The 570,780-nt window shown below is 41.1% G+C and overlaps 2 protein-coding genes across 4 annotated transcripts; one reads left to right on the forward strand and one right to left on the reverse strand.

Annotated features, from left to right (window-relative positions):
- Positions 1-164,221: 164,221 nt before the first annotated feature.
- On the reverse strand, positions 164,222-475,777 carry FRMD3 (FERM domain containing 3; the record flags this gene model as incomplete). Of its 2 annotated transcripts, XM_082843148.1 has the most annotated exons (14): positions 164,222-164,963; positions 218,235-218,359; positions 224,434-224,502; positions 224,825-224,899; positions 233,851-233,939; positions 234,750-234,813; positions 237,842-237,930; positions 239,472-239,559; positions 254,838-254,961; positions 267,027-267,124; positions 271,968-272,046; positions 293,193-293,235; positions 319,109-319,213; positions 475,548-475,777. In XM_082843148.1, 14 exons carry the CDS (start codon positions 475,692-475,694, stop codon positions 164,365-164,367), a joined length of 1,794 nt encoding a protein of 597 aa, XP_082699274.1. In that variant the 3' UTR covers positions 164,222-164,364. The 2 variants fall into 2 exon arrangements, with proteins under 2 accessions (XP_082699274.1, XP_082699275.1); XM_082843149.1 differs by lacking the exons at positions 218,235-218,359; positions 224,434-224,502; positions 224,825-224,899; ... (8 more) ...; positions 319,109-319,213; positions 475,548-475,777 and adding an exon at positions 194,790-194,916.
- A 64,161-nt stretch (positions 475,778-539,938) lies between these two features.
- IDNK (IDNK gluconokinase) lies at positions 539,939-561,549 on the forward strand. Of its 2 annotated transcripts, XM_082843158.1 has the most exons (5): positions 539,939-540,016; positions 544,706-544,736; positions 545,158-545,244; positions 557,476-557,519; positions 559,402-561,549. In XM_082843158.1, exons 1-5 carry the CDS (start codon positions 539,967-539,969, stop codon positions 559,745-559,747), a joined length of 558 nt encoding a protein of 185 aa, XP_082699284.1. In that variant the 5' UTR covers positions 539,939-539,966; the 3' UTR covers positions 559,748-561,549. The 2 variants fall into 2 exon arrangements, with proteins under 2 accessions (XP_082699284.1, XP_082699285.1); XM_082843159.1 differs by lacking the exon at positions 544,706-544,736 and having other exon boundaries at positions 539,954-540,016.
- The last annotated feature ends 9,231 nt before the right edge of the window (positions 561,550-570,780 follow it).

Here is a 570,780-nt window from a genome sequence, read left to right on the forward strand (position 1 = left end):
TTAACTTATTATTAGAATGAAACAAGTTATAAAACACTAAGAAATTGATATGCTATAAAGAATCAAAATGTACCAAACTGGAACCTAATAAATGTAGGAAAATCAAATCTAATCTATGGTTAACCCCAAGATTTTATATGAGTTTTCTGCATATTTTAACCACTGCTCATTTAGTTTTTATTTTTGACCAAGTTAATGACTATATAGTACTGTATTAACAGAAAGATTTTATTTATCTCCCTAATATCATCATTATATAAAGAAATCATTAATAAGCACCAAATTTTAATTAGGATGGTGCTAGGCATTGAACACAGACCCAATTATTTCCTCTCATCATTTATAATAGAGCAGGATCTTGGAAGCCCTATTTCTTTATATACATGTGCACGTACACACCCACAAAGAAGGGAAAATCGAGTCGTCTATAGCCTTCACCCATCCTTATATCTCTATCTCTGTCATTACATTTTCTGTATCTATGTTCCATCATCTATCCATCTATGTATATATTATAATTAGCTGTAATATTTATTCCCTTTACCCATTATAGTCTGATTTAAGTGCACATATATACTTATACTGTCTATATAAGGGAGCACAAAAGCCCATTTTTCAAACCTTGACTCCATCTAGACTACAAAGGCTACATTCTCAGGAGCAAAGAAAACATGCCCTTCTTCCACGGTGACTCTCTTAAGAACTTATCGCAAAGCTTCACATTCAGGGAATATCATAAAGGGTCTTTGACTTTCCAGGACATGAAAAGATGGAAAATCATAGGAGAGACCCTGTCCAGGATGCCATGTTATACTAAGTTATTTTTTCACTCAGGTGATCCACACTTTAAGGAAATTGCATGTGAAGAAAATGTCAAACTTTTTCAAAATCTGAATAGACACTTTTCCAAAGAAGATATACTGATGGCCAACTGACATATGAAAGATGCTCAGTACCATTAATCATCAAGGAAGTGCAAATCAAAACCACAAAGAGATATCACTTCATGTCTGTCAGAATCGCTAAATCAAAAAGACAACAAATAACAAGTACTGGTCAGAATGTAGAGAGAAGGGAACCCTCATGCACTGTTGGTGGGAATGTAAATTGGTGCAGCAACTATGGAAAACAGTATAGAGATTACTCAAAAAATTAAAAATAGAACTACCATATGATCCAGCAATCTCACTCCTGAATATTTATCCAAAGAAACTGAAACACTAATTAGAAAAGATATGCACCCTTACGTTCATTGCAGCATTATTTAAAGTAGTAAGATGTGGAACAACCTAAGTCCCACCAATAGATGGGATGGATATAAAAAAGATGTATATATATATATATATATGTATATATATATACACACAATAGAATATTATCCAGCTATAAAAAAGAATGAAATCTTGCCATTTGTGACAACATGGATGGACCTAGACAGTATTATGCTAAGTGAAATAAGTTAGAGAAAGAGAAATACTATAAGATTTCACTTATATGTGGAATCTAAAAAACAAAGCAAGTGAACAATATAACAAAACAGAAACAGAGTTATAGATACAGAGTACAAACAGGAGGTTGCCAGAGGGGAGAGAGTGGGAGGAGGAGAGAAACAGCTGAGGGAAATTAAGAGATACGAACTCCCAGTTGCAAAATAAATGAATCACAGGTATGAAATGCACGGTGTGTGGAATATAGTCAATAATTGTTTTTTAAAAAAGTAAAACTTACAGAGTAGGCAAACTGGGAAGTAGTTATTTATTTAACAGATAATTCCAGGCAAATTTCCTAAATCTAACAACCTCTTACTATGCATTCAAAATGAGAATTGATTCATACAATTTCAGTTGACACATAATTTACTGTGATATAGCCTTCACAGCCTGTTTTTAACCCAATCATTAAGTTAACAAAAATTTACAGAGCACTGGCCACATACCAGGAACTGTGCTTTGCTTCATGATCAACACTTAGAGCCCCAGAGACCTTTGGGGCTGGGCTCCAAATCTGTGCTCTTGCATGTCTGTTTTAGTGCCAGAATCTACAGAATCCCCATTTGAATATATAAATCAGAGACTGCTTATCCGGTATTGTGCTTGGATTAATAACTAAGGAAACTCAAATACGATAGTAATACAGCATTTATTAAATTAGACTCAAATAATTTAAGCAATAGGCTCTGCCCTTGTATGGCATCCATCATCTTATTTAGGATATCAAGTAATCCAACATGGTACATGTAATGCAAATTTCGGAGTTCTTCATGGATTAGAAGTGAATGCCTAGAAATTGAGTAAGATCAAGCTACTGCTGTTGTGTGAGTTTGCTGTTCTGAGTGAAAAGAGACTAAGAATGAAAGCTTATTTCTTCCCCAAATTTTGAGTTTGTGAAAGACTTCCCCAAACATACCTAAATACATCGTCAAGCAAGCTAAGAGCAGACTGTCAACTTCTAAAGAAGAATTCCTTTCAAAGACATGACATTTTGATTAAAAAGAAGAAGTGTAGTATTGTTCTTCTCATTAATTCATTCAGTTTAAGGCAAGAACACTTCAGAGCCCAAGATGAACCTAGTAAAAGAGAAAACGGAGAACATAAAAATTGTAATTCAACTGCTTATGTCAGAACATCTTTTCACTGGCTCCTAATCAACCAGTATCAAAAAGCATGATAACAATCTGTTCTCAGCAGAAGTACTATCCACTCCAAATTCACAGAATTGCAATCAACATTTAATTTGTGAAAATCAGCCTGTCCCATTGTCACATCACCTTCTGGCTAATCATATCTGAGGGAGAAGACAGACTCCCTTCTCCTTCCACATAGACAGAAGCCAAGTGAATAGAGTGGGGGGAACTCTAGACCCACTCTGTCTGGGTCCTGTACCATTCCTCTTTCAACTCCCAGAACCTCAATGACTCTACCTGTAAATTGGGGACAATGCTACTTCTCACACAGGGAAGATGGGAAGCTGATGAAATAATGTGTGTAATAAGTGCCTTATGTGGTTCCTGGAACATGGAAGGGGCTCAAGAAATAATAGCTGTTATCATTACATCTTATTTGTTTAATAGTTTTATTGAATTATTGTAAATATTAGTTCAGTTAGAAAAGTGGCAAAAGATCCAGTTAATAGGTCAACTTTTAGATCTATTGCCTACCTATTCCATAAGCAAATAGCAATGTTTCCTCAGGAAAACAGTTTCAAATATTTCTTCTCTTGAGTAGAAGAAATGGTGCAGTGTCCAAACCCTTTCTATCACACAGGTACTCTGGGAGTCTCTCCCCCCTAAAGTGCACATTTCAGAACACTACTTCATGATGAGGTGGGAAAGACATGGAAGCATTATTGGTTTTATGTTCTGAAAACTTAGGAACATGGAAACCAATGAAAAAGTCAGTCTGAGTCCAAGAAGTCTCACCATTTTGAGGCCAGAAACATTAAACGCAGTTAACTTCTCATAAGTTTTCTAGGCTCCTGACCAGGCAGGCCTCAGAAACCTTGGGGACTCTCCCAATATTCAGGGCCCGAAGGTGTGGACATTGCAGGGCCAGGGAGCCGATACTCCCGGCAGTAAGAGCAAGGCAGCCAAATACTTCTATTTTGTGGAGACTAAGGAAGGAAAAAAAATCAGTGAAGTGTCATACTGTGTTCCCTGATCCACGTACTTCAGCAGATCTCTGAAGTCACCTGAGTGACATTTAAAATTTTTTATGGTGGAAAGTCTGCATTTTAATACTATACTTGAGCAGTGAACAAATAGTGCTAATAACATGAAATGAAGTAGTAAATTTAATCAACGGATGAACAAAATTCACACAGCGTGGTACCCTCAGCAAATCCAAGCCATGTGGATTTTCCTTACTCATGGTAGTTATGTTCTGTGAAGCTGCTGCAAACACTGGATTAGCAAATACTCAGTCATGGCTCTTAAGGAAATACAGGGTTAGATTCCTGCGAGCATCTGGTCATAACATTTTTGTCAAGTGATTAATACATAACCTTGTTTTGTGTGTGTTTTTGTTTAAAGACACTTAATATATATTATTGATTCACGAACACTGAACCCATGGCCAACAGGACTATAACTCATGCCCAAACAAAGCTAATTTGACACATATTTTCTTATAAGGCACATCACAGCCCTCTTGCCCTCAGGAATACTAGACAGCACTTTAGTAGTATGTTTGGAGGCCATTTTAAATAGCAAGATCACTAATAAAGAGCACAAAAATGTGAAAAACACGGCACTAAATGGACCATGAAAAGGATACTTCCTTATAGTAGGAGAGCTGAAACAAGAGGGCAGAACCTCACCCTATTGGATCCCAGCTGAGAACATGCACCTTGGGCAACTCAAATTTGTCACCTCTCTGCAAATGTCCATAAATGACCAGGAAAGCACCACAGTATTGATTTTGGGGTTACAAATAAATTTTAGCAAGTTGGCATATTTTCAAATACGGAATCCATGAATAATGAGGATCTACAATATCAACACACTAAAATCAGCAATAGTATATATGGTCAAAGATAGATTACAATAGAAGCAGCACTACCTTAGATCATGCTAGTAACACCTAAATTACAGGATAGCCTATAGGTTTATCAAAAAGATTTTCACATTTCTTACAAATTGATAGTACAAAAAATATGGAACCACCTGTCACCCTCAAATTACAGAACATATAAAACCTGTCTGATTGTTTTAAAGCATGAAGGCTTGCAGGTATTTGTGTCTCTATTCTAGCAGCTGGTGCTATTGGTGTATTTTTCACATGTACTTGTCTGACTTGAGTTACTACTGTGACCTAGAAAATTTCAGGTCATAGTAAGGGCACAGGCAAGATAGTAAGTAATAACATTGTCTACTTGGTATAAGACTGCAAGCCCATGAGTTGCTTCTGAAGGAATCAGGAAACTCCCACCAGCCCCTCTTTTCGTATGCTTTTCAGTTGAATGATTACCTAAGGTAGCAGCTCTCCAAATGTGGTTCCTGAATCAGCAGTAACTTGTTAGAAATACAAATGCCTGGAGCCCACCCTAGCACTTCTGAAGGTAGGGCCCAGTGATCTGTGCTTTAACAGGCCCCCAGGTGACTCCCATGCCTCTTTAGTTTGAGAATCACTGACCTCAGGAATCTCCCTAATCATGCCCAGGTTGCTTTATTAGTTGACACAGGCACCTGGGTCCTGAGTCCATGATTACATCTTGGAAAACTGAATTCACTACTGAATAATGAAGCTTTAATCATATATTTCCCAGAACCAGTACAAAATAATAAAATACCTCTTTAAACTGACAGCATACTTTTAGGGCATTATTTCAAAATCAATTCATATTAAAATGAATGAGTTATTGCTAAGTATTTTAACACATGAACTATTAATTTATTAGGTTAAGTTAAGGAGGTTTTTTTTTTTTAGGCAATAGGAGAGTGAGTCTTCAGGTGTAGGGTGTGTGTATGTTGTGTGTTTGTGAGTGTTTGTGACTACATTTGTGTGTATGTAAGTAAAAATCATAAAGAAAAACCTAGCATATTATAGTTTAAGTATTATACTGAAATATGACATAAGAACATTTCTTCATAAGGAAGTAACTAACTTCTTGATTATTTAAATACATATTTGTTATATTGATTGTGCTATAGCCCAGTAACTGATAGTCCACCAGAACTTGTTATTGTGAAATAGGGTCTATATTGAATAGAAGTCAAATTTTACCAAAAGTTACCAACATGGTAAAAATGTGTACCTTAGTGTCAAAAGGCCTTTACCTTTTTGCAGCCCATGTCCTTAGGACCAGTCCTTTACCTCTCTGAAGCTCAGTTTCCTCATACTTAAAATGAGGATGTTGGATTTATAAGGATCTTTGGTGTCTGATCTAAAATTCTACTCAAGATGGAAACTGAGCTGGAAATGCCAGAGTTAGCTTGAGAACTAGAGTCTCATAGAAGAGGAAACACTTGAGGTAGAGTCAGGTACTGAAAACCTCAGATATAACCATTCACCGTTGACTATTGCAAGACTGGATAGGATATGCAGGAATGGTGGCCTAAGGGAAGAACTATTGGGGAGGTATCAACAACAGGGTGTGAGGGAACACTGCCTTCCTATAGTCCTAGGGGAATGTATTCATACCTGAGATGATATTCATACCTAAGAAAAAATATAATTCCCCCTGGAATTCAGCCCACCTTGGGAAGCCAGCAAGATAACTGCATAATTGCCTATTGCCATTCAATTATGATGCCTTTCACGTGCTGTTGACCTCACTGCCATCCCCTTCTGCTATTCTTTTAGAGTTTGATCTCCAACCCAATTACCCGACCTAGGACTGTCACCTGTTCCAACTAAGCTTGTCAGATCTTCCAGCAGTAAGCCTTGATATTAAGTCCCAGAGTGTTTACTCAGCCTTTACCATCTTGTTTTAAAATGTAGGTTTTATTATTATCCAGATATGGCAAGGCCAACAGATCAGGAGACGATTGCCACTGAAAACAGTTTGTTACATTCACAGCTCCCAAGAGGAGGGGTCATGCCACACCACACTGGCACCAGGGTCACGAAGGCAAAGGAGTGTGGGGAAAATGTGGGCAAGAGCATTTATTGTGGTTTCCACTGGAAGGAATGGGTGAGACAGAGTAAGCAGGTTTAGGATGGGCTGGATTGAATAATTTTGGTGGGCTCTAGGGCACAGGGGCTGTCCCTAGTTGGGTACCTGGTCCTGGGGTGGTTAGGATTTGCAGATAGTGGCCTGGAGTGTAAGAGCTAGGTAAAGGAGATGGTTGGGGAATATGGGCATTGGATTGGTTGGTTTGCATATGCAAGTCACACTTGCAAGTGAGTCCTTTACTGTCTCTAGGAATTGGAGCCCTCGGAAGGGCAGTCTCTCCAGGGTCAGCAAAGCCCCAGATGTCAAAACATCAGAAAAAAAAGACATGCTCGATACACATCTCTAATGGCCACTTCCCTCTGGCTATGCTCCCTCTTCAGCTGGTCCACAGGTATCATAAGACCAAAAGAAGGGAGCCTCTGCCCAGAGCAGTTGAAGTCAAATATCCAAGGAATAGACTTTTACTTGGTATGGTCATATCTGCTACAGAGTGTAAAACTGACTTATATATTTATGAGACCCAGGATTGAAACCTATTGTCACTATTTAGTAGCCCCTGATAATGTTATTTAACCATTCAAAACCTCTTTTTAAAAATCTTCTAAATAGTGGTGATAACACCTATCAAATTTTTGTGATAACCTAATGATATAAGGCAGTCTAGAAGTATAAAGCACTATGTAAGTTTTAGCATTTACAGTAATTCTAACAGCATAAAAATAGATTGACAGAGGTGAATACTAAAGTGTTTATGGGTGAAATGATATATGAGGGATTTGCTTTAAATTATTCCAGTAAACAAACAAAAAGGGGGAGAAGATTGATGACATAAGATTGAAAAAATATTGGTAATTATTGAAGCTGGGTGACATACATGGAAATTCATTATACAGTTCTTCTTTTGTGTATTCTTTTGTGCATAAATATTTTCATAATAAAAATATTTAAATGTAAGTTGGGAGACATAAAGAAAAGGAGTATTAGATATTAGTAATCATTGGAGGATTGCTATTATGTTAAAACCTAAAATCGACTGTACAACATTTATTTTTGCTATCATTAATCAAAAGCCCACCCTCTTTCCATAGACTCTTGGAATGCTAAGATTACTTGATCTTTTTTTAATGGTTCCAAATATCTCCAGGCTAAAATTGACTTAGGTCAATCTAATTCTTGTTATAAGCCATTTGTTTTAAGCAATGGAAGTCCTAATGGTAAAACTATAATCAATATGTTTTGACTGTTTTATGATGAGAGGTCCTATCCAATTAGAGAGTTTCCCTAATCAAAGGCCCTTTACTCTCAAGAGAGCTTCACTGAATAGTGATGGAGGGTGCTTAATTGTGAGGTTAAAACATCATTCAGAAACAAGGGCAAGATGACATTTCTCTACCGAATTGATGAAACAATCCTTCAAACACATCACTTAGAAATCTTGGTGTGAAAATTCCTATAAAACTTACCAACAGAAGGAAAAGGAAATATATTGATTTTAATGGTTATCAATGGATTTTTCTTTAGGAACATTCTAAGTATTAAATTTATGTAAGTATTTCCTTAAAGTTTCCATAAAGTGACCAACTTTTTGCTTGAGAAAACTCTTTCCCCAAATTCATCATTCCTGTTTAAAGAAATAAAAATCCTTTAAAAAACAAACTGTGAACTATAACTCCATAACTATAAAACAATCAACAGAGGAAATTTAAAAAGAAGCAATTCTGAGTCTTTTTTTCATACCGTCTGTAAAGCCTCTGAAAGAGACTGCAAGAAATATTGAGTTAGTCTGTGCGATAAAAGGAGATGAACAATATTAAAGATCCTTTAATCAAAATGCTGTTTAAAGACACTTAATATACAGCAACAGAGCACTTGATAATCAATGTGTCTGCTAAAGGAAAGGAGAGAGGATGCATCTACACAAATATACTTGGTGGTATCATTCCATTAAAACTACAAAGAATTATTTCCTTTTTCTTCCCATAAAAAGAACATCTCAATGACAAATTCTGAAAATTTTTTGCTTCATCTGACCAAAGAATTCTGCATTTCTCAAATGATTAATCTCTTGGTATATGGCATCAACTTTCAAACCCCTTATTTAATTTTGTGTACTTCAATATACTTACAATGATATTAAAACGTTATTAGTGTTCTAAAAACATTTATCTGCCCAAACTAGTATCAGGATATCCAGAAAGTGTTAAATAAAACACATCACATTCTTTAAGACTTGCCCACTACCAGGGTTAGTTTGCCTTGGACAAAAGACCTCTTTATATCCTTCCTATACTTTCAAACTTCACTTGAGGGCCAAGAGTAAACTATTGTTCAGCTAAGAGGAAGAAATGAAAGCCTCACACTTATTGAATGCCTATCTTGTTCCAAGTAAATGGATATTATAACTTTCATTGTTAACAGGGAGGAGAATGGGGTTCAGGAGCTGTTACGTAGCTCACTCAAGCTTGAGCATCTGCAAGACGCTAAGTTTCAACACTTCATGCTATTTCTACCTCCTTTGCTACTTCCAAGGCCAAACCAGCCAACTGTTCACAATATCTGCCACTTCCACCTAATCTCGAAAAGTCAACAAAGCTAAATGGGAGAATATAGACTCCTGCACTGAGGAACACTATGTTAAAAGTGGAAAAATAAAGAATGGAGGGAAGCCATCATCAAGTCTAGAGAATGAAGCATGAAAAATGAAGCATGAAGAACGACCTGCTAAAATTAGTTTCAACTTCACCCATTCAGGATCACTGAAAACTGACAAAGGGTATACCTTGCCTCTCACTCCCCAAGCGTATTTTTCACATCTTAAACCCCCTCAATGTGTTTTTTGTTTCCACTTGATAATCCAATTGATCTTACAAAAATTATTAACCCACAATAAAATTGTCTTAGAGTTGCCACAAGACTTCGCCTTCCAATGCAGCGGGTGCGGGTTTGATCCCTGGTCGGGGAGCTAAGATCCCACATGCCCCACGGCCAAAAAAACCAAAACATAAAACAGAAGGAATATTGTAACAAATTCAATAAAGACTTTAAAAATGGTCCACATCAAAAAAACTAAAAAAAAAAAATTCTCCTAGTTTTAATTGTGAAGAAACCATAAGAGAAAACTTTGTTTTTATAAAAGTAAAATGCATGGCATTATATAGGATTATGTGCTTGACTGAGAGTACCTTAAAATTGTTCTGAAGTCTGTAAACACTATGGAAGTGTATGGCTGCATTATTATATCAATAGATCCCAGCCAACTTATGACAAGTAAGTCAGATGTAGGATATAAAAGCTGCAACCAATCATAACCAGGAATTTTGATTATAAGGCTGAATAACAGTAAGGGTTTTACAGCATCCCATGCTGGCTGCAGGATTGCAGCCTAGAAGAACACCACTGAAGGCCAAGTGACTGCAGAAACTGCAGCTTCTTAGACCAACATCATCTAAGAGAAGTCATCTGGACATGACTTCTTTTAGAAGTCCATTGCCTATTGCCCCCTCTTTTCAAAGAGATTAACTGAAAACCCACCTTGCATTTTCACCAGGAATACCCAGAGAATGCATCTCTGGCCATCCATTCTCTCCTCCACCCTCATTCCTTCTGCTTGGTACTTCTGGGCCCTGGACTCAGCCCATCCCTGCCCTACCCCATATAAACCCTTGAGCTGAGCTCTATGGAAATACTGCTCCAAACACTAAATCCTCTATGAATGTATATGTTCTTTGCTTAATCCCTCTGCCTTGCCTTAAGGGAGATGCCCCGCTGCAAATATTTTCCCACACCCCTCATAAGTGAAGACTGTTCATTTTCTCACTGTCATGTAGCTCAAAATCAGGACAGAGATTTTTTTGTCCTCTGTGCTCCCCATCATCACTTGCCAACAATTATCACCTCCCCTCACATCATGCATGACAGCCTCTCCCCTTCCTCTTAGCTGTCATTTACCACCCTTGCTGTTACACATCAACTTCCCTTGTCCCTCATTCACCACCATTCATGAAAGAATTACTACACAATCACAGTCTTCTTCTTCACCCTAAGTCCTGCCAATATCCTGGGTGACTACAGTAGCCCAGTCAGTGACCCCTCTAACACCTTGACCTTGGGTTCTTGACCTTATAACAACTTATGATCTTCTCCTCTGCACCCCATTAGCCACCTACTCCAATAGGACGGCCTTGGACCCTGTCATACCCTGAAATTACTAACTGGGGCATCCCTCATTTAGACCCCAACTTCTTTTCCTCCTATCTTATAACTACTTTTCTAATTACTCCCACCATGACCATTCTTCCGTCTCATCAGGGCCTCCAAATATCTGTCTTGCTTTCACTCCTACCACCAGTCTTCTAATTTCTTCATCTTATTCATGTTTTTTACTCAAGGGCAAGATGTCCCTTATTTATTTACATATGAAATGTGTTTAGTACAGTTATGATGGATGTAGTGCATAACTCCTGACAACAGCAAGACCTTTTGGGGAATCAGTGTTGACTGCAGTATATCATGCAAGTATCTATATATACACAAAAGACTCACTTTATTCTCTTACTGCTTAAATCCCATGATCTACCATTTCATTGATAATCTAGCCAGTATCCCAAAATCCTATCTCACTTGTCTTTCATACTCAGAATCCACATAAATTGTTACCCACATTCTCTGGCCTTGCACTGGACCAAGGCACAAGATATACTGACACTTTAAACAAATGATCGGCAACCTGCTAACATTTGTCTGGCCAACACACTACACTCTCTGGAATGGCCTTCAAACCCATGTCATTCTTCTCTAGACATGTCCTTATAGCTCCAGCTTCCCTTTTCTTCATAGCCAGTGATCTTACCTCCTACCTCATGCTCAACACTCCACTACCACGTCCTTTCATGTATTTTTTCATCTTTCTCCACTCCTCCTTCATTGGTTTAGCATTTCTCTTCCTTTCAAAAGCCAGTTACACTTTGTCCCAGCTTATCCTTCCCTCCGCCATGTCCTCAAGTCCATTCTCTAGTAGGTCTGCGTCTTTATTCCCGTCCTGCCCCTAGGTTCTTCATGACCATTTTTTTTTTAAGATTCCATATATATGTGTTAGCATACGGTATTTGTTTTTCTTTTTCTGACTTACTTCACTCTGTATGACAGACTCTAGATCCATCCACCTCACTACAAATAACTCAATTTCGTTTCTTTTTATGGCTGAGTAAGAGTGGCGTGGACATATATACACTACCAAATGTAAAACCGATAGCTAGTGGGAAGCAGCCACATAGCACAGGGAGATCAACTAGGTGCTTTGTGACCACCTAGAGGGGTGGGATAGGGAGGGTGGGAGGGAGGGAGACGCAAGAGGGAAGAGGTATGGGGATATATGTATATGTATAGCTGATTCACTTTGTTATAATGCAGAAACTAACACACCACTCTAAAGCAATTATACTCCAATAAATATGTTAAAAAAAAGAGCCAATTATACATCTTTGGATCTCATCAACTCCAGCCTTTTCCAGAACCATATGCTGTCACCTATACATTTTCCATCTTATATATCCAATTATTCTGTCTTAACTGGATCCTTCTCACCAGAATTTGAACATGTTCAAGTCTCATCGATGTGGAACTTCCCTGGTGGTGCAATGGTTAAGAATCCGCCTGCCAATGCAGGGGACACGGGTTCAACCCCTGGTCTGGGAAGATCGCACATGCCGCGGAGCAACTAAGCCCGTGCGCCACAACTACTGAGCCTGCACTCTAGAGCCGTGAGCCACGACTACCAAGCCTGTGTGCCACAACTATTGAAGCCTGTGCGCCTAGAGCCCATGCTCTGCAACAAGAGAAGCCACTGCAATGAGAAGCCCATGCACTGCCATGAAGAGTAGCCCCCGCTCGCCGCAACTAGAGAAAGCTCGTGCGCAGCAACGAAGGCCCAACGCAGCCAAAAATAAATAAATAAATTTATATATAAAAAAAAGTCTCATTGATGAAAAAACCAAAAGCCTCCTTTGACCTATCCAGTGTTCACTTTATCTATGTTCCTATCCAGTGATCAATTTATCTTTCTTTCTTGCCCTTCTAGACAAAAATTTCTATTTTCTATCTCCATTTTCTTATTTTCCATTCATTTATCATTTTATGCCGATGTGGTTTTTTACTCTGTCACTCCCCCAAAACAATTCTCATGAAGGTCACTAATGATTGTTAGGAGCTAAATCCAACAAACATGCTAAAATCCCCATTTTATGTATACTTTAAGCAGCATTGGACACTGTTAACCACTGCCTGTTTCTTAAAAGTTTTTTTAAAATTTCTTAAAAAAACACATTCTTCTGGTTTTCCTCATATCACTTTGGCTATTCCTTCTCATTCTTTTTTGCAGACTCAGCTTCCTCTGTCTCATCATTGACTATTGGGACTTGTCAAGGTTAAAGGCAAGAGCCTCTTCTCCCCTCATATGATAATCTCTCTCTGGATGTCAACCATGGCCATAGCTTCTCCAGCTTCCATCTCCAGGCAGATCCTGCTCTGAGCTCCAGAGTCCTATATCCTTATACATACTCTACATCTCCACTTATATATCCCAAAGCACTTCAAACTCGGTATAGCCAAGAACACACTCAAATGTTTCCTCCCCGAATAACATTCACTTCCAAGTTTTCTCTATTTGTTCATAGAAGCATTATTTGCAATAAGCCAAAATTGGACAACCTAAATGTCCATCAATAATAGACCTGATAAATTCAAAAACTGTGATGTATTAATGCAATGGGATACTATATATTAATTAAAATGAATGCACCATAACCATATGCTTTAACATTAGTGCATCTCACAAACAATATTAAACAAAAGGATCAAATCACAAAATAATATGTACAGAATGATTCCAGTTACAAAAATTTTTAAAGAGGCAAAATGAAGCTGTTTTTAAGGCTGCATGCATATGTGGTAACACTATAAGTAAAAACAGGACAATCATTCTCATAAATGCCAGGCAATTGATGGTCTCTATTACCGAGGCAGGGTGATGTGCACAGAGGATTTACATGCAATGGATGATATTCTATTTCTTAAGATAGTTGGTAGATAGATGAGTGATTTCTGATTAGTCTTTTTACTTTACAATTATCTTTTAAATTGTCTGTATGTTACAAATATCATTCAATATGCAGGGAATTTTTCAAATACAATTTTTTAAAAGACAGAACTAAGAAGGACTTTATGCTGGATATATTATTTATGTAAACATCTGAAAACAGGGCTTTGGATTTATAAAGAGGGGGAGAAAGGCTATCATAGGCAAAAGTGCTGTACAACCTGCTACTACTAGCAGGGGCTTGTTATAAAATGTGGGATGAGTAATCATAATTATTGTGTAAATGAGGTTTCTAAATAAGTAATATGTGTGTGTGTTTGGGCTCAGTGAAGAGGTAACCCATGCATGAACATGAGCTGTTGTGAACAATAGCTCCTGGAGATGATTGTGGGCAACCTGAAGCAAGAGATGAAAATCAACAAAATCACATGTTTTTGTAAAAAGATCTGCCTATTGCAGGAGGGTCATGTTGCAATGAAGTAATATCTACTTAACAAAACAGTAGTGGAGGATGTGATGGATGTGGGTCCATTTGAAGATCATAAGCCCTAAGAATGTGTTAACAATCTAAAAGCAAATGTTGTGCCAATATTTACTACATAAAAGTAGAGGTGGTTACAATGGAATACTACTCAGCCATAAAAAAGAATGAGATAATGCCATTTGCAGCAACATGGATGGACCTAGAAATTATCATATTAACTGAAGTAAGTCAGAAAGAGAAAGACAAATACCATATGATATTACTTATATGTGGAATCTAAAATATGACACAAATGAACTGATTCATGAAACATAAACAGACTCACAGACGTAGAAAACAAACTTACGGTTACCAAAGGGAATAGGGGTTGGGGGAGGGATAAATTAGGAGTTTGGGATTAGCAGGTGCAAGCTACTATATACAAGATAGATAAACAACCTACTGTATAACACAGGGAACTATCTTTAATATCCTGTAATAAACCATAATGGAAAAGAATATGAAAAAGAATACGCATATATTTATATAACTGAATCACTTTGCTGTACAGTAGAAACTAACACAACACTGTAAAACAATTATACCCCAATTAAAAAAAAAAAGTAGAGGTGGTTAGGTAACATCATGAGAACTAACTAGTTAACTATTATGATACAGAGAGTGCAGGCCTTTCTTGAGAAAAAAATCTACAATAAACCCAAGAGAGGAAGACGAAGAGTGTTCAGACCTTGAAAGTTTAGACATAAGGATGGTGGAAAATATATGTTGCTCCAGCAGGAACCAAAGTTCTTAAGTTTCCATGGCTGCAAAAGACTCAGGCCCAGAAGCAATCCAGAGCTGGATACTAGTCTGGATAGATATCCAGAGCTACCATCATTTATCTAATTTGGTATCTTCTGTTCCTCATGTACTATTTCAGTTTCTCAGCAACTCCTATCCATTTTCATTCATAACTATCTCATTTCTCTCTGAGTTTGCACTGTCACCGCCCTTGAATACCATCGTCTCTGGTCTAAACCACGTCAGTAATGATTACTAGATGACAATCCTGCTACTCAAAGCATGTTTTACAAGCGAGCAACGTCAGGGCTCTGCAGGACGATTCTCAGGCCACATCCCAGACCAACTGGATCATAATCTGCATTTTAGCAAAACCCCCAGGGGATTTGTATGCACATAAAAGTCTGAGAAGCACTGGATTAAAGGACATTAGAAACTTCCTCATGATTCTATGGGCCAATGATAGTATAAAACCAATTGGTTTTAAATTTATACTACTGATCTGAGGGTAAAGAGAAACAAGAGCCCTCACTCATTAAACTCATCCAAGGTTTAGACCTTTACTTTCTCCAATGAGAAAGAGTACTCAGAGCTCATGCTTCAATGTGTTGATGTTATTTGGAAGTAGGAGTTCCTGAATTGCAATTTCTGTGTTTGTGGTTTCACTTCAAGTGGTGGGAAGGTGGAAACAGGAATTCTGCATCTTCTTGTGGCCACTAGTCCGGTACTACAAACACCAGAAGGACGAAGAAATTCTTGCTAGTTAATAAAGAAGGGTCTTTAGGAACAACAATATTATAAATCAACCAGGATATCTATATTAAAAGTCTGTGTGCTCAAAACCACAGATGAATCTCAAAACATTATATTGAGTGAAAGAAGCCAAGCACACACAAAAAACTGCACACTGCTCCACAGTCTCATTTAAATGAAGTTCAAGAAAAAGTAAAACTAAGCTATGATGATAGAAGAGTGGTTACTTCTGGGGGAGGGTGAAGATTATGACTAAAGAGGAACATGAGGGATCCTCTGAAGTGATGGAAATAGTCTATATCTTGATGTGGGTGGTGGTTACATGGGTGTAAACATATGCAAAAATTCATTGAGTTGGCTTAAGATTTGTTCATTTTACCCCATGTAAATTATACTTCGATAAGAAAGAAAAAACAAAATTAAATAAATAAAATTCACATGTTAAATATGATTTATATAAAAGGGAAAACTTGGATGTACTTCAGCACAGTAGTTTGAAAGTTCTGTCTTACCAAATCATAGCCTAAACCAGAGGTGGGAGAACTATGGCCCCTGGGCCATCTTGTTTTTGAAAATAAAGTTGCATTGGAATACAGCCACACTCACTTATTTATGGAGACTGTATGTTCTTCAAAGCCTAAAATATTTATTATCTCTTGCTTTTCAGAAAAAAATTCACCAACCCCTGAACTAGACTAATAGTTCATAACTATTTTAGGGATTCATGACTGTCTTGGAGAATCCAGTGAAAGCTATGGATTATCTCAACAAAACACACAGCTTCTTAAATATAAAATGTTATTTATAGTTTCAGGAAGTTCACAGATTCTCTGAAGCAGCCATGAACTCCAACTTGAGACTTCCTGTTTGAGGTTTTCATCACAAATTACTAAACCACTCTACTGAGAACAGTCCACAGGTTGGCTCTCTTTTCTTTGAATCACAAATGATTGAACTTCTATTTTACATTCTTGTTTGCTCCTTGGAACTACTCACGGTAATACCCAATAACAAAGTGGCCCAGGTCACAGTACTGGGTACTTATCAATCTATTTTGTTCTCCCTCTAGCTGACAGTCTATATATTACTTAGCCTTGAGAAGTCTTTCTGAAAATGTATATAGCTTGGTACCAAGGGAGACCGAGAACACCAGAAATGATGAACTGGCAGTCCCTAGCCTTAATTCTAGAAAAAAAGCACAAAGCAACATCTTACAGACAGAAGAGTAAGCAGTGTCACATTCACATCTGAAGAATATTGGCACGTTTACTCAATAGACCAAAAATATAGAGGAAGTATATAGACCAAAAATACAGAGGAAGTAAAACTTGTGGACCAAACAATGAAGTGTATGTGGATACTGTGAGCTCTTTCACAGCAGGGCCATTTTTATGCATCTATTTAGTCCCTGCAGCACCTTGCACACTGTAGGAACCTAATAAGCAATTAAAAATGGATAAATTAAACCAATTTATAAAATACAAAGTTGTTTTATAAATGGTTTAGGCTTCCTGGGAGCAACGTGATAGTTTGATTTATTTTGTGTTACAGAAAAAGACAATTATGAGTGCGGAACACTCCCTACGTTTCTCTAATTCTAATTTGTTATTAATGTGCTGATACAACATATATCAAAGGTCTAATTGGTGGGAGGCTGGCCAACTTATTAGCACCATTTATTGTTCTGAAAAAAAGCACTCACAGAAGTCATTTGATGAGGACATGGCATGTTTTGCCTAATTCCAGAATAATAAAAAAAGGTCTTCATATAAAATAAAGATTCTGCAGCCAGCATGATCTCTGATCTAATGCTAGTTTTTCAATTTTTCATTACTGCCTTCCTCGCTGCTGTACGAACAGTGGGTGGCATTTAACGAAAGCTGATTAATGCTGGGATTTCAAATTGCTGAAAATTGAAGGAATGTGCCCCATGCTGACAATTTGTTAATAAAAAATTATCATTTCCATCACCATACAAGCTTTAGTACATCTAATTTTCTTCCCAAATGCAATGTTATATATTCTCCTTTCAATGAGATTGAATGCTTTTTCTGTAACAATAAAAACGTTTTATGGGTTCACCAACAGGCTAAATTTCTCTAATTCCAATGAATCAGCTTCCAAAGTGGAGGGAACATGTTCTGTTTACATTTGCTACTTTTTGTATCAAGCTGATAAGAATCCACAGATCTGTAGGGACACTGAACTCATGTTTATCAAAAAATCATTTTATTAATGATATTTTTAAAGAAAATGAAATGTTTGTATTCCTTTCTAGTAGTTAGCATTCTTAAGGCCTCAGAGCAATTGGCACACATCAGCCTATGGAAAGTGGCCATCTCAGTGTGGACAGAGGACGGCTCTCAGAACAACCATATTTAGGAGCCAGAATGGACTCAAAGAACATAAAGCAGACACTAGGCCCCGTGGCTCCTAAACCAGAGGGGACATGGGTCAAACTCTCCTAGTGGTTCTCACCAACCCTCCCCTCTTGACTTGAGGTCAAGGGGCACTTCCCTCCCCCATAAGGATATAGCGATGACCCATTCCCTGCAAAATCCCTCCCCCAACTCTTCAACCTTCACTACTCACACAGTGAGGGTAGGTGTTTGCCATCCTGCAAAACTAATATTATACTCTCTTAGCATGTCCTATATGGGTGGCCTAGCATCTTGATTTGGAATGAAGATGGAGGTACTTGTCTCAAATCTTATATTTTAAGGGCACTGCAGAAGATGAGATCTAAAGCCTAGGGTGTGTACAAAGAGGGAAGTCAGAAGAGAAGTATGCCCACAGAGTCAGGATCTTAAATGTCTCCACTTTCAGTGAAAAAAATAAATTATGCTTGCCCCAAAAGGAGGCATCACAGAAACTGCCCAACTCCCCTGAGTATTTATGACAGTCGTAAGTTGGCTCTCACAGTGCTTTGTGGCCTAAATTTATACCTCATGTTTGGTCTGAAAAGCCCTAAGTCCAGAATTTCTTTTAAAGTGATTCTGGGTTAGTAGTATTCCAGGAACCAGGAAGAAGAAAAAGCAAATCCTTACTGGAGAAATGTATGTTCACCCAATCCTCTAGGGGTTCCAGGGGAATTTGAAACACGAGCTGACATTAAAAAAATCGTAAACCACATAAGAAAACAAGGCACCATGAGCAAGAATTACCAGAAACAAGTAGCAAAGTCAGACATGAAAATCCTGCAGATATTGGAGTTTTTGGGTGCAGAATATAAAATAAGAATGCATAATATCACTAAAGAAATACTAGTATTGAAAGTATGAGCAAATAACAAGAAACTATCAAAATTGTTTAGGCAGATTTGAAAAAAAAAAGAAAACTTCTAAGAATGAAAATGTAATAATTAAAATTTTAAAAAATTGATGGGTTAAATTGTAAACCTCATGCAATGGAAGAAATAATGAACCAGAAAAAGGTCTGAAGACAATACACAGAATGCACATGTTTATAAATGCTGACAGTGCTTCCAAAATAACTTAAAGTTTTATAAAAAGTTTAATAAAATAATTTCAAGAGAATTTTTGAAGGAAATTGAGAAAACAATTCTAAATATCGCCTAGAAAATCAAACAGGGATGAATGGAGAGTAAAATGTTTACAAATGAAGTTAGGAGCTTCTCCTTTTGTATTTCAGAATATTTAATAAAAATATAATAGAAAAATGGGATATTAGCACAAGAATTGACAGACAATGTAATAGAATTAAATATTTTCTGATGAGGAGGAAAATTTACCATAGGTTAAAGAAAGCATTTCAAACCAATAGGGTACTATTTAGAAACATTTCTAAAACTATTTAGCAGGTAGCAGTAGAAAATTGGCTCATCTCACAGAACTTATGCCAAATCCTCACCTTACCCTGGTGACAAAAAGAAGAGTGAGAAGAGACTTTCTGGGTTGTATCTATAACATTGAATCTCTTTTCCCCAATAGCCAATGAAATGAACAAGAAAAACATGAAAAAAGTGAAAACATCTAAAACTCTTCAAGAGCAACCAAAAAAGACAAGGGTCATTGAATGCAATAAATTTCAAAAACTTTTAAAGAAAAGAAACAGATTCTGGATCAGAGAAGGATTAGTATGACTTAGTTCCTATCCCACCCACTCACCCAGAATTTATGCTGTCAATAAAATGCTGAGAATTCTCAGCAATCCTCCAAATATGAAGAAAAATAAAATAATGAGCATATAAATCATAAGTAGATGACTTTTTCCTTGAAAAGATAAGGAAAAGGAAGACTGAAAAAAATTTAAATATTAATAGCAGATAATTTGGGGTGTTAAGAATACATATAGTTATATTGATGTACATTTTTAGTTTCCAAAGAATATCCAGAATAATATATTCCAAAATAATAAATATTTCAGTGTGAAAAGAATACAGACATATTCCACAGGAGAGCAGCGGCAAAGAAACAATAACTATGATAAACAACTGTTCTAATAAATGTTCAACTTGCTATCAAAGAGCAGCAAAGCAAAATGATAATTTATAACTCCAATCTATCAAAGAAGCAGATTTTTTAAATTTAAAATTATAATAGTGCTCAATGCTAGCAAAGTGAGGTTAGATTACATGTTCACATTCTGTTGGAATGCATATTGTCACCTCTTCCTAGAAAGCTATTTTGCAGTATTTGTATTCTTGCCCTTTGATCCAGTAATTCCACCTCTAAGATTCTATCCTAAAATTTTTATCATACTACACATAATAACAAACATTTAGTAATTATCCAAATATCTGTTAGTGAAGTTGTACATTTGTTTTATGCAACTATTAAAAACTATACTTTCAAAGGATATTTAATGAATTGAAAATACTCTCTTCATGTATTTAATGAAAATAAATACTACAAAACTATCCTTGGGATTATGTTTTTGTTTAAAAATTTTTTTCCATATATAGAACAAAGACTGAAAGCAAGTACAGAAGATATAAACAGTGCTCATCACTGAGTATTAAAATTAAGGACAATTTTTATTCCCTTTTTTTAAAAAAAGATTAATTTATTTTTGGCTGCATAGGGACTTAGTTGCGGCACGCGGGATCTTTCGTTGCGGCTTGCGGGCTCTTTTGTTGCGGTGTGCGGGCTTCTCTCTAGTTGTGGTGTACGGGTTTTTCTCTTCTCTAGCTGTGGCATGCAGGCTCCAGGGTGCGTGGGCTCTGCAGTTGTGGCACGTGAGTTCCAGAGCGCGTGGGCTCTGTAGTTTGAGGCCCGTGGGCTCTAGTTGAGGCGCGTGAGCTCAGTAGTTGTGGCATGCGGGCTTAGTTGCCCCGTGGCATGTGGGATCTTACTTCCCAGACCAGGGATCAAACCTGTGTCCCCTGCATTGTAAGGTGGATTCTTTACCACTGGACCACCAGGGAAGTCCCTATTTCCTTCTTTATCTAATTCTGTATGTTCTAAATTTTTAAAAACATTGTTTTTATGTTTTTAAAAATAAGCATTGTATGTAAAAATCCCTATGGATTTGAGTCAGTTTTCAACAATATATAAGAAGTAAAATAAAATATGGATATAATAATCCGATATCTAGATAGAAAAGAACCGTGCTTCTTAAAAGTAATGAATGAAATTTCTTTGTTACAAAAACCACTATGCCTTCAACAGGACTTGAATAGGAAATTTACAATTGAAGAAATGCCAATAGCAAACGTAAGTATAAAGATAAAACCAAGTAATCAAAGACAAGAGTAATAAAGCAATCTTGCAAGAGTGCAACTTCCTTTTTTCCCCTCTCAAATCAGTGAAGTTCCCTTTGTCCCTGCCCCTCAAGTCCCCATCCCCACCCCAAAGAACAGTGACTGGCAATGGTATGATGAAGGCATTCTCTTCCACTGTTGATGGAGTATAAGTTAGTTCAATCCTCGAGAACATTAAAATCAAGATTTTTAAGGTTTTTTTTCATGTGATTACACCCAGGAATCCAACTTTGGAGAATCTAGCCTAAATAGTCATTGAATGGGAGATGGGAATCTCCATGCAAAAAAAAATGTATCATTGGGGCAGCTTTTACTTTAAAATATTAGAAACATCCTAACCATTCAAAACTTAAGAGATGTCTAATACATATTTCAAATGTTCAAATAATGCTAATGGTAAGTTTTCAATAATGCAGGAAAATATTTGCTAAAATGCTAAAGACCAAAAAAAGGTACAACTATTAAAAACAAAAAAGCCTATGCATTAGAAACAATTGGAAGCAAATATATCCAAATGGTAATAGTTTTAACAAAGAAACAAGAAAAGTACACTGGAACTTTTCTGAAGCAAAGCATTGGTATTAATATTCCAAAGTGAGTGATGGTGAGATTTGAAACTGGCAACAGGGACCATTTTGGAATTCCCTGCCAAGACTTTATTTCTAGTTTTATCTTTCCATTTAATGTTGACTATGTCAAAATTGTTCAAGGACTAGGATTCAAAAGACTTGAGAGGGCTTCCCTGGTGGCACAGTGGTTGAGAGTCCGCCTGCCGATGCAGGGGACACGGGTTCGTGCCCTGGTCCGGGAGGATCCCATATGCCGCGGAGCGGCTGGGCCTGTGAGTCATGGCCACTGAGCCTGCGCGTCTGAAAAAAAAAGACTTGAGATAATTCAGAGAAACCACAAGCTGCTGCTGATTTATGTAAGCAATGTTGGCCTTCTTAATTTACTTGTATACTTTGCCAATCAGAATTCAATTTGATGAGGTTTTTATTGGCCAGCTCCAGCCTTTTTTTTTTAACCACAGGGCTCATGCTCCTTGGTGTGTTTTTCTATCAAATAAGCTATTACACAATTCACATGCTGTTGATGTTGGGAGGATTCCTGGTGTTTCCCCAAACTATTTCCTGCATTGTGCCAGATCCTGCAGGTGTAAAAGGTATTCGTGCTTTAAAAACTGGTTAAGGAGACAAGGTTATAATTATAGAAATAGTAGGGAACACCCAGTGTGTGCTATAGGCATTCAGAGAGGGGGATAATCAATGTAGGCTGGAATAAAATAATTAAAGTAACATTTATTGAGCACATACTAAGTACTAGTGACTAAGTACTAGTAACTAAGGGTTTTATGTATATTATTTCTTTTAATTTTCACAACAGCTCTCCCTGATGATTATTATGACCCACATTTTATAAAGACTAGTGACTACTAGTCTTTAGTCACTACTAGTGACTAAATAGTACTTTTATTTACTTTTAAATAAATAAATAATACTTTTATTTAGTCACTACTAGTGACTAAATAATTAAAGTAACATTTATTGAGCACATACTAAGTACTAGTGACTAAGTACTAGTGACTAAGGGTTTTATGTATATTATTTCTTTTAATTTTCACAAGAGCTCTCCCTGATGATTATTATGACCCACATTTTATAAAGAAGGTATCTAGGGCTCAGAAAGTATATAACTTTCCCAAATTCACAGAACTAACGAACAGGTCTATATGATTTCTACTTTTTTTCACTTACTACTCAAAGAAGGCTTCAAAGAGTAATAAGAATTTGAGAGGAAAAAATGAGGTACTATATCAATAGGTAGCAGGATAGGTAATCTGTAAACCAATTATAATGTGTCTAGTAGTTCCTCCTCATAAAAAGTTGGCCAATTACTTAGATCAGTTTAGTAAAATACTTGTTCTGCTTATAAAGTAGAAAGTCTAAGGCATCAAAATAACCACAGGCTTAAGCAAATATTGAGAGTCTCTCAGATACTCTTTCCAAAAATACAATATAAGCTGATTTTTATGCTTCATGATTTATAAAATAATAAGGAAGAGAACTGCTCAAAGTGAGGATGTTTCACAAAGAGTCTTGAGAATACTGTACATCAGACTCCCAATTTACCTTGGAGTCATCATGCGCCATGATTTTAACATATCATCACATCTAATGTACTATCCAGTTAGAGTTTCCCAGGTTGATGGCATTGGGAAATTTTATTTTTATTATTTTTAAAAATTTTATTTTATTTTTGGCTGTGTTGGGTCTTCGTTGCTGTGCGTGGTCTTTCTCTAATTGCGGCGAGCAAGGGCTACTCTTCATTGTGGTGCGCGGGCTTCTCATCGCAGTGGCTTCTCTTGTTGTGGAGCACGGGCTCTAGGCACGTGGGCTTCAGTAGTTGTGGCACACGGGCTCAGTAGTTGTGGCTCACGGGCTCTAGAGCACAGGCTCAGTAGTTGTGGCACATGGGATTAGTTACGCCACAGCATGTGGCATCTTCCTGGACCAGGGCTTGAACCCGTGTCCCCTGCATTGGCAGGAGGATTCTTAACCACTGCGCCACCAGGGAAGCCCCGAGATTCTGCAACAACTTTAATGTGAAATGAAAATAAGTATGATTTCTATTGGTGACCAAGTCACAGGTATTGCTAATACATAATCAGTTACCTAGAGTCATGGTAGAAGGAGATGCTAAATTACTGTAGGATAGAAATGAAAATAAACATGATTTTTTTTTCCCATCCAAGTTCAAAAACCCCTTCAATTCTATCCAGGGGCCCTAGGTTAAGAGCCCCCTAGTTGAGACTTTATCTATCCTTCTGTTAGAGCAAGCTGGGAAAGGAAAAGCAGGGGCAGGGGGAGAAAATGTCTCAGAGAGAGAATAATGAGATTGGGAGACTGAGTGCCAGAGTAGAACAATTCTAGCAATGTGAATAAAAGTTTAGTGAATGTGCTGGCAGTAAGAGTGGAGAAAGAAAAGGCAGGAACAAAAGTGAAATGAGAGATTGGAACACAAAAGAAAGCTTCATTTTCGAGGCACCACTGGTGAGGGTTAGTTACAGCGTGTCCTGATCCGGGGGTGTGACCACTTTTACAGGTGATCCTTTGTCTGCGAGCAGCCCTGAAACAGGATCCTAACAGCAAGGATGTGGGAAACCTGGCAAGTCTACCGAGATACATACCACAAAGCCTGAAGGAGCCACTGACTCAAAGAAACAAATTTAGGGATGATTTCCCTAATTTTTTGTACATTTCATCCAGAACCAAACCTGGTTGTGGTGGACAGTATTTCCCATATTTCTTAGATGAGTTGCTATTTGCTCCTATTCATTGATCCGAAACTGAAGGAACAGCGCCAAAAAATAGAGTGCCTACTACTACAAAGGGGATTTTTTTGCAAAAACGAATAGAATTATATCCAACGCTTCTACTTCTATGCTCTGTAATTTATATAAAGACAAAATATTTTCATTATGAAGCATCTTAGTAATCCTGAAACTCTTTAAAAATAATGATGACAGCTTCAATATAATAGTTTTTATTCCATATTATTTTATTCTTTTAAACCCATACCCTAGTAATTTGTTAATCACAATTTCAGCAAAATCAATGGGTTTTATCCCTACATAGGTCAGTTACCTTTAGATAAAAACAAAAAGAAAAACCGAGTTATCGTTTATGTCACAGACTACATACTCTTAACTCTTGTCAGATGACTTTCAAATAGTGCCTTTGGGGCCAAGATGTTTCTGGATAAAATCAATAAAAATTCATCACTAGTGTGGGAATGAATTTTAAGTACCTTGACTTAACAGCTATTGCTTTAAGTTCAAATATTGCTATCATTCTAGAGGATTTATTCTTAAAAGAGGTGCCCTTTTCTCATTTAAGCCTACAATTCACATGAGTGAGATATTAAATGGAAGCTTGTTCATTATTTTCAGAATGTGTGGCTCTTCCTTAGATCAGGCTTAGCCTGAAAGTAAGCATGTACGAAGAACATCCGGGATGGGAAAAAATATCTGTGAGGCAGGGTAGCCAAGTTTTGAAAGATACATCACCAAGCTCTCCATTTCTGAGGGGATGGTTTCAGTGTGATGAGCTAGTGTTCATCTAATCCCCCAGCTTTCAAATGTTGAAGATCTACTACACAGTGTTTTGGGAGTAACCTCCTGCTGGGTGACACTGCCCTCAAGCTAGCTCTTTTGGGTAAATTATTGCCTATCAATCCAACAAGGCCCTTCCTTTTCTCTAACAATGCATCTCATAATCTTTCTCCCCCATCTGTATGCAAAATTCAACTCATTTTCTCTGTGCTCTTGGCATTGATGCAATGCCATACACAGTATTTCAAATATTTAAGTACTTTTCCACTTCTAACAATGCATGTCTTAATTTGGGTTGCCCCAGAAATAGACCCTGGGACAAGAATTTGAGTGTTAGGAGGTTCAGGAAACACCAGTAGCTTATTGGTAATGTCTTTAGAAACTTGGCTATACTGCCAGGAAGCCATTCAGTTTGTTAACGACCCATCTTACTTGCAGAATATTTTCCAGGGCAATTATGAATTATAGTAGATCACTTCTGAACCTACTCCAGTCTAGATATATAAGTACCAAGAGATTCCACACAACCTGGTTCAGTCACTGGCCCTGATGAAGAAGGTTAGAGTATTAACTCTTTCTGAGTCATAAAATCTAAACACCTAAGTGGGTATACCCACTTAGGATTTTAAATAATGGTACCTTTTAATATAGTCATGCCAAATAATCTGTTTGTGAATTGCACATTTGGATATCTCCAGAATTTGTGAAGACAGATCTTTTTTGGCCAGTCTGCCTTTCTACTTAGAAGCAGCTCTGGTGTTATTTGCCTAAAGCAAAATTCACAAAGTATTTCATGGTGAATAGATACATAGAAAAAAAAGGTTCTATATTTTCCAAAGGGAGTAGCAATAGTATCTCCCATCTACAGGCTCTTATGGAATTTTGCCACTTTCTCAACAAGATGTGGAATTGAATTCCCCTGCTCTTGTGGTCTTGTGACTCACTTGTAGGTAACAGAATGCAGTGAAAGTAATGCTGCATAAATTCCAAGGTTATGTCATAGAAATCACGGTGGCTTTCACCTTGTGAGTTGAAATCCTTTCACTGGAACTCTGAGCGTCCATGGAACAGTCCTACTGCCCTGAGGCAACCATGCTGCGAGGAAGCCCAGTGTAGCCTACATGGAAAAACCACAGGAGAAGCCCTAATGTGACATGAAGAGAGATGCCCAGCCAGTCCCCAGCTGATCCTACCTGCTGTCCTAGCAACAACCATCACCTGACTGGACTACATGAAAGATTCCAAGCCACAACCACCCAGATGAGTCCTTCGAAAAATCCTGACCCATAGAAACTATGAAAAATAATGAAATGATTATTGTTTTAAGCCTCTAAGTTTGGGGGCAGTTTGTTTCACAGGTTTCCATAACAAAGATTGGTCAAAACTGGGTTAAACCAAACTCTATAGGTTTTTGTTTTCCCCTGCAGGATTTCTCAGAGCCTTCTTATGCTAATGAGCATGTACAACCTGCAAGACTGGTATTTGTATGCAGTATTTTCCAATTCATTTCTCCAGGAAACCATTTTTATAACTACCCTCAAGGGATAACTTTGGGAAATTCCGGGCTAAAATGACACTCTCGTCCCACTGGTCAGCTTCTCTCTTCCTCAGTGATCTGAACTATAGAAAATGAAGATTTTACCTCAGTGATAATAAACTGAAAAACAAATAGTAATTGGCCAGCCCAGAAAGAGTCACCACTTGGTAACTCCTGTGTGTGATGTCAACTCATTCCAGCAGTATCAGAGAGCAAACAGCATAAACTCTGAATGTCACTCATTATTTGCTGTGCCAATAATAGCTCCAGGATGTGCTATTCTTCCAATGGTTTTGACAAACATTTCGATGCACTAAATTTTCATAACCATCTGGCTCTTATATCTTACTTTCAAACTGAAAAGCTCTAAGAAGTTGGCTAAAAAGAGAAATACAGAGATTTTTTCCCCCTAATCTCTTTGGCAGGAATGAAGGATCTATGCAGAAAATTCCAAATTCCACTGCAAGGTCATACTAATTTCCTTCTTGGCTTTAAAATAGAGTACTTCTGTATAGAAAACTCTGAAAGTTCAGGAATGAGGATTAAATTGCTAGTGACTGGGAAAATTTTTACCTACTTTGTAAGTATTAAAAAATTAGAGAGACAATATTGAAAGAGTTAGAAATATTTCATTTTTTTAATCAAATATTTGAAATTGGAATTAAGGTGAAGGGATCAAACCTCAGTAAATATATAACAGGGACGTATCACCCATAGTTTGATATAAGAATAGGAGTGATGGGTTACTCTTCTGATTCCCCGTTAGTCACTATATGACTACATCATATGATCTAATCCATGTCTCGTTTCTCCATGAATAAGTTGCCACTCAGTTTTCTAGCTCCTTTACCTAAGGAACTCTAAATATAGTCAACGTCAGAGCTGGGACTAAGGTGAAGCCAATGAAGCACTCCCCTTGGGCACACAATTTAAGAGAGTACCAAAATCTCAGTTATCAAGATATATAATATTTAGTGCAATATTTTAAAAAAATCAAAATCAATGCACACAAAATCTATGATGAACAAAATGTCAAAACTTTCACCAAAATCAGGATCAGTATTACTTATTTTTCCTTTTGCCTCTGGTTCCAATATACCTCAGCATAGCACTGTTAATGAGCCTTAAAAGTCACATAAATTGAGTTCCACCAATTTGTCACACATAATTGTGACAGACAAGAAATAGACGCTTAAGTTGTTTTAGGTTCCCCCATGCTACTAAGAAACATTCTTTTACATATAGGTTATACTATTTATTTAAGCAAATCACTTCAGGACTCTGAATGAGTCAAAATTCTGATGGCCAACTTCAACAGATATAGTTATTGACATGGATATGGGTATAGAGATAGACATATATAGATAGATAGTTGTATAGTCATAGCAACATATCCCAAATGTTCTGAAATGGATTTTTTTCCACTCACAGGTTTTCCCATCCCTCTTCTCCCCTTCCCTATTCTCAGTCACCTGATCAGCAGAGGTGGTTTTACTGTACTTTCACAGGTACATGTAACAGAGAACACTCAGGATAGGAACTCAATAACTCACGTAGAGAAATCCTGTGAAGAACATTTAGTCCACAACTCTTTGCAACATGTCTGTCGTTTTGGACAAACTGACTAGGAGCAGATTCTTTCCTCCAACAAAGAATTTGTTCCCTTTTGATCACAATAGCTTTTATATATAGCATAAGGGGGTCTTTGCTCAGTTTAAAGACAAAACTTGTACCCAAACGGATTAAAAGCCCATCGCAACAGGCCTGTGGCCCACAGATTGGGGCTCACAGATTTTTAAAAAATCACTTTTCTCCTAATTATTAAAATAATATATGCCCATTATAGAAGAATAATTAAATGAAAGAAGAATGTAAAAGCCAACTGCAATGGGATTGTGAAATGATGTCGCTGCTTTGGAAAAGAGTCTAGCAGTTCCCCAGAAAGTCAAATATAGAGTTCTCATACGACTCAGCAATTAAACTCCCAGGTACATAGCCAAGAGAACTGAAAACAAACATACATCCACACAAAAACTTGTAAGTAAGTGCTCATAGCAACATTGTCCATAGTAGACAAAAAGTGGAAACAATCCAAATGGCCATCAATTAATTGATGAATGGATACACAAAATGTGGTATTATCAATTAACAAAGGAATTATTCATCCATAAAAAAAGAATGAAATCCTGATCCATGCTACAACATGGATGAACTTTAAAAACATTATGCTAAGTGAAAGAAGCCACTTTGCTGTACACCTGAAACTAACACAACATTGTAAATCAACTATACCGATTAAAATAAAAAAGAAAGAAGCCAGACACACATTTTAGGCACTTCCAGATAACTGCCTTGTAATTCTTAGCCACAACATAACCCATAAACTGAAACTATCAGTCATGAAGAAGATTCTCTAAAGAAAATATTAGAATAAGGAAGTAATTATGCTGGACAAGAGTTCTAGAAAATAGTGGATGACAAGCAGGCAGGGGGATCAAAGCAGTCTTACCCTGAAAATTAACTCTGACTTAAGTTTGACACCATGCAAATGCCCAAATTGCCAAACAAAAGACTACAGTGGAACCTATTTTGAGGGGACTTCTACAACATAGTATCCAAATCAATAGGGGCATTTATTTTATTGACTGTTAAATCTTCCAAATCAATAAGGGTATTTATTTGTATTGAGTGTTGAAACATCCACAACTCCGTTCTTCTAGAGCAGAGCCAGCCTGCTGCTTCTTTTCCCATAGCTCCAAACACACCCTTGGCTATTTTCCTAGGAAAATTGCATTCTTTTCAGAAATACTTTTGTGGAGATATGGAATCTCTCGCTCCTGTATCTATGGCCTCAGAGGGCTGTCTGAATTTTTACGTCACCTGCTATACAACAAACTCATATAAGCTTTTAATAAATAAATAAATACATGATTGGTATCATGAAAATGGTAACTCTTATCTGTGGCGGCCACCTCCTTCCTCTAACAATCTCCTCCCAGATAAAAAAAGGCCATGAGTCGTTGAATGTGAAATGGCACATGATTACTGACAGAGTAATCATTTGGTGACAGTCTCCGCTTTGGGGGCAGGGGTCACAGAACACTAGGCCCTCGGTGAGTCTGGAAATGGAGATGTTGCAGAATTTTCCCTGTTTGTATCTTCCTGAATGGTAATCCAAACCCGAGCTGGCTCCAAATCATGCTAGCTCTTCCAGCACCTTACTGGAAGCTCTTAACAGCAGTAGCCACGTAACCAGGGAGCTTGTGAGAATTGCAGAGTCTGCATTTTAACAGCATCCCCGGGGGATCTGTGCACACGTTAAAGTTTCAGAAGCACTGTGTATTAAAATTTCAGATTCGCTGCTCTAGTACACGCCCCTCCAAGGTATTTCTTTGTACTTAAAGTAGAGCAGAAATTGTATTTTTTAGGGACTTAAGCTAAAAATATTAAGGGTCATAGAAAAAAAATTCCCTCTGAACATGAAAACATTTCATTAGTTTAGCCAATATTTGGAAATTTTTAGTATATAGTATCAGGTTGCTAATTTCCCCCTTTGATCAATGTGGTAGGAAAATACAATAGCAGTAGAAACGAAATCAATGATATCAAGGATTTTTTTTAATCATTGGGAGGAATTAGTCCTAACTGTAACGTAGATGGGTCATACTGAGAAATGATGGCCAGTGAGGTCATATAAGGGTCTCTGAAAGACAGCAATACAAACATAAAAATTAACTATTACATTAGAGACCTAGTTCCTGAGGGGAATCTTCCTCCCTAAAGGAATTCTTCCCTGAGGATTTTTCAGTGCTTCGTTGCTAGATTCACTTTGGAGTCTTATAACACCCAGTAGTTGAACTTGGTCATGAGCTCAAGGGTCAATCAATATTGTACCCTGTGGTGTCAAGGCATGAGTAGGTGGGGGGCAGAAAGAGGAAGCAATCCACTTTGGAGACTGGATTACCCATGGTCCACTTCCAACAAAGCAAGAGCTACATGCTAATTCAAAGTTTCCAGTAATAAATACACTAGCTCAGAGTTAGAAAATCAGGTAATAGGAAGAAAAGTAGTCATGCCTCCCTCAATAAAGTAATGTTGAACAGGATAAATGTCTTCTAGACATTAAAAACTTAAATGCTAGGGATGTGTGCATCTGCTTGGCCTCTAGCATTTTTCCTGAAAAAGAATTCTGATGGTACGTTGGTAGATGGTAAGAGAATCCAAACAGAATATGGGTCCTATCAGGCAAATATTAGACCAGGATCTATCTTCTTTATTCAAATTGAATAATTAGGAAAATTATATAACATGCAGCATTTGAAAATCAAAGAAGAATATTCTTGCTCCAAAAATACAGAGAAAAATTATTAATACTATGAAGTCAGATAAAAATTTTAAAAGCACATCTAGTTTCAAAAACACAGAAGGAAAGTAATTTCATAAAATTAAGAAAAAGCCCCCAATAAAAACAGAACTGAGATACCAGGTTGATATAAAAAGGTAGATAGCAAGGAAACAATATAAATGTAAATAAATCTAATATTGCGATAGCTAATTAACGCCCATCTTGAAGGCAGTACAGAGCAAACAGTTGAAGATGGTAAGATAAAAAGAGATAGCGATAGATTACAAAGTTCCAATCAGCTGGCCGTTGATATCATTGAAGAAAAAAACATATAAAAGTGAACCTTCTGGCTAATGGCTGAATGAGGAGGTCAACGAATCCTTTTCCTCAAAACAACTGCGAACAACAATCTGTGAAACATTTGTGCTTAAAAAACAGCTGAACTTGAAGTAGGAACAGTGGGAGTCTAAAGCATTCTTGCCTGGAGCCCTTCCAGCTCAGTAGGCACAGGGATTCTGCCAGGGCAGGGGACAGGCTGAGCTTCGGTGGAAGGGAGTTCGCTCCACTTGGAGTGATCGCAACACCCATGTCCAGTGGCATTGTTGGTGGAAGTGATGACCTCAGTGATGAGTGAATAAGGAGGGCCAATACTTGCCCAAGGTTGAGGTCATGACTGGGGCAAGTATATTCCTGGCTCAGGCTTTGCTAGGACTGGGGGTTGTGGGGGAGCAGGGATTAACTGCAAATGAGGACAAAGGGACTTTTGGGGATGATGAAAATGTTCTGAAACCAAAAATCATTAAACCGTTTACCACTTAGCATGTGTAAATTTTATATGAAATTGATACATCAATAAAAGTTTTTGAAACTATAGGCAAAAAGGAAAACTTGATAGGGTAAAAAAAAAAAGCCTAAATTTACAACTCTTATGAGCTCACCATGCCCCTGGCAAAAGTTATTGCTGCTCAGTCTTCAACTTGTCTTGGCAACAGTTTTGTTTTCATGCCCCAAACTGTATAAGAACCCTGATCTTATCCATGCAGAAAAAGAAAGCCACACAAACAGATCGCCTGCAAAGGAAGAACGATCACGCGGAACCCAAGCTTCCCCTGTGGAAAAGTCAATGTCATAAAAATAAAAGGAAGAAATTTTCATAGAATTTTAATAGGACAAATTGAGCTCTCAGAATTATGTGCCAAACTAAGATGTAGATCTTGTCAAGGCAATAGAAATATAATCAAGTGTGCCCATTTGATGTACAAAAGAGTTAGTTTACAGTTACAGTTGAGTCCTCTGAATAGCATGCTGTATGCATTTCAGATGGAGTTTAATTTGTAAACAATATTTTCCCCCCAATACTTCATAGAAACACATCTATTGCAAATCTGAAGCCTCAAGTTCAATTGTCTTCAGTGATAGTCAGGTAACACAAGTGAAGGGAGAAGGCCAGGTGTATTTCCTCGCTACGCCAGAGTCATCATTTTGGGGGTTTAGTGCTGCTTTTGATAGCTTCTGCATCAGGGAGTGGTGAGGACTGTAGCAAACTGGAGAAGGTTCCAGAAGATTGACACTTTCCAACAATGAGAAACTGAAACCATGTTGCTCGGTCTTTTAATTTTTCAAAAGAAATCATACTATCTAGATTTTATATTAAAAAATCTTCAGTTTACTCATCGGAAAATAAAGAGTTCGTCCAGAATAAGTGGCTTTCACGCTGTTTTATGCCACAGAAGACTTCTTTCAAATTAAATTCTCCATAGAACACAAAATGTGAGCTATAACTAGATTATCTTTCAAATAACTCTGTTTCTATGAGATGCTAAATAAGAGATGGCTGAGTAATGAATGGTCTGTTATCTAGCTGGTCAGCATATTTAACTTATGCCAATCTAACTCATCAGGTTAGCTCAATTTAATATGTATTAAGTGAGTATTATGGACCGGACACTATGCCTTTATGCATGCATGATCACACCATAGACAGCCATACGTACCTATTTCAAGGCAGGGAAAGCAGAACACACAAAGCATGTAGAAAACCCTGCTTATAGAGGAGGAGGGGGAAGATGTCAGCCAAGGGGACTTTTCCACTGTGCCTTAAAGGATGGGTTAAGTTTTTCCAAGCAGAAATAGGACAATGGGTGTCTGGAACAGCCTGAAGAAACACACATAGGTGTGAAAGTACACAGTACCTTCAGAGAAAATGAGACAGCTGGTACACAAGAGGAGACAGCACCCAGAAATTAAGCATTAACCTGTTCACTGGTGAGTAACTGAGTTACACTAATCAATCATTTTCTTACAGTATTTGCATGGAAGAAGAGAAAAAACAGGCCTCAGAGCCATAAGGATGTAAATCCTATCTTATATGAATGAAACATGTGTTCAGTTATACACTTTAAGTTAGAATCATAAGCATCATGTTATTTTAATAAGCCAATTCCTCTTAAATGTTATAAATACTTATAGCACAAATATGTACAGATTTTTACACAAAATAACATGGGCTTGATTCTCATCAACATTTCCACTCTTAATTTCTACGATTAAAATCTATTAACTCATAAGGAAAACAATTTAAATCGTCCCAAACAATTTTGAGGCTACTCTTCCAAGCAATCTTTGGGGCTGCATCCTCAGTTTGCTAAAAATCCCTAACAACTGGAATGACCAGCTGAAATGCAGGCAGTTCAAAAATTCTTGTTCAAAAAGTAGGTGAGACAGAGCTCTATTTATATCTTTAACAAGGACTATAAAATTTATAGAAGGAGATAATCAAACATTACACATCTCTGGGGTTGGGTCATACCATAGTGTAATTTTCAAGTCGGATTTGAGCCTCTAACTGCCATCCGGGGTTACTATACCACTTGAGAGAATTCTGGGTTACTTTCACGCTTAACAGATTATAGTTGACCCTTGAACCACACAGGTTTGAACTGCATGGGTCCACTTACACGAGGATTTTTTTTCAATAAATATTGCACTTGTATTTTCATTTTACAGATTTTTAACTAAAAGGGGGAGAGTCTATGTTTGATTAGAAATCACAATATGTGGAATCAAAAGAACTAGGGTTTCAGTCCTGATTCTATCTGAACTGTTTCAGCTTCTTTTTTTTTCCCTTGAATCACTCGGTTTATTGCACACAATCAGCACACAACACAGCTTACTCAAAGTAGGGGGAAAATAGCAAAGGGGGTAATGAACCACTCCAGGGAGAGGTCCTGTGTTTCAGCTTCTTGCCTTACCAACCTGCACTGTTCCGTAGTCAACTGTATATTTTTAAGATATACTGTACTTTTAAATATGTGTTTAATACAATAATTTATTTTCCCATTTAGCTCCCCTTAGAACTTGAAAGAATCCTTTATTCTTTTCATATTCTTCCTACCTATTAGGGTCCCCAATTTTTTTCAATACTAAAAAGACAGCTTATTTGGATTCTCTATCTTTTAAGCCTGTCTCACCACAAATTCTAAAGTGAGTCTATTGACAATGCCTCACATACTTTGATGTGCAATAAATAATAGACGGAAGAAGCTTGTTAAGCATAATATTGACAAAGATCGCATATAACTTCAAACTACCCACAATTCAAGAAGATAAAAATAAGGAAGGGAGAAAATAAGAATAAACAGGAAAAAAAGGTCGAAAAAATAAAATAAGGACAAAGTTTTAGGTTAGTTTACAAAATATAAGTCATAACATGCTATGTCTTATTAAGATGTTTAATTTCATAAATCTGAGCCTGGATTTCCTAGCAGCAAAGTTGAAGAAGAAAGCATAATCATGCTTTATTCCATAAAGTAAACACAAACAAGTTACACAGAAGAATGACAAATATCCCTCAGTCTGAGTTTTTTGAGAAATTTATTTCATAGGTCCTCATAAAGAGGACAATTTATAACGTCGCTGTAAAGAATGTTTTGCCTTAAAGTTTAACAATCCATGAAATTTGAAGTGGACAAACAAAGTGCTAAAAAAGTGAAAAGCAAAGTATTCTTGAAGGTGACACTCCTTGGGGAGCCATACGATGGCTCACAAGTTGAGTCCTCAAAGACATCAGTATAAAAATGCAAGACAACTGTTTTTTGTTTTAATTTTTTTTTGCGGTACGCAGGCCTCTCACTGTTGTGGCCTCTCCCATCGCGGAGCACAGCCTCCAGACACACAGGCTCAGCAGCCATGGCTCATGGGCCCAGCTGCTCCGCGGCATGTGGGATCTTCCCGGACCGGGGCACGAACCTGTGTCCCCTGCATCGGCAGGCAGACTCTCAACCACTGCGCCACCAGGGAAGCCCAAGACAACTGTTTTTTATAAGATCCCGCAAAATAGACCAAGTATATGAACAATCACTGGCAACTCAGTTAATCTCTTTGGGCCTCAGGATCATCATTTTGAAAAGGTGGGGGATGACAGGCAGGTGGAATAACCTAGATAATCTCTAAAGGTCTTTCTAGCTCTGAAAAAATGTTTGTAATTCTTGATTAAATTCTTACTGAGCTCCTACTATGTGCTCTCTGTGCTGTTTCCTGGATAAAATTAATTCTAAACACACACACACACGAAGACACACATTCCCCTTTGAGTGAGTATTTCATAATTTTGCTATTCTGGAGAGTAGATTTGCTGTTGTTTGCCTGTTATTATAGCCAGAAAGAATCTAATATTTGCACACCCACTGATCCATGAATGTCAACAGAGAGTGGACACCCTCTGTCCTTCTAAATTTTTCATCTCTGAACTCAGATGAAGGTTGGAAACTCTCACTGAATATTCAAAACTCTCTGTTGACAGCTTCTGTCAGACAAATTTTCAAACTAATATGTGCACATGCTAATAAGCAAGGCACTTAAGACCCCACTGTTTTAAAGTGTCATCAGGTTCAAACTCCCAGGTATATTCTCCCTTAACTGAAGACACAACTAAAATGTGTTGGGCTTTGGAAAACTTGGGGACAAAATTGTGCAGAAAATACAGAGATCCCAGCAACTGGATGAAAATAAACGAAGGGAGACTAACAAAAATTTAATGATCTTAAGAGGAATTTTAAAAGGTAATAGTAGAATCTTCAAGGTATTTTACAATGTCATTATGCTCAGTACTTCCCAGATGACGCAAATACGTAACTTTATACATATATCTCATATGTACCATATATATGTATATGTATGTATGTATGGGTGTTTATACTGCAGGGAAGCAAAATTTACCACCCCAATACTTCTCTTTGGCTTGCGGATTATTTCAAGTTGAAAACAATCAAGGCCCAAAAAACTCAGGAAGAAACTTTGACCTTCCCCCCTAACTGCCTGAAGAATTTAGAAAGAGGGCCTGGTCTATGACAGGTTTAGAGCCATCACGAGAGATATCTGCAATGAATATGGACTAGGTGTGGTGGGAGAAGCCCTTGGAGATCAGAATTCACTCTGTGTCTCATTGTCTCTGCATGGCCCAGCAAACATTTGTTTATAAACATTTGCTTTCCATCTTCATGGAACTTGTCTTCCTCTCCTTTGAAGTCCCAAACCACTACCCGCAAAGGCCTATTTTATCTTTAGCTGAAGATGGTATTTAGGTTGAGGGTTTCAGTCATTTTGGTGAGTTACTCAGTTTTTCTGGGTCTCTCTCATGTATACATGTTATTATAATTTTGTGTGATTTTCTCCTGTCAATCTGCCTCATGTCAATTTAATTCTTAGAGCAGCCAGAAGAATCTAGAAAGGTAGAGGAAAATTTCTTCCTCCCCAACAATATACGTGTGTGTGTGTGTGTGTGTGTGTGTGTGTGTGTGTAGGCACACGTGTGTGTGTTTCCCATAATATTCTGGGAGGAAATATCTATAAATCTGGCTTAGAACATTTTGCAATCCATTCTTTCGACCTCAGAAAGAAGAAAAACTATGTAACAAAAAAGCACATTCCACATTGTTTTCACAGATGCAGGAGCCTGATATTTTTCTCTAAATGAAAAGTGCTTTAGGTGTGCTGTCTTGGTGACCCAAATACTATGCACAGTGTTGCTTTTAAGGACATGATTTTCTGAAGACATGAACAACTCTTGGTAAATTTCCAAATAAAACAAGCACACTCAATTCTTCAATAAATCTGTAGTTGCATTTCTGAGAAATTTAGTGCATATTAAAACTGCGCAAAAATTACTTTGAGTGTATACATAAAACAGTGTTACATTCTATGCTCAGAAAATTATAAAGTGTTTTTTCACCTGCACAGATGTCCAATCAGAAATTAAAATATCATGTAGAATATATGTTATGAGTTGAAGTATGATTCCTGGGATTTCATATTTTGAAGTGCTATCCCCAGTGCCTCAGAATGTGACCTTATTTGGGGATAGGTTCATTACAGATGTAATTAGTTAGGTTTAGATGAGGTCAGAATGGAGTAGGGTGGGCCTAATAGCCCACTAACCCAGTATCATTGATTTCCTTATAAAAAGGGGGAAATCTGGACATAGATATGCACACAGGGAGAATGCCATGTGAAGATGAAGCAAGAGATTGGGGTGATGCTTTACAAGACAAGGAACACCAAAGATGGTTAGCAAACGACCAGAACTTAGAATAGAGGCCTGGAACAGATTCTCCCTCACAGCCTCGTAAGGAACCAACCCGCTGACACCTCGATCTCAGACTTTTAGCCTCCAGAACTGTGAAACAATAAATTTCTGTGGATTAAGCCACTCGGATTACAGTCCTTTGTTAAGACAGCCCTAAGAAAACTAATACAACGTGGGTGAGAGTGAAACTTCTCAAAGGATATCTTTTTATACCATGTTCATTTTTTAAGGCAAGTGAATGTAGTGGCTCATTTACTATATTAAATTTTTTATATAACTCCATGCAAAAGAGGTACTGTTTTATGGGAAGTGAGGGGGGAAAGTGGATAGAAAGCCATTAGAATCCAATCCATACAATTCCCTGCAGTGCAAAAATGATTCTACAAGGGGGCCAGTGCTGATACCTGAAGAACAGCCCCGCAGTGCTGGAAAAATCGTTTCAGGCCCTGGTCCATCACAGCCCCGGCTGGCGTGAAGGCAGCTGTGCAGAGTGAGAGAGCGGGGCTGGCGGCAAGCCAGAGCCCCCAGCCAGTCATCCTCTAGGACACAGCAGTCTGTGATCTGGACCTGCTTCTCTGGGGGAGTTAAAAAAAAATAATAAATAAAACCGGGGAACTTAAAGCCTTCCTCTTCAACAACACCTTCAGGAAAGGGCTGTTCCCTCTCCTGGGCTGGTCCCGAGCACCAACATGTGCCAGGAACTCAGGCAACGGCGAAGGTGGAACCACACAGATATGGTGCCAGCCCTGGGGCCACTCAGAGGCTAGCTGGGGAGGCCGACCTCAACCAGGTAGTCACTTATGAAACTGAATTAGCAACCCTGATAAACGCTAAAGTACAAGACGCTGGGCCACTATATTAGGTGTCAGGGTTCTGTACCCAATTGCAATGTGTTTGGGAGGGGTTCCCAAACCACCAAGCAATTCTCCAACACAAGCTGGGTGTCCTACAATTCAACTCTGGAGACAGCGTCAGATCCCACAGGTTAAGGGCTCAGCCCCACAAGACTGCACCCCCCACTTCAAATGATAACTGCAAGCCCAGGGGGTTACCTGTGCCTCTGATGGGCTGGCTATAAATCAGAGGTTCCCATGACCCCTTCCTTGGGTTCAATTAATTTTCTAGAGTGGCTCACAAAACTCAGAAAACCAGTTTACTCACTAGATTACCAGTTTATTACAAAGAATATCAACGGATACGAATCAACAGCCAGATGAAGTGATACATAGGGTGAAGTCCTGAACAAAGGAGCTCTGTCCTCAGGCGGTTTGAGGCCCAGCAGGTGGCACTTGGGAGAATTCTGGTTCCCCAACCTGCAAGCTCTCTCAGAAAACCTTTTAGATTTTTATGAAGGCTTCATTACATGGGATGATTTTTTTTTTTTTTTTTAGTTTTATCGGAGTATAGTTGGTTTACAATGTTGTGTTAGTTTCAGGTGTACAGCAAAGTGTACATGGGCATGATTGACTTAATCATTGGCTATTGGTGATTGATTCAGACTCCAGCCCTTCTTTCCTTTCTGGAGGGCAGCTGGAAGTCCCAAGTTCCATGGTTGGTTCCCCTGGCAACCAGCCCCTATCCATAGATGCTCTCCACAAGTCACTCATTAACATAAACCAGTTGTGATGTAAAAGTTATGAATAACAAGACACCTGTTCCACCTTTATGGCTCTGAAGCATTTTCAGGAACTGAAGATAAGAGACCAAATATAACAGAAGATGCTCCCATTGCTCTTATCGCTAAGGAAATTCCAAGGGTTTTGCGAGCCAGGAACCATGGATGAAAACCAAAAATATATAAAAAATATATTTTTTCCATCTGAATGACCAAATATATATTTCTCATAAATCACAATATCACAGGGTGACACTGGAGAGTTAGAGAAGGGTTCCCCAGGAAGAGACATTTACACTCCGATGTGAAGGAGGGTGGGAATTCACATGGTAAAGGGAGAGGGTGGCAGGTGAGAGAGGCTCTGAGGCCAGAGGAGCTTGGCACAGAGGAAATGAATAAAGGCTGGTGTGACCAGCATTTAGATAGTGAGGAGGAGAGACCCAGATGAGGCAGCAAGACAGGCAGGGGTCACACTGTGTGTGGCCTTGCAGGGCACAATGAGGGTGGAACCCAGTGGTATTAAGCAAGGATCAGACTTGAATTTTAAAAAAAGATTGCTGCGGCTACGTCGTGGAGGTGAGGTAAATCATTTTTAACAACACCCCTCCTCTGTAGGGCAAAATTATTTTCTATAACAATTATTATTTTCTGGACTTGTTTAGCTTTAGGGCAATCGCTTTGAAAAAGTTCTTTCCATTTTAAAGACATTATTTAAATGTAGTAAATAACTTCATGTATGAACAAAAAAGTACATGTACCAAAGTTTTGCTGTTTTAAATGTTAAGCATATGAAGTCTCCATGAGGTCGCATAGAATAATAAAATTGAAGTAACTCAAGTTCTGTTTCCTTATCTTTATAATTGCTGTGCTATTGTTTACTTTAGATCTACTGGTTAAGTGCTTGAATGTGTAGTTACATAAGGATTGGAGACAAGAACTAGAACTAATCCACAACCTCTGATCCTGAACCATCATGAACTTAACTTTCAAACCAATGCAGATTGGTTTGAAGTACCTGCTATGTTGAGGAGCTCATTGTATAACTGGGAGCTCTCTGAGTTAATTTCCTTTTTTTTTTTTTTCCAGGTTTACACAGACAATATTAATTTTTGCATATATATAAGACTTCAAAATTTTGGGTTTTGAAGTTTTCATCTTTTAGAACCAATATATCTATATCTATCTCTCCCCACCCCCATCTATCTGCTCAAAATTGAAGTCTCTAGACCAACACACTATACTATATAATAAATTGCATATGATAAAATAGTTTAACACAAAAAAATAATAAAATAAGCATGTAGGGCTTCCCTGGTGGCGCAGTGGTTGAGAGTCCGCCTGCCGATGCAGGGGACACGGGTTCGTGCCCCGGTACGGGAAGATCCCACATGCCGCGGAGCGGCTGGGCCCGTGAGCCATGGCTGCTGAGCCTGCGCGTCCGGAGCCTGTGCTCCGCAACGGGAGAGGCCACAACAGTGAGAGGCCCATGTACCACAAAAAAATAAATAAATAAAATAAAATAAGCATGTAATATAAGCCACATTTGTAATTTAAAATTTTCTTTTTTTAAAAATATATTATAATTTTATTAGTCAATTATGCCTCAGTGAAGCTGAAAAAAAAAGAAGAAATATAACTTTATGGCTCTGCACTTCTTGGTATTTATGTGGTTTTGTTTTTATTGGGGTATAGTTGTTTTACAATGTTGTGTTAGTTTCTACTGTACAGTGAAATGAAGTAGAGTTCCCTGTGCTATACAGCAGGTCCTTATTAGTTACCTATTTTATACATATTAGTGTATATATGTCAATCCCAATCTCCCAATTCATCCCAACCCCCCCAATTTCCATTTTAATTTTAGTATTAAAATGACTAATTTAAAGCTTGTATATTCATTATTAAAATTCAGCAGCAGCTACAGCAATTGTATAGAATTAAAACCATCAAAAGATATTTTTCAAGGATTAGTACTTTATTGCCAAAATTATTTAGCATTTCCAGTGCATGGTGATGATAAAAAAACAGACTGATTCCTCACAGTCAGTGCATCCCCTTACTGACTGCACGTGGGCAGATCTTTCCTTCCACCCGGCCCTTGGGACACTGCTGGTGTGGAGAATGTGCTGAAGGAAAGCCAGGGATTTGGAGGAGGGTGCTGAGAGGGAAGCCCATGGAGAGAAAACAGAGGCGTAACTAGGGAAAATGGATTTGAGAGAAATGTAGGTGTTAGGTGTTAGGACTTGGTGACTAGGTGGATATGCAGGTGGGGGTAGGAAGAAGAGTGTGCTAGCTCCCAGTATTCCGGATGGGGCACCCAGTGGCATGGTGGACTCATTGCTATGTAGAGGGGGACTGATGCCACAAGAATGGATGTAATTGCCTGCGGAGAGGGCTTTGTATAATAGTTCTCAACCTTGATGAACTCTCACATTTAGAAGAAGATCCGTTGGCAAGTATTATTTCCAGTTTGCAACTGGAAAACCAAGGCACTGACTGGTTCCATCACTTTTCCAAAAGCAAGTTAGGAGAAGAGCCAGGGTTAATTTTTGGCTCATCATGTGCAGTAACTCAGCCAAACAGCATTTTAGGAACATCTTTTGGAGATGCTGAAAAGAAACACAGGGCTTGTCACTCTGCCATGCCACGGAAGAACTGCCTACAGATGTCGTCAGTCTCTGGGACAGCTGGAATTTAGACCTAAAGGGTAGGTGGTGTGAAGGGAGCAATGCAGACTTTCTTTTCTCTAGAAACAGATTTAAAAAATTTTTAAACATGGTTTCAGGAAGGCTGCCAGAGATGTAGAAGAAAGCCAGGAGAGTATCACTAAAATCAAGACAAGAGAGAGGCCACTGGTGCTGTGTTGACGGCTCCCTCCCCAGGCAGGTGTATTTTCTCCCCAGTTAGACCATGACCTCCTTAAGAACAGGACTGGATTTTCTAATATCCCCAGTGCCTAGACACAGGGTCTCACATGTGGCAGGTGCTCAATACTTGCAAAACGATGGGAAATCAGATGGACTAGAAGGTACACTAGGCTAGGAATCAATTTCCTGGCTCTAGACCCAGCACTAGGAAAAACTAAATGCACAGCCTCAATCGAATAATGTAACTCATCTGAGATTGGCCCAAAAGGTTTCTTTCAGCTCTAAAATTCTACAGGAAGGATGAACAGTTCCGGAATAATTAACATTTTGCTCTCCATTCATCAGAATGAATCACAGGTTCAAAAATCAGAGCTGGAAGGGGCCTTACACACCATCTCTCTTCTTTACACCTCTTGTTCTAAGGAAGTCCAGGTTGAAAACAAGCCTATACTTCAGTAAAGGTGAGTCAGGATTCGAACCCACATCTTCTCCCTCCCAGGCCACTGTTCATGCTATAGGTTCATTGTCTTTCTTCATGTGTAGAACTAAATTGAAAATGTTTTATAGGGGTTTTTCCCCCAAATATTCTCTCTTTAAAAGTGTCATTATGGTTCATTCCTGGGAATTCCACTTTCATGTTCTAGCAAACTAAAAATTATCAGTGAAGGCCACTTGATTCTCTGAATATGTATGTACACACACACAAAAGAAACTGTAACTAAAGCCTAACTCAGAAACCCTGCTTATTTATTTCCCATCAGTCTTTCCAATCCCTTGGGCAGTATTGATAGTGTTAGCTGTAACGAAGAGATGAATAAGAAAACTGCAGCACTGTCGACAAGACTAAACCTTGCTAGACACATGCACCCCTCCCATGGCAGTTAGTGATGCTGCATTCAGAACAAAGTACAACAGACCATTGGAGAACTGGACAGACCAATGTTTTCTCCTCTGGCCTAATAGAATACTCTGTGCTGCTTAACCTTCCCACAAAAAACATCTCCAGAAAACTTGTTTTGCAATATAAAATACAGTGGAAATGAAAAGCAAGTCTGATCAATTCTAACTCACCTGCTATGAATTCAATCAGTTCTCTCCCCTACAGTGAGATATTATCGATAACATCACCACTTCCCCTGACATACCCTAGACATTCCCTTACTATCCCCCACCGCTCTCTTTCGCTACGTCAGACCTACTGCTCTCCCCATGGCAAAGCATTTATTAAATGATCTCTACCTCATTAAAGACATTCCTTGTTTATTTGAATATGTTATTGTGTGTAAGAAATTTATTGTTCCCTGGTCATTCGAGGGAACCCACTAATTACTTTAAAATTTCCAAGGCACCACAAAATTGTCCCCATCTCTATGCTGTCAAAACCTCAGAGAGGGTCTATACCCATTGCAAGTTACCAGGGCCCCCTCTGCTTTGTTTCTCTGTCATGGGGACCCTGAGCTACCTTCTATAGTTCCCCTGGCGTGACAGAGGCCTTTCTCCTCCAACCTAGTAATTCAGCTGTTTGTCAAAAACTCTTGAATTCTACCCCATGCCACTGTGTTCTCATACCAGACCCACTGTATGAGACTGTTTGATTTTTCTTCTTTTGATATTCTCTTCGAGTCCTCAGTAGGAGGGTCCTTAAGAAGGGACATAAAAATATAAAACTTCAAAAGCAGCATCTAACCACGTAGTGAAGGCTGTGTGGCACGTTTCCAGGCAGGTGTGGTAGGCCCAGGTGTATCACCCAGTGCCGTTGAATGCCATCTCAGTGAGGCTGGGGTGTTGCCCTGGTACCTGCTGAGTTCCCAGCTGTTGTCAGATAACCTTTCTACTGCCCCTTAAGGAAGCTGAGTGGAATAGTGGAAAGTGCATGGGATACAGAGTCTGAATGCCTGGAATAAAGTCCTGGCTCTGCTATTTATTGCTGTGTGACCTTTCAGAAGTCACTTAACCTCTCTAGGCGTCAACAAATATGGACCCTGGATAGCTTGGTAGGTAAAGAGCAGAGTAAGACAGCAGACCCACATTCTTGTCCACATTCTGCCATTTACCAGCTCTCAGTCAATATGGCCTGAGCTGGCCTAGCTATAAAACAAGGACAATAATATCTGCCCTGTTTGCACAGTGGTGCTGTTATGAGGGAAGAAGAGATGGGATGTGGAAAGTCCCGTGAACGACAGTACTGTGCAAACTGATTTGAGTGACAGCCTCCTTGCCTTACCCATTTGCCTATAAGATTCTCTTATGTGGAACCTAAACTATGACACAAATGAACTTACCTACGAAACAGAAACAGACTCACAGACATAAAGAACAGACTTGTGGTTGCCAAGGGGGAGGGAGATGGGGGAGGGATGGACTGGGAGTTTGGGATTAGCAGATGCAAGCTATTATAACAATATATAGAATGGATAAACAACAAGGTCCTACTGTATAGCACGGAGAACTATATTCAATAACCTGTGATAAACCATAATGGAAAAGAATATATATATATATATATATATATATAACTGAATCAGTCTGCTGTATGGCAGAAATTAACATAACATTGTAAATCAACTACACTTCAATTTTAAAAAAGAGAAAAAATGATCTCATTTAAAAGTTCAAACCTATCTAGAACCCTTTTTCCCCAGCACTGAAAGTACCATCCGCAGTCATATTTTCAGTCATGTAATTTCAGAAGGACCAGGAACTCCAGAACACTGGATCTCCCTCTGCTTTAGAGTCACAGTGAGAAAACTCACAGCTGGACAGAAAGCTGATCTCCTCCCTTTCCCTGCCCTGACATTTTGTTCTCATTCCCTGGGTACACATGATTACCTTCGAAACACTAAAAAATTCATGAACTTTTAAAGCACAGAAAGTTTGGAGTTAACTCCCTATGGGTTTTTTAATATAAGTTGGCCATCTCTCTTTCTTCCCTTGCTTGCAAATCTCCTCTCTCCACACCAGCACACTTCTTTCACCCTACTTGCTTTTGAAATAAGAATCCTTAACACTCAGAGAGTTAATAACGTGTTCTCAAATAGACGAAATCACACACATTCTATTGTAGGTTCTCAACCACCTATGGAAATAATGGGGAAAGGTGCTTTTATCCCTATTTTAGAATTTAAAAAAGAAAGAAACAAGGCCCAGAAAGACTGGGTGACTTGCCCGAAGGCCACATTGCTGGTACGTGGCCAAGCCTGGCCCCATACACCAGCCTGCTGACTCAAAGTCAACGTGCTAACCACTACCCCTGTGGGTTCCACAGGAAAAACAAGAGGCACAGCCAAGAGGGAACACTTATGCCATCTATTATAAACAGACAGCCTGAATCCAGAGGTAAACCAGCAAGGAAATAAAGAAAAACGTCATTGGCTCCAAGAACAATGAGCAGCATTTTGGGGCCATTCAACCTTTCAGAGTCATGTTGAGAGCCATTAATACTGTGTAAGGCCCTTAAAATTCCTGGATGCTTCTGTGATCCTCTTCTTACATCTGTGGCCCTGGGTTCCATACCTTTCCTTCAGACTTCAAAGACATGGGACTTCTTCTAGTAAAAAATACAAAAAAGTGTCACCATTTTCTAGTACTTGGATGCAGTAGGAAGGGAAATATTTAAAACTACCAGTGAGAATATTCTGGAACAAATAAAATATAATTTTCTCCACTTTTTACCTTCACTTCAACAGACACACAGACATAGCCAGCTCGATGCTTAGATTTATCAGTCAATTTCCAGCGAGGTTGGTTTCCGAAATTCCAGGGTAGCAGTCTGGTGCGGTGAAAAGAACGCCAGCTTTGCAGTCCACTGACTTGTTTCCATCCCAGGATCTGCCGCTTAATATTTATGTGGCCCTGGGATGCACTGACCCTCCATGGAAACATGTGAATATCTTTTGAAAAGTTTTAACATGCAGCAGGTATAGCAAACTTAGGGTCCATGGGCCATATCTGGCCCACAGACATAATTTCTTTGGTTCACAGAATGGTGAAAAGTGCTTTATACATTCTTTTAGAAGAAGCCTGCCTTCTCCTGTCTGGCACACCCTTCATTCCTCCCTCTGCTTTTATACTGACCTGCATCAGGGGTTTGTGTTCTTTGCCCAGGCCTATAGGTATATTTGAGTTCAACTTCTTCTTCAGCAACCCTGCAAGGGTATGAAGCCTCCAAGCAGATAGCAAGCACTCAGGGAATATTCTGGCTCTCTGAAATTCAAGTACTCTTTGCAATCTGATCAGTGACATTCTGCAATTGTTTCAATTTTCAGTCTCTGTTGTTGGTTCCTCATCTTCGCCCCCTTCCCCATGATGGAGTGTGCCCAGCTCACAGTCCTTGGGCCTCTCCTCTTCCCTGATTACACTTATTCCCATAGGTGACCCCATCCGATATATCGCTCTAAATATGATGTACATATTGATGATTCCCAAACGCATAGACTCCCAAATGTGTTCCAGAAGAGTTGCCTCCCAGGAACTCCAGGCTCTTTTATCTAACTGCCTACATGCCTATCTCTGCTTGACTATCTAATACTGGGGTAATCATGCATCCGTTTCTCCAGAACCTTCTTGGTTTCCATAGGACAATCTTGGATTGTGGTTATGGTCCCAGCAGCATCACATCTGATCTAGCATGTGCCCTGGATTTTTCATTTTTAATGAAGTACTGTCAATATCATTTTAATTACAATAAGCCAGGACGGGTTTGCAAGATCTCCACTTTGTACTTCCAGCTCCTCCTGCCATGGCCTTGTCTAGTAATGTGGAAGATGCATAGGCAGTAAGCAGAGTTTTCACTTTAAAACGTGTAATTCATCTCTTTCTTCCAAACCCTTTCCAGATGAAATATAACTAGTGTTTCCCTTTCAACATGCAGGATACTTGCATGTTAAAAAAAAAATGTGTTGTATAGAGGAGATGGCTAACTCCTGGTATAGGGTAGTAGTAGGAAAAGTACTGGAAGCTATTGCTGCAACTGGCCACTTGGTGTACCAGCCAGTTTTGCCATGAACACCACCATGGCTTGCAAGATGCATGAAGATACAAGCAGCTAGTCAGTGAGTTAGGTCAGTAGGAAACACGGGAAACATAAGTCAGGTGAACATGAAAAATATGCATGAGCTCAGGTTTATGACTGAGCACAGGTTTATGAGTAAATTAGTCTTAGATTAGTAGATCTTGTTACAGAGGTCTTGTCATTTACTGCAGGGTATAAATCTACAACTACTTATTTATTTTGTTTGATAATATAGTTTTTATTTTTGCAATAAATCTTGTCAGCAGCAGTGAGCTAGAAAAGTAATAAAAGTGCATGTTTAATGAAAAATTAAGCACTGAATTTCCCTGCCTAAAAAAAATATAAAGTGTAACTTACACAAAATGTTGACACTTAGTATCCACCATGGGGCTGTAGCAATATCAGTGACCATATGAAAAACAGACACAAATATACTAAAGAAGCTTCAGCACTTAATTCAAAGTCGCCTTGATAGTGATTGCAAGAAAGTGATGCCCAGAGATGATTCAGCAAGTGCAACTACAACAGGTACACTTAAATGTAATTTCATATCGATTAAATAACTGCTCTTCAAAATTAATTTAGTTCATTTTTGATTCCAAGTTTTCTTATTCATGTAAGAAAACTGAAGTGGTAAGTTAATGATGCCAGTTTTATCTCAATATGATCATATACCAAAAGTAGACAATCATTTAAAGTAATTTCAATAAGGCTTAGATTTTTTAATCTAACTAATGGGATCAAAATAAAGCTTCTGGTTGCCAAAAAGCACATGAAAGAATGCTCAACATCATTAATCATTAGAGAAATGCAAATTAAAACTACAATGAGATATCATCTCACACCGGTCAGAATGGCCATCATCAAAAAATCTACAAACAATAAATGCTGGAGAGGGTGTGGAGAAAAGGGAACACTCTTGCACTGTTGGTGAGAATGTAAATTGATACAGCCACTATGGAGAACAGTATGGAGGTTCCTTAAAAAAACTAAAAATAGAACTACCATATGACCCAGCAATCCCACTACTGGGCATATACCCTGAGAAAACCATAATTCAAAAAGAGTCATGTACCAAAATGCTCATTGCAGCTCTATTTACAGTAGCCAAGACATGGAAACAACCTAAGTGCCCATCATCGGATGAATGGATAAAGAAGATGTGGCACATATATACAATGGAATATTACTCAGCCATAAAAAGAAATGAAATTGAGTTATTTGTAGTGAAGTGGACGGACCTAGAGTCTGTCATACACAGTGAAGTAAGTCAAAAAGAGAAAAACAAATACTGTATGCTAACACATATATATGGAATCTAAAAAAAAAAAATGTCATGAAGAACCTAGGGGCAAGATGGGAATAAAGACACAGACCTACTAGAGAACGGACTTGAGGATATGGGGAGGGGGAAGGGTAAGCTGGGACAAAGTGAGAGAGTGGCATGCACATATATACACTACCAAACATAAAATAGATAGCTAGTTGGAAGCAGCTGCATAGCACAGGGAGATCAGCTTGGTGCTTTGTGACCACCTAGAGGGGTGGGATAGGGAGGGTAGGGGGGAGGGAGACGCAAGTGGGAAGAGATATGGGGACATATGTATATGTATAACTGATTCACTTTGTTATAAAGCAGAAACTAACACACCATTGTATTATACTCCAATAAAGATGTTAAAATAAATAAATAAAGCTTCTGGGAGTATTCTGCCTAAAGTGAAACATTTGACATTTTGCAAATGTCACTGTGAATTAATTTAAAAAGTTAATATTGAAGATAAAATTATTTTTGCACCATCAATCAAATTTTAGGAAAGCTTGAGTCTTTAAAAGTACTTTGTAAATTAACCTAATGTTCTACATTGTATTGAACATTTTATAAATAAATTCTCTGGGACTTCCCTGGTGGCGCAGTGGTTAAGAATTTGCCTGCCAATGCAGGGTACACAGGTTTGAGCCCTGGTCCTGGAAGATCCTACATGCCATGCAGCAACTAAGCCAGTGAGTCACAACAACTGAAGGCCACGTGCCTAGAGCCTGTGCTCCGCAACAAGAGAAGCCACCACAATGAGAAGCCTGTGCACCATAACGAAGAGTAGACCCCGCTCGCCTAACTAGAGAAAGCCCATGTGCAGCAACGAAGACCCAACGCAGCCAAAAATAAATAAACTTAAAAAAGAATAAATAAAATAAATAAATAAAATTTCTAAATTTACCTTTTGTTCAGCATCATTTGGAAATTTTTAGTCAAATATTCAATGAATGGAATACCAAAAGTTTTAGCTTTTGTTATTTCCTTTAAAAAGTCCCAATTATAAAAACAAAGCTTAAAAGCAGAAATTTACTGAAATGTATTCCTATAAAAGCAAGAGAGGAACTGAAAAATTAATCTGAGTCACACAGGAAGCAGTATTTAGCTCTGAAGTTTTCTAATTGTGTTTTTAGATACCTTGATTTACAAAAATACTCTTTTGATGGAGCCCCTGTTTTTTTTAATTAACTAATTTATTTTTGGCTGTGTTGGGTCTTCGCTGCTGCCCATGGGCTTTCTTTTTTTCCTTTCTTTTTTTCTTTTTATAAATTTATTTATTTATTTTTGTCTGCGTTGTGTCTTCGTTGCTGTGCGCAGGCTTTCTCTAGTTGCGGTGAGCGGGGCTGCTACTCCTTGCGGTGCACAGGCTTCTCATTGCGGTGGCTTCTCTTGTTGTGGAGCACGGGCTCTAGGCGTTTGGGCTTCACCAGTCGTGGCTCGTGGGTTCTAGAGCACAGGCTCAGTAGTTGTGGTGCATGGGCTTAGTTGCTCCACAGCATGTGGGATCTTCCCAGACCAGGGCTCGAACACATGTCCCTTGCATCGGCAGGTGGATTCTTAACCACTGCGCCACCAGGGAAGTCCAGAGCTCCTATTTTTAATTGGATAATTATATGTTTTAAATTGAAATGGAATCAAATTGAGAAAACATACAAATTTATGTCATTTTTCTTTGGAAAAATGTTCACAATAGTCATAGACCACTTACTTAATGAGTTTCATCTTAAAAAAATATCTGTTAAAAGACACAAAATTCATGAAAACATTATGGCTGCTATATTTACAAATTTCAATACAGAAAAATTGGAAATGAGACTATCATTCACTTAGCAGGATTTACTGTGAGCTTACTCGGTACACAGGCACCTATAAAAAGCATAGTGTATCGATGAAAAATATGGTGGTCTACAGAGGAAAAATCATTTGAAAGTGTCAGTTTCAAATTTGTAACCATAAAATACAACCACTTTCTCAGACAAACAAAAACAGAAAATTTGTTGTCAACAGACTTAGACTTGCCTTGTAAGAAATGTTAAAAGAAGTTTTTTAGCCAGAAGAAAAATGATACAGGTCAGAAACTCAGATCTATATAAAGAAAGGAAGAGGATCAGAGGAAAAGTAAAATAAAAACTTTTGTTTTTCTTATTCTTAACTGACCTAATGCATTACAGTTTGTTCAAAATAAGAGCAACAATGTACTTGATTGTGTGTGTGTGTGTGTGTGTGTGTGTGTATGTGTGTGTGCCTCTAGCCAGGCTAACTAAGAAAAAAGAACAAGTACATGAATTACTAATATCAGAATAAGAAGAGAAGACATTATTACAGATACCATGGACATTAAAAGGATAATAAAGTAATACTATGAACAGCTCTATGCCCACACATTTTATAATTTAGATAAAATGGACCAATTTCTTTTTTTTAATTAACTAATTTATTTTTATTTTTTTTTTTTGGCTGTGTTGAGTCTTTCTTGCTGTGTGCTGGCTTTCTGTAGTTGCGGTGAGCAGGGGCTACTCTTCACTGCAGTGCATGAGCTTCTCATTGTGGTGGCTTCTCTTGTTGCGGAGCACGGGCTCTAGGCACACCGGCTTCAGTAGCTGTGGCACACAGGCTCGATAATTGTGACACACAGGCTCAGTAGTTGTGGCTCACAGGCTCTAGAGCACAGCCTCAGTAGTTGTGGCACATGGGCTTAGCTGCTCCACAGAATGTGAGATCTTCCTGGACCAGGCCTCAAACCCATGTCCCCTGCATTGGCAGGCAAATTCTTAACCACTGCACCACCAGGGAAGCCCAAAATGGACCAATTTCTTGAAAGACACAATCTGCTAAATCTCACAGAGGAGGAAATAAACCATATGAATGAATAGGCCTATATTTATTAAAGAAATTGAATCAATAATTAATCGCTTTTAACATACAGATGGTCAACAGGCATATGAAAATATGCTCAATGACGCTAACTGTTAGAGAAATGCAAATCAAAATTACAATGAGGTACTACCTCACATCAGTCAGTATGGCCATCATTAAAAAATCTACAAATAACAAATGCTGGAGAGGATGTGGAGAAAGGGAAACCTCTTACACTGTTGGTGGGACTGTAAGTTGGTGTAGCCACTATGGAAAACGGTATGGCGGTTCCTCAAAAAACTAAAAATAGAGCTACCATATGATCCAGCAATCCCACTCCTAGGCATATATCCAGACAAAACTATAATTCAAAAAGATACATGCACCCCAATGTTCATAGCAGCACTATTCACAATAGCCAAGACATGGAAACAACCTACATGTCCACCGACAGATGAATGGATAAAGAAGATGTGATACGTATATACAATGGAATACTATGCAATAAAAAAGAAAAAAATAATGCCATTTGCAGCAACATGGATGGGCTTAGAGATTATCAAGGTAAGTGAAGTAAGGCAGAAAGAGAAAGACAAATACCATATGACATCACTTATATGTGGGATCTAAAATATGACACAAATGAACCTATCTACAACAAAACAGATTCGCAGACACGGAGAACAGACTGTGGTTGCTGGGAGTTGGGGGTGGTGGTGGGGGACGAGTGGAGTGGGAGTCTGGGATTAGCAGATGCAAACTATTATGTATAGGATGGATAAACAGCAAGGTCCTACTGCACAGCACAGGGAAGTATATTCGATATCCTGTGATAAACCATAATGGAAAAGAATATAAAAAAAGATTGTATACATATGTATAACACTTTGCTGTACAGCAGAAACTAACATAACAGTGTAAATCAACTAAATGTCAATAAAAATATAATCAATTGCCCTCTAAAACAGAGAGCATGAGGCACAGATGGGTTCACTGGTGAATTCTTCCAAACACTTAAGAAAGAAATTATCGCATTCTTCTATAATCTCTTTCAGAAGAACAAAGCGGAGGGAATACTTATCTCATTCTATGAGGACAGCATTAGCTTAATACCAAAATCAAAGACATTACAAGACAAGAAAACCACACATCAATATCTCTCATAAACACAGATTTAAGAATCCTCAATGACATATTAATGAATTTAATCCAACAAAGTAAAAAAGAATTACAGTAAGTCCCCTACATACGAACCTTCAAGTTGCAAACTTTCAAAGATGCGAACGTGCATTTGCATGTCCAATTAGGTAAATCAGTTCACGTATCTGGTGTACATTGTCACGCACGTGCATCCTCTACAAGTGGTTGTGCTTTTGGGTACTTCGTTCTGTACAGTACTGTATAGAGTACAGTAGTACAGTATCTTTATTTCAAGCCCTTTATTTCAAGGATGTCTGGAAGCAAGCGTAAATCAGCGGTATATAGCCGCTTGTGTTAGTTGGGTACCCAGGCTAACTTTGCTGGACCTACAAACAAATTGGACTTACAAACGCGCTCTCGGAACAGAACTCATTCGTATGTAGGGGACTTACTGTACTTCTTGGTGGAAGAACACAACCATCTAAAAAGCTATCTGAAAAAAAAATCAAACCTGAATCTGATCCACCTCTAAGTCTAATTAACAATTGATAGAAATACAGGGGACAGAGAGACATGTTACAGTACACCAGAAGATACTATCACAAGTCCAGGATGTGGAATCTCTACTGCTTCAGCAACAGCAATCTGGGTTTTTTTTCCACAAATAAACTAAAACTAAAATAAGAGAGAGAGAGAGAGAGAGAGGGAACCCACAGATGAAAAAGGACTAACAGACACATTCACTAATTGCAATGTGTGTCCCTTATTTGGATACTGATTTTTAAAAACAACTCAAAGTATGACATTTACGGAATAATTAGAAGTATGAATATTGGTTGGATGCGTGATGATATTAATGGCTTACTATTAATTTTGTGGGGTATGATAATGGCATTGCAATTAGGTTTTTTAAAATGTCTGCTCAATAATCTCCAATGTCTTCTCATCTCCTTCCGAATTAAAAGCTACACCTCTCACAATGGCATCATAAAACCTTTACAAACTGGCTCTATTACCCGTCACTTTATCTCTTATTACTCTTCCTCTTAGCCAAGAGCTAAATGAAAGACAGAGAAAGGTTCAGGGGATGGTGGAAGCTGCAATCACTAAACAGCAGGAACCAAAATACACTAGAAGTAAAACAGAATCGTCCTTTTATCCTACCAACATTTCTAAGCTACTCTTCAACTTTCAGTACAGAAGCATATATAAAAGTTTTCTGCTAAAATAAAATCACAGTTCAGATTTAAGTTGTATTCAACATAAAGAGTAAACAGGACATCAAGGAGATGATACAATCAGGTATATTAAGGGGAAGATAAATTGCAGAAACTCCAGATTATAAACAAAGGCTTGTCTCTAAAAGGATACTCTTAAAGGCCCAGCCATTACTAATCCTCACTGAGGCTGCACACTGTTCCCTGAATAAAAAAGAGCACAGTCCTGGATTTAATCACCACCTGAGCAGCAAGTGTGACAGCTCCCAGGGCAGGTGAATGCAGCTCTGCTCTCCCAAGTCAGCGTCAGGAAACGGCACATTCCTCCACGCCAAGCCTGGATCTGCACATTTAACTGTTTGAGTGTCCCAACATGTTGTGAAAGAAACAAATTGGCCCTTGTCCGCAAAGCAAACACAAGCGTGGCTGGGCCTCTCCTGAGATAGCCGGGTGCAGCCTGTGTGACCTGGTAAGAATTCTTAATTACACTTGACACACAGAGTTGCTAATCGAGACTGAAGTTCAGAGGAAAAGTACTGTTATACCTGTAAGCCTTTTCTAAACAACCAACCAGAAAGCCAAGTCCAGGAACTAGCTGTGGGCTGCCCATTGACGCAGGATCCCAGGAGCCAGAGTGTAAAATAATATGCAAGCCTGTGGCTGCGTCAGCACTTAGACACTGTAAGGACTGTGTTATTGCCAGAAGTGTGTGTGTGAGCATGTGTGTGAGTGTGTGTGCGCAAGTACACACAGTGAGGGAGACTTCTTGAGTCTCATAGCTGTTGTCCAGGCTCCTTCTTCAGTGGTGGTGTGTTTCCAGGTGTGGTTTTCCTAAGACTGAGTACACACTTATAAACTCTGCAGGCTCCTCCTCTCCCCTGCCTACCTCACCCCTACCCCAGTGGGATCACCTGATAGATGAAGGATTTGCTTAGTTACTGCAAAGCAAACACTGCTCTGGGCTGAGCTCTGGGCCTGGAAGTCATTAATTCCGTGGTATCGCTCACCTTTGACTCTAGTATTGGGGAACCCAGTGCCACCCCGGCACACTCAGGTAGGGCTCCGGTGTCAGAGCTCAGTACAGCTGCACAGAGAGAGTGGCTCTCTTCACCTCTTTTTACAATTAAGGTTGAGATCCAAGATACAAGTAGTCAAGGAAGAGCAGGTATCTGCAGAGTATTGAGGTTTAAGAGCAATCCAGGCTGGAGCCAAACTCGACTCCTGTGTTCGAATCCTGACTTTGCCACTGACTAGCTGTGTGAGCTGGAAAAGTTCATCCCCATGCTTCCATTTCCTATCTGCAAATGGGGTCAAAGTAGCACCTTATTCAGAGGGTTGTTATAAGAATTTAATTACAATTGACTCTCTGTATCCACAGGTTTTGCATCCATGGATTCAACCAACCATGGACAAATAATATTCAGAAAAAGAATTCTAGAAATTTCCAAAAAGCAGAACTTGAATTTGCCATGCACTGCCAGCTATGTACATAGCATTTACATTGTATTTACAACTATTTACGTAGCATTTACATTGTATTAGGTATTATAAGTAATCTAGAGATACAGGAGGATGTGTGTAGTGCAAATATTACACCATTTTATACAAGGGACATGAACTTCCATGGATTTTGGTATACTCGGGGGTCCTGGAACGAATCCCCCATGGATACCTAGGGACAACTGTAGTTAATATACTTGAAGGACTTAGAAAGTACTTGGCACAAAGAAGACTTAATTATGATTCCCTAAATAAGTTAATTGAGGCAAAGTAAATGAGTGAGCAGATAATCCTGGGGTAAAAACAGCATAGTGAAATTTATACTGGACTTGGCCTTAGGAGTGAGGGCTGGCATCTCCTGGCGCCACCACAAACCAGCCAATATCTTAGGTAAATCACTGAAAGTCTTTATGCCTTATTTTTTGCAACTTAGTTTGGCAATAAGCGATCTCTTTCTAGGATGGCGATGAAAGCCCATGAGATGCTGGAGACAGCAACACTTTGTAAACAAGTGTTCTATTAATGTTGGGGATATACCACATATATTTCTTTCCTCTTTTAACAGCATTATTGCATATAATTCATTTACAACTCATCCATTTAATGTGTACAATTCAGAGGTTTTTATTAACTTTGCAGAGTTGGCACAGTCATCACCAAAGTCAATTTTAGAATGTTTTTAACATCCCCAAATAGAAAACCTATATTCTGTAGCAGTCACTCCCCATTCCTCACATTCCCCGCAGAGCTAGGCAGCCATTACTCTACTTTCTGTCTCTAAATTTACCTATTCTGGACATTTCATGCAAATGGAATCATACAGTGTATGGTCTTTGGTGATGGGGTTATTTTTTTTGGCCACACCACATGGCTTGTGGGATCTTAGTTCCCTGACCAGGGACTGAACCCACACCCTTGGCAGTGAAAGTGTGGAATCCTAACCACTGGGCTGCTAGAGAGTTCCCTGTGATGGGGTTCTTTGATGGAGGATAATGTTTGCAAGGTTCATCCATGTTGGATCAATACTTTATACTGGAGTCCTTTATATTACTGCATAATGTTTTGTTATATAGTTATACCACATTTTATTATCCACTCATCAGTTGATGAGCACTTGGGTTGTTTCTACTTTTAGCTATCATGAATAATGCCGCTATGAACATTCATGTACAAGTTTTTGTGTGGGCATGTGTTTTCAGTTCTCTTGGGCATATACGTAGAAGTGGACTTAATGGGTCATATGGTTAATTCTATGTTTAACTTTTTGAGGAACTGCCAAAATGTTTTCCAAAGAGCCTTGTACCAACTTTCCCACCAGCAGTGATTGAGGGTTTCAATTTCTCCACATCTCTGTCAACACTTATGTCTTTTTTATTATAGCCATTCTAGTGGGTGTGAAATGGTATTTCACTGTGGTTTTGATTTGTAGTACCCTGACGGCTAATGATGAGCATCTTTTCATGTGCTTATTGGTCATTTGCATATCCTCTTTGGAGATATCTCCATTCAGATCCCTTGCCCATTTTTAATTGGGTAATTTGTCTTTATATCTTTGAGTGATTGGAGTTCTTTAGATATTCTAGACACAAATCCTATATTAGATACATGACTTGAAAATATTTGATAGGTTGTCTTTGCACTTGCTTGATGGTATTCTTTGAAGCAAAATAATTTTTAATTTTTACGAAGTCAAATTAATCTATTTTTTCTTTGTTGTTTGTGTTTTTGGTGACATATCTAAGAAACCATTACCTAGTCCAAGGTCATGAAGATTTGCCCCTATATTTTCTTCTGAGTTATTGTTCTTACATTACATCTTTGATCCATTTTGAGTTAATTTTTGTATATGGTGTGAAGGAATCCAACTTCATTCTTTTGCAGATGGATATCCAGTTGTCACAGTACCATTTACTGAAAAGGCTATTCTTTCTCCATTGAATTGTTTTGACACTCTTGTCAAACATAAATTGATATAAATGTAACAGTTTATTTCTGGATTCTCAAATCTATTTCATTGATCTGTAAGTCTGCCTTCATGTCAGTATCACACCATCTTGGTTTTTAATCAGACACCTGCTTTTAAATCAGGAAGTGTGAGTCCTCCAACTTTGTTGATTTTCAAGAGTGTTTTGGCTATTCTGTATTCCTTGATTTTCCATGTGAATTTTAGGATCAGTTTCTTAATTTCTGCAAAGAAACTAGCCGGGATTTTGATAAGGATTACACTGAATCTGTAGATCAATTTGGAGAGTACTGCTATCTTAACAATGTTAAGTCTTCTGATACATGAACATGGGATGTCTTTCCACTGACTTAGATCTTCTTCGATTTCTTTCAACAATGTTATATAGTTGTAATATTCTAAGTTTTGCACTTTTTTGTTGAATTTATTCCTAAATGTTTTATTATTTTGATGCTTTTGTAAATAGAATTGTTTTCTTAATTTCATTTTCAGATTATTCAGTGCAGGTTTATAGAAATACAACAGGATTTTGCAGATTGATCTTGTATCCTATCACATTAGTAAACTCATTTATTAGTTCTACTAATAGAATTAGTTTTTACGTGAATTCCTTCGAAGTTCTACTAATAGAACTAATTAGTTTTTACGTGAATTCCTTAGGATTTTCTAAGTGCAAAAGCATGTCACCTGTGAATAAAGTTTTTGTTTTTCCCTTCCAATCTGGATGCCTCTTTTTTCTTTTTATTTCCTAATTGCTCTGGCTGTTAGAATAGAAGTGGTGAGAACAGACGCCCTTGGCTTGTTCCTTATCTTAGAGAAAACTATTCAGTTTTCCACCACTAAGTTTTATGTTAACTGTGGGTTTTTCATAGACACCTTTTTTTTTTTTTCAAATTGAGGATGTTCTCTTCTATTCCTAGTTTGTTTAGTGTTTTTATCATGAGGGGCGTTAGATTTTGTCAGTTGCTTTTCTGCATCTATTGTGATGATCGTGTGGCTATTGTCTTTATCCTATTGATATAGGATATAACTGATTTTTTTCTAATGTTAACCAACTTAGCATTCCTGGTAAATCCTACTTGGCCATGGTGTAAAATCCTTGTTATATGTTACTGGATTTGGTTTTCTAGTATTTTGTTGCAGGTTTTGTGTCTGTATTCATTTAATTTAATTGGGGTTAAAGAACATATTTTGTACCATCCGAATTCTGTTAAATGTACTCAGGCTTGGTTATTGGCCTAGTATCTGGTGTATCTTGGATAATTTTATACGTGCACTTGAGAAGAATGTGTATTCAGCCTTTGTTGAGTAGACTGCTTTATAGAAATCTAGTTTGTGTAAGTGTTGTTCAATTCTTCTATTCCCCTGTTGATATTCTTCCTAGTAATTCTACCTATTATTGAAAATGGAGTTTTTAAGTCTCCAACGCTTAGTGTTAAATTGTCTATTTCTCACTTTGATTCTTTCGGGTTTTGCTTTATGTATCTGGGGCTCTGTTGTGTGTATATGTTTATAATTGTCATATCTTCCTGATGGGTTGACACTTATCATTATAAAATATCCCTTTTCTTCTTTTTTGTCTGATATTAGTAAAGCCACTCCTGCTTTCTTCTGGCTGTGGTTTGTATATCTTTTTCATTCCTTTATGTCTTATCTTTGATGTATAGTGTGTCTTATAGTAACATAGAGTTGGATCTATTTTTTTTATCCAGCCTGACATATCTCTCTGCCTTTTTATTGGATTGTTTAATCCATTCACATTTTGTTTTCTATATATCTTGTGTCTATATCTCATATAAATATTTTGTTTTCTGTACATCCCATGCCTCAATTACTCCCATTGAACTCCAGCACCATGAATCCAACTGCCTACTGGACATTTTTGTTATGACTCGCAGACACCTCAAAGATAATAATAAACACATCTAAGATTGAACTTCCCTTTTTCTCCAAAGCTTGTTGGTCTTTCTTCTTATACTCCATATTCTGGTTAGTTATATCCAAGTATCTAGTCACCTAAGCCAGGAATCTGGGAGCTTTCCTCAGGTCCTCCTCCCTTCTCAATTCACATTAAATTGTCCTGAGAGCTGGCCTTTTTCCATAATGTCTTTGCCTTAATTCAATTCTTTACTGTTTGTTAATCTTCCATCTTTCCCCACTGCCAATCTATTCTCCACATGGCAACCAAAGTGATCTTTCTAAACCACAAATCTGATTATTTAATCCCTTACCAAAACCTTTTCATTAGCACCACTATCATCTACACCCATGTTCTCCAACTTCAGTCATTTGAGCACTACATTCATGACTTTGCCATAATAACCACCATCGTCATCATCAGTATCATTATTTGCCTACCTAGGTTTATTTCAAAAGGCAATGTGATAACTGGTGTTCTTTATCTTTAAATCTCTTAGCACCAAGCAATACTGTGCACATAGAGGCACTTATTAAATAACTGATTAACATATATGGGCTAGAGACAGTGTCTATGAAATTGACTGATGGATGTATTCATCACATATAAGATAAAATTTGTTTATAAAACACAAAACCTAAACAGCATCAAAAAAGGTAACATAGACAGTAATATCACTGCCCTAAAATCAATCAATCAAACAAACAAACAAAACACTGCAGAAGTGCCTCCCAAACAAAGAATATTCTCCTATGAAAAGCCATTTCTCTGAGTAACTGGCCTGTTTTTCTTTTCTGAACAATGAGAAGTTTGTGATACAGCATGTTTACCTCTTTCTCTAGGCCTGATAAAATTCAGTCCGTGGTGCAGTGACTTTACGATTATGAAAGGATAAAAAGAACATAAATGTCTATGTATTTATTCCCCTTTGCCTTTTTCTATCTGACCCATATTTTTCTTTTGCCCTGATATCATTATCTTACAAAATGAAACTTATATTTCTTACATTTTTATAAATATCTCAAATCATTTTAGGAAAAAAGTAGAGAATAAATAAATAATAACATAATAAAAATATTCTTAAGTATTTACAAAACTACCTTCTTACATAATTTAGTAATAACCAAAAATGAAGATTCATGGTAATATTGTACAAACTCCTTTCTGTATATTTATCCACTCCTGGAAACACGGAAACATAACCAGCTCAGATCATACCCCAAAGTGAGTATCTACTCTTATTCACATCAAGTTGAATTCCATTTCAGATGAAGGAGATTCTGGTGTGGCTCGAAGATGACCACACAGTCCCCTTGGGTGTCCTGAGCATGCAACTGCTCAAAGCATTTAGCCTCATTTTCAGGATGCTAGCCCGGGAGCTCAGCTCACTATAAACAACAATGTGCCTGATGTCTAAAACACTAATGCATTGTGTCTGAGATACAAGAATTTGCTGCTTCCAGCCATTCAGTCTTGTTAACACAGCCAGTTAATTATTAGCTTTGAATTTCACCGTGAGAATGTCACAGAAGCCAGAATCTTTGACTATTAGCAGGTGAAATTCAAACTAGTCACCGAACATTGGCACCACCTCAAACGTGTTCTGTTTACAGCCTTAAAACTTTCTTTGACTGGATCACGAAAACTAGCAGTTTCCTACACATATATCATCACTGACGGTCACTGGATGACCAAAAATATACTGTGAATCAAAAGAAATCTGTGATTTAATTTTTAAGTATAATTTCGTGGAAACATCTTCAATAAGGCTATTTAATTAAAAAGCAATTGTTTAACAAAGAATTACATCATTGGATTAGTGTAAACACTTAGACAAATGCATCCATATTTTGGTTTGAATTAATCAATTACATTATCATTAGCAGAATGGTCAGATAGACCAATGGAAAAAGAATATAAGAACTCAGAAAAAAATACATATAAGTATTTGGGTGACTTACCATTTGGGAAAAAAAGTTAGATTCCCTAACTTGCCAAATGCCAGGTGGATTAAATATGTAGAAAAGGAATTCATAAAAGTAGCAGAAGAAAATATAGGTAAATATTAAAAAAAAACCAAAATTATAAAATGTGTTTTTTTTTAAAAAAAAAAACAGAGTTAGAAACCATAAAAAGATTTCATTTCATTAAAATTTAACATTGCTACATCTAAACAACACCACAGAAAATCAAAAGGCACATAACAAACTGGGAAAACATTTGTGAAATACATAATAGCATGTTGAAATATTTCAACTTCAGCAACCAAGGCAACATGTGCCAATTACCCATGTTCTAAATGTTTTATTAAGGGAGTTTCTGAAAACCAGTTTTGTAACACTTAGCCACTCATTTACTTGGAGAGAATCAAAGGGTTGGAGTTGAAGAGGCTAGAAGTTGGAGTTGAAAGAATTTCTTTAGAAAGAGTTGTTGATGTACTGTGGGTAACAACCCTGTACTTAGTCCTCTCAAGCCTAGAGAGAGATACTTTAAGAAGACTTCTCAAGGAGCTTGGTATGTGCTTGGAGCTTGGTATGCACTTCCTGGAGTGTGTAGGACAGGATGGACTGGTATTGACTCAACTCAACCTTAAATAAAAGGAAGCCCAAAAGGGAGAGACAGGCTGAAGCAAATGTGCAAGCAAACCAGAGAAATATGGGAAATAACTCCTCTCTTCCAAAGAGCAGGTCGGGTTTTTCCATAACAAAAAGAGCAGGTTTGGGTTTTTCCATAACATCTTACGGGAAAACCCGAATTAACTTTTTGGCCAACACAATATATGATCTGGGGAACAGATACAGAATCCACAGTGTGATTATCATCTAGCGGTTATTTTTAAAGGGATCAAGGAGGCAACATCAGGACATCAGCTTTGGATAATTCAAACCAAATCTCCCACTGAAGACAACTGAAAAATCTAAGTAAAAAGCATTTTTTAAAAGTCACTGAAAGTGCTAAAAAGCTAAACAAATGGTGAGAAACTACCTGCTAAAATCCTGGAAAATCTATAACCCAGTGTGGTGAGACTAGCGTTTGAAACTCTGTCTTCCCTAAGGCATATGCCTAACCAGCAAAGGCAGCTGAGAGGCCAAGCAGTGATTTTCTCAGGCTCTTGGAGACAGAGGGAATTATAAGAAAGAACCCAGCCCTGCAAGGACCAGGACAGGACAAATTCCCAAGGCAACCACTCATGGGTTTAATCTGAATTCTAAGAGTAAGGGTGACAGTAACTAACCAGTCTTGGGACTTGGACTTTTCCAGGTGGCCAAGAAAATCTTAAGCACTAAAATTGGATAAAGTTCATACTGTGTTAGTAGTGAGCCCAGAGGCCAAGCAGAATCAAATAAAGTAACTGGCCTCAAATTTACCCACAGATAACTTTACAAAAACAATATTCCACATATACTCAAAGAAAACAAACCTTATAAGGAAATAAGATAACATGAACAAAACCCTGTACAAATAAGAGACAACAGAAAGAGACTCTAAGAGCTATATATTATCAGACACAGGCTATGAAAGAAGTACGGTCACTGTATTCTAGAAAATAAAATCTTGAAATGAATCCAGAAACTATAAAAGTGATATAGCAGATTTGATAAAGAAACAAATTCCAGAACTGAAAGATAAGAAGAAAAAATATTAAGAACTCAATGGACAGGGTGAGGGGGTGAGTGAAATGGAGGGGATTGAGAAGTATGAACCTCCAGTTATAAAATAAATAAGCCACAGGCTTATTTATAAAATAAATATACAGCACAAGGAATATGGTCAATAATATTGTAATAACTTTATATGGGGACAGATGGTTACTAGAGTTGTTGTGGGGATTGGTTCATAATCTATGCACATCACTATGTAGTACATCTGAAACTAACATAGTATTGTAGGTCAATTATATCTAAATTAAAAAAAAAGAACTCGATGAATCGGATCATGTACCATGATGTGCTTAAGTTTAATATTCAAATGAAGAATTGGTTTAATATTCTAAAATCAATGTAATTCATCATATCAACAAAATAAAGGGGAAAATTGTGTCATTTCACTAGAATCATAAAAAACATCTGATAAAATGCAATATCAATTTATGATAAAAACTCTCAATAAACTAGGAGCGGAAGACCTCCTCAATCTGATAAATGTCATTTATTAAAAACCAATAACCAACATCATACTTAATGGTAAAATATTAAGCTATTTCCCCCTAAGATTGGGAAAAAGGCAAGAATGAACACTCTCACCATTTCTATTCAATGCTGTCCTGAAGGTCCTACCCATTGCATCAAAGATAAAAGGCAAAAATATTGAAAAGGAAGATGTAAAACTGTCTCTACATTCAGGTAACATCATTATTTATAACCTCAGAAATCTACAAACAAATATTATATATATATAAAAGTGAACTTAGAAAGGTAGCAGGATACAATTATTTTTATGTCGCTATAAAAAAATTGTATATATTTTTTACTAACAGCAAATGTTAGAAAAATAAAATTTACAAAAACAATTTCATTTACGGTAGCATCGAAACTCATAAAATATTTAGGAATAAATTTAACAAAAGATATGCAAACCTCTACAATAAAATGTCTAAAACATAGCTGAGAATTATTATTTTAAAAAGTGAACTAAATGGAGAAATAGACCATGTTCATGAGTTGGAAGATAGTACAGTATTAGCATTAGGATAAACATACAGATTAATGAAACAGAATAGAGAGTACAGAAATAGATCCACACTTAACACGGTCAGTTGATTTTTGATAAAGATAATGAGGCTGTATACAGGGGAAAGGGCAGTCTTTTCTACAAATGGTGCTGGAAGAACTGGATATCATTATGGAAATAAAATGAACATCACTCAAAAATTAACTCAAAATGAATAAACAACCTAAATGTAAAAGCTAAACCGATAGGGACTCTCCTGGTGGCGCAGTGGTTAAGAATCCACCTGCCAATGCAGGGGACATGGGTTTGAGCCCTGGTCCGGGAAGATCCCACATGCCGCAGAGCAACTAAACCCATGCGCCACAACTACTGAGCCTGCACTCTAGAGCCTGCGAGCCACAACTACTGAAGCCCATGTGCGTAGAGCCCATGCTCCGCAACAAGAGAAGCCACCGCAATGGGAAGCCTGCGCACCACAACGAAGAGTAGCCCCCGCTCTCTGCAACTAGAGAAAGCCCATGTGCAGCAACGAAGACCCAAGGCAGCCAAAAATAAATAAATAAATAAATAAAATTTAAAAAAAAAGTTAAACCGATAAAAATTCTATAAAAAAACATAGGAGATAATTTTTGTGACCTAGTGGTAGGCCATGATTTTTTTTTAGATAGGAAATAAAAAGCACATGCTACAGAAAAAAAATTAAGATGGACTTTATCAACATGGAAAAAGCTTTGCTGCCTGAAAGACATGATTAAGAAAACAAAAAGACAAGCCACAAAGTGGGAGAAAGTACTTGTAATACATGTATCTGATAAAGGACTTATATCCAGAATATATAAAGAACTCTTACAGTTTAATAAGAAAAACAACTCAAAGAAAAAAATGGGGGTAAACTAATTGAACAATTTACAAAAGAAGATATACAAAAGGCCAATAAGCATGTAAAACGCTGCTCAATATCAGTAGTCATCAGGGAAATGCATATTAAATACACAATGAGATACCACTACACACACATCAGAATGATCAAAAATAAAAAGATTGATGACACCAAGTGTAGAACAACCAGAAGTCTTATACGTGATGGTGGAAATGTAAAATCATACAACTCTTTTGAAAACTGGCTGTTTTTTAAAAAAAGTTAACATTTTTATGTGTAGCATATGACCCAGCATTCGCTAGGCATTTACCCAAGATAAATGAAAACATGTCCACATAAAGGCTTGTGCATGAATGTTCACTGCAGCATTATTTGCCATTGCCAAAAATTCAAAATGTCCGTCAACAAGTGAATGGGTCAACAATCTGTGGTACCTCCATATCATGGAATATGACTCAGCAATGAAAAGGAATGATAACTACTATCTGCAACATGGATGAACTGCAAAATCATCATGCAGAGTTCAAGAAGCTGGACACAAAAGAGCACATACCGTATGGGTCTATTTTCATAGAATGTTAATTTATCCATAGTAACAAAATGTTGCCTGAGACCAGGGGTGCAGGGTTGGGTAGAATGCAAGGGTACACAAAGAAATTTTGGAAGGAAACAGAAGTGTTCTATATCTTGATTGTGATGGTGGTTTCATGAGTGTAACCATTAAAACTCATCAAATTATGTATATATACACAATTTTGTGTTTGTGTAGAAAAAGCGTTCTCACATACTCCGCCTACGTGGTCAAGCAGTTAACGGCTCCCTGGACAATAAGCAATACATTGCAAATCCTTGAATGCTGCAGTTTTGCACTGAATTTCTCATTATTTTTTCAATTCTTCCTATGAGAAAGCATACATATACTAGACAAAAATTAAGGCATTAGAAGATTTTCGATATGGAAATAGTTTACTTTAAATGGACATTTTTTTAAATGAATTTAATCAGCAGGGTTTTTCTTCCCACTGTTAGCTAGCTTGACTTTGATTAAATCATTGTTATTATCCAATTTGTTACAGCACTCCAAAGCATTCATTATCTGTGGTTGAATTATAATCATTTAAAAAAGCGGTCAGGGCATTTGTACCACATATGAAATGTTAAACTTACGGAAAACAGCCTCACTTTGTTTTTAAAGCAAACTGTTGAAGAAATTAAAACTGTTCATCTTCTAAGAAACGCAAACTCTCCACTCTTAAAATTGACTGTTAGGGACTTCCCTGGTGGTGCAGTGGTTAAGAATCCACCTGCCAATGCAGGGGACATGGGTTCGAGCCCTGGTTCGGGAAGATCTCACATGCCACAGAGCAACTAAGTCCATGTGCCGCAACTACTGAGCCTGCGCTCTAGAGCCTGCCAGCCACAGCTACTTAGCCCGTGAGCCACAACTACTGAGCTCATGTGCCACAACCACTGAAGCCTGCAAGCCTAGAGCCTGTGCTCTGCAACAAGAGAAGCCACAGCAATGAGAAGCCTGCGCACCACAAGAGTAGCCCCCACGCTCCACAACTACAGAAAGCCCGCGCGCAGCAACGAAGACCCAACGCAGCCTAAAATAAATAAATAAATAAATATTTTTTTAAAAAAGCACTGTTAGTAATTAGAGATCAGGGATTTCATCTTGGGGGAGGCGGCCCTCTGGGAGGAATTCAGGGGCCACTTGTCAATAATTAGCCTTCCTCCATTTTTCAGAATCACCTGGAGGGTTTGTGAAGCCTTATACTGCTGGGCCCCACCCCAGAGTTTCCCATGCAGTTCTGGGGTGCGGTCTGAGGAGTATTAGCATTTTCAGCAAGTCCCCAGGTAAGGCTGATTGATATTGCTGGTTTCTGCACCACACTTTGAGAACAGGGGTTGTCACAGAGGAAGAAGAGGGATTCTACAATTTATTGATGATGAGTACAACTTGGACACAAGTAAATGGGGAAGGAATGATATCCTCGTCAATGCAAGCTGCTCACTAATCACTCAAGGAGGTTTTAGGGAGGAACCAGAGTGTTTTCATGAAGCCCTTGGTAGCATTTGAGCTGCACCATGTATGGGACAGTAGAGAAAGGAGAAAAGTGCAGGTCAGGTGAAGGAGATATCAGGGGCAAAGGCTCAGAAAAGGCCTTGGAAAATAGAGAAAGTTGTCAGGCAACAATGAGGAATCTGATCAAATGGAAAGCAGAGGGGAGATGAGATTGGAGGGTGGTGCCAACTTAGGGGGACGCTCTCCTCCGTGGCCAAGGAGGGCACACTGTTCTCCAGAGTTAGAAGTTCTGTGTGCTGCGTGGTGCAGCAGGCCATGGCTTTAATGGGTTCTTTTTCCCCCCAGCGCTAGCCCTCTGCCCAGGCAAATCCTCTAACCACAAGTTCCCTCCTCACCATCCTTTATTCCACCATTCAAACCCCATTCTTATTTCAAAGACCAGCTCAAGCCCTACGTCATCCTGTGTTCCTTCTTAAAGACCCAAATTCACATTGAATCGCTGCAGCTCTGATCAACACTTGGCTAGACACTGTCCTTTTCCTTGATTTATATGTATTTCTCATCTGTTCAGCCAATCAGAAAATTTCCTCAAGGGACTTCCCTGGTGGTCCAGTGGTTAAGAATCTGGCTTCCAATGCAGGGGATGTGGGTTTGATCCCTGGTCAGGGAACTAAGATCCCACATGCCGCAGGACAACTAAGCCCGTGTGCCACAACTACTGAGCAACTACTGAGCCCGCACTCTAGACTCCGTGCGCCACAACTAGAGAGAAGCCTGCGCATCGTAATTAGAGAAGCCTGGGCACCACAACGAAAGATCCCACATCCCCCAACGAAGATTCCGCATGCCGCAACTAAGACCCAACGCAGCCAAATAAATAAATAAATATTTTTTAAAAAGATAAAAAGAAAATTTCCTCAAGACAAGAACCATCACCACACAACGCCCAGTTCAACACCAGATACATAATAAGATTTTTTTTTTTAAAAACCTCACTACTTGATTGGCAGATTGCTAATATAATTATCAAAAACAGTTGTTTTATTGTTTTCTTTATGACAGCGGTACTCAAAGTGTAGTTCCTGGAGCAGCAGCATGAACATCTCCTGGAAATGTTGCTAGAACAGCCCAGTCTCAGGCCCCACCCAGACCTAAACAAATCACAAACCGGGGGAGGGCAGTCATCTGTGTTTTGACAAGGCTTCCAGGTGAGGCGGACCCATGATCAAGTTTAAATACAACTGCTTTTTACAAGCCTGAAACCCCAAACAAATTCAGGCAGCTTATAAGGGCTTGTAGACAGTACAGTGTATAATTTTAAATTATAAAAATATTTTATATAGGAACAAAAACATGATGTAAAGAGAAGACAAGGATAGGAAAACTTACCAGAGCCAGGAATATGCTTGGTCAACAAAATAATGTGAAAAATTAACAGAAACCTCAATTAAATAGAGTCAAGAGACCAGAAGGGGGAGCTCTCACACCTTGCCGGAATAGCAGCGCCCAACAAAAAGAAGAACAACTCCTCTCCTTTCCTGGCAAGGACTCAGCCAATGAAAAGCCATGGACTCTTTGTTTACTACAGCCCTCCCAGCCTCCTTTTCCCTCTGTAATGCAGTCCCCTTCCCTTGCTGTGTATGGGATTGCTGACCGTGGATTGCCAGTCTCTGCTGATTCCAAATAAACTCATCTTTGCTGGAGAAATACCTGGCGGTCTGTTTGTTTTGGGTCAACAATAAATACTCCCAAAGTCCTTTATACATGTTAGAGAACTAAGGCAGCACAATTACACAATTCAGTGTCATGAGACGAAAGAAAAGAATCACATAGGAGAAGTACAACTATCTCGGGTAGTGAGATCTACCCACAGGTGCCACAGGGAGAGGCTGTGTAACGTAGAGTGTGATGTTCTCAACAAGCTTCCAGAAAGCACAATGAGTCTCCAAGGGCTGTTTCGCAATTGAAACTGAAAATGGCCACAGGCCAGATGAAATTCCACTGAGGGGACACCGCAAAGCAGGGAGACTAGCAGCTCCTGAAGGTCTAAACTTAAACCAGGGAGAGACTGCAGGGTGCCTAGAACATGAACTGGAGACCTCAGCCGCTTTCCCTCCACAGGACTCCTGACCTACGCACAGCCACGTGGCCCCAAAGCTCAGGGGCTGTCTTATTTATTCCTGACTTTTTCCCTTCTCAGTTTAGTGAATGTGAAGCTACGGTGTAGTGTAAATTAGAGGGGCTGCCTTAGCAACCGTTTGCAGAGTAAAGGTCTCCTGAAAGAATCCTTCTCTCACGCCACACAAGAGTTATTCTCTTTGTTTCCACTCTCCTCCAAACATTTGTCCCAGTGTTGAAACGCATGATGCCTAACATCTTAATCTTAAAATGACCTTTAATTAAGGTTAGCCACAAATAATTAAGAGGTTTGCTTTTCTTATTTGCTCCACTAGAGGAAAATTTAAAGTTGAGGACTCGGTATATACACTTGAGATGGCATTAACAAGTATGTATTAAATGTGAAACATAAAGAAAGCCCAGTCAGAGGCTGGTGGTTAATTTCTAATACGTTTCTATGGCCACATAATTTATACAAACACCCGGGAGAATAGGCAACTAGAACAAAATTTTATTTTTGTTTTATTTGATATTGTTTAGCTTTTAAATTTTGTTTTTCAAGAAAGCTTAAACATTATACAAAGTACTAATTAAGCCCCCAATCTCACAATTAGGAGCAGAAAGGATCCACAGAATTCTCCCTCCATAGAAATTACCCTGGAAAAAGAGGAATTGGGTAGTCTAATGTTTGAGGCAGAAGCCAGTAAACTTTTTTCTGTAAAAGTTTTAAAGAAACTTGAAATAGTAAATACAGTAGGCGTTGTAGGCCCTGTGGTCTTTGTCAAAGTACTCAACTCTGCCACTGTAACAAGAAAGCAGCCACGGGCGTGTCAACAAATGGGCATGGCTGCATTCCAAACATTTTTTTTTATTTATAAAAATAGGTGGCTTCCAAATTTGGTCCCTCTGGCCAAAGCTTACACCCTCTGGTTTTGGAATCCTTTGATCTTTCTGCTGCCTAGGGGAAAGGTTACCACAAACACCCAGGGGTAAGTTATCCAAAAAAGCCAAGTGACCCAAATTAGGAAACTCCTTCGCTAATCCCCCAGTGCCTTGTTAAAAACTCAGCCCCGCCTTTGAAATAACAGAGCTAGGCTGCTGGGATCTGTTCTCAATAGATTATTGGGCACTGTTTCTCTAATGATGGAATGAAGCCACGATAATACAGTTAGGGAAGCCACTGCATTTTCCCTGTCCATCAGGCCAGAAACCTCAGCTGCTGTGGATACCAATCCCCCACCAATCACCAGCTACCCCACCCCCTTGATTCTAGTGGCAGAGAATTTGGGCATGCATCCCCTCCTCTCTGTGCCCACTATTGGCATCCTGACACCTTCTTCTGCCTGAGATGCACTGCAGACTTCAATTTATTGGGTTTTCTTCCTATCTATAGAGTTTTTCTCTGTCTGATGCATGTTCCTCATTGCTTCCAGATTGATCTTCCTAAAACTGTCACTCCCTGCTCAAACCTTCAAATGTTCCCTGTTATCTAGAGGATAAAATATAAGCTTAGTATATAACATTTAAGGGACTCCCTCCACAGCTTGACCCCAGCCTCCTTCTCCACAATATTCTCGACTCCACTTTCCACAAGCCGTGCGCTCTCTCTTCTTGTCTACAGCAAGTACAGCTAATTACCTCTCCAATATCCATGTTCCTCTTCTTCCTAACACACAAGCCCTGTAACATTGGGTAAGACTATGTACCCACATAAAAAGACCTGAATTTCCTTCTCTATCTAATAAGAAGAGGTGACCAATGAGATGTAAAATGTCATTGAAGCAGTTTCAAGAAAAGAAATCTTTAAATGGGGTTTATGCAGATGATAGTTGCCTTTCTACCCTTCCCTACTTTTTTTTTCTTTCTAGAACTCTGATACAGTGGTTGGAGCTCCAGCAGCCATCTTGTGGCCATTAAGTAACCTTGAAGATAGAAGCCATGACCTAAGGATAGCAGGACAAAAATAGAGAAGGAAACTGGCTCAGTGATATCACTGAACTATTAAATCAGTCCTGGGCAACTTATCTATAGGTTACATGTTATGTGAGAAAAAAAAAAAACCCTTTCTAGTTTAAGCCACTGTTACTTCATGTCTCTGAGACCAGTAGCCAAAAGTAATTCCTGATGCAATGACTCTTTGCTTTAATCTTGCTATTCACCCTCTTCAGAATGACCTTCTTCGCTCTACCTTCCATTTCTCCACCTTTCAAAATACTACTCATTCTTCAATATTTGGAAAAAATGCTGACAAATGCTATCTCCTCCTGGATTACTCCTTTCTTCCACAGCTACCCAATACTTTGCTTTTCATCTGCGTAATAGCACTACTGGAGTTCAACAATAGGCCTTGCTATCTACTAGTCATGAGAATCAGGCACATTATTTAACCTCTCCAAGACTAACTTCCTTCATCTGCAAGATGGGGATGGAGAAAGTTCTGAGTCATATTATTGTTGGAAGAAATCAATGAGATAAAGTACATGAAACAACATAACGCCTGACACATAGAAAGTACTCAGTAAATGATTGTAATTATCATTATTATTGCCATTATTGTTGCGTCTCAGTTAACTGGCTATAGATCTGTCTCCCTAGCACAAAAGTACTTTTAGGGTGGAGCCAATGTCTCACTGTCCTCTTTAGCACCACAGCACCTATTTTATAGGTTGAATGAACAAATTAATAAATGACAGTATTGTACAGACCAGCCAATATGACAATGGCCAGGAAGGTGTAATGCACTTTCCAAAGGACTTCCCTTACACAACAGAAAAACTAGAAAGCAAACCTGATGAAGTCAAACAGACATTTTCTTCCCAATTATGGCCCATTCATTTGAAATATTGCTTTGTCTGCTTACCAAGGCTTTCGTCACTTGCAAGCTGGTGGAAGTGGCGACACACTGGTGCAACCCGAGCAAGCTCGTTGTGTGAGAGAAGGGAAAATATACAAATCCATATTTCCTCAGGCAGTAGTAGCCACTGTGAGAAATCAGTATCTCTTTTGTGCTCCTGGAATGGAACAGGAGACAATGGGTAACGAAAAGGTTAGCACAGAGAGGAAAGGTCATACATCTTCAAAACAAAAGAAATTAAATGCATGGCATTTGCACACAGCACATATACTGCACGGAGACTAAGTATCTCTTCTCTTTTCTTTCCTTCTACCTATCTCAGCCTAGCTCATCGATGCACAACACAGAGCCCAGATCCCAAAGTTTGGAAACCAAAATGGAAACCATCAATGGAGAAACCCAACAGAAGACTTATTTGTTTATTTGGCCTTGCCACATGCGGGATCTTAGTTCCCCAACCAGGAATCAAACCTGTGCCCCTTGCAGTGGAAGCGTGAAGTCTTAACCACTGGAGCGCCAGGGAAATCCCCAAACTTCTTAGGTTCACTGCCATGCAGGGTCTCATCTGCATTGGCTAACCACAGCGCAGGGTCTTCTATCTGGTCTCTGGCATGGAGCTGTCTACAAATATCACTGGTGGTTGGCAGGGAGGAGCCCTGGCCACGGTTCTGTGGTTCCCTGTTTGACTGCAACCCCACAGCTATAGCCCAGTCCACATCAGGGGGTGCATCCTCAGCTGCTGGTGCTGGAAAGGAGCCTTGAACTGATGAAAGGGTCTGTCACCAGCCTTCCATCCTCTTTCATGGATGACTCCAGTTTCTTGAGAAGTTGTGTTACTACTGAGGTTGGATAAAAATCTAACTCCCAGATGACATTTTTTTAGGAAGGTTTTAGACTTCCTCACCTTGGAGATCTCTCATAATATCCCACAAGACTGGGTCTCCATCTGGAACATCTATTCCCAAACTATGTATTCTCTGGAAAGTTGTAATCCAATTTCAACCCAGTACCCTGCTGGCTTTCAGCCTAACTCTAAGAATGATCATATTTCATGTCTTATGGTTGCTCCCTCTATAACCTAATATATTCCATGGATAAGGCAGACATGATAAGTTTGTACTCTTGTCTCAATTCTTGAATAAATCTGAGACACTCACCTCCAATCTAGAATCCTACATGTCAATGTAGCAAAAATGTAACACATCTCTCCTACAGCCTGTCCCTGTGTGTCTCATTCAAATAAACATCAATTTTACCATCAAAAATACTGCAAGCAGCAATTCAAATATTTACTGGAGTCTTTCTAAAAATATCAAAGGAGACCCAATTCCCATAAAATGTCTTCAACTCCTGCTTTCCTGTTTATTTCTCTTTCAAACTTCTCACACTCTGGATTGCCCCCGGGACTGTACTTCTTTCTCTAAGCTCCCCCAAAACTGTCCTCCCCATCCAGTTCACTCCAACCCCCCTGCCTTTATGAATTCATTATCTCCTCCTTTTATTAGTTTTATTCCTCCTGGTATAAAATCTTAGTGACCTATTTGGCTTCCTCCAATTCTGCAGCACTTTTCCCACAATATTCTAATCATCGACACAAATTTCTAGGATTCAAGAAGCCAGAGAGGCTGTAAATAGTCCTGTACTTACAGTTTGTTGTCCCTGCTACATGAAGTATTTGCATCTGAACAATATGAACAATATAAGCCCCATGGGAAACACGCTCTTTAAAACAGTGTGAAAAATACACTGTGTTATTACCCTCTCAGCCTTTCATCTAACTTAGGATTATGGATTTCACAACACTCAATATTTTTATTCTGTGAAGCTGCACTTTTTATCTTGGTGCTTAATGATAGCAACTTTGCATATTAGAGGAACAATGTGCCGAAATAAGAGAACAGACTGCCAGGGTCCCGGGATCCAGGGACAACTTCCCCGGGAGAACGCACAACGCGCCTCAGGCTGGTGCAACGTCCCGCCGGCCTCTGCCGCAGCAGGCTCACCCTGCATCCGCACCCCTCCCTCCCCCAAGCCTGAGTGAGCCAGAGTCCCTGAATCAGCTCCTCCTTTAACCCTGTCCTGTCTGAGCGGAGAACAGACGCCCTCGGGCAACCTACACGCAGAGGCGGGGCCAAATCCAAAGCTGAGCCCCTGGGAGCTGTGCGAACAAAGGGAAATCTCTCCCAGCAGCCTCAGTAGCAGCGGATTAAATCTCCACAATCAACTTGATGTACCCTGCATCTGTGGAATACCTGAATAGACAACGAATCATCCCAAACTGAGGAGGTGGACTCTGAGAGCAAGATTTATTATTTTCTCCCCTTTTCCTCTTTGTGAGTGTGTATGTGTATGCTTCTGTGTGAGATTTTGTCTGTATAGCTTTGCTTCCACCATTTGACCAAGGGTTCTATCCGTCCGTTGTTTTTTTTCAATTTTTTAAATTAATAATTACTTTTTTTAAAATAACTTTATTTTATTTTACTTTATCTTCATTCTTTCTTTCCTTCCTTCCCCACTTTAGACAACAAATCATCCCAAATTGAAGAGGTGGACTTTGAGAGCAGGATTTATGATTTTTTTCCCCTTTTCCTCTTTTAGTGAGCATGTATGTGTATGCTTCTGTGTGAGATTTTGTCTGTATAACTTTGCTTCCACCATATGTCCAAGGGTTCTATCCGTCCGTTTTTTTCTATTAATAATTATTTTTTTATTTTAATAACTTTATTATATTTTATCTTATTTAATTTTACTTTATCTTCTTTCTTTCTTGTCTTCCTTCCTTCCTTTCTTCCTCCCTCCCTCCCTCCTATCTTTCTTTCTTTCTTTCTTTCTACTTCTACTAATTCTTTCTTTCTACTTTTTCTCGCTTTCATTCTGAGCCATGTGGATGAAAGGCTCTTGGTGCTACATCCCAGAGACAGTGCTGTGCCTCTGAGGTGGGAGAGCCAACTTCAGGACACTGGTCCACAAGAGACCTCCCAGCTCCACATAATATCAAACAGTGAAAATCTCCCAGAGATCTCCATCTCAACACCAACACCCAGCTTCACTCAACGACCAGCAAGCTACCCTGCTGGACACCCTATGCCAAACGACTAGCAAGACAGGAACACAACCCCACGCATTAGCAGAGAGGCTGCCTAAAATCATAATAAGTCCACAGACATCCTAAAACACACCACCAGACGTGGACCTGCCCACCAGAAAGACAAGATCCAGCCTCATCTACCAGAACCCAAGCACTAGTCCCCTCCACCAGGAAGCCTACACAACCCACTGAACCAACTTTAGCCACTGGGGACAGACACCAAAAACAACGGGAACTACGAACCTGCAGCCTGCAAAAAGGTGACCCCAAACACAGTAAGATAAGCAAAATGAGAAGACAGAAAAACACACAGCAGATGAAGGAGCAAGATAAAAACCCACCAGACCTAACAAATGAAGAGGAAATAGGCAGTCTACCTGAAAAAGAATTCAGAATAATGATAGTAAAGATGATCCAAAATCTTGGATATAGAATAGAGAAAATGTAAGAAACAACAAGGACCTAGAAGAACTAAAAATGAAACAAGCAACGATGAATGACACAATAAATGAAATTAAAAATACTCTAGAAGGGTTCAATAGCAGAATAACTGAGGCAGAAGAACGGATAAGTGACCTGGAAGATAAAATAGTGGAAATAACTACTGCACAGCAGAATAAAGAAAAAAGAATGAAAAGAACTGAGGACAGTCTCAGAGACCTCTGGGACAACATTAAACGCATCAACATTCGAATTATAGGGGTTCCAGAAGAGGAAGAGAAAAAGAAAGGGACTGAGAAAACATTTGAAGAGATTATAGTTGAAAACTTCCCTAATATGGGAAAGGAAATAGTTAATCAAGTCCAGGAAGCACAGAAAGTCCCATACAGGATAAATCCAAGGAGACACATGCCAAGACATATATTAATCAAACTGTCAAAAATTAAATACAAAAAAAACATATTAAAAGCAGCAAGGGAAAAACAACAAATAACACACATTGGAATCCCCATAAGGTTAACAACTGATCTTTCAGCAGAAACTCTGCAAGCCAGAAGGGACTGGCAGGACATATTTAAAGTGATGAAGGAGAAAAACCTGCAACCAAGATTACTCTACCCAGCAAGGATCTCATTCAGATTTGACGGAGAAATTAAAACCTTTACAGACAAGCAAAAGCTGAGAGAGTTCAGCACCACCAAACCAGCTTTACAACAAATGCTAAAGGAACTTCTCTAGGCAAGAAACACAAGAGAAGGAAAAGACCTGCAATAAGAAACCCAAAACAATTAAGAAAATGGGAATAGGAACGTACATATCGATAACTACCTTAAATGTAAATGGATTAAATGCTCCAACCAAAAGACATAGACTGGCTGAATGGATCAAGACACATATATATGCTGTCTACAAGAGACCCACTTCAGACCTAGGGACACATACAGACTGAAAGTGAGGGGATGGAAACAGATATCCCATGCAAATGGAAAGCAAAAGAAAGCTGGAGTAGCAATTCTCATATCAGACAAAATAGACTTTAAAATAAAGACTATTAGAAGAGACAAAGAAGGACACTACATAATGATCAAGGGATCGATCCAAGAAGAAGATATAACAATTGTAAATATTTATGCACCCAACCTAGGAGCACCTCAATACATAAGGCAAATACTAACAGCCATAAAAGGGGAAATCGACAGTTACACATTCATAGTAGGGGACTTTAACACCCCACTTTCAGCAATGGACACATCATCCAAAATGAAAATAAATAAGGAAACACAAGCTTTAAATGAATCATTAAACAAGATGGACTTAATTGATATTTATAGGACATTCCACCCAAAAACAACAGAACACACATTTTTCTCAAGTGCTCATGGAACATTCTCCAGGATACATCATATCTTGGGTCACAAATCAAGCCTTGGTAAATTTAAGAAAATTGAAATTGTATCAAGTATCTTTTCCAACCACAACGCTATGAGACTAGATATCAATTACAGGAAAATATCTGTAAAAAATACGAACACATGGAGGCTAAACAATATGCTACTTAATAACGAAGTGATCACTGAAGAAATCAAAGAGGAAATCAAAAAATACCTAGAAATAAATGACAATGGAGACACGATGACCCAAAACCTATGGGATGCAGCAAAAGCAGTTCTAAGAGGGAAGTTTATAGCAATACAATCCTACCTTAAGAAACAGGAAACATCTCGAATAAACAACCTAAACTTGCACCTAAACCAATTAGAGAAAGAAGAACAAAAAACCCACAAAGTTAGCAGAAGGAAAGAAATAATAAAAATCAGATCTGAAATAAATGAAAAAGAAATGAAGGAAACGATAGCAAAGATCAATAAAACTAAAAGCTGATTCTTTGAGAACATAAACAAAATTGATAAACCATTAGCCAGACTCATCAAGAAAAAAAGGGAAAAGACTCAAATCAATCGAACTAGAAATGAAAAAGGAGAAGTAACAAGTGACACTGCAGAACTACAAATACGTAGAGATAACTACAAGCAACTCTATGCCAATAAAATGGACAACCTGGAAGAAATGGACAAATTCTTAGAAATGCACAACCTGCCAAGACTAAATCAGGAAGAAAGAGAATATATGAACAGACCAATCACAAGCACTGAAATTGAAACTGTGATTAAAAATCTTCCAACAAACAAAAGCCCAGGACCAGATGGCTTCACAGGCGAATTCTATCAAACATTTAGAGAAGAGCTAACACCTATCCTTCTCAAACTCTTCCAAAATATAGCAGAGAGAGGAACACTCCCAAACTCATTCTATGAGGCCACCATCACCTGATACCAAAACCAGAAAAGAAAGAAAACTACAGGCCAATATCACTGATGAACATAGATGCAAAAATCCTCAACAAAATACTAGCAAACAGAATCCAACAGCACATTAAAAGGATTATACACCATGATCAAGTGGACTTTATTCCAGGAATGCAAGGATTCTTCAATATATGCAAATCAATCAACGTGATACACCATAGTAACAAATTGAAGGGAAAAAACCATATGATCATCTCAATAGATGCAGAGAAAGCTTTCAACAAAATCCAACACCCATTTATGATAAAAACCCTGCAGAAAGTAGGCATAGAGGGAACTTTCCTCAACATAATAAAGGCTATATATGAGAAACCCACAGCCAACATCGTCCTCAATGGTGAAAAACTGAAAGCATTTCTACTAAGATCAGGAAGAAGACAAGGTTGCCCACTCTCACCACTCTTATTCAACATACCTTTGCAAGTTTTAGCCACAGCAATCAGAGAAGAAAAGGAAATAAAAGGAATCCAAATCGGAAAAGAAGAAGTAAAGCTGTCACTGTTTGCAGATGACATGATACTGTCCATAGAGAATCCTAAAGATGCTACCAGAAAACTACTAGAGCTAATCAATGAATTTGGTAAAGTAGCAGGATACCAAATTAATGCACAGAAATCTCTTGCATTCCTATACACTAAGGATGAAATATATGAAAGTGAAATAAAAAAAAAACACCCATTTACCACTGCAACAAAAAGAATAAAATATCTAGGAATAAACCTACCTAAGGAGACAAAAGACCTGTATGCAGAAAATTATAAGACACTGATGAAAGAAATTAAAGATGATCCAAATAGAGGAGAGATATACCATGTTCTTGGATTGGAAGAATCAACATTGTGAAAATGACTCTACTACCCAAAGCAATCTACAGATTCAATGCAATCCCTATCAAACTACCACTGGCATTTTTCACAGAACTAGAACAAAAAATTTCACAATTTGTATGGAAACACAAAAGACCCCAAATAGCCAAAGCAATCTTGAGAACGCAAAACGGAGCTGGAGGAATCAGGCTCCCTGACTTCAGACTATACTACAAAGCTACAGTAATCAAGACAGTATAGTACTGGCACAAGAACAGAAATATAGATCAATGGAACAGGATAGAAAGCCCAGAGATACACCCACGCACATATGTTCACCTTATCTTTGATAAAGGAGGCAGGAATGTACAGTGGAGAAAGGACAGCCTCTTCAATAAGTGGTGCTGGGAAAACTGGACAGGTACATGTAAAAGTATGAGATTAGAATACTCCCTAACACCATACACAAAAACAAGCTCAAAATGGACTAAAGACCTAAATGTAAGGCCAGAAACTATTAAACTCTTAGAGGAAAACATAGGCAGGACACTCTATGACATAAATCACAGCAAGATCCTTTTTGACCCCCCTCCTAGAGATATGGAAAGAAAAACAAAAATAAACGAATGGACCTAATGAAACTTCAAAGCTTTTGCACAGCAAAGGAAACCATAAACAAGATTAAAAGACAACCCTCAGAATTCGAGAAAGTATTTGCAAATGAAGCAACTGATAAAGGATTAATCTCCAAAATTTATAAGCAGCTCATGCAGCTCAATAACAAAAAAACAAACAACCCAATCCAAAAATGGGCAGAAGACCTAAATAGACATTTCTCCAAAGAAGATATACAGATTGCCAACAAACACATGAAAGAATGCTCAACATCATTAATCATTAGAGAAATGCAAATCAAAACTACAATGAGATATCATCTCACACCAGTCACAATGGCCATCATCAAAAAATCTAGAAAAAATAAATTCTGGAGAGGGTGTGGAGAAAAGGGAACACTCTTGTACTGCTCGTGGGAATGTGAATTGGTACAGCCACTATGGAGAACAGTATGGAGGTTCCTTAAAAAACTACAAGTAGAACTACCATATGACCCAGCAATCCCACTACTGGGCATATACCCTGAGAAAACCATAATTCAAAGAGTCATGTCAAAATGTTCATTGCAGCTCTATTTACAATAGCCCAGACATGGAGACAACCTAAGTGTCCATCATTGGATGAATGGATAAAGAAGATGTGGCACATATATACAATGGAATATTACTCAGCCATAAAAAGAAATGAAATTGAGTTATTTGTAATGAGGTGGATGGACCTAGAGTCTGTCATACAGAGTGAAGTAAGTCAGAAAGAGAAAGACAAATACCGTATGCTAACACATATATATGGAATCTAAGAAAAAAAAATTTCATTAAGAACCTAGGGATAAGATGGGAATAAAGACACAGACCTAGTAGAGAATGGACTTGGGGATATGGGGAGGGGGAGGGGTGAGCTGTGACGGGGTGAGAGAGTGGCATGGACATGTATTCACTACCAAACGTAAAATAGATAGCTAGTGGGAAGCAGCTGCATAGCACAGGGATATCAGCTCAGTGCTTTGTGACCACCTAGAGGGGTGGGATGGGGAGGGTGGGAGGGAGGGAGAGACAAGAGGGAAGAGATATGGGAACATATGTATATGTATAACTGATTCACTTTGTTATAAAGCAGAAACTAACACACCATTATAAAGCAATTATACTCCAATAAAGGTGTAAAAAAAAAAAGAGAGAACAGGAACACCTGGAGAAGGCATGGCTGTTTGCCAAGGTTCCCATCTGCATTAAATCATTTGTTAATACACATAATTACCCATGATCCACTTTAAAGGCATTTTCACTCCAAATGTCACAAGTCTGCTAAAGCAGTGATTGTTGGGAAAACCTCTGAAATCCTCACCTGGCTTTAGGAAAAACCATAATTCAGGGACTCATCAGCTTCTCCCATCCACCAAATTCCATGCCCATCTGATCACCAAATGACTTTCTTACTCAAGCAAGGTTTTTCCCACTTGGAAACACTGGGATTCTTCAAAATGAAAAAAACACTGAGACTAGCAGGTTGATTATTCACAGAGTACATGGCCTGGGTACTTCATTTTCTTTCTCCACATATTGAGGCACATTCTTGCCAAGGAATTTTTCAACAGACTGTAGAAGAAGAAAAGAAATATGGCTCATGAGACACATCAGAGGAAACCAAACAGCAACACATCCCTCTAGTGTAATGAACAAATACCCCCGCAGCCTCAAGGAGGCTGCAAGTAACCACACTTAATTCAGAGAAAGGAAAGCCTAGCCTGGAAGCTGTGACAAGTCTGTGGGTTTTGAACTTTCAATCACCAGGAAACCCAACTCACTAACAAAGGCTCCAGAAAAGATGATTGCCCTTCTGCACACAGAGGGCACCTTAGTTTTATTATATTGTTCTATTACAGAGTGAAGAACTGGCAGGCACCAATTATAATTCCCTGCAGAAATAGCACCTTCCACCTCACAGCTATCCCTTTATTACTTGACAGACTGAAAATGAAAGGATATCAGGTGATGCAAACAGGTAAGCCACCAGGTGGATTCACTCATTTCATCTGAACAATTTTAAGGCACAGCTTGGTCACGGTTTTTAGCCATCGTTCTTTAAACACTTGGAATCTATGGGGAAAAAAACCACATGTGGTCTGTGATTATATCAGGCCAGTACACACGGTCCCTTGGAGAAAACACAAGCCCATGATGCTTAAAAGCCTTAAGCTTGGGGACTTCCCTGGTGGTCCAGTGGCTAAGACTCCGTGCCCTCAATGCAGGGGGCCTGGGTTTGATCCCTGATTAGGGAACTAGATCCCACATGCCACAACTAAGGGTTTGCGTGTCGCAAACAAAGATCCCGCATACTGCAACTAAGAGCCGAGGCAGCCAAATAAATAAATAAATAAATTTTTAAAAAGCCCTAAGCTTGATCATTGTTTTCCTCTGACGATTTGCTGACTTCAAAGGATCAAACTCCTGCCCCCCTCCTCCCACCTCCCTCACCCTTACCCCTGACAAAAAATGTTTTGTTTTGCAATGACTTGGATTAAAACATTATTTAGAGATTTTAACATTCGGGAAAGTTAGATGACTGCTGTGTGAACTCTCTGTGCTATCTCCGCAACTTTTTGGTAAATCTAAAATTATTCCAAAATAAAAAGTTAAAAAAAATCGTTAGATAATGACAACAGGGATAAAGACTGCATCAGGAGCAAGTAAAACAAATAGCTCCAGGTTAACTGAAGGAATGAAGAGTGCAGTTTAATCACAAAGGGAAAATGGGAGCATCATGCTGAAATGCAAACTGTTTTATTCCTCTTTCTTATAAAGATGCCTGTACTGTGGAAAAAACCACAAGAAGGTGCACTGGACAATGTGCCTAGAATTCTAGTGAGGAACAGGTTATAAGCTCCAGAAATTAAATGAATACATCCACCCCTATGCTAGGTCTTTTTGAGGTTTCAGGTACAGAATAAGGAATGCGTTTGTTGTGCAGAGCTCCTGGTGTTCTCTGCTTCTGTGATCCAAGGGCAGCAGGAGTAATAGACAATGCCAGAAAGTGGGATAGAAAAGAACTACAAAAACCATGTGCTTGTCCATCACACTGTGCTCCCACACTCCTGGTGGACAGCTCTGGTCCCAGACACCTGCCCTGCCTGCCCCAATATACCTCAACCAGCATCACACTCAACAGACAGACCTGCAGGAGGGCAATACAGAAACCATCCCTGTTGTGAAAGATGAGAGAGAACAAAGAGGGGGTTTACTCTCCTGTCTAAGATATAACTACCTACAATTTATGCAAGATCAGAGAAAAGAAAATTTAAGAACTGAGGACACTCAACCTATAGAATATCTTTTCTCCACCCTCACTAGGATGAATGGAATTTTATACACAAGATTAGTATGCTGGTAATTCTAAGCATTTCAATGAGCTCTAGAGAGAGAATCCATTCCTGGGCTAGGCGAAATTCAAACCCTCCTGCATTATTTGGATTGAATGAAACCACACGGAACACAGAGCTTGCAATGTAGGAGGTACCCAATAAATGGTAGCTTCCTCCCTCCATATGGCCTCATACCTATGGAGTTATATATTAAAACTTTAAATAAATGTTTTTTTACGGTAGTGAATGTGACATCTGAGACAAGGAGAATCATATATGTCTAAAAAAAATAAAGATAGACAGTGTGAATTGGGCAGTAAATGGCTGAAGACCCACCAGCAGTGTTGAAGGGAGACAGCGTTTGCATAAACAGATGAAACAAGTATACTGAAGCCTGATGCCATAAAAGACATTTTATATTTAGGGCCTGTTGAGTCCACATCCAGCAAAGCTCCTCCAAGGATCATGGAGGGTCAGCCACTGAAGCTCCTGGCTGCATGGGCTCAGGTGGGCTCTAAGTGGAAGTACTTACTAATTCTGCATCACTTTTTAAAAAAAAAAAACTTTTATTTTAGAATAGTTTTAGACACACAGAAAAGCTGCAGAGGTAATACAGAGTTCCTGTATACCCTTCACTCCATTTTGCCTGTTAACATCTTACATTACCATGGTATATTTGTTACTACTAAGAAGCCAACATGGGCAAATTACTACTAAACAAACTCCACAGTTTATTCATATTTTAATAATAGTTTTTCCACTAACATCCTTCTTCTCTTCCAGGATCCCATCCGGGGTAACTCATTACATTTAGTCACCATGTCTCCTTAGGCTCTTCTTACCTGTGATAGTTTCTCAGACTTTCCTTCTTTCTTAAGACCTTGATGGTTTTGAGGAGTACTGGTCAGGTATTTTGTAGAATGTTCCGTGATTTGGGATCGTCTGACGTTTTTCTCCTGGTGAGACTAGGTTTATGGGTTTGGGGGAAGAAGACTACAGAGGCGTAGCGCTCTTCTTCTACATCATGGGCCACATTCTAGCAACATGACTTACCACTCATGATGTTGACCTTGACCACCTGGCCAAGGTAGTGCCGGCCAGGTTTCTCCACTGTAAGGTTACTTTTCTCCCCTGCTTCCATACTCTAGTAAGTCACTAAGTATAGCCCATGCTGTAATAGTCAGGGGAGGCTTAAGCTCCACCGCCTTATTACATAAATTAATAATAAATTAATTACTTGGAATCCTTGAGTAAGAAAGATTCATCTCTTCTCCCTCACTTACTTTCTTATTCATTCATTCAGTTATGTATCAGCATGGACTCATGGCTATTTTATACTTTCAGTTATAACCCAGTACCAGGTTATTTATTTTATTGCTTAAATTATTCCACCTTTGGTCAGCTCTCCCAGGATGGCTCCTGCATCCCTTTGACCTGCCCCATTCCTTGTGCTTTTCGAGCAATGCCTTCATTTCTGATACTACAAGGTAGTCTCGGTTCATCTTGTATACTCCCTGTGCCAGCCCTAGAATCAGCCATTTCTCCGAGGAGAACAGCTTCCTTTTATGAGCGAATGGTGCTAGAAAGCAAGATCTGTGCACTGGGGGTTTTGCCATAGGCTTTTGCACTTTGAGATCATGCTGCAACTGACAGGCTCGGCCCTCCTCTGGAGGTCTGCTCTAGGGCACATGTTCAGTCCACCAGCATCTTCTTCCTGAATTATGGTTGTTGTGTGTCAGGGGCTTCATGCTTTTCTGTGGTGGGGCTTCAGTTTGAGTAATTTTCCTGCCCTCTCTCTCACCCGTCACTCACCCCAGGGAAGGTACAGTGAATTGTCTGCTCAGCGGTTTTGAAAGAGAGAACTAAGTCAGCTTAACCCCCTCAGGGCTCTCTCTCTCCAATGTGACCGACAGAAGAGCAGGGGCAGCGGTCAGCCGTCTGACCCTGTCAGGAGGCCCTGGGGTTGTCTAGTAAGCTGACGACGGGGTGGAAAGTCGGACTCACTTAGGGGCACAGGATGAGGAGGCCCACTGCAGCCACACTGCTAAGCCATGTCAGTCAGTCAACCATTCATGCAGTTTTTGGTTCCTTAGTTAACAAACACTTATTTACCTCCTACACATGCCAGGCTCTGTTCTAGGCACTGGTGATACAGCAGTGGGAAAACAAAGCAAAAAACAGAATTCCTGGGCTTCCCTGGTGGCACAGTGGTTGAGAGTCTGCCTGCCAATGCAGGGGACATGGGTTCGTGCCCCGGAGCGGCTGGGCCCATGAGCCATGGCCGCTGAGCCTGCGCGTCCGGAGCCTGTGCTCCGCAGCGGGAGAGGCCACAACAGAGAGAGGCCCGCATACCGCAAAAAAACAAAACAAAACAGAATTCCTGCCTGCATGGAGCAAACATACTTGCAGGGGAATAAAGACAACAAGCAAAAATCAATGTGTAGGGCTTCCCTAGTGGCGCAGTGGTTGAGAATCTGCCTGCTAATGCAGGGGACCCGGGTTCGAGCCCTGGTCTGGGAAGATCCCACATGCCACGGAGCAACTAGGCCCGTGAGCCACAACTACTGAGCCTCCGCATCTGGAGCCTGTGCTCCCCAACAACACAGGCTGCGATAGTGAGAGGTCCACGCACTGCGATGAACAGTGGCCCCCGCTTGCCACAACTAGAGAAAGCCCTCGCACAGAAACGAAGACCCAACACAGCCAAGATAAATAAATGAATTAATAAACTCCTACCCCCAACATCTTAAAAAAAAAAAAATCAATGTGTAAAGGCCAGGGGGCTGTCAGTGCTCTAAAGAGGCAGGGCCGGCGGCTAGAGAGTTAGCGAAGAGGGAAGGGAATAAGTACAGGAGCGGAGGACAGAGACCGTGTGAGGGGGGAGGTCAGTGGATGGCTTTGAACAGAGGAAGAAAGTTTTTTCCTTTCTCGAGGGCTCACTCTGACTGCCCTGTTTAAAATCATCTGTTGATGGGAGTCAAGGGTGTGGGAAGGCAAAGGGCCAAAGCAGGAGGACCAGCCAGGCCGGGGATGACAACGGCCTGGGCCAGGTGGTGGCAGTAGGTGTGGCACAGGGAAGAGCAAAGGAGCCAGGGATTCCTCCAAGGTGCTCCGTCTGCACAACTGCCAGGTGGTGTCAGACTTGACTGAGATGGGAAGGCTGTAGGAGGGGCAGGTGGGGTGGAGAGGATTAGGTATTGACTGGAGACATGTTAAATTAGCGATGGTAAGCCCCCCTCAGAACTACCTTAGAAAGAGCAAAGATAAACGGGGAGTGTCTTTTCCACTCGACTGAGTGACTCTGCACCGGGGTTGGGGGAGTGGTGAGTTGGCATGTAGGCCTCGGGCCTGCACGTCCAGAATGATGTATGACATTAACAAGGAAGAAGAGTTATGGCTTCTGTGCGTCCACGTGAGCCCGCATGCCTCTGGATAGCATGAAGATACTGTGCCTACTGCACGTCATGCCTTGTATCTTTCTATAAAGCCCCCTAAATGTAATATGAGATTAAAACCTATCATGTCTTGTGCATCTGAGGCCAAGTTGAACCCATGACTACAGCCGTGCTGCAGCATAATAAAGCTGATATTTTAATCTCTCTGTCTGACTCCTGTCTCCCCATAACTGGGAAGGGAAGACGTGTTCATTATTGCCTCCCTGAATCTCTGACATCCTGGTAGGAGTTTCCTTCAGGTGGTGATATGTGCAAGTCAGTCTTTATAGTAATTCAGAGGGTGGGAAGCTGATGGTAGACATGAAAATCCAACCCTGTTTGATCACGTAAGTCTTTACATGGCTCGTGGATTGATGAAAATTCTCTAGTGCTGTTCCTTTAATGAAGAATGGACAGTTCCCTACACAGGAAGGGCAAGCTGGTCTTCTGTGATGTGTGGCACTGAAAACTCTCAACAAAATGGACCCACTCTATCTCTGAAGGGCGGTGCACTCCTGAGGGGCAGAGCCGTGACTGGTCACAGGAGTAGCTTTCCGTCTTCAAGAAGCATGTCCTACGTGACCACATAAATGCAGCCCACGGGAACCACAGAAAAACCAACGTGGAGAGTGGTCCTTGCTGAGGTTCTGATGGGCATATTGGTATTTTCACACAGAGCTGCTGGGATTGAGCCTGATACTTCCTCCCTGAGCAGTGTCAAGAGGAAGAGAAGTGAGAGCACAGTTAAGAAGTGATGCTGGGGACTTCCCTGGTGGCGCAGTGGTTAAGAATCCACCTGCCCCGCATAGCACAGGGAGATCAGCTCGGTGCTTTGTGTCCATCTAGAGGGGTGCGATACGTAGGGTGGGAGGGAGATGCAAGAGGGAAGAGATATGGGGATATATGTATACATATAGCTGATTCACTTCATTATACAGCAGAAACGAACACACCATTATAAAGCAATTATACTCCAATAAAGATGTTAAAGAAAAAAAAAAAAGAATCCTCCTGCCAATGCAGGGGACACTGGTTCAAGCCCTGGTCCAGAAAGATCCCACATGTCACAGAGCAACTAAGCCCTTGCAACACAACTACTGAGCCTGTGCTCTAGAGCCCACAGGCCACAACTACTGAGCTCACGCGCCTAGAGCCCGTGCTCCGCAACACGAGAAGCCACTGCAATGAGAAGCCCGTGCACTGCAACAAAGAGTAACCCCCACTCACCGCAACTAGGGAAAGCCTGCACGCAGCAACACAGACCCAACGCAGCCAAAAATAAATAAATAAATAAATAAATAAAAAAGAAGTGATGCTGGTGGCATTCAGTGATGATTCTCTAATAAGGAACTTTTGGAAGAAAGTTGTAAAAATTATTCTTGAGAACACAGATCTTATGAATGCTTCTCTGAAAGTGATGCCAACACTCTAGCAGTTTGAGAGGCGTGGCTCTAGGTTCCCTTCCTTCACCCCTGCTTATCAGTTCCTCCTGGCTTTCACATTTAATTGCGTCTGGCACATGTGAGTGTTCTCTCTTCACCTGCATCCATCTGACAGATCTGACCACTTTGCATATTAACGACTTGGCCACCTACCAACAGCATAAGCACCGGGATAAATCCTGGTGGAGCTTCTCTCCTCTGCTTCAGCGGAGGAAATGCTTGAAATGGTCTTGAAATGCTTTGAGATCTACAGCAATAAAAGCACAGGGAAACAATTTACTTGCTTGATGACAGGACCACTTGGTTCTTGCATAACAGAGAAGTCTTTTGGAAGTTCACGTGTACATCTCAACATCATCTCAATCACACCCAACTCATAAAATCTCTCTCTGGTCTAAGAGATGCCCCCAGAACAAAATGACTTCTTGGACCATTTTATTTATTAGAGTTAAGTGACTATAGTTCAGCATTCCTTTAATATGCAACTTAAGGACTCCCCAAGTTATGTGTTCTCTGCTAAATTACCCAGAGACACATAATTTGGAAATAAGAAGCCACCTGACATCTATGTTCGAAGGACACAGACAACCTAACACACAATTTAGGTAAAAACAACTCAACAGGCTTCACCTCTTCTATCATCTAAAAAATGCAACATCAACGGTTTTGCCCTTTTACTGTGTATAAGGAAACCTCTTTCCTTATGCATAATTCACTGCCTTTCACTTCCACTCTCTGCATGTTCTTACACGTGGATGGACCCCCAGGCCAGCTGCCCCAGTGGCAGACCCCAGAGAGCAGTCCCATTGTGTTAACCCACTGGGCTGACTAATGCGGCATCACACGGAGGTAAGGAAGCCAATGACTGGATCTCAGGTTCCTCCCTGCACTTACTGCCCACCATTCACCTCAGCCCAATGTCTCAGGCAGAATGAGCCCGTTAAATGGGCTTGGAAAATGAAGCAAGTTTCCCTCTCCACGTGCCACTCACAGAGCGTGTTTCAGTAACGAATGCACAGGGCACTGTAGGCTTTGGAGCCAGCAGGGATGGAGAAAGCAAAGAAAACAAAGCCCAAAAGGATGAGAAAAGGCAGAAGTAGTAGCTTTCTGTTCCCATACAACTTAAAAAGTTATAAATAGATGGGGAAATGGACAAACTAGAAAAAATATTTTACTACAAAGAGAAATGAAAACCTTCAGTATTTAGACAAAGAAAGAAGCAAAGAGGATTGCCACAAAAGCCACCACCTCTGCATACAAAGAACTATACCAAAGGTTACAAATGCTGTTCTAAGCACTAGAATGCTTTCATCTCAAATTACTTTGGTTATTAATTACCCAAATATTTCCAAGACCTCCCACAAGAGAAAAATGATACAATGCTCTTCTGAAGTCAGGCAGAATGTTAGGTCAGGAAACAAACTGGGTTACCCATCTGGAGTTTACAGGTTGAGAAGTTATCATTTTTCCCCAATAGATTTTGGAGTCACTTGGAGGGACCAAGAAAAAAAAAAAAAGTGCTTTTTTTTTTTTTTTCCTGGGTTGAAAATGAGAATTTTATTTTCTTCCACTTGCTTTTCACTATACAGGTAGAGTTTATGCCACGCTTGACTTCTGAAAAGATATTCAGACAAAGTCAGAAGTCAGTTTTACTTTCCTGCTAGGGATCTGCTGCGGGGAGTTACATATTTGTAACAAAAGGACATGTGCCTGCAGCTGTAGAGCTGCTCACACCGCCCGTCTGTGTGCAGCAGGGAATGCTAACTAATGGGGCCAGCCTGCGTGTTGAAATAGCATCATCCACTAGAGGCCAGAATGAAGCCGCCTGTTCAGTGCTGCTGAGGCCCATTCAGATTCCAGATGAACACAGACTTAAGAAGAAATGAAACACGATGACGTCAGGGAGTGACACCATGCCCGTCGGTGACATGCCAGCACAATGCATTTCTGAATCCTCTTACGCGGAGTTTCCTTCCACATCTGAATCAGTGACCAAAGGAGGCACTGACAGGACATCTGTCAGCAAGAGTGACACTTGTATTGAGGACTCTGGAACGAGTGTGGTCAGGTCTTTCCTGAACTGAGGATGAGAAGGACGGGAAAGAGCAAGGAAGGCACAGATGTTGGCACGAGAGGGGCCGAGATACACCTGTGTGGCTGATATGGGTGACAGCAAAGGAGAACACAGAAACGGGTGGGGAAAATGCCCTTCAGTTCTCAGACCTGGAGCTGGGCTGTGAACCCAGTGGAGCCCAGTCCGTTCATGGGGAGCTAGTTAACTACACACAGCACATACACGACATGGAATACGATGCAGCCACCGAAGAATGAAGTAGACCTGTTTGTCTGTTGTGGAAAGGTCTCTAAGACATGCTGATGTGAGAAACTAGCAGACGGTATGCTCTTGAGTGATGGCATTTGTGTGCATTTGTTAAGGACGTGCACCAGCAGAGACACATCCCCACACACGTATAAAATTCTTCCCAAAGGAACACACCAACAATAACGACAACAACAAGGCTTGCAATTAGGGCTCTTGCACTTGCTGCGGCCCCCAGTCAGGGTCAGATCCTTCTCTGAAGCCTCTCCTCAGTTTCTTACAGTTATCATCTCAGTAAGACACCCCTGGCCACCACATGTAAAATTGCAATCGCTCCAGCACTCTCTACCCCCATTTGCTGCTTTATTTTCCTCCAAAACACCTATTGCCATCTGCCCCATTTCATGGGTCAGTCTTTTTTTCTTATTTTTAGGCCATGCTGTGGGATCTTATTTCCCCGACCAGGGATTGAACCCATGCTCCCTGCATTGGGAGTGCAGGGCTCTTAACCACTGGACCACCAGGGAAGTCCCTGTGGGTTACTTATTTACGTGTGTGTTTTATCTTCTGTCTCACTCCACGGAACGTAAGTGCTAGGAAGGGAGGGACATTTTGTCTGTTTTGTTCCCTACTGTGTCCCCAGTGCCTAAGGCAGCATCTGTTCATAATAGGGTCTCCAAAAGTTTGTTACATAAATTAGTTAAGACAAGTCCTCTGTTGTTGTTCTGAAGGGTAAAAAGAGCTAGAAGTTACTTAAGGTTACCAAGGCAATGAGACTGAGATGAAGCCGCTGCTCTGCCCCCAGTTGACTTCCCTCCAGAAGTGCGTCCCAGGAATTCAGGGCATCTCCCTTCTGTTGGGACTTTATACTTAAAAGCTTTCGCTATCTGGAATGACTCTGCTGCAAAGTTCTAACAGGGGAATGCAGCTATTCATAGACTTTTGAAGGAAAGATAGCCCTCTTCTCCTAGAAAAGTCACTCACTTCAGCCAACAGCACAGGTTTGAGAGACTCTTGAAAAGCTGGGGAAGAAGGACACCTGCCCGGCAGGTCAAACCAGCAGACCAGACGGCTGCTGATGGGAGGACAACTGTGTCAGCCAGGCCGCCCTCATACCCCTGCCTGGAATGAAGTTCTCTACACAGCCCATTTCACTCAGCCCCAAACTCGGCACCCCCAAAGATGCAGCAGAATACAAGGAATGGCCCAGCCAGAATTCTTAGCAGGGAGGGGAGTGTCTTCCTATCATCATATTTTGCTGAAATAATTCTGAATTGTGCCTTTGAAGTAGAGAATGGCAGAGCCTGGAGAGTCTCTTTGCCGAAGTCTTGCTAATGGAGACATCACCAAATACTGATTGAATTCTTGGGGCAACTCCTTAAGCAATCTATCCCTATTTCACCACTTAAAAAAACAGAATTGTGAGAAACATTTTTGGAATAAAGTATTTGTTGTCATGTGGACAAATATACAGAAGTTGGGCTAACTGTAGATATTAATGGGACTTTTTTTCCTACTTCTCCATTCCTAACTACAAATTAGTTACCTCCTGAAGAGGTATCTACTTAGTATGTAGACAGGGGAAATCACGTGATGCAATTTCATGCTTGGTTTGTGTTCTCTACAGTTTTATTTATCAGGTGGTTTGCATTCTATTGTAAATGCGGTCATTCTTAAATGCATGAATATCTACAGCAATATTGCTCTTCCCAGATTATCAAATGTGTCACTACTTCAAGCATCTAGAAGCCGGTCCAAGACATAGGTGAAAAGAGCTAAAGTAACACTGTATCAAAGAAAAATGAATGCACTTTGCTTCTTATGTTTTCATTCAAAGCTTTATCAACTATTATTTAACAGACAAGCTTAACAAGTATGCTTAATTAATTTCTAAATCTAAAGCAGAGTGGAAGGAAAATAAGGCTAGGAAAAAGATGTCATAGTCAGGCAGCTGCAATGACTCAGAGATGAGATAGATGATAATAATAAAAGAATAAAATAAGAATACAGATAGTGAATATTCATAACAAACATCAATTGTCAAGACAATTGTCAAGACAATATTTAACTGAATACTGTATTTAACAGTATACTGAAATGGCAGAAAGATTTCTAATGTATTCTAGAAAAATTTAAACCAGAAATGGCTTTAAAAGAAAGGAGTGTTTAAAAAAGAAAGATGTTCTTATCTGAATTATTCCTTAAAAGGTCCCAACTCAACTCTTAAAGCTAACAAAATGGAAATTATTATATATGTGGAATATACAATATACAAACATATATTCCATATATATATAATAATACATAGATCAGAGCTGATTGATAGACACATGGCAATCCACAAAAAATGAGTGGCTTCCCACAAACGTTACAGTTATTTCTGCATTTATTCATTTATTTGATAAGTATTGAGCGCTTATTAAGATCTAAGCACTATGCTAGTTCCCAGTGAGCTGCACAGACTTGTTCTTGACCTTGAAGACCCTCCGTACATTCTACTTCATTACATTTTACATTTCATTTCCTTGAAAGAGGAAAACAGGGCACTCTGGGAGCAAGTAAACAAGTAGACCAGACCTAGTCTGAAGGTGGTGGGTGGGAAGCTCTCATGGGGCTTTGGGCTTGGATCTGAAGTGATTATCACTTAAGTAAGTAAGGGGCTGCTGGTGGGATAGAGAGCGTGCACCACCACAGGGGAACTGAAGAGGGCCCTGCGGTTGGTGTGAAGGGGGCAAGAGGCAGAGGTGGAAACAGCCTGAGCCCAGAGGGACATGTTAATGTGGTCCATCTTTATTCTAAGGGCCACAGCAATCCATTGCAGAGTGACCTTCTATGATGTTTGAAAAAATCCCTTTGATGGTGGTGTGGAGATCAGAGTGAGAGTCAGAGTGGTTAAGGGGGACAAGGTAGGAGGCTCTTGCAGTCATCCAGGGAGAGCGGATGGTAAGGGGGCGAGCATGAAGAGGAGGCGCTGGATTCAAAAAGATATTTAGGAGGTAAAAATTGACAGGATTTGGAAAGGACCAAATATGGAGGTGGGAAAAGGAGAGGCAGGGATGACCTCAGAGATCTAGCCTGGGCAGTTAGGTGCACAGTGGAGGACACTACAGAGGAACAGTGGTATTACAGGATGGAGAGCGGGGATCCATGAATATAGTTTTGGACCTGCCACGTGTGGAGCTCCAGTGAGACATTCAAATGGCCACATCAATCAAGAAGGTGTATGTATGCGTCTGGAGTCCAGAGGCCAGTTCTGGGTACAAGATATAAGCTTCAAGCCCTGCACGTCCACTGGGTATGGATCCTATGAACTTAGGGGGACAACAGATCTTAATGTTAAACTCATTACTGGGAACGAACCAAAAGTTCCCAAGGGAAAAGTGCTTTTGATAAGTTTGGTTCCAGAGAACTAAACCACTTACACTTTCCAAAGACATTGGCTGAAACAAGAAAAATGGATTCTACGTCATAAAGCTCAAAAAGGGCACATAAACATGTAATCTAACAGGGCACAGTGGCTATAATTCAATACAGGGACACATCAACAGCATACTACATACAGATGTCTTCACAGCGAAATCTACTCAACCAAAAGTTCACAGTCACATTCTAGGGATGGCATTCAGGATAACCAGAAATCTGAACAGATCTATGCAGTATCTAAAAGAGTTTAAAGCAGTGGTGGCCTGGGCATGACTTCGTTAAGAAATCTGGTGTTAATGGCCCACAGGACTGAAGACTAGGAGGCTGGAGAGGAAACGGACGGAGGGGTTCAAAGCAAGGGTTCTCACGTCAAATGGGTTTGGACACCGGCTCTGCCACTTACTAACTAGGTGACCTTGGACAAGATCCTCACCTAAGATCAGTGACCTCTTCTGTAAAATGGACTGCTGGGAGGAATATATGAGACCCTGAATGCAACATGTTTGACACATACAGAGTAGGTACTTAAAAAACATTCACTGTTTTGATGACGATGATAATGACAATGACATGGACTGTTTTCTGAAAGGGGTATAAACACCTACCGAAAAGGTAAGAGAGTTCTAGGATAAGTTTGGATGTACCAAATAGACATACTATTAATCTTACTTTGACTCATCAAATCCTACATGTATACAGCACTTAATAATTTTCAAAGTACTTCCATGGACTTTATTCATTTAATCTTCACAAAACTCCTTCAAAGTAGAAGAGTAAATACTGTGCCCATTTTGAAGATGATGAAACTGAATCTTGGAGAGTTTAAGTAACTCATTCAAAGCCCCTCAGTTAATAAGTGGCAGGGCCATGATTCATACCCAAGTCTTTTAATTTCAGCTTCTATATTCCGGCACTGGTTAAGGATCCCAGAACAAAGAGAAAACAAAGTTGAGGAACTCTTTGGAGAAGTCTGTTTTAGAAGACACCTCTATAGAAAGTTGCCAAATACAATATGAAAGCTGGATGAGAGTGCTTGCCATCTTGGAAGTGAAGCCAAGCGATGGAGAGAGACTGAAAGCTCATGTTATTGTGTTAAGTTGCTAGATGGAACCCCAAAACATTTTTAAATAATCAAACCAATTCATTTTTTTCTGATGCCCCACTAGTTTTAGTAGTGCTTCCATCACTTGAAACCAAACCAATCCTGACTAATAATCCGGACATTAGGCAACTCATTACTCCTTCAACAAAATCCAAGCGTCTTACCTCTATGACTGTACTCATGCTATTTCCACCAACTGGTATTCCTTTTTTTAATCTGTTCAACTACTATCTATCCTTCAAAGCCTCCTTTCTTACTATCTGACAAATAAGGCCTCTCCTGATTCCACCAGCACCATAACTTCTTTTGCTCCCCAAGCACTGTTGCGCTTCTCTTATGGAACTCCACACTCTGGAGTAACTGTCTCTTCTTCCTTTCTGTGTCTGTTATAGCATCCTGTACAGCATCTTGCACATGGTAGACCTTCAGTACATAATTGATTTTACCACAGTGTATAAACCAGAATGTTAATTAATTTTTCAGAAGATTGCCAATGCTCATACTTAGTTATTTAAAATGTTATTATGTGACAAAACAAAAGAGAAGTCAAACCTTGGCTTCGCATCTCTAAGTTTATGAGATGAACATGCAGTACTGGACATTTCCCAGTGTCCCCCACAGCTGGTCATTCTGGAGGTCATTTTGTGAGTAGCAGAACATAACCTCCCTAGAAGTATAAAATACAAAGTTATAAATCCTTCGTGCTTCATCTAGATTTTATAGATTTTATTTTCCAGATGTATTTTGTTATCTCTGTTGATGCAAGCCATGTTACTCAGCTTCCCAAATCTTATAAAAATATTATAAGCATACTTTAATAATATTCTACCATTTTATCTGTATCTCAAAATAGCTTTGGAATGTTATATTTTACTATTGTTTGTAACAAATCATGTAATTCACTTCCAAAAACAAGGAAAGAGAATGAATTCAAATAAGAAAATGTTTTGCATAAAGATCTAGCAAGGTATTTTAAATTCCTAATCTGAGCTTATTCTATGAAATAAAAATGCATTAATCATTTTCTACCTACATAGCACTTAAATTGGAGAGACAGATTTTATTTTCTAATGCTTGGTTGTTAAAATGTATTTTAGATGAAACACATATAATACTTATTCCCACACAAACTACTACACAGCAAAATGAATAGAATCATCACACTCATGAAAAATGCAGGCATCGGAGAGAGGTATCTATTCAACCAGAAGAATGCTATAGCATTTACCTTTCAAAATAACTATTTTCTAAGATTACTTTTAATTAGCTAATGGCTTTTGTTCTGCCACACACACACAATAAATGTATTTGCATAGTATCTCACAGTTTATACTTTACTCTGATAATTATCCCTCTTATGAATTGTTATGAATTGTTCCCCCCAACAGAATTCATATGTGGAAACTCTACCCCCTAATGAGATGGTATTAGGAGGTGGGGCCTTTGGGAGGGCATTAGAATTAGATGAGGTCATGAGGGTGGAGCCCTCATGAATGGGATTAGTACCCTCGAAAGAGTCACAGAAGAGCTTGCTTCCCCTCTCTGCTTCTGCCATGTGAGAACACAGCAAAAGACAGCCATCTATGAACCAGGGAGCAGGCCCTCACTAGACGCTGGGTCTGCTGGCACCTTGATCTTGGACTTTCCAGCCTCCAGAACTGTGAGAAATAAATATTTGTTCTTTAAGCCACCCAGTGTACGGTATTTTTCTTACAGCAGCCCAAAGAGACTAAGACAATGCCCATTTCATATTTATGGAAAATGAAACTAAGAGGTAATATATGAAGGAGCTTGTGTCTCAAACCCAGTGGCCACGTGGCATGTTATACAAGTGCCAATCATGAGACTGTCTTCCTCAGCTTTGGTTTCATACCATAGTTGCCTTGAGGTTTCCAAAAGCTAGTCTCTTCCAGAGCTGCCTCTGCTGCACAGCCTTGTCCTGGGGGATGGGTGCCCCCTTTGCCTTCCACAGCTGCATGGCTCTCACTCCCATCTCTCCACTCCCTGGCCTCCCTGTCCAGGCTGGCACCTTTAGACTTGCCTCTCCCTTCTGGAGATGTGATTACCAATTCTGATTCGGACAGTCTAGGCCCCCGGAAAGGCCAAGAGGAGTTGCTCTCTTCTGAAGAAAGACCCCTGATCTTATTCGGCATACGCAGAAAATTATTAGAAATATGTCTCCAGTACACTGGCCCCTTGCTCTGGTTTACATGGTGGCTCACCCCTCCAGGAGAGGCTGTCACCAACATCCTGGAGGGGGAAGGATCCCTTCAAATCGGCTTTGGAGATCTCTTTGGAAATGGGGTGACTTGAAGGTGGTATCTTTTCCTATTGCTCATGAGTTGTTTGCCTGGTGACCACTCGGGGTGTCTGTACTGATCTCCTGTCTACCCCAGGTGGTGACAATTGGTCAAACCAAGCCCTGCTGAGCACACCGTCTGCCTCTGCAGTGGGTCCATGGATGTACATGAAACTCACGGTTCTCCCAGGGGCCCTCTGACACATTCAGTGAGAGGCTGGCCATCTGAGGGGCCACTTAACTTTTGGGACGTGTTAGGTTAGCAGGACTCGGCACACTTCTGTTCAGACAGCCTCTTGGCATTCTCCCCGTAATAGTCTTCCCTGCGCTGTCCGTGATGGCATGTTTCCATCCATTTTTATGCTTAATGTCTGTTTGGGGGTACCCCAAACTGAACCCCACATTGTCTGATTCCTTTCTCCTTCCATTGGAGCTGCTAGACGGGAGCATACTTTGACTCCCAGGCAGTCTCTGGATGAGGTCTTCACCTCTGGAGCTGTCAGCTTTGAATTCTGCTCTGACATCCTTGGGGTGTGCTATGCGGCTGCTTCCCACTAGCTATCTATTTTACATTTGGTAGTGTATATCTGTCCATGCCACTCTCTCACTTCGTCCAGGCTTACCCTTCCTCCTTCCCGTGTCCTCAAGTCCATTCTCTACGCCTGCATCTTTTTTCCTGTCCTGCTCCTAGGTTTTTCAGAACAATTTTTTTTTTTAGATTCCATATATGTGTTAGCATACGGTATTCATTTTCCTCTTTCTGACTCACTTCAATCTGTTTGACAGTCTCTAGGTCCATCCACCTCACTACAAATAACTCAATTTCGTTTCTTTCAATGGCTGAGTAATATTCCATTGCATATATGTGCCACATCTTCTTTATCCATTCATCTGTCAATGGACACTTAGGTTGTTTCCATGTCCTGGCTACTGTAAACAGAGCTGCAATGAACATTGTAGTACATGACTCTTTTTGAATTACAGTTTTCTCAGGGTATATGCCCAGTAGTGGGATTGCTGGGTCGTATGGTACTTCTATTTTTAGTTTTTTAAGGAATCTCCATATTGTTCTCCACAGTGGCTGTATCAATTTACATTCCCACCAACACTGCAAGAGGGTTCCCTTTTCTCCACACCCTCTCCAGCATTTACTGTTTGTAGATTTTCTGATGATGGTCGCCCTGACTGGTGTGAGGTGATACCTCACTGTAGTTTTGATTTGCATTTCTCTAATGATTAGTGATGTTGAGCATCATTTCATTGTTTGTTGGCAATCTGTGTATCTTCTTTAGAGAAATGTCTATTTAGGTCTTCTGACCATTTCTGGATTGGGTTGTTTGTTTTTTTTTTTGATACTGAGCTGCATGAGCTGCTTGTAAATTTTGGAGGTTAATCCTTTGTCAGTTGCTTCATTTGCAAATATTTTCTCCCAATCTGAGGGTTGTCTTTTTGTCTTGTTTATGGTTTCCTTTGCTGTGCAAAAGCTTTGAAGTTTCATTAGGTCCCATTTGTTTACTTTTGTTTTTATTTCCATTTCTCTAGGAGGTGTGTCAAAAGGAATCTTGCTGTGATTTATGTCATAGAACGCTGGGCCTATGATTTCCTGTAAGAGTTTGCTAGTGTCTGGCCTTACATTTAGGTCTTTAATCCATTTTGAGTTTATTTTTGTGTGTGGTGTTAGGGAGTGTTCTAATTTCATTCTTTTACATGTAGCTGTGCAGTTTTCCCAGCACCACTTACTGAAGAAGCTGTCTTTTCTCCATTGTGTATTCTTGTCTCCTTTATCAAAGATAAGGTGACCATATAAGGTGGGTTTATCTCTGGGCTTTCTATCCTATTCCATTGATCTGTATTTCTGTTTTTGTGCCAGTACCATACTGTCTTGATTACTGTAGCTTTGTAGTATAGTCTGAAGTCAGGGAGCCTGATTCCTCCAGCTCCATTTTTCTTTCTCAAGATTGTTTTGGCTATTCAGGGTCTTTTGTGTTTTCATACAAATTGTGAAATTTTTTGTTCTAGTTGTGTGAAAAATGACATTGATAGTTTGATAGGGATTGCACTAGGGTAGTATAGTCATTTTCACTAGAATGTTGATCCTTCCAATCCAAAAACATGGTATATCTCTCCATCTGTTTGCATCATCTTTAATTTCTTTCATCAGTGTCTTCTAGTTTTCTGCATATAGGTCTTTTGTCTATTTAGGTAGGTTTATTCCTAGGTATTTTATTCTTTTTGTTGCAATGGTGAATGGGATTGTTTCCTTAATTCACTTTCAGATTTTTCATCATTAGTGTATAGGAAAGCCAGAGATTTCTGTGCATTAATTTGGTATCCTGCTACTTTACCAAATTCATTGATTAGCTCTAGTAGTTTTCTGGTAGGATCTTTAGGATTCTCTATGTATAGTATCATGTCATCTGCAAACAGTGACAGTTTTACTTCTTCTTTTCCAATATGAATTCCTTTTATTTCTTTTTCTCTCAATTGCTGTGGCTAAAACTTGCAAAACTATGTTGAATAATAGTGGTGAGAGTGGGCAACCTTGTCTTGTTCCTGATCTTAGTGGAAATGGTTTCAGTTTTTCACCATTGAGGATGATGTTGGCTGTGGGTTTGTCATATATGGCCTTTATTATGTTGAGATAAGTTACCTCTATGCCTATTTCTTGACAGTTTTTATCATAAATTGGTATTGAATTTTGTCAAAAGCTTTTTCTGCATCTATTGAGATGATCATATGGTTTTTCTCCTTCAGTTTGTTAATATGGTTTATCACATTGATTGATTTGCGTATATTGAAGAATCCTTGCATTCCTGGGATAAACTCCACTTGATCATGGTGTATGATCCTTTTAATGTGCTGTTGGATTCTGTTTGCAAGTATTTCATTGAGGATTTTTGCATCTATGTTCATCAGTGATATTAGCCTGTAGTTTTTTTCTGTGTGTGACATCTTTGTCTGGTTTTGGTATCATGGTGATGGTGGCCTTGTGGAATGGGTTTGGGAGTGTTCCTCCCTCTGCTATATTTTGGTAGAGTTTGAGAAGGATAGCTGTTAGCCCTTCTCTAAATGTTTGATAGAATTTGTCTGTGAAGCCATCTGGTCCTGGGCTTTTGTTTGCTGGAAAATTGTTTTTTTTTTTTTTTTTTGCGGTATGCGGGTCTCTCACTGTGGCCTCTCCCGTTGCAGAGCACAGGCTCCGGACGCGTAGGCTCAGCGGCCATGGCTCACGGGCCTAGCCGCTCCGTGGCATGTGGGATCTTCCCGGACCGGGGCACGAACCCGTGTCCCCTGCATCGGCAGGCGGACTCCCAACCACTGCGCCACCAGGGAAGCCCTGCTGGAAAAGTTTTAATCACATTTTCAATTTCAGTGCTTGTGATTGGTCTGTTTATATTTTCTATTTCTTCCTGGTCAGTCTCAGAAGGTTGTGCTTTTCTAAGAATTTGTCCATTTCTTGTCCATTTTATTGGCATATAGTTGCTTGTAGTAATCTCTCATGATCCTTTGTATTTCTGCAGTGTCACTTGTTACTTCTTTTCCATTTCTAATTCTATTGATTTGAGTCTTCTCCCTTTTTTCTTGATGAGTCTGGCTAATGGTTTATCGATTTTGTTTAACTTCTCAAATAACCAGCTTTTAGTTTTATTGATCTTTGCTATCATTTCCTTCCTTTCTTTTTCATTTATTTCTGATCTGATCTTTATAATCTCTTTCCTTCTACTAACTTTGCATTTTTTTAATTCTTCTTTCTCTAATTGCTTTAGGTGTAAGGTTAGTTGTTTATTTGAGATGTTTCTTGTTACTTCAGGTAGGATTGTATTGCTATAAACTTCCCCTTAGAACTGCTTTTGCTGTATCCCATAGGTTTTGGATCATCATGTTTTCACTGTAATTTGTTCCTAGATATTTTTTGATTTATGCAGTGATCTCTGGTTATTTAGTAGTGTATTGTTTAGCTTCCATGTGTTTGTATTTTTTACAGTTTTTTTTCCTAAAATGGATATCTAGTCTCATAGTGTTGTGGTCGGAAAAGATACTTGATAAGATTTCAATTTTCTTAAATTTACCAAGGCTTGATTTGTGATCCAAGATATGATCTATCCTGGAGAATGTTCCATGAGCACTTGAGAAGAAAGTGTATTCTGTTATTTTTGGATGGAACATCCTATAAATATCAATTAAGTCCATCTTGTTTAATGTATCATTTAAAGCTTGTGTTTCCTTATTTATTTTCACTTTGGATGATCTGTCCATTGGTGAAAGTGGGGTGTTAAAGTCCCCTACTATGATTGTGTTACTGTCGATTTCCCCTTTTATGGTTGTTAGCATCTGCCTTATGTATTGAGGTGCTCCTAGGTTGGGTGCATAAATATTTACATTTATTATATCTTCTTCTTTTTAATTTTATTTATTTATTTATTTATTTATTTGCGTTACGCAGGCCTCTCCCGTTGTGGAGCACAGGCTCCGGACGCGCAGGCTCAGCGGCCATGGCTCACGGGCCTAGCCGCTCTGCGGCATGTGGGACGTTCCCAGACCGTGGCATGAACCCGTGTCCCCTGCATTGGCAGGTGGACTCTCAACCACTGCACCACCAGGGAAGCCCAATTATTACTACTTTTATTTTTATTATTGTTATTTTTTAAAGTAATTAATTTATTTATTTTGGGCTGCGTTGGGTCTTCGTTGATGCATGTGGGCTTTCTCTAGTTGCAGCAAGCGGGGGCTACTCTTTGTTGCAGTGTGCCGGCTTCTCATTGCGGTGGCTTCTCTTCTAATTACTTTTGTTTTTAAATTACTACTTCTCTTTTAATTACTACTACTTTTAATTTATACTACTTTCAATTACTCAGTTGGCTCTGCATTGACATAACCGACACACAGTCAAGATGTGCTTTTAGATTCCAATGGACAGGTGATTAATTCAAACACAAACAGACTGGCCTGCCTGTGGAAAAGAAAACATCGGAAGCTAAATAAAAAAGAAAAAAGCTGTTTTAAAATTATGGTTTGCAATTACTTGAGAGCATAGTGGAGAACTGGTGGTGTCAGTATATGCAGATAAACAGATGTTTGCTTAATAAGTCTGTACCTCACTCCTTGTTGAATGCCAAGATGTTTTTAAGACCTCAGTACTTCATTGTTTCAATACTGTTTCTTGCAATCCCCTGAAATCTTCCAAGAAATTAAGCCTTGCCCCCCGACCCCCCACCCCAGACTGCAGTCTGCACATGCCACCTACAGGCATAACAAGACCCTGGTTTTCTCCAAGGTAGCCACCAGGATTGCTTAACTATCATCCATAAAACCCTGGCAGGCAGAGCAGAAGTCAAGGCAAAGGCAAGGGGCATGGTTAATACAAAGACTCGTGACACTGAGAGGGACAACAGGGGAGATGTAAAGGAAAATGGCAACCGAACGAGAGGAAAGAAAACGTAAGTGTTAACAAATTAAGGGCTTGGAAAACTAGGCGAGTGTATCAGTTACACGTTGGAAACAGAGGTTGACTTTTACCTAAAACCAAACCACATGCCCTCTGATAAACGATTAGAGCCCAGAAGAGACTCTTCTAGGAAGATAAACCAGGACACACACCACAGGCTTTAAGAAATACATATTCTACAGCAAACGTTCTCCCCCCCCAAATCCAACATTGTTCTGTTTCTGGTGCTTACACAACACCTTCTTAGTTATATATAAAAAAAAAAACACCCTGCAATTTCATCTCAGGCAAGCCTGTGATGGAAGGAGCTGGTAAGTAATCATCTAGTTTTACAGGCGGGAATGCCTGTGTTTTAATGTGGAGCCTTCAGGATTTCCTAAGCCAGGACCTAAGCCAAAGAACAGTCCTCTGGACATGGGGAACTTTCTCCCAGCCTCTGCACTTTGCTATTACTCACATACTTGCTCTCTCCTCTCGTGCATGCGCTTGTTGTCTGGCCAAAGAATAACACACCTACAATCAAACTTTCACTTGCCAGTTTGTCACTTAGAAAAAAAATTCTACCTTCCCCTTGATCCCTATGATGTCATGATCGACGCTCCAGCAGGCAGTGTGGTTATATGGGAAAAGTGTAGGGTTGGGATTCAGGCAAACAATGCTGAGTCTAAATCCCAGCTCCACCACAAGCGATCAGTGTGTCTTAACCTGTTTCCTCATCAAAAAAAAAAAGAGAGGAAACAAGTGAAACTTATACTCCATCCCTATCTCATGCTTCAGGAATAAATAGGGATAAAATATCTTAGGTGCCTGGCCCAGAAAAGGTAATTATAAATCTGTTATGTCTCCTTCTTTTAATTTATATGATAAACGCAAAAAAACTCTGAAGCACTTATTCTCTTTGCTCTTTATTCATTCATCAAACTTTCCTAAGAGCAAACATTCCTGAACACAATGAAATTGATGTGGTTGTCTCTGTCCCCATGGAACTACAGTTGGAGGGGTTCGGGAAAGGGGGAGATGAAACAGCTGCTAAATGAGTGAGTGAATTTGCTTGAATTAATGAGTTTTAAATCAACTATACTCCAATAAAAATTTTTAAAAAATTAATGAGGGGTGAGGCTTGAATAAAAGCTCCATTATGTCAAAAGAAAATGAAACTAAGTTCAGGTACTGAGCTTGGAAGCCAGACCCTGCGTGGTTTAATTCTGGACTCCACCACTGGGCAAGTTTCTGAAGTTTTCTGTTCTCCCCTTTCTTCTTCTGTGAAGTTGAAATAATAATAGTTCCCCACTTGGTTACTGAGAGAAGTAAAAGCAACACCCCTCCTTAGAGCTCCCCATTTCTCCCCAGCATTTACTCCACACATCAACAGGATTCCTGAGGTGCCTAGGTTTCCACTTAGCCTCTGGCCATCCTGAACAGCCAAACTGCCCCAAGGACGCACCCTAACTCATTGGTCCTCCTGGATGACAAAAAAGAAAAGCCGACTGGCCCCCTGGGGTAGGACCATGCTACTTATGGCACCTTTTGAGAGTATGCCCAGGCCCAAGGGTTGACAACCAGAAAACCCAGCCCTTCCAGAAGCTGTGGCCCTCTCCTATAGGAAGTTGATTAGAATGAGCTGGGGCTCCTTGATTAGAATAACAAGGACTCTAAGCGCCAAGCTCCGCCCAGACCTTCTGAGAGCACAGTCTTTGCGTTCCCACCTGGGCCCCCTGAGAAACTGACGTCCTCCATCTGGTTCGGCAGAGGCAGCAGCCCCTGGAAGGAAGGGCAGGACGGGATAGTAAAGTAAGGAACAGGAAGCCCACGGTCTGGGAATCACCTCGGTGTGGACGGTTACTACCTACATGCATAAGCCTTAAGACTTAAGTGTCCTCGTGCGTGCACCACGGAAGGACTCTGCAAAGAAAGGTAAACCGCTAAGGCAAGTAGAAATGATGAATTCTTTCAGCCAAATGCTATCCCAAGCATTGGACTACGCAGGTGAGATGTTACATAAAAGTACTAGAGGGCTTCCCTGGTGGCGCAGGGGTCCGCCTGCCGTTTGGTTGGGGGTCCGCCTGCCGATGCAAGAGGCGCGGATTCGTGCCCCGGTCCGGGGGGATCCCGCGTGCCGCGGAGCGGCTGGGCCCGTGGGCCGTGGCCGCTGGGCCTGCGCGTCTGGAGCCTGCGCTCCGCGGCGGGAGAGGCCACGGCGGTGAGAGGCCCGCGTACCGCAAAAAAAAAAAAAAAAACTACTAGAAAGACACGTCACACGAATTCCTCTCCCCCTACTCCCCCACCCCCCAGAAAAAACAAAACTCTTACATCTTATTTTAAATAAGAAATGGGCACAAGAAATACTCAAATCAATATTAATAATAAAAGTAACTTCTTAGCTTGACTGTCCTGGACTAGAAGCCCCTTCTCGGTCGGGCAGTGGACGCTAGGGCAGAGATGCAACCTTACACGGCGCTAGGGAAGCTGCACGCGGCGCAGCCCGGGTCGCCATGGAAACCACGGTGGTTGGGCGGACCCGGGGCCGACGCGGGGCTGGTGGGCGGGGTTCCGCAGTGGCTGCTGGGGAGACGCCAGAGTGCCGGCTGGGGGCTGCGAGAAAGCTCAGGAGAAGACAGCAACTTCTGGGTTCCCATGGCCCACAAGAGCTTGGCTCCTGCTCGAGACCCGGGAAGGAAAACAGAAAGTTGCTTCCCATCCAAGAATTTCCAAATCTGCCGGATGATCAGTAGCACTTGGTTAGAAACCTAGACCCCAGGTTCCCAGTGCTGCTGCCTTAGCAAATCAAAATCTCCGCGGCGAGGATCCGGAGTCTGCATTTAACCAGGTGCTTTATAGGGTCGGGAGGTTGGGAGACAACGGGTCCACCTCTTCTGTTTTCTCAGCCCCCCCCCCCGTAATAGTAAAAGAATATGCACCCTAATTTCCTCCCCAGCAGCTTTCTAAGAGGGGAATTCCTGCGAGCTGGAAATGCAGAGCCCGTTCAGTTTCTTGAACTGAACTGCAAGCTGATTGGAAGCGTCGCTGTTTTTTGCGGGTTTCCCACTTGGGGGCAGCCTCGTCCTTCGCTCCTGTTCATTTGGCAAAGCAGTGGCCCACGGTATATAGTCCAGTTAATTCCGGCTTCAGTCTCCTTAATATAAGCTCTTGTAGAAAGTGGGGCTTGGGTGCAGAGAGAGATATCTCCCTAGGAGGAATGGGACAGTAGCTGAGCCTAGGGCTCTAAATGTAAGATTCTCTTAGCTCCAATTCCTGGTTCACACTTAGGATTCAGAACAATGAATCTGTGTTTGTAAAGAAATAATGTTCTCATTGAGAATAATGCATGTGCACTAGGCAACAGATTTCTCAGCCCTCTGGGCCTTATCCTTTACTGGACAATGGGATGGGACCTCAGGATTGATTTAGACAGCCCCAGCCGGGCTTTAGAGTTAGGCCTGGACCCCTGGGAGCCATGGGCCTCATTTGCCCACTTTCAGGAGGCAGCATGGTGGTGAAACGGGAGAGGGACTCAGCTTCTGAGTAGTGGGGATTCCCATAGCATAGTCTTCCCTGAAAGTAAAAATGGAAGCTGCAAAATTTGCACAGCCTTCCTTAGAAATCTAGGGAGGCTCAGCCCAGTAGAATGGGATAACCTATGGATCTCTACAACCTTATGCATTTACCATGCTTTCTTACAATAACCTATGTTTATAGGTCTGATTTCTGTGTTATTGCATGCATGCATATAATATCACATCCAAGCTCACATAGGCTGGAAGTGATAGGGTTGAAACCTAGCAGGACCCTGTGGGGCCTTCCTGGGCACAGACGCCCTGTGTCCTGGCATCTTGTTTGTAGAAAAGCTTTAGCCTGTTAGGCCTTTCCTGAGTTCCAAGGGCAAATTTAATCAGAGAAATGAGATAATGCAAAAACAAAGGAAACAGTCCAGCAGGACAAAATAATAATAGTTTAGGCATAAAACAAAGTCAAGGACCTTTAGTTCCTCATCAAGGGCTATAGTTAAGTCCTGAGACCTATCCTTGAGTTGTTTTGCAGGTACTTAAAACCCCCACCAGGTGGAAGAAGTTAACTGCGTGCTGACCTCACAGGGCTTAGACCCCAGACTGATTGGAGCCAGAAGGTTGATGGTTGAGATTCCCGAAATAGCACCCTGTTACCTCGCCATCAACCAAACAGAACTGTGCAGGAGCTGATGATAGACACTGTGACCCTCTCCCTCATACAGTTTTAAAAAACCCTTCCTTGAAAGCCATCAGGGAGTTTGGGTCTTTTGAGCATGAGCTGCCTGTTCTCCTTGCTTGGCCGCATCTTGGGTCCCTTGCAGTAACCACTGTACTTTCCTTCACCACAGCCCAGTGTCGGTAGATTTGGGTGTAGTTGTGTGTTGGGCGAGTGGACCCAAGTTTGGTTCGGTAACAGAGCCAGATCTTCCTTAGCACAAGGCAGAACCCAGGCCCAGCACCAGGCCAGCCAGCAGGGGCTGGGGAGAACAACTGGTTAACTGGTTTCATTTTCTCGGTCACCCAAGTAATCAGTGTTGCAAGATGGGAGTAGAGGGCAGTCAGCTTTCAAGCAGTGAGCAGAAGAAAGCCTCCACTGTTGGCTTTTGAGTGTGAGCAGGAGGGTAATCCTTCTTCAAAAGATATCTGGTCAGGAAAATTTAGGAAGTTCATTAAAGTAAGGTCAAAGCAGTCATTTAGTGACTGACAGAATTTGCATGGAGACAGAGCAGAGAGCCAAGCTTGATTTTGAATTTCCTGGTTTCCTCGAGGGGGAGAAAGTAATGCTATTAGTCAGGCTTGACAACACAAGGAGAACCAGGGGTTCTTATTTCGTATTAATTTTATAAATTTTAATTTAATTAATAAATTTAATTTTAATTAAATTTTAAAAAAATTTGTTTTGGTGGAAAGATAACAAGTTGGTCTTGGATAGAAAGAAGCTGAAGGACTTGTGGGATATTTAGGCAGACCAAAAACAGGTGTGTTGGGGCTAGATTCTGGATTATACTAATTTGGATTACAGGTGCTACTTGAAATCATTAGCACAGGTAGGATCAGCTGCTGCAGAGAAAACTTTTTTTTTTTTTTTTTTTTTTGCGGTACGCGGGCCTCTCACTGTTGTGGCCTCTCCCGTTGAGGAGCACAGGCTCCGGACGCGCAGGGCCAGCGGCCATGGCTCACGGGCCCAGCCGCTCTGCGGCATGTGGGATCTTTCCGGACCGGGGCATGAACCCGTGTCCCCTGCATCGGCAGGCGGACTCTCAACCACTGCGCCACCAGGGAAGCCCGAGAAAACATTTTTGCGACTAAAGAGGACAGACATCTCAGGATACCAGAGGAGAAAGAGATTTTGAAGATGACAGAAATGGTCCTTTGACATTTTTTGAGTTTCCTATCTTTTTGCCACGCTCTACACACAGACACAAAGCAAGAGCTATTTTATCCGCAACATAGAAAGTGGAGATGGCAGCAGCAGATGGGATTTTTTCGTGCTAAGACTCATTCCTGAAAGCACTATGATTTTTTAGAAGCCCCAAAAACTTCTCTTTCTCATGTTTTAGGTCTCCATCAAGGAAAGGCTGAATCCCTAGAGTGAATGAATCAAAAGTTAAAAACAATAATACAAAAGTCTGTGCATTGAGCCTGCTGTTAAACGTTTGTACATTTAATCATGTGTGCTCCTGCAGGGCGCATGTGGAAGCACAACAAAGATGCTTTCTGGAGCTCAGGAGGCTGGAGCTCAGGAGGCTGCGAGGTCAGATGGCATGGAGTTCCTGCTGGAGGACTCCTTCTCCTATCAGTAGGCACATCCAGAGTGTCTTTAGTGTGCAGAGCTGTGCAGAGTTAGACAGACTCAAAGCACAAATGTCCTGAGACAGAGAGAGTTCCCCAGCAGTTCATGTCACTGTGTGAAATCGAGGAAGAAGTACAAGCAAAATGTGGGCATCAAAGATGAGAAGCTGAGCAAAGCTCACACGCTTGGCTGCTGAAAGAAAAGGGCCTGGGGCCTGCCACTTTCATGTGTGGTCACGATGATTAACTAGCAGGTGTCAGAAAACATCTGACAGCTCTTAGGCTTGGATAAGTGTTTGATAAAAGGCAGTATCCAACCTTCAAAAAAGTTTATCCCCAAAGTCGTGTGTATGTCTGTTGTTTGAACCTGGAAATGCTTTCATTCTCAGAACAGGTCCTCCAAGTCTGTTTATCCCTGTAGGCATACATTTATTCTGTAGTCACCAACAGATATTTACTAAGCACCTACTGTCTGCCCAGTAGAGTGTGAAGCATATAGTAGTGAACAAGCAGACAAAAATTCTGGCTGTCATGGACCTTAAATTCTAGTGGGAGGAAACAGACAATAAATACGAAGTAAGAAATAAATAAGAGAAGCGTGTTGTATTTTAGACGGGGATAAATGCAAAAGAGAAGAACCAGGTAGGGATGGGGAAAAGAAATACTGGGGCATGTAGTTAGGGTAGCCCTCACTGAAAGGGGGACATTCAAGCAAAGACCTCAGAGGTGCAGAAGTTAATTGTGCAGGTATGTGGAGGATTGAATCCAGGGCTGAGGGGAAAGCAAATGCAAAGGCCCTGAAGTGGGAGCATGATCACGTCTTTAAAAAACAGAAAGGAGGCAGTGTGAGTGGAGGGGACTGTCAGGTGGGAGAGTGTTGGGAGATGAGCTCAGAGAAGCGGTGGTCAGAGCAGTGGCTCTACAGAGTCTTGTATTCCTTTGACTTTTTCTCTGAGCTAGGAACTTGTTGAAGCATTTTGAGAAGAATGGTGTGATCTGACTTACTTTTTAAAATATTGAGATATAATTCATTGACCACTAAATTCACCCATTTACAATATAAAATTCAGTGGTTTTAATCTATTCAGAGTTGTGCAGCCATTAGCATTATATTATTCCCGAACATTCTCATTATCCCCAGTCAAGCTCTGTACCAATTAGGAGTCACTCTCTACCCATTCTCCCACCCCCCACGTCCCTGGAAATGACTAACCTACTTTCTGTCTCTGTGAATTTGCCAATTTGGGGCATTTCATAAAAATGGAGTCATACAACATTGTGGCCCTTTGTGTCTGGTTTTTCTTTCACCTGGCATAATGTTCTCAGGATTCATTCATGTTGTAGCATGCATCAGTGTTAACTGACCCGGGTTCTTGGCCTCTTTAAATTCAGGCAAGGCCTAACTGGGACTCCTGCTGCAGCAGAAGAGAACAAAAACAAGTAACAGGTTCCCTTGCTCACTCCCTGAGTGGAGGCGAGTTGGTCCCTTATATGGGGTGAGGGTAAGGGCGGGTCCAGGCGTCAGGCCAGAGGGGTGGTTTGCCCACCCCTTTGGTGGTGGTGTGTGCAGGGGGCATGCGCAGTACCCTGCTTCTGCTCCTGACACCTCAGAAGTGGCGGTTGGGTTTTTGGTCTTTTTGTATCTTGTTCATAATTCACCTCAACTGTGCGTGCCAGCATTTATTTTCAGTCTCTTATAGTTTCTTTGTATAGTTTCTGTTGCTCAAGGAGACATTTGTCCAGGTGCAAACGCTTGCAGCAAAGGGTCCCAGGTCCCAGCCTGTCTCATCAGTACCTCATTTTTCCATGGCTGAATGATATCACATTCTATGGCTATACCACATTTTATTTATCCATTCATTAGTTGATGAACATTTGGGTAGTTTCTACTCTTTGTGCTATTTTGGATAATGTCACAAACATTCAAGTTCAACTATTTTCATGTGAACATATGTTTTCAATTTTCTTGGGTATATACCTACGAGTGGAATTGCTGGGTTATATGGTAATTCTGTGTTTAACTTTTTAAGGAACTGCCAAACTATTTTTCAGAGCAGCTGTACTTCAGCAATGCATGAGAGTTTCAATTTCTCCATATCCTCACCATCTTTCTTTTTAAGCCATCCTAGCATGTATTTCATTGAGCTTTTGATTTGCATTTCCCTAAAGACTAATGATGTGAAACATCTTTTCATGTGCTTAGTGGACATTTGTATATCTTCTTTGGAGAAATATCTATTCATATCTGTTACTCACTTTAAAACTGGGTTATTTTTGTTTTTACTGAATTGTAACATTTATTTTAGATACTAGACTCTTAACAGATGTATGATTTAAAAATATTTTCTCCCATTCTCTCGGTTGTCTTTTTCACTTTCTTTATGGGGTCCTTTGAAGCACAAGTGTTTAATTTTGATGAACTCCATTTTTTATTTTGTTGATAGTGCTTTCATTGTCATATTTGAAAACCATTGCCTAATTTAAGATTACTGAATTTTATTCCTATGTTTTCTTTTAAGAGCTCTTATATTTAGACCTTTGATCCATTTTGAGTTAATTTTTAAATTTGGTGTGAGGAATAGGTACAACTTCATTACTTTCTGTGTGGCTATCCAGTTGTCCTTTTGGTGTAAAAGCTGTTCTTTCCCCTTTTAATTGTCTTGGTACCCTTGTCAGAAATCAATTGTCCATAAACGTATGGGTTTATCTCTGGAGTCTCAATTATATTTCACGAATCAACCTATCTATCCTTATGCCAGTTCCATACTGCCTTGAGTAGTGTAGCTATGTATTAATTTTTGAAATCCAGAAGTGTGAGTCCTCCAACTTTGTTCTTCTTTTTTGAGATTGTTTTGGCTATTCTGGGTGCCTTGCATTTTCGTATGAAATTTTAGGACCAACTTGCCAATTTCTGCAAAACAGACAGCTGGGATTTTGATAAGGATTGCCTCCAATCTGGAAATCAGTTGGGTGAGTATTGCCATCTTAATATTACTGAATCTTCTAATCCATGAATATGGGACGTATTTCCATATATTTAGGTCTTCTTTAATTTCTTTCAATGATATTTTGTTGTTACGGTGTACAAGTCTTGCACTTATTTTGTTAAATTAATCACTGAGTATTTTATTGTTTGTGATGCTATTGTAAATAGAATTGTTTTCTTAATTTCATTTTTTGATTGTTCATTGCTAGATTATAGAAATACAATTGATTTTTGTATATTGATTTTGTATCCTGCAACCTTGTTGAACTCATTTGTAAGCTCTAATCATTTGTGTAATCTGTAGATTTTACAAGATCATGTCATCTGAGAATAGAGATAGTTTTAATTCTTACTTTCCAATTTGTATGCTTATTATTTTATTTCCGTGTTTAATTGCCCAGGATAAAACCTCCAATGCAATATTGAAAAGGAATGGTTAGAGAAGACATTTTCCTGATCTTTGGGGGAAAGTTTTCAGTTTTTGCCCATTAAGCATGATGATAACCGTAGGTTTTTCTTGACAAGATGCTCTTGACAAAGCTGAAGAAGTTTCTATATTTTCCTAGTTTGTTGGGTGCTTCTATCATGAAAAGATGTTGGATTTTGTCAAATACAGGCATACCTCAGAGATATTGCAGGTTCAGTTCCAGACAACCACAATAAAGTGAATATTGCAATAAAGTGAGTCATGAATATTGGGGTTTCCCAGAGCATATAAAAGTTATGTTTACACTATAGTGTCGTCTATTAAATGTGATAGCATTATGTCTAAAAAATGTACCTACCTTAATTAAAAAATACTTTATTGCTAAAAATGCTAACCATCATCTGAACCTTCAGCTAGTTGGAATCTTTTTGCTGGTGGAGGGTCTTGCCCCGATGTTGATGGCTGCTGACTGATCAGGATGGTGGTTGCAGAAGGTTGGGGTGTCTGTGGCAATTTCTTAAAATAAGACAACAATGAAGTTTGCACATCAATTGACTCTTCACAAACAATCTCTCTGTAGCATGTAATGCTGTTTGATAGCATTTTACCCACTTCTTTCAAAACTGGAGTGAATCTTAAACTCTCGTGTTACTTTATCAACTAAGTTTATGTAATACTCTAACTACTTTGTTGTCATTTCAACAGTCCTCATAGCTTCTTCACCAGGAGTAAATTCCATCTCAAGAAACCACTTTCTTTGCTCGTTCATTAGAAGCACCTCCTCATCCATTAAAGTTTTATCATGAGATTGAAGCAATTCAGGCACATCTTCAGGATCCACTTCCAGTTCTCTTGCTATTTCCGCCACATCTGCAGTTACTTCCTTCACTTAAGTCTTGAACCCCTCAAAGTCATCCATGAGGGTTGGAATTAGCTTCTTCCAAACTCCTGTTAATGTTGATATTTTGACCTCTTTCTACAAATCATGAATGTTCCTGATGGCATCTATAATGGTGAATCTTTTTCAGGGGGTTTTCAATTTACTTTGCCCAGATCCATCAGAGGAATCACACTATGTATGGCAGGTATAGCCTTATGAAATGTATTTCTTAAATAAGACTTGAAAATCAAAATTACTTCTTGATCCACTGGCTGCAGAATGGTTGTTTTGTTAGCAGACATGAAAACAACATTGATCTCACTGTACATCTCCATCAGAATTCTTGGGTGACCAGGTGCATTGTCAATGAGCAGTAAAATTTTGAAAGGAGTCTTTTTTTTCTGAGCAATAGATCTCAACAGTGGGCTGAAGATATTCAGTAAACCATGTTGTAAGCAAGTGTGCTGTCATCCAGGCTTTGTTGTTTCATTGATAGAGCACAAGCAGAGTAGATTAAGCATAATTATTAAGGGCCCTAAGATTTTTGGAATGGTAAATGGGTACTGGCTTCAACTTAAAGTCACCAGCTGCATTAGCCCCTAACAGGAGAGTCCGCCTGTCCTTTGAAGGTTTAAAGTCAGACTGACTTCTTCTTTCTAGCTATGAATGTCTTAGATGGCATCTTCTTCTGTTTTGTCTACATTGGAACGCTATTATTTAAGCCACTTTCATATATTTTCTCAGCTAGGATCTTCTGGACAACTTACTGCAGCTTCTACATCAGCACTTTCTACTTCACCTTGCAGTATTCTGTTATGGAGACAGCTTTTTTCCTCAAACCTCATCAACCAACCTCTGTAGGTTCAAACTTTTCTTCTGCAGCTTCTTCACCTCTCTCAGCCTTCATAGAATTGAAGTGAGTTAGGGCCTTGCTCTGGATTAGGTTTTGGCTTAAGAGAATGTTGTGGCTGGTTAGATCTTCTATCCAGGCTGCCAAAACTTTCTCCACATCAGCAATAAGGCTGTTAAGCTTTCTTATCACTTGTGTGTTCACTGGAGTAGCCCTTTTAATTTTCTTCAAGAACTTTTCCTTTGTATTCACAACTTGGCCATTTGACGCACAGAGGCCTCGCTTGGGGCCTCTCTCAGCTCTAGACATGCCTTCCTCCTTAAGCTTAATCATTTCTAGCTTTTGATTTAAAGTGAGAGACATGTGACTCTTCCTTTCACTTGAATAATTAGAGGCCAATTATAGGGTTGTTAATTGGCCTAATTTCAATATTGTTGTGTCTCAAGAAATAGGGAGGCCCAAGGAGAGGGAGAGAGATGGGAAACAGCTGGTCAGTGGAGCAGTCAGAGTGCACACATTTATCTAAGTTCGCCGTCTTAAATGGTTGTGGTCTGTGACACCCCAAAGCAATTATTAATGTGATAGTAACATCAAAGATCACTGATCACAGATCACCATAACCAATATCATAATGATGAAAAAGTTTGAAATATTGTAAGAATTGCCAAAATGTGCCACAGAGACATGAAGTGAGCAAATGCTGTTGGAAAAGTGGTGCCGATAGACTTGCTCAACACAGGGTTGCCACAAACCCTAAGCTTGTAAAAAAAAAAAAAAAAAAAACCTCTCTCTGTAAAGTGTGATAAAGTGAAGCATAATAAAATGAAGCATGCCTGTACTTTCTCCATATCTATTGAAATGATTATAATTTTTTGTTCTTTATTTTATTAATATGGTATGTTACACTGATTGCTTTTCATATATTGAATCAACATTGCATTCCTGGAATAAATCCCACTCGGTCATAGTGTATTACCCTTTTTATATGTTGCTGGAGTCTGTTTGCTTACATTTATTGAGGATCTTTACATCTATATTCATAAGTGATATTGGTCTGTAGTTTTCTTGTGATTTCTTTATTTGTTTTGGTATCATGGTAATGATTTGCGAAGTGTCCCTTCCTTGTATATTTTTTACAGGAGTTCCTTAACTCTTCTTTAGATGTTTGGTAGAATGAACCAGTGAGGCCATTGGAGCCTGGGCTTTTCTTTGTGGGAAGTTTTTGATTACCAGTTCAATCTCTTTATTTGTTATAAGCCTATTCAGATATCCTATTTCTTCTTGATTCAGTTTTGGTAGTTTGTGTCTTTCTAGAAATTTATCCATTTCATCTACATTATCTAATCTGTTGGCATACAACAGTTAATATTATTCCCTTATAACCCTTTTTATGTTTGTAAGGTCAAAAATAGTATCTTTCATTTCTAATTTTAGTAATTTGAGTATCTTTTTTTTTTCTTGTCAGTCTAGCTAAAAAATTGTCAGTTTTGTTTATCTTTTCAAAGAACCAACTTTTGGTTTTATTTATTTTCTGTATCGATTATCTATTCTCTAATTTATTTCTGCTCTAATATTTATTCTCTCCTCAATTCTGCCTGCTTTGGGTTTAGTTTGCTCTATTTTTTCTAGTTATGAAGGTGGAAGGTTAGTTTATTTGAGACCTCTTCTTTTTTTTTTTTTTTTTTGTTTTTGTTTTTGTTTTTTGCGGTACGCGGGCCTCTCACTGTTGTGGCCTCTCCCGCTGCAGAGCACAGGCTCCGGACGCGCAGGCTCAGCGGCCATGGCTCACGGGCCCAGCCGCTCCGTGGCATGTGGGATCCTCCCGGACCGGGGCACGAACCTGTGTCGCCTGCATTGGCAGGCAGACTCTCAACCACTGTGCCACCAGGGAAACCCCCTCTTCTTTTTAACATAGGCATTTACAACTATTAATTTCTCTTTGATCACTGCTTTTATTGCATCCCATAAGTTTTGATATGTTGTGTTTTTGTTTTCATTCATCCCAATGTATTTTCTAATTTCCCTTGTGACTTCTTCTTTGATCCACTGTTTGTTTAAAAGTGTGTTTAATTTCCTTCAGTTATTGATCTCTAATTGTGGTATACTATAAACGGCATATAGTTGGGTGATTCTGTCAATATCTTATAACTGGAGTGTTTAGTCCACTAACACTTAATATAATTACTGATAATACTTGCATCTGCCATTTTTCTATTTGTATTCTATACGTCTTATGTCTTTCATTTCTCTCTTCTTCCGTTACTGCCATCTTTTGTACTAAATATTTATTTTCTAGTGTACCATTTTAATTTCCCTGTCATTTATTTTCCTATGTGACTTGAGTCATTTTCTTAGTGGTTGCCCAGGGGATTACAATTAACATGTTAGTTTATAGCAATCTGGTTCATATTAATACCAGCTGTATTTCAGTGATATACTTTGCTCCTATACAGCTTTGTGCCTCTGTGCCAACCTTCATGTTGTTATTGTGATACACATTACATCCTTGTACATTGTACGGCCATCAACATAGATTTATGATTATCACTTTATGCAGTTGCCTGTTTAAATAATAGAGGAGAAAAAGAGTTACAAAAACTATTCATATTTGTGTTTAATATTTACCTATTGATTTAGCTCTATCAGTTTCTTCATGTGCGTTGGAGTTACCATCTAGTGTTTTTTTCATTTCAGTTTGAAGGACTTTTTAATATTTCTTGTAGGGCAGGTTTCTTGGTGACAGATTTTCTGTTTATCTGGGAATATCTTAATCCCTTCTTAATTTTTGAAGGGTAGTTTTGCCGGGTATAGAATTCTTGGTTGATAGTCTTTTTCTTTTAGTACATGAAATATGTCATCCCAGTGCATTCTGGCCTCCACGTTTTCTAATGAGAAATCAAGTGTTAGCCTTTCTAAGGATCTCTTACTTGATGCTGCTTTCAAGATTGTCTCTTTGTGTTTGTCTTTTGGTGTTTGATTATATGTCTAATTGTGGATCTCTTTGAGTTTATCCTACTTGGAGTTGGTGGAGCTTTTTGGGTGTGTACTGTTTTTCATCAAATTTGCGATGTTTTCAGCCATTTCTTCAAATATTCTCTCTGCCTCTTTTTCTCTCTCCTTTCCTTCTGGGAATCCCATTATGATTATGTTAGTACACTTGATGGTGTCTTACAGACCTCTTAGGATTTGTTCAAATTTCTTTATTCTTTTCATTTCTCTTCCCCAGACTGGATAATCTCAATCAACCTATTTTCAAGTTTGCACATTCTTTCTGCTAGTTCAGATCTGCTGTTGAGCCTGTCTAGTGATTTTTTTCATTTCAGTTGTTGTATTTTTCAAATCCAAAATTTCTGTTTGGTTCATTTTATAATGTCTATCTCTATTGATGTTGGTTCATTTTATAATTTCTATCTCTATTGATGTTTATTTGGAAAGACATTAATCTCATACTTTTATTTAGTTCTTTAGACATTCAGACATATTTGAAATAGCTGATTTAAAGCCTTTGTCTATTAAGTCCCACATCTGTCCTCCCTCAGGGTTAGTTTTTATTTGTTCCTTTTATCCCCTTGTTTATGGGCCATATTTTCTTCTCTCTTTGTGTGTCTCATAATTTTTTGTTGAAAAATGTACATTTTCAATAATATATTGTAGAAGTTTTAGAGTTCAGAATTTCCCCCTCTTCACTGTCTGTTGTTATTGCTGTTTGTTGTTTATTTAGTGACTCTTCTGAACTAATTATGTCAAGTCTGTATTCTTTGTCAGCTACTGAAGTCTCTGCTTGCTCAGGTTAGTTCTCAGCTAATGATTGTACAGATATTTCTGTAAATGTTGGGAACCAATAAGTCTCCCAGTTTTTGCTAATGGGCAACGTGTGTGTGTGTGTGTGTGTGTGTGTGAGTGTGTGAATGTGTGTCTTTAACACAACTGCCAGGCAATTGACAACTCTGCCTTAAGTTTCACTTCTTGCTTGCCAAGAGCCTCAGGTGACAACTTAGAGCCTTCTCACATCTCTCTAGGACATGTTCACAGCTGTATGTATGCTGTATGCTCATGGCTTTCTAGATTCCTAGCAATATATCAGAGCTTTTCAAAGGCCCAATGGGCATCTCATTCCCCAGATTTTCTTTTTTTTTTTTCTTTTCAGATTTTTAATAAGCCTGTTGTTCGCCACAAGTGTTATTCACTGCTTCAGGCAGGCTTTGAACAGTTGACTCTAAATGTGTTGTACAAGTGTCCCTGGGGAAAAAGCTTTTCTCGGTCAGGGCAAGCCCTAAGTCAGGTCAAATCAAGACAGTACTGCAAGTAGAGTCTTCCAGGGAAGCACTAGGTGGGTCAAATAATGACAGTTCTCTGATAATGAGGCTTGGAAGGAGCTCCAACCCTGTTTTGCCCTCCTGTGGCTTCCAGGCTGCTGGTTTTCATCATAATTATTATGAAAAGAATCCAAACCCATGGAAGAAAGCTTAAAAAGAAAGTTACAAAGAGCAAAATAAAAATTACCCATAATCCTACTGCACAAGAATAACCAATGTTAACTTTGGTTTTTTTTTTTTTCAAAATTGGAATAATGCTAAATCCTTCACTGTGGGGCAAAGGGGGTTTCTCAGAGTGTTCTGCTTTATGGTTTCTCTCAATAAAAATATATCCATCAACCTTTATCCTAAGCTTTCTGCCTTCATCATCTGACCACACCCTAACTTCTTCCTGGCAGCACTGGAGTCTCATTTTGGGGACATCCTATGTTCCCTGGCTGCATGACTTCTCTGCCTTCTACTTTTTCATGCCTTTTGGTTGGCTCCAAGCATCCAATTATTCTGATATTCAGCCTTGCAATTCTGTCCCTGACCAGTTGTTGCCCATCCCAGAGGCCACTTGGCATGGTCCATTGCTCTGGCCTGACAACTTTAAAAGTCAGTCCTCTTTTCAACTGTGTTGGTTTTTGGCTTCTCTAACCAGCATGGCTATCAGATATCTGGCCTCCAGCCCACAGGTCCCGCCAGAGGATTAAGTTTCCAAAAGTTTGACGTGTAATATCTAGATCAAATTTAAATTGGGTGCAAACTGCCCCATTCACTGCAATCCTCATGGTCTGCCCCTGCTCCTCCCTGCAAAGTAAATCTCTAACGTTGGATAAATCCTTTTGCAAACATGCCAATTCTAGCTTGAAGGAAAGAGTCTGTGTTCTTCCAGGGGAGAATTCCATAAATAGTGCCATCATCTGCTCCAAGGACAAGAGGAAGGTACATCCTCTATTCTCTCAGACATTCCTTTCTACATAAGTGGCCTGAGCTTCCTTTGATCTCTGCCTCTTTGCTTGACTAAGGTTTTCCTTTATTTGCAGCTGAGCTTCTAGCAAAATGAATTTTCCAATTTTACCTGACCGTATATCTTTTGAAAAAGAATTACCTCCTGTCCACCATCAAAAGCCAACATTTGAGGCCTTCTTCTGCTCACTATTTGAGAGCTGACTGCCCTCTACTCTTGCTTCTCATTATCAGTTACTCAGGTGACCATGAAAATGAAACCAGTTATTCTCCCCAACCCCTGCTGCTAGGCCTGGGTTCTGCCATGTACTAAGGAAGATCTGACTCCAAATATTAGCCCTATCACTTCCTGACTTTGTGAGCTTGAGTGTGGTACTTGAGAAATTTGTGAGTGTCAGTTTCTTTGTTAATAACACAAACCAGAATAACAGAAAGGAGAGAGTGAGGACAAAGAGAGAAATCAGATCTGCAGCGTCTCCCTAAAGGATGCAGCAGAGTAATGATCAACACATGTGCATGAGGAAGTTACTTCATAACTGGGAAAGAACCACCAAAGAGATTAGAAGAAATAGTGTCTGGCACTCGCACAGGGCAGGGAATAGTGCCTGTTCCCATAAGCAAGACTGAAAAACTTGTAACTCGTGGGGCTTTCGGTAAAATACACAGAAGATTATTGCCTCAGAGGTGGGGAATTATTAGCCCTGTGACAAATTCTGCTCCACTCTCTCCTAACAAATCTTAAAAGCAAGACCCAAGGTTCAAACTATTTGTAAGAAACCTTGGCGCATCTCAGAAGAAAGCAAAAGAATATTTATAGTAGAAAAGTATCCAGCACCAAATAAAGTAAAATTCACAATGTTTAGCATTCAATTAAAAATTACCACTAAAAAATTACCATGTATACAAAGTAGCAGAAAAATATGACACATAACGAGAAGAATCAAAACAAACCCAGAACTGGCACAGATGTTATAAATAGCAGTTAAGGACATTAAAGGTATTCTATTTGCTCAAAGGATTAAGTAGAGACATGGAAGATAATTTTTTAAAAAAAAATCAAATTTCTAGAGATGAAAACTACATTGTATGAGATTATACACACACACACAAACACACACATGGTTGAATTAACTACATGTCCGACTTTGCAGAAGCAAAAATCAGTGAATTTAAAGACATAACAATACAAACTGTCCGAAATGAGACACAAAGAGAAAAAGTATTTAAATAAATGAAAAGAGCATCAGTGTCTACTATACTTGTAATTGGAGTCCCCACAAAAAAGGAAGGGAAAGACAGGAAAAATGGACCTTAGAGCTGAGTTTAAGTTAAACCTCAAAGTATAAAATATCTAGAAGAAAACATACAAGCAAATCTTTATGTCCTTGATTTAGACAAAGATCCCTTTGATACAATACTGCAGTACGATCCATAAAAGAAAAAAAATCAATAAAATGGGGCTTCCCTGGTGGCACAGTGGTTGAGAGTCCGCCTGCCGATGCAGGGGAAATGGGTTCGTGCCCTGGTCCGGGAAGATCACACATGCTGCGGAGCGACTAGGCCTGTGAGCCATGGCCGCTGAGCCTATGCATCCGGAGCCTGTGCTCTGCAATGGGAGAGGCCACAACAGTGAGAGGCCCGCGTACCAAAAAAAAAAAAAAAAAAAAATCAATAAAATGTGCTTCATCAAAATTTAAAATGTCTGCTCTTCAAAAGATACTGTTAAGAAAACAAAAAGAAAAACCACAGACTGGGATAAAATATTCCCAAAGTGTATATGTGATAAAGTAATACCCAGGATATATAAAGAACTCTCAAAACTCAATAATAAGGAAACAAGCAACCTAGTAAAAAAAAAAAAAATGGGTGAAAGATTTGAATGCATGCTAAACCAAAGAACATACATGAATGGCAGTATCCTCAACAAAATGAGTCATTAGGAAAGTGAAAAATGAAACCACAATGAGATACCACTATAAACTATTAGAATGACTAAAATTAAAAGGACTAACTTTGTGACCACATAGAGGGGTGGGATAGGGAGGGTGGGAGGGAGACGCAAGAGGGAGGAGATATGGGGATATATGTATATGTATAGCTGATTCACTTTGTTATAAAGCAGGAACTAACACACCATTGTAAAGCAATTATACTCCAATAAATATGTTAAAAAGAAAAAAGGACTAACTATATCAAGTGTTGTCAGGGATATGGAAGAATTGGAACTCTTATACACTGCTAATGGAAATATAAAATGACACAACCTCTTTGGAAAAAAATTCAACAGTTTCTTAAAAAGTTAAATGTATGTCCAACATGTGACCTAGACATAACATTCTGTTTTTTTAGAATAAAGTTTTCTTTCTTGTATCACGTTTATTTATTATTTTTTGTTTATTTTATATTGGAGTATAGTTGATTTACAATGTTGTGTTTCAGGTGTACAGCAAAGTTAATCAGTTATACATACACATATATCTGTTCTTTTTCAGATTCTTTCCCCATATAGGTTATTAGAGTACTGAGTAGAGTTCCCAGTGCTATACAGTAGGTCCTTGTTGATTATCTATTTTATATATAGTAGTGTGTATCTGTTAATCTCAAACTCCTAATTTATTGCCCCCTGCCCACCGTCTTTCCCCTTTGGTAACCATAAATTTGTTTTTGAAGTCTGTGAGTCTGTTTTTATTTTGTAAATTAGTTTATTTGTATCATTTTTAAAGATACCACATGTAAGTGATATGATATTTTTCTTTCTCTGTCTGACTTAGTACTTCACTTAGTATGATAATCTCTAAGTCCATCTGTCTTGCTGAAAATGGCATTATTTCATTATTTTTTTATGGCTGAGTAACATTGCATTGTATATATGTACCACATCTTCTTAATCCATTCATCTGTTGATAGACATTTAGGTTGCTTCCATGTCCTGGCTGTTATATATAGTGCTTCAGTAAACATTGGGCATGTAGCTTTTCAGATTATGGTTTTCTCTGGATATATGACCAGGAGTGGGATTGCTGGATCATATGGTAGTTCTGTTTTTAGTTTTGTAAGGAAACTCCATACTGTTCTCCATAGTGGTTGTACCCATTTACATTCCCACCAACAGTGTAGGAGGGTTCCCTTTTCTTCACGCCCTCTCCAGCATTTATTGTTTGTAGATTTTTTGTTGATGGCCAGTTATGACCAGTGTGAGGTGATACCTCATTGTATCAGTAGTTCTGATTTGCATTTCTTTAATAATTAGCAATGCTGAGCATCTTTTCACATGCCTCTTGGCCATCCATATGTTTTCTTTGGAGAAATGTCTATTTAGATCTTCCTCCCATTTTGATTGGGTTGTTTGTTTTTTTGATATTGAACTGCATGGACTGTTTGTATATTTTGGAGATTAATCCCTTGTTAGTCGCTTCGTTTGCAAATATTTTCTCCCATTCTGTGGGTTGGATTTTCATTTTGCTTATGGTTTCCTTTGCTGTGCAAAAGCTTTTAAGATTAATTAGGTCCCACTTTAAAAATTTTTGTTTTTATTTTCATTACTCTAGGAGGTGAATCCATAAAGATATTGTTGCGATTTATGTGAAAGAGTGTTTTGCCTCTGTTTTCCTCTAAGAGTTTTATAGAATCTGGCCTTACATTTAGGTCTTTAATACATTTTGAGTTTATTTTTGTATATGGTGTTAGAGAATGTTCTAATTTCATTCTTTTACATGTAGCTGTCCAGTTTTCCCAGAACCACTTATTGAGGAGCCTGTCTTTTCTCCATTGTATTTTCTTGCCTCCTTTTTTGTAGATTAATTGACCATATGTGCGTGGGTTTATCTCTGGGCTTTCTATCCTGTTCCATTGATCTATATTTCTATTTTTGTGCCAGTACCATACTGTCTTGATTACTGTAGCTTGGTAGTATAGTCTGAAGTCAGGGAGCCTGATTCCTCCAGCTCTGTTTCCTGTTCCCCCACCCCCACCCCAACTCAGGATTGCTTTGGCTATTTGGGGTCTTTTGTGTTGCCATACAAATTAAAAAATTTTTTTTCTACTTCTGTGAAAAATGTCATTGGTAATTTGATAGGGGTTGCATTGAATCTGTAGGTTGCCTTAGGTAGTATAGTCATTTTGACAATATTGACTAGGAACATGGTATATCTTTCAATCTGTTTGTGTCATCTTCGATTTCTTTCATCAGCATCTTATAGTTTTCAGAGTACAGGTCTTTTGCCTCTGTAGGTAGGTTTATCCCTAAGTATTTTATTCTTTTTGATGCAGTGGTAAATGGGATTGTTTCTTTAATTTCTCTTTCTGATTTTTCATTGTGTACAGAAATGCAATGGATTTCTGTGTATTAATTTTGTATCCTACAACTTTACCAGATTCATTGATGAGTTCTAGTAGTTTTCTGGTAGCATCTTTAGGATTTTCTATGTATAGTGTCATGTTATCTGCAAACAGTGACAGTTTTACTTCTTCTTTTCCAGTTTGGATTCCTTCTATTTCCTTTTTTTCTCTGATTGCCATGGCTGGGACTTCCAAAACTATGTTGAATGAAAGTGGTGAGAGTGGACAACCTTTTCTTGTTCCTGATCTTGGAGGAAAGGTTTCCAGCTTTTTACCATTGAGTATGATGTTAGCTGTAGGTTTGTCATATATGGTCTTTATTATGTCGAGGTATGTTACCTCTATGCCTACTTTCTGGAGACTTTGCATCATAAGTGGGTGTTGAATTTTGTCAAAAGCTTTTTCTGCATCTACTGAGGTGATGACATGGTTTTTATTCTTTAATTTGTTAATATGGTGTATCACACTGATTGATTTGTGGATATTGAAAAATCCTTGCATCATTGGGATAAATACCACTTGATAGTCATATGTGATCCTTTTAATGTATTGTTGGATTCGGTTTGCTAGTATTTGCTAGTTGAGGACTTTTGCATCTATGTTCATCAGTGATATTGGCCTGTAATTTTCTTTTTTTGTGATATCTTTGTCAGGTTTTGGTAACAGGGTGATGGTGGCCTCATAGAATGAGTTTGGGAGTATTCCTTCATCTGCAATTTTTTACAATAGTTTCAGAAGGATAGGTGTTAACTCTTCTCTAAATGTTTGATAGAATTCGCCTGTGAAGCCATCTGGTCCTGGACTTTTGTTTGTTGGGACTGTTTAAATCACAGTTTCAATTTCAGTACTTGTGACTGGTCTGTTCTTTTTCTCTATTTCATTTATTTCTGCTCTGACCTTTATGATTTTTTTCCTTCTACTAACTTTGTCTTTTGTTTGTTCTTCTTTGTCTAGTTGCTTTAGTTAGGTTAGGTTGTTTCTTTGAGATTTTTCCTGTTTCTTGAGGTAGAATTATATGCTATAAACTTCCCTCTTGGAACTGCATTTGCTGCATCCCACAGGGTTTGGATCATCATGTTTTCATTTTCATTTGTCTCTAGGTATTTTTAAATTTCCTCTTGGATATCTTCAGTGATTCCTTGGTTGTTAGGCGTCTGTTGTTTAGCCTCCACAAGTTTGTGTCTTTTACAGTTTTTTTTTTCTTGTGGTTGATTTGTAATCTCATAGTGTTGTCTGCAAAAGATGCTTGATATAATTTCAATTTTCTTCAGATTTACTGAGGCTTACTTTATGGCACCACATGTGATCTATCCTGGAGAATGTTCCATGTACACTTGAAAAGATGGTGTATTCTGCTTTAGGATGCAATGCTCTATAGAAATCAATGAAGTCCATCTGATCTAACGTGTTATTTAAGGCATACTGTTTTTATTGATTTTCATCCTGGATGATCTAACCATTGATAAAATTAGGGTTTTAAAGTTTCCCTTATTATTGTGTTACTCTCAGTTTCTCCTTTATGGCTGTTAACATTGGTCTTATATATTGAGGTGCTCCTATGTTGGGTGCATAAATATTTACAATTGTTATATTTTCTTCTTGGATTGATACCTTGATAATTATGTGGTGTCCTTCTTGTCTCTTGTAACAGTCTTTATTTTAAAGTCTATTTTGTCTGATATAAATATTACTACTACAGCTTTCTTTTGATTTCCATTTGCATGGAATACCCTTTTCCATCCCCTCACTGTCAGTCTGTATGTGTCCCTAGATCTGAAGTGGGTCTCTTATAGACAGCATATACATGTGTCTTGTGTTAGTATACATTCAGCCAGTATGTGTCATTTGCTTGGAGCATTTAATCCATTTACATTTAAGGTAATTACCTATATGTATGTCCTTATTGCCATTTATTTTTTATTTATTTTTTTAACATCTTTATTAGAGTATAATTGCTTTACAATGGTGTGTTAGTTTCTGCTCTACAACAAAGTGAATCACTTATACATATACATATGTTCCCATATCTCTTCCCTCTTGCATCTCCCTCCCACCCAGCCTCCCTATCCCACCCCTCCAGGTGGTCACAAAGCACCGAGCTGATACCGCTGTGGTATGCGGCTGCTTTCCACTAGGTATCTACCTTACGTTTGGTAGTGTATATATATTCATGCCTCTCTCTCGCTTTGTCACAGCTCACACTTCCCCCTCCCCATATCCTCAAGTCCATTTTCCAGTACGTTTGTGTCTTTATTCCTGTCTTACCCCTAGGTTCTTCATGACATATTTTTTTCTTCAATTCCATATTATGTGTTAGCATATGGTATTTGTCTTTCTCTTTGTGACTTACTTCACTCTGTATGACAGACTCTAGGTCTATCCACCTCATTACAAATAGCTCAATTTCATTTCTTTATATGGCTGAGTAATATTCCATTGTATATATGTGCCACATCTTCTTTATCCATTAATCCGATGATGGGCACTTAGGTTGTCTCCATCTCCGGGCTATCGTAAATAGAGCTGCAATGAACATTTTGGTACATGACTCTTTTTGAATTATGGTTTTCTCAGGGTATGTGCCCAGTAGTGGGATTGCTGGGTCATATGGTAGTTCTATTTGTAGTTTTTTAAGGAACCTCCATAATGTTCTCCATAGTGGCTGTACCAATTCACATTCCCACCAGCAGGGCAGGAGTGTTCCCTTTTCTCCACACCCTCTCCAGAATTTATTGTTTCTCGAATTTTTGTTGATGGCCATTGTGACTGGTGTGAGATGATATCTCATTGTAGTTTTGATTTGCATTTCCCTAATGATTAATGATGTTGAGCATTCTTTCACGTGTCTGTTGGCAGTCTGTATATCTTCTCTGGAGAAATGTCTATTTAGGTCTTCTGCCCATTTTTGGATTGGGTTGTTTGTTTTTTTGTTATTGAGCTGCATGAGCTGCTTGTAAATTTTGGAAATTAATCCTTTGTCAGTTGCTTCATTTGCAAATATCTTCTCCCATTCTGAGGGTTGTCTTTTGGTCTTGTTTATGGTTTCCTTTGCTGTGCAAAAGCTTTGAAGTTTCATTCGGTCCCATTTGTTTATTTTTGTTTTTATTTCCATTTCTCTGGGAGGTGGGTGAAAAAGGATCTTGCTGTGATTTATGTCATAGAGTGCCCTGCCTATGTTTTCCTCTAAGAGTTTGATAGTTTCTGGCCTTACATTTAGGTCTTTAGTCCATTTTGAGCTTATTTTTGTGTATGGTGTTAGGCAGTGATCTAATCTCATACTTTTACATGTACCTGTCCAGTTTTCCCAGCACCACTTATTGAAGAGGCTGTCCTTTCTCCACTGTACATTCCTGCCTCCTTTACCAAAGATAAGGTGAACCTATGTGCGTGGGTTTATCTCTGGGCTTTCTATCCTTTTCCATTGATCTATATTTCTGTTCTTGTGCCAGCACCATACTGTCTTGATTACTGTAGCTTTGTAGTATAGTCTGAAGTCAGGAAGCCTGATTCCTCCAGCTCCGTTTTTCGTTCTCAAGATTGCTTTGGCTATTCGGGGTCTTTTGTGTTTCCATACAAATTGTGAAATTTTTTGTTCTAGTTCTGTGAAAAATGCCAGTGGTAGTTTGATAGGGATTGCATTGAATCTGTAGATTGCTTTGGGTAGTAGAGTCATTTTCACAATGTTCATTCTTCCAATCCAAGAACATGCTATATCTGTCCTCTATTTGTATCATCTTTAATTTCTTTCATCAGTGTCTTATAATTTTCTGCATACAGGTCTTTTGTCTCCTTAGGTAGGTTTATTCCTAGATATTTTATTCTTTTTGTTGCAGTGGTAAATGGAAGTGTGTTTTTCAATTTTACTTTCATATTTTTCATCCTTAGTGTATAGGAATGCAAGAGATTTCTGTGCATTAATTTTGTATCCTGCTACTTTACCAAATTCATTGATTAGCTCTAGTAGTTTTCTGGTAGCATCTTTAGGATTCTCTATGGACAGTATCATGTCATCTGCAAACAGTGACAGCTTTACTTCTTCTTTTCCGATTTGGATTCCTTTTATTTCCTTTTCTTCTCTGATTGCTGTGGTTAAAACTTGCAAAAGTATGTTGAATAAGAGTGGTGAGAGTGGGCAACCTTGTTTTGTTCCTGATCTTAGTGGAAATGCTTTCAGTTTCTCACCATTGAGGACGATGTTGTCTGTGGGTTTGTCATATATGGCCTTTATTATGTTGAGGAAAGTTCCCTCTCTGCCTCCTTTGTGCAGGGTTTTAATCATAAATGGGTGTTGAATTTTGTCGAAAGCTTTCTCTGCATCTATTGAGATGATCATGTGGTTTTTCTGCTTCAATTTGTTACTATGGTGTATCACGTTGATTGCTTTGCGTATATTGAAGAATCCTTGCATTCCTGGAATAAGGCCCACTTGATCATGGTGTATGATCCGTTTAATGTGCTGTTGGATTCTGTTTGCTAGTATTTTGTTGAGGATCTTTGCATCTATGTTCATCAGTGATATTGGCCTGTAGTTTTCCTTCTTTGTGACATCCTTGTCTGGTTTTGGTATCAGGGTGATGGTGGCCTCGTAGAATGAGTTTGGGAGTGTTCCTCCCTCTGCTCTATTTTGGAAGAGTTTGAGAAGGATAGGTGTTAGTTCTTCTGTAAATGTTTGATTGAATTCGCCTGTGAAGCCATCTGGTCCTGGGCTTTTGTTTGTTTGAAGTTTTTTTTTTTTTTTAAATCTTTATTGGGGTATAATTACCTTACAGTGGTGTGTGTTAGTTTCTGCTTTATAACAAAGTGAATCAGTTGTACATATACATATGTTCGCATATCTCTTCCCTCTTGCGTCTCCCTCCCTCCCACCCTCCCTATCCCACCCCTCCAGGCAGTCACAAAGCACCGAGCTGATATCCCTGTGCTATGCGGCTGCTTCCCAGTAGCTATCTACCTTACGTTTTGTAGTGTATATATGTCCATGCCTCTCTCTCGCTTTGTCACAGCTCACAAACTTCCCTCTCCCCATATCCTCAAGTCCGTTCTCCAGTAGGTCTGTGTCTTTATTCCTGTCTTACCTCTAGGTTCTTCATGACATAATTTTTTCTTCAATTCCATATATATGTGTTAGCATATGGTATTTGTCTTTCTCTTTGTGACTGACTTCACTCTGTATGACAGACTCTAGGTCTATCCACCTCATTACACATAGCTCAATTTCGTTTCTTTTTATGGCTGAGTAATATTCCATTGTATATATGTGCCACATCTTCTTTATCCATTCATCCGATGATGGGCACTTAGGTTGTCTCCATCTCCGGGCTATCGTAAATAGAGCTGCAATAAACATGTTGGTACATGACTCTTTTTGAATTATTGTTTTTTCAGGGTATGTGCCCAGTAGTGGGATTGCTGGGTCATATGGTAGTTCTATTTGTAGTTTTTTAAGGAACCTCCATACTGTTCTCCATAGTGGCTGTACCAATTCACATTCCCACCAGCAGGGCAGGAGTGTTCCCTTTTCTCCACACCCTCTCCAGAATTTATTGTTTCTCGATTTTTTGTTGATGGCCATTGTGACTGGTGTGAGATGATATCTCATTGTAGTTTTGATTTGCATTTCCCTAATGATTAATGATGTTGAGCATTCTTTCATGTGTCTGTTGGCAGTCTGTATATCTTCTCTGGAGAAATGTCTATTTAGGTCTTCTGCCCATTTTTGGATTGGGTTGTTTGTTTTTTTGTTATTGAGCTGCATGAGCTGCTTGTAAATTTTGGAAATTAATCCTTTGTCAGTTGCTTCATTTGCAAATATCTTCTCCCATTCTGAGGGTTGTCTTTTGGTCTTGTTTATGGTTTCCTTTGCTGTGCAAAAGCTTTGAAGTTTCATTCGGTCCCATTTGTTTATTTTTGTTTTCATTTCCATTTCTCTAGCAGGTGGGTGAAAAAGGATCTTGCTGTGATTTATGTCATAGAGTGCCCTGCCTATGTTTTCCTCTAAGAGTTTGATAGTTTCTGGCCTTACATTTAGGTCTTTAGTCCATTTTGAGCTTATTTTTGTGTATGGTGTTAGGCAGTGATCTAATCTCATACTTTTACATGTACCTGTCCAGTTTTCCCAGCACCACTTATTGAAGAGGCTGTCCTTTCTCCACTGTACATTCCTGCCTCCTTTACCAAAGATAAGGTGAACCTATGTGCGTGGGTTTATCTCTGGGCTTTCTATCCTTTTCCATTGATCTATATTTCTGTTCTTGTGCCAGCACCATACTGTCTTGATTACTGTAGCTTTGTAGTATAGTCTGAAGTCAGGAAGCCTGATTCCTCCAGCTCCGTTTTTCGTTCTCAAGATTGCTTTGGCTATTCGGGGTCTTTTGTGTTTCCATACAAATTGTGAAATTTTTTGTTCTAGTTCTGTGAAAAATGCCAGTGGTAGTTTGATAGGGATTGCATTGAATCTGTAGATTGCTTTGGGTAGTAGAGTCATTTTCACAATGTTCATTCTTCCAATCCAAGAACATGCTATATCTGTCCTCTATTTGTATCATCTTTAATTTCTTTCATCAGTGTCTTATAATTTTCTGCATACAGGTCTTTTGTCTCCTTAGGTAGGTTTATTCCTAGATATTTTATTCTTTTTGTTGCAGTGGTAAATGGAAGTGTGTTTTTCAATTTTACTTTCATATTTTTCATCCTTAGTGTATAGGAATGCAAGAGATTTCTGTGCATTAATTTTGTATCCTGCTACTTTACCAAATTCATTGATTAGCTCTAGTAGTTTTCTGGTAGCATCTTTAGGATTCTCTATGGACAGTATCATGTCATCTGCAAACAGTGACAGCTTTACTTCTTCTTTTCCGATTTGGATTCCTTTTATTTCCTTTTCTTCTCTGATTGCTGTGGTTAAAACTTGCAAAAGTATGTTGAATAAGAGTGGTGAGAGTGGGCAACCTTGTTTTGTTCCTGATCTTAGTGGAAATGCTTTCAGTTTCTCACCATTGAGGACGATGTTGTCTGTGGGTTTGTCATATATGGCCTTTATTATGTTGAGGAAAGTTCCCTCTCTGCCTCCTTTGTGCAGGGTTTTAATCATAAATGGGTGTTGAATTTTGTCGAAAGCTTTCTCTGCATCTATTGAGATGATCATGTGGTTTTTCTGCTTCAATTTGTTACTATGGTGTATCACGTTGATTGCTTTGCGTATATTGAAGAATCCTTGCATTCCTGGAATAAGGCCCACTTGATCATGGTGTATGATCCGTTTAATGTGCTGTTGGATTCTGTTTGCTAGTATTTTGTTGAGGATCTTTGCATCTATGTTCATCAGTGATATTGGCCTGTAGTTTTCCTTCTTTGTGACATCCTTGTCTGGTTTTGGTATCAGGGTGATGGTGGCCTCGTAGAATGAGTTTGGGAGTGTTCCTCCCTCTGCTCTATTTTGGAAGAGTTTGAGAAGGATAGGTGTTAGTTCTTCTGTAAATGTTTGATTGAATTCGCCTGTGAAGCCATCTGGTCCTGGGCTTTTGTTTGTTTGAAGTTTTTTTTTTTTTTTAAATCTTTATTGGGGTATAATTACCTTACAGTGGTGTGTGTTAGTTTCTGCTTTATAACAAAGTGAATCAGTTGTACATATACATATGTTCGCATATCTCTTCCCTCTTGCGTCTCCCTCCCTCCCACCCTCCCTATCCCACCCCTCCAGGCAGTCACAAAGCACCGAGCTGATATCCCTGTGCTATGCGGCTGCTTCCCAGTAGCTATCTACCTTACGTTTTGTAGTGTATATATGTCCATGCCTCTCTCTCGCTTTGTCACAGCTCACAAACTTCCCTCTCCCCATATCCTCAAGTCCGTTCTCCAGTAGGTCTGTGTCTTTATTCCTGTCTTACCTCTAGGTTCTTCATGACATAATTTTTTCTTCAATTCCATATATATGTGTTAGCATATGGTATTTGTCTTTCTCTTTGTGACTGACTTCACTCTGTATGACAGACTCTAGGTCTATCCACCTCATTACACATAGCTCAATTTCGTTTCTTTTTATGGCTGAGTAATATTCCATTGTATATATGTGCCACATCTTCTTTATCCATTCATCCGATGATGGGCACTTAGGTTGTCTCCATCTCCGGGCTATCGTAAATAGAGCTGCAATAAACATGTTGGTACATGACTCTTTTTGAATTATGGTTTTTTCAGGGTATGTGCCCAGTAGTGGGATTGCTGGGTCATATGGTAGTTCTATTTGTAGTTTTTTAAGGAACCTCCATACTGTTCTCCATAGTGGCTGTACCAATTCACATTCCCACCAGCAGGGCAGGAGTGTTCCCTTTTCTCCACACCCTCTCCAGAATTTATTGTTTCTCGATTTTTTGTTGATGGCCATTGTGACTGGTGTGAGATGATATCTCATTGTAGTTTTGATTTGCATTTCCCTAATGATTAATGATGTTGAGCATTCTTTCATGTGTCTGTTGGCAGTCTGTATATCTTCTCTGGAGAAATGTCTATTTAGGTCTTCTGCCCATTTTTGGATTGGGTTGTTTGTTTTTTTGTTATTGAGCTGCATGAGCTGCTTGTAAATTTTGGAAATTAATCCTTTGTCAGTTGCTTCATTTGCAAATATCTTCTCCCATTCTGAGGGTTGTCTTTTGGTCTTGTTTATGGTTTCCTTTGCTGTGCAAAAGCTTTGAAGTTTCATTCGGTCCCATTTGTTTATTTTTGTTTTTATTTCCATTTCTCTAGGAGGTGGGTGAAAAAGGATCTTGCTGTGATTTATGTCATAGAGTGCCCTGCCTATGTTTTCCTCTAAGAGTTTGATAGTTTCTGGCCTTACATTTAGGTCTTTAGTCCATTTTGAGCTTATTTTTGTGTATGGTGTTAGGCAGTGATCTAATCTCATACTTTTACATGTACCTGTCCAGTTTTCCCAGCACCACTTATTGAAGAGGCTGTCCTTTCTCCACTGTACATTCCTGCCTCCTTTACCAAAGATAAGGTGAACCTATGTGCGTGGGTTTATCTCTGGGCTTTCTATCCTTTTCCATTGATCTATATTTCTGTTCTTGTGCCAGCACCATACTGTCTTGATTACTGTAGCTTTGTAGTATAGTCTGAAGTCAGGAAGCCTGATTCCTCCAGCTCCGTTTTTCGTTCTCAAGATTGCTTTGGCTATTCGGGGTCTTTTGTGTTTCCATACAAATTGTGAAATTTTTTGTTCTAGTTCTGTGAAAAATGCCAGTGGTAGTTTGATAGGGATTGCATTGAATCTGTAGATTGCTTTGGGTAGTAGAGTCATTTTCACAATGTTCATTCTTCCAATCCAAGAACATGCTATATCTGTCCTCTATTTGTATCATCTTTAATTTCTTTCATCAGTGTCTTATAATTTTCTGCATACAGGTCTTTTGTCTCCTTAGGTAGGTTTATTCCTAGATATTTTATTCTTTTTGTTGCAGTGGTAAATGGAAGTGTGTTTTTCAATTTTACTTTCATATTTTTCATCCTTAGTGTATAGGAATGCAAGAGATTTCTGTGCATTAATTTTGTATCCTGCTACTTTACCAAATTCATTGATTAGCTCTAGTAGTTTTCTGGTAGCATCTTTAGGATTCTCTATGGACAGTATCATGTCATCTGCAAACAGTGACAGCTTTACTTCTTCTTTTCCGATTTGGATTCCTTTTATTTCCTTTTCTTCTCTGATTGCTGTGGCTAAAACTTGCAAAAGTATGTTGAATAAGAGTGGTGAGAGTGGGCAACCTTGTCTTGTTCCTGATCTTAGTGGAAATGCTTTCAGTTTCTCACCATTGAGGACGATGTTGTCTGTGGGTTTGTCATATATGGCCTTTATTATGTTGAGGAAAGTTCCCTCTCTGCCTCCTTTGTGCAGGGTTTTAATCATAAATGGGTGTTGAATTTTGTCGAAAGCTTTCTCTGCATCTATTGAGATGATCATGTGGTTTTTCTGCTTCAATTTGTTACTATGGTGTATCACGTTGATTGCTTTGCGTATATTGAAGAATCCTTGCATTCCTGGAATAAGGCCCACTTGATCATGGTGTATGATCCGTTTAATGTGCTGTTGGATTCTGTTTGCTAGTATTTTGTTGAGGATCTTTGCATCTATGTTCATCAGTGATATTGGCCTGTAGTTTTCCTTCTTTGTGACATCCTTGTCTGGTTTTGGTATCAGGGTGATGGTGGCCTCGTAGAATGAGTTTGGGAGTGTTCCTCCCTCTGCTCTATTTTGGAAGAGTTTGAGAAGGATAGGTGTTAGTTCTTCTGTAAATGTTTGATTGAATTCGCCTGTGAAGCCATCTGGTCCTGGGCTTTTGTTTGTTTGAAGTTTTTTTTTTTTTTTAAATCTTTATTGGGGTATAATTACCTTACAGTGGTGTGTGTTAGTTTCTGCTTTATAACAAAGTGAATCAGTTGTACATATACATATGTTCGCATATCTCTTCCCTCTTGCGTCTCCCTCCCTCCCACCCTCCCTATCCCACCCCTCCAGGCAGTCACAAAGCACCGAGCTGATATCCCTGTGCTATGCGGCTGCTTCCCAGTAGCTATCTACCTTACGTTTTGTAGTGTATATATGTCCATGCCTCTCTCTCGCTTTGTCACAGCTCACAAACTTCCCTCTCCCCATATCCTCAAGTCCGTTCTCCAGTAGGTCTGTGTCTTTATTCCTGTCTTACCTCTAGGTTCTTCATGACATAATTTTTTCTTCAATTCCATATATATGTGTTAGCATATGGTATTTGTCTTTCTCTTTGTGACTGACTTCACTCTGTATGACAGACTCTAGGTCTATCCACCTCATTACACATAGCTCAATTTCGTTTCTTTTTATGGCTGAGTAATATTCCATTGTATATATGTGCCACATCTTCTTTATCCATTCATCCGATGATGGGCACTTAGGTTGTCTCCATCTCCGGGCTATCGTAAATAGAGCTGCAATAAACATGTTGGTACATGACTCTTTTTGAATTATGGTTTTTTCAGGGTATGTGCCCAGTAGTGGGATTGCTGGGTCATATGGTAGTTCTATTTGTAGTTTTTTAAGGAACCTCCATACTGTTCTCCATAGTGGCTGTACCAATTCACATTCCCACCAGCAGGGCAGGAGTGTTCCCTTTTCTCCACACCCTCTCCAGAATTTATTGTTTCTCGATTTTTTGTTGATGGCCATTGTGACTGGTGTGAGATGATATCTCATTGTAGTTTTGATTTGCATTTCCCTAATGATTAATGATGTTGAGCATTCTTTCATGTGTCTGTTGGCAGTCTGTATATCTTCTCTGGAGAAATGTCTATTTAGGTCTTCTGCCCATTTTTGGATTGGGTTGTTTGTTTTTTTGTTATTGAGCTGCATGAGCTGCTTGTAAATTTTGGAAATTAATCCTTTGTCAGTTGCTTCATTTGCAAATATCTTCTCCCATTCTGAGGGTTGTCTTTTGGTCTTGTTTATGGTTTCCTTTGCTGTGCAAAAGCTTTGAAGTTTCATTCGGTCCCATTTGTTTATTTTTGTTTTTATTTCCTTTTCTCTAGGAGGTGGGTGAAAAAGGATCTTGCTGTGATTTATGTCATAGAGTGCCCTGCCTATGTTTTCCTCTAAGAGTTTGATAGTTTCTGGCCTTACATTTAGGTCTTTAGTCCATTTTGAGCTTATTTTTGTGTATGGTGTTAGGCAGTGATCTAATCTCATACTTTTACATGTACCTGTCCAGTTTTCCCAGCACCACTTATTGAAGAGGCTGTCCTTTCTCCACTGTACATTCCTGCCTCCTTTACCAAAGATAAGGTGAACCTATGTGCGTGGGTTTATCTCTGGGCTTTCTATCCTTTTCCATTGATCTATATTTCTGTTCTTGTGCCAGCACCATACTGTCTTGATTACTGTAGCTTTGTAGTATAGTCTGAAGTCAGGAAGCCTGATTCCTCCAGCTCCGTTTTTCGTTCTCAAGATTGCTTTGGCTATTCGGGGTCTTTTGTGTTTCCATACAAATTGTGAAATTTTTTGTTCTAGTTCTGTGAAAAATGCCAGTGGTAGTTTGATAGGGATTGCATTGAATCTGTAGATTGCTTTGGGTAGTAGAGTCATTTTCACAATGTTCATTCTTCCAATCCAAGAACATGCTATATCTGTCCTCTATTTGTATCATCTTTAATTTCTTTCATCAGTGTCTTATAATTTTCTGCATACAGGTCTTTTGTCTCCTTAGGTAGGTTTATTCCTAGATATTTTATTCTTTTTGTTGCAGTGGTAAATGGAAGTGTGTTTTTCAATTTTACTTTCATATTTTTCATCCTTAGTGTATAGGAATGCAAGAGATTTCTGTGCATTAATTTTGTATCCTGCTACTTTACCAAATTCATTGATTAGCTCTAGTAGTTTTCTGGTAGCATCTTTAGGATTCTCTATGGACAGTATCATGTCATCTGCAAACAGTGACAGCTTTACTTCTTCTTTTCCGATTTGGATTCCTTTTATTTCCTTTTCTTCTCTGATTGCTGTGGCTAAAACTTGCAAAAGTATGTTGAATAAGAGTGGTGAGAGTGGGCAACCTTGTCTTGTTCCTGATCTTAGTGGAAATGCTTTCAGTTTCTCACCATTGAGGACGATGTTGTCTGTGGGTTTGTCATATATGGCCTTTATTATGTTGAGGAAAGTTCCCTCTCTGCCTCCTTTGTGCAGGATTTTAATCATAAATGGGTGTTGAATTTTGTCGAAAGCTTTCTCTGCATCTATTGAGATGATCATGTGGTTTTTCTGCTTCAATTTGTTACTATGGTGTATCACGTTGATTGCTTTGCGTATATTGAAGAATCCTTGCATTCCTGGAATAAGGCCCACTTGATCATGGTGTATGATCCGTTTAATGTGCTGTTGGATTCTGTTTGCTAGTATTTTGTTGAGGATCTTTGCATCTATGTTCATCAGTGATATTGGCCTGTAGTTTTCCTTCTTTGTGACATCCTTGTCTGGTTTTGGTATCAGGGTGATGGTGGCCTCGTAGAATGAGTTTGGGAGTGTTCCTCCCTCTGCTCTATTTTGGAAGAGTTTGAGAAGGATAGGTGTTAGTTCTTCTGTAAATGTTTGATTGAATTCGCCTGTGAAGCCATCTGGTCCTGGGCTTTTGTTTGTTTGAAGTTTTTTTTTTTTTTTAAATCTTTATTGGGGTATAATTACCTTACAGTGGTGTGTGTTAGTTTCTGCTTTATAACAAAGTGAATCAGTTGTACATATACATATGTTCGCATATCTCTTCCCTCTTGCGTCTCCCTCCCTCCCACCCTCCCTATCCCACCCCTCCAGGCGGTCACAAAGCACCGAGCTGATATCCCTGTGCTATGCGGCTGCTTCCCAGTAGCTATCTACCTTACGTTTTGTAGTGTATATATGTCCATGCCTCTCTCTCGCTTTGTCACAGCTCACAAACTTCCCTCTCCCCATATCCTCAAGTCCGTTCTCCAGTAGGTCTGTGTCTTTATTCCTGTCTTACCTCTAGGTTCTTCATGACATAATTTTTTCTTCAATTCCATATATATGTGTTAGCATATGGTATTTGTCTTTCTCTTTGTGACTGACTTCACTCTGTATGACAGACTCTAGGTCTATCCACCTCATTACACATAGCTCAATTTCGTTTCTTTTTATGGCTGAGTAATATTCCATTGTATATATGTGCCACATCTTCTTTATCCATTCATCCGATGATGGGCACTTAGGTTGTCTCCATCTCCGGGCTATCGTAAATAGAGCTGCAATAAACATGTTGGTACATGACTCTTTTTGAATTATGGTTTTTTCAGGGTATGTGCCCAGTAGTGGGATTGCTGGGTCATATGGTAGTTCTATTTGTAGTTTTTTAAGGAACCTCCATACTGTTCTCCATAGTGGCTGTACCAATTCACATTCCCACCAGCAGGGCAGGAGTGTTCCCTTTTCTCCACACCCTCTCCAGAATTTATTGTTTCTCGATTTTTTGTTGATGGCCATTGTGACTGGTGTGAGATGATATCTCATTGTAGTTTTGATTTGCATTTCCCTAATGATTAATGATGTTGAGCATTCTTTCATGTGTCTGTTGGCAGTCTGTATATCTTCTCTGGAGAAATGTCTATTTAGGTCTTCTGCCCATTTTTGGATTGGGTTGTTTGTTTTTTTGTTATTGAGCTGCATGAGCTGCTTGTAAATTTTGGAAATTAATCCTTTGTCAGTTGCTTCATTTGCAAATATCTTCTCCCATTCTGAGGGTTGTCTTTTGGTCTTGTTTATGGTTTCCTTTGCTGTGCAAAAGCTTTGAAGTTTCATTCGGTCCCATTTGTTTATTTTTGTTTTCATTTCCATTTCTCTAGCAGGTGGGTGAAAAAGGATCTTGCTGTGATTTATGTCATAGAGTGCCCTGCCTATGTTTTCCTCTAAGAGTTTGATAGTTTCTGGCCTTACATTTAGGTCTTTAGTCCATTTTGAGCTTATTTTTGTGTATGGTGTTAGGCAGTGATCTAATCTCATACTTTTACATGTACCTGTCCAGTTTTCCCAGCACCACTTATTGAAGAGGCTGTCCTTTCTCCACTGTACATTCCTGCCTCCTTTACCAAAGATAAGGTGAACCTATGTGCGTGGGTTTATCTCTGGGCTTTCTATCCTTTTCCATTGATCTATATTTCTGTTCTTGTGCCAGCACCATACTGTCTTGATTACTGTAGCTTTGTAGTATAGTCTGAAGTCAGGAAGCCTGATTCCTCCAGCTCCGTTTTTCGTTCTCAAGATTGCTTTGGCTATTCGGGGTCTTTTGTGTTTCCATACAAATTGTGAAATTTTTTGTTCTAGTTCTGTGAAAAATGCCAGTGGTAGTTTGATAGGGATTGCATTGAATCTGTAGATTGCTTTGGGTAGTAGAGTCATTTTCACAATGTTCATTCTTCCAATCCAAGAACATGCTATATCTGTCCTCTATTTGTATCATCTTTAATTTCTTTCATCAGTGTCTTATAATTTTCTGCATACAGGTCTTTTGTCTCCTTAGGTAGGTTTATTCCTAGATATTTTATTCTTTTTGTTGCAGTGGTAAATGGAAGTGTGTTTTTCAATTTTACTTTCATATTTTTCATCCTTAGTGTATAGGAATGCAAGAGATTTCTGTGCATTAATTTTGTATCCTGCTACTTTACCAAATTCATTGATTAGCTCTAGTAGTTTTCTGGTAGCATCTTTAGGATTCTCTATGGACAGTATCATGTCATCTGCAAACAGTGACAGCTTTACTTCTTCTTTTCCGATTTGGATTCCTTTTATTTCCTTTTCTTCTCTGATTGCTGTGGCTAAAACTTGCAAAAGTATGTTGAATAAGAGTGGTGAGAGTGGGCAACCTTGTCTTGTTCCTGATCTTAGTGGAAATGCTTTCAGTTTCTCACCATTGAGGACGATGTTGTCTGTGGGTTTGTCATATATGGCCTTTATTATGTTGAGGAAAGTTCCCTCTCTGCCTCCTTTGTGCAGGGTTTTAATCATAAATGGGTGTTGAATTTTGTCGAAAGCTTTCTCTGCATCTATTGAGATGATCATGTGGTTTTTCTGCTTCAATTTGTTACTATGGTGTATCACGTTGATTGCTTTGCGTATATTGAAGAATCCTTGCATTCCTGGAATAAGGCCCACTTGATCATGGTGTATGATCCGTTTAATGTGCTGTTGGATTCTGTTTGCTAGTATTTTGTTGAGGATCTTTGCATCTATGTTCATCAGTGATATTGGCCTGTAGTTTTCCTTCTTTGTGACATCCTTGTCTGGTTTTGGTATCAGGGTGATGGTGGCCTCGTAGAATGAGTTTGGGAGTGTTCCTCCCTCTGCTCTATTTTGGAAGAGTTTGAGAAGGATAGGTGTTAGTTCTTCTGTAAATGTTTGATTGAATTCGCCTGTGAAGCCATCTGGTCCTGGGCTTTTGTTTGTTTGAAGTTTTTTTTTTTTTTTAAATCTTTATTGGGGTATAATTACCTTACAGTGGTGTGTGTTAGTTTCTGCTTTATAACAAAGTGAATCAGTTGTACATATACATATGTTCGCATATCTCTTCCCTCTTGCGTCTCCCTCCCTCCCACCCTCCCTATCCCACCCCTCCAGGCAGTCACAAAGCACCGAGCTGATATCCCTGTGCTATGCGGCTGCTTCCCAGTAGCTATCTACCTTACGTTTTGTAGTGTATATATGTCCATGCCTCTCTCTCGCTTTGTCACAGCTCACAAACTTCCCTCTCCCCATATCCTCAAGTCCGTTCTCCAGTAGGTCTGTGTCTTTATTCCTGTCTTACCTCTAGGTTCTTCATGACATAATTTTTTCTTCAATTCCATATATATGTGTTAGCATATGGTATTTGTCTTTCTCTTTGTGACTGACTTCACTCTGTATGACAGACTCTAGGTCTATCCACCTCATTACACATAGCTCAATTTCGTTTCTTTTTATGGCTGAGTAATATTCCATTGTATATATGTGCCACATCTTCTTTATCCATTCATCCGATGATGGGCACTTAGGTTGTCTCCATCTCCGGGCTATCGTAAATAGAGCTGCAATAAACATGTTGGTACATGACTCTTTTTGAATTATGGTTTTTTCAGGGTATGTGCCCAGTAGTGGGATTGCTGGGTCATATGGTAGTTCTATTTGTAGTTTTTTAAGGAACCTCCATACTGTTCTCCATAGTGGCTGTACCAATTCACATTCCCACCAGCAGGGCAGGAGTGTTCCCTTTTCTCCACACCCTCTCCAGAATTTATTGTTTCTCGATTTTTTGTTGATGGCCATTGTGACTGGTGTGAGATGATATCTCATTGTAGTTTTGATTTGCATTTCCCTAATGATTAATGATGTTGAGCATTCTTTCATGTGTCTGTTGGCAGTCTGTATATCTTCTCTGGAGAAATGTCTATTTAGGTCTTCTGCCCATTTTTGGATTGGGTTGTTTGTTTTTTTGTTATTGAGCTGCATGAGCTGCTTGTAAATTTTGGAAATTAATCCTTTGTCAGTTGCTTCATTTGCAAATATCTTCTCCCATTCTGAGGGTTGTCTTTTGGTCTTGTTTATGGTTTCCTTTGCTGTGCAAAAGCTTTGAAGTTTCATTCGGTCCCATTTGTTTATTTTTGTTTTCATTTCCATTTCTCTAGCAGGTGGGTGAAAAAGGATCTTGCTGTGATTTATGTCATAGAGTGCCCTGCCTATGTTTTCCTCTAAGAGTTTGATAGTTTCTGGCCTTACATTTAGGTCTTTAGTCCATTTTGAGCTTATTTTTGTGTATGGTGTTAGGCAGTGATCTAATCTCATACTTTTACATGTACCTGTCCAGTTTTCCCAGCACCACTTATTGAAGAGGCTGTCCTTTCTCCACTGTACATTCCTGCCTCCTTTACCAAAGATAAGGTGAACCTATGTGCGTGGGTTTATCTCTGGGCTTTCTATCCTTTTCCATTGATCTATATTTCTGTTCTTGTGCCAGCACCATACTGTCTTGATTACTGTAGCTTTGTAGTATAGTCTGAAGTCAGGAAGCCTGATTCCTCCAGCTCCGTTTTTCGTTCTCAAGATTGCTTTGGCTATTCGGGGTCTTTTGTGTTTCCATACAAATTGTGAAATTTTTTGTTCTAGTTCTGTGAAAAATGCCAGTGGTAGTTTGATAGGGATTGCATTGAATCTGTAGATTGCTTTGGGTAGTAGAGTCATTTTCACAATGTTCATTCTTCCAATCCAAGAACATGCTATATCTGTCCTCTATTTGTATCATCTTTAATTTCTTTCATCAGTGTCTTATAATTTTCTGCATACAGGTCTTTTGTCTCCTTAGGTAGGTTTATTCCTAGATATTTTATTCTTTTTGTTGCAGTGGTAAATGGGAGTGTCTTTTTAATTTTACTTTCATATTTTTCATCCTTAGTGTATAGGAATGCAAGAGATTTCTGTGCATTAATTTTGTATCCTGCTGCTTTACCAAATTCATTGATTAGCTCTATAGTTTTCTGGTAGCATCTTTAGAGTTCTCTATGGACAGTATCATGTCATCTGCAAACAGTGACAGCTTTACTTCTTTTCCGATTTGGATTCCTTTTATTTCCTTTTCTTCTCTGATTGCTGTGGCTAAAACTTGCAAAAGTATGTTGAATAAGAGTGGTGAGAGTGGGCAACCTTGTTTTGTTCCTGATCTTAGTGGAAATGCTTTCAGTTTCTCACCATTGAGGACGATGTTGTCTGTGGATTTGTCATATATGCCCTTTATTATGTTGAGGAAAGTTCCCTCTCTGCCTCCTTTGTGCAGGGTTTTTATCATAAATGGGTTTTGAATTTTGTCGAAAGCTTTCTCTGCATCTATTGAGATGATCATATGGTTTTTCTGCTTCAATTTGTTAATGTGGTGTATCACGTTGATTGCTTTGCGTATATCGAAGAATCCTTGCATTCCTGGAATAAAGCCCACTTGATCATGGTGTATGATCCGGTTAATGTGCTATTGGATTCTGTTTGCTAGTATTCTGTTGAGAATCTTTGCATCTATGTTCATCAGTGATATTGGCCTGTAGTTTTCTTTCTTTGTGACATCCTTGTCTGGTTTTGGTATCAGGGTGATGGTGGCCTCGTAGAATGTGTTTGGGAGTGTTCCTCCCTCTGCTCTATTTTGGAAGAGTTTGAGAAGGATAGGTGTTAGTTCTTCTGTAAATGTTTGATTGAATTCGCCTGTGAAGCCATCTGGTCCTGGGCTTTTGTTTGTTTGAAGATTTTTTTTTTTTTTAAATCTTTATTGGGGTATAATTGCCTTACAGTGGTGTGTTAGTTTCTGCTTTATAACAAAGTGAAGCAGTTGTACATATACATATGTTCGCATATCTCTTCCCTCTTGCGTCTCCCTCCCTCCCACCCTCCCTATCCCACCCCTCCAGGCGGTCACAAAGCACCGAGCTGATATCCCTGTGCTATGCGGCTGCTTCCCAGTAGCTATCTACCTTACGTTTTATAGTGTATATATGTCCATGCCTCTCTCTCGCTTTGTCACAGCTCAGCCTTCCCCCTCCCCATATCCTCAAGTCCGTTCTCCAGTAGGTCTGTGTCTTTGTTCCTGCCTTACCCCTAGGTTCTTCATGACATAATTTTTTCTTCAATTCCATATATATGTGTTAGCATATGGTATTTGTCTTTCTCTTTGTGACTTACTTCACTCTGTATGACAGACTGTAGGTCTATCCACCTCATTACAAATAGCTCAATTTCGTTTCTTTTTATGGCTGAGTAATATTCCATTGTATATATGTGCCACATCTTCTTTATCCATTCATCCGATGATGGGCACTTAGGTTGTCTCCATCTCCGGGCTATCGTAAATAGAGCTGCAATAAACATGTTGGTACATGACTCTTTTTGAATTATGGTTTTTTCAGGGTATGTGCCCAGTAGTGGGATTGCTGGGTCATATGGTAGTTCTATTTGTAGTTTTTTAAGGAACCTCCATACTGTTCTCCATAGTGGCTGTACCAATTCACATTCCCACCAGCAGGGCAGGAGTGTTCCCTTTTCTCCACACCCTCTCCAGAATTTATTGTTTCTCGATTTTTTGTTGATGGCCATTGTGACTGGTGTGAGATGATATCTCATTGTAGTTTTGATTTGCATTTCCCTAATGATTAATGATGTTGAGCATTCTTTCATGTGTCTGTTGGCAGTCTGTATATCTTCTCTGGAGAAATGTCTATTTAGGTCTTCTGCCCATTTTTGGATTGGGTTGTTTGTTTTTTTGTTATTGAGCTGCATGAGCTGCTTGTAAATTTTGGAAATTAATCCTTTGTCAGTTGCTTCATTTGCAAATATCTTCTCCCATTCTGAGGGTTGTCTTTTGGTCTTGTTTATGGTTTCCTGTGCTGTGCAAAAGCTTTGAAGTTTCATTCAGTCCCATTTGTTTATTTTTGTTTTCATTTCCATTTCTCTAGCAGGTGGGTCAAAAAGGATCTTGCTGTGATTTATGTCATAGAGTGTCCTGCCTATGTTTTCCTCTAAGAGTTTGATAGTTTCTGGCCTTACATTTAGGTCTTTAGTCCATTTTGAGCTTATTTTTGTGTATGGTGTTAGGCAGTGATCTAATCTCATACTTTTACATGTACCTGTCCAGTTTTCCCAGCACCACTTATTGAAGAGGCTGTCCTTTCTCCACTGTACATTCCTGCCTCCTTTACCAAAGATAAAGTGACCATATGTGTGTGGGTGTATCTCTGGGCTTTCTATCCTGTTCCATTGATGTATATTTCTGTTTTTGTGCCAGTACCATACTGTCTTGATTACTGTAGCTTTGTAGTATAGTCTGAAGTCAGGGAGCCTGATTCCTCTAGCTCCGTTTTTCGTTCTCAAGATTGCTTTGGCTATTCGGGGTCTTTTGTGTTTCCATACAAATTGTGAAATTTTTTGTTCTAGTTCTGTGAAAAATGCCAGTGGTAGTTTGATAGGGATTGCATTGAATCTGTAGATTGCTTTGGGTATTAGAGTCATTTTCACAATGTTGATTCTTCCAGTCCAAGAACATGCTATACCTTTCCTCTATTTGTATCATCTTTAATTTCTTTCATCAGTGTCTTATAATTTTCTGCATACAGGTCTTTTGTCTCTTTAGGTAGGTTTATTCCTAGATAGTTTATTGTTTTTGTTGCAGTGGTAAATGGGAGTGTTTTATTAATTTCACTTTCATATTTTTCATCCTTAGTGTATAGGAATGCAAGAAATTTCTGTGCATTAATTTTGTATCCTGCTACTTTACCAAATTCATTGATTAGCTCTATAGTTTTTTGGTAGCATCTTTAGGATTCTCTATGGATAGTATCATGTCATCTGCAAACAGTGACAGCTTTAATTCTTCTTTTCCGATTTGGATTCCTTTTATTACCTTTTCTTCTCTGATTGCTGTGGCTAAAACTTGCAAAAGTATATTGAATAAGAGTGGTGAGAGTGGGCAACCTTGTCTTGTTCCTGATCTTAGTGGAAATGCTTTCAGTTTTTCACCATTGAGGACGATGTTGTCTGTGGGTTTGTCATATATGGCCTTTATTATGTTGAGGAAAGTTCCCTCTGTGCCTCCTTTGTGCAGGGTGTTTATCATAAATGGGTGTTGAATTTTGTCGAAAGCTTTCTCTGCATCTATTCAGATGATCATATGGTTTTTCTCCTTCAATTTGTTAATATGGTGTACATGTTGATTGCTTTGCGTATATTGAAGAATCCTTGCATTCCTGGAATAAAGCCCACTTGATCATGGTGTATGATCCGTTTAATGTGCTGTTGGATTCTGTTTGCTAGTATTCTGTTGAGGATTTTTGCATCTATGTTCATCAGTGATATTGGCCTGTAGTTTTCTTTCTTTGTGACATCCTTGTCTGGTTTTGGTATCAGGATGACGGTGGCCTCGTAGAATGAGTTTGGGAGTGTTCCTCCCTCTTTTCTATTTTGGAAGAGTTTGAGAAGGATAGGCGTTAGCTCTTCTGTAAATGTTTGATCGAATTCGCCTGTGAAGCCATCTCGTCCTGGGCTTTTGTTTGTTGGAAGATTTTTAATCACAGTTTCAATTTCAGTGCTTGTGATTGTTCTCTTCATATTTTCTATTTCTTCCTGATTCAGTCTTGGCAGGTTGTGCATTTGTATGAATTTGTCCATTTCTTACAGGTTGTCCATTTTATTGGGATAGAGTTGCTTGTAGTAGTCTCTCATGATCTTTTGTATTTCTGCAGTGTCAGTTGTTATTTCTCCTTTTTCATTTCTAATTCTATTCATTTGAGTATCTCCCTTTTTTTCTTGATGAATTTGGCTAATGGTTTATCCATTTTATTTTGTCATTGAACCAACTTTTAGTGTTATTGATCTTTGCTATTGTTTCCTTCATTTCTTTTTCATTTATTTCTGATCTGATTGTTATGATTTCTTCTGCTAACTTTGGGTTTTTTTGGTTCTTCTTTCTGTCATTGCGTAGTTGCAATGTTAGTTTGTGTATTTGAGATGTTTTCTGTTTCTTAAGGGTAGGATTGTATTGCTATAAACTTCCCTCTTAGAACTGCTTTTGCTGCATCCCATAGATTTTTGGGTCCTCGTGTCCCAGTTGTCTTTTGTTTTTTAGTTATTTTTTTATTTCCACTTTGATTTCTTCAGTGATCACTTCGTTATTATGTAGTGTATTGTTTAGCCTCCGTGTGTTTGTATTTTTTACAGATCTCTTCCTGTAATTTTTAACTAGTCTCATAGCATTGTGGTCGGAAAAAATACTTGATACAATTTCAGTTTTCTTAAATTTATCATGGCTTGATTTGTGACCCAATATATGATCTATCCTGGAGAATGTTCTATGAGTACTTGAGAAAAATGTGTATTCTGTTGTTTTTGGATGGAATGACCTATAGATATCAATTAAGTCCATCTTGTTTAATGTGTCATTTAAACCTTGTGTTTATTTATTTTCATTTTGGATGATCTGTCCATTGGTGAAAGTGGGGTGTTAAAGTCCCCTACTATGAATGTGTTACTGTCGATTTCCCCTTTTATGGCTGTTAGTATTTGCTTTATGTATTGAGGTACTCCTATGTTGGGTTCATAAATACTTACAATTGTTATATCTTCTTCTTGGATCAATCCCTTGATCATTATGTAGTGTCCTTTGTCTCTTCTAATAGTCTTTATTTTAAAGTCTATTTTGTCTGATATGAGAATTGCTACTCCAGCTTTCTTTTGGTTTCCATTTGCATGAAATATGTCTTTCCATCCCCTTACTTTCATTCTGTATGTGTCTCTAGGACTGAAGTGGGTCTCTTGTAGACAGCAAATATATAGGTGTTGTTTTTGTATCCATTCAGCCAGTCTGTGTCTTTTGGTGGGAGCATTTAGTCAATTTACATTTAAAGTAATTATCGATATGTATGTTCCTATTCCCATTTTCTTAATTGTTTTGTGTTCGTTAATGTACGTCTTTTCCTTCTTTTGTGTTTTTTGCCTAGAGCAATTCCTTTAGCAGTTGTTGTAGAGCCGGTTTGGTGGTGCTGAACTCTCTCAGCTTTTGCTTGTCTGTAAAGGTTTTAATTTCTCCATCAAATCTGAATGAGATCCTTGCTGGGTAGAGTAATCTTGGTTGCAGGTTTTTCTCCTTCATCACTTTAAATATGTCCTGTCAGTCCCTTCTGGCTTGCAGAGTTTCTGCTGAATGATCAGCTATTAACCTTATGGGGATTCCCTTGTGTGTTTTTGTTGTTTTTCCCTTGCTGCTTTTAATATGTTTTCTTTGTATTTAATGTTTGACAGTTTGATTAATATGTGTCTTGGCGTATTTCTCCTTGGATTTATCCTTTAGTGGACTCTCTGTTCTTCCTGGACTTGATTGCCTATTTCTTTTCCCATATAAGGGAAGTTTTCAACTATAATCTTTTCAAATATTTTCTCAGTCCCTTTCTTTTTCTCTTCTTCTTCTGGAACCCCTATAATTCGAATGTTGGTGCGTTTAATGTTGTCCCAGAGGTCTCTGAGATTGTCCTCAGTTCTTTTCATTCTTTTTCCTTTATTCTGCTTTGCACTAGTTATTTCCACTATTTTATCTTCCAGGTTACTTATCTGTTCTTCTGCCTCAGTTATTCTGCTATTGATCACATCTAGAGTATTTTTCATTTCATTTATTGTGTTGTTCATCATTGTGTGTTTCGTCTTTAATTCTTCTAGGTCCTTGTTAAATGTTTCTTGCATTTTCTCTATTCTATTTCCAAGATTTTGGATCATCTTTACTATCATTATTCTGAATTCTTTTTCAGGTAGACTGCCTATTTCCTCTTCCTTTGTTAGGTCTGGTGGGTTTTTATCTTGCTCCTTCATCTGCTGTGTGTTTTTCTGTCTTCTCATTTTGCTTATCTTTCCTGTGTTTGAGATCTCCTTTTTGCAGGCTGCAGGTTAGTAGTTCCTGTTGTTTTTGGTGTCCGTCCCCAGTGGCTAAGGTTCGTTCAGTGGGTTGTGTAGGCTTCCTGGTGGAGGGGACTAGTGCCTGTGTTCTGGTAGATGAGGCTGGATCTTGTGTTTTTGGTGGGCAGGTCCACGTCTGGTGGTGTGTTTTGGGGTGTCTGTGGACTTATGATTTTAGGCAGCCTCTCTGCTAATGGGTGGTGTTGTGTTCCTGTCTTGCTAGTTGTTTGGCATAGGATGTCCAGCACTGTAGCTTGCTTGTCGTTGAGTGGAGCTGGGTGCTGGTGTTGAGATGGAGATCTCTGGGAGATTTTCACTGTTTGATATTATGTGGAGCTGGGAGGTCTCTTGTGGACCAGTGTCCTGAAGTTGGCTCTCCCACCTCAGAGGCACAGCACTGTCTCTGGGATGTAGCACCAAGAGCCTTTCATCCACATGGCTCAGAATGAAAGCGAGAACAAGTAGAAAGAAAGAATTAGTAGAAGTAGAAAGAAAGAAAGAAAGAAAGAAAGATAGGAGGGAGGGAGGGAGGAAGAAAGGAAGGAAGGAAGACAAGAAAGAAAGAAGATAAAGTAAAATTAAATAAGATAAAATATAATAAAGTTATTAAAATAAAAAAATAATTATTAATAGAAAAAAACGGACGGATAGAACCCTTGGACATATGGTGGAAGCAAAGTTATACAGACAAAATCTCACACAGAAGCATACACATACATGCTCACTAAAAGAGGAAAAGGGGAAAAAATCATAAATCCTGCTCTCAAAGTCCACCTCTTCAATTTGGGATGATTTGTTGTCTAAAGTGGGGAAGGAAGGAAAGAAAGAATGAAGATAAAGTAAAATAAAATAAAGTTATTTTAAAAAAAGTAATTATTAATTTAAAAAATTGAAAAAAAACAACGGACGGATAGAACCCTTGGTCAAATGGTGGAAGCAAAGCTATACAGACAAAATCTCACACAGAAGCATACACATACACACTCACAAAGAGGAAAAGGGGAGAAAATAATAAATCTTGCTCTCAGAGTCCACCTCCTCAGTTTGGGGTGATTCGTTGTCTATTCAGGTATTCCACAGATGCAGGGTACATCAAGTTGATTGTGGAGATTTAATCCGCTGCTACTGAGGCTGCTGGGAGAGATTTCCCTTTGTTCGCACAGCTCCCAGGGGCTCAGCTTTGGATTTGGCCCCGCCTCTGCGTGTAGGTTGCCCGAGGGCGTCTGTTCTCCGCTCAGACAGGACAGGGTTAAAGGAGGAGCTGATTCAGGGACTCTGGCTCACTCAGGCTTGGGGGAGGGAGGGGTGCGGATGCAGGGTGAGCCTGCTGCGGCAGAGGCCGGCGGGACGTTGCACCAGCCTGAGGCGCGTTGTGCGTTCTCCCGGGGAAGTTGTCCCTGGATCCCGGGACCCTGGCAGTGGCGGGCTGCACAGGCTCCCCGGAAGGGGAGTGTGGATAGTGACCTCTTGGTGGCAGCAGCAGCAGCCTTAGCATGTCATGCCCGTCTCTGGGGTCCATGCTTTTAGGCGCCACTCGCACCCGTCTGTGGAGCTCCTTTAAGCAGCGCTCTTAATCCCCTCTCCTTGCGCCCCAGGAAATAAATAGGGAAGGAAAAGTCTCTTGCCTCTTCGGCAGGTCCAGACTTTTCCCCGGACTCCCTCCCGGTCAGCCGTGGCGCACTAATCCCCTGCAGGCTGTGTTCACGCCGCCAACCCCAGTCCTCTCCCTGCGCTCCGACCGAAGCTCAAGCCTCAGCTCCCAGCCCTGCCCACCCTGGCGGGGGAGCAGACAAGCCTCTCGGGCTGGTGAGTGCTGGTCGGCACCGATCCTCTGTGCGGGAATCTCTCTGCCTTGCTCCCTGCACCCCTGTTGCTGTGCTCTCCTCCGCGGCTCTGAAGCTTTTGCCCGCCGCCACCCGCAGTCTCCACCCGCGAAGGGGCTTCCTAGTGTGTGGAAAACTTTCCTCCTTCACAGCTCCCTCCCACTGGTGCAGGTCCCGTCCCTATCCTTTTGTCTCTGTTTATTCTTTTTTCTTTTGCCCTACCCAGATACGTGGGGGGGTTTCTTGCCTTTTGGGAGGTTTGAGGTTTTCTGCCAGTGTTCAGTAGGTGTTCTGTAGGAGTTGTTTCCTTATTGCCATTTAAAAAAATGTTTTGGATTTGTCTTGGTAGGTCTTTTTTCTTCCCTTTCTCTTTTGTTCTCTTTTGTGATTTGATGACTATCTTTAATGTTGTGTTTGGATTCCTTTTCCTTTGTGTGTGTGTATCTATTGTAGATATTTTGTTTGTGGTTACCATGAAGTTTTGATATAGCCGTCTATATACAAACAAGATTGTTTTAAGTTGCTGGTCTCTTAATTTCATATGCATTTCCAGTATCCTGCATTTGTACTGTCCTCAGGATTGCTGGTTTTGATATCATATTTGTGTGTAGATGATTTCCTACATTTCCTGTATGTTTGCCTTCGCTGGTGAGCTTTTACATTTGTAATTTTCTTGTTTCTTGTTGTGGCCCTTTCTTTTTCACCTAGAGAAGTTCATTTAGCATTTGTTGTAAAGCTGGTTTGGTGGTGCTAAATTCTTTTGCTTGTCTGTAAAGCTTTTGAATTCTCCATCAATTCTGAACAAGAGCCTTGCTGGGTAGAGTATTCTTGGTTGTAAGTTTTTCCCTTTCATCACTTTAAGTATATCCTGCCACTCCCTTCTGGCCTGTAGAGTTTCTGTTGAAAAATCAGCTGATAACTTTATGGGAATTTCCTTGTATGTTATTTTTGTTTGTCACTTGTTGCTTTTCATATTTTCTCTTTGTCTTTAATTTTTGCCAGTTTGATTACTGTGTTTCTTGGCATGTTCCTCCTTGGGTTCATGCTGTATGGAACTCTCTGTGCTTCCTGGACTTGGGTGACTGTTTCCTTTCTCATGTTAGGGAAATCTTCAGCTATTATCTCTTCGAATATTTTCTCAGGCCCTTTCTCTCTCTCTCCTCCTTCTGGGACCCCTATAATATGAGTGTTGGTGCATTTAATGTTGTCCCAGAGGTATCTTGGACTGTCTTCATTTCTTTTCATTCTTTTTTCTTTATTTTGTTCTGAGGCAGAGATTTTCACCATTCTGTCTTCCAGCTCACCTGTCTGTTCTTTTGCCTCATTTGTTCTGCTATTGATTCTTTCTAGTGTATTTTTCTTTTCAGTTATTGTATTGTTCATCTTTTGTTTTTGTTTTGTTTTGTTCTTTACATTTTCTAGGTCATTGTTAAACATTTCTTGTATCTTCTTGGTCTGTGTCTCCAGTCTTTTTCTGAGATCTTGGATCATCTTTAGTATCATTACTCTGAATTCTTTTTTGGGTAGATAGGCATTATCTCCACTTCACTCAGTTGTTGTTTTCGTGTTTTATGTTGTTCCTTTGTCTGGGGTATATTCTTCTGCCGTCTCATTTTGTCTACCTTTCTGTGATTGCGGTTTCCGTTCTGCAAGTTGCAGTTCTTCTTGCTTCTGCTATCTGCCCCCTGGTGGTTGAGGCTAGTCTAAGACACTTGTGTAGGCTTTCTGGTGGGAGGGACTGGTTCCTTCCCACTGTTGGGTGGCTCTGTGTCTTGTCCCTCTGGTGGGCAGGGCTATGTCAAGTGGTTTGTTTAGTGGGAAGCTGCGCAGGAAAACTTTAAGCAGGCTGTCTGCTGATGGGTGAGGCTGTGTTCCTGCCCTGTTGGTTGTTTGGCCTGAGGCACCCTAGCAGTCTACAGACTAGTCTAGACTGGAGCCTACAGTCTGTTGGGTGGGGCCAGGTCTTGGTGAGAAAATGGCAGCTTCTACTATGGCTCACACCACTGAGTACTCCCCAGAACTGCTGCTACCAGTGTCTTTGTCCCCACAATGAGCCACAGCTGCCCCCTGCCTCCACAGAGACCCTCCAATACCAGCAGATAGGTCATGCCCAGGCTCCTATGAGGTCACTGCTTTTTCTCCTGGGTCCTGGTGTGCACAAGAACCTGTGTGCAGTTTCCAAGAGTGCAGTTTCTGTTTCCCACTGTCCTGTGGAATTCCTGCAATCAGACCCTGTGTCCTTCTAAGCCAGATGCTCTGGGGGCTCCTTCTCCTGATGCCAGACTCCCAGGGGAGGCTGACCTGGGGCTCAGAACTTTCATTCCTGTGGGAGAATCTCTGCAATCTAATTATTTACCAATATTTGCATTGCCTACCCAATGGGTATGGGATTTGATTTTATTGTGATTGTGCCCCTCCTACCATCTTATTGTGGCTTCTTCTTTGCCTTTGGATATAGGATATCTTTCTGGTAGTTTCCAGTGATTTTGTCGATGGTTGTTCAGCAGTTAGTTGTGATTTTGGTGTTTAAGTGGGAGGTGGTGAGCTCAAGTCCTTCTACTTGTCCATCTTGTCTCTGCCCCTGGCATCACTTTCTGCTCTTTGTTTTCTGTATGTCTTTCATCTTTTGTGTTTCCCTTCTTAAGTTACTGCCTTCTGTTATTGTAATTAGATATTTTCTAGGGTACCAATTTTAACTTATTATTTTTATTATTATACTTTTGGATTTATTTTCTTAAAGTTGATTTGGGGATTAAAATTAACATATTATCCTTAAAAGTCTAGTTTCAGTTAATACTAACATAATATCAACAGCATACAAAAACTGCTCCAATGTACCTCTGCCTCCTTTATACATCTTTATATATGATAAGCCCCATAAAACCCCAGTTTCATAATTATTGGTTTATGCAGTAGTCTTTTTTTACATCCTCGTTTATTCCACAGCACTGTTTTAATTTTTTTAGAGTAGTTTAAGTTTCACGGCAAAATTAAGAAGGTACAGAGATTTCCCATATACTTTCTGCATAACCTCACCCATTATCAACAGTCTGCACTAGTGTAGTACTTTTTTTTACAATTGATGAGCCTACACTGACACATCATAATCACCCAAAGTCCATAGTTTATGTTATGGTTCACTCTTTGTGGTGCACATTCTATGGGTTTGGATAATAGTATAATGACATGTATCCATTATTGTGGTATCATACAGAGTATTTTCACTGCTCTAAAAATTTTTTCTACTCCACTTATTCATCACTCCCTCCTAAACCCTTGCAACCACTGATCTTTTTTACTGTCTCAATAGTTTGGCCTTTTTTAGAATATCATATAATAATCATACAGTACATAGCCTTTTTAGACTGACTCCTTTCACTTAGGAGTATGCATTTAAGTTTTATACATGTATTTTCATGGCTTGTTAGACCATTTTTTTTAGTGCTGAATAATAATATTCCATTGTCAGGATGTACCACAGTTATCCATTAACCTAAGGACATCATGGTTGCTACCAAGTTTTGGCAATTATGAATAAATCTGCTGTAAACATATATGTGCAGGGTTTTGTGTGGACATAAGTTTTTAACAACCTTGGGTGAATACCAAGGAATCAGATTGCTGAATTATATGGTAAGAGCATGTTTGGTTTTGTTAGACACTGAAAAACTGTCTTCCAAAGTGGCTGTACCATTTTGCATTCCCACCAGCAATGAATGAGAGTCCCTGTTGCTACAAATACTTGTCAGCAATTGGTTTTGTCAGTATTCTGGATTTTGGCCAAATAGGTGTGCATTGATATTTCATTGTTTTAATATGCATTTCACTTATGATTTATGATGTGAAGCATCTTTTTATGATTATTTGTAATCTGTGTATATTCTTTGGTTAGGTGTCTCTTAAGGTCTTTGACCCATTTTTTTAAACAGGTTGTTTATTTTCTTATTGCCGAGATTTAAGAGTTTTTTGTATATTTTGGATAATAGTTCCTTATCAGATGTGTCTTTTTCAAATATTTTCTCCCAGTTTGTGGCCTTTTATTCTCTTTACAATGTCTTTCTCAGCAGAAGTTCTTAACTTTAATGACATATAGCTTATCAATTATATTTTTTCCTGGATTGTGCCTTTGGTGTTGTATCTAAAAAGTCATCCCCATACCCAATTTCATTTAGGTTTTCTCCTATGTTATCTTCTAGGAGTCTTATAGTTTGGTGTTTTATATTTAGGTCTGTGGTCCATTTTGAGTTAATTAATTAATTAATTAATTTGGCTGCACTGTGCAGCTTGTGGGAGCTTAGTTCCTCGACCAGGGATTGAACCTTGGCCCTCAGCAGGGAAAGTGCGGAGTCCTAACACTTGGACCACCAGGGAATTCCCAATTTTTAAAAATGTATTTTATTGAAGTATAGTTGATTTATATTTTGAGTTAATTTTTGTAAAGAGTTTAAATTCTCTGCCTCAATTCTTTTTTTTGTTTACAAGTGGATGATGACCTGTTGTTTCAGCACTATTTGTTGAAAAGACTATCTTTGCTCTATTGTATTGTCTTAGGACCTTTGTCAAAGATAAGTTTGACTAAATTTATTTGGGTCTATTTTGGGGCTCTCTGTTCTGTTCCATTAATCTGTTTGTGTATTCTTTCACCAATACCACACAGTCTTGATTACCATAGCTTTATAGTAAGACTTGAACTCAGGTAGTATCAGTCAGCCAACTTTGTTCTTTTCCTTCAATATTATATTGCCTATTCTGGGTCTTTTTTCTCTCCATATAAACTTCAGAATCAGTTTGTCAATATCATAAAATAACTTGCTGGGATTTTCATTGCTCTTGCATTGAATCTGTAGATCAAGTTGGTAAGAATTGACACCTTGACAATATTGAGTGTTCCTATCCATAAACATGGAATATCTCTCCATTTATTTAAGTTGTTATTTGATTCCATTCATCAGAATTTGTAGTTTTCCTCATATAGATCTTGTACATATTTTGTTATATTTATACCTAAGTATTTTATTTGGGGGAGTGATAATGTAAATGGTATTGTATTTTTAGTTTCAAATTCCACGTGTCCATTGCTGGTATATAGGAAAGAAATCAACTTGTATATAAACCTTGTATCCTGTTTTCTTGCTCTATTTTCCTATTACTTCCAAAAGATGTTTTTGTCATTCTTTAGGATTTTTATGGAGACAGTCATGTCATCTGAGAACAAAGACAATTTTATGTCTTCCTTCCCAATCTCTATACATTTTTTTTCCTTTCCATGTCTTATAGCATTAGCTAGAACTGCCAGTTTGATGTTGAAAAGGAGTGCTGAGAGGGGATAATCTTGCCTAGTACCTGTTCTTAGTGGGAAAGCTTCAAATTTCTCACCATTACATATAATGTTAGTTATAGATTCTTTATAGATATTCTTTATCAAGTTGAGGAAGTTCCCCTCTATTTCTATCATTAATGAGTGTTGAATTTTGTCAAAATTTTTTCTCAATCTATTAATATGATTATGTAATTTTTCTTTTTTGGCCTATTGATGTGATAGATTACATTAACTGATTTTGGATGTTGAGCCAGCTTTGCATACTGGGGATAAACCCCCCTTAGTCATGGTATATAATTGTTTTTATCCATTGTTGCATTAAGTTTGCTAATATTTTGTTGATTTTTATATCTGTGCTCATGAGAGATATTGGTGCGTAGTTTTCTTACAATATCTTTGGTTTTAGTCTCAGGGTGTTGCTGACCTCATAAAATGATTTGGGAGGTATTCCCTTTGCTTCTAAACTCTGAGAGAGATTGTAGAGAATTGGTACAATTTCTTCATTACAGTTTTGGTAGAATTCACCAGTGAACCTATCTGGGCCAGGCGCTTTCTCTTTTGAAAGGTGATTTTACTTATTTGATTTCTTTAATAGACATAGGCCTACTCAGATTATCTATTATATTCTTTTGTGACTTTTAGCAGATTGTGTCTTTCAAGAAATTTGTCTGTTTCATCTACTTTAATTTGTGGGCACAGTGTTGTTCATAGTATTCCTTCATTATCTTTTTAATGTCCATGAGATCTGTGATGATGTCCCCTTTCCATTTCTGATATTGGTAATTTGTGTCTTCTCTCTTCCGCTCTTTTTTTTTTTTTTTTTGCAGTACGCGGGCCTCTCACTGTTGTGGCCTCTTCCATTGCGGAGCACAGGCTCCGGATGTGCATGCTCAGCGGCCATGGCTCACAGGCCCAGCCGCTCCGCGTCACGTGGGATCCTCCCGGACCGGGGCACGATCCCGCGTCCCCTGCATCAGCAGGCGGACTCTCAACCACTGCGCCACCAGGGAAGCCCTCTTCCTGCTCTTTTTTTTAGTTAGCCTGGCTAGAAGCTTACCAATTTTATTGATTCCTTTCAAAGAATCAGCTTTTGGTTTCATTGATTCAACTAGCTATTATTTCAATTTTATTTAAAGGAAATAATTGGTAATGATCTGACCTGCAGAAGGATTTGTCACACTGTCATTTGGATCATTTACTTTCTCACACAGAAATGTACAAGAAAAGGCTTTACCAAATCCTAGATGCTGAGTTTTAATTTTTACCCATTCTCTTTCAGTTAGAGCCACCTTATTTAACCCAGTCTAATCACCAAAGTTTGAGAAAATAAAAATATTAACAAAAAGATAGCTCCCCACTCCTTATCTTTATAAAGAAAGAAGAATTCTTTTCTGTAAGATAGAATCTTTATCAGTTAAATGGTTTTAAATTCTTCAAAGAAGGAAAGATTAGCCATATGCATTTGACTTTCACACTTAAATCTTCAGTTCTAGTCATTAAAGGATTCTCTTCCAGTGTTCCCTCCCTCCATTCTTTTAACACAGTCAAGGTCAGTGACATAATTTGCAGGGCCCAGTGTAAAAATTATAACGTGGAGCCCCTTTTTCAAAATACAGGGGGAAAGTGCAGTTAAAGGTACAAAATATAAAGGTTTTTCTTTTGAAAATATTTTATTATAAAACATGAAAGAGTAATAGTGATAGATGAGTAATAACATTTATGTTACAACAAGTAATGTCACAGATTGCAAAAAACAATAGTTTGGTGCCATGATTTTGTATAATACAATAGATAATGATACTCTATTATATCTATATATCAGTATAGATATCTCTTGATTGATCGTAACATAATTTTTTAGGTTTCACTTTTCTGCAAATTCATTTATTAGGCCATTAAAACTTCTTTTAGCAACTTCATTTTCAATTGGTATAATTGAAAGTAACATCAGTCACTCTAAACAAATAATTTTTGATAATTTTTAATTTTGAAAAGCATCTCTGTTGATGCAACTGTTATTGGTAATTTTAAGAGTATTTCATAGGCTGTAACATTAGAATAAAGTTATCAATTATTTTGAAATATAAATTCAAATATATCTTAGAACTGATGCTTCTTGTAGAAATTTTTTCTAAAATGTTTTAACTCTTCTTACAAATCAGTTTTCTGTAATTCTGAATTTAGGTTTAAATGTTAATAAATATAATAGCATTTTACTGTTTCCTCTGACATTTCCTGTAACTTCTGGAGGTTGTACAAGAAGCTGAAAGTGGTTTCATGATTTGTATGGAATTTTAAATGCCTGTTGATTTCTAACACTGTATCTTCAATCACAAGGAAAAATAATGTTACAGTCATCTATTTGTTGATAATTGGTCCATGCAAGTTTTTATATGAAAATAGTGCCTTTTTCTGTGAAATGTGAGGATCTTTAAATTTAATTTCTATTTTCAAGCCTTTGGATATTTATTGTGCAGTGTTGCAGTGGTTTTCAAAACCAGAGATTCTAAATTCTTTGAAGTATCCTAATTAGTCTCTGATATAGTTTATTGAAATATCCATGTGTCCACTTCATGTTGTAATTAGTTAATGACAAAGTGTACTGCCTAAGTGGTGGCAGATCTTGTCCCAGCGCTCAGACCACAGAGTTAATATCTGCACTGATGCAAGAAAAAAAATTATGTATGGTGACAGATGTTAACCAGAATTATTGTGATCATTTTGCAGTATGTACAAATATCAAATTATTATTTTGTACACCCGAAACAAACATAATGTTGTATGTCAATTATACCTCAGTTTAAAAACTTTAATTAAAAAAAGGAGATAATAATAATAGTTCCTGGGACTTCCCTGGTGGTCCAGTGGTTAAGACTTCGCCTTCTAATGCGGGGGGTGTGGGTTCGAGCCTTGGTCAGGGGCTAAGATCCCACATGCCCTGTGGCCAAAAAACCGAAACATAAAACAGAAGCAATATTGTAACAAATTCAACAGGACTTTAAAATTCTTCTTAAAAATCTTAAAAAAAAATAATAGTTCCTACCTCATAGGATTATTGTGAGGATTAAATAAGTAACTGTAAAGTTTTTAGAAAAAAAAAATCTGTGCAGATACTTCAGAGATGGGCTCCAGGGACTGATTGGCAAGCAGGCCCTCCACCACAGGTTACAGTGCTGTCCCTAGGGAACACCTCCTTTCTCCCAGGGCCAGCTTCCACTGGTGCACAGAGTCCCCTCAGGGACCCCTGGGGTCTCAGACTGCCCAGTGTATGTGTGTGTGTGTATGCCTCGTGCTCAGACTAAACGCTCAGCATGCGTGGTGCCCATTGTTGCCTGACTGATCTCCTGCACATTTTGTTGTCCCATTGGACTACAGTTACATAACACAGGTTCTAAGATATTATTATTAAGAATTTCAAGATGTGAGAGCAGAGCACTAAATAAAACCTTTGAGAGCAGGGCCTTGTCCAAGTTCACAGGTCACACATGTGTCCATGAAACCATTCCTGAATCCAGTAGTTCTCAATCAGGGGTCATTTTGCCTATGAGGCTGGGCTACTTAGGGCTCTAATTACGTGAGATTCCAGTTGAGCCCCTGAAAGCAAGAGTGACAAGATATATTAGCACCAAAAGTAGGCCCTAACCCTTCTTTTTGCACTCTCAAGCACAGGGATTGTCCAGTGGAACCTTCTGGGACACTCCAGTCCTGGGCAGTTCCTATAGCTGTTGTCAGCTGTACTTTCCTTCCCCAAGAGACCTGGACAACTTGAGTGATGGGAGACGGCGTGGTGACAACAACAGACATGGAAATTGCCAGGTAAGACTTTGTTGCTCAAGTAACAGTCTAAGGTGGGTCAGGTTTAGGGTGAGGTGTAGGGTGCTCTGCATCACCGTCATTCAGGGATCTAAGTTGCTGGCAGGTATCGACATCCAGTGGCACATAAAGGCTCACACATAGTCCAGGGCTTAGAAGTGCTACAGATCACTTCCCATTCAAATTCCAATGGCCAGAATTCAGGAATACGACCATACCTACGTACATGAGGGCTGGGAAACGTAGTCTAAGTCTGTGCACAGCATAAAGAAGAAATGGTTTTGGAGATCCCCTGCCAGCCTCTGCCACAAGAAATTTGCAACAATGGGAGATTTAGAGTGAAATGTATATAACGCATCCCTAGCCCTTCTGAGACAGGCATGGTCTTTTGGGGCAGACTTCCCTGAGAGGCAGCTTTCTAGCTATGATTCCTTGGACTTGTTAATAGTGTTTGGTTCACGTTACAGCTTATGTTCTAGCAAGATCATGCATGGAGTATCCAGCATCAAGTAAGTGCAAAGCTGACTGACACTTCTCATTATAAATTAGCAAGTTGGTTTGGGCATGAATCAGTCTTGAGTGTACTTAGTGTGACCCTGTTGCTCATAGTTAAGCTGATCATCATCGCTGAGTATGTGCTGATCAGAAATGTCAAACTCATGACTATGGAGGAAAAAGCAACCTTGAGATTATTCTAACTCTCTACCTGCTTCACATTAAACAAGAAATTCAACATTACAAATGGTAAACAAATTGAGTGTGTAGCATTAAATATTCAATGCCAGAAGGCTCATTTAAAATAATCTGTGTAATTTATAGTCTCACACCAAAACCCATGATACAATTACTTTTGGTGCCTTTTAATCTGATTCTTTATGGCAAGTAGTAGATCTATGACTATAGGGCAGTAATCCTTCCCTATTTCACCTTGTCAATATTTTAGAGGAAACGAGCTGGAAGAATTGTTGAAAGAGGGCACCTAGCGGATGAGGCAAAGCCCTACAGATAGAGTGTCTAGAAAAGTCCTAGTTAACACCCATTGCTGTGACATAGTCACTAAAAACACCCCCTTTCACTCTCAAAAAGAGTCCCGGTTTGGACAATAAATTATACATAAACCCTTAGAACCAGGGAGTAGTACCTCTCTGTGGCCACCACTGTTCAGGGTCTGGTTTGCAGCTTTACAGAACCAGCACAAGGGTTATCAGGACACTGAGGCTGATTGAGCATGGGAGCGAGCCGATTCACATCGAGGAAATGACAGGAGACTGAGCCCTAAACCAGGATGCTGTGTTTTTAACTTATTATGAAGAATATAACTGCCAGAGTGGAAACCAATGTTCGTTTGTCAGTACGTTCCCTCCCTTGAAGTGTAGTCTCCTTGGAAAGCTCAGAACCCTTGGAATTATCAAAATCATAATTCTTGTGGATGAGGAGATCAAGGTGAGCCATGTTAGCTGGAGGAACTACAGTAATTGGCAAGACAGGTTTCAATACTTGGTATCTACACAAAGCATATCCTGTGTCCTACTAAGGGTTTTGCTTTGCAACCAGGAAAGCGGCTTGGGTTCTCTTTCCAAAGAGATATTTGGGGTCAGCATCAGCTACAGGTAAAGAAGAAGGATGTGTGGTTCCAAGCAATCCTCTGTTCTTTTCTAATATTATGTCCCAAGTTCCCGCACCCATCTACAAGGGCTGTCAGGGCCGATGTCAGTGGCAGACATCCCCTGATGCCTGAGGTTCAGCCGGGAGCAGCCTCCCCGACTCCTTTCTCGCTTGCAACACTGGAAGTGACAGATCTAAACAGTCTTGCGTGTACTTAGTGTGAGTCCTGCACCACTCCCCATCTCACGCCCCACTTCCCCATAGACAACAGACACATGGCCAGAAGGGGATTAAAATCGGCTTTATTGATGAATTGAAGAGCACAGCTGGGATCTGAGGCCCAAGCGAGGCTTCTTTCATCCTCTCTGAAGTGGTGACAGCTGAGGGCAGTGGGTGGGGCTCACCAAACTTACCCACCCTGCCACAGACCGAGGCTGGAACGTGGAGAGCTGAGTCCTGGGTGGGCCCACCACGGGCAGGTCCTGCTGGGTCTGTTTACGGCATGGAGACTGGAAGCCCAAAAGCAGGTCCAAGAGAAAGAGAGAGAGAGAGAGAGAGAAGCAGGAGGACAAGTAAGCAGGGTCCTTTAGCACATTATCTCCACCCAGTAGAGAAAGGCGGCCCCAAGAGTCTCAAGTTCATCAACCACAACCATCCCAAGGTCACCCAGGTGGAAGCTTCTCCCCAGTCCTTTCCTTCCAAGCCGAAATGTAGTTAGGAGAGCTTTACCCTAATCGGCTGAGCAAGGAGTGTATGAGTAAGGAAAAGGGTTTCTCCCACGAGGTGAGGCTGGGTTAGGAGCCTGGGCTGCTCAGTGAACAAGTGGCCAAAGGCCATTTTGTGTGAGCCTCCCAGTGTGCAGCCACTAACACAAACAGATGCAGGCTCGGGACTGACTCCTGATACCTCACACCTGAACACTGACCACTGAATTCCTTTTCTTTCCTGTGCTCTGGAGCTCAGACCCCTGAGGACTGCTGAGGAAGAACTTGACAGACTTCGCCCACCCCCCAACCCCCGGATGGGTGAAATGGATGAAGGAGATCAAAAGGTACGAATTCCTAATTTTAAGATGCGTAAGTCCTGGGGATGTAATACACAGCTTGGTGACTCTGTTAACGATTCTGTATCATATGTCTGCAAGTTACTAAGAGTCAGCAATCTTAAAAGTACTCATCACAAGAAAAAAAAAATTTAACTATGTGAGGTGATGGACATTGACTAAACTTATTATGGTAATCATTTTGTAATATATACATATATCAAATCATTATGTTGTATATCTAAAAATAATATACTGGTATATGTCAATTATATCTCGATAAAACTGAAAAGAAAAAAAAAAACTTGACTAGGCCACCACAGCTAGGGTACAATTCAGCTGGACACCTGTGGTGTTCCTGTAGTAAAGAAAGTCCCTTTTATTCCATTCAGAGTAACTAACACCTTCTGATTTAACTGTTAGGTGTGGAGTTGTTAGCTATGGGCCAAAGCAAAGTGGAGGTCCTTTTAGGCCATGCATGGAGGGGATGACAGGAGTAGAATAGCAAGATTCTTCCAGGGCCCGTGAACAGATAGAAGTTGAATGGCAAAGTTGCAGAGCTGAGTCTGAGGTAGCTCTCTTTGGCACAGGAAGTGAGAACATACTAACTGCTGCACTCTGAAATCCTTCCTCTTGCCTGCCATACAGAACACCCCTTTTCTGGTTTTTTTTTCTGTGCTTTTCTATTTCTTTCTATCTTGATGCCCCTAATTAAACTACAGCTGTCTTTTATATTTGGGTGCATTTCTAGTGCACTCAATAGTTTTCCTTTGAGCCTGGGTGACTTCTGCAAAGGAAGGGTTAATCGCATCCATTACCTGTGATTTTTTTTTTTTTTCCCCTACTATCACCATTCAAGGGTGACCTTATTTCATGGTAGCAGATGGCACCTTTCTGTAGTTTCCAATGGACTATTTATACAACTTCACTTTGAATAAAACTAAATGATTGCAGAAACATTTTTCCCCAGAGTATTTTTTATTAGGGATTCCTGCCACCATATTAACATATAAAACAATCTGGATGTTGACACAGAAATGCAAATTTCACTATACAAAGGCTCCAATCACAGGTAACATGGCCCCCAACTCTCTAGTATTTCAATGAAATCAATTCATTTTGACTTCTTCAGAGTTGTCTTTATAAATAGTAGACAAACCACAAAATATATTCCAGATACATAACATTTTACAATATGTTCCAAGCACGGACAGAAATACACGATACTTCACCTACGTTTTTTTCATGATCCAACTTGCATTAGCACTAAAGACAAGATTGTGTGTGTATATGTATTTGCCATATGTGTGTGTGTATAAAACCACAAATGTACACAAATGGTAGTTTTCATGGAAAACTGAAACCTTTGAGACTGTGGGTTTTATCCACTGTGATGTCTGAGAGGGAAAAGGAATAACATGTCACAAATTCCTCAACTGGAGAAAAATAACTATGTATGAAGGGCATATCAGTTGTGTGTATACAAATACACACATATATACAGATTCATATATAAACACATATACCAATAATATGGAATATACATATACTCACACACTTGCTTTGAGTTCTGTATCTTACTGTATTATATATTCTCCATCTTTGGAAGCAGTCTCTTCCTCATTTGATTCAGGCAACTGGTGACTGTCTTCTAAGAAAACTTAAGCAGATATTTCAAAACACTCTGATTCTATCCCTACAAAATGGCATTTCGGGATCCAAGTTTTACTTTTGGTAGCTATTGTTTAAATTCTGCAGACCCTATCCTCTCAACTCTTTCACTTAAAAACATTTCTATTCAATACTGAAGTTTTTGCCTAAGAGAAAGAGATGTTAGCTAGAAACGTTAAAATTATATATTTAATATTCCTTACTATAAATCTGCTTGGCTGGACTATGTGATACTTATTGTGTCAGTATTTTGCAATGTTTTATGATGGCTAATATATTAATTCCCTAGTTTAAAAAATATTATTTAATATTAGTGTAAAATGGCAAGGGCTAGATGATTTGTTATGGTTAGAACTTCAAAGAAAATGATTTGAAGCATCATTAGAAGAGGGAACTAATTTTGTGCAGACTACACTGGAGTACCCTTATGTAAGAAAGTATGACTGTAAGTCATAAACAAGGGGGGAAAAAATCTTCAGCTTCAAAGGAGGCCATTTGCAAACTTTCCAAATAACCTATAGAAAATATACTTCTACCTTGGTATCGAATTTCAGGTATCAAATATTCTTTATTAAAAAGCAAAATCAATCACTCAATGCACGAGAAAGAACATGCTATAAACTTAATAGCAAATTATACTATAGTTTGCTCAACTGAAGGCTTCATGAGCTGACTTTTAAAACTTATTTACAAAATTAAATGTCTAATAAAGCACTTAGATCTCCATGAATGAGTACTGGAATGGCCAATTTGGAGATTATGTTAATGATAGACTTGGAGTTAGGGAGAGATTATAGGCAGCCCAATCCCTTTGAAAATATTCCATGCCTTCATTTACAATCTATGGAGAAATCCCTATGCTCTATGCCCTAAGCTCCATACTCTTTTCTTTCACGGTATTGGTAAGTACTGTGCATGGAAAGCCTCAGAACCTTTCTGTCATGGATTTAATGGTATGAAGGAAGGTACTAGAGCATTTGTCCCACCTACTGTCTAGTTAGGGAGTCATTTCACTACTTCACCCAAGCTGAAATGGTATATTATCTAATGAGTTGAGTCCCTTCCACTTTCTTAATGAGAGCCCCAATTATGAATGAGTTAAAATCTTAAGGAAACCAGGAAAGGAAAAGAGTATAATGACCGCCACAAAGAACGATCATAGGCATTTATCAAAAAGCCAAAATCCATTCTCTTCACACTCTTTCTCACTCTTTTTCTCTCTCTTTCTCACACACACACACACACACACACACACACACACACACACACACCTTTTAAAGTTTCTTCCACAGAATCTCAATGAATGGCGTGAGCGACCAAAAAACGTGCCTTCAAGTTTCTCCACTTTTATTTAGATCCACTTAAACATATTCATGTCAACTTGGACAGTGAGTATACTGTTCTTTACATCATCCAATACCTTGCATCACCATCACTTTCATAAAATAGGTCATTTGTCTACCATCACTTGCCTGCCAGCCTCACCAGAACTCTTGTTTTGCAACTTACCAGTTGTCCAATTCCCATCTGCTTCCACTCTTGGGTTAATGTACAATAATATGCAATTAACTAGCATCTCCTTTAAACTTTTTTCCTTTAAAGTTTCACTTTATTTTAAAAACATTCTATTTCCAGAGCCAAAATATATGGACAGGATGCAAATGAAAGTAACAAATCATCTTGTCCAAATACTTTGAAAAATGGACCCTGTGTCCACTTGATGCTCTCAATTTCTACTTCCTCCAGTTCCATCATCCATTTCAGAAGCTTACTTTCTACAGTGTTTTTCTACCTATTTTCTATCTCATATGCAGGTAACAACAAATTATGTTCAGCCAAAAAGTTTAAAAAACAAACCAGTGCCAAAACATTAAAAAATTCCTGACATACCCTTTGTGCATTAGCCTTACAATCTGTACACTTAAATAACTCCAGGAGGCTTCTTTTTTTTTTTTTTTTTTGCTAAAAATTTACCAAAATATTTTGAACACATAAAAATATTTTTAAAAAAACAAAAACAAAAGCCCAGCATAAATTTAGTTGTATAGGCATTGGTTAGAGAACATTGTTTTCGCTAAGGATTATATTCAAAAAAGTTTCTCTTGGGTTTTTACTAAAACTCGGATTCTGAACCTCATAGCTTATAGTGGTGTTAACTATTAAAAAAGGAGGAAATCTAATTCAGCTCAATTTATTATAATAGATAAAGAGTATGTCTGTACTATAATAAAAAATAAACATATTTTTGGTTATTTAGAGGCCATCTTCCTGACCTGTAACTAAAATAACTGTATTTCATTTAAACTTATTTACTTGCAGTGAATTATGGAAAGCTAACTTAAAGGTCTGAATAATCAGTTATGAGTAAAGAACACCTGTTGATGGTCCTGTGACCATTCAGAACAAGGCCTTTGCTGAAAAAAAAAGAAATCACTAGTATTGAATATAGCCCTTAGTCATATGAGATATGAGCTTTATGAGCAACCCAGCATGTAAAGAACGAGGTTGACTTTGCCAGCCACCCACTCCTTGAGAGGACAGTAGTATTCATAGTGAAACTGCTCAAACTCGGGCGTCTGGCGGATTTCACATAAGAAGGAGAGATCAATACCTGACTCCAAAAGGAGGAGGAGCAGGGGGAATACAAAGAGCAGCAGGCCCAGGCCCACCACAAGGAGCCGGGAAAAACTCTTGACCAGTGGGTTCACCCGAATATGGCCACTCAGAATGTCATAGCTCCATGACAAAGCTTGGTGAGCCTCCTTCAGCTCTTCTTCTTCGGCCATTAAAAAGGCGTTTTCATCTGCTTCTAGTTCCTCAAACGAATCTGTGTCTTCTTTTTCCAACTCCAGCCTAGATGGACAGTCAAAGAGCATGTCAATCTCATCATCATCAATGGGGGTAGGGAGCAGGCTGGCACTTGGGTTGTATGCCAGTTCAGAGATGGTCAAGGGCTCTTCTTTTATTTTATCTTCCTCTTCACTTGAGGGCTCTTCATACTCATGGGATTCCTTTACTGGTGAGCTGGAGGTCAAGGGGGCAGAAATGTCGTCTTCTTTGGGCAATGGAACACCTGTAAAGAGACATATTTTTCTTAATTTTAAATTTCAAGTTTTCTTCTTCCACAAAAATCTGTAAATGGAAACAAACCAAAACTAACTAATGAATGGAAATTAGGGAATCCATGAAATTGTTCTGTGGAATCCTGACTTTTAACAAAGTCATTTTTAGTATAGATCCTATACCATAAGTTCTAAGGTCAATGTGTTAAACCCAAGATAACCAAAATAGCTCAAATGGTTGGCAGTATTTACAATATTTACATGTGCAATTATGGTCTGAAAACCCCCAACTTTGGTCATGTTTACAAGAACAAAATGACAAGAAATCACTATTATAATTTTGAGTAGTGTCTTTTGGAAGTCAACACTGTCATCCAACAAAGTATTGTAGTAAAATTAGTCTACTATCTAATGGGATATTTTATTATGTTATGTATTTTTTCTAGTCTTCATTCTAGGCACAATTTTGTGGTTTCTCGTTTCATATAACTGCAATCATATCTGTATGAACAAATTTACATCTTGTTCCTTTAACATTTTAACTTAGACATTTTCTCTGTTGACATAAACTCCCACTGGCATTTATAATGGTTGCCAAATTTTCTACTTAGTTAATACAATAATAGTTGCCTATTGGCAAACATTTAGATTGCTTTACAGTTGTGAAAAAAGAATGCTATGAGACATCTTTACATATACAGCCTTTATCACCTCTCGTTTCAGCTCACTGGACAGATGTCTGAAAGAAAAATTGCTTGGTCAAAAGGTATGGACATTATTTCTTAACCTTTATTGGGGGAGAGGTATTTCTCAACCCTTCATTTTATAGATGGGAAACCCTTCGAATAGCAGGCCTAAGGCCAGTTCTCCTAATTTTGAGCCTTGGGTTCTCAGTGGGAAAGGGAGAATCAAAGAAATTTTCCCCGGGAGGGATGTACAGTATAATACCAAATTGGTAGCCAAGTACATCAGGTAACTGTAAGCCTGCTTTTAATGAATGCATTTCAGTATTTTCCTCTCTTCAAGATGTACAGGAAGTGATGTCACCAAGATGCCAACATCGGTTGTTCCTGACTTCTCTTCCCCTCACAGGAAGAACAACTAACAACCATTCACGGACAAGACATCACTGAGAAAATCCTAAAACATGGAAGTGAGGCTGAAGTACCCTCTTGTACCACAGAGACCAAGACAGACTGCATTGGGAGGGTAAGAGGAATGGCTATGCTGATCACACTGCTTCTCCCCTAGGCTGGCACACCATCACACTGAGAGATCTCTTCAGAGACTCCAGTTCCTTCAGTGGGAAAAGAGAGCCAGGGGTGACATCCAGCTCCCCGCCTAGCATTGTGGGTCACTTCATGGGAGCCCTTACTCTGTATTTCACCCCCCAGTATCACAGGGGAATCTGTGGGGCTCAACCACTGGGAATTCATGATGGAGAAGGCGGGGGGGCTTCCAACAGTCAGCACTCAGATCTTGGCAGACTGAGTTCCTACCTGCAGAGCCAAGTACTAGTCCCAACCAGTGGCTGTGCTCATATGCAGAATCTAGTTGGTGGTGCATCTAACCAGGGAAAGGACTGCCAGATTCAGATCCTCAGAGGAGGAGTTTTGACAGCCCTGGAGCCTGGTCTACTCACACCCAGGCAGAAGAACTGAGTCATAACCCCACCCACTGTGGATCCTAGATCCCTGTCCCTTCCAACCAGAAAGACTGTTTGGGAAAATTTGGGAGTTACCTGAAGTGGGCTCTCCCAGTCCTACCCAGGCAGGAGGGCTGAGTCATAGCTCCATCTGACAGGAAGGGCTGGTAAGAACACCTGGAAGCTGCATTATCCAGCCACACTGGAGCTGAGAGGTGGGCAGGCAGAGCTGATTGCTTTTAGAGCAAAGCAAGTGGTCCAGTTTGGCCATGGAACTTGGGGCCTGGATCAGATTGATTGAAGACCACAAACAGAGTGGCCTAGGAGCTGCTTCTCCCACTGTGCCTAAATTAGCTTACGTAGGGAAACTAAGTCATAGCCCGACTCATTGCTGAATACAGCCTTCAGCTTATCTGACCAGGGAACCTTACCAGAGAACACAGAAAGCTGTGTAGCCCATCCAACAGGCCTGCCTAACAGTGGCATTTGAACCAAAAGTATAGCCCATGGCTTCCCCTGTCTGCAGAGCAAAACTGGTAGTCTCACCTGACCAGGATATCCAGTAAACACTCTTGCCTGACTTGGGTCCCCAAACAATGAGCCATGCAGGCCCTGGGTCCCATCCTGTTGCCCTACCAGGGTAGGGAAGTTAATTTATAGCCCCATTTACTGCTGAGTATAGTTCCTAGTCCCGACCATCTAGTAAGCCTGACCAGAAAATCCAGACAAAAGAGCCTAAACTATAGCCTCAGTTGGGCATGGAATGAAGCCCTCAGTCCTATCCAGCTGTTCTCAGCCAGTGGCACACACCCCCATCCACAATCTCAGAGCTTAAACAGTTGCCTTGCCCCAAAATAGACTCTCATAGCAGGTCTCACCTGCCCAAGGATGCTAATAGCAGACACCAGAAACCCAAACTGAGCTGGCTGATGAAGCCAAAGCAAATCTGCAAAATCTGGAAGAGGAGACCATTTACTCAAATGCACAAATACCAGCGTAAGGAATCAAGGACCATGAAAAATCAGGTAAATATGACAACACTAAAGGAAACTAAAAGAGCACTAATAACCCTAAAGAAATGGAGATCTATGAACTGTCAAAGAATTCAGAAAAATCCTCTTAAAGAAGTTTAGTGAACTACAAGAACACTGACAACTAAACAAAATTAGGAAAGCAATGAATGAGCAAAATGAGAAGTTCAACAAAGAAACAGAAGCCATTTTTAAAAACCAAACAAATCCTAGAGCTGAAAAATATAATAACTGAAATGAAGAAATCAGTAGAGATCTTCAAAAGAAGACTCAACCAGGCAGAAGAAAGAATCAGTGACCTGGAAGATAGGATATTTGAAATTATCCAGTCAGAGAAGCAAAAAGAAAAAAGAATGAAAAAAAGTGAAGCCAGCCTCAGCCCATAGGACTTAACAGGACACAATGAAAAGAAACAATATTAGTATTAAAGGAATTCCAAAAAGAGAAGAGAAAAAGGACAGAAAATATATTAAAGAAAGACAGTAATGGCTGAAAACTTCCCAAACCTGGGAAGAGAAATAGACATCAAGAGGCCCAAAGGATCGCAGATAGGTTGAACTCAAAAAGGGCTCTACTGAGACATAAATACAAATTGTCAAGAGTCAAAGACAAAAGAATTTTAAAACCAGCAAGAGAAAAAAGTTAATGTAAGGGTGCACCCATAAGACTACTGGCAGATTTCTCAACAGAAACTTTTCAGGCCAGAAGCTAATAGCATGACATATTCAAAATTTTGAAAGAAAGAAACTGTCAACCAAGAATGCTATACCTGGCGAAGCTGTCCTTCAGACATGGAGGGATAAAGACTTTCCCAAACAAAAACTGAAGGAATTCATCACCATTAGACCCACCTTACAAGAAATGCTAAAGGGAGTCTGTTAAGTGGAAAGGACACTAATTAACATCATAAAAAGTAAGAAGGCAGTGTAAAACTCACTGGTATTATAGTCAGAGTTAGATTCTGTACGGTAATGCTGGTGCTCAATTCACTTACAAATCTAGTTTACAAGTTAAAAAACAAATGTAAAAATAACCATACCTACAATAATCTGTTATTAGTTATACAATAACAAAAGCAAGTTGTAATATCAATAACCTAAAATGTGAGGGGGAGGAGAAGTAAAAGTGTAAAGCTCAGGGATTGTATTGAAGTTAAGTTGTTATTAGCTTAAACTGGAGTGTTACAATTTTAAGATATTTTTATGTAAGCTTCACGGTAACCACAAGGGAAAAACCTGTAGTGATTACAAAAGGAACATGATAAGGAAGTCAAAGCATACTGATACCACAAAACATCAAAATAAGAAACAGCACGGTAAGAAACAAGGAACAATGGATCTACAAAACAGCCAGACAGTAAGTAAAAAAATGGCAATCGTAAGCTCTTTTTTTTAAATTAATAATTTAAACATAAATGGATTACATTTTCCAATCAAAAGACATAGAATGGCTGAATAAATTAAAAAACAACATCCAATGATATGCTGCCTACAAGAAACTCACTTTAGACATAAAGACACACATAGACTGAGAGTGAAGGGATGGAAAACTATATTTCAAGCAAATGGCAAAAAAAAAAGCAGAGGTAGCAATACTTACATCAGACAAAATAGAGAATGGACTTGATACAGGGAGGGGGAAGGGTAAGCTGGGACAAAGAGAGAGTGGCATGGACATATATACACTACCAAACGTAAAACAGATAGCTAGTGGGAAGCAGCCGCATAGCACAGGGAGATCAGCTCAGTGCTTTGTGACTGCCTAGAGGGGTGGGATAGAGAGGGTGGGAGGGAGGGAGGGAGATGAAAGAGGGAAGAGATATGGGGCCATATGTATATGTATAACTGATTGACTTTGTTATAAAGCAGAAACTAACACACGCCACTGTAAAGCAACTATACTCCACTAAAGATGTTAAAAAAAACAGACTGTAAACTAAAAATGGTAAAAATATACAAAGAAGGTAATGATAAAGGAGTCACTACATCAAAAAGATACAATTGTAAATATTTATGTGCCCAACATTGGTGCACCCAAATACATAAATCAAAATCTAACCCAGCTAAAAGGAGACATAAACAGCAATACAATAACAGTGGGGACTTGAATACTCCACTCACAACAATGAACAGATCATCCAGACAGAGAATCAATAAGGAAACAGCAGATTTGAGCAACACTGTGATCAAATGGACCTAACAGACATATAGAGAACATTCTATCTGACAACAGCAAAATACACATTCTTCTCAAGTGCACATGGAACATTTTCTAGGAAAGACCATATGTTAGGCCATAAAATAAATCTTAGCAAATTTAAGAAGATTGAAATAATACTGAGTACGTTCTCTGACCACAATGGTGTGAAACTAGAAATCAATAAGAGAAAAACTGGAAAGTTCATGCATAATGGAAATTAAACAATCTCCTGAACCAATGGATTCAAGAAGAAATTAACAAGGAAATAAAGTATCTTGAGAAACAAAAAGGGAGATACAACATACCAAAACTTATGGGATGCAGCAAAAGCAGTTCTAAGAGGGAACTTCATAGCAATAAATGCCTACGTTAAGAAGCAAGAAAGATAAAAAACCCTAACTCTATGCCTTAAGGAACTAGAAAATGGTGGTCAAACTGAGCCCAAAGTTAGCAGAAGAAAGGAAAAACTAAAGATTAGAGCAGAAATAAAATAGAGAACAGGAAAATAGGAAAGATTAACCAAACTAAGAGTTGGTTCTTTGAAAAGATAAACAGAATTGACAAAATTTTAGCTAGACTAACCAAGGAAAAAAGAGAGGACGCAAATTAACAAAATTATAAATGAAGAAACATTACAACTGATACCACAGAAATACAAAGGATCATAAAAGGCTACTATGAACAAATATACACCAACAAACTGGACAACCTAGAGAAAATGGAAAAATTCTCAGAAACATACAAACTACTAAGACTGAAACAAGAAGAAATAGAAAGTCTGAATCAACTAATTACTAGTAAGGAGACTGAATTGGTAATCAAAAATCTCCCAGTGAAGAAAAGCCAAGGACCAGATGGCTTCACTGGTGAATTTTAAAGAATTAACACCAATCCTTCTCAACTCTTCCAAAAATATCAAAGTGGAGGGAACACTCCCAGTCTTATTTTGTGAGGCCAGCATTACCCTGATACCAAAGCCAGAAAGGACACTATTAGAAAACTACAGACCAACATGCCTGATGAGTATAGATGCAGAAATTCTTAATACTAGAAAACTAAATCCAGCAGCACATTAAAAGAATCATTTACTAGACTTCCGGGAAGATGGCGGAAGAGTAAGATGCAGAGATCACCTTCCTCCCCACAGATACACCAGAAATACATCTACACGTGGAACAACTCCTACAGAACACCTACTGAACGCTGGCAGAAGACCTCAGACCTCCCAAAAGCCGTGTGGATGAAAGGCTCTTGGTGCTGCAGCCAGGAGTTAGTGCTGTGCCTCTGAGGTGGGAGAGCCAACTTCAGGACACTGGTCCACAAGAGACCTCCCAGCTCCACATAATATTAAATGGCAAAAATCTCCCAGAGATCTCCATCTCAACACCAGTACCCAGCTTCACTCAACGACCAGCAAGCTACAGTGCTGGACACCCTATGCCAAACAACTAGCAAGACAGGAACACAACACCACCCATTAGCAGAGAGGCTGCCCCAAATCATAGTAAGTCCACAGACACCCCAAACCACACCACCAGACGTGGACCTGCCCACCAGAAACACAAGATCCAGCCTCATCTACCAGAACACAGGCACTAGTCCCCTCCACCAGGAAGCCTACACAACCCACTGAACCAACCTTAGCCACTGGGGACAGACACTAAAAACAACAGGAACTGTGAACCTGCAGCCTGCAAAAAGAAGACCCCAAACACAGGAAAGATTAGCAAAATGAGAAGACAGAAAAACACACAGCAGATGAAGGAGCAAGATAAAAACCCACCAGACGTAACAAATGAAGAGGAAATAGGCAGTCTACCTGAAAAAGAATTCAGAATAATGATAGTAAAGATGATTCAAAATCTTGGAAATAGAATAGACAAAATGCAAGAAACATTTAACAAGGACCTAGAAGAACAAAAGATGAAACAAACGATGAACAACACAATAAATGAAATGAAAAATACTCTGGATGGGATCAATAGCAGAATAGCTGAGGCAGAAGAACGGATAAGTGACCTGGAAGATAAAATAGTGGAAATAACTACTGCACAGCAGAATAAAGAAAAAAGAATGAAAAGAACTGAGGACAGTCTCAGAGACCTCTGGGACAACATTAAATGCACCAACATTCGAATTATAGGGGTTCCAGAAGAAGAAGAGAAAAAGAAAGGGACTGAGAAAATATTTGAAGAGATTATAGTTGAAAACTTCCCTAATATGGGAAAGGAAATAGTTAATCAAGTCCAGGAAGCACAGAGAGTCCCATACAGGATAAATCCAAGGAGAAATACGCCAAGACACGTATTAATCAAACTGTCAAAAATTAAATACAAAGAAAGCATATTAAAATCAGCAAGGGAAAAACAACAAATAACACATAAGGGAATCCCCATAAGGGTAACAGCTGATCTTTAGGCAGAAACTCTGCAAGCCAGAAGGGACTGACAGGACATATTTAAAGTTATGAAGGAGAAAAACCTGCAACCACGATTACTCTACCCAGCAAGGATCTCATTCAGATTTGATGGAGAAATTAAAACCTTTACAGACAAGCAAAAGCTGAGAGTTCAGCACCACAAAACCATCTCTACAACAACTGCTAAAAGAACTTCTCTAGGCCAGAAACACAAGAGAAGGAAAAGAACTACAATAATGAACCCAAAACAATTAAGAAAATGGGAATGGGAACATACATATCAATAACTACCTTAAATGTAAATGGACTAAATGCTCCCACCAAAAGACACAGATTGGCTGATTGGATACAAAAACAAGACCCGTATATTTGCTGTCTACAAGAGATCCACTTCAGACCCAGAGACACATACAGACTGAAAGTAAGGGGATGGAAAAACATATTTCATGCAAATGGAAACCAAAAGAAAGCTGGAGTAGCAATTCTCATATCAGACAAAATAGACTTTAAAATAAAGACTATTAGAAGAGACAAAGAAGGACACTACATAATGATCAAGGGATTGATCCAAGAAGAAGATATAACAATTGTAAATATTTATGCACCCAACCTAGGAGCACCTCAATACATAAGGCAAATACTAACAGCCATAAAAGGGGAAATCGACAGTAACACATTCATAGTAGGGGACTTTAACACCCCACTTTTACCAATGGACAGATCATCCAAAATGAAAATAAATAAGGAAACACAAGCTTTAAATGAATCATTAAACAAGATGGACTTAATTGATATTTATAAGACATTCCATCCAAAAAAAAAAAATACACATTTTTCTCAAGTGCTCATGGAACATTCTCCAGGATACATCATATCTTGGGTCACAAATCAAGCCTTGGTAAATTTAAGAAAATTGAAATTGTATCAAGTATCTTTTCTGACCACAATGCTAGGAGACTAGGTATCAATTACAGGAAAAGATCTGTAAAAAATACAAACACATGGAGGCTAAACAATACATAATAACGAAGTGATCACTGAAGAAATCAAAGAGGAAATAAAAAAATACCTAGAAACAAATGACAAAGGAAAAACGATGACCCAAAATCTATGGCATGCAGCAAAAGCAGTTCTAAGAGGGAAGTTTATAGCAATACAGTCCTACCTTAAGAAACAGGAAACATCTCGAATAAACAACCTAGCCTTGCACCTAAAGCAATTAGAGAAAGAACAAAAAACCGCAAAGTTAGCAGAAGGAAAGAAATCGCAAACATCAGATCAGAATTAAATGAAAAAGAAAGGAAGGAAATGATAGCAAAGATCAATAAAACTAAAAGCTGGTTCTTTGAGAAGATAAACAAAATTGATAAACCATTAGCCAGACTCATCAAGAAAAAAAGGGAGAAGACTCAAATCAATAGAATTAGAAATGAAAAAGAAGTAACAACTGACACTGCAGAAATACAAAACATCATGAGAGATTACTACAAGCAACTCTATGCCAATGAAATGGATAACCTGGAAGAAATGGACAAATTCTTAGAAAGGCACAACCTGCCAAGACTGAATCAGGAAGAAAGAGAAAATATGAACAGACCAATCACAAGCACTGAAATTGAAACTGTGATTAAAAATCTTCCAACAAACAAAAGCCCAGGACCAGATGGCTTCACAGGCGAATTCTATCAAACATGTAGAGAAGAGCTAACACCTATCCTTCTCAAACTCTTCCAAAATAGAGCAGAGGGAGGAACAGGCCCAAACTCATTCTACGAGGCCACCGTCACCCTGATACCAAAACCAGACAAGGATGTCACAAAGAAAGAAAACTACAGACCAATATCACTGATGAACATAGATGCAAAAATCCTCAACACAATACTAGCAAAGAGAATCCAACAGCACATTAAACGGATCATACACCATGATCAAGTGGGGTTTATTCCAGGAATGCAAGGATTCTTCAATATACGCAAAGCAATCAACGTGATACACCATAGTAACAAATTGAAGGAGGAAAACCATATGATCATCTCAGTAGATGCAGAGAAAGCTTTTAACAAAATTCAACACCCATTTATGATAAAAACCCTGCAGAAAGTAGGCATAGAGGGAACTTTCCTCAACATAATAAATGCCATATATGACAAACCCACAGCCAACATCGTCCTCAGTGGTGAAAATCTGAAAGTATTTCCACTAAGATCAGGAGCAAGACAAGGTTGCCCACTCTCACCACTCTTATTCAACATACTTTTGCAAGTTTTAGCCACAGCAATCAGAGAAGAAAGGGAAATAAGAGGAATCCAAATCGGAAAAGAAGAAGTAAAGCTGTCACTATTTGCAGATGACATGATATTATACATAGAGAATCCTAAAGATGCTACCAGAAAACTACTAGAGCTAATCAATGAATTTGGTAAAGTAGCAGGATACCAAATTAATGCACAGAAATCTCTTGCATTCCTATACACTAATGATGAAAAATCTGAAAGTGAAATCAAGAAAACACTCCCATTTACCACTGCAACAAAAAGAATAAAATATCTAGGAATGAGCCTACCTAGGAGACAAAAGACCTGTATGCAGAAAATTATAAGACACTGATGAAAGAAATTAAAGATGATAAAAATAGATGGAGAGATATACCATGTTCTTGGATTGGAAGAATCAACATTGTGAAAATGACTCTACTACCCAAATAATCTACAGATTCAATGCAATCCCTATCAAACTACCACTGGCATTTTTCACAGAACTAGAACAAAAAATTTCACAATTTGTATGGAAACACAAAAGACCCCGAATAGCCAAAGCAATCTTGAGAACGAAAAAAGGAGCTGGGAAGCAGGCTCCCTGACTTCAGACTATACTACAAAGCTACTGTAATCCAGACAGTATGGTACTGGCACAGAAACAGAAAGATAGATCAATGGAACAGGATAGAAAGCCCAGAGATTAACCCACGCACATATGGCCACCTTTTCTTTGATAAAGGTGGCAGGAATGTACAGTGGAGAAAGGACAGCCTCTTCAATTAGTGGTGCTGGGAAAACTGGACAGGTACATGTAAAAGTATGAGATTAGATCACTTCCTCACACCGTACACAAAAATAAGCTCAAACTGGATTAAAGACCTAAATGTAAGGCCAGAAACTATCAAACTCTTAGAGGAAAACATAGGCAGAATACTCTATGACATAAATCACAGCAAGATCCTTTTTGACCCCCCTCCTAGAGATATGGAAAGAAAAATAAACAAATGGGACCTAATGAAACTTCAAAGCTTTTGCACAGCAAAGGAAACCATAAACAAGATGAAAAGACAGCCCTCAGAATGGGAGAAAATATTTGCAAATGAAGCAACTGGCAAAGTATTAATCTCCAAAATTTATAAGCAGCTCATGCAGCTTAATAACAAAAAAACAAACAACCCAATCCACAAATGGGCAGAAGACCTAAATAGACATTTCTCCAAAGAAGATATACAGACAGCCAACAAACACATGAAAGAATGCTCAACATCACTAATCATTAGAGAAATGCAAATCAAAACTACAATGAGATATCATCTCACACCAGTCAGAATGGCCATCATCAAAAAATCTATAAACAATAAATGCTGGAGAGGGTGTGAAGAAAAGGGAGCCCTCTTGCACTGTTGGTGCAGCCACTGTGGAGAACAGCCACTGTGGAGAACAGTATGGAAGTTCCTTAAAGAACTACAAATAGAACTACCATATGACCCAGCAATCCCACTACTGGGCATATACCCTGAGAAAACCATAATTCAAAAAGAGTCATGTACGAAAATGTTCATTGCAGCTCTATTTACAATAGCCCGGAGATGGAAACAACCTAAGTGTCCATCATGGGATGACTGGATAAAGAAGATGTGGCACATATATACAATGGAATATTACTCAGCCATAACAAGAAACGAAATTGAGCTATTTGTAATGAGGTGGATAGACCTAGAGTCTGTCATACAGAGTGAAGTAAGTCAGAAAGAGAGAGAGAAATACCATATGCTAACACATATATACGGAATTTAGGAAAAAATGTCATGAAGAACCTAGGGGTTAAACAGCAATAAAGACACAGACCCACTAGAGAATGGAGTAGAGGATATGGGGAGGGGGAAGAGTAAGCTGTGAGAAAGCGAGAGAGAGGCATGGACATATACACACTAACAAATGTAGTAAGGTAGATAGCTAGTGGGAAGCAGCCGCATAGCACAGGGAGATCAGCTCGTTGCTTTGTGACCACCTGGAGGGGTGGGATAGGGAGGGTGGGAGGGAGGGAGATGCAAGAGGGAAGAGATATGGGAACATATGTATATATACAGCTGATTCATTTTGTTGTAAAGCGGAAACTAACACACCATTGTAAAGCAATTACTCCAATAAAGATGTTAAAAGAAAAGAATCATTTACTGTGATCAAGTGGGATTTAGAGCTGGCATGCAAGGATGGTTCAACATACACAAATTAATGGGATATATCGAATTAACAGAATGAAAGAAACAAAATCATATGATCATCTTAATAGATGCAGAAAAAGCTTTTGACAAAATTCTACATCCATTTGATAAAAACTCAACACATTAGCTATAGAAGGAATGTACCTCAACACAATAAAGGCCATATATGATAAGCCCATGGCTCACATCATACTCAATGGTGAAAGATTGAAAGCTTTTCCTCTAAGATTAGGAACAAGACAAAGGTGCTCCCTCTCACCACTCCTATTCAACATAGTACTGGAAGTCCTGGCCAGAGCAGTCAGGCAAGAAAGATAAATAAAAGGCATCCTAACTGGAAAGGAAGAAGTAAAATTATCTCTGTTTGCAGGTGACATGTTTTTATACATGGAAAATCCAAAAGACTTCACCAAAAGACTATTGGAGCTAACTGCCAAATTCAGTGAAGTTGCAGGATACAAATTTAACATAGGAAAATCAGTAGTGTTTGTATACAGTAACAATAAATTATCTGAAAAAAAAAAGATCTCTTTTTACAACAGCATCAAAAACAATAAAATATTTAGGGATAAACTTAGCCAAGGAGGTGAAAGATCTCTACTCTGAAAATTATAAGACACTGGTGAAAGAAATTGAAGAACACACAAATGAATGGAAAGGTATCCCATGTTCATGATTAGAAGAATTAATATTGTTAAAATGTCAATACTACCAAAAGCCATTTATAGATTCAATGCAATCCCTATCAAGATTCCAATGAAATTTTTTACAGAAGTAGAAAAAAAAAATCCTGAAATTTATATGGAACCACAAAAGACCCTAAATAGCCAAAGCAATTCTGAGAAAGAAGAACAAAGCAGGAGGATATTCACATGTGAAAGAATGAAACTAGACCCCAAACCTCCACTACTCACAAAAATTAACTTGCAGTGGATTAAAGACTTAAATGTAGAACTTGAAACCATGAAACTCCTAGAAGAAAACATAGGAAAAAAAGCTCCTTGACATAGGTCTTGGCAATGATTTTCTGGATATGATCCCTAAAGCACAAGCAACCAAATCAAAAACAAGTGGGACTACATTAAACTAAAAAGCTCCTGCAAGCAAAAGAAGCAAACAATAAAGTGAAAACCTATGGAATGGGAAAAAAATTTCCAAGCCATATCTGAGTAGGGGTTAACATCCAAAATATATAAAGAACTCACACAACTCAATAACAAAAAAAAAAAACCTCCAAATAATTCAATTTTAAAATGGGGAAAAGGCCTGAATAGACATTTTTCTCAACAGGATAAATGAAAGGCCAACAGGTACACAAAACTAGGCTCAACATCACTAGTCATTAGAGAAATGCAAATGAAAACCACAATGACATATCATTTCATGCCTTTTAGAATAGTCATCATCAAAAAGACAAAACAGATAAATAAAAAGACAGCTACATGTAAAAGAATGAAATTAGAACACTCTCTAACACCATATACAAAAATAAACTCAATGGATTAAAGACCTAAATGTAAGCCCAGACACTATCAAACTCTTAGAGGAAAACATAGGCAGAACACTCTATGACATAAATCACAGCAAGATCCTTTTTGACCCACCTCCTAGAGAAATGGAAATAAAAACAAAAATAAACAAATGGGACCTAATGAAACTTCAGAGCTTTTGCACAGCAAAGGAAACCATAAACAAGATGAAAAGACAGCCCTCAGAATGGGAGAAAATATTTGCAAATGAAGCAACTGACAAATGATTAATCTCCAAAATTTACAAGCAGCTCATGCAGCTCAAAAACAAAAAAAACAACCCAATCCAAAAATGGGCAGAAGACCTAAATAGACATTTCTCCAAAGAAGGTATACAGATTGCCAATAAACACATGAAAGAATGCTCAACATCATTAATCATTAGAGAAATGCAAATCAACACTACAATGAGATATCATCTCACACCGGTCAGAATGGCCATCATCAAAAAATCTACAAACAATAAATGCTGGAGAGGGTGTGGAGAAAAGGGAGCCCTCTTGCACTGTTGGTGGGAATGTAAATTGATACAGCTACTGTGGAGAACAGTATGGAGGTTCCTTAAAACCTAAAAATAGAACTACCATACGACCCAGCAATCCCACTACTGGGCATATACCCTGAGAAAACCATAATTCAAAAAGAGTCATGTACCAACATGTTCATTGCAGCTCTATTTACGATAGCCCCGGAGATGGAGACAACCTAAGTGCCCATCATCGGATGAATGGATAAAGAAGATGTGGCACATATATACAATGGAATATTACTCAGCCATAAAAAGAAACAAAATTGAGTTATTTGTAGTGAGGTGGATGGACCTAGAGTCTGTCATATAGAGTGAAGCAAGTCAGAAAGAGAAAAACGAATACCATATGCTAACATATATATATGGAATCTAAAAAAAAAAGAAAATGGTCATGAAGAATCTAGGGGCAAGACGGGAATAAAGACACAGACCTACTAGAGAATGGACTTAAGGATATGGGGAGGGGGAAGGGTAAGCTGGGACGAAGTGAGAGAGTGGCATGGACATATATACACTACCAAACGTAAAATAGATAGCTAGTGGGAAGCAGCTGCATAGCACAGGGAGGTCATCTCGGTGCTTTGTGACCACCTAGAGGGGTGGGATAGGGAGGGAAGGAGACACAAGAGGGCAGAGATATGGTGACATATGTATATCTGATTCACTTTGTTATAAAGCAGAAACTAACATACCATTTTAAAGCAATTATACTCCAATAGAGATGTTAAAAAAAAAAAGATAACAAATGCTGGTAAGGATGTGGAGAAAAGGGTACCCTGGTGCACTGTTGGCAGGATTATAAACTGGTACAGGCACTATAGAAAACAGTATGGAGGTTCCTCAAAAAGTTACAAGTGTAAATGTTAAAAATTTTACACTAGCATATGAACCAGAAGTTCCACTTCTGAGAATATATTGAAAGGAAACAAAAACACTAACTAGAAAAGATATCTGCACCCCCATGTTCATAGCAGCATTATTTACAATAGTCAAGACATGGAAACAGCCTCAGCGTCCATTCATCTGTGAATATATATATATATATATATATATACACACACAAAGAACACACACACACCAGAATATTCTTCAGCCACCAAAAAATGAGAAAATCCCGCCATTTGCGACAACATGGATGGACGTGGAAAGCATTATGCTAAATGATATAAGTCAGGTAGAGAAAGACAAACACTGTATGATCTCACTTACATGTGGAATCTAATTCTTTTTTAAAACTCATAGAAAAAGGAATCAGTTTTGTGGTTACCAGAGACAGGGAGTGGCGAGAGGGAGAATTAGAGGAAGGGAGTTAAAAGGTACAAGCTTCCAGTTATAAATAGGTATAAGGAATATAATGTGCAACATGGTAACTATAGTTAATACTGCTATATGATATATATGAAAGTTAAGAGAGTAGATGCCAAGAGTCCATATCACAAGGAAAAGTTTTTTTCTTTTTGTTTCATTTATATGAGAGAATGGATGCTAACTAAAGGTAGTGCAGTAATCATTTCACAACATTTGTAAGTCAAGCCATTATGCTGTATACCTTAAACTTATACGGTGATGTATGTCTATTATATCTCAATAAAACTGGGGGAAAATGATGTGCAGGACTGAATGACTGGTTTTATCTTTTAAATATCAACAGATATTTCCTAATAGCTCTGGTATGACAGTCCTGAGCAGCCTAAATGAAAGATACCATAAAACATGCAAGCAAAATACAAAGGGCCAATAAGCACATGAAAAGAAGCTCCACATCGTTAGTTGTTACCACAATAAGATAGCACTTCACACCCACTAGAATGGCTGTATATTTTTAATAGATCTTTACTGGAGTATAATTGCTTCACAATACTGTGTGTGTTTCTGTTGCACAACAAAGCGAATCAGCCATATGCACACACATGTCCCCATATCCCTTCCCTCTTGAGCCTCCCTCCCATCTTCCCTATCCCACCCCTCTAGGTCATCGCAAAGCACCAAGCAGATCTCCCTGTGCTATGCTGCTGCTTCCCACCAGCCAACTATTTCACATTTGGTAGTGTATATATGTCCATGCCACTCTCACTTTGCCCCAGCTTCGCCCTCCCACCCCGTGTCCTCAAGTCCATTCTCTGTGTCTACCTCTTTATTCCTGCCCTGCAACTAGTACCATGGTTTTTTGTTTTTGTTTTTGTTTTTGCTTTTAAGATTCCATAAGGAGGCAAGAACGTACAATGGAGAAAAGACAGCCTCTTCAATAAGTGGTGCTGGGAAAACTGGACAGCTACATGTAAAAGAATGAAATTAGAACACTTCCTAACAACACCATACACAAAAAATAAACTCCAAATGTATTAAAGACCTAAGTGTAAGACCAGACACTATAAAACTCTTAGAGGAAAACACTTTTTGACATAAACCACAGCTATAATTTTTAAAACCTGAACATAACAAGTGTTGGTTAAGGGTGAGGAGAAACTGGAACCCTTGAACATGGCTGATAGGATTTTAAAATGGTTCAGCTGCTATAGAAAACAGTTTGGCAGTTCCTCAAGTCAAACAGAATTACCATATGATCCAGCACTTCTACTCCAAGGTATATACTCCAAAGAATTAAAAACAAGTACTCAGACAAATACTTGTACAAAAATGTTCAAAGCAGCAGCAATCCAATAGTAAAAAGTTGGAAACAACCCAAACGTCCATAAATGGATGACTAGATAAAATGTGGTTTATCCATATAATAATATTATTCAATCATTATAGACATGATACAACATGGATGAATGTCAAAAACATGCTGGGTGAAAGTAGACAGACACAGAAGCTTACATAACATATGATTCCATTTATCTCCATATGAAATATCCAGAACAGGTAAATTCATAGAGACAGGAAGCATACTGGTGGTTGCCAGGGGCTGAGGGAGGAAATGAATGGGGAGTGTCTGCTTAACGGGTACCAGGTTTCCTTTTAGGGTGATGAAAATGTTTTGGAACTAGAGAGAGGTGTTAGTTGCAAAGCCGTGAATGTACTAAATGGTACTATATTTTTCATGTTAAAATGGTTGATTTTATGTGATGAACTTCACTTCAATAAAAATTTTTAAAAAATAAATGCAAGCTGTAATTTTTCTACCACCATATAATACTCCATATAATACACCATATAATGAAACCTGAAGGGAGAAAATGTTCACAGTGTAAGGAAAGATGACAAGAGTTATGACTTTCTAGAATACTACATCTTTACATATCTCGTATTCCATATCCCCAAGAAGAAAGGTCATTTTACTCTCCTCTTTGGGAAAGCAGTGAAAGCAACATATTGTCTATGAGTGGCATAACTGCTCTAGAAAGACCACTCCCAGCCCCTTTGGCTATTTTCACCCTCCTGTGGTCACAAAGATCTTCCATGCTCTTTGTTCTTACCTAACAGCATTTTCTCATGTAAATGGCCTTTCCTCCTTAAGTCTCCTTTTCCTAATACGCAACCTGTTCTCCCTCTGCCTTCTGTTTTCCATATCCTTCTCCTATAATAAGAGGTAAAGGGAAACCTCAAGTTTACAGACTGCAGTATTTTGTTGACAGCAACTCCATTCTTCCAGTTGCTCAGACCAAAAACCTTGACTTTCCTCTGTTCACTCTCACTATGGACCCATCAGCAACTTCTATGTCTCTACCTTCAAAGCACACTCAGAATCGGACCACTTCCTACTACGTCCACCGCTACCAACCTGGTCTAAGCCTCCGTCTTTCTCACTTACATTACTGCAGCAGCATCTCATCTGGTCCCCCTGCTCTAGCCCTTGCCTATGTAAGGGTCATTGTCAACACGGCAGCTGGAGTCATCCTTTGAAAACATAACATGGATCATGCCACTCATCTGCTCAATGTCCTCTAGCGGTTTTTCATCTTCCTCAGAGTATAAACCAAGTCCTTGCAGGGATGTCTACTCTCCTAACCTCTCTGACCTTGTTCTGCTAGGACCCTCCCCCTTGTTCATGCCACTCCAGCCACAGAAGCCTGGCTGTCCCTCAAACATGCCAGTTAAGCTCTCTCTTGCTGTTCTCTCTGCTTGGAGCACTCTGCCTTCAGACAGGTTCACACTCTGTCCCTCTTTGCAGGTTGTTAAACAAATATCACCTTCTCAGTTACATTATGTAAAATTTCAGCCCATCTCCCCAGTACTCCCTATCCCCCTTCCCAAATTTATTTTTCTTCTGAGAATCCAGGATCTAAGAAGGAAAAATAGAGTGCTAGCAAGGTGAAATAGTGGCTTCTGGGAGAGACATAATCATGGTCATTAATTCAGGGTCACAAAAGCGAGTGCCTCTACAGGCCAGGCAGGTGCCTGATGTGAATGAGTGCAGGCCAGGTATGGGACAGTAGGGAGTGGTGGTGACCGGGGAAAACTGACCATATTGAGCTCCATCTGAAAGCTTTAAAATTCAAATTAAAAAAATAATCTGTGCAGTCCATACAAAAAGAGCCTGTGGGTATTTTTAGGCCTATAGGCTGCTAGTCTACAAATGCTACTAGATAAATGCTGTGATAAAATCAGCTAGATTACTGATGTTTCAAAGTCGCCCAAGTATTCCAGTACTTGGATCTCAACAACAGAAGTATTCTCTTATGTTTCTGGAAAGGAGGAGTTAGGCAGGGAAATAAATGCTTTCTTCCCTGTCATAGTTTTTCTAACCACTAGCATTAGATGTGCTGGAGTTTCATAATACTTTTCCCCTCATCTCTAGGCTCAAATTTTTAGTGGGATAGAGTGGAAAGTAGACCAGACAAAGGCTGGACAACCCAGTTCTGCCACTTATGAGACTTTAGTTCTTAATAACTTCCATCGACCAATTTATGAATAAAGAAGATGCGGTACATATATACAATGGAATATTACTCAGCCATATAAAAGAATATTACTCAGCCATAATGCCATTTGTAGCAACATGGATGGAACTAGAGATTATCTTACTAAGTGAGGTAAGGCAGACAGAGAAAGACAAATATCATATGATATGGCTTATATGCGGAATCTAAAAAAAAATGATACAGATGAACTTATTTACAAAACAGAAACAGACTCACAGACTTCAAAAATAAACTTATGGTTACCAGAGGGGGAAGGAGGGGGGGAGGGATAAATTAGGAGTTTGGGATTAGCAGATACAAACTACTATGCATAAAATAGATAAACAATAAGGGCCTACTGTACAGCAAGGAAACTCTGCTTAATATTCTATAATAACCTATAAGGGAAAAGAATCTGAAAAAGAATAGATATATGTATAACCAAATCACTTGGCTATACACCTGAAACTAACACAACATTGTAAATCAACTATACCCTGATATAAAATAAAAATTAAAAAAATATTCTTGGAGCTCAGCTTGCTTAACAACAACACAGGAGTAACACCTACCTCATAAGCCTGGGGTAAGGGTTAAACAAAATTATGGATGCATAAGTGCTGTCTGTATCAAAAAAAAGCTATAGGAATTATATGTTACGATCTTACCAAAGAAAATTAGGCTACATTGGCCTATTTCTAAGCAATATGTACATACAATCTATTGACAAGCAATATCATTTTATCAACACAGATTAGTTTTCTAACAAGTCCACTACTACAGAGTACAAGGGAAATTATAGTTGGTTATCCATATTAATTTTCTTTATATGATAGATGCTTAAAGTTTCCTACATGCCTTTTCTGATGAACTGGACAAGAATGTCCAAAGAGACCAGAAATGTTAAATTAGTGAGACAATCTACACTGTTTCATTAAATTTATTTTACTTCATCAGTACATGAGAAGCCTCCTAAATGTATTCACAAAGCTCAATGGCTAAAAACGTTTTTTAGAAGTGATATGACAATGCTTAAGGAAAAGGAAATAGCTTTCAAATTTCTATAATTTTGCAGCCCAATTAAAATTATATAATAGCTGAAAGTTTCTGACACATAGGAAATAATGTTAACTTATATTTTAGTAAATATAACTATTTTTATGCCATTATTATCATTATTCAACTTGAAGAAATACTTCATGAAGTGAAATAGCGAGAATCAAATGATGCTGAAGGAAAAGACTGGCCACTGGTGATGGACAGGCTGTGTGCCTGCTGTGTACAGTCAAGCAGGTTGTGCACTGCTCATTCCAGGCTTTGGCAAATGGCATCACTGGTCACCAGCATTCAGGTTCCCTCTGTGGCACCCCAAGTCTCACTCTGTGCTGGTACCCAACTATGGAATGCCCCCTAAACCTGTAGAGCAGGGACACAAAGAAAGCGGTACCACCACCTGGCAGGGAGGAGGGTATTTTAGAAAACTGTAGAGGCTTTTTTGGCGGTCACAATGATTCGCAGGGTCAGCATCATTTAGTGGGAGGGCGTCAAGGATGCCAGACATCAAAAAATGCATAGGATGGTCCCACAAAATAAAGAATTATTTTGCATCCTACATAACTTTTAGATGTCCTATTAAATATTATCCATGTTGGTGAGAAATCTATTTAGAATGATTTGAATCTAGAATCTACCTGTGTTTTACATTTAAACCTAAAGCATTTAGATGTGATTTTAACATATTTTGAATTTTTCAGGCATACGACCACTGGGTAAATTGAAGGTATCTTGCCAAGAGCTGTTTACATGTTGAGAACATCACATCACTGCTGTCCGAAATGGCTAAGGTGTCCAAGATGCCTACCTAGTAGCACACGTTCTTGCATCAGTTGAGTGGTGCCCATGTCCCCCCATTACATTCACAGAGGAGCCAGCACCCCATGCCTTCATTCTGCCTCCTGGTGAATCATGCTTAAGAAAAACCTTTGGAAAGACTTAACTATTTTATTATGAATTACTTCCAAGTTATCCTGTCATTACACTTAGAGCATTATTTTGACTTTTAAAGTTATGTGTAAGTAGACTGTGTTTTCTCTGAGTTTCATTTCAGGATGGTAGAGAGAACATTAAGATCTTTGTTACTGAATCTGAAGGGCACACTGAATCAAAGGATTGACAACCACTGCTCAAGAATACATGAAATTGTCACGTCTCTATGGAGTTCACATATTTGTTGCCTATTAACCAGAACCGTCCTTGCTGAGGTGGGCTAACTTCTGATTGATCTACTTATGTTGATCGGTGTAGCCATCCTGCCACTGGGAGGTGTGCTGTACTCTTGAATTGAGGATAGGGACAAGAAGAGTGAAGGAAAAATGGGAGAGAAGGAAGAGGTCATCACTCCACTTCTAGGAAATATGATGGAGTGGAAAGAACAGTGGCCTGGAATTCTGGGGACCTAGATTCAGTTCCACAGAACTCTGTGCCCTCCGACATGGCACTTCAGTTCTATGAGTCTTAGACTTTTTACCTGAAAAATGGACCACATCCCTTCCAGTCTAGGTCTCTCAAAAAAAGTCCCACTTGACACTATACATATACTTTCCCTGAAAGCACCAATCACCTGCATATAAGAAGCAGAGCTATTTCTCCTGTATCTGTTGAGAAACATTGTGGGAGAGGGGAAAAGACAAGAGCACTAAAATTTTTAATAAATTTTTACAGGGATAGATATTGTAAGCACATGATCATGTGATATTCATAAGAGGAGATGAGGAAACTGAGGCTCAGAGACGTTAAGTAACCTGCACAAGGTCATGACGCCAGGACACAACAGAGCAGGGGTTTGTACCCAAGCCTGCCTGACTCCAAAGCTTGTTCCAAACCACCATGTTTTCCTGAAGAGAAGGGGATCTGAGAGGCCCAGAAAGACCCTCACTTCTTAACTAAAGAGGAAGAGTCTTGTGTTATTGGCCAATTTCATTTGCTGAAACCACAGTATCATTATATGTAAGGTGATCACTTGTCCCTATTTGCCTGGTACAGTCCCATGGTATGCCTGTTTCCTAGCAGCATTATTAAAGTGCCCCTTTCACTCTCAAAAGGTTTGCCTAATAGATTTTATGGTCACCTAATTACGTGTTTATATGTCATACCTCCTGTGATTGTATCCTGGAAGCCAAAAAAAAAAAAAAAAAAATCACTTGCTGTTGTGGTATAACAAGTTCACTGTATTATGCATGTGCTATCAGTGCCCCAAATGTTTTCTATCCACGTTTAGCAGCATGCAGACTTCCAACTGTAGTAAGATGGTATGCCATTAAACTCCTGTGTGACTCCTTTATCTTCCCTTTGCTGGGGATAAAGTCTAATCCTTCAAGAGAAGTTCATGTCTCATGGGTTTAAAGAAAAGATCCTGAGAATGACATGTACTTTTTCAGATGAGGGTTTTCACTTTCAGGCATAGACACTGCAAAATATCTCACACTAGAAATGTTCCTGATGCCTCTGAATATCCTTGGGAAGCTGCCTGCTTGTTCTATTTAAAACCCATAAGAGTCATCCCAGTGACTCCGGAAAGTATAGACGAATGGAAACTTAGACACACACACACACACACACACACACACACACACACACACACACACACACACACACACACACACTTCACAGCAAATCCTAATGTTCTTCCTAGCCATGAACATCAATCTCACTTCTCCTTGTGGTCATCATCTACCAACCTCCTGGTCATGCCTCTAGAGTAGCTGAACATTTTGAAACCTTTGTCTTACCATTTTTTTGATTTCAATATCTAGAATTCAAGAGAATTCAGTCAATCCTTGTCCTCATATTGCAGAAGTCAACTGCCCCTTCCAGACCACTGAAATGGCTCTCACCAAGATATCCAATGATCACCATGTTGCTAAAGACAATGTGTGTTCTCTTCTGTCCTCCTACTGACCACTCTCCCTCTGTGACTTCACACTCTCTTGGTTTCCATCTCATGATTCTAAGCTACCTCTGTCTTTTCCACAGTCTTGTCACCTCTATTTGTGGTAGCTTCAGCTCTCTGCTCTTGTCACTCTGTACCCTCTCTCCCTTAGAGGAGTCTCAACCATATTCATGGCTCCACCATGCTACTGCAGCATTACTCAACACAGCTCTGCAGGTCACTTGTGTCCTTGCCCATTGTTCCTTGAAATTAGTTTGGGAAACTGTGCACACTATCACCTTTTGGACATTACTATTAAGGTTAAGAGTACAAGCTCTCATCAAAAATTATGGCTATCACTGTGGAAAACGATATGGAGATTCCTCAAAAAACTAAAAATAGAACTACCATATGACCCAGCAATTCCACTCCTGGGTATATATCAGAAAAAAACCAAAAACACTAATTCAAAAAGATATATGCACCCCAATGTTCACAACAACATTATTTACAATTGCCAAGATACGGAAGCAAACTAAGTGTCTACCAACAGATGAATGGATAAAGAAGATGTTGTGTATATATACAGTGGAATACTACTTAGCCATAAAGAAGGAAATTTTGCCATTGCAGCAACATGGATGGACTTGGAGGGCATTATGCTAAGTGAAATAAGTCAGACAGAGAAAGACAAATACTGTATAATATCACTTATATGTGGAATCTAAAAAACACAACAAACTAGCGAATATAACAAAAAAGAAGCAAACTCACAGAAAAAAACTATTGGTTACCAGTTGGGTGAGGGAAGAGGAAGGGGAAATACAGAAGTAGGGGATTGAAAGGTATAAACTATTAGGTATAAAATAAGCAACAAGGATATATTGTACAACACCAGGAATATAGCCAATATTGTACTTTTTCTTTTTAAAAAAAATTTATTGGAATATAGTTGATTTACAATGTTGTGTTAGTTTCAGATGTACAGCAAAGTGATTCACATATATATATATATATTTATATATACATATATATTCTTTTTAAAATTCTCTTCCATTACAGGTTATTATAAGGTATTGAGTATAGTTTCCTGTACTATACAGTACGTGTTTGTTGGTTATCTATTTTATATATAGTGGTGTGTATATTTTAATCCTAAACTCCTAATTTCTCACCCCCTTTCCCCTCTGGTAACCATAAATTCGATTTCTATATCTGAGTCTATTTCTGTTTTGTAAATAAGTTCATTAGTATCATTTTTTTAGATTCCACATACAAGCGATATCATATTTGTCTTTCTCTGTCTGGCTTACTTAGTATGATAATCTCTAGGTCCAGCCATGTTGCTGCAAATGGCATTATTTCATTCTTTTTTATAGCTGAGTAATGTTCCATTGTGTATATATACCACATCTTCTTTATCCATTCATCTGTCAATGGACACTTAGGTTGCTTCCATATCTTGGCTGCTGTAAATAGTGCTGCAATGAACACTGGGGTGCACATATCTTTTCAAAAAATGGTTTTCTTCAGATATATTTTATAATAACTATAAATGGAGTATAACCTTTAAAAATGGTGAATCACTATATTGTATACCCCTAACTTATATAATATTGTACAAAAACTATACTTCAAAAAGAGTCATGGCTATCATCAAAAAGACAAGTGATTACATGTGCTGGTGAGGATGTAGGGAAAAGGGAACTCCTGTGTACTGTTGGTGCAGCCACTATGGAAAACAGTATGGAGGGTCCCCCCCAAATTAAAAATAGAACTACCATATGATCTAACAATCCCCACTTCTGAGTATATATCCAAAGGAAATGAAAATAGGATCTTGAAGAGATACCTGCACTCCCATGTTCATTGCAGCATTATTCACAATAGCCAAGATATGGAAACAACCTAAATGGCCATCAATGGATGAATGGATAAAGAAGGCAGAAGATGTGGTACATGTACACAGTGGCATATTATTCAACCATAAGAAAGAAGAAAATCCTGCCATTTGTGACAACATGGATGGGCCTTGAGGGCATTATGTAGGTGAAATAAATCAGAGAAAGACAAATGCTCCACGGTACCACTTATATGTGGAATCTAAAATAAACAACAACAAAGAAAAGTCAAATTCATAGAAACAGAAAGTAGAAAAGTGGTCGCCATGGGCTAGGGGGTGGGAGAAACAGGGAAAGGGTGCAAACTTTCAGCTGTAAGATGAATAAGATTTGATGTTCTAATGTAAAACATGGTCATTATAGTTGATAACACTGTTTTATACAATTGAAATTTGCAAGAGAGTAGAACTCAAATGTTCTCACCAAAAAAAAAAAAAAAAAAAAAACCAACTGATAAATATGTGAGGTAATGAATGTGCTAATCAGTTAAGTAGGGGGAATCTTTTCACAATGTACATCAAATTGCCACAATATATACTTTAAATATCTTTCAATTTTATTTGTCCATTATACCTCAATAAAGCTGAAATTAAAAAGAATACAAGCTCTTAAATTATCTTTCTGTGTCTGAATCCTGGCCTTGTATTGTCATGTGACCTTGGACAAGTTACTTAATCGCTCTATTCAGTGAAATCTATAAAATGGAAAACTTCAGGCCATACCACATGTGGATACTGTGCACAGAGGAGACATGAACTAATGTGTGGGAAGTGGTTGGCTCACAGTAAACACTCAGTAACATTACTGTTTACCTATTAAAATGTCTGAGAGGTCCCAAAGAGAAGAAACCAGTTTTGCTTTATTTAACTCAATATTTCCCAAATTTATTTGACCAGAGAAGTTTGAACATGACTTAGTTTAGTTTGAGAGACACATGTTACTGAATCTCTGACCCATCTCACCTCAAAACCGTCCAATGAGCTGCAGACTCACCACACACCTGGATGTAGGCTCGTATCCTACATCCAGTCCGTATCTCCCACCCCAGACTTTCCCTCCTCTACCAGTTACTGTACAGTAAATGGCATCAACTTCTATCCACACCAGCAATCTAAGGGTTGGCCATGACTTCTCACTCACTGTTCACCCCATATCCGTCAGCAGCTGCTACAAACTCTGCCACCATGTTCACTTTCAAAGTGGTCCCTGCCTCTCCATCCCCCCCATGCTTACCACTTCTCAACTGCATGACAGCCACGGCCTCCTCACTGGTTTCCCTGACCTCAGTCTGGCTCCTTCTGAATTGTTGCCAGAACAATCGTTTTTAAATGCCTAATTGGTCAAATGAATCTGAGTCAGGCTGGGACCTGGGACCCTTTGCTGCAGTGCTTGCACCTGGACACACCTCTCCCCCAGCAACAAAATACAAAGAAGCTGTATGGGACTAAAATAACTGTGTGCATGTGCAGTTGGGGCAAATACTGGACCCAAAAGATACAGAGACCAAAAAACCCAACTGCCACTTTTGAAGAGCCTGGAGCAAAAACAGGGTGTCAGGAGCAAAAGCAAGGTACTGAGAATACCTCCTGCACACACCACCACCAGAGGGGTGGGCAAAACACCTAAGCCACCCCTCTGGCCTGACCCCTGCACACACCCCTACCCTCACCCCATATAAGGAGCAAGCTTGCCCCCCTCAGGGAGCCAGCAAGCAAGGGAACCTGTTGTTTGTTCTCGCTCCCCCCTGCCGCAGCAGGGGCCCCAATAAAGCCTTGCCTGAATTTCTTGTCTTGCCTCTAGTCAATTTCTATTGCTAGGGAAGGCCATGAACCCTGGTCGGTAACAAATCCTCTTCTTAAAAGGTTTTTCATGGCTTTCAGGATAAAACTTAAACTCCAGCTTAGTATAAAATGCACACCTCTACCCCACACATTTCCACCGTTCCTATCTATTTAGAGGTGCCCAAATGTGTTACGCTGTATCATGCCTCTGTGCCTTTGCACAGACTGTTGCCTCTCCCTGGAATGTCCTTCTGCACTCAGATGGCTCCTACTCGTTCTCTAAGACCTCATCTTTCACCTCCTCTCGGAAGGCTCTCCTACGTACATGCTTATCACACAGTTTCCATGGTTGACTCATTCATTTCTCTCCCAGATGATTCGTCTCAGCCAGTGATGGTAATTCCATTCTCTTGGCGGTCTCTGGTTTGGAAGTGGGTATGTGAGCCAACCCTGAGAATGAAAAACGAAGGGAAGAGTCGCCAGGGGGAGAGTGGTAGAGGGGGAAATTCTGACAAAGGTTTCTTGCTTCTAAGAAGAACATACTGGACAGATACAGACTTTCTCTTGACATTGTATGTGAAAGAGACACCAGGAATTCTGGCAGCCATCCTATGATGCTGACGGCAAATGGTCTGAGGGGGAGCTCTGGCCAACTGAGAAGAGCAGTGCAGAGAGAGAAAATGAACCTGGCTTCTCAATCCTGGAATCATCCCTGACTCTGGACTTGGTGTTGTCTTGGATAATAAATCACTTTATTATTTAAACCAGTGTTTGTTAGAGTTCCTTGCTGCTAATGTCATGCTAACTGATGCAGCTGTCACCATCTCATGGGTCTCTCTGTCATCACAATCAATCATCACACCAAAGTCAGGAACACGACACAAAACCCTCACTGAACTTCAGCGTCATCCTGGTGGACCTCAATAATGCAATATGATAAAGACAACAAAGAAGAAGTGTAAATACTAGAAAGGAAGGCACAAAACTGTCACTATTTCCAGGTGATAGTATCATCTACAAGAGAAGGCAAAGATTCGAATAAGCTAGGGGAATTAATCAGAAGTCAGTAAGGTGTTCAGATTCAAAACAGGTGATTTACTACACACAAGCAAAGACCATAAAAAATATGATAATGGAAAATCCCATTCAAAATAGCTAAACGCACAAATTAGAATAGCCACGTAATATCCAGGATATCCGTAAGAAATATGCCAAACTTGTGTGAGGACAACATTAAGACAGAGCTGAATAACCTAAAAGAAAATCTGAAAAAAATGAAGGAATATACCAGTGTTCCTGAATAGAAGTCAGTTATTTTGAAGATCTAGATCTCCTCTAATTAAACTAAAATTCACTACAATTTCAATATAAATCTCAACACATTTTCAGAAATGACAAATGGAGAAAGGGCACATGATTAATCAAGAAACTCTGGATAAAAAAAGATCCGTGAGGGGGAACTTGACCTGTCTGATGTCAAAACTATACTATAGTTAATAATGGAGCAGGAATACTAAAATATGCAATTCAGAAATATACCTTTGAAAATAATGAAAGGTTATGATAAATAACTTTGAGAAAAATCACTAACCAACTGGGAGAGGGAAAAAGTATATCCCTTCTTCATGTCAAACACACATAAAAATTCCAAAGAAGTTAACAGGTCAAATAAAAACAAATATTAGATCAAACCACATGAAATCACCATTTTTGTAGGTCAAAAGCAGTTGAGTATCAGCAATTTCACATAGTTCAAGCTAATGCATTAATTATGAGGATGAAAACACAGAAAACATGTTTATAATCTTGGAATGAGGGAAACTGACATAAAATAATAAAACTTAGAACATAGAAAAATTAAGTAATCTGCACATGCAGAAGCTGTCTGTGCATATGAAAAGTGCCTGTGCTACAAAGTTAACATTAAAATAAGTTAAAAGCCAAGAACAAATTATGAGGAAAGAAGTTAATACTTGTAAAAGGCATAAGATTAATATGCAGATTATAAAAGAATTCCCACAATCTATAAGGGAAGGACAAAAGAAAACAGAAATTCATAAAGTAAACAAATAATTCCCAGGAGAAATGCACGTGGACAATTATCCTTTGAAAAGATGCTCACCCTCACTAGGAAAAAGGAAAAGGCAAATTAAAACAATAAAATCTCTTTTTTTTTTTTCAGTCTTAGAAATTGGTCACATCAGGGTTAGTGCTTATGTGGGGAAGCAGCCATTTTCCTACTCACCTTGTTACTGAGTGTTAGTCTTTCAGAGGATAATTTATTTGCCCATTTCCATCAAAATTTAAAATGTGTATATCCTTCAACTTTTAAGAATCTGTCATAGAGAAATACTTGTATATGCACATTCATTGCAGCATGGTTACAGCTAATAAATAGGAAATATCAGTTTTCCAACAGTAATTTGGTGATTAAATAAATTATGGCATCTCCACACTACATGATATTATTCAGCCAATTTTTAAAAGGATACAGATTAGTATGTATCGATATGGAAAGTCCTTCAAGCCATATGATAAAGTGAAAAAAATGAATTGTAAAATAATACATATAGAACAATCCTATTTATGTAAAAAAATAATCCTATATCCATTCTACACATCAATGTGCATAGACTGGCTAATAATATGCATCTCCCTACCCCAGTCTGTCCCAGGGTCAAGGAAAACATTCTATAAAATTGTACTTTAAAAATCTTTTATAATAAGAACACATCATCTATTATCTATGTCATTATACAAATACAATTAATTTCATTTCAATTCACTTAGAAGTCAGTTCCACACATGTGCGTGTGGTATGGCCAATTCCAGACATTTCCCAGGATTTAAAAAATTTTAATCATTTGGTGAAAACCACATATACATATATAACAGCAGCTCCTTTCCTGCTGTAGGCTCTGATTTTTTAAAATTCCTATTTCAATTCCTATTTTCCCCCAAGGACCACAGAATCACACACAAAATACATTTTCAATGAAAAGGAAATTAGCAGAACATCAGTTTGATCCCAGTTCTTTAACTGCTACTGTATTTCAGGACGGCTCTACTTTGAAGATAAAGGGGAGTTTTGCCTCATCCAGGCAAGCACACTTGAAGATCTTAAACTTTGAACAAAAAAAGGAGGGAAGAGCATGTTTTGATCATCCAATCTGCCCTGTCTATGATCTTCAGTCATTCCTGGGCCATCTGGATTGAACACCCCACTGCTGCCTCCTTCCTAACGGGGCTACAACTGGCATGTAATTTATTAGCCTTTAGGATGACTTCATACCGTTTCACTTAATAGGAGGGCCAGGACCCCCACTTCAAGCCCTCCCATTTTCCCTCAGCGCTCGCTTGCTCACTCTCTCCTTCCTGCCTGCCTCTCTGCTTTTCTCCCTCCCTCTCTTTCTCATCCTTATCACAAACCTTTGACACTGGGGTCGCCTAGGCTTCTCTCCCAGCCACCGGCCCCCGCGGTGAGCCGGCAGCTGGAAAGCCCGCACTCTTCGCAGGCGCAGAGGAGAGCCCAGCGCCAGGGCACGTACCCGTGTTTCTGGCTGTGATCTTGGAACTGTGTCTCAGCAGACGGACAAACACGTTGCTGCTGCAGTGGTTCACCAACTGCAGGCGGAGACCCCTCCGAGTCTGGATCTTGACCAAGCATTTTGCCATTACTGGTTCTTCAATTCCCTCAGTCTCCTCCTCCTGTCATGGCCCAGGGCAGCTACCGCCAGCCATAGTGGCTTTGACCTTTCACTAACTGTCCATTCTGTTTTAAAGGACCGAGGCAGGGCGCACTGAATGAATCAAATGTCAGGCTCCTAATGCAGCCAACAGAAATAACTCAGGAGGGATCAGCATGGGGCCGGAGGAGGGAGGGGGCTGCTATTTTTAAACTCTCCACTCACTCCCCTAACAGACAATGAAATAATATGCATCTCCCTACCCCAGTCTGTCCTAAACCATCCAGGCCAGAGGACCCCAGCCAAATGCCCTACAGTGTCCTAACAATTGAATGTCCCCCCTAAAGATAAAAACGACAACTGGACAACTGGGCAATGGAGAACACCCCCTTGATTTCTTTTAAAGATAATTTGAATCTTTATTAAGTTCTAGAGCAGCGCTGTCCAGTAAAAATACAACGCAAGCCACATTAAAGAAGAAAGCATATGAAAAGTAAAAGAATAAATTAAAATTAATTTTAATAATGCTCTTTTAATTTTTTAAAATTTATTTATTTAATTTATTATTTTTGGCTGTATTGGGTCTTTGTTGCTGTGTGCAGGCTTTCTCTAGTTGCGGCGAGCGGGGGCTACTCTTCGTTGCGGTGCGCGGGCTTCTCATTGCAGTGGCTTCTCTTGTTGTGGAGCACGGGCTCTAGGCGCACGGGCTTCAGTAGTTGTGGCACGCAGGCTTCAGTATTTGTGGCTCACGGGCTCTAGAGCGCAGGCTCAGTAGTTGCGGCGCACGGGCTTAGCTGCTCGGCGGCATGTGGGATCTTCCCGGACCAGGGCTAGAACCCGTGTCCCCTGCATTGGCAGGCGGATTCTTAACCGCGGTGCTACCGGGGAAGCCCCAATAATGCTCTTTATTTGAAGCCAAGATATCCAAAATAGTATCATTCACTATATAACAATATCAAAATAATAAAAGTTTAGATACTTTTTTTCGTACTAAGTCTTTGAAGTTGGTGTACATTTGCACACTTACAGCATGTCTCCATTCAGACCAGCCACACTGCCAGTGCTCAGCAGCCACAGGGGCTGCCGTGTTAGACAGCACAGCTCTGGACAAATCGCTGAGCTCCTCACAGCATTATCTCTGTTCTCACAGGGATGCTAAAATTTTCTTCATTTTATAGAGAAGGAAACAACATCCTGGAAAAAGTAACTGCCCTGACCAAATTTATAGAGTTAGTAAGTGGCAAAGCCATGATTTGAACCTAAGCATCCAATTAACATCAGTTGATTAAGAAGACAGTCCCCCAGGAAGAGAGCTGTTACTGCCCCCACTTCTAACCACATGTGTTTTCAATGCAGGATCTAAATGTTACATTCTCTCTCTCAGGACTTTTGAAAGTCCTGCACTTGTACCTCTGAGGCATGAAATGTGCTTGCATCCCTTGAGAGTAAGTGCTCAGGGAGCAAAATGTTTTCAATGTTTTCAGAGTATTGAAAAATTCCTATATTTGAAAAAATTTCAACTGATTAACAACTGTGCCCCACATACTATCCTCCAGTTCTATTTCTTGGCTGGTATATTTTTCCCACTCTCATTTTTAGAAGAAAAAAAAAAAATCCTCCCATTATTTAATTATTCATGCATGCATTTTTCTACTTTAAATGGCTACTGAGGGCAAAAGATAATTTTCTAATAAAAATATTCTTTTCTTTCCCCTCTCCTGACAAAATAAACCATTATATGCAGGGCAGTCAGCTGAAATTCTGCATTGTTATACTTCACTGTGGGAATATAAATTGATTTAGCATTTCTGGAAAGAAGTTTAGAAAAATATATTGAGTTTTATAGGAGTGATATTCGTTGACTCAGAAATTCCACTTTTAGGAGTTTAGCCTGAGGAAATAATGAGGGACGTTGACAAAAATTTTTGGACGAAGGTTTTCATCAGAGTATCATTTATTGTAGCAAAAAGAAAAAAATAAATCTAAATTTCCAGTGGGAAAATGAGTAAATACATGTGATGGAATATTGTACATCCATTAAAATGTATGTTTAGGAGTTTAATGATGTGAGGGAGAGCTTGCAATGTATTGATAAGTGGAAAAAGCAGTTTATATAAGGAGTATGACCTCAACTATGTAAAAAATGTACATTACGGAACAGATTATAAATCTTGACAGGGGAGAAGGGTGGTAGCCAGTTGTGCACTGTGGGCTGAGGTCACCGCTAGAGACCTCCCAGGGGGCTCCCTCACCCTGCCCACTGGTTGTCAGTTCCAGGTATAGTAGGGCAGTTCCTACTCTCACGGCCATTAGTCAATTTCGAAACCCTACACTTGGAAGTTAAATACCCCTAAAAATTCACAAAATCTTCATGCCTTTGCAATTCCCCTTGTGATATAATTCTGAGCAGAATCCCCATATATAAAATAGACTGCACAGAGTGGGGCCCTGGGGTAGTGCTTGCTAGGTCTTGCCTCACTAGCCACCAACAGTGGTTCTTGAAGAACTACTGAAAATCTTTAGGATACTGGAAAACAAATCAGAAAATCCCCATCCCAGGTGAATCAATGCTGTGCAGTAACACAGATAAAAGATTTCAAAGATGAATGCGGGCTCATTTGCATAGCAGTAGACCAGGGCTCAGACATTGAGGAAACCTCCCTTTGCCTGTTTGGAGGGAATACAGATGAATCTGTGTGCTTATCATTATAAATTATAAAGACAACATGATGTGAACCTGAGGGCCCACTCTAAACAAACAGCCCTTCCAAAAAAACAAAACAAAACAAAAACAAACAACAACAAAAAAACCAAGAAAGCAAACTAAAAACCTGAAACAAAACCACCACCATACTTTATTTCTGTTCTTTTCCACCGGGAGAGTTATTCTCCGTTAATTCTCAAGCTTCAAATCTCACTATAGTTTTGAAGTGTCTCCTTCTTTCCTTTTATTAACTACTAGTCATAATATTTTGCATTTCGTGCATGTAAAATTGTTCCCTTTATTTTAGCTTGTTCCCACTCTTTGTGCTACTTTTCAGAGATCTTAAGTAGATTCTTTCACCCTCTTTCTTCTGGGGACCTTCAACTTTTATTCAGAGAGAGGGAACCTAGAAGGACCAGCATCCCATATTGTCCCATATTTCTCTCTACCTTGCCCTACTCTACCCAAAGGTGTGGCTACATTTCAAGAGGAAGAAGCAAAGGAAGGCAGAGATGCGGAGCCAACCCAAAGGATTCTGGGAGGAACTGCACAGGAGGCTTGTTTTCGTTTGAGGCACTGCGCTCACAGACTGATATCAACAGCACAACATTTGGGTGCCCTTGAATATCCTTCCTGTTTAGATTTGTCTGTTTGTTTGAAGAATCAGGAATGCATGTCTGGGCTTGACAAGAGGCTAAAGAAAACAGCGGATATGTGTGAAGAGGGGAATCGATTTTCCACAGTGAGATGTCAGAAACACTGATAAATCAGGCAGAAGGCACCGCCGAGGAAGAGAGTTCAATGGTAAGAGCAGTTCACGAGCCTGGATTTCATGTCTACTTTTGTGACAAACTTCCTGACACAGATTTGAGGCAAGCGAACAAGCTTGTCTCTGCTTTGTGGGTGACTGGGAGCTACTGGATGACTTGGAACCCTGGTGCATTTGAAAATGGAGACAATACTTCTCTCGTGGATGTTAGGACAAGGAAATGAGATCATGTATATCAACTGCCTTGCGTAGTGCTGGTTCCTGGTTGATGAACCAGAACTTACTAAGGAGTTACAGAAAGCAAGGTTTAAAGCACAAGCTCTGGGTTCTAATACCGGCTGTACCATTTATCTCTGACCTCAGTTTCCATGCCTGTAAAATGAGCATAGCAAAGGCAGGACCTACCTCCCAGGGCTGTTGTGAGGATTAATAGGTAATCCACGTGGCATGCTCAGATCAGTGCCCAGCACAGGTTACTCAAGAAAAATTAGTTGTTGTTTTTTTTTTTTTTTAACACATGCTCATTCTTTTCTCTCCTTTACTCAAGGGGAAGACAGTGAGGATTTTAAATCATCTGGATTTTCTTCCATCAACCATCTGTCTCTAACATTTCTAGTTACTTCTCCCCAAACAGTAGGGAAGCGGCATTGCAGGTTGTTAAGTTTACCTGACCAGCCCTGTAACCTTGGGAAAGCTACATAAGCTTGTTGAACTGTAGTTTTCTGCCTGTAGAATAGTACTTATGTTGGCACTTATGTAACTGAGTGCCTGATATGTAGCAGGCACAATAAATATCATGTACCTTAGTCGCTGTTTTGAAAACTCACAGATTTCACAGGTGTAGTGGATTTGGCCATTAGTTAAAAGAGTTATGGAGATTCACTGAAATTTTAGCTAACTACTAACTCCAATGAGAAAGATAATAAAAAGTTATTACATACGTTAAATGTTCTTCGTAATACACTTAGACATTAAGTACCAATTATTAAGAGTCCTGGGCACTATCACATATTATATTTATCATATGATAAAATATAATAATGATATAAAACATTTTAATACTATATTTGTGATACAATGGGTATATTCTTGGGTGTATAATAAGGAGGAATGGAAGCAGTTCCCAGCACCACTAAGTGACAGGGCTGTTCGGTCAGGTAGTCAATCATCTGCGTAATTCAATTTCCTCCTTCGTAAAGTGAGGCAACATTATCTGTTCTATCCATGTCAAGGAAGTGGTCATGAGGCTCAAATTATGATAACTCATGCGAAGAAAACTCTGAAAAGGTATAAGGTGCTTTGGCATATCAAATGCTCTTCCTTTTAGCGTCCCCCTTATTAGATGAAGCATTCACTGAGTGCTTCCTGCCTGTAAAATGAGAGCACTGCTCGGCGGGGCCAGGCATCACCATGCAGTGGTGGGAAAGAGGCCAAGAAACCCCTCTGGAGAATTACAGTTGCAGACAGAATAGAACAGAAATTAAACAGCACAGCTGGGCTCTCCTCGACATCATTGTGGGGAAGGAGAATGCTCTTCACAGGAACTTCATGGCTGTAGAGGATTCTAGCATAAGGGCTCATCCATCTGTTGCCCTGACCATCCCCTACACTGATAACTGTGGTATCTCTAGACAGGCAGCTTATGCGCGCCCAGACAGACAATGAGAGAGAGTCAGAGACAGAGAGAGAGACAGAGAGGTGGGAAGGCGGGCAGAATGTCACAGGGCCCTCTCTCCGTCCGCTCGGGCCACTGGTGATGATTTCTAGACGGGCAGAAAATACAGACAGAATGCTCCATCAGACACTGCCCTGTTCTCCCTTCCTGCCTCCCTGTGTCCTGTCCCTCACTTTTCGCCCCAACCTTTCAGTGTCAATATCTTTGAAATAAAACCTTAGGTGGTTGTCATTATTATTCTTATTATTTAAAAAAAGCACTATCTGCACAGTGTAGGAAAGTGGAGAACTACCAGAAGTTAGGAAATGGGTGGAGATCCCAACAGTCCCTCAAAAGCGACAGCCCAGAGAAAACTGCTGCTGAAATTTGCTCTATTTCCTACCAGACCTGCAGGAGCTTTAAGTTCAAAAGGGTTGCAAATATAGTTAAAATGTTTGCAAGCTGGTGAGGTCTAGAGAAGCCATAATTGAGTATGAAATGTTAACCTCAAAGCCTAAAATACCAATGTGTTGTGCTGTATGTCATTCTGTGTAATGTTTTTTTTTTGTTTTTTTTTTTTTTGCGATATGTGGGCCTCTCACTGTTGTGGCCTCTCCCGCCGCGGAGCACAGGCTCCGGACGCGCAGGCTCCGCGGCCATGGCTCACGGGCCCAGCCGCTCCGCGGCATGTGGGATCTTCCGGGACCGGGGCACGAACCCGTGTCCCCTGCATCGGCAGGCGGACTCTCAACCACTGCGCCACCAGGGAAGCCGTGTGTGATGTTTTGAGCTAAAAATTTTAAAACTGAATTTTTTCTTCAGGGTCTGACTTTCTGAGTGCTATTTACCAAGATCTGAGCAAGCCTCAGTGTGCCTGCTCTTCACCTCCTTCCTTCTCTGACAGAGTGTCCATGAAAGGCTGCTTTAGAAGATGCTCCATAAGGACAGACAAGCCTGCATCCAGGTGGGCCGGTTCACAGACTGGTTGGCTAGTCATTCATTCATCCAACAGATACTCCCTGAGCACCTTCAGTGTGCTAAGCACACTGAGTGCGAGCCTGATCACGGTCTCGGCCCCATCCTGGAGGGCGATAGAGTTGTGCAACAGGTAAACCAACCAATAGACAAGACAGCATGAGTGCTATGAAGGGAATAAAAGGACGTTATCGTCATCAATAACTTGGCAGGAGTGGTTTTGGGGGTGAAGCTTCAGATGGAGCCGTTGGGGAAAGACCATCTTAGGGTGACAGTTTACCCTACATCTTAAGAGGAGACAGAAGGATCCCAGTTATGCAAGGATACCTTATCATATACTGAATGCTTATCTGGCATATGGAAGTCTGTTTGGGGGCTTTCTTTCTGGCACCTGAATCAGCGTCTTCAGTACTTTTGCTCTAGAGTAATGATAGGTCACCCTTACTGAGGGCTTGATATGCACCAGGCTTTGCTCTAAGCCCTTCATATACATTCTCTCAGGAATGCTGATCTTATTTTTGAGAGTACCTTTGTCTTTTTCATAGTTAAAAAAGAAAAAAACATATATATCCTGTTGCTATAGGTCAACTAATACTTATGACTACCGTATTAACTAGGGTTATTATCTCTAAATTGTACAGATAAGGAAACAGAGGCTTAAAGATTAGGAGCCACGTCCTACAAAAATAAAGGAGTGCCTTCCAGGAACATCATACCTTCCCCCAAAGACACAGCATCACTGAACCTTCCTTCTCCCTCACCCTTTATCTAGACAAACACCCACCTGTCAACTCCACCTCCTAATTCTTCTTCCTCACCCACTTCCCAGTCTCAGCCGCCTCACTGGAGTCTGATGCATCTGCCCTCTCACCCTCGGACACATTCATCTCAGAGTATCTAGAGACAAAGCAAGTTTTAAAAAACACACATCTGTTCACCTCACTCACTTCAAACTGTCAGAGAGCTTCTTTCAAACATATCCAGTAGGGATTTTCTTGGAACTTTTAGCTCATAAATTTAGAACAAAAGCTTAGTGATAATTTCTCATGGCCACAGAATCTTAACAAATAGAGATAGATTCCATACACTTAACGGAAAATCTAAAGATGAAGAATGGCATTTGCTTAAATAACCTTCCCAATTAGGTCCCAGAGTATAATGCTGGAAACTTCTCTAGAGCTTTAGGAGAAAAGGTATTAAGTAACTTCTCAAGTGAATTTGCTTAATGCTTTGTCTTTTAGGATTTTTTTTTTTCTTTTCGTTTTCTGGTAATCCAGATTCTATCAAACAAATCAAAGAGAAAGGAAACCCACAGTGGGGTGAGGGGCAGGACAAGTCTAACTCTACGAAAGCCTTAGAAGTAGCATGAGATGCTCTAGCTGCAACGAAATGGGCATCTCAGTCTCTATTTCCAAATCTCTTCGCCAAGCAGAAAAAGCCATGAAAGGACCTGCCGGAGACTGAATATCAAGAGGCCTGCTGACAGCCTAAGAACCTCTCACACTTCCTCATATTTTCCTGACACTCCATCTTATTTCCAAACAAGAAAGAGCGTATCATTCCAAGCAGTCAGCTTTGGGTAAGAAACAAAAGTTAAAAAACATGTTTGTGACTTAAGATAAAAGTATTGCTGGGCCACTGCCTCTATCTTCCGAAGAATGAATTTAGCTCCTGCCCCCCAAAACTGACTACAAGATTTCTTCCTAAATGTTTAAAATGAGCATACTCTGTTCCAATAGGGAAATGTTTAAATCCTTAAAAAATAAAGTTAGAGCAAAGAATATAAAAAAAACCTCACTAGTTATTTTTAAATGACAGAAAAAGCCTAATGTATTACAAATACGCATTGTACTTACGAGTTCTCAGTGGAAGCAGGTGAGAACTCTGAATTTTTTTCTGTTTTATTCCATAGTATGGCTTATATTTAATCTTAGGGCTTAGGGTCAGGAACAGAAAAGTTGGCTAGAATGGCTCACCTTCCATTCAACCATCCACCCGTTAATGAACAGATACCAGGCACTGTGCAGGGAGGGGCACCCAGTTAGACCAGACATGTAAACTAATGGTTAGACAGAGGAGTTTCACGAACCAAATGTAAGTGGTGTCTCCAGGGAAACGGACAGCAGAGTGGAGGTTACCAGGGGCTGGCGGGGCGGGGTGGTGGTGGAGATATTTGTCAAAGGGTACAAACTTCCAGTTATTAGATTAACAACATCTGGGGGTCTCATGTACAGCATGGTGACTGTAGCTAATAACGCAGTATTATATACTTATATGTTGCTAAGAGAGTAGATCTTATGTTCTCACCATAAGAAAGAAATGATAATTATGTGATGGGATGGAAGTGTTAGCTAACTCTATGGTGGTAATCATTTTGCACCATATAACTGTATCAAATCAACACATTATACACCTTAAACTTACACAATGTTATATGTAATTATATCTCAATAAAGCTAAAAAGAAGAATCAATGCAAGAATGAAAGCAAAGAAAGCTATTAGTTCTGTCTTTAAGCCAGGGGCATTTCATAGAGGAGGAGCCACTTAACAGTATGGATCTAGCAGATGGAGCAGAGGGAAGTTGGAAGAGCAGCCCCAGTAAAGGAACCAGCAGAGAGGAGCCCACGTGGGCCTGTGGTACTGGGGCAGCGCGGGGGGAGCTGCATTCACAGAATGATGAGAGGGTTGAGCAGGACCAAAGGAGGGAAATAAGGCTGGAGAGGTGAGCGTGGACCAGATTGTGAGGAGCCATGAACACCTTTCGGGGCTGGACTCTGCTCCACAGTCAATGAGGAGGTTCTAGAAACTACTTCAAATAAGGGTGATTGCTCTAGCAGGAGTTTTCAGGATGGGTTATAGGGAGATCAATAAGGAAGATACTGCAGTGTCCCCAGAAAGAGAAGAGGGGACCTGAAATGAAGCTGTAGCGGCAGCCTGAAGAGCCCGGGCAGATGTCAGAGTTACTTCTGGGATGGACTTGACGGTGGTGGCCGAGTGGATGTGGAGCATGGGAGGGGTATCAAGGCAAGGATGGCCTCCAGGTCTCTCTGGTTGGGGTAACTTCATGGATGGTACTGTCATTAACCAAGTCAGAGCAGGAGCAGTTTGGAGACTGGGATTTGGGGAAGGATGAGAACATGAGTGTAGTTGTAAACCCATTAAGTTTGATGTGTGAGCTGTGAGCTGTGAGCTGTTGTGTGGCATCCAAGTGGAGGTGGCCAATAGCAGCTGAGAGTATAGGGTGGCAGTGTGAGGCTGAGCTCTAATACAAGGACGCTAATCCAAGAGAAACAGAGAGGAGGTCAAGGTCGCCCTCGTCAGTGAAAACACCACACCTAGAACCCTGTCTCCTTATTCCAAGTTCAGTGGTCTCTCCATTTCCAAACACCAATGAAGAGCAAGCTTTACTGTCTTCCAACCGTGGTAAGGCAATGTTTTAAAACGTTAATTGACTAATTCACCTATGCTCACAAAAGTCCTGGAAGCCTTTTCTTCATCCTCAGCCCAGAGAGCAAACCTAACCTACCCAACAATACAACAACGACCACAAATACTTAGCCATTAATCTCACAAACCATTCTCCAAGACAGAAAGACCTCCTCAACCTACAGACTGCACAACAGAATTCTGAGTAAAAGGAAAATTGAAGGGGTTACAAGTAGAGGAGAGTGTAAAATAAGAGACCCCAGTCTCCAAGGATCAGGTACCATCCGTTGACAGCACCAAGGAGCCTTATGGGAGTCACCACCCAACAAGCCACCCATCGACTGTGCAGATGCAGAACTGTCCATTCCCTCTCTGATTTATCTACTATAGGAGACACTCTTATTCACTGGCTCATGGTGCTCTTAAAACCCTGTGAATAAAGATAGGGCCTGAATACCTATAGATACCCCTCTATAGGGGTGATGGTAATATGAAGGGAAACCTTCCACAGCTGTCCATACATGAAACCGGGTGACAATCTCCCACAGATGTTGGACAGGGACCAGGAATTTCACAACTATCTTGCATTCTTCAAAAACATGCATGAGGAATTTCCTCGGAGAAGAATTTAAGCCATCTCTCTCTGACCAAGATGACCTATAATTCAGATTATTCCTTCCACATAAACAAAGAGTTTTTCCTCTATCCTGGTCAAACCTAGGACTTGAAATTTGCCTGATGTTCCATAACTTAGATATATCAAGGTAATCTATTCACAGTGCAGTGCTGTCAGATGTCAGTGCCCAGAGGTTTTCCTGTAAGAATAATGGGTGACAACGCTGTCCTTACTGGTTCCAGTTAGAACAGGCTCCTTTCGTCTGTTTAGAACTCTCAACCAAGAATCCACTTCCTTTGTCGCTGTACAGGATGAATTTGTTTTCTCATCACGTCTGCTGTATTATTTCACTCCCTCCAGGCACAAGTCGCCATTACAGATGAACCATTTTTCTCCGAGTAAAGGAAATTGAATTGGGCTGCATCAGTAAATGGAACTCCAATTGTTTCCATATTTCCCAACAGCTCTGCAGATGGTATTAAGAAACAGGCATCTGTGTCTCCCTGTTGAAAGAAACAGGCTCTTCTGGAACTATGGGCTCCTTGTGTTGCTGCTAGGGAACCAAGAAACTAGAGGCAGCAGGACCCAATCCTTCACCCAGCACACCAGCCAAGGGCCTCTCTCTCTCACACTCTAGTTGTATGCTCAAAAGAGAAACACAAATGGCAAGAAATGCAAGAAAAATGTCCAACCACTCTAAGTTGTGCCTTTCAAATTCTCAAAGATTTTAAAAAACGGTTATACTCAGTTGTGTAGCTACGTAAGACACATTCATATATATATAATTTAGGTAGGAGATGGCGGGGGTGAAAGATATTTTTGTCTATTTATGTGATCGAATAATGTATGTCCGTTAAAATTAAAATAGTGGAGGAATATTTAATGCATAGACAAATGTTCATGTTACATTAATAAGTGAAAAAGCAGATTACAAAATAGTATCTCTAGTGTAGTCCAATATTTGTTAAAAATATATAGAATGGATTATACACATTCATACCACAGTTTGAACACAGGGGATTGCAGGTGCTTTTAAAATTCTGGATTTGTGGTTTTTGTATTTTCCAAACTTTCTACAATGACTGTATATTATAGCTTTTGATTTCAGATTAAAAACAAAAACAAAATAAAACAGAACAAGTTTGGCTTCTGGCAAACCCTAATCCCAGGAGAATATTCTCCTTATATGCTTTCTTTTACATAAACAAAGGCTGTCCTGGCTGCATTTAGAACTCATTCATTCACTTGTTCACTAATTTGACAAGCATTAATTTAGCTCCTACTGTGTGTCAGAACATCTCTAAGTGGTAGGGACAATGTCGGGGTGGGGCAGGCAAAGTTTTTGCTGTCGTGGAGCTGACATTTTAGTCGAGGGAGACAGTCAACAAACAAGAGGACAACTAAGTAAATTAGAAAGTGCTGGATAGTGCTAAACACTCTGACAAAAGTCAAACAGGGTGGTGGCACAAGAGAGAACAAATGGCTAGGTTTGGAGAATTACTCAGAATTGGGTACCCAGGGTTTCCAGAGAGCTGAAATTTGAGCCAAGACTTAAAGAAACAGCCAAAAGCAATTATACTCCAATAAAGATGTTAAAAAAAAGAAAGAAAGAAAGAAAGAAAGAAACAGCCAGTCATGCACAGATCAGAGGAAAGGCACTTCTAGGTAGATAAATCAGCTGTGCAAAGGCCCTGTGGTGGCAACAAGGTCAGAAGACCAATGTGGTAGGAACACAGAGATTTAAGAGGAAAGCAGTAGGAAATGGTCTAAGGGTGGGTGGGGGAACATAAATAGATCCAAGTTCCACTTATAAAAGATCACCCTGGCTGCTGTGTGGAAAACAGGAGTCGGGGGAGGTGGGCAGTGTAGAAGCAGAGATACTGTTATCTCTTGAGGGAGACAAGAGTGGCTGCAGCTGGAGTGGTTGCAGTGGCAATGATTCTGGGGTATATTTGAAAGGTTAAAGTGAAAAGGATTTTGCTGATGGATTTGACAGTTTTGTATTTCATGACACCACTGGGCAGTGAGAGAAGTTTAACCGGAGACGATGGGCATTTAAGATCAGACCCCTCTACTCAAGATGGGGCCAGTGCTGGAAAAGAGTCTGCTCTGAGAAGGAACAGAACAGGGCCCTGAGAAACACAAGACAGGAAGGGAGCACCATGCAGGCTGTCCACCAGCAGAGTATGGCCTAGCCCCAGGGAGAGGGGCCTCCAAGGTCCTGGAGGAGTAGAGTACCAGGGGCACCACCAGGGCAGAGACTCAGGAAGGGAGCAAGGCTGGCATGCGGACCAGGAGAAGACAGGGCAGAGCAATAGAGAGAGCAGGACTCACAGCCTGAGCCAAGAGGCTGGGCTTCAGCCTATCCATTCCCTCCCAGAGCAAGGTAGGATTGGCCCTGGAGTCGGGGGTGGGGCTAAGCCTCTATTTAGGGGCCAAATGGTGCAGCTGCAGAGGGGCTCAGGCAGAGACTGACAAGCCATAGATCACAAGGGCTGCTCTCTTTTTTCTAGTATGGACACTCCTTCCTTTAATGGCAAAATCCAGTCTGTGTTCAGATTACCACGTGGGTCATCCTGAAAACCCTATTTATTTCTCTTTCAGCCAGACCATCTGCCCATTTTCACATTTTTTTTTATGCTGAAGTGGAGACTGGGGGGACTAAAAAGCTCCCAAATTGGACTTCTCTTCTAAGAGGAGACATTAAAGGAGGTGAGGGCTCTTTTAAGTGAGGAAGTGTTCATTTTATATTCCCTTTTAAGCTAGCTGCTATTAATTTTCAATTTTATGCTGGAAGTTTGCAACTTACAAAAAATAAAGGAAAAATGTAACCCGGCTTTTATAGATCATTGTGCCACATGCTTACTGTTTCATTAACCACATTTAAAAAGAAGACGTTTAGGGCTTCCCTGGTGGCGCAGTGGTTGGGAGTCTGCCTGCCGATGCAGGGGACACAGGTTCGTGCCCCGGTCCGGGAAGATCCCACATGCCGCGGAGCGGCTGGGCCCGTGAGCCATGGCCACTGAGCCTGCGCGTCCGGAGCCTGTGCTCCGCGACGGGAGAGGCCACAACAGTGAGAGGCCCGCGTACAGCAAAAAAAAAAAAAAAAAAAAAAAAAAGAAGATGTTTATACCTTTTGTTTTTGGAGGTAATGATGAGTGATCCAAAAGCACGTAATTAAGAACAGCAGGAATATGGGGAAGAATTACTAAAGGACAGTCAGAGTGTGGAGGAAACTTAGAAACCATCTCACCTTGTTTTATAAAAGAGGAAATAAGATCCAGGTACTGCCAGTGTCCAGCACATACCAGAGAAGAAGTAACTGTTTATCAAGTGAATGAATGAACCCCAGCCCTCTCAGTCTCTATCCAATGCTCTTCCCATCACCAGAGGATCCCCACTAAGGTTGTGTCCTGTGTATACTCAGAAAGTAGAGTCCATCTCACTCCTGGGCATATATATGGACAAAACTATAATTTGAAAAGATGCATGCACCCCTGTGTTCATAGCAGCACTATGCACAATTGCCGAGACATGGAAACAACCTAAATGTCCACCGACAGATGAATGGATAAAGAAGATGTGGCACATATATACAATGGAATACTACTCAGCCATAAAAATAGAATGAAATAAGGCCATTTGCAGCAACATGGATGGACCTAGAGATTAATATACTAAGTGAAGTAAGTCAGACAAAGAAAAACAAATACCATATGATATCACTTATATGTGGAATCTAAACTATGACACAGATGAACTTATCTACAAAACGGAAACAGACTCACAGACATAGAGAACAGACTTGTGGTTGCCAAGGGGGAGTGGGGTGGGGGAGAGATGGCCTGGGAGTTTGGGATTAGCAGGTGCAAACTATTATATATAGGATGGATAAACAACAAGGTCCTATTGTATAGCACTGGGAACTATACTCAATATCCTGTGATAAACCATAATGGAAAGGAATATGAAAAAGAATGTATGTATGTGTATAACTGAATCAACTTGCTGTACAGCAGAAATTAACAACATTGTAAATCAACTATACTTCAATAAAATAAATTTAAAAAAAGAATTTGAAGGATTTTTGAAACAGTAACAACAACAAAAAGAGTCCAGCGTTCATGTAAATCGGGGACTCAGGGCCACCGCAGAACACTTCAGTGAGAGTGACACAGCACCTACCAAAGAGCTTAGCAAAGGTCTAGACTGTGCTTGGATGACTCACCCTGGTTTACCAGCATGAAAGACCAAAAGCATGTAAAATGGCATGTCACCACCGTAACTAGAGCACATAGATCTCACATCTATTTTAGGAATCTGGAGTTTTGGCATGAACAGGGATTTGAGAGTTTCAAAAACACGCCCTGCCTCTTCTTCTTGGTGTACTCATCGGTAAGATCTAGAGCAGCTATATCCAAACCTTTTTTGGGGGGAAACATGTTTGTTCATACTTACGAAAAAATGAGCATTTATTTATAAATTGGATACATGTACAGTTCTCTTGACATATTATATCCATTATAAAACTTATGCAATAGAAATTTTTTGAGGACGTGATAAAAGAAAAATCCCAATAGAAATCTGGATCGTTATTTCCTCCACCCCAGCGGGCCACTGTATAAATGCAGGGTCTGGAAGCCATGGCTCTAGGGCCTCCAATTCTCCATCAACCAAACCAAGAGAAAAGCTGCACCGCTCTGCAGATGGCATTGGACATGCACCCCAGTGGACACACCCAACATCCAGCCTTGTGCCAACTGACCAGAGCCTCTTTTCTGAACCCTGCCCATACTGCCCGAGACACCTCCCTAAAAGAGTGGAACTAGCCTACACTGCCCAACACTTTCTTTCACATGATTGGCACAGGGTCTTAACAACAGAGGTGGGAGGAAGGGAGATTCTGTGAGCTCCTGCCTCAGTGTAAGCCTGGGTATCACAAAGAACATTTACTTAACACTCACTACCAACCCACTAACAGAAACAGTAGAAAATAGGACCCCACGCTGACTGTGGAATCCAGAAAATGATAGCCTCTGCTTTCTAATGACAATGGTTTAGCAATATCTTCACTTTTCCTCTCCTGCGGTTTCTTAGGGATGTGGTGGGAATGTTTTCTTGTCCGAGGGCCAAAGCAGAATGTCTTCCCTGTCACAGACCACACTCCGGCTGTCACAGCTGCTCATATGCTGACACTCTCGCCTGGCTCACATCCTAACCCTCAAGGACCGTGACCAGATTACTTCATGGGGCACTTGACTGACATATATTTTTTTTTATCCCAGCGGAATCCTTTAAAGCAATTGATTATTAATACTCAGGTGTGGCAGCCAAGTGCCAACCTGAGCCGGAGCAGTGATTCGGGAAGCTCAGAACTGAGTTGTTCTCACTAAGAAGACAAAGATTCTCAACACAGGCTATGAGTAATTAGAACTAGGCCCGGAGTGAGCCATTCCTTATTTAACAAATTCAGCTTTAAAATGAGAACGTGATTCCCAGAGGGGAGAGAGCCTTCCTGCATGAAGGCTGTTTGCCCTGCAACCCGGGTCTCCTAGGAATTCTGTCTGGTGTGGCACATGCGTCCACAGCCTCACCACCACTGGTGCCCAGGGAAGGTGATGCTCCTGGTGGGCTGGATGTCTCTGAGGAGTCACAGGGTCCTGGCAGGCTGTGACTGAAGGCCAAACGCTCAAACCCTGCCCCGAATATGCAGCAGCTCTTCTCACTGAATCACAGAGGTTCCCCATGTTTATATAGGATAAGATGTCTCTTTTGATAATTCATTTGTTGTCATTGAAAACTAAATGTAGTTCCACAGTTAATGGTTCTGATTTTGCAAGAAGAAGTTGAACTGTTTTAGATGAATTTGACAAACAGGACCAGATCCCAGCCCCAGTACTCACCCAGCTCCGTGACTTTGGGCAAACAGTCTCCTCTCTCTGAGCTTTTGTAGACTCCAGAGGGGGTGTGCTACATCCTGGCTCAGCAAACGTTCTCTCTAAAGGCCCAGCCAGTACATTTGAGGCTTTGTGGGCCAAGAGGTAAAATGAAGGCTACTATGTAGGTACTGATATAATCACGTAAAATGTAACCATTAGCTCTAGGGCCAGAAAAAGAAAGAGGCAGTGGGCCACCGGCCAGTTTGCCAACCCTTGTGCTAGAACATCCTTAACATTCCCTCTAACCCCCAAAAACTATGAAAAATATTCCTGTCCCCAGGTTTGCATACTTATTGTGAAAGACCTCAAACCATAGTCCTGGAATCTAACCTTGACATGAAGCAAAAGAACTGAAGAATTTAGAGCTAGAAAGCGTTTGAGTGGTGCTCAAGTCCTATCTTCTTGTCTCAGAGACGAGGAATATGATGCTCCCAAAGGTGGATGATCTGAGACCAGAGTTTGTGTTTTCCCATTGGTGCAAGGCATTAATGCAGAAACAGAGCAGCTACCCAAAGCACTGCTGTGTTTATGCTGAGGAATACGATATTTCTTAAAATGAACAATTTATCACATTTAGCCAACTACAGAACTGAAATGATGCACATGTTGGCAATCGTATGATGTAAAATACCAAATCCATGTGAGATAAAAACACTTAAACTGCATCAGGAACAAGGCATTTAGCTTCCTTCCAGCAGTGTAAATGCTTCAAATTACAAAGCTCTCTTTCAAGTACGTTAAGTCATCAGTAAATACCAGAAACCAAAGTTCCAAAGATGACACCAACTCCAAAGAAAAGCACCAAAGGGGAAGGTGAAAGCTTTGAGGAGCTTCCAAATACGAATTTGCAGAGCTCACTCAGGAGGCCTTTATCTCTTTCCCTAAGTTGCTCTTGGCATCTCCTACCCTAGAGGAGTTGCTGACCCAAACTTCCCGAATTCAATAAACGTGATAAAGAATTCTGAATTTTGGCTCTGCTAATCCGATACTGCAGTTATAAATAAAACCAGAAGCTGGCCTCTGCTCTGCGGAGGCTCCTAGCTCCTGTGGAAGCAGGTTCGGCTGCTGTATGCCTATCAGCAGTGGGAGACCGAGGGTGCCATTAACTGGAAGATTTGGGAGAGCCCAAACCTGAGCAATGCCAAAAAGATGCTTAAAACAGCCCTTTGTGTGAGTTCTTTCTAATTCAGGATATTAACCCATTTGTCCACATTCGCATTAAATATGCTCCCAATTCATGGTCTGACCTATAGTTCAATTTATCATATGTTTTCATGCACTCACGTTTTCAACATTAAGCAAACAAAGCAGGAATTAAAAAAATTTTACACTCAAGATGACGGAAATGGCCTTAAAGCACATAGGGACAAAAATGATTAACACATTAACATCGACTGGCTCCAGCAGGTAGGACAATCTGGAAGGTGGTCTTTTTCTCCTTGTTTATGCTTTTTTATTCTTTCTAGATTTTCTAGAAGATGATAAATTAGTTTTATAATGAGAAAATACAAACAAATAGCCACCCCAAACCCAATGGCAGGGACAAGAGTAATTAGAGCTGGTGCTAACGGTCTGCTGTCACCAGGTAGCAGTAACCACAGGGGAAAGGTGGCCCCACAGGATTTAGAAACAGATCCTACTGTTTGATGAAACATAACATAAAAGAAATTTCAAGAAGACCAGTGCGTCACTCCCAACGAATATCCTGACATACCCTAAGCCAAAAGGAAGAAATTACTTGGCACATGGGGGAAAATGGCGTGGAAGAGAGACTCTGACACCCTGAGAAGAGGGTAAATCTGTTTGAGCCCTGGCCATGGAACTCTACAAAGGAAGAAAAGAGGGAGAAAAATTTTCATATCAGATAACCAGGGAGGAGACCAGACTCACTGGAGTCAGTGTAACCATGGCAGCCTTGGGCTGTTAGAGATTCCAATAGTGATGGGATTGGAACAACTGTGTAGGGTATGAAAGGCTCTGCCTGCTATGGTACAGAAAAACCTGCACATGGAGACCACAGCTGGCCCTGCGGGTCACCTGTTAAGTGTCAGGGTGGAGCAGGGTGGGGTCACAAGTGTGGCATGCTTGACGGATGAGAACTATACACTTTTTCTATGCTCCAAATGCCTTCACAGGTTCACATACAGACTTTCTAGAATTTCAATGACACCAACTTAAGTCACCTATGGTTAGAGCCAGACACTGTAAATGACCCTTAAAACACCCCCACTGCCCCCTACCCACCCCACACAGAGCCACATCCATGACACACACATGCACTCGCATACACATGCACACACACACACATACACACACATACACACTTACAGGGACAGTGCGAAAGTGTGGCTTGGGAGAGTTAGTTTTACTGTCCTACGTAATTCCCATCTATTCATTGATATAGACATTTTCTCAATCGCATGCAAATGCAGCTTTAAGCCACCCTCAAACCAACCACACTGCCATCCCCAAGACATTCCTTTATGGAAATTTTGGTGTCTCCATTGTGCTCTTGTTTTGCCAGCAGGAGGGTGTCAAACGTTTTCAACTCTTATTTAGTTGTGTCTACCAAGGAGAAGAAAGCATGGTTTCCTGCCTGTTTAACCATGCCAGCTCGTACCATCACTCTGGTGGACAAGAGTGACCTTCACCGGGCGTTGGTAATTGCCAGCTACCAAGTCTCACGGGATACATTCCATTCCCCTTCTCTACCATAATCTTTCCTTAATGAAAAATACACTCTACTAATAAAACATGCAAGCATTTTGCTGTATACACTGTGGGAACCCTACTCCATTTTGCATGTGAATATATTCAGATTAATCACTCCTGAAAATGTCATTTTCACCCGGAATAATTTCCACTCTCAATATTTTCTTCTCCAGAAATTTTCATAAACTCTAAGTGGCACTTTTCAAATGGTTTGCTATTCACATCTAAAGCTTTCCACAGCACTAACCTACCGGATCCTGTAGCTGAGCAACTGTGGGGTAACGTTGAAAACTTTCTCACTGCTTAGTGGTGCCTAGGAACTGATTTTGTTTTTTCTCTACAGACACAGCCAACCTCAGAGATAATCCTCCAGCTGTCGTTTGGGTGAACGGGGTTACGCGTTCTCTCCCAGAACGCCCCTGAGCTCACCTGGGCAATCATGCTCTCTCCAGCTGTCTTTGAGAATCCTGAAGTTCCAGGAAGAATAGAAAGAGATTGTCAGGCAAACGGGTGGTCGGGACCACCGAGAGTCATGACGGCAGCAGAGATGTCACCAGCATGGCACCCACGCGAGACAAGGCACCAGGACCTTCCCATGACCTCCAGGAGATGGTGACTCCAAGGGTCAGGGTTAAGGTCCTTCTTTCTTCTCTTTTTTAATAATTCCTAATCAGACAACGCTTTTAACAGGGCTCAGACTGCCAACCTTCACCTGTTTATGGATCCAGTTTCAAAATGTGTGATGTGAATCCCCCAAACGAGAATCGGAGCCACTGTACAGAGACGAGGAATAACGACGTCAAAGGTAAGCAGAGATGTCTGAGTCTCCTCCACTCTGTGTCTGAAGCTCAGTGAAGTATCTAACTCTTCCAAAGCTTCCAATATCTAAATGAAATCATTTTTGCCATCGCCTCTCTGATGTTGACATGTCACTGGAACCTTCCTGTGTCTCAGAACAGTCTCATTTCCAAAGAGGTTAAGGTCTTTTCCCTCTCAAGTTCTTGGAGACAAGGGCAGCACCTGGACAGGAATCCACAGGCACCTTACATGTGTCAACAACTCTGCTGCTTACTAGCTAGAGCCCACTGCTTCCTCCCCATCCCACCTTCTGCCTCAGCTCAACCCTCGTTTAATCTAGTCTCTGGGCTATTGCAGTGGCTCTTGTGGGGTCTCTGTGCTTCCAACACAGTAATTCTCAGGCAGTTGTTTTGTTCCCAAGGGCATCTGGCAATACCTGGAGACATTTTCGGTTGTCCAGACTGGTTGGGTACTACTCGATAGAAGCCAGGGATGCTGCTAAACATACTACAAAGCACAAGCCAGCCCCTGACAAAGAATTATCCAGCTCAACGGTCAATAGTGCTGAGATTGAAAAACTGCTCTAGCCATACCCATCTCTAATCTGTCCTCTGCCCACACACAAGAGATACAAAACACAATTCCAATCAGGTCCATGCTTGAAATCCTCCAGTGCCTTCCAACTGCCCTTGGGTTAAAGTCTAAACTCTCCAGCAATTTGGGTGAGGCCCATCACAATCTGGTCCTTCCCTAACTTTCTGCCTCACCTTTCATTCTTCCCGACCCCTCTTCCCTGGAAGCCACACAAGCATCCAATGCAAGTTGACTAGACCACCCACAACTCCCTCTGCCTGTCAGTCTCATCCATTCATTCCTGTGCCCCCAACTTTATGCCATGTACTCTGATAAGACTGAAAGGGAACAAGAGGCTCTCCAGGCAGCCTGAGGCACTAGTATCTCGTGAGGCACACAGAAAAGTGAGCATGCAACCCAATCAGCAGAGGTAGAACCTACACTTCACCTCTGTGATCCCATTGCTGTCTCCCCAACAGGCTGCGAGTCTCCAGGGAAAAGAGAGTATCTTCATCTTCATAGGGCCACAGCAACTTTCACAGCTAAGTATGGTCTACTTAGCTGTACACCACATCTTTGCCAGAGCTGTTGTATTAAGGAAGGAGTGAAATTCTAATTTCAATTTGGCTCTTGATCAGACACAAAAAATTGCAATATCAAAATACAAGGGTGAAACTAAATTCATCACACTGCATCCGCCCATCCACAAAAGTTGAGACATCTTTGTTGAAAGCTGTATTCTCTACCTCTCTTCTCTTCATATATCAGAGACATATAGAGCTATTAAATAATCTATTTATCCCTATAGAATGTTTAAATCCCATTACCTGATACTCAAAGACAAGACACGTGAAGCAGAATTTGACTCTAAAATAGTAACTGAGATATAAGGGTATCAAGAACGTAGCTATGTTGACTGTGGGAATCACAACTTTGAATTTCACGGTACCTAAGAAGATTTTGCTCTCTTTTCTGGACTGGGAAGTTCTTTCTATATACTGGGCATTTAACAATACTGTCGTTTCTACTTCTCTTCCTTTTAAATTGATTCTATATCCTGCAAGTTGCTATGATTTGCCTGAGTTTCAAAACCCACAAAGATGTTCCATAAGGGGACAGTTTTCCTAGAAAAGAGGATTTTATTAGATAGTTACAGAGCTATTTTGGACATTTAAACAGAGAAACCTATCAGGTTGACTTTACAGCTGGTGAAAGAATTAAAGATTCATATTTTAAATAACTGGAAAAACTGAAAATGTAGCTCATGGATTCCTATCATATATTATGGAAATTTTAATTTTTATTGCAGTTAATTATAATGCATAAGTCTCTTGTCCACACAGTTGTCATGTTAATGACAAGGCTAGTATTTAGAAATGGAACCTCATTATAGAAAATGGAGCAAGACAGAAGTTTCTATTAATTGAATGGAATGAAGGGTCCGGGGAAAGCTTGCCCAGGCTCCCCTTCACATCTAAGGTGCTCACAAGGCATCAGTGGCCTGGCTTCCATATTCCCCATGGTAACGGGTCTTCCGAGCTTTATTCCCATCTAGGCTTCCATCTCTGCAGACAAGGCAAAGTCACAATCCTAAGCTTGGGTTATCTATTTTCCCCTCCTCTTCTCCATTAGCCATATCCTCCTTCATTCAAACTTGGGTTAATCCTGACCTCCAGAAAAAATGATTTCCACTCAAACCAACTTCCAGACATATGGGAGGAATCCCAGAAAATCACTAGTGATCAGAAACAAAAGCTGCTTTCATTGCACTTTGAGGAACATACAAAAACGGAGAAGGTGCTGAAACATGTAGACAAGCAACATGGACCCAGGGACCCCTGGGCTAAGAAATTTAATTTAGCATGGAGCTTACGGAGTTGGTTGTTGAGACAGAGCATAAAGGCGATTATCACAAGATCGTTCTGGTTATCATCATCCCGTGGCTGAGCTGGGGATAAAGGTGTCTCCTGAGACCCCATCCTTCGTATCTTGCACATTTTCCTTCCACCCATGAAATTTATGGCATCCCATTGCCCAGTCCTCCTTCCAACCATTCAAGTTTCCTTTCAGGAAACCCCTTATGCTTCGGTGTGAATCAGCTGCTGCGACCTCTCCCAAGGATATGTGCATCCTAAGCCATATCTTATTATGGGCTGAAGAGTCTTCCCCTATGGAAGGGATTCTTGACTTAAAGCTGCAGGTAAAGGTGATCTCTCGGGGACACAGTGACCTGCCTTTTTGAAACTGCCCAGTATCCAGATTTTAAATGATGAAATTAAAATCACATAAATTTAAGGAAAGCATGTTATGTTTGGGTTCAAGGTTCAATAATTGTATTTTATGTGGATTTTTAAAAATTTACTTTGAAATTAATGAGAGTGGTATTTGCCTCACCAGGTATATGCGGTAAGCAGTGTGGTAAGATTCTTCCCTGAAGGAAAGCCCTTAACAGCAAAAAAAGAAGCACACATATTATAGCCTTTACAAATATAACAACTTTGGGGCTGACATGGACCGTGTATATTTTAGCTTGTATCAAAACTGTCAGACAAGGCCCTGTGGAAAAGGGAATTCTTATTAAGGGACACAGAAATAGTGAGGCAGAAAGGGGATGACCAGTGTAGAGATATTTGTGGAGAATTCGTTACAACCACTAATTTAATTGTGATTATGGTCAAAAACATCACCATCTAATAGAATTTTCTGTAATGATGGGAATGTTCTTGGTCTGAGCTGTCCAAGATGGTAGCCATTAGCCACATGCGACTGTTGAGCATTGGAAATCTAGCTAATGTGGCTGAGGAGCTGAATTTTTAATTTTAATTAACTTAAAATTAATTTTAAATAGCTACACATGGCTAATGGCTACCATATTGGATAGTACGGGTCTAACACCACTACTGCTTTAACCTGTAATTTTTGGAACGCTTTGTACCAGTGAACTCTCTCCAGGCGAAACTGATAGAACTCTCAATATAGTGCAGTCTTCCAGCTCTGAAGAGTTTATTTACTAAAAACACAGTTTATGACTCACTCTGACCCCTACCCCAACCCATTACCCAAGGTACCCAGGGTTGGTGCCTCCCTCATTCCCCCAGGGTAAGCCTGCAATGCCAGGCTCTGGAAGGAAGTGTACTTACCCTCACCCAGTGGAAGTTCCTCTTCCTGCTCGCTGGGGGACGGCCGCAGGGGCTGCAGGGGCTCCATGTTAATGATGAGTTGTTTGTTCAAGGAGTGGGAACTGCGGCTCTGAGTAATGTTGGTTCTGAAAACAGACACAAGCCGGAGGGAACTGGTTTCAACTGGGAACACCGGCCCTTCCATCTCAGTTGGCTACCCGAGCTGGGAACTGCCCCTAGACTCACACAGTGCATTAGGCCAGTGGTAAAGATGACGTAGCACTTAAGACACACGGCCCTTGTTATCCTTAAGGTCTTGATACGTGGTATAATGCCCATGTGTTCTAACGCAACACAGTGAAAGAAAACGTATTTCTCCACATGTCGTCAGACTTGGACATGCTATGTGACAAGACAAGGCATTGAGAAAAGACATGGGCAACAAAGATACACAAGAGGCAGGTATCACTGAACTACATATGCAGAAAAGTGAATGAAGGGCATGGCTCAAGGTAATTTAACAACCACCAAACAAACACAAAAACAAAAAAACTCTGCCAGGCAGATGCCACAGGCTTTCCATAGCCATGAGTTGCATGTCCAACATTTAATATCGATGCTTAATATTCCCATTCAAATTCACACCCCACTCATGAACCAAACACAGAACCCAGCTCCACTTTCTCCTTCTGAAAGGAGCACACGTATGTCAGTAGCTCAATGGGCAGTAGATGGCAAGGAAAGGTGTCTCGTCAAGGCTACTGGCTGATAGCCAGGAAGCCCATTTACACTGTCTGCCCTGACAGACAGGGACGTGGGGTACCTCTGGTGGGTGTTTCAGCACCCTTCCCATCCCCATGTCTCCTGTCAAAATCCAAACCAACCCATCCTTCAAAGATGATGTCAAATGTCTCCTTCTTCTTGAAGCCCTCCTGGATTGCCTTCACAACGAACTCCCTCTCCCCCTTCCTTCTCACACTACTGTCTCTTCTTTCACAACCTGTCACATTTGTCACCTCTGTCGCCCTGTAATTATTGGGGTACTAATCAGCCCCACCTTGATAAAGCAACTTAAGGGCAGAGACTGACCTATCCATTCTCATGTGCCTTATAGCACCTCCCTTGGCATCTTGTTAAGGGGTGTTCAGTTTGAAACTGAAGTAAACTTGGCATTAAGTTGCCATTTCAGACTGTCACAGGTGTTCTCCAGGCCAGTTGATGGGACCGCCTTACAGCCCAGGCATTTCTGTTGGGCATAGGAGCTGGACAGGGAAGAAGCTGTTAGCATCTAGAGTTAAAAGTCGCCCCCCCCCCCCCACCAGCTGCCACTGACTGGAAAGGAAATTTATAAGGACTTGCTTAACATGGAGTTCTTTCCTTCATTATTTCATTCTACAACCATTTATTTTGCAGCTGGTATGTATGTATTGTTCTGGGAAATCATGGTCCTCACCTTAAATAACTTACTCTCTAGAACCATGACTTTCAAACTTTTTTGATCAAGACTCACATTAGAAACTACATTTGGTATCATATCTCTGTACACACACACACACACACACACACACACACACACACACACCGCAAGTGCACACACAGCTAAAGAGAATGTTTCATGCAACAATAGTAACTCTTGCTATGTGTGAGCCGCTATGTTTTACTTTCCATTCTACTTAATTTCATTTAAAGTGCTGGTCTTGACCACTATTTTCACTTCATGACTCATTAATGTGCTACAGCCACAGCTGGAAAAGCACACATCTCATGGAAGAGACTGACTGACGGCCGAGGTCCCAGGGGAGCACCAGAGAGGGGCATGTGATCTTGCTGTGAGTGAGGGGAGAGCCAGGAAAGACCTCCCAGGGAAGGTGATGTCAGCGGTAAGTCCTGGCAGGGGTGGTGGGTTTACAGGGAAAGAAGTGGAGGTGGGGATTCCTTGCAGGGGGAAGAAAGGAAGGAAGGAATAGCAAGGGGGGATTAAAGTTCACCATGAGCAATGACTTCTTTTATTGTGAAGGGTTCTCATTTGTCTGAGCTTTTCATGGGATTTCCATTAGCCCTGTGGCCTTCATGACTGTGATTCTAGTTCTGCAAAGCACATGTTGCCATGTCTGTGTGGACTATGTAGTTTTCTGACCTCTGAAAAGCTCATTTTCCATTGTTCCCCTCCCCCAGAAATTACTATGTATATCACAGCAGGGAGGGACCCTTAGCGAGCCTTTATGGAGGCTCTTTTGCTCCCTGTCAGGTGAGGGTCCGTGCTGTGTTCCCCCGCTCCCGGAGTCCAGGCACCGGCCGACTCGGCCAAAATGCCTGACCCGCTTTGCAGCCCACTCACGTGCACTCCTGGCATAGGACAGTTTCTGAGCGAAACTGCCGTTAAGGATTCTACTGAGTAGAAAGGTTTCCTTCGGCAACTGCAGGTATATTCTAAGACTGGCTTCAATTCTAAGACTGGCTTCAAGAAATGGTGGCATAAAATCGAGCAACAAATACGAGGCTAGTGGAGTTACTGCAACCACTCCTCGGAATGAAAGGAAGTGCTGCCGGCCTGTGAGTAAAAAACTCCATCTGAAGAGACTTCAATGTGAACGTGTCTGTCAGGTTCTATCTTCCCATTTTTGGATGAGAGGTAATAATAATAATATCACCACCTCACATTTTTATGGTACTTTATAATTTTAATACCCTTTATCTTAATGGCCATAACAAAACCTAGAAGTCGGGGAAAGATATAAGAATCTCCTTTTATAGATGAACAGACTGATGGTCCGAGAAGTTAAGTGACTTACGCAAGACATAGCAACACAGCCAAGATTAGACCCATTCATGACTCCTAGATGGGTGCTCATTTCAGGTACAAGTGCTGTTTCTGGGTATCCCTTGGTGGTGGCTCTATGCCCAGGAGGCTTAAAGAGCCGACCCTGAACTCTCAGAGCTACAGTCCTCCGCCTCACTGGGCCTTGGAATGGGCAGGTGATTCTCACCAAGTAGCCAGCCGATAGGGTTCCACTTGGGGATCCTGTCATCAGCAAAGTTCAATGAGCTAACACGAGAGTGAGCTTCTTCTCTTTTTGAAAAAAAAAGAAAAACCCCAAGACAGTGTTCTTAGTCTGTGTGTGTTTCTCTGTGTCACACACATCTCAGCAGGAGTAGGAGTCCATGAACTGGCTATCCTTTGACGAGGAGAATCTCAAGTGAGAGGAGAGATAACTGAAGTCTTACCATCACCATTCTAGACTAGCAGGCCTCTCTGAGCACTGCCAGATAAAGAGAGCTCATTACTATACTCTCACTTTTGACAGCCACAACAAAGAAGTCAAAACAATTCGAAAATACGATAATTGTGTAAGAGAAACATTTCCTACCATGCAACCAGCTACTGGGAAGGAACAAGAAGTTGCTACTGAAAGTGGCACACGTCACTGTGGCTCTGACCACAGTGCTGCCTCTTGGGAGGGCGAGGTCCCCAGGGCAGCACCACGGACAGATCTCAAGTCTCAGAAAATTACAGATGTGAAGCTGTCATCTCACACTCCTAGTGCATACATCCATTCAGCAAATATCTACTGACCTCCTACTATAGCCAAGCACTGTGTTAATTGATGGGTAAGATGGAGATAACCAAGATAGGCACAAGCTTCGTCCTCCCAGAGCTTACTCTGTATTATTACTTTAAACAAATTCTTCCTTGTAATGTCAGAGATTTGAGAGATACTGCCAAAGAACTGAGGACCAGAGAGGCATCCAGAGGATGTGAACTCAATAGGCTTTCACAAACAGGTAAAACCGGGTAGAGGAAGAGCAAGAAAGAACATGTGAACTGGTGTGGAATGGGCCTATAGAGCCTTGTTTGCAGTAATATCCTGGGAGATTTTAGAAAATTCCAGAAAAGAAAAACTATAAATTGATGGACGCTTCATTTCCCATCCACTCTGGTGGTTCAGTCCACTCCAGGAAAAAGCTTTTCACTAGGGCCAATCTGCTCCCTTCACCCCCTCCCCCAGCAGTTATCTAGAGCCTGGCTATTCAAGGTGCAAACCATGAACTAGCCACGTGGCCATCACCTGGGAGAGCATTAGAAATGCCAGATTCATGAATCAGAATCTGATTTTCACAGGATCCCCAGGTGATCCCTGTTCAAGCTACAGTTTGAGAAGCCTTGACCTAGGAAGCCTGAATTCCCATAAATTGTGCAAACATAAATTTGAAAGAGAAGTATTTTAAAAAATTCTTCTCTGGTCTCATTAACCATCATCCATCGATGGTGACTATGGGCTTTTGGAAAGCTCTGCATATTTGGAATATGTCTCTCTGAAAGTATATTGGGTTTTTTTGTTTTTTTGTTTTTTTTGCGGTACACGGGCCTCTCACTGTCATGGCCTCTCCCGTTGCGGAGCACAGGCTCCAGACACGCAGGCCCAGCGGCCATGGCTCATGGGCCCAGCCGCTCCGCAGCACGTGGGATCTTCCCGGACCGGGGCACGAACCCGTGTCCCCTGCATCGGCAGGCGGACTCTCAACTACTGCGCCACCAGGGAAGCCCCCTGAAAGTATATGGTTAAAAACATTTTCCTACTTTGTGTTTGTGCCATTAAGGGGACTCCCCAGAATCGAGTATTTCTTTTTATTTTAAGATCAAACACTCAAGCTTCAAGCAGGAAGAATAAAACCAAGCTGAGCCCCTGGGGTAGGTCTGCCCCCAGCTTCTAGGAGAATGCAGAGGCTTTCAGGGTGGCAGATGCAACACAGAAGAGAGGATATAGGACTCAGGAGCAGGACACTGCAGTTCTAGGCTTAGTTCTGCCACCAAAATATTTATGACCTCAGATAAATCATTTAACTTCTCTGAGACTCAAGTCCCCTTATCTGTAAAATAGAATCATTAAACTGAGTCATCCCTGAGGTCATTCTAGACCAAAGATTCCGGAAACATTTAAATGAGATGTTCAATTATTTCTTCTTCTTTTTTGTTTCTGCTGCACTGAGTAACCACAATTTGAGGCAGAGGAGGGGTTATAAAAAGACTATTAAAAAATGACTATTGTCATCAACAGGTAGTAAGCTCTAAGACTTCCACAGGTATTGCACCAAGGTGTCCCAGCCAAGGCGCTCCAAATTCCCTTGCCCACAGTTTTCTCCTGCTTCTCAAAGCAGGAGACACTGCTTTGCAGACTTGTATGTGACAGCTTTCCACTGGGTCACCCAAAGCCAGGGATGAATTATTCTCTGTACACATCTGCACAAGATTCCATGCTGACTGAAGTCCTGCTCCCCTGTGTGGGAGCCCACGCTGGCCTGCTCCACTGTCTGGATGCCCACACGGGCTGGCTTAGCTGCACTTCTGAGAGACCAAGGCCTCCTCCTGCCTGATAGCCCCAAGGACAAGGTGAGAGGTACCCTGTTCACTGGGTCACCTTGGAGATAGAGGAGACTGGGCATATCTGAGCATAGGAAGACTCCAAGTTCAAAGATGGGGAAGGAGGGACTGGTGCCCACCACTGTGTGGGAACTTCCTAAAGAATATATCTTATGATGATCTTGCCTTCAGAAGGGGGAACATCAGGATAAGAATGTTCTGCTTTAATATTTAGCATGTTTGAAGTTTAAGATGTACGATGATTTGTGTAAACTGTGGTGGTAAGAAGTACAACATGATCAAGAGAATATTTCATTCCTAAGAATTACATACATTGCCATGTTAATGTAGAAGCGTACCCTTGACCCACTAATGACTGAGTTCGTCATTCCTCTAAGTGGCTTTTGGGACTAAAGGGTCCAATGAGAGATGAGTACCCCACCCCCTCGTGTGACATAGCCTAGAAGGAGTTGGGCCAATGGGAACTGGCCACGTCTGATGAACAGAGGCCGGAAGAGAGAGCAGTTCTAAGAGGACATGACAATGGACTCAGCCAGGAGATAACCCAGCCACCCGTGCCTCACACACTTCCCGCTTGTTCACGTGACCCTCCAGGCTGAATCAGGGCAGTGACTCCACACAGAGCAAGTAACTCAGAATGGAGCCCAGCCAAATCTGTCTGAGTGAGATATGGGGGATGGGAGAGTGCCATGCCAGGAATCAGGGCCTGATAACGGCATAGGGCCAGGCAGCTGGTGTCCTTACTCTCCTTATCGTTAGAGTGGATTTGGCGAAGCCAGCCTTTACATCCTTCTGTCCACCCCAGAAATCTCCCGGCGCCCTGGGGACCACCCCACTCACCTGTGCACCTCTGGAGGCTCCCTCTGGATTTTGGAGCTTGCCTCCACCACCTCTTTGGCAACTTTGCCACTGCAAAAGACAGAAACACAGTGTCTGTGCACAGACACTCAGAGTGGAAGGGGAGGGGTGTGCACACTTTTTCTTTCTTTTTTTTTTTTTTTAACTTCACAGTGGTCTGACCCAGCTCTAGGAATCCGTGCCTTCTCCTCCTCCACGAGGGAACATTACTATAGAGTTTAAGGGGTTCTGTGGGCATAAGAAATGAGTGGAGTGGAAAGGGAGGACCCAAACGGGTACAGGCCAAAGTGCACTGGTTTATAAGTACCATATTTTAACGCAAATGGCTGCCCCAACCCAGCCCCATCACCGAAATGGAAGCATGGGTACCCACCTATATCGAAATCTGCTTCCTTTAAAAAATATCTTGCTGCTTGACACAGTCTTGATCTGACTGGATTTTGCATACCTGTAAGAGAAAGCAGAGGAGAGGTGGTAGTGACACTGGAAAGTCCAAGCAGAACATGCCATAGAGCGTGGTAATCGGATATTTTGACCACCAAGAAAGAAATACATTTTACTGTATGACTCAGCGCGCGTGCGTACACACACACACACACGCCTGAAAGAAAAGTTACTTTCACCATGTGTATTGCAATCTGATTTTTTCTATGCGATCTTTTCTCCTTCTTTTATATGCTGCTGATGACCCACACATTTGGTCTCATAATCTATTACTGGGTCACGACCTGCAAAAAGGACCAGGTAATATTGATGGTCAGAGGAATTCTTTGCCAGTTTCTGCTTGAGCGATACGGAGAGGGTGGGCTGGGTCACAGGGCACCATTAAATTCCTTGCTGCACGGACCTTCTTGCCTGTACCTGTACCAGCGCTGCAGCAGAAAACAGCTTCCTGGTGACGCAGGCCACTCACCGTGTCACACAGAACCCACCCACCTATTGTGTATTTTCTAGGAGATGGCACCAGGGGCCCATGTCACCATGGAAACGGTCACTGGCTTCTGAGTATTAAGAAGGGTTAAGGGCTTCCCTGGTGGCGCAGTGGTTGTGAGTCCACCTGCCAATGCAGGGGACGTGGTCCGTGCCCTGGTCCGGGAAGATCCCACATGCTGGGGAGCGGCTGGGCCCGTGAGCCATGGCCGCTGAGCCTGCGCGTCCGGAGCCTGTGCTCCGCAACGGGAGAGGCCACAACAGTGAGAGGCCCATGTACCACAAAAAAAAAAAAAAAAAAGAAGGGTTAAGTCACCACGACCTAGTGCCCTTTAAGAGAACCCTCGCTGGGACTTCCCTGGTGGTCCAGTGGTTAAGACTCCGCGCTTCCACTGCAGGGGGCGTGGGTTTGATCCCTGGTCAGGGAACTAGATCCCGTATGCTGTGCTGCGAGGCCAAAAAGAAAAAGAACCCGTGTTGGTCGATGACTAAGAAACACAAGGAACAGAGGCCCAGCCAAGCACTGATTCAGCACCTCTGAGCCCTTCCCGTAAATAAGAAGAAAACAAAAACACTCTGAAAAAAAATCTAGAACGTGGACTTCCCAGAAGCCGAGCACAGAGCACTTAATTCCTGTGCTAAGCTCAGGAAGACACAGACTCTGCATTTGTGGAATGTAAGGCCCAGAGGGCCTAGATATTCATCTAGAAACCCACATAAATTAGTGAACAGATGTAAATTACATGCTGTGGTGCACGTATGAAGGAAAAGATGCAACGAAAGTGTTGGGGTGAACGTGGTGCCGATCTGGTCTGGGGGCCACAGAAGGTGCCCTGAGGAAGGGACCTTTGAGCCGAGATCCAGGGAGGGAAGGTGTTAACAGGGCGGGTGGTGGCAGTGTTCTAGGCAGAAAGCCCAGCAGGCAAAAGCTCTGAGCCTGAGCACTGGAGAACTAAGAAGATGATCTGACATGCATTTCCCGGTATTGTTATTACGGTTGTTTCACACAGTGGCTCACACGTTTTCCCCCCTAATGTAGCAGGACTTGACCTTGTTTGTTAAAGATTTGGTCTTCGTCGTCAGAACAATGGAAAGCCACAGAAACACTCTTGCAAACTGCCTGAACCCACAGAGAAGGGCCCTGGCTACAAAGGATAAATCTAGAGCGCAAGATGGGCAGGGGAAGAAGGGCGCAAGCCCAGGGAAGGGGATTCCTGTCAAGGCAGGCCCCAGAGAAGACAATGTGGCAGCCCTAAGCACAAGCAGAGCACATGCGATCCACACCCCGGAGGGGGTCTGGACACCTAGGACAGGCTGCTGGCCAAAGCCAGGTTACAGACCATACCCAGTGAAGAGGAGAAAATGGCCCAGCAAGCCTGGCTAATGTGGGGCAGCGACCACTGTGCCTCGTCCTCTGAGGATGTGCCTGCTCTGGGCCTGTCTGCTCCCCGCACCTCCAACCTTAGCCCTAGAGAGCCATGGGCCTGACACATTTTCCGTCACCGGATGCCTCTCCCCATCTTCTCAGCAGGGTTGTTGCTCCCACGTACTCAGAGATGGAGGGTGGAAAAACATTCTAAAGCAGCTTCTGCTTTTCTTATTGTTTTGCTGTTATTGTTCTAGGTTCCAAAGGATCCTCGGGGCAAGGAAGTCTGCTAAAAAGATTACTAAGAGTCTTTCTGTTTGTTTTTGTCTTTCTTATTTTTTTTCTTATTAGTCATCCATTTTATACACATCAGTGTATACATGTCAATCCCAGTCTCCCAATTCATCACACCGGAAGAGTCTTAATTACAGTTTTTGAAATTCAGACTCAACTCTGTGCCCATTTTATGGAAGATGCCAGAAGCTCAAAGGGGTGTGGACAGCAAAGCAATTCCGGTGACAGGGGGGCTCTTCTGGGGAGCAGTGGGCGGCTCTATCTCTCACCCGTTCAGCCTCAGCTCCTGCCCTTCCAAGTCCCGTGTGGAGGCCACTGTCTTCTCCTTACACCCAGAACAGCCCCTTGGCGGGTGGCCTCAGTGCTCCACTACGTCCACACAAACCCAGAGTGGCTCAAGAAAAACACATTGTGCAGAGAAAGTGAATAGCTCTCTGCTCAGGACGAGAGGACTGATAAAAGCGTTGGCTTCTTCCTGGCAGCTGAGTGCCCTTGATGATTATTTGCATGATTTCATTTGCTCATAGACACTCTACCGAGAGCATTACCACCAAACCCACACCCTCCCAAATGTCCAGGGAGACGCCCGATAATGTTTGGGCTGAGATATTTAATGGAATTTTAACAGGGGAATTTATTCTGAGAGCTTGAACCCCACAAACCCCCTGGGAATTGAGAAACAGAGTAGGATGGAAGGAAATACACGGGGGCAAGAGGAAGGCGGCTGGGTCACAGGACATGCACCTAGCCGTCCTTCCAAACCTGGCTGTGCATTGGCTGCCCCTGGAGTAGGGGTTAAGAATACCGGCTCTCAGGTTGCATCACTACAGATTCTCATAAGGCAGGTCTGGAGAGGGGTCTGGGAGTTTGTATTTTTATCAAACACTCCAAGGTCATTCCAAGGCAGCCTACTTGCACTGGAGAAACTGAGTCCCCATATTCTCCTTGAATGACCCCCAGGTGGCATTTTACCTGAAGAAACAAGGGGCCAGGTTCTTTCCTGCTTTTGATCCTGTGACCTTGGTCAAGTCATGTTGCTTCTCTGAGCCTTAGTTTCTCTATAAATTTTTTAAAGGGTAAGGGTATTATAATACCCAATTCATAGTGTTCTGAGGAGGCTTAAATGAGATTAAATGATTTGAAAGCACCTAGAGTACTACCTGCTCATTATATAATACTTTCCCTCCCTCTCTCCCACCCCCATTATCACTCTCCAGACCTCTGTATTGCCTTCTCACTATTGAGCTACCAAAGCCAATCCTCTAAGCCACGACCAATCCCGGGAACCATGTCAAACGCTCTGAAGGCCAATAAAAGAGCCTTTAAACTCTAGCTCTAGCTGACCTGTTCCAGCTCTCTGTTCCCAGGCTCTCCCATCAACGAGCCCAGAGCAAAAGTCTTCCTCCCAACCAAGGCAATCAAGGCACAACCTAGTGAAAACAGCAATTCTCTCTCCTCCGACCTTCTTCCAGGCCTGCCCTCTCCCCGCTTCCACCTCCAACTCCCCATCAAACTTCCGGCACAGAAGCACTGACTATTCTCAAACATCTGACCTCACAGAGAAATCCAGTCCCCAGTTGACCAGCACATGACTTGGCAACACCTGTGTATTCACATGGTGGCTTCATCACTGCTTTCCTTTCTGCTGTCACAGCTCTCCACCACCCCCACCCCAGAACTGCCAGGGCAGAGCCACTGTACCCAGAGACCACTGTACCCTTCCATGGCACTAGGGAGTTGTGCCCCCTCCTGACGTTGAAGGTGTGTTTTAAATGGGGTAATATATGTGAGGTGTGCGCACATGCGGACAGTGCCTGGAACAGGCAAAGTGTTCTCTGAGTGTCAGTATCGTCCGATGCACACACAGCACAGCTCTGCAGGAACACGCCTCCACTCACCCCGGCCTCTAGCTTCTCTCCTCTGGTACCTGCTACGACAGGGGCTGGGGATGGAAGTCAGCACACTGGGTGGTGCTCTAAAGGCCGCCTCTAGAACTAACAATACAACTTCCCTTTTTCCCATGGTTTACAGCTTCTGGAGTAATCAGAGCAATAACAACATATGTTATTATTGAGCCCCTACTAGGGGCCATTCACCATCCAAAGCATCTTAAATACACTAATTCATTTCATCCTCACAGCTCTCTCCTAGGAGGAAGCAATCCACATTTTTACATGAGGAAATTGAGACAGAGAACGGTGAAGTCACTTAACAATGGTCACATCATAGAAGCTGGAGGAACCAGGCTGCAAACCCAGGCTTGTCTGTATTTTTAAAATAGTGCTTTAGCCATGCAGGTTCTTAGACTTCAGAAAGCATCAGGATCACCTGGCAGGCTTTTGAAAACACAAGGTTCTGATTCAGTAAGTCTGGGCTGGAGCCCAAGAATCTGCCTTTCTAACAAGTTCCCAGGGGATGCTGAAGCTGGTCCAGGGACCCTAACTTTGCGAATCACTGGATTAGAGCATTGAACCCTAGGCTGCAGGTTCACACGTCCTGGGAAAGGTGTATTACTACCAACATCTAGTCCCCTCATCCCAGATTCTGAATTTTTAAAATAACAGCTTTATTGAAATATAATTCACATAAAGTTCACCCTTTTAGATTTTATGTTTCAGTGGTTTTCAGTATAATGCACGAAGTTAAAAATTCATCAAAAAAACATTTTCGTCACCCCAAAAGGAAGCCCCCTGTACCCATTGGCAGTCCCTTCCTTCTTCCACTCCTTATCTCCTCTACTCCTTAGCATCATGTTTTCAAGTTTCATCCATGTTGTAGCAGGAATCAGTAGGTACTTCCTTCCTTTTATGGCTGAATAATATTCCATTGTATGGATAGACCACTTTCCTTTATCCTTTTATCAGTTGATGGGCATTTGGTTTAGCTATTATGAAGAATGCTGCTATGAACACTCGTGTACACAGTTTTGTGAGGACCCAGATTCCAATTTAATTGGATCAGGGGTAGGGTCCACGTTGGTATTGTTTAAAAGCTCCCCCAGCTGATTCTAACAGGCAGTCAGGCTGAGAACCTCAGGTTTAGAACCTTATTACTCAAGTGTGGTCCATGGGCCTGCAGCTCAGGATCACTGGGGAGCTTATTAGAAATATGGACTCTTGGGACCCACCCAGACCTACTGAACCAGAATCCACATTCTAACAGCATCTCCGGGTAATTCACGTGCTCACTAAAGTGTGAGAGGTGTCCGTTTAGGGAGATACTCTGGGTCCTTGACAACCAAGTATAATACTGTTCCTTTGACAAAATGTACACTAACTCCAGATAAGGAATTTATTAGGGACTGCCTTTATGTCCTGCACACAATTCCATACAAAGTTGGGAACAGAGAGTCTCATCTGAGGCTCCACTGTGTCCTCAGTGCCTAGCGCTGACATGGCATAAAGCTAGTGTGAGATAAAGATTCATCAAATGGAAGCACCAGGGAGCCACTGAACCCTTCAGGGAATCCAGTGTGCTTTCAGGGACTCAGCGCCCAGAAATGGCATGTTCCAGTGCTCATTGTAGGTGGTAGCACCTAAAAACACACGGCACAGAGGAAGCTCTGAGATGGTGACTATCTAAGTCTGTGTTGGGGATCCTCTGGGGGTTGGAGCAGGAGGGAGAATCAGAGTTTCTGCTTCTGGGCTCTGTTCCCAGGCAGCAAATCTCAGAGTCAGGGCTTTCAAACCTGATCAGTGGCCCCGGGCCAGCTGACAACTAGCACCATAGTCACATGTTAAAAGCACACTAGGGAATTCTTGGCCACTGGGCCTCCCTGTTGTCATGGCAGGTGAAGTGCAAAGGAGGGAGCAAACCACCCCCAACCCAGGAAACAAGATCAGGGCCCTTGCTCTGCCAGCCGAAACCATGAAGGCGCAGTGCCGGTCAGCTGGAAGCAGGGCCAAGACCACTGCCTGGGAAAGGGACGGAGCAGGAGAGGAAGCAGGAGCCCACTCCTGAGCTTCACAGGATCAGAGCCCTTCAGAAGTGACTGGGCTCAGCAACCAACTGGCACTCAGAAGACTTCCACCGTTAGTGGAGGGGGTAGTTGTCAGAGTCATAGCAGCGGCTACCGCTTATGGATGGTCCGTGTGCCTGGCAGAACTAAACACTGCAGGGCAGGGATTGCCAATCACATTTTACAGATGAAAAATAAATATGAGGCTCGAAGTGTTCAGTGTTTTGTTCCAGGCCACACGGCTAGTAAGCGACAGAGTCAAGATTCAAACCCAAGCCTCTTGGCTTCTAAAGCCCACGGTCCTTAACGCTAGGCCACAGTGATGCAAGCAAACCATGCCTGAGTCCCAGTTCCCTCCATTCTACATATGAGAAGGCTGAGGTCGGCCACTGGTCCAAGGTCACACAGCTGGGTCAGGACGAGCTATATCTCTCCTCTTTCCTAAGGAACAGGGAGGGTTATGGGACAGTGGAGGAACACAGGGTTTGGGCAAAACTCAGATCAGTACAAATATTAGTGATTAGAAGTCCTAATGGGAGAGATGGGGTAGCCTGTCCCAACCGAAGCAGAGGTGTTGATGCAAGGACTCGGCCAACTCTATAGGGTGCCACCAGTGCTCACAGCTACACTCCCTGGGTTCTGAAGCATCTACAGATGATTGGAAGTGGCTTCTTTGATATGCCTAGTTGGCCCATTCAATGACAGAATTACCAGACCACTTTGTTAGCTGCCAGATAATGAGTGTATCCCAAAATGTCCAAAACGGATTCCTTCGATTGTGGGTTTTTTCCCCTTCTTCCCCCTCTTTTCAATTCTGTTTTTACCTTTATTTGACTCCATATACCAACTGACTTGCTCACACGTGATAAAACAATATGTGTGCAAAAAAAAAAACTACTCAATGTCCTAAGTGATTAGATAGTGGCGATGGATGCATAACTTTGTGAATTATACTAAAAACCACTGAATGCATACTTTAAAGGGTTAATTTTATGGTATATGAGTATTATCTAAATTTTTTAATTTTTTATTTATTTTTATTTTGTGGCTGTACGCGGGCCTCTCACTGTCGCGGCCTCTCCCGTTGTGGAGCACAGGCTCCGGACGCGCAGGCTCAGCGGCCATGGCTCAAGGGCCCAGCCGCTCCGCGGCACGTGGGATCTTCCCGGACCGGGGCACGAACCCGTGTCCCCGGCATCGGCAGGCGGACTCTCAACCACTGCGCCACCAGGGAAGCCCTATCTAAATTTTTAAAATGATTAAAAACAAAAACAAAAAAAATGTGCAGGCTCCAAGTAAAGACTAAGAGCACCAGACTGCCTGCCTTTCCATTTCTCCACTCTCATGTGGATGGAGAGGTCTAGACATGCTGATTTTTCAGAGACCATCAGGTGTTCTTTGTGTACCAGTTCTCGAACACTGCAGGGGACTCACAGATGCCTTGAGGTCTCATTGACACGTATCATCCTTCCAAGAAGCACAGCATTTTGTGAATCATCTCATGCTCCTGACAGGATCTGCCCAGGATGTAGGGGTTTCCTGGGACACCAGACTCTCATTCTAAACCTGGGAAAGTCCCGGGCCAACTCACACAACTGGTCACCCAACCTCCTGGGGAGCACTGAGCAATGAGTGAAGGGTCTCCAGTCCCCAGTCCCGGCTCTGGTCCCCACCAACAACACAGCTTCTCTATTTTTGTCTTTTTTACATATTAGGCTTTGCCTACACTTTCTGTTTAAGGGCAAGAGTTCTGTGGCTGAAAAGGGGTTTGAAAAACACTGTTCCAGCCTTCATTCTCTTGATGGTCCTTGTCAGCCAAAGCCCAGGACGTTCAGAGATTCAGCATTTTCAGGTAAGTCTAATAAGAAAGACAGTATTTCAGTGGGGAGGGAGTCGGGAAATAGAGCAAAAGCCGCCTGGATGAGCTCCAGGGATGAGCGGTGCTGACACTCCAGGCGGGGCTGGCTAGGTTCCTGACTGCATCCATCACCACTGCTCTTCCAGTCAGCAAGTGCCTCAAAGAGGAGAAGCTAGAACTCACGGAAAAATCCTAAATTTTAACCTCTTTTGAAAGCTGAGAGCTTTATGGATGGTTTCTGAAGTCCTGTCCAGCACTGACTTTCTACAGTCCTAGACTCTGATGGCATTCCACCCACAAACCTTCGGCTCTCATCTCTATATACTGAGGCCTTCTTACTATGAACATGTGTGACTCCCTGCCCAAGGTTTCTTTTCTAGTGTTGAGAGCACATTCAACCCATGCTCAGAGAGTATTAACTCTGCCCTCGTAAGTGTCTCTAAGCCAAAATGAATGGGGAATTAGTAGATAAACAGCCCAACCTCCTTGCTGGTCAGTGGGAGAACTTTGAGGCCCGTTCTACAGTCTGACAAGAGTTCCCCAGCAGAGCTGAGCCCAGCTGCTCTCAGTAGTGACTGCTCAAGAACGTGTCCTAAATTGATTATTTCTCCCTCCTCCACTCCCCTATTGGTATGTTCAGTAACCACATCCCAAAGAAACTACTGGCACAAAACTCTTCTCAAGGTCTGCTTCTGAGGAGACACGAACCGAAAAAAGACCCCATGACAGGCTGGATGGAAATAGCAATGTCAAAAGAAAAAAAAAAAAAAAGCCCACAGCAACTCTATGGGAAACACCCAACGTAAAATAAAGTTCAGGACTTGATCAGGCCAACAGTGGCTGGGAGTCACCCTGAACAATGCACCACATTTATAATTCACTTAAATATTCTGAAAAGGACTATATTAAAAAAAATGAATAGCTGTTTGCAAAACATAAAGGGTTCCAGGGGTGCTTTTAAAACCTATGATTAAATGAATAAAAGCTACTTACTTATAAAAGGCCTGGTTCTCCACCCCACACTTCCAAAGATGTTTGCAGGCAGCTGGTGTTGAAGTATGGAACGCCAACATGGCTTTTTTCTAATAAAAAAATAACAAAACAAGAAAGGGCATGTTAAACACAGTGTATGTTTTTCATGTTTTTCCTTCAAGAAGTTACCTATTTGCATCCTGCCACTTACCAAACAGATCTGAAGTAACTGATGCATTACTGTGTTCTTAGAAGTGTTCCTGAAATGGTACTCCCCCCTCCCTCACCCTTTGCAGATATTACGAACCCATCCAGGCCCTGTTCCTGATAAAGAACAGCTTCACAATCCTTCTCAACACTCCAAGCATTGCCTAACTCTCAATCAGAGTTGGATGAGTTTAAAAACTTATTTGCCATTCTTGAATATCTAGTGCTTAAACCAAAAACTAGGATCAAGAAAATCCAGAAACTTCCAGACCTAGCTCCGAGGCTCAACGTTTCGGTAATGGCCTCCTCCCAAATGATGAAGCCAACTAACATTTTAAGAGCCCCTGGACTTACAGACTCTGTTTATAAAACTCTAACCAGCACTGGCTGATAGCTATCTTTAAGTATTATTCATTTGTTTTATCATTCTGGCAAATTACAGAGGTAGGAGGAAGTTCAATTTTCTATTTCTCAAGTTTATCACAGTCTAATTTTTACACAGGGGTATATGGACAGCATTGCTCACTGAATTTATTCTTAAATGTGCAAAGCCTGTGTTTCTTTAACTCCAAACTTCCAGTATCATCACAGACTTTAACATCGTGGTCTTCTGGGGGCTACATGACTAAAGGCACATTTTACACTTGACTCTTTCTCCTGCACATACACACCTGCACACACAACAACAGACAGCTAGAAAAACAGTTTCTGACCTCCTTCTGGGTGCCAATCACATAAAACGTCTTCCCTTCAAACTTCAATTTGCAGACATCCGACCTAAGAAAAGAAAATCTCTTTGGGTGAGAAGAAAAAAAGTAGCCGCTAACCAAGGTACCTGGCTATCCCAATGGAATCCGCCTGACTCACAAATGCCAAGCAGACTGCAGTGAAACGAGATGTTATCTTATCATGGCTGAAGGTCTAATGAGCGGCGAAGAGCCCCCAAGTGAATGATACAGCAATTTTCTTCCCAAGAGAGGCTCCGTGGGCAGCTCAGAATTATTTATTCCATTGTTATTACCGTGAAGCTGCACCTTTCCTCCAAGGAGCTCTAGGGGTTTCATGAACATTAATGACCAGAACAATGTTAATTGGTCAGCCCATTTTGCAAGATAGGAAGAATGTAGTTATTTCATATTCGGTTAATGAAACAATATGGATTCACAGTATCTGTAACCCTTCACATCCATCTCCAAGAAACACACACCACAATGCAAAATTTTCATTTCTGCTCTCCCTGTTGATAAATGAATAATTGTATTAGATATTGAGATGCTCAAAACTGTTAAGGACAACTCGATGAACTGTAGTCAAAAGACTTGAGGCTTCATCTCAAGGAGCTGCTCAATTAAAATCTGACTGAAATGTAGACCTAAGGTCAACTCCTTGGTGAGGAGACACGTGTAAAGAGAGGAGGGAATTCTATTTTTACTCCTTTGATCTAATTCCTAGCACAGTGAGGTGTGCCCCTGTGCTTTTCCTGGGGGAAAAGGAATTGTGAGGTCATATTAAGCTGTGGAGAGGATTTGCAAGAGTGACAAAGCTCAATGGATGTCAAAAACAAAACAGAACAAAACTAGGTTTAACGTGGGAAGAAAATTTATTTTAGTAACATGTACATGGCTGCTACAAATACGTGCCTAAGCCGTGGCTGGAAGGGATGAGGATGACATCAGCACCCCACCAGGAACACCAAGATGTAGAATCCAGAAACTAATGGTCTGGTGACTGTCCATCTCAACTCTTCAGGGTAGCCAAGAAGAAACTAAAGCCCCAAATGGGAGAGACTTGCAATTAATCTGCACGTGAGACATGTCAGGTTCTAACCCAGCTACTCCAAAGTTGACTAGTACCTGAGAATCAAACACCTTCAGCATCCTCAAGCCTTTTGTAGTCCTAGGAGAGGATGGGGAAGTCCCTGCCCGAATTGCCCATGCTCCCCAAAGTCAGCAGAAATCACTAGGGAACTTATTCTGGAATGGACTGAAGTGTGGTTAACACTGGAGCTTCTTTACAGGTACTGAAAATACGGGGAAGAAAACTGGTAACTCCACCATGTTATACATTCATAAAACATCCTTGTTCACAAATCAAATCACTCTCACACACACTATTCTACCTGCTTCTCCCCCATCTCCTTTCTTTCCTATGAAGCAGTCGGATATAACTGATGCCTATTTTATGGATGAGTATATTGAGACACAGAGAGTTAAGTGATTTATTAGAGGCACATGAGAGTTTGAGAATGATAATTGAGGGGGAAGAGAATAAGTGGGCACAGATGGGAACTGAAAGTATGACATGAATAAAGGCAGTGATAGAGCGGGAAGAGAAGATACTTAGATAAATTAGCGTTCTTAGAAAGAGAGGGCTGATCATGAAAAAGAGCAGAAGGTGTAGGGAGCAAAGTGGACATGAGCTGACTGATGCTAATCTAGTAGAGAAGGGTTGAAGGGAAGGCAGGTGCTAAGAGGAGAGTGCCAAGAAGCGGTGGTGGGGGGACTTGATAAAGAGTGCTGAGAGAAATCCTGAAGCTAACAGAACCATGAAACAGAGGTTCAGGTAAGTGCAAAAGAGCATTTCAAACCCAGGACTGAGGATGGATGCCCACTGGCCCATCAAGAACTGCAGACCCAAGGGCTCAGGCCAAAAGAGTGAGCCCACCACTCAGGGAGACACTGGGTGACAAATCTGTCAGGGACCATCAGGGAGGGAACCAAATCACGCTGAAGCTATGAACCAGACTAAGCCCTTACAATATTCCAATGCACATAAAATGTTCAGCCTTCTTCACTCTACTAAAGCTACTTTGTTCCTTGATCGGACATAGTGGGCACTGCCGGTCCATCCTCCCATGTCCTTCCAGACACAACCCAGACTTTATTCTTCCTCTAGATCAACTGTTCATGCAGATGATGCTCTTCCCAGCCCCAAAAGGATGGAGCTTGATTTGACCAACCTCATCATGGAATTCTTCTTCTTGGAAGGATTAGTTTAAGGGGGCGCATATGACCCTATCCTGCCCAATGAGATACACAGGAAGTCTCCTACAGAGCTTCTGAAAAAGTTACCCTTGTTTTAATAGGAGACACATGGAAGGGGCTGCTCTCCTTCGGGGAGTGTTGCTGTGTGAAGATGTAAGGGCCAGAGTTGCGCACATGGCCGTTTTACGATCACAAGCCTGGGGATAAAACCCACCACCCTGGGATGGCAGAGAAGAGAGCGGAGGGGTCCAGTCCTTCACGGTGTTGTCAGGCAGTTCAGTTAGAGGGCCATGGGGCTGCCCGAGCCCTGGAACTTTTGCTGTTTGAGATAATCAGTCCTCTCATTTGTAAGCCACTGTGAGCAGACATTCCTGTTCCTTTGAGCAAAAAGCATCGTCACTGATACACTGGATTACAAAGGGGGAGTCTAGAGCGAGGATTCAACAGAAGAGAATGGAAAGAAGTGAGTGGAAGAGAGGGGGTCCTGAGTTACTCAAGGGAACTTGCACATTTATCCTGCCCTGACCTAGCCCGTGGTCACCCCTCTGGCCAGTGTTTCCTCACCAGCAATCCTGGACACCTTTTCTTCAAAGGCAGAGCCCCCCCGAGCCCAGCACACCCAAGGTCTAAGACAACTGAGATTGGGTTCCATTTTTAGATGAATAATCTCTTTATAAGAAGTTCCAGGGCAGAGAATTGGATCCTAGGCATTCTACCTAGGACATTGCCAAGCAAAAAGTCAAAGGCTGCGAAAGAAAAACGAGATTAATAAAAAAAAACAAGATTAAACAATTTTTTCCGAAGAAGTAGTCACTACTCACCATTTTATCAAATGGATTCTCTTATTTCCCTGAAATACCACAAAGCCTGCAGCAGTGAATCCTAAAAACGTTGTTGTGCCTGTTGAATCCTGAAAAAAAAAAAAAAAAGACATAAAAACATATTTGGATTAAGGAATATAAAATAAAGGATAAATGATATGCTTATTCATCCTCACGCTGGGTTAATTTCAGGTTAATTACAATGACTGTAGAAATAAACTAAGCTTCTGAGATGGGACTTCCAACCGTAGAAGCCTAACATTTGGGCGAGGGCCAGGAATGTACAGCTTTCCCTTCTGAGGAATGGACCTTCTGCCTCACCAGGAACCTCCTGGGAAAATACAGATTAGTCCCAAACCACTCGTCTACTTCCAAGTGCGTTCGGGTGCTGCCTGAGTTCTCAGATCTGCCCTACAATGTGGGAAAACTGTTCTTGGTTTTCATTAGCCCTGAAACCAAATCCCTGAGCGTCTAATCTAACCTGACTCAATCCCACACAGGATTTCTGGCCATGTAAATATAAAGACATGTCTGGAAATGCCTACTTTGATTCCAGCCTCCACCAGGAAAACTAAGCATTGAGAAGGGAAGGCAAAGGAACAACAACAAAAACCAAGTCAGTCTCCAAGTAATAAATAAAACAGACAGAGGCTCAAATTTGTCGATAAAATCTAATTCACTAAATGGAATAATCTGATTTATACCATTAGCAGGAGGAGACATCTGGCAAATATTCTAAAATAACTGTGTGGGCAGAGCCAGCAGAGGCACATGCCACTGTAAATAGGCCCCACGGGTGCTCTGCCCGGGCTGCACCCTCACAGATCCTGACGGCACTGGGCAACAGGCGTTTATGAAGCTTCCCAGGTCCTTCTAATAAGCAGCCTGAGCTACATCTCTAGCACGAGGACTTCACCAAATACTATTAGCTGGTCCCATCTGGGTAAAAAAATGTTCTAGCATGACTCAAAAACATACCTTTAAGAGCCTGGCTGATATAAACGCTTAGTTTAGAATTCAGGTTAGAGTCTGACTGCTGCATAGTTTAGGATATGGAAAGAACACTGTTTTCATAAAACATTTCCGGAAAACATGCCCTTGAGCCTCACTTTGGGAGCTTGTTTCAAAGGCAGATTCCCCAGCTGCACCCCCAGTGATTCTGATTCAGTGGCCCTGGGGTGGGGCCCAGGTGATTCGGACACAGGTGGTCTGGGTTTCCCACTCGAGGAAAATGCTGTCAAGTATTAATTCGAGAAAAAGGAAAAAAGAAAAACAAATACGTACTCCTAATGTGAATTTTAAATCTTTTTTCCTTCCACTTACCCATTTTGAAAGACTGCATTCTTACTGGCAATGGCCTTTGAAAATAAACCTGTTAGGATCCTATAACTTCTCAGGAGGAAAACCATCCACTTGATGGATGAATGAATTAGCAAGCAATTAGAAGAGGCCAAGAGAGAAAATCTACTACCCAAACATGTGACTGCAGCCCACTGTTGTCCCTTATGATTAGGGACGATGGGTCAGGCTGTGGAAATATCCTAGAAGGGATCCTCCAGACCTGCACACCAATTAACTCTTTTCTGGGCAAAACAATCATTATATGTTGACCTGCAGTGAGGGGCATTACCTTGCATGGGTGGGGATCCACCCCATAGGTTTCCAAAGTGTGAGCTCTCAGGAGTAAGTTAAATTCAGCAACTGGTGGGCTCTGGCCTCTAAAATCACACAAGAGAAGTTTAGGGAGTTAATATGAAAAATAATAGAAACATGGAGTTCCTTCATTCAATAAAATGTGCTATTCTTAACTAAATAAAGAGAGAAATCCCATAAATAGTAAGACTGGTCATTATTCCTCTCCACGAGGAGCCCTTTGCTAAGAAATCTGAGCCCATGTTCCAGGGCTAACTGTTCCATTATAAACCCACACGTACTGTGAGGACTCCAGTGACCCGGACAGTTAATCAAGGTTATCAAGTTACCAATAAGCAGGGGCCCTCGCAAATTCAATCTTAATATGAACTAAAACTCAGCATCTGTTCTTTCCTACTTACTTTAAAAGATTATCCAGGATAAATGGCATTTCTTTTTGCTCAGGGTAGGAAGTGGGCAAGCCTGTTACCCCATCAACAGCCTAAACAGAGCCATCCGGGTAAGAAGAGCTGTCAACCATTCCATTGGAAAGCCCTGGATTTGGAAAGAAAACCTCAGCCACTTCTAGTCCTAGCTGTGTCCTCCGGGGTGGTAAACAAGGTCTTGGCCCCAGGCAGAAAAAGGGGGCTGCAAATACAGATGGCTATGAAGCCCTTTCAGGGCTAACTTCCAAACCAGGATTGTGCAGCATTTCAAAGACTCTGCTTTGACTAACAATATCTCACATGTATCTTAGAGAATCCGAACCATTCTCCAAGGATAATATGTAACCTGAACAACCAAGAAGAGTTTGCTAACAACAGGAATGCAGTCTTATGTTCACAATGTAAAACTATATTGCAATATTAACTCTATTTCTACCCAAGCCTCTCCTCAAAGATGGATTCCCTCCCCACCCCCTCAAGACAGCGAAGAGTCCTCATACCTCTAATGAAAACAGTATCCCATCTTCCTTCTCTGTAAAGCCTTTCAAGATCTTCTCTTTACCCTGAATGTTCACTCTAATATGTCTAAGGAGCATCTTCATTTATTCATCAAGATCAGCACTGTGGGGACCCTTGTAATCCAATAACTCATTTCTGACTATTTCTTTGATTCTTTTCTTCCCTTCCCGGCCTCTTCCTCACCTCAACCACTCTCTCTCTCTTCTCTCCTTTGAGAGACCCTAGCAAATGGATTTTGAAACTCCTAGGTCTATCCTCCATGTCTTTTTAACCTTTGTTTCATTCTCTTAAATCTAAGGCTTTTGGTATTACATTCTGAATTCTTTCTTTATTCAAACCTCCAGCTCATTAATTTCTTCTCCAGCTGTGTGCATCCTGCTTTCCATCCCACTGATGAGTTGTTTTAAAATATCAGCTAAATATTTCATTTCTAATGTAATGTCTATTTGGCTCTTGAAACAGATGCCTGTTCTTATTTTATGGAATAAACTCTTCTTACTCCTCTGAGGATATCCACTTTGTTTCTTTGAAAGTCCAATCCCTGTTACTCCATTAATGCCGTTTTCGTGGTGACAGCCCTTTGGTTTGCTGCATCAGTGTCTTATTCAATGAATTGATGTTTCCTAAAATGTTTGGTGATTCATGGTTGGATGCTCATCTTTGTATTTTATGTTATTTGTTTAATACAGTGGCCTCCAGAGGTTGTAGGGAAGGGCAAGACAGGCCACATGGGAAGAGTGCGAGTTAGTAACTTGATTTCAGGCTGAAGGTTGTAGTTCCTTCTGGACATTGTCCACGTAAGGTACCTCCAGCTCAAGCCTGCTGCTGCCCATGACTCAGCATAAGGGAACCAGAGGAAGAGGTCAAAGCTGCCCAACTGTTTCAGATGCAGTTGCCCAACCACCATGATGGCTGCCCTGTTATCTGTTGCCTGAAGCACCCAGAACCATTCCTATTCTATATGTCTTTGACCTGGATTCCTTCCATCTATTTCCTATCTTCCAGAGATACCGCAGGACTTCTGATCCAAAGATGGTGTTCTTTCTTGCATCTGCTTTCTAATACATTTTCTATTGTCCACAGGGACTTGGAGAGGGAAGGGAAGGGAGCCACACATGCTACCTTTTTCTTTTAATAGAAGAGGTAATTTTTAAATCCATCCTTTACACAATGTATTACCGAGGGATTAACTCACACACCTTCTTTAGGAAAGTAAGGTCTTTCTAAAGCTTTCCGAATTTCCTCTTTAGTTTTGATGTTCTGAAGTTTCACTGGGACATACATAAAGGGAGCCTCCTTATTTATTCACCCCGATCAGCACTTTACGACCCTTTCAATCTAACAAATCCTATCTTTCTTTGACCATTTCTTTGATTCTTTTTTTTTTTTTGAAGCCCTAGTCATTATAATTGTTTCTCTTTTTGATAAAGGAACAAGAGATTCAAGAAAATCACCAAGTATTTTGATGGGGAAGGGAAAGGGGACTTTCTGCAAGTTTTTGCAATACATACAGGTATTTCTCCCTTCATAGCTCTCTCATAAGTTCCTGAAGTAAAAGCTTACCTTTCACCAGCAAATAAAGATACTTATTGAATCTGAATATTGGGGGCTTCCTGCCCCCACATACACACTCTCTCTTTTCTCTCTCACTCACTCGTTCATACACTCCCTCACCCCCCTGGCTGGGGACAAAGCACAAAGCTGAGCTGTCCAGCATGTTGCTAAGCAGTACCCCACTCTGGTGGCCCTCAAGGCAAAACTTCAGCCTAATGACCCAGATTGAGGCCAAAGAGAAACAGGACTAGAGCTAAAGCAGCCCAGCACCTCCCACGCCACAGGCCACCAGCTCTGCTCCAGGATAATCCTGCCGCTTCACATGAAAGGCCCTCACTCTGCCTCTAGAGAGCTGGCCGTTCCCCTTTGTGGTAAACCGTCAACCTCTTTGTCGAAACAGCTACAGACTGTTTATTCTTGAAATTCGACTTTGGTTTTGCAGCACACCCTTCTTTGCCATTCAGTCTGGGAACAAGTTAATTTTGAAAGGCTATAGTTTGGAAGTTCCTATTGGAAAGTCAGGACTTTTTGCTTGCCTAGGTGGTCTCTTTCTGACCACTTCCCTGTCCTTTGTAAATGTGATGAGCAGCTAATTGCAAACACTCAACCCCAGATGGCAGCAGGGTGCCGTGCTACACAGCTCCAGAGGACACACCATTAAACTCAGAGACCTCTGCTCATCAGGAGCTATCATCCAGGCGTGAAAAGGTAAGTCCCCGTCTGGGAAAATATTTTGGCAACATGTACAACCAAAAAAGGACTCCTGGGCTTCCCTGGTGGCGCAGTGGTTGAGAGTCTGCCTGCCGATGCAGGGGACGCGGGTTCGTGCCCCGGTCCGGGAAGATCCCACGTGCCGCGGAGCGGCAGGGCCCATGAGCCATGGCCGCTGAGCCTGCGCGTCCGGAGCCTGTGCTCCACAGCGGGAGAGGCCACAGCAGTGAGAGGCCCGCGTACCGCAAAAAAAAAAAAAAAAAAAAAAAAAAAAAAAAAGAACTCCTATGTAGAATATTTTTTTAAAAACCTCCAATAAATCAATAAACAACAATAAAATAATTTTTAAAGATAACTCAGAAGGAAACATGGCAAAAGACTTGAATAGACACTTCACAAAATAAGATATCCAAATAGCCAACAACCACATGACAATGTGCTTAACCTCTCTAAAATCAGGAAAATGAAAAACTCTAAGAAGTCACTTACACCTCCATCTGACAGCCAAAATTTAAAAAAATACCAAGCATTCATGAGCACGTGCAGCAAAAGCAACTCTCATATACTGTTGGTAGAAGACTAATTTAGTAGAACTATCTGGAAAACTGACGTTATCTCCTGAAGTTAAACATGTTTACCCTATAGCACAGCAACTCCATTCATAGTTATACATGCAACGGGGATGAGTGCCTGCTGCATCAAGAAATACGCAGAATTTTCACAGTAGTGCCATTTGTAACAGCAAAAAAACAGGAAACAAATGTCTACTAACAGTAGAATGGATACACAACGGAACACTATACAGCTGTGAAAATAAATGAATTCAAGCCACACACAACAAGATGGGTGACTATTACAAAAATAAAACTGAACAAAACAGGCCAGATAGAAATGAATACACATTGAATGAATTCCATTTAGATGGCTTTTTTAAATGAGCAAAACAAAACTGAAGTATTTAAAGTCAGAGATGTGATTACCTTCGGTGGGGGGAAGGGAGCAGATAAATATCGGGAAGGGGCATAACAGGGGCTTCTGAGGTGTCACAGATTCTCACTTTGACCTGGGTGGTGGTTACATACGTACTCGCTTTGTAATAATTCATTGAGCTTGACATCTATGTTTTGTTGGCTTTTCTGAATTTGTGTTATGCTTCCATTTTTAAGGTTTAAGGAAAAGAAAGAAAAAAGGCCGTGAAGCACTGGGAACCCTCATAAATTATCGGTGTGACTGGAGCAACCCCTTCAGCAAACAAGCCACAATTTCCTAGAAAAGCTGAACTTGTGCAAACTCTATGGCACAAGCTTGTACCTGGTTTCTACACCTAGGTTTGTACCTACACTTAGGGACTCTTTTACATACACCCCTACGAGAAGTATTCAAGCAGCCATAGTAACTTTGTAATAGCAAAAACCTAGAAACAACCCCAGTGTCAACAGGAGAATGGATACCTAAAATGTGACATGTTCGTATGATAGAAAATTAATTACACAGAAGCAAAAATGAAGACCTATGGCTGTATGGATCAATGTGAAGAACCTCAAAAACATCATGTTGGTAGGGGGAAAGTGAGATACACAAATAGAGTGTGATTCCATTTGTACGAAAGTCAAAAGTAGGAAAAAACTAAGCATACATTACTTGTTGATGTATGGAGTACATTTATAAAAGCAAAATAAGAGAATGAATAACCTAAAATTCAGAATAGCATAGAGAAGGGAGGGAGGTAATCTGGAAGGGTCACGTTAGGAGACTTGAGATCATCTGGTGATGTTCTAATTCATAAGCAGAGTTAGGGGGTCATGGGTGGTTTTTCAACCAATCTTTAAATGATACATATATTGAATATACTCTTTTATATATCATACATTTTCAATGATCAAAAGAGAAACAATTCCTGCCTTTTTAGTAAAAGAATTATTGGGTGAAGTATTATGCAATCTAAAAGCACCATTAAACTCAACAGACTAGTCAGGAATATAAGAGATACCCACGCAGAGCAACCTTTTACCAAACTCTCCTGTTCTGAGCAATATATAACTGTTTATATTGTGAAGCAGTATATATATTTTTTTCACTTACTATTCGTCAAGGAGGAATTCTTATGCTCCTTTTATAGATGAGGATTTTGACACTCAAAGAGGAAAAGTAACTTGCTCAAGGTTACTTGGGTGGAGGAGTGAATGCAAACCCAAGGCAGCCTGATTCCAAAGGGCTTCTCGGGACCTGCGCTACCATCACGACCAACATGATATGGTCCAGGGCCATTTGCCTGTTCTCCTGGATGCCAGGCTGAGCATTTCCAAGTGACACGGTTTCTATTGGTTTTTCTAGAAAGCACTTTTCAAATTCTAAACATTTCATGTGATCGGTATTGAGGCACTCCATCCCAGACGACAGATATTTAGATCTGAATAGAGAGCAGTGATATCTTCTTTTAATCTAGGTCAGAGATCCCCAGACTAGAGTCTGCGGGCTAAATCCGGATCGCCGCCTGGTTTTGTACAGCCCTGGAACTAGAAATGTTTTTTCCATTTGTAAATGGCTTGAAACAATCAAAGAATAATATTTCATGCCCTGTGAAAATTACATGACATTCAAATATCAGTCTCCATAAATAAAGTTTTATTGGAACAAAGACACACCCATTTGTTTGGGTACCATCTGTGGACACTGTCATGCTACGATGGCAAAAATGAGAGGTTGTGACAGAGACCACATGTTGTGCAAAGCCTAAGGTATTTACTAAATGGCCTAGGATAGGAAAAGTTTGCTGAACCCTGATTTAGGAACTGAACACAGGACTAGAAAACAACTGAAGCTGTGTCTGTTTGATTCCATACAGTGGAGATTAAAAATAGTACCTACCTCCAAGATTTGGTGTAAAGAATAAGCAGTTAACAGATGTAAAGCCATTAGACTAGTGCCTGACACAGAGCATGCTCTCTCCTCGCCCTCAGAATAGCATTTGTTCCCTTCCTAGCCCTGCACGTGACTGAACTCAGAAATATGACTTCGATTGGAAGTGTCAGGAAGCATGCCAAGATATTTACGGTAGAGCGAAGTCCTCTCTTCAAAATAAAAGTCCTCGAATTGGTATCATTTGCGTTGGGTTTGACTCAGATCTCCAATGCCTAAGCATTTCAAAGACTTAATCTAAAAATTCACACACAGAGAGAAGCTACAAATGTTCAGAGAAGGAAAAGGGTTCAAAACCAATGGAGAAAAGGTAGAGACCCTGATAGCACTAAGATACTCCTGAGTCCCCCTGACTCACTGAGGAGGAAATCATTGAATAGTCAGGTTTTCAGGAAGACATTAAGACCAATTAAATAGAAATTTGTTTTCCTTTCATATCTCCCAATGGACATTTGTTTCTGGCCAAAACTCTGTTTGGTAATGGAAAATAATGATTTTCTATCCTTTAAATCTGGAACCAGGAATTGTTCTGCTAAGATTAATAGTGTCTCTAATGAGTCATTTAGAGATAAAGACCAGTGTTTAGTTGAATTCTTTTTCAAGAACTAACAATTCTCCAAAGATATACTTTTCTGATAAACTAGGTGAGGTCAAGTAATTATGTACTTAACTATGTATCTCCCTTCTGCCTGTCTTGAAAACTTTTTTTGCCAAGAGAAACACTCTCTCTCTTATTGATCCTCCTTTAGCATACCATTACATAGAGTACAAAATCGTACAGCATCCCAAGGATGAGTGCAAATTATTAGTGGACGTTAATTGTGGAGTGAGGTGTGGGTCTTGACGGCAATGACTTGGCCTGCTTGGAGCACAGGTGGACAGGGAAGGGGGTGGGTTTGGATCCACCTGAACCATTTGGGTCTGTGAGCTCCAGAATTAAACTCTTGGGTAAAAGACCAATAGAATGGTCTGCTACCGCAAAGTAGAAGTCTCAATCTGGGTTAGGTTAGATTTTGCTGCAACTTGGTTGCAACTTTAGAGTTTGTTTACCACTGGCTCCAAAGCTTGAAAGTGCGCTCAGAACTTGCCTTTCATCAGGGCTTGGGATCTTAGCATCCACGAGACTCTGGAGAGTTCTCCATGCTTTATGGCTTGGCTGCCAACTTTCTGAGCTGCAGGAAATCTCCTCTGCTCTCCAGTCCCACCCACGGCTCTCTGCACCTCAGATGACCATTTTCCTTCCTGTGGTCATGTCCCCCGCCCTTGGCAAGGGATGTCCTGCCCTGGCTGAAGGTCTGCAGTGCATCCGAGGGGTTTCACTCAGCTCTCCTGCCCTGTCTGACGTTGGCATACTGCCCCTCTTCACTCAGTGAAGGCCTGGGGTCCAATGGTGGTGGGAAAGTGCAACTCACTCTGTAGCTGGAGTCTTTGGGGTCCCAGTCAGTCAGGTCAGCCCACTCGTGGTCACTAAATGCTTGTTAAAGGTCTGGCTCGTTCCCCTTGCCCCCCACCTCTGGCATATTCCTCCTCCTCCCACCACCACCAGAGGTAAAAGCAACAGCAGGTCTCTGCCGTCCCAGGAAAGGCATTCTGGATTTTAGTACCTTTAGGTTTCTTTGCATCCTCAGCTCTCAGATGGGTTTAAAAAATATGACTTTGGGGCTTCCCTGGTGGCGCAGTGGTTGGGGGTCCGCCTGCCGATGCAGGGGACACGGGTTCGTGCCCCGGTCCGGGAGGGTCCCATGTGTCACGGAGCAGCTGGGCCCGTGAGCCGTGGCCGCTGGGCCTGCGCGTCCGGAGCCTGTGCTCCGCAACGGGAGAGGCCACAACAGTGAGAGGCCTGCGTACCGCAAAAAAAAAAAAAAAAAAAAAAAAAAAGACTTTGTAGTTTATCTAGCTTGCTGGTGGTGTCTTGGTGTTAGGGGGAGATCCCTCTCTCGTGCTTTCCACATCCTCACTGGAAGTGAGAGTCCCTAGTCTGTCACTTCTAATTCTTTACTTAGGGACATTATCTCTCCTAAGCTCCTTGGGGAACATTAGGGACTGCATCTGTGCAGAGCATTAGATAGAACACTACAAATTTGGGTGACTGCCATGATATGGGGGAGACATATGGTGATGCTCTGGGACAGGGGCAAGACACACAGAAGAACAGCCACTTAGAAAGACATCAGAGTGCTTTACAGGAACACTTAGGTTTCAGGTCAAGTTCTATTGCTTCCCAACTGTGTAGCCTTGAATAAGTTAATTTCTCAGGCCTCCGTTTCCTTATTGGTAAAAGAAGGTGGTTTCAAACAATCCAATGGAGGACTGAGGTGAATTGACTGAGCAGGGATGGTGGCGACTCAGAGAACAAATGATTCTTTTAAAGAGTGCTGCTGCTGTCATGTAGGTGACAGGCATGTTACCAAATCCCCCAGTTGCAAGTAAGCTAGAACTTTATGGGAGCTGATTCCATTTTCCAAAACTATTATTTGGCCAAAGAACCTACATCTGGGTGAGAGTGTAGTCCAAGCACTGTTATTTTTTTTGATTAATTAATTAATTTTTATTTATTTATTTTTGGCAGCGTTGGGTCTTCACTGCTGCACGCAGGCTTTCTCTAGTTGCGGTGAGCAGGGGCTACTGTTTGTTGCAGTGCGCGGGCCTCTCATTGCAGTGGCTTCTCTTGTTGTGGAGCACGGGCTCTAGGTGTGCAGGCTTAGTAATTGTGGCTCGCGGGCTCAGTAGTTGTGGCTCGCGGGCTCTAGAGTGCAGGCTCAGTAGTTGTGGTACACGGGCTCAGCTGCTCTGCGGCATGTGGGATCTTCCGGACCAGGGTCGAACCTGTGTCCCCTGCACTGGCAGGCGGATTCTTAACCTCTGCACCACCAGGGAAGTCCTAGAAAGCTAGACATTTTTGAAACTACAAATCCTTGCCCGGAAGCCATGGCACATGATTTACAGAGATTGTGAGCTTTGAGAAATAAAAAGAGATACTGACTCTTTAAAATACACTCAGTGTCATTATTACTTCCAGCACAAACCACACTGCATTAGATCATTATGGGGGTGGTTAATCCGATAATTTTTCTGCTCTTTAAGGGCAAGGAATATACTTCATCAAACTGCTTCACCGCCAATTGAGTTTTCTGAATATTTAAAAGCTGATGACCTGTTACTGAAGCTAATCCAAAGGTCTTTGCTTCTAATGAGAAACCTGATGAACTAGCTGAGTAGAAACTCCAGGAAAACCTCCAGAGAAACCTATCATGGTTCCTGATAGTGAAATCAATCTTATTCTTGATCTTCAACCCCCTCTGAGGACCCCCCAGGACTAATGGTATGGGTATTCCCTCTTAACCCAGATGGTCATGATTAAAGCTGTGGAAAACAGAAACCAAAAGAGTCAAAAATAACAACTGTCACGTCCCCTGGGGGTTGTTGCAATGGCTTCCTCCAGCCACCAGAGGGCTCTAGAAGGAGGAATAACCTATTTCTAAGCAGTCCCATTGCTAGGATCTCATCTCTGCATACCAAACTCAAATAAAATCTATAAATTATGAGATTATTTCTTATACATAGTTTTAAAAACAAATATGGATCTTTTGTCTTAAAATTATCTGTGGAGTCAGGATAGTGAAGCAGAAATTGATTCTAGACCTGCTCTACTAGATGTTTAAAACAAAGGTCAGCAAACTAGAACCCATGAATCAAATCCAGTCCACCATCTGTTTTGTCAATGAAGTTTTAGTGAATCACAGCCCACTCATTTATGTATTGTCTGTCACCCTACAAAAGCAGAGCCGAGTGGCTGCAATAGAGACCATACAGCCCAGAAAGCCAAACAAATTTATTAACTACACCTGATCTAGAAGAATTACTCAGCCTCAGTGAGTTTTAGCATAGACATGTATTCAAAACTGTGAATCATATAGATACATATCTACATTCTCCAGTTCACAGGTTGTTAAGAGGCCCAAAGATGCCTTTATAAAATCTTTCTAAATAAAATTCTATTAGCTATATACCTACTGGAATGGCTGGAATCCAGAACACTGAAAACACCACATGCTGGTAAAGATGTGGAGCAACAGGATCTCTCATCCATTGCTGGTGGGAATGCAAAATGGTACAGCCACTTTGGAAGACAGTTTGTCAGTTTCTTACACAATTGAATATACTCTTACCATACAATCCAGCAATGATGCTCCTTGATATTTACCCAAAGGAGATGAAAATTTATGTCCACACAAAAGCCTGTCCATGGTTGATTATACCAATTTTACTCATAACTGCCAAGACTTGAAAGCAACCATGTGTCCTTCGGTAGGTGAATGGATAAATAAACTGTGGTACATACAACGGAATATATTATTCAGCAATATGAAGAAATGAGCTATCAATAAAAGACGAGCAGGAATCTTAAATGCATATTGCTTAGTGAAAAAAGCTAATTTGAAAAGGCTACATACTGTATGGTCCCAACTGTATGACATTCTGGAAAAGGCAAAACTATGGAGACAGGTAACAGATCAGCAATTGCCAGAGGTTAGGGAGGAGGGAGGGATGAATAAGGCAGAGCACAGAAGGTGTTTAGGGCAGTGAAAGTATTCTGTATGATACTATAATGGTGGATATACATATCATTATACTATTGTCTAAACCCATAGAATATACAACATCAAGAGCGAACCCTAAGGTATCGATGTAGGTTCATCAATTATAATAAATGTTCCACTCTGGTGGGGGATGGATGATGATTTGGGGAAGGTTGTACATGTGTTGGGGCAGAGACTATAGGGGAAATCTGTATACCTTCCACTCGATTCTGGTGTGAACCTAAAACTCTTCTAAGAAATAAAGTCTATGAAAACAAAAACTCTATTAGTCAATGAGATTGTGAAGGCCATTAAGAGCTGTCTGCCAGCTGTTTCCAGTCTGCACCTTCCGGACACCTGATAGAACTGCACTTCCTTGCTGCTGGATGGGACCATGTGGCTAGTTCTGGCCACAGTGGTAAAGCAGAAGCGATATGTATCACTTCCAAGCTGAAGCAGGACCTTTCACAGCTCTCTTTTTCCTGGCAAACTCAAGTCTGTGACTGACTCAAGTGACAATGACTAGCACAGCCCCCAGCTGACCTCTGGTGAGTATACAGCAGAGCAAGAAGTAAATAAATAAGTGAACAAACAAACAAACCTTTCTTGTGAGCTTTTGGAGTTGTTTCCTCAGGAAAATCTAGTTACCTCGACTGGTACAGAGATGATCAATAACTATGATATTATATTTGCAAAACTATGTCTTCTCCCCCCACCCCCCCGTCAGTCAATGACGTGGCACATCTGAAGAAGCAAAGCTGCCCTAGCCACGAACTTCAATCTTCACTCACAAATCTCTTCAACATTTAAAGGAGTCTAAGCACTTAGTCCATGCAAACTCTTACTAAAACCTTGGCCTTATATTTTCAAGCACCTCCAAATTCCAGAGTCTCTCTCTCTCTCCTCCCCCCTAAAGAACTCCCTTATTAACGCCTGTCTATCAATCCATCTTGGGTCCACCTTCAAGCACTGTGTAGCCTCCTAAGGAGGAAAGTTCTTCCGCCCTGATTCATTTTCTCCCAAGAATCACAGCTTTAGTACCTTCCACAGAGAGCACAGGAGAAAAAGGATTCTAATCAAGTAAAAAGGCTGGAGAAGATTGTGAACCCACAGAGCTAATCCTGTTTATCAGGCACATCATGGTCATTTCTGCTAATGTCTGAGTGTCTCTATTGGCATCTCTTTTGTTTTCTTCCTTGACTGGGTCAGAAACCGGGTAGGGAGCAAGAGGTTATTTGGGCGGGGGAGGGGGGAGCAGGCTCATACCCCAACAAAGGCCAACTGGAAACCATTCAGAAAGTTTCCATAACAACAGATCATTGATCACGCATTGTCCCTTTGCTGTGTGGGAGGGTCATGAGTGCTGTGATAACCTTGGAGAGTAAGATGGTAACACCTTGGTGCAGCCTATATGGGTCTCTTCCACCTATGACTCCTTCCTGGAACTGTCAGGTTTGCAGAGTAATCCAACCAGAGGTCCAATTCCCACACAAGAAGATTGATACTTTCATGACCTGTGTGCAAAGGGCTCGCTGATCCCCCAGGGCAACCTCAGTCTCTGTAGCAGGTTTCCAACCGATTCTATTGATAGAAAGCCCCTTCTCTTCTGCATTGTCAGCTTGCCTGCTCTTCTTATCGTTCCATCCAAACCTGAACTCTCTCTCTGCTGCATTGATGCAGAAGGAAACACATGACTACTTAAGGAGAAAAAGGAGCAAAAACACATAGCAAAATACCCTCTGAATGTCTCTTTTCAATATCACAGGATATCTGGCTGTTTCATCCTCCAGACATACAACTTTGACTTCTTCACAAGGGCTTTCTGGGTGTTACAAATGTGTTGGGCAACAGGAAAGCAGCTTTGGCCAAGCCATGGAGTTTACTTCCAAGGTCTACAAACCATAGCTGACTGTTGACCCTGTCTGTTCTCTAGATGCATGAAGACTACTTTCAGGGTTGTCAACAGATTCAAATGCTGGCACAAGGTCCAATCTACAGCTTTCTTATTATAAAAAACAATCTGGAATCTTCTTGGCTCCACTCATTTGCTCATGAAATCCAGTGGGTCACCAAGTCTTCCTGCAACGTCTCTCAAAATCCTCTTCTTTCAGTTTTCTCTACTCCAATTCTTGTTCAGGTCCCCAGCATGTCTTGCCTGGATGACAGCTCTAACTGATCCTCCTGCCACAGTCTCCACCCTCTGGGCCATCGCCATCATGATCACTGTGGAACATCAATGTGACTACCAGGTTGCCTTATGGTTGCTCAGCACAGGGGATAAGAGCATGGGTATGAGTGTCAGGTAAGAGCAAGGTTCAAGTCCTGACTCTGCTACTAACAGTGCAAGTCCTTCAGCCACTCCAGGCTGTGCTTTCTTCGCCTCAGACAGGGAACAACAACAATAGCACAAACCTCGTAGAGTTTGGCAGGACTGAGTGGGGTGATGCATGTAAGGCTCTTAGCACAGTGCTTGGCATCCAGTAAGAGCTCAATAAACGTTTCTTATCAGGCTTCTCTGGTGGCGCAGTGGTTAAGAATCCACCTGCCAATGCAGGGGACACGGGTTCAAGCCCTGGTCCGGGAAGATCCCACATGCCGTGGAGCAACTAAGCCTGTGAGCCACAACTACTGAGCCTGTGCTCTAGAGCCCATGAGCTGCAACTACTGAAGCCCGTGTGCCACAACTACTGAAGCCTGCGCACCTAGAGCCTGTGCTCCGCAACAAGAGAAGTCACCGCAATGAGAAGCCCGTGCGCCGCAACAAAGAGTAGCCCCCGCTCGCCACAACTAGAGAAAGCCGGCGCACAGAAACAAAGACCCAATGCAGCCAAAAATTAAATAAATGAATAAATTTATATATATATATATATATATATATATATATATATATATATATATATAAAATGTTTATTGTCATATGTTCTGAGCATTTGAGACCCTGCAAATTCTGGTCACAGCAGACCGTTCAATCCCCTTTCCCTACCAATCTGCACAGTGGATGTCACGGCTTCATCCAGAGGGTCTCACCCTGTGCTGCTCAGACACTGCTGGTCCACAAGCCTTCAACTGAAGCACTGGACCTTTACTTTTACCTCTAGCATGTTTGTTCCCAAATTGTAAAAAAAGTAGGCAGACTGTCATATTTTCAACAAAGCTTTCATTGGGAGACAATACCCTAAAATTACCCATAGAGATGGTATGTTGCTTTCTGAAATCTGTACAATTTTTGATGTCTAATCATCTTTACCTCTTAAGGACAAGGGTCATCTTCTTTAATTTTTTGTGGTACGCAGGCCTCTCACTGTTGTGGCCTCTCCCGTTGCAGAGCACAGGCTCCGGACGTGCAGGCTCAGGGGCCATGGCTCACGGGCCTAGCCGCTCCGTGGCGTGTGGGATCTTCCCAGACCGGGGTACGAACCCGTGTCCCCTGCATCGGCAGGCGGACTCTCAGCCACTGCGCCACCAGGGAAGCCCCAAAGGCCATCTTTCTCAAGCTGAACTATGCTGCCACCTTTAATGCCCACATGTACACTCTTCTCAGAATTAACAGCAGGGGGAGTGCCTGCATAAAGCAGGGATCTCAGCACTCCCTCTCAAGGGGACAATCATTTGTTCCAGGATTCATAATCCAGTGACACTATGGGGGGTTTTTTGGTTTTTTTTTTATAATTACCAGAAGCGCAGAAGACGGAAGCATCTCAGCATGCACAGTTCTTCATCCATACTTGTCATAGCACAGCCCAGGCTTGCTATGATTATCAAAATGAATTTTCTGTGATTTGCAGGGATCTATATTCTAGTTACAGATTAGGATACCTGAGTTCCCTGGATTCCAAATTGGTGATGATTCCTATTCATGCTTCATTTCCTTCCTGGTAGCCTATGCAGAACAGAAGCATCACAATGCTCCAGGGCACAGACTCTAGAGCCAGGCTGCCTAGATTCAAATCCAGCCTCTGTCACTTGCTAGCTGTGTGACCCTGGGTAGAATGCTTAATCACTCTGTGCCTCAGTTCCCTCATCTGTAAAATGGGAACAACCATGGCACCTATCTCCTAAGTTGTTGCGAAGATTAAATGAGTCAATATGCACAAGTACTGAGAACAGTGTCTGGTCCACAGTGAATAAATACTGTATGTGATTTCGCTACTCGTACTCCTCTGTAGTTATCAATCGTCCTGGAGCAACACAGACAAGGAAAAGAGAAGCAGATGCTGAATCTGTCATCTTGAAAGCAGCTCAGCAAAGGAAACCTTGTCAATGGATTCTACTCTACTTGGAGTCAAAGCTTTCAACAATGGCCACAGGAAGGGAAGAGGCAATGCAAAATTCAAAATAGAAAGGATTACTTATTTATCCTAGATTTCATGTTCAGAAACCCAGGGTTGTTAAAACCCAGGAGAAAATATATGGCTCTAATAACTGCTGATGGTTCATAAACACCCACACAGGGGACCCCACATTATTGAGATTGTCACTGATGGAGGACCTTGCCAGTGCCCAGAAATACTGACCTGCCACCTGAAAGAGTCTACCCATACATTACAAATATTCTTCACAACACGATTTGCACATTCCCTGCAGTAAGAACACTGTCTCACCTCTATCATTTCTACAAATGTCTACCCCTATTACCTGAGTTCATTTTTATGAATTTCCACTATTTTTCTTTCCAGCTTCTGTGACTGCTTGGGGAAAATCTCGAACTCACTGATGTAATTCTCGGGATGCTCGTCAGGATCATAGTCACCGAGCTCAGCTGTAACCAGAAAAAATAAAGAGAAAAAGCAAGGTTAAAAACAACAAGAGCAGTGTCCTTGTCCCCGCACTGAACCACAGCCCACCCCTGCCTCTTCCGGAGACCTTCCAACACTAGAAGCAATATGGCAACTTCTGTCAAGCCAGAAAGATAAACGTTTGGGTTGCTTTGGCCGTGTGGCTAACAGGGTCTTCGTGCTGTGGCTGGGTGTCAGTCCTGAACCTCTGAGGTGGGAGAGCCGAGTTCAGGACATTGGTTCACCAGAGACCTCCCAGCCACACGTAACATCAATCGGCAAGAACTCTCCTAGAGACCTCCATCTCAACACTAAGTCCCAGCTCCACTCACGACCAGCAAGCTCCAGTGCTGGACATGCCAGACAACTAGCAAGACAGGAACACAACCCCACCCATTAGCAGAGAGGCTGCCTAAAATCATACTAAGTTCACAGACACCCCAAAACAAACACCGGAAATGGTCCTGCCCACCAGAAAGACAAGATCCAGCCTCACCCACCAGAACACAGGCACTAGTCCCCTCCACCAGGAAGCCTACACAACCCACTGAACCAACCTTACCCACTGGGGGCACACACCAAAAACAACGGGAACTACGAACCTGCAGCCTGTGAAAAGGAGACCCCAAGCACAGTAAGTTAAGCAAGAGAAGACAGAGAAATACACAGCAGATGAAGAAACAAAGTAAAAACCCACAAGACCAAACAAATGAAGAGGTAATAGGCAGTCTACCTGAAAAAGAATTCAGAGTAATGATAGTAAAGATGATCCAAAATCTTGGAAATAGAATAGAGAAAATACAAGAAATGTTTAACAAGGATCTAGAAGAACTAAAGAGCAAATAAACAATGACGAACAGCACAATAAATGAAATTAAAAATTGTCTAGAAGGAATCAATAGCAGAATAACTGAGGCAGAAGAATGGATAAGTGATCTGGAAAACAAAATAGTGGAAATAACTACCACAGAGCAGAATAAAGAGAAAAGAATGAAAAGAATTGAGGACAGTCTCAGAGACCCCTGGGACAACATTAAATGCACAAAAATTCGAATTATAGGTGTCCCAGAAGAAGAAGAGAAAAAGAAAGGGACTGAGAAAGTATTTGAAGAGATTATAGTTGAAAACTTCCCTAATATGGGAAAGGAAACAGTCAATCAAGTCCAGGAAACACAGAGAGCTCCATACAGGATAAATCTAAGGAGAAACATGCCAAGACACATATTAATCAAACTATCAAAAATTGAATACAAAGAAAAAATATTAAAACCAGCATTTATACTATTTATATTATAAAATTAAATATTATATAATTTATATAATATAAATTATATTATATTTTTAATATAAAAATATTAAAAGGGAAAAATAACATACAAGGGAATCCCCATAAGGTTAACAGCTGATCTTTCAGCAGAAACTCTGCAAGCCAGAAGGGACTGGCAGGACGTATTGAAAGTGATGAAAGGGAAAAACCTACAACCAAGATTACTCTACCCAGCAAGGATCTCATTCAGATTTGATAGAGAAATTAAAACCTTTAAAGACAAGAAAAAGCTAAGAGAATTCAGCACCACCAAACCAGCTTTACAACAAATGCTAAAGGAACTTCTCTAGAAGAAGAGAAGGAAAGACCTACAAGAGAACGAAAAGACCTACAATAACAAACCAAAAACAATTAAGAAAATGGTAATAGGAACATACATATTGATAATTACCTTAAATATAAATGGATTAAATGTTCCAACCAAAAGACCTATGTGTGTCTGAATGGATACAAAAACAAGACCCGTATATACGCTGTCTACAAGAGACCCACTTCAGACCTAGGGACACATAAAGACTGAAAGTGAGGGGATGGAAATAGATATTCAATGCAAACGGAAATCAAAAGAAAGCTGGAGTAGCAATTCTCATATTAGACAAAATAGACTTTAAGATAAAGACTATTACAAGAGACAAAGAAGGACACTACATAATGGTCAAGGGATCAATCCAAGAAGAAGATATAACAATTGTAAATATTTATGCACTCAACGTAGGAGCACATCAATACATAAGGCAAATGCTAACAGCCATAAAAGGGGAAATAGACAATAACACAATCATAGTAGGGGACTTTAACACCCCACTTTCACCAATGAACAGATCATCCAAAATGAAAATAAATAAGGAAACACAGGCTTTAAATGATACATTAAACAAGATGGACTTACTTGATATTTATAGGACATTCCATCCAAAAACAACAGAATACACTTTCTTCTCAAGTGTTCATGGCATATTCTCCAGGATAGATCATATCTTGGGTCACAAATCAAGCCTTGGTAAATTTAAGAAAATTGAAATCGTATCAAGTATCTTTTCCAACCACAACACTATGAGACTAGATATCAATTACAGGGAAAAAAACTGTAAAAAATACAAACACATGGAGGGTAAGCAATACACTACTAAATAACCAAGAAATCACTGAAGAAGTCAAAGAGGAAATGAAAAAATACCTAGAAACAAATGACAATGAAAACACGATGGCCCAAAACCTATGGGATGCAGCAAAAGCAGTTCTAAGAGGGAAGTTTATACCAATACAATCCTACCTCAAGAAACATCTCAAATAAACAACCTAGCCGTACACATAAAGCAATTACAGAAAGAAGAACAAAAAAAACCCCAAAGTGAGCAGAAGGAAAGAAATCATAAAGATCAGATCAGAAATAAATGAAAAAGAAATGAAGGAAACAATAGCAAAGATCAATAAAACTAAAAGCTGGTTCTTTGAGAAGATAAACAAAATTGATAAATCATCAGCCAGACTCACCAAGAAAAAAAGGGAGAAGACTCAAATCAACAGAATTAGAAATGAAAAAGGAGAAGTGACAACTGATACTGCAGAACTACAAAGGATCATGAGACATTACTACAAGCCAATAAAATGGACAACTTGTAAGAAATGGACAAATCCTTTGAAAGGCACAACCTTCTGAGACTGAACCAGGAAGAAATATAAAATATAAACAGACCAATCACAAGCACTGAAATTGAAACTGTGATTAAAAATCTTCCAACAGACAAAAGCCCAGGACCAGATATCTTCACAGGTGAATTCTATCAGATATTTAGAGAAGAGCTAACACCTATCCTTCTCTAACTCTTCCAAAATATAGCAGAGGGAGGAACACTCCCAAACTCATTCTATGAGGCCACCATCACCCTGATACCAAAACCAGACAAAGATGTCACAAAGAAAGAAAACTCCAGGCCAAAATCACTGAGGAACACAGATGCAAAAATCCTCAACAAAATACTAGCAAACAGAATCCAACAGCACATTAAAAGGATCATACACCATGATCAAGTGGGGTTTATCCCATGAATGCAAGGATTCTTCAATATACACAAATCAATCAATGTGATACACCATATTAAGAAGTTGAAGGATAAAAACCATATGATAATCTCAATACATGCAGGAAAAGCTATCGACAGAATTCAACACCTATTTATGATAAAAACTCTCCAGAGAGTAGGCACAGAGGGAACTTAACTCAACATAATAAAGGCCGTATGTGATAAACCCACAGCAAACATCATTCTCAATGGTGAAACTGAAACCATTTCCACTAAGATCAGGAACAAGACAAGGTTGCCCACTCTCACCACTATTATTCAACATTGTTTTGGAAGTTTTAGTCACAGCAGAGAAGAAAACAAATAAAAGGAATCCAAATCGGAAAAGAAGAAGTAAAGCTGTCACTGTTTGCAGATGACATGATACTATCCATAGAGAATCCTAAAGATGCTACCAGAAAACTACTAGAGCTAATCAATGAATTTGGTAAAGTAGCAGGATACAAAATTAATGCACAGAAATCTCTTGCATTCCTATACATTAATGATGAAAAATATGAAAGAGAAATTAAGGAAACACTCCCATTTACCACTGCAACAAAAAGAATAAAATATCTAGGAATAAACCTACCTAAGGAGACAAAAGAGCTGTATGCAGAAAACTATAAGACACTGAAGAAAGAAATTAAAGATGATACAAACAGATGGAGAGATAGACCATGTTCTTGGATTGGAAGAATCAACATTGTGAAAATGACTATACTACCCAAAGCAATCTGCAGATTCAGTGCAATCCCTATCAAACTACCAATGGCATTTTTCACAGAACTAGATAAAAATTTTTCACAATTTGTATGGAAACACAAAAGATCCCAAATAGCCAAAGCAATCTTGAGGGGAAAAATTGGAGCTGAGGAATCAGACTCCCTGAATACAGGCTATACTACAAAGTTACAGTAATCAAGAAAGTATGGTACTGGTACAAAAACAGAAATATAGATCAATGGAACAGGATAGAAAGTCCAGAGATAAACCTAAGCACATATGGTCACCTTATCTCTGACAAAGGAGACAAGAATATACAATGGAGAAAAAACAGCCTCTTCAATAAGTGGTGCTGGGAAAACTGGACAGCTTCGTGTAAAAGAATGAAATTAGAACACTTCCTAACAGCATACACAAAAATAAGCTCAAAATGGATTAAAGAGCTAAATGTAAGGCCAGACACTATAAAATCTTAGAGGTATACACTGATGTGTATAAAATTGATGACTAATAAGAACCTGCTGTATAAAAAAATAAATAAAATTAAATTAAAAAAAAAACTCTTAGAGGAAAACATAGGCAGAAGACTCTTTGACATAAATCACAGCAAGATCCTTCTTGACCCATCTCCTACAGAAATGGAAATAAAAACAAAAATAAACAAATGGGACCTAATGAAACTTAAAAGTTTTTGCACAGCAAAGGAAACCATAAACAAGACAAAAAGACAACCCTCAGAATGGGAGAAAATATTTGCAAACAAAGCAACTGACAAAGGATTAATCTCCTAATATACAGGCAGCTCATGAAACTCAATATCAAAAAAGCAAACAAACCAATCCAAAGATGGGCAAAAGACTTAATTAGACATTTCTCCAAAGAAGATATACAGATTGCCAACAAACACACGAAAGGATGCTCAATATCACTAATCATTAGTGAAATGTAAATCAAAACTACAACGAGGTGTCACCTCACACTGGTCAGAATGGCGATCATCAAAAAATCTACAAACAGTAAATGCTGGAGAGGGTGTGGAGAAAGGGAACCCTCTTGCACTGTTTTGGGAATGTAAATTGATACAGACACTATGGAGAACAGTATGGAGATTCCTTAAAAAACTAAAAATAGAACTACCGTACGACCCAGTAATCACACTACTGGGCATAAACCCTGAGAAAACCGTAATTCAAAAAGAGTCATGTACCAAAATGTTCATTGAAGCTCTATTTACAATAGCCAGGAGATGGAAGCAACCTAAGTGTCCATCGACAGATGAATGGATAAAGAAGATGTGGCACATATATACAACGGAATATTACTGAGCTATAAAAAGAAACAAAATTGAGTTATTTTTAGTGAGGTGGATGGACCTCGAGTCTGTCATACAGAATGTAAGTCAGAAGAAGAAAAACAAATACCGTATGCTAACACATATATATGGAAGTTAAAAAAAAAAGGGTTCTGAAGAGTCTAGAGGCAGGACAAGAATAAAGACGCAGATGTAGAGAATGGCCTTGAGGACACGGGGATGGGGAAGGGTAAGCTGGGACAAAGTGAGAGAGTATCACTGACATATATACACTACCAAATGTAAAATAGATAGCTAGTGGGAAGCAGCTGCATAGCACAGCTTGGTGCTTTGTGACCACCTAGAGGGGTGGGATAGGGAGGGTGGGAGGGAGACGCAAGAGGGAGGGGATATGGGGATATATGTATACGTATAGTTGATTCACTTTGTTATACAGCAGAAACTAACACAACATTGTAAAGCAATTATACTCCGATAAAGATGTTTTAAAAAACACAAAAAGCAAGAGCAGGGTGTACACGGAATGGCTCCCACCACCCAAAAGAAGATCATGGAACAAGCTCAGCCAACGAAATGTGTTTGTATCCATGGAAAGACCACAGCCTGAGTTGTCTAGAAGGTCATATTCTAGTTCAGATTTAGTTGTGTGCTTGGGCACTTGCCGAACTCTCTGGGTCTCATTTTCTTCATCTACACAATACAGGAGTTTAAATCACTGTTTCTCAAAGAGGCACTATTGGCATTTGGGCAAATAAACAATTCTTTATTGTTTCAGACCTTCCAAGGCATGGTAAGACATTTAGCACCCCTACCCTTCAGGTACTAAATGCTGGTGGCACATCCAGATATTATGACCACCAAAAATGCCTCCCAATGTTTCCAAATGCTCCCCACAATAGGAGGTGTTACCACCTCTAGCTGGAAACCACTGGGTGTTCCTCAAGTTTCCTTTCACAGTTAATTTTCTGAGTCGAGGAATTCCCTGGCTGGAGCTGCTAGCTCTGAGATTTGTGCAGGTGTGGCTCAATCAATGAAAGATCACAACATGAAGGTACCCAAGAGGATTGTACATTAAAATAAATGGATTGCTCTTCAAATTAAAGAGTGTGTATCAAAGTACGGTTGAGCATCCCAGATTAAAGTTGTTGCCAGATTCTAATATAGGGTACGTCCAGAGGGTCTTTAAGGGTAAAAAGAAATGCCTGCACATCTCTGAGCACCCAGAGGGTCTATGAGAAGATGGACCTAGGATATGCATCGAGCAGAGCCTGAGGCAGCAAAGGTGATGCTCTTGCAGTGGGAATACTTTGTCCTGATTCCACAAGCTTGCTAAGGAAAATGAGCCAGAAGGGGCAAGTATCTCAGGCAGAAATGGCCCAGGAAAGTAGATTAAAGATGGTGGGAAAATGGTACTGAGAAACTTGATCACCAACATGACTCTGAAGTAGATAGAAATCAATATGCCTTAAGCACATCTGCAAAATCACATCCAACTCAGTAATTTGTATCTACTGTCTCTTCATTGTTGAATCATGTAATGACTGTAAAAGGATAAAACTGGGAGGAAAGCAAAGCTCTTTAAAGCTTCCTAATAGAGCTCAAATTACAGAGTTCTGAAAACAACTTAAAATGTATACCACAGGAGGAAGACCCAAATAAGACCCAAAATGCCATCAGCCATAGAGGGGAAACTGATTAATTTGATCATATCAAAATAAAAATATTTCTGTTCATTAAAGGACATAGTCAAAATAATAGATAAGTTGAAATAACATATTTGCAAAATCTAAATCTGACAAAGGCTAATATCTAGAATAAAGAAAGAACCCCTACAAATCTATAAGTACATGGGCAGGAATTCCAATAGGAAAATGGTCAAGGAATATCAACAGCCAATTCATAGAAGGGGAAACGCAAAGGCCTCATGTATGGAGAGCTGCCCAAACTCATCAGTAATGAGAGCTGTGCAAACCCAAACTAGAAGATGTCACTTTACACCTATGAGATTAACAAAAAGTTTAGGAAGCCGGATGATTCTGTGTTGGCAGGGACATGAAGAAATAGAAGAACTTGTACACGTCCGAAGATTCTTGGTGCACGTAGCTCTTCTAGAGAGCAAGCTGGGAGTATTTAGCCTAATATTATTACCCAGCAATCCATTTCTGGGTGTATATTCTAAAAACTCTAGGTGTGAAAAAAGATATGGGGCAACTCGGGTGTTCATTATTGCTGGGAGCAGTAACTAGCACATGGGCAATGCACCCTACTGGATACTCTGTAGCAATTAAAAGCAACAAAATAGATGTATACCCAGAAATGTGAACAGATTCCTCAGTGTTCTGAGCATATAAAGGAAGGATTAAATGTGTTCTATAGCCCCATTTAATTTATGAAACTTAAGAGTATATACACACAAGACAATACTAATCATTTTATAAGGATGTATTCCAAGTCAAAGATATACATGAACCCAGTTGCTGCCTTTAGGAACAGAAATGGAGAATAATGAAAAAAGGGAAATCAATCAATCAATAGATGGGACCAGTGATGAAAAGTGAGCCACGAACTGATGATTAACTCAATCTAAGTTTCAAAAGAAACACACATAACACACCTACACATACACGCAAACACACACACATACACATGCCCCTGTGAGCTGGCTATGGACCCCAAAATTTAGGGGACAGTATAACCCAGTGCCTGCTTTTCTGCAGGGCACGGACCACTGATATTAAACTAGGCCATGTCCAATGCAATGTCACCTTGCACAGTTGATGGGTGGTGTTGTTTGTGCTTGTCTTGTTTTGGGTGGGCATTTCTCTTTCCAGGAAAACTTGTGAAGTACAATGGCCTTGGACTGCTAAACATAGCAAATAAGTAGCCTGGCAAATGCCAGTGAACTAGGGAAGAAATGCCATGGAAACTGCACAGGGTTGCTGACAAGGTAAATGTCGACGTTTCCCCCATCACACGCCCAGCTTTCTTGTTCCTTAAAGCTTGTCTTTAACTCTGACTTTACCTGAAGCAAAAGGCCGTTTATAAATGATTAAGGACTTCTAACTTCAAATTTTGTTTTCCATAGAGGAGTTGGGTAAGGAGCCTGTGGTTCTCTCTCCCACATGTGACGATGAGGGTAAAGTTACAACAAATAACATACAGTACATGGGATGGCTTGCGAGAATTTAAATTAAGATGACATTAAATTAAAATTAAAGAGAATTTAATTGTCAGCAAAATCCAAAGAGTTGAAGCAAAAGGATGAGTGTGATCAGGTGATGGTAAGTACAAAGGGCAAGCATGACAATGGCATTTCCCCTGGTTTGGAGAAGGACTCACTCCAAAAGAACTTGAGATACAGGACGTGACAGCCCCAGGGTCAACTCCTTTGGGAACATTCCCTGACTACCCTTGCTGAGTGGGGGGCCCTCCTGGGGTCAGAGCAGGGACCCTGTGTGTCCCTCTGTTTAGACATTAACACATCATCACAGCTTCTTGTTTCCTTGCCTGTCCCCTTCCCCCCACAGGGACTTCACATTGCAGTGGCCTGCCACCTAGGAGCTCTTCAGTAAATGTTGAGAGAACACATGACAAATACATGGATGAGGTAGTGTAACAACCACTCTTTCCCAAGTATAGAAATAAAGCATACATTGGTGCAATTTAGGCAAGTGCCCTAGTTCGCTTAACATATTTAGTGGAGAACTTACTGTGTGCCAGACATGGGGGTACTACAGCGAAAAAGGCCCCCAGAGTTCCACTTCCATGGAATTTAGATCCTACATAAGGGGCAATGCATAATAAGCCCCCAAACAACTCAACAAGATAATTTCAAATATGAGTGCTTAAAAGACAACAGAACAGGGCTTCCCTGGTGGCGCAGTGGTTGAGAGTCCGCCTGCCGATGCAGGGGACATGGGTTCGTGACCCGGTTCGGGAAGATCCCACATGCCGCGGAGCGGCTGGGCCCGTGAGCCATGGCCGCTGAGCCCGGGCGTCCGGAGCCTGTGCTCCGCAACGGGAGAGGCCACAACAGTGAGAGGCCCGCGTACCGCAAAAAAAAAAAAAAAAGACAACGGAACAGGGGCATGAGAAAGAATGATGTGCAGAGAGAGGCTACTTTAGTAGTCCAGGAAGACTTCTCAGAGGAAGTGACATCTGAACGGAGTTCTGAATATCAAGACAGAGCCACAGACCCACAGGGATTGGACACACCAGGCAGAGGAGATAAGAACAGTAATCCTGCCATATTGCTGTTTTGTAGAAGGAACAGGAAAGATATTTGTATCAAGAAAGAACATAAATAGATTCCTAGGCCTTCGTGTGTTTGTTTTGCAATTGGTATTATGAAGACAATGCAAAGCGTGTATTGAATATGCTCATTGTATTCAGTGTGTACGGTGGCAAAACTCTGGGTGGCTGCCTGTTTTATACACTCAGAATGTTCTGAAGCTTAAAACATGCTCCTTCAAAGAGTGTTAGCAAACAAGAGGCCAGTAAAAAGTCACATGTCCTCCGCTTTCTAATCATTTACTTCACATTCCCTATCGCTCTCTGTAAGCATAAGCAGTTCTGACAAAGCAGATGTTTATCTGCGTTTGTAATGATCTCTAGAGCTGCTGTAATACCACCCCGAGCATCAGAGAACTTGACGAATCCAGCTTTTACTGGATTTGCTACAAATGGTCCATGGACACTGCTGCGTTTTAGAGCTGAAAGGTTTTCTTGAGGTCTGTCAGTTCACTTCCAACTCTACTCTCTCGACAGCATCTGTGAGTATGGTCAGTGATAATAGCAACGAGGGATAAAATAGGGCCCTGATCATCTGGATGGAGGCTTTGTGGCTTTATTTCAAACATAAAACAGGATGGAGAGTTTTCCCATTACAGATCCATATTGAGCTTGTCCTTGGACAACTGACCACGATTCACTAATGCCTAAATGCGTCCTGAAATCCTCATATGCCAGTCTGTTGCTTGGATTAGTATCGATTTGCTTTTCCCACATGGAAGACAGTGCACCCTAACTAGGAACGTGCAGTCTTCACAGGGAAGAAGAACTTTGGGGTTTGAACATTCCTTAGCTCTATATAAGAGAGGCAGCTTTCAGAAGCACACACTCCACCTTGGGGCAGATGGAAGGACTATTTCCCATCAGGCTATCACTGTCATTCTAACTTTAAACTTGAGTATCTCCAAGGGTTTTTAACACGACTGCTAAAATCTGCTGAGTGGCACTAGGTCGCTCCCAGAGGATGGGGAAAAGCAACACAGATAGACTTCAGAATTCTCAGAGAGCACACACACCTGGAAACAGGGTCCTAGGAATGATTTCACAGCACAGAGCATCCCATGGGGACAGTGGTGAGTGACAGTGAAACCCCCAGGAGAATGATGGGTGTCTCTCTTAAGCTGTGAATGAAGGTTGGAATTGTGATCAGACAGACGATTGTCATGATCCGCTTATGACCCCATCATAAGCTCCTTCATTATTTCAGATCCTTTATGAGGGTGACATGCTCACTTGGTAACCTTTCTCTCTCTCTCCCGTTGTCCGCACCTGCTTCCTTCCTTCTCCCCTCCATCCCTCCTCTCTTCTCCTAGCTCCCCTCTCCACCCTCCCCTTCTCTCATAAACATGTCATCAGCATCCATGCTACAAATGGCTGGAACACCTGAGTCCCTCCAAGCAGGCCCTGCTGCCAGCTGCCTCCCAGCTGACCCAGGGGAACAGAACATCTGAGTCGTTCTTCACTTGGGTCCTGGGCCCGTCCCCATGACGATGCTCTGCCTTGGGCTCTGGAGACAGCCTTCTCTCAAACACTTTTTTCTTACAGGTCGAAACATCCAGAAGCTTACCCTGGGTCCTATATGCTTACTGCTTCCCAATGCCCCACCCTCTGGGGCTTGTTCAACCCTGAGAATAAGTCTCATGAAATTGTCACACAAGTATGACCACCTCATTCAATATATGAAGACACCGAAGCTTAAAGAGTTTAAGTCATTTATCTATGGTGAAACAACCAGGAAATGGGAATTCAGGTTCAAACTGTAGAATGACAGGCTGTGAGCCTGATGCTGTCCTCACCATACTGCGTGACGAGAAAAGCTGAAGCATTAGATACAGTGCACGTATATACACATACTACTCATGTGAATACATATGTATAAATGCTTTGATACTTCACTTCAAAGGTTTGAAAGGACACCCCTTTGACACCTACCTTCCTGGACATAGATTCCCCGCTCAATATACCCATCACGCACCACACCTGGTGGTTGGAGCGCAGAGCACAGAACACCCCATATCCCTTCAAAGCTTCTTATAAAGTCAAGCATTCCAGCCCCTTTGAAACAGTGAGTCTGAGCTCTACCTCGGGGCCTTGAGGACCTCCGTTCTTGCAGAGGCCCCTGTGACCACTGCAGCCCAGCCTTCCACCAGGACCCCAGAGGCTTGGGAGGGAAGGGGAGGCGGGGGTCCATTGCTAAGTACCCAGCCCTGCCTGGCCTCAAACCATGACACGGGCTGGATGGGCAGAGGCTGGGGAGGAGGGAGTCTCTGAACAGCCAAAGCTCTACTGTCCAGTACAATGGTGGGGATGGGCAGCCATGGCCACACTTACCTTGGACGATACAGGCACCCAGGTAGGCAGCATCTGAAAAGGAGCAGAGCAGTCGACCGTGGAAAATATCTCTTTTAATTTGCAGGTACAAAAGATACCTGCAATGCAAAAGGAGAGAGAGTCGCCCTAAGTTTTGGCTGAGGCCTGGAAGAAGTGGAAGGATTGCTCATGCATGCTTCATGCACCTGGGTCACCAGAGCCCTACCCAAGCCCCTCAGAGGGCAAGCAGAGGAAAACTGGGAGGAGCCCTCAGAGTTCAGAAAACATGAAGTGTCTGCGGCAGCTTCCAGAGCTGTGTGGCTGGCCCTTTCCAAAGAGATACAGGAAGGATGGAGGAGAGCCACAGGGCCCAGCAGCCACCGTCCCTGGCAGAAAGTCCCACACAAGGACAACCACAGCCACTGTTACCACCACCAGCACCTCAGCTACAGGCTGCCCGAGCTCTCTGTGGAATGAAGACTCAGGAATCGGACTCAGTCTACAGAGACTAGTCTGGGGCACAGACAGACTCATGTTAATCAATCTCAAAAAGACTTGGTTACGAGGCCAGAAAGCCAACGTATTCACAGCACAAACGGTCATCTGTTTAGTGTCCTCTCCGCTTCTCCAGGGATGGCAAACAGATGGCCTCAGGGCCAGACAAACCTGTTACTGAGTGAAACAGGCTGGGGTGAGGGGGTCGGGAAGCAGAACAGAGGGTGCTGGCTCCCGCGAAGGGGTCAGCCGCTGTGCAGCTCCAGCGTCACGGCGACGGGTTTAGAAGTGAAATCCTTTGAATTTTAAATGTTGCAGCAAACTCTGTTTTTGAAGACACTGGAGTGTCAAACGAAAAATACGCCTGGGCCTGATTCAGCTGGGGATGGTGGGGCGGGGGCGGGGGGGGGGGCGGTGTCAGTTTACCACCCCTGGCTCAGGCTCATCTTGTCAGCACAACCCCGCTCAGAGAGCGTAACTGAGGCACTCAGGTCACTCAGGTGCTGGCAGCGCCCGCCCGCCTCCCCGAGTGCTGGAGCTCGCCATCCCCGGGCACACAGATGCACTGAAGGGTTCAGTGGCTCCCTGGTGCTTCCACTTGATGAATCTTTATCTCACACCCGCTTTATGCTATGACAGTGCGAGGCACTGGACACACGATGGAGGTTCAAATGACACTCTCTGTCCCCAACTTTGTATGGAATTGTGTGCAGGACATAAAGGTAGTCCCTAATAAATTTCTTATCTGGAGTTAGTGTACGTTTTGTCAAGCGAACAGTATTACACTGGCCATCAAGGACCCAGAGTATCTCCCTAAACTGGTGTCTCTCACACTTTAGTGAGCTCGTGAATTACCCAGAGATGCTGTTAGAATACGGATTCTGGTTCAGTAGGTCTGGGTGGGTCCCAAGAGTCCATATTTCTAATAAGCGCCCCAGTAAAGCTGAGCTGCAGGCCCGTGGACCACACTTGAGTAATAAGGTTCTAAACCAGAGGTTCTCAGAGGGACTGCATGTTAGAATCACCTGGGGGAGCTTTTAAACAATACCAGCATGGACCCTACCCTAGACCCAATTAAATCAGAATCTACGTCCTCACAAAAATGTGTATATGAATGCTCATAGCAGCATTCTTCATAATAGCTAAAACAAATGCCCATCAACTGATGAAAGGATAAAAGAAAGTGGTCTATCCATACAATGGACTATTATTCAGCCATAAAAGGACTGAAGTACCTACTGATTCCTGCTACAACATAGAAGAACCTTGAAAAGATTAAGCTAAGGGAAAAGTCAGATATAAAAGGCCACATATTATATGATTCCATTTGTATACAATTTCAGAATAGACAAACCTACAGAGACAAAAACATAGCTTAGTAGCTGCCAGGGGCTGGGGGGAGTGGGGAATGGGGAGAGACTGCTTGCATACTAGGTTTCCTACTGCAGTGATGAAAATGTTCTGGAAGGAGAGATCACGGTGATGGTGGCACCACTTTAAGAACATACGGAACCCACTGAATTGTACACTCTAATATCTGCCTAAAGAAACTAATACTTTTGAAAATCCAATTGCCTTAGAGTAATACTTTGGAAAATCCAATTGCCTTAGAGTAATCATTCTTAAATTTGACATGCTTTAAAATTACCTGGAGGGCTTGTGAAAATACAGATTGCAGGGCCCCATCCCAGGTCTGGGGCAGGGGCCAAGTTCCCAAGTGATGCTGTTGCTGTTAATCCAGGGATGTGACTTTGAGGACCATGGCCCTAGATCATTCACAATACCAAGGTCACACAAATACTTGAGATGATGAAATCTTTCCTTTCTTGAAGAATGTAAACTACCTGGCTAAAGGCCATCAAGTTTCTTTTCTACGTGCTGCATGTATGCATTGAACAAAAAGCGCTCCTGTCCACGTTTTGGTGAGTTTAGTGGTGGAAAATCGTTTCAAATAAATATTTACTGACGAATGAGACGTTTGGGTTCTGATCCCATAACTCAGAAACTGAGTTTGACAAAAGCTTCCTGAGAAAAGAAAATCCGCTTTCACAACAGCTGAGTTTGGGTCCTTGCTCACATTAGTGAACTCTAGAGATAATCATGGATTCTTCCGGATTCCACATAATCCACTGAGCCTCGCAAATGGCTTCAGGTTCAGATACTCATGTTTTAATATAATAGCCACCAAAATAATAATAATAATAATGCATTTTCCTTCAGTCTCACCCCTCCCTGCATGAAAGAATTAAGCAACAAAAACACAGGAGGATCTGGGGCATACATTATTATGCCCCCATTAGTGATATGCTTCTCTATCTAACATGAATTTAAAGGCGGTTCTTACTAAAAAATTTAAAACCAACATGCTTTTATTACATTCAATTGTATATAGCATTTACAAATGCCTCAGAAATCTAAAGGATTGTAAGGTGACTGTGTAAATGGAGAGATAAAAGAAGGATTAAAAAAATATCCTTTTCGGTGAGTATTTTTGTTGTTTTGCTCTTTTAGAACCGCTTTTTACTCAATGTTTCTTTACCCCTTGGCCTGGTCATGAATGTGATCTTAGCTTCTCATTTATTAAATTCTTAAATTTTAGATTAATCGTATGATAAAATAACATCAAACAATAAAAACTAAATTCTTTCAAGATAGGGTTTAAATCATAAGTACCTGAGTCATTCCACAGTTTGTAGATCCCTTTTGAATTCTAAGGACTGTGTCGACTCAGAAAAACCCATTTCTACCTGTATTGTCTTAATTTCCTTTGGAGACATAAAAATGTTTGCAATGTCGCACGATTCATACCTTAGTTATTCAGACAAATGCAGGGAAGTGCTAGCTAATTTAATTGAGAGGGATTTAACTAAAACTTTGTACCCTTTTACTTTCAAATGGGACTTTTCTCAACATCACCCACAAAAGACCCATCCTTAATTTATATTGTGACACATATTCAATTTTTATCCTCTGGTCAAGGTCTTAAAGAAAACAAGTGACAAAAGTGAGCTATATTGGCCCCTGATGAAATAACGCCTGGCATTAGTATCTGATTTGATCTTCCTAATTACAGTGTTAGCACCCAGAGGGTAGGACAAATATCTTTATTTATTTATTTATTTGTTTAGGTGGCTCATACAGCCCTTGCAGACAGCAGGAACTGAGGAAGTACTTAACAAATAAACGAATAAATTTTTCAAGCCAAAAGCAGGCCGAAGCCACATACCATTTGATTCCATTTATATGAAATGTCCAAAACGGGTAAATCCATAGAGATAGAAAGTCGATGAGTGGTTTCCAGGGTCTGGGGGATGGGAGAGTGGGTAGTGACTGCTAACGGGTACAGGCTTTCTTTTTGGGGTGATAAGAAATGTTCTGGAACTAGATAATGGTGATGGTTGCCTTACATTGTGAATGTACTTAATGCTCCAGAATTGTACACTTTGAAACGGTGAAAAAAATTTATGTTACGTGAATTTTACCTTAATAAAAAACAAAAAAGCAGGCCAGATTGCAAAACACCAACCACTACTTACAATGTCCATCATCTCCTTTCCCACGCATACCCTGCCCCGCCCCCCAAGCACAAACCTCCGCCAACAGCTGTGCACAAATTACTAACAGGGAATGGCTCCCTTCCAACATCACCTTGTGTCACGATGGTGGAGCTTTACCAGACCCTCGTGGATAACGAGAGAGCACAGTACCCTAGAACCCAGAACGTGACTCTAAACATGATGATCAGAGTCAACTGCCTTGGCTTCTCTGCTGCCTTCGGACCCACGCAGGTTATTCTGAGAGATGACTAGATATAATGAGTTTTTTCGGTCACCAGATCAGAGGCTCATTAAGAGCTAAGCACACATGGGCTCTTCTCCATCCACCGAGTTGGCCCTCTCGGGACCCTGCTCAGTGGCATTGGCCAAGGCTGTTCACGGAAGCCAAACACCCAGAAGGTGGACCATTTGCACGTGGCCCTGGCCCGAGAACCAGAAAATGCAGAGAGTTAGGCTGAGAAGAGTCTACAAGGAGAGGGAAGCCGGCTCCGCAGTCGGTCATTTAGCAAGCGGAATGTGGGATGACAAAACAGTTCATCATTCTGTCAAGGGATCTTTTCCCTTCAGAAAAGCTTAGATCCAAAAGACAGGTCCCAGGGGCTGCACTAGCTATGAATTTGCCCATATCCTAAACGCAGTCATCTTCTATTTATTTTTAGCATCCCACTGTCAGGTGTTTTCAGAGAGCACCTCCTCCTTAAACCTGCTGCTTTTTTGTGCAGTTAATTACACTCCCAATGACAACGGTTTGAAAAGTCCCAAGACAATTAAATGTAAGAGAAACATTCCAAGCCAAATGCTGAGCGGAGCGCCTGCCTGGTGGAGACACTCCGCTCTAGACAAGAGTAAAACTCAAAGGCCCTGGCTGTTTCAAGGGGCACGTTAAACATACAAACAAACAAAAAAATACCTGGTAAGCTCTTCTTTAATCTTCAAGGGTTCGTGTGGGTAGAATTTCACTCTAAAGCACATGGTGTATGGTGGATGAGCTGAAACGTCATAAAGAAAAAGCATGAGAAAAGCAGCAAAAGACCATGGACTCAAACACACACAGGAGAGTCAGCCATGAAGCCTTCCAGCCTAGCCTGGGGGGAGGGGCAGGGGGATTTTCTGAAAGAACAGATATTATGCCCAAGAAAACGAAGCAACAGTGACAACAAAACTCAATGGAAATGCTTGACAAGACACCTAAAGCAAACTCAGGATACAGGCAATCTAGTCAGTCAGCACAGCTTCCCATGTCATGGCTCTTTCCTTCTCTCCAGGTCACAGATTCAAATAACATTTTCTCTTCCATTCTTCCCACTCTCTTCTGACAGATAAACTGTTCGTAAGTACCACTCAGGTTTTTGGCCTAGTGAAATATTTTTTTAGCCCGTGAGGTGGAAAAATGTCACTGCACTTGACTAGTTTCCCCAAAGTGATGGTGCCGTTGACCTAAAATCAGGATTTTAAAAATGGAGTCGCCATGCACCGATCCTACTTCGTATAATTTTAGGATCATTTTAGTGTTATCTATCAATGAGGCAGTTGCTTGCATGAAAAGAAACGCTTTTATAACTTCCTGCTTTGTCTAAATCAGGATAGCATTATGCAGGCTGAAATTCTGGTTGAGGTTCATTGATTCTGGAATGTTCTAATTGCATTAAAACTTCCAGAACTCAATAGCCAGCCAAGGGGATTCTACAGGATTTCTTTTAATTATAAGACCACTGTTGACTTGCAATATTAACCTAATAAATGCACACAAGTGCAGTAAGATGCATTCAGATTTCAGTTAGTATATAAAACGAGCATCTTAAAATCAAAGAAATACGAATGGTTAGTATTATTATTTCTATGGATCTGACACACCCACTCATTATTCGTCTCTGTATCAGTATGCTGCTTGGGATCAGCTCTGAGACTACATCCAAATGTGAATATGAAACAGCACCCTATTCTGTCTCAAATCTTCTTTCATAATCATTAGGGGTTAAATCACCAGCCAATTCTACAACATCTGGGGCTATTCTGGATGTAGACAAATCCTTTACGTAGAAAGAACTACTGGCATCAAAAATGAATGTATAATGAGGATAATTTAATATGGAAAACAATTATCTAAAATAGTTTGAAAGAAAGTATTCAAATCCCAGAAAAACATAGCAGCATCTTACTGGATATTTCAGCAGAGAAAAACTGATTAAAAATAGCCATACAGGGGCTTCTCTGGTGGCGCAGTGGTTGAGAGTCCGCCTGCCGATGCAGGGGACACGGGTTCGTGACCCGGTCTGGGAAGATCCCACATGCCGCGGAGCGGCTAGACCCGTGGGCCATGGCCGCTGAGCCTGCACGTCCGGAGCCTGTGCTCCGCAACAGGAGAGGCCACAGCAGTGGGAGGCCCGCGTACCGCAAAAAAAAAAAAAAAAATACACACACACACACACACACACACACACACACACACACACACACACGTCAGAACCCTCCACTCAGTGCTCCACTTCCCCACCAGAAACTAGCAAATTTCTTAACTGAGTTGGGTGCTCCTAACCTGACCCTGTGTTCCCTAGATTTAAGAAAGGGAACGTTTTTCTGGAGCACTAGGAGAAAATGGACACCTCTTATACAGTAAAGAAACAATGAAGAAAAATACAAATGATTCTTAAGTCATTCATCTTTCACGATATCTAGAAACTCAATTTTGATTCAAAATATTTTATCTTTATACATTCCCCAGATTTCTTTCAACTGTTTAAATCATCATCTCAAAAGAACGAAAACTAATAGTTTTTTTTATTATAAAACCTCTTGAGTGTCCTTAATAGAAACGTTGAGACAGTATTTATAAGAGCAACAGAGTAAAAAAAAAGAAAATAGCATAAAAGTGAAAGACATTTTCTTTCTTTCTTTCTTCCTTCCTTCCTTCCTTCCTTTCTTTTTCTTTCTTTCTTTCTTTCTTTCTTTCTCTTTCTTTCTTTCTTTCTTTCTTTCTTTCTTTCTCTTTCTTTCTTTCTTTCTTTCTCTTTCTTTCTTTCTTTCTTTCTTTCTTTCTTCTTTCTTCTTTCTTTTATTAAAGTCCTCAAAATTAAGACTTGTTTAAGCACAACCAATGAAGCTAGATACACAATAATAGATAGATGATAGGTAGACAGATGGATATTGATAGACAGACAGATGGATGAGCTGTCCCCTCTCACTTTCCTTCACTTTGTCTCTATTCCTGCCCCTTCTGTCCCTCAGGTCCCCACCCCACCCAAAACTCTCCAACTACTGTTAACAACCACTTCATCTCTATGCGTCCCCACTTTTGCCATCCTCACACAAACTATATGCCAACATGATTACATACGTAATATTTCAAATATAATTTATTCTCATAAAACAAGATCATACTACGTATGGAATATGTTTCTCTTGCTTTTCTCATTTAACTCTCTAGCCTGCCCATTCATCTAGGGCAGTAGATACAGGTCTAACTCATTGTCCATAATGACTGCATAATGGTTCATATAATACATTAGAATTTACTCAACTATTCTTTTTTAATCATCATTCAGGTTGTTCCCACATTACAATACAAGCAATTCTATCATGTATATAATATATATATTATATATAATAATAATGTATATTATATATATCATTAAATGCATGTATTTTTATTCCATGTATTGTTAACTATTTCATATATTATTAAATATATATATTTTAATAGAGACTCTGAATATTTGAATTTGGGGGAATAAAATCATCTGACCGAAGGCAAACAGAGGAAAGGAGGATCACAGAAGCAGACCCAAATGAGAGCTGTCATTTTCTCTTCTACCTGGTCAGCATATCTGCTTGCCATGCCCTAGGCTGGCTTCAGTAGGAATCTGGGCTCATTGGATAGGATACAAATTAGGACTTGCATTCCTCCTAAGGGATCAAGCAGTGAGGCTCAGAGGTGGCTCCCCAGGCGGCCACCTCTGAATACCCTGACTGTAGGAAGTCCTATCGCCCAGCCGTCCTTGTTCCAAGCCCTGAGGCTCCAGAATGATCTAATGCTTCTCCCACGTGGAGGGCCCTTCCACCATTTGAAGACAGAGCTTACGGTTTCTCTGAGTCTTCTCTAAAATAAACATCCCCAGTTCTTTTAACGGTTCCTCATCTGAAACAGTTTTGAGTGCCCTCACCCTGGGTGTATTCTTCCCTCCTCTGTGTTTCCTCAAGCACAGGGCTCCAGGGGCCGCCAGAGCTGCCCGGGTGAGGGGACCACCCCCGGCCTCGCTTTGGACACAACTGCTGCCCACCCTCAACAGCCTCATCTCAATGTTGACTCACTCTGAATCTACAAAAGACCAACAGCTAGAATTCTTTTCATATATGCTATTGCTAAGCCATACAGAAAAAAGTCACTAAGCATCTTGCCATTTGCTAGGATGTGATCATGGAAGAAACTAATACAAGGTACTAATGATATGCTCACCAACAGACTCCTTATCAGAGAAGGGATGCGAGCAGGTAGCAGAAAAATCAGGAGGCGGCACTTTTCAAGTCTGAAATTTTCTACCCATTTTCTCCCACCATCATATACACCCCTGCTGTCGTCTCATACTGATCCAGCATCACTGACGCTAAGGAATGCTTCTTCACAGGGTGGGAAGAGGCTGAAAAGATAAATAATTTCCCCCCAAAATGTTGATCTAGTCATAGATGACAAGATTTATGAGGGAATGAGCCTATGTATCTTGTTCAGCTTTCTATCCCCAGAGCTAATTATTGATAAAAGATCGACTCTCTGCCTGTCTGGCTGAATGAATGAATGATGATGTCCAACCTCTGAGGCAGATGTCAAGGCGAACAGCCAGGCGTTGCCATAACATTCATCCCATCAAAATACTAGTCTAGAAGGTCTACCATCTGAATCACTATAGCACTTTCTAGGATTTATATGTTGAAAATCTCAGGTCCTACAATTCAGCCTCTGCCCTTCAACATCTGGAACAAATTCAGGGACTCTGGAGTTGGTTCGAATAGCTACATCTAGTGGAAGGATTAATTAATTCAATCAACAAAAATTTTGAGTACCTACTAGGTATCAGGCCCAGGTTTAGATATAAATATAAGCAATTCTGTCTTCAGGGAGGACACATTCTAGTGGGGTAAACAGGTATAAAATCAAAATAAATAAGCAAAATATATAGGATGTTGAAGGTCATAAATGCTGTGGAGGAGAATAAAGGATTTAAGGGATGAGGGAAGACCACCCCCACCCATTCCCTTTTTCTCATCTCCACGCAACCAAAGCCACAAATGTAAGTGAAATTCTCTTTACTACCTTCTAGAAAAATAAACAAGGGGAGAAATACAACTATTTAAAAATTTTAATCATTAAACAACCCCCCCCCCCCATGTGTGTTGGCAGTGGTTTGGGGTCAAAACACCAGCTGTGTAAATTCTGGAAAAGGAGCTTTCCCAGGCTCCAGGTGATAGCCGGCATGTGCTCCCCGGTATGAGTCTAAGGTCGAAATCCTCTTTTGGAGATGAGCCTACCCCTCCTCCTAGCAGCTCAATGTCTCTACCATTCCAGCTTCCATGCTTTTTATTCTTAAGCTACAGGGAAAGAGGAAGGAAGCAAAGGATGCCTCTCACCTGTGCCAAATATTTGGCGCAGAATCAGAGTTGGAAATGTCTGATGAAGGACCTATCTGCAGAGCAGGAAACACCTGGCATGGAGGTAACACGCAGGCAATAAAGCCCACACTCTGCTCAGGGCCCTTCCCTGACAGTGTCATCATGAAGAGCCACTATGTGGCTTTACTAGATTGGGCAGCATGGTCACCCCACGGGGAGGCAACACCATAGTTCATTTCTCCTGTAGTACTAAGGCTTTGGCATCAGTGATAGAAGCACACGGGGAGGTGGGAACCCCAAATCCCCCAGGGTATGAGTGCCCAAACTTCAAAAGGGACTTCAGACAGTGACCTTGAGCAAGACACTTAACTTCTCTGTTTCCTGCTTTGGAAGAGGGTACAGCACCGGGGTTCTCGTCGACCTCCCCAGAGGTGTTCGGACAGATCCAGTGGGCTCTTGGTACATGCACACGGCACAATATCCCAACAAACAAAAGTTCACATTTAGGTAAACACTCCTACTAGAAGAAGAGAAGGAAACGGGAGGTTGGAAATGGGAGGGAAGAGATGGAGAAGACTGAATTGTACTTAAGTCAACAGCTAAAAAAGCATTACTCAGCCATGTAAGTGCTAACAATGAGAACATCGCTGAGGAGCAGAGAAGGGAAAAAATGCAAAACTCCACTTTAAAATGCCAGGAGCATGTTATTTGCACTGGAAACGGCAGGGCTCCTCTCCCACAGCCCTCTCTACCTGCCAGACGAGGGCTGGGGAGGCCAAGTGTCACCACTGGGCAGCTTAGGGGCCCCTTTTTGCATCAGCAGATCTCAGGGTATTATCATTTGGGTGGTTTGTTAACATTGAGAACACGGGGAGAGGAATAGCCGTTTATAAAGCAGAAACAGACTTCCTCATCTCCACTTTGAAACCTTGCCCAGAAATGGGGATGGGGATAAGAAACGATTAGGTGAGCAGGCTCCCTGGTGAAAATGAAAAAAAATGACTTTCTATTTTTAATCGACAACCATCCTCAAACGTTTGTAAAAACAAATCTCATTTTTTTGTGTGTTTGTTTTTGCTAGTGAAACATCCCTTAGCAGCTTTCCTTAAAATGCAGTGGTCTTTCTCCAATCACCGTAAAGAACAATAGAAAAACAAAACACGTAACTTTGGGAACATACCCATAAACTCATGATCTTTCTCATACACATTCTGGTTGACAGCTATGAAAAACCTTCACAAACTCCTTCAAACAGTAGTTAAGGCATAGAGCCCATGGCTCTGGCAGGCAGATGTTAGGGCAATACCCACACCTGGAATATGTCTCTCTTACGACTCCCTCCTCTGGGACTCTTTTGGGCAAAAAAAAAAAAAAAAAAAAAAAAAATGTGACCAATTGTCAGACTCTTTCAGACTCTGGAGAAATATTTCAAAGGGTTTGGTTGCAGAAAGGACCCCTAACACCCCACAAATAAAAGGCTTACATTCCAAAGGACTCCAAGTAGGCGTCAGGGGTTCCTGGCCCGTTCAGAACAACTGACACGTTTTTATTCCCAACCAAATGAACACTGTCCCTCCCAGCTCCTTCCAGGGCTTTTAGAGTGAGAGCTGAGGACCGCACCCCACCTCTCCGTTGGGCAGCAGCACTCACAGGGATGCTGATGAGCGGCGGTCCGCGATGAAACAGCCGAGGAGCACACACTCTTTCTGCGCATGTGCAACACGACAGCACCGAAAGGGCAAAGCATTACTCACTCACTCGTTTACCGAACTATAACTCTTGGGATATGATCAAATAAGCCAGCCACAGAGAACTGCTCTCTTAACGACTGCTCTCTTCTAGTTGGAAGTGATTATTATCATTCAGCAACAACTTTTACTATCATCATCAACAGCAGGGATAATCCCTCCATCCCTCTTTTACTGAAATGACAAGCAGCAGCCTCCTAGATGTTACTGGTACCGCATCTCCTCTACTTCTAAAGCAGGGATTTTTAAAAAAATTTATTTAATTCATCCTCCTCCTGTTATAGCTCTCTCTTATGCTTTAATCATACACACAGGCATGCCCACATACACACACACGTGCACAGAAGGAAGTCACACTCTAAGAACTCTGTTAGAGGATACTGGAGTGCTGAGAAGCTCCCTCACAAATACTTGTTCTTGGAATTCTCTGACTGCCTCTGCTGCTCCAGAGAAGCTCCAACAGGGACTTTGATATCCAACATGTTTAATCTCAAGTTCACCATGTGGACAAATGGCTACAGACAAACTTAAAACTCTCAGCTTACATTTCTTCATCTGTAAGATGGGGATAATAATGCAACCAGCCACCTAAAGTAGGGATCTGCAAAATTTCTCTATAAGGGGTAAGACAGTAAATATTTTTCACTTTGCAGGCCTCAAGGTCGCTATCTCAACTACTCCCCTCAGTTGTAGCGTGAAAGCAACCTCAGACAAGATGTAAACAAATGGCGTGATGTGTTCCAATAAAACACGGAAATCTGAATTTCATGTACTCCTCATATGGCACAAAATATCATCTTTTCTTTTTTTCTTCCAACCATTTAAAAATATGGAACCTATTCCCAGCCTGTGGCCATACAAAACCAGACAGCAGGTTGGGTTTGACCCAGGGGCCCTGTTACAGAGACCACTATGAGAATGGCACGAGTTAATAACGCTGAGCACTCAGCAGGCTGCCTGAGACCTTCACGCTAAACCCACAGGAGTTATTACTACTCTAGAGGTCGAAGAAGAAACCGACATGGATGAGGTAGAGCCCTTCAACTTGACCTAAGTCCTATATGTTGGTTCAAAGGGTGAGAGGGGGACTGTCATTCTTCAGGAAGGAGTGGAGATGGAATACACATGAAATAGGTGCACATATGAAGAGATATTTGGCAGTCCTGCTTCTAAAGAAGAGCTTTGCTGCCTGGGACTAGGGTGCAGCGACCTGAGAGTTTCAGCCAAAACAAAGTTAACAAAAGTACATGAAAAAACTTAAGGCAAGAGATCCAGGTGCCTGCTTGCTACAGATGTTGTGTAACTAACTGGTCCCTCAGGAGTTATGCTGGTTGGCATAAATCAACTCGTAATAATAATAATTATAATTATAACAGCCAAATGCAATTACTTATGTAACTTGGTACCAAGATTTTTTACTACAAAACTGCATCTAGCAATGAGGCATTATAAAGTATTTCCAAACAAAGGGAGACAGATATGAATAGAGCTTTCCTAACCTGGTTGACCCACATTTGAACCACCTCTAGTACTGACATACCAAGCATGGAATCTCTTGGCCCATCATGGTTATCATTCAGACTTTTATGCTGCCAACACACTTGTAGTTTTGAATCACGTGGTCCGTTATGAAACAACATGGGCACTCCTGAAGGAAGAAGGAAGCCCTGAAAGTATCTCCCCGGTGACATAAGGGCTTCTGCTTGCTGGAGGACGTTCCTTTTCCTCTGCTTTTTCCACCACTCCTGCCACATTCCCTCCTCCCCACAAGGAGTGCTGGGTCCTCCCCGAAGCCCACCACTGTACCCAATCAAAACGAAATCAATGTCACCACCAACCACATCATAAGGATAAGGTTAAAAATTAGAAATCTGTGGCTTATTAAATGTACACATCATTTAGAATTGCACATTATAAAATTAAGGGTTTTTGTCATTACTTTTGTTATCATTATTTCTATCCATGTTGGAAAATAAAGAGCACAATGTGGAAATTATTTATAGGCCCAAACTGCACAGACTTTTTTTTTTTTTTTTTTTTGCGGTACGCGGGCCTCTCACTGTTGTGGCCTCTCCCGTTGCGGAGCACAGGCTCCGGACGCGCAGGCTCAACGGCCATGGCTCACGGGCCCAGCCGCTCCACGGCATGTGGGATCTTCCCGGACCAGGACATGAACCCATGTCCCCTGCATCGGCAGGCGGACTCTCAACCACTGCGCCACCAGGGAAGCCCTGCACAGACTTTTTGAAAGAAGGATTAAAAACGGAAATTTTGTATGAAATAGTTGAACCTGGGAGAAAAAGAGAAAGTTGGCCAACCGTACTGAGCTGTGACTAGCATAAAAGAAACCTGCTCCCAAAGCTGGAAAGAAGAAAACTGGAAAGAGCAAAACCAGCCAAGACTATTCCACAGCGACTGGGAACTTAGTGTCACGTACTTGATTATGCAATGCGTTTTGTTCAGATGTGTGTGTTTTGCTTTGTTTTAAAGAACATAGCAGTTTAAATTCTTCTGCCTGCTCCCTTAAAGAAGTATTTTGCTTCTAGTCAACAAGCAATTATTATGAACTGATCACATGCCCAGCCTTGTAGTAAGCCATGGACCAAGTAAAGAAATCTTCCAAACTAAATACTGGGGAACTGATTAGATGAGCATGTATATACACATGAGGGCAATGGGACAGGCTGCCCCAATAGGTCTAGAGCTGGGGTTACTGAGACTGTGGGTGTTTGGAGAAGTAAAATGTATGAAGCTTTACTGTCAGAAGCATATGGTCAAGTTCAGCAAAGAAGAACACATACCCAGGGCTTCCCTGGTGGTGCAGTGGTTGAGAGTCCGCCTGCCGATGCAGGGGACGCGGGTTCGTGCCCCGGTCCGGGAAGATCCCACATGCCGCAGAGCAGCGGGGCCCGTGAGCCATGGCCGCTGAGCCTGCGCGTCCGGAGCCTGTGCTCCGCAACGGGAGAGGCCACAACAGTGAGAGGCCCGCGTACCGCAAAAAAAAAAAAAAGAAAAAAAGAACACATACACAAAGGAGGAAAAATGAGCCACAAAACAAAAGCATGAAGGTCACCCGAAGAGTAAATAAGAATGCTGAAAGGTGTGGGAAATCTAAATTGGGGTGCTCCGTGCAGTGAGCTGGGTAGTGTCCCCCCACATTTCACATCCACCTGAAATCTCCGAATGTGACACTGTTTGGAAACAAGGTCTTTGAAGATGTAATTAATTAAGATGAGGTCATACTGCATTAGGGTGAGCCCTAAATCCAATGACTGATACCTTTAGAAGAGAAAGGAGAGGGAAACTCGGACACAGACACAGAGAAACACAGGGAGAAGGCAATGTGAAAGTGGAGGCAGACACTGGGGTGATGCAGCTACAAGCTGAGGAAGGAAAGCCAAGACTGCCCAGCAACCAGCAGGAGCCAGAAGAGCCTTCAGAGGGAGCAGGGCCCTGTTGACATCTTGATTTCGACTTCTAGGCCTCCAGAACTGTGGGAGAATAAATTTCTATTGTTTTAAGCCAGCCAGTGTATGGTAGTTTGTTACGGCAGCCTTCGGAACTAATAATACCCAGCACAGGGAATAACTGGAAGGACAGAACTGGGAGTCAGGCATCAACTGTCCTCATGAATGGGTATGGACCTGTGGCTGTTCTCCTGCTCCTGACACCAGAGCAAAGTCTATGCTCCTGGTATTCTCTGCCTGTGCTACAGAGGAATATATGCTCCCTATTGACAAAATCATTCAGCAGCTAGGGACCTATTCATTAGGTTAGCCCCCAGGACTACGGAAAAGCTAAGGAATGCTACATAAACACGAATTTTCATAAATATTCCCAGAGACACAAATTACATGCGTCTCGGGCTTCCATGAAAGACCACTGTAACTTAGGGGAGGGAGCAACAGCCAGCAACTTGACTCAAGATTGCTCTTAGGGCTGAATCAAATCCATGTGTTACACAGAGGATGGGGGTCTTCCCCACCTTGATTTGCATGCAGAAGCCATTTCCAAGAACCCCTGTTCCTTCACAGAGCTTGGCAGCAGCATCGTACCTAATAAATAGAGCAAGAATAAGATCTTAACTACTCTGGCGGGCTAATCAGGCACCAGCCAGGATTAAGCAGAGAGCCTCTTCAGAAGACTAAATGGGCTTTCTTTCATCTAGGTCTCTATTTCTATTGTACATGCTTAATGCACTTTGATTCCTTTTCTTCCTCTCTACCTTTATTCCTTTCTTGACTTTTGCATAAAGCTTCCTCTTATTTTCTCTTTTTTATTACCAAGTGATACATGAATATATTCTCACTGTAAGAGATCTGAGTAAAATATAACTATATGTAAGAAAATATGAGGACCTCACTTCTCTCTACCTCATTCTCTTCCCCAGTGGTAACCACAGTCAGTATATATCTTTTTAGTCCTTCTTCCATGCACTTACATATTCATATAATATAATAACCTTTTTATTTTCATATAAATAGATCATTTTATATGTGGAATTTTACTTGCTTTTTAAACTCTACTATATATCTAAAAACTATTTTGATGTCAATAATATATGTCTGTTTCATTCCTTTAAATGACTACATGTACTCCACATAATTTATTTAGCCTTACCAAAGTTTCTAGGCTTTTTATTGCTCCAATTCTCAGTTTTACAAGCAATACTGCAGTGGACATCCTTGCACATATACCTATTACAGAATCAACTTTGCTTTCAATAGATTCACAGAAGTGACATTGGATCAAAAGAGATAGGCATTTTTAATCTTGAAAGGTACGGCCAAATTTCCCTCCCAAATGGCGTTACCAGTTTTATACATTCCCACCAGAAGTGTTACCCTCATCCACAGCAACTGGATATTATCAATATTTAGAATTTTCTCAGAATAATAAACAAAAATATCTTGTTTTAATTTGCATTTTACTTGTTAATAATGATGTTGAGCATCTGTTTATGAGTTTATTGGCCATTTATTTTTATTCCTTCTAAGTGTTTTTTTTACATTTTTCTATTGAGTTGTTTATCTTTGGTTTTGTAGCATCATACTTTATATATTTTGCATGTTACTATTTTTTATATATTTGACAAATGTTCTTCCCATTATTTTGCTTATATTTTAATTTGTTTATAATTCATTTTTATACTCATTCATCCAACAAATATTTACTGAGAATCTATTCTGCTCAGTGAACAAACCAGATATTCTAGTACAAACGTTTAAATTTTGTACAAATTTGTTAGCATTTTGCTTTGTTACTTCGGGGTTTGATGTTTTCCTTAGGAAACCGTGTTCGACTCCATAATTATAAAAAATACTTCTGATGTGACACACCACATTTACAAAATAAAAGATAAAAATAATATGATCATCTCAATAGTTGCACAAAAAGGATCTGACAAAATTCACCATCCATTTATAATAAAAACTCTCCACAAAGTGGGTATAGAGAGAACGTACTTCAACATAATAAAGGCCATTTATGACAAGCCACAGCTAACATACTCAACAGTGAAAAGCCGCTGTGTTTCTATACACTAATAACAAACTATCAGAAATAGATATTAAGGGCTTCCCTGGTGGCGCAGTGGTTGAGAATCTGCCTGCCAATGCAGGGGACACGGGTTCAAGCCCTGGTCTGGGAAGATCCCACAGGCCGCAGAGCAACTAGGCCCGTGAGCCACAACTACTGAGCCTGCACGTCTGGAGCTTGCACTCCGCAACAAGAGAGGCCGCGACAGTGAGAGGCCCACGCACTGCGATGAAGAGTGGCCCTCACTTGCCACAACTAGAGAAAGCTCTTGCACAGAAACGAAGACCCAACACAGCCAAAAAAATCAATCAATCAATCAATAAATAAGTAGCGTTCCCTTAAAAAAAAAAAGAAATAGATATTAAGAAAACAATCCCATTTACAATTGCATCAAAAAGAGTAAAATACCTAGGAATAAATTTAACCAAGGAGGTGGAAGACTTGTATGCTCTAAACTACATGACATTAAGGAAAGAAACTGAAGGTGATACAAATAAATGGAAAGATATTCCGTGCTCATGGATTGGAAAAAATAATATTATTAAAATATCCATATTACCCAAAGCAATCTACAGATTCAATAAAATCCCTATCAAAATTCCAATGGTGTTTTTCACAGAAAATGTTTAATCCTAAAATTTGTATCGCGCCACAACAGACCCCAAATAGCCAAAAAAATCTTGAGAAAGAAGAACAAAGCTGGAGGCATCATGCTCCCTGATTTAAAACTCTATTACAAAGCTATAATAATTAAAACAATATGGTATTGGCATAAACACAGACACTTAGATCAATGGAACAGAAGAGACAGCCCAGAATTAAATCCACCCATATATGGTCAATTAATTTACGACAAAGGACCCGAAAATATACAATGGGGAAAGGACAGTCTCTTCAATAAATGGTGTTAGTCTCTTCAACAAATGTTGTTGGGAATTCTCTTGCCACAGGCAAAACAATGAAACTGGACCACTATTTTACACCTCACACAAAAATCAACTCAAAATTGATTAAAGACTTGAATATAGAACCATAAAACTCCTAGACAAAAGCATAGGATGTAAGCTCTTTGATATAAGTCTTGGTAATAATTTTTGAAACTGACACCAAAAGTAAAAGCAACAAAAGCAAAAACAAACAAATGGGACTATATCAAACTAAAACGATTCTGCACAGCAAAGTAAACCATCAACAAAATAAAAGGCAACCTACTTAATGAGAGAAAATATTTGAAAATCATATATCTTTGGGGTTAATAACCAAAATATATAACGAATTCATACAACTCAATAGCACAAAACCAAACAATCCACTTAAATATGGGCAGAAGATCTGAACAGACATTTTTCCAGTGAAGACATATAGATGGTCAACAGGCACGTGAAAGGATGCTCAACATCACTAATCATCAGGGAAATGCAAATCAAAACCAAAATGAGATATCACCTCACACTTGTTAGAATGACTATTATCAAAAAGACAAGAAAGTGTTGCCAAGGATGGGGAGAAAAGGGAACCCTTATGCACTGCTGGTGAGAATGTTAACTGATGCAGCCACTATGGAAAACAGTATGGAGATTCCTCAAAAAATGAAAAATAGAACTACCATATGATCCAGCAATTCCACTTCTGGGTATATATCCAAAGAAAACAAAAACACTAACTCAAAAAGATATATGCACCCCCATGTTCACTGAAACACTATTCACAGTTGCCAAGATATGGAAACAACCTAAGTGTTCATCAATGGATGCATGGATAAAGAAAGTGTGGTGTATATATATACACAATGGAATATTATTTGGCCATTAAAAAAGAATGAAATCTTGTCACTTGTGACAACATGGAAGGACCTCAAGGTCCATTATGTTAAGTGAAAAAAATCAGAGAAAGACATACGATCTCTCTTAAATGTGGAATTAAAAAAAAAAACCAAAAACAAAAACATACAGAATAGATAGAGAACTGATTGGTGATTGCTAGAGATGGGGGATGGGAGAAATGGCTGAACAGATCAAAAGGTTATAAAAAATTTCTGTTGAATGAATGAATATGTTGGCTGAACTGCACTCTGAATCATCTCTTATAAGAAAAACAAGAATACAGAATTGACTACACTCATTCAATTTTCATTCTATAAGTATTACTTAGTATTTTTATCATAATGTATATAGCTCATTTTGAATAAACATAAAGTTAAGCATATTGAGACAAAATGATAACTTCCATTCTACACTTTTTCCATTGAGCACAAGATCAGCTTTTGAAATATCACAATTTAAAAAATTATCCTTCTCTATTTTAACAGATTAATCATGAGGGCTTTTGTAATTATTATAGCTCATAGGCCTTGATTTGCTAATAGAACAAAAACCCCATCATTGTTCATTGTTCCTTTTTGCATATTTATTGGCTACTTTTGAGCATTTTAGTTTGCAAATGAGCCTTAGAATTGGCTTGTTAAATGCCATAGAGAACCTCACTGAAATTGTGATTTGAAACATTATTGAATGTCTATATTAATTTGTGACAAATTGATTTCATTAATATTAACCAGAAACATGGGAAGTCTCCATTTATTGAGCTATCTACTCTACAGTAACTCCACTGTAAAATTTCACAGTTTTATTTATAGAGATCTTGCACATTTATTTATAAGAAATTTATGTTTTTACTTGTTAGTGCTATTGTAAATAATAGCACTTCTTTTTCATTACATTTGAGAGACAGCAGTAGCTTGTGTATAAAAAAGCTATTGCATTAGGACATTAATCTTATAACCAAGGGCAAAAGCCATATTAGTTGTGGGGAAGGGGTGGCAGGTGGAGAGCTTGGAGAGATCCAGAGAGGACGTAACGGAGGCTAAGATGCTTTCTGGAGCTATGAGAAGGAATTCAGCACCCCTCAGCACACTAGGCTTGGCCGAACAGAGTGAGGTGTGGAGGCAAGACAAGGAAACCCCAGAGTTTAGGGGATGTGTTCTGTTTGGAACTTCGGAGCACACTGAAGAAATGGCAGCACGGTGTGTTCAAGCAGAGGGTGAACCTCTAGATACCGTACCAAGTTTCCCTGAGGCTGAAGCATGGCACGGAAGAGGCTAAGCAGTTTCTACCTGTCCCAGTGGTGAATACAGAAGGGCTGAGATGCAACCAGTGAAAGAGACATGGATGGAGTGGGGACCACAAGAGGGCAGAGTTTATAGCCTTGAAGGTCAAGACCATGGCAGGAGCCACAGGTCTTAGCAGCACATGCCAATGCACAAAGGCCAAGTGGGACCAATTACCTCCAGAGAGGACACAGTAGGGAAAGATGCCAGCAACCAGAGGCCAAATCACATGAGACACATGAGTCCTTCAGGACTCAGGACTGTGCATGAGAGAGATGTCACCCTCGTGGCCATGGTGGATGGTAAGTAAGCTTCCCCTGCCTCATGATGCCATTTTGGGGAAGGAGGAAAAGAAATACTCCAACAGAGGGTATGCACTTTCAAGTGAGTATGTTTAAATTATGAATTCACTGAGTAATTTGCTGAAAGAGATCAAATACTAAACAGGCAGATGCTGAATTACCCTGAAGTGGCAAGATTAACTTTTCACCCCCAGAGGAGATAGGGGCTCACAGCAAGTGGAATTCAGTCATGGGGAAATAATGTTAGATTTCCATACCTCTGAATCATAGTGTATAACTTTTTAAAACCTTTACATGCTAGTATAATTTGTGTGGTTATATAGACCCTATAGGACATGTAATTTTTGTCCTCTTGATGTGTGTCTCTGCATGTATACACATTGGGCTACAGTCCATGTCATGGGGATAAGGCTAAAAAACCTATAGGTTTGGGGCTTCCCTGGTGGTGCAGTGGTTGAGAGTCTGCCTGCTGATGCGGGGGACACAGGTTCGTGCCCCGGTCCGGGAGGATCCCACATGCCGCGGAGCGGGTGGGCCCGTGAGCCATGGCCGCTGAGCCTGCGCGTCCAGAGCCTGTGCTCCGCAACGGGAGAGGCCACAACAGTGAGAGGCCCGCGTACCGCAAAAAAAAAAAAAAAGCTATAGGTTTGAAGTGAGAAGAGTCAGTATGTATTACATAGCAGCATTCCTGCACGGAAAGCTAGGACTCTGAAAACCAAACATTCAAAATATGCACTTCATCATTGCAGCTCTATTTACAATAGCCAGGACATGAATGCAACCTAAGTGCCCATCAACAGATGAACAGATAAAGAAGATGTGGCACATGTATACAAGGGAATATTACTCAGCCATAAAAAGAAACGAAATTGAGGTATTTGTAGTGAGGTGGATGGACCCAGAATCTGTCATACAGAGCGAAGTAAGTCAGAAAGAGAAAAACAAATACCATATGCTAACACATATATATGGAATCTTAAAAAAAAAAAAAAAAAGGTTCTGAAGAACCTAGGGGCAGGACAGGAATAAAGACACAGACATAGAGAATGGACTTGAGGACACAGGGACAGGGACGGGTAAGCTGGGACGAAGTGAGAGAGTGGCATGGACATATATACACTACCAAATGTAAAATAGATAGCTAGTGGGAAGCAGCAGCATAGCACAGGGAGATCAGCTCAGATCGGTGCTTCGTGACCACCTAGAGGGGTGGGGTAGGGAGGGTGGGAGGGAGATGAAAGAGGGAGGAGATATGGGGATATAAGCATATATATAGCTGATTCACCTTGTTATAAAGCAGAAACTAACACACCATTGTAAAGCAATTATACTCCAAAAAAGATGTTAAAAAAAATATATGCATTTCATCTGATACTTTGTTTGCAGGCAGTCTATTACCTGAGTACTTTTGAAAGAAAAACAAATCACCAGCTCAGTCCACATTTGTACTTAGGGATATACAGGGATGGAACACGGAAATGAGAAAGATATTCCCTCAATGTTTCCCAAGTAAATTATGTAGCCTATCTGCATTTTTACCCAGTAGACAAGGAATTATTAAAAGTTGACTTTAAAGTTTCAGTCCTGGGCAGGATGGACTACTTGCACCCCACCCTGTCTCTCGCCTTGAATGCGCCTATAAAACCTGGACAGGGCTTCCCTGGTGGCGCAGTGGTTGAGAGTCCGCCTGTCGACGCAGGGGACGCGGGTTCGTGCCCCGGTCCGGGAGGATCCCGCATGCCGTGGAGCGGCTGGGCCCGTGAGCCATGGCCGCTGAGCCTGCGCGTCCGGAGCCTGTGCTCCGCAACGGGAGGGGCCACAACGGTGAGAGGCCCGCGTACTGGGAAAAAAAAAAAAAAAAAAAACAAAAAACCTGGACAGAATATGTGCAGCAGCCATTTAAGGTCTCTGGAAAGTAAACAGTAGCAGGCAGACTGGAAACAAAGACAAGCATTCAAAGAATCAGTGAACCAGTGTTGAGTTCACCACACTTTCCCCTTTGTGTCCCCTGGACAGAACTCAGAGATACCTGGGCATCAGCACAGACTTAGAAGCTCCTAGCTAAGGCCTGAAGAGAAAGAATAGGGGTTCTGGCAGCAACAGCAATGGCACCAAGTAGGCGGAAGATTTCCTTTCTGGAAGATTTTAAACCTAGTATCTTAAATAATTGTAAAACTACTTATGTTATGTATTTCTTATTGGGTGAGTTTTGGTAATTTGTGGTTTTTTTGGAATTGGTCCATTTCATCTAAGCTGTCGAACTTCATACCTAGAGTTGTTCTTTGGGGTCTGTAGTGACAGATCCTCTTTTGATCCTGATATTGGTAGTTTGTGTCTTCTGTCTTTTTCTTCATCAGTCTTGCTAGAGGTTTATCAACTTTTCTTGGCCTTTTCAAAGACCAACTATTCTCATTAATTTTCTGCATCATGTATTGAAACGTAAGAACTTGGATGAATCTCAGAGTTATTAATGCTGAGTGAAAGAAACCAGTTTCAAAAGATTACAAGCTGTATGGCTCAATTTATATGACACTCTCAAAAGATACAAACTATATTGACAGAGAACAGATCAGTGGTTGTTAGTTGTTAGGGGAGGTGGGTGTGACGACACAGGGTCAGCACAAGACAGGTGTTTAGAGTGATGTGTTCTGTATCCTGACCGTGGAGGACACAAATCTATCCGTGCGCTAAAAATTCATAGCGCTGTAGAACAAAATAAAGGCAATTTTACCATATGTTCATTTAAAAAATAAAATTGAAAGTAACTCCTAAGGTCAGAGAAGAAATAAGACTGGTTTAAGAAGTTTCTCAGTTTTAAAACTGATAGTTAATAACTGCCCAGTTAATTAGTTTTTCAATTACATATTTCTCTTCCTTAATACACATGAGGTCATCATAAAAACAAGTTTGAAATACCTACCTTCAACAAGATTTGGGGGAAACAAGGTCTCTCGTGTAACATTAGTGGAGTAAATTACTGTAAGATCTTTGGATGGGTATTTATCTCCAAGGAAATATAAAATGTGTATACTTTTTGATCCAACAGCTCAACTTCTAGGAATTTCTAGGACAGGTGTACAAGATCAAGAATATACATATAAACATGTCTATGACAGCATAATTTGTAACAGGAAGAGACTATAAACAATGTGGATGGCCATTAATAAGTAAATTACATAGATGCATACAATTAACTACCAGAAAACCATTTTAAAAATGAGGCTAATCATCAATCACTGATTTCGGAAAAAAGTCTCCAAAATTATTAAGAAAAATAACAAGGTGAAGAATAATATATAGCGACTGATCTCATTTTTGTTTAGGAAAGGCCTTATATATGTTGGGGGAGCTTATACATACATAAAAATTCCCAGAAGGATCTATAAAATACTGTTAACAATAGTTATCTCTTTGGAGTAAGCATGGAGATATAAGCAGGAGGAGAAAGGAAAGAGTTTAAACTTTTCTGAACTGCTAGAGAAACCACAAACATGATACTATTAAAAAACTATTTTCAAAAATGTTAGTAAGACATAATAATGGCTTTGTACAAAGTTTATTAACCAGGATAGCTGGCCTGCCAACCCTGGGAACGTCCATAGTCAGAGGGATCTTAATGGGGTCAGGGCAAAGGACCTGAAAGTTGGTCATCGCTGGTGAGTGAGATGGGAATGGAGCAAACTCTTCCTCCAAGGAATTACGGTCTCACTGCCTACTCAAAGGTAGTCAGAATATAAACAGCATACCCACAACCAAAGAGGAAGCTGCCTGGGGTTCTGCAACCAGATCTTGTTGACAAACTCATGGATGAGTCCCAAGGGTTGGACCCAGTTTTTCTGCAACAGTCTATAAGCCCTAGCTTAAATTTTTTCTAATTTACATTATAGTGAATACTTCCAGGACATATGCACAAGAACACAAGAAATTCTTGATACTAAAAGACATCAAGAACAACAACAAAACGAGGTTTGCGATCTTGAGAAAAATTACATAATTGTTTGATCACTAATGTTCTTAACAATACAACAGAGGACTAGGTGACAGGTAGGACCCTTGCTGGTTCCTAGAATCAGTGAGTCACCGTGTCTGGTTTAGAAATTGAATTTTACACAATTCTTTTTTCCAGATTCAGATTCTATTTGTCATTAGATTGAAACTGGCCAATAGTCATACACCAATTTTGAAACCACATTTCCCCAAACATTATGTATCTAGAGTTGGTTGTTCAGATTTAGTATGTGTAGACACAAAGCTCTTAAGCAGAAACTTCTTCACAAATATAAAATTTTCTCTTCTATTAAGTGTTGAAATACATCCTACTTTAGAGACAAGTTATATTTCAAAAATGTGTGCCCTAAGGAAAATATTTCATGACATTTAAGAACAAAAGTCAAAGAACTATTTACTATAAATAAGTGTACTGGAAAATTATCTAAATATTTTAAAATATATTAACAAAAATATCAAAACTTTGTAGTTAAGGGATAAAAGCCAGGCATGAGCTATTTTTTTCCGCAGACAAGTTAGTTCATTCTCACTATCCTGCATATCATTCTATACAAAGCTTCCTGATAATTCTGTTCTGCTACTTCTTCTGGGATGTCTGTCTCAACTCTATTCCAGCTTCACCCCAAGAGCCTGACCTCTCTGAACTTTGCATGTGCACTGCGGCCCCTGTTTGCATCTCACACATCTTTCCTGCCCTCTCTCTGCAGCACCCATCGCCCACAGCAGCCCTGGGTGTTAGCCTGAACAACCTGGCTGGCTGTGTGTCCTGAACTGGCCAGTTTGCTCTTGAGAGATGGGAGAGAGACGGGTGAAGATGGGAAGGGACAGACAGCGAGAGAGGTATGAGGGAGGACAGAGAGAAAAAAAGGGAGAGGGAGGGAGGGAAAAAGAAGAGAGTTAAGGAATAGGTATGTTGGTTACTAGTTTGCCATCCATGTTCAGTTTCTTCCTTCTCCCACTTAAAAACCTTGCCCCGAATAATTTCTTCATATTTGAAAAAGAAAAGAATCCCTTGAATGATGACAAGTGACATAATATGCGCTAACCTGATCTCTGATGAGAAACTGATTTATCGCCTATATTTCAGAGCCCTGGGAACGGTGACATGAAGGGATAAATGGATTTCAGGGCAGGCAGTGAATTTCTGAGGTGCATTTCAGAAGTTCTCCTCTAAACCATAAATAAAAACAGGTTGACTATAGCCTGGCACGGGTGACTAGAACAAAACGTCATGCCACCCAGGACCATCAGTCAACACCCTCCTCACAATGCCCCAGGTGCATGACCAGATAGTCTATATTCTAGAGAGATGTTTCCCTAGCCGACTCTTCCAAGAGCTCATCAGGGGGGAAAAAGGCAGTTCAGAACACCAGAGCTTGAAAGCTACTACCCAGAAAAATATATTGGGGAGGTTGAGGGGTGGAAAAGAATACTACAATCTTCAGTAAAGTTAGCAGCAAGATAATAGTTTCAAAATACACCTGCCTCTCTCATTGCCCCCCCAAGACTGACCTCCCACCTTGAACCATTTACTAGCAACCCCAACAATCAAAGGGAACCAGGCACCAATACCCCTGTTCGAATACGAAATATGAGGGTAAGATGGTGGGGTGGGTGAGAGACACAGGCAGCTATAGGAATAGTGACTGCAGGGAGGACCGAGGCCAACGAATAAGAGAGAAGTTACACAGCTCTCCCTGGGAGGCAGAAGCCCCCAACCCCCAGATCTTCAACTCCATCCATTTCCTCCCTGGCAGGAGAAACTTTGTAAAGAAGTAGAGTCTATCTTTGGACATTTCATAGCAAAAGTGAACGCACAGATTGACACTTACATTTCATTTGCTTGGAGATGGACTTGTTAGGTTCGAGCCAGTGCTGGGGAGAAAAAAAGAGAGAGATTGTGGGTCAAACGGCTGGACCACGTGATGCATACTTAATAACTAAAACGAATTTAATAAAGATATTCTTTTTCCAAAGTACAGCCTCAGTTCCCCATAGATATTCCTCAGGGTTCCACCCTCTAAAGATCAACATGAACAATAGGCAATAGTAATACCACAGGCAAGGGTATAAATTACAGAGAATTAATACTTTCTAAGTAGTATTTGAGTCATACAGTTGCTAGGAGAGAAGGACAAGGGAGAAAACATGCACTTAAATTGGATGTTCCAGTGGCTCTAGTTGGCTCCTAGGTGATTCTTTGAGCTCCACTGCTCTGGGCAAACCACAGATGGCTAAAGACTTTGACATCCGTGACCTCTACGAGTCACAGTCCAGCAGCATCCTTTCAGGTTAACAGTGGGCCAAGCCAGCATTAGCTCTGTCACACACAGAGGCAATTCTTCCTTCACAGTAGGGAGGAACATATTATTTTAAATATCTTATTTCAGAGGCCTGAGGTCATCAAGAAGCAAAATCAGCTCCAACACAAAACAAAGAAGCCCAAAGTCCTGAATAGCTCAGAATCGTGTTACTGACAGGTATCTGAAGCAGACACAATGCTGGCCCCAGCGCCTAGCTCTCTCCACACCATGAGTAAAGGTCACTTTGACATGCCGAGATGAGGGCAGCCTCTGATATCACTAACCATGATGCCCCTGAAGCTGCTTAAGGAACGTCAGGAAGCATCACTTTATACACCAGAAGTTTATAAAGATGATAAGAGGGGTGCCAATGGGTATCCATCCAGATGTCAGGGACCCCTCACTTATGGGGCACCCACTCCCTGCTGATTACTGGAGACGAAAGAAGAGGAGGAAACTTACCATCAGTTGAGCACTTACACCTCACTCTATCTCATTTGTGGCATCCAGTAAGCCTCAAGGTTCTGTATTATCCCTATTGTTTGATGTAAATGTGTAGCCATAAAGTTTAACAGGAGCTAGCATTGAGCGCTCAGTAAGTGCCAGACTTTCCAAGAGTTTCCATGAGCTATCACTACCACCCTGTTTACAGATGAGAAATCTTGGGCTCAGGATGTTAAAGAACTTCCCAAGGAAATGGCAAAGGGAAGAAATGGTGAAGCTAGCGCTCAGTGGGATTCCAGAGCACAGGCCCTTAACCTCAGGCACGTGGCCTCCCAACAGATCGGTTCACTCTAAAATGTATTATTCTCCTTGCTGAACACTCCCTACCTCCCCAGGAGCTGGAGAATTGAGTGTTCCAATCAGTAGTCTCCAATCTTGGGTTTCAGATCTTTGCAAGTCTTTAAACAAGAATGGGGGTCTTTTAGCTATTTAAAATAAATCTAACTCTTCTAAATGAAGAATCTGCCAGAAAACCATGCATTTACCCTTGACATGTTGCGCAAGCAAACTAATATAGCAAATTTCTTTGCTTCTGGCCAAAATTATACCAACTCATGTTGGGAACCCTGATTATCTCCTTTTTCCCCTGATTCTTTTACTGTGGTAAAATATACATAAAATTCACCATTCTAACCATTTTTAAGTGTATAGTTCAGTGATATTAAATACATTCATAACGGTGTGCTACCATCACCACCATCCATCTCCAGAGCTCTTTTCATCTTGTAATATTGAAACTCTATACCTATTAAACAATAACTCCCATTCCCCCCATCCTCTTGGCCCTTGGTACCATTGTACTTTTGGTTATCTCCTTCTAATCAGAAATTATGCTTGGACTTTACACAGTTAAAATTGAACAGTGAGAAAGGCATATTGATTATACCACTTACTAGCTATATAACCTTGTGCAGAATGTTTAATTTCTGTCTCAATTTCACAACTATAAAGTGGGAATAGTAATAGTACCTACCTTGTAAGGTTGTTGTGACGATTTTAAAAGTTAATAAAAAGTTAATAAACGTGAGGTTGCTTAAACAGTGCCTGGCACGTGAAAAATACTCAACGAATGCTTGTTTGCTGTTGCTGTTGTTGTTACTTAATAAGTACAGTTTAATTGGTAGACCACGTCTTTCAATATGTGGGACACATGGAAGAGAATAATAAGACGGGCCTCTGGTGATTAAATTACTTTTCTAGAAATAAATAAATAGGATAATTTAGAACTAAGGCATGAAAACAAATAACAGCAGCCTGAGATCAATAACTATTGCTACTGTTTCACAAAGGAGGATCTCCAGTCATTTTGCTAATAAAGTCTGAAATATAAATAAGTTTTCCAAATTCTCCTTGTTTGGCATTCTTTAAATTCCTTAGCCCTTCTCTGCCTAACTTCAGCCTACCTCTCCACCTTCTCACTGCCTCCAGGAATGACAGGTAGGTTTCATTTTGTGTGCCCACAAACTAGATTACTAGTTAGTTGGTGGTAATCTCCCAGAGCTGTGAGGAAAACTCTAAGACTGTGTGAAGGCTTAGGGACAATGAGTGCGGTGATGGATTGGTTATGTCTGCTGTGCCATGATGGATTGAGTATGTCTCCCACCGAGGGGGAGGAAACATTTAAGACATGCCGCAAGGTATTTGCCATCTGTGCCCTACATAAATTATTTACTTTAAATGAACTGGTCTTCTCATTGTCCTACAAAATACGCCCTGCAGTTTCTGATCGGCTCCAACCTTCCTCTTCCTCTCAGCCTATTCATATTCTGCCCTTGCCTCTCAATTACCTTTGCCTACAATATAATCACTCACTATATACATTTCCAAGACAGCTATTCTTCCCCAATGGGACAGTCATAGGGTATAGAGTCCTAAGAAAAATAAGCCAGCAGTAATCATGTTTCAAGGGATTACAGAAAATCATTTCTTCAAAGAGCTCAATTTATTAGTATGTACTAAAATTTAAAAACCTGACTGGCCTATGGCCTAGCAATTCCTTTATTCTCTAATTTGGCCATGTGAACAAAGAGGAAAAAACCAGAATTTTCACTGCAGTATTATATAAAATTACAAAATATTAGAAATAACATTAATGGCCATAATCAGGAAGATGGGTAAATAAAATGGGTAAATAAATTCTGGGTAATTCTGCAGCAGTGTTTTATAGGAGGTAAATCTTTATATGTAACATGGTTGAATCCCTAAGGCACAGTTTGGGATGAAAAAAGTGAACGGCAAAATTAATAACTGTGGCCAGAGTTAGTTCCCAAATTGTGCACTGAAGCATCCCAGGGAAGTGCAGCCATACTAGACATCTGCTGGACACCGTGCAACCTATGAGCTCAAGGAGGTCCACAGTTCCAATATTAGAACATATTGTAATCCTTTTGATGTCATTCATTTTGCAAAGTTGGGTTTCCAGTGGTTGCTGTGATTGAAAACGAGTACCGTGCAAAAATAGGTGTGGAACAGGCAATGAGTGTGGTAGCATCTGATCTGATCCCAGGATTTGAGAGCCATGGAGTGTCCAATAAGCACATACTGCCTGTGAGTGAGTAATTATGGTTAAGAATAAACTGAAAATACTCTTTTCATGTGTGTAATGTTTTAAATGTCTACTAAGGCCATAATGGCTATGTTAGGACATAAATACTAAGTTGTTTGGATCTAACTCTTATTTAGATGGAACTGTTAAATATTCTTTTGACCTAGGGCACCATGAAATAATTACTAAGATACTGAGAGAGCCATAAACCAAGAAAGTTTGAGAACCTCTGAACTATGGTATCATACAATTAATGTGTCTTCTCTTTTTTTTAATAGCATCTTATTGTTTTATTTATTTTTTAAAAATTAATTAATTAATTAATTAATTTTGGCTGTGCCGGGTCTTAGTTGTGGCATGCGGGATCTTTAGTTGCAGCATGCGGACTTCATAGTTGTGGCATGTGGGCTTCTTAGTTGCGGCATGCAGACTCTGAGTTGCAGCATGCATGCGGCATCTAGTTCCCTGACCAGGGATCGAACCTGGGCCCTCTGCATTGGCAGCACAGTGACTTACCCACCGGACCACCAGGGAAGTCCCTTAATGTGTTTTCTTTTAAAAAGTAGAAAGTACAAAACACTACCATATATTTTCAAAGAATACATAACAAGCATCTAAATGTATTTTCAAACATCTAAAATGCTACTAAATTGATCCAGTGAGGTGGGTAACTGGGAGAGAACAGGAATTTAGTGGTGTTGGTCAAAGAAAACCATGACTTCCATTTTATCTGTGATATTTTAACTTAAATTTTCACATGTATTCATGCATTACATAAATATTTAAAAATCAATTGAAAAGAAAAACCTAAGCTCTATCCAGAGAATAAAAGCGGATTTCATGTAATTTAGACTCAAGAGGAAGAATTTCATATATAACAGGCAGATGCCAAAGGCAGCCACGCACCCAGGGTTGACAGTGCCATCTGACTCGGGAGCCAGCCAGCCCTGGACTCAGATGCCAGCTCTGCCACTTACTAGTGGGTGGTGTGACCTCCATCAAGTTCCTCTGTTTCCTCACAGCATCATCGTGAGGTTTAAATGGGTTAATTCATTTAGAAGCCCTTAGAACAGAGCTTGGATCGTAGTGAAGGCTCAATAAACACCAGCTGCTCCCATCTTCCTCCCGTTCACTGAGACTCCTAAGTTGGTGCCAGGGTGGTGAGCCCACATTTGTCACTCTCTTCCTCTCTCCCTCCCCACCCCACCTGCCTTCTGCTCTACATGAACATATAATTCTCCTTCCTTCTTTCATTCTTCCTTTTAGAGTTAAGAGCTGGGCAATGAAGTTGAGTCTGGACTACACCAACAACTCCTGCTGAGACTGTCTGTACAGATGGATTACACGCTCATGAGAAAATAACAACCATGGTGTGGTGTGCTTGGTAATTAGATATAAGGCTTCGAACATCTATCACATTGCTATTTTCCCCTTCAATTGCTACTTGGAATATATGATATCTTTTTAAGTCTGTTCCCTTGCTGAAAACTGATATTCCCAGAGAGAGGAAGAAAGGAAAACCTGCCAACCAAATATCTGAATTTGAGGCTGAAACTTTCCTTTCCTCAACTCTTATTTAGCACAAAAATTGCAAAGACTAAGGAAGCTAATACTCAATCATTGATTCTACTTACTGAGCTTCGGGAGAAAGATGAACCAGAGGACGCATCCTTAGCATGATCTGAAAGTATCAAGAAGGTGTCTGCAGGAGGGTGTGTGAAGGCTCAGCCCAGATCCCCTTTCCCTTTTGTCTGACTTTTTTTTTAGAAGGCTGCTCTCAGGTTACTGGAATCCATTTCGAGGTAGAGAATGAACCTTGCCACCTACCCCCACCCCAATTCCACAGGAAGTCAGCTCTTAACTAATAACTGACAGATGTGGGAGGATAAATACCTCTGCTCCCTTAGCTGGGACATCTCTAAGGCATGACCTACACGCTTCCTGAGCTCCTCTGTGGGACTGGGCCTAAGTTACTTTCTACTTGACTCTGCCCAGCTTCGCACACTTGCACACCCTCCTTCTCTTCCATGTCCAATCCCCCACTCTCCTAAAATCTTCTCTTGGGAGCATTTCCTAACAAAACTGGAATTTTTATCTCAGGTTCTGCTTTCTAGGAACTGAACCTAAGACAGCCTCCCTAACTCTCCACCAAAAACTGCCCTCCATGGTATTTAAAATTCTTCTATTCAACATTTATTCCTTTCACCTTAGGCTTGAGCCCTGGTAACTTGCACGTTCCCTGTAAGGGGCCCCAATTTAGTACTGTTTTCAGTATTGACCACCTAGCCTGACTACAATTCAAGTCATTTCTTAGAACAAATATATTTTGATTGACAGTAGCTTGAAGAAAAAGAGGAAGAGTAGAAGATAGCTACACAAAAGAGGTGAAAAGTTGACAGGTGCCTAAATCCTCCAGGCCCTGATTTCCTTCTCTGTGATCTTGTGGGTTGGGGTTAGCAGATTCCAAAGCCCCTAAGATTTCTTTAGCTCTCACATTCCACATACTATGAAGTGAAGGATGAGAACATTGCCGACAAATGTTTCTTTCTTTTTAATTTTGCTGCTGCATTTAGCCCTAAGAGATCATTTTTCTCTACCCCATCATAGAAATGATGCACTTCTTTCATACTTTCTAATTTTGGCTTGTCTGGGGAAAAAGAGTGTGGGTGTGAGTTAGTGATTTATGACTAAGTAGATCGATTTTCTATTTGGTAGCTGCTGAGATTAAAAAAAAAAAAAAAAGCTCCCCAAAGTAAACAATATAACAGTTATCCTCAATGCTGGGCTTCTGTTGAAATTGATCCAGCCTATGATTACAGAATAAATTACACACCCCTCTGTTATCTTTCTCAAAACCCTTGGTTCCCTACACCAAAGTAATCGGTAGACTAAAGAAATGTGTTAAATAGCCAATGGGGCTTTAAACAAGAATGAATGTGCCTTCCCGAACGGGAGATTGTTTTTCCCCTCAATAGTAACCAGATCCAAAATCTGACCAATTCCCATCATAGCCCTGAAAAGATGGCCTGATTCTCACATCTCACCTGGACAAAGCCCCAAAGTAACTCAGTCCCTGCATTAGCTAGCCAATTTATGCCATTTCTAGGCCCTTCAGCCTTTGCTGGGGAGAAAACAACGCCATCGAAATGAATGCAGCCTTAACAGCGTTCTGGATAATAAAGTTAGCCTAGACCCTAGTTATTTCACTCCCAGGAACAATGGTTTCCACTCCAGTTTCAATAAAATCTACGGCAACAAAAATATCTGCAGATCAGGTATACTCAAAGTTATTGTCCGTTCGTAAGTCAATCTACGTAAGAAAACCTCCATGGCTTTGTTACGGTGTTTTTTACTCCTTCAGCCGTAACTGCTTTTGCTTTCTAGGTTCTTAAGGATGAGCAAAATAGAAGTAACTGCGAGGAGAAGAAACACTGCAGGGAACAGGAAAGCATAAGCACCTTTTTTTTCCATAAAGGACCAGATTGTAATTATTTTAAGCTTTGTGATCCATATGGTCTCTGTCAGGACTACTCAGCTCTGCCATTGGAACATAAAAGCAGCCACAAACACAGAAATGAATAGAAGTAGCTGTGTTCCAAAAAAACTTTATTTAGAAAAACAGATGAGGGCCATCCTGACCCTTGTGTGCCAACCTTTGCTCTACATCCAAGAAATCCATAATGCACACTTAAAGAAAAAGCTAGTAGTGGTCTGAAATACAATAGAGTTTGTAAAAAGTATTTGTTGCTGTGCATCTTAAAGTACAGTAAAATACCAAATGCAATCATAAGGGAAATTACGGGATTCCTTCATGCTTGTTACAATGGGATTTACCACTGTGTAACATTTGCTGTCATGTCATATAAATTTAACAACACTACCAGCCAAATTTTTCTAAAGTTTAAGTTTTCCTACTCGCCAGGCCCATGGATCTTTTCAAACTGTTTAAAGCATGGCATAGTAAAAAGATAAGTTATATATGTTGATAATATGGAGTAATGCATTTAAACAACCACCTATGGCGTACTTTTAGTATCCCCATTTTACAGATAAAGAAATTGAGGCACAGGTTAAGGTCAAAGTCATACAAACAGCAAATGGCAGGGATAGGATTTGACCCCATCTTCCTGGTGTCAGTGCTCTTAGCACTTGAGCAGTAATGTCCTCTGATCTTCCCTCTTCTTGATATTTGAAACTGCAGCTCATTCCTTTTCATTAATTCTGTAACTACCCATATGCTTCCAGAATGTCTCTCTCTCCTCGTTCTGTTCTTTCTGCTCTGTATGTTCCTGGTCAGTCTCCACTGCAGGTTTCTCCTTCTGGACCATCCTTTAAAATATAGATGTTCTTCAGCTTTCAGATTCTCCTGTCCGTTTATACTCTCTCCCTCAGCACTGCAATCTATTTCTCAGGGCTTTAAAGTAGTAAGGACCCCATGGGCTCCAAAAATCTCCATCCGTGCCCTAAAACTTTTTCAGTAAGATTCAGATCAATACTTTCAACTATACCCTAAACCTCTCTACCTCAACATCTCACAGTCATCCCAACTCAACATGTCCAAAACTTATCAACCCACTCTCTTTGTACAGTTTATCTGGTAAATGGTTCTACTTGTGCTTGGAACCCATGTAAGAAGTCCAAACACTCTGCTGGAAAGGCCATGTGGAGAGGCCCCAAAAACACATGCAGAGGGAAGGGGCCCCCAAGCCCCACCTTCCAGTCATCCCCATAGAGGTACCAGGCATATGAATAAAGATGTCTTGGACAACCTCAGACCAGACCAGCCACCAGCTGAGTGAGCCCAGTCAATCAATCCCATGCCGAGCTGAAGAATCACGCAGCTGAGCCCTGCTCAAATTCCTGACCCACAAAATCCTGAAATATAATAAAATTGTGTTGTTTGAAGCCACTAAGGTTTGGGGAGACTTGTTACACAGCAATAGATAACTATAACTCTTCCTCCTTGTTACGGACTGAATGTGCCCCTGTACCACAAATCCACATGCTGAAGCCCTAACCCCAATGTGATAGTCCTGAAGGTAAGGCCTTTGGGAAGTAATAAGGTTTAAAAAGAAGTCACGAGAGTATGACCCACACGATGGGATTAGTGTCCTCGTAAGATGACAAAGAAAGACCAGAACTCTCTCTTGAGCTCCTCCCACCCACCACCCTGCCACGTGAGGACACAGGGAGGAGGCAGCCATCTGCAAGCCTAAAAGACAATTTTTGCCAGGAACCAAATCCATCAGCACCTTGCTCTTGGACTGTCCAGCCTCTAGAACTGTGAGAAATAAATGTCCTGTTTAAGCACCTAGTCTACGGTGTTTTCTTGTAGCAGCCCAAGCTGCCTAAGACACTCATCATCATTACCTCCATAACACACAATTACAAGTGAACTCTGAAAGATATCTGCTGGAGCATGAATGAAAAAGAAATAGGTCTGCTTCATACTGTCATTTCCTAATCTCTACTGTTTCCTCCAAGTGATACACTATACTCATACTTACATTCCAGCCTCTTCCCAGCTGGACTTAAAAACTGTCTTTAAAGTTATATTGAAACTTCCAAACCTGCTCGTCTCCATTCAGCTCTGATGTTCTTCCCTGCTGGAAGCCTCCAGTGAGTGCTTCTCTTTATAATGATGGCACTTAAACCTTACCTCTCTAATTAATTTCTACCTTCACCTGAACCAAACCCAGGAGGTTCCCACCACAAAGGAGAAAGATTGTCCTACATTGGATATCTTCCCATTTTTTCTAACTCAAACAGAGATAAAATGGCATTTCCCAGCCTTACTTATTCTTTTGTCTGCCTTTTTAAAAAAGTTTTGGGACTTCCCCAGAGGTCCAGTGGTTAAGACTCCGCCTTCCAATGCAGGGGGTGTGGGTTTGATCCCTGGTCAGGGAACTAAGGCCACACAGGGTGTGGCCAAAAATTAAAAAAAAAGTTTCAAGTGTACAACATAGTGGTTCAATAATTTTACACATTAAAAAAATATCACCATGATAAGTCTGGTTACCGTCACCATACAAACTTATGACAACATTATTGACTATATTCCCCATGATGTACATTATATCCCCATAATTTATTTATTTTATAATTAGAAGTTTGTACTTCTTAATCTCCCTCACTTATTTCACTCATTCCCCCACCCTTCTCCCCTCTGGTGACCACTAGTTTATTCTCTGTATCTGTGAGTCTGTTTTTGTTTTGTTTTGCTTTTTAGACTCTACAAATAAGTCAGATCAAGTACTATTTGTCTTCCTCTGACTAATTTCACTTAGCATAATACCTTCTAGACCCATCCATATTGTTGCAAATGGCAAGATTTCATTTTTTAATATTTTTTTATATTTATACATATAATCACATCTTCTTTATCCATTCATCTATCGATGGACACTTAGGTTGATTTCATATCTTGGCTATTGTAAACAGTGCTGAAATGAACAGTGGAATGTATATATCTTTTCAAATTAGTGTTTTTGTTTTCTCTGGGTAAATACCCACAAGTGAAATTGCTGAATCATATGGCAGTCTCACTTTTAACTTTTTGAGGAACCTCTATAGGGTTTTCCCTAGTGGCTGCACCAATATACATTCCCACAACAGTGCACAAGCGTTCCTTTTTCTCCATTTTCTCACCGACACTTCGTATTTGTTGTCTTTTTGGTTACTGTTACTTTGACAGATGTGAGGTGATGCTTCATTCTGGTTTCAATTTGCATTTCCCTGATGATTAATGATGTTGAGCAGCTTTTCATGTGTCTGTTGGCCATCTGTATGTCTCCCTTGGAAAAATGTCTATTCAGGTCCTCTGCCCATGTTTTAATCTGGTTTGTTTTTCTGATGTTGAGTTGTATGAGTTCTTTGTATATCTTGGATATTATCCCCTTATCTGATATATCTTTGCAAACTTCTCCAATTCAGTAGGCTGCCTTTTCATTTTGTTGAGAGTATACTTCACTGTGCAAAAGTTTTTCAGTTTAACAATCCCATTTGTTTATTTTTGTTTTTGTTTCCCTTGCCTGAGGAGACTTATCCAAAAGATATTACTAAGATTGATGCCAAATTGCATACTGCCTGTTTTTTCTTCTAGGAGTTTTATGGTTTCAGGTCTTACATTTAAGTCTTTAATCCATTTTGAGTTTATTTTTGTGTAAGGTGTGAGAAAGTAGGACAGTTTGATTCTTTTGTGTAGCTGTCCAATTTTCTCATCACCATTTATTGAAGAGGCTGTCTTTTCCCCATTGTGTATCCTTGCCTCCTTTGTTATAGATTAATTGACCATCTAAGTGTGGGTTTATTTCTGGGATCTCTATTCTGTTCCATTGAACTTTGTGTCTGTTTCCCTGCCAGTACCATACTGCTTTGATTATTATAGGTTTATAATATAGTTTGAAATCAGGAAGCATGATACCTCCAGCTTTGTTCTTTCTCAAGATTGTTTTGGCTATTCAGGGTCTTTTGATTCCATACAAATTTCAGAATTATTTGTTCTAGTTCTGTGTAAAATGTAATTGGTATTTTGATAGGGATTGCATTGAATCTGTAGATTGCCTTGGGCAGAATGATCATTTTAACCATGTTAATTCTCCCAATCCATGAGAACAGTATAACTTTCCATTTCTTTGTGTTGTCTTCAATTTCTTTTATCAATGTCTTATAGTTTTCTGAGTACAGGTTTTTTACCTCCTTAGTTAGATTTATTCCTGGGTATTTTATTCTTTTTGATGCAATTGTAAATGGGGTTGTTTTCTTAATTTCTCTTTCTGATAGTTTGTTGTTAGTATATAGTAACACAACAGATTTCTGTATGTTAATTTTGTATCCTTCAACTTTATGGAATTCATTTATTAGTTCTAATAGTTTTTTGGTGGTGAATTTGGGATTTTCTATGTACAGTAAGTCCCCTACATATGAACGAGTTCCACTCCAAGCATGTTCATAAGTCCAATTTGTTCATAAGTCCAACAAAGTTAGCCTAGGTTCCCAACCAGCACAATCGGCTATATAGTACTGTACTGCAATAGGTTTGTAATACTTTTCACACAAATAACACACAAAAAACAAACACAAAAAATTAATAAAATGTTTGTTTTGTTTGTCTGGGGTTTTTTTGCAGTACGCAGGCCTCTCTCTGTTGTGGCCTCTTCCGTTGCAGAGCACAGGCTCCAGCCGTGCAGGCTCAGTGGCCATGGCTCACGGGCCCAGCCGCTCCACGGCATGTGGGATCTTCCCGGACCAGGGCACTAACCCACATTCCCTGCATCGACAGGCAGACTCCCAACCACTGCACCACCAGGGAAGCCCTGCTTGTGTTTTTGATATTGAGGTACATGAGCTGCTTGTATATTTTGAAGATTATTCCTTTGTCAGTTGCTTCATTTGCAAATATTTTCTCCCATTCTGAGGGTTGTCTTTTTGTCTTGTTTATGGTTTCATTTGCTGTGCAAAAGCTTTTAAGTTTCATTAGCTCCCATTTGTTTATTTTTGTTTTTATTTTCATTTCTCTAGGAGATGGGTCAAAAAGGATCTTGCTGTGATTTATGTCAAAGAGTGTTCTGCCTATGTTTTCCTCTACGAGTTTTATAGTGTCTGGCCTTACATTTAGGTCTTTAATCCATTTTGAGCTTATTTTTGTGTATGGTGTTAGGAAGTGTTCTAATTTCATTCCTTTATATGTAGCTGTCCAGTTTTCCCAGAACCACTTATTGAAGAGGCTGCCTTTTCTCCATTGTAGAATCTTGTCTCCTTTATCAAAGATAAGGAGACCTTATGTGCGTGGGTTTATCTCTGGGCTTTCTATCCTGTTCCATTGATCTATATTTCTGTTTTTATGCCAGTACCATACTGTCTTGATTACTGTAGCTTTGTAGTATAGCCTGAAGTCAGGGATTCTGATTCCTCCAGCTCCATTTTTTCCCCTCAAGATTGCTTTGGCTATTCGGGGTCTTTTGTGTTTCCATACAAATTGTGAAAAAATTTTTTATAGTTCTGTGAAAAATGCCATTGGTAGTTTGTTGGGATTGCATTGAATCTGCAAATTGCTTTGGGTAGTATAGTCATTTTCACAAGGTCGATTCTTCCAATCCGAGAACATGATCTATTTCCATCTGTTTGTATCATCTTTAATTTCTGTCATCAATGTCTTATAGTTTTCTGCATACAGCTCTTTTGTCTCCTTAGGTAGGTTTATTCCTAGATATTTTATTCTTTTTGTTGCAGTGGTAAATGCGAGTGTTTCCTTAATTTCTCTTTCAGATTTTTCATCATTGGTGTATAGGAATGCAAGAGATTTCTGTGCATTAATTTTGTACTCTGCTACTCTACCAAATTCATTGATTAGCTCTATTAGTTTTCTGGTAGCATCTTTAGGATTCTCTATGTATAGTATCATGTCATCTGCACAGTATCATGTCATCTGCAAACAGTGACAGTTTTACTTCTTCTTTTCTGATTTGGATTCCTTTTATTTCTTTTTCTTCTCTCTTTGCTGTGGCTAAAACTTCCAAAACTATGTTGAATAATAGTGGTGAGAGTGGGCAACCTTGTCTTGTTCCTGATCTTGGAGAAAACTGTTTCAGTTTTTCACCATTGAGAATGATGTTGGCTCTGGATGCATCATATATAGCCTTTATTATGTGAGGTAGGTTCCCTCTATGCCTGTTTTCTGGAGAGTTTTTATCATAAATGGGTGTTGAATTTTGTCGAAAGCTTTTTGTGCATCTATTGAGATGATCATATGGTTTTTCTCCTTCAGTTTGTTACTATGGTGTATCACGTTGATTGCTTTGCGTATATTGAAGAATCCTTGCATTCCTGGAATAAAGCCCACTTGATCATGGTGTATGATCCGTTTAATGTGTTGTTGGATTTTGTTTGCTAGTATTTTGTTGAGGATTTTTGCATCTATGTTCATCAGTGATACTGGCCTGTAATTTTCTTTTTTTGTGGTGTCTTTGTCTGGTTTTGGTATCAGGGTGATGCTGGCCTCATAGAATAAGTTCAGAAGCATTCCTTCCTCCTCGATTTCTTGGAATAGTTTGAGACGGATCGATGTTAAATGTTTGGTAGGATTCACCTGTGAAGCCATCTGGTCCTGGACTTCTATTTGTTGGGAGGTTTTTTTTAAATTACCGATTCCATTTCATTACTGGTAATTGGTCTGTTCATATTTTCTATGTCTTCCTGATTCAGTCTTGGAAAATTGTACATTTCTAGGAATTTTTCCATTTCTTCTAGGTTATCCATTTTGTTGACATATAATTGTTCTTAGAAATCTCTTATAATCCTTTGTATTTCTGTGATGTCAGTTGTAACTTCTCTTCCTTTATTTCTGATTTTATTTATTTAGGCCCTTTCTCTTTTTTTCTTGATGAGTCTGGCTAAAGGTTTATCAATTATGTGTATCTTTTCAAAGAACCAGCTCTTAGTATCATTGATCTTTTTCATTGTCTTTCTAGTCTCTATTTCATTTACCTTTGCTCTGATCTTTATTATTTCTTTCCTTCTCCTAACTTTGGGTTTTGTTTGTTTTTCTTTTTCTAGTTCCTTTAGATGTAAGTTTAGATTGTTTGAGATTTTTCCTGTTTCCTGAGGCAGGTTAATATCACTATAAAATTCCCTCTTAGAACTGCTTTTCCTGCGTCCCACAGATTTTAGATCATTGTCTTTCCATTTTCATTTCTCTCATTTTTTAAATTTCCTCTTTAATTTCTTCACTGCCCCATTGGTTGTTTAGTGGCATACTGTTTAGCCTCCATGTGTTCGTGTTTTGTGTTTTTTGGTTTTTTTCAGTTTTTCTCCTGTAGTTGATTTCTAGTCTTATAGCACTGTGGTCAGAAAAGGTGTCTGATATGATTTCCATCTTCTTAAGTTTATTGAGACTTGTTTTGTGGCCTAGCATATGATCTTTCCTTGAGAATGTTGCATGTGCACTTGAAAAAATGCGTATGCAGTTGCTTTTGGATGGAATGTTCTATATATATCTATTAAGTCCATTGGTCTCGAGTCTTGTTTAAGGCCAGTGTTTCCTTATTTTTTTAAAATTGGGGTATAGCTGTTTTACAATGTTGTGTTAGTTTCTGCTGTACAATGAAGCGAATCAGCCATATGTATACATATATCCCTTCCCTCTTGGACCTCCCTCCCAATCCCCCATCCCACCCTATCCAGGTCACCACAGAGCACCAAGCTGAGCTCCCTGTGCTATACAGCAGATTCCCACTAGCTATCTGTTTTACACATGGTAGTGTACATATGTCAATGCCAATCTCCCCCCCTCCCCACCATGTCCACACGTCTGTTCTCTACATCTGCATCTCTACTCCTGCCCTGCAAATAGGTACATCTGTACCATTTTTCTAGATTCCACATATATGCATTAATATATGATATTTGTTTTTCTCTTTCTGACTTACTTCACTCTGTATGACACTCTATGTCCATCCACATCTCTACAAATGACCCAATTTTGTTCCTTTTTATGGCTCACTAATATTCCATTGTATATATGTGCCACATCTTCTTTATCCATTCGTCTGTCAATGAACATTTAAGTTGCTTCCATGTCCTTGCTATTGTAAATAGTGCTGCAATGAACACTGGGATGCATGTGTCTTTTTGAATTATGGTTTTCTCGGGATATATGCCCAGTAGTGGGATTGCTGGGTTATATAGTAGTTCTAGTTTTAGTTTTTTAAGGAACCTCCATACTGTTTTCCATGGTGGCTGTATCAATTTACATTCCCATCAGCAGTGCAAGAGGATTCCCTTTTCTCCATACCCTCTCCAACATTTATTGTTTGTAGGTTTTTTGATGATGGCCATTCTGACCAGTGTTAGGTGATACCTCAGTGTAGCCAGTGTTTCCTTATTGATTTTCTGTCTGGATGATCTGTCCATTGATGTAAGTGGGGTTTTAAAGTCCTCTACTATTATTTTGTTACTGTCAATTTCTCTCTTTATGTCTGTTAATATTTGCTTTATGCATTTAGGTGCTCCTCTGTTGGGTACATATATATTTACCATTCTTATATCTTCTTCTTGGATTGATCCCTTGATCATTATGTAACATCTGTCTTTGTCTCTTCTTACAGTCTTTGTTTTAAAGTCGATTTTGTCTGATATAAGTCTTGCTACTCCAGCTTTCTTTTCATTTTCATTTGCATGGAATACTTGTTTCCACACCCTTACTTTCAGTCTGTGTGTGTGTCTTTAGATCTAACGTGAGTCTCTTGTAGATAGCATATATATTGGTCTTATTTTTGCATCCATTCAGCCACACTGTGTCCTTCGATTGGAGCATTTAGTCCACTTACATTTAAAGTAATTATTGATAGGTATGTACTTATTACCATTTTGTTAATTGTTTTGGGGCTGTCTTTGTAGTTATCTTTTGTTCCTTTCTTCTTTTGCTCTTTTGTGATTTGTTGACTGTATCCAGGGTCCCCAACCCACGGGACATGGACTGGTATCAGTCCACAGCTCGTTAGGAACCGGGCCACACAGCAGGAGGTGAGTGGTGGGCAAACGAGCAGAGCTTCATCTGCCGCTCCCCATTGCTCGCATTACCACATGAACCATCCCTACGTCCCCGTCAGTGGAAAAATTGTCTTCCATGAAACTGGTCCCTGGTATCAAAAAGGTTGGGGACTGCTGAACTATATTTAGTGTGATATTTGGATTCCTTTCTCTTTTTTGTATATGTATCTGTTAAAGATTTTTGGTTTGTGGTTACCATGAGGATACACACACACACACACACACACACGCACAATTTTTTAAAGTTGCTACTATCCAAAGTTTGAATGCATTCTAACAACGCTGCATTTTTACTCCTCCCTCCATGTTTACTGCTTTTGACATCATATTTTACATCTTTTTGTTTTGTGTATCCCTTAACTACTTATTGTGGATATAAATGATTTTACTACTTTTGTCTTTTAACCTTCCTGCTAGCTTTAAAAGCGATTGATCTACTACCTATACTACATGTTTGTCTTTACTTATGAGATTTCTCCTTTCATATTTCTAGTTGTGGTCTTATCTGCTTAGAAAAGTCCCTTTAACATTTCTCATAATGCCAGTTTAGTGTTGCTGAACTCTTAGTTTTTGCCTGTCTGTAAAACTCTTTGTCTCTTCTTCAAATTTGAATAAGAACCTTGCTGGGTAGACCATTCTTGGCTGTAGGTTCTTTTCTTTCAGCACTTTGAATATATCATGCCACTCCCTTTTGGCCTGCAAAATTTCTGCCAAAAAGTCAGCTCATAGTCTTATGGGAGTTCCCTTGTACACAACTAGTTGCTTTTCTCTTGCTGCTTTTAAGATTCTCTTTTTATAATTAAAATGGCAAAAGTTAAAGATAATGTGTATTGGTGTGGAATTCTTTGGGTTTCTTTTGGGGGGCTCTTCGTGATTTCTGGACCGAAATGTCTTTTTTCTTTCCCACATTATGGAAATTTTCAGCTATTTTTTCTTCAAATAAATTTTCTGACCCTTTCTCTCTTATCCATCTGGGACCCCTAAAATACAAATATTAATATGCTTGATGCTGTCCCAGAGATCTCTTAAACTATCCTCATTTTTTAAAATTCTTTTTCTTTTTTTTTTTCTGTTCAGCTTGGGTGATTTCCACTACTTTATCTTACAGCTCACTGGTCTGTTCCCCTGTACCATCTAATCTACTGTCAATTCTTTCTAGTTTATTTTTTTAGTTATTGTGTTCTTTAGATTTTTTGTGGTTCTTTATATTTTCTAACTCCGTTAAGTTTCTCACTGTGTTTATATTTTCTTCTCTCAAGTTTGTTGAGCATCTTTATGATCATCTTTGTGATCATTAACTTGAATTCTTTTTCAGGTAGATTGCTTATCTCTACTTTGCTTAGTTCTTCTTCTGGGGTTTTGTCTTATCCCTTCATTTGGAACATATTCCTCTGTCTGCATTTTGCCTAAGGTTGGTTACATTTCTCACCATTCTATCAGTGTCCTTGTGATAGAATGAGTTCTCCAAAATCGCTGCTGCCAGTGTCTATGTCCCTAGCAGGAGTCCCAATTGCCTCCTGCCTCTCCAGGAGGCTCTCCAATATCACCAAGGGGGTCTGACCCAGGATCCTTTCAAATGACTGCCTCTTCACTGGGACTTGGAGTGTATGAGATTTTGTGTGCACCCTTTAAGAGCAGAATCTGTTTCCTACATCCCTCTGGCTCTCCCATATGCAAGCCCTGCTTGTCTTCAAGGACAGATGTTCTGGGGGCCCATCTTCCTGGTGCAGGACCCCCAGGCTGGGCAGCCTGATGTGGGCCTCAGGCTCCTCACTTCATGGAGAAAACCTCTGCAATTGTGACTATCCTCCTGTTTGTGGGTCACTTTCCAGGTGTGTGACCATACTGTGTCTCCACCCCTCCTACCTGTCATGTTATGGTTCTTTCTTTGTATCTTTAGTTGTGGAAGATCTTTTCTCCTAGTCTTCAGGTTGTTTTCATAGATAGCTGCCCTGTAAACAGTTGTAATTTTGGTATGCCCATGGAAGAAGGTGAGCTCAGGGTCTTCCTACTCTGCCATATTCCCAGAAGTTCTTCCTTATGTTTGCCTTTTGACCTGAACAAGATAACCAGTTCATGAGTTTGCTCCTCCCCACCACTAAAATTATAACACCTCAATTGGCTAAGTGACTTCCAGATTGCAACCTGTCTTTATCATGCATCCCATTCCTTCCCAGGAGAGGACATCAGGTGTAGATAGAGTCAATGATGAGCAATAATTTTAGTTAAACACCAAGTTCTGCTTTCTTCTGAAAGAATATGACAATTTCCCCAAATCTGTCAGTGTTAATACCTTGGACCACAATTGAACCACTACACAATATATCCAGTTTTCAAGCTGTTATGATAGTGCTGTGTTCCTTGTAACTTGAGTACCCAAAGTCTTTTCCTGGAAAGCCAAGTTACTTGTCCATACCCCTCCCAAAATAGACATTCAAGTACTCTTAATATTTAGTACCCCTGAGACTCAAAAGTAAAAGAGGACTCATTAAGCAAATTCATGAGCAGTGACTTGAGGCAGCAATACAGCCCTCCTCTTTAGTGCAGGGTTGCCCTAGATCTCAGATACCACTCTCATTCCTAGTTTCAAGCATCTATGAAGCAATTTCCCCAGGAAGTAGCCTTTCAAAGCAGGAGCAGCTGGTGGGACATAATGCTGTCTAGCTTCCTGGCACCATCCCCAGAGTGAAACTTCAAATCACTGGGCCTGTTTTCTTCCATTCCATGTCCTCCCCAAAGCTGCTTCCAGAAAAAGCAAATTGCTCTAACATAGGCAAGGTCTTTTCCCATTATTAACAAGACTCACTGATAGGCTCACTTGTTCTTTCTGGCTGCCAACATAAAAACCTCAGGGCTGCAATTGTATTTGAAGGGAGGAGGCATTCGTGTTCAGCATGTCCTTGCATCCATGATTTCCCAGGTCATCCTATCAGAAAGGACGTCTGGCAGTCACATGACACAGAACGCCCTAAAACAAGGGTGCTTACAGAGATTGCCCCAGGGGTGTGGATTTCCAAACTAAATTTGTTGTCTTTGGGTATGAGTCAGAATAGCCCTTAAGGTAGAAAAGTCAATGACAGTCATGTAAGTGGGTTAAACAGATGCTTAGAGATAGGGAAGTTAAAAATCAAAAGCACTGGGTTCAATCTCCCTGAAGTCTATAAACCAAGTCCTGGTATAATTCCTCCACTGGCTGGCTAGGGTTGGGGTACTTCCTCAGTTCTAAGGCACTGGGGGTGACTTCCCTAGCTTGGTTTGGGAAAGAGGGAAATGTGGAAGAATAAGAAGGGAAACCAGGGCAGTGGACATCTCAAACCGTAGCCATAGAAAGTAGAATTATGAAACCCAACTAATTATTTCAAAACTTCATCTTTCCAAAGGGAAGTTACCCTAGCACCTGAGCAGAAGTGGTAGAAAGATTATGCTACATTTAAGAAAAAATATCTGGACAAGCCAAGTAAGATCTTTTTCTTCTGGAATTATTTCTTCCAAGTCTTCTAAACTTGTAGTCCCAGCTTCTCTCCCAATAAAATGAGGAGGATACTACCCACCTTTTCCCTAATCTTAGGCAACTAAGATTATATGAGTTCTTCAGAAGATAAATGTGGTGGAAATTCAAGAGGACTTTTATTGACCAGTATTCAATCTGTCCCATCCTACATCAAATTTTTAAAATAATGGAAATTCTGGGCCCTTGCTATTAAAATAGCAAAAGATAGTCATCATTTACTGACTCAGTCCTCACCACTCTCACAGCATATGGGGCATGAGACATCTTGTCAAACATATGGTATTCCAAATGTAACAGTGTTAAATATTTAATATTCCACAATGGTGTACCATAAATCAAATTGTGAAGAGTTGTAGGCAAACCACCAACTCCCACAGCAGAGGTAAGTTCCACTTCGGGCTTTCTAACTAACTTGACTTTTTTTCTTGATTAGCTTTCTATCCAAATAATTCATTGTTTTATTTTCCATTGAGAAAAAGTACACAAGCTGGTAAAACAAAACAAAACAAAAACAAAAAACAAACCAATGCTTGTCAATTAATCTCTGCTTAAAACTCTCACGTCAGCATATTGTTGTGTCTTTGAGACCTTTTTTTAAATCGGGTTCAGGTTTTTTTTGGGTTTTCCACAGAAAAACCCAAATGAACTTTTTGGCCAACCCAATAATTATCCAAGGTTCACTTCCTCCCTCTTCTCTCCCCAAAGATCATAATAATGGCCTTTAAAAGAAGTTATTGTGAACATTTCTAGGTTTTAGACTTGCCAATCATGGCTGTATTTCCTCCTGCAACTGTCTCACCTAGACCTAGCTAATACATAGTAAAAGTAATAATAACAATTAATAATAAAAATAACACATGACATCTACTCCATGTATACCATTGTTAAGCATTTACATAGCTTATCTCTAATTCCCATATCAACCTTACATGTAGGTACTGTTATCAATATTAACAATCAGGACAAAGGCTCAGAGAAGCTCAATAACTTGGTCAAGATCACATAGCTTTCTAACCAGCAGAGATGGGATTTAATTTGCATCCTTCTGAGTACAAAGTCCAAGCATCGTTATGAGTACAAAGTCTAAGCCTCTTTCTGAGTACAAAGTCCGTACAGTTTTGTACAGCAACTACTTTGCAATCCATGTGGAAGTTACACTCACACTGTATCTTCAAAATCAAAAGGCTATAATGGCTATATTGCAGGGGAAAACAGAACTATTCAGGCAGCCCTCTACGCAATTTAGTGAATACATCAGAGAAGATGGTTTTGTTTTGGAGCGGCCCTTACTTTTTCCACTAATCTACTACCTGAGTCTGGACACTAAAAATTAAGGTAAACCAAGTCAAAATATAAAGAACAATGAAGCATATCAACCCAGAGGCTTAAGTTAAAAAAATAATTTTAGACATACAGAAAAGTTGCAAAAATAGCATAACAACTCATCTACCTTAGTATTAGCATCTTATATAGCCATGAGCAATTATCAAAATTAAGAAACTAATATTAACCCAATACTATTAACTAAACTACAGACTTCATCTGGAATTCACCAGTTTTCCCAACTACTACGCTTTTCTCTGTTCCAGCATCCAATCCAGGATTCCATATTATCTTAGTTGATGCATCTCTCTAATCTGTGAGAGTTCCCCAATCTTTTCTTGTCCTTCATGACCTGAACAGCTTTGAAGAGTATTGGTAAGTTGTTTTGGAGAATGTCTCTCCCTTTAGTTTGTCTGATGTTCCCTCCAGATTTGAATGAGGTTATACATTGTTGCGAAGGACACCACAGAGACAGAGTGCCTTCTCAGTGCATGGTATGGGGGAGTCCATGACAGTGGTATTTCTTTTTATTGCTGATATTAACCCTGATCGCTTTGTTAAAGTGGTGTCTGCCAAGTCTTTCCACTATAAAGTTATTCTTTTTCCCCTTGTTTCAATAATTTAAAAATACAAGGCTCGGGCTTCCCTCGTGGTGCAGTGGTTAAGAATCCACCTGCCAATGCAGGGGACACGGGTTCGAGCCCTGGTCCGGGACGATCCCAAATGCTGCGGAGCAACTAAGCCCGTGTGCCACAACTACTGAAGCCCGTGTGCCACAACTACTGAAGCCCATGTGCCTAGAGCCTGTGCTCTGCAACAAGAGAAGCCACTGAAACGAGAAGCCCGCACACCACAACAAAGAGTAGCCCCTGCTCCCCGCAACTAGAGAAAGCCCGCACGCAGCAACAAAGACCCAAGGCAGCCAAAAATAAAACAAACAAACAAACAAAAAACATTAAAAAAAAAATACCGGGCTCAGGGCAGGAGGGAAGAGGATTCCCTGAGACCGTGCAAATATCCTGCTTCTCCTCAAACTGTTGCCCATTAATTTTAGCATTCATTGATCGATCTTGCCCACAACAATTATTATTTTGGCGCTCTAATTATTTGGCGCTCTAATCTCTAGAAATAGAGATTTCTATTTCTCTCATTCCCCCTACAATAATTAATTGGAACTCTTCTGTAAGGAAGAGCTGCCTCTTCTCCCCCTTTTATTTATTCATGCAGTTATTTATTTATATCAGTATAGTCTCATTGATATTTATTTCATTCTATGGATTATAATCCAATGCTATTGTTATTTTTTTAATTAATTAATTAATTTTGGCTGCATTGGGTCTTTGTTGCTGTGCGTGGGCTTTCTCTATTTGCAACGAGTGGAGGCTACTCTTCGTTGCAGTGCGTGGGCTTCTCGTTGCAGTGGCTTCTCTTGTTGCAGAGCACAGGCTCTAGGCACACAGGCTTCAGTAGTTGTGGCACACGGGCTCAGTAGTTGTGGCTCACAGGCTCTAGAGCGCAGGCTTAGTAGTTGTGGGGCATGGGCTTAGTTGCTCCGTGGCATTTGGGAGTTTCCCGGACCAGGGCTAGAACCCATGTCCCCTGAATTGGCAGGAGGATTCTTATCCACTATGCCACCAGGGAAGCCCCCTGTCACTTGTTTTTGAACTCCAATTGTTCCACTTTTGGTCATTGGCAGTTCTTTCACATTGGCGCTGTGCCTTTCCTAGTGCCCTACATTTTGTTTTCTGAGTAATTTTTTACTTCCTGGTGCCACAAGATGCTCCAAGCTCACCCTGTGATTTCACTACTCCAGCCCAAGAATCAGCCTTTTCTGCAAGGAGCCCTTCTTCCTTTTATCAGAGGATGGTATTTGAAACCAAGATCTGAAGGCTAGGTGTACTTATTACTACAGTGGTGTCATTGCCTCTAAGTCATCTCAGCAGGTGGGACTTGGAAATATATGTATACTTACTAACCCCCCACCCTAATACACATACACTCACACACACACACCCCTTATATTTATTTCTGTATTTATCTATGTATATTAAAAAACATGGGTTCATATTGATACCCCTGATTCTAATTCTAAAGACTTTGCTTAATATTTTATCCAGTATCTCCCCAACGAGAGGGTCAAGAGGAATGAAAATGGCTTATGCATTTAAATGGTGTCCAGCTATTGTGTAGACTAAGGGTCAGCAAACTATGGCCGACTGCCTATTTTTGTGAAATACTTTCACTGGAAAAAAGTTTTGTTTTTTGTTTGTTTGTTTTGCGGTACACGGACCTCTCACTGTTGTGGCCTCTCCCATTGCGGAGCACAGGCTCTGGACGCACAGGCTCAGCGGCCATGGCTCACGGGCCTAGCCGCCCCGTGGCATGTGGGATCTTCCCAGACTGGGGCACGAACCCATGTCCCCTGCATCGGCAGGCGGACTCTCAACCACTGCGCCACCAGGGAAGCCCTGGAAAAAAGTTTTATTGGAACACAGACACATCCGTTAATTTAGGTATTGTCTATGGCCACTTTCCACTAGAAATTAGTAATTGAGTAATTACAACAGAAGTTTTTTGAGTTGCAAAGGTGCAAATATTGTCTATCTAGCCCTTTACGGAAAGGGTTTACAGATCCCTAGTCTAGGCTATGTTTCAAATTTTCATCTGAGAGATGAAATGGAAAGAGTATGGGTTCAGAGTCCATCCTTCCTCTTATAATTACTAGCCATAGGCAAGCCACTGACCCTCTCTGTGCCTCAGTTTCCCCTTCCTTGAAGTGTTCTGGGGAACACTAAAGATCATACGATAAAATCTCTGGCATATAATAAATGCTCAACTAATGGTAGCCAGAGTTACTTCTGCAGGTGGCTTTTTAGAGTTTTGCACAAAAATAATCTATTTTCAGTCGTGCTTAGATGACTAATATAGTTCACAGAGCCTGTTGGGCCATGGGGACTCTGAACCATAATTCTAAATTCAAATACTCACTGCATCACTTACTACCTGTGGGACCTTGGGCAAGTAACAATGTTTTTGAGCCTGTTTCTCCCTCCATACAAGGGTAAGATATTCATAGGCCATAAGAAATTATGTCTATAAACATCTTTATGCCATGGTCCCCCAAACCAGTCAGGAGACAAAGCTGGGATGAATGCATCAAAATTAGAATCAAGATGTCTTAAAATACATCTTCCTGACCCTAGCCCCAGGAATTCTGATTCAGGAGGTCTAGAATAAGGTCCACACTAAGCATTTCTAGCAAATACCTAAACTGACTTAGTTGCAGGGCCAGGTCTGGGAATCATTGTTACTCAGTAGTAAACACCACGCAAATTCCCTCCGTGACCTCATGTCAGCTCTACATCCTCATAGTGTCCTGCTAACTTCCTCTCATTCAGATAAATGCTTGGCCCATTCAAGGCTTCCTCGAGTGCTACAGGAAACCCAAATCTCCTTCTTCTGAGCCACTGCATTATATCCCTTTATAGAGGATTAGGTCCTACTGAGAGGTCAATAAGATTCTCCATGTTTCAGAAGATTAATCTATTCCTTCAACATCCTCCTCCTTTACAAAAATACACTCTGTGAGTCTCTCCCTCATTGTATTAGTCAGTAAATACAAAACCAAGAACCAGGTGGGGTTGTGAGGAGGGGAAAAGGGGACAGCAAGATGACCAGAGACACTGGTAAGGAGGAGAGCAAATTAAAGAAGGCAGTCATCCCCAGCTAACCCCTTCACACTTTGCCCTGCTTGTCAGTAGGGCAGGGTAAGAAACACAGGCTGGAGCAGGTACAGGGCCTTTTAACCCATAGCTGGGACCCACAGTAGGGTTGAGGAATGAGAAACCCTAGGTGGTAGGAGCTGGGATGGAGATTCCTGGGGTCTTTTGATGTGAGGGACACACATCACTGTGAGTTCAGCACATGCCATACCCGAACACTCTTAGGCTGGTACACTGGCTCAAAAGCCAAGACTCCGCTGCTCACTCTTATGCATCAACAGAGACCAGGAAGGATAGGTGTGTCCAGGAGCAGGAATACAATGGAGGCTGTCAAATTTAGTGGTGCCCAAGGAGCAGCTTGCAAACTATCTTAACCCATCATCTGCCAAAGCTTTTTAAAAAAATGACGTAAAATTAACATAAAATTAACCATTTTAGGGCTTCCCTGGTGGCGCAGTGGTTGAGAATCTGCCTGCCAATGCAGGGGACATGGGTTCGAGCCCTGGTCTGGGAAGATCCTACACGCCGTGGAGCAACTCGGCCCGTGAGCCACAGCTACTGAGCCTGCGCAGCTGAAGCTTGTGCTCCGCAACACGAGAGGCCGCGACAATGAGAGGCCCGCGCACCGCGATGAAGAGTGGTCCCTGCTCGCCGCAACTAGAGAAAGCCCTCACACAGAAATGAAGACCCAACACAGCCTAAATAAATAAATAAATTTATAAAAAAAAAATTAACCATTTTAAAGTGTACACTTCAGTGGCATTTAGTACACTCACAATGTTGTACATCTATCACCTATATCGTTTCAAACATTTTCATCATCCCCAAAAGAAAACCTCATGCCATTAAAACAGTCACCCGCTTGTTCCTCTCTCTACCAGTAATTTTTTATAGTGAGGGGTGGATTTTCTCTGTAATGAGATTTTATGTAGCCACTGTTTGAGAAGCTTTGGCAAACTCTGGGTTCAAAGGGCACAAGAACATTCTCTCTTCAACCAGGTGGGAGCAGCTTTCTGGAAAGCCCTGATGTTACGTTTCCCTTCCCCCATCTCGTTCAGTCCAGTGGGAACAGTGCCAGATTCTTATACATGACTACACACACACACACACACACACACACACACACATACACACACGTGCGTGCGCAAACACATACCCAGGCTGGTAAGTTTCATGTGGTCAATAACCATGAGAACAAGTGCACCACAATTGCTCTGAGAAGAACCTATTCAGCACCCCAAAGCCTGAGTGACCCCCCCCAAAATGGGTCCAGATAGTGGTCAGCTCTTACCCGCTGCTTCTCTGGGTCCACAAAACGAATGCCGAAGTAGTCCTTCTCCAGCAAGCTGTAGTAGTTGCAGATGTGGTCAATAAGAAACTGCCCTTTGGTCTCCCTCTGCAAAAGAAGCACATTTATGTTTCAGCCAGAGTTTGCCTTGTACATTGATGTCTAAAATGTGCCTCATTCACTCTAATACGTCTGTGCTAAGACAGATGGATTCACTCACCCTGCTCTCTGGAGCAGGAGCTTCCAAACTCTTAACTGCAATCCACAGTGAGAAATTCATTTTATACTGTAAGCCATTACACACACACACACACACACACACACACACACACACACACAAAACCAAAGGAACACCAAAAAGGGGAACCAAAAGGATACCAAACAATACCCTGCCTAGGTGCAACACACTCTACTATGTTCTATTTTATCCTAGCGTATGCCATTTAATTTTTCTAATGCTATTTATGATTCAGAACACTGATTTCACAACTCAGTACCTAGTAGAGATCCACAGTTTGTAAAACCACACACGACTCCAAACACAATGCACCTGGCTGCTTGCTCTAACTGCTCATTCAGTCCTCACAACAATCCTGCAAGGAAGGTCCCATTTTATATCTGAAGAGAGGCTCAGTGGCTTTACCCAAAGTCACACAACATGTATGGAGCAAAGCAGGATCTGATCCAGGTCACCAGGCTATAGAATCCAGGCTCCATGCCACTTTGCCTCTCTGGAACATTGGTTAATGTACTGTGACTCTGCTAGAACACAGGGTCTGGATGGTATGGAAATGCAATGAATGCATCAGATAGAACACCCCAACTCCCACCAGGAAAGGTGGAAAACTTGCTGCCTCAGGCCTCACAGCCTCCATATCACACCCATAAATCAACATAGAAAGGCACTGAGGTAGACTGGGGCGGGGAGTCCAGGACTGGGATTCAGAGACAGGTCTGGGTGACCTTGAGCAAACTCCCCAGCTGTTTCCACATCGGTAAAATGAGTTGGTTGGACTAGATTTCTAAGTTGGCTAGATTATTTTTCCTTCTAAAACTCTATGAGTAAGAGAAGTATTAGCCAAATCTGATTAAGATAAATACCATTACAACAAAACTCCTTAAGAGCAAAGACCCTTCCAAGCCCTCATCAGGACATTTGATAACTTTCTGCTTCAATCAAAGTTGCTGACAGACCCACGGAATGTTTTAGGGATGGAATGTGACCTACAAAAATAAATGAAGAAATCAGAGACATTAAGTGAAGCCACTCTTCCAATCCACTAAAAATAATTTTGGAAGATCAGTTTGGTCTATGCTACCTGATTATCTTTTCTTTAGAAACCACTACCACCAGCTTGGGGAGTTGACGCTGGCCTGGGATGCACCGCGCTGAACAAAGGACTGGGGCTTATAAGCACATACTGTGATATGAAGCCTCCATTTCCCTGAAATCACTTTTGAGTATAATTTTGGATGAGCTTCGAACCTTTACTTTCTTTATAAAAGAACCCATTTGACGTAGCTCACAGGGAACAAAACATCAAAATGGAACTTGTTTTTAGATTTCTGTAATTGTTTTTAACCCAGAAGGCTCAAACGACAAGCTGTATCTGATGACAGCTAAATTCAATGCCCAGAATATAATCAATGGATATAGTTCCTTTCATAGATTTATTCTGCAACCCATCCATCTGAGAGGCTGCTGCAGGATCAAATCACTGAACATAACACGTGAGTTCATCATTTTATGATTGGATTGCCGAGTTCTCCAAAGCAGAATTTACTATGGTGGACTACCCCCAACATATGCGAGACAAACAAGACATGTGGGGTTAAGGCAATGCCTTGTAATGACGTGGGACCTTGATTGTGTATGACAGCTACTGTGCCCTGAAGAAGATGTAGTACTCTGATGCACAACAAAGATTATTTTTTTTAATGATTAAACACAGCAACCAATATATACTCTACAGCAATATCTCAGACTACCTAAGATCCTTGAGAGAAGGAAATACCACAGCAGACAATGTAATGACTGGATAATACAACTGCGTCTGAAACAGGGGTCAATGCCTTCTGCAAAAGCAGGTGAGGCCAGTTCCCATGGGTCCAGGCCACCAGGTGGGTTCCAGATCTCTGCTCCTCAGAGCACCACCCTCAGTCCAGCAATACTGTAGCAAATTCAGCATCACCTGGGAGGGAGCTTGTTGGAAACACAGAATTTCAGGCACTGTCCCAGACCAACCTAACCTAACCTGCATTTCCCTCAGTTATTCATATGCTCATGCAAGTTTGAGAAGCACTGGTCTAGAGGAATTTTCCCAAACATGGGAAAAGTGCAAAAATTGTACCTGTCTCCAGAGCCCACTAGGAAAAATGCCCATTTTCCCGTGAGAACTGTCCATTCCTCAACTCAGAAAAATCAAAGGTTTTTTCCAGTCTAGAGAACACAAACTGCCCCTGAATCTGCAGGCTGCCAGCCAACCTCACCATCTCGAGATGCTCTATGTCGCTGCTTCGTGCCAAGGAAGCCAGTTTACAGCCTCACGTTCTGCTCTGTTCCACTCCTGCCTGGAGAGCTGGACAATGTTCTTAAGTCATGTAAGTACCTATCATTATCATTTCTGTGCATTAAGCCCAGCTCTTGCACTAAACAAAAGGCCACCCAGGCCCAGTACCAAGAGCTGAAAGAGTTTGTTCAGGTATGTTATGTGAGGGTGCAGAATCCAGCTGCCAGCCTCACACATCTCACTTCAGGGAAGGAGCTTGGGGGTGAGCACTGGTTCTTCCCCCTACCTCCCACTGCTGGAACTCTGTTGAACTAACCCAAACCCTCCACTCACTTCCTCCTGGTGTTTCTGAGGGGAGAGGCCATTGTTCACACCCTATCCTGCTACCTAAGCCAGTACCTGGCACACTGAGTGTGATCGAATGAATAAATGGGGCACTGCTTTCTCTCATGAAAAACTTGGGTTCTGGAAACCAACAGTGAGCCTCAGGTAAGACAACACAGTCCTCGTGTTAGAGACTCCTCAAACTTAGTACAATTAGCCAACCTTCACCCTAATCCATCAAGGTCTACACGGAGAAGTGCTAACCAAAGATTTCAAGTATAAGGACTTCTTTTTAATGTCAAAATTTTGTTGATTCTCCGACAAGATATTAGTTATATTTCCAGTACCAACTGAAGAGGGAAGAAAAATCAAATAGCTAATATAACTTCCTTAGAGCTGTTACCCAAGTTGTGTTTTATCAATCACAACAGCATTTCACACATGTGGAAAACAATAGGGCACAAATGTGTGAGCAGGGCCTCCTACAGGGGTCAGCTGGATGTTATGCCTCAAGAAAGTGCCTGAAGTATAGACTTCTTCTTTTAAACATCTTTATTGCAGTATAATTGCTTTACAATGGTGTGTTAGTTTCTGCTGTTTAACAAAGTGAATCAGTTATACATACACATATATCCCATATCTCTTCCCTTTTGTGTCTCCCTCCCTCCCACCCTCCCTATCCCACCCCTCTAGGTGGTCCCAAAGCACCGAGCTGATATCCCTGTGCTATGTGGCTGCTTCCCACTAGCTATCTATTTTACATTTGGTAGTGTATATATGTCCATGCCACTCTCTCACTTTGTCCCAGCTTACCCTTCCACCTCCCCATGTCCTCAAGTCCATCCTCTAGTAGGTCTGCCTCTGTATTCCCGTCCTGCCCCTAGGTTCTTCATAAACTTTTTTTTTTTTTTAGATTCCAGAAATATAGACTTTTGATGCCATCTCTAAATGAGGTTATACAATCTCAGAGCTGAAAGAATAATTTGTTCACCATACATAGTTAAACTGGTGTCCCAATACTGGCTCTCACCACCTATAGTGCAGTGAATTGACTTTTTTTTTTTTTTTTTTTTGCGGTACGCGGACCTCTCACTGTTGTGGCCTCTCCCCTTGCGGAGCACAGGCTCCGGAGGCGCAAGCTCAGCGGCCATGGCTCACGGGCCCAGCCGCTCCGCGGTATGTGGGATCTTCCCAGACGGGGGCACAAACCCGTGTCCCCTGCATCGGGAGGCAGACTCTCAACCACTGTGCCACCAGGGAAGCCCTGAATTGATATTTTTATAAAGACTATACTAAAATATTGTAAATATAGTTGTAATATTTTTAATGTGTTAAAAATCTAAACCAATCTAGCCAAGGTGTGGTCTGTGGACAGTGCTGGAATGTAAAATCTTTGTTACCAGTCTTTCATAAGTGGAGAAATTAAGAGTAATTTATTTTATTGTGTTTTCTACAAGTATTAGTCCAAGTCAGATTGGGGGAACAAGATCTAGTTCTAGTTTCTCACCACAGACAGTTTGATGTGCTGATATAAACTAGGCTGCCATGTATGAGGGTTTGGTTTGGGATTTCTCTACCCCAGAAACCTCGAAGTATGAAGGGGGCTAGGCCCTCTCTCCATCGTCTTTGTCCAGTTTTTGTGGACAATTCTTGGTATGCGTGTGGATCCCTGAACTCCTTGCAATAATTCCACATTCTCTCAGCGTTCTCTCCCACAGACTGGAAAGGAACCTAATTTGTGTAATCACAAAACAGACTATTTTTCAGAAAATCCCATCTCTCCTCCCCACCCCAAAGCATGTATTAGAAAGCCTTAAGCAAGTCATGAAATCTCTGAGGCTTAGTTGCTTCTTGTATGAAAGGGGAATAACAATGATAACTTCCAATTCTACCCCATTTTGAGGCTCATTCACATATTTGTTAAGCATATATTATACAGCAGGCATTGGGACAGGAATTAGAGAAAAAGAGTGAGCAAAACACAATTTATAATCTCACAGACCTTAAAACCCCGTGGTTTGTAAAATGTGAAAGCATTTTTGCAAACTGCAAAGCACGATACCAATGTAAGATGCCATTATTAATACTATTAAGAATTATCGTCATCTTAAGTCTTTGTCTCCAGTTTCACAGATCAAGATATAAAGAAGTTAAGAGGAATAGCGTTGACCTCCCAGAACTGGCCTGTGTGGGTGAGAAAGTGAACAAAGAGACAAAGAGCTCATTGTTTTTGCTTAACTCCTCTGGCAGCCAATTGCTGGTAATTCATTTACTTCAACTCCCTGGTTCAATGGCAAAGCTAAAATAACAATAAATTTGTGCTTAAAGAGAAAGAACAAGCAAAGTCAACTGGCCAAGTCAGCCGTGGCTTGTCTTCATTGAAAACGTATGGCAGATTTTAATCCTTAATTCCTAAAACACTAGGTCAAGATGTTTGTTTGTTTGGCTGGAAGTATTCCTTTTTTATGTAAAAATTTAAAAAACTTTTATTGAAATATAGTTGATTTATAGTGTTGTGTTAGTTTCAGGTGTACAGCAAAGTGATTCAGTTATACATACATATATACATATACATATATATATATTCAAGACATTTTCATACCTTTTAGATATTGGTTAAATGAAGAAGAGAGTACCAACCCCCAACATAATTAATGTGTTGCTATAAACCAACACTTAAGAGTTTGAAAAGGTAACTTCAGGAATGAAGGTTTCAACATAATAATGATAATTACTTTATATTAAACACGGTACACCAAGAACCGTGTTACATACTTGCATTTAATCTCTGGATAACACACTGAGGTAATTCATGTCCTCCCCGTGTTACAGATTTTTTAAAGGGACTCAGAAAAGTTAAGTTTGTTTGTAAGTGTGTCAAACCCAGGTCCAACACAGTGCCCAAGCAGTTGTAGGAACTCAACTTGCCTATCTGACCCCTATTCTCTATGCGGAGACAGAAGAAAAACAACAACATGAGGATTTGGGAACAGTATCAAGTGCCCCAATTACTAGAATTTGGACATTGGCAGGAAGAAGCACTGGGTTATCAACCACCACAGCAGACCTAGAGAGACGCAGTTTTATAAAATACAAACCACATTATCATAGACGTCATTGGTTAATTGCCCAGCATCCATTCACCCCTTTGCCTTTCTTAATAGAACCCAGATTTTGTTCAGGTATGCACATATGTGTGCACACACCTAATACATACATACACACACAGGTAGACGCAAAGCCCATAAGCCTCAGGAAGCTATAACCCACCCTTACCCCCGGGGCTCAAGCTCAGCTGGTATAAGTGTAATCTCATCCCTCTTGTCTGATTGGCTCAGGAAAGGACACAGGACCTAGTTTAGGCCAATGACACATAAGGAGCAATTGACCATGTTTTCTGGGACGGCTCTTGTTTACTCTTCTGAAAGAGCTTATGGAAGAGACTTTCCGTTCTCTCTGGATGATGTGACATAAAGGCGTGAGGCCTTGAACTGCTGCAGCCATTCTGAAACCAGCTTGGGGATGAAGGTAACCCTGGGTGGAGCCAAAATATTTACAAGGAAAGTGGAGCTTGTGTTTCCAGATGATCAATCATGAAGCTCACGCTAAGTGTGAACTTCCAAGGATGCCAACAAAATTCCTCGTTTTTTCAGCCAGTACAAGTTGATTTTTCTGCTTGTTGCACCCAAAGTGTTGACTCTGGAGAGAAGGTAAACCAGTGCCTCAGGCCAAGTAGGAGAGCACAGAAAGGACAATAGTGCTGGTGTGAAACACAATTAGAGGTTATTGACTAATGAACCAGAGAGCTAAGTCCCTCTACCGACAGGTTCTATTTGGCCAGCACAGTGTTTCTGTACCTTTAAATTGGGAGACTGCACATGAAATCTGGGTGCTGTCTGCTCTTGAAAAGGTGGAGGGTCTGGAAACCAGGCCATGAAGGTCTGCTGAGCTCGGGAATGGCTGCCCCTTCTGGCGGCGGGGGTGGGGGGAGTTGGGGGTCTTGCATCCGTTCTATCATCTTCCACTTCCCTTACTTCCCTGATCCCCAGAGGAATTTGAGTTTACAACCCCGACCTGAGGCAAACTAGAGGCTTTCGAAAGGGTTCCTTGAAAGAGTTTTCCTTGGAACTGCTCAGAAGCACCCTCACAGCCAGAAAAAGTCCTCAGTGGACACAGCTTTGAGTTGCCCTCTGAGGCCATCCAGCCACTGAAATCCTAGGACCTTTGAGGGAAGAAGGGTCCAACATAGACCAGACTTCAGGGAGGATCACTGAGATGAGGGGAGCAGCCAGTGGTCTGAAGAATGAGAGCATCGACCAGGATGCTGGAAACAGTTCATTTGGGGGCTGGTACTGTGCCCCCAGGAACCCTCTCTGACAAACAGAAGTGGGGCTGCCAGACCTAGTTTTCTAGTAATAAAAGTTGTGAGGTTCTTGTTCAAAGGGCCCTTTTGCTTGGCACTCTATGCTTGCAGGAGTTGCTCTTGAAAAGGGGCAGCCTCCACGGATGCACATCTAAGGAAGAGCAGACTTGTCAGTCTCTGCTAAGTCTTCTACCTGGGAAGGAAGAATCTAATTCCCAATCTGGATACCTAGAAACTCCAAGTGGGGCCTCTAGACAATTATAAGGCCTGAAACAGCAACTGAACACTCATTTTTGCTGCCAGGAGCGTGTCTTCTAGGGACAGGTGGTTGCATTTCTTGCATGAATTAAGGGCCTCAATCCATTCACCTTCACTGACAGATGAACAAAGAATACTAATGAGAAACTGGCAAACTAAGTAGTTCTGCTTCTCTTGTGAAGAATAAGCATTTGTTAATTTAAGAAAGATTATGGCTTGATTGAATAACATAAAAATGCTCTGTTTATATCTGTGCTTTAAAAATTCAAGCATATTTATGTAAATTCATACTTTTTGTTATGGTGGGCACCACAGCTTTAACCAAAACAGAGCAACTCTGTAGAAAGAAATTAGCTTTTATAATTGGAATTTAAATAGCAAGTGATATTGCACTTTGTTAACTGTTCCTTCCCATTGAAGCCAGTAACTGGTATTTAATAACTGGCTGTGACATATATTCAGAAAATTGCATCAGCCTCAGACAGTGAGGAAAGAAGTCATATTAAAGCTTTTAAAATGGGGAGAAATGTAAAGGAAAAAAAGAAGAGCGGGATCTCTCATGGTTCCACCTGTGGTTCTCACACAGAAATTAAAAGTTGTTTTGATTTGTGTTATTCAAATATTTTCAGATGTAGGAAAGGTAAAACCAAGGCTTCCAGAAGCTGGAGCACCTAATTCCGAATACACATCTGCTTTATAGTAATAATCAGTATATTACGGCTAAGATAATTAGGAAAACATAGGCTAGATCAATTAAAGGCATTTTTGTGGACCATACATATTCATAAGGTGGGGGAAGGGAAGGCATGGTTATGACTGTAGCAGTGATCGAAAAGCTAGAAAATAGCAGAACAACTACCAAAGCCAGACATTTACTGGGGGTAAAAACCAATAATTGCCTGAAAGTATCTGGCTAAAAAATACAGGCAAAAAAACCCAAACAAACAAACAAACAAAAAATACAGGCAAGACACAAGTGGTCACCTAGACCCACCAGGGTCTTTGGTAGAAAGTCAGAACCAACTGCCTATCTCAGTTCTATGGCAGCCTGTACACACTCTGAGGAGACAGAAATACACTGCCATCCTCACAGCTAGAGGCTTAGTAGTATCAAGGCTGGGGAAGATAAAGGGGCCCTATGGAAGAAAGACAAAGAAACAGTGCATCTATAGAAGGTAAAGCAGCCAGAATGGGTTGGCCAATCCATTGCCCAAGTCCTGACTGGTGTCTTCTGAAGGAGTGTCATATGGCTAAGCAGGCAGAGTGGTTTGGAATCAGTAATGCTTCCATCTCTTTGTTTTTCTTCTGGGTGTTTTCCACCTCGGTTACCTCTCCCGTGTTCCACAGCTTTCATCCTAAAGGATGGCTTGTGTGTCTGTGCTCAATCAGAGGGCCGTTTCTATTCTAACTGGCACACAGATCCATCCCAATGTTTGGGGAATCATATTTGACGTGTCAGCTGTTCTTAGCAATTTCTGCCACTGTTCAGTACTCAAAAGGTTCTTCCTTCCACATCTTTTATTCTTCTTCCTATATCAGGGTGTAGTGCCATTGCCAAGCCCAATTCTTGAAGGCACTCACCTCTGAATAATTTTAGGGTTTTCCAACTCCAAACCTTTCCACAATTTCAAAAAGTGTTCTTTTAAAAAAATCTCACGCTGAGGACTCAAAGGCTCAGACAGCCTAATTAACTTATTCAAGGTCAACACAACTAGAAAGTAGCAGAGTCAGTATTTAAACCCAGGTCTGCTTGATTTGGTTATTATAGCCAATGATTAAAAAGAAATAAGATCCTTAACTTGATAAAGGACATCTTATAGCTAACATCATACTTAATGGAGAAAAACTAGATGCTTTAAACCTACAGCTAACATCGTACTCAATGGTGAGAAACCAGATGTTTCTTCACTAAGATCGAGAACAAGGCAAGGATGTCCCCTCTCACTACTTCTATTTGACAACATGCTGAAAGTTCTAGTTAATGCAGTAAGATAAGAAGGAAATAAAAGATTGGGAAGGAAGGAATAAAACTGTCTTTATTTGAAGATTAAGTGATCATCTATGTAGAAAATCCAAAAGAATAGACAAAAAAAATTTCCTGGAACTAATAAGTGATTATAGCAAGGTTGCAGGATACAAAGCTAAATATACAAAAGTGAATTGTTTTCCTATATATTAGCAAAGAACAATTGGAAGTTGAAATTAAAACCACTTACATTAGCACCAAAACCGTTAAATACTTAGGTACAAATGTGTACAAAATCTATGTGAGGAAAACTACAAAATTCAGATGAAAGAAACAAAAGAAGATCTAACTAAATGGAGAGATATTCCATGTTAATGTAGATAAGACTCAATGTTGTCAAGATGTCAGTTCCTCCCAACTTGATCTACAAATTCAAAGCAAGCCCAATCAAAATCTCAGCAGTTACTTTGTGTATATCAACAATCTGATTCTAATATTATTACAGAAAGAGGAAAAGATCCAGAATAGTCAGCAAAATATTGGTGAAGAACAAAGTCAGAGGACTGACACTACCCAACTCCAAGACTAACTACAAAGTTTCAGTGATCAAGACAGTGTGGTACTGGCAGGAGAATTGACAAATAAAGCAAAAACCAAAATTGAGAGCCCACACCAATAGAGCCCAGAAATAGACCCACACAAATAAAGTCAACTAATCTTTGACAAAGGAGCAAAGACAATTCAATTGAGAAAGGACAGTCTTTTCAACAAACGGTGCTGAACAACTAGAAATACACATGCAAAAAAAAAAAAAAAAAAAGAACCTGGACACAGACCTTACATCCTTCACAAAAATTAACTCAAAATGGATTATAGACCTAAATGTAAACGACAAAACTATAAAACCTCTAGAAGGAAACACAGGACAAAATCTAGGTGACCTGAGTTTGTAATGGCTTTTTAGATACAATCCAAAAAGCATGATCTGTGACAGAAAAAAATTGATAAGTTGGCCTTCATTAAAATTTAAAACATCTGCTATGCAAAAGAAACTGTTAAGAGAATGAAAAAATAAGCCACAGACTTGGAGAAAGTGTTTGCAAAACACATATCTGACAAAGGACTTGCATCCAAAAATACACAAAGCACTCTTATAATTCAGCAATATGATACAAACAACTCAGTTTAAAAGTGGGCAAAAGATCTTAACAGACACTTCACCAAAGAAGATATACAGATGGCAAAGAACACATGAAAATATGCTCCACATCGTATGTCATTAGGGACTTGCAAATTAAAACAACAATGCGATACCACCACACACCTATTAGATGGCTAAAATCCAAAACACTGACAACACCGAATGCTGACAAGAACGTGCAGCAACAGGAACTCTCATTCACTCCTGGTGGAAATCTAAAATGGTACAGCCACTTCTAAAGACAGTTTGGCTATTTCTTACAAAGTTAAATGTAAGCTCAATCCAGTAATTTTGCTCCTAGGTATTTACCCAAATGAGTCAAACACTTATGTCCACACAAAAACGTGTACACAAGTGTTTATAGCAGCTTTAGTCATAACTGCCAAAAATTGGAAGCAACCAAGATGTCCTTCAATAGGTAAATGGATAAACAAACTGGTACATCCATATAATAGGGTATTATTCAGTGATAAAAAGAAATTAGCTTTTACGCCATGAAAAATGAAGGAATCTTAAATGCAAATGGTTAAGTGAAAGAAGCTAGTGTGAAAAGGCTACCTATTATATTGCATACAAATGACATTCTGGAAAAGGCAAAACTATATAGACAGTAAAAAAGATCAGCGGCTACTGCAGTGGGAAGGGGAATGAAGAGGTGAAACACACAATTTTAGGGCAGTGAAACTATTCTGTATGAAACTTTAACGGTGGATATATGACATAATATATTTGTCAAAATCCATAGAACTGTATAACACAAAGTGGAACCCTAATATAAACTATGGAATTTAGTTGATAACGATAATGTATCACTATCGGTCCATCAATTTAACAAATGTACCACACTAATTAATACAAGATGTTAGTAACAGCGGAAACTGGGGGTGGGGGTGATGATTATATAGAAACTCTACTTTCTGCTCAAATTTTCTGTAAACCTAAAACTACTCTAAAACATAAAGTCTATTAATTTAAAAAGGAAGAAGAAAAAGGTTGGGGAGGGAGAAGGGAGGGAAGAAGGAAACCAGCAGAGCACCTCAGGGGACATGAACATAAAAACTGCAACTCAGGAGACAGACCAAGGAAATAAATTCAACAAAATAATCTTGTAATTATTCAAAATCAAAGTGAACATAAAGATCTTCTCTTTCATTATTTAAAGTTCCAAAGGGGAAAAGTACCGTTTTAAGCAAACTCCACTCCAGCAGCTGAGACAAGATTTTAAGCAAAGGGCTTTCAAGCTGTCTTCATTAATCAATACTTCCAGAATTTAAGTACATCTTCACTTAACACCTGTTTTTTCCCTTAGTCTATCCCATGACCTGCAACATTTGTTTCTCTAACAAGTGTTGTGAAATAGACAGGCCAACCCCTCTGTGCCTCTTGGTCTCCCTGAGCCCCATCGTCAGGAGAGGAGATGCTAGCAACACCTCCTCTTCTGAGATTGGAATCGGCAGGTATTTGCTTAGAAACCCCTGAGTGCCTGGCACTTTGGGCCATGCTCTATAAATTACCTCAACTAGTCATCTGGTTTAATCCACATGAGTTCCAGGAGCTAGCTGCTTTTCCATTTTCTAGGAAAGGAAGATAAAGCTTAGAGTGACTGAGTAACTTGCCCAAAGACACACAGCAAGTAAATGGCAAAATTCAGGTTTTAACTCCAGCCTCTCAGTCCAAAAGAAAAAAGACCAAAATTATTAAAAGGAGTAATACTTTCATTTAAAAGGGGAAGAATTAGAGAATGTTGGAGTTGGAAGGTACTGTAGAGAGAATCTGATCCAAACACTTCATTTCAGAAATGGGGGAACTGAGGCTCAGAGAGGTTAAAATGAAATAACATGAATTACTGGTGAACTGAGACTTAAAATCAAGAGTTGGAGCCAAGATGTATCAGTCAGGATAGGCTAGGTTAAGCTGCAGTAACAAACAGTTACAACATGTCAGTGGGCTAATAGCACAAAGGTTTACTTCTCACCTATAATACACAGCCAATGTTGATTGGTAGGGGAGGGCTTTTCTCATCATAGCTTAAGGACTCCAAATGATGAATTCTTCTTGACAACAGCTTCAGTGATCACCAGAGTAGTGGGAAGGGAATGTGGTGAGTCCCATACATGCTTGGCAACATGTCACTTCCATATGGGGTATATATATATATATATATATATATATATATATATATATACACACACACATACACACACACACACACACACACAATGGAATATTACTCAGCCATAAAACAGAATAAAATAATGCCATTTGCAACAACATGGGTGGACCTAGAGATTATCATACCAAGTAAGTCAGACAGAGAAAGACAAATATCATATGATATTACTTGTAAGTGGACTCTTAAAAAGTTATACAAATGATCTTGTTTGAAAAACAGAAACAGGCTCACAGACATAGAAAACAAATTTATGGTTACCAAAGGGAAAGGGGCAAGAAGAGTTAAATTAGGAGTTTGGGACTAGCAGATACAAACTACTATATATAAGATAGATAAACAAGGTCCTACTGTACAGCACAAGGAACTATATTCAATATCTTGTAATGAACTATAATGGAAAAGAATCTGAAAAAATATATACATATAGCTGACTCACTTTGCTGTACAGCAGAAACTAACACAATATTGTAAATCAACTATACTTCAATAAAAAAAAAATGTCACTTCACCTCATCAGCCAAAGCAAGTTAAAAATCTTGCCTAACTTTACGAGGAGAGGGAAATGAAATTCCATCGTGTGCCCACAAGGATGAGAAATGGAATGCTTGTGAAGGATCCTAATACCAAACAAGCCCCTTAGATAGCCTCATCCACCAGAGGGCAGACAGCAGAAGCAAGAATAACTACAATCCTGCAGCCTGTGGAACAAAAACCACATTCACAGAAAGATAGACAAAATGAAAAGGCAGAGGACTATGTACCAGATGAAGGAACAAGATAAAACCCCAGAAAAACAACTAAATGAAGTGGAGATAGGCAACCTTCCAGAAAAAAAATTCACAATAATGAGAGTGAAGATGAAAAAAAACCATAAAACACACAAACACATGGAGGCTAAACTATACGTTACTAAATAACCAAGAGATCACTGAAGAGATCAAAGAGGAAATTTAAAAATACCAAATGCCAATGAAAACATGATGATCCAAAACCTATGGGATGCAGCAAAAGCAGTTTTAAGAGGGAAGTTTATAGCGATACCATCCTATTTCAAGAAACAAGAAAAATCTCAAGTAAACAATCTAACCTTACAACTAAAGCAACTAGAGAAAGAAGAAAAAACAAAACCCAAAGTTAGTAAAAGGAAAGAAATCATAAAGATCAGAGCAGAAATAAATGAAATAGAAACAAAGAAAACAATAGCAAAGATCAATAAAAATAAAAGCTGGTTCTTTGAGAAGATAAACAAAATTGATAAACCTTTAGCCAGACTCATCCAGAAAAAAATGGAGAGGACTCAAATCAATAAAATTAGAAATGAAAATGGAGACATTACAACAGACAGACTCATCCAGAAAAACATGGAGAGGACTCAAATCAATAAAATTAGAAATGAAAAAGGAGACACTACAACAGACACCATAGAAATACAAAGCATCATAAGAGACTACTACAAGCAACTCTATGCCAATAAAATGGACAACCTGGAAGAAATGGACAAATTCTTAGAAAGGTATAACCTTCCAAGACTGAACCAGGAAGAAATAGAAAATATGAACAGACCAATCCCAAGTAATGAGATTGAAACTTTGATTAAAAATCTTCCAACAAACAAAAGTCCAGGACCAGATGGGCTTCACAGGTGAATTCTATCAAACATTTAGAGAAGAGCTAACACCCATCTTTCTCAAACTCTTCCAAAAAATTGCAGAGGAAGAAACACTCCCAAGCTCATTCCAGAAGGCCACCATCACCCTGATAGCAAAACCAGGCAAAGATATCACAAATAAACAAAACTACAGACCAATATCACTGATGAACATACACGCAAAAATCCTCAACAAAATACTAGCAAACAGAATCCAACAGCACATTAAAAGGATCATACACCATGATCAAGTGGCATTTATCTCAGGGATGCAAGGATTCTTCAGTATACACAAATCAATCAATGTGATACACCATATTAACAAATTGAAGAATAAAAACCATATGATCATCTCAATTGATGCAGAAAAAGCCTCTGACAAAATTCAACACCGATTTATGACAAAAACTCTCCAGAAAGTGGGCATAGAGGGAAGCTACCTGAACATAATAAAGGCCACATACAAAAAACCCACAGCAAACATCATTCTCAATGGTGAAAAACTGAAAGCATTTCCTCTAAGATCAGGAAGAAGACAAGGATGTCCACTCTCACCACTATTATTCAACATAGTTCTGGAAGTCCTAGCCACGGCAATCAGAGAAGAAAAAGAAGTTAAAGGAATAAAAATTGGAAAAGAAAAAGTAAAACTGTCACTGTTTGCAGATGACATGATACTATCCATAGATAATCCTAAAGATGCCACCAGAAAACTGCTAGAGCTAATCAATGAATTTGGTAAAGTAGCAGGATACAAAATTAATGCACAGAAATCTCTTGCATTCCTATACACTAACAATGAAAGATCAGAAAGAGCAATTAAGGAGACAATCCCATTCACCATTGCAACAAAAAGAATAAAATACCTAGGAATAAACCTACCTAAGGAGGCAAAAGACCTGTACTCAGAAAACTATAAGACACTAATGAAAGAAATTGAAGGCAATACAAACAGATGGAGAGATATACCATGTTCTTGCATTGGAAGAATCAATATTGTGAAAATGACTGTACTACCCAAAGCAATCTACAGAGTCAATGCAATCCCTATCAAGTTACCAATGGCATTTTTTTACAGAACTAGAATAAAAAATCTTAAAATGTGTATGGAGACCCTGAATAGCCAAAGCTTGAGGGGAAAAAAAATGGAGCTGGAGGAATCAGACTCCCTGACTTCAGACTATACTGCAAAGTTACAGTAATCAAGGCAATATGGTACCGGCACAAAAACAGAAACACAGATCAGTGGAACAGGACAGAGAGCCCAGAGATAAACACATGCACCTATGGTCAACTAATCTATGACAAAGGAGGCAAGCATATAAAATGGAGAAAAGACAGTCTCTTCAATAAGTGATTCTGGGAAAACTGGACAGCTACGTGTAAAAGAATGAAATTAGAGCACTCCCTGACACCATACACAAAAATAAACTCAAAATGAGTCAAAGAGCTAAATGTAAGACCGGACACTATAAAACTTTTAGAGGAAAACATAAGAAGAACACCCTGTGACATAAATCACAGCAAGATCTTTTTTGACCCACCTCCTAGAGTAATGGAAATAAAAACAAAAATAAACACATGGGACCTGATGAAACTTAAAAGCTTTTGCACAGCAAGGGAAATTATAAACAGGACAAAAATACAACCATCAGAATGGGAGAAAATATTTGCAAATGAATCAACAGACAAAGGATTAATCTCCAAAATATATAAACAGCTCATGAGGTTCAATATTAAAAAAACAAACAACCCTATCAAAAAATGGGCAGAAGACCTAAATAGACATTTCTCCAAAGAAGACATACAGATGGCCAAGAGGCACATGAAAAGCTGCTCAACATCACTAATTATTAGAGAAATGCAATTCAAAACTGCAATGAGGTATCACCTCACACCAGTTAGAATGGGCATCATCAGAAAATCTACAAACAACAAATGCTGGAGAGGGTATGGAGAAAAGGGAACCACCTTGCACTGTCGGTGAGAATGTAAATTGATACAGCCACTATGGAGAACAGTATGGAGGTTCCTTAAGAAACTAAACATAGAATTACCATATGACCCAGCAATCCCCACTACTGGGCATATACCCAGAGAAAACCATAATTCAAAAAGACAAATGCACCCCAATGTTCATTGCAGCACTATTTACAATAGCCAGGTCATGGAAGCCACCTAAATGCCCATCAACAGACGAATGGATAAAGAAGATTTGGCACATATATACAATGGAATATTACGCAGCCCAAAAAAGAAACAAAATTGAGTTATTTGTAGTGAGGTGGATGGACCTAGAGTCTGTCACACAGAGTGAAGTAAGTCAGAAAGAGAAAAACAAATATGCTAACACATATATGTGGAATCTAAGAAAAAAATGGTCATGAAGCACCTCGGGGTAAGATGGGAATAAAGACACAGACCTACTAGAGCATGGACTTGAGGATATGGGGAGGGGGAAGGGTAAGCTGGGACAAAGTGAAAGAGTGGCATGGACATATATACACTACCAAACGTAAAATAGATAGCTAGTGGGAAGCAGCCACATAGCACAGGGAGATCAGCTAGGTGGTTTGTGACCACCTAGAGGGGTGGGATAGGGAGGGTGAGAGGGAGGGAGACACAAGAGGGAAGACATATGGGGATATATGTATAACTGATTCACTTTGTTATAAAGCAGAAACTAACACACCATTGTAAAGCAATTATACTCCAATAAAGATGTTAAAAAAAAATGTGGCAAACATATACAATGGAATATTACTCGGCCATAAAAAGGAACGAAATTGAGTCATTTGTAGAGACGTGGATGGACCTAGAGACTGTCATACAGAGTGAAGTAAATCAGAAAGAGAAAAACAATAAATAATATCGTATATGAATGCATATATGTGGAATCTAGAAAAATGGTACAGATGAACTGGTCTGCAAGGCAGAAATAGAGACACAGATGTAGAGAACAAATATATGGACACAAAGGGGGGAAAGTGAGGGGTTGGGTGGAGGCAGTGGTGGTGGGATGAACTGGGGGATTGGGATTGACATATATACACTAATATGTATAAAATAGATAACGAATGAGAACCTGCTGTACAAAAAAATAAATAAATAAAATAAAATTCAAAATAATAGTAATAAAAAGAATCCTAATACCTATCACACTAAGGTTGGTCTAACACTGAACTTAATTAGCATAATATGCCAGATTTGCCCTCCACAAGAGTATTTTTTAAATATTCACCTAGAACAACAGTATTGCCACCCATTTTACAACCTTCACATTTTACCTTAGGCCTCTCTGTAACAACTTAAGGAATTCAGTGAGTTTGGAGTCTATGAAATAGCTGGAATCACCTGCCGATCATATTATTCTAACAATTATATGCGAATATAGGCCTCCAAGAAAAACATAGTTAGGAGCTGCCACTCATATACAGGGAGAGCAAAGAGGTCATTTCTGTTTATGGAATTCGTAATACACCCAGGAGCTTAATAGGGAAGATAGAATTCCTCCTGAAATTGCATACAGATGTCTACACTGAGCTCAACAGTTTAAAAAAAAAACTGGGGACCAATTAAGCACGGATCCCCTTCACAGTCCTGTCTATCTGTCAAGAGCCTTGGGCAGAGGGATCCTCCATTTTCTGAAGTTAATCTGACAGGGCAGATCTTGGCCCATCCAAGGTGATGACGTAAAGCAGCTGGAACAAGAACTGTTGAATGGTTTATGGATAAATTCAAAACCACTTACATGGTTAGTGAGGCTTTGCTCAGGTTGGTGGAAAAACTTTCTTCCACCGAGGCAGAAATTAGCAAGAAGATTGTATACCTGTAGCCCTACTACATCAATGGGAGTCGACATGGCTCAGTCTTTGCACCCCACCCAGACACATTTAAAGTACTGAAAAGAAATCCAACTCTCCAGTATTTGTTTTCAAGGAACATTTAAGAGAACCCAAGGTCTAACCCACAACATTTCCCTAACCCCTTTTAGCCTCTCCAAATTGTCTCGTCCCCTCCAGGTGCTGTGAAGACTCTTACCCCCAAGTTCCCTCCCCATTGCCAAACTAATGGCTTCATCTTTTATCTCCCCACTCCCTCCCTCTCCCCTATTAAGATGTAGGTTGGTAGCTTTATTTGCAGCAAGAAATCATCTTTCCTCTCCAGGAGAGAGGAGGAGGGAGAAACTGGGCCAGAGGGTGGCTTGAAAGCTCACACATGCTTAGAACTACAGAGGTGATGTGGCTTTAAAGGGCACTCTGCAATGGCCCAGGACACATCACCGCATATCCGGTCTAGCCTGCCCAAGAAGCATCCTGCCAAAGTTGCTAAGACTGCGGATGGGATGGGCCGGGAATGAAAGAGGTGATCCCACTGGACGATAGGTTAGTCCCAGAATGTATTTCACTACCCCAGCATACACAAGTCTAGACATGGCTGCCCCACGCGGAATTTAATTCAGTCTCATAAGTAATATGACAATGGTCATAACCACAGTGGGAATAATAGCTACAAATTACTGAGTACTAACTATAAACTAGGGCCCATGCTAAGAGCTGCACAGAGATTACATTATTCACTCCTTCCAACAACCCTAGCACCAGCCTTATTTGGCTGGATGACCTTCTAGAAATGTATGATTTCCTCCCACCTCCATTCCTAATTCTTCCAAGCTGCATTTTTTTTTTTTTTTTTTTTCTCTCAGACACTACTCTTTCTTCTGGCAAAGGACTAAGCCAGCATGGTCCATAATTTCCACTCTGTGAAGACCTGACGCCTCACTTCAAGAGTATCATTCTAGAAGATTCTCACATCGCTAGTCAGGTGATTAGCTGGCCTGTAGTCCACATAGCCCCTGAAACAACCTTCTGTGTGCTGTGGGGATTCCCGGGGCACACGCGCGCGCGCGCGCGCACACACACACACACACACACACGAACATAAACGATTTATCACAAATATTTAAAGACTGAAAGGCGTAGGCTGGGTTCCCTGACTGTCACACTCCCCCTTTCTTCAAGTGATTAGTCACAAAGGAGGAACATCTTGGCTATATTTACATCTCTTCTGACTACACAGCAACCCAAGCCAAGGGTGGTGCTGTGTTTTGTTTTGTTTTTTCCTTATGAAACTAAAAATATAGAGAATGATTGATGTTAATTTTAACAGCCATTATCAGCTATTACAAACCAGCCTTCTTCTTTAACTCTCCACTGCTTGTTTTACTCTTTGCAGCAGACAGGAGCTTCCTGAAGGAAGGAAAATATCCGATGCAGTCTACCAGCTCCTTATACCAAGGAATTTGGGCCCATTGTTTAGCAATGCACAACACAGAGCCTGATGGCACTGCATAAACACATAAGAATGCAGAGACTCTTGCCCAAAAACAAGAATAAAAGTGAGAACCCCTTCAGGGATTCACTCTTAAGAATACATGAGAAGATATTTAAGACACAAGATAAAATGAAAAAAAAAAAAGATTATAAGATGGAATGAACATTTTTGGTAAAATTCCCATTTTTACACATATGTGCATATCTATACGCATGCATTTATATGTACGTCGAGACACGAAGAATAAAGATTTAAAGGCTAAAAGGCTACATGTTGATGATGATATCTGTGGGAGATGAGAGCTTGTTATTTTTAGTTTCTCTTTGTGCCTATTTGCATTTTCCAGCTTTTCTACAAATAACAAGCATTAGGCTGGTTGTCAGTATAATGTGTTTCTTTCTAATCACTCTTTAATCACTAAGGTTTAATCACTGGTTTACTCTCTGAAAGGAGCACACAGACTATCCTCCCTCACGCCAATGGCCTGAAGTATCCTTAAGGCTCACAGACCAGAGTTCCAGTTAGCATCATATTATCTGAAAGTCCCACCTCCCTTTCATCCAGGAAGAAAAAGAAGCAAGAGACAAGAGGCTGCGGGTGGTGAAGATGTTTCTGAACTTGAAGTCCAGTACAGACCTAGAGTTCCCTGCTTCTGCCAACCAATGGCCCTGGGCAAGCCACCAACCAGCCTTTCGGGGCCTCCAGGTGCCCAGGTATGCAACAGCAGGCTGGCCCTGATGACGATGAGGCTCCGTCCCAGACCCGAGCTCTGGCAGTTCTGGGTTTCCACGCTGGCTCCTCAGCAGAGGGCTGCCCCACTTTGTCTAGTGCTCACGTTGATTCATTTCCATCCAAACACAACTAGTGGGGGCGTCCCTGAAATTTATTTACATCATGAGACAAGGAGGGAACAGCTCTGGGATAATGAAAGATGATGTTGAACGTGTCCATCACCCCTCTTCCAAGCCTGCAATGAGGGTGGGACCAGAGCTGACAGAGGTTTATAGCTTGAAAAGTCTGTTGGGAACAGGGCAGGGCTGCATGATTTTCTCTTGCTTTCGGTCCGGATGGAAAGTCTGCCAGTTTTACTCAGTCACAGATTAAATCAAATAGTAACTTATGGGGTGGGGGGAATGTACGAAAATGGTCAAAGGGTACACACTTCCAGTTATAAGATTAATAAGTTCTGGGGATGTAATCCACAGCATGGTAATTACAGTTAATACTGTATTGTGCATTTGAAAGTTGGTAAGAGAAGACTTTTAACGTTCTCACCACACACAAAAAAATTACAACTACTTGAGGTGATAGATGTAGTAATCATTTTGTATATTTCATATACATAAATCAAATCATTAAGTTGTATGCCTTAACCTTACCCAATGTTACATGTCAACTATACCTCAATAAAGCTGGAAAGAGGGTAAGAAATAGAAAAATACCAGGGCTAATCTCTAATATCCATAGGTAAACTATAAGCCAGAAAAAAAGTAACTTATGTTTTATATTACATAGCCAATTTCTTATCTTTTGCAGCAATTCTATCAAATTCCATTCCCTATCTCCACACTCACCCCCATCCCCCTCACACACACGCTCTGAAAAGTTGGTTGTGATATTTATGCAAGGCAGCCAGGTTTAGGGAATCCGATAAAGAGTACTGCTTAGCAACTTCCTGCGTCTTCAGACTTCCTAGGGCATAGCCCTTCTCTGCTGCTTCCGCCTCCAGCCACGGGACACTAAGTTTCCCTGCTTCCTCTACTGCCCTCCACTCACACATGCTAGCTCCTGTCTCTTTCTATGAAGGCCTCCGAATCTTTCCCCACCATCTGCACAGCCAAAAGCTGGAAGATGAGGACACAAGTCAAGAGGCCACCAGAGCCAAAGAATTCTTTATGATGACCTGAAGTGCCTTGGAGAACCAGTCCGGAAGAATGGTTCTGAGTCGAGTACTCCACTGCAGAGTCTACAGACACATGCTTTGTGCCCACGAGGAGAACCAGCCCCCAAAGATTCTAGCTAGGCCCCCTGGGAGGGATGAAAGCCCCTACAGCTAACAATCACTGGTTAATTACAAAGATCTCGAGAAAGGAAGATGAGGTGGCTTTTCTCCTGCCGAGTCAAGGAAAGGTCCAGGGGATAACCCTCCCAGATCAGAACACACCTTCCAACCACGAATGCTGCTCCCCCAAGTTATAAGCTGCACCTCAGAAAGTTACTTCCTTGGGCATTGGACAATGAACAGGATGCCAAAGGGTCCTCACTTGGTGGTCAGTAGATGTTAGCCAGTGTCAGCGAGGACGCACACCAATGAAGAGAACAGACAAATTCAGAAACGTAAACTGTGTTATCTGTGGTTCAGGCAGCTGAGTTGATTTTTCATTATTAATTTTTATTGGAGTATAGTTGCTTTACAATGTTGTGTTAGTTTCTGCTGTGCAGCAAAGTGAATCAGTTATACATATACATATATCCACTCTTTTTTAGATTTCCTTCCCATTTAGGTCACCACAGAGCATTGAGTAGAGTTCCCTGTGCTATACAGTAGGTACTCGTTAGTTATCTATTTTACACATAGTAGTGTGTACATGTCAATCCCAATTCATCCCACCCCCCCCCCACGTTGGTAACTGTAAGTTTTTTCTTTACATCTATGACTCTATTTCTGCTTTGCAAATAAGTTCTCCTGTACCATTTTTCTAGACTCCATATGTAAGCAATATTATACAATATTTGGTTTTCTTTTTCTGACTTACTTCACTCTGTATGACAATCTCTACGTCCATCCATGTCTCTGCAAATGGCACTATTTCATTCCTTTCTATGGTTGAGTAAAATTTCATCATATATATGTACCACATTTTCTTTATCCATTCATCTGTCAATGGACACTTAGGTTGCTTCCATGTCCTGGCTATTGTAAATAGTGCTGCAATGAACATCAAGGTGCATGTATCCTTTTGAATTATGGTTTTCTCCGGATATATGCCCAGCACTGGGATTACTGGGTCATATGGTAGAGCTGAGTTTTATTTTTTGTTATTATTGTTTGTTTTTTATTTTCCTCCAGTTCATTTTATCACTCAAATACTTTGCAAAATGGTTTCACTCATGCCATTCCCCCACGTGAACAAAGCTCTTCCCTGCTCTACCTACCAAAATTCTGTTATTGATGTGTTCACCTGCTCACGCTACAGAATTCACTGCAGGAGCTGTCCCTACACTAGAATCCTCACAGACTACCCACACCCTCAGTGACGCCTCTGTCCCCGATCTCATTTGGAAATTGATGAAATACTGCCTTGGTCCTCTCATCGCTGTCATGCATGATGGCATAACTCGGGGTTTATCACTTCTCTCAAGCTTTTTTTTCTCAAGTAAATGTCTTCTTCGAATTCTTCATAGGAATTCACAAAATACTTTGTACATAGTAAATGATTAAAAGTAGTAATTAAGCCATAAGGAAATATACTTTTTACCTATCAGTTTCACAAAGCCAAAAATATCTCAAAATGCCAACCCCATAGAGAGTGCAACAATGGAATTACATCCTAATGGAAGTCAAAATTAAACTGGGCATGGGTGAAATTTTTTAGATGTTAATTTATGGAATTTTTTAATCCCTATTTTCTCTCCCTTTACCCAGATTTCTTCCCCCATTAAGAGGTAGCAAGCTCTGTGATTCCTAACCTCAAAGGATGCCTGTGGCAGAGTGAAAATTAATAGCTGGATTTTGTTTTCAAACATCTAAACCCACTGAGGAGAACAGTATGAGGAGTGTTCCGGTTATCTACTGCTGTGTAACAAACTTCTGAAAACACAGGGGCTTAAAACAATATTCTCTCTCATGATCCTGTGTACCGATTGATCACCTGGATGGTTCTTGATGGGGGGTCCCTTCCCTTGTTGCAGTCAGATGGTAGCTACAGCTGGAAGCATCTGAAGATGTCTTTACTCACAGGCCTGGCTGAGTTGGGCTAGTTGGAACAGATGGGGGCTAATGGAGTTTCCCACCCCTCTCCTTCTCCCTTTTGTCTTTCTTTTCATGTAGCCACTCTGTGCTGCTAGCTTGAGCTTCCTCACAGCATGGCAATCTCAAGCCAGACTTCTTAACTGGCAGCTTGCTTCCTCCACGATGAGCATTCCCAAAGGGCTCCAGCAGAAGTTACCTTTCATGCAATGTCCATTCCACTGCATTCTATTGGTTACAAGTGAGTCCTTAAGGCCAGCCCAGATTCAAGGTAAGATCAATTTGACTTTCCCTCTCAATGGGAGGAGTAGCAACGAATTTATGCCTATCTTTAATTTATCACAGGGAAAAAAACTTCTTCCAGATTAAAAAGAAGGAAGGGGACATGCTCTATAGACCTGGGCTTGCTCCCTTGCTATGCTCTGTGTTGGCAGAAAGATGTTAGGGAGGAAAGATGTGGTATATCCAGAGAAACACAACCACAAGCACTGGGCTTTCTGGCCTCACTAGGTTGCCATGTCCCAAGAATATCCACCAAGTTCAAGGGATGAGCTGATATGGACATACAGCCAATGATGAACATGCCCAAGTGGGGAAAAGTTCTGCAAAGACAGATGAGGAACTTCCAACCAAACTAGCAGGGTGGGAGATTGGCATCAAAATTAGGTTGACTTATGGAAAACAGAGTTTCAATATCTCTTCCACCTTGGGATGGGGACTGACAATATTATAACACAGAGTATCAGACCTTAAATTTTATTCCTTCCAATATGAGTCTTCAGTAAAGAGTGATTCTATCTCTCAAAGCTAAGCCCTCTGGTTATCTCCTTTCATTACAATTACCAGAGCAGAGTTAAGCCACCACAGGCACACAGCAGCACATGAATTGAAAAATCAACCATTCGAGTGTAGAGAAGATGGTGGAGAGACTAATCCAGAGCTCAATTTGGAGATGGAGTCTCCACCCCATGCTGGGAAAAAGGAGAGAAGGAAGAGGACTGCTACTCGGCTAAAACCAACATAACACCCAATCTATTGTCCCCAAATTCTCCCTAGGCAGCTCCAAGAATGTTTCAATGAATTATATGCTCTACTCCACTTCCCCAAAATAATCAGTTCTGTGCACATCAGCAGCACACTTGGGAGTGCAAAAGTTGTGGGTCTGCAGACATGAAGGTTCACTCCTTCTCTGCCAGGATCCCAGAGAGTAGCCCCGATAGAGGTGGGATGCTGAGCAGAAAGGTCATGAAGATGGTGGCACAGAGTGCTTTAAAAGTACATGATATCCAACCCAGGACAAGAAGCCAGACCAATGGAATTGAATGCACACTCCTGGTTTTGCAAGTTACCGACTTGCAAATGGGATCGGCTGCCTAACTCATGCTGCCCATAGCTTACATCTCCCTTTCTAGCATTTCCCTCCACCCAACGGGACGCTCATTTATTAAGCTCCTAATTGCTCTCTGACTGTGGCACTCTGCCTTGTCATCCAACTTCTGCCCTTCCCCAAGGAAAAAAACAAAAAACACTCCATCGGCACAGGGAAAATCTCTATCAGCTTCTTCCCAAGCTGGTTCAGAAAAATATGGACAAGAACTTCTGTAAGAAAACGTGAGACTCTTCAGAGTGGCCACAACACACTCTTGCAGACAATTACAACCACTCAAACTTTTCAATAAAAGCAAACATTTTTAGCACGTACAGTGTGCCTGGCACTGTGCTAAGCCACTGACATTTCCCACCAAGTCACAGGTTCTCAAATGCTGGTGTGCACACTTTGAGAATACTTCTTTCTCTGTAAGCTCTTCCATTACTCAACCAACCAGCCTTTCACACAGTTTTCCTGATTTTTCACTGGACTAAGTGTAAAAGTTATGGACAGATACCTGCCTTTCCATTTTCTACAGCCTTCCCTCCAGGTCAAGACCCCTCCTAATCTTGTTCTCACCACATAAGGGACAGAATCCTCCCTGGGTCTTACTCATTTTTCATCAGGATATTTCCTTTAATAAATGGAAGGACCAGAAAACCTTAGCTTCTCTTTCCAAAAACAACAGATTTACTTCCCACCACCATAGGCAGAATAATGAGACCAGGCCAGCCCAGAAGGGCGAGTTGCTTAGTAACTAAAACACACATCCCTGTGCCCCAAAGGCAAATGGTACCTTTTTTTGACCCTCAGAGTGTTTCAGAACACGATTGTTAATGACACAGCTCCTCCCTGGAATGCCTCAGAATGTCCGGGGCAGGAGTGAAGATCTTTATCTTCTCACCTTCCTCTAGGGCTGTAACATCACCCGCCTGTCAGAGACTTGGCTTCTTAAACAGTCAGTTCCCATCTGTGTCGAAGGCTTCAGGCCATTTCCTCTCCCAGGCTTTTAAGGAAGTCAGTTTTGAGTAGGTAAGATGAGGCAAACCATAATAATTTCAGTTAATATATTAGAGGTTCCACTTTTCCATGCTAGTTTGTTCATCCTGTGAAAATGTGCTAATCCTCATCTGGAACTGACTTCCTGGAATATCTTACTGTGTAAATCAGACCCTACTGAGGCAGGGGGGAAATGGCTAGAGAGGAGGGGATGAGAGATTTTATTTACTGTGAACTGCCATGTACAAGCTCTTGGCTTGCTGCTTCACCTACAGTATCCTACCTGGCAACAACCCTGTGAGGTGGCCTCATTTTATGTTTGAGGACACTAGACCCAGAGAAATACCAGGCAACTCCCAAATTCCAAACTCCAGTTCGGTTTTGTTCCAAAGCCCACGTTTCTTCCATCCCTTCACGCTGTCTCCTACGTGGGTCCAGAAATTTCTCGACAGTCCAGTGAAGGGGTCGGGGAGGAAGACTGCAGTATTCCATAGGATGGTCAGATTAGACCTCATTGGGTGGATGACCTTTGAGCAAAGACTTGAAGGGCATGAAGGCCTTAGGGGTAGAAATGAATGAGGGCATGCATCCAAGGTGTCTCCAGGACAGACAGGGCAAAGGTGCAAAGGCAGGAGTGTCAGGGTGGGTCTGAGGAGTGTCAGGGAGGCTGGAGTAAGGCCGGAGCAGGGGGAACAAAGGGGACAGGAGTAGATGAGGGTAGAGAAGAGAAGGTGGCCAGATCCTGTAAGACCAAGGAGAAAGTAGGTCCCAACCCACACCAGACTACTCAACTCCCAATTTGCTCTAACAAAGACATGAAGTATTTTGTCCCAGTTCCTCAAGGAGGGATGGAGGTAAAAAGTCCTCAAAAGTATAGACCATTATTCTGCCAGATATCCTTTGTAAAGATGGACTGTCATTTAGTCTAAGTAAGTGGAGAGGTTGGGGGGGGGGAGGCGGTGGAGAGCACGAATCTGAGTTTCTTAGTTTAATATCTTAGGTGAGAAGTCAGCCATTTTAGACACAACTATTTCACCAAGACTCACTAGTATACATTATTTCACCCCAAAGAGAGGTGAACATGGAAAAAAATATGCAATTTCTCACTTCCTGCATTAATCCCTGTCAAACTTTGAGTCTAAATACAGAAACTCTCTCTCTGAGCCAAGCTTCATTCATATTTTATCTCAGGTTATTCATGACTCTTCAAAATCTGCACCATTTCTGGAATCAGTGTATGTACAGAAATGGACTTTTATCAGATAATCTTCAACACATAAGGCAGGACTGTTCTAACTGCCCTCCTTGTTTTTAAGTAATTTTTATTGATATAACATATATACAGTAAAATACTCAAACCAGAAGTATACAGCTCAATGAATTTTTACAAAGTGAACAAATCTATATAACCACCACCCAGATCAAACATTAAAACACCACTCATGCTTCAAAAACCCCTTCACACCCTTCAGTTAATCACCTCCCTGAAGGCAGCCACTACTGATTTCTATCATCAGTTTTGCCTATTTCTGAACTTTAAGTGAATGGAATCCTATAGCGTTATTCTTTGTTCCTGCTCTTTAGTTCAACATAAAATGTGATATTCATACATGTTGTTGTGTGAAGTCATTCACTTCATTTCTCTAGAGTATTTCTATTGTACGAATACACAATTCATTAATCCATTCTACAGTTGTGTAATGATGGGCATTTGGGTAGTTTCCAGTTTGGGGTTATTACGAATAAAGCTGCTACGAACATCCTTGTACATATATTTGGTGAACATATATAAAGTCGTTTCTATTGGGTATATACTTAGAAGTGGAATTGCTAAGACATACAGTATGTATATGTTTACTTATAGTAGATGCTGCCAGAGAGCTTTCTAAAATTGTTGTACCAATTTATATTCTCACTGGCAGTGCAAGAGTATCCCTTTTTAACGTGTTTAACTAATATAGCTTTTGGGTAAAGTGGATACATATCCTACTACTGTTAAGACAAACAGAAAAGCAACCTTCTCTGTGCCAGTGATATGGCTTTTGCCACGACCAACTAGAAGGGTAGCCTTTGTGAGCAGCTGAACGTGTTGGCTAAATGACGACTTGAAAACATTTCAACATTAAAATATGGTCCAAATAAATCATTGCATTTGGAAGATATTCAATATTTGATGGCCTACAAGTAACTCTATCCAACAGGTCAATTCAAACAGCTATGTAAGGCTATATTTTAAAATTCACCGATCCTGTTGGGTATATCAAAAGTATATCTTTTGAGGTGGCGAAGTGGTAAGAACTCTTAAAATTATGTAGGCTCCAAACCATTTTCTCTCATACTTTATGTTGCAGAAAGCTAGGGAACCAGCCATCTATTTTTCCAGGTGTGAGAGAAGAATGGAAGGTCCTTTCAGTGGGGAATGCTGGCCCCACTCACAGGTCCCCTGGCATCCATGCACAAGGGATAAGTGTGCCAGCCACTGATAAGCAGAAATACAAGGACACACCAGGCCCTTAAATGTTCACAATAGACTGTCAACTCTGCTACCTGAATGTCTGGTGGTTAGATACAGCACATGGATCCTACGTCAGTAAAAATTGCACTCAGAAAAACAAAGAATAGAATGGTGATTACCAGGGGTTGGGGCGGGGGTGTGGTGTGCTGGGGAGAGAAGATATAGGTCACAGGGTACAAACTTCCAATTATAAGATAAATGAGCTCTGGAGACCTAGTGTACGGCATGGTGACTATAGTTAATGCTGCATGTATACTTGAAATTTGCTATGAGAACAGAGAATAGATCTTAAGTGTTCTCGCCACACACACCCACACACATACACACACACAAAATAGTAACTTTTTATTTGTTAATCATACTTCAGTAAAGCTGGGGGGAAATTTTAGAAAAAAAATAAACAAACAATACAGCTTTGGGGCACTTCAGACACTCACCCAACTGTGAAAAAGACTGCTCTGTCCTCACCAAAAGCCTGCTTCAGACTCATGTATTTAACAGAACCATACTGCCTGCTTGTGCCTTAGCTGCCTTAAGTTCCCCCAGTGTATTCATTTAGATCATCAGAAATCCAGGAGCATAATCCTTATTATTGTAGCTTCTCACAGAATTGCCTTCTCTAGTCTCAACTAGGTGATAGATAATTCTTGAACTCTGAGAGAGTGCCAACCGAAGAAATAACTGTTTGGGATTTCTCTATCTCATGCCAAAATGTAGCCAAAGACATTGCCCATTATATTACCCAATGCCTGTTATAAGACTTGATACAAATAACTCTTCCTGAAATGATGGAATTGTAGTCCTAGCAGGGACCAGCCAGGAAGACCATGAAAAACACTGGGATGCCCTTTTTGCTCTGGCTTCCAAGAAGCTTGGAGTTAAGGTCTGTGCATAATAACTACACATCATACATATACACACAGACACACATAAACACACACACACACTCACACGAATTTGAAAGGCAAATCTATAGAGAGAGAAAGTAGGTGAGTAGTTGCCTGGGGCTGAGGGTGGGAAAGGGAAATGTCTGCAAATGGGCACAAGTTTTTTTCCTCAGTGATGAAACTATTCTCAAACTAGGTTGTGGAGAGAGCTGCACAGCTCTGTAAATTAACTTTTAAAAAAATCATTGAATGGAACTCTTAAAATGAGTAAACTTGGGACTTCCCGGGTGGCACAGTGGTTAACAATCCACCTGCCAACGCAGGGGACACGGATTTCGAGCCCTGGTCCGGGAAGATCCCACATGCCATGGAGCAACTAAGCCCATGTGCCACAACTACTGAGCCTGTGCTCTAGAGCCCACGAGCCACAACTACTGAGCCTGAGTGAGACAACTACTGAAGCCCGCGCACCTAGCACCTGTGCTCCACAATGAGAGAAGCCACCACAATGAGAAGTCTGTGCACCGCAATGAAGAGTAGTCCCTGCTCACTGCAACTAGAGAAAAGTCCACGCACAGCAACGAAGACCCAACACAGCCAAAAATAAATATATAAAAACAAATAAATAAATTTTTAAATAATGAGTAAACTTAATGGTATGTAAATTATGCCTCAATAAAGCTGTTTTTTAAAACATCAATCTGAGATGGATCATAGACATAAATGTGAATGATAAAACAATAAAGCTTCTGGAAGAAAATATAATTGTCACGAGCTTAGAGTAAGCAGAGATTTCTTAAACAGAACACTAAAAGCACTAACCATATAATAAAAACAATGATAAAATGGACTTCATTAGAATTAAGAATATCTGTTAGGGGCTTCCCTGGTGGCACAGTGGTTGGGAGTCTACCTGCCGATGCAGGGGACGTGGGTTCGTGCCCCGGTCCGGGAAGATCCCACATGCCGCGGAGCGGCTGGGCCCGTGAGCCGTGGCCGCTGAGCCTGCGCGTCCGGAGCCTGTGCTCCGCCAACAGGAGAGGCCACAGCAGTGAGAGGCCCACGTACCGCAAGAAAAAAAAAAAAAAACTTAAAAAAAAAAAAAGAATATCTGTTAGACAAAGACATCATTAGGATAGTGAATAGGCAAGTCACAGGCTGGGGAGAGATATCTGCAATACTTATATCTGACAAAAGACTGATGTCCAGAATATATATATATAATATATATATATATATATATTTTTTTTTTTTTCCAGTACGCAGGCCTCTCCCTGTCGTAGCCTCTCCCGTTGCAGAGCACAGGCTCCAGACGTGCAGGCTCAGCGGCCATGGCTCAAGGGCCCAGCCGCTCCGCGGTATGTGGGATCTTCCCAGACCGGGGCACAAACCCGTGTCCCCTGCATCGGCAGGCAGACTCTCAACCACTGCGCCACCAGGAAAGCCCCAGAATATATTTTTAAGACATTCCTACAAATTAATAAAAAGACTAACAACCAATTTTAAGATGGGCAATAGACTTGAAGAGGTAGTTCACAAAAAATATATATCTGATTGTCCAATACACACGAAAAGGCACACAAATGTCATGGCTACCTCAATTCCTAGTTCTGTATCCCTATGCCTTTTGATTTATTTAATGGTGTTTATCTCCTTGTTATATATTTTGATATCTTCCAAAATCCCAACAGGAAGCAGGTGGCACACTCAATTAGAATACCCAGACCTCACTCATCCAGGCAGCCTCCTGGCTGGGGCCCCTGTTGGTCAAACCCAACTGGAAGCCAAAGGACAAGGCAGCTCTTGTACTAATGTCATTGATCAGATCAGCCTTCTGTGGCAGAGAAGGCAGAGTGGCTCTGGAAGGACAAATGGAAGGGATCTGGCACTCCATTGTAAGCTGTCTGGCATCTCATTTTAAACATGCAAGGAATAAATCATGAACAAGGGCCACAACCAGTAAAACTATGCTCCTGGGAGACGAAAAGGGGATTCACTGAAAGGGGGATTCATAAGCTTTTCATATGGAAGGAGAAGAAGAAAGAGGGGAAAGGAATAGCAGTTCGTTAGTATATACCCAACCAAGATAATGCCCCGCATAATTTATTTCTTATTGAGCAGACATAGAGCTGACTCCTGTCCAAAGTGAAATACACATCCTCAGGAACAAACAATATATACCTTCTCAGAGGGGGTTGTTCTTCCTTAGACCCACTTCAGAGCCCAGCATCTGGGCACTTGGGGAAGGTTATTATCCCAGAGATATAAAGTGAATCTCCTCTTCAACAGGGACTTCTTCGTTTGAACAGCCTGAAAGGGACCTTCCAGCCTCTCCTCTCCTCTCCCCTCCATCACAACATACTTTCTCAGCAGTCCCAACCTGCTCCCACGAGCCCACTCTCTTCATCGCTCACCACAGTTCTCAACCACAGTTTCCATTAGTACAGGATCCAAGATGTTGTCTACATCTCTTTTCTTGAAAGGCTTTCAAAGTGTCCATCAAGAAGCACGCGGATGCATACTTCTGTTTCACCAGCCTCAGTGATCTGAAGGTGATCTGAAACATAGTTCAGTTACTTCCCATTCTAAACTTCCCTGTATTATGGCACAAAGCAAAACCAAGCGGATCTGGGCAGGAGGTTTCTCTGAACTTGAAAAAAAATCGTATAATTTATCAAAGTATATGTCTGCTGTCTCCTCCCACCAGAACAAAGGTCCTTGTGAGCAGGGATCTTCTCTGCCTTGTTCAACCTCTATCGTCAGAGCCTCACACAGTGCTTGGCACCTGGTAGGCTAAATGTATGCTAAATAAACAAGTAACTGGATGTGACATCCTTTCTTTAACTTCTCCTTTGGCAGCACCTGGCCTTAAGTCTGCCACCCACTCTAACTCAGCTACCTTTGTAATAAACAAGTCCACCTGTGATAATTTAAAGAGACTCAAAGGACGTCCCTAAAACATCTCTCTGAAAAGCTGGCTGACCAGCTGCAGGAGCAGTTTGCTATGTTGTTTCACATCACAAATTACACACTGTCCCTTTCTAGGGACAACAATGTCATGCAAAGCCAGTCAGCTCAATGGTGAGCCCACACACAGTCACCTGGCCACGCCATATCGTCTAGCTCACAGCATCTTCCCAACCACGTTCACCAAACATGACTCCTTTCTCCTTCCACTTGGAAACAGATGCCCTAGAGATTCTCAAACTTTACATGCATCAGATTCCCCCAGAGGGCTTGTTAAAATGCAGATTCCTGGCCCTACCCCCAGAGTTTCTGATACAATAGGTCTGGAGTGGGGGGCGTCCTAGAATTTTCATTTCTAAGAAGTTCAAGGTGTAGCTGCTATAAGAAATTCCACAAATTTAGTGTCTTAAAACAACACAAGTTAAAAGTATTACTTTATAGTTCTGGAATTCAAAACATTACGTCCAAAATGGGTCTCACTGGCCTAAAATCAAGGTGTCTGCAGGGCTGAATTTCTTTCTGGAGGCTCTAGGGGAGAATCCATTTTCTTGCTTCTTCCAGTTTCTAGAGGTGACCTGCATTCCTTGGCTCATGGCCACGATCCCTCATCTTCAAAGCCAGCAATGGCTGGGCAAGTCTTTGCTGCATCACATCACTGTGACACTGCCTCCCTCCTCCACATTTAAAGACTCCATGAGTACAATTGGACCCACCTGGGTAATCCAGCGTACTCTCCCTATCTTGAGGTCAACTGCTAAGCCACCTTAATGACATGTGCTACCTTAATTCCCCATTGCCTTGTAATTTAACATACCCACAGATTCCAGGGATTAGGATATAGACCTCTTTGGAAGGTCATCATTCTGCCTACCACACTGGACGATGCTGAGGCTGCTAGTTTGGGGCCACACTTGAGAACACTGGTAGTGTGATACTGGCTTCAAGGCCACAGGCTCCAGGAAGGCCAGGGAAGGAAGAGTGGGTAAAGCAAAGAAACACAGAGGAGTGAGCTGCAGTGGGAACCAAGATAATAGAGAGAGATGGGGCCATAGGCCAGAGAAAGGCTACCCATTCAGTCATTAGAGTGAGTCACCAGATCTCACACAAAGAGGAAGAAGCACAACCACAGGGGTGGTGATTAAGAAAGAACTCTTCCCAGGTGAGAATGAAATAGCACCTGTCAGAATCATTCTTTTCACCAGTGCTGCTCTCTCAAGAGAATGCACTGAATACTAACTAAAAACACCTAAACCTAAAAATACAACTACCTTCTATGGCATGCATTAGTTATATATTTGGAGGTGCAATAAGATTTCTGTTGGTGGCAAGACACATAAGCCAGCGCTAATTTTCATCCTGAATTGCAGTTTTCCATTCCTAGAGAACTTGACTAGTGAAGTATATGTTGCATTTAAATAAAGTCTACAGCTGAGTTTGTTTTTGCTGTAACTTTTCTTTTAATTTGGGAAGAGAAGCCTTAAAAGAAAATATGTGTTCATAGTAGTTTTAACAGGCATTATGATGGGTCCCCAGCCTCACAAGCATATTACAAGAGAATTCATCACAGGATTCATGATGGGTGTGTGTGTGTGTGTGTGTGTGTGTGTGTTGGAGATGGTGGGAACTGTGTGGGAGGCATGGTTCATTCTGTGTTCACCTTATTCTAAGAAGCACTTACATCAGCCAACTGAGAGAGTTAAGTAACTGTCTCATCTGAATTTGTTTTATTATTGTTTTTAAATTTTATTCAAGTATAATTGATTTACAGTGTTAATTTCTGCTGCACAGCAAAGTGACTCAGTTATACATATATATTCTCTTTCATATTCTTTTCCATTATGATTTATCACAGGATATTGAATATAGTTCCCTGTGCTCTACCATAGTATCTTGTTGTTTACCCATCCTACATATAAGAGTTTGCGTCTGCTAATCCCAAATACCCAATTATTATTATTATTATTTTTTTTTTTTTGCGGTATGCGGGCCTCTCACTGCTGTGGCCTCTCCCGTTGCGGAGCACAGGCTCCGGACACGCAGGCTCAGCGGCCACGGCTCACGGGCCTAGCCGCTCCGCGGCATGTGGGATCTTCCCGGACCGGGGCACGAACCCGTGTCCCCTGCATCGGCAGGCGGACTCTCAACCACTGCGCCACCAGGGAAGTCCCCAATTATTATTATTATAAAACAAATGTTCATCCTTTACACCAGCTCTTGGAGGCACTTCTTTTCCACAGATAAGGGAAATAAGTTGACCCAGGCCACAAAACAACCTAAGGTGGACCACGGACTAGAAACTCTGCATGCTCCCTACACGTGAAGATTCATTTGTGGCTTAGAATAGAAAGTCATATCCTTCTCCTATTTCTCCCTATAAAGCAGATCGCATTGGCTAGAAGTGTCTTAATGGCTCTGTTCCCGAATGATGTGTCCAGCCAACACTTAGCTTCCTGTAAGCTCACGTGCTCTGCTAACCTGTAAACTCCACTGCAGGAAATGGAATTCCAGCAGATAGATGGGAACGTCTCGCGGATGGTGACAGAAAGAGAGTGGAAGAGCTAGCAAAGAAAAGAATAATCGACCACATCGTCCTGAACTCCCTCAAAAGGCTGAACAGCAGAAAGTGGACCAGTTGGCTTCACAGACGCAGGCACTGAGCATCCACATTGTAAGGAATCGGACAATATGAGCAAACAGTTATACCTCCTGCAGTCTCCAAATTAACAAATATACATATTCCACAATCATTCTCAGAGCAGCTCAAAGGTAGGCTATCCCAGGAATTGGGTTTCCTCAGCAGCCCACTCTTCTGCTTATGGCAACAGTAAATCTAAAAGATGCCTTTTGATCTAGAAAGACACAAGTCCTCAGCAGCTCTGAAATGGTCACCAGAGAATAATGGAAATGGTGATCATTTGTGGACGGTCTACCGTATGCTCGGGACTCTCTGTACATTCCTGCATTGACTCTTCATCACAGCCCTGCAAAGCAGGTATCACTATCCCTATATTTTTAATATGAGAGAACCAAGGTTCAAAAATAAATCACTTGCTTAAGACCACACAGCCAGGGAGTAGCAGAGCAGAGCTCCAAGCTCAGGTCATTTGGCTCCAACATCTGTACAAACCGTGCAAAAAGCTGTATTTCACATAAGAGGATGGCCCTGCTCTCCCCTGATCAATGAGATAGTGGCTGAGCATTATTTTTCCTTATCACAGTGATGACTTTCCTCTGAACAGGCTAAATATTCTTGCCCTCTCTTCCTTGAAGCCAGCAGTCACCAACGGCAGAATGGTGTGTAACAAAGTTCTCCCTCAGTATAGCTAACTTCTCTGCATATCATCATTTTCTAGCAAATGCCTCATCCTAAATCTGCCCATATCCTAAATATGCCTCATCCTATATCTGAGAAATTGGAGGTCAAACTAATCACCAAACCAGGAGAATTCAAAAGGACAAGAATAGCATGATGCAATGTTGAGACTCTAATAAGTGCTTTGGATTCTCTACCCCAGCACTGCACACACACACACAAAACCTAGCTACAATTTTAGGGGTTCATGGACTCCCTGAAGCCCACTTACAGACCCGTAAGTCAAGAGACCCAGGCTTCTAAGCTGGCTCTTTGGCCACGCCCAGGGAAGCTCTATGGAAGACGATTTACTCCTCCGTACGATGAGATGATCACTCCAGCCCCTCCCCACTCTCAGGGTCTAAGTGCGGGCGCCTCCTAATCAGGTGATATTTAAGGACAAACGTTAATATAAAGAGATGACAAGTTCCCCTATACCTGATGATAAAACATCTCCAAGGTGTAATCAAATGTACATTTGTCAATACATGTTTCAATAAAACTATTGAATAAGATAAAATAAAAAGCTATTTGCTATCACACTAAACTTCATTTTCATTCACCAAAAGGCTCTTTGATTTCCCTCACCTCAACACAACTCTGGGGTCACATGGGAGGAGGGGGAGACAGATGGTCCCAGAACGCCATTTGCTGAAATAATGAGGGTTATTCCAGCCAGAACAGATGTTTGCATCATTGCTTGGCCATGTGTACCCAGTGAACAGCTGGGAAGTGTTTGGTGTTGCCAAATTTGATAAAAAGAATTCACGTTTGAAACAATGATTGGAGATAATCAGCATGGAGAAGGTAGGAAAAACAAGAGATGTCTTAAAGTTACAGAATCTGCTGAAGTCAGCACAATAGCAGAGGTGATGTTTATAGAGTAGTTGTCCCGACTCGGGCGTGGCTTAGGCCAAGAGGACAGAGAAGGAATGGCTGAGAAAAGATGTAGAAAGGAAAGTTTCTCAAGACCCCTTCAGGGAATAAAGAAAATAATTTGAACTAGAGTTCCATATGGAGGAAGTGAAATATTAAAGAAGAAAGAAAGCCAATGAAAAGCATCAATTTATATTTTATAAGTCAGATACATTGCAGATGAAGCAAAGTAGAGAAATCCGTCTTCTGATCTTCAGGGATTTGTGAAATAATAGAAATAACACAGTTAGAAAAGAATAGTGGGCTTCCCTGGAGATGCAGTGGATAAGAATCTGCCTGCCAATGCAGGGGACACGGGTTCGAGCCCTGGTCCGGGAAGATCCCACACACCACGGAGCAACTAAGCCCGTGCACCACAACTACTGAAGCCCATGTGCTTAGAGCCCGTGCTCCACAAAAGAAGCCACCACAATGAGAAGCCCGTGCACCACAACGAGGAGTAGCCCCCGCTAGCCGCAACTAGAGAAAGCCTGTGCGCAGCGACAAAGACCCAATGCAGCCAAAAATAAATAAATAAAGTTATTAAAAAAAAAAAAAGAATAGTTTTCAGTGTCTTGTGTTGGCTTCGGGCAGGTCAAGTTTTTTTTTTTTTTTTCCTATCTGATTCCAAGACTGACCAGCTAACCATTCTGAGCCTCCAGAGGAGAAAGGAAGGGTGTCAGGAGTGCCAAGGCTCCTGGACTCATTCCAGGGACGATGCATGGGCCACAGTGATGGAAAAGGACCTTGGAATATGCAGTGATACTTCTCGGCCATGCAGGGAGAATTGACTACCCCCCTGGCAGTGATGGGGAGCCAGCATTACCCTCACGAAGAATCCCGCAAGCAAATCCTGGTAGAATTTCCTGTGGCACTGCTCAATTTGGTAACCACACACCACATGTGACTAATTACATTTAAATTAAAACTGTTAAAGTTAAATATAATTTAAACTTTAGTCCTTGGTCGCACTAGCCCTGTTTCAAGTGCTCAGCCACATATGGCTAGTGTCTACCGTACGAGGTAGCACAAATATAGAACATCACCATCACCTCACAAAGTTCCGCTGGACAGCGCTGGCCAAGAGCAAAGCTTCTTTAAACTTTTATGTGCATTTGAATCACTTGAAGATCTTGTTAAAATGCAGCTTCTGATTGAGGCGGTCTGGGGAGGGGCCTGTGACTGCATCTCTAACAAGCTCCCAGTGATGCTCAGGGTCCTGGCCCATGGACGACTGAGAGGCTGGGCAAGTTCACAGCGACCCTGTTAAATGCTGCCCTTGGGCTGAATGGTAAATGTTTCTCCTGCTCTAACACAAAGAGTGCTTTTTATGTTCACATCGCAGTTCTTCAAAACAACAAACATTCGACAATATAGAAATTCTTAAATCCTTCTCCCTTGCCTACCTCTCCACTTGGCATTTTCTGGTTCTAAAAAATTCCAAGATTCACAGAAAAAATGTGCAGAGCACTGAACCTCTATCTTTGCTACGTTTCCACTATCTGCAATGGAGATTTCCTTAACAGAAAGCCTGGCATGATGTAATTGAAGCAGCTGTGTTTTCAGACGATAAGAGCAGTTCTTTTATATCCCAGACACAGTGGTACCTCAGAGAGGAACAGTCAGGCACGTGAAGGGATTCAACGTGGCTGCATCGGTGAAATACATAGAGGAACAGAGGGGAAGAAAGACACTTTCCTGGCTTAAAAACAGAACACGGCATCACAGTAGAAAAGCACAGTGCCACAAGTCAAGACCAAATAATATATTTGTAGCACTGCCACTGTTTCCAAACAGAAATCATTCAGTTGGTTTAGTCCTTGAAAACAAGGAGAAAGTCTTACCTGCGTTGTATATAACTCAACATTTTCACATTACCTCAATTAATCAACAAAACTATCCACATAAGTAGGTCTTATTATTTTCATTGTTACAGGTGTGAATACTAACTCTCACTGCCTGAGAAACTGCCTGGGCCTCACCTAGGTCTCTCTGGCTTTCCACCTAATACGCTTTCCATGGTCCAATCAGCACTGAAAAACAAGTTTATGAAGAGGAGGAAGTTTACACACTTTAAGCTAAATAACTACTACATACCTGCAACCTCTTCTCCCATCTAGCTACTATTTAACTCGCCCACAAGTAGAATGTCTCACCCATTAGTCCATTAAAGGATTAATGCCATCATTAAGAGATTTCTGCTAAAAGTGCTGAGGGATAACATAAACCACTGTGTTCATTATTTGACCTTGCTGGGTTTTAGAGAATGTACAGTTAATTATAGGTTAAAATAGATATATATTCCAGTTTACAGAACAGCTGTCCAGAGCAAATGCAAGAGGGAGCTGGTAGCAGGGTCCCCTTCACGAGAATTTGCAGCCAGAGCTGGAAGCTTGGGACGGGACCAGTGGTGCAAATGTCCTCACAACCAAGTGACTTGGCTAAAAAGGTAAAGCATGAGGTGTGTGGAGAGGCCTTAGGAATAGGGCAGTCACAATATTCATCATCCTCATTGGGACAGCTTTGAGAGGGTAAGGGGGTACTCGGGGACAACAGGACTAAGCGAGCATCATCGCAGGCACCCTGTCCATGAGCCAGGAAGGGAGATCTGGAGTTTTCCCCGGAAAGAAAGGGGGCCACCCAGAGTGGCATAACCCAAATTTCCATTTGGCAAAACTCATTCCGGCATGTGTGTGGAGAACAGGGTCAGAAGAGGAAGAGGCTATTCAACCTCAGAAACTTACTCCAGAAGAGATGTGTGCCTGTGTGTTCACAAGCATGAGGAAACCATGCACAGAAAATACAGAATTCAGGGCTAATTTTAAACCCACTAAACTTGACCTAAATTAGGCACAAAGAAGTTGGATTCTTCCAATGCCAAAGCTAACCGCCCACTCCTCTGCTCCTACCCTGGCAAGATCTGCTGCTTTGTAGAAAGTGGAGCCAACCCTTCAGGCCACAGGGCGCCATCTGGAAAAGCAATGAGTCATTTGCCTCAACAGGGAAACAGCCACAAACAGCAAAATGCAGCCAGACAAAAGTCTGTCTGGATTGTTGGAATCATTTATTTGTTCAACAAATATTTGTTGAGTGTTTCCTCTATGCCAGGCACTGCAAATATAAATAAAGATAAACAAGGCACAATTCCTGCCTCAAGAAACTTACTGACAGACAAGGCAGTTGTCATAATACAGTGTGAGAAGCACAGCAGAGGTCGGCCCAGGTGTTAGGAACACAAAGGAGGGGCATTTACAACTCAGGGAGGCGCAGGTAATGCCAAGCTGAGTCTTCAAGTGTCGTCCCCAGACTTAGCAGCATCCTGCAGGATCTGGGAGCTTGCTAGGAAAGCTGAATCTCAGGCCCCACCCCAGACCAACGGAATCAGAATCTGTATTTTAACAAGATGCCCAGGTTATCTGTATGCATGTTAAGGTCTAAGAAACACTGTCTTAAAGTATAAGGATGAGTTGGCCAGAGGAAGAGAAATGGGAGGGGAGATCTAAGACAGAGGAAAGAGCAGAAGCAAAATGACTGGCGTGAGAGAGATGGTCCCACATTCCCAACGTGCAGAGATCAACATGCCCAAAGCACAGAAGTGGTAAAAGAAAGTGCTTCTGAGAAGGGACAGGATGCAGCTAAGGTCTTTTGCAAGAGCCCTCAAATCCCTTGAAATGGCTTATGCCGGGGACATTTAGAAGGACTGCCCTGGCAGCAGTGGGGAAGAAGCAGGTTTGGGGGCCATGGAGACAATACAAGACACATCATTGTACCTGGCAGTGGGGACACTAAAGAGGTCAGGTGGCCCACGGCCAGCAGTGGGTTGGCAGGAGCCGAGAATCATCCGGCACGGGCTTAAGCACTTGGGGAGGGGAGCTTAGCTGGTTATGTGAAACCAACAAAACTTCTTTCTGGAGCCACTTGTTTTCCCCCAATTATACTGCTTCCCAGGTAGATCTGTGCCAAAGAAGTCATAAGAAAAGCACTTGGACTTCTCTGGCAGTCCAGTGGTTAGGACTCAGTGCTTTCACTGCCAAGGGCCTGGGTTCAATCCCTGGTTGAGGAGCTAAGATCCCACAAGCCGCGTGGTGTGGCCAAAAAGGAAAAAAAAAGAAAAGCACTCAAAGGGCCTTCCCCCACTGTAAGTCAGTCTCAGGAATGGGACTTGAGCAGGATTTCTCAAAGTTATCTAGAAATAGGAATTACCTGGGGAACTGGTTTGAAATTCAGATTCCCAGGCCCTATGGTCACACCCTGTGGAAAGGTATCACACTTGAAGTGCTCACTGAACATCTTTAATGGCAGGCTTGTTTTTCTCCCCATATTTGATTCATCCAATACTCATCATTCAGTGCTGTTGCGTACAGGCGTCTAGCAAGTACAGGCAATCAACTTGATTCTTCTGCCAGATAAAGTATCAGTTAATGTTAGTATGAATTGACTCTTGAACTTTGACAGATGATAGATAGATAGATGCCTGACTCCGTGCCTTATACTTTTTTAAAAAATGAGTCTAGAAAAAAGATGGGCAAAAAGCATAAATAGCATTTCACAGAAGGGAAAACCTGTAAGGCCAGAAAGCATGAAAAGATGCTCAACTGATCTGTAATCAGGGAAATACTAATTAAAAAACAAGATACCATTTCATACCCATGAGATTGGCAAACATTTTAACGTTTGGCTGGTGGGCATGCAAATGAGCACAACCAATTTAGAAAATGATTTGGCAACACCTAGCAGAGGTGAAGGTGAGCACAAGAGTACTTCCATTCTCAGGGAGAAAGCCTAGAAAAAGTCTAGCATGTGTGTACCAGAAGATATGTATAAGAATGTTTACAATAGCATGCTTTGTAATAGAATAAAACTGGAAACAATTCAAATAGCCAACAAGAGAATGGGAAAATACCATTCATCTGCACATATGAACGTATACACACAAACTACACACACATATTGTATATATTATGCTTTTATGTTTGATAGCTTTTATAAATTTAGTCCTCAGTTCATTTAGTGATTATTATCATTATTTCCACCATTTATTAAGGCACGTGCTAGGTGTTTTCGTAGATTCTTAATTATCATTAGAATGTTGTAAGGTATAATTACGACCTTATAGTTGGAGAATATAAAGCAATTCCTTTAGCCTAAGATCACACCACTGGGAAATACTATAGTCATATATGTACCAAATAACTCCAAAATCCAAGTTCCTCCTAACCATATAACAGGTAGCTTTTTCCAGAAAGATCTCAGTCACAACAGTATGTGTTAAACCCATTATCTTGATAAGGATGTAATCACAATAACAACTTAATTCCTCTAATATTGCTCTTGATGTGTAAGCCCTATTCTTCACTGAAGCTAAAAACAAAAAACAGAACCAACTCATGTGACAGCAACTAGCAATAGCATAGTCTCCTTGGGAGAAAATGAAAGGTAACTGAAGTCATCTCTACCTCATCTAGGCCGGATTAATTTGTGTTGAAGAATCTATAATTCGTGCAAATTAGAAAAATCTATAATTCATGCAAATTAACATGAACGATCCATAGAAAATGTTTTGATAAAAAGAAAATAAACAGCTAATAGTGCTCCTCAAGGTAATGTGAAATTGGCCATCGGCTTCCAGAACTGGTCACTCCTTTCAAACCTGTGGCTCTCCTGCTGTGATGTTTCACCATTGCTTGGGGCTCAGGTACTCTGTCCATAGACAGCTTCCTTTCAGGTTCCTGTCACTCTGAAGATCTCTCTTGACCCCCTCTCTCACCCCCTGCTTTTTGACTCAGCCCCATCAGTTATGTATTCCATCTCCAGCTTTCATCTTCTCTGTCTCCCTGTCCCTTTGATCCTTTCCCTTAGATGACAAATATGCTCCTCAGGACATCCTCAGAAATGCCCTTTTCTTTCTCTCAGATGTGCTGTCCCCACCAAGCTCCCTCTCACTCCTTTCACCACCCACCTTCTTGAAGGATTCCAGTCTGTCCCACGATCCCACTTCCTTGCAGCCTCTCCTGGCTTAACTGTCTGCTTATTTATAACAATCGGGCAACCATGGCTCTTCCTAAGCCCTCAAGAGGCTTCAGTGAGAGCATGTATATGATGCCAGGTATCAAGTGGGAGCTCACTAGTCCTCCACTTTTTTTTTTAAACATCTTTATTGGAGTATAATTGCTTTACAATGGTGTGTTAGTTTCTGCTGCTTAACAAAGTGAATCAGCTATACATATACATATATCCCCATAACTCCTCCCTCTTGTGTCTCCCTCCCACCCTCCCTATCCCACCCCTCACAAAGCACTGAGCTGATCTCCCTGTGCTATGCAGCTGCTTCCCACTAGCTATCTATTTTACATTTGGTAGTGTATATATGTCCATGCCACTCTCTCACTTCGTCCCAGTTTACCCTTCCCCCTCCCTGTGTCCTCAAGTCCACTCTCTACGTCTGCATCTTTATTCCTGTCCTGCCCCTAGGTTCATCAGAACCTTTCCTTTTTTTTTTTAGATTCCATATATATATGTGTTAGCATACGGTATTTGTTTTTCTCTTTCTGACTTACTTCACTCTGTATGACAGTCTCTAGGTCCATCCACCTCACTACAAATAGCTCAATTTCGTTTCTTTTTATGGCTGAGTAATATTCCATTGTATATATGTGCCACATCGACAGTCCGCCACTTCTTCAAACTCTTTTCTTGCTTGGCTTCCACTTAGCTCCCTATTCTTTTTCCTGGACCTGGGTCTTTGTCTCTTACCTCTGTCTGTCATTTGCTGAGGGATCTCATCGGTCCCCTAGATCCAACTGTTACCTCTATGCAGAGAAGCAGATGGCGCTTAAGCTCTATATCCAGACTTGAAGTCTCACCTGAATCAACAGGTCCCGAGCCAGACTCACCACCGCTGATCACTCTTATCCCCAGTACTCACCATCGGCTTCTCCTCACCATCATTTGCCAGTTTCTTGGATTTGAGCCTTGGTAACCATCATGAACTCCTTTGTCTCCCCATCACTAATCACTTACTAAATCCAGTCTTATTTTATACAACCCATAATGCTCTTTTCAAGCCCTTCCTCATCACACTGAAGCTACTTTATCCTTAACTCTTGGTCTCAACAACTCTAGTGGCGACAACTTCAAGAGACTCCTACCTAACTAATCTCCCTGCTCCCCCATCTCATCCTCCTCTTATCCTACAAAGCACTTCAGAGAGAACAGCCCTGTTTCTGCCACTACCCCTCCTTCTGCAGCCCACTGCGTCTGCCAAAAAAAAACCAAGGATCAGCTCAGTTTGGAAGAAAGTGAGTAATCAGTACCAAGAGCCGTGCGGAAGGAATTTTTACCTATGGACGTGTGCATAAGTATATAAATATATATATCATACATGTCTAGGTACACACAGATCACAAAGATCTGACTAAGGCTCAGAGTAGAAAAGAGTAATAAGTAAGCTGACACACCATCAATCTCTTCACATATCCGTTCTTCAAGTTGTTAAAATTACACAGTTATGACCTTGATAAAACAAAACCCGTTTTACTTTCACAAGCTTGCTTTGGGTTTTTTGTTTGTTTGTTTGTTTTTTTAATTCTTTCATTTCACGCCAAGGAGCCAGAAAACATTCACCTGTCATCTCATTTACTCAAAAGTTTAAAGCCAGAGTTAGCACACTGGGGGCTTGAACAGCCATATCTTTGAGGTCTAAATGCCAATGTTTAAAAATTAGAAGATTTCCCCTAAAATCTGAAAAACTAGCCTCCCTTAAAAACTCACCTGATCCAGTAACACAGGCTCAGCATGCCCATGGCAGGGAGCATAACAATGGCCACCCACTCACCTCCCATGAGTTCATTGAGATCACATATCTGACCCACTAGGAATTGTATTCTTTGGTCCCTAGTTTAAACAATGAGGTTTTATTGTAATTTATATAAAATGACATTGGAGCCCTTTGACACACAAAGTATGTCTAGTATATACGTATATACTGGTTTCAAGCCAACACTAATTAGCATACCTTGTAGATGGGGTCTATTGAACCCATTTAAGGAGCATGTGTGTTTCAGACTGCGCAGTTCTAGCTTGTTGAGACTGTCCAATAGCATGGTTTCAGAACATCAGCCACTTTAGATGTACTACTTCTTTCATCCAACAAGCCTTCCAGCCATAAATGAATTACATTGGTGTAGTATATTTCTTGTTTTGCAAAATGAAACTAGCACCACGTGTGCATCCAAATGTTTGTTATTCCCCTGTGAATAATTTATTCTAGTACAGTTTCAGGAATATGAGTTAGGATGACTTGTTCTGCCCTTCAAGATCATCTTTGTTTTCTTAAAAACTCTAGGACAAACAATTAAATTCCAAAGTTGGAATTTATCTTAGTTTGTTTTCAATCCTTTTCTTCCTTATTCTATTGTTTTTTTCTATTCTATTTTAACCTTTTACTTTGTATTTCACAGGTTATAATCTTAAAAACCTTTGTGGTTCCATTTTTGTTTCTTTTTCTTTTACCGCTGAGGTTAAACATTTGACATCTCTGCTATTTTAGTTCCCAGGAGTATCAGCTTTTCCTGAACATAGAAAGGCGTCATAAGTGTCACTTGCCTTGGCCTTCCCTTTCCTCTGATCTGTTGATTTTAATGCCCTTTTTCATTTCTACAATCTTGCAGCTCCCTTATTATTTTGGCTTTCCCAGTTTCGTGCCTGCATTTGTTGATATTTTTCCATACTCTCACCCTATGACCTGACATGAATTCTAATTGGAAGTTTCCATTTGCCTTTCAGGAATGAGGTCTTATCAAAAGATCACCGAGTCATAAACATGTTTGCTTGCCAGCTGCTAGCACGCCGTTGTATAGAGAGAGGACACTTAGTTAAATGTGAAGCTTTGCCTTATCCAGAGAAACCCTGGGACTCTTCAGAAGGAACCCGTGGCAGCTCTAGACAGAGACAGTCCTCACTAGGCACTGAACATCCCATTTATTACTTGAAGCTTTCACCCAATTCCCCTCCCCTAATGCACTCCCAAATCTGGAGGCTGGAGGGGACCATGCCATATACCTGGCAGGGCCAGAATCAAAACACTGAAATTAAAGGGTCTTCCCCATGCTCCTACCCTCTGGGTGTCTAGTCTCTTCCCATTAGGACGATCCTTTATAAGCCCTGCAACCTCCTCCATAAACTGCTTCTACAGCTCTGGGCTTGTCGCTGAGCCAAGAGCAGTGTTCTGCCTGGGGCACTGCGCTTCCCTGCACCAAGGAATCCAGGAATCCACTCCCAGGCAAATACCAGAGAACACTGCCAAATGGCAAGCAGCCACCATGCTTGCCCGGTGACCCCAGAGGAATGTGACTGTGTGCCCTTTGTGAGGCTGTCCTCCCACAGCCTGGCCAGGCCCACGCTCCGCCGATGGCCCACTCACATTCCAAGGTCTTATCACAGTTAACCCCATAACCCCATCACCACACCATAGAAATGCCACCCACAGCCCCAAGCCCTCTGGAACTTGCAAGGCTGTCCAGCCCAGGAGGTTAAACTTTTTAAACAAAGGTTATAGGTCACTCACACAAAACCTGCAGAACATCAACAAAGGGATATAAGTTGATGTACAACATAAGTTCAAGTGCAATATAAAAGCGCTTGAATCATTTTCATTCTTAAAATGTTTCTTTATGAAAAAAAAAATCTAGGGACAGTAAGGAAGCCTATTAGAGCTGGCTTCCTGCATTGTATTAACGAAGGACATGGGTGGAAGTGACATTTAACCACATCGCAAAATTCTGCATGCTCAGCAATAATGGTGGAAACAAGAGGTTAGTATAGAGGGTAAGATAAGGGGAAGAAGGATTAGGCCTCCTCCCAGAACCATGCCTTGTCCCTGTCCTGTCTTCCTCACAGGCAGCAATCCTTAGAGGGATGTGTCAAGAGCCGCCATCTTGCTCAGCTCTGCAAATTCCCCCTTTATCAACTCTTCTCTAGAGCAGCAGGGGGTACACTGTTTGAGACTGAAGGGAGGCAGAAGGCTTCTTCATAGACCTCTTTCCTCAAGGCTACAGACTGAACAATTTGCCTTCACAAATATCAAATTCTCCACAAACTAAAAAATGAATGCTACTCCTGGCTTGTTGTTTGCCTTGATTACTGGATTTTGGCCACCTGAGTCCCAGGTGGAGTTCAAGGTCACTTTTAGGATGTTGTGCCACTGGTCTCCACAGGTCAGAAAAAAATAATTTAGACTGTTGTCCAAGCAATGATGTCAGAGAGAAAGTGACTTCAGTTCACATCCTGGCCTTGGCCATCCCTGGCTGTGTCACCTAGGACACAGCACTTGGCTCTCTGAGCCTCAGTTTCCTCAACTGTGAATTAGGACAAGTGTCCCTCATTAAATGAGATGGTACATGTGAAGCACTTGGCACCCTACCCAACAGATGGCAGGAGCCCAGTAAACCTCAACTCAACTATCCCTCAACCACAACGTAGCCACAGTAGACCACTAGGGTTTCTGGATCATTAAGTCATTTTAACAAGCTTTTAAAAGCAAACTAGTTCATACCAATGCAGACCCAAGCCATGTTTATGAACAATTCTCTCCCAGTGTCTTAGACTTAAAGCTTGCTTGGGGATTCTTGTGGTTTCCAAAGTAGAGCAAGGGGGAAAGTGTTGCACCATGACCTTTCCTACAAAAAAGAAACTCTAATTAACATATGATGCTAACGCCTGAAACCTTTATTTAGTGCTCGTTGTTCAGTGTTTCTCCAGCTCTGTGGATGCCCACGTGGAACAGCAGTTCTACACACACAGACTTCCATTTCGTCTCCTCTTAGTCAACATGCAGTGTGCCCTCAATTTGTTTCCTCAAATTTTTGAGAGTCACCTGGGGGGCTTGTTGAAAATGGAGATTCCCCGCCCCACCCCCAGATTCTGATTTGGTAAATCTGAGGTGGAAACCATGAATCTACACATTTTTAACAACCCCCTGTCCCTGTGACCCTGATATGGTCTTCAGACCACAATATGGAGAAACTGGCCAGGCTGTACCATTCAAAAATACCTAGAACCGGGCTTCCCTGGTGGCGCAGTGGTTGAGTGTCCACCTGCCGATGCAGGGGACACGGGTTCATGCCCCGGTCCAGGAAGATCCCACATGCCGCGGAGCGGCTGGGCCCGTGAGCCATGGCCGCTGGGCCTGCGCGTCCGGAGCCTGTGCTCCGCAACGGGCGAGGCCACAACAGTGAGAGGTCTGCGCAAAAAAAAAAATAAATAACCTAGAACCTCAGAACCTGGCTTGCTACAGAAGTAAAATCCCCACGAACTAATTATTAGGAAAAGAGAACCCGAAATACGCACGTCATTCTGGTTTGCCGTTCCATTCCCCTCTCTCCTCCACTCCCCAAATTCCCACAGCTCCATATCTCCAGCACCAACTTTCCTTCCATACCTTACATCCTCAGGGTTTTACAAAGCCTTTCCTTCCGCCCTGATGGCGTGCTGGATCTCAGACTAATCTGTGGGTAGGAGGATCCAGCTCCACTGTAAAGCAGGTCCAAGCAAGGGATTCGGCCCAACATGAGTCTGCAAAATGGGTGAGTGACACCTGGGTCTGAACTGAGGGCCAACTAACACACAGTTTGAAATGCTTTACCAAAGGCAGATGAAAACCAGTCCCAATGGAGAAAGGTTCAATCAGATGGAGAATGATATTCATTACACCTGACGCTTCGTCAGACTGAGATAAGAGGAGGCTAAAGGGGCATGTTCATTCTGATTTTCTTTACTATTCTTTAAGTACATGGAGACACCTCCCTTCTCTCTATATTCTCTAACTCGAATTTAACCATCAAACCTTTATTTCCAGCCTTAACCTAACTCAATCCCTATAGTTGTGCTGTCCACGTCCTACTGAGTTTTTAAAATGTGGTTAGTCTGAATTGAGATGTGTGCTAAGTGTAAAATATATACTTATATAAATTTCTTAATAATTTTATATTGATCATGACAGTGTTGAACTCGTTTTTATGTTGAGATGACAGTACTTTAGCTATATTGGGTTAAATATTAAAATTTAAAAAATATGCACGTCTGGGAATTCTTGGAGCGCCAAGGCCTCCCTGGCAGCCCTGCACCACGCCAACTCTGTTCACCCACAGTTCCATTTCTGAGAGAGGGGTATTGATGTCTCCAACTATGATAGTGGATCCCCTATTCCTCCTTGAAGTTTTGTCAGTTTTGCCTCATGTAGTTTGATGCTGTATTGTTAGGTGCATACATGTTAAGGATTATTATATCTTCTTCGAGAACTGACCCCTTTATCATTATGTAATGCCCCTCTTTAGCCCTGATCACTTTCCTTGCTCTGAAATCTGCTCTGTCTGAAATTAATATATTGAACAGCTAGTCACACTTTCTTTTGATTCGTGTTATCGTGGTATATCTTTCTCCATCCACTTAATTTTAACCTACATTTGTCTTTATATTTGAAGAGGGTATCTTGTTGCTGACATAGACTTGGGTCTTGTTTTTGACTCACGGCTCCTAGCTTCACTCTGACTCCAGCTCACCCTGCTCCTATTCCCCTCAATCCCTCTCAGGAGGTTCTGATCTTGGACTCTGACTCTGCAGCACTTTCCTTGCGATTAAGTGGCTCCAAAAGAAATAAATGACTATGGAAATACATTAGAACCATTTGTTGTTCTGTCACTCTGGGGGTCAAATCATAGCTCCTGAAACATAATTAAATAAAATAATGGACACATAAAACGGTCTGCACAGCAGGCATTACAAAGGACAATATTTAACTTTTTCTTAAATAAGAATCTAGTGTGTCTGAATTTATCAAACATTTTTCTTTGGTGAAGTCTAAATTAATAAGATTTATTGTATGTATGCCTGTGTGTTGTGTGCCTGTACATGCACAAGGGATCAACCCATTAGCAAAGAAAACCTTGCTTCAGGCAATAAAGAGACAATTTTAAAGTTTTCAATTAAAAAATAAGAAATGCTCTTGCTTATAAACTTAAAGATAAAATAGCCATTTTACCTATATTGAAACTAGTTATTTCACAAGATTTGTTTAAAACTCTGTTCTGAATCTAGATAAAAATACAGTTTTATTTCTAAATCATGCCCTCCCCATTTTTACCCCATGATTGAAGTTTTCCCATCTGGACCAAGGGAAAAAAACAAGAGATCTGGACAAGGAAAGAATATTGATCCAGGTGGTTTCCCTAGAGGCCATCAGCCCTGAAGACAGTCACAACATACCACACTGGAAAGAAAGAAGGATGGAGCAACTGAGACAATGTTCAAACCATGGGTACCCCTATCATAGCTAACCATTTAGAATTGATGTCAAACAAGAAATCAGAAGACTGTTCAATGGTTCCATAGGTACTGTCAAGAAATATTATCTGAAATTTGGAGATAAGGCAAAAATATGACTAGGTGTCCTTTCAAGGTCCCATAGAACACTGTCTCACAAAGCTACACAGGGCACCTGATGCTTTATCGAAGATAAGTTGGCTTAACTTAACATTTACTAAACTGTAGAGTCCAGAAACCATAAAGTTAGATGTTAACTTGTAGATGATTGATAAGCTACAAATTATTTCTGTCCCACAGAAGAAATAAGCCAAAGATTATGGTTTTATCACTTTATATAACATTACATATCTCAGTTGTGTCTCAGAAAACCCTATTTATTTTAACTTATTGAAAACTATATACACTGAGACTCTATCATTTGGTCCACCCATTTTCCTGCCCTGGAAACAAATGCCTCCTCTGTTCTTTCTCACTGAAGTCTGAGCTGGAAAATTATTTCGAAAATGCCATGAAGCCTAGGAAGTTTCCATCTAGCTCCACAGCTTCACTGGCCCATCACCACTGCTCAAGTTCTCAGTGGCTCCTCCTCCAGCCAACACCAAACAGTCTTTTCTACCAACCCTACCATCCTTGGACCAGGCTCAGGCTCAGCATTTAACCAAGGTGCACAGATCTGGGTCTTCCATGGAAGCAGAACAAAATGCAAAGAAGAGAGAGCCAAGACGCACTTGTATCTTTTTAAGTCCAGTACCCTATCTCCTTTTTGCTCCAGGGCATGAAGTCTGTATCAGACCTAGCATTCTAGAAGAACGTGGATGTCATGGGAAGTGACAGAGCAAAGCTAAATTAATGAAGCAGGGGTTATCCTCAAGAGCACAAAAGCGAGTGGAATAAAAGGAAGCTAGGGAGGAGAGAGAACGAGAGCATGTGAGGGCACATGTGGGAAACACACTTACTTTTGCAGAATCATCCTCCACTCTCAGCCTCACCTCCCACACACTGGCTGTTCTAGTGCTATAAGCAGACTCCCAGTGAGGCTGGAAGTGCTAGCGCAAGGCTAAAAATTTCTGCTCAATTACTATTAAGCATACCAAGAAAAGATCTGACTCAAGGAAACACCTTACTGGATTTTTTTTTAAAAAAAAAGAAGCAAAGAAAATGTATTTTCCAAATCAAGCCACAAAGTATAGGGTGGCTAAGCATATAGAGCATTACTCCAAAGGGATAAAACCTACGAAATCCATTTCTCAAATTGCTGAAATAAATACTTACTGGCTATTTGGGGAAAATCATGATGGTTACTAACAGAAGATGTCCTAAATGGGTCTTGAATGTGGGCACTGAGAAGGAGTCACTGTACCCAGTCTATGTGTCTCAGAAAGAGTGAATGCTTTCTCCACACAAACACAGGCTTGTACAATCAGGCCTGACCAAGGGCACAGCATCTGAATTAAGCCAAACGACCCTACTGGAGGCAAGATTTAGAAACAGCCCTCCTTGTTCTGTGCGTTCTGTGTGTCCCACAGTTCACAGGCCATCAGGAGCTGCTCCTGCCTCTGGGCGTTGCCTCGGCCTAACCTCCCTCCTACACAAGGAATAGCTGCAAAAGGCCACTGTCCAGAGAAAGGAAACTCTTCTGGATGAAGAAAGAGGCGACGCCTTCAAATCCTAACCCTTTGTGCGAGCTGCACCTCCAGACACACGTGAACTTTTAGAAAGACGTCCGTGAGTGACCACTGCTCACCAGACCTGCCCGTTCTGAGCCCCAGAATCTTGATGCTCACGAGTAAATGGGGGTCAGAGGCAGTCTAAGAAACTATATATAATCATTTATATTTGACTTAAGAGTTGATGACTACGGTAAAATGTTACTTAGGCCACAAGAGCCATAAACGTTTAATGTCCATAAACGGATAGTGTCCATTAGGCTCCAGAGTGAGTTACGATATTAGTTTCCAATTCCTCTTCCTTAAGGACATGATAACAACCCATAATTGACCAAGGGAAGGTCCCTGTAATAACTGGGTCTAGCTGCTCTTTTCTTGGTGAACACAGGGAATATTTCTTCCTCGGGTCTGGACTACTCTGAGCAGCCTACTTCTGGCTTATTATGGACCAGAGAGGACCCTCAGTCTTCACTGGTTATAAAACACTGAAGCATCTGTCTCGCTAATGTGACCACTCCAAGTCCCCCATCTTTCTTGCAGCTTCTCTCTGCAGGATCAGCATGGTGCTGAGTGGGTAGGAAAGACAGAACCCCTCTGCAAGGTAACGGAAATATATACATGGCTCTCTGCCTCCAGTGCCTGGCACAGAGCTCCCAAAACCACAGTAACTTCCTAAGTGATAAGAGCACTAGGAGCATCTTTTGTTCTAATATTTTGTCGCTGACCCAGGTTCCTGACACAGAGTTCCTAAATCCCTTGGAATTTCTGGGTGATAGCGATGCCTTTTGTTCCAATGAGTTGACTCTTGGCAGGTTTCTGGATGGGGGTTGGTCATCAGAAAGACCAAGCTCTGATTAGAAGCTTAGAATTTTCAGCCCCACCCCTCATTCTCAGAGAGAAGAGAGGAGCTAGAAATGGACTTAATGACTAATCGTGCCTACGTGATGAAGCCTCCCTAAAAATCCCGAAAATACAGAGTTCAGAGAGCTTCTAGGTTGGTGAGCACGTACCAGGAGGGTGATGTACCCCAACTCCACTGGAACAGAAGCTCCTGCACTTAGGACCCTCCCAAACCCTGCGCTACGTGTCTGTTCACATGACTTTACATCTGTATCATTTATCATCTTTTAAAAGTTTGTGTTCCCCTGAGTTCTGTAAGCTATTCTAGCAAATAATTGAATCCAAGGCAGAGGAGGTCATGGGAACCTCCAATTCATAGTTAAGTCAGACAGAAGTTGTGGGCAACCTAGGGACCCACTACTTGTGATTGGCATCTGAAGTCGGCAGCAACGTCATGGGACTGAACACTTAACTTGTGGGGTCTGATACTGTCTCCAGGTAGACAGTGTTGGAATTGTGTTAAATTGTAGGACGCCTGTCTGGTGTCTGAGAATTACTTGTTGTGAGGAAAAACTCCCACGCATTTGACCCTGCTGTGTGTTACATATAAAAGTTGTTAAGAGAGTAAATCTTAAGCGTTCTCATGACAAGGAAAACAAATGTTTTTTCTTTTTCTTTTATTTTATATCAATATGAGATGATGGATGCTTACTAAACTTATCATGGTAATCATTTCATGATGTACATAAGTCAAGTCATTACACTGTACACCTGAAACCTATACAGTGCTATATGTCAATTAGGTCTCAATAAAACTGGAAGAAAACAAAAATAAAAACTCCCACACATTTGGTGTCAGAAGTATGAGTGTGAGTAGTGTGAGAGTAAAGGAAAAACATGGGAGGAGGACTGAGTTTTTCTTTACACCCTCTTAGCAGGAATTCTCTCTGTTTGGTGGGAAATTGAAAATGGGTCCTCTGTCATATAGAAACTTCCTGAACAGTGACATTACATACATATTATGAATATTTGATCAGTTGGTGGAGGAGGATCATGGAGAGCTACATATTCCTTGCTAAAGCGTTTGACCTTTACCCTGTAGGCAATGAGAAGCCAACAGAAGTTGTTCAGTCAGCAAGTGATAACAATTAGTTATCTGTAAGTTAACAAAGGTAACACAAGCAGTAATATGTATAAAATAAGGAGGAGCTTGTAGGGGACCAGAGAGGAGACACTAATCTACTATTTCTAATCCATTTAATTATAATTCAGAATATTTTTTCAAGCAAGGAATTGTTTTTCAAGATCTATCTCAAGATCCCAAAACACACCCACTTCCACCTTAGTGGCACTATTTGCCTGGCATTAGTCATTATGAGAACGAGGGAAAGTGATCTTGGGCATCAGTAAGTTTGTTGGCATAGACTGGCTGCCCAACAGAATGCTCTTCTCTCTGTCAGCAGAGAAGACCAGACTGAGACCCCTTTCTAGCCACTGACCAGAGGTCTGGATCATTTCAAAGATAGCACTTCACTTGTTACGCTAATTCTGCAATTCAGGTCATGCCCAAGGGCATTTTTTGACCGAATTATCATTTAGATAAATAAAACACAAAGCTCCCCTTGTAAAGGTAAATTTAATCAGTGTGTCAGCTGGTGTAATAGTCATGTAGTGGTCCCTAGCTTCCAATGACCAAGGAGAGTATTTGTCCAGCTTCTGACTGACCCTAAAGACCCCTGTTTCTGTGCTAGTGACCATTGTACCCTCCTTATCCCTACAGACATGATTCAATGGACCAGCTCCCAGCTGGACCACTATCATAGGGCCATTAGCAATTTCCAGCCTCCCAGGGCAATTTTTGACAATCATAGTGCATACAAAAATTGATCACAGGAGGAGGATTAACCAGCATCATTATTATCCAGGTGGGAAGTGTCCAGCTGGGGGAAATGGTGCAAGGATAAGCTATCAAAGGGAGTGAAACATATAAGTGCATAAATTTTAGTATCAGACAGACTGGCTTCTAATCCCAACCCTGTGTGCCCATGGGCAACTCACCTTACCTCTCTGAGTCTGTTTTCTCATCTATAAAATGGAAATAGGACCTGTACCTTGCAGAATTGGCGTGAAGATTACAGATAACATATGTGAGGCACCTAACACAGTCTGGTACCCAGGAGGTGTGGTAGTCATTCAGGAGGTTCCATGTATTCTGGTTCTGCTCTCCTTCCAGGCACATGATAGAACTGTATTTTCCAGCTCCACTTGAAGTGGGTCTTGGCCACATGACTTGTGTTGGCCTATGAAGCTTAAAGAGCCAGTGAGATATTCACTCCCTTCACACACTCTCTTCCCACTACTATGTTGGTCATGGAAGTATCCCAGGTGAAGCCTCTGTCTTTCTCGGTCACTGTGTGGCCATGGTGAGTAGAAATCCCCTACAGAAGTAAATAGCATGAGCAAGAAAAGAAATTTTGTATGAAGCCACTGACATTTGGGAGTGTTTTTGTTACTGCAGCATGACTTATCCCATACTAAGAGAATAAAACTCAATGAGTTCAGGCTTCCCTGGTGGCGCAGTGGTTGAGAGTCCGCCTGCCAATGCAGGGGACACGGGTTCATGCCCTGGTCTGGGAGGATCCCACATGCCGCGGAGCGGCTGGGCCTGTGAGCCTTGGCCGCTGACCCTGCACGTCCGGAGCCTGTGCTCCGCAACGGGAGAGGCCACAACAGTGAGAGGCCCGCATACCACAAAAAAAAAAAACCACAATGAGTTCTAGCTAATGTGATTCTGCTTTTCTTATTTCAAAGCGCTGCCTTCAAAAGGGAGGTGGGAATGTCAGAAAGTCAAAGATTCCAACTGAACTAAGTAAAGACTGATCTCAAGGCAGTTCACCAGGCAAGGAACCTCATACATTAGTTATTTAGACTTAAAAGAAGTGAAAATAAATAATCTCAGTTCCTAAATCTGAACTATGTTTCCATGAATTACAGATTTAAAAGGTTACATTGAACAGAGTAGGATAAATACACAAAAGAGTTTCTGCAGATTAAAAGCTCCAACGCACTGGGCCCCAGCCAGAATGACCATAATCCAAGAATCGAGGTCAATAGCCCTGAAAAATAAGTCTAAAGTACTTCCAGCCTTTAAAGTTCCTCAATAGACCAGAAAACATCTGTTTCCTAATCTAGTGGGGAAAAAGCTTTATTGCTAAATAGTAGTCAGGACCCCAATCATGAAATTCATTGCCATTTTCCTGGGGAAAAACAAACACACACATTAACCCTTCCTCCCTTGTCATCTGCAGATGCCATCAGCTGTAGTTGCCACTACAGAAGAGGAACTTTACATCTAAACAGAGAGCAGAATGCGTCACTTTCCTTGTAGTCGCCAGAAAAGGCCAACATGAACTCCCAAGTGCTGGCAATCACTCCTTACAGACATTTGGTGAAGAAGAAATGAAATACGTTGTATTATTAAATAAATGTAATCTTTTCTTCTTAGCCATTGACCTAGTGCAATATAAAAACGTGAGCCCAAAGCCAGACAGACGTGAGTTCAAATCCCATCTTTCTCACTTACTAGCTGGGTGACCTCAGGCACAAGACCCTCTCTGAGACTCAGTTTATTCATATTTAGAATAATACTAACAATAAGAGCTACCACGTGTAAGTGCCTGCTGTATGCCGGGCATAAGTGTTTCATGTGCATTACACCCTTAAGTTCTTACAGTAACCATATGAAGGAAGGATTTACATGGATCTCACAAACAGGAAAAATGAGGCTCCAAACTAGCAGGAAGTAAAGCCAAGATGCAAATTCAGACCTGTTTGCCTCCTAAGCCTGAGCTCTTAATCCTGAGAACACGGACTCCATAAGCCTACCTCTTGGGGTTAATAGAAATCACAGTGCTGCCCCGACCCAGAGTGGACCTCAGCCAGTGTTTTGGGTTTTGCTGTTGTTGTTGTTTTTTAATTTTATTTTTGCAGCCACATAGCACAGGGAGATCAGCTCGGTGCTTTGTGACCACCTAGAGAGGTGGGATATCCATCTCATTTTATCCACCAGCTCTTTACCTTTCCACCTTTTTTCCCAACGGTGTATCTGGAATATTACTTCTGAATCTGGAATCTTCAGTAGTCTTAAAAAGACTTCTGGAACATAGCTTGATGTTCACAGTAATCTTCCCATTAACCTATAAAGATATAGGTATCAACATAAAGATATATATAGCTTTAGATATGTATATACAGATATAAAGACAGAAAAAAATGGAAGGAAATGTTAACAATGATTATCTGTAGGTGGTGGAATCATGGGTTATTTTTATCTATTTTTATCTTTAAGTTTTTTTGTGTCTAATGAGAATGCATTTCTTGGGGAAGCAGGAAAAAATTAAGTTGTTTTCAAAGAAATGGAAGGAGATTACTGGGCTCTTTTTAATTTTTTTAACATTTGCATTTATTGTTTCCAAAATAAACAAGGGTATTTCAGTCACTAAAAATATATTTCTTCGTTTTTGCTTATTTAAAAAAATGTTCAAATGCTGCAATTAATGCACAGGAAAAAATCTAGTCTGCACTTAGAGCTGATTAGCCTGATGTTCCTTCAACATTGTGAACAGGCTGCCTTAATTAACCACAGTGGATCTGAGAACAAGCATTTACTCCAGAGGGATGTGGGGAGACATACAGGCATGCCCATCGGACCTGCTCACACGAGGCAAGGGGCTGGACCTCAGTCAGAGAGCCAGGCTCTCCCAAGCTCCTCCTGACATGCCAATGACCTTCTCCCAACCTTTCCCAAAATGACCATTTTTACACATAAAACCAAGCTTAGATCTGGCTTAGCCTCCAAGTCACTCGTGCAATGACTGATGATTCTCCCAGTCAGGGATGCCTGGGCTGCCTGGGAAAATTCAAGCCGGGAGCAAGATACAGCCTGTCTTCTTCAAATCTACAATAGGAAGCACTGTGGGCTATCTTTGGAGCTTCCTTCAAAAATCATGTGTCCTTTGGCTCAGCATAAGTAACGTCAGTTCTCACTGTCCCAAACCAAAGTCAGTACAGCCATAGAAAGCTGTGTATTTGGACCACATTGATCCAAGGTGGCAGGCTACCATTAACACCAGGTTCTGGAAGTCATATTCCAAGAAACAAGAGGCTAGAAACCCACTTCTGATTTCACTGTGAGATGTTGTAGAGGCTTCTGTTGACTACTTCTCCTATTGTCCGTGCAGCCCTAGGGTGGAGTTAAGCACCGAGAAATCTTTGCCTTCCATAGTAACTGATGAATTTTTTTCTCTCATGGCTGGATTGTTATTTCCTTTTCAACTTGCCTTCCAGGAAGCTCACAACCAAACACATGGCCTGCTCACAGCAACTGCACAGTCACACAGCCCACAAACTTGCATTCAGCTTCTCCCCATGGGCTTGACATTCCATTTATCCTAATTCTTCCTTTGTACTATTTCTTAGTACTTTTATTCTAGTATCACTTTTTAGCCAACTCAAATCCTACATAAAATACATTCAATATAAATTAACATGACACCACACCAACCATGTCAAAGAGGTTCCATCCAGAGGGTAGGCCCCCAAGGCACCAGACTGGGCCTCTCCTTTTGCCACCAAAACCTTGTCTCAGACTTACATTGCTTCACCATTTGAAATTCATTCATTTAGCAAAATTACTTTCTTCTATTCTTGGGTGGTGATAAGGCAAATATACTTGGGAAGGATGCCTCACTATTTATCCTTGAAAAGAAGTTTATTCTGATCCCATCTAATCATACGTAGCTCAGCACAGGTGTGGATTTAAGAAAAGAGAAAATGGAAGAAGAAGGATAATTGAGTTTGATGAGATTTAAGGAATGTTTGGGGATCAGGAATATTTTACATGGTGGGGAATTACGTTTCTGGGACAGGCAAGCTCACAGACTACAGGGCTTCTTGATATAACAGAGGGAGTGGGAAGGAGCTAAGACTCACTTACCTACTTCACGACTTGGTACAGATGTCCAAACACAAGCCTAAAAGTTTGAAGGGCTTGATGCTTATAGTAACTAGTGCTTCAGAGCATTTCAGCGTTCACGAGGAACACCTTATAGATTTAATCTCATCTAATCTTCAAAACGACCCTGTAATTTTCCATTATTCCCGTTATGTAAATATGAGAACTGTGGCTCAGAGAGGTTAGTAACTTGTCCAAGGGCACACAACTCATTTACGTTAGAGGGGAGATAAGAATACAGGTCGCTTCCACCAGAAGATGCCCATGGGACATAGCCACATGGTGCCATTGGAGCAGAGAGCAGGGACCCCTGAGCAGGACACCCCAGGATGTGAGATCTGCTCTCACGTGACTCCCCCAGGAGCCCAATGGCTCCTCTCTCTCAGTTAGGTAACCTGAAGTACAGATCTCTGAACAAAACTATAACCCACACTTGAGAATAAAAATCTCCGTCTGCCGCAGCCAACGTCCACACCCAAGAAAACACACGCCAAGTAGGAAAGTCCTTTTCTTGTACTTTCCACTGATTGTTCTTCATTTACCCCATGTACAGGAAAGCATTTCTGGGGCACTTGAGGAGGAGGTGTTAAATTTACTGGATTCCAAATGTTCTCATTTATTTATAATTGAGAATATGTGAAAGGGAAGGAGAAGACAACCTGAACAGCGGAATGCCCCTTCTCCACACACACAATCACTCCCAATCCCTCCTCACAGCCGGCACATCATGTTTCTAACAAAATGAGAGCGGAACAGCTTCCCTCCCCTCCAGTGGGGGCCCTGCGGTGTGGGCCTGGTGGGCCTGAGGTCATGGCCATGGTCTATGGGCTGAAGTCCATGCCCAGGCATAGCTAACACCCAAACCAAGCAGAGAGGGATCCAGACCCAAGGAGACCCAACTGGCAAGGAGACCACAGGACCGAGCCAGGCTGGATGAACACGAGCCACAGGCCCAAGGTGCCACGATGGCTGAGGCGAGGTCCGCCACGGGAGCAGACGGGGATCTCCTGTCAGCTTCAGCAGGGACATGGGCTGCGGATGAGAGCCCGGACCTCAGGGAGTCAGAGGGTCAGCCCAGAGCAGGCAGACAGCCCTCGGGGAAGGCAAAGGACACCCAACAGCGATGGAGACCAGAGGGCCACAGAGGCCACAAACCCACAACACTGTGGGTCAGAGCAAGAGCCTCTGGACTGGATGATGGAGGTCAGGGTGTCAAATCCCAACGCTGCCCCGTTCTGGCTGAGCAACCCCAAACCAATGACTTGTCCTCACTGTGCCCAAGTTTCTTCATCTAAAAATTGGATATAAGAGACCTACGTCACAGGATTTCTGTGAGCATCAATGAGATGATGTTTATGAAAATGCCAGCACATTATCTAGTGCATAGTAGGTGCTGAATAAATGCTTCTTTTTAAGATTCCACTGGAAGTAGCCAATTAGTGCCCAAGTTAAATAGCTGCAGATGTAAGTTGGGGTTTTTTTGGGGGGAGGGTGTTTAAAGTTTGAATACCTCGAAGTTGGTTATTGAATAGGTATAACAGTCCAGTTTCAATGTTACTTCCCCTCCAGCCTTCATACCTTCCTCATCTTCCAATAGGTATGCCTAACTACAGTTCAGTAAAAGACATTAAACCACTTACCTAAAAATAAACATCTTTATCTGACGAGACACATGCCCATCTCTGCCACAGTCTCCTCTACTCCCTATTGTCTTGCCCCTGGCCCAATTTGCACACTTATGCTACCTGCTGGGCCCTGTAGGCATCTGAGTTTGTGACCCCTGCCCTTAAGCCAAGCATCAGAGAAAGCAGCAGGCAGGTCCAGGTCTATAAGAGGTGAAGAGCCACAGCTCATCTAGCCCATCCCAAACCTGTCATAGACAACCATGATTCCACAAAGACCACCCTACGTTCCCTGGCAGCAGAGCCAAACCCAGCAGAGCAGCCCTAGGTCCTCAGGTGGTACCAGGCAAATGGCAGCCCTGGCAAGGGACAGGAGAAAACGAGGTGCCTCAACAACCTTTGGGGACGGCTAGTGCAAGCAGTAAGTCAGCATCAGCTCACTTTCCAAAGCTCCACTGAACCTCAGAATAGAAACAATTACCCAGGTAAATGAAGGTGCATGAGCCACTCTCCAATCCTTTCCTTAGGGAAAAAAATCCTTTCCTCGGGGGGTGGGGGGTGATGCTTGAAATGGGACCTGATTTTCAAGCTTCTACTTTGCTTTGGCTAAGATGACTTATGCTATCCAAACCTGGAAAGCACCTAGTCTCCACAAATTCCCGGTTATCTTGGCGACAGTGGAGTGAGCAGTGACCAATAGTTTGTTTGGGGGATTTCTTGTAGCTCTATCGGCACAGCTGGGAGAAGCAAAGGCAGAAAACATCCAAACAGCAGATCCAGCCTTCATTAGAGACTCCTGAGTCTCCTGCGGCCTGTGGGCTTGCTCAGCTCACAGCAGTGATGTAGCCAAACAGGCTTTGGGGGGTCTTATTCACATGAAACACGACTGTGTTCACAAGTGGAAAGCTTTCTGAGCTCCCGCTGGCAGCAGGGAAATCAGGGGGGAAACTGCATTTATTGAAGGGATGTGCTCGGGGTCTGATCGGATGTTCTCAGGGGTTACGGGCCATATTCAAAATATTTAACAACAGGGACCAGCAAGGCAGGACTACCAAATCAGAACGAGTGTCCCACCAGCCAACAGACCATTGGAGAAAGTAATATTATTAGCCCACATTTTGCAGTTTTGAAAAGCTAGCACAAATATTTTAAAAAAAAATAAAAAGCCAAGCACAGAACTAGTGAATGGTTCTATAAACTTCCATTCAGCCTGCTGAGAGGCCTGGCCACTGCCTCTGGGAAGACAGAATGAGACCAGTGAACAGCTGTAACGTGTCTTTTAGAAGGGGGACATCTGGTCTCATCCCCGGATCACAGAAGTTTCCTGGCTGAATTCTGGGGTTATGGAGTTTATTCTTTTTGCATGAAAGGCCATATTTCCACTGGAATCATACTGCCATCAAATTGTAGAGTAGGACTCCAGAAATCAAGCCCAAACACAGTGAGGATCCCTGCCAGCTACGAAAGAGCTGAATCCAGAACACAGGACTCTGGCTCCCACTCCAGGAACCTTCAGGCAACAAATTCCCTCCATTTGTGTCCATCTGACCTCCAAGGCCCTGCGCACTGTTTACCAACCTCAGCCTCGTCTGGGGAAAACAGGTGCAGGTATATCTCAGCACTAGAATCACTTTGCTTGGTTGGAAATTACAATCAAGTGACAGGCTTCATCTCAGCAGCTTTATAGGAAGATTCGGAAATTGGGAACTGCGCTGGCGGGGGTAAGGAAGGACAGCGGTGGTCCGCTGAGACTGGAAACAATTTATTCTTAAAATGATCAGATGAGGACCCCGTACCTCCAGAGTTCGGAAATACCCTCATCTTGATCTAGGCTGTTGGCTTAAGATACTGTACTTGAGGCATTTGCTGTCTACATTTCGTGTCACAGGTTAAAAAAAAAAAAAAGCAAAGCCATAATCTGTTTAATTTTTCACAGTGAATGCCCCTCTAAAAAGCTTAAGCTGAAATTTAAAGATATTCACAGACGCACCCATAAAGAAAAATAACCAAGCCTGATGCAATGCAACTGACAACTTTTTTTAAGCTGAAGCAAGTAATCACATGGCAAAGCCTGAGCCACCTCCAGGTGCCCAAGTACACACACACAACCACATAAACACACACACACACATGCACGTGCGTGCACACAGACATGCTGTTTCGGTTCCTCAGACACAGTCAGCCACATGCCCACTGCCTCTTTCCTGGATATATTGTGACAGCCACTAAGCTAATGAGATCCCAACTGTCACTCTCAGTTTTTACATTTGTTTTTTGTGTTTTCTTCCAAGACCATTGCCCAAAAGGCAGTTATGGGCAAAACGCATCTCATCAGCATTCTTTCTCCTCCTTTTCGGAATAGCAAGGTCCCCATGTGGCAGTCTGGAACCAAGACCCTTAGCTCCCTGGGAAGGGGGGGAGGGGAGGGCTGGGACTCTAGGGACATGGCAGAGCCGGGGTCTCCGTGGCCACCGGACTGGTTATTGATCGGCCGTGGCTGCTGCTGCAGGGACTGCCTACCCATCATCCCGAGCAGGAGAAACAAAATTGTTAAGAAACTGTGTCTCTAGAAAAATACCCCAATGGAACTCAAGCACCAGAGCCAGCAACCTGGACACATGAATGCTTGCACCGGCAAGACAATTCAAAGTCGAAGCAGTGTAAAAAAGACACAGTTTCAAATTGGAGGAGGGGGGAGGGTGATCTTTCCACAGGGATAAAGTGTAGGAAATGAGACTTTAAGGAATGCCCGCATATGAAATATGGTCTGTACAGAAGCCCTGAGGCCTAAGCAGTCCGTTGCAAAATTATCCTCAACCCGAGAGCACGGGTCCCATAGGCTATAAGCAATTTGTCTGCTTGTTGTTATGATGAAAAAAATGCACTTTATCCTTTTAAACAAAGTCAGTGGAATTTTTTGTAAAGGATTGTTTTTAAACACTGAAGGAAGAAAAGCTACTTCAAGTGATGATCTTGAGGTAGGGAATTAGGAGAGGTTATATTGTTCTTTGTGGGTTTCCATACTTTCCAGAATATGCATGTATTTACCAGGAAAGGTAGTTTTGGGGGTCTTTTAAATTAAATTAATTTATTTATTAGTTTTATTTTTGGCTGCATTGGGTCTTTGTTGCTGCGAGCGCACTTTCTCTAGTTGCGGCAAGCGGGGGCTACTCTTCGTTGCGGTGTGTGGGTTTCTCGTTGCAGTGGCTTCTCCTGTTGTGGAGCACGGGCTCTAGGCGCACGGGCTTCAGTAGTTGTGGCACGCGGACTCTAGAGCGCAGGCTCAATAGCTGTGGTGCACGGGCTTAGCTGCTCCACGGCATGTGGGATCTTCCTGGACCAGGGCTTGAAGCCGTGTCCCCTGCATTGGCAGGCGGATTCTTAACCACTGCGCCACCAGGGAAGCCTAAAAAGGTACTTTTTAAACTTCTTTTAAGAGCAATAGAAGGAAATGTTCAACTGCCCCAATGCGTACATACACACGCACACGTGTGAGTACTGAGCACCACCGCTGTGTGTCTATTTTAACGGAGAACAGTGATTACCTACGCGGTGACTGTCTCTGAAACGCTGCAGGGAGACAGAGCCACAGTGCCGTGTGGACAGCTGCCAGCTAGTCCGAGCCAGTGTCTGACAGGGATGCTGACTTTTTGAGGAAACACCCATGCTAGCTTCTTACTGGATGTGCTGGGAAACCAGGTTGAAGGTTTAACCAGGCACGAGAGTGAAGTGGGAGGTGGCAGGGATGAGGTGAGAAGAGAGAGCCATTTCCATCCTGAAAATGAGTCGTCCACAGGATCCATCCCACGCAATAGCACTCAAATCAGATTTGGTCCCTGCCCTGCCCCTCACTTTGACAGATAGAAGTGCCTGTCAGGGTGCCTGTATATTATTAATAACTACTTCAGGGATCCCCAGTGAATTCTTGGTGGTTTGTGAGTTTACGGAGAAGAACTAATTCTATTTTCTACGAAAGGCGCAAGTGCCAGGACTTAATTCAAGATAAGAAATCAGCAGGGAGACGGGAGCACTAAAGATCTTAGGTCCCCTTCCTCTGGGCTCTTAGAACTTTCCAGCAGCTCTGCTGACAGGGGAACAAGTAACTGTGACCTTCCTCCAACAGTCTCTCCTAGTAACTGCACCTTTGATGGTGACAGACTGTCTATCTCTATATCAATATCCTCCTACCTGATATGGGAGGTATCAAAAGTCTGTAATAAAATCTATACTCAAAATAGATGTGCGCAATTTCAAATTCTGTCACTGAACCAAACTTGGGTCCATTCACCCAATGCACAGCAAAGCCAATTTACTGACACTGGGTTGTAGTGAAGTAAAGTACAGTGTTTACTTCAAGGCATCCAAGATGGGGCCAAGCAAGGAGAACAGACAGCTCATACTCAAAAGACCCAAACTTAGTATGCAGGAGAGGGTCACAGGGTCTGTCATCAGCTCGTGCGTGGTTCTCTGACTGGCTGGTGGGGAGGTAACAGGGTGACGTTTCCGGAATCTCAACATCAACCTTTAGGTTACAACCAGTCTGGGGTCTACATGCCTGTGGTCAGCATTCAGTTAACTTGTTCCACCCAGTGGGGGTTTTAATATCTGCAGAACAACTCAAGGATATGGCTCAGGATATTATCTATAGCCCTTGAGGAGGAACTAAAGGTCCTTGTTTTGTTTTATAGCTAAGCTAATATTATTCTGTCATGCTTGACTGTTTTTCTTTGTTTCTGCATTTTCTCACTCCTCTGATTAAATCTGCTCTTTGGAACTTCGGGAAAGCCTAGGATGCTAAAGCTTTTTTTTCAAACAAGAGACGGGGGACATGGGTTGGAGGGAGGGTCTGTCCCTCGGAAGGCCCCACAGACTCCTGCTCGGTTTCAATTCTACTAGTTTATTCTTCTAGTAGCTAAATTACTCATCCTCTTGTTAGCTAATTCTTGAGATTCATTTAAACAATGAATTTATGTTTTCTATATTTTTTGAAGTTCAGTTTCATGATTTTTGGATAGATCTTTCTTTTTTCCCAAATGTATCATCTTTTTCTCTAAAAACTGGAAGAGGGGTAAGAGCTACTTGGATCTTTTGACCTCAGCTTAAGCATATTTGTAAAAGAATTATCATCCAGGATTTTTTTCACCTTAAATCTCAGATCTTAGATCTGAGTTCTCAGAATGAGGTTCGTCAAAACAGCTGCAAGACTCACTCAGAAAACTAACTTGACCCACAGCGATATATTACATCTGCTTTATTAGTTTATGATCCATTCAAGAGTAAGAATATGTCTAACCTTTATTATATGATCAAAAACACACTGATGGGGGGGACCTTCAAGATGGCGGAGGAGTAAGATGTGGAGATCACCTTCGTCCCAACAAATACATCAAAAATACATCTACACGTGGAACAACTCCTACAGAACACCTACTGAACGGTGGCAGATCTCAGACTTCCCAAAAGCCGTGTGGCTGACAAGATCTTGGTGCTCCTGCCAGCTGTCAGTCCTGAGCCTCTGAGGTGGGAGAGCCGAGTTAGGGAAATCGGTTCACCAGAGACCTCCCGGCCCCACATAATATCAAATGGCCAAAGCTATCGCAGAAATCTCCATCCCAACGCTAAGACCCAGCTCCACTCAATGACCGGCAAGCTACAGTGCTGGACATCCTATGCCAAACAACTAGCAAGACAGGAACACAACCCCACCCATTAACAGAGAAGCTGTCTAAAATCATAATAAGTTCACAGACAACCCAAAACACACCACCAGATGTGGTCCTGCCCACTAGCAAGACAGGATCCAGCCTCACGCACCAGAACACAGGCACCAGTCCACTCCACCAGGAAGCCTACACAACCCACTGAACCAACCTTACCCACTGGGGGCAGACACGAGAAAAAACAGGAACTACAAATCCGCAGCCTGTGAAAGGAGACCCCAAACACAGTAAGTTAATCAAAATGAGAAGACAGAGAAATACACAGCAGGCGAAGGAGCAAGGTAAAAACCCACCAGACCAAAAAAAATGAAGAGGAAGTAGGCAGTCTACCTGAAAGAATTCAGAGCAATGATAGTAAAGATGATCCAAAATCTTGGAAATAGAATGGAGAAAATACAAGAAACGTTTAACAAGGACTTAGAAGAACTAAACAGCAAACAAACAATGATGAACAACACAACAAATGAAATTAAAAATTCTCTAGAAGGGATCAATAGCAGAATAACTGAGGCAGAAGAACGGATAACTGACCTGGAAGATAAAAGAGTAGAAATAACTACCATAGAGCAGAATAAAGAAAAAAGAATGAAAACAATTGAGTAGTGTCCCAGAGACCTCTGGGACAACATTAAATGTACCAACATTAGAATTATAGGGGTCCAGAAGAAGAAGAGAAAAAAAAGGGACTGAGAAAATATTTGAAGAGATTATTTCTGAAAACTTCCCTAATATGGGAAAGGAAATAGTCAATCCAGTCCAGGAAGGAAGAGAGTCCCATACAGGATAAATGCAAGGGGAAACACGCCATGACACATATTAATCAAACTATCAAAAATTAAATACAAAGAAAAAATATTAAAAACAGCAAGGGAAAAGCAACAAATAACATACAAGGGAATCCCCATAAGGTTAACAGCTGCTCTTTCAGCAGAAACTCTGCAAGCCAGAGGGAAGTAGCAGGACATATTTAAAGTGATGAAAGGGAAAAACCTACCAACAAGATTACTCTACCCAGAAAGGATCTCATTCAGATTCCACGGAGAAATTAAAACCTTTACAGACAAGAAAAAGCTAAGAGAATTCAGCACCACCAAACCAGCTTTACAACAAATGCTAAAGAAACTTCTCTAGGCAGTAAACACAAAAGAAGGAAAAGACCTACAACAACAAACCCAAAACAAGTAAGAAAATGGTAAAAGGAACATACATATCGATAATAACCTTAAATGTAAATGGATTAAATGCTCTAACCAAAGGACATAGACTGGCTGAATGGATACAAAAACAAGACCCATACATATGCTGCCTATAAGAGATCCACTTCACACCTAGGGACATATACAGACTGAAAGTGAGGGGATGGAAAAAGATATTCCATGCAAATGGAAATCAAAAGAAAGCTGGAGTAGCAATTCTCATATCAGACAAAATAGACTTTAGGGCTTCCCTGGTGGTGCAGTGGTTGAGACCTGCCAATGCAGGGGACGCGGGTTCGTGCCCCGGTCTGGGAGGATCCCGCATGCCGCGGAGCGGCTGGGCCCGTGAGCCATGGCCGCTGAGCCTGCGCGTCTGGAGCCTGTGCTCCGCAGCGAGAGAGGGGCCCACGTACCAAAAAAAAACAAAAATAGACTTTAAAATGAAGACTATTACAAGAGACAAAGAAGGACACTACACAATGATCAAGGGATCGATCCAAGAAGAAGATATAACAATTGGAAATATTTATGCACCCAACATAGGAGCACCTCAATACATAAGGCAAATGCTAACAGCCATAAAAGGGGAAACTGACAGTAACACAATAATAGTAGGGGACTTTAACACCCCACTTTCACCAATAAACAGATCATCCAAAATGAAAATAAATAAGTAAATACAAGCTTTAAATGATACATTAAACAAGATGGACTTAATTGATATTTATAGGACATTCCATCCAAAAACAACAGAATATACTTTCTTCTCAAGTGCTCATGGGACATTCTTCAGGATAGACCATATCTTGTGTCACAAATCAAGTCTCAGAAAATTTAAGAACATTTAAATTGTAGCAAGCATCTTTTCCAAACAGAATACTATAAGACTAGATATAAATTACAGGAAACAATCTGTAAAAAATACAAACACATGGAGGCTAAGCAATACGCTACTAAAAAAACAAGAGCTCACTGAAGAAATCAAAGAGGAAATCAAAAAATATCTAGAAACAAATGACAATGAAAACACGAGGACCCAAACTTATGGGATGCAGAAAAAGCAGTTATAAGAGATAAGTTTATAGCAATACATCCTACCTGAAGAAAAAAGAAATATCTCAAATAAACAACCTAACATTACACCCAAAGCAACTAGAGAAAGAAGAACAAAAAAACCCCCAAAGTTAGCAGAAGGAAAGAAATCATAAAGATCAGATAAGAAATATATGAAAAAAGAAATGAAGGCAATGATAGCAAAGATCAATAAAACTAAAAGCTGGTTCTTTGAGAAGATAAACAAAATTGATAAACCATTAGCCAGACTCATCAAGAAAAAAAGGGAGAAGACTCAAATCAATAGAATTAGAAATGAAAAAGGAGAAGAAACAACTGACACTGCAGAAATACAAAGGATCATGAGAGATTACTACAAGCAACTATATGCCAATAAAATGGACAATCTGGAAGAAATGGACAAATTCTCAGAAAAGCACACCTTCTGAGACTCAACCAGGAAGAAAAAGAAAATATAAACAGACCAATCACAAGCACTGAAATTGAAACTGTAATTAAAAATCTCCCAACAAACAGAAGTCCAGGACCAGATGGCTTCACAGGCAAATTCTATCAAACATTTAGAGAAGAGCTAACACCTATCCTTCTCAAACTGTTCCAAAATATAGCAGAGGGAGGAACACTCTCAAACTCATTCTACGAGGCCACCATCACCCTGATACCAAAACCAGACAAATATATCACAAAAAAAGATAACTACAGGCCAATATCACTTATGAACACAGATGTAAAAATCCTCAACAAAATACTAGCAAACAGAATCCAACAGCACATTAAAAGGATCATACACCATGATCAAGTGGAGTTTATCCCAGGAATGCAAGGATTCTTCAATATGCGCAAATCAATCAATGTGATACACCATATTAACAAACTGAAGGATAAAAACCATATGATCATCTCAATAGATGCAGAAAAAACTTTTGACAAAATTCAACACCCATTTATGTTAAAAACCCACCAGAAAGTAGGCATAGAAGGAACTTACCTCAACATAATAAAGGCCATATATGACAGTCCCACAGGTAACATCGTTCTCAATGGTGATAAAGTGAAACCATTTCTACTAACCTCAGGAACAAGACAAGGTTGCCCACTCTCACCACTATTATCCAACATCACTTTGGAAGTTTTAGCCACAGCAATCAGAGAAGAAAAAGAAATAAAAGGAATCCAAATTGGAAAAGAAGAAATAAAGCTGTCACTGCTTGCAGATGACATGATACTATACACAGAAAATCCTAAAGATGCTACCAGAAAACTACTAAAGCTAATCAATGAATTTGGTAAAGTAGCAGGATACAAAATTAATGCACAGAAATCTCTTGCATTCCTATACACTAAGGATGAAAAATCTAAAGAGAAATTAAGAAGACAATCCCATTTACCACTGCAACAAAAAGAATAAAATACCTAGGAATAAACCTACCTAAGGAGACAAAAGAGATGTATGCAGTAAATTATAAGACACTGATGAAAGAAATTAAAGATGATACAAACAGATGTAGAGATATACCATGTTCCTGGATTCGAAGAATCAACATTGTGAAAATGACTATACTACCCAAAGCAATCTACAGATTCAATGCAATCCCTATCAAACTACAACAAGCATTTTTCACAGAACTAGAACAAAAAATTTCACAATTTTTATGGAAACACAAAAGACCCCGAATAGCGAAAGCAATCTTGAGAAAGAAAAACAGAGCTGGAGGAATCAGGCTCCTTGACATCAGACTATACTACAAAGCTACAGTAATCAAGAGAGTTTGGTACTGGCACAAAAACAGAAATATAGATCAATGGAACAGGATAGAAAGCCCAGAGGTAAACGCATGCACCTATGGTCACCTTATCTTTGAAAGGAGGCAAGAATATACAATGGAGAAAAGAGAGCCTCTTCAATAAATGGTGCTGGGAAAACTGGAGAGCTACATGTAAAGGAATGAAATTAGAACACTCACTAACACTCCCTAGTTTTATTCACAAAAATAAACTCAAAATGGATTAAAGACCTAAATGTAAGGGCAGACACTATCAAACTCTTAGAGGAAAACATAGGCAGGACGCTCTATGACATAAATCATAGTAAGATCCTTTTGGACCCACCTCCTAGAGTAATGGAAATAAAAACAAAAATAAATAAAGGGGACCTAATGAAACTTAAAAGCTTTTGCACAACAAAGGAAAACATAAGACGAAAAGACAACCCTCAGAATGGGAGAAAATATTTGCAAATGTAACAACTGACAAAGGATTAATCTCCAAAATTTACCAGCAGCTCATGCAGCTCAATATGAAAAAAACAAACAACCCAATCCAAAAATAGGTAGAAGACCTAAATAGACATTTCTCCAAAGAAGATATACAGACTGCCAACAAACACGTGAAAGGATGTTCAACATCGCTAATCATTAGAGAAATGCAAATCAAAACTACAATGAGGTATCACCTCACACGGGTCAGAATGGCCATCAAAAAATCTACAAACGATAAATGCTAGAGAGGGTGTGGAGAAAAGGGAACCCGCCTGCACTGTTGGTGGGAATGTAAATTGATACAGCCACTATGGAGAACAACACGGAGGTTCCTTAAAAAACTAAAAGTAGAGCTACCATATGACCCAGCAATCCCATTACTGGGCATATACCCTGAGAAAACCATAATTCAAAAAGAGTCATGGGGGCTTCCCTGGTGGCGCAGTGGTTGAGAGTCCGCCTGCCGATGCAGGGGACACGGGTTCGTGCCCCGGTCCGGGAGGATCCCACATGCCGCGGAGCGGCTGGGCCCGTGAGCCATGGCCGCTGAGCCTGCGCGTCCGGAGCCTGTGCTCCGCAACGGGAGAGGCCACGACAGTGAGAGGCCCGCGTACCACAAAAAAAAAAAAAAAAAAAAAAAAAGAGTCATGGACCACAATGTTTGTTGCAGCTCTATTTACAATATCCAGGACATGGAAATACCTAAGTGTCCATCGACAGATGAATGGATAAAGAAGATATGGCCCATATATACAATGGAATATTACTCAGCCATAAAAAGAAACAGAATTGAGTTATTTGTAGTGAGGTGGATGGACCTAGAGCCTGTCATACAGAGTGAAGTAAGTCAGAAAAAAAAAAAACAAATACCATATGCTAACACATGTATATGGAATATAAAAAAAAAAAGGGTTCTGAAGAACCTAGGGGCAGGACAGGAATAAAGATGCAGACATTGAGAATGGACTTGAGGACACGGCGGGGGGTGGGGAAGGGTAAGCTGGGATGAAGTGAGAGAGTGGCATGGACATATTACACTATCAAATGTGAAATAGGTAGCTAGTGGGAAGCAGCCACATAGCATAGGGAGATCAGCTCGGTGCTTTGTGACCACCTAGAGGGGTGGGATAGGGAGGGTGGGAGGGAGACACAAGAGGGAGGAGATATGGGGATATAAGTATATGTATAGCTGATTCAATTTGTTATACAGCAGAAACTAACCATTGTAAAGCAATTATACTCCAATAAAGATGTTAAAAATAAATAAATATGTGTTTTAAACAGATTCTTGGAATCAGGGGAAAAAAATCTACTGTAGAAAATTATGAATAAACTCTACCTCTACACTGTATTGAGCACTTGAAATGTGACTAGTGAGACTGAGGAACTAAATATTTCATTTTATTTAATTTTAATTAATTAAAAAATGGATGTCTGATGCAGTTACAGGAAAAAAAATTTAAGTATTTATGGAACAACTTAGGTATGTGAATCTACCTTTTCAACTGTAAATTCTGTAAACGCTAAATGCAGATCAGGTATTTCTGATGAAAATTTAGCACCCGACTGGAGATGTAAAATACACATAGGATTTCCAAGACTACTACAAAGAAAGAGAATATAAAATCTCATTAATAATTTTTAACATTGATTACGTATTGAAATGAAAATATTTTATATTGGGTTATATGAAATACATGATTAAAATTAATTTCATCTGTTTCTTTTTATTTGTTTAATGTGGCTACCAGAAAATTTTAAATTAAATATGTGGCTCATGTTGTCCTTTTATTGGACATCACTGCTCTAGCTAACTACATATGGTGGGGTAACTAGCAACAGTAGCATGTTATTCCTTTATTATCTCCATATATTAACACTTTTGTAATTATTGTATTATTATTAATAATAATTTATTATTGTAATGTTTATTATCTTACCATACTTTTTTCATCCTATCTCTTAATATTAAACAAATATATGAACTAAATGACTGACTGCTACCCAAAGAAGCAAAGGTTATTCTACCACTGACAGTGGGCAGCAGTAAATGCTAGTCATTCCAGTCACTCCCATACGACCTGGCTCCTGGGCTGGGCAGAGATACATGACAGTCAGTCATGAAATTGCTAAGAGGAACTCACGAGTTACACCCACATTAGCCATCTTAACCAAACATTTATAAAGAGGGTCATTGAGTGTGACACAGAAAGAAAACGTACAGTCTTATTAAGAACCATAAAGAGGTCTTTTTCAAGCAATGTGCTCTGGAGTACAGGTGGCAACTGAATTTTATTATACACCCAGTCACCTCTCTATATTCACCTTTAGTTCCAGTTAGTGAGAAATTCCCAGTGTTCTTTTCTTCCTGCCCATCTGAAAGGTTGTAGGCATTGTCAGTTCCATCCACCTTTTTTCCCGGGGTCCCATGACACAAGATGATACACTGGAAGATCACACAACCCATCACCCACCACTTCAGCAGCTCAGAGGGCTTTTATGCCTGTTTATTCATTTTTACAAACATTTTTAGGGCCAACCCTCTGCCAGGCTCTATTCTAGGTACTGGTGTGATACAACAGAGAGCAAGGAAAATAAAGGCCACACCGTTTCTGCATCTTATGATTTCACAGAAGTCTGACTATAATTTCTCAGCAGTAAGTTAGAAACACATATTACTTTTTAAATTATTATGCGATGTTTGAAATATACAAGAATATACTTTTTTAAAGGCAATGAACAACCATGCACCCATCCCTCCTAAATTCTATCCCATATTTTCCCTCACCATTGATCTCACAGAATTAGTGTCTAAGATGTGTGTACATTTCTTCATACTTTTACTATACATTCATATCTCCTTAAGCAATAAGTGGCTCGACCTGTTTTAGAATTGTATATACATAAGTGTATTTTAAAAGGATGTTTTTTAAAATGTACATAAACTGGAGATAAGTAACTATCTGATCACACTAGAAATTTCAAAAGTTTATCAAGTTTTCAGGTAGAAAAATAAATTTTTCTTTTCAGTCACCACACAAGTCACCCGTAAAGGGGTATACATTTAAATATTACATATGACTATATATGTTCATACACACAGCATACAGTTCACAGTAAAAATAGTAGAAAGAGTTCAGTATATTCCATAATCATTAAAAATTTTGAATGGGCAGATTGCAAATTATTTACATACGTTTTGTTTTCCTTCCTAAAATAAACTTTAAATTAGAATTTTTTGAATGGTACAAAATATACAAAAGAGTTACTGTGAAAAGTAAGCCTCTTCCTGCCCTTGTCCCCAGCCACCCACTGACCGTCCCCATGCATAACCAATATTATTCCTTATGCATATGTCCAGAGGTTCCATGCATAAACGAGCAATCGTGTATATGTTCTTCCCCTCTTTTAACACAAATGGTAACAACTTGCTGTTTTCATTTAAAGGTATATCTTGGAGATATTTTCATATTAGTGTGTATAGAGCTGCCTCATTCTTTTTTTTTGTTAATTGAGGCAAAATTGACACAGAACATTATATTGCTCTCAGGTGTACAACAAACAATTCGATATTTGTGTATACTACCTCATTATTTTTAATCACTGCATCCATTGTATAGATGCACCATGTTTGATTTAGCCTCTCTCCCATAGATTGAGAGGTAGTTTCAAATCCTTTGAAAGAAACAGTACTGCTCTGAATACTCCCATACACGTGGAATTTCAGAATGTTCAAGAATATCCAAAACACATTTCTAGAAGTGGAACTGTTGAACAAAAGAGTGGGTATTATATACATACATATGTATGTGTGTGTGTGTGTGTGTGTGTGTGTGTGTGTATGCAATATTTTGATGGATGTTACAAAAGTGTCCTCCTTAGAGGTTATACACTTTAATTCCCACCAGACAGGTGAAAAAGCATCTTTTCTCCCTGCGCTTTGCCAATATGTGTGCATTGTGTGTTCTGTTCATTGAGCTAAGTGATAAATGGTACCTCATTGAAATAGTAATTTATGAATGTTTTAAACATTTTTAAAATTCTGTTTCAAGAATAATAAGTAAACAATGCAAGCTAAGGGATATGACAAGCCTAATAAATGAACCACTTTGAATTTGTTAAGAGGAAATACAAGCTGCAAAACTCAAGGTATGGCACTACTCTATAAAGGCGTATATTAGTTTCACATGAGTAATAAAGACAAATATCTAATTATAATATTGCCCAATCTCTTCTAATAAACTAATCCATAATGTTGGCACAGGTACAAGCTTCATAAAAACTCATAGAGAACCCAGCATCTGCCTAAAGTTCAACTACTCAGAAATATCAGTACCATACATGAGAGTCTACATTATGCTATTTGACTTTCCTGCACTTAACTAGCGAAAAACATAGATGAAAGACAAATTGAGGGTAAAAGAAATTGGTTCTTCCCAACGTCACATACACTCTCACTGACCCCATGAATGTCCCATCCTTCAGATCAACAACAGACTTGGAGTTAGACCACTGGGTTCTGAACCAGACAGGGCTTGGCTACTGGTCCACTGAGTGAACCCAGTCCAGTCACTTGACCCCTGTGGCCTCCAGCTCCTCACCTATTAAACTAAAAACACTGAAGTGGATTTTTCCTTGAGGTCCCTCCCAGCTGAAAGATACCCCTGATGCTACTGATCAATGGATGACTAGCGGTTTTTCTAAGGATGAATAGGTACAGAGGTCTTTACTCCCCTTCGTTTTAACATGCATTTGCTGGATGCATGGCTATAGCTTGGGGGTGGTCAGTAGCCTCTGAAACCAAAGGACAGAGATTTCTACGTGCATTAAATAAGGGTATTATAACCCCAGGACCTGTCCAAGGAGTTGACCGACAGGAGCACCTGTTCTATCACATACCATGCCTAAGGGGGATGTGCAAATACATTCTGAAATCTGGAATCAGTAAGTTCAATGAGGATTAAAACCAGTGGGACATGGGACTCACTCAGCTCAAGACCCTTGCAATGGTACTGGTTATATCACATCTGGACACACACCTGCCGTAAAGCCAAAGAGACAGATTCTACTAAATGGATTCCCAAGTCATCAGCTACAAAGCCTGTGATGGAATGATGGGTCCTGAGGACTTCCAGAAGGGGTGCTGTCCACAGAAATGAAAAGCAAGGGGATTAAAGCAACAAGAAGACTACATCAAAATAACTTAAAATCCAGCGAAATGGAAAAGTTAGCAGAAAATATCCAAAATCAAGATGCAGTTATGACCTTGAGGGCACTATGCTGAGTGAAATAAGTCAGAGACAAATACTATATGATCTCACATATATGTGGAACCTAAAAGCATCAAACTCAGAAACATAAAGTAGAATGGGGGTTGCCAGGGGCTGGGAGACGGGCAATGGGGAGATGTCGGTAAAGGGTATAAACATTCAGTGATAAGAAGAGTAAGGGGCTGGGCTTCCCTGGTGGCGCAGTGGTTGGGAGTCCGTCTGCCGATGCAGGGAACACGGGTTCGTGCCCCGGTCCGGGAAGATCCCACATGCCGTGGAGCGGCTGGGCCCGTGAGCCATGGCCACTGAGCCTGCGCGTCCGGAGCCTGTGCTCCGCAACGGGAGAGGCCACAACAGTGAGAGGCCCGCGTACCGCAAAAAAAAAAAAAAAAAAAGAGTAAGTTCCGGGGATCTGATGTACAGCATGGTGAGTACAGTTAACAATACTACATTGTACACTTGAAAGTTACTGTGAGAGTAGAGCTTTAATGCTCTCTCCATAACAAAAACAACAAAAGGGTAATTTTGTGAGGTGATGGAGGCGTTAACTAATCTTATCGTGGTAAACATTTCACAATACATACGTGTATCAAACCATCACGCTGTACACCTTAAATTTTCACAGTATTACTCATCAATTATATCTTAATAAAGCTGGAAAAAAGTGATGCAGTCATAATGGCCAGCTTTATCAAATACAGAAATTCCACAGGCAAAAAAAAAAAAAAATGCTATACGAAACCAGGAACTTAGTGGGGGGGGAAAAATCTCAACAAACAAAACTAGACCTACAGGGCTTCCCTGGTGGCGCAGTTGTTGAGAGTCCGCCTGCCAATGCAGGGGACACGGGTTCGTGCCCCGGTCCGGGAAGATCCCACGTGCCGCGGAGCGGCTGGGCCCGTGAGCCATGGCCGCTGAGCCTGCGCGTCTGGAGCCTGTGCTCCGCAACGGGAGAGACCACAACAGTGAGAGGCCCGCGTACCGCAAAAAAAAAAAAAAAAAAAAAAAAAAAAACTAGACCTACAATAGGAAGAAATATGGTCAGTTGGCCAAGCACCAGTTTCCATTTATGAAGTAATTATTCTTTCATTTAGTAAATGTTTATCATTATAGACATTTTGTTATACTCAGCTACCTTTCTGCCACCTGCCATCAAGTAATTTGACTGTTCATTAGCTGGCCCCCACCCAACGGAGTGTGAACAGAGGGAAAAATTAAACTCCAGGCAGTTGACCTTACTCAGGTAAATAGGAATAGTAAAGGCTGTGTGATGTAATCCAAGAGCTTGGGACAGGAATTGAAGTTGAGTCTCATGGAGAATCTACAGCTTCAATTCACTCATCATTTTAAGAGTCTGCTTGCACTGATGTGTATAAAATTGATGACTAATAAGAACCTGCGGTATAAAAACAAACAAACTAACACTAAATTTTCTTTGGGTTATTTGTATGGAAGTATGTTAATATAAATGTTTCAGACATTACATGAAATTTCTAAGAATCTTTAAAAAAAAAAAAGAAGTCTGCTTGGCTATTAACCCACACACTCCTCAGAGCTCTGGCCACTTGACCCTGGCCTTTGACTTCCCATCAGTGAGTTCAGCCTGTCTGCTTGTTCACTCCCTATATCTCCTAACCCTGGGACCCCTGAGCCCTGATCCCCAGCCTGGAATATTTCCAAGTTTCTACAAGCAGATGCATCTGGTGCCCTGACTCTCATGCTCTCAGACTCACCCCTCATTTCAGCCTAGTTCCACGTAGGCTCCAGCTCATTTCTATTCTGACAGCATCTCACATCCTCACTTCTGCCCCATGGCTTCCCCAAGATCACAGAGGCTACCAAGACATCCCCTTGTGCCACGCGTCCAGTGCTGCCAAGTTTCATGCTTTTCCTAAAAACGGACTCACAGTTTTTATGCAAAGTCTCCTAATTTTTAAATGTTGCTAACGAATTTATATCTATTCATAACACTGCACAGATCACACCATCATCTCAAAGCTTCCAGTTTGAAATGTCTGTACAAATTGCTGGAAAGGCAGCAGGAAACAAACACAGACTCTGAGCTCTAGGAGTCAAGAGAAGGAGACAGCCAAAGTGAGGGGCAATTACCATACAGGGTGGCAAGAGTGCTGATGGGGTGTGGTAGGCAGAGTAATGGCTCCCCAAAGATGTCCATGTCCTTTTCCCCAGAACTCATGGATATGTTAGGTTACAGGACAAAGGGGAATTAAGGTTGCAGGTGGAAGTAAGGTTGTTAAATCAGCTAACCTTGAGAGGGGGAGATTATCCTGGATTATCCAGGTGGACCCAACATTATCACAGGGTCCATAGATGTGGAAGGAGGCAAAGATATTCAGAGCCAGAGAAAGATTTGAAGATGTTGGCTTTGAAGACGGTGTAAGGAGCCACAAGCCAAGGAATGAAGGAGAGCTCTAGAAGCTGGAAAAGGCACGGAAATGGATTATCCCCTAGAGCCTCCAGAAGAAACATAGCCCTATTGATACCTTGATTTTTAGCCTAGTGAGACCCACTTCAGATTTCTGAGCTCCAGAACTATAAAATAATAAATTTGCTTCAAGCCACTAAGTTTGTGGTAACTTGTTACAGCAGCAATAAAAAATTAACACATAAGTTAAACCCAGGATGTCAGGAGAGATACCCAACTCAGTCTTGGGAGATAAGAGGTTTCAAGGAAAGCTTCCAAGAGAAGATGACATTTAGCTGAGTCCTAAAGGATGAACAAGGTTTAAGGGTGGGAGCTCCAAGGAGTGGAAGTAGCATATGCAAAGGCCCCGTGGTGTCTATTCAGGTAATTTCAAGGCATTTTAAATGACAGGATTATAGATGTTGTTAGCTGAATTGCCAATGTTTTTCAGCAATTTTTCAAACACTTGCTTAGGCATTTTTCATTAGTCAATTCCCTCTATTTTACAGATCAGTGAATAAGAGACCTCGAGAGGTTGAGGTACCTCAAAAAGTTACACAGTTCTGAGTTTCACTGTCTTCATTTGTGAATTTAGCAAGTTAGAGTAGGTGAACCATACGCCTATCTATGACTACTAAGCAGATGAGGTCAGGCATCCCAGCCAGCAACTCAGGTCCAATTGTTTCAATGTTTCTTTGGCAATGTCGTGAGTCCATGTCCCCAGGTCCACCCTCAATGGGATCACCATGATGCCGCCTCCTCCATGGTATTCTACCTCCCTAGAAACTTGTTCCCATAGTAACCGCTTCCCAGGCTTGGGGAATGTCCCTATTCTCACTTCCTTATTAATCTCAAAGACCCACTCCCTCATCTCTATCCATCAGGAACAGATACCTCTCTCTAGAGCTTTACCTTTTACAAAAGAAAGGAAAAACTGCAATCTTCCAGTAGTTTCAGCTTCCTCTCTAATTAGATCACAGAAGAGAGTAGTCTATAGAGTGAGACCACATGTTTACTAATTAATATCTCAATGAACTATCCTGGCACAGCTATGTTTTAGAAAAGGTGATCATAAATTTTTGTTAATATATAACTCCATAGGGGAAAAAACTACTTGAGCACTCATGACTATAAAGTTGTCTTTATTAACAAGTATTCCCTCCAAAATAACAATAGTCTCTCAGTATCATATAGTCCAGCAGTCCCCAACATTTTTGGCACCAGGGACTGGTTTCGTGGAAGACAGTTTTTCCACGGACATCGGGGTCGGGGGGTGGGGCATGGTTCAGGCGGCATATGAAGCTTCACTCGCCCACCCGCCACTCACCTCCTGCTGTGCAACCCAGTTCCTAACAGGCCACAGACGGGCACCAGTCCGGGGCCCAGGGACTGGGGACCCCGATATAGTCCAAACACATGGTCCCACTTGCTTGGTGGCTGGCAGGGTCACATAAATATTCTATACTTGTTAGAGTGTGTAAAAATGACACCACAGGGACTTCCCTGGCAGTCCAGCTGTTGAGACTCCACACTTCCAGTGCACGGGGTGTGGGTTCGATCCCTGTTCGGAGAACTAACTTCCCACATGTCGCACAGCCAAAAAAAAACAAAAAAAAAACCTCTATGCCTGTGGTGATAGTTACACAACTCTGTAAATATACCAAAAAATCATTGAATTGTGCAAATAAAGCAAGTGAATTGTATGGTATGTAAATTATAACTGAATAAAAATTAAAAGAAAACATGACACCACACTGTTCTGAGTACTCGCTGACAACGAAGGAAATGAAAGCACTTAAGATCAAAATAGGGACTCGGAAGTTGGTCCACAAGCATCACGCTCAGAGTATCTATTCTGTTCAAGAAGGTGTTAATCTTAAACACTGAAATAGTCAAGAGTCCCTTTTGGTAACAATAGACAATAGGGTGGTTGCTCCCTGAAGGAATGAATGAATGAATGAAATTCATTCCAGTCTAGAAAGAAAATCCTCTGCCCCCACCCCCACCCCAGGGAAGACCCTTTCTGAATCACGGTAACATTATTTACAAAACACTTCACATTTGGTGGAACACCCACCTGTCACCCGCCTCACAGAGAAACTGGGCCAAGGCACCCATCTGAATTTTTGTTCTCTGCCAAGCAGGGCAAGGGGAGGACACATCCTCAGATGTGTAGTCACTTCTGCCTAGCCACCAGGTCCCATGAGGACCTATTTAGTCTCTTGCTGCTACTCCTCCCAGCCTCCCTGCATCCCTCCCATCTCAGGAACCCTGAGCAGCTCCTCTCACCCTCAGCACATCTGTCCAAGGGTCCAACTCTAATTGCACACACCCAATGCGCGACTTATCATTATTCACCGGCAACCAAGGCCATCAAATTTTCCCCCATCGTGACACTTGCCAGGAGTAGCCAGCACCCTTTGAACTTCAGATTGGGCCATGCCCACTGTTACTGCTGAAGGCAATCCTCATGAACTGTTCAACAGCTTCTTCATCGGGGCTGGTAAAGGACAGCTGTTCTGATCAGAGACTGTAGTATTATCCAGCCATCATTTTCTGGATTCTCAAAGGACCAGGCAGTGGCCTTCAGATCCAAGCCCAAATCCTCGGCCCTGCCTGCTAGTTCAGGAACCAGCCATTTCTCCCAAGTGGGGCCCGTTAGGTGTGGCGCTCTGTCACATTAGATGGTAAAGGGCAGACGATCTCACGGGTCACTGTCACACCTCCCCACTCTAAGATCAAATCCACTCACTCCCTCAAGAGGTCTGGGACCTTCATGGTCAGCATTTCCTGCAGAAAAGGCTTTCAGAAAGCGGGCTCAAGCTTCCCTGACACACCGAGGCCTGACTAAAACTCATGGGACTGATCTGTATCGGAGAGGCAATTTAACGACGAACAGCTCTTTCCGACTGACACTCTGTTCCCGCGTCATGGGTTTTCATCCCTCTGAGAAGCCCTCTCCCACCTGGACATTAAAATTGATCAAAGCTTGACGAGGTTCTTTAGAACAGGATCGTTGGTTCCTAGGGACTCTAGTAAGCTCAACCGGCACTTCATTCTTCATTTTCACACACGTTCCTTTCAAACTCACCAACAACCTTGTGATGTTGATGAAGACTTGACACATGAGGATATCGTAATAAACGTGCCCAAGAGCGCACAGCAAGTTCATGACAATTGAGCATCCTGGGTCCTGTTCCAGGTTCTTCCCCAAACTCCAGTCTCCCCTCCCTCCCACCCTGCCTCCCGCCCTCCCTTCCTTCCTCCCTCCCTCTGTTCCTTCCTTCCTTCCTCCCTCCCTTCCCCTGTTCCTTCCTCCCCTCCTTCCTTCCTTCCTCCCCTCCTTCCTTCCTTCCTCCCTCCCTCCCTCTGTTCCTTCCTTCCTTCCTTCCTCCCTTCCTGCTTTCCTCCCCTCCTTCCTTCCTTCCTCCCTCCCTCCCTTCCTTCCTTCCCTCCCTCCTCCCTTCCTTCCCTTCCTTCCTTCCTTCCTCCCTCCTCCCTCTGTTCCTTCCTCCCTCCCTCCTTCCTTCCTCCCCTCCTTCCTTCCTTCCTCCCTCCCTTCCTTCCTTCCTCTGTTCCTTCCTTCCTTCCTCCCTCCCTTTCCCTGTTCCTTTCTCCCCTCCTTCCTTCCTTCCTCCCTCCCTCCCTCTGTTCCTTCCTTCCTTCCTCCCTCCCTTCCCCTGTTCCTTCCTCCCCTCCTTCCTTCCTTCCTCCCCTCCTTCCTTCCTTCCTTCCTCCCTCCCTCCCTCTGTTCCTTCCTTCCTTCCTCCCTTCCTGCTTTCCTCCCCTCCTTCCTTCCTTCCTCCCTCCCTCCCTTCCTTCCTTCCCTCCCTCCTCCCTTCCTTCCCTTCCTTCCTTCCTTCCTCCCTCCTCCCTCTGTTCCTTCCTCCCTCCCTCCTTCCTTCCTCCCCTCCTTCCTTCCTTCCTCCCTCCCTTCCTTCCTTCCTCTGTTCCTTCCTTCCTTCCTCCCTCCCTTTCCCTGTTCCTTTCTCCCCTCCTTCCTTCCTTCCTCCCTCCCTCCCTCTGTTCCTTCCTTCCTTCCTTCCTCCCTTCCTGCCTTCCTCCCCTCCTTCCTCCCTCCCTCCCTTCCTTCCCTTCCTTCCTTCCTTCCTCCCCTCCTTCCTCCCTCCCTCCCTTCCTTCCCTTCCTTCCTTCCTTCCTCCTTTCCTGCCTTCCTCCCCTCCTTCCTCCCTCCCTCCCTTCCTTCCCTTCCTTCCTTCCTCCCTCCATTCCTTCCTTCCTTCCTTCCTTCCTCCCTCCTCCCTCTGTTCCTTCCTTCCTTCCTCCTTCCCTAATGCAGATACCACACAAATCCTCCTCCAGATTCTAGAAAAATTCCAGGCCTTTTTTCTTGACTTTTTCTTTTGTTTTTCATTTTTCCAGTGTTTGTAAAAACAGTTCTCTGTGTGCCTAAACTCCTTGGAAAGGGCAAATCTGCACATAAGTCACAGAAATAAAGGTAACATTAAGATAAGAAAAGACCCGGAGGGAGACACAAGAGGGAGGGGATATGGGGATATGTGTATACGTATGGCTGATTCACTTTGTTATACAGCAAAAGCTAACGCACCATTGTAGAGCAATTATACTCCAATAAAGATGTTAAAAAAAAAAAAAGATAAGAAAAGACCTAACAGTGGAACCTGTCTATGATCTCCCCCTGGCAGCTGCCTACCTCAACTAAACTGAAATTCTCCCTCTCAGCTTTAAAGTCCAGCAGATGGTGGAAAAGAAAGTTCTAGAAACTAAGGCCTATTTTCTAGCTAGTCAATTAAACCAGTGTTCAACTCATTAAAAAAATTAAAAAACAGGACCAGAGGTCCTGTCTATGAAGCTATCACTACCAGCAGAGGTAGGTTTGATTTTTCTGCATTTTATTTCTTTAAGAATTTGTATTTTGGTTTGAGGCAAATATCTCCAAAAGACAATATGCTCTTCTTCTGGCAACAAAGACTGCCTATCAGGGTGTGTACTGGGTTGCCAGGGCCGCCATAACAAAATGCCACAGGCTGGGTGGCTTAAACAGCAGACATTTACTGTCTCATAGTTCTGGAGCCTGGAAGTCTGAGATCAAGGTGTTGGCAGGGTTGGTTTCTTCTGAGGCCTCTCTCCTTGGCTTGTAGACGGCCACCTTCTCCCTGTGTTTCACATAGTCTTTCCTCTGTATGTATCTGTGTCTTAATCTCCATTTCTTATAAGGACACCAGTCTACTGGATTAGAGCTCACCACATGACCTTATTTTACCTTATTCACCTCTTTTCAAGGTCCTGTCTCCAAATATAGTCATATTCTGAGGGGATTGGGGCTTCAACACATGAATTTTAGGACACAATTCAGCCCGTAACAAGGTAGTAAAACTCTTGCTTCAAATTCTTGCCCTACACAGTAAGGCTATGAAGTTGAGTTCTTCAATCCTGCTGGGCCCAAAATATTGGGCCTCTGCTGCACATTTGTTTGCTACATGTTTCTGAGAAAGGAATCTCAGTTTGCTCGTCAGGGAAAATAGCAGGTTTACACACTCTGTGCTGAGTATTTACCTAAACAGCTGTTGCACCCCACCAGGCCACTCTGAGAGCCAAACCTTTCTAGGTAACCCAGTTCATAGAAAGACTGCAAAGGAAATGGGCACCAGCTGGTACGAGTAAATATGGTGAGCTTGAAACAGTGTCTAGAGATGTGTCATTTCAAAACAGACCTGTGTTGTACTGAACTTCAACTAGGATTCCCTGTGAGCAATTCAGAATAATTCTAACACTTGCTACATACACAGGTGTGCATGTGTACAGGCATATATGGGAGGTTAACTACAAAATGCCCAACTGTTCAGTAAATAAGACAGAGGTGGTGAGTGTCCGTGAGAATGTTCGAAATGGAAGAATCTAATCCGGACCACCCCAAAAGATGCTAGCACTACTGAAATAAACAAAAGGGCCTGGAAAAATCACATTCCCATTGCTGAGAGGCAAGGTTCCACCTACCGTTTCCCCCCTCCCAGCTAATCAGTAACTGCACCTAGGTTTAATAGAGACCTAGGTCTAATAGAGACACCATAAGACTTGCATCTTAATATCCAGCAGGTTCTTAAAACAAGTAAAAAAATTTACAATTTGTTAATCCTTTGGGAAAATACCAAACTATTTGCCATAAAGATATCTGAAAATAAAGCATTAATGATAGAAAGATGTCTCTCACAAATTGTGAGGAAATGGGCAGGTGTCACCCCAAGCAAAAGATGTTGCCTGGCCAATTTTAAAGAACTATATCCCAATCCTGACCTCAACAGGAAGCCCTGTAGTTGAGTCCCTGTTACCTGTGCTTGGTCAGGAAACAAACCACCTGCAGAGCTATTATTACCACAGGGATTTGGAGAAATTTGCTCTGAGTGAAAAATAATAATAAAACAGAGAGCTCTGACTTGATTTCTCAAAAGACCATTAAGCAAACAGAACTAAACGATTCCTCCAAGGTACCTGTCACAAGCTCACCAAAAGAGACCCTCCTGAATTTCACACCTCCTTCTCATTTGCCTCAGTAAAAATAACGCAGGACATTGCATAGTAGTCCAAGGCAGCATGCACCATGTTAAATAAAGGTATACCTGAATTGATTACATCTTAATTGACCTACACATACTTAGATCCCCGACCCGGGATCGAACCCCCTGCAGTGGAAGCGCAGAGTCTTAACCACTGGACCGCCAGGGAAGTCCCGACCAACACATACTTTTGAAAGCTGTACAAGCAAACCTCCTTTTGCCTCACCAAGACAGGATGGAGTGGTTATGCCATGATTGGCCAGCACTCTACAGAGTACCGTCATCTTGACTTCTGTCTCCAGAGAGTGCATGGGCTCCACCTGAAGCTTTCATCAGTTTGAATACTGCATTGTTTACTCACAGAGATCTCCCTGCCACCAAAATCCTACTTACTGATTTCTGTCACAATGAACATTGTGATTTTTTTTGAAGGATTGACAAACATGAGATGCTTTTGATCATCCAAGGGCCTGCTGGATGTTAAGATGCAAAGTTGTACTGTTTCTCCAACATACAACATCAGACGGGCATGGGTCATGCTAGGATCTCAGTCCCAGCTACCGTTAGAAAAAAAAAAAATTGTTTTTAATTGGAGAAAGAAGACATCAGCCCAGAAAAATCTACTTCTGAGCTCACTGTCAGTAATACATCTTGTTAGACATCATGTTAAAATGACATTGCGGAGAGCTAAGGCCATCTGATTAAATGTAGTTTTGTGATCATTTCCATAAGGAAGTTAAATATAAACTTTGTAATCATTTGAAATTATTTGTAGAAGAAGTTAAAAGAGAGATTCAAGATAGCCTCTTGATAAACTTTATTTCCATGAGAAAATATACTTGACTTAAGTCATTTCTATTTATGTGTCTTTTCCAGGAATATCGTCCACCAACAACCGTAACAACCACCTGAAGCTACATTCTCAAATCACATTCAATGAATCCTTGCTTTACAGAGAGAAGTAACCCAACCAGGAATTTCAGGTAGCAGAGTTCAGAACCAAATGACTCTAGAAGCACAGGCCACACAGAGAAGTGCAGTGAGATGAAGCGTCGGGTCTGAGAAAGTTTGTTTGTTCTTTTTATTAACCATGAGAAACGATTTAGACTTGGGGCCCGGACAAGTCAAGTCCTGCTGGATCTAGTTCCCAGCACATGGGAACTCCACAAATCCCTACTGTCCCTGATTCCTCAGAAAATCTGCGGCTTGGTAAACTGCTCCCACCCTAGTCTGACAGCAGGATTAGTAAACTTGCTTGCAGAAACCTTTTGGCCATTAACAAAGGATAAACACAGCGATTGCTCACCTCCTGACCTTTGCCCCAACTTTGGGGCCAGGGGAGGAATAGGCACCCAGGCAACATAGAACATAGGGCCTGGGAGATGAGCGGAGAGGGACAGGGAAGCTCCTCTTTAGGGCCCAGCCCATGACAGCAGCCAAGCAGCTGAATGACAGCTGTGGCTTTGACCTGCAGCCCCTCACTACAGCTAACTCAGGCAGGCCACCCCAAAATGTTCCACAAATATCCAAGTGCGTAGAAAGCCCTCAAAGGAGGTTCAGCTAAAATGGGACAAGATCCGGATGTCAGCAGGGATGAGGAATTACACTGGCTACAGACAGTCCATCGCCAGGTGAATAAAAGCCACCCAAGTCAGAGAGGGACGCAGACAAAAATTAAAACTCCGGTTTACCCAAAGCAAGCCGGGGATGGAATCTCATCTCCACAGCTGGTGAACAGCAGTTCACTGCCAAGGGTTAAGTGCTATTCGGGTCGCTCTAAAAGAGCTCAACTCCGGCAACATCAATCCAGTAGAGATTCAATCACAACTTCGCCCTGGTAACGCCAGCTCTGAGGAAGTCGGCATGTTCCTTGGACGATCACAAGATAGTAGAGCTACAGGTCAAGGGGCTTAAGGATTTCACACCTGCCATGGGGAATATGAATTTCCACGGGCCAAAATCGCAAAGGCAGGTTAGAGATTACAAGGGCAGTACAGAAGTGCCTGGTGAGAGAAAGGAGTCATATCTTATTCATGAGCCTATCACTTGTGGAGGAGAAACTTAAAACCTGATAATTGCACCGTCTCAAAGTCATCGATAAAGATAAAAATGCGTAAAACACCTCACTAAATGCATGGAATTATATAAGAGCAAGAACATCCTTTTTAAAAAAAGAGCATTAAATTGGGGGACAGAGAGATGACTGAATTCAAAGCTGAGATGGAAATTAGAAACCAGCAGTTGTCAGGTGAAGGCTCCGTAGTCATACATAATTAAAACTCATGTGGCCAGTGCCTCCTCACCCATGGGATGTCTCAGAAAACTAGGATGGAGGTGGGGAGGAAGCCTGGATGAGCAGTAATGAGTTAGAAGGGCCAGAATGAGTCACTCGGGTCTACCCGTTCTCAAACTTCAGATGCACGTTGGAATCCCCTAGAGCTTTGTAAAAGCAGAGATTCCCAGGACAGGGGCCTCTGGGGATAGCACTGGGCATCTGTACTTTGTAAAATGCAGCTGGTCCAGAGTGTTGAAACCATTGACTCTGGCTAAGAGGAGCTATGAGCTCATAACCACCTCCAATTTTCCAGGAAAAATTGATGCAGCAAATTTAAAAGATTTTTTTTAATGAAGGAAAGGATGTTACTACCCACAGCCCCTGATTCCAGCTGCCCTGAAGCTCAAACAGAAGTTCTTCCTCCACAAGAGCACATCTAGAAAAGCCCAGGGAAGGTTCTGGATCCAACCCCACCACACCCGAAAAGGAGTGATGGGATCCCACAGTGGACTCAGGGTTGATCTGGGCTCCCATTCAGACACCACCATGTCCCATACAACTTCAGACAAGTTCCCTAACTCTTCTGAGCCTCAATTTCCTCAGATCTGCCACAGAGGATTGTTTTGAGATTTAAGTATGAGAATATATGTAAATCACATTGCATGGTGACTGCACAGAGCAGGGGCCTAATAATCATTCATTCCTTTGAGGGAATGGGTTCTCGGCTTCAAATCCTTTTGCCTGTGACAACCCAGCTCTCCAAGTCTGACACCAGTGCACACCTCGCCCCAAGGAAGGGGCTAACTTTTGACATCCCAGGAGGGTCCACATTCATGCATAGAACACACAGATTGACCTGGTAGGATTTGATGCAATGAGTTTTGGTGTCCAAGATCTCACAGAGTGCCCTGCATGTTGCCAGTGAGGAATAAATGAATATTTGAGGGCTGGATGACTCAAAGAAGGTTTGGAGATAACCTGTGAATTTCATTTTGGGGGTGATTCTCCTTTTCCCTCGCTTTCAATAAAACTGACTGAAGATCAAGTCTTAAACAAGCTAGAACATTGCCTCTCATCTTTTTAGTTGTTAAGTCTTTAAAACTAATTAATTGTTACTAACAGAACATAGAAGTGAACAGCTTAAAGAGCAATTTAATGGCCCTGCTTAACTGCTAGAGGAAAACTGCTCACACCTAACTCTATTCTATAAAGCTCCAGTTTTAGGGGAGCAAGGTGACGTCCTTCCACTTCTTGACAGGTGAGAGGAAATTGAGAAGAAAAGGTGAACAAACAAGCAATCGCTCTGTAAGTTACACACAGCACAGACTCGACGGGGAGCTGCTCTGGGCGCCTGCCCTCCTAGCCAAGCAGAGACCACTACTGAAAAGAAGCAGCAGGAAAAAGAAACTGAAACATTCTGAGCAAGCCAGAAATTCCTAGGCCCATCAGAGAATCCTGCAACCCCTCAAGCAACTGGAAAAACAGGTTATAATCTGCACATCCCTGTTCCATTGTCTTACGTCAATGTCTGGCCTTATCTTATGATGGTCGGGAGGTGACTGTATTCCTCTCACCGTTCTGAACCATCACTCACAGGGAAGGGCCTGAGGACACAATGGTGGATCAGTGAGGATAGGTGGGGCACCAGCTCCCAGAGGATGAGAGCAGGACAGTGAGGGCTGAATGGACGGGTCCTCAAGAGTCCACACTGCTCAGTGCAAAGGAAGAGGGGAGTCAGTGAGTGGGTACTTGTACTCAGGTCCTCTCCCACAGGAAAGGGCTGAAAAGGAGCCGTTACAGATTCACCTGGCTCAAAACTTCTTTTCTGACCACGACGAAATAGACCACCTCTGATAATACGTGGGATGTCTATTTACCAACAGAGATATTTGTACTTAAGTGGTGAAGCATGAAACCTCTGTGATGAAATAGCTGCTGTTTTATTGAGAGAACTCACAACTCTCCAGATTGCTAGCAAAGGTGTCCCACTCGGGACTTGGGTTGATCTGGACTCCAGTTCTGGACCTGTCACTTCCTAACCATGTCACTTTAGACAGGTGTCCCAACTCACCTGAGCTTCAGTTTCCTTAGATGCACTTCGGAGGGGTGTTCTGAGGTTTGAATGCAAGAATACAGGTAAATTCCCGTGCACTGTGACAGCACAGAGCAGGGGCCTTATAAACATTCATTTGCTCATTCATTGAGGGGACTCTGCTGCTCTCAGGGAGGCCACCTGGAAGACCTGGATTTCGACACCCAGATGTTAATAGGTGTAATGCACCAGTAGTGTTCCATGGGCAAATAAGTATACGAACACTGGGTTAAACAATGTTCAACTAGTTTCTGGGCTTGCCCAACTTCTCAGAGCCATTGATATACTAATGTGCACTGCCAACTTCAGAGAAGACTCAAGGTGGGACTTAAAATAGGCAGCCTTTCTCAAACTTAATTCTGCAAAGAATTCCTTTTCTGACAAAAGAAGAGTGTCTCGTGGCCCGCAGTTCGGGAGATGCTCATCCACAGCAAATCACATCAGTAATGCATGTGAGAGAGTGGCTCACTCAGCCACCCTGTGGGATATGACATTTCCTGATTGGCATTTACCCAGGCACCATCACGACGGAGGAGACGTTCTAGAGTCACGAATGAGGACAATGCTACCAAAAAAGAACACCAGTCCGAGGAACACCACGCCAGCCCACGTGAGGCGACCAGCATCCACCAACATCCACTCCCAGCATCCACCCCTGGGAGGCCGGGCCCATCCGTGCTCTTCCTCATTAGAGGCCCAACACAGTACCCATTAGGGGCTTTTTTTTTTTTCATGAGAACATATCTCTAAATTTATATTGCAAATTATCAGAAAAATCAGATTCTACTTACTGAAAAATTGCTTTTTGTGTGAATGGATCCGTTTTGTAAAGTGTGGAAGCCTGGGCCATGAGAGGTGACTGCCACAGGTGAGAAAGAAGGCTTTAGAGTTATTTCAAAATTTTTCCCATAAAATAATCTTTGTTAATATTTTTTGTTGTACTACTTCATATGCACATAATTTACATTTGCATAAAGTGCCAACAGCCTTTACTCATAGCCAGTCCTTCACCAGTGTTCTTTTAAAAGCACTCTCCAATCTGCCTCTTCATTTCTCTTTTCATGTCACCAACCCTCACACTCACTGGGATCATCGCAAAAGCTCCTACTCTTCATGCCTACGGTATTGCCCCTCCCGACTCATTCTGCATCCTGTTAACTCAACCTTCCTAAAACAAGCATCACTGTACCCCCCATTCAGAGACCTTTGAGGTCCCCCCTCTGCTTGTGGGATGTCCAAACCCAACCCAGCAACTGGCATTTGAGGCTCTCCACCATGGGACATCAGCCTTCCACCCATGTCTTCCCCACATTCTTTATTTTATTTTATTTTTTTTTTGCGGTACGCGGGCCTCTCACTGTTGTGGCCTCTCCCGTTGCGGAGCGCAGGCTCCGGACGCGCAGGCTCAGCGGCCATGGCTCACGGGCCCAGCCGCTCCGCGGCATGTGGGATCTTCCTGGACCGGGGCACGAACCCGTGTCCCCTGCATCGGCAGGCGGGCTCTCAACCACTGTACCACCAGGGAAGCCCCCCACATTCTTATAGGACACTCTCTGGCGCCCTAAGCCCGCCTTGCTCCTTCCTGACCCCAAGCCTTTCTACACTCTAGTCTCCCTGATAGAGATAGCCACCTCATGCCTTGCCAGCTCTAAATCCACAGGAACTCCCAATCCTCAAGTCCACAAAATCTTCCATGTGACTCCAGTGCAGTCCTCCCTCTCAGCAGATTTCCACAGCAGGACCTGTACTCTCATCTTTTATTAACTTCTGTTGCTATTTAATTTTTTCTACTGATATTTAATTTTTCACATCTTTGACTTTCCACACAACTAAACTCCAAGTTACTTAGGGGCAGAAAGCACGTCACCCACTTTCTTTGTAATCCCACTAACAATAATAAAAACAGGAGGAAGTAGAAAGGAAAGGAAAAGGCCAGTCAGTAAACTCAAGTGGGAAAAGTCACCGTCTGAAGGAAAGCATTCATGCCAACTTCCTCTCTCTGAAAAGCTGGGGCTCCTCCCTCAAAATCATCACAAGGAATGCAGCTTGGCCTCCTTCAGGTTCCAGGGTCATTGCTGGCAGAGGAGGAAGCAGAAAAATAGATAAACGGGGGCAGATGTATCTGTACCAGGTAAGACCGCAAGGCGATGAAATCTTACAGCCATACGCTCCTGCCGACCTCTTGGTTTAAATCTTCTTCCCTTTCCTAGATGTTGAGATTGAGAAGAACTTATGCTTTTGCATTCAATGCCTTTGTGAGAGCAGGGGATACAAAAACAAGGCTGTGTACTGCATGTGTGTATATATGCACACACATTATCAATACACAGACACAAAGAGAAATAGCATTGAAAACAATTCAAAATTTGAAACTATACCATTCAAAATTGCAAACCTTCAATAAGACAAAGTACACTAAAAATATCAGCATCAGACCACTAGAAATAACCATGGTTTTCCCTTCCTCTGTGGAAGAATTATTGACCCTTGTTACTGCCTGGGAGATCAAAGTAGAAATCTGTCTCCCGAGGTACCCTTTTCTCTATCATTTATTTAAGCCTGTTCCCTGCTAAATAAAGCTACCATTCTACATCTGATAAAGTACATAATATTCAATTCACTCATTTTCAAGTTACCTCCTCAGAATGCAAAGCAAAATTTATGACGAGAGAAAAGTCAAAGGTTCTCGTGGGACAGACATGTAGCAGACTAGACCACAGCTCAAGCAGAGATCTCTCACCTGCACATCTCAATGGCACCTGCTTCTGGGGCAATCTGATGAATCAAAAACCAGACTTACTTAACTTTCAAAGCTTTTAAAAAAAACTGATAGACAAGCAAACAGAAAGCCTGCATAAATTTTAAAAACAAAAAAAATCTCTTTGAAGGCATCTAAGAGTTACCAAGACAACCAAAACCTGAAAGGCCAAGTTCCCAGAGTAAGGAAGCCTGAAGTTGCCCCAAATGTTTCCCCACTACCATCACTTAGGGATTTGCCAATTTGTAAATTTCACAGGCAGAGAAGACAGAAGCAGAGCGGAAAACACCTGCTAGAGGGATGGTAAACTAAGAAGAGCTCTCACCACTAATAAGGAGATATCATTGGAGTTCAGAGCCCATCAAAGCAGAGGAGCTCTGGTATACACTCCAAGTTTTCAGTTGGGACCCCCGAAGGGCTACATCTTCTAAGATTGAATTAAAATGATCTGCTCCTACTCTAAAACTTTGCCTGCCCTTAAGAAACTAAAGAAAAAAAATCCTCTGTGGAAGAATACATCATCAAAAGCCTCCATGGTTTCTCATTTATAATGCCCAAGATCCAGGCATACCAACAGACAGGACCAAGAGGAAAATAAAAACAGACAATAGTAATAGTCTCACAGGTGACCCAGATATTGGGGTTATTAGACACAGACTTTAAAATAACTGAGGAACATGGTTAAAAAATAGGTGACAAGATGAACATCTCACCAAAGAATTGGAATCCATATATTTTAAAAATCAGATGGAAATTCTAGAACTGCAAAATACAATGTAATTGAAGAAATTAAGAATGCTGTAGATGGATTTACAGCAGAATAGACCCAGCTGAAAAGAGAATTAGTGTTCTGGAAGATGATGTTTCAGTAGAAAATATCCAGAGTGGAGCATGGAAAGGAAAAAGAAAAGTCCAAAGAAAACCAAAATAGAGAATATTTGAATCCATGAAAGAGGACAGATATTTATTGACATGCTACAGGCTAGACACAGTTATTTTCGAGAACTAAGTCTGATTTCATGAGACAACGATTTGCATTTTACAAATTTCAGGAAAGAGCATTCATAATACTTGAAAGAGCTTTTGTTTCAAATATATATTCATAATAATAAAAGTTTAGAGAACACTTTACAGTGTACGAAGCATGATGCCTAGTAAAAGAACATGATGGTCTTTGAAGTTGGAAAAAACTAAGTTCACATGCTGCTGTCATCTACTACCTGGACATACTACAAGCCTCAGTTTCCTTATCTACGAAAGGTAACAATACCTGCCTAGAAAGGTATCAGGAGAATCAAATGAGTTAAGGTACATAAAATACATAGCAAAAATACACAGACTGAATGAACGTCCGTTCCCTTCCCTCCTCCCCCAAGTCTCATTTACTTAAACAGTATTCACTGAGTGGGCAGTTTATTCAACTTAAGTCCATATGAATCAAATGAACATGACATGCACCTATTTCAGATCCTATGAGAAAAATACGTGCTGCTTCCTTGAGTCAATAATAATGAAGTCCACATTGGTTAAAAGAAAATGCTGGTTTTTTGCCTGACTGGCTAAAAACATGGTGGTGACAATGTCAGAGCTGGTGTGGTGAAGAGAATAAGGAGTTTGTCCCCTGAATATGTGGGTTTTAGGGGCTAAGGTGTCTCCTAGTTGGAAATGTTCCTCCATAGTTAGAAACCTGAACCTGGAGCTCAGAAGAGAGGCGGTAGTGGAGAGAGTGTGAATAAGGAAAGTCAAGAGATTGGCTGAGGCCACCATGGGAAAATGTACAGCAGGAAAAGAGGGTCAATATACTAAATATAGCCAGTGCTTTTGGAAACTGCAGGAAGAAGTCCTCGGGTTCCCACAATCAGAGAGCGCATCGGTACACAACATGGGTCTCCTGGGTCTCATGAGTCACAATCTTGTCCACTAACTAGATCAAGGCTCCCTATCACATGGTTTCATAGAAGCCTGTACTTTTCCTTTGTTGCCCTAATCATAATTGTATTTACGTAATTGTTGGTGGAATGATGAATGTATTGCCTTTTCCCTAGATTTTATGATCCTTGAGGGCAAGAGCTGTCTCTCTCTTGTTCACCACCACATTCCCAGTACCTAGCAAAGTGTCTTGCAGGTAGTAAGCACCATCCAACAAAGGTGATGAATAAAAGAATGAGTAAAATCAGCTCAATGGTTATGAGCTAGAAACCGGCTACTCAAACTGTGATCCAACAGCATCACCATCCCGAGTGCTTGTGAGAAAGGAAATGCAAATTTTCGGGCTCCACCCCAGACCTACTGTATCACAACCCACAGGTAATCTGTATGCACACAAAATTGGAAAAGCTCTTTGTAGGCACTTTTGATAACTAGGCCAAGAACACCTCCCCCTGAATGAGTGGAGGGAGATGAAGGAAACGGTTTTGAACTCAGTAACATGGTTTCAACCAAAATTATTTGAGAACTAATTTTCTTCAAAGACAACTAGGTTGTGTAATGACTATCCGACTGCTTGCCCCTAAATCAGAGGTTCTCACTTTGGCTTCACATTAGTGTCACTGGGTGGTTTTAGAACGTTCGAATACCTGGATCTCACCTCCCCTTCCTAGAAATTGTGATTTAATGAGTCTGGAGCATGCTGGGTCACAAGGATTGGTAAAGCTTCCCAGGGGACTCTAATGCCCACCCAAGGTTGAGAAACACTTCCCCGGATAATTCCAACTCCTCCAGCTTAAGCCTCTTAACCAGGTGTGCCCCAGACTGTGATCAAGCCTCTCTCCAGTCATGGGTTATGTCGAGCCCTAAGGGCAGCGGATGACCAACTAACCCTTGGGCCAGCTGATTGCTGGGCTCACTCAGAACCTGATCATATCCTGCTCCCCTTCCTAGAACACAAAGACTTTGTTGCCCAGCTCCTCAACGACTGTACTTCTCCCAGCCAGTTACCAAGACCTTCCCATGTCAAGGATCTATTACTGATGAGGAAAAGGGTTTTTTCTCATCCACCAGCATCATTTGATTGAGCCCACAGAGCAAAAGTATTCTGTCCCACCCTGGTACTTGCAGATACCATCCATGACTCCGTTATTTACTTCCTGACCCTGAAACTTCAGTCCCCTCACCATCCCCATCTCTGCTTTCAGGCTTCCTTGGTGCTACCCACCTGGACTTACAGTTGTCCACCCCTCCCCAACTCACTTTAGACATTCCAGGCCTTGAGCCTTGTCTGGATCTTTCCTTAAAAGAATCTACACATTGTTTGTCCTTTCCCACTGAAACTTGAGCTGCCGGTGTGAGAAGAGCCATCAGACTCTCACCTCCCCCTCCATGAGCTCATCCTAAAATACTATTTGCCCTGCTCTAAGGCTTAGACCAATTTTCTTTGCCCGAACCACAGTGCTACTTATTTTCCCAGGACTGGCATCCCTTTTTTCTCCTCTTTCTCATCCCCAAAACTATGTTCTGGAAAATGAAAGCTCCTGTGTCCAAAGACTTATATTAGAACTGTTGATTTCTCACACTTAACGAAAGGTGAAACTATGCAGTCCATTCTCTTTATGGCAATGGCTTAGAGAGAGCTACCTAACCATAATATCAGTCCCCTTGGGAGGTTCTAAATCTGGCCCTGTGGCTCTCCATATGGGCTTCAGGGAGTCTGTGATGTTTCCCCCTTGGTTGTTACGTAAATGTGTATGGTGAAAATACGTTCACTTTTCTAGGCAGAAAGTCTATAATTTTCATCAGATCTTCAAGAGAGTCCTGAGAACATGAAATGAGCCTCAAAATCGTTAATCATTGGAAAACACAAATCAAAACCACAATTAAATACCACTTCACATCCATTGGAATGGCTATTGATTGGGGGGGGGAAAAAGAAACAGAAACAGCAAGTGTTGGTGAGAATGTGGAGAAATTGGAACTCTTGTCATTGTTGAAGGGATGTAAATGGTGCGGCTGCTGTGGAAAACAGTTTGGTGGTTCCTCAAAAAATTAAACATAGAATTACTATACGATCCAGCAATTCCACTTCTGGGTATATACCCAAAAGACCTAAAAGCAAAGACTCAAACAGATATTTGTATACCCATGTTTATAGGAGCATTATTCATAATAGCCTAATGGTAGTAACAACCCAAATATCCACCAATGGATGAATGAATAAACAAAATGCAGTATATTTATACAATGGAATATTATTCAGCCTTAAAAAAGGAAATTCTAATACATGCTACAACATGAATTAACCCTGAAGACACTATGCTAAATAAGCTAGACACAAAAGGACAAATATTATATGATTCCACTTACATGAGGTACCTAGAGTAGTCAAATTCATACAGCTAGAAAGAATAGGGGTTACCAGGGGCTAGGAATAGGGGGGAATGGGGAGCTATTGTTCAGTGGGTATGAAGTTTCAGTTTGGGATGATGAAAAAGTTCTGGTTATTATGGTAAAAATAATAAATTGTATGTTGCATATATTTTCCTACAATAAAAAGTAGTTAAAATGTTAAATTTCTATTTTACCATAATAAAAGAGAACCGCCGGGGCTTCCCTGGTGGCGCAGTGGTTGACAGTCCGCCTGCCGATGCAGGGGACATGGGTTCGTGCCCTGGTCTGGGAAGATTCCACATGCCGCGGAGCGGCTGGGTCCATGAGCCATGGCTGCTGAGCCTGCGCATCCAGAGCCTGTGCTCCGCAATGGGCGAGGCCACGGCAGTGAGAGGCCCGCATACCGCAAAAAAAAAAAAAAAGAGAACCCCCAAAATTATGAGCCTCTACCTTAACAGGAGAGGCTGAGCCTCAGACCCATTCACCTTCATTCAATGAGCTGTCATGAACATTTATTTGCAAGGCTTTAAGAAATCCCCCACTGCCACTCGGCCTCATCTGTTTGGTCAATTATCCTTCAAAACTTGACTCAAACAGGGAATTCCCTGGTGGCCCAGTGGCCAGGACTCCGCACTTTCATTGCTGAGGGCCCGGGTTCAATCCCTGGTCGGGGAACTAAGATCCCACAAGCCTCACGGTGCAGCCAAAACAAACCCAAAAAAACAAAAAAAATTGGCTCAAATATCACAACCTGTACGAAGCCTCCCCAACTGCCTTTAAGCAGAGTAAGGCACCTCCTCATCTGAATTTTCCAAGACCTCTTCAGTATAATACACATTTTATTGTAATTATTTTCTTTGCACTAGAAGATGAATACCTATAATACAGAGACTGTGCCTACATACTGTGAGTCCCTAGAACATGGCCTAATCAGTAAATGATCATTGAACGAAAGAACGAACAAACTAATGTATGTATTTGCTTCTATATTTCTCCTTGACAAGGAAAAGGAGTAGCAAAATCTCCAAGTTGGAAGAGCCCTTAGGAGACATTTCCCTGATATAGCAAATAATTATTTTTAAGCATGTAATTCTTAACAAACCTTTCCTGTTTCCTGTCCTTTCCTCCTTCTAATTCTACCCCAAGTAGAAGGAAGCAGAAAGATGGGATTGGGGAGGATGCATATGTTAGATGTTATTTACTGCTAAGGTCCCAGGTTTATGGATACTGATTACATTATTATAAACAAACTAACAAGTAAGAGGGATCCCTTCCATTTTCCAATAGTGTGAGTATAACATGAACTAGGGATTATGATTGATCCAATACTGTGTCCTAGAGGTGTTTTTTTGTTCTGTTTTGTTTTGCATACCAAACAACTGTTTATTCACCAAGAATCACTCCCTTCCTCCCTGTGTCTTCCAATCTGTAACTATTATATTGAGAACTCTGACCAATAACCCCAATTCAATCCCACATTGAAACATATGCCTTAAACTATTGGCAAGGAAATCCCAGACCTTAAAAAATATCAGCCTTAACCCTCCCTTCCAAGATACAACTAAACCTCAGTCAAGATCATGTTCTTCCGGCTACAGTCAGGAAAAATGTCATCTAGAGGTGTTTTAAAGAAAAATAAAAACCAAAGGGGAAAAATGACTTTTCTAGCTGTATTGATAAAAAAAAAAAGGATAGTTCTCTTCCTAAGAGAAATTCTGCTTCCAGCTTTTTAAAATGATCATTGTTTAGAAGACTATCCGTATACTGACAAACCAAATACTACAATAACATCATTAAAGGAAAATCAATGTATATAAATTTACACTAAGGAAACATGGAAGGGGGGACTAATCACATCAGCAAGGAGTCCAATACTAACTTTTTTACAAGGTAAGTACCATCATTTATTTAAACCCAAATTCCATGTATAAAACTTTGGTTTGCCCCAAATTTCCAGAGTATTCAGTTTAAGAGTAATTCTATGAGACTTTCCAAAGTAATCTAGAAAAGAGGAGTCTTCAGTCTAATAAGAAGGGGAAACTCTGAAAGCTCAATAAAATCAAACCCATTTCTTCTTCCCATAGCGCTTTACATGCTCAGGCACACTGTGATCACCAACAGGGGTACTGTAGTGGTTCCCAATGGTATTTGGGAACCCTTTTTGCAGAGAACCAACATCCTGCCTCCAGATCACACTTGGGAAATGCTATTGTGTGTTTTGGTTGTTTTTTGTTTGTTTGTTTGTTTTTTGCGGTACGCGGGCCTCTCACTGTTGTGACCTCTCCCGCTGTGGAGCACAGGCTCCGGACGCGCAGGCTCGGCGGCCATGGCTCACGGGCCCAGCCGCTCCGCGGCATGTGGGATCTTCCGGGACCGGAGCATGAATCCGTGTCCCCTGCATCGGCAGACGGACTCTCAACCACTGCACCACCAGGGAAGCCCCTTGGTTGTTTTTTTTTTATAAAGTAAGTTCATGAGGACGATGAAGGAGGGAAGCCTAACAAATCTGACACACAAAGAAAGCAAACAGAAGTGAAGACAGCACACCACTTGCACTTTGCCAGCCCCTCCTCTTTTGAGGCTCTTCGCTGTCTACAGGACGGCACAGCCATTGGTGACAAGGCTTGGGCGTGCGGAAGGTTCATTTACAGGGAGCTCCTACCGAGTACATTTTTGGAAGTAGCACCCACCTGTTTGAAAACTTCAAAGAATATTTATTTGCTGGATTCCCCACCAGATGATTTCAACAAAAATTATAAAGCTTTTTGTGAGTTACTATGTGTAACTCACAAAATAACAATGGAAAAAGAGTTTTCTTTTTTAAAGACATCAATGCGTACTACAATCTGTCTATAGGGTGGCCGACAGTATCCATTAAGCATTTACTATTTAGAAAGCCTCAGAGAGGGTGGATGGAACATTTCATGAAAAATCAGACTCCATGCTTTCAGTGATTATAGTTCTTTATTACCAACAACAAATACATATAGGTCATTGACAGTAGGTTCTACTAGGTGTAGGGGATGAAAACAGGTATAAAATGTGGGGTTACAAGCTACTCAGAAAAATAGGACATGTAAACTTTTTAATATTATAACGAGAATGGTACATACAATAAGTACTCTATTAGGATGGCTATTATCAAAAAGATATCAGGTGCAAGGATGTGGAGAAAAGGGAACCCTGGTGCACTGTTGATGATAATGTAAATTGGTGCAGCCACTGTGAAAAACAGTATGAAGGTTCCTCAAAAAACTAAAAATAGAGCCACCATATGATCCAGAAATCCCACTTCTGGGCATCTATCTGAAGGAAATGAAATCAGTATCTGGAAGAGATATCTGCACTCCCATGTTCACTGCAGCATTGTTCACAATAACCAAGATACGGAAACAGCCTAAGTGTCCATCAACTGATGAACAAAGAATTTGTGGTACATATACATACGTACAGTGAATATTATTCAGCCTTAAAAATATTATTCAGCCTTAAAAAAGAAGGAAATCCTGTCCTCTATAGATGAACATGGAGAACATTATGCTAAGTGAAATAAACCAGACGCAGAAAGGAAAATACTGCACTATCTCACTTATATACAGAATCTTTAAAAAGTCAAAATAATAGATACAGAGAGTACAGTGGTGGTTACCAGGGACAGGAAGGTGGGGGAAATGGGGAGATGTTGGTCAATGGGTACAAAGTTTCAGTTATGTAGGATGAATAAGTTCTAGAGATCTAATGTACAGCATGGTATCTACAGTTGATAATACGGTATTTTATACTAAAATTTGCTGACAGAGTAGATCTTAAGTGTTCTCACAACAACAACAAAAATGATAACTATGTGAGGTGATGGATATGTTCATTAGCTTAACTGTAGTAATCATTTCACAACGTATATATCAAAACATCATTTTTACGCATTAAATATATACAATTTCTATTTTATTAAAAAATACTGTAGGGCATTATGAAATAGGAAAGTTCCTAAAGCCAGCAGCTATTAAGGATGGACTCCTGGAAGTAAGACATCTTGGGCTACAAGCCAAAGGAAGGATGATGGAAATTCAATCAGAAGGGAAGAAAGAGAGGTACCGCAATTAGGCAGAAAGGCTTGTGCAAACCCACAGGCAGGAAGGAGCACAGATGCCACCAGCAAACCAATTCAAGTCAAAAACTCCAACCATGAACACTGGGCCCATGCCCTCCCGAGAGTGCCATGAGCTGTGTTTGTAAAAGTTTAGGAGACGGCAGAGGAGGGCAAGGGACTGTTGCAGGGACATACTGGCATGGCAGGCAGCCCCCTGGTCATAGCAGAGGCAGCAGCACCTTTGACAGTCTGCTTCGACAGTGTGGTTTTGGAATCATTCCTGGGAGCTCAGCCCCGAATCTGTTTGAATCTGTTTTCCATCCTGCCAGTGGGTCTGTGAGCTACCTACACCACTTCATAAATCCTTTTGTGTTTAAGTGAGCTACTGTGGATTCTAATGTCTGCAACTAAAACCTTGTCTGATACAAATGTAAACCGTGGCACAGTATAAAACGACAGGATGTGAATTTAAAATTTTGTTGGGTGCAAGGATTCCAAGTGCATGTACTGAGGCTGCACATACCCCTATGGGTCATGGGAAATGTGTTTCAGAAAAAGCCTCTGATTCTAAAGGTACATTGTAGGCCTTCAGACTCACTAGAGAGAATTTATTCTCCTTGCTGAAAGAGAACACTTCTGATGAAATTTTGGAGCTTAAGGATGAGTGCTTATTCCTTAAGAAAGTATGTTTTTAAAGGCCTTCTTAATAATTAGTACATGGGCTTCCCTGGTGACGCCAGTGGTTAAGAATCCGCCTGCCAATGCAGGGGACACGGGTTCGAGCCCTGGTCTGGGAAGATCCCACATCCCACATGCTGCAGAGCAACTAAGCCCGTGCGCCAGAACTACTGAGCCTGCGCTCTAGAGCCCATGAGCCACAACTACTGAGCCTGCATACCACAACTACTGAAGCCCACGTGCCTAAAGCCCGTGCTCCGCAACAAGAGAAGACACCGCAATGAGAAGCCCGTGCACCGCAATGAAGAGTAGCCCCCGCTCGCCACAACTAGACGAAGCCGGGGCGCAGCAACGAAGACCCAGTGCAGCCAAAAATAAATTAATTTTAAAAATAAATAAATTTTAAAACAATAATAATTAGTACAAAACCTTCCCCCACAATCTTTTATAAATCTCTTTAAAGGGTTTAGATCAAGTGCTCCTCTGTTTCCACACTAGCCATGGAAAGGGATCTTATGAAAGTGAGCATGTTTCCAAATAATATTCCTTGCCAATACAGAAGATAACACATGTATTGGAATTTTTCTAAGTCATAAAATTCCCTCAATCAATCATGGAGACATACGGCAAAGGAAAAGGGAGTCAATCATGTGTAGACATGGGTATTTTACAAATATGTTGCTAATTTTCAAAGGGGTATAAAATATCAATGGTTAGTCAAGCAAAAGTCTCAAATCTACTGGAAGGGAAATTACTTGGGCTTGGGAAATATTATTTGCACCCTAGTAAAATCAAAGCAGTTGTAAAAAGAAACAATATATATGTTTAGAGACACAGTCTGATAATCCTCCCAAAAAACATAAAATAAAGTCCACTGCTATGGATACTAAATAAACATACATCAATGCTTTAGCTTCCTTGTGTACTGGAGGACTGCTGTAATTCTGTCCCTAGGCTTTAGGCAGAGAAACAAATATCAACGACTAGCTCTGTCTGGGCATTCACTAACAAATCCTCATTGAGTTGACATCAGACACATGAACCTAAATCAGAATTCTACACAGGGGGCCAGGAAAGACTGTCCATAAACAACAAACCTGAGTTATGCTGTTTGCTCCCTGGTGTGTAGAATTACATGTACTTATAATTTCTGTTTCTGATATTAAAATGCCCTTCTGTAATCTGATGTGGAAAATCAGCTGGTTTCCCTTTAACACTAACATCCATCTCTTTAGACCACAGGGTAATTCATAAATAATTTAAAAGGCACATGACTAATTTTCCAGTTCCTTTTTGACCTTTAGGATATGGGAGATCTGTAAACAGTGCATCGTTCTTTACTGCTGCACAGCACTTAATTACATTAAGCAATTTCATTAAAACCGAGAAAAATAATTTAGAAGTAAAGTTCTTAAGATCATTAAATTCTGAAAGAGAGATGAATCATGTCTCACAACTAAAGCTGGCTTTCCTGTCAAACCCTTTGGGGTGTGGTGCAACCTGCACTATCTCCCATTTCAGGGACAGATGGGAAATACTACCTTGAATCACTAAGAGTGTGATTTTGGGATTCCCATTACCCAGACATGACTCAAGTCAACCAGGGAAGAGCAAAGAAAGGACAAGTTAGTGCAGAGTAGTACAAAGAGTGTTAGGCCAGGTGTTGTAAGCCCTGAATTCCAGCTCTCTACTCAGGCACTAATGTATCATGTCACACACACACACACACACACACACACACACACACACACACACACACAACTGCTTATCTATAAAAATTAGGTGGATTTAACCAAGAGAATACAAGTTCCCTTACAAGCCAATGACTCTTAAACCCCTCCAAAATATTTTCAGGGAAAAAAACCTCTTTTACCAGATTCTAATATATTAATGTACATACCATATAATGTATAATGTGTATAATATATAATATTGTATATAATATATAATGTATATGTGAACATACATTACTAATGTATAATCCTACAGCAAAGGATTGCTCATACTACCCGCTTGTACGAGCACACATCTCTGTTGATCAACAGTGAATAATATACATTCACTAAACTCCACCCAAAGGCACAACTGTGAAAGCTGAGACCAATGGAGCTACAGAAGCATAATCTGCATACTCAGAATGCTGAGAGCTCACCAAGCAATTCTTCTAGGCTGTACACTTTACAACAGCCTAAGGCCTTGGCCATCAGGGCCTCCACAGTCCCTGGGAAGCTACCTTTGGTGGCCAGCAGGCAGCAGAGAAACTATGGCAGTTCAAGGGTGTTTGACCCTCAAGTGGCGAAACCCTTCCCCAGCTCATCTTCTCAGCTTATAGATTCTTCCAGGTGAGCCTACCTGCTTCCACTGGCCCATGAATCTATGTCTAAGTCATTAAAACCTGTAACATAATGGGGCTTATTCCGTGCCTTTGTTCAAAGGAACATTAGTTTGTGTTTCAATACACACACGCGCGCGCACACACACACACCGCTAAATCCTTTGATAGCAATCACTGAATATTCAGCACTATGCCTGAATTTGAAGTAAACTCTTGCATTAACAATGTCATGTTGAATCAACATGATGCCATAGACTGATTATGAATATTCTCCCAAGAGCCACTGTAAGCATGTTTTGTCTAAGCATTTGGTTAGCAGGGATCCTTTCAACACTGCTTGCACAGCAAACAGCATTACTTCCCATATAACCCCCGCCATTCATCTCATTTGACATGCTGCTGTTTTCAGCAGAGCAAGGAAGAGAATATTAATGGTGTCACCCAAGTTATCACCACCAGGAAGCAAAATTTATGCCAGTGGGGAAAATCCCATTAGCAGTGGATGATGAAAGGTCACTAAAAAGCCACCTTCCAAAATGAATCAAGCAGGTTTTGTTAAAAGCACTTCTAATTTTTCTCTTGTTCCTAAAAACCAAGACTTCACCACCTCCCTCCCCTCTCCACCCCAAAGCCTATCTCAAAGCCTATCTCAATAGAATAAGAGAGAGATAAAGACCATCTGTGTATTTCTCTCTACTTGTAGGAAACTGAATTTTAATATGAACCATCTTTTCCTCATCTCAGAAATCTGCTGAAAGGCTTCTGAAGACATAGGTGGGATGTAATAACAGATTTCCAGGACGCTGCTGGAGTTGGTGAACTTCCAACATCACAGCAGAGGTAGGCTCTCAACAAATGAATTGAATGCAACCAATATTTACTAAGCACTCCCTACGTGACAGTCCTGGCCCGCAGACTTGGGAATGCAGATGTACTGGGAGAACCCTTGATGAGTCGAGTTGGGGAGAGAGAGATTTAACCACAGATTATTCTGTAGAAGGAACAACAGCGAAACTGTGAGCTAGCACAAAGGAGGGAATGATTAAACGTGTCAGGATAGCGTGAAGAGCCTTCCCAGGGCTGACAACATAGCAGGGGCTTTGGGACATGAATAGAGTTGAAGTCTGGGGGGAAAGGGTAAACTCAAGGATCTAGCCCTCCAAAAATGATTTTTAAAATTTCACCAAAACGTCTTCACCAGAAGCTTACCATGGGTTAACCACCCATCACAGCAGTGTAAGGCTAGGTCCAAATAAATTTTCATTCAAGTTCCCATTAAGAACAGAGGCTGAATTTTCATCAATATTTGGTTATAGCCAGAATAGAAAGAGCCCAAGCTATTAACTCTTACAAGTTTTCCTATTAGCATTAGTAGTCTCACATCTGACTATATCAAAATATATACTGCTTTTACCTCTTTTTGAAAGAAGCACACTTAACCCCTGAGGTTTTTTCCTAGAATTCTATTACAGTTACATAACTTACATACAAGGAAATAACTGGCATGAAGGATGCACAAACATCTCAGTAATATGCTCCCCCTCAACTCAGCTGCAGAGGAACACACCAATGCACAAAAAGGAAGTACAGAAATAAAAATATTTTGTTTGGAGCCCTCTGACACACCTCATTCTGCATTTAGTCCTGAGCTAACATTAATTTCACACAGCTCCATTGACTTAGCCATCTTTCAATGCAAATTTAGTCCTGGATACCACTGCAACCCATGTAGAAATTGATCAACAGTGAAAAGCAATATCCCACTGCTTAAAACTATGGATTAGTACACAAGGGATTACAAAAGATAAATGGCCGATGAAGCCATAAGTAGAATATCTACAATTTAGAAAAGGGAACCCCTGTGTGAAAAAAGTTGTTCACAATACTTCCACTCTTCTGATATTCGAATCATTCTCCCCACTTCATGTAACACTCATAAATCACTTTCTCCACGAAGACCTCTCTGGCTAATAACACAGGTCCACCCACTCGATGGTTAGGTTTTTAAGGGTAGGCACCATGTCTCACTCATTGAAAAATCTCTTTCCCACTCACCAATCCTAATACTGGACTATCAGCATCACCCCCATTAAATGTTTGACTAATTAAAGCAAAGGAACAGGAAATTACTTTAGACATTGTCTGTGCGGCACCATGAAGAAAACACCACAGGAAAATGGGCGACAGAGAGTGAATAGATTGTGAAACCATCAGAAGTCTCCCATTTCCTCCTCAGTGGAAGTTCACCCCCACAGACGTGTGTGTGTGTGTGTGTGTGTGTGTGTGTGTGTGTGCGCGCGCGCGCGCGCGCGCACGCGCATCTGTGTGTGGTTCATAAATGACAGAGGAAAGGAGGATATTCTGCTCAGGTCTCCGGCCATCTCAACAATCCTCTCAAGTGGTCCTGCTGTGACCCATGGCAGAAGTCTGCAGGATCCCATATGAGGTAAGCAGAGGTGGAAAGAAAGAAAAGTGTTCCAACTGCTGTACCATGGGGACTTGGCACCATATTTTAGAGCCATTTGAGAGCTGGGCATTTAGAATAATAAATTAATATAAGCTCATCGTGAAATTCAGCAGAACCACCTGGACTGTCTGGTGCCCACAATAATCAAAGATGCCATTTCCCTTTATCTCAGACATAATTTCACACAGCTCCACTGACTTCGCCACCTTCAAATGCAAATTTAGTCATTCAACGTACAATTTTTTAATTGGTCTTACATACAACCGTATTGAACTTACCACTTTTAAAATTATTTTCAATTCAAGCTCCAGTAGCTGTAGAAAAAATTAAGTAATACTATTAAAAATAATAGCATGATAAAATAATAATGCCATTAAAATTTAAAAATTAATGCTGGGCTTCCCTGGTGGCGCAGTGGTTGAGAGTCCGCCTGCCGGTGCAGGGGACACGGGTTCGTGCCCCGGTCCGGGAAGATCCCACGTGCCGCAGAGCGGCTGGGCCCGTGAGACATGGCCGCTGAGCCTGCGCGTCCGGAGCCTGTGCTCCGCAACGGGAGAGGCCACAACAGTGAGAGGCCCGCGTACCGCAAAAAATAAATAAATAAATAAATAAATAAATAAAAATTAATGCTCTGGGTAATTTGCTAGTCAAAATCTCAGTAAATGTAACAATCAGGTCCAATCAACACAAGAGAAACAAGGAGGCTCATGACATACATTCAGCCTCCCCAGGTTAGACACCCCCAGGGCCAGGCCACTGAAATTTCAAAGACAAGAGGGCAGCCAAACTCTGTTCCAATCCCAATAAACATGATTTGTGTTTCCTGCTCTTCTTCCCTTCAGTCACCTCACTCTAAAACACACTAACACTCAACCCCTTTTTATTTTCTATCACGTGGCTTTTTATCAGCTAATTGTGTCTTTCCCCACAGTCATTACAGGAACTTCCCTGCAATCTGCTCATCCCAGAAGCAAAAACAACTGCAAATCTGTCAAAAACACTAGACCATTAGCGGCAGAATGGGTCCGAAGACAGACTCTCCTGGGAAAGGCTGCAATGGAAAAATAAATGGGCATTTTTCGAACTTCCTTTTGCAGCTCAGCACTCCATAATGGAATTAACTTTTCATCAATTTGGCACAAAAGAGATTTGGAGAATGTAGGAGACTTGGATGCTAGAAAACCAAAATCCTTCAAAAAAATGCCTTTAATGAGCTTTCTATAATTTGCAGACTGATAAACTAATTAACCAGTTTGGGAAAGATCCAGTTTGCTAACACACCTCCTCGCCCCCCTCCCCCCGCCCGCCCCAACACACACACAGAGTTCCTGTTGTTGCCAGGGACAGCCATTTAGAAAGCAAGCATAACGAAGTGAAAAAATGCATGGAAAGTAAATATTATATTCCAGCAGGTTCCAAAGTCTGTCCCAAGCCTACCGTTTCATGAGATGCTTCATTTTTAAAATTCCATGTCAAATGACTTTGATAATCACTACATATATATTTCACTCTTGGAGAATCCCAATAAACATTAGCACACTGAAGCTTCTGTGAAGCTTGGCCATTTTTTAAGGAGTTTACTTAAACCTGCATCTCCCATGAAATCCCTTTTTTAGTGGAATACCTAGACTATTTCAGGAAGTACTACTGCACTTAATTTGCATCCTCTTAGCTACCTCAATTACAACATTTGAGTACAGGAACTTGAGATAAAAGAAAACTTAGTGATTAGTCCACGGTTCTACCAGGGGTAAGAGGGGAGGGTTTTGACAACAAATTGAACCCTGATCAAGAAAAGATCATAAATGTGATTGGAGACAATAAAGATGGTGCTTGCTGGATTTCCTGACTCTTTGGACCCTTAATGTTCTCTGCCAGGGCCCCGGGGGGACACGCATACTGAGGAGCCTTGTCCAGTGACACCCCCCCACCCATCTTGGAGAGAGATGCCATACGCTGGAAGGCACCAACCAGCACTCCCAGTCTGTGATGAGTCGTCAGGGGTCACCTGTCTGGAAGATTCTGCTGCATTGACAACTCCAAAAGCTATAGTCAACCCTTGTCCTTCCACACAAATCCTAGCGGTGCCAGCACAATGGAAAAGGGAAGGTCAGCCAAGAAAACCACCTTGGAGGCTGACCCCGACCACTGGTAGAAGAGCGATTACATTACACTCAGTTGGGAAGTGGTATTTTGAGCTCTCGTCTACTTAACTGGATATAGTTGCCTGGAAAAGTTATCCTCCCCAAAGCAAATAAACATGTACCTGTAACACCAAATTCAGGATGGCAGTTGATGCTAGAGAGGGGAGAAAAGGGACAGGGACAGGCGTCCATGGAATGGGGCTCGAGTATTTGTTAATACTTTTTAAATATATTTGTTAACGTGCTGCTTCTGAAACTGGATTGCAGTTGATGGTGTCTGTTATCATCTACTCTTGTATGTATTTGTGAAATACATAATTTAATTTTTAATTTTAAAATGTATATGCAGCACACCCTGGGCCCAAGGGGAGAAGCCCCATATATACTAAAAGTAAGTCAAGACTTCTGTCATTGTCCTAGGTCACTGCAGGACCATCCAGCCCTCGATGAATTAATGTCCTAAATGGAAGATGATTTGATTGAAACATCTTTCCACTGGAACCAAAAACTGCCACACTGAGAGAGAGCAACAAAAAGTTGGCAACCACACCATGAGTCCTGGTTAATACAGACGCACTTCACAGAGGAGATGACAATAAAGCACATGCAAACCCATCCATTAAGAAGTCTCGTCTCATTGGGCTGTACACATGGCATGGGGTTTGCCTTGGTTTTTTTCCCCCAAAACTGGCCCCAAATGTGCTACATCAAACTCTGCTTTCCTACTGAAAGATATCTACATTCCATAACTTTCCAGTCACTCAACGATATTAGAACAGGTGTGTATGGGTATTTAAGACTCAGTCCTAGTCAATTAAACAGTTCAACCTCAAGCTCAGGTCAAAGCTGGTGACTCCAGCAGTACAGCATAAAAGGGTTCCTTCCACAGCTGTCCTCCCTTCTATCCTGGCTCCTCCAGGAGCAAAATACTTTCAAGTAATGGATATTCAGAAAATCACATCAAGTTTTTCCACATGTTTTTTTCTTCTAACATCAGAACGCAACTGTGCATGATATCCTTGGACTTCATGCCAGTTTAAAATAAAAAGGCAACATCAAAAGACATGGTTCAGGAAAATCTGGCATGTTTCTCCACTGGCCCCTTTGCCATACAGTTCCATGGAAGCAGATCTTTCTCCAATCTTTACAAGTTTTGCTTTCTTTTTCAAAAATTATTTTCTTTATAATAATAACAGGTGTTCTTTTCGGAATTTTTCAAATACCTAACATCTGTCAAAATTGTGATATATTTATACCTGCCTTCTGTCTCTGCATATATGTGATACATATGAGTGTGCTTGTATATGTATGTCATTTTTTATAAAATTGCATAATTCTATAAACAGTTGAATATCCTACTTTTATTTAAAAGATCACTGATATTTCCAATATCATTCATTATTCTTTGAAAAAAATGCTTTAACACTGGACAATATTCCATTACATGGACATTTCATGATTTACTTAACCATCCTCCTATTGTTTCCCATTGTTTACTTAAATAAATTATCCTGCGAAACATTTCTCTGCATGCATCTTTGTCTTTGTCTCACTGTCTTTATCTGAGTCCAATGTAAAGGGAAGGAAAGATGAGGAGGACTCAGCCTAGGGGACTGAGGAGTAGAGACCCAGAGGCACAAGGAAATCAAGGTGGAGGGAAGGGGTCCTGGGAACCAAATGACAACAAGTCTCCAGGAAGAGAGAGCGGCCATCTGTGTCAACATCAGCCCACAGGTCAAATAAGATGAGACCTGAGAACCAGCCACTGAACTGAATAAAGCAGAAGCCATTGGTGCCCATGAAAAGAGGAGAAAAGCCTGCCTGGAGTGGGAAAGAAATTTCCTTTAAAGGTGGGAACTGAGAAGAACATGGGGTCAAGAGAGGGTGTTAGACTGATGGTAAACACAAGAAAATAGACAGGATGTAGCTCTCAGTTAAGATAGAATTGTTAGATACTGCCAAAAATATCAACACTGTACACATTTAAATTTACCTTACAGAACCTTCTGCAGAACATGGAAAACGTTCCATGTCTGAACAATATGTACAGGTACTTAGTGATATGTACAGTGAGCACCTTTTCTGAAACAAAAATCATGGTGAATGGACTTAGTATTTACTTTTTTTAAAAGGCTATTTGAAAACAGTATTATTTTTTGTGATCACCATAAATAAACATAGAGATGAGCATAGTCTTTAACTAAAGGCAGGGTCAAACAAATGGTTACATTCACAAATGACAGTTGTGATGATCATTTATTATGAGCTCTGAGTATTTATTAGTGTAACCAAAAATGTTCTGCTTTGATAAAGGCTACTGATGGCTATGAATGAAATGTAAATGCTTGAATCCTGACAAGCATGTTTGCATATCTCAAGATTACACGGCATAATTCAGCCAACAAATCCATAAACTGGTACTTGAAAAGCAGAGACCTTCTTACACAGACAATGAATTAATTTACACTGTGTTCCCCAAATATGGTGCAGGCTTCACATGGAGTACATGAAATAATTATAAGTGGTACACAAAAATTTTTAATGGTAAAATCATGATTTCACAGTAAAAAATGTCCCATTTAAATAAGTTGGTTTATGTAATGGAAAGAAAACTATTAAACAAATAACTGTACACATTATGAGACCACACAAAAACTGTGAAAATGGCAGAGTAATGACTGAAGTTTGAGAAGTTGATGAAATACAACCCAATTTATCAACTGTACTTTGTCAAGGACACTAGCTAGTGTTTTGTCACTAACCTTACTTATGTAACAAGAATCCTATTCTCAGCCTGACAAGAATCCAACCTCCCAATCCTAGACCAACTTGGTTACCTTAAAATAAGATAAAGCAGAGTTCCCAGACTATCCCAACACTAGAATCATCAAGAAGTACTTGTTAATCGCTGATTATTAGAGAAATGCAAATCAAAAGTACAATGAGGTATCACCTCACACCAGTCAGAATGCCCATCATGAAAAAATCTACAAATAACAAATGCTAGTGAGAATATGGAGAAAGGAACCCTCCTGCACTGTTAGTGGGAATGTAAAACAGTTTTTTGAAAACTATGGTTGCACTATGCAAAGAGCAGTTTTTTAAAAAACTAGAAATAGAGCTACCATATGATCCAGCAATTCCGCTCTTGGGTATATAGCTGGAAAAAAAATGAAAACTCTAATTTGAAAAGATACATGCACCCCAATGTTCATAGCAGCGCTATTTACGATAGCTAAGACATGGAGGTAACCCAAGTGCCCATCAAGACAATTGGCTTAAGAAGATGTGATATATACATATATCACATCTTATATATATATATGTATATATATTCCATTATATAGATATATTCCATTATAGATATTATACATATATATATAATGGAATATTACTCAGCCATAAAAAGGAAAAAAATAATGCCACTTGCAGCAACACAGATGGACCTACAGAATATTATGCTTAGTGAAACATGCCAAAGAAAAAAACTATATGTTACCACTTACATGTGGAATCTAAAAAATAATACAAATGAATGTATATACAAAACAGAAACAGACTCACAGACATAGAAAACAAATTTATGGTTACCAAAGGGGAGAGGAAGCGGGGAGGGACAAATTAGGAATATGGGATTAACAGGTACAAATGACTATGCATAAAATAGATAAGCAACAAGGATTTACTATATAGCACAGGGAATTATACCCAATATCCTGTAAAAACCTATAATGGAATATCATCTGCAAAAAAAATGGAATCACTATGCTGTACACCTGAAACTAACACAATATTGTAAATCAACCTTACTTCAATAAATAAATAAATATTTTTTAAAAGGAGCACTTGTTAAAATACACATTCTTAGACCACATCTCAGATCCACTGAAAACAGGGAATCTGCATTTTTGGCAAATGCCCTGGAAATTTCTATGAGTGGGAAAATTTCGGATATAATGACAGAAAGCACATCTGTATAAGTTCCATTTGCTGGCAGAAAAATGATAGTTGAGGAAAGAGGAAATTTAGGAAAAAATGGAGTGATTTCTCCATGTTTGCCACTTTAAAGCTGGCTGTTATGAATGAAGAATGAATTTCACCAGGATCTGTAGTACACTGGGTTTTGCAAAACCAAAAATAAACAAAACAAATCACAGCATGCTTCTAAAATATAGTAATGCCCAAGTTCAGTACAAGCTTGAGGAAATTATGTATGATACTCTTTCCATTTGTATTTTAGTCCACATCCCAAAAGATATGAACTAAATCTGCTCAATTGGATAATGAAATTATTATCAATAACTTTTTTTAATCCATGAGCACCTGTGCCCAAAGGACCTCAAGGTGAATTAGCATTGTAACAGCAAACGTTAAACATGAAATAGAAGTCAAATTTACTGAGAAACAGAGTATCCAATTAAATTCCAAACTGGGACTAAAGCCTAGAGCTAAAATATTTTGCACAACCTTCCAAATTATATCTAAGTGACTTAACAGAAATAGTTGAAAATTCCAAAATCATTCTAAAGTGTTCAAATTTTTTAAATGCAAAGGATTTGGTATGAAAAAGACATTTACTACTTACCAAATATCTATGGACTCCTCCACATTCCCCAGCCCCCTTGCACGGTCAAGGCCAAGGTCAAGCACTGTCCCCTGGAGTGTGAGCAAAAGGGACTGTGTCCTTTCTGAGTCTAAACATTTAAGAGCTTGTGTGCAACCCTTCACTCTCTTTCTTTTTCCCTCCTGCATGGAACTTGGTGGCTTCAATGATGAAGGAACAAGATGGCAACAGCCAAGATCGCGGAGTGACTGCATGAAGGACAACACCCTGAACACTTGCCCAATGACATTAGATTTGGATGTAGCTAGAATGTAGCTAGAACTGAGCCTTTGTGATGTTAAGTCCCTGAGATTTCCAGGTGGACCTGTTGTTGCCACAACATAACCCAGCCAGTCCTGACTAGTACACTTCCCAGTCACCTGACTTCTCTGGTTTCCAAATCAGAATTCTCCAGAGCAGAGGGAATTCATTCCATGGCTCTGCTCAGGTCCCATCTACCACTGAATCTAGATAGCTTGACAGTGTACTTTCCATGGTTCTCGTTATACGTGGGAAACTGAAGCTCAGAACTGTTCAGCTCTTTGTCCTGGCTCACAGAGCATGCCAACGGCAAGACTGAACCTTCATGTTCCTGAAACCTCCTGTACGGTATTTACAAACTTGTTTAGAACTATCTGGGGTCACACTGGACACAGAGAATCACATCAAGAAACGTTTTTAAGTAAACATCTCAAATTCCATAGCTGAAGTGAATAGGTCAAAAGGTTTCTAGATTTAGTTTAGTTCCACCTCCCATAAAATATCTGTGAATTTGCCAAAGGAAAGAGCTAGCACTCAACAAGCAGTCTATGTGCTCCCCTATATTTCACATCCACTAACCACATGGGGTCATACAATTTACATTTAAATTAATTAAAAATGAAAAATATAGTTCCTCAGCCGCACTAGCTGCATTTCAAATGTTCAAAAGACACATGTGGCTAGTGACTACTGTAGTAGACATTGCAGAAGATTTCCATTTTCAAGGAAGTTTTATTGGACAACACTGGCCTACAATACCCTAGCCAAAAATATATAAATAGTATATAACGTATAATGTATAATATATAATATGTATATACACATACATGTATTTTTATATGAGCAAAACACACATATATATGTATATATGAGCAAAAGAAATATACTTTCTATGCAAAAACAGCTCCAAGACAAGACTCCCAACCCCCTCTCCCAACTAATATTATAATTATTGTTAATGGGATAAAACTGAGAAAAGCAAAACTTCGGAGAAATAGCTCTGAGATTTTTAAAAAAGGGCTTTACCATAAGATCTGCCATATTAACTTTCAAAAAGAGTTTTGAGATGAGGCATGATGTGCAAAGTGTATGTTACCTCTAACAGGGCAATATCCTGTCGATTTTCTGGGTCTTTGGTTTTTACCACCAAAACGCAAAAATCCTGAAACAGGCAGAGTTGGTGAAGCGGACGATCAGGACTATTACTGACACTGACCTCCATCGGGCACCAAAGCAAACTCAACCTAGAAAATACCAGGGGACCATCTATGTAAACCAAAACTCTGTGTGAGGTACTGTCCCAAATGACACCAGAAGATACCTACAGCAAGATGTTTTTCCCCTGCAGGCAAACCAACTGCAAACTCACTGTTGACAATAAGATGAAAAGCCCAACAGGACTGGTTCTTTAAAACTGAAGAACTATGAAGGATATGCTGCAGGGAAAAAACTTCAGTATAATAGAGGAGTGGATGAGAGGGCCTCAGAGAGCTCTTACCATTTCTGACACTTGACTGAAACTAGCTATATTAACGAATACAAATGATGGTGAAGAAAATAATTTTTGAAACATGCAGGACTCAGAATGCATTAGTTATGTTACAGCTTTCCACTCCTGCCTATCTGTGCAGTGCATTTATGAGACTCAGGTGCCTAGGCTGCTTTCTTAAAAAGAAAATTATCCTAAACGCAGATGGCCAACAGGCACATGAAAAGATGCTCAACATCGCTAATCATCAGGGAAATGCAAATCAAAACTACAAATGAGATATCACCTCACACCTGTCAGAATGGCTACCATCGAAAAGAACACAAACGTTGGCGAGTATGTGGAGAAAAGGGAATCCTCATACACTGTTGGTGGGAATGTAAATTGGTGCAGCCACTGTGGAAAACAGTATGGAGGTTTGTCAAGAAACTAAAAACATAACTACCATATGATCCAGCAACACCACTCTTGGGTACATGTCCAAAAAAAACCAAAGACACTAATTTGAAAAGATACATGACCCCAGTGTTCATAGAAGCACTATTTACAACTGCCAAGATATGGAAGCAACCTAAGTGTTCATCAACAGATGAATGGATAAAGAAGATGTGGTATGTATGTATGTATATATTACACACACACACACACACACACACACACACACACACACACTATGGAATACTACTGAGCCATAAAAAAGAATGAAATTTTGCCATTTGCAACAACATGGATGGACCTGGGAGGGTATTATGCTAAGTAAAATAAGTCAAACAGGGAAAGACAAATACTGTATGAGATCACTCATATGTGGACTCTAAAAAATACAACAAATTAGTGCATATAACGAAAAAAAGCAGACTCACAGATATAGAGAGCAAACGAGTGGTTATCATCAGAGAAAGGGAAGGGGGAGGGGCAACATAGCAGTAGGGAATTAAAAGGTACAAGCTACTAGGTATAAAATAAGTTACAAGGATATACTGTACAAGGGAATATAGCCAATATTTTATAACAACTACAAATAGAATCTAAACTTTAAAAATTATGATTCACTATATTGCACACCTATAACATATAATATTGTACATCAACTTTACTTCAAATAAACTAAATAAATAAATATTCTACAGTGAGATACTGCTGCACACCTATTAGACAGCTAACATCCAAAATGCTGACAGCACCAAATGTTGGTGGGGATGTGGAGCAACAGGAACTCTCTTTTATTGTTGGTGGAAATGTAAAATGTTACAGTCACTATGGAAGAAAGTTTGGCAGAATCTACAAACTTAAACATAGTCTCACAATATGATCCAGCAACTGTGCTCCTTAGTAGTTACTCAAGGAAGTTGAAAACTTATATTCACATATAAACCTGCACATGAATGTTTACGGAAGTTTTATTCATAATTGCCCAAACTTGGGAGCAACCAAGATGTCCTTCAATAGATAAACAAAGCGTAGCACATCTAGACAATGGAATATTTATTATTCAATGGGCTATCAAGTCACAAAAAGTCATAGAGGAACCTTACATGCATATTGCTAAGTGAAAGAAGCCAGTCTAAACAGGCTATAAAATGTCTTATTTCAACTACAGTACAATCCGGAAAAGGCAAAACTATAGAAACAACAGTAGAAAGATCAGTGGTAGCTAAGGTTTGGGGAAAGGAAGGGATGGATGAATAGGTAGAAATCGCTAATCATCAGGGAAATGCAAATCATTTTTAGGGCAATGAAACTATTCTAAATGATACTGTAATGGTGGATATATAACATTATGCATTTGTCAAAACCCAACAAACTATACAACACAAAGAGTGACCCTGATGTTAACTATGGCTTTTAGTTAATAATAATGTATCAATATTGGTTCATCAGTTGTAACAAACGTACTACACTAATGCAAAATGTTAATAATAGGTGAGAGTGGGGGAGATGGAGAAAAAGGGGTAGATGGGAATTCTGTATATTCCGCACAATTTTTCTGTATACGTAATACTGCTCTAAAAAATAAAGTGCATTAATTTTATTTAAATCATGAATGTCCATTTCCTACTGTAGTATATTCCAGGGCTATCAGCATGTATACAGTACATGCATGTGTGTGCACACAAACATACACAATGTCAATACTGGTGTGTGACCACACTTTGAGAACTACTAGTCTATAGACTCATTAGGGGTAAGCCTCCTCTAAATGAAACCAGTATCTCGAAGAGATATCTGCACCCCCATGTTCACAGCAGCACTATTCACAATAGCCAAGACATGGAAACAACCTAAGTGTCCATTGACAAATGAATGGATAAAGATGTGGTATGTTTTTATATATAATGGCAATATTATTCATCTGTAAAAAAGAAGGAAATCCTGTCATTTGCAACATAGACGAATCTTGAGGGCAACGTGCTACGTGAATTAAGCAGTCAGAGAAAGACAAATACTATATGATCTCACTTCTGAGAATCTAAAAAAGCCAAACTCATAGAAACAGAGAGTAGAGTGGTGGTTGCCAGGGGCTGAGAGGTGGGGAAAATGGGATGATGTTGGCCAAAGGGTACACACTCCCAGTTACAAGATGAATAAGTTCTGAGGATCTGAGGTACAGCGTGGTGACTATAGTTAACCATAGTGTATTATATATTTGAAAGCCGCTAAGAGAATAGATCTTGAATCTCTCACCACACACACAAAAAAAGTAATTATGTGAGGTGATGGATGTGTTGTTAACTTAGAAAAAAACTTTTAAGGTAAGTCTCCTTTATCTCTTATAGAGTTTTTCTACTCTCTAACCCTAGTGCTGTGATCTAAACCCAACGCAGGCCCAATGCATGTTTGCTGAATGAGTCAATTAACTAGTCAATGAAATTCAGCTAAAAAGATTGCAGAATTAATGTATTCTTTGGACTCTAACAACATGCAAAAATCTAGAGACAGCAAAATTTGAGTTTGGAAGAGAGGAGAAGAATGGAGAACAGGGGTTAGCTTCTTTCTAGTACTGTATAACTTACAATTCAAAGCTTTATAATCATGTCAGTTAATTATTAGACGCACCATTGAAAGAGATAACAAAGAATTAAACAACTGAAATTTCCTACCTAGAATAGTGAGCTCCATTTTCTAATTGATTTGCCTAATATGTGTAAAATACACTATGTCCAGATCAAAGTTGTCAGAAACAAACTAGTTTATTCTGATGTTTATCAAACAGTATTAAAAGACAATAAACGACTGTTTTCTATAATTGCTTTTCTAGCTACCTTAAATGATACAACTAGAGATTTTCCTTTGAAAGTTCTACTTAAAATCTGCACTTCTTTATGTATCACAGGAATCAGTAAATACCTGCTGGAAGGAGGAGCGATAAATGTTGTAAAGACGAGGCAAGACCCTTATTTTACCTATAAGGTACCACATCAATTTTTCAGAGAGCAGAACAACATCCTGAAATTTTTATGTGTGGAATTCTTTCACAGGAGCATTGTAATGCATTCAGGTTAGAGACCTGAGCTACCAAGCCAGCGGCTCTAACTTCCAATTTCTTACCGATATAATTACCTACACGTTTTCCTGTAGAAAAATGATGCAAATGTGTCAATAATTACGTTATACAAAACTAAGCATTTTAAACTGAGCAGTAATATTAGAATATTGCAGCAAATACCCACCATGAATACCCATATTTGCTGCCTCTAGGTACCAAGGCGACCACTATTTAATAAGCAGCAAGGCAACCACATCTTCTATTTGTTCTGGAAAGGAATTTCTTCTTATTGTCAGTGGGGCTTCATTCCCATCTCCGCAGCAAGTGCTCACGTTGAGAGATGCATCTAATTAAGTGACTCCATGCACTTGAGAGGAGAAGGCAAACCAATTCCAAGTTTAATATGATCCTTTTTTCCTCTGTAATGAAGTTACCTCCTCCTGCCTGCTGCAACTCTGAGGTACAATTTAAGTCAAGCACCAAAATTTGTTACTTATGGAAGCAACTCTCTCAAGCACCTGAACTTGTTTTATTTATCTGTTTATATGCCTAGTTCTGGAAAGGATTTAAGACAGAGAACATTAACTGTTTCTAGGTAGAGACCTGGGATGGCTCACAAGACTGGGCAATGTCAGTCAGGGAGAACATGCAAACACCTAAGTTCCAAAGGAGATTGCGGCCTATCAATAAATATTTACTGGTACCTACTATGTACAAGGCATTGTGCTAGGCGTTGGGGATATAGTGACGAGTACAACAGAAAAAGTTCCTTGCCCTTGACCGAGCCTGCATTCTAAAGGTGTACCCAGCACCAGAAGAGAAGGCAACGTGCCAGGTTGCCTGAAAAGTTGGAGTTTAGCTGGAGAAGAGATGCTCCAAGGCTTGGTGCCTGCCTCTAAGCCTCTGCATAAGCATATTTCATAAGAGAAAAGAGGCATTTGGTGTGGCTATAGGCTATACATGGCTACACTGGGTGAGTCAGAAGGAAGCCAATGTGGGCCAGTAGAAGGAAGATTTTTTTAATAAATAGACCTGTTCAAGAATGGCATAGACTGCATCATAAGGTAATGAGCTCCTGATCATGGGAGGTTCCAGCAGAGGTGGGAAGACTCCTCTGGTACGTTTCCTGGAAGTTGGCTGTGACAGGAAAAAGCAGATGCCCTAGGACATTAGATTACTTCCCATTTTATGATCCATGAGACTTCAAACACACAGGGCCTTGAACATCTCAGCCCTTATAATTTTAGCTTTAATGAGAAGCTTTAGTGACCATATAATGATATAATAGGCCACCATTTCTTGGTTCCCTGCCATTCAGCATCAGACAGAAACACTAAACACCGATTTTTGGTCGCTATGCTGGGTTCCAGAGCACCAAGTGGCTTCAAAATGCCAACGGCCTCTCTGAAAAAGAAGGAACTCGGGTCCCGGAAGTAAAAGCACACTGTAGTAATCACCAAGGGACACCAGTCATGAGGGCAAAGGCAAGTCTGCAAATACCATTGATATTGGATGCAAAAGAATCTGTCAGGGTGGGCAGAATTTCTAAAATGGCCCCAATGATGTCCTGCCCTAATCCCCAGAACCAATCACTATGATGAGACAGTGCCCCCATGCTTACGCTGTGCTACACGGCACAGCTGACTTCAGGTAGGGAGATTACCTTGGATTATCCAGATAGGCCAAATATAATCACATGATCCCTAAAAGCAGGGCGCTTGCTCCAACTGGTGGCAGAAGGGAAGTCAGAGAGAGTCAAAGCATGAGAAGGATTCAATGCACCATTGTGGCTTGAAGACAGAGGGGGTCGCATGACAAGGTATGTGGGTGACCTCTAGACGCTGAGAGTAGCTCTTGGCCGACGGCCAAGAAAATGGGGTCTGAAGTTCTACAACCACAAAGAACTGGCTTCTACCACCAACCTGAATGACCTTGGACACAGATTTTTCCCTGAGCCTCCAAATAAAAGCCCAACCCAGCTGAACCTTGACGGTGGCTTTGTGATTCCCTGAGCACAGAGCCCAGCTGAGTCCACCACACTCCTGGCCTACAGAGCTAGTAAATGAGTGCTGTCTTAAGGCTCTCGGTGTGTGGTCATCTGTTATGTAGCAGTAGATAACCAAGGCAGAATCCAAATGGTGAAGACACAGAGGTGTAAACCGGACATACGGGTTGGAATGGCCAACACTCAAGGGCCACACCTCCACCACCTAAGTGAACCGGGTGAGTCCAGATCCAGAGACATGTAAGGAAAGCCACACCCCAGAAGACATGGTTGAAATCATGGACAGAAAAGGCCCAACTCCACCTCACACCTGTGAGAATGGCAATCGTCAAGAAGACAAGAGATAAGAGGTGCTGCAAGCATGTGGCAGAAAGGGAACCCTTGTGTACTGGTGGTGGGAATGTAAATTGGTGCAGCCACTATGGAAAGCAGTAGGGAGGTTCCTCAGAAAATTAAAAATAGAACTACCATATAATCCAGTAATCACAGTTCTAAGTATATATTCAAAGGAAATGAAAACAGGATATTGAAAAGATATCTGCACTCCCATGTTCATTGCAGCATTATTCACAATAGCCAAGATATGGAAACAACCTAAGTGTCTGTCAGTAAATGAATTGATAAAGGTGTGGTATAAATATACAATGGAATAGTATTCAGCCATGAAAAAGAAGGAAATTCTGCCATTTGCAACAACATGGATGGACCTCAAGGACATTACACTAAGTGAGATAAGCCAGATAGAGGAAGATAAATACTGCATGATAGCACTTATATGTGGAATCAAAAAAAGCTGAAATTATAGAAACAGAGAGTAGAGTGGTAGTTACCAGGGAGTGGGGTGCGGGGAAATTGGGGAGATGTTGTTTAGAGTACTTGCAACTAGATGACGAATAAGTTCTAGAGATCTAATGCACAGCACAGTGATTACAGTCAACAATACTATAATATTTCAAAATTGCTAAGAGACTAGATCTTAAATGTTCTCACAAAAAGGAAATGATAATTATGTGACATGCTAGAGGTGTTAACTAAAGCTAGAGTGGTAATCAAATCACAATGTATAAATGTGTCAAATCAACACGTTGTACACTTTAAACTTACTCAATGCTATATGTAAATTATATCTCAATTAAAAAGGAAAAAAGGGAACGGAGGGAGGGAAGAAGGGAGGGAGGAAAGAGAGAGAGAAAGAAAGAAAGAGAGAGAGAAGGGAGAGGGAGGGAGAGAGAAAGAAAGAAAGGGAGAGAGAAAGAAAGAGAGAGAGAAGGGGGAAGGGAGGGAGGGAGGGAGGGAGGGAGGGAGGGAGGGAAGGAAGGAAGGAAGGAAGGAAGGAAGGAAGGGAGGGAGGGAGGGAGGGAGGGAGGGAGGGAGGAAAAGGCCCAATTCACTCCAGCAAGAAGGGGAAGGGGAACTACAGCTTGCGGAGGCCCTGTGTGATGAAAGCTAGGTGAAACTGTCCTCCTCAGAGGAGGAGGGGGCTGCCCTGAAGCTGGTGACAATGGGGTCTGCGTCCTGCTGTCATTCCGGGTGAGCACCAAGTGCTGCTAACACCCAGATGCTGCCTGGCTTCACTGGGTCTGTGACCCACGGCGCTCCGTGGTGAGGGCCCTTGGAGAGGAAGAGGAGTGTGGGGCAGGGGCCCAGGGAAGCCCTCACCAGCTGCCTCTCCAAGTCCAGGCAGGTGTTTATATCCTGAGCTTGAAATTCACACAAAAGTAGAACACCCTGCTCTGGACCACTGGACAGTCTGGCAGCCTTGGGCGTTCTAAAACTTCTCACCACACAAGGGTACATCTCTCACCAGGAAGAGTGTATCAGCCTTCCAGTGGGTCTCCTTGCTTTTGCTCCTGTCCCCCTTGAGCCGATTCTCACACAGCAACTGAGTGATCCTCTTAAAACACACACGTCTGACCATGCTGTCCTCTAGTAAAACCTTCCAGTGGCTTCTAAGTGCTTCCAGGGACCTGGAAGACCCACCGGGTGGACCTGCCTCCACCTGTCTGGGCTTCTCTCCCAGCCCTCTCCCCTCGCTCCTCCAACCCCTCTCAGATACTGCTCCCTTCTGCTTTGAGGCCTTTGAACCTCTTCTCTTTTCCTGGAATGTTCTTCTCCCAGATACCTACTTGGTTCCCCCTCACTTCCTCTAGGCCTCTGCTCCAACACCACCTTATCAGAGAGACCTTCCCAGCCACCCTAGAAAGAACACTGCCTCATCCCTATTCCACCTCACTCTCTCACCTCCCTGACCCAACTGAACTTTTCTACATAGAATTCATCACCACCTTTCCTAATTTTATTTGTATTACTGTTTGCTTATTGCCAGATTCTTCCCACTAGAATAGAAGCTCCACGAACTTGTACTGTCTTGTTCCCTGCTACATCTCCAGATCCTCTCTCAGGACCTTGCACAGTAAATATTTGATGAGTGAATGAATGAATGAATGAATGAGCAACAGGAAGTCTTCTAGGCGATGTTGTGTTGTCAGATTAGGTCAGCTAGAGTCAGACAACAAACAATGTTGGGTTCAGGAGACCCCATACACTGGGATGTCAGAGTTGCTATAGAAAGTTCAAAGACATACTTTCCTTATTCATTCTTTCAGCAAACAATTTCCACACATCTGCTCTGTGCCTGGTGTCTATTCCTATCATGAGAATTTCTTCTACACAGAAAGAGAGCACCCCACCATACAATAATGCACCATGAAAGAGGTATTTTGCAACGATTCTTATAGAAGTGATGGAAGAGTCTAGAAAATAGCCATGCCACTGGGAAATCCTGTAAAATAGAGCCTACATCTATGAACAGGTGAGAAAGCTCAGAACTGCTAACTTGGGAGGCTGCCTTCTCTCTTGCTTTTTCCAGCCTGCCTATTTCCTCAGTTTACCTACTGGTGTGTCTTCTTGGGCTCCTCAATTTAGAATGAGTCCACAAGGAGGAAGTTCCCCCTCCAGTCGAATCAGAAAGTGCTCAAGAAGGACACGGAGGCCGTGTGAGCCCCCGTGGTCACCTGGGAGTGTTCTAAGATTAGCCAAGGGCTGAGGCCACCAGATGGGCAGCCGGGGCCATGCTGCATCGTTAAGAGGATGATGTAGATGGGAGGGGGTGTGCTGGCTGAGCAGAGGGGCAACAGGACACGTGGCCCGAGAGAGCCGGGAGGAATGGGAGAGCCACCAAGGTCCTCCTAAGAGTGATCAGATTTCCACCTCATGACTCTGCAACTGCAAAGCGCATCTGGCCTGTGTGTTCAGCACAAGACCCGCGTGCTCAGAAAGGTCAGCTTCCAAAGCACGGGAAAGTGATCTGCTCATGGTGCTGCCTGAGCACTTCATGAAGAATACTCGCAGACACAGACTTCCCTTCTCCAGGCAGATTTGACCTTGAGTGGCCTAAATTTTTACGTTCTTTCCAAGGACGTGGGAAGAAAGTGTCATGGCCCCAAAAGTTTCGTGTTTCTGCATCACAGGTTTACAGATTTAGGGAACACACGTTCTCTGTGATCCCACAGACCATGGTTGCAGAAGTGCTCGTGGGAGCCACAGAGGCCCCACCACAAGAGCCTCTTTCTGGAACACTCAGACAGATGTCTGCTAGAGGAGTGTCACAGGGGAAGGTGGCTTGGCCACTTGAGCAAACCACACCAATTCCATGATCGCGGGCCACACAGCTAGGCCTGTGGCAGCTGCAGTGCTGGCCGCCTTGGACCTCCTGAGCTGCAGCAGGAAAACAATCTCATCCCTGGACAGTCTGTGAATGGTCCAGGCCTGTCTTGTTCTCAAACACTTGCAACTGTTTTCCAAAAGCCCCTAAATATTTGGCTGACTCTGTGTCCTTGAGTTTGTTTTTTTTTTTAAGTGGCTGACTCTGTGTGCTTGAGTTTGTTTTTTTTTTTTTTTTTAAGTTAAAGCTAACAAAGCAGCTTGTAACGGCCCAAACTGGAAACAATGTAAATGTCCATCAACAGTGGAAAAAACAACTAAATAATATCTTCATAGACCTGACTCCCATACCTTAGTGAGAATTAAATTATAACCAAAAGCAGCAACAAGGATGAATTTCAGAAACAGAACCTTAAGCCCAAGGAGTCAGATGCAGGCAGGCAAGAGAGAGCATACTACACGTGCCTCTTATGAAAAGTTATATGAAGTTCAACAATGGGCACAACTAACCTGTGGTGTTAGAAGCCAGGCTGGTGGTCACCCGCCAGGAGCAGTGCCCGAGAGGAGGCATGGGGAGGGCTTCTGAAGTGCCCGTCCGGTTGCGTTTCTGGATCTGGGTGCTGTCACCCTGTGTTCACTTTACAAAAGTGTCATGCTGCTTGCTTGAATACCTTTCTATATGCATGCCACACTTCAACTGTTAAAAAAGCAGTTCATTGATTATTCTTTGGAATATCCTTAGTAAACATGCATTGAGTTTACCTTGGCTTACAAACCCCCATAGGAACGGCCCCTCCACCTCTCCCACCTAGTCTCCTACTAGTTTTCCACTTGTTCACTCGGTCTTTACTGTTCTTCTCTCAGGCCGGCCACAAACCCACCTCAGGGCCTCTGCACTGGTTGTTGCTTCTGCTCGGAGTGCTCTTCCCGAAGATACCCATCCACAGGGCCTGATTTCTCACCTCCCTCACATTTTTATTCTAGTGCAGGGACTGACAAACTGCAGTCCATGGCCAAACTTGCTCTTCTGCCTATTTATGTAAATGAACTTTTATAAGACACAGCCATGCTCATTCCTTTATGCAATGTATAGGGCTGCTTTTGCACAGCAAAGGAAACCATTGACAAAAGGAAAAGACAACCTACTGAATGGGAGAAAATATTTGCAAATGATATGACTGATAAGGGGTTAATACCCAACATATGTAAATAGCTCAACATCAAATAACTCAACATCAAAAAAACAAACAACCCGATTAAAAAATTGGCAGAAGAACTGAATAGACGTTTTTCCAAAGAGGAAATGCAGATGGCCAACAGGCCCATGAAAAGATGCACAACATCGCTAATCATAAAGGAAATGCAAAATCAAAACCACAATAAGATATCACCTCACACCTGTCAGAATAGCTATCATCAAAAGAATACAAATAACAAACGTCGGCAAAGATGTAGCAAAAAGGGAACTCTTGTACACTGTTGGTGAGAATGTAAATTGGTGCAGCTATAGTGGAACAGTATGGAGGTTTCTCCAAAAACTAAAAGTAGAACTACTGTATGACCCAGCAATCCCACTCCTGGGTATATATCCAAAAAAAAAAAACAAAACCTAATTTGAAAAGATACACACACCCTGATGTTCATAGCAGCATTATTTAGCGTTATTTACAATTGCCAAGATAGGGAAGCAACTTAAGTGTCCATCAACAGATAAATGGATAGAGAAGATGTGATACACACACATACACACACACACAATGGAATACTACTCAGCCATAAAAAAGAATGAAATTTTGCCATTTGCAACAACATGGATGGACTTGGAGGGTTTTATTGAGTGAAATAAGTCAGACAGAAAAAGACGAATACTGTACGACTTCACTTATATGAGTTATCTAAAAGAAGCAAAAAACTGAACTCACAGATAGAGAGAACAGATCAGTGGTTGCCAGGAGTGAGGTGGGAGGGGCTGGGGTGTGAAATGGGTGAAGGGGGGTCAAAAGGTACAAACTTCCAGTTATAAGATAAATAAGTCCTGGGGATGTAATGTACAGCACAATATTAAAAGGTTTTTTTTAATGGAATCCATCCCCACTCCCTCCCCCTCCCCACTTTGCCCTCACTCCCTACTTTTTATCCATTATTTTACTTTTGATTTTGTTTTCTGTTGTAATCTTTTTTTCTCCCCTCAGGAGAATGTAAGCTAGATGAGGGCAGAAATTTCTACGTGTTTTTTTTTCTCTAATTGTACCCCTAGCATCTTAAACAATGCCTAACACAGAGTTATAGTTCTATAAATATGTGTGGAATCAGTGAAAGAACCAAACTCAAATGATATGCCAGGTACTACACTGACCAATTTTATAATCATTAGCTTATTTACATTCTTTGCCTCATTTAGAGGATTTTCTCCCACTGTGGGCAGGTCTAAGTTAAAATGAGAGCCGTGGCAGGCTTAATGTCTTTTAAAAGTTCAAAGGATTAGGGGCAGCAGCAGCAGCCATGGCCGGAAAGATTCAATATTAGCAACTGACCCTTAAGAACAAGAATGAGAAGGAAGAGAAGGGGGGTACTGTTATTAGGTTTGTCCACCTTAAGCCAAAATCAATCGCAACACTGAATAGCTGCTGTCAATAAGTAACCACTCCTCGGGAGCAGCTTATTTGATTGTTGGGTCATATGGTCCTCATCCTGGGGAAAGCAGGGAGCTGATGGCAGCAGAAATAGTTGGAATTTCTGGCATGCTTCCAGAGTTATTTTCCAGTCCCTCAGTAAATCTTTATTTTCTCCCACAGGTAAACGGCCCAAGGATGGGATCTCTTGGTATGACTTCTTACAACTGCATATAAATCTACAACTCTCTCAAGATAAGGAATTTAATTTTTCAAAATAAACATATTTCCGAGGATTTGGGCTCTGCTTATCCATTCATTTTTGAGGACACAGGAAAGCTGGAAAACACAGACTTTCTTCTGTGCTGCGGGCTTGACATATAGTGTCTTCATCAAAACACCTGTGACCTTAGAAACTTTCAAAACTCAGCTTGCAGTTATGACAGGACAACATCTGTAACTGAATTTTAAAAGCAAATTGTTTTAAATCTTCATGTTTTTTGTGGGTCATGGGATAATTAAGAATGGCCAGTAAACCAGAAGGCCAACTCTGAAGGTGGCTAACAGAGCGAAGGCCTGGGCAGTGGTTCAGACTTGGTCTACCCCCTCTCCCAGTCCCACAGACAGAAAAGGCTCAAGGGTGAGGGATGCCCCATGGACATGAGGTTGCCTGATGAGAGGAGGGTTCCAGAGACAGTCACTCTCCTCATCTGTTCCAATATTAACCCCCAGCAGAACATCCAGCCGCCCAAGTAAAAACTTTATTGTCAAGACATGGAAACAACCAAAATTCCCATCAACAGATGATTGGTTTAAGAAGGCGGAATACTACTCAGCCATAACAAAGAATGAAATGTTGCCATTCGCAGCAACATGGATGGACCTAGATATTATCACACTAAGTGAAGTAAGTCAGACAGAGAAAGACAAATACTATGTGATATCACTTTTATGTGGAATCTAAAAAATAATACAAATGAATCTATATACAAAATGGAAACAGACTCACAGACATAGAAAACAAATTTATGGTGACCAAAGGGAAAAGGAAGTGGGGAGGGGAAATTAGGAATATGGGTTAACAGATACACATTACTATACATAAAATAGATAAGTAACAAGGATTTACTGTATAGCACAGGGAACTATATTCAATATCTCATAATAACCTATAATGGAAAATAATCTGAAAAAAATATGTGTAACTGAATCACTTTGCTGTACATCTGAAACTAACACAATATTGTAAATCAACTGTACTTCGATTAAAAAAAAGTTTTTAAATACAACCACCACCATATGACCCAGCAATCCCACTTCTGGGTATATATCCAAAGGACATGAAAGCAGGATAATGAAGAGATAACTGCACTCCCATGTTTACTGCAGCATTATTCACAATAGCCAAGATATGGAAACAACCTAAGTGTTCATCAAAGGATAAATTTATATACATAACAATGGACTATTATTCAGCCATGAGAAAGAATGAAAGCCTGCCATTTGCAACAACATGAATAAAATTTGAGAACACTTTGCTAAGTGAAATAAGCCAGACAGAGAAAGACAAAAACTGCATGGTATCACTTATATGTGGAATCAGGGGGAAAAAAAGTCAAACTCAAAGAAATAGAGAGTAAAAAAGTAGTTGCCAGGGGCTGGGGAAAATAGGGAGACGTTGATAAAGGGTACATACTTTCATCTATAAGACTGGTAAATAAGATGAATAAGGTCTGAGAATGTAATGTAAAACATAGTGATTATAGTCAATTACACTGTATTATATAATTGAAATTTGCCAAGAGTAGAACTTGTGTTCTCACCAAAAATAAATAGATATGTATAAAAAAATTTTATTGTCAAGATACAGTGGAAGCCACCAGGGAAATACAAACCCAAGCCACAGTGCAAATCCACTTTACTTCACACCTACTAAGAGGGCTGTAGTCAAAAAGTCAAATAATAACAATGTTACTCGTGAGAATGTGGAGAAAATGGAACGCTCATAAACTGCTGGCAGGAATGTAAAATAGTTGAGCCACTGTGGATAACAGTCTGCCAGTTCCTCAAAGCTTAAACATAGAATTACCACATGCACCAGCAATTCTACTCCTAGGTAGATGAAAATGTATGTCCGCACAAAAACCTGTACATAAATGTTCATAGCAGCATTATCCATAATAGCCAAAAAGTAGACACAACTCAAATGTCCATCACAAAATGAATGGATAAACCAACTGTGGTATATCCATACAATGGAATAGTATTTGGCAATGAAAAGAAATAAAGTTACTGATACATCCTGATACAAGTATGAATGAAGTACTGATACAACATGAATGAACCCAGAAAACATTATGTTAATTGAAAGACATCAGTCACAAAGACCACATATCTTATGATTCCATGTATATGAAACGTCCAGAATAGGCAAATCTATACAGACAGAAAGTAGATTAGTGGCTGCTGGGGGAAATGCAGGGGTTGGGTGGAGTGATGACTAAGCAGTCTGGTGTTTCTTTGGGGAGTGATGGAATGCTCTAAAGTTGACTGTGGTGATGGTTGTACAACCCTGTGAATATACTAAAACCCACTGAATTATACACTTTAAATGGGTGAACTGTATTATCTCAATAAAACTTAAAAAAAAAAGACATGGGGGCTTCCCTGGTGGCGCAGTTGTTGAGAGTCCGCCTGCCGATGCAAGGGACACGGGTTCGTGCCCCGGTCCGGGAAGATCCCACATGCTGTGGAGCGGCGGGGCCCTTGAGCCATGGCCGCTGAGCCTGCGCATCCGGAGCCTGTGCTCTGCAACGGGAGAGGCCACAACAGTGAGAGGCCCGTGTATCGCAAAAAAAAAAAAAAAAAAAAAGACATGGGGTTAAGTCCCTGGCGGTCCAGTGGTTAGGACTTGGTGCTTTCACTGCTGGGGCCCAGGTCCATTCCCTCGTCGGGGAACTAAGATCCCTCAAGCCACGCAGTGCAGCCAAAAAAAAAAAAAGACATGGAAATATGGGGGGATCCCTCTCAGGGACTGACCAGCACCGACCCTCATTAAGAACATGCACTTGGTCCCTCTTACAAGTTTTGCCCTCACCAGGTTAGCCCACTAGGATAAGCCTGCGAGTTGGGCCTAGATCCTTCTGAATTCTCCTCCTTCCCTAGTTAGTGACTTACTTAAGAAATGACTGATAAACTGAATATGAGGCATTTTACAACACATAATGTGTTGTATAAATTCACAATAATAGCTCAGTTGATCCCCAATTAGCACAACAGCCCAGACGGAGGGAAAGCAGCGAGGCTCGGAGAGGGCCCAGAGAAGGAGGGAGTCTGCCATGACGAGGGGGCTCATTAGGCCTCATTTCTCTCTGCTGAAGCTCTCCTTGTGGGAGAATGGATCAAACTGAGCACTCTCCGGGCACTCAGAACGGTGAAAACGGCTCTCAGGTATTTTGCAAGATATGATATATAAAAAAATAAAAATAAAGACTCACAAAGCACTGAGGAGCCACTTGGAGATCCAGGGAAGAGAAACAAGAAGGTGAAACATAAAGCTGATGGCTGAAAGCGTGTTTTTTTCCTCATTCATTAACAGAAAAAATAAATAACTGCTGAACCTCTTGACTTTAATTTCATGCGCAATTTTCAGTTAGGATTCAATGCCAGGAAGTGTTTCTGCCTCGGTACCTAAATAATTCACGACTGCTCAAAATATCTACCAGGAACTCGCATCAGGGATAAACCCACCCCGCAGCACGGTGCTGACGACTGCCTGGGTGTCTCCATTTCAATTCCTGAAGAGCAGATGCCTGGCCTGCCACCAGCCACCCGACACTCACCTGGAAGGTGGCAACCTGCTCCTTCGGGCCCGTTTCTGCAGTCACTACTCACGGTTAACATCCCTAGGGATTATACCGCATACCTTGAACTTTGTGCTCTTGGACAGACCAAGGTTCACATCTCAGCCCACTGCTTACTGGCTGTATGTCCTGGGACAGGATACATTTCTTGGCCCATTTTCCTAACCTATAAAATAGGGATATTAATTCTCACTTCATAGAGCTGCTTCTGAGGATTAAATGAGATGAAAGGTGGCTAGCACAGGAGCTGGCACATAGTAAGTGCTCCAGAAATGTTGGTGATCACTCGCTACTGTCATTACTATTTGGTAAAGTGTATATTCATTATGTATTATTTCAGCTAATCGATATTTGTATTAAGCACTTACAGTGTCCCAGGCACTAGACACTGGGATGCAGCAGCACCCCTGCCCTCACGGAGCTGCCAGCCTAGTGGGGAAGACAGACAGCAAGCAGGCACCCAAAGGACTGAAGAAGTTAATAAATAGCCATAAGTGCTACGAAAAAAGTGACAAGGAGCAATGTGACTTGGAGTGTCACTTTAGCGAGAAGACTCACATAGTGTATGCGATGGCATTAAAATTTTGTTGGTTTAATAAATGCTTACTGGTTGATCAACTATGATTGGAAAATCTTTCTAAGCCCTCCTGCAAAAATGTGCACAGGGACTACCATGGTCGTAGAGGCACCTAAAACCCTCACTGCAAGGCACACTTACACACTACCTGAGCAAATGCCTGTGGCTTCCCTTTCTGCTCTCCTTTGCCCTGAGGTCAGGCCCCCTTTCTTCTTGCCCCTCACTGACTGGGGTCCTCTGGGATCTAAGTAAGTCACTATTCCCTGGAAGAAATCTCACACATCAAACGTCTTTCAGCATTTCTGACGGTTCTTCACACATCACTGAGGGAGTGGAATTTTAAACAGGGTCTTTGGGAGGAAAGGTCCTCTTTGAAGACATCCTAAGTCTGCAAGACACAGAGGTGAGCAGAGAAGGGGAAGAGCATGGAAGCCTTCTTCATTTATTCCAGTCACGCTACAGGGGGAATATAAAATGACATAATGAAAGAAGCAGTGAGGACACTCCCCCAAAAATAGGATGTGACTATCAGTCATCCAGCACAAAGACAAGCCCACCAACGAGAACAAAGGAGCCGAGAGAAACATCAAGTGGACCCCAACATTTCTGGAGGCATTCAGAGCCTGAGACAAAAACCCAGTGCACCTTAACTCTAGTTCTAGAAGTGTCAGCCAAACTAGCCCTATAAAACAACTCTCCAGGTCACTTGGCCCATAAAAACTACACCTCAGTAGGGTTGTTATTAGTCCATAATAAAAGGAGGTCATTATTTTTTTCTGAAAGGAAGCAGAAAATTCTGGAAGGAAATTCTGGAAGGATGCACCCAAAAAAATCTGTGGAGAGTGGTGGCCTCTGAGGAGTGCATCTAGGGTCTGGTGTTGGAGGAGCATTTACTTTTCATTTAAAAATTTTTTGTATTATTTGAACTTTTACTATGTGCTCTATAGTAATTAATAAAGAGAAAAGGTATTATCTCCAAAATAAATGATGGAAGGAAAATAACTGATTTAAGAGGTGCTGTTTATTTATCAAAAAGAACAAGTTTTAGGAATTAATTTCCTTTGTCTAAATCATTAGATGACCCAACCAAGTGGGATTCATCCCAGATATGCAAGACAGGATCAACAATCAAAAATCAGTTGGAGGGGGGCTTCCCTGGTGGCGCAGTGGTTGAGAATGTCAATGCAGCGGACGCAGGTTCGAGCCCTGATCTGGGAGGATCCCACATGCCGCGAAGCAACTGGGCCCGTGAGCCACAATTACTGACCCTGCGCGTCTGGAGCCTGTGCTCCGCAACAAGAGAGCCGCAATAGTGAGAGGCCCGCACACCGCGATGAAGAGTGGCCCCCGCTCGCCACAACTGGAGAAAGCCCTCACACAGAAACAAAGACCCAACACAGCAAAAATAAATTAATTAATTAACTAATTTTAAAAAAATCAATTGGAGGAGCTTCAAGATGGCGGAAGGGTAAGATGCAGAGATCATCTTCCTCCCCACAAATAAATCAGAAACACATCTACGTGTGGAACAGCTCCTACAGAACACCTAGTGAACGCCGGCAGAAGACCTCAAACCTCCCAAAAGGCAAGAAACTCCCCATGTACCTGGGTAGGGCAAAAGAAAAAAGAAAAAAACAGAGACAAAAGAATAGGGACGGGACCTGCACCAGTGGGAGGGAGCTGTGAAGGAGCAAAGGTTACCACACACTAGAAGCCCCTTCTCGGGCGGAGACTGCGGGTGGCGGAGGGGGGAAGCGCCGCGGAGGAGAGCACAGCAACAGAGGTGCAGAGGACAAAGCGGGGAGATTCTCGCACAGAGGATCAGTGCCGACCAGCACTCAGCAGGCCGAGAGGCTTCTCTGCTCACTCGCCGGGGCGGGCGGGGCTGGGAGCTGAGGCTCGGGCTTCGGTCGGAGCGCAGGGAGAGGACTGGGGTTGGCAGCGTGAACACAGCCTGAAGGGGGTTAGTGCACCATGGGTAGCCGGGAGGGAGTCGGGGAAAAAGTCTGGAACTGCCGAACAGGCAAGAGACTGTTTCTTGCCTCTTTGTTTCCTGGTGCGCGAGGAGAGGGAATTAAGAGCGCTGTTTAAAGGAGCTCCAGAGACGGGCGCGAGCCGCGGCTAAAAGCGCGGACTCCAGAGACGGGCATGAGACGCTAAGGCTGCTGCTGTCGCCACCAAGAAGCCTGTGTGCGAGCACAGGTCACTATCCCCACTTCCCCTCCCGGGAGCCTGTGCCACTGCCAGGGTCCCGTGATCCAGGGACAACTTACCCGGGAGAACACACGGCACGCCTCAGGCTGGTGCAACATCACGCCGGCCTCTGCCGCCACAGGCTCGCCCAGCATCCGCACCCCTCCCTCCCCCCGGCCTGAGTGAGCCAGAGCCCCCGAATCAGCGGCTCCTTTAACCCCATCCTGTCTGAGCGAAGAACAGACGGCCTCCGGCGACCTACACGCAGAGGCGGGGCCAAATCCAAAGCTGAGCCCTGGGAGCTGTGCAAACAAAGAAGAGAAAGGGAAATCTCTCCCAGCAGCCTCAGGTGGAGCGGATTAAATCTCCACAATCAACTTGATATACCCTGCACCTGTGGAATACCTGAAACGACAACGAATCATCCCAAATTGAGGAGGTGGACTTTGGGAGCAAAGATATATATTTTTTTCCACTTTTTCTCTTTTTCTGTGTAGATGAAATGCTCTTGGTGCTCCAGCCAGGCATCAGGGCTGTGCCTCTGAGGTGGGAGAGTTCAGGACACTGGTCCACAAGAGACATCCCAGCTCCACCTAGTATCAAACGGTGAAAATCTCCCAGAGATCTCCATGTCAACAACAAGACCCAGCTTCACTCAAGGACCAGCAAGCTACAGTGCTGGACACCATATGCCAAACAACTAGCAAACAGGAACACAACCCCATCCATTAGCAGAGAGCCTGCCTAAAATCATAATAAGGCCACAGACACCCCAAAACACACCACCAGACGTGGACCTGCCCACCACAAAGACAAGATCCAGCCTCATCCACCAGAACACAGGCACTAGTCCCCTCCACCAGGAAGCCTACACAACCCACTGAACCAACCTTAGCCACTGGGGACAGACACCAAAAACAACGGGAACTATGAACCCATAGCCTGTGAAAAGGAGACCCCAAACACAGTAAGTTAAGCAAAATGAGAAGACAGAAAAACACACAGCAGATGAAGGAGCAAGATAAAAACCCACCAGACCTAACAAATGAAGAGGAATTAGGCAATCTACCTGAAAAAGAATTCAGAATAATGATAGTAAAGATGATCCAAAATCTTGGAAATGGAATAGACAAAATGCAAGAAACATTTAACAAGGACCTAGAAGAACTAAAAAGCAATCAAACAATGATGAACAACACAATAAATGAAATTAAAAATTTTCTAGAAGAGATCAAGAGCAGAATAACTGAGGCAGAAGAATAGAGAAGTGACCTGGAAGATAAAATAGTGGAAATAACTACTGCAGAGCAGAATAAAGAAAAAAGAATGAAAAGAACTGAGGACAGTCTCAGAGACCACTGGGACAACATTAAACGCACCAACATTCGAATTATAGGGGTCCCAGAAGAAGAAGAGAAAAAGAAAGGGACTGAGAAAATATTTGAAGAGATTATAGTTGAAAACTTCCCTAATATGGGAAAGGAAAGAGATAATCAAGTCCAGAAACCACAGAGTCCCATACAAGATAAATCCAAGGAGAAACACGCCAAGATACATATTAATCAAACTATCAAAAATTAAATACAAAGAAAACATATTAAAAGCAGCAAGGGAAAAACAACAAATAACACACAAAGGAATCCCCATAAGGTTAACAACTGATCTTTCAGCAGAAACTCTGCAAGCGAGAAGGGAGTGGCAGGACATATTTAAAGTGATGAAGGAGAAAAGCCTACAACCAAGATTACTGTACCCAGCAAGAATTCCACTCAGATTTGATGGAGAAATTAAAACCTTTACAGACAAGCAAAAGCTAAGAAAATTCAGCACCACCAAACCAGCTTTACAACAAATGCTAAAGGAACTTCTCTAGGCAGAAAACACAAGAGAAGGAAAAGATCTATAATAACAAACCCCAAACAATTAAGAAAATGGTAATAGGAACATACATATTGATAATTACTTTAAATGTAAATGGATTAAATGCTCCAACCAAAAGATATAGACTGGCTGAATGGATACAAAAACAAGATCCATACATATGCTGTCTACAAAAGACCCACTTCAGACCTAGGGACACATACAGACTGAAAATGAGGGGATGGAAAAAGATATTCCAGGCAAATGGAAATCAGAAGAAAGCTGGAATAGCAATTCTCATATCAGACAAAATAGACTTTAAAATAATGACTATTACAAGAGACAAAGAAGGACACTACATAATGATCAAGGAATCGATCCAAGAAGATATAACAATTGTAAATATCTATGCACCCAACACAGGAGCACCTCAATACATAAGGCAAATACTAACAGCCATAAAAGGGGAAATCGACAGTAACACAATCATAGTAGGGGACTTTAACACCCCACTTTCACCAATGGACGGATCAACCAAAATTAAAATAAATAAGGAAACACAAGCTTTAAATGATACATTAAAGAAGATGGACTTAATTGATTTTTATAGGACATTCCATCCAAAAACAAAAGAATACACATTCTTCTCAAGTGCTCATGGAACACTGTCCAGGATAGATCATATCTTGGGTAACAAATCAAGCCTTGGTAAATTTTAAAAAATTGAAATTGTATCAAGGATCTTTTCAGACCACAACGCTATGAGACTAGGTATCAATTACAGGAAAAGATCTGTAAAAAATACAAACACATGGAGGCTAAACAATACACTACTTAATAACCAAGAGATCACTAAAGAAATCAAAGAGAAATTTAAAAAATACCTAGAAACAAATGACAATGAAAACAAGACAATGCAAAACCTATGGGATGCAGCAAAAGCAGTTCTAAGAGGGAAGTTATAGCAATACAATCCTACCTTAAGAAACAAGAAACATCTCAAGTAAACAACCTAACCTTACACCTAAAGCAATTAGAGAAAGAAGAACAAAAAAACCCCAAAGTTAGTAGAAGGAAAGAAATCATAAAGATCAGATCAGAAATAAATGAAAAAGAGATGAAGGAAACGATAGCAAAGATCAATAAAACTAAAAGCTGGTTCTTTTAGAAGATAAACAAAATTGATTAACCATTAGCCAGACTCATCAAGAAAAAAAGGGAGAAGACTCAAATCAGTAGAATTAGAAATGAAAAAGGAGAAGTAACAACTGACACTGCAGAAATACAAAGGATCATGAGATATTACTACAAGCAACTCTATGCCGATAAAATGGACAATGTGGAAGAAATCGACAAATTCTTAGAAATGCATAACCTTCCGAGACTGAACCAGGAAGAAATAGAAAATATGAACAGACCAATCACAAGCACTGAAATTGAAACTGTGATTAAAAATCTTCCAGCAGGGCTTCCGTGGTGGCGCGGTGGTTGAGAGTCTGCCTGCCGATGCAGGGGACGCGGCTTCATGCCCCGGTCTGGGAAGATCCCACATGCCACGGAGCAGCTGGGCCCGTGAGCCATGGCCACTGAGCCTGCGCGTCTGGAGCCTGTGCTCCGCAGCGGGAGAGGCCACAACAGTGAGAGGCCCACGTACCACAAAAAAAAAAAAAAAAATCTTCCAGCAAACAAAAGCCCAGGACCAGATGGCTTCACCGGCGAATTCTACCAAACATTTACAGAAGAGCTAACATCTATCCTTCTCAAACTCTTCCAAAATATAGCAGGGGGGGGAACACTCCCAAATTCATTCAACGAAGCCACCATCACCCTGATACCAAAACCAGACAAAGATGTCACAAAGAAAGAAAACTACAGGCCAATATCACTGATGAACATAGATACAAAAATCCTCAACAAAATACTAGCAAACAGAATCCAACAGCACATTAAAAGGATCATACACCATGATCAAGTGGGGTTTATCCCAGGAATGCAAGGATTCTTCAACATACACAAATCAATCAATGTGATACACCATATTAACAAACTGAAGGAGAAAAACCGCATGATCATCTCAATCGATGCAGAGAAATCTTTTGACACAATTCAACACCCATTTATGTTAAAAACCCACCAGAAAGTAGGCATAGAGGGAACTTAACTCAACATAATAAAGGCCATATATGACAAACCCACAGCCAACATCATCCTCAATGGGGAAAACTGAAACCATTTCCACTAAGACCAGGAACACGACAAGGTTGCCCACTCTCACCACTATTATCCAACATCACTTTGGAAGTTTTAGCCACAGCAATCAGAGAAGAAAAAGAAATAAAAGGGATCCAAATCAGAAAAGAAGTAAAGCTGTCACTGTTAGTAGATGTCCTGATACTATACATAGAGAATCCTAAAGATGCTACCAGAAAACTACTATAGCTAATCAATGAATTTGGTAAAGTAGCAGGATACAAAATTAATGCACAGAAATCTCTAGCATTCCTATATACTGATGAAAAATATGAGAGAGAAATTAAGAAAACACTCCCATTTACCACTGCAACAAAAAGAATAAAATACCTAGGAATAAACCTACCTAAGGAGACAAAAGACCTGTAGGCAGAAAATTATAAGACACTGATGAAAGAAATTAAAGATGATACACATAGGTGGAGAGATATACCATGTTCTTGGATTGGAAAAATCAACATTGTGAAAATGACTATACTACCCAAAGCAATCTACAGATTCAATGCAATCCCTATCAAACTACCACTGGCATTTTTTACAGAACTAGAACAAAAAATTTCAATTTGTATGGAAACACAAAAGACCCGAATAGCCAAAGCAATCTTGAGAAAGATAAACGGAGCTGGAGGAATCAGGCTCCCTGACTTCAGACTATACTACAGAGCTACAGTAATCAAGACAGTATGGTATTGGCACAAAAACAGAAATATAGATCAATGGAACAGGATAGAAAGCCCAGAGATAAACCCACGCACATTTGGTCACCTTATCTTTGAAAGGAGGCAAGAAGATACAATGGAGAAAAGACAGCCTCTTCAATAAGTGGTGCTGGGAAAACTGGACAGGTACATGTAAAAGTATGAAATTAGATCACTCCCTAACACCATACACAAAAATAAACTCAAAATGGATTAAAGACCTAAATATAAGGCCAGACACTATCAAACTCTTAGAGGAAAACATAGGCAGAACACTCTATGACATAAATCACAGCAAGATCCTTTTTGACCCACCTCCTAGAGAAATGGAAATAAAAGAAAAATAAACAAATGGGACCTAATGAAACTTAAAAGCTTTTTCACAGCAAAGGAAACCGTAAACAAGACCAAAAGACAACCCTCAGAATGGGAGAAAATATTTGCAAATGAAGCAACTGACAAAGGATTAATCTCCAAAATTTACAAGCTGCTCATGCAGCTCAATAACAAAAAAACAAACAACCCAATCCAAAAATGGGCAGAAGACCTAAATAGACATTTCTCCAAAGAAGATATACAGATTGCCAACAAACACATGAAAGAATGCTCAACATCATTAATCATTAGAGAAATGCAAATCAAAACTACAATGAGATATCATCTCACACCAGTCAGAATGGCCATCATCAAAAAATCTAGAAATAATAAATGCTGGAGAGGGTGTGGAGAAAAGGGAACCCTCTTTCACTGTTGGTGGAATGTAAATTGATACAGCCACTGTGGAGAACAGTTTGGAGATTCCTTAAAAAACTAAAAATAGAACTACCATACAACCCAGCAATCCCATTACTGGGCATATACCCTGAGAAAACCATAATTCATAAAGCATCATGTACCAAAATGTTCATTGCAGCTCTATTTACAATAGCCAGGACATGGAAGCAACCTAACTGTCCATCGACAGATGAATGGATAAAGAAGATGTGGCACATATATACAATGGAATATTACTCAGCCATAAAAGGAAATGAAATTGAGTTATTTGTAGTGAGGTGGATGGACCTAGAGTCTGTCATACAGAGTGAAGTAAGTCAGAAAGAGAAAAACAAATACCATATGCTAAGACATATATATAGAATCTAAGAAAAAAAAAAAAAAGGTCATGAAGAACCTAGGGGTAAGACGGGAATAAAAACACAAACCTACTAGAGAATGGACTTGAGGATATGGGGAGGGGGAAGGGTAAGCTGTGACAAAATGAGAGAGTGGCATGGACATATATACACTACCAAACGTAAGATAGGTAGCTAGTGGGAAGCAGCCGCATAGCACAGGGAGATCAGCTCTTTGCTTTGTGACCACCTAGAGGGGTGGGATAGGGAGGGTGAGAGGGAGGGAGACGCAAGAGGGAAGAGATATGGGAATATATGTATAACTGATTCACTTTGTTATAAAGCAGAAACTAACACACCATTGTAAAGCAATTATACTGTAATAAAGATGTTAAAAAAAATTTAACAATAAAATAAATCAATTAATGTAATCCATCAAAACAACAAACTAAAAAAGAAAAATCAAGGGACTTCCCTGGTGGTCCAGTGGTTAAGAATCCGCCTTCCAATGTAGGGGATGCAGGTTCGATCCCTGGTCAGAGAACTAAGATCCCACATGCCATGGGGCAACTAAGCCCGCCCGCCGCAGCTACTGAGTATGTGGGCCATGACTAGAGAGACTGCATGCCGCAGCTACAGAGCCCATGTGCTCTGGAGCCCGCACCCCACAACAAGAGAGAAGCTGGTGTGCCACAGCGGAGGATCCTACATGCCACAACGAACATCCTGCACGCTGCAACTAAGACACGATGCAGCAAAAAATAAATAAATACTTTTTAAAAAAGAAAAATCACGTGATCATATCAATAAATGCAGAAAAAGCATTTGACAATTCAGGACCCATTCATCATAAAAACTCTCAGTAAAGTAGGAATAGAGGGGAGATTTCTCAACTTGATTAAAAAAAAAGTCTACAAAAAACCTTCCGTTCATATCGTCCTCAATGTTGAGAAACTCAAAGCTTTCCCCAGTAAGATCAGTTACAAGGCAAGGATGGCCCTCTCACCACTCCTTTTCAACATCATACTAGAAGTCCTTGCTAATGCAACAAGGCAAGAAAAAGAATAAAAGGTACACAGATTGGGAAGGAAGTAATAAAACTGTCTTTATTCACAGATGACATGATTGTCTATGTAGAAAATCTGAAAGAATCAACAAAAAAACTCCTGCACTAATAAGTCATTAAAGCAAGGTTGTAGGATACATGGTTAATATTTTTAAAAAATCAATCTCTTTCCTATATACCAGCAATGAACAGTTGAATTTGAACTTAAATCATGGCATGTCACTGATTTCTAGGTACACAGGAAAACCATAGCAACATTAAACAAACTCACATAAACAATGCCTTATCATGAAATTGAAAGAGCTATGAAAGTGGAAATCTGGATGCCTGGGTCCTAGTCCTCTGTCACTCACCAGGTTAAGTGAGTCCCTTCTCTTCTCTGGACTTAGATGCTCCCTGAGAAAGATGCAGGCATTAGACTAAAAATCTAAAATCTTTTCCAACTTTCTAAGTCCTCTCTGAGAATAAAGGCACATATTTCTTCTCCAAAATGTCTTTTTTTTTCTTTTTAAATAGACTTTATTTTTAGAGCAGTTTTAGGTTCATAGCAAAATTCAACAGAAGGTACAGAGATTTCCCATATACCCCCCATCCCCACATATGCAGAGCCTCCCCCAATATCAGCATCCCCCACCAGAATGGTACATGTCCTACAATGGATGAACCTACATTGATACATCATTATAATCCAAAGTCCAGAGTTTACATTAGGGTTCACTCTTGATTTTATACATTCCGTGGGCTTGGACAACTTTACAGTAACATGTATCCACCATTATAGCATCATATAGAATAGTTTCACTGCTCTAAAAATACCCCATGCTCTCTGTCTATTCATCCCTCTTTCTCCTACCCCAAGCAACCACTCATCTTTTTACTGTCACCAAAGTTTTGCCTTTTCCAGATTGCTACACAGTTTTTAAAAATGCAAAAGTAGGGGATTCCCTGGTGGCACAGTGGTTGAGAGTCCGCCTGCCGATGCAGGGGACACGGGTTCGTGCCCCGGTCCGGGAAGATCCCACATGCCGTGGAGCAGCTGGGCCCGTAAGCCACGGCCGCTGGGCTTGCGCGTCCAGAGCCTGTGCTCCGCAACGGGAGAGACCACAACAGTGAGAGGCCCGCGTACCACAAAAAAAAAAAAAAAGGCAAAAGTAACAAATGCTTACCAAAAGTGCAAATGGTATAGCAGTATGCAGAGGAAAGCAGGAAAGTTTTCTGGTGCTACCCCACACCCTGACTCTCAATTCCTCTCTCCTTCAAGAGTTAACCACCATTAAGAGGCTAACACTGCACTCACTGTTCAGTATGACGGCCTCTAGCATATGTAACTATTTAAATTTTAATGAACTAAATTAAATAACACTGACAATTCAGTTCCTCAGTGACACCAGTCACATTTTATGTGCTCAATCACCATGTGAGGCCAGTGGCTACCAAATTGGACAGCACAGATAAAGAACAGTTTCATCATCACAAAGGTTCTACTGGACAGTGCTGATCTAAAGTGCAGAAGGAGGCCTTTTTCAATTCCTCTCACTTCTGTTCAACACTTATTTCCAGAAACCCCCAAATTACTTCCATCAGGCCCTCTCTGGCTGGGCTGAGGACCACCCTAGCAGGTTAAGGGGATGAGTTGTTTTGGAAAAGTCTGTCAATTTCCTGATCTGTAATTAAGAAAGATTCGCTTCATCACTGGGCTCACTGAAGGTCACAGGTCATGGAACCATCGCCACCCCAACAGCACATAAAAGTTTAAAACCTCAACTAAGAACTTGAAAACTCCAGTGTTCCTCAGGGCGGTGCCTGAGATAAAACACGCGACATGTCTTACCTTTCACTCTGGAAGTGTAGCCAAGCTGACCCTGCAGAACAATGGCGATGGTCATTGAACCACACAAACCTTGCCTCAGTGGGGTTGTCCTAATTATTCCCTAGTAAACAGTAGCCAGTACTGTTTTCTAGACTCCAGCTGCCCACTCCCCTGTCTGCATAGTATGAGCAGATAATTGCCAACTCCCCACTGCATGTTATGGACCTCTCTGTTAACATATAAAATCAATGCATTTCTCTTAGTTCCTCGCAAACACCATGTCTTTGCCTATGCACAGCCTTCTGCCAGAGGCCCTTCTTTTCCTAACTGTACCCCTTTTCAACACAGTCCCCCAATTTAGTGGTCAAACAATGCCTACTTTTTCTTTAAAACTCATCTAAGTCTTGGATTCTAAGACATCATCTCCTCCAAAAAAACCTCTTCGCTGTCCTTCCCAGGCTGGATTAGGATCCCCAGTGTCTGCTCAAGAATTTCTATATAGGAGACAATTTGAGGGTGAAAAGCTGGTAGAAAGCAGGGAATGGGGTGTGTGACTTCTCTTGAAATCACATTTTATAGCAAGGTACAATGTTTGCTGAGATATTTGCAAGACAAAGAGCAAAGTTCTTAAAGATGCTCTTATTCACATTTAAATGGGAGTAAGAAAATATCAGTGATCCATTTCAAAGAATATCCTTTGGAGGAGTAGTGGCTTTGGAAGAGAGTGATTAGAGATGAAAGGAGGGTTACACCTTCCCCCAGTTGATACCTCGGTTTTCTATGTGCTCCAATAATACCTTAGTGTTCTTCAAACATAATAGTATCACCTTGAATCTGTCTATGTGTCTGTCTTTTCTACCAGACTGGAAAGGACCATATTCTTACTTATCTTTTTATCTCTGGTACCCAGACTGGTCCTTAAGAGAGATGCTCAGCAAATGTCTGTTGGATGGATGAGTGGAGGAACGGGTGGCTGGGTTGACAGATGAATGGATGGATCGGTCAGTGGATGGGTGGATGGAAAGGATGGGAGGGGACAATTTTGCCTTCAGAAAAAAAATCTCCTAAAGGTAAAGATCTTGGATCTCAAATCTCAAAGTCTGTGCCCCCTCTCCATTTCCAATAACATCAAGAACATGTTTCATATTTAACAACTGCTAAGTACATGGATGGAAAAAAAGACTGGCATTTCCCACCCAGTGAGTGTAGTAAAGAAAGTCTGGGGGAAAGAAACAAAGAAATCTTTAGCAATAAATACTGGATTATAGCATTAAAAACCTCCCTTTCTCTAATGGAGGGACAATTTGGAGATAAACCTAAACCACCTTCCTCTCTGTGGCATATGATTAAAATCTGCTTTGTTCTTCTAATTTGCTATTCTCAAATTACCACACTGCTGCTGGCGCTGCAAACTCAGACTTCACGGCTGCCCTTGAATTACTGTACAACTTTTCCTCCTTTTTTTCTTTTAATCAGCACTGAACCAAGAAGATGCCATCTACACCTGGTGGAGAAACTATGTCTCCAAATGTGGAGACAAAATGTGTCATTCAAGGTGCGCTGCCCCCCACCGCCATGATCCTTCAGCAGAAATACATCTCCCTTGAGGTTTGGGAACACAAGAGGTGAAGTTACCCTTGACAAAGCTCCAGGTGGTATGAAGTGTTTTTTCCACCCCTGACTTCAGAGATTTTATTACTCTTCTACCTAAGCCTTCAAAACAAAGAGAGCCTGACCAGGATGTAACTAGTGCCTAACCAAAAAACTTTACTTTCATATTTTTCTAGCAGTCTTCTAAATACCATGGCCTGGGATTGCTAAGAATTTGACTTCCTGAGTCAATCTCAAAACTACAAGGTAAATTACCACAGAGGATAGATAGACAATTCTATGACATCATCCTTCCTCTTTTTCTCCTTTGTAATTTTTTGAAAATTACTTTGAAATTTCAAAATACAAGCAACGTATTGCTTGGTACCATGCCAAACATGTAAAGGGAAAGGGAAGATATCTTTCAATTATCTAGCAATGTTAGATGCCAATTCATAATTACCTGATCAATTGATGTCAATTTTCATTTGGAAGTACATTGAGCCATATATTGACTAAAGAAAGTAGAGAAGAACTAAAACTGGGTCCTTAGATGAGAGTTCTAAGACATCAACATGCTTTCTTTACCCAGAAATGTGGTCAGTGTGAGTTTTTTTCCTTGTGCTATTAACAGTTGTCAGTGGAAAAGAATTACATCATTTAGACTGCCAAGAAAGATTCAAAAACAAAAGAAGGGTAGTATTTAGTATTTAGTAGGAGCAAATCGATAACCCAAGACACCATACCCCACCCTAATTTTGCTAAATAGGCAACTTCAGGCAAATCACACCTCTGATCTCAATTTAATCAACTAGCTAATACAATTTATGAGCATACTACTCAAGGATATCAAGAGGCATATGAGTAGAAAGAAAGGATGCTGCTAAACAAGAACCAATAAATTCCCACCATCGTAACACTGTAGATGACACCTACATATGGATGAAGATCAGAGACTAGCATTATTTTCAGAACAATGGGCAGTCATATGTGTACAGACCAGCCCAAAAAATAACATTGGTTAGTAACATCAAGGAAGAATTATTAGCCAACTTACTGAGTAGGCTTTTGTCCTCTCTTCTATTAATAAAGCTAATTAGTTACTGATTTATTTTAAGATTGCTTAATTTTATTACCAATCCATTAGTAAATGATATTGCACTTGAATTTTCACAGTTTGCATATTAAGACCCTGATTCAGTCAGTCCTTTCCAGACTAACATTCACCATCAATTGGTGATGTTTAATGTCGCCTTAAAGCAACAAATTATGCTTCTGAGGTGAGAGGTAATAAACCAAACTGTAATCTGTTAATATGCTAATTGCTTCCCCTGCCACAGAATAATCATATTTCAAACCTTAGCATAATAATAGATATATTCAGACAAAGCTCTGTTGTACATCTAAGATCCAGGTCATTATGTTACTAATATTATTTCGGGCTTCCCTGGTGGCGCAGTGGTTGAGAGTCCGCCTGCCGATGCAGGGGGCATGGGTTCGTGCCCCAGTCCGGGAAGATCCCACATGTCACAGAGCGGCTGGGCCCGTGAGCCATGGCCGCTGAGCCTGCGCATCTGGAGCCTGTGCTCCGCAACGGGAGAGGCCACAACAGTGAGAGGCCTGCATACCGCAAAAACAAACACAAAAACAAAACAAAACAAAAATTATTTCTTTGAGGGATTTTACAGAACTTGAATTTATTTTAATCAACATTCACAATAATCTCCTGGAAACTAAATAGAAAACAAAATTTGCCATTGGAGATATCTGAGACATAAATAAATATTTTAAAAAGATAAATTATTGCAGCATAACTTGCAAAGTTGCTCCTCATATGACATGTTGACTTCAATTTTACACCACGTTGATAGGATTTTAAAATGTATTATCTATTTAATGTTCATGACACTGTCTCAAAGGGTAACTTCCCTAGAGTGAAAATCCTATGCTTTGTAACTCAGAGCCTTATAACTGGGAGAGGACTTTTTTTCATCTGTTATTCCAAGCTAGAAAATGAGAATTAAGAGAAGGAAAGTGCTTTTCCACTGAGGACTCTGAGTTGGCTGCCTTTTTTTCTTGCAGAAGAAAATGGAGAAGCTCTCGTTCAGGTGGGAATTGCCAGACTAACGGAAAATGATCAAGTGCTCTTGGAAAGAATTCCAGAGCTCAAACTCCATTGGTTTGATCTACAAGGATGCCCCAAGCAGAAAGACAAAAATGGAAGACCCATCATAATAGTTTCATTCATACCACATGGTTTCTACCACCACTTGCATGAATACTAAAGACTCTCTTATCTGTGTCTCCATGCCAGACCTCTCTGCTGACTTTCATTCCTTATTTCCAACTGGCTACCAGTAATTCTCCACTCAGATTCCCTACAGGCACCACGAAGTCAACATGCCCAGACTCAACATCTTCTCCCCTAACCTGCTTCTCCTTTATTCTGTCTTCTCAGGGTCAGTTTCACGGGTGTGGGATCCATGCTAAGAAGGATCCCACACCTGGTTTAACGGTCTGTTCTTGTGATCTTGAAATTCTTAATAATTTTTAACAAGGAGTCGCATATTTTCATTTTCCAGTGGGTCCCCAAAATTTGTGGCCAGTACTGGACTGGTATCACCATGACCCCTGTCACTGAAACCAACCACCTGGGACTAATCCCAGATTCTCTCTTCCTTCATTTCTATGTCCAATCATGCTGTTTCACGGCCATGGCTTTACACCAAGCAAGGGCTCATCGTGTTTGGAACGCCTTTTTCCCTTCTTCAAAGAATTGATTTCCACTTGTCCTTTAATTATTAATCAAGATTCATCTACACCAGAGGTACTGATTGATGTCTCAGTCTCATACAGACGCCTCCTCTTGGTCCTCCACCCACATATATCTGTCATTTTGTCCTTGAATCATTATCTTGCTTCTCTGCCTCCAAATGACTATCAGCCTCTTGATGTCTGATTTTATTTTCTTTTTATCTCTAGTTCCCAGCTCTGTGCTTGGCATGTAGAAGATATTTTTCAAATGTTTACTGAATAACATTGATGTTATTTCAAAAAACTTCACTAATTCACTTTTTGAAAAACACGATTGCTTGATCTATACAAATGTTCTTTCCCTGTAGAATTAACTTCATGTTTTTCCAAAGTGATCCTCTCACTTCCCTCATGCACCTTCAGGGAAAGTCACCAGACAAACAGCTCCAGAGCTTATGTTACACCTCAAATGTATTTTTCACTGTCCTCTGGGGTCACTGTCCCCCGAGGTCACTTCTGAAAGTGAGAACAGCTGGGTCCCCTAAGCCTCTGGGAATTTCCAGGCACTGATGGCTTATACACAATGATTTGTTTGTGCCAAGAAGTTGCCAGAGTTCCTCCACAATGCCACCAGAGTCCAGGATACAGGAAAGCAAGAGTGGGAAGTGTGGCCCAGAGGGACAAGAATTCTCTCATTAATCCTGGGCCCCCATGCACTCTCACGGACGTCCAACGCTTCATCAGATTGGCCAACACAGGAAATCCTGTTTGAAAAACAATCTCTTGATTTGGCTGGGGCGGGGAGTCAAAAGAAATCGTTTCATCCACAGCATCAATATCTAATCAGCACTTCAGTCTATCAGTGATAGATACACCTGGATGGATTTCTTTATTCATTCACTCACTCATTCACTGAACCTCTACTGAGGGAAATGTGCCAGGTGAGGTATTATCAAGGGAGACAAGGGCCAAAAAGCCCCACACTCAAGGAAATTAAGAATGTTATTATAGGGCTTCCCTTGTGGCGCAGTGGTTGAGAGTCCGCCTGCCGATGCATGGGACACAGGTTCATGCCCCGGTCCAGGAGGATCCCACATGCCGCGGAGCAGCTGGGCCCGTGAGCCATGGCCGCTGAGCCTGCGCGTCCGGAGCCTGTGCTCCGCAACGGAAGAGGCCACAACAGTAAGAGGCCCGCGTACCGCAAAAAAAAAAGAATGTTATTATAAAACAAATTTCACTAACGCTTTACTATTCCAAGTGGGGTTCACAGAACAGCAGCATCAGCATCATTTGGAAGCCTATTAGAAATGCAGAATTTCAGGGCACTCCTCAGGACCTCCTGAATCAGAAGGTGCATTTTAACAACAGAACAGAAGATCCACATGAATGTCAGAGACTGATGAGCATTTATACATCCCTCCCGAGAGTTGAACGCCAACTCTTTTTAGCCTGAATTAAGTTCAAACCTCAGTTGTAAAACCTGCCCTAATGGCTCCTGATCATATCCCATTTTTCCCCATCTCCGGACTCCACATTTGGCTCTCCGCTATTTCATAGGAGGGGCAACTTGAATCCTTCCCCACACAAAGTGGGAACTGAGAGAGAGAACCCTGCTAGCTATTAAATGCCTATCACTCACGCATGTGAATCTCATACTAGATTCGCCGAGGGACAAATTCTGATATTTCTCTTCCTGCCATGTTTTGTTTTTTAACATCTTTATTGCAGTATAATTGCTTTACAATGGTGTGTTAGTTTCTGCTTTTAACAAAGTGAATCAGCTATACATAAACATACATCCCCATATCTCCTCCCTCTTGCGGCTCCCTTCCACCCTCCCTATCCCACATTTTTAACAGTTCCCAAAATGCGTACTCAGAAAAAGAAGTAACGACTTAAGAATTCAGTGACTGATGGGCCTGATTCAAGCAGTTTACATGTTAATGCACTGTTACTGTACATTTTCCATAATCAAAAGAGGGGTCTTAAAGTAAGACAAGGCTTTATCTAATTATTAGAGTGGAAAAAAATCGAGATTCAGCTGGAGAGCAAGTGCAATTGGGAAATGCTTACGACAGCAGAGCCTGCCCTTGATCTTCTACTCTTAATATTGCAATGCACACATACACACACACATGCGCACACACAGGTATATCATTCATACTAAGAATTCCAAATATACATATACACATTTTCCATGTATAACTGGGTTTTTTATTTAATTGACATAATTTCAAGTACTTGTAACTTGCAATCTTAGAGGCCCAAGATGCATGGGAGTTCTATTTTGCTTTACTTAGGGTTTTTAAAATTTTTTTCAGGAAGTTCAGTAAATTGATAGCCACCAAAACCAGCAATTCTTGAGCGTTTTGGCCTGAAAACTCCCTTCATTATTGATGATCTATAGAACTTTTGTTTATTTGGGTTGTATATCTCAATATTTGCTGACAATTTTTTAAAATATCCAATCATTGGGCTTCCCTGGTGGCGCAGTGGTTGAGAGTCCGCCTGCCGATGCAGGGGACACGGGTTCGTGCCCCGGTCCGGGAAGATCCCACGTGCCGCGGAGCGGCTGGGCCCGTGAGCCATGGCCGCTGAGCCTGCGTGTCTGGAGCCTGTGCTCCGCAACGGGAGAGGCCACAACAGTGAGAGGCCCGCGTACAGAAAAAAAAAAAAAAAAAAAAAAATCAATCACTGATTCATTAAAATAAATAATAAACCCATTGCACGTTAACATAAATAGCATACTTTTATGAAAAATAACTTTATCTTACAAAATAAAGACTAATTTAGTGAGAAAAGTAGTGCTTTTTACATTTTTGTAAATATCTTTACTGTCTGGCTCAACAGAAGACAGCTGGATTCTCACATCTGCTTCCATAGTCAATGTGTTGCAATATCACATACCATGCAGCCTCTGGAAAACTCTTTTGTATACTTATGAGAGAATGAGAGTGGAAAAGGCAAATCAACATCTCAACAAGGGTGACAAATACAAAAATAGTTTTTTCAACAAATGGTGCTGGGACAACTGGATATCCACGTGCAAAAGAGCCAAGTTCAGCCCCTACCTCACACCATATACAAAAATTAATTCAAAATGGATCAGATGGGGACTATTTTTTTTTTATATTTATTTACTTATTTGGCTGCGCTGGGTCTTAGTTGCAGCAGGCAGGATCTTCATTGCAAAATGCAGCATCTTCAGTAGCAGCATGCAGGATCTTTAGTTGCAGCATGTGGGATCTCTTTTTTTTTTTTTTTTTTTTAGTTGCAGCATGCGAACTCTTAGTTGCGCATGTGGGATCTAGTTCCCTGACCAGGGAAGGAACCTGGGGCCCCTGCATTGGGAGTACACAGTCTTAGCCACTGGACCAACAGGGAAGTCCCAGATGGGAACAATTAGTGGGTACACTTTCATTTGGGGGATGATGAAAATGTTCTGGAATTAGTTGTACAGCTTTGTGAATATACTACATCTACTGAATTTTACACTTTAAAATGGTGAAATTTTATGGTATGTGATCACATATCAATAAAATAATGAATCAAAGACCTAAATATAAGAGCTAAAACTATAAAACTGTTCAAAGAAAACACAGGTATAAATCTCATGACCTTGGTTTAGGCAACAGTTAGTTAGCTATGACACGAAAATCAGAAACAACAAAAGAAAAAATAGATAAAATGGATTTCATCAAAATTTTTAAAATGTTGATACCATCAGAGTAAAAAGACAGCCCTAAGAATGGGGGAAAAAAATCTTTAAATCATTTATTAAATAAGGGGTCTGTATCCAGAATATATAAAGAATTATTAGAATTCAATAATAAAAAAACAATTCAACTTTTAAATGGGCAAAGGATCCAAACAGACAGTTCTCCAAAGAAGATATACAAATGGCCAATTAACACATGAAATGATGCTCGAGTCATTAGCATCAAGGAAATGCAAATCAAAACCACAATAAGATATCACTTCACATCCACTAAGATAGCTATAATCTAATAGATAATAACAAGTGTTGGCAAGACTGTGGAGAAATTGAAACCCTTATACATTGCTGGTGGAAATGTAAAATGGTGCAGCTGCTTGGGAGAACAGTTTGGCAAACTGTTCAATTCAAACTATTAAACAGAGTTACTAAACATATGACATAGTAATTTCACTCCCAGGTGTATACCGAAAAGAAATGGCAAATTTTATAGGAATATGCACTGCAACATTCTTCATGATAGCCAAAAAGTGGAAACAACCCAAATTTTCATCAACAGATAAATTGATAAACTGTGATCTATCCATACAATAGAATATTATTCAGCAATTAAAAGTGAAGAAATACTGATACATGCTACAACATGGATGAACCTTGCAAACATTATGCTAACTGAAAGAAGCCAGACACAAAAGATCATTGTATGATTTCATTTTTATCAAATGGCCACAAGAGACAAATCTCTGGAGACAGAAATTAGATTAGTGATTGCCTAGGGCTAGGAGGTTTAGGGAGAAAGGGGAGTGCGACTACTAAAGGGCACAGGGTTTCTTTTGGGGATGATGAAAATGTTCCAAAATTGCTTGTGGTAATGGTTGCACAACTCTGTGAAGATCTTAAAAATGTATACTTTAAATGGGTGAATTTTATGGTATGTAAATTATACCTTGATAAAACTCTTTTACCCAGAAGAGGCAAACAACATCTTATTATTATTTTGAAAATAGTCTGAACCTCATAGACCCCCTGCAAGGATCTCAGGGACTCCCGGGGGTCCCCAGAACACACTTTGAGAATCACTGACCCACACAGACAAAGAATCTAGTATGGCTAACTTCTAGCAGCCCTCCCCCCGCCCCCCTCCTCCTTCGGAGGAGAGCCCTGATTTCTAGGCATTGACCTCTCCCCCATGCAGACCACCACCAGGAAGGAAGCTGATTCCACTCTGATTCCCAGGTTCAGGTTCTGGTCACCTTAAGCTTATCAGCACATTCCCTTCTATTGATTACACTCACTGTTCAGGGTAGGCATGGGACCCAGGAGGTCTGATCAGAATGACTGCAGGACTTTTGCTTGGAATGCTGAGTGGGAAGTGGTTTTTCTCTTCTTCTGGAGGGTGTCCAATGAAAATGTGAGAACTGGAATTACTATAACCATTTCACTATCAGTCTGAGGATAAAGCCTCACAAAAAGGCAGGATAGTCCTTGAATTAGGTCCTTACTTAAATCAGCACTTCTGGATATGTGATCCAGTAAACATCCTTAGTGCTAAAGCCAGTTTGAATTAGAATTTGTTAGTTAAAAGCACCCAGCTGATATACTGTCCAAATGATGTGGAGCTAACAGTACCGCATTCTCCCCACAGTCAATACACTTTGCCTTTGCTTTGAGGACATCACGAGATAAGATCTTCGCAGACCATTGAAATAACATTACTTTTTTTGTCAGAATATACTTAATACAAAGAGCTGGCCCATGTAATCTAGGCCTAAACACGTCAGAGCTAGACCACAGTATTTAACAAACTGTCTCTCCTATTCCTTTTGTGTCTGAACTTCACTGTACTCTGAATGGCATTCTCAATGAGTTTGATAGAGAAAAGTGTTGGATTGTCCTTACTAGCAGAAAAGGTGTGGCTGTCAGCTGCACCTAGCTTGAATTTCACCAGCAGGATCATCATGGGGTCTGATATTTAGCACATATGTATGTTTGCATGTGACCATCCAATTCCTGTTCCAGAAGATAAGAAAATCAGGATGCAGTAAACTACTCTCTCTTTTTTTTTCAACTGAATTAATTAGAATAGTATTCTACATTTGGGTGATGTTTTAACATTTGCAACATGCTTTTATAGACATCACTTCAACAACCCAATGGAGACTGGCAATTGAGGAATTATTATGCCCATTTCACAGATTAAAAAACAGGAGGCCCAGTGACTCGCTTAAGGTCTTGCACAATCAAAAAGTAATGGAGTTTGGTCTTAAAGACATTAGATTCCAAGCCAAAGCCTTCCCACTACTTAGGATTAAATCCAATATACCTTCACATAATAGTAAGACAACCATCAATATTTTTTCAGCTCTTACAATGGACTAGGTACCAAGCGCTCGGCATATATCCCACATTTAATCGTTACAACAAGCCCATGAGGTTGTGCCATTATTATCCCCACTTTACAGATGAGGAAACTGAGACCTAAAGAGGTAAAGTGACTTGCCCAAATCACCTGGCTAGTTAATGGTAGAGCCAGGGTTCAAACCCAGGCAAGTAGCACTCGGGAACATAAGCTCTCAACCACTTTGCCATACTGCCACTTCAACAAAAGCAGAGGTGCCTGCTCTATACAAGATGGCTTGTAGCTGCCCAGAACCCACCAGCTCAGTAAGGACTGAACTTATTTAACAACACCAACTACAAAGGACTATCCAATAATTTTTCTTGTTGTGGAATTTGGTCATACGAAGATTGCCTAAAATAAGCCTGGGCTTACTTAACATCTTATTAAACTTTCCTGACAGTTTTATTGTAACAATACTTGTAACTCAGTTTGACCTATTCTGAAAGACACTACTGCTTGCTTAGCCAACAGCAGTTCCCCAGCCCCCTACTACACACACACAGGCACATGCACACGTACACACACCTCTCCATTGCTTCCGTGATGTCAAAGCCCACCTCCCGTTATAGGGAGTGAAGGGTGCAGATACCAAACGTACACGTTTCTAGACTCTTTTGCAGCTAAGTCCTGGGTATAGGATCTAATCCTGGCCAATGGGATCTGAAGGGAAGACTGATGGGGGCCTCCAGGAATGGTGTTCCCCCATGATAAAAAGAAATGCAGAAAGAAACACCACCTCTTATACGGTGGATGTGTTAGTACTTGACTGACATTCAGAACTACTACAGCCACCTTATAATCAGGACTATAAATGACAAAGGTGACATGTTGAGGTGGCAGAGTGGAAAGATGGAAAGTACCTAGGTCCACGCAGAGCTGCTGAACAACTCTGAAGCTACCCTACCTCTGGACTTCTCATTAGGTAAGATAATAAGCGTCCTTATTATTTAAGCCACTTTAATTTGGCTACTGTCTTATTTGCAGCCTAAAGCATCCTAATTCTCAAGTCTCAGGAGGCAGCTGCAGAGAAGAAAGGGCTCTGGATTCTGAGTCAAATGACATGGCTTCCAATCTACTTACTTGCCAGGTGACTCAAGTTGCCTAATATCTCTGAACCTCATTTTCTACACGTATAAAATTGAGATTAACACTCAAGAACACAATAATATCAATAAAATGGAGATAACAGGATAGGAATGAAAATCACATGAGATGATGTGTATACAACCACTCTGTCAACAGCAATGTTTTACTCAAAGGTAATCGGTCTAGGTAATAGTTAAACTACAGACTTTTTAAACTGGAGCCATCCATTCTAACCCAACTCCCTTACTTTACAAAATAAGAAACATTGATTCCAAATGTCAAATGACTCACTCAGTGTCACATGACTGGTTGGTAACATAACTAAATTGTGTATCTCCTGATTCCCAGTCCAATGCTGTCATGCTACCCTCATGCTGACAGGTAATGAGCTACATTAAATACCGGGCCGGTAGCATTCATTCATTCAACAGGTGTTTACTGAACACAACTATACGCCAGGTTCTGTTCTAGGTACTGAGGACTCCTTGAACAACTACCACAACAAAAGTTCCTAACCTCATGAATTTAACAGGCCAGACAGAAATGATTCAATCTACATCTATAAATAATTATTAAGTGCCTACTGTGTACTAGGCACAGTGCCAGGATTTCTATTCAAATACAAGTACCAATTTCTAGGCAATTCCAATAATAGCAACCATGTTTACCAGGATTTGCTAACAAAGAAATAATGTAAAAAGTCTATATTTTACTCAATAAGAGTCAGTATTAAAAATGGCGAGCTCATTAGAAGGAGTTGTGAATACCCTGCCAGCATCTGAAAACGTGGGTGGAATGGGGAAGATGTCTAGGACTCCCCTCTACTTGAAGCAGCAAGACTGAACGAAAGAGGTGAGAGCTAAGCCATGTCCTTCCACAGTCTCCAGACTTCAAGGGTTGGCTCAGTTGGAAAAGCCCAATAGCGAACATTTAGCAGCTCCTTCCCCTCCCCAGGCCTCTGTCTGAAGCCCTAGACTCTCCTTTTGCTCCCTATCTGGTTGGAATTCCTCTTGCACTCTACCTAAACATTCACATGCAAATGACATAATGGGACAGCACCCTAGATCCTATGAAGAGCCACAGCAAGTGACTCTTGGCATCTCCTACTGGAACTGGCTATCAGGCTGCTGACACTGAGCCATTACATTGTTTGTTTGAAAGGGTTTTTTTTGGTCAATGACCACCCAAATTATATAGTTTGGAAAAGAATATTTAAAAGCTATTGTTTTGCAAAAAAAAAAAAAATCCATAACTCACATTTTATGTGGGTTATAGAGGGAAGATCTGTGTAACAATTTACACTCTCTGAACTTTGTGATTCCCTAAAATGGAGGAAAAAGGCAAGCAAGAAAGGAAAGACAGGTGGATTCCCCAGGGCATGTACTGGTGACTCCAAAAACTTCTTTTATTAAAAAGAAAAAGCATTTTGTCCTCACCCTAAACAAACGGACAGTTTTTTGTGACCTTATGCTCGGAAGTGTAACATTAATTCCCAGGTTGAAATATTCTAGGAAGGTATAAGGTCCAAAATTATCAAAATAAAATCTTTTAATTCATTTTAATTGGTTAAATGATAATCACCATTTGGGGGCAGATGTGCCTCCAAATAAAACACTTGATTTTCTTAAGCAATGCCAAAATCAACATTTTGGAACATAGCATTTTAACCTCTTTGGCATCAGTTGGGCCATACAAGCTCTAACGTTCCAAATTGCTATTAGACTGGCTACAATTTATTGTTTTCCAGAACACCAGGCAATGCATACATGTCCTTTGGGGACTATTTATCTATTCTAAGGAAGACTTCCTCCCCCAAAGGGAAAAAAAAACAGTGGTGTCAACTCCGAGTGGGAAAGGACAGGGCAGAGAAAGGGCTGAGAGAGCCCAGGAGAACTCAACAGCTCCACTCTCTGCCACTGGTTCCTTCATTATCTACATATGCAATATGGGTTAAAGTTCTTGTATACCCACTTTAGGACTTAAAGTAAAATGCACAAGCTACTCTCTCTGAATCACAAGACACTACATGCCAAATGTTTCTGTGCAACCCTGTGGCAACAGAAAAACTGCCTATCTTGCTAATCCTTTTATTATTAAGTTTAGCAGCAATGCTTAGCCCAGAATGAAATTCAAGATCCTCCAGGAAAGTCAGTGGGAGCCTACTTTCCTGGGAGGTCATAGGGCACCACATTCCTCCCTTGAAACTTATCCAGTTGTCAGCTCACAAATTAGTTGTCACTGTCCCTATGTCGCAAACTCCCACAAGAAAAGAAAAAAAAGGGGGGGGAGACCATTCATTCATTCATTCATTCATTCTTGGTTAACACAGCCCAGAGGCAGATTCTTGCCCCTGGGAGACGCTGCTTCCATTCATCTCTCACCAGAACAGAGGTAGGGTGCCCAGTATTTTTAAAACAGCTCACTCTGTCCTGGAGCTTCAAGACTCAGGTATGTGAGAAGAGGAAATCAGAGAGATAAATAAGTAAATAGATTTAAAAGTCAGAAGCCAATAGTGCTGAACCCTGACATGACCTTTCCAGGTTGTATGCCCCAAGTGGGTCTTGGGACAGGACACATACCTGCCTACATATACATGCACTGAAAGAACACACACACACACACCCCGCTGCATCTCACACTAGATCTACTGCAAGCCCAAAGGCACTTACTACCCGAGGACGGGGTTGCCAGCAAAGCTGCCTTCGCCCAAACAACTGTGGCCTTCTCCAACTTGGACGAGAGCAAATGTCCACCAATATCCCAAAGGGCGCTTTTTCCCGGAACCCAGGTCCTGCAGGGTTCCCTCCCTGCCGGCCTCACAGCCCTTTTCTTTTCTCTGAAACACTCAGATTTCACACGATTCCTTTCGAGGTAGCTCCAGTCCGCGCAGCGCGCCGCCCCATCCCTTAAGGCTGGAGCCCGGGGCTGCCTGGCCTCTCTTCAATCCCGGGAAACTTCGCCGCCGCTCCACGCTGAGAAGTAAAGGCCACCGGTAGAGGGGAGGCAGGGAGAGGGAGCAGGTCCCTGGGACTGAGGGCACCTTCGGAGCCCGGGCGCCGGAGAAAGAAATGAGTGAACCCAGGCTGGTGTATGCCTTCTCCACGTGGAGGAAGGGAGGAAGGAAAAAGTGGGCGACATGCAGGTACCCCTCTCGGCTCTCAGAACTCATATATCCCGACGGGGTAGGGAACAGAGGGGTTAGAGTCCCCCAGGAGGCAGCTGCCCTGCGCCCCCAGCCTAGGCGCAGCGAGACTTGAGCGCAGCGTGTAAGCCAGAGGAAGGGGCCCCGGGAACGCAAAGCGCGCGCCTGGTGCCTGCGGGGCACAGTGCCCCCATCCCTGGGTAGGGCTCCCAGTCTCAGGGGGCGGAGGAAGAGGAATGTGGCTTTCTAGCAGGCCCCCGACTGGGTTCTTCGCCCCTACCGGCGCACGCCCACCCACAGAGGCCCCCCAGTCCTGCGCCCGGCGTGTAGTCCACTCCCTCGCCCCAGCACCTGGATGTGGCAGGAGATCTCCGAGTCGTCCAGCAGCCGAATGGTGCATTTCATCTCCTGGCTGAGCGATTTGATGCTGGAGCTCCGAAAGTGGATCATTTTCATGGTCCTCCTGCCTCTCGGCACACAGTGGCAGGAGGCGAACATGCACCGCGGCCCGTGGAAGCGAGCGAGAGGCTCCGGGCCGGCGCGGCGCTCGCCCGCGCGGACACACACACTCGCTCACGCACCTTCCTGGAAACCCGGGCGCGGCTCAGCCCCGGGACAGCAGCGGCGACGGGCGCCTGCGGCCACACACGCCGAGCGGCCGGGGCGCGGCAGGCGGGCCCCTCCCTCTCCTCGCTCCCCTCCCTCCGCTCCCTCGCCTCCGCCTCGCCCGCTCCTTTCCCCGCCTCCGCCCCTCGCGCGCGCTCCTGCGCCTCCCTCCGCCCGGGCTCGCTTGCAGAGGATGCCCCGAGCCCGCGACCCCCGGCTGGCGCGCGACGTACTCACTCCCACTCGCGAGGAGCCGCGGCAGGAGAAGGCGGAGACAGGGCTAATGCTGGTGGCCGGGGCGCCCCGGCAGTGGCCTGCTCCGCCGCCGCCACCGCCTCTGCGTCAGGCTGGGCCCGGCAACCTCCTCCCTCTCCGGCCGCGATCACTCTGGCTCCTGGTCGCGCACGTCCCTGCCCCGGCTCCCCCAGGCGCCCGACAGCGCCCTGCTCTGCTTGGCCCCAGGGACCTGGCGGCGGGTGGGGGGTGGAAGGCGATCCTGACCTACACCCGCAAGGAGGATTCCCCTGCGGGAGAGGATTACTGGACCAAGAGCGAACCCCGAGAGTGACATGAGGCCCTTGCCCGGCTACAACGGCAATAAGGCTAACAGTCACAATCCCTGGTACTCATGGGGATTTTTGTAAGCCTTTATTTTATTTAATATTAACTGAGAGTCAATCTCCTTCTCTAAGAAATTCAGAACCTTCCTTAAGCAATTTCTCTTTTTTGTCTCCCAACATTTCACTTCGATCTCTGGTAGCAGGACCTTAGACCCGAGCAAGAGGGTCCTTATCCTGCCCTAAGGGGGACCCTTAAGGGACTTCACTCCAGTATGAAAACTACAACTGGGATTGAATCATCTCTCCCAACCCAAAGAGCAGATCTAAGATAGCCTAGAGATCAAAGAAAAGTCACCACGCAAGACAATCCAAGCTTTTCTTTTAAGGCTACATACTTGTCTCTTCTTACTGTAGCAAGCTTTCAGCTCCAAAAAAGTGAAGCTCAATACCCCAAAATTGTTATCTCAAATTTCAGGGAAGTCGAATAAGGACCCTAGGGAAAAGGACAGAACAGAGGTCACCCAAAGTGGGATTGCAAGCAACAGCATTTTGAGGAAATGAGAAGAATCTGAGATTGGCTGTCTGGTCTGGTTTGGAAGGCTGAGATTCAACAAGTATAATGTGGGCTTGGGAAGCCCTTGGAATACATGAAAAACAGCTGGGGAAATTACCACATACAGTCACCTGGAGTGAAGTACCCATTGAAGACAAGGCTTTGGGAAACCGAGTGGCCATGGTCACAAAATAAAATGAAGAGCAAGAGGAATTCAAAGAATGAACTCAAGAGGTGAGCTTAAAACTGGGCCACTTAAAGAAAAGCAATGACACACTGAGTCCTAAATTCTCAGCTCACAACTTTTTTAAAAAGCTGTATTCTTTCTATGACAGAGCTAAAAGAATTTTTTATTAATTGAACCACAAGGCTAAAAAGCAAACTCAAAATTTTTTCTACAAGTTGCCAAATTACAAAGTCAATTGAATTATCAGCCTCACCGGATTTCATGTGTGAGAGATAATTATCATCAGGAAAGACTGGGAATCTGGGAATAGAAATGGGGCCATAAAGGAGGATTTGGTTAATTCCTAGTAACTCAAGCCCCCAAGTCCCTCTTGACAGCAGAAGCAAAGCCTCTTCCCTTATCTAAAAAGGCTGTTCCTGCATTGTTTGAAGACCCTATTCCGACCTCACCTGAGGCAGTTACCCTGGAAAGGGAAGACAATCTCCTCGCCACCTCTTGCCCACCACCTCTGACTACTCTCACTCTTAATACTTGAATCAGATCCAGGCACCCATGGAATGCCAGTTACAAAGTCAACCCCAGGAAGAGAAAGAATTACAAGGTTTTGCTAATTTAACTTGAAAAGTATGTGTGTAAATAAACCTAAAGTTGTTGATTTGAGTGCACTTTTCAGTGACTCTGGTTTCAATGTACCATCTAAATAAATTGACTGACTTTTGGACTGAGCTAAATGAAAATGAGAAGGAAGAAATCCCCCAATATTTGTATAGGAAAAAAATCCAAAGAATCAAGGAGAAGGAAATACTGAAGTGGATGCTCATATGTAGCCAGTTCACTTCTCTCATAACCATGAGTCCTGAGGGGGCCTCCACCACAACTTTGGGAGAATCATTGCTGAAGGAAGCACGGCCATCATTGAAAAGTACCACAGTGTTTGTTCTCTGTGACCAGGGGTGCTTTGAAAATCTCTGCAGTTAAAAGGAGCTCCCTGATTTAAATGGAGATGATTGGAGCCTGGATTAGCAGAGGACAAATAGTGGTACTTAACTTTCGGTGCCCAGGAGGGCACGGAGACAGTCATGAGCAGTGGGACCCAAATGACTTCAGAGTGATGTGACCCACAGGAATTTGCTGATCACTAGACATCCAACTAAGGTCCTATTTGATCTGTAGAACAGACAAATTTTCTAGGTCTGATAAACAAAAGCCTGACTAAAACTCCCCTCCAAAAATTTCCAAATCTGAACCTGTCCCTACAGACAACCAGAGGCATTTGAGTAAATGAAAAATGGATCCACCTGAGGAGTGAGAACATTGGCCACAGCAGAGAAGAACTGGCAAGGTCCAGTTCCTAATAAAGAAGTAGCAGTGGGAGAGATGTCTCATGCTCAGTGGTAGAAGCTGCTGCTCCTTACCGAAAAATTCCCAACCCATGGGTCATAGCACTTTGATGAGCCACAAATGGAAAACAGGTGGCCTGGCCCCAAAAGCTTGATGGTTGTAAATATTGTGCATTGGGTTTTAAAAAAGATTTTTAAGCATTTTTACAGCCATTAAAATTGATGATTGAAAAAGAAATACTTAGGTATAAATCTAACAAAATATATACACATTCTATATAAAAACTTTGATGAAAGAAATCAAAGAATTAAATAAATGGAGAGATATTCCATGTCTGTGAGTAGAAAGACTCAACATTGTTAAGATGTCAGTTCTTCTCAACCTGATCTATGCAATGCGATTCAAATCAAATCCCAGAAAGTTATTTTGTAGATACTGACAAATTTATGCTAAAGTTTATTTGGCAAGGCACAAAACCCAAAATAGCCAACACAATACTGAAGATAAACAAAGATGGAGACTGACACCACCTGACTTTAAAACAGTATAAAGCTACAGTGATCAGAACAGTGTGGTACTGGTAAAAGAACAGACAAATAAATTAATAGAACAGAATAGAGAGCCCAGAAATAGACACACACAAATAGCGTAAACTGATCTCTGACAAAAAAGCAAAGTCAATCCAATGGAAAAATAATAGTTGTTTTTGTTGGTTTTTTTTTTTTCTAACTATCCTTTTCATGTGCTGGAACAACCTGATATCCATATGCAAAAAAATAATCTAGATACTACTCATAAAAATTAACTCAAAATGGGTGATACAGCTAAATGTAAAATGTAAAACTATAAAACTTCTAGAAGATAATGTAGGAGAAAATCCAGCTAACTTTGAGTTCGGTGATGACTTTTAGTTACAACACCAAAAGCATGATAAGTTGGACTTGATTAAAATTAAAAACTTCTGCTCTGCAAAAGACACTGTTAAGAGAATAAGATAAACTACAAACTGAAAGAAAATATTTGCAAAACACATATCAGACAAAGGACTTGTATCCAAAATGTACAACAACTCTTAAAGCTCAAAATAACAAATAATCCAATTTTAAAATAGGCAAAAGATCTTAACAGACACTTCACTAAAGAAGATATACAGAAGGTAAATAGACATATGAAAAGATTCTCAACATCATACTTCATTAGATAATTGCAGCATTAACTATATTGAGATACTACTTCATACCTATTAGATAGCTAAAATCCAAAACACCAAATGCTGACAAGGATACAGAGCAGCAGGAACTCCCATTCATTGCTGGTGGGAATGTAAAATGGTACAGCCACTTTGGAATACAATTTGGTACTTTCTTGCAAAGCTAAACATAGGCTTACCATACAATCCAGCAATTGTGCTCCTAGGTATCAACCCAAATGAGACAAAAACTATGTCCACAAAAAAACCTGCACACAAATGTTTATAGAAGCTTTATTAATAATTGCCAAAAATTGGAAACGTCCAAGATGTCCTTCAATAGGTGAATGGATAAGCTGTAGTACATTCATACAATGGAATACTATTTGGCAATAAAAACAAATTTTTAAAAATGAGCTATCAAGCCACAGAAAGACATGGAGGAACCTCAAATACATATTGCTAAGTGAAAGAAGCCAGTCTGAAAAGGCTACATACTGCATGATTCCAACTATGTGACATTCTGGGAAAGGCCAAGATGATAATAATAGGGGAAAGCAGGGGCGGGAAGTGGGGAGATAGGATATACAGAAACTCTTTGTACTTTCTGCACAATTTTTCTGTAAACGTGAAAGTGCTCTTAAAAAATTAAGGGTATTTAGGGACTTTACTGGCAGTCCAGTGGTTAAGACTTCGCCTTCCAATGCAGGGGGTATGGGTTCGATCCCTGGTCGGGGAGCTAAGATCCCACATGCCTTGCGGCCAATAAAACCAAAACATTTAAAAAAAAAAACAGAAGTAATATTGTAACAAATTCAATAAAGACTTTAAAAATGGTCCACTTCCAAAACAATCTTAAAAAAAAGAAATTAAGTGTAGTTAAAAACAGATCAGGGCTTCCCTGGTGGCGCAGTGGTTGACAGTCCTCCTGCCGATGCAGGGGACACGGGTTCGTGCCCCGGTCCGGGAAGATCCCACATGCCGCGGAGCGGCTGGGCCCGTGAGCCATGGCCGCTGAGCCTGCGCATCCGGAGCCTGTGCTCCGCAACGGGAGAGGCCACAACAGTGAGAGGCCCGCAAACCGCAAAAAAAGAAAAAAAAAAAGAAAAAAAGATCAATCTCCACCATGTGAGGACACGGGGAGAAGGCAGCCACCTGCAAGCCAGGAAGAGAGCTCTCATCGGGAACCCAATTGGCCATCACCTAATCTTGGACTTCCGAGCCTCCAGAACTGTGAGAAAATTAATCTGTATTGTTTAAGCCAACAACAACAAAAAATGATCATTGAAAATATTTTGAACACCATTTATATGGCTCCTTCTATTAAATTCTTGCATTTAGTAAATGTTATTTGGCGGCATATAACTCCATGCATTGTTGACTTGCCGCCAGAGAGCACCAAGCAGTAGCAACATTGCCTAGCACCTGCCTATTAGACCATCACAATTCATCTGATGGTTAATTTGGTTTTAGTCAGTGAGATGATTTGCCTTTCAGATGAATGTAAAATATTTAGTTTTCTTGTTAAATTAATTTTCACAATTTTTCAGTTAACGTAAAAATATATTTGGTTTCTCATTGTTGGTATTATTTGCTATGAAATGACTGATTGATTTTCATTAATTCTTTCCATTGTTGCTTCTTGCTTTTCATTTTTTATTTGCTTTTGAAATTTGCAATTAGTCAAATTCAGGTATTGCTGGAATTTCTTTGTATTTCTAAAAACATAAGAAGAAACATAATGTAATGAATTCTATTCATTAAATGTATCTTTGCAATTTCAGGAGATTGATTTTTCAATATGCTTTATGCTATATGAGGGTATTTATATTTTGAGTACTTTTTTCAGAATTTTTGTTATTTAAGTGAAAATTAAAGTCAATTTTTCATTTTATTTACTGCATACTTCATTTCTTTGAATTTTTGATGTTATTAAATTTTTTGTGGTAAAATACAGATAACATAAAATTTACCATCTTAAGGGTACAGTTCAGTGGTACTAAATACTTTCATAATGTTGTGCAAACATCACCACCATCCATCTCCAGAACATTTTTCATCTTGAAACTCTATACAGTTAAACAGTACTCCCTATTCCTTTTCCCCCCAACCGCCAGCAACAACCACTCTATGATTTTGACTACTCAATGTACTTCATGTAAGTGGAAAAATACAGTATTTGTCTTTTGTGACTGGCTTATTTCACTCAGCATAATGTCCTCAAGATTCATCCATGTTGTAGCATATTACAGAATTTTGTTCCTTTTTAAGGCTGAATATCATTCCATTGTATGTATACCACATTTTGCTTGTCCATTCATCCATTGATAGACATTTGACTTGCTTCCATGTTTTAGCTGTTGTGAATAGTACTGCTATGAACATAGGTATATAAATACCTCTTTGAGACCCTGTTTTCAGTTCTTCTGGGTATATATCCAGAAGTGGAATTGCTGAATCATATGCAAGCTCTAATTTTAATTTTTTGAGGAATCACCATACTGTTTCTCACAGCAGCTGTACCGTTTTACATTCCCACCCCCAATGCACAAGGGTTCCAATTTCACCACATTCTCTCCAACACTTGTTGTTTTCTGGGTTTTTTTGATAGCAGTCATCCTAATGGGTGTGAGCATCGTAGTTTTGATTTACATTCACCTAAAGATTAGTGATGTTGAGCATCTTTTCTTGTGCTTACTGGACATGTATATATCTTCTTTGGAGAAATGTCTATTCAAGTCCTGTGCCCATTTTTGAACTGGGTTGTTTTTGTGTTGTTTTTTATTTCTCTATATATTCTGGATATTAATCCCTTATCAGATACATGATTTGCAAATATTTTCTCCCATTCTGTACGTTGCCTTCTTATTCTGTTAAAAATGTCTTTTGTTGCACAATGTTTTAAAAATTTTATGAAGTCCAATTTGTCTATTTTTTCCTTTGTTACCTGTGGTTTTGATATCATATCCAAGAAATCATTGCCAAATCCAATGTCATAGAACTTTCATCCTATGTTTTCTTCTACTAGTTTTATTGCTTTAATTCTTTTTTTTTTTTTTTTTTTTTTTTTTGTGTCTCCCTCCCTCCCACCCTCCCTATCCCACCCCTCCAGGCGGTCACAAAGCACCGAGCTTATCTCCCTGTGCTATGCGGCTGCTTCCCACTAGCTATCTACCTTACGTTTGGTAGTGTATATATGTCCATGCCTCTTTATCGCTTTGTCACCGTTTACTTTCCCCCTCCCCATAGCCTCAAGTCCATTCTCTAGTAAGTCTGTGTCTTTATTCCTGTTTCACCCCTAGGTTTTTCATGACATTTTTTTTTTAAATTCCATATATATGTGTTAGCATACGGTATTTGTCTCTCTCTTTCTGACTTACTTCACTCTGTATGACAGACTCTAGGTCTATCCACCTCATTACAAATAGCTCAATTTCGTCTCTTTTTATGGCTGAGTAATATTCCATTGTATATATGTGCCACATCTTTTTTATCCATTCATCCGATGATGGACACTTAGGTTGTTTCCATCTCTGGGCTATTGTAAATAGAGCTGCAATGAACATTTTGGTACATGACTCTTTTTGAATTATGGTTTTCTCAGGGAATATGCCCAGTAGTGGGATTGCTGGGTCATATGGTAGTTCTATTTGTAGCTTTTTAAGGAACCTCCATACTGTTCTCCACAGTGGCTGTATCAATTTACATTCCCACCAACAGTGTAAGAGGGTTCCCTTTTCTCCACACCCTCTCCAGCATTTATTGTTTCTAGATTTTTTGATGATGGCCATTCTGACTGGTGTGAGATGATATCTCATTGTAGTTTTGATTTGCATTTCTCTCATGATTAGTGATGTTGAGCATTCTTTCATGTGTTTGTTGGCACTCTGTATATCTTCTTTGGAGAAATGTCTATTTAGGTCTTCTGCCCATTTTTGGATTGGGTTGTTTGTTTTTTTGTTATTAAGCTGCATGAGCTGCTTATAAATTTTGGAGATTAATCCTTTGTCAGTTGCTTCATTTACAAATATTTTCTCCCATTCTGAGGATTGTCTTTTGGTCTTCTTTATGGTTTCCTTTGCTGCGCAAAAGCTTTTAAGTTTCATTAGGTCCCATTTGTTTACTCTTGTTTTTATTTCCATTTCTCTAGGAGGTGGGTCAAAAATGCTTTAATTCTTATATTTAGATCCTTCATTCATTCTGAGTTAATTTTTGTATATGGTGTTAGGTAAGGGTCCAACTTAATTCAGCATACCCAGTTTTCCCAGCATCATGTGTTGAAAATACTGTCCTTTCCCACACTATGGTCTTGGCATCCTTGTCAAAAATCATTTGACCACATATGCAAGAGTTTATTTCTAGGCTCTCTATTCTATTCTGTTGGTCTTTATATCTCTTATGCCAGTAATACACTGTTTTGATTATTGTAGCTTTATAGTAAGTTTTGAAATCAGCAAGTGCGGATTCTCCAGTTTTGTTCTTCTTTTTCAAGTTTGCTTTGGCTATTCAGGGTCCCTTGAGAGTCTGTATGGATCTTAGGATGGGTTTTTCTATTTCTACAGAAACCATCATTAGAATTCAGATAGGAACTGCATTGAATCTATAGGTCACTTTGGGTGACATTATGCTATCTTAAGAATAGTAAATCTTCTAGTACATGAACATGGGATGTGTTTCCATTTATTTATGTCTTCTTTATTTCAGCATGTTCTGCAGTTTTCATTGTACAACTCTTTTGCCTCCTTGGTTAATTCCTAAGTATTTTATTCTTTTTCATGCTATTGCAAATGGAATTGTTTTTGTAATTTCCATTTCATATTGTTCATTGTGTATAGAAATATAACTAATTTTTGCATGTTAACCTTGTATCCTGCTACTTTACTGAACTCACTTATTACTTCTAACAGGATTTTGTGGAATCTTTAGGGTTTTCTACTCATAAGATCATATTATCTACAAACAGAGGTAAATTTACTTCTTCCTTTCCAATTTGGATGCATTTACTTCCTTTTCTTGCCTAACTGCCCCGGCTAGGACTTCCAGTACAATGTTGAATAGAAGTGGCAAGAGTTGGCATGCTTGCCTTGCCCCTGATCTTAGAGGAAATGTTTTTAGTCTTTCACCATTGAGTATGATGTTTGCTGGGTGTTTTCATATATGGCTTTTATTATGTTGAGGTAATTTCCTTCTATTCCTAGTTTGTTGAGTGTTTTGACCATGAAAGTTTGTTGAACTTTGTCAAATGCTCTTTCTGCATCCATTGAGATGATCCTGTGGGTTTTTTCTTTTATTTTGTTAATTTGGTGTATTAGTTTGATCACTTTTCATATGTGGAATCATCCCTGCATTCCAGGAATAAATCCCACTTGGTCATGGTATATAATCCTTTAAATATGCTGCTGAGTTCTGTTTGTTAATATTTTATTGAGGATTTTTGCCAATGTTCATAAGGCATATTGCTTTGTAGTTTTCTTTTCATGTAGTGACTTTGGTTTGAGTATCAGGATAATGCTGCCCTCATAAAATGAGTTAGGAAGTGTTCCCTCCTCTTCAACTTTTGGAAAAGTTTGAGAAAGACTGGTATTAGTTCTTTAAATGTTTGGTAGAATTCACCAGAGAAGCCATTAGACCCAGGCTTTTTGTCAGGAGATTTTGATAACTGATTCAATCTCCCTACTATTTATGGTCTATTCAGATTTTCTAATTTTTTGTGATCTAGCCTTGGTAGATTTTGCATTTCTAGAAACTTGTCCATTTTATCTAGATTATCCAATTTTTTGGCATACAATTGTCCACAGTACTCTCTTATAATCCTTATTTTTAGAATCAGTAATAATGTCCTAACTTTCATTTTTGATTTTAGTAATTTGAGTCTTCTCTTTTTTCTTAGTCTATCTCACTAAAGGTTTGTCAATTTTGTTGATCTTTGCAAAGAATCAAGTTTCAGTTTCATTGATTTTCTCTATTATTTTTCTATCTTTTATTTCATTGATCCTCTAGTTAAGACTGTGTTAATTTTCACAATTTTGTGAATTTTAAAAATTCCTCTCTCATTTCCTTTTGTGTAGATTCTATAGCTATTTCCTTTATTGTTACCATGGGGATTACATTTAACACCCTAAAGTTATAAAACTCTAATTTGAAGTTATACCAGTTTAACTTCAATAGTATACAAAAATCTCCTCCTTCACAGCTCTATCACCACCCCTTTTAATTACTGACATCACAGTATATCTTAGTGCATTGTGTGCCCCAAACCATAAACTAATAATTCCTTTCAATGCATTAGTCTCTTAAATTATGTAGAAAACTAAATTTGTAGTTACGAACTAAAGTTACAATGATACTAGATTTTAGACTAATTTGTTTTAATGTATGGATCTCTTTGAGTTCATCTTACTTACACTTCTTGGATGTTTGTATTCATATCTTTCATCAAATTTGAGAATTTGGGCTTCCCTGGTGGCGCAGTGGTTGAGAGTCCGCCTGCCGATGCAGGGGACGTGGGTTTGTGCCCCGGTCCAGGAGGATCCCACATGCCATGGAGCGGCTGGGCCCGTGGGCCATGGCTGCTGAGCCTGCGCATCCGGAGCCTGTGCTCCGCAATGGGAGAGGCCACATCGGTGAGAGGCCCGCGTACCACAAAGAAAAAAAAAAATTTGAGAATTTTTCAGCCATTGCTTCTTCATTCTCTCTGCCCCCTACTCTCTCTCTTCCCCTTCTGGGACTCCCACAATGTATATGTTGGTCTGCTTGATGATGTCCTACCAGTCCCTTAGGCTCTGTTTGCTTTTCTTCAGTCTTTTTCTTTCTTGTGCTCAGCCTAGAAAATTTTCTCTTGTCCTATCTTTAAGTTTACTGATTCTTTCTTCTGCCTGCTCAAATATGCCTTTGAATCCCTCTAGTGACTTTTTCATTTCAGTTATTATACTTTTCAGTTCCAGAATTACTTCTTGTGTTTTTTTTTCCCCTAAGGTTTCCTCTCTTTTGATATTTCTCTTTTGTTTATGCATGGTTTTCTTTACTTTCTCCACATCTTCCTTTAGTTCTTTGGGCATCTTTAAGATAGCTGTTTTAAAGCCCTTGCATAGTAGATCTGCCATCATGTCTTTTTCAGGGACAATTTCTGTTTTGTTTTGTTGTTTTCCCTTTTAATAGACCATACTTTCCTGTTCCTTTTTATGCCTTGTAATTTTTTTGTTGAAAACTGGATATTTAAGTCTAATAATGTGGTAACTCTGAAAACAGATTCTCCTTCTGCCCAGGAATGCTGGGTTTCGTTATTGTTTTGTTTATTGTTTCTTTTGTTTGTTTGCTTTATTGTTGTAGGCTGTCTCTGTTCAAGGGATGAGCCTGAGGTCTCCTCAGGTCTTTTCTGAGGCTGCGGCTTTCCCTGGACATGCACGGTCACTTTCTAGTTTTCCGTATATGTGCACTGCAATTGTTTTTGAATGTCCTAGCTTTAATGAAGAGAGGGGAGAACAGGTGTCAGTCCTTTAAATCTGGAAGTCATTTCAGCTGGATGGGGACTTGAAAGAATGAAGGGAGTTACAACAACAATGTTCACCCTCCTCTTTGGTCTGTATTTCTGTGATCAGAAGCATCAATCAGCAATCAGAGCACAGATCCGTGATATCTGGAAGACAGGGTCCTTATTGCCCATCCTAGCTCCTGCAAGCTGTGTGTAGGCTGCTCCAGGAATGGGTTCAGGGCTTCTGCCTCGGGGCTAGAGGATAGGGATAGGTAGCTGTTACCAGGCTAAGAGAAGTAATTGACTGAAATTAACCACAATTTACAATTTACTGTCCAAGCTTCCCCTGGAAGTTGCAAGCCTTCAATAGTTTTCTGAGTTCCAAAACAGTTACATCATACAGCTTCTGCCAATGCAATTATTGCCTAGGAGTGTAGACAGATTCCTGGTACTTCATCCTCCACCATCTTCCAAGAATCCCCCCTACCACAATTTGTTTTAAAACATTCTAAAGAATGAAGATGACCTAGAAATATTGATCCAAAGATTTTCTGAAGCCACAAAGGCCTCTAGTTTCATTGAGTGTTTTATAATTAAATATTTATATTTTATACATGTTTACTTATGAAAAATTTTTCAATTAAAAATTTTTTTGAATTTTATTTTTTTTATGCAGCAGGTTCTTATGAGTTATCCAGTTTATACACATTAGTGTATATATGTCAATCCCAAACTCCCAGTTCATCACACCACAACCCCACCCCTGCCACTTTCCCCCTTTGGTGTCCATACATTTGTTCTCTACATCTGTGACTCCATTTCTGCCCTGCAAACTGGTTCATCTGTACCATTTTTCTAGGTTGCACATATATGCGTAAATATACGATATTTGTTTTTCTCTTTCTGACTTACTTCACTCTGTATGACAGTCTCTAGATCCATCCACGTCTCTACAAATGAACAATTTTGTTATTTTTATGGCTGAGTAATATTCCATTGTATATATGTACCACATCTTCTTTATCCATTCATCTGTCTATGGGCATTTAGGTTGCTTCCATGACCTGGCTATTGTAAAAAGTGCTGCAATGAACACCAGGGTGCATGTGTCTTTTTGAATTATGGTTTTCTCTGGCTATAGGCCCAGTAGTGGGATTGCTGGGTCATATGGTAATTCTATTTTTAGTTTTTTAAGGAACCTCCAAACTGTTCTCCATAGTGGCTGTAGCAATTTACATTCCCACCAACAGTGCAAGAGGGTTCTCTTTTCTCCACACCCTCTCCAGCATTTGTTGTTTATAGATTTTCTGATGATGCCCATTCTAACTGGTGTGAGGTGATACTTCATTGTAGTTTTGATTTGCATTACTCTAATAATTAGTGATGTTGAGCAGCTTTTCATCCGCTTCTTGGCCATCTGTATATCTTCTTTGGAGAAATGTCTATTTAGGTCTTCTGCCCATTTTTGATTGGGTTGTTTCTTTTTTAATATTGAGCTGCATGAGCTGTTTATATATTTTGGAGATTAATCCTCTGTCAGTTGCTTCATTTGCAAATATTTTCTCCCATTCTAAGGGTTGTCTTTTCATCTTGTTTATGGTTTCCTTTGTTTTGCAAAAGCTTTTAAGTTTCATTAGGTCCCATTTGTTTATTTTTATTTCCTTTACTCTAGGAGGTGGATCAAAAAAGATCTTTCTGTGATTTATGCCAAAGAGCATTCTTCCTATGTTTTCCTCTAAGAGTTTTACAGTGTCCAGTCTTACATTTAGGTCTCTAATCCATTTTAAGTCTATTTTTGTGTATGGTGTTAGGGAGTGTTCTAATTTCATTCTTTTACATATAGCTGTCCAGTTTTCCCAGTACCACTTATTGAACAGACTGTCTTTTCTCCATTGTATATCCTTGCCTCCTTTTTCATAGATTAGTTGACCATAGGTGTGTGGGTTTATCTCTGGGCTTTCTATCCTGTTCCATTGATCTATATTTCGCTTTTGTGCCAGTACCATATTGTCTTGATTACTGTAGCTTTGTAGTATAGTCTGAAGTCCTGGAGCTTGATTCCTCCAGCTCTGTTTTTTTCCCTCAAGACTGCTCTGGCTATTTGGGGTCTTTTGTGTCTCCATACAAATTGTGAAATTTTTGTTCTAGTTCTGTAAAAAATGCTGTGGGTAATTTGATAGGGAATGCATTGAATCTATAGATTGCTTTGGGTAGTAGAGTCATTTTCACAATACTGATTCTTCCAATCCAAGAACATGGTATATCTCTCCATCTCTCTGTATCCTTTTTAATTTCTTTCATCAGTGTCTTATAGTTTTCTGCATACAGGTCTTTTATCTCCCTAGGTAGGTTTATCCCTAGGTATTTTATTCTTTTTGTTCCAGTGGAAAATGGGAGTGTTTCCTTAATTTCTCTTTCAGATTTTTACCATTAGTGTATAGGAATGCAAGAGATTTCTGTGCATTAATTTTGTATCCTGCTACTTTACCAAATTCATTGATTAGCTCTAGTAGTTTTCTGGTAGCATCTTTCTGGTAGATTCTCTATGTATAGTATCATGTCATCTGCAAGCAGTGACAGCTTTACTTCTTTTTTTCCAATTTGGATTCTTTTTATTTTTGTTTCTTCTCTGATTGCTGTGGGTAAAACTTCCAAAACTACGTTGAATAATAGTGGTGAGAGTGGGCAACCTTGTCTTTTCCCGATCTTAGTGGAAATGGTTTCAGTTTTTCACCACTGAGAACGACGTTGGCTGCGGGTTTGTCATATATGGCCTTTATTATGTTGAGGTACCTTCCCTCTATGCCCACTTTCTAAAGAGTTTTTACAATAAATCGGTGTTGAATTTTGTCAAAAGCTTTTTCTGTATCTATTGAGATGATCATATGTTTTTTATTCTTTGATTTTTTAATATGGTGTATCACATTGATTGATTTGTGTATATTGAAGAATCCTGGCATCCCTAGGATAAATGCCACTTGATCATGGTGTATGATCCTTTTAATGTGTTGTTGGATACTGTTTGCTAGTATTTTGTTGAGGATTTTTGCATCTATATTCATCAGTGATATTGGTCTCTAATATTCTTTTTTTGTAGTATCTCTGTCTGGTTTTGATATCAGGGTGATGGTGGCCTCGTAGAATGAGTTTGCAAGTGTTCCTTCCTCTGGAATTTTTTGGAAGAGTTTGAGAAGGATGGGTGTTAGCTCTTCTCTAAATATTTGATAGAATTCACCTGTGAAGCCCATCTGGTCCTGGACTTTTATTGTTGGAAGATTTTTAATCACATTTTCAATTTCATTACTTGTGATTTGTCTGTTCATATCTTCTATTTCTTCCTGGTTCAGTCTTGGAAGTTTATACCTTTCTAAGAATTTGTCAGTTTCCTCCAGGTTGTCCATTTTATTGGCATGGAGTTTCTTGTAGTAGTTTCTTAGGATGCTTTGTATCTCTGCAGTGTCTGTTGTAACGTCTCCTTTTTCATTTCTAATTTTACTGAGTTGAGTCCTCTCCGTTTTTTTCTTGATGAGTCTGGCGAAAGGTTTATCAATTTTGTTTATCTTCTCAAAGAACCAGCTTTTAGTTTTATTGATCTTTGCTATTGTTTTCTTTGTTTCTATTTCATTTATTTCTGCTTTGATCTTTATGATTTATTTCCTTCTACTAACTTTGGGTTTTTGTTCTTCTTTCTCTAGTTCCTTTAGGTGTAAGGTTAGATTGTTAATTTGAGATTTTTCTTGTTTCTTGAGGTAGGATTGTATCACTATAAACTTCCCTTTAAAAACTGCTTTTGCTGCATTCCATAGGTTTTGGATCATCATGTTTTCATTGTCATTTGTCTCTAGGTATTTTTTTATTTCCTCTTTGATCTCTTCAGTGATCTCTTGGTTATTTAGTAATATATAGTTTAGCCTCCATGTGTTTGTGTTTTTTATGGTTTTTTCCCTGTAATTATTTCTAATCTCATAGCAGTGTGGTCAGAAAGGATGCTTGATATGATTTCAATTTTCTTAAATTTACCGAGGTTTGATTCGTGACCCAAGATGTGATCTATCCTGGAGAAGGTTCCATGTGCATTTGAGAAGAAAGTGTAATCTGCTGTTTTCAGATGGAATGGCCTATAAATATCAATTAAATCTATCTGGTCTATTGTGTCATTTATTTATTTATTTATTTTATTGTGTCATTTAAAGCCTGTGCTTTCTTATTAATTTTCTGTTTGGGTGATCTGCCCATTGGTGTAAATGAGGTGTTAAAGTCCCCCAGTATTATTGTGTTACTGTCGATTTCCTCTTTTAGAGCTGTTAGTAGTTGCCTTATGTATTGAGGTGCTCCTATGTTGGGTGCATATATATTTATAATTGTTTTTTCTTCTCCTTGGATTGATCCCTTGATCATTATGTAGTGTCCTTCCTTGTCTCTTGTAACATTCTTTATTTAAAAGTCTATTTTATCTGATACGAGCATTGTTGCTCCAGCTTTCTTTTGATTTCCATTTGCATGGAATATCTTTTTCCATACCCTCACTTTCAGTCTGTATGTGTCCTTACGTCTGAAGTGGGTCTCTTGTAGACAGCATATATATGGATCTTGTTTTTGTATCCATTCAGCGAGCCTGTGTCTTCTGGTTGGAGCATTTAATCCACTTACATTCAAGGTGACTATCAATATGTATGTTCCTATTACCATTTTCTTAATTGTTTTGGGTTTGTTTTTGTAGGTCCTTTTCTTCTCTTGTGTTTCCTGTTTAGAGAAGTTCCTTTAGCATTTGTTGTAGAGCTGGTTTGGTGGTGGTGAATTCTCTTAGCTTTTGCTTTTCTGTAAAGCTTTTGATTTGCCCATTAAATCTGAATGAGGTCATTGCTGGGTAGAGTAATACTGGTTGTAGGTTTTTCCCTTTCATCACTTTATATACATCATGTCACTCCCATCTGGCTTGTAGAGTTTCTGCTGAGAAATCAGCTGTTAACCTATGGGAGTCCCCTTGTATGTTGTCATTTTTCCCCTTGTTGCTTTTAATAATTTTTCTTTGTCTTTAATTTTTGTCAGTTTGATTACTATGTGTCTTGGCGTGTTTCTCCTTGGTTTATCCTGCCTGGGACTCTGAGCTTTCTGGACTTGTGTGGCCATTTCCTTTCTCATGTTAGGGAAGTTTTCAACTATAATCTCTTCAAATATTTTCTCGGGTCCTTTCTCTCTCTCTTCTCCTTCTGGGACCCCTGTAATGAGAATGTTGGTGCATTTAATGTTGTCCCAGAAGTCTCTTAGGCTATCTTCATTTCTTTTCATTCTTTTTTCTTTATTCTGTTCTGCAGAAGTGAATTCCACCATTCTGTCTTCCAGGTCACTTATCCATTCTTCTATCTCAGTTGTTCTGCTATTGATTCCTTCTAGTGTATTTTTCATTTCAGTTATTGTGTTGTTCATCTCTGTTTGTTTGTTCTTTAATTCTTCTAAGTGTTTGTTCTTTAATTCATCTAGGTCTTTATTAAACATTTCTTGCATCTTCTCAATCTTTGCCTCCATTCTTTTTCTGAAGTCCTGGATCATCTTCACTATCATTATTTTGAATTCTTTTTCTGGAAGGTTGCCTAACTCCACTTCATTTAGTTGTTTTTCTGGGGTTTTATCTTGTTCCTTCATCTGGTACATAGCCCTCTGCCTTTTCATCTCATCTATCTTTCTGTGAATGTGGTTTTTGTTCCACAGGCTGCAGGATTGTAGTTCTTCTTGCTTCTGCTGTCTGCCTTCTGGTGGATGAGGCTATCTAAGAGGCTTGTGCAAGTTTCTTGCTTTGGAGGGACTGGTGGTGGGTAGAGCTGGGTGTTGTTCTGGTGGGCAGAGCTCAGTAAAACTTTAATCCTCTTGTCTGCTGATGGGTGGGGTTGGGTTCCCTCCCTGTTGGTTGTTTGGCCTGAGGTGACCCAACACTGGAGCCTAGAGGCTCTTTGGTGGGGCTAATGGCGGATTCTGGGAGGGCTCATGCCAAGGAGTACTTCCCAGAACTTCTGCTGCCAGTGTCCTTGTCCTCATGGTGGGGACACTCTGACTACCAAGAAATGAAAAAGGTGTGGCAGAGATTTATATCTATCAACCAAAATATACTATTCTCCCTTTAATTCACAGGGTGTAGGTTGAATTATTCTTCTCAACTATTCACATACTCCCTGTAATAGAATTACACACACACACCCTTTTGCTATGTGAGCTTGCAGCATCTCCCAATAGAATAGGCAGAATATTTCCCTACACTATAGATGTTGAACTTGGTCATGAGACTTGATTTGACCAATGGAAAGTGGGTGAAAGTGACAATGTGGCACTTCCGGGCTGAGCCTCCAGAAGCATCTAGCATTTCCTGCATTCTTATGCACTTCTATCATGAGAATAACATGCCCCCGAAAGATACTTCCCTTTCTGCCTGGGTGCCAGAACAAACACATGTGGAATAGGCCTGAATCAAACCCACAGCCTGGCACCATGCCCAGCCAACCTGTAGCCTTAATCAGAGCGTTCCTGCCCAGCCAAGCTTAAGTCAACTGAACAGCAGCCAATGAGCACATTTGTCAGAGTGAGAATAAATGCTTGTGGTTTAAAGCCACCAGGTTTAGGACAGGTTTGTTACATAGCATTATTGCTATGGTAGTTAACTAACACACATACTAGTAGTTTTCATCTAATACTAATAGTCCTATTACTGGACACGTGGTTGCCTCATTACATTATATGTCCCTTGCAGTTAAGTACAGGCATGTGACTAACTTCTTACCAATAAAATGTAAGCAGAAGTGTTAGGTGCCACTTTCAGATCTGGGCAAGGCTATGAATGTGCTTCCTTTTCTCTCAATGGCAAGGACTCAGATATGGAAGCCACTCAGCTTTGATAATCCATATGATGACAATTCCCTATATCATAATGGGACAATGACTTGGAAATATTCTGGGTCCCTGGATGACCACCAACCTAGAGTGCTCCCCTTGGAACTGTTAGATGAAAGAGGAGAAAGTTCCATAGTCTTTAAACCATGGTATACTGAGCATCTTTGTTACAGCCACTTACTTTTACCCTTACTAATGAAGTTGGGAGACACTGCCTTCTCTGAGAAGTTCTCAGGTGTTACTCCTAAAAACTTAGCCCCAAGTCTGCTTCTCTATCCCACTTCCCCCTCCCCAATGACTTTGTGAGCTACCCAATATCCTTTTAATATCACTTATTTTCTGGCTAATCAGTCAGCTTCCAAAGCTTGCTTGTGACACAGCAAGCAAACAGAAGACATCAAAAGAGACAAAAGCACTATGAGCCTTTCCTGTCCAGTTCATAAGGAAAAGTTTATGACACCCATCATGGCCAGTGCCTTCTGAATTTCTTTACATAAGACTTTCCAGACCCCACTGAACCTCCCTTCCTTACTCTCTCCTTCAAGCCTATCTGACCCCTTCAGCTCTTCATTCATTCCAAAATCTTCTATGGAGTAGTTAGTATGCACCAGACACCAGGGTACAGAGGCAAATAAAAGTTTATTAGACAGAATTTACTAGGTTATACTGCAGTAACAAATGACCCTAAAATCTCAATGGCTTTAAACAATTTATTTCTTGCTAATTCTGCATGACCATCACATGTCAGCTTCACTCCAGGATGCAGGATGACAGAGTAATCTGGAATATTTGATAGTCATCATGGCAAAGAGCAAAAGGAAAGAATATGACAGATCACAGTCTGGCTGTTAAAGCTTCTGCCTCAAAATGATATATATATCATTCAATCAGCCAAATAATTCCCATGGCCAAGCCTGACAGTAATAGAGAGAAGTTGAATAACAACAGAGAAGAAAGTTGAATTGCCACAGAGAAGAGCAGTATATTTATGCAAAGAAGAACACAGCCTACCACAAAGGAGAGCTCAGGCTGCCCTCTTTTCCTCTCTGCTTCCACTGTCTCTGTTATACTTCTCTATCTGTATTTACTATGCTGTATCACAATTAATTATGTATGTGTCCATCCCATCTCCAGTATTATGAGCTTCATCAGACAAGACTCAGGTCTTATGCATCATCCCAGCCTAGCACAACGCCTGGTACCAGGTAACTATTATCTACTTGGAGAATAAAGGAATAAAGGTGTGGATGGAATCAAGAGCTCCTGGTCTAGAGAAGGTGTGAGATATGCAAGTGAACATGCACGGGACAATCTGACTAGATATTTAGGAAGTACTGACGAGATGACAAAGGCTTCTTCAATTCAACGGGCTTCTTTGCCCAGAAGATAAAAGAGTATCTATAAACTGAGATGAGAGCGGGCACATAATTGGCATCTATGATGAGTAGGTTCTGAGATGTGTCATCCTTTACTACTTGAATGTGTTGTCAATCTTTGAAGGAAGCTGGGGGAGAGGGAGGATGAAATAGCACTATCTGTGGCAAAAGCAGAGACACGAGAAGCTGATGACAAAGCAGGCCACCACAGTGACCTCACTGACAGAGGCTGCCCACAAGCAGCTGGGAGGCACTCACTCCAGTGTCAGCAAGTTTCTCTCTGGGGAAATGATTTGAAAGCTTAACAAAAACCACATCCCCAGGCAGACCACCACAGGGCATTCAAGGCCGTGCTCAAGGTGACTCCAAGCAGAAATAAATACAGGATCCTAAGACTCCACTGCCAGGACACCTGGAACTCGATTCTTTTCTAGGCCTTAGCTGCCTTTGCCACCGCACCTGGGTCCACATGACCTTTAGCCATTTCCAAATACTGAAACTAATCCCTCAGGGCAAGAATTTGCTGTCATTGAACCACAGGCTCTGTGAAAGAAAGATTTTACGCTTTGGGGGAGGGGAAGGAGGGAGGCAAGATATCAATGTAAAACTTGCAATAATAATAGAATTATAGAATGTCAAATTGGCAGAAGCTTAGAGACCAACCACTTATACCCCTCATTTTGGAGCTCTGGGATGTAAGTTCCTTGAGGACAGAGTCATATCTGTTTGAAAACACAGTGCCCAGCAGAGTTTCACCTAAGAATGGTGCTCAATAAATGTTTGTTGAACAAGTGAGAGGTGAACAGTAAGTAAATAATTGTTAAATTAAAAAAAGTTTCAAATGAGAGGGTGAATGAAGAAATGCACACATACAATGTGGAAACTGAGACTCAAAGAAATGCAGTATTGCACCCAAGATTACATGGTGACATCAAGCAGAGCTGTGATTAAAAGCCAGGTCCTCTAGCACCCAACTAGGGCCTTTTATGGTGTAACAAGGCTGTGTTAGCCATTGTCCCAGCTCAGGGCCTTGCCGAGTTGTTTCCCCCCTTCCCCGACCTTTCCACTTCCCAGGAGAGTTTGGGGAACTGTCCTGTCACCCCACCCTCACCTGCTGGGTGTCTAGGATGCCACGCACTTCTCTTGGGTCCTACAGGTGTCCTGAGAGAGTGCAGGGTCAGGCAGGCTGTCCTTACAAGGTGACAATCCTGCTGCACAGCCTCTGAGTGAGGTGCTGGTGGTCACGGAGGTGAAGGTTTCACAGATCCCTGACAAAATGCTGGGTTATCCCAGCCCCTGGCTCAGATGCTGAATGATGTTCACTCAAGTGTGAGCACTGACTGGGACCCCAGCTGGCTCCTGGGTGCTCAAACCAAGGCCACAGTGCCGCTCCCGGTGGGCCCCGAGGGAAACGGCCTCCCTCTGGCTCCAGTGACTGTCTGCTCTCTCTCCAGCTAGTCTAGGCGGGGGCCTCTCCTCGGCTTCCCAACACGTTAGCTATGCCCCAGTCCTCTGTGGGTCACAGAGGGCATGGGCTTTCAAAACGCAAAGCCAGGAAGAAGCCTTCTTTTCTCTGCTTTCTGCCGAAGAGGGAAAAACGACAAATGATGGGGCATGGAGCTGGGGAGACTGGTCAACCTCTCAAACCTTATCCTGCCACAAAGTGTGTGAGGGTCTACCAAGCATTTTCACTGGAAAGAATATTCAAACAGTAACGTTTGCTATATACGTTCTGACATGTTTATTTAAAATCAGTCCCCTGATGGTATCCCTACTTTGCGGTGCCAACTCAGCATGCCCACCTCTGATGAAACTTCATCACCGTGGGCCCTTCCTTAGTCTTTAACAGTATTAAATTCACTGTCACGATATTTAAAGGCTGTTGCCAGTGAGAAAGAAATGCTCAGGTCTCAGTCCCATCTACGCCTTCAGGGGTCTCGAGGCTGAGACTCTGTCTGAGTCAGTCTGAGTACAGCGGTCACATCAACAGTGGAGACCATGATCCAAGGTTCATTGACTGACCTACCGAGAACATTGGCCATTCATCTAATTTCTTTTAAATCATCCCCAGTGCTGTATAAAACTATGTCCACTTACTGCCTAAATATTCCTCTCCTCTTCTACACCATATAAGCAAGAAGAAAGGGAAAGAAGGAAGGAGGAATTTTCTAAATCCCTATGAAGTGCCGAGCTCTAGACTGTCTGGGGAAAGTAACCATTGTCAGGGCCAGCAGTCTCATCCTTTCCTATTTGCACATTTGCATGACTATGAGGTCTCCCATCACAATCAGATTGTCTAAAACCTGACAACTCAATATGAAAGCCCAGCTGAGAGCTGTAGGTGAAAACAAGGGCTGGTTTCCCTGACTAAAGCGCGGCAGAAAACTGATAGTTCAGGGAAAGCACATCTCTGATCTGCCTCAATTATCCAAAGCTTCCTGTGGGCTGGTCTGTGTTGAGTTGGCAGATATGGGACCGTTTGTAGAGAGAGAAATACACGCTTCCTTCGTGCTCAAGAGCCATCACTTCAGTAACCGATATCTCTGATTGCTGGCAAAAAATACATATATTTCTTAAAGAAACTCCACTTAGCTTGTCAAAGGGGGAACCCAGAATAACAGCAGAGCTGATTATCGGCTTTTTAACATCAAGAGGCCATAAGGTGATGCAGGCCAGCCACCTTGGGGGCACTGAGCAAAGTTGGAAAATAATCACCTCAGAAAGCAGAGGCAGACGTTGGAAACACCTTCTACTTAAGGCTTTTGCCCAGCTGGAGCTGGCTAGTAGTCAGGTTGTTGATGCCAGAGATATTTAACTTAATTTTCCCCATGTAAACACTGCATGAATTCGTTCATCCAGAGAGGCCATTTCCCAGGAAAAAGGAGGAGATTTTATCATGCACACAATTGTTCCAGTTGCCTTCCTTTCTCTGTTATTCTGCTGAAATATTCCAGAGACAGCTGACGCCATTTCTGAAATGGAAGCAAAGGGTACAGACCACCGCCCATCACAGTGGCAGCGCTCCCGATCCTTCAAGGATTCCCTGGGCCCCGCTGTACCAGGTCATCGTGAGCGGATACGAAAGTGCCCGAGGTTAGAGATCGTCTACTGACGTCACGGTCACTTCGGATTACTGAAAGCACATGCTGTAGTTTCACAACAGAACCATGAGGAAGACCGAGAGCTGGAGGAAGATGTTACCCAGAGGTGAAGTATAAGGAAGCTGATTCCAGCGTGGGGCCGTCCACCCCCAGATCAGGACCCCTCTTTTTCCTCCTGGAGGCTCCTCACCAGCCTCAGGGCTCCTGAGCCTGAGACACATGACTTCCTGCACAGATACTGCCCATGCCCCCGGCCAAACCCCAGCTGTCCCCAGTCCCTTTCCTTTCACATCTGGCTGGTGAATGGCAGGTCAATCCAGTACATTAGTGAATGATAGGGATGTGATGGGTGACAATGACACGTGTCATCCTTCCAAGTAAAATTAACATGCACTTAACTGAAGTTTGAGCCTTGACCTGACTTCCGCTAATGATGGGGATTTTAGGTAATACAGCAGGCTAAAAGAAAAATTGGGGGGGGACTGGTCTCATTTCACATCAAATAAGCCACCGGTTATTCAGCTGACACACAGAGCCAGCTCTGCATACCCCATCTGTGAGAGGAACAGAGGCTCTGAAGTGGTGTGTTAAAGCACTATTTATAATAAATAGTCCAATTATCCAAAAGTATGGAAATAGCCATGTATTAATTCTGGGAAATCTAGTACAGCTTCCGACATTACAATTATGAGGATTATGTAGAAATATGCCCAAGTACATTTTAAACTATGCTACATGAAAAAAATCAAAATAGTATCTATACTATAATTATAACTATGCTTAAAACACATATAAATATGAATGACATTTGACACAGTATTGGAAAATATAAACAGCCAATACAGTCAGGGGTAGGATTATAGAACCAGTTTTGTTTCTTTGAAGTTGTCCATAAACTCCTTTTCTTGCAAAGATAATAGTCTAAGAAAAGGGAGGATTTGGTCACAAACATTCTAGCCTGAAGGTTCCAGAGACTCTCGGAAGGTAGATCGAGGAGATATCGGTGTTCAGATACGGACTGTACCGAATAAAACAAGTAGAGATTTACCGCCATTTTTAAAAGACTCACGCCATCTTTTTAACAAGCATGTTTATCTTAGATGGGCTGGGAAACTTCAATAACACTAGAGATCTCTCTCTTACAGGTGGTCTTTTGGGATAAATAGACTCTCCCCCAAATCAATCGAAAGAGCTTCGGCCCATCCACAGGCATCCACCTGTCCTGGGGGCTGAGGTGAGAGCATGCTGCCCATGGAAATGTGGACGTGCTGTCCGGTGCCCAGCCCGTCCTTGGAATTCTGCAGTGTTTCCTTCCTCTCCTGCAAGTAGCCTCAAATCAAAGGAGTAAGGAAAGCGGCTATTTGATTGTTGCTGTTTCCATTCCCAATTTTCTAAATTTAGCTCCCAGATTTTCTGACCTGATCATGTGAGGTTAAATCACTTAAATATTTTCCATCCAAGTTTTTCATTTCCGTTATTTTATGTCAAATTGAAATCATTTCAACACACAAGCTAAAACTCTCTAGAATTTTCTGGTTTCTGTAAATTCCACAGTTTAAGAGTAGGTACAGAGCTCCTGGGTTTCATTCAAGTTCCCACCAGATTTTTCATCTTGAGTTTTTGTCCAAAAAAGTGGTTTGTGCTAATTCCCACCTCCTCCACCAACCTCCTTTCACTCGTGCAACACTAGACAAACATTTACTAAATATTGTGTTGGCCAAAAAGTTCGTTCGGGTTTTACATATGGTACCAAAAACCCAAACGAACTTTTTGGCCAACCCAATAGCTACTATTGGTTATGCACTCCTCTGGACACTGAGAACACAACATGAACAAAAGATGTCTGCTTACCTTAGAGTGAGAAATAATAAGAAATAAATAGGAAAATAGTAAGATAGATGGTCGTACATACTTTGAAGGAAAATAAGCAGAGAAAGGAAATAGGGGTGTCGAGATGCTGCAATTTATTAGGGGAACTATATGAAATTGTTATTTTGGAGGTCAACATGGTTGATGACTGGAAATTTCATGTCATTCAATCTACGTCAGTTTCCTATTGTTGCAAAACACATTACCACAAACTCAGCATTCCTGGCCAAAAGTGCAGTGAGTGCAAAGATCCTGAGGCACTTGTGTGCCTGGATTAAGGTCTGTGTAGCTGAGCTGGAGTGAGAGCAGAAGAATAATAGGATCCCAAGTCAGGAGGCATTGTGGGCTAAGTAGATCATGAAGGGACTTCTAGGTAATTTCAAGGATTTTGACTCTTACTCTGAGAGAGCTGAGAAGTCAACAAAGGATTCTGAGCAGAAAAGTGACATGATCTGACTTACAAACTAACTGCGAACATGTTAAGAACATGAGAAATTCAAGGGAAGAAGCAGGGAGACCAATTAGGAATCTGGTTCCATAATCTAGACAAGAAATAATGATGATTTGGACCTGGATGATAGCAATGGAGGTGGTGAGCAGGGATTGGATTCTGGATGTATTTTGACATTAGGACTGAATTTTTCTAATGGACTAAATGTGAGGTAAGAGAAGAAAAGTCAAAGATACCCCCAAAGTTTTTGACTTGAGCAACCAAAAGGATGAAACCGCCAGTCACGAAACTGGAAAAGACTGTAGGAAGAGCGGGTTTGTAAGGGAGATATCGAGAGGTCAGTTTTGGTCAAGTTGAATTTTATCTGTTTGTTGACATCTGAATTGAGATTTCAAGTAGACAGTTGTATATAAAAGTCTAGGATCAGGGAAGGTGTCTAGCTAAGATAGAAATCTGGGGTCTGCAGATAGTATTTAAAGTCACAAAACTGGATGAGATCACCAGGGAATAATTTGTAGATGGAAAGAGAAAACGTCCAAGGACTGAGCCCTGGGACACACCAATGTTTAGAGGTCAGAGAGATAAGAAGGAATCAGCAAAAGAGACTAAGAACAATTAGCCAGTGAGATAAAAAGAAAGCTAGGACCTATAGTGTCCTGAACTAAGAAACATTTGTTTGTAGCGCTTTGCTACTTTCTGGTTTTATAAGATGCTCTACCTCATCTTATATTTTCCCCCACCCCAGCCCTGAAGTCAGCCATTTCTTCAAGGGGCCCTGGTTCCTTTTATTAGAGAACGGTATTAGAAACCAATATTTAGGCCTTGAATGTGCTCATTGCTACTGGGGTGTCACTGCTTCTAGGTCCCCTCAGCAGACTGGGCTAGGTAACACACACATGTATGCTCATGCATATATACACACTTATCTAGAATTATTTCCATACATATAATATACATATACATATATTAAGCTAAGCATGAGTTCATACTGCTGTCTCTGACTCTGCTTCAGTACCACTGGGCTCATCCTAGTTTTCCTATCTTGCTTCTCTATAGCTTTCCTCTCTGACAATTGGAAATGTAGCTCCCACCAATGGAAGTTATTTTTGACTTCAACAGAGCAGTTTCTGTAGAATGCAGGGATCTAAAGCTTGTCTGGAATGCATTCAAGAGACAATGAGAAGAGAGAAATTGGAGTCAGCAACTATATGCTAAACAGTAGTTCTCAACTTTTAGCCTGTATCAGAATCATCTGGAGGGCTTGTTAAAGTGAAGATTGCTGGGTAAAAACCCCCAGAATTTTTTATTCATTAGATCTGAAGGGAGTCCCAGGAATTTTCATTTCTAACAAGCTCCTGGGTGGTGCCAATGCTTATGCTGCATCTCAAAGTGCACTCTGAGAACCACTGGACTCAAGGAGTTCTGCTTGAAAGAAAGGTAAGAAATGGAGCAATAGAAACTAATATAGTATTTTAAATCAACTATACTTCAATTTAAAAAAGAAATGGAGGGCTTCCCTGGTGGCGCAGTGGTTGGGAGTTCGCCTGCCGATGCAGGGGACACGGGTTCGTGCCCCGGTCCGGGAGGATCCCGCATGCCGCGGAGCGGCTGGGCCCGTGAGCCATGGCCGCTGATCCTGCACGTCCGGAGCCTGTGCTCCGCAACGGGAGAGGCCACAGCAGTGAGAGGGCTGCGTGCCGCAAAAAAAAAGAAATGGAGCAGTACATAGATAGTGAAGTGCGTCATGAGAAGTTTTTTGGGTGTGTGTATGTGTGTGCGTGTGCGTGTGTGTTTTAAGGAAAGAAGTAATGATACATTTGTAATCTAATGAGAAGAGTTCAGTGAAGAAGAAAATAATAGTGATGCAAGAGACAGGGGTGTTAAGGATGGTAGGGAATTGCTGAAGCAAAATCCCTGAGCTGGTAAGAGAGGACAGAATCAATGCCAAGAAAGAGCTGGCCTTAAAGAGGAAACTGTTCAGTTCATTCATAGTAACAGGAGGAGAAGCAGAGCATATTGGAACAAATGGAGTTAGCTAGGAGAGGCAGTAGTAAGGTCTTGTAAGTTCTCTGCTGATTGCCTCTCATAGCTCAGTGAAAGAGAATGCAAGGTCATCAGCTTACATAGAGGCTGGGGGAGACGATGTTAGAGGTTGGAAGTGAAAGAATGAAATAACCTAGGAGAATGGGACTTCGAATAGATTCGAAAAATATGCAATGGTTGCTGTGCAGCATCAAGGGTCCTGCTGGGGTTAAGTGATCAGAAATTGACAGTGAGATCTGTCCAGTGTGGTTGTGTTTTATTTTCTCCAGCCACATTCAGAAGTGCAGGAGCCGGTGTGGTATAAGAGAAGACTTGGATTTGAGCAATATGTGATTTTGCAAGGAAAGACAGTACAGAAGGGGAGAAGCAGATTTGCCTTGTTGGCTGTGATGAAAGCACTTTCAATTTCTGTTTTGCCTTATGAAATATTCAGTATAAATACTTTCTAAATTTATCTTTCCCATTATTGAAGCAATAATAATAGCAATTTTGAAGGCTGTGAATATCATGTTTATAATATATCATTATTGGAAAAAAAAGTAGAATACAAAACTGGGTTTGATCTGGAATTACACTTAAATAAAAATGATGAAAGAATGTGGACAACTCTGGGTCCAGAGAGAAGTAAAATGGTTTGATTCACTTAGTGGCAGGATTTGGGGGGAATTCTTTCTTACTTTCCTTTTATTTTATGTTCAATTCAGGTCATTAAACATTAATTGAGCATCTATTGATGTCGGGCACTGTGCTGGGCTCCAAGAGTACAAAAAAAGGAGAAGCATGCAAGAAAAAAGGAAGAGGGGAAGGAGGAATTATAGTTTTATACTTAGGAAGCATATAGGCTAAGAATGATATTGTTGTTTCTCTTTGTATAATAAATCATTATATTAAAACTATTACCGTAAATGTGGCAAATAGGATGTTAGTCTCTTTAAAAAACTACATTAGTTAATATTCTCTTAGTTGTAAGTAGTAGAAACCTATTAAATTGACTAAAGCAAAAAGGGGGTGATATGATTTAAGGACTGGATCACAGAACCTAAGGGCAGTAGACAGTAGGACCCCGGGAGCAAGCTGGAAACTGGGACCTGAACTCAACTCAACTAGTCTCTCTGTCTGTCATCTCTGTTCTGCTTTGCCTTCATTCCTCAAGAGATACTGGCCAAGCTGGGGCCAGATGGACACCTCTGAATAAATCAAAAGTGGCCAAAGGGTTGCGTTATATTTTCAAAACATGGCTGCTTACATGGAGTCCCACCACTGTAAGCATGTGGATGAAAGGGAGAGACCATTCTCAAAATTAGCAGGGCTATCATCCCAGTAGATATCAGTTACATCCTTCCCTTTTCTACCTACCTCATACACTCTTATACTGCACATAAAATTCCAAAAATGACCTTACCTAACATACTACAACTATTATCTCCCGAGGGGCAAAGTCACACCCAGCTACTGTACTGAGAGGAGAGTTCACAGAGTCACTGTTCTTCATTCAAGATCTTTAGGTAACATCTATTATTTCTTTAGCACAATCCCAATCTGGACCAGATACGCTTCTTCCTGATTCTGCAACTGGTGGGAAAATGATAAATGTAACCAACCCTTACCCAATATACAATGGTGCAGGGAAAATAACTACAAAAAACAGATCTCTAGATGGTCACTGGCCCAAAATATATATCTTACCCTTTTGTTAGACACAACAAGGTACATGAAATTACTGGTGTATTTCATGGATCACTAATAAGTTCCATTTAAGGAACTTCATTTGACAATAGTCCTCCTTGGAACAAATCTTTTTATTACCTTTACATCCCTAACTCTGCTAAGTAGTACTCCAGGAACAGAGCTATGTTCATGCACCTGCTGTTCCTTAGCAAAACCACTGAGGATTCTGCCCATCACCTTTGTATCCATTTAAGGACCTCGGTCTTGGGCCACACATGCAAAACTGGAATGTAGGGTATGATAGCAAGGTGGCTTTCCTCTAAAATTACATTGAAATATTGCCCCTGTAACTCAGGCTCTATCCTTAGTCCTGAAAGCCACATCCTTTGGTTCAATGAAAGACCTAGAAGAAGGGGCTTTGCAGGGACTCCAAGACTTCTCTTTCCTAACTGCCAGATTCTCCACCTTCCTAATGAGAACCTCAATCTTAGTTTTTAAAATGGGGTATAACAGAGAATGCAGCTATTATCTTTCAACCAAACAAGTGATTTTCTGAACTTAAATTGCCTCAGTTCACTAGCTACTAACAGGAAGGATTATTCTGGATGATTTACATCCTTTTTCTATCATTCTCTGACTACTTTCAGCCCAACTCCTGAGACTGAGACTTACCACTGACTGTGACACCACCTTGAGAACACAGAATGCAGCCTCACCTGCCTCCAGTTACAATGCCCACTCCCCAGGACTGGGTTCTCTACTAGTCAAGACTCTATTAGTTGTATGTGAAAGATGTCTTCTCAAAGGATTTAATAAACAAAAGGCTGTGAGAGTGAGGGATGACTGGCAGGGGTGCAACCCAATTTCAATAACATGAACTAAAACCAGGATCTAATCCTAACCAAACCTCTGCCTCCCATATTCACTCAAGTCAGCTGTGCTGATGCCTCTCACTGCAGAATGGTTTTCTGTTTTTCAGGCAACGGGATGGTAAATGTGGCTGCCAATAGCTTCTGACCTTACATGTTACTGCTCTATGTGACTGAAGGGAAAATAGCTCCTTCTCAACCCCTCGTTGGTCAGATGGACCAGTCAACAGTATCTACGCAGCCTGGCTCATATCTTATAAATGTTGCTAGGGAACACTGCCACAGTAACCACAGAGAAAAGGGGTGGACAATTCCCCAAAAGAGGGGGGGATACACTTGGTCAACAATCACATAAAATTGTATACCAACAAATTTTGATAACTCAGATTGAATAAAGTCCCAGAAAGACACAAACTATCAAAACTGACTCAAGAAGAAATAGAAAATCTGAATAAACCTATAACAAGTAAAGAGATTGAATTAGTAAATTTAAAACCTCTCACAAAGAAATGCCTGGGCCCAAATGGCTTCACTCATGAATTCTTCCAAGTGTTTAAGGAAGAAAGTGCCAATTCTTCACAAACTCCTCCAAAAACTAGAAGGGAAAGAAAGGAGCAATTTCCATCTCATTCTGTGTGACCTGGTTCCAAAGCCAGACAAAGGTTTTTAAGAAAAGAAAATTCCAGATCAATATCTCTTATGAATATAGATTTAAAAATCCTGAACAAAATACTAGCAATCCAAATCCAGCAATATATAAAAAGGATTAATCACCATGACCAAGTAGGATTTATCATAGGAATGCAAGATTGACGTAACAGTCATAAATAAATCAATGTAATGCATCATATCAATAGAATAAGGGATATGATAATCTCAATAGATGCAGGAAAAGTTTTGTTTGAGCACTTCCCTGGTGGCGCAGTGGTTAAGAATCCACCTGCCAATGCAGGGGACACAGGTTTGAGCCCTGGTCCAGGAAGATCCCACATGCCACAGAGCAACTAAGCCCGAGCGCCGCAAATACTGAGCCTGTGCACTAGAGCCAGCATACCACAACTACTGTGCCCTCGTGACTCAGCTACTGAAGCCCACCCGCCTAGAGCCCATGCTCTGCAACAAGAGAAGCCACCACAATGAGAGGCCCGCACACCACAACAACCAGTAGCCCCCACTCACCACAACTAGAGAAAGCCCACACATGGCAACGAAGACCCAACACAGCCAAAAGTCAATCAATAAATTAATTAATTTTAAAAAAAGACAGTCTTGCATTTGATGGACCTTATCAAGTTGTGTACCCATCTTGCCAAATTGTTAAGTCTTCAAAAGTTCTTTAAAAAAAAGAAGAAAAGAAAAAGCTTTGTTTGAAAATAGCTTTGCAGAAAAGTTTGACAAAGCCTAACACTTTGTCATAATAAAATAACAAAGAATAAAAGGGATCTTCCTCTACCTGATAAAAGGTACCTACCAAAAAAACCTACAGCTAATATCATTCTTAATGTTAGAAGACTTAACGCTCTCTCCCTAAGATCAGGAACAAGACAAGGATGTTCATTCTTATCACTTCTATTCAACATTGTGCAGAAGATTATAGCCAAAGCAATTAGGCAAGAAAAATAAAAGACATCTAGATTGGAAAGGAAAAAATAAAACTATCTCTATTCTGACATTATTGTATATACAAAAAAATCCTGGTGAATCCACAAAAAAGCTATTAGACCTAATTAACACTTTCAGCAAGGGTGCAGGACACAAGAGCAATATACAAAAATCAATAGCATTTCTACACACTAGCAATGAACAATCTGAAATTTTAAGAAAATAATTCCATTTACCATAGTACCAAAAAAAAATACTTAGAAATAAAATTTTTAGAGGAGTACAACTGAAAAGTACAAATTATTGTTCAAAAAAGTTAACAATTTAAATGAATAGAAAGAATCCCATCCCATGTTGATGGATAGGAAGAATGTTGTTAAGATGGCAATATTCCTTAAACTGATATACAAATTTAGTGCAATCTCCATCAAAATCCTAAATGACTATTTTTTTGGCAGAAATTGACAAGCTTATTCAAAAATTTGTATGAGAATATAAAGGACCCAGAATAACCAAAACCATCTTTTAAAAAAAAGAAGCTCACACTTTCTAATTTCAAAACTTACAACAAAGCAACATTAATGAAGACAGTGTGGTCGTGACAAAAGGATGACATAGGTCAATGGAATAGAATTAGAATCCATACATTAATCTTCACATTTATGGTCAATTGATTTTCAACACAGATGTCAATGCAATTAAATGGGGGAAAGAATAGTCTTTTCAACAGATGGTGCTGGGACAATGGGATACCTCCATAAGAAAAAAAACAAAAGAAATTGGACCCATTCTTCAACCACACACAAAAACTCCAAATGGACCATAGACCTAAATGCAAAAGTTATTAAAACTTTTAGAAGAAAACATAGGTGAAAATCTTTGTGACCTTGGGTTAGGCAAAGACTTCTTAGGTATAACACCAAAAGCACAAGCAGCAATGGAAAAAATAGATAAATTAGACATTATCAAAATTTTAAATATGTACTTCAATATATCATAAAAGTGAAAAAACCCATAGAATGAGAGAAGATATTTGCAAAGTATATATCTGATAAGGAAATTGTATCCAGAATGTAGAAAGGACTCTTACAATTCAATAATAAGAAGACAAATAACCCAATTTTAAATAGGGCAAACATCTGCATAGATCTCCAAAGATATACAACTGGCCAATATGCACATGAAAAAATGCCCAACATCACTAATCACTAGGGAAATGTAAATCAAAATCACAACTGTATACCATTTCACACCCACTAGGATGCTTATAATTAAACAGACAGATAATACCAAGTATTGATAGGATGTAAAGTAATTGGAACCTCATACACTCTTAATGGGAATGTAAAATGATACGGCTACTTTGGGAAGCAGTTCAGCAGATTAAACACAGAGTTATCAAATAATTAAACACAGATTAATCAAAAGATTAAAAATACAAAATAGGGCTTCCCCGGTGGCGCAGTGGTTAAGAATCTGCCTGCCAATGCAGGGGACACAGGTCCAAGCCCTGGTCCGGGAAGATCCCACATGTCGTGGAGTAACTAAGCCCGTGTGCCACTACTGACCCTGTGCTCTAGAGCCCGCAAGCCACAACTACTGAGTCCACATGCCACAACTACTGAAGCCTGGGTGCCTAGAGCCCATGCTCTGCAACAAGAGAAGCCACCGCAATGAGAAGCCCACACACCACAATGAAGAGTAGCCCCTGCTCGCCACAACTAGAGAGAGGCCACACGCAGCAGCAAAGACCCAACACAGCCAAAAATAAAATAAATTTAAAAATTTTAATATATATATATATATAAAATAGAGTTACCAAATGATTCAGCAATTCCAACAGAAATAAAGACAAATGTCCAGGGCTTCCCTGGTGGTACAGTGGTTAAGAATCTGCCTGCCAGTGAAGGGGACATGGGTTTGAGCCCTGGTCCGGGAAGATTCCATATGCCACAGAGCAACTAAGCCCGGGCACCGCAACTACTGAGCCTGCACTCTAGAGCCCGCGAGCCACAACTGCTGAGCCCATGAGCCGCAACTACTGAAGCCCGCCCGCCTAGAGCCTGTGCTCCGCAACAAGAGAAGCCACCGCAATGAGGAGCCCACACACCGCAACAAAGAGTGGCCCCTGCTCACCGCAACTAGAGGAAGCCCACGCTCAGCAACAAAGACCCAACGCAGGCAAAAGTAAATAAATTAAATAAATAAATAAATAAGACAAATGTCCACACAAAAACTTGCACAAAAATGTTCATAGAAGCATTATTCAAAATGCTTCCTGAAAAGTGGGAACAACCCAAACAGGCATCAACTGATTTGTGGGTAAATAAAATATGGTATAGTCATACAATGGAATATTATTCGGCAATCAAAACTAACAAAGTCCTGAAACATGTTATAACATGTAACATGAATCTTGAAAATATCATGCTAAGTGAAAACAATGACAAAATACCACATAATTTATGAATATTTTATATGTAATGTCCAGAATGGGTTAAGGGGCAGGGATTTGAGAAGAAACAGGGAGAACTGCTAATGGGTCCAGGGTTTCATTTGGGGGTGATAAAAAATGTTCTAAACTTGACTTTGATGATGGTCACACAACTCTGCAAGTATACTAAAAACCACTGAATTGTACACTTTTAATTGTATGGTATGTGAATTATATCTCAGTAAAGCCATTATAAAAATAAAAAGAATTATCTAAATCAAGTCTTTTTATTGAAATATAGTTGATATACAATATTATGTTAGTTTTGTGTATACTACATAGTGATTGGATATTTGCATACATTATGAAATGATCACCACAATAAATCTAGTAACCATCTTTAATCAAGTATTGAGATAAGACCCAGATCAGAAAATGTTGAGACTGGAAGCATTCCAGGTTCAGTGAAAAGACAGCCAATGGATCTTTAAGAAAACTTCTAAAATGATACAAATGAACTTATTTACAAAACAGAAAAAGACTCACAGACATAGAAAACCAACTTATGGTTACCAAAGGGGAAAGGAGAGGAGAAGGATGAATTAGGAGTTTGGATTAACATATATACACTACGATATATAAAATAACAAGTACCTACTATACAGCACAGGGAACTATACTCAATATCTTGTAATAACCTATAATGGAGAAGAATCTGAAAAAGAATAGGTATATATAACTCAATATATATATAGCTGAATCCCTTTGCTGTACACCTGAAATTAACACAACATTGTAAATCAACTATACTTCAATAAAAAATTTTTAAAAAAGAAAACTTCCAATGTTAAATTCAGTTAAAGTGGTATCACAGAGTTTATTTTCTCTTAAACTTGCTTTATTAGGGAACTTAGCACTTGTGGATATTTTAATAAAGAGTGGCCTTTTCATTTTAAAATTTTAGGGCACAAAAATATGCTACCTCCCCTTACACTGGAACACCCCCAAAATCACCAACTTCCACATATGACAGTGTGCTCTAATTACAATCTCGGATGAGGTACAAAGCTCTCCACAGTGACAGCTTATAAACTTGATTATAAGCTTAATGTGAATTAAGCAGAAGAATGAAATATTGGTGAGATGCTACATTTTAATTTTAATTCCCTGGAACTGGTAGTGTTTGGAAAGGTTCCAAACATTAACTTATAGTATCAGTGAGTCAGTTCTCAAACTTAAGTTGCTTTTGTGACCTAGAGTTGAGGTCAGGTACAATTAGTGAAGGAGCTGAGGAAATTTCTCAGAGACCCAGAAATCAATCTCTAATAGTAAGGAGAAACTGCAATTGAGGTAGATAAGCCTATGGACATTTTGCCCACAAAAGTTTTGAACGTGGAATATATCTCACTCATAAGAAAGCAATGTTTCAAAATTTCAATTTTGAAAATTGAAATTATTCCAGGAAACATAAAGTCCTTTTCAGGTGATACTTAGATCCCTCACTGGCCATGACTTATTTCCAGAACCAACAGTAATTATTTTTCATCTGAAATAATTCTGTGACTTTCAAATCACCTTTATTTTTGAGAATTCATTTTAGTGAAACTAATCTATTTTTACTGCCTTTTCTGCACATGAACTTGTCTTTGTAAAAATTTACTTTGTTCAGATTATTCTTCTCAAAAAAAAAAAGGCTAAATTTCACTTTGGAAAACTTCAACGTTAAGAACTTAACCATACATCACCCTACTCACACCTGGTTCCCTTAAACTTGTGTTTAAAACCAGCTGGGTTCCAGCCCTGCCACCAGAGGGAGTAGTAGTACAGGTCCTTTCTAGCAATACTAGCAGCAATTTTATTTATCTATTTATTTATTTAAGATTCTTTTTTTGATGTGGACCATTTTTAAAGTCTTTATTAAACTTGTTACAATATTGCTTCTGTTTTATGTTTTGTTTTTTTGGCCCAGAGGCATGTGGGATCTTAGCTCCCTGACCAGGGATCAAACCTGAACCCCCTGCATTGGAAAGTGAAGTCTTAACCACTGGACCGCCAGAGAAGTCCCAATACTAGCAGCAATTTTAAAATACAAAATCTTCTTTTTCTTTTCCCCAATTTTCCCACAGTACTGGACATATTTCTATTATATTTTGGCCAGAGGGAAAGTATATTTTTATCATTTTTCTCAAAGAATAATTTAAATTGTGTTACCAAATCCACTGAACATGCTGTGGGCTTCCAGCCACTCTTCCAGATTTCCTTTGACTTGAGTTCACAAAGAACTCCAATTTCACTGTTGGTGGGAATGTAAATTTGTGCAACCACTATGGAAAATAGTATGGAGGTTACTCAAAAAATTAAAAATACAACTACCATATGATCCAGCAATTCCACTTCTGGGTATGTATCCAAAGAAAATGAAAACATTAATTCAAAAAGACATATGCACCCCAATGCTTATTGCAGCATTTTTTACAATAGCCAAGATATGGAAGCAACCTAAATGTCCATGAATAGATGAATGGATAAAGAAGATGTGGTGTATATATACAATGCAGTATTATTCAGCCTTTTGGGACAACATGGATGGACTTTGAGGGCTCTGTGCTAAGTGAAATAAGACAGAGAAAAACAGATATATGATTTAACTTTTATGTGGAATCTGAAAAATGAGACAAATGAACAAACATAACAGAAACAATAGATACAGAGAACAAACTGGTGGTTGCCAGAGAGGGGGAGGATGGGTGAAATAGGCGAAGGGGTTCAAGAGGTACAAACTTTCAGTTATGAAATAAATGTCTTGGGGATGTAATGCACAGCACAGAATATAGTCAATAATATTGTAATTACTTTGTATGGGGATAGATGGTAACTAGAATGATTACGGTGACCATTTTGTAATATATAAAAATTTTGAATAATGATGTTGTATATCTGAGACTAATAAAACATTGTAAGTCAGTTATACTTCAATAAAACAAACTATAACCAACGAACTCCAATTTAAACAAGTTCCCTGCAGTGTGAAACCTGGAAGGCAGGGCTCTCGGGGGCTCAGGCAGAGGCTGTGTACTAGTGCTCATAGAGGCATTTCAATATTTTAGTAACTGGCACAGCCCTATATATGGGAACCAGCCAGGTATCAGCCCTTAATATGTGCTTAAAGATAGGTCTGAAAGGAAACACAGACCTTTAGCATCAAATGCCTTGGGAGAGAAGAGAGGGACTTCTAGAGACTATCATTTTATGCTCTACAAAAGTCCGTGGCACTTAAATTTTTTTACAACAAACATATTCCACTTTGGGTAATTTTTTTTTAACCTCAAAAATAGCAAAGATTTGGGCTTCCCTGGTGGCGCAGTGGTTGGGAGTCCGCCTGCTGATGCGGGGGACACGAGTTTGTACCCCAGCCCGGGAAGATCCCACATGCCGCGGAGCGGCAGGGCCCGTGAGCCATGGCCACTGAGCCTGCGCTCCGCAATGGGAGAGGCCATGGCAGTGAGAGGCCCGCGTACTGCAAAAAAAAAAAAAAGAAAGCAAAGATTTGCTATTCTCCCTGAGCTTCTGGAAGACCGTCCCAGGATCCCGGTAAATTACTAACCTGACATTGTTGTATAAAATATGAGATCCAACACTTATTTCTCCAGACCATGGTACTATTAACAAATAAACAAGAAGAAGGAAAGTTTGGGGCCAGCTAGGTTAAGCATCCAATCCCAGTAACTTAAGCAAGTAGCAAGGCATTGAAAAACACACTTGAAAATTCTCATCCTGGACCTTTTCCTCCCTTCTCCTCTGACAGAAGGAGGAATAAAGCTGACAAAGAACGTCCGCAGTCAGGCAATGCTTGGAGTATCCCTTGGTCTCCCTGGCTGGAGACAACAGGGACAGCTGGCCCCTGGACCAGCAGCATCACCTGGAAGGTCGCTACGAATGCAAATTCTCAGACCCCACACCAGCTGAATCAGAAAGTTTGGGGGTGGGGCCCAGAGATCTGCATTTTAACAAGCCCTCCAGGGGAATCTGACGCAGTAAAGTCAGACTCTCTGCCTTAGGGCATCTGCTTTCCCCTTAAGGGATCCATTGCTGGAGGCCACCTGAATAGAGGAGCCGGCTGTGGGAGGCATGGGACCCTTCATAGGAGGAAATGAGCTTCCTCCTTGAAACCCTGGGGAGAAAGGATGTATTGAGACTGCTGTTTGCCCGTGTATTCCACAACTTGTATCACAGGGCCTTTGAAGCTTCTCACATTATTATATACCAAGATGGAAAATACAGATATTTTCTAACCAGAGAAAAACATGGACAGAGAAGGGCAAATGGAGAGGGAAAGTTGGATCGGAGATGATTTAAGAAGGGACTTGCCTTTCTGAAGAAACATATCCTACCTACACAGGGCTCATCCACGCCTGAAATTCTACCACCAGATCCCTGCTCCTTGCGCATGACAGCCTCTGAGATCGTCAGCTGACACCTCAGTGGCGATGAGATCAGCTGAGAGCACACGGGAGGCAGTTGAGGGAAGGTGAGAGATGAGATAATGACTGAAGTACCCCTTGCACTGTTATTCCTAACCATAACCCTCATGGGGATGAAAGAGTGAACACTAGGAAGGAGGCTAGAAAGCTATGTTTCTTGAAACCAGTGTCTTGGGAGATTTCAAGCGAGTTTCACTTTGCTTTCAAAATTGTGCCATAACTCTTCCAATTTCCCTCAAAAGGCAATAGAAGGGAGGGCCAGTGGTTCTCCCAGGACACAAGCTCAGCACTCTGCTGTTTATTGCCTATGTGACCTCAGGAAATTACTTAACCTTTCCAGTTGTCTGGTCTGTGAAACAGGGCAGTAGTAGTACAAGTAAGATCCCTGGCATTTAGTAAGTGTTACCTGTTATGATGATATTGAAACTTCTTTTTTTTTTTTTTTTTTTTTTTGCGGTATGCGGGCCTCTCTCTGTTGTGGCCTCTCCCGTTGCGGAGCACAGGCTCCAGACGCGCAGGCCCAGCGGCCATGGCTCACGGGCCCAGCCGCTCCGCGGCATGTGGGATCTTCCCAGACCAGGGCACGAACCCGTGTCCCCTGCATCGGCAGGCCGACTCCCAACCACTGCGCCACCAGGGAAGCCCGAAACTTCTATTATTGAATTAAATTAAATAAATGAAAACTTCATAGTAAGACACTGAAAGACAAGGGCTTCCTGGGAACAAGAATAAAGCATTTCGATTCACCTTGTGTTTATGTCTGAGGTTTCTTAAACTAGAACCACATTAAAACTCCTGGAAATGCCTACTTTTCATTTAGAGCACGGACAGCACTGTCACTGGCCGGTGAAGAAGGGATGTGAGTCAGAAACCCACAGGGCAGCCAAGGGTCAGACTCATTCTATACGAACTGGAGACCTCTCCCAACCAGGAGGAGCAAGGTGGTTCCTTTAATACAGGAACAAAAGAGCCCAGGAGGGAAGGCCTGAGAGCCAAAAGAACCCAACAAGAGAGGGGGTGTTACCGAACCAGGTGTTCGCCCAACTTACAGCAAGCCAGATAATGAGATGTGGAGGTCTGCAGCAGAGAAAATGTTTATTCCAAGGCAGCCAAGCGAGGAGACAGGAGAACAAATCTCAAACCCACTTCCCCGAAGGCGAGGAGCTCAGGATATTCACGGGATAAAGCTGGGTCGTCAGGAGCATGGAGGAAAGTGATTGGAAATAAGAAAAAGGTGAGATAATTATCATCCTGCACAGGTGCAACTAAGCTACAAGCTTCTTCATGGGACATGTACTCAGAAAACCATGCCTTAGCACCTTGGGAGGGTGGAGTTTTGGGCCCTCTGACGTCAAAAGGACACTCGTGCATGCTTGGTTGGTGGGTCAGTGTTCCCAACCAGTCTTAACCAGTCTTAACCAGCTCAAACTCAAATTGGACACAGCTGACTCCAAGTTACTGAATAACAACTTGGGTAAACACCTTATTGATTAGGCCACGTGATGCTTGTAGGACATGCAAGTTTTTGTAAAAACATTAAAGGGAGCTTGGTCAGTGAAGGCAGATTACAGTTCATTATTTATTAAGCAAGCTATAGTTTAATGAATCTAACTGATGACTACCCTCGGTTTCTTTAAAGAAATACTAAATATAGCACAGTAACAAACTGTTATATCCATAAATAAAGATTACAGTTCCCAGGATCCTTTGAAGTTGGGTGTGGCTATATGTCTAAATTTTGGGACAACAAAATGGGATGTAAGCAGATAACAATGGGATGTAAGCAGAAGTGAGTTTACCCTATTCTTTCTTCTTCCTCCTCTCTGCTGCCTGGAATGTAGACATGATGGCTGGAGCTCTGAGCAGCCATCTTGAACCATGAGGTGACCCTGAGCCTGGAAGCCTGTGCTAACATAGATAGACAAGAGCCTGAGTCCTCTACGATTTTGTGAAACTGCCATCCAGTCTTGAACTGCCCACTTCCAGATTTCTTTTATATGAGAGAAAAATAAATTTCCAATTTATTTAATCCACTGTTATTTTTGGCTTTTCTGATACATGCAGACAAATATAATCCCAAATGGTACAGAAATTTGACACATTAGTTATCTAAAAAGATTTTTTAAGTTTGTGAGTGTACAACATAATCAGGGCAACTAGATATTTGATGCTGGTTCCTGAAGAAAGGGATAGTGAGTATCCCAAATGGCAAAAGAGATGAAGAGGGAACTTTCATAATAAAAGAATAATTTCAATAGGAAGATATTTTTAATCTTAAATGTGTATGCAGTTAATACCATAGCTTCAAATTATATAAAGCAAAAACTAACAGACTACTGGGAGAGGTAAACAAATTCACAAATTATTTTAACAATCTCTCTTAGTAACTGATAGAACAAGCAAACAAACAAAAAGGTAGTAATAATGTAGAAGGTTTAAACAATCCAATTCCCTCCTGGGTATGTTCAAAGAAATGAGCTCTTATGGGACTTCCCTGGTGGTTCCACACGCCTCAGGGCCAAAAAACCAAAACACAAAACAGAAGCAGTATTGTAACAAATTCAATAAAGACTTTAAAACTGGTCCACATCAAAAAAAAAAATCTTAAAAAAATAACTTAAAAAATAATTTTAAGAAAAGAAAGAAATGAGCTCTTATGTCCACCAAAAGACATGTGCAATAATATTCACAGCAGCTTTATTTATAATAGCCAAAAAACTGGAAAGAGCCTATATGGTTATTAATAGCAGAATGGATAAATTGTGTTATGTTAATCAGCAAATACGGCACAGCAATGAAAAGAAATGGATGGCCAATACAGTTCATTCACCAATCACATAGATGTGACGTTGAATAAAGAAATCAGTTACAGAGTATATATTCTAGGATTCTGGGTACATGAAGTTCAAAAGTGGATAAAACTGATGTATAATACAGGTCAGAATGGCATTTAACCCTGGAAGGTTACGAGCTGGAAGCAGAGCAGAAAGGAGCCTCCTGTGGTGCTAGAATGTTCCATATCTCTACCTAGGAGGTGATTACATGTATGTATGTATGTGTAAAAATTTATCACATTTATCTGTATACTTTACTATATATATGTTATACCTCAATAAATAAAATAAATTGAAGAGGCATTATTTGGGCGTTTAATGCAGATAAATTATTTCATATCTTCCCAAATATCTAGCATTTTTTCTTATTATAATTATGTAAAGAAAAAGTAACGTTTTCTCACCAAGCACCATGCATACACCCCCAAACCCCTCCAGTTCATACTTGGGTGCAATAAAAATGTTTAATTTTCTCTATGTACCTTGACATGAATAGGCTCGAAACTTCTGCTGTGGGTAACGAGAAGTTACTTAGGTTGTTTGGGAAGAGCCTGGGAGTAGAAGGATCAGTGATGGAGAATTCCGGCATTGGACTGGAGAAGGACTTGGCTGACAGAGGTGTGATGTCAATTTTATGTGTCAACTTAACTGGCTCACAGGATGCCCAGATGCCTGCATAAACATTATTTCTGGGTGTGTCTGTGAGGGGTGTTTTCAGAAGAGCTTAGGTTGTGAATCAGTGGACTCAGTATAGCAGACGGCCCTCCCCAATGTGAGTGGGCATCGTCCAACCTGTTGAGGGTCCGAATAGAATAAAAAGGCAAAGGAAGGTTGAATTCTCTCTCTCTCTCTCTCTCTCTCTCTCTCTCTCTCTCTGCCTGACTGCATGGACTGAGATATCAGTCTTCTCCTGCCACTGCCTGATGTGGAGGGGTGTTTAAGAAAGAGATGTGTGAAAACTGCTATTAAATTGTCTGTAATGAAGGAATAGAGGGTGTGTTGTCCTCAATGTCTCTCAGTGTCCCCTATGTAAGGAAAACCTCTCTCACGCCACAGCGACAGGAAGGGCTGTGCTTTTTGAGAAGCTGGTTTGGGTTTACCTTATGATGAATGATTATTTTCCCCACCCTGTCCTGGCTGCTAAGGAGCTTGCAGCTACGGCAACTAGAGAGGGCTTTGAAATGCACCTGTGCACTTAGCTACTCCTAGCTTCACCTTCTTTTCTTTGTTCTGCTTCCTTTTACTCCACTTTCTCAACTATTTCATTTTGTGTTCTTAAACATATCTTTGGAAGCTGCCACAACTCCTCCTTTAGGATACAGGTGGGGAATAAATAAATAAGAAAGGAGATGGACAAGTCCACTAAGATGGAGAAAGATTGCAAAAAAGGCTGAATAGACATTACTCCAAAGACAATGGTCAACAGGCATACAAAAATATGATTAAAATCACTAACCACTCAAGCAATGCAAATGAAAACCACAATGAGATTTTGCCTCAGACTGATTACGATAGCAGGAAGGAAGGAAGGAAGGGAGGGAGGGAGGGAGGAAGGAAGGAATGGAGAAAGAAGGAGGGAGGAAAAAACAAGTGTTGGCAAGGATGAGGAGAAAAGGGAACACTTGTACACTGTTGGTGAGATTGTAAGATGGTGCAACTGCTATGGAAAACATTATGGAGGTTCCTCAAAAAGTTAAAAATAGAACTACCATATGATCCAGTAATTTCACTTTGGGGTATATATCCAAAAGAACTGAAAGTTGGGTTTTGAAGAGATATTTGCAGACCCATGTTCATAGCAGCACTATTCACAATAGACAAGAGGTAGAAGCAACCCAAATGTCCATCAACAAATGGATAAACAAAATGTGGTACATACATACATTAGAATGTTATGCAGTCCTAAAAAGTAAGTTCTAACACATGCTACAACATGGATGAACCTTGAAGATATTATGCTAAGTGAAATAAACTTGTCACAAAAGTCGAATACTGTATGATTTCACTTATATGAGGTACGACAGAAAGTAGAATGATGGCTACCAGGGGGAGTGGGGAGTTGTTCTTTAATGGGTACAGAATTTCAGTTTTGCAAGACGAAAAGTTCTTGAGTATTAGGTACACTTACATTGTTGTGTGAGTATATACAACAATGTGTACTTAACGGAGAAAGGATTAAGATGGTAAATTTAATGTTATGTGCAATTTACCACATTTTTTAAAAGTAAAGGCAAAAAGGATAAGCTTATATCCTTTCCCAGTTTTGCTCAGTATGCTTCCCAATCTCAAACTGAAGGAAGCTGGTGGTTTCATTTGGAATCTGTCACATTCCATTCCTGCCATTCAGGAGAGAGGGGAGCTATTTCCATCCAACCAGTGAGGGTAAGAAGAAATTCAATCACCTGGCTTGGATGTCAGTAAACATTCAGCATCTGAACAAAGAAGCCTTTCACTTGTATGATCATTTTTCTTAGGTTTCCTTTTTCCTGAGTAAGACTGCCAAAACTTTCAACTGCTTTCCTTGAATACATAATCAGAACCACGTGATTATGAAACAGGAATTTTTTTTTCCTTCTGCCTCTCTCTCAACATCTACCCCCTTGTTCTTACATGCTTCTGACAATGTATCTCCCACACACAACTAAAGAAGCAAAAATTTTTCAGTGAAGTGCTTTATATTGAAGATCCAAGTTATTTAACATACTGTGTGACTAAAGCAGGCTAACGGTAGAAGCAGAGAAGAATATAGGTTAGTGAGTCAACACTTTTCTAGTTCATCTGAGGCCAAGCAGTCTTTTCAGATGATTCATGGCTCATTCACTTTTATTCAGTCTTGGTTGCTTTACTGTTTTTCACTCCAACCTGAAGGCCACACTCATGGGTGGTTCCCGTTCCATGCTGTGTTGAAGTTTTGTATGAGGTTAAAACATGATAAGTTTGGTTCAGATATCTGGTTTTAATGTCATATGATAAAAGCCAGAGATAAACCAAGAAACAAAACCAAGTAAGAATGTATAAAATAAAGTGATTGTTCTGTGAATTTAAAGAGTGAAAAATCTGTTCACGCCACCTGATACATCACCCCACACTCAAGTATAAGAGCTGAGTTAAATTTAGATGGTAATTATACTTGCTCTGTGACCTTGGGAAAATCTTCAACTTTCATCTAATTTTTTCCACCCATAAATGATCATTAATATTCTGTACTTCAGGGACTTCCCTGGTGGTCCAGTGGTTAAGACTCTGCACTCCCAATGCAGGGGGCCCACGCTCCATCCCTGGTCAGGGAAAAAGATTCCGCATGCCGCAACTAAAGGAGCCCGTATGCCTCAGCTAAAAGATCCCACAACTTAGTGCCGCAACTAAGACCTGGCGCAGCTAAATAAATAAATAAATAATTTTTAAAAATATTATGTACTTCTGACTCAAGAAATGTTGATTCCAATGAGGAACAGAAATGCTATGGGATATGCTCAGAATTTCATACAGGGGCAGAGAAAAACAAGCTGACAGAATGCACTTGAGGGAGGTCAAGGTGAGAATGGTGCTTTCTGCTTGTGACTTTCTCAGTCCAGCTTATCCAACAAACCGGCTCCACTAGGAGTCATGCTTTACTTGAAATCCAAGCCAGTCCCTGCCAATGAAGTATCAGAGGTAAGTTTCTTCTTCCCTCTCTCCCATCCCCCCTTCCTTTCTTCATTCCTCCCTTCTTCCCTCCCAGTCCTTCCTTCAGCAGGTGTATTTTGAGCACCTGCTACACACCAGGCACAGCACAAGATGCTAAGGATACAGACATGGCTCCCAAAGTCACGGAGACAAGAGTAGCGTGAAGACGGACCTTTAAAAAAGTAAATGTGGAAACGAAATTACAAACCTTATATGCTTTAACTCACCTTGGTTAGAAAAAGGTAATCAGAACAGAAGCTAATTGCCTCAGTCACCTCAGTCAGCAGTTAACAAACAACTCTTAAAACAGCAGTTCTTAAAGTGAGGTCCACAGAACCCTGGGATCCCCTGGGAGCTTGACGGTTTCCCAAGACTTAAAGTCTTTTCTGATGAGATTGATGGTGATATTACAAAGATGATTTTTTAAATATATTGTATAATGAAGTGTGTCAACATATGGGTGATTTGCCCCTGTGAATCTATTTTCCTAGTGACCAGTGCACGATGTTACAAAATCACTGCATGCGTAGAAGATCCATTCAAAGTGCAAGACTGATCAAGGGATTTTAATGTAAAAGAGAACAAAAAGTTCATTCATATGGATTCAGATTCCACGTTGCAACTAGACTTTAAGAAACTACCACTTACCAAGTTTTGATATAATATCAAAGAAGAATAAGGATAAGTTTCTTAAAAGACTTTTAAAATGCCCCACCCACCATTTCCAACACATGTCCATGTGAGGCCAGAATTTCTCTTTTGTTTTTTTTTAAAGGTTTAATTTTATTTTTATTTTTTGGCTGCATTGGATCTTCGTTGCTGTGTGCTGGCTTTCTCTAGTTGTGGCGAGCAGGGGGCTACTCTCCCTTGCACTGCACGGGTTTCTCACTGCAGCTGCTTCTCTTGTTGCAGAGCACGGGCTCTAGGCACACGGGCTTCAGTAGTTGTGGCTCGCGGGCTCCAGAGCGCAGGCTCAATAGTTGTGGCTCACGGGCTTAGTTGCTCCGCGGCATGTGGGATCTTCCTGGACAAGGGATCGAACCCGTGTCCCCTGAATTGGCAGACAGATTCTTACCCACTGCGCCACCAGGGAAGTCCCCAGAATTTCTTCAAACGAAAACAACATATTAATTGGACACAGAAGCAGGCATAAGAATCCTCCAGTTGGGACTCCCCTGGTGGTCCAGTGGTTAAGACTCCGTGCTTCCACTGCAGGGAGCGTGGATTTGATCCCTGGCTGGGGAACTAGGATCCCACATGCCTGGTGGCCAAAAACAAAAAAATCCTCCAGTCTTCTATTGAGCCAGACATGAAATAGGTTTGCAAAAATGTAAAACAATGCCACTCTTCTCATTAATAATTTTTTTTTTAGAAAATATACTTTTCATAAAATAAGTTATGTTAGCATATAATGGGTTTATTATTATTTTTAAACAATAAATATTTTCAAGTGTCTCAATTATAATTTCTAATACAGTAACTGTAAATAGACATAATCCCTACATACAAAAACACTTTGGAGTCCTCAAAAATTTTTAAGAGTGAAAAAGAATCCTAAGACCAAAACTTTCAGAACCACCATGTTAAAAGAATGGCGGAAGGAAATGAGGTTTCTTTTATCTCCGCCACTGAGAAACTGAAGTAAGTCATCTACAGAGTGAAGGAGGCTGTGGGTGGAGGGTAATCTAAGATTTGAGAAGAGATGAGGAAGCTTAAGATGGTCACTATGGAAAGCCAGGAGGGTGCTAACAATATAACGGGACGCTGCTCTCGGGCTTCTCTTAGCTTCTTCCTTTTGGACATCCTTTCTGATGCCAGCGCCAGTGTGAGCAGGGGCTTTCTTCCCTGGGGAGCTGTTTCCAGATGACCCAGAGTGCCAGCCTTCATGCTGTCCTCACTGTCCCAGAGCCACACTGAGATTCAAGCATCAGTGGGCTGAGTGTCCTCCCCCAATGCCCAGTCTCACGTGGCCCACGAGAGCCTTCCACCTTCTTTGTCCATTACCTGAGAGCCTCTTCCTTCACATTCTAATCAACTCAGGCAAAGGTGGCCTTGAGAGAGGGCTCACCAGCCACTCAGCACTTCAACAGACACAGCCAGACTCTGAATTTAATTTGAGCTTAACCTGGACCCCCCACAGTCAAAGAATGCTCTCCCTGACTATACTATGGCTTCTTCTCCTCAGCGTGCCCTCTCAGACCTCTCTATGCTCCCAGAATCCTCTCTCTGTAGTTTTTTTTTTTTTAGCAAATTTTTTTTTGTTTTAATTAATTTATTTTATTTATTTACTTTTGGCTGCATTGGGTCTTCATTGCTGTGCGTGGGCTTTCTCTAGTTGCGGCGAGCGGGGGCTACTATTCGTTGTGGTGCGCGGGCTTCTCATTGCGGTGGCTTCTCTTGTTGTGGAGCACGGGCTCTAGGCGTGTGGGCTTCAGTAGTTGTGGCTCACAGGTTCTAGAGTGCAGGCTCAGTAGCTGTGGCACACGGGCTTAGTTGCTCCGCGGCATGTGGGATCTTCCCAGACCAGGGCTCGAACCCGTGTCCCCTGCATTGGCAGGTGGATTCTTAACCACTGCGCCACCAGGGAAGCCCCTCTTTTTTTTTTTTTAACTTCTATTTGCATTTATTTTTTGCGGCATTTATTCCTGGGCCATACGTTTTTGTTTCTTCAGTTTCTCCTGGGATATCTTTTTCTTCTGTGCAACCTCCTCTTCTAGTTTAAGAACAATCTGCTCTTCTTCAGCAAGGATCATCTCAGTGTGGCAGGAAGAACTCATGTAGGGGTTGCATCTTAGGGGCTTTGCTCACCTGGATGTGCTCAATGACCAGACAGTCTACATCTAAGCCCCTAAGTTCAGCATTACTCTCTGCATTCTTGAGCATGTGCAATACAAATTCAGCCCTCTTTTTGGGCCACCTGCATCCAGCCCCACTTTTGGCCTGGGCACACCTACCAAGTCCACCACTGAAACAATGGAATGGCACACATTGCTCTGTAAAGTGACACCCTTCAGGTACTTCGTGGATTTTCAGATATGCATACCCTTAATAGCCTGGGCAGTTTCATGAGTGTTCTCAAAGTGAACCTCTTGCTTTGCATGATTTTGTGGGGTTTTCTGGGTGAAGTGAATAGCGACTCATTTTCAGAGGTAACTTCAGGCTGCTTGTAGTTTCTTATTAGAACCCAGAGGGGAAAAAGCAATCCTCCTCTGTCAGGCAGTCAATCGACTGTGGTGGTAAGCCATTCATTTATCCAACTGCATTTGCACAGTACCCACCATGTGCCAGGTACTGTGCTAATGATGGGAATACAATTGTAAGGAAAATGGTTATGATAAGGACTTTCATGGAGCTGACAATCAAGAAGGGGACAGATGTTAAACAAAGACAAAATAAATGTCAGGCAGAGTTAAGACAGCAGAGTGGGAGGACACGGAGTTTGTATCTCTCCACAACTAGGGCACATACCAAATGCTGGCGGGAGACCTCAATGCCCAAGGAGACAGGAGGAGCCCCCAAGTGACCGGGTAGGACATGGGGGGTAGTGAGGGAGGAGAAGTGGAGGCCAGACGGTAATGGCACCCCTGAGGGGTGGCTGGGAGAGGGGAGGAGTTCCCACAACTGGAGGGACCCTAGGGGGCTTGGACGATCAGCAGGGAGTGCAGCTAGCATTTCCCCTGCCCAGTCGGGCCCCAGGAAGCCTGCTGGGCTCCCGGGCCAGGTCCTCTGCCCTCCGAGGCCCCCTCCAGCCGCACTGGTCCCAGGGGCGTAGGAGGGAGGGAGGAAGGGGGAAGAGGAGAGGCAGACGGGGCATGGGGGGGTACCTTCCAGAACCAGAGGATCAAAGGAAGCGCAGCGGGTGTTTCCCCCACTCACTTGGGCCCCAGGAAGCTGGCTGGGCTACCAGGCTAGGTCCTCTGCCCTCCAAGGGCCCCTCTGGCCGCATTGGTCCTAGGGGCATAGAAGGGAGGGCCGGAGGAAGAGGAGGGGCCAACCGGAAGGGGTCCTCCAGGAATGGAGGATGGGGAACCACACCTAGCATTTCCCCCACCCCCTCGGGCCCAGGGACCTGCTGGGGTCCCAGAATTGGTCCTACACCCTCTGAGGCCAGAGGCACTCCTGGGCCCCTCCGGCTGCCTCTGAGCCTAAGCCCTGCCCCCCAACCACCCAGGGCCTTTTCCACACCTGTGGATCCTATGCATAGACCCCACCCCTGCCTAAGCCCTGCCCTTTTCTGGCTTTTTGTTTGCCTCTTTTTTGCTATTGTGGTTCTGTTTTAACTTCCAGTTGTTGTTTCATCTATATATTTTTTAACATATCTGTTCGTTTTCTAATTTTATTTTACTTTTTGCTCTGTTATTGTTCTGCTCCTTTTTTTTCCTTTCTTTTTTTTTTCTTGCTGCCCCACTCAGCTTGTGGGATCTTGGTTCATGAGCGGGGATCAGGCCTGAGCTCCTGTGATGGAGCTCTGAGTCCAAACCACTGGACTAAAAGAGAACCTCACACTCCAGGGAATATTCATCAGATGAGGTCTCCCAGAGGTCCTCATCTCGGCACCAAGACCTGGCTCTACCCAACAGCCTACAAACTCCAGTGCTGGAAGCCTCAGGCCAAACAACCAGTAAGACAGGAACAAAATCCCACGCATCAAAAAAAAAAAAAAAAAAAAAAAAAAAAGGAGATGACAAAAAAACATGTCACAGATGAAGGAGCAAGGTAAAAACCTACAAGACCAAATAAATGAAGAAGATATAGGCAATCTACCTGAAAAAGAATTCAGAGTAATGATAGTAAAGATGACCCATAATCTCGGAAATAGATTGGTGGCACAGATCAAGACAATACAAGAAATGTTTAACAAAGATCTAGAAGAACTAAACAACAAACAGAGATGAACAACACAATAACTGAAATGAAAAACGCACTAGAAGGAATAAACAACAGAATAACAGAGGCAGAAGAACGAATGAGTGAGCTGGAAGACAGAATGGTGGAAATAACTGCCAAGGAGCAGAATAAAAAAAAAGAATGAAAAGAATTGAAGACAATCTCAGAGACTTCTGGGACAACACCAAGTGCACCAACATTCGAATTATAGGGGTCCTGGAAGTACAGAAAAAGAAAGGGTCTGAGAAAATATTCGAAGAGACTATAGTCGCAAACTCCCCTAACATGGGAAAGGAAACAGCCCCCAAAGTCCAGGAAGCGCAGGGAGTCCCATACAGGATTAACCCTAGGAGAAACACACCAAGACACATATTAATCAAACTAATGAAAATTAAATTCAAAGAAAAAAATACTAAAAGCAGCAAGGGAAAAGCAAAAAATAACATACAAGGGAATCCCCATAAGGTTATCGGCTGATTTTTCAGCAGAAACTCTGCAGGCCAGAAGGGAGTGGCAGGACATACTTAAAGGGCTGAAAGAGAAAAATCTACAAACAAGATTACTCTACCCAGCAAGGATCTCATTCAGATTCCATGGAGAAATCAAAAGCTTTACAGACAAGCAAAATCTAAGAGAATTCAGCACCACCAAATCAGCTTTACAACAAATGCTAAAGGAACTTCTCCAGTCAGGAAACACAAAAGAAGAAAAAGACCCACACAAACAAACCCAAAACAATTAAGAAAATGGTAATAGGAACATACATATCAATAACTACCTTAAATGTAAATGTATTAAATGCTCCAACCAAAAGACACAGGCTGGCTGAATGGATACAAAACCAACACCCATATATATATATATATATGCTGTCTGCAAGAGACCCACTTCAGACCTAGGGACACATACAGACTGAAAGTGAAGGCATGGAAAAAGATATTCCATGAAAATGGAAATCAAAAGAAAGCTGGAGTAGCAATACTCGTATCAGATAAAATAGACTTTAAAATAAAGACTGTTACAAGAGACAAGGAAGGACACTACATAATGATCAAGGGATCAATCCAAGAAGAAGATATAACAATTATAAACATTTATGCACTCAACATAGGGGCACCTCAATACATAAGGAAAATGCTAACAGCCGTAAAAGGGGAAACTGACAGTAACACAATAATAGTGGGGGACTTTAACACCCACTTACACCAATGGACAGATCATCCAAACAGAAAAGAAAGAAAGAAATACAAGCTTTAAATGACACAATAGACCAAACAGATTTAATTGATGTTTATAGGACATTCTACCCGAAAGTGGCAGAATACACTTTCTTCTCAAGTGCACGTGGAACATTCTCCAGGATAGATAACATCTTGGGTCACACATCAAGCCTCGGAAAATTTAAGAACACTGAAATTGTATCAAGTATCTTCTCTGACCACAATGCTATGAGATTACAAATCAATTACAGGAAAAAAAAACTGTAAAAAACACAAATACATGGAGGCTACACAGTGCACTACTAAATAACCAAGAGATCACTGAAGAAATCAAAGAGGAAATTTAGTAATACATAGAAACAAATGACAACGAAAACACGATGAGCCAAAACATATGGGACACAGCAAAAGCATTTCTAAGAGGGAAGTTTATAGCAATTCAAACTCACCTCAAGAAACAAGAAAAATCTCAAATAAACTATTTAACCTTACATCTAAAGCAACTAGAGAAAGAAGAAGAAAGAAAACCCAGTCAGTAGAAGGAAAGAAATCATAAAGATCAGAGCAGAAATAAATGAAATAGAAACGAAGAAAACAATAGCAAAGATCAATAAAACTAAAAGTTGTTTCCTTGAAAAGATAAACAAAATTGATAAACCTTTAGCCAGACTCATCAAGAAAAAAAAGGAGAGGACGCAAATCAATAAAATTAGAAATGAAAAAGGAGAAATCAGAATTGACACTGCAGAAATACAAAAGATTATAAGAGACTACTACAAACAACTATATGCCAAAAAAATGGACAACCTCAAAGAAATGGACCAATTCTTGGAAAGGTATAACCTTCCAAGACTGAAACAGGAAGAATTAGAAAATATAAACAGACCTATCACAAATAATGAAATTGAAACTGTAATTATAAATCTTCCAACAATTAGAAGTCCAGGACTAGATGGCTTCACAGGTGAATTCTATCAAACATTTAGAGAAGAGCTCACACCTATCCTTCTCGAACTCTTCCAAAAAATTGCAGAGGGAGGAACGCTCTGAAATTCGTTCTACGAGGCCACTTTCACCCTGATACCAAAACCAGACAAGGATATCACAAAAAAGGAAAACTACAGACAAATATCACTTATGAACATAGACGCAAAAATTCTCAACAAAATACTAGCAAACAGAATCCAACAACACATTAAAAGGATTATACGCCATGATCAAGTGGGATTTATCCGAGGAATGCAAGAATTCTTCAATATACACAAATCAATCAATGTGGTACACCATATTAACAAATTCAGGAATAAAGACCATATGATCATCCCAATTGATGCAGAAAAAGCTTTTGACAAAATTCAACACCCATTTGTGATAAAAACTCTCCAGAAAGTGGGCACAGAGGGAAACTATCTCAACATAATAAAGGCCATACAGGACAAACCCACAGCAAACATCATTCTCAATGGTGAAAAACTGAAAGCATTCCCTCTAAGATCAGGAGCAAGACAAGGATGTCCACTCTCACCACTATTATTCAACATAGTTTTGGAAGTCTTTGCCACGATAATTGAAAAGAAAAAGAAATGAAAGGAATACAAATTGGAAAAGAAGTAAAGCTGTCACTGTTTGCAGATGACATGATACTATACATAGAAAATCCTAAAGATGCCTCCAGAAAACTACTAGGACTAATCAATGAATTTGGTAAGGTTGCGGGATTCAAAATTAATGTACAGAAATCTCTTGCATTCCTGTACTCTAACAATGAAAAATCAGAAAGAGAAATTAAGGAAACAATCCCATTCACCACTGCAACAAAAAGAACAAAAAACCTAGGAATAAACCTACCTAAGGATGCAAAAGAACTGTATTCAGAAAACTATAAAACACTGATGAAAGAAATCAAAGATGACATAAACAGATGGAGAAATACACCATGTTCTTGGACTGGAAGAATCAATATTGTGGAAATGACTATATTACCCAAAGCAATCAACAGATTCAATGCAATCTATTAAATTACCAATGGCATTCTTCACAGAATTAAAACAAAAAATTTTACAATTTGTATAGAAACACAAAAGACCTCAAATAGCCAAAGCAATCTTGAGAAAGAAAAACAGAGCTGGAGGAATCAGGCTCCCCAACTTCAAACTATACTACAAAGCTACAGTAATCATGACAGTATGGTACTGGCACCAAAAAACAAATATAGATCAACAGTACAGGACAGAAAGCCCAGAGATAAACCTACGCACATATGGTCACCTAATTTATGACAAAGGAAGCAAGAATATACAATGGAGAAAAGACAGCCTCTTCAATAAGCGGTGCTGGGAAAACTGGACAGCTACATGTAAAAGAATGAAATTAGAACACTAACACCATACACAAAAATAAACTCAAAATGGGGCTTCCCTTGTGGCGCAGTGGTTGAGAGTCCGCCTGCCGATGCAGGGGACACAGGTTCGTGCCCCAGTCTGGGAAGATCCCACAGGCTGTGGAGCGGCTGGGCCCATGAGCCATGGCCGCTGAGCCTGCGCGTCCGGAGCCTGTGCTCCACAACGGGAGAGGACACAGCAGTGAGAGGCCCACGTACCACAAAAAAAATAAAGTAAAATAAAATAAAAATAAACTCAAAATGGATTAAAGACGTAAATGTAAGATAGACACTGCAAAACTCTTAGAGGAAAACATATGCAGAACACTCTTCGACATAAATCACAGCAAGATCCTTTTTTACCCACCTCCTAGAGTAATGAAAATAAAAACAAAAATAAACAAATGGGACCTAATGAAACTTAAAAGCTTTTGCACAGCAAAGGAGACTATAAATAAGATGAAAGGACAACCCTCAGAATGGGAGAAAATATTTGCAAACAAAGCAATGGACAAAGGATTAATCTCCAAAATATAAAAACTCATGGAGCTCAATATCAAAAAAAACAAACAATCCAATTAAAAAGTGGGCAGGAGACCTAAATAGACATTTCACCAAAGAAGACATACAGATGGCAAAGGGGCACATGAAAAGATGCTCAACATCACTAATTATTAGAGAAATGCAAATCAAAACTACAATGAGGTATCACCTCACACTGGTCAGAATGGACATCATCAAAAAATCTACAAACAGTAAATGCTGGAGAGGGCGTGGAGAATAGGGAACCCTTTTGCACTGTTGGTGGGAATGTAAATTGATACAGCCGCTATGGAGAACAGTATGGAGGTTCCTTAAGAAACTAAAACTAGAACTACCATATGACCCAGCAATCCCACTACTGGGCATATATCCTGAGAAAACCATAATTCCAAAGGACACATGTACCCCAATGTTCATTGCAGCACTATTTACAATAGCCAGGACATAGAAGCAACCTAAATGTCCAAGACAGATGAATGGATAAAGAAGATGTGGTACATATATACAATGGAATAATACTCAGCCATAAAAAGTTAGAATTTGGATCATTTGTAGAGATGCGGTTGGACATAGAGACTGTCATACAAAGTGAAGTAAATCAGAAAGAGAAAAACAAATATCGTATATTAATGCATATATGTGAAATGTAGAAAAATGGTACAGATGAACCTATTTGCAGGGCAGGAACAGAGACATAGATGTAGAGAATGGACATGTGGATGGGGTGGGGGAAGGAGAGGGTGGGACAAATTGGGGGATTAGGATAGACATATGTACACTACCATGCATAAAATAGATAGCTAATGAGAACAATCTATAAAGCACAGGAAGCTCAGCTTGGTGCTCTGTGACAACCTAGATGGATGGGATGGGGGGCGGGGTGGGAGAGAGGTCCAAGAGGGAGGGGATATAGTTATACACAGAGCTGATTCACTTCATTGTACAGCAGAAACTAACACAACATTGTAAAGCAATTATACTCCAATAAAAGAAAGACAAAATAAATGTCTAAGCATAAATTGTGATGAGTGCTATGACGGAAGAGAGTGGATTCTACAATTGAGAGAGATGAAGCCAGAGGCAGTCAGAGAAATCTTCCACTGTGAAGTGGAAGTGAAGGAAGCCCATGTGAGCTGGGATCTGAGGAGTACGTGGGAGTTAAGAGAAGTTGGAGGGAGGGGTGCAATGGGAATGTTCCAGTCAGAAGGAGCAGCAAGTGCAAAGGCCCAGGGGGGGATGCACTTGACCAGATACAGGGGTATAACTAAGGCCAGTACATGGTGACAAAAAAGGAGAGTAGCCCAGGATGAGGCCAGAGAGTTCGGAAGGAGCTTGGATTTCATTCTCAGTGTGATGATTCCCCCAATGAAGGGCCATGAGCCCTTCCCAAAAGACCATCCCAAAAGGGATGGTCTAATTCAGAAAGACCCTCTGGCTACCAGGTATCCAATGGATTTGAGGGTGGGGAGGTGCAGGGTGCCTCAGGAGTGGAAGCTGGATGAGCAATAGGAGACAATTGCATTAAATCGGGGAGAGACCAGGCAGCTTGGACCAGAGGGCTGACGTGGAGCTAGGCAAGGTGAGGACACTGGGGAGCTGCGTCTCTGTCTGTATACAAAAGCATGGCACTGGAGGACTGGTGGAAAGAGAAAAGAACATGACCCAACACAGAGTGCCGGGGAGCCCCAACATTTACAAACAAGGGTCAGGCTGTCATAGCTGGAGTTGGTAATAATGACCATGATCTCCAACAATTACGGAGCTCTTGCCATGTGCCAAACTCTTCTGCCCATTTTTTAATCAGATTGTTGCGTTTCGGTTTTTGTTTTTGAGTTGTATGCGTTCTTCATATATTTTGGGTATTAGCCCCTTATCCAGTATATGGTTTGCAAATATTTTCTCCCACTCTATAGGCTGTCATTTCATTTTGTTGATTGTTTCTTTTGCCGTGCAGAAGCATTTTAGTTTGATGCAGTCTCACTTGTTGATTTTTGATTTTGTTGCTTGTTGGAGTCCTGATTTCTTAACCAAATCCCAGATCCTGGCTAACAGCCAGTTATTCTTGAGATCCCCCTGAGAAATCACCAACATGAGCAAGAATTCGGACTGAGGCCTTTCTGTATGCGTGACTTATTGAAATACAATGCCATGTAAGTAATGAATGGCAGACTGCAGAAACACACCTCTCCTGAAGAGCTATGCACAGTCATTACCTCTAACTTTGGCTCTCTGTGTTCAATGTAAAATGTTTATTAACATTATAATCTTGCACTTGTATAAATATTTCTCACTTTGAATTCATTTAACCATATTCTTGAGAAATAATAAGGTATATACTGTAAAAACAAGTTGGCTTAGAATTTTCCATCTCAAATGTGTAATAGGACACTATCCAAACCAAGGTGCTAATATAAATCATGTTGGATCACGTGATGTTATGGTTACAACTGAAAGGATTTTGGATTTTGGACTCAGGTAAACATTTTTTCAAGTTCCTGCTTCACCATTTATTAACTAGTTCTTTAACCTTGCTGTGTCATTTTCTCATCTGAGAAATCACAATCTCACAAGGTCATTATGAAAAGTAAACGAGACAGTGTATAAAAGTGCTGTGCCCTGCATCTGACCACTGTGAGCCTCTTCCTCTCCCACTCCTCAGGTGGTCAGATTTCAGGGGTCAGGCCAATAGCTGGCTGTGTCATACAAGTGTAATACTGGCTGAGCTTCAAGAAGGGTCTTAGGAATCACCTACTTTACCACTCTACTTCCCTTGATGTAACAGATGAGAAAAATTGAGGCCAAGAGAAGTGATTCCATTTTTTATTCTATTTAGTCAATACGTTTATTTATTCAAATATTTATTGAGCATCTCCCATGAAAAGCACTGTGTAAGGTCATTGACATTTGAGCACCCACTGTGAACTCAACAGTGTGCTAGGTGCTATGAACACGAGACCTATAAAAGGTGAAATGTGTTTACAGACACACCTTCTCAAGACACCAGTGCTTGAGGAGGAGTGGGGAAGGGGTGCAGGAGGATAGACAAAGGCTATGGAAATGGTTATGAATGATCCCTTGAAATGAGAGAAATGAATTAATAATCAACACATAAAGCAAAAATTATTACAATCCATGATAAATCCATCCATATTGAATCCATCATGATCAATCACAAGCCACCCCATAGTTAATCAGTACACCCCATCTTGCACGGAACAGGGCCACACCAAAACCTCTGCCCCAGAGTACCCCCCAGATGTGATTCTACTCCCCCAAGGGAAGGTAAACATTCATGGCAAAATCAGCTGCTTTCCAGAAACCCTGTGTGGCGTAGAAACCCTCTTGAGGTGCTTTCCACATCTGTAATCAGGAGAAACTCTTATTCTTTTCCTGCCCATTCTCAGGGAATAGACTACTTCTGGACCCTGAGGAAGTCAATGCAAACAGCAGACAGGTGGCCATGACAGCGCAGAGGGAATATCAATGCGATCTATGTGAGTGTGTGTGCGTGTAGTGTATTTGGGAACTCACTGGCACAGAGGCCAGAGTGGAAAAGGGCAGAATATTCATTATCTAATGTTACAATAATGTTTTGTAACAAACAACCACAAACCATCAGCAGCATACAACATTCAGCGTTTATTTCTCACGTGGCTGGAGGTGGCCCTGCCGATCTCAGCTAAGCCCTCCCATGCGTTTGCAGGTTGATCGGCACTTCGCTGGTCCAGACTAAGCTCAGCTGGGCGGCTTGGCTCTAAGCAGCAGGTCCAGCCAGGTGTGGCTCTTCAGAGTGGGTTGGGCTCAGGCCAGTTCTATGTGTGTCAAGGCTGGAGCTCTGATTCAGAGAACAACAGCTATTGCGGTCAAACTCTTCTCAAGGTGATGACAGAAGCACACGAGGACAAACAGAAAACTATGATGCTTCTTAAGGCCTAGGCTCAAAATATGCACATTGTCCCTTCTGTCCACATTCCATCAGCCACTCAATCAGATGGCCAAGCTCAGAGTCAAGAAGCAGAAAACAACACTCAGCTCTAGGGGGAGGAGCTGCCAAGTCACATGGCAAAGGCAATGGGTGTGGGTATAGCATGGGAAGAACAGGGCTAATAAGTCAACATATACCTCAGACAGGTAGAAAGAATAAGTAGCTAAACCAAAACAGAGCACCAAAAACAGTGTAATGCCATCCACTAGCATTCGATCAATAAGAAATACAGCTCTAAAAAAATCACTCCCTTCTGCAAGACAAAAAAGTTCTGGAGATCTGTTGCACAACAATGTGAATATATTTAACACTGCTGAACTGCACACTTCAAAACGGTTAAGATGATAAATTTTACATATGTGTTTTACCAGGATTGAATTTTTTTTTTTTTTAAAGAGCAAAATTAGGGAATTCCCTGGCAGTCCAGTGGTTAAGACACGGGGCTTTCACTGCCGTGGGCCCAGGTTCAATCTCTGGTCAGGGAACTAAGATCCCACAAGCCGCAAGACGCAGCTAAATAAATAAAAACAAAAAAATAAATTAATAAAAAGAGCAAAATTATTCCAGTATAGAATCTGTCTGTAGTAGCCAGCCTCCAAGAAGGCCTCGAAAAATCCCAACCTCCTGATGTTCACACCTGTGTAGTCTCCTCCCACATTGTTCCAGAAGTGATCGTGTGTCACTTCCACAACTAGGTTATAAAACGTTGTGGCTTTCATTTCTCTCTCTCTCTTGCTGTCTCTCCCTCTCTCTCATCACTCATTCTGAAGGAAACCAGCTACCATGTTATGAAGACCCTCAGGCAGCCTTCAGAGAGGCAGACACAGCAAAGAACTGTGGTCTCCAGTCAACATCAGGTGATGACCTGAATCCTGCCAATAACCCGGTCTTCAGAAACTGTAAGATGATAAATACTTGTTTTAGAGCTGCTAAGTTTTGGGGTAATTTGTAATGCAGCAATAAAATAATACCCTATGGGATGATCATTGATATTCATAATGATGACCCAGAGCACTGAAATATCCTGACATGTTTTCTGAATCATCAATAAGAAGCTGCAATTGCAGAAGGTCTCCTGATACTGTTGAAGGCTTAGTTATATTCAAATTTCCTGGTGACACTAATCATGACCCTCAGTCAGCAAGGAAGTTTGATTAAGCTGAAACCCATATTTCCCTGCCCCTTCAGGGTAACTAAGAATTTATTACAGAGAAGAACCAAGAAAGAGTAAGAGAGAGGAGACAAATAATGAGCAACTCAGCAATTTTCATTCATTGAAAAGAATGCTGTAAAGAAAACTTAGAAAATGTATACCACAGGAGCAAAAGTTTTGAAAGACTGGCATACTTTGAATTAACCCAAGAAAACTCAACTAACTTTTCTTCAAGACGATAAAGAAAAGAAGAAGCTATCTTTACCAGAGTTACGCAGCATAATAGTATCTACCATTCAAAGAGAATTTGGAGGAGAAACTTAGTTGTCTGGAGAATTTATACTTGTAAACACTATCGTCATTACTGTATTGATTAAAAGGTAAGAGAAAATGTATCTGGAGTGTGTTTAAATGAAAGAAAGAAAGGGACGGAGGGAGGGAGGAAGGAAGGAGGAAAGATGGAAGGAAGGAAGGGAGGAAGGGAAAGAAAATAGGTAATGTATGTCATCAAAGTGTTGTCTGAATCAACTGGCCACTGATAGAGAAGATAGAAGAGATAGAGACATGATAAAAACTAGGCAAAAGTGTATTTTTGTTCTGTTTTAAGTGGACTTAATTTAACTAAAAGGAGTATTCACAACCTAACGCCAATAAAGGAGTATTCTACAACATCACTGGTGTCAGTGATAGTTACCATCAGGTGCAACGTCAGCAGAAACACTAGCAGCCTGTTAAGAAGTAAACCAAGCTGGAGGAGATGAAAGTCAAGGTCAATTTGGATTCTTAGCATATCAGGCATTACTCATTCCTGCTTCACCAGCTCACTTTCCTGAGTCCCTCACTGCTGCTGGGACTTGTAAATTAGGTAGGAAAGATCCCAACTGTGTGTGTGCATGATATATCATACATATAGAAGTATATAAAATGCATATGTACAGTTTAAGGTAAAATAATACAATAAACACTTGTGCATCTGTATTAGTCAGGGTTCTCCAGAAAAACAGAACCAATAGGAAATATATAGATATATAGAAGATTTATTATGAGGAATTGGCTCATTCAGTTATGGAGTCTGTGGTCTGCTACCATGATCTACTTTCGGCAAGCTGGAGGCCCAGGAAAGCCAGTGGCATACTTCTAGTCCAAGTCCAAAGACCTGAGAACCAAGAGCCCAATGTCCAAGCGTAAAAGAAGACAGATGTCCCAGCTCAACAGAGACAGCAAATTCACCCTTCCTCTGCCATTTTGTTATATTCAGGCCCTCAGTGTACTGGATGATGCCCACCCGCATTTGTGAGGGCCATATGTTTTACTCAGTCTATCAATTAAAATGCTAACCTCTTCTAGAAACACCCCACAGAAACACCCATAATGTTTTACAAGCTACCTGGGCACCTCTTAGCCCAGTCAAGTTGACACGTAAAATTAACCATCACACTGTCCAATATATAGGTTAAAAATAGAATATTGCCAGTTTACCAGAAGACGTTTTGTGCCTCTTCCGACACACATCATCTTGAATTTTTGGTTAATCATTCTCTTGCTTTTCTGCATAGTTTTATTATACATGTATATACCCTTAGACTATAAACATATTGCTTAATTTTCTTGTTTTTAAACAAGAAATGGGAATTACATAGATTTAATTGTTCTAATCAGCATTATGGTTTTGATATGCCTTTGTATCAATAGCTGTAATTCATTCATACTATTGGCTGTACCGTGTTTCATCGTTTGAATATGCAATGATTAAGCCATCTCATCGCTGATGGATATTCAGGATGTTTCCAGTTTGGCCTTATTATGAACACAACTTCCTGTACATTTATGTACATATGTCCAGTGTTAACCTAGGAATAAAATTGCAGAACTGTAGGGTATATGCTTATTCAGTTTTATTCTATCATGCCAAACTGTCTTTCAAGAAAGGTGACACCAGTTTACATTTCTCCCAGCGAAGAATGAGTATTCTTATTCCTAATATCCCATATATACATCTTCAGAGTATAAGTTTTGTATTTCTTTTATTAATTTTTTCCTAATTATTTTGTTCTTTTCGATGCTGCTGTAAATGGGGTTTTTCTTCTTAATTTCCCTTTCAGATTGTTCACTGCTGGCGTATAGAAATACAATTGCTTTTTGTATGTTGATCGTGTAGCCTGAAACCTTTCTGGACTCATTTATCAGCTCTAATAGGGTCATCGTAGATGTCTCAGAATTTTCTGTATACAACATCATATAATCTGGAAGTATAGTTTTACTTATTCCTTTCTAATCTGGATGCCTTTATTTCTTTTTCTTGTCTAATTGCCCTGGCTAGAATCTCCAGTAGAATGCTGAATGGAAGTGATGAGAACAGACATGCTTGCTTGTTCCTGATCATAGGGGAAACATTCAGTCTTTCACCGTTAAGTAGAACATTTGCCGTGGGGTCCACAGATGCTCTTTATCAGGTTGATTTTGTATTCCTAGTTTGTTGAGTATTTTATCATGAAGAGATGTTGAATTTTGTCAAATGCTTTTTCTGCATCTATTGAGGTAGCAAAAGTCATTTTACCTTTGTACAAACTTTGTTCTGGGCCCTTTGAGTGACCCTTTTTAGTTATGAAGATGTGAAGCAAGTTCACAACCATTACTTCCAGGAGAATGTAAAATAGGCTACTTTGGGGCTTGATTAAGACCTGGGATTTGGTCTGTGGAGCTCTTCCATGCATCTATTTGAATTCTCAAAATTAAACCAAGATCAAGGACCCATCTGGAAGGGAAGAGGTGCTGATGTAACCTCTTCTTAATGAGACTTGTCAGATGTGAGACCACTGTTATGGGAATATCTGCCCTGCCCAGCCATCCTGGTAGATGCTTTGCTTCCTAGGGAAGTGCTTGTGTGCATTAAGGTGCTCCCCCCTGCACCCCATCTAACCCCTGTAGAAGGAGCAGCTGCATACAGGAGGCTTCCTACAGCCACTATTACCAGATAAGACTTACAGTGCAGGATGTCCGTGGTCTGGGGGTGATCTGGACTCAGGTCACTATAGTAACACATGCAGAAAGCAGTGCCTCACTGAGGGTCTCTTCAGGCTTCCAGGGTACCATGTGCCTCAGTTAGTACAGCAGTTCCTGCAGTAGACAGATAGGACCTAATATCAGATTGCCCAACAGCTGAGAAGCCCTGAGACAACCAGGGCCAGCAGGTGGCACTCTCAGTAGTAAAAAATGTGAAACTCAGCTCTTAGGGTCACTTCTGAGTTCTGCTGTCCTGGAAGCAAGCACAGGAGGATTTGTTCACTGACTCTTGAGAAAAAAAGTGCTGGATGGCTTTCCTTTGACCCATCAGATACACCCTCCAACCTTCTCTTCCCTCCCCTGTGTCCAGGAGATTGGCATGCACTGGCGGACTCAACAGACTCTAGCTCTCTGTCTTCCAGTTGGGACTGGCCAGTGGGGTTTGATCACTAGCAGGAGATCAAAGGGCAAGAGAAGGGGAGGGGAGGTCATTTATTCTCCTGATTCCCTCCCTGTTGGGTCAATAAGGGGTGTCTATCTCTCTCTCTTCCTAAGGCCACATTTCCTATCAGACATCTCTATCCAAACAGCGCTCAGATGCTCTCTCTCTCTCCCCTCCCACCCTAGCCCAATGAAGGCTCCCTTCCACTGCCCCTCACACCTCCCCTCACTCACTAAGACTAGGACACTGTGTTGCTTTAACTGACCCCACCTGCACCTCTGTAAATAGCCCCTTTACTGAACCCTTTTCAAATAACCCAACTTGAGTGTGCTGTTTCTTGCCACCACTATGACTAGTACAGAAAATATGAGATCCTTGGACATATCTTGGGAGGGACATCTGGGGAGAAGAAACAGAATTTCTGCTAACCATTCTGCATTTGAATTTTGAAAGAAATGTGAACTCTAGGTTTTTTTAATTTTTTTTTACCCGAACTGGTAAAGCAGAGCACAGGTTACAGCAAGGCTTATACATCTATCCCCCTACCTGCCTGGAAGCACCTGGAGGGTAACAGTATTCACCTTTGGAGTCCTGCGGATGGTAGATGTTCAAGAAATGTTCATCAAGCACAACTGAACTGTAAGACCTTAGGCGTCACCTCTCTCTCCAGGTCTGTTCCTTCATCTGTGTAACCTCTATCCAGGAACACTGAAATTTCACCCACGTGAGCTACATAAGAAAAACAGTTGGGCTTCCCTGGTGGCGCAGTGGTTGAGAGTCCACCTGCTGATGCAGGGGACACGGGTTCGTGCCCCGATCCGGGAAGATCCCACATGCCGCGGAGCAACTAGGCCGGTGAGCCATGGCCCTGAGCCTGCGCGTCCGGAGTCTGTGCTCCGCAACAGGAGAGGCCACAACAGTGAGAGGCTCGCGTACCGGGGGAAAAAAAAAGTCCGTTCAGGGGTAATTGAAATATTCTTTAGATAAATGCTTTTATGTCAGCTTTATTGTTTTCAAGAACACAGAGTAATATGATCTTGGATAACGAAGGAGGTTGGGCAGAATGTCATTGGAAGTACTTTTAATCAAGTATTTTAAATGGTACATAATTAACATTGTTTTAAAGCAAAATGGCCCTTCAAAGGGTGCTTCTTCCCCTTAAGTAATTTACCTGAGAACAGGAACCAGATTAAATAGCAGAGCCATGACATGTGCCACTATGGACCTGTCTATATTTGACACCAAAAGAAATCTGCCTTGTATTATTGTGACAAAAGGCCAGGTTACAAAACACCGTGTACAGCATGATCCCAACTTCATAAAATATTCATACCCATTTATCTATGCGGGACGGCGGATCATTTTGGGAACGGACGCTTGTTGCCTGCAGGTGCGGCAAAGTGTGAATTCATTTTCTGCTTTTTCTTTTTATAACATTTAAAAAACAAATAAATGCTCTTTCCATTGCTGAAGGAGGAGCCCGAGGGTCCGGCCTGCAAGGGCGAGGCTCCCCTGCAGCGGAGAGGGGCTACGAGAGGAAGACCGCAGGTGCAGGGACTCGGGGCCGGCTCCCTCCTGCCTGCGGGAGGCTCCACTTACCCCACGAGGGAAACGGGCGCGGACGGCGCAGCGAGAACCGGGTGGAAGTGGGGGGAAAGGGAAGTGGTGGGCCGCCGGGTGCGCGGGTCTCGCCGGGCGCTGTGGGGGCGGGGCGGCTGGGGCAGAGCACATGGGGGCGGAGTCTCGGCGTGGGACGGGTCTCGTCGGGGAAGGGGTGCGAGGGGGAGGGGAAGGTGTGTCGGCGTGGGTGGCGGGTGGCTGGGGACCGGATGAGGGGTGGGACACTGTTGGGACGGGGTCTTGGTGGGGGCTTTGGGGTGGGGTCCGCCTGGGCCGGGCTGGGTCGCGGGCGGCTCCGCCCCCCGTGGCTGGGAAGGCGGAGCAGACCGGCCCCAAAAGGCGACGGGACTCCGGGCGATGGCGGCGCCCAGCGCGCTGCTGTTGATGGGCGTGAGCGGCTCGGGGAAGTAGGTCCGGGAGGGCCGGGGCGCTGGGGGCGCAGTGGGGGGGCGGCGCGGGGCGGCGGAGGCCAGATCCGCCGGCGTTCCGGGCCCGCGGCGACGGGAGCGTCCTTTCCCTTTGCTGATGAGGGAACTGAGGCCCAGGGCACCTGCTCCCTCTGCCCACTTGCCAACCTGCTCGCCTCGGGGGCACCCGGCCCGGGGCCATACCCCAGACTCGGGCTCTCCGTCTGTAAATTTAGGCAGAGGCTTTAGCGAAAGCGCCTTGTGAAGAGGCGTCTGCAGGGGCGCGAATAGAGTAACGACTTCCCCGCGCCACCTGGAGCGGCCCGGGCCGTCACAGGTGCCCATGTTTGGGGGCCTCGTGTGGGCCCAGCGTGCAAGGGAGCAAGGCCCACAGAGCAGGGCCAAGCCTCGTCCCAGGCTCCTACAGACTTTTGTCAAGCTGGACAGCGCGCCAGCTCCCTCCTGCCGGGCCCTGGACTTTTCTGATTAGATTTTGGAACGTGAATTTAACCTTCCTATTTACTGTGTTCCCCCTTCAACTGTAAGGATTCGGTGTTAAGAAGGTTTGTAAGCAGGGAGGCGCACTGCATACCACAAAACCTCTGCGCAGCCCAGTCTGGCCAACTTGGGGGCTGAGGAAGCCTTTGGCTTCCTGTTTAGACCAAAGTCTGACAATGCCCTTTATTATCAGAAAAGGCAGCTACGGCAGCATTCCACCAGAGGCAGCAAAAGACAACTAAAATATCACAACCTCCAAAGGCTTATCCAGTCCCTTCTAGAATGATCTGAATCAGGAACTGCTCATGCGGTCCAGTGTATTTTAAAGACTCTTTCTTTCTCCAGGTAGGTAGGTTTAGCTTCCAAAAATTATTGTGGCATTTTTTAGCCTCAAAGACAGGGAATCTTGCACTGAAATTTAAAATAAAACACAGAGCCAGAAAGTCCCTCACTGTGTATGACTGAAGAACTCAGAGAATGAAAAACTGCCGCTCTGGTGTGATGTAGTGAAAGTCAAGAGCCCTAGGTCTTGGTTCTACTGCTGTCTGATTGTGAGCTTGGGCAGTTCATGTGCTGCCCCCCGACCCAAGCCTTGGATCAGATGAGGGGAGACTGTACCATATGTCATATGGTTATGATATTCATGCATTCAGTAAATGTTTATTGAGCTCAATCCTTCCTCAACGTCACTGACATGTAGTGAGCAAGACAGATACATCCCTGCCCTCAAAGAGTTTACATCTTAGTAAGGGAGGGAGGCAGTAAGGGAATAAATACTTGTGCAGTGCACCAGGCAGCAGTAGGTGCTCTAGGGGAAAATAAAGGAAGGTAAGTGGAACAAAGAGCCAGGCAGGATAATGAGGGAGGGCTCCTCTGAGGAAGTGGTGTTGGAGAAAGACCTACAAGAAGAGAGGAAATAAGCCCGTAGATAGCCAGGAAAGGGCATATGGGCAGAGGGAATGGCAAGTGCAAAGGCCCTGAGGCTTGACTTTCTTGTGGACTAGCAGGGAGGCCATTGTGGCAGAGTGATTGGGAGATGAGGTCAGAAAAACAATGCAGGTGAAGAGAAGTGGTCATATGCTGGAATATTTTGAAAGTAGAGCCAAAAAGATGTGTTGATGGACTGGATGTGGGGTATGAAGGAGAGAAGAGTCATGAATGATTTCAAGATTTTTGGCCTGGGTAACTGGAAGAAAAGAGTTTCTGTTGACTGATGGGGAAGCAATAGGCAGAGCAGGTTTGGAGTTAATAATAAACTTATTATTTGACATTACTGTATATACTACAAGATTCCCTGTCTTTGAGGCTAAAAATGCTACAATAATTTTTGGGAGCTAAACCTACCTACCTGGAGAAAGAAAGAGTCTTTAAAATACACTGGACTGCATGGGCAGTTCCTGATTCAGAAAATTTCAGGAGCTCAGTGTGGGATGTGGTGAGCTGGACATGCCTATCGGTCATCCAAGTGGATCTGTCAAGTGGGCAATCAGATATCCAAGTCGAGTTCAGGAGAGAGGGACTTCAGGTGAAAATGTAGGACTCATCGGTGTGTGGGTATGTTTAAAGACATATATATTCAGAACACCAAGGGAGTGAGTGTGGATAAGCTGGCCAAGGACTGAGCCCTGGGCCCTCTAATGGTTAGGTCAATGTCAACTGTTGTCGATGGACTGAGTGATAAAATGCCTGAGAATTGATTACATTGATCATTGGATGTAGCAACATTGAGCTCTTTGGTGACTTCTGTGAGCCCCTCTTAGGGCCCTGCAGGATTTTTAAATATACTCCATAACATTTGGAGCAGTGGGGTAATACCTTAAGAAAATAATAGTCTCAAACCAGAAAGATCCCATTTAAAACACTGTTAAAGTAATGTCAAATAATAAATTTATTATGTTTATTGCCTTTCCTTCCCCTACCTGAATGTAAGGGATCTTTTTCCTTTTTGTTATTGACATATGTGTCTAGAACAATGCCTGGCACATGGTAGGTGCTTCATAAATATGTATTGACTTGATGAATGAATGAATGGAGCCATTTGAGTGGGTGGCAGTGTTAGCTTTCTTTATATTTTAACAATCTTAGTGAAGCCACCCTCAGCTTCTTTCCGTGTTTCCTTCTTTTTCCTGCTGTCGCAACAAGCTCAGGCCTCTTGAATACCTTTCTCATTATTCTGTGCCCCAGCCTACTGCCTACTGTCTTTTTAAGTCTCCTCGGTCCTGATTTAGACCATCCCACTAGAAGACATTTGGGCCCCAAACTGGTTTGTAATGTTCGGCCCTGACCAGTCTCCTGTGAGCCGAGCACTTTGCCGTATTTCTGCTGGGGGTCCCTGGTCCATATTCAAACAGTCCAGCTGTCCTCTGGTTAGGAAGTTTGGTTAGAGTGGTAGAGTGGTTTTTCCGTTTTCTTCTATCTCCTTTCTGCCCGTCTACACCCCAATCTAGTTAGCTTTTCTTTTAAATTATGACTGGTGGCTGACATGTTCATTCCTGGCTAACTTGGTCTTAAGTGTGATTTCCGTTGTACACAGCGCTGATTTCACCAGCCCTGGAGTTCGGCTGGGACGGTTTAGTCACCAGTAGGCTACAACATGTCACCCTATGCAGCCTCCAAAGGAGTGAACATAATGGGAGAGGTTCCAGTTCTCTCAATCCTTTGGTTACTTTTGGGAGCAGGTCTCAGTTTGGTACAAGTGTGTCTTTTTAAAACTTCCCTGATACCTTCTTAACAAAAGAGAGAGGACCCTTGGTAAGGAATAGTATCCAGCTAGAATTTCATCACAACGTTTTGTTTTCACTGTATACATCTTTTTGGTTGCCTTCTGTTTAAGGCAAGTGAGGGTGGCTTCCTGTATAAGGGAAGGAAAAAGTTTCCTTGTTTAACACATTTGTTTAATTTTAAAGAGTGAACCAATTAGGGGCTTCCCTGGTGGCGCAGTGGTTGAGAGTCTGCCTGCCGATGCAGGGGACACGGGTTCGTTCCTCGGTCTGGGAAGACCCCACATGCCGCGGAGCAGCTGGGCCCGTGAGCCATGGCCGCTGAGCCTGCGCGTCCGGAGCCTGTTCTCCGCAACGGGAGAGGCCACAACAGTGAGAGGCCCGCATACCGCAAAAAACCAACAAATAAACAACAAAAAAAGTGAACCAATTAAACAAAAATAATAAGTAGATAATTGTAAAAGTGTGTGTAAAACTTAGGCAAGAGGGCATGGTGAAATGGTAGGAGGATACAGTAAAAAATTCTGAAGTTCATACTTCAATGATTGGCATTTTGGGTAACACTTCAGAAACTGATAGCATGAAGGGGCTTCGTTTCTAATTAATTGCCTGAAGGCCTCCACCCCTACCCCACGGCGCTAGCCTGTAAGCCTCAAGATGGCCAGTCTCAGTGGGCTGAGCATTATGTCCTAGGAGATAGTAGGTGCTCAGTAGATATTGGCTGAGTGAAATGAGTAGGTGAATGGATAAATGTAGCTCAGTTCCCTTGTTTTACAGGTGAGAAAACAGATTTAGAGGACAAGGTGACTGACACAGGAGGACACAGTCATTTAGTGGCAGAATGGAGACCGTGGCCAGACCTCAGTTTCTAGGACCCAAGCCCTCTTCACTGACCATGCAGCCTGTTAGGGTCCGAACAGGTAGATCATTCTCAGATGCATTGCACAGAGAGCATTCAACTCCCAGACTTAATAATGAGTGCTGGTAATTCTCCATGTCCTTTATTTGAAGAGTGTGCCCCTTTTAAGCCCCAATATTTTAATGCTTTTATGAGCTCCTTGAACCTTGTGTGGGTGCTTAGAGGTTAAATTCCCCTGTCAGACCTCTCCCTCCAATATGCTCAGTAGAATTTATCACTTTAATAATTTAATATTTTTTCTCAAAAAAATAATTACAAAACAGGGACCAAAAACTTAAGGAAAAAACTTCAGGGGTTTAATGAGATCTTATGTATTGCTTTTGGGAGAAAAATTGGTGATGACCGGATAATTATTTCATTTAAATTCCCGGAGAAAACTAAAGCCATGCTCTAGACTCCAGGGTCAGGAGCATCTATCTCAGTTTCAGTATCATAAGTTGTCGGTGATTAATACCGGTAGGGCAGCCCTCTGCTTCCCAGGGCTCCTCGGATGGAAGAGGCACAGCGCAGGCTGGGAAAGGCAGTCATGTAACATCTATGTCCTCTCCACAGATCCACCGTCGGCACCCTGCTGTCATCCCAGGTAACCTGTTCTAATGCCTCCCAGTTGCTAGTCCCATCATGTTGTCTCTTTGCTTCTCTCCCTTTCCCCTCCCTGCCTTTTCTTCTGGCCTGAGTGGTTTGTAAACTCACCACAGACACCTCCATGCAGCTTGTGAAACCCACCGGAGCAATTTTGTTTTTCTCCTTGGTGATCATAAATAGTGATGAATGAAAAGAAGAGCTGCAGCAGCCCAGGGAGCGGGATTCGTGACGCGACATCAGAGCCCTCCCCACTCCTGCACCTGGGTGGGCGGGGGGTGGGGTGGTTTCCTCGGGCTGCTGGTGGAGAAGAGGGTGGCAGGGTTGTTTCTGTACCTGCCCGTTAGGTTTAGTAACCCCACGGTGGCTGTCACGTGGGCCGCACTACCTGCCACATACCCTCTTTCACTTTGTTCTTAAAGCTAGGGTGGAAATTCTACGATGCAGATGACTATCACCCAGAGGAAAATCGGATGAAGATGGGAAAAGGGATACCTCTGAATGACCAGGTAAGGTTTGCTGTCTGTTTTTATTTCCAACACAGATGTCCTGTGATGCAGGGTGACACAGGTTAAGATTCCTGCAGTGCTTGTTGTAGTAGAGTTCCTGAGTCATGCACTCACGTACAGTGCTCCAAAAGCCAGGTGCACAGCGGGTCCACCACATATGTTAGCTTTGGCCCTGAACTCCCATCTAAACTCTAAACTGGCATCAGCAGTGATGCCACCCTCTGCCCCAGCTCGGCAGGATCTGCCAGAACACTTTGTTGAGGGATTTTAATCTGCAGAATGTAATCCCTGAGAGGGCAGAGGCTCCCCTCTGCCTCATATGTGGGGAAGTTCATCTTTTCTTCCCAGGACTTATCAGCCTACCACCTCGCCAGGCCCTGGCATCTTTGCCTAGCAAAGCCCTGGCTGCTTCCCCACCAGCAGCCTGAGGAAACCCCCCACCCCGCCCGCCCACCCAGGTGCAGGAGTGGGGAGGGCTCTGATGTCGCGTCACGAATCCCGCTCCCTGGGCTGCTGCAGCTCTTTTTTTCATTCATCACTATTTATGATCACCAAGGAGAAAAACAAAATTGCTCCGGTGGGTTTCACAAACTCAGATCTGGCCCTCTGGAGCCACGCGTCCCCTCCTTGTATCCGCTGGAGCCACCCTTGCCTCTTTCAGTTGCTCTACCACCATGCTCCTCCCCGCAGGGCCTTTGTATCTGTTGTTCCCACTGTGAGGAATAATGCACTTCCCTGCCCTCTTCTCAGTTACCCGGCTCATGCTTCACATCTCAGCTCCTGTGCTCCTTCTTCAGGGAAGCTCTCCCTGACTTCTAGGTAAAACCTCCTATAATAAACTCTCATGGCACCGTATCCCTTATCGTCCTTGTCCCAGTTGCAACATGGCATTTGGTGGTGTGAGAATTTGATTACTATTTATCTCTACAACTAGATTTTACCTCCAAAAGGGCAGGCACTATGGCCATTTCTGTTAACCATTATATATCCCCAGAGCCTGACACATAGTACATGTCAGAAAATATTTGTGGCAGATTTGTGAGTGAATGAATGAATGAGTGTAAGAATGAATGACTAGCACCTCATTTCTTTATACACTGTCATGAGGCCCTTTCCTAGAGGGTCTCTCTCAAACCAGAGTCACAAACTGGATTCACTGGCGTGATTAGCTGTAACCCAGGAGAGACTGAGGGCAGGGCGTAGGGCTGAGTCCACAGAGCAGCTGAGAGCAGGGGCTCTAGCTGGGCCCACGTGCCAAGGGTGTCCAAAGGGCAGGTATGGTATGGAACTGGCCAAAGAGCAACACTGGTGTTTTCAATTTCATGACCTTGGCTCACCCCAGTTGGGCCCCACTTTCTTCTCTTTGTCCTGCCGTGAAGGACTGGAGTCATTAACCCATGTTAGGTCTAATTCTAGAGCACTCTGAGGGTTTCTCTTTGTCCCAGGGAGTGCACCTCGATTTGTAATAGTTCAAACGTTAAACCATCAAAATCAAGTTTACAGCATCTGACTTTAGAAGGCAGGAGGAGAGAAGCAAAAAAGGGAGACAGAGTAATAATGTAAACAAAATAATGATATTATATGAGAGATAATAAACATAATATAGATAACCTGGCCTCACCACTGAGCTTGTGTGACTTGGCAGATGGCTTAGTCTCTCTGTGCCTCATTTTCCTCCTGTGAAGTAGGGATGGTGACAGGACCTATTTCATTGAGTTCTTGGGAGGATTAAATGAGATAATATGAAAAATGTGCACAGAGAAGTGCCTGAAGCATTCAGTAAATATCACTTCTTATTGTTGTTGCTAATATCTTATCTATATATACATACATGTAACAGAAACCATTTCTGTGGAGTGTGTAAAATGTGACTGTGCTAGGGTTATTTTATTTTTCTCCTTGGCAGGTACAAATGAAAATTAAAATAAGGAACAAAGTAAAGCAACCCAAATGGACAGATTTTAAAATGGCATTTAAGCAGCCTTCCTCTTGTTCACAAGTGAGTCTTGTTAAGTGGGCAGTATGGATGGGGGGCTGGGGAGGAGAATTCAGAAGAGGAATTTATTGTACAGAAGAAAAGGTCATCAGTTACTCGAAGAAACACAACAAGTTACTAAATATATTCAGAGGCAGCTGTACAAGTTAGCCTGACCTTAGAGAGAAGCAGAGAGAAAGAGGTAAGATGGCAGATGGCTTACATTTTTGATGAGAGCCCAGCGAGTCTATGAGTGAAGGTGTGGGTCACAGCTGAGCCGGCACCAAGGACCTCCTGGTTGCTCTGGCAACCAGCCCCCCACCCCAAAGATACTGTACTGAACATCAGTTAGAGTGTTAGAGGCAGACATAGCGGTTGGCCTTGCGGAAGAGTCTCAGGAGGGTTTGGGGAGGGTATTGTGCTCAGAAGGCTGAGATGTGAAGAGAAAGAACCTGAGTTGAATATACCAAGGGCTCCTTAAGTCTATTTCAATTAAATTAAATGTAAACTCCAGTTCCTGGGTTGCATTGCCACATTTCAAGTGTTCAACAGCCACATGTGGCTGGTGGCTGCTAATCCAGGTGGCACAGATAGAGGACATTTCCCTCAGGGCAAAAAGCTCTATTGGACAGCGCTGGTATAGAAAGATACGCCACCCAGGATGCAATACATTATTAGCGTGATGATGATGATAATAAAGAATTTCCAAGCTGCCAGTCATTTAGTCTCCCCTATGTGCCAGGTTCATGCTGTCCTGGTAGCGTATGATGACACTTGAGCAGACTTCAACCTCAAAGTCTATTTAAAAGAGGTTTTTTTGAAAATTTTTCCCTGATTATAATACTTATCCTGTATAGAAAATTCAACCAGTGCCGAAAAATCCTTTCACAGAATTTTCATCACCCTTGGTTTCATCTTCTAAAAATACCTACTAATTGAATTTGAGTTTTTCCCCCTATCCTTTTTGGGGTATATATTATTTTTACATGCATTTTCTATGGGCTTAAGTTCACTTTTGCACCAGATAAAACCAGTCCATCGCCCATTGTCCTCCCCTCCCACTTTCCTTGCCCTCTCTCCACCTCCCCCAGCAATGCTGGACACACTCATCTTCCATCTGTTCCTCTGAGCTCCTGCCCTGCCCTTTAACCATCATCCCGTTCGAGAAGACACTGTTTCTCTAGATAGGCCAAGTGCTTAAGCACTGGGCTGGGGGTTCAGGGTACACTGCCCCCCGCCCATCCCTGCATGTAAGGACTATCAGGAATGAAGGGACCTAGAACATCAGATCCAGCAAGCAGGGATGTTCATTTGGGTTATGTTGTTTCCTCCTCTCTTTCCCCTAAGACTTTTTGTGTTTGACTTGCCTTAGTTACCATATTGTCTGTAGTAACTATTTACACACAGAGTTCAGTGAATTTGCTTTAATATATCCTCTGTTTTGCCCCAGTTTCTGCATCTGTGAAAAGGAGATCTCAATCATTCCCTTTTTTCACAAACATGAACACAAAATTTGGAGCTCATGTGTCCAAGTCCTCCCTAAGACCCTAACAATAAAGTCCAGACTCCTTAGCAGGTCACTCAGGGTCTTGATTCTCTAGTCCTGACAGTTTCTGCTGACCTTCCTCACCTATCAACTCCCACACCTCCTGTTCACCAGTGCTGAGCTCCTGCCTCATCCATTTAGACAAGAGTCTTGGTAAACCATCTTTAATATGCCAAGTCTTGCCCTTCCCTCTGCTTGACAGGCCCTGCTTCCATTAAAATCCTCTTTACCCTTTAAGATTTAGTCTTCCTAGGGCCTGATCAAAATTGCTCTCTCCCCTTGTCTTATCATAGCCCTTCTTATATTTCTTGGAGCCCTCATTACTGTCCTGTGGGTAGTTTAATTGATAAATACCCATCCTCAGGCTGTGACCCCCTCGAGGACAGGGACTGCACTGTTCATATTTACATCCCCAGTGCTCGATATGGTGCTTTGCACATATTAAGTATTCATTGTTTGTGGAGTTAGAGCCCACTGCATACTAAATTTATTTATTAAAGGTCTTTTCAAAATTCAGAGTTGGAAATGAATGCTGTTTATTGCAGCTATTAAATCAGCCAAAAAGTAATGTTTAAAATGGAGTCTACTCCTTTTCCTGTTTAAGTCCCAAAGCAGCTCAATGTATTATATATGATTCCCCCATTTTGCAGATGAACAAAGGGAGGCACAGAGAAACTTGCGCAAAGGCATAGAGTGAGGGGGATCTCTCCAACCTCTAAGACTCTACTTTTTCTACTGTGTTAAAGGCCCTGATACTACACACACACACAAATAATCTACAAGAAGTGACTCAGGGTTGATTAAGTGGGGCAAGAAAGGGTGAAAGCAAGGGCGAGGCTGAGAGCAGGAGAGAGGCACAGCCCCCGGTGAGCACATCCATTGTAGGGGCCTAGGCCGCGAAGGGTATTTGAGGCAGGTGACACCTGGCTTCACACAGCAGGTCTGAGAATTCTGGTTTCCACATGGAGTCTAGGTAGCCTTTGGAGCTGCTTTGGAAAAACTCTCTGCTTGGGGCCCCATGTGATCCTCCAAGGAAGGATCCCAATTGTGTAATTATGACTCAATACTTGGAAACTTCTGTAAAATAAAGTTGAAAGTGCTTCTGTTTTATCTCCAACCTTCTCTCATTGTTTTTATGGCTGGTGGACCCAGACCCTACCGGTGCAGTGAATAAACTGGTCCAACATACATTCTGATTGGGCAAATGTCTGAAAGCATCCATTTTTGTTTAAATAGTTCAATGTTTCCATGTATTAATATTAGTTTTCATGGTTGAGCTTCTGAGGAATTTTATTATGACTAAGTGATGCAACATGCTTAATTCTTGACGAAGGCACATATTGAGGCACTATTAAAACAATAAAGAAGTATGGATTCAAAGTAAAGTTCCATTTTCCTATACACAGGATAGGAAGCTTATTACCCAAACATGTTTTCCGTTATTTTTAATTTGTTTCGTCTTTATTGTGAAATGTTTCAGGCATGCAGAAAATGTAATGAATAATAAAGTCAATACCCAACTTAACACCATAACATATTTGTTTCCTAAGCCATAAAATAATAGAGATTGATCTCTGTACAAAGAGATATTTGTGCCGATGGACTGGAGGAAATGTGCAATCTAAGTAAAACAACAGAACACAAGTTTGCTCCTCTGCTAATGTGAAGAAAGAAGAGATATCTAAAGTACTAGAAATTAAACAAATTATCTCCTCTCCTTGGTTCATCCAAACCCACTAGGAACATTTTACTCATGCAGAAGAACAACTCATTTGTTTGTTGTGTTTGCACCTGTGAATCAGTCCTAATGCATCATTATAATTGCTCCTTGAACTCTAAGTAGGCATGTGAATACTGAATATGTGAATTAGCATTTGGCCCTCTGAACCTTCCAACTACCTCTTCTAAACCAAACATTCTTGCTGAATGGGGGTTAGCAGCCCACGGCACTAGTCTCAGGATTTTGTTTCACCTAGAGACTTGTACAGTGACAAGGGATGTATTGTGGCAAAGGCTGTCTGCCTACCCAGATAGGACAAGGGTAGTCAGGCTCTGTCTTGTCAGCTCAATGCCTGATACCGTCAACACATTGAACATGCATTCATGTCTCATATGAGAACCCCACTAGTCAGGTTCACAAGATTTCTACATAAAACCAGAATGCCGGGGCTTCCCTGGTGGCACAGTGGTTGAGAGTCCGCCTGCCGATGCAGGGGACGTGGGGACGTGGGTTCGTGCCCTGGTCCGGGAGGATCCCACATGCCGCGGAGCGGCTAGGCCTGTGAGCCATGGCCGCTGAGCCTGCGCATCTGGAGCCCGTGCTTCGCAACGGGAGAGGCCACAGCAGTGAGAAGCCTGCGTACCACAAAAAAAAACCAAAAAAACCCCAGAATGCCAGTTGATTAATTTACAAGGAGAAATTTAAGTGCCACATGGCCTGTAACACTTCACATGGATCTGATTTCAGAAGCCAACATACAATCAGGTTTCTCAGTGAACATGCAATCAAAAGAGTAGGAGAGTTAGGGCTGAAGTTTCTAATGGTGTGAGACCAGCCATCCCCTTACAGGAAGATGTTTGCTAATGAGAATATGATATTCAAAGTCCTATGGCCAGAACTCAGTCCAATGGCCAGACATGTCCTCTGGTCAGTACTCTGCTGTTTAATTCCGTAGTGCTCCTGCCCTGGGCTTTCACACCCACCAAGCCTTGCTGGGACAGACGTGCTTCCTTTATGTGTGTAAAAATATGCAGTTGGATCATAGTGATGTCCTGCTAGCCTGAGGGTCCTTTTTACTCCTTCAGATGAGTTTATACATCTCTGCTCCTTTCTATTAAGTGTTGCTCTTTAAATTAAAGCTTTAAAGAACAAGCTTCTTTCCTTCTTTTCCAAGTGCTTAGGAAGTTACCTCACTGTGGGCCCCATATGCTATAAGCAGACTCCTTAACTTTTTAAAAGTTGACATCATTTCTACAGCTTGAAATGGGATGCCCCCATTTACATGTAAAACACACAATGAAGTTAGTCCCCTTAATGATTAGTATACCACTTTACCAAGTAAGTGGCCTGTGCTGCCCTTCCTGCAGGCCTGAAAGGCACTGTATCTTTGTAGGACTGGATCCTAGGTAGGAAACTGCTCATCCTGCTGACTCATGAGTCTTTAAGGCCCAGTCACCCTGCTCTGCTACAGCCTTCTATTAGAGGAGCTGTTTTGGAAAATATAGCCAAAGAGGTTTAAAAAAAATTTTTTTAAGGTCATTGTATAACTAACAGTGTTCTCTTTTTCATTCCTGTTAGTTCATGAATATAATAGAAAAGCTTAGCTATTCACAGTGAGAGTACAGGAAAGAAAGGAATTTAGAAAGTTGAGTGCAAATGGAATCTTAGAAGTTAAACTTAGGGTGATCATGTCTAGAGTACTGAAAGAAAGCACCCAGAGCAGTGTCTGGATCTCCCTAAGCACACAACAAATGCTTGTAAATGGATGAAGGAAAGGGGAAATCCAAATCTGTGCTTGAATTGGCAGCTTTTCCCATGGGCAATTTTCCATCATAAAATACTGCACAGCTCAGTAAGTCCATCTAATTATCCCCGCTACCTATAATCCTTGACACTCTTCTTCCTGGACCCCTGCCATAAGCCCAGAAAATATGTGTTACAGTGGCAATTTCAAGTTCCATAAGTATAGCTCCTACAACTTTTTTTCTCCTCATAGACTTCTCCAGAACATTTAGTTTTTGAGTATGATGTCTTAGAAAACCTTGCCAATAATAAACCTTAAACATATACACTCTTTTCCAAGAGCACATAGGTCTCCTCATAAAGCACAGAGTTCTTTGTGGTCTGCAAATCTGGAGCTGGTAAGCCTCATTATCTTGTTACTTTGTTTAGAAACAACCACAATGGTTCTACTGACTACAGTCAGACAAGTGCTAACATAAACAAATGTTTCATTCATTAAATACATTTGAGCTACAATGTGTGCACATTGTAGTAGCTGTTGTAACTTGAGTAATAATTTCTGTGAATTATGTATTAATAGCTGTTGTTTTATTATTTGTGTAAGTTAGGTGATAGTTGTCATTTGATCTGTGTCTTGTGTGGATTTTGTAACTGTTGCATTTGTACTTCTAAGTGGTCTCTGGTCGACTAGTGTGTACATAGAGGTTAAGTCTTTTTTTTTTTTAATTATTATTATTTTTGGCTGCGTTGGGTCTTCATTGCTGCGCACGGGCTTTCTCTAGTTGCAGCAAGCGGGGGCTACTCTTTATTGCGAGCACGGGCTCCAGGCACGCAGGCTTCAGTAGTTGTGGCACGTGGGCTCAGTAGTTGTGGCTCACAGGCCCTAGAGAGCAGGCTCAGTAGTTGTGGCACGCAGGCTTAGTTGCTCTGCGGCATGTGGAATCTTCCCGGACCAGGGATCGAACCTGTGTCCCCTGCATTGGCAGGTGGGTTCTTAACCACTGTGCCATCAGGGAAGTCCCCATAGAGGTAAAGTCTTAAAAAATTCTATCACTAGTAAAACTTCCAGGAACCTCAACCCAATATTAGCACACATGCTTTTCAAAAATTTTATTTAATATGAAAAAATTAAATATATGTGTGTGTTTTGTGTGTGAGAGTGTGTGTGTGTGTGTGTGTGTGTGTGTGTGTGTGTAAAATCTTCTGCTTCCTGAAAAGGGTGGGTCCTAGTAACGGGAGGGTCTTTAGTTTGCTGAGTACAGAGTGAAGGCCTTGGTGGAATGAATGTTTCACTTACTGAGTAGTTACTCTGAATAAGAAATGGGAAAGCCTGAGCCCAGAGGAGATATTCAGGAACTAAAGGAGCTCACCCAGAGCTGGAGAACTTGAAAGGCTCCTGGTGGAAAAGACTGTGTGTGTGTGGGGGGGGGGCATAGCCAAGGGCTTAACCAAGGTCAGAAGCAAAATGAGAAATTCTCAGGTGCCAGAATCAAAGTGGCAAGATTTAGTTAAACCTAAATAACCTCTTCCCCCAAGTTTTGGAAATGCATGTAAGCCAGGAGGCTGGGAACTGAGATTCTGATGCCCCTGTAGAGATGGGAGATGAGGCCTATATGATGCATGGAGCTGGACCTGAAACTAAGTGCGAGGACTTGCATAAAGTATTTAAAGGAAGACTTTATTTGAGTGAGGATTACGAATATCTCCACTCACTAGATTCAAGAAGCAGCAAAGAATCTGGCTGTCTCCCCTGGACCACAGGTGGAAAACTAGAGACTTTCCTACGCCCAATTCACTTCATATGACATAGACCAAGTTGAAAAATTAATGTAATACTAGTCTGGAATTGGCAAAACTACCTATGGAAATGTTTCCAAAACTCAGCACTCCTATAAGGGAAAAAAAATCTGAAGATGCACCTGCAGTCAAAAAGTACAAACGATACAGGTAAATGAACCACTGTGAGAGAGAATCAGCAAAAAAGCACAAATGGAATAAGTCATACTCCAAGAAATAGAATCAAATGAAATAATATAATATTGCAAATCAACTATACTTTAATTTTTTTAAAAGAATCAAATGAAAGAAACAAAATTTATTGATAATGTTTCATTATCAATAGATGGATTAAACAATAAACTAGACACAGCTGAAGAGAGAACTAGTGAATTAGAAGACAGACTAGAGGATATTACCCAGAGTGAATAAGAGAGCTAGATAACTAGAAAAATATTCGAGAAAAATTAAGAGACTGGTATAATAAAATGTTTCACATACAACTAAAAGGAATCCAAGGAGAATAGAATAAGTGGGGGAAAGGCAATTTTCAAAGAGATAATATTAACAGTTTCTTTAGACTGAATATATAAAATGAGTCCTGAACAGGATAAATAGTAAAACTGCAAAACATCAAGGACAAAGAGGTTTATTTTCTACCTATAGCTACCAAAGAGAAAATATATGTTCTGAATGATTGCCCAATATAACAAGAGATACTTCTCAACAACAATAGAGCCCTAAAGACAGGGAGTAAGTATTTAAACTGCTGAGGGAAAATAACTGTCAACCAAGAATTCTTTACCAACTGAAATCTTATTTAAAATGAGTAAGAGTAAGAGCAGAAGACATTTTCAGACACACAAAGACAGAAGGGAAAACTGTCAATTCTTAATCTATGGGAGAATTTAAAACAACTCTCTTGAAAACATCAAAACAGACAAAAGATACACATAACAGACAAGAAGAATTAATAAAGATATAGAAGATTTAAACAATATATTGAAAAGCATGAATAAAAAATAAACATTCTTTTCAAGTACATATGGAACATTTATAAATATTGACCATATACTAGACCACATAGTACTAGTGCTCTATGGCACAATTTGCCACAAATTCTAAAGAGTCAATATCATACCAATCAATCACATTTTTTATCATAATGCATAAGAATTAGAAATCAATAATAAAAATTCTCACAAATCATAAAATGGTTGGAAACTAGAAATAAGTAAAATTGAAAAATAAAAATTGACATTCATATAAATTCATAAGTTAAAAATCATAGTGGAAATTATAAGATATTTGGAAATGTATGACAAAAGTGCTATCAACTAAAACTTATGGGATATAGCTGAAAGAGTACTTAGAAGGAAATTTACAGCCTCTGAATGCACTTTTGGAAAAATAACAAAAATGAAAATGATGATCTAAGGGTTTAAGTAGAAAAAAATAATAAAAAGGAAGAATGTAGAAAAATATAGAAATAAGTGCTGAAATTAATGGAATATAAAACAAAGAAGCCATATAGGTGATGAGTGAAACTAATTGTTTGAAAAGATAAAAACAGACAAATCTCTGGCAAGATTGATCAAGGGGGAAAAAAAGCACAATTAAGACTAGGAATTAAAAGAGGCCATGAAAAATCTGATACCAGTGAATTTTAAGACTTAGATAAAATTGGACACTTTCATAGAAAAATATAAATTACTGTGGGAAAACAGGCTTGGATGACAGTGATCTGATGGCAGAGACAGTGCTCAGGGACACAGTCTACTCCCCCCCCCCCCCGCCGCCAATGAAAACGTGACCTTGCTGATTCTAAAGTATTTCAGTTACCAAAACTGAATCAAGAATAGAAGAATCTGAATATAACACAATGCTCATTCAAGAAATTGAACCTGTAATCAGAGATCTTTCCTCAAAAAAAGCCCCAGGCACAGAGTTTTTAAGATGAGTTTTAGCTCAGGCTGCTGTAACAAAATACCATAGACGGGGTGGCTTAAACAATAGACACTTATTTCTCACAGTTCTGGAGGGTGAAGGTCCAAGAGCAAGATGCCAGCATGGTCAGGTTCTTGTTTATTCTGAGCCTGGAGTTTCTCTTCCTGGCTTGTAGACGGCTGCCTTCTTATTGTATCCTCACTGGGTGATTGAGGGGGAGGGCAGTGGAAGGAGAGAAAAAGTACACACTAGCTCACTGGTCTCTTCTCAAAAGGACACTAATCCCATCATGAGGACCCCACCCTCATGACCTCATCTAAACCTAATTACCTCCAAATATTACATTAGGGGGTATGAATTTTTGGGAAATAAAAACATTCAGTTCATAACAATAATATATTGTATACAAGCTGTTTCAAAGAACAGAAAAAGAGGGAAAGCTGCCCTACTTATTTTATGAGGCTAGTATAACATTGATACCAAAATTTAACATGGACTATACAAGAAAACAAATGCAGGTCAATCTCAATTATATAAATGCGAAAATCCTAAATAAAATGGTAGTAATCAAATGTTTAAGAGCAAGGACTTCTAAAGACACATCATGTTTCTTGAATATGCATCAAAATGATAAAGGATGAGGGCACAGGTAAGGATATGGCTGGGACATATATAAAATCAGACTGTGAGTTGAAAATCATTGAATGTGTTTAAAATTTCCATAATAAAAAATTATGTTTTTCTTTAAATGCATTATGACCAATCAGTATTTACCCTAGGAGGATTCCTTTGTGAAACATTGTAGGGTACCCTATGTAAACTTCCTCTGCCTTCTCTGGAGAAATACAAAATTCTCACACTGCTTATATCTGAGTAGAGCTTTGCTTTTGGAGGATTTGAAGAATAGGACCAGAGAGCAGCTGACATAGGGTTTCTGTGAATACCTCTCTGCATTTGAGATCAGAGGCACCTAAAGAATCATGCAGTATAATAAAAGATTTATATACATAGCAGAACCAGAGAAAATATACTTACAATGGGAAGATTAAGAGGGTGGAAGTTGGGCTTCCCTGGTGGCGCAGTGGTTGAGAGTCCACCTGCCGATGCAGGGGATGCAGATTCGTGCCCCAGTCCGGGAGGATCCCACGTGCCGCAGAGCAGCTGGGCCCATGAGCCATGGCCGCTGAGCCTGCACGTCCAGAGCCTGCCCTCCACAACAGGAGAGGCCACAACAGTGAGAGGCCTGCGTACCGCAAAAAGAAAGAAAGAAAAAAAAAGATGGTGGAAGTTACATACTGGTATTTTAGGGCAATTTTTATTGTTATGAAAAGAGCCTCTGACACCTGGACCAGGAAAATGCTTCTGTGCTGAACTGCCTAGTGACTTGACCCCTCAGCCTTGTGCATGGCCTACTCCTCAAAACCACTAAGATCTCTCTGGACCTTAACATTGATGAAAATGATTAACTTTCTGTAAAAACGAACAAAACCTGGAAAAGCCACTTTGTGTCTGCCTTCATTTCAGGACAGGATTCCATGGCTCTGCAACTTGCATGACATTTTACAAAGGTAAGAGAAAATCAGGCGCCAGGTAAGCCAGTGAGTAAAGAAAACCCATCACAAAGTACAGGGGAAAAAATACACTCTTGAAATCACAACTGACTGCTGATATGGCATCCCAGAAATGAAATGCACCTCTATCAAGTAACCAACAATGACTTTAATCAGCCACAGATGTGTAGTTTAGTTGGGTTCTGGAGTTAGCCTTCTAAACAACTCCACAATTACTAGCTGGGAATCTTGGTCAGCCACTTGGCTTCCATAAACCTGTTTCTTCATCTGAAAATGGGGATAAATATAGTTCCTACTCACAGACTGTTGTGAGGAATTAGTGAGATGAAGCATGGGTAGCACTTAGAACAGTACCTAATATATATAGTAAGTGCTAAAAAAATAATAATGACGTATAGCTATACCTTAGCCACCACTTATATTGCCTCCTACTTCAAACTCTGACAACCAGGAAGATCTGGGGTCATTCATAAGTCAACAGATAACTGGCCACCAGGATTGAAGTCTCAAATTGTTCAGCTCTGTAGCATGCCTCTGAGCAAACGAGGTCCTCCCCAACCCATCTGTGGGCCAGACCCCTGGGAATCCTGGTTGGGACATGGAAGATAAAGAAGTGGCAGGGAATAGGTTCTAAATCTTGCTGTCTCAGATGAAGTCATGTTTTATAAATCTAAAATCATGTGGGCCATATGAAATTAGAGTATACGTATGATTAAAAATCAGTTTACTTTTTTTAGACTGCACAGACATGGCTGGCAGCCCTGTCTTTGCATGGGCTTAGGGGTTTAAGGTTAGGAGTTGAGAACTCCTGCCCACTTGGGTCTCTAACATAAACAGACTTGTCAGAGATCTAACATACTGACCTGTGATGGAAGCAGAAGTGAAGATCCTCAGGAGAAGAGAGATCAGACTTCCAGGCAAGCTCTCACTCATGGCCCTTGGGAAGAGCCAGAAGGCTCAGGCACATAGGTTTGTTGCTGATGACACACTCCATCCACTGGGTCTCCAGTCTACAGCGGCCATGAATCAAGGCAGGCCCCTTCAGAATTCCCAGTTCTGAACTGAAATTTCTAAGTACCCAAGCCAGCTTTGACCCTTCACCTCTTTATACAGTTCCTTCCTGGCCCCAAGATGACTGCCTCTTCTGGCTGGTACATGTAGGTTTAGTGGAAAGGGGGCTCACCCTCATGTATGGTCTTGAACCACACTGGTTTTCCCTTATTGGTGCCTTGTCACTCTACCTCTATTTCTGGCTCAGTTTTTTTTTTTTTTTTCCTTAGCACTGCCCTGGAAACTTCTCACATCCTTCTCACCTTGACCACACAGGGGCTGATGCTCCCTTTTCTCCTGCTCTCTCTAGCTCTGCACTGGTAACTTCCCCAGACTCCCAGCATACTGTAGAGTAGGAATGGAGAGAAGCCAGTTGTGAAATTCAAATCCCTGAATACCTGAGAGGAGAGCCTGAGCTGTGCTGTGTGCGGGGCACAGGTACCTGCCGGCAGCCACCCATGTCTACAAGTGGTGGCTCAGTCACATCCTACATCCAAGGGGCAGAGCCAATACTTACCAAGCATTTCCTGTGTGCTGGGCACCTTGATAAACTTACTCATTACAGTTCTATGGGCAGGTACTCTGAGTAGTTGCATTTAGCAGATGATGAATTGATGCTCGGGGAGGTAAATATGTTACCCAAGATGCCTCACTAGTGGAAGATCTTTACCTCAAAGCCAGGACTGCCTGATACTTGGCCACCATTTGTAACACCTTCCACTGTCAGAGAAGTGGGACTCTAGTCCTCAACCTAGACTTGACACCAATTATTTTAAATGTCTTCACTCTAGTGCTAATCTTCCCCCCACACACTTTATTTTTTTAACAGAGATGTAGCCTCTGGACAGCATGTAATTCTTGCCTGTTCAGCTCTGAAGAAAGTATACAGAGACATCTTAATACAAGGAAAAGATGGTGCACCTCTGAAGTGTGATGAGTCAGGAAAGGAAGAAAAGCTGGCTGAAGTGAAGCTTCTTGTGGTCCATCTGACTGGGTCGTTCGAGGTCATCTCTGGACGCTTACTCAAAAGAAAAGGGCATTTTATGTCCCCTGAGTTATTGCAGTCCCAGTTTGATACTTTGGAGCCCCCATCAGCTCCAGAAAATTTCGTTCAAATCAGTGTGGACAAAAATCTTTCAGAGATAATTGCTACAATTATAGAAACTCTAAAATGAAGTGAGAATCATCTGTATCAGTGGTCCAGAACACAACTGGGCATAACTCTGTCTCCCATCCCAAACCATGTTCCAGTATCCTTGTTGGTACTGTATTCTAGATTCTTCTTAAGGTGAATAAACCATAATGTATTGAGATATGCTTGTTTGGGTGGATTTTTAGGAATCTGTGATACTCTTGTCATCATGCTCTGGCATATTCAGAGAAAAGGAGAGGAAACTTTGAAAGTGAAGTTTCAATTGAACTTTAAATTCGTGTGACCCAATCAAATAATCAGAGGAAATTCTATAATCTATGCTGTAAACCATGACTTATTTAGAACACTTTTGATCATGCCTGTACTTGGACAAATAAATGAAACCTGGCTATCCTTGGCACCCTCTGGAGATCGGTCTCAGGAGCAAAAAAGCGGACAAAATTGACCACTCACCAGCAAGTCATGTTACACCACACACCTCTAATTTCTCTCTCTCTTTGAGTCATTTCTAGGTAAATAAAAAGCACACGCAGTTCACAGATAAAAAAAAAATTTGGAAAGGTGGAACTTGAGTGAATGAAATGCGTGACTCACTGATTCAGTCTGCCCCCACCTCATTTTAGAGACCCCTGTGAACGAGGCTGTTATCAACCTGCCCACCTTCCTGCTGTAAAAGCTGTCAATGATGGACACTAGGCAGGCTAGGAAGGAACACCAGAGGAGCTGCTATGGCTGAAAACTGAAACAAAACTTTCCAATGGGCAGCTTTATGCCAGTGGCAGCAGGGTTGGGTGAGGCTGTGGGGAGCTTAGGGGCACTGGTGCATTGCTGGCATGCACCTTACCAGGTACCAGCAGGGAAAGCTGCAATCTGGCCAGCATGGGTTGGGTTTGAGCCCTTCCCTGTGATGGGGCTCCAGGAAGAAGCTTCCTTATCCCTCTATCCTAACTAGGGCCACAAGACCCAGCCACTTTGCAGGGCCACTGGTTGGTTCTGGCCAAAAAGTGAGTTTTGGAACCAATTACCTGTTTTCTTTCACAACGATATACATTTCCTTGTCTCAGGAACCAAAAATACAATATGTGCGTGGAGTGCCAATGGAAAGAAAGGGCCCTTCTGGGTGGACAGATCTTGCCTAAGAAAATGTGGAGAGAATGAGGAGGGTGATGGAGGAGTAAGACGTGGAGCTCAACTTCTCCTCACAGATATATAAAAAAAATACATCTACACGTGGAACAACTACAGAACACCTACTGAACACTGGCAGAAGACCTCAGACTTCCAGAAAGGCAAGAAAGTCCCCATGTAACAGGGGTCTTGGTTCTGTGGCCAGGGGTCGAGCCTGAGCTTCTGAGGTGGGAAGAGCCGAGAGCAGGACACTGGACCACCAGAGAACTCCCGGCCCCAGGGAATATCCACTGGGGAGAGCCCTCCCAGAGGTGTCCATCTCAACACCAAGACCTAGCTCCACTGAACGGCCAGCAAGCTCCAGTGCTGAACGCCTCACGCTAAACAACTGGCAAGACAGGAACACAACCCCACCCATTAGCAGAGAGGCTGCCTAAAATCATACTAAGTTCACAGACACCCCAAAACACACCAACTGATGAGGCCTTGCCCATCAGAGGGACAAGATCCAACTCCACCCACCAGAATGCAAGCACAAGTCCCCTCCACAAGGAAGCCTACACAAGCCACTGGACCATACTCACCCACTGTGAGTGGACTTACCAGAAGCAAGAGGAACTATGACCCTGCAGCCTGCAGAAAGGAGACCCCCCCAAAAGTAAGTTAAACAAAATGAGAAGACAGAGAAATATGTTGCAGACGAAGGAGCAAGGTAAAAACCCACAAGACCAAATAAATGAAGAGGAAATAGGCAATCTAACTGAAAAAGAATTCAGACTAATGATAGTAAAGATGACCCAAAATCTTGGAAATAGAATGAAGAAAATACAAAAACAACACGTTTAACAAGGACCTAGAAGGACTAAAGAACAAACAGTAATGAACAACACAATAACATTAAAAATACTCTAGAAGGAATCAATAGCAGAAAAACTGAGGCAGAAGAACAGATAAGTGAGCTGCAAGATAGATAGAATGGTGGAAATAACTGCCACAGAGCAGAATTAAGAAAAAAGAATGAAAAGAATTGAGGACAGTCTCAGAGAGCTCTGGGACAACACTAAATGCACCAACATTAGAATTATAGGGGTCCCAGAAGGAGAAGAGAAAGGGTCTGAGAAAATATTTGAAGAGATTATAGTCAAAAACTTCCCTAACATGGGACAGGAAATAGTCAATCAAGTCCAGGAAGCACAGAGAGTCCCATACAGGAGAAACACACTGAGACACATATTAATCATACTAACAGAAATTAAATTCAAAGAAAAAATATTAAAAGCAGCAACAAATAACATACAAGGGAATCCCCATAAGGTTATGAGCTGATTATTCAACAGAAACTCTGCAGGCCAGAAGGCAGTGAAGGATATATTTAAATTGATGAAAGGGAAAAACCTACAACCAAGATTACTCTACCCAGCAAGGATCTCATTCAGATTTGACAGAGAAATCAAAAGCTTTACAGACAAGCAAAAGCTAAGAGAATTCAGCACCACAAAACCAGCTATACAACAAACGCTAAAGGAACCTCTCTAACTAGGAAACACAAGAGAAGAAAAGGACCTAAAAAAAACAAACCCAAAACAATTAAGAAAATGGTAATAGGTACATACATATCAATAATTACCTTAAATTTAAATGCTCCAACCAAAAGACACAAACTGGCTGAATGGATATAAAAACAAGACCCATATATATGCTGTCTACAAGAGACCCACTTCAGACTTAGGGACACATACAGACTGAAAGTGAGGGGATGGAAAAAGATATTCCATGAAAATGGAAATCAAAAGAAAGCTGGAGAAGTAATTCTCATATCAGAAAAAAAAAACTTTAAAATAAAGAATGTTACAAGAGACAAAGAAGGGGACTCCCCTGGTGGTGCAGTCGTTAAGAATCTGCCTGCCAATGCAGGCAACACAGGTTCAAGCCCTGGTCCAGCAGGATTCCACATGCCGCAGAGCAACTAAGCTCGTGTGCCACGACTACTGAGCCTGCACTCTAGAGCCCGCGAGCCACAACTACTGAGCCCACGTGCCACAACTACTGAAGCCTGTGGGCCTAGAGCCTGTGCTCTGCAACAAGAGAAGCCACCGCAATGAGAAGCCTGCATACCGCAACGAAGAGTAGCCCCCACTCGCCGCAACTAGAGAAAAGCCCATGCACAGCAACGAAGACTCAACTCAGCCATAAATAAGGAAATAATAAAAATAAAATGCTCCCAGTCTTTAAAAAAAGAGAGAGAGACAAGGAAGGACACTACATAATGATCAAGGGATCAATCAAAGAAGATATAACAATTATAAATATGCACCCAACATAGGAGTACCTCAATACATAAGGCAAATGCTAACAGCCATAAAAGGGGAAATCGACAGTAACACAGTAATAGTGGGGGACTTTAACACCTCATTTACACCAATGGACAGATCATCCAGACATAAAGTTAATAAGGAAACACAGCTTGAAATGACACAGTAGACCAGATAGATTTAATTGATACTTATAGGACATTCCACCCAAAAGTGGCAGAATACACTTTCTTCTCAAGGGCACATGGGACATTCTCCAGGATAGATCACATCTTAGGTCACAAATCAAGCCTCAATAAATTTAAGAAAACTGAAATCATTTCAAGCATCTTTTCCGACCACAATGCTATGAGATTAGAAATCAATTACAGGGGAAAAAACTAAAAAATACAAACACATGGAGGATAAACAATACACTATTAGGTAACCAAGAGATCACTGAAGAAATCAAAGAGGAAATCAAAAAATAACTAGAGACAAATGACAATGAAAACACAACAATCCAAAACCTATGGGATGCAGCAAAAGCAGTTCTAAGAGGGAAGTTTATAGCTATAAAAGCCTACCTCAAGAAACAAGAAAAATCTCAAATAAACAATCTAATCTTACACCTAAAGGAACTAGAGAAAGAAGAACGAAAACCCAAAGTTAGCAGAAGGAAAGAAATCATAAATATCAGAGCAGAAATAAATGAAATAAAAACAAAACAATAGCAAAGATCAATAAAACTAAAAGCTAAACAAAATTGATAAACCTTTAGCAAGACTCATCAAGAAAAAGAGGGAGAGGACTCAAATCAACAAAATTAGAAATGAAAAAGGAGAAGTTACAGTGGACACTGCAGAAATACAAAGGATCATAAGAGACTACTACAAGCAACTATATGCCAATAAATTGGACAACCTGGAAGAAATGGACAAATTGTTAGAAACGTATAACCTTCCAAGACTGAACCAGGAAGAAATAGAAAATATAATTACCAATCACATGTAATGAAATTGAAACTGTAATTTAAAATCTTCCAACAAACAAAAGTCCAGGACCAGATGGCTTCACAGGCAAATTCTATCAAACATTAGAGAAGAGCTAACACCCATCCTTCTCAAACTCTTCCAAAAAATTGCAGAGGAAGGAACACTACCAAGCTCATTCCACAAGGCCACCATCACCCTGATACCAAAACCAGACAAAGATATCACAAAAAAACAAAACTACAGACCAATATCACTGATGAACATACACGCAAAAATCCTCAACAAAATACTAGCAAACAGAATCCAAAAACGCATTAGAAGGATGATACAGCACTATCAAGTGGGATTTATCCCAGGGATGCAAGGATTCTTTAATATACACAAATCAATCGGTGTCATACACCATGTTAACAAATTAAAGAATAAAAAACCATATGATCATCTCAATAGATGCAGAAAAAGCTTTTGAGAAAATTCAACACCCATTTATGAGAAAAGCTCTCCAGAAAATGGGCATAGAGGAACCTAACTCAACATAATAAAGGCCATACACGACAAACCTACAGCAAACATCATTCTCAATGTTGAAAAACTGAAAGCACTTCCTCTAAGATCAGGAAGAAGACAAGGATGTCCACTCTCACCACTATTATTCAACATAGTTTTGGAAGTCCTAGCCACGGCAATCAGAGAAGAAAAAGAAATAAAAAGAATACACATTGGAAAAGAAGTAAAACTGTCACTGTTTGTAGACATCATACCATACATAAAAAATCCTAAGGATGCCACCAGAAAACTACTAGAGCTAAATCAATGAATTTGGTAAAGTTTCAAGGTACAAAGTTAAGGCACAGAAATCTCTTGCATTCCTATACACTAACAATGAAAAAACTGAAAGAGAAATTAAGGAAACAATCCCATTCACCTTTGCAACAAAAAGAATAAAATACCTAGGAATAAACCTACCTAAGGAGGTAAAAGACCTGTACTCAGAAATCTACAAGACACCGATAAAAGAAATCAAAGATGACACAAAAAGATGAAGAGATATACCATGTTCTTGGATTGGAAGAATCAATATTGTGAAAATGACTATACTACCTAAAGCAATCTACAGATTCAATGCAATCCCTATCAAATTACCATTGGCATTTTTCACAGAACTAGAACAAAAAAATCTTAAAATTTGTACGGAGACACAAAAGACCTCGAATAGCCAAAGCAATCTTGAAAACGAAAAATGGAGCTGGAAGAAGTCAGGCTCCCTGACTTCACACTATACTACAAAGCTACAGTAATCAAGACAGTATGGTACTGGCACAAAAACAGAAATACAGATCAATGGTACAGGATAGAAGGCCCAGAGTTAAACCCACACATCTATGGTCACCTTATCTTTGATAAAGGAGGCAAGACTATACAATGGAGAAAAGACAGCCTCTTCAATAAGTGGTGCTGGGAAAACTGGACAGCTACATGTAGAAGAATGAGATTAGAACACTCCCTAACACCATACACAAAAATAAGCTCAAAATGGATTAAAGACATAAATGTAAGACTGGACACTATAAAACTCTTAGAGGAAAACACAGGAAGAACACTCTGACGTAAATCACAGCAAGATCTTGACCCACCTTCTAGAGTAATGAAAATAAAAATAAACACATGGGACCTAATGAAACTTAAAAGCTTTTGCACAGCAAAGGAAACCATAAACAAGACAAAAAGTCAACCCTCAGGATGAGAGAAAATATTTGCAAACAAAGCAGTGGACAAGGGATTAATCTCCAAAATATACAAACAGCTCACGGAGCTCAGTATCAAAAAAACAAACAACCCAGTCAAAAAATGGGCCAAAGACCTAAATAGACATTTCTCCAAAAAAGACATACAGATGGCCAACAAACACATGAAAAGCTGCTCAACATCACTAATTATTAGAGAAATGCAAATCAAAACTACAGTGAGGTATCACCTCAGACTGGTCACAATGGCCATCTTCAAAAAATCTACAAACAATAAATGCAGGAGTGGGTGTGAAGAAAAGGGAACCCTCTTGCACTGTTGGTGGGAATGTAAACTGATACAGCCACTACTGAGAACAGTAGGGAGGTTCCTTAAAAAACTAAAAGTGTAATTACCATATGACCCAGCAATCCCACTACTGGGCATATACCTGAGAAAACTATAATTCAAAAAGACACATGCACCCCAATGTTCATTGCAGCACTATTTACAATAGCCAGGTCATGGAAGCAACCTAAATGTCCATCAACAGATGAATGGATAAAGAAGATGTGGTACATATGTACAATGGAATATTACTCAGCCATAAAAAGGAACGAAATTGGGTCATTTGTAGAGAGGTGGATGGACCTAGAGACTGTCATACAGAGTGAAGTAAGTCAGAAAGAGAAAAACAGATATTGTATATTAATGCATATATGTGAAATCTAGAAAAACGGTACAGATGAACCGGTTTGCAAGGCAGAAATAGAGACACAGGCATAGAGAACAAACGTATGGACACCAATGGGGGGAAGGGGGGGTGGGATGAATTGGGAGATTGGGATTGACATATATATGCTAATATGTATAAAATAGATAACTAATGAGAACCTGCCGTATATCATAGGGAACTCTACTTAATGCTCTGTGGTGACCTAAATGGGAAGGAAATCCAAAAAAAGAGGGGATATATGTATACATATAGCTGATTCAGTTCACTGTACAGCAGAAACACAGCATTGTAAAGCAACTATACCCAATTAAAAAAAAAAATGTGGAGCCCTGGATTTTTGTCGCTGCCAGACTATTTGGGGCACCTCCTGCCTGGCTTGGGTTTACATCAACATTCATATTCAGGATCTAGGCCCTTAAGTTGTCCAGGCAATATACTCTGGCTGGACGAGAGTCCCCCAAGTGTACAGAAAGGACTCAATCATTTCAGTGTACTCAGTAAGTACTGGGTACGGTGATGGGCACTCTGGAGGGTTTGAGGACCCACAACACAAAGCTCTGGCTCTCAGGGGGCCTAAATTGGGGTGGAAAGAGAGGGCATCTCATATCCTCTGGTACCAGCTAGAGTTCTCAGTGAAGGCAGTTCTTCACAAGAATTAATTTTCAAATATCCTGCTGGACTTCCATGTTGGACCAAATGAAAAAGAGTGTTTATAATTACAGGACATTGAATCTAACTCTATTTTATACATAAATAAAAGCTTTGTGGGGTTTTTTTGCAGTTTTAATATACACTGGAATTTCCAAGAATGCAATAAAGGGACAATTGGATTCTATTTTATTTTTAACTTTACCAAGAATTGTTTACCATTTCAGAAAATCACAGTGAACTTGTCAAACACAGCAACCTACATCCACCTGCATTTGTAATTTTTCATTCTCAGTGATCTGATGGCAAAGCATCAAACTAACTCTATTGTGCTCTTCTAGTGTAGCCATGTCCAAGCATCACATATTGAAACCCATCAGTTTATTACGTTACTTTCCTTTTTTTTTCCTCCTTTCAGAGTTAAAGTATCATATTATTTGCTTAGGCAAGTTTTATTCGGAGTTAATTTCACTTCATGATGGTAAAGGGAGCATTAGAAAATATTTATTTAAAAAACAAACAAGAAAAGGAGTCTGGTGGGGCTGAGAATCAGGGCTCTAATCTTCCCAAGAATGGCCGCAGGGAGGCCAAGGTGTGGACCAGTACTGCCCTCTGGTGGCCATGGGGGACATAGCAAGCACAAACTGCTCTCCCACCCCTGAGAATCCCTCTGTCACTGAGGGTCAGTTCCTGGGTCAGGGGCGGTGGAATGCTGCTCACCCAGCCCTGACCACACCCCTGCCCAGCCACTATGACCTGGGAAGAAGGGGCAGGCGGGAAAACGTTTGCAGTGGTTCAAAAACAGAAGCCAACCAAAGAGTTCCTCAGTCCTGCAAATACCACTTACCACCCCCTCTGGCAGCACTCCCTCCACTTTGCCTCTCTCCATTCCCCACCACTGGAGGAAGTTCAGGTTAAACATTTCCCTCCCCTATAAAATGGGGTCACCACCTGCCTCATAATGTTGTAGGAACTGATATAACACATGTGATATAACACATGCAAAGTGCTGAGGCCAAAACCATGGAAAATGGAAAATCCATGCTTTATCTAAAAAGGGCAGCCACTACTCATTGCCAGACGATGAGGAACACACCTGCATTACACAAGTTGGGTTCATTGCTCACTGCATAAGGGAGAACACACACCTTTAGAATCGTGAGGGGAAATCTCTGTAGGATGCTACAAAGGACTTACGATTTGGACAAGTTAGGTGATTTGGGGGAGGGTTCAAAGAAGCAGGGCTCTCTCTAAATGGATGCTGTGAGGAAGTGCAGGATGATTGGCTATCTCAGTAATGTGAGAGGCATGAAGTGAGGCTAAAACTATCATTCTTAAAGAAGTACATTAGCCAGGACAGGGAGACAGAATATTTAGTCTTTTTTTTTTCTGGGCCATGCCATGCGGCTTGTGGGATCTTAGTTCCCCGGCCAGGGAATGAACCAGGCCTTTGGCAGTGAAAAGCACGGAGTGCTAACCACTGGACCGCCAAGGAATTCCCAATATTTGGTCATTTTTGTGGTTTAGACAATGTTCATGTTTTTCTCTTCGTTCAGGCAGAATTATAGAATGGTCTTTTGTCTTGACCACGGTCACGGAGCAGTATTGTAGGTGTTCTGTGAAATTGTCTATTTTTAGCAGGAGGCCTACCTTTTAGTACTAGGCCAGCTCCTGGATGACAGGCACTGCTTTTCCTTCATCATCAGAGATCCTTGTCATTAAGGTTTTTTATGCCTTGATCTGAAACAGTTGAGGACATATAACTTATAACATTTATCTTTACAATAAGCAAAGAGCTCAGAGGGTTTAACTTGAATTTCCCTTCTCAGGAAATGAGAATTTGGTAGGTTCTCCACCTTCAGTAAGGGCAAGATTGTGGTAGTCGGTTATACCCTGAGGTCAGAGGGTTGAATGACAGGGAGCTAGTGGATTAATCTCCCAGAACACATACCTTCCCCTTCCGTAACTAGGGCTCTAGTGGTTAGGGTATGCAAAGCTGGAAGACCTTGAGAAGTTCTCTCATCCCACCTAGCAAACACATTTGTCCAAGGAACACCCAGGGCCTCTAAAAATGTCTATTCCTGATTTAGCATGTATCAATATTTCATTCCTTTCTATTGCTAAATAGTATTCTCATTGTATGCATATACCACATTTTATTTATCCATTCATCAGTTCATAGATATTTGGGTCAAATGCTAACTCCATGGTTTAACCTTTTAAGAAGCGGAACTCTTTTCCAAGTAGTAGCTGCACCATTTTACATTCTCACCAGCAATCCTAGTCAACACATGTTATTCTGTCTTCGTGATTATAGCCATCCTAATGGGATATGAAGTGGCATCTCATTAAAGTTTTGATTTGCATGTCACTAATCTTTTCATGTGCTTATTGGGCATTTGCTTATCTTCTTTGCAGAAATGTCTATTCTAATCCTTTGTCCATTTTTTAATTGGATTATCTTTTTTATCGTTGAGTTTTAAGAGTTCTTTCTATAACCTGGATACCAGATTTTTATCAAATATACGATCTGCAAATATTTTCACCCATTCCGTGGGTTGTCTTTTTCACTTGATCAACTTTTTCTAACCTTAACTAAAAAAAAACTTTACGGCTTCCCTGGTGGCGCAGTGGTTGAGAGTCCGTCTACCAATGCAGGGGACAGGGGTTCGTGCCCTAGTCTGGGAAGATCCCACATGCCACGGAGCGCTGGGCCCGTAAGCCATGGCCGCTGAGCCTGCACGTCCGGAGCCTGTGCTCTGCAACGGGAGAGGCCACAACAGTGAGAGGCCCGCATACCGCAAAAAAAAAAAAACTTTATTGCTAAAAATGCTAACCATCATCTGAGCCCTCAGCAAGTTGTAATCTTTTTGCAGTAGTAACATCACAGATCACTGATCACCAGGACACATATAATAATAATAAATAAATTTGAGATATTGTGAGGATTAGCAAAATGTGACACAGAGACATGAAGGGAGCAAACGCTGTTGGAATAACAACCTTGATGGACTTGACGCAGGGTTGCCACAAACCTTCAATTTGTTTTTAAAAAAAAAGAAAAGCAATAAAGTGAAGCACAATAAAACGAGGTCTGCCTGCACTGGACAGCAACCATGTGGCAGGCAATGGAGCTCCAAGTGTGGACAGTGCTCATCCCTTGCTCTCAAGTCTCTTGGGGGAGGTGGCACAGGGTTGCTATATAGGATGTAGGTGCTGACTCAAGGGACAGAACATGCAGTGGGACCCGAGAGACAGAACTTGCCCAGAGACGCTGACCCTGAAGCTGATTCTTAAAGAATGAGTCAGAGTTTGCCAGACACAAAAGAGTCAAGTGGAAACAAAGAGTCGTGATGTGTCCAAGAAGTGGCCTGTAAGTAGTGTGATGAGCCTGCGACACAGCGTGTATGCGGGGGCTTCTGGGAAGTGAGGGAGCTGGGGCGGGATTAACGAAGTGCTTGGATATCAAGTCAAGAAGTCTGGATTTCATCCTGTAGAGGAAGTGAGTGAAAGATTGTCCTTAGGGAAGCGA

This window comes from Leucopleurus acutus, assembly GCF_964270905.1.
Source record: "Leucopleurus acutus genome assembly, chromosome: 7".
In the NCBI taxonomy this organism is placed as follows: Eukaryota; Metazoa; Chordata; class Mammalia; order Artiodactyla; family Delphinidae; genus Leucopleurus; species Leucopleurus acutus.

What these genes read in the sequence shown, in the direction of transcription:
- IDNK (XM_082843158.1), top strand. Translation starts at nt 539,967, where the DNA reads ATGGCGGCGCCCAGCGCGCTGCTGTTGATGGGCGTGAGCGGCTCGGGG. An exon ending in GCACCCTGCTGTCATCCCAG is followed by an intron (nt 544,737 to 545,157) that starts GTAACCTGTTCT and finishes TTGTTCTTAAAG; the next exon opens with CTAGGGTGGAAATTCTACGA. An exon ending in GGATACCTCTGAATGACCAG is followed by an intron (nt 545,245 to 557,475) that starts GTAAGGTTTGCT and finishes CCTTCATTTCAG; the next exon opens with GACAGGATTCCATGGCTCTG.